Source organism: Homo sapiens, chromosome 18 (genome assembly GCF_000001405.40).
Source record: "Homo sapiens chromosome 18, GRCh38.p14 Primary Assembly".
Taxonomy (NCBI): domain Eukaryota; kingdom Metazoa; phylum Chordata; class Mammalia; order Primates; family Hominidae; genus Homo; species Homo sapiens.
Genome location: NC_000018.10, coordinates 22,588,996 through 23,028,893, shown reverse-complemented (window position 1 = coordinate 23,028,893; position 439,898 = coordinate 22,588,996). Strand labels below are relative to the sequence as shown.

General features: G+C 38.4%; 1 protein-coding gene, 4 long non-coding RNA genes, 2 other non-coding genes and 3 pseudogenes across 20 annotated transcripts, besides 15 other annotated features; 4 read left to right on the top strand and 6 right to left on the bottom strand.

The window, feature by feature from the left end:
• Positions 2,408-114,755, bottom strand: RBBP8 (RB binding protein 8, endonuclease). Of its 14 annotated transcripts, XM_047437728.1 has the most exons (22): positions 114,588-114,755; positions 113,409-113,474; positions 112,048-112,152; positions 99,457-99,511; positions 91,934-92,140; positions 82,408-82,450; positions 79,181-79,276; positions 59,976-60,088; positions 53,675-53,741; positions 46,501-46,676; positions 43,904-44,008; positions 39,576-39,673; positions 37,845-37,957; positions 35,255-36,146; positions 35,047-35,173; positions 32,432-32,520; positions 31,160-31,274; positions 27,165-27,308; positions 22,462-22,531; positions 11,970-12,066; positions 6,624-6,765; positions 2,408-2,751 (listed from the first exon to the last, which is right to left on the bottom strand). In XM_047437728.1, the coding sequence occupies exons 5-22, from the start codon at positions 92,040-92,042 to the stop codon at positions 2,654-2,656; spliced, it is 2,694 nt and encodes an 897-aa protein (XP_047293684.1). In that variant the 5' UTR covers positions 92,043-92,140; positions 99,457-99,511; positions 112,048-112,152; positions 113,409-113,474; positions 114,588-114,755; the 3' UTR covers positions 2,408-2,653. The 14 variants fall into 14 exon arrangements, with proteins under 14 accessions (XP_047293684.1, XP_006722582.1, XP_011524434.1 ...); XM_006722519.3 differs by lacking the exon at positions 112,048-112,152; XM_011526132.3 differs by lacking the exons at positions 99,457-99,511; positions 112,048-112,152.
• RN7SL745P (RNA, 7SL, cytoplasmic 745, pseudogene) lies at positions 24,032-24,330 on the bottom strand (annotated as a pseudogene).
• Positions 53,082-53,282: a silencer, noted in NCBI's record as "peak3069 fragment used in MPRA reporter construct". NCBI's record gives its function as "represses an SCP1 promoter by STARR-seq MPRAs in K562 erythroleukemia cells {active_cell/tissue: K562}" and the evidence as "EXISTENCE:reporter gene assay evidence [ECO:0000049][PMID:32103011]".
• Positions 76,345-77,033: an enhancer, noted in NCBI's record as "NANOG hESC enhancer chr18:20531824-20532512 (GRCh37/hg19 assembly coordinates)". NCBI's record gives its function as "activates a minimal SCP1, AML or CMV promoter by ChIP-STARR-seq in naive H9 embryonic stem cells {active_cell/tissue: H9 hESC(naive)}" and the evidence as "EXISTENCE:reporter gene assay evidence [ECO:0000049][PMID:30033119]".
• Positions 94,773-94,822: an enhancer, noted in NCBI's record as "active region_13142". NCBI's record gives its function as "activates an Ori minimal core promoter by ATAC-STARR-seq in GM12878 lymphoblastoid cells {active_cell/tissue: GM12878}" and the evidence as "EXISTENCE:reporter gene assay evidence [ECO:0000049][PMID:35858748]".
• Positions 94,996-95,836: an enhancer, noted in NCBI's record as "H3K27ac hESC enhancer chr18:20513021-20513861 (GRCh37/hg19 assembly coordinates)". NCBI's record gives its function as "activates a minimal SCP1, AML or CMV promoter by ChIP-STARR-seq in naive and primed H9 embryonic stem cells {active_cell/tissue: H9 hESC(naive and primed)}" and the evidence as "EXISTENCE:reporter gene assay evidence [ECO:0000049][PMID:30033119]".
• On the top strand, positions 95,130-305,403 carry RBBP8-AS1 (RBBP8 antisense RNA 1). Its single transcript, NR_198963.1, has 5 exons — positions 95,130-95,306; positions 108,023-108,132; positions 242,036-242,144; positions 298,043-298,200; positions 305,145-305,403. It is a non-coding gene; the product is annotated as an RBBP8 antisense RNA 1 (long non-coding RNA).
• Positions 95,183-95,312: an enhancer, noted in NCBI's record as "active region_13141". NCBI's record gives its function as "activates an Ori minimal core promoter by ATAC-STARR-seq in GM12878 lymphoblastoid cells {active_cell/tissue: GM12878}" and the evidence as "EXISTENCE:reporter gene assay evidence [ECO:0000049][PMID:35858748]".
• Positions 95,443-95,522: a silencer, noted in NCBI's record as "silent region_9346". NCBI's record gives its function as "represses an Ori minimal core promoter by ATAC-STARR-seq in GM12878 lymphoblastoid cells {active_cell/tissue: GM12878}" and the evidence as "EXISTENCE:reporter gene assay evidence [ECO:0000049][PMID:35858748]".
• Positions 95,456-95,545, bottom strand: MIR4741 (microRNA 4741). The gene has a single exon (NR_039895.1). It is a non-coding gene; the product is annotated as a microRNA 4741 (primary transcript).
• Positions 99,171-99,220: an enhancer, noted in NCBI's record as "active region_13140". NCBI's record gives its function as "activates an Ori minimal core promoter by ATAC-STARR-seq in GM12878 lymphoblastoid cells {active_cell/tissue: GM12878}" and the evidence as "EXISTENCE:reporter gene assay evidence [ECO:0000049][PMID:35858748]".
• Positions 113,769-114,376: an enhancer, noted in NCBI's record as "OCT4-NANOG hESC enhancer chr18:20494481-20495088 (GRCh37/hg19 assembly coordinates)". NCBI's record gives its function as "activates a minimal SCP1, AML or CMV promoter by ChIP-STARR-seq in naive and primed H9 embryonic stem cells {active_cell/tissue: H9 hESC(naive and primed)}" and the evidence as "EXISTENCE:reporter gene assay evidence [ECO:0000049][PMID:30033119]".
• Positions 127,268-127,370, top strand: LOC124904378 (small nucleolar RNA U13). Its single transcript, XR_007066491.1, has one exon. It is a non-coding gene; the product is annotated as a small nucleolar RNA U13 (small nucleolar RNA).
• On the top strand, positions 127,899-128,408 carry UBE2CP2 (ubiquitin conjugating enzyme E2 C pseudogene 2; annotated as a pseudogene).
• Positions 142,802-144,001: an enhancer, noted in NCBI's record as "CDK7 strongly-dependent group 2 enhancer chr18:20464856-20466055 (GRCh37/hg19 assembly coordinates)". NCBI's record gives its function as "activates an origin of replication core promoter dependent on BRD2, BRD4, P300/CBP, MED14 and CDK7 cofactors, with strong dependence on CDK7, by STARR-seq in HCT116 cells {active_cell/tissue: HCT116}" and the evidence as "EXISTENCE:reporter gene assay evidence [ECO:0000049][PMID:35650434]".
• Positions 155,750-155,869: an enhancer, noted in NCBI's record as "active region_13139". NCBI's record gives its function as "activates an Ori minimal core promoter by ATAC-STARR-seq in GM12878 lymphoblastoid cells {active_cell/tissue: GM12878}" and the evidence as "EXISTENCE:reporter gene assay evidence [ECO:0000049][PMID:35858748]".
• On the bottom strand, positions 192,724-230,664 carry LOC124904263 (uncharacterized). The gene is made up of 2 exons (XR_007066308.1): positions 230,407-230,664; positions 192,724-193,802 (listed from the first exon to the last, which is right to left on the bottom strand). It is a non-coding gene; the product is annotated as an uncharacterized LOC124904263 (long non-coding RNA).
• Positions 206,253-207,089: an enhancer, noted in NCBI's record as "OCT4-NANOG hESC enhancer chr18:20401768-20402604 (GRCh37/hg19 assembly coordinates)". NCBI's record gives its function as "activates a minimal SCP1, AML or CMV promoter by ChIP-STARR-seq in naive H9 embryonic stem cells {active_cell/tissue: H9 hESC(naive)}" and the evidence as "EXISTENCE:reporter gene assay evidence [ECO:0000049][PMID:30033119]".
• Positions 244,145-244,694: an enhancer, noted in NCBI's record as "H3K27ac-H3K4me1 hESC enhancer chr18:20364163-20364712 (GRCh37/hg19 assembly coordinates)". NCBI's record gives its function as "activates a minimal SCP1, AML or CMV promoter by ChIP-STARR-seq in primed H9 embryonic stem cells {active_cell/tissue: H9 hESC(primed)}" and the evidence as "EXISTENCE:reporter gene assay evidence [ECO:0000049][PMID:30033119]".
• Positions 244,695-245,244: an enhancer, noted in NCBI's record as "H3K27ac-H3K4me1 hESC enhancer chr18:20363613-20364162 (GRCh37/hg19 assembly coordinates)". NCBI's record gives its function as "activates a minimal SCP1, AML or CMV promoter by ChIP-STARR-seq in primed H9 embryonic stem cells {active_cell/tissue: H9 hESC(primed)}" and the evidence as "EXISTENCE:reporter gene assay evidence [ECO:0000049][PMID:30033119]".
• A 22,667-nt stretch (positions 305,404-328,070) lies between the features above and the next one.
• On the bottom strand, positions 328,071-333,763 carry LOC124904264 (uncharacterized). The gene is made up of 2 exons (XR_007066309.1): positions 333,702-333,763; positions 328,071-332,677 (listed from the first exon to the last, which is right to left on the bottom strand). It is a non-coding gene; the product is annotated as an uncharacterized LOC124904264 (long non-coding RNA).
• Positions 360,628-360,772: an enhancer, noted in NCBI's record as "145 bp enhancer 84 fragment used in the MPRA reporter construct; PK_construct_4335". NCBI's record gives its function as "activates an SV40 promoter by MPRA in HepG2 and K562 cells {active_cell/tissue: HepG2 | K562}" and the evidence as "EXISTENCE:reporter gene assay evidence [ECO:0000049][PMID:23512712]".
• Positions 360,691-360,708: a transcriptional cis regulatory region, noted in NCBI's record as "GATA motif; enhancer activity is reduced when this motif is scrambled". NCBI's record gives its function as "necessary for full MPRA enhancer 84 activity {active_cell/tissue: HepG2 | K562}" and the evidence as "EXISTENCE:site-directed mutagenesis evidence [ECO:0005528][PMID:23512712]".
• RNU6-1032P (RNA, U6 small nuclear 1032, pseudogene) lies at positions 381,206-381,312 on the bottom strand (annotated as a pseudogene).
• On the top strand, positions 414,624-419,340 carry LOC124904262 (uncharacterized). Its single transcript, XR_007066307.1, has 2 exons — positions 414,624-416,129; positions 418,701-419,340. It is a non-coding gene; the product is annotated as an uncharacterized LOC124904262 (long non-coding RNA).
• Positions 419,341-439,898: the final 20,558 nt, after the last annotated feature.

The following is a 439,898-nucleotide window of genomic DNA, read 5'->3' as shown; positions in this document are numbered from 1 at the left end:
CAGCCTCCTGAGTAGCTGGGATTACAGGCATGCACCACTACGCCTGACTAATTTTTGCATTTTTAGTAGAGACGGGGTTTTGTCATGTTGGCCAGGCTGGTCTCAAGGTTTTGACCTTAAGTGATCCACCCACCCTGGCCTCTCATCAAAGTGCTAGGATTACAGGCATAAGCCACCGTGTCCTGCCACTGAAATGTTTTTAAAATGTGTCTATTTCCTTACTCCATTTAAAGGCAGAAGTTGGTCCACAGCAGATAAGATGGGAGAGAGACCTCAGCTCACTCAACTTCACAGGGTAACTGAAGAGTAAATGAAAACTGCTATAAATGGGATGGATAGCTGTGAAGCTACCATCAAGTGGACAAACCCTACCTCTCTTTCTGCTTAGGCTGCTTCTTAAAAAGCAAAATCCATTGGAAGTATGTAACTCCAACCACACATCCTGTGGTGCCTTGTTCAAATCCAGGTGTCTCTCAAACCCTGGCCTTTAGGACTATACTATAGTGAAGATGAATTAGTAGATTCTGGAATTAGGCAACCATGGGTCCTAATTTCATCCCTACTAGTTATTAGAGGTAGCCATGAGATGGATAATTCTGACCTCTGAGAAGTCAGGAAAGTTATGAGGTAGGGCTTTCTGGAAACTTTTTTTTCTAGGGGACAAAAACAAATGCACGTACTTTTTTTCTTCCTTTTGTGCAGAACATGGGCGTGATGCTCGAGTGGCATAGACTGCTTTACAGATGCGAGGGTGAACACCAATACGAAGTATGGAAGAGCAGAAAACCAGGAGACATCTGGGTCCCTGAGGCCACTATGGAGCTGCACTAGTGGCATTGGACTGCTCACCTCTAGACTTTTTAAGGTGAGAAAAATAAAGCCAGTAATTTGTTGTTTAATCTGCTGTTTTTTGGATCCTTTTTTTTTTTGCAGCTTAACAATATTTATTAAGTGATAAGCTCACAGGGTTGAGGATCAAAAGAGAACCATCTATGTGAAGAGTATAAAACAGTTCTTGACACACAGGAAGTGGCCAGTCAATGATAACTATTATTTTTGGGAGATTATCTGACTACCAGCAGAGAACAAAAATCAAACAGAATAAACAACTTGGGAAGGGAAGAAAAGGGCTGAACAGAAGTGATGATAGGGTGATAAAAAATTCAGAATCATAGAGCCAAACAAGGTACATAAGTGGTCTGACATATAGTACATAATCAATATGTATAATTCCTTTTCCTATCCTATCTGTGAGAACACAAACTAATGCCATTTAGTCACGAGAACCTTGATCAACAAGGAAGACCAGACTAACCAAGAAGATTTTAGGACTCTGAGAAGTAAAGATTGTATTTATAAGGTTATTTATATTTGAGCGAGACATTCCACTCAATGTCTCTTTTATTCCTGCTTATGTAATACTGTCAAGATATAAATCAAAGAAATACACAAAAGAGATACTGATAAACAAAATGTCACTAAAAAAGATGGCACAGATTGGTCAGCCATCTTAATGACTCATTAATGGCTTAATGACTCATTAAGCCATCTTAATGACCTTAATACTAGGTCCTAGAGGAATAGAAAGTTGCTAAATAGAAAAATCTATTTTGAAACCAAATTGTTCATAACATTTGTCAATCCACAGAAATAATACAATAGAATTTGAACAAATGGGCAGAGAACTCAACATATTTAACTTCAGAAATGCACCAGAAAAAAAAAAAAAAGTATGGCTGGGCACAGTGGCTCATGCCTGCAATCCCAGCACTTTGGGAGGCCGAGGCAGGTGGATCACGAGGTCAAGAGATTAAGACCATCCTGGCCAACACAGTGAAACCCCATCTCTACTAAAAATACAAAAATTAGCTGGGCATGGTGGCGCACGCCTGTAGTGCCAGCTACTTGGGAGGCTGAAGCAGGAGAATTGCTTGAACCCGGGAGGCGGAGGTTGCAGTGAGTGAGATTGTGCCATTGCACTCCAGCCTGGCGACAGAGCGAGACTCCTTCTCGGAAAAAAAAAAAAAAGAAAAAAAAGTATGATGAAAAGAAAACATGTGAAGAGCTGGAAAAGTAGGACCAGATCAGAGAATAATGTTTACAATATGTGGGAAAGGAAAAAAAGTCGATATTTGTGGTCACCTTGAAAGGAATTTATGACAATGTAGTACCTGATTCCAATTCAACAAAAGCTGGAGAGTTTAAAAAAACTATGAAAATACAGTCTTTCTTTTTTGTTTTTTTAAAAAAAGACTTAAATACTAGACACTGATATGACCTAGAGAAGAGCAATTGATGAAGAAAAATCTGTAATGATTAACATGAAGTCACTGCTCAATGTAAATACCAAGGGAAGATGAAGTAAAAAGAAAAGAACTGAAAGGCAACAAATCACAGACTACAACTATTGTATTTTCAAAATTGTATTAGGTATCACTACATAAAGTAAAAACTCTTAAGTTAGAGTGCAAAATGAAAGCGCCTTATTGTTTTAAAGGTGCAAAAGCAAAATATCACAAACATTTTCAATAGAAAACTGATTTATAAATCCATTTACAGAAGATCAAAAAAATCAATGTTTAGTACCAACTTTAACTATAAATAACTAAGAAGGAAAAAACTGTCCTTCATCCTTCTGTTTCTGTTTCAACGTCTATGTCTTCTGCTCCTTGCCTTTTGGAGAAAATATTGCGTTGTAAGGCTGACGTCTTTTTGGACGAGGACAAGGATCAAGATCTTCCTTAATATAACCTTAAAAACAAATCATAAACTTAGAAGACTGTATGTGCAACATGCATTTCTTTCAGCTTATATCTAGTAAACATTTCTCTTATTTGATGCTTTGTAAGTTTACATGATTCTTCTGATTATTAGCTGTGTGATGCTGATGATTGATCTCACTATTTAGCATCAGTTTCCTCATTTATAATAATGACAGCAAATATTTACCAAATGGTTACATATATCATCTCATATAACTCACATTCCTTTGAAGTAGTTTCTACTATACCTGTTTGACAGATGAGGTAATAGAGACCCAAGGAAGTTAAATTACTTGTTCAAGTTCACAAAGCTAAAAAGTAGAGGAGCTGGGACCTGGCCCAAGCTCTTTCTTATTCCAGAACCAGAACTCTTAAACACTTTCCTATTCTGCCTCCCATAGGTAGTTGCAAAGGGGGACAAAGTGCTAAACATGAACTCTACTATTATAAATTTCAGGTACTTATCAAAAATACTTTTTACAGTAGCTATTTCAATAGATGACAATCCCTCTATACCCTTCAGACTATTAGATCTCCTAAGGTGTCTCTAAGCATGTAATCTTCAGGGGAAGTATTTGCTCTGCCATACGCATGGGGTGCAATCACAGGCTCTATCCAGACTGATTCTATCTGGTGACCAGGCAGTGAGATATCACATCAAAGTTGACTCAATCTGGCTTATTAATGGGGAAAGCAGAAATACAGTGAAAGCTGTCAGAGACTTTGCATCTTTTGGAAAAACTATCTTACAGTTAAACATCTGGAGCGTCTCCAAAAGTGAAGAAGGTCTCTCCCTCCTTGTTGTGCAGCTAAATCATCAGAGCTCTTCATTGAGAACAGTTTCTTTTCAAAATTAAATTAAATTAATTGTTTTTTTGAAACAGGGTCTTGCTCTGTTGCCCAGGCTGGAGTGCAGTGGTGCAATAACGGCTCACTGCAGCCTCCACCTCCAGGGCTCAAGCAATCCTCCCATCTCAGCCTCCTGAGTTACTGCTGGGACCACAGGCATGCACCACCATACCTGGCTAATTTTATTATTTATTTCGTCTAGAGCCAGGGTCTCACTCTGTTGCCCAGGCTGGTCTCGAACTCCTGGGCTCAATGGATCCTCCCATCTTGGCCTCCCAAAGTGCTGGGATTATAGGTGTGAGATACTGTGCCCAGCTGAGAATAGTTTCTATAAGATGGCAAGGCTGAACTGAAATTCTAGGTGGTATAATTTTATCATTTGACATTTATTTAATGCTATTTTATCGTCTTGTGGGTAAAAATTTTAAACATTTATCTGTAACTGACAAATACAGGCCTAAAGCCTGAAGGCTACTAATTAATTAAAAAGTCAAATCATAAATATTCTAAACACTACTATACTTTTCAATCACATACCAGAAAACATATCTTGTTTTCATAAAACTCAGTATTTTTTTCTTAAGACGAATCAGGTACAGTAGTGAGAATGAAGGGAAAGAGTAAAAGAAGCAGTTCAATCTGTAATTGAATGATCAACTGAGATAACTAATTGCCTCTGGACCAGCTAAAACTCAGTATTTTAAACCACAAGGTAAGACTTAGTCTGTAACTGGATGGTCTTTGGACCATGGAGAAAATAGCAAAAAATAATAAAGAGGTCAGAAAAGTCCCTGCTTAGCTAATATTCTTCCTCTCTTATGGCTTTTTTTCTGAACAGCTTCATTCAAGTACACTTGGTATGTAATAAACTGTACACATGTAATGTCAGTATTTAGCTCATGTTTTAGGATGATTTTGAATTAAAATTCTTCATAAAACTAAGAGTATGTTGTCTTATTAAAAGAATGTTTGATTGAATGTCTGTACCAACATTCATTTAATAACAAATGAGTTTTGAACTATATGTGCCACATACAAAAAAAGTCTAAGAATACAATAATGTAGAGAATAAAATCTTCAGTTAAAGAGGCCCCTTCAGGCCGGGCGTGGTGGCTCGAGCCTGTAATCCCAGCACTTTGGGAGGCTGAGGCGGGTGGATCACTTGAGATCAGGAGTTTGAGACCAGCCTGGCCAGTATGGTGAAACCCCGTCTCTACTAGAAAAAAAAAAAAAAAAAAAAAATAGGCTGGGTATGGTGGCATGTGCCTGTAGTCCCAGCTATTCAAGAAGCTGGGGCAGGAAAATCGCTTGAACCTGGGAGGTGGAGGTTGCAGTGAGCCGAGATTGTGCCATTTGCACTCCAGCCTGGGCCTCACAGTGAGACTCCATCTCAAAAAAAAAAAAAAAAAAAAAGGCCCCTTCATAAAAACTAGCTATTAAATGCTCTTATGAGCTCCTCTGGAATTATACTTTCACAACAAAGGGTCTGTGAAATGGACCCTGCTTAATTAAATAGCTCTTTTAAGGCTAAGGACTCGAGCATTTCATTTCATTTAAACCAATGATTACAATAAAGTTTAGACCTTAGTGACTATGAATTACTATATGCCTGGAATAGTGGTAATGTCCAGATTGATAGTCCTAGCTTGAGCACAGAAATGGGAGTATGCTACCCCAAAGACAGTTAAATGACATGAAGACTTCAGATCACATACCCAACTAACTTAATTTTGGTAGAAAATATAAAACCAGAAAAATGTGGATCTATACTTTTTAGCATTATGCTGCTGGTAACATAGAAAAATTACTACTCATGACCTTTTATTAACAGCCTAAAAGCTGAATATATTCTCAAATTATATTAAATGTAAGTGTCATATCTAAACAAGCTAGTTGCATGTCAACAACCTAACAAATAAACATCTTTTTTATTTATTCAGATACCACTTATAAACATCCAGCATTCTGGGTAAGTGAGGTTTTAAAATCCAAAATTCATAGCAGTAGATTTTAAGATTCTCTCTTTTTAAATATAACTTTCCTGGTAATTTTTGTTAGGTTATTTATTTTATTTAAAGTCATTTTGGCTGGGTGCAGTGGCTCATGGCTGTAATCCCAGTGTTTTGGGAGGTCAAGGCAGGAGGACCACTTGAGGCCAGGAGTTCACGACCAGCCTGAGCAACATAGTGAGACCCTGTCTCTAGGGGGAAAAAAAAAAAAGTGCTGGGTATGGCGGCACAAGGCTGTAGTCCTAGCTACTTGGAAGGCTGAGGTAGAGTTTGAGCCCATAAGTCGGAGGCATCAGTGAGCCATGATTATGCATGCCACTACACTCCAGCCTGGGTGACAGAGTGAAGCCCTATAAAAAAAAAAATCATTTTGATGATAGAATAAAAGAGAAATTGCTTTTTGAAATTTGGTAAACCAGAATAATATAAGCACAATCACATTAAAGTGATATTACCAATCTCTAATTCCAAATAAATTACTGAAGAGTCCTTTTATCTTTAGGAATGTTTTTATGTCACAAAACTAGCACCCAACCTGCAGCAAAAGGTAAAGAGAATCACAGAAAAAAAGGTGCATGTTCACATTTGGGCATATACAGTTATTTATTTTATTTTATTTTATATTGTATTTTATTTATTTTATTTTATTTTATTTTATTTTATTTTATTTTTGAGACAGAGTCTTGTTCTGTCGCCCAGGCTGGAGTGCAATGGCACAATCTTGGCTCACTGCAACCTCTGTCTCTTGGGTTCAAGTGATTCACTTGCCTCAGCCTCCTGAGTAGCTGGGACTACAGGCATGTGCCACCACGCCTGGCTAATTTTTTGTATTTTTAGTAGAGATGGGGCTTCACCATGTTGGCCAGGCTGGTCTTGAACTCCTGACCTCAGGTGATCCACCCACCTTGGCCTCTCAAAGTGTTGGGATTATAGGCGTGAGCCACTGTGCCCGGCCAAGTATTTAAAAAAAATAATTATAAAATGTTACAATCTATACTCTCACCTCTTTCCATACAAGTCTGAGTGGAAGGAAAACCAACTTCCCAAAAATTCTCTGGTGTGTTGGGTGGAATGTAGCGGAATCGGTGTCTTGAGCAGGAAGCCAATTTCTTTTCTCTTTCTTCTGCTGGCATATCTGCATAATACTAATAATAAAAACTGGTAAGTTTTTTCACTAAAGAATAATAAATGGAGTGTTATGCTTATTGATTACAAACTAGAAGCTAAAAAAGCCATTTACTAAGATATTCAGCAGTCTAAGGAAACTTAATCCTCATTGATGATACTATTAGTAATTAATTCTTACAGACAGTATTAATTACTAACAGTAATCAGTGCTGATGTTGGTCTGTGAAGTGCCTGCTTCACTGATGAGAAAAGGAGCTTGTATCACAATGTAAACCAATAAAGTGCTTCCTTTATCAGTAAAGTGTTGCAATTAAAAAAAAAAAAAGCCAGCTGATCTTGACAGTGTGCTTAGTGATACAGCTGATTTATACACTGGTACAAAGTCTTTATCCTTATTAGGCCAGTAAAAAAAATTCAGAGGTCTACATGTTTCTTAATTATTATTTGAATATAACGTGTGTTTCAAAGTAATTTTCTTATCTCTACGGCTTTAAAAAATAATTTAGATCTGAATGTTGAAGGCTCCATGACTTCTCCCTTTAAGATTTCAGTTAGGATCAAAAGCCTACTATTTTTTGGCAACTGTGAAAACAAAGAACTTGAACTTCATGCACACAAGGATAAAATTATACGTAAAAATTGTACAGGTTTTTAAGGCCTAGACTTAGTGAAAACAAAGCAGTAGTTTAAGGTTTAATAGAACATAGATGACAGAATCACTTTTTTTTTGAGAGACAGAGTCCTGCTCTGTCACCCAGGCTGGGGTGCAGTGGCACGATCTTGGCTCACTGCAACCTCCCACTCCTGTGTTCAAGTGATTCTCTTGCCTCAGCTTCCCAAGTAGCTGGGACTATAGGCATGCACCACCACACTCAGCTAATTTTGTATTTTTAGTAGACACGGACGGGGTTTTACTATATGTTGGCCAGGCTGGTCTCGAATTCCTGACCTCAAGTGATCCACCTGTCTCAGACTCCCAAAGTGCTGGGATTACAGGTGTGAGCCACCCAGAATCACATATTTAATCCAGCCGATTCCTTCACTTTACACTTGAGAAACTGAAAATGAAAGTGGTAATTTGCCAAAGATATCACCTATTGAAAGTGACAGACTTAAAACTAGAATTTAAGTTTGAAGTAAAAGCTTTTAATACATTTCTATTTTACACAGATTAAAGGCTTTAAAGAAGCTGTGAAACAACTTCATTCAGGTATCTTTTTCATCATTCTCACTGCCCTAAGTATAAGCCTTTGTTACCTTAGTCTGGGCTTTGGGATGAGATGAGATGACCTTAGAGAATCAGGGCTTATTGGAAAAAACACTGCCACTGAATTAAAACATATTTGAGAAACAGTAGTCGGTGAGTGCAGTTGTAACACAGCAAGCAAATGGGTGAGTGGTTGAACAGAAATCAGAGAGGAAGTGCAGAGCCAGAGTTTGTTGTCCTTGATAAGGACTTTAGATTCTTTTTCTTAGTGGGATGGGAAGACAATGAAGGATTCTGGGAATGACATGATTTAACTTTTATTCTAAAAAGATTATTTAAAAAAAAAAAGGCCATTCATTGCTGAGCTGAAAGTACATTGTTAAGAGACAAGAATGAAAAGTAAAAGAGAATGGGGACAGAGGTACATGGGAACTGTATGTACTTTCTGTACAACTTTGCTGTGAACCTATAACTGCTCTAAAAAATAAAGTTTTATTTATTTATTTATTTATTTATTGAGATGGAGTTTCGCTCTTGTCACCCAGGCTGGAGTGCAATGGAGCAATCTCGGCTCACTGCAACCTCTGCCTCCTGGGTTCAAGTGATTTTCCTGCCTCAGCCTCCAGAGTAGCTGGGATAACAGGCATGCACCACCACGCTCAGCTAATATTTGTATTATTAGTAGGGACAGGGTTTTACCATGTTGGCCAGGCTGGCCTTGAACTCCTGACCTCAGGTGATCCACCCGCCTCGGCCTCCCAAAGTGCTGGAATTAGAGGCATGAGCTACTGTGCCTGGCCAAAATACAAGTTTTAGAGTAAAAAAAAAAAAAAATGACCAGGAGAGCACTTAGAAGCTATTACAATTATAAAATGTTGGCCGGGTGCAGTGGCTCACACCTGTAATCCCAGCACTTTGGGAGGCTGAAGCGGGCGGATCACGAGGTCAGGAGATCGAGACCATCCTGGCTAACACAGTGAAACCCCGTCTCTACTGAAAATACAAAAAAATTAGCCAGGCGTGGTGGCAGGCGCCTGTAGTCCCAGCTACTCAGGAGGCTGAGGCGGGAGAATGGTGTGAACCCAGGAGGCGGAGCTTGCAGTGAGCCGAAATCGCGCCACTGTGCTTCAGCCTGGGCAACAGAGTGAGACTCCAACTCAAAAAAAAAAAAAAAAAATTATAAAATGTTGCCTTGGTCCAGGGCATTAGTGGTGGTGATAGTAAGTGGATGGATATGGGATATATTTTGAAGGAAGAATCAATGGGGTTTGTTGATATAAAAGTTATTGAGATGTGAAAGAAAAAAGTAGTGAATAACTATAAGATCTCAGGACATATAGGAGACTCAGCAGTGAGGTTTGGGAATTGAGGGCAGATATTGTATGTTTGTTTTTGGATGTGTGAAATTTGAGATCACTATCTCAGATCCACATGAGTATTGCACACTCCACTTGCAGAATAGGCAATGGGATAAATTTAAGAACTGTAAGCATATGGTTAGTATTTAAGTACATGGGACTGGCACTTCCACTTCTGGTCATGATGGAGTAACAGAACAGATTTACCTTCCTAGGTAAATTAACTAGAAAAACTAAAATGTATACAATAATGGTTTTCAGAGATTGGATAACAGAAAGCACGGGAAATGATTATTGAGAATGAATGTAACTTAACAGTGTTTCTAGCAAAATAGCTTTTTTCTAACTAGTAGGATTAATTCTAGATCATAGAATTATGGTTATAACTAAAAAACCAGAGATTTACTCAATGTGGACCATATTCTTTAAGACATCGTGATATATTCAATTTGTGTAATGAAAACTCACGAACTCACATTATAGGCTTTTGCTTGTATTGCCAAACTGCTTTTCAAAATAGTGATCCCAATTTATATTCCCATTGTTAGTACATAAGAGCATATTTTTACCCAATGCTTACCTGTATTACAATCTAGTCATACTTTCACATATAATTTTAATGTGCTTGGTTATTAAATTTTCTAGCCCGTATGTTAAAAATGAAATTTAAAAGGGGAAGTAAATTGCTGAGGGCAGGCATCTGAGAGCTAATGGACAACAAGGGAAGAAATAAAAACAGCATGTTCCAGGTCAAAACAGAACCTGCCTGGGACTATTCAGTAAAAGGACAATCAATACAGTTGGCCCTTCATATCCTTGGGTTCTACATTCATGGATTCAACCAGCCGTGGATCAAAAATATTCAGGAAAAAAACCTTCATCTGTATTAACATGTACAGACTATTTTTCTTGTCATTCCCTATACAATACAGTATAACAACTATTTACAAAGCATTTACATTGTAATAGGGATTATAAGTAATTAGAGGTAATTTAAAGCATATGAAAGAATATGCATAGGTTATAGGCAAGTACTATGCCATTTTATATCAGAGACTTGAGCATCCGTGATTTTGGTATCCACAGTAGGTCCTGAAGCCAGTTTCCCACAGATACAAAGCAATGTCTGTACCATCTACTTCAACATCCAAGACAGCCAATGTATAAAAGGAAAAATATAAGTGTTTAAGTATTTATTCATTATATCTTGTTTAGGAAGAAAAATGTTTGGTGCAGTGGCTCACCCCAGTAATCCCAGTACTTTGGGAGGCCAAGGTGGGCAGATCACCTGAGGTCGGGAGTTCGAGGCCAGCCTGACCAACATGGTGAAACCCTGTCTCTACTAAAAATACAAAATTAGCCGGGCATGGTGGCGCATGCCTGTAATCCCAGCTACTCGGGAGGCAGAGGGAGAGGCAGGAGAATCGTCTGAACCCGGGAAATGGAGGTTGTGGTGAGCTGAGATTGCACTATTGTGCTCCAGCCTAGGCAACAAGAGCAAAACTCTGTGTCAAACAAACAAACAAAAAAGAACTTGGCCAGCATGGTGGTTCATGTCTGTAATCCCAGAACTTTGGGAGGCCAAGGCAGGCGGAATAATTGAGGTCAGGAGTTCGAGACCAGCCTGGCCAAATAGTGAAACCCTGTCTCTACTAAAAATACAAAAATTAGTCATGCATGGTGGTAGGTGCCTGTAATCCCAGCTACCCGGGAAGCTGAGGCAGGAAAATTGCTTGAACCTGGGAGGTGGAGATTGCAGTGAGCCAAGATCACGCCACTACATTCCAGCCTGGGCAACAGGGCAAGACTCCGTCTCAAAAAAAAAAAAAAAAAAAAAAAGAACTTATATTGGTACCAATTATTTTTAAAAAATTATGAGTATACCTAATTTCCTGAGAATGTTGGTAAAAATAATTTTTTTTTTTTTGAGACGGAGTCTCGCTCTCTCGCCCAGGCTGGAGTGCAGTGGTGCAATCTCGGCTCACTACAAGCTCTGCCTCCCGGGTTCACGCCATTCTCCTGCCTCAGCTTCCCGAGTAGCTGGGACTACAGGCGCCCGCCACCATGCCTGGCTTTTTTTAATGTGTTTTTAGTAGAGACGGGGTTTCACCATGTTAGCCAGGATGGTCTAGATCTCCTTACCTCGTGATCCGCCCGCCTTGGCCTCCCAAAGTGCTGGGATTACAGGTGTGAGCCACTGCACCTGGCATTTTTTTTTTTTTTTTGAGACCAAGTTTCACTCTTGTTGCCCAGGCTGGAGCGCAATGGCACAATCTCGGCTCACTGCAACCTCCACCTCCCGGGTTCAAGCGATTCTCCTGCCTCAGCCTTCTGAGTAGCTAGAATTACAGGTGTGCACCACCACACCCAGCTTACTTTTGTATTTTTAGTAGAGATGGGGTTTCGCCATGTTGGCCAGGCCAGTCTCGATCTTCTGGCCTCAAGTGATCCGCCCTCCTTGGCCTCCCAAAATGCTGAGATTAGAGGCATGAGCCACCGCACCCGACCCAGAATACTCCTTATTCCTGCTGTTACGCCTGGCTCAAATAAGAGGTTTCTATAACCAATATGGTTTGTATACGTGATTTTAAAATCATGCATTTATTATCTATAAAGCCGTACTTAAAAAAAAATTAGTATCTACATTAGTACTTACAATTTCACATTCCTTACACGTGTGCCCAAGCAGTTTTCTTCTCTCCTCTTTTTTCCGAACCACCTCAATATGAGGAAAATTTTGCAAGCTAGTCTCTCTGGGGGAAAAATGAATTAAATTAACAAAGCTTAGAGTTCAGAGGAGAAATAATCCCCAAAACATTCATTCATTTTTATTTGAAATGTTTATTCAGTATGTTAGAAAAATATTGCTTCGTCAAATACTTATTAAGTGCTTACTATATATACACCAAGTATTTTTATGGGTATTTTTTTCTAACTAAAAAAATTAAAACTATTTACTATCCAAAGTGACCTGCAAATTCAGTGTAATCCCCATCAAAATACCAATAATGTCCTTCACAGAAATATTTATTTATTTAGAGACAGAGTCTTGCTCTGTTGGCCAGGCTTGAGTGCATGACATGATCTTGGCTCACTGCAACCTCCACCTCCCAGGTTCAAGCGACTCTTGTGCCTCAGCCTTCTGCGTAGCTGGGATTACAGGCCTGTACCACCACGCCTGGCTAATTTTTTATTTTTAGTAGAGATGGGGTTTCACCATGTTGGCCAGGCTAGTCTTGAACTCCTAACCTCAGGTGATCTGCCCGCCTCAGCCTCCCAAAGTGCTAGGATTACAGGCGTGAGCCACTGTGCCCAGGCTTTCACAGAAATATAAAAAAAAAATCCTAAAATTAGTCTGAAACCAGTAAAGTCATACCAATAGCCAAAGCAATCCTGAGCAAAAAAGAACAAAGCTGGATGGGCGCAGTGGCTCACTTGAGGTCAGGAGTTCGAGACCAGCCTGGCCAACGTGACAAAACCATGTCTGTGTTAAAAATACAAAAATTAGTTGGGTGTGGTGGCACAGGCCTGTAATCCCAGCTACTCAGGAGGCTGAGGCACAAGAACCGCTTGAACCCGGGAGGCAAATGTTGCAGCGAGCTGAGACTATGCCACTGCACTCTAGCCTGGGTGAGACTCTGTCTCAAAAAAAGAAAAAAAGCAAAAAAACAAAAACAAAAACAAGCTGGCGGCAACATACTATCAGACTTGAAAATATACGAAGCTACAGTTACCAAAACAGCATGGTACTGGCATAAAAACAGACACATAGAGCAATGGAACAGAGTACCAGAAATTAATGAATGCCTCTATAGTCAACTGATTTTTTTTACATAGGAGCCACGCACCTTCATTGGGGAAAGGATAGTCTATTTAATAAACGGTGCTGGTAAAACTGGATATCCACTGCAGAAGAATGAAAATAGGCCCCTATTTCTCACTCAATATAAAAATCAACTCAAAATGAGTCAAAGAACTAAATGTAAGACCCAAAACTATAAAACTACTAGAAAAAAAAAATACGGGAAATGTTTCAGGACAATGGTCTGGGAAAAGATTTTATGAATAAGACCTCAAAATAACAGACAATAAAAGCAAAAATATACAAGTGGGATTATACTGAAAGGCAATTACTATTACTTCTTATTTCTGCCTTTCACTGGCTGAAAATAACAATTAGGTTAGGAGGTAAAATATAATAACCTATTTAAAAATGAATACTGTATTATGAAACTCATAAATTGGCATTGTATAACATTAAAAAAAAATACTGCCTGTTTTCCAGTACTAAGAACCCAGATTTCAGGACTAACTTCTTCTGCCCAGAGAACAGATTCATCTGTTTGTATGCCATTTGCCATCCTATTTATGAGAAACATTACTGGCCAGGTGTGGTGGCTCATGCCTATAATCCCAGCACTTAGGGAGACTGGGGCAAAAGGGTTGCTTGAGACCAACACCAGGGGTTTGAGACCAGCCTGGGCAACATATCAAACCACCTGTCTCTACAAAAAATAAAAATAAAAAATTAGCTGGCTGTGGTGGCACACACCTATAGTCCCAGGTACTCAGGAGGCTGAGGTGAGAGGACTGCCTGAGCCCAGGAGTTTGAGGCTGCAGTGAATAATGATTGTGCCATTGCACTTCAGCCTAGGTAACAAAGTGAGATCCTGTCTCAAAACAAAACAAAACAAAAAAAAACCAGAAAAAAGAAAAAGAAAAATTACCTTATGCTGCTTCCACCTACCATGAATTCTTCAAAATATTAGGCATAACTATCATTTGTTGTTATTTTTAAATGAATAAGATCCTACTGTGAATCACGGAAACCTAGGAGGGTCAAAGCCACTAGGTATGGATTAATATGCTATGGAGTACGTTGGGAAGAAAAAGCAATCAAGAAGCACAACATTTTATTTTATTCATTATTATTTAGTTAGTTTGTTTTAAGACAGGTTCTTGCTTTGTTGCCCAGGCTGGAGTGAAGTGGCATGAGCATAGCTTACTGCAGCCTGAACTCCTGGGCTCAAGTAATCCCCCTGCCTCAGCCTCCTGAGTTAGCTAGGACTACAGGTGCAAGCCACAAGACCCAGCTAATTTTTGCTTTTTAGTACAGATGAGGTCTTACTATGTTGCCCAGGTTGGTCTTGAAGTCCTGGCCTCATGAATGTTTTCAATGTCATCTGGAATGGTGAATCCTTTCCAGAAGGTTTTCAGTTTACTTTGCCCATCACAGGAATCAATGGCAGGGATAGCCTTACAAACTGTATTTCTTAAATAAGAGAACTTGAAAGTCAAACTACTACTTGATCCAGTCTGCAGAACGATACGTGTTAGCGGGCATGAAAACAACATTCATCCAGCCTGGCCAACATGGTGAAACACTGTCTCTACTAAAAATACAAAAAAAAAAAATTAGCCAGGCGTGGTGGCACATGCCTGTAATCCCAGCTACTTGGGAGGCTGAGGCACGAGAATCACTTGAACTCGGGAGGCGGAGGTTGCAATGAGCCAAGATCGCGCCATTCACTCCAGCCTGGGTGACAGAGTGAGACTCTGTCTCTAAATAAATAAATAAATAAAAAATTCATCTCCTTGTACATCTCCATCAGAGCTCTTGGGTGACAACGTGCTTTGTCAATGAACAGTAGTATTGAGGTCACCTTTGCAAAAATTATGACAGTGGAAAAAATCTGACCTAGCTGACTTTATCTTGCTTTTAACCTTTAAGCTGTCTTTATTTTTGGGCATAGGCCAAATTAACTATGAGAAAAATTTAGTTTAACTTTAAAACAAAGATGACAACAGCTCCTTCTGGAAATCAGCCCTGTCCTTGCTCAGGGACTGAAACCACCTTTGTAAAACTAACAAATTAGCCACGAGGTTATTTTAAAACAAAGATGATTATCAGCTCCTTCCCAAAACTAACTCCTCCTTCTTGCTCAGAGACTTAAACCATCTATGTAAAACCAGCAAATCAGTCAAGAGGTTAAAATTATAGCTCAGTAGTGGAGTCATGCAGACAGAGGTCATGGGATTTCTAACCTCAATTGCTCCTACATACAAATGATATTACTATTATAAAACCTTGGGGTGTGAGGTATTTTTCAGACCCTACATTCTGACGGACCAGGTGGGCTCACCTGCGCTGGTAACTCATACCAAAAAACTGGTTCAATTGATCTTGTGATCCCACCCAAAAACCGACTCTGCAAAAAGACACCTTTGACCCCTATAATTTCATCCCCAACCCAACCAATCTCCATTCCCCGTTCCCAGCTCCCTCTCTGCCAAACTATCCTTAAAAAACCATAGCTTCCACATTTTAGGGGAAGGTGATTTAAATAATAACTCCAGTCCTCCCACTTGACTAACTCTGCAATTATTACACTCTTTCTCTACTATAATATCACTGTCTCAGTGAATCAGCTCTATTTGTATGGTGGGAAAAAAAGAAAAAACAACTGTTGGATGATTACAATATTTTGAAAGGATATCTTTTTTTTTTTTCTGATCAATAGGCTTAAAATATTTAGTAAACCATGCCATAAACAGATGTGCTGTCATCCAGGCTTTGTTGTTCTATTTCTAAAGCACAGGCACAGCAGATTGAGCATAATTCTTCAGGGTCCTAGGATTTTCAGAATGGTAAATGAGCACTGGCTTCAACTTGAAGTCACCAGCGCATTAACCCAAACAAGAGTCAACCTGTCCTTTGAAGCTCTGAAGCCAGGCACTGGTTTCTCCTCTCTAGTTATCAAAGTCATAGATGGCATCTTCTTCCAATAGAAGGCTGTTTCATCTGCACTGAAAATCTATTGTTTAGTTCAGCCACCTTCATCACTGATCTCAGCCAGATATTCTAGATCATTTGCTGCTACAGCTTCTATATCAGTACTTGCCATTTGCTTTGCACTTTTATATTATGGACATGGCTTCTTTCCTTAAACCTCATGAACCAACCTCTGCTAGTTTCAAACTTTTCTTCTGCAGCTTCCTCAAACTAAATAGAGTTAGAGGCTTGCTCTGGATTAGGCACTGGCTTAAAGGAATGCGGTGGCTGGTTTGATCTTCAATCTAGACCACTGAAATTTCCTCCATGTCAGCAGTGAGTCTGTTTCACTTTCTTACCATTGATGTGTTCACTGGAGTAGCACTTGTGATTTTCTTCAAGAACTTTCCTTTGCATTTGCAACTTGGCTGACTGGTGTAAAAGGCCTAGCTTTTTACCCATCTTGGCTTTTGAAATATCTTCCTCATTAAGCTTAATCATTTCTAGCATTTGATTTAAAAGTAAGAGATGTGCAACTCTTCCTTTCACTTGTATACTTAAAGGGCATCATAGTTGGTTTTTTTTTTTTTTTTTTTTTTTGGAGACAGCATCTCACTTTGTCTCCCAGGCTGGAGTGCAGTGGCGCGATCACAGCTCACTAGTCTCGACCTCCTGGGCTCAAGCAATCCTCCCACCTCAGCCTCCCGCAGTATAACAGTTGGAACTACAGGCGTGTGCCACCACGCTCAGCTAATTTTTTTTGTATTTTTTGTAGAGATGGAGTTCTTCCATGTTGCCCAGGCTGGTCTCGATTTGCTCATCACAGCCTCCCAAAGTTCTGGAATTACAGGCATGAGCCACCATGCCTGCTTCCATTGCAGGGTTCTTAACTGGCCTAATTTCAATGTTGTTGTGTCTCAGGGAATAGGGAGGCCCAAGAAGAGGAGGAGAGATGGGAAAATGGTCGGTTGGTGGAGCAGCCAGAACACACACGACATTCATTGATTGAGTTCGCTGTCTTACACGGGCATCGTTCATGATGACCCAAAACACTTATAATAACAGCATCAGGCCGGGCACGGTGGCTCACGCCTGTGATCCCAGCACTTTGGGAGACCTAGGCAGGCGGATCATGAGGTCAGGAGATCGAGACCATCCTGGCTAACATGGTGAAACCCCATCTCTACTAAAAAAACACAAAAAAATTAGCCAGGCGTGGTGGCGGGCACTTGTAGTCCCAGCTACACAGGAGGCTGAGGCAGGAGAATGGCATGAACCCGGGAGGCAGAGCTTGCAGTGAGACAAGATGGCACCACTGCACTCCAGCCTGGCGACAGAGCGAGACTCTGTCTCGAAAAAAAAAAAAAAATAGCATCAAAGATCACTGATCACAGAACACTGTAACAGATATAATAATGAAAAAGTTTGAAATATTGTGAGAATTACTAAAATGTGACACAGAAACATGAAGTAAGCACATGTTGTTGGAAAAATGCCGCTGACAGATTTGTTCAAACAGGGTTGCCACATACCTTCAATTTGTAAAAAACAGTATCTGCAAAGTGCAATAAAGCACCATGAAACAGAAAGTATACCTTAAATAGAAGTGTAATAAAAAGATCACATACATGCCCCTCTAGTTGGCAAGCACTTTCCCTCAAAAAGAAAAGTTTTAGTCACTCTAAGTATAAGTCCTTTTTTGTTTCAACTCAAGAACCCTCAGCTCTGGTGTGATCTGTGAATTAGAAAAGGGAAACCAGAAAAGTACACACAAAAAATATTGCCACAACTATATTTTCTTTCAAAGAGTTTATGGACTCCTAAGATTATGCAGATCACATTTTGGCCATATCCTTTCTTCTGAATATTAACTACTCCACTTCTATAGTGTCTTATCGTGACGTAGGGAATCTCCTAGCAGAACAGCATCTGTAGTAGACCTCAAAGCATCACTTAAACAAGCTTCTTGTCCCTGATACTACACAATCCATCTTCCCAGGTTTGCAGTCTTAGTATTCTCAGTGGAAAAAGCAACAATGTAACTCTGAGAATTCTAGCATCTCCATGCCTCCATCCCCACACTTCCATTCACCTCTTGTTCTCCAGCTATCTAATTGCTTCAGAATAAATAAAACTACTCATACATATTTTCTAAAAAACTAGTGAACCTTTAACATGAAACATTTAAAATGACAGTTCTTTTTTTTTTTGGAGACAGGGTCTCACTCTGTTGGCCCAGGCTGGAGTGCAGTGGTGTGATCATAGCTTACTGCAGCCTTGACTTCCTGGGCTCAAGCGATCTTCTCAAAGCTTCCTGAGTAGTTGGGACTATAGGCACACACCATCACACCTAGCTAATTTTTAATTTTTGTAGAGACGAGGTCTCACTGTGTTGCCCAGGCTGGTCTCAAACTCCTGGGCTCAAGCGATTCTTCCGCCAAAGCCTCTTGAAGTGCTGGGATTACAGGCATGAGCCACCTGGAAAATGACAGTTGTTACTCTGCAGTCCTACTTCTAGGAATCTATCTCAATGATCTACAGGCAAAAATATGAAAAGAGAATGTGCAAGGTTATTCACTGCAGCACTGTGTGCACTAGGCATAACTGTCAACAACCCAAGTGTCCACTGCTAGGGTATAAACTACAGTAGGGTCACATAATGAAGTACTATGGAGCTAAAAAGAAATGAGGAATATCGCTATATACAACTTGAGTGATTTCCAGGATCTATAGTTAAATAAAAAAAGCAGGCCAGGTGCAGTGGCTCATGCCTGTAATCCCAGCACTTTGGGAGGCCAAGGCAGGCAGATCACAAGGTCAAGAGATCGAGACCATCCTGGCCAACATGGTGAAACCCCATCTCCACTAAAAATACAAAAATTAGCTGCGCGTGGTGGCGCATGCCTGTAGTCCTAGCTACTCGGGAGGCTGAGGCAGGAGAATCGCTTGAACCCAGGAGGTGGAGGTTGCAGTGAGCTGAGATGGCGCCCCTGCACCCTAGCCTGGTGACAGAGCAAGACTCCGTCTAAAAAAGCAAAGTAGAGCAAAGTATATATAATATTCTATATGAGTCATGGATAGCATGACTATATACATGTATTTGCTTCTATTTTTTAGGATAGAAGAAAAATCATAAATTTTAAACAAATGATTACCTATAGGGATAGGGAGCTATAAGATATAGAGGCCAAGAATAGACGTGAGATTTATCTGAATATACTTGTAGTCTGGTACAATGTACATACTTTGTGTCCATTATATACATTTTATATATATATATATAAAATACATTATACTTTATGTACTTTTAAAAGAATTAAATATGAAAAGAAAAAAACCCAATTCCTAAAAAATCAAAAGCAAAATAAGGTACTGAGTTGGTGGCATAACTGCAAAAAATAATTATCCCAAATGACTTTAAAAAAAAAACGCAGTGATTTTACTGTACATTTCTAATAGAATATATTTTAAGGACAAAAGAGCATACAAAAAGTTTTCAAACAATTTTCATTAATTATATTATTGGTGGTATTATTCTGAAACTGCTTTATGTGTATTGTGGAATAAAATAAATTAAGGAATTATGTTGGTGGCACTGAGAAGTGGGATTTTCAGTAGGTGGGAAAGTAAATAAAGATGTAAGATAGAGGAGTTTACATAAATATCCTGTGGTCCTGAATTTGAGTTAGAGCGATCAGTATGAAGTATAGTTTACCTTAAAAAATCAAAGTGATATGGCCGGGTGAGGTGGCTCACGCCTGTAATCCCAGCACTTTGGGAGGCCGAAGCGGGTGGATCACGAGGTCAGGAGATCGAGACCATCCTGGCTAACACGGTGAAACCCTGTCTCTACTAAAAATACAAAAAATTAGCCAGGTGTGGTGGTGGGCGCCTGTAGTCCCAGCTACTCAGGAGGCTGAGGCAGGAGAATGGCGTGAACCCAGGAGGCAGAGCTTGCAGTGAGCCGAGATTGTGCCACTGCACTCCAGCCTGGGTGACAGAGTGAGACTCTGTCTCAAAAAAAAAAAAAAAAAAAAAATCAAAGTCATACAAAAAATCTTTTTCCTAACTCTGTCCACCTAAAAGGCTGAGAAACAATGACTAAAGTGCAACCCTAGCAGCCAGACTGTGGCCTAAACACCATTTCTCACTAAAAGGAACTAGGGCTCCAAGAAAAATGGCAGATTCCAGATAACAGAAGCAAGAAACCTATGAAAGAAGCTTCCTTTTCCTTTAGGCAAAGATGGGACAATCTGGGTATCTCTAAGGATAATGACTGCAATGGATTACAACACATCAAATATACTTAAATTGATGAGTATATAATGACACCTAAACAAAAAACAACCTAGTCACATTTGGAATGCTAGAGTACCATTTGTTTGGAAAACTGGTAACTAAAAAAGAAGAATTAAGCATTAAACAAAATGACAGCTCTTTAAGAGTTTCAGAGGAATAAAAAAAATCTTGGCCTGTTAGATTTCTAAAATTCTCAACAGAAATAAAAATAAAAGGAGTAACTTTACTGAGTAACTCAATTTACCAACATCTTAAAGAAAAAAATAACAATTTTTTTTGAATGAATTACTATGTCTTCAATTTGCTTTAAGAACAAATAGTAGGTGACTATAAGTAACAGAATTTGCAGTCCTTGTGAAAGGCAGAAGGTCGCATTATGGTTAAATCAAGATGCTTAGCGCCAGGCGTGGTGGTTCACGCCTGTAATCCCAGCACTTTGGGAGGCCGAGGCGGGTGGATCACGAGGTCAGGAGATCGAGACCATATTGGCTAACATGGTGAAACCCTGTCTCTACTAAAAATACAAAAAATTAGCCAGGTGTTGTGGTGGGCACCTGTAATCCCAGCTACTCGCGAGGCTGATGAAGGAGAATTGCTTGAACCCAGGAGGCAGAGGTTGCAGTGAGCCAAGATCATGCCATTGCACTCCAGCCTGGGCAACCAGAGCGAAACTCCATTTCAAAAAAAAAAACCAAAAAAACAAAACATGCTTAAAGGTTTTGTTTTTAAAGATTCAAAAATCCTTATAAAATAATTCTGAAGCATAATAAACCTAAGTCTTACTACCTAAAGTCTTTTTTTTTTTTTTTTCTGAGACGGAGTCTCGCTCTGTTGCCCAGGCTGGAGTGCAGTGGCGCGATCTCGGCACACTGCAAGCTCCACCTCCCGAGTTCACGCCATTCTCCTGCCTCCTGAGTAGCGGTGACTACAGGTGCCTGCCACCACACCTGGCTAATTTTTTGTATTTTTAGTAGAGACGGGGTTTCACCATGTTATCCAGGATGGTCTCAATTTCCTGACCTTTTGATCCCCCCGCCTGGGCCTCCCAAAGTGCTGGGATTACAAGCGTGAGCCACCATGCCTGGCCTACCTAAAGTCTTATACTACATAAAACTTATACAATTTAATAAATGCCCCAAGTTGAAAAGATAGAATAAAAAGACATTTAAAAAAAATAATAAAACAGACAGGCTGGGTGTGGTGGCTCATGCCTGTAATCCCAGCAGTTTGGGAGGCTGAGGCGGGTGGATCACCTGAGGTCAGGAGTTCGAGACCAGCCTGGCCAACATGGTGAAATCCCATCTCTAATAAAAATACACAAATTATCCAGGCCTGGTGGTGGGCACCTGTAATCCCAGCTACTCGGGAGGCGGGGGCAGGAGAATAACTTGAACCCAGGAGACAGAGGTTGCAGTGAGCCGAGATTGCGCCACTGTACTCCAGCCGGGGCAACAGAGTGAAACTCTGTCTCCAAAAAAAAAAAAAAAAGAAATACACACACACACATGCACACGCACACACACAAAAGCAGAGAAAATAACTATTACCACTGCCAAAAAAAGGTGATGGTGCCAAAAATTTCCTTATTTGTAAAATTTGTCGTTTTTATGCTTGAGTCTCTTTTTTATGACCATAAAGTAAATAATTTTAATTTAACCAAAGTAGCAATTTAACAGTTTAGAGATACTCTGACAAAGACAGCTCGACTGGCCAGGTGTGGTGGCTCAAGCCTGTAATCCCAGCACTTTGAGAGGCCGAGGCAGATGGATGGCTTGAGCCCAGGAGTTCAAGATTAGCCTTGGCAACGTGGTGAAACCCTGTCTCTACAAAAAATAAAAAAGTTAGCCAGGTGTGGTAGTATGTGCCTGTAGTCCCAGATACTCAGGAGGCTGAGGTGGGAGTATTGCTTGAGCCTAGGAGGCAGAGGTTGCAGTGAGCTGAGTTTACGCCATTGCACTCTAGCCTGGGTGACAGAGCAAGACTCTGTCTTTAAAAAAAAAGAAAAAAGAGAGAGAAATAAAAGACAGCTCTATTGTACTTCCAGTCACATTGCTGGTATAAATAAAAACCAACTTACCTTTCATCACCTTTAAAATACGGCTCCACAAACGCTTTCTGCTTGACTTTGTCTTGTTTATCACCATGAGCTATAAATAAAACATGCACATTACAAACTAAATGTAGAACTTAATGAGAAATAATTAACTAGCTTGGAAGAAAATGACACGCACTCAAACTTCCATTTTTATTGGGTTTCATGCTCCAGGCCTCTGAGCAACTCATTTAAATTTTCTGCAACTTTGTAACTATTTTTTTTTTTTTCTGAGCCGGTGTCTTGCTCTGTTGCTTAGGCTGGAGTGCAGTGGCACAATCTCTGCTCACTGCAAGCTCCACCTCCCGGGTTCACGCCATCCTCTTGCCTCAGCCTCCTGAGTAGTTGGGACTACAGGCGCCCACCACCATGCCGGGCTAATCTTTTGTATTTTTAGTAGAGACAGGGTTTCACCATGTTAGCCAGGATGGTCTCAATCTCCTGACCTCATGATCCGCCCGCCTCGGCCTCCCAAAGTGCTGGGATTACAGGCGTGAGCCACTGCACCCTGCCTCTGCAACTACTTTTTTCTTTCTTTTGCATCTGCATAATGAGGAGGGTGCTGTTTCATTCAACTCAAAATTACTAGACAGCTAAAAGTCATTATCTCAGGAAGTATTTTAGAGTATAAAAGAAATACTCAGATGCCCACTATTATCATTTGACAAGAAAGAACAACAAAAGACAGCTTTCAATATTAATTTTGGCCGGGTGTGGTGGCTCACACCTGTAATCTCAGCACTTTGGGAGGCCGAGGTGGGTGGATCACCTGAGGTCAGGAGTTTGAGATCAGCCTGGCCAACATGGTGAAACCCTGTCTCTACTCAAAATACAAAAATTAGCTGGGCATGGTGGCACATGCCTGTAATCCCAGCTACTCGGGAGGCTGAGGCAGGAGAATCTCTTGAACCAGGGAGTTGGAGGTTGCAGTGAGCTGAGATTGTGCCACTGCACTCCAGCCTGGCAACAGAGCAAGACTCCGTCTCAAAAAAATAAAAAAAATTTACACATAAGTATACATCTTTATACAGTGTGATACTCTGATATATGTACACAATGTGTAAAGACCAAATTAGGGTAATTAGCATATCTGTCACCTCAAACATTTGTCATTTCTTTGTGTTGGGAACATTCAAAATCTGTGCTTTTAGCTATCTGAGAACATATATTGTTGTTAATTATAGTCACCATATAGTGCTATTGAACACTACAATTTATTCCTTCTATTTAGCTTTTTATTTTTCTTTGTTTTCTTGAGATGGAGTCTTGCTCTGTTGCCTAGGTTGGAGTGCAGTGGCATGATCTAGGCTCACTGCAACTTCTGCCTCCCAGGTTCAAGAGATTCTCTTGCCTCAGCCTCCCAAGTAGCTGGGACTACTAGGCGCACGCCACCACACCCGGCTAATGTTTTGTATCTTTAGTAGAGACGGGGTTTCACTGTGTTAGCCAGGATGGTCTCGATCTCCTGACTTTGTGATCCGCCTGCCTCGGCCTCCCAAAGTGTTGGGATTACAGGCGTAAGCCACTGTGCCCGGCTCCCTTATTTATTTTTCTTAGAGATCAGGTGTTGCTATGTTGCCCAGGCTGGAGGGCAGGGGCAATTCATAGGCACCGCACCACTACTGATCAGCATGCAAGTTTTGACCTGCTCCATTTTTGAAGTGGGCCAGTTCACTGCTCCTTGAGCAACTTAGTGGTCTCCTGCTTCTAAGAGGTCACCATATTGATGCCAAACTTAATATGGATCATACCTCAGAACTCCAATACAGCACTACTCCAAGAACTCCAAGGCTCAAGCTATCCTCCTGCCTCAGCCTCTTGGGTAGCTGGGACTATGGGTGCCTGCCACCTTGCTTGGCTAGCTATATTTTTATACCAATTAACCCACCTTTGGCTATCCCAGCCTTCCCCACCTCTAGTAACTGCTATTCTACTCTCTACTTCTATGAGATCAACTTTTTTAGATTCCACATATGAATAAGAACATGTGGTATTTATCTTTCTGTGCCTGGCTTATTTCACTTAATATGATGTTCTCCAAGCTCATCGATGTTTGCACAAATGACAGAATTTTGTTCTTTTTAGTGGTTAAATAGTATTTTTGTGTGTCTATGTATATGTGTGTGTGTGTGTATATATATATATACACCTATCTAGCTATATATCATTTTCTTTATCTGTAAGTAGACACTTAGGCTGATTCCGTATCTTGGCTATTCTGAACAGTGCTGCAATAAACGTGAGTGCAGATACCTCTTTAACATACTGATTTCCTTTCCTTTGGATATACACCCAGTAGTGGGACTGCTGGATCTATGACAGTTCCATTTTTAGTTTTTTTTTTTTTTTTTTTTTTTTTTTGAGACGGGGTCTTGCGCTGTTGCCCAGGCTGGAGCACAGTGGCGTGATCTTGGCTCACTGCAAGTTCCACCTCCCGGGTTCACGCTATTCTCCTGCCTGAGCCTCCCGAGTAGCTGGGACTACAGGCACCTGCCACCATGCCCGGTTAATTTTTTTGTATTTTCAGGAGACGGGGTTTCAGCGTGTTAGCCAGGATGGTCTCGATCTCCTGACCTCGTGATCCGCCCGCCTTGGCCATTTTTAGTTTTCTGAGGAATCTTCATATCATTTTCTAAAATGGCTATACTAATTTACATTGTCACCAATCCTGTTGATTTTTACAATGCATCTTTAAGGTAAGTTATAACTAGGGAATAAACAGATTAAAGATTTTATCAGAAAATTGGTGACAAAGATTAAAACCTAGAGCTCAGAACTTGGGACTTGACTCCTAAGATGTCTAGACTCAAATAGCTAAACGCTAGCATCTATTCAAAGAATCAAAATTTACTGAGCATTGTGCTAAGTTCCAGACATACAATGTGTAACGAGAGAGCAGGTCTCCTGTCTTCATGGAGTTTACATTACAGTGAAGAAAATAGACATTAAGCAAGCAGAGAGTTAAACATTAAGCAGGTAGACAGCTAAGGGTTATGTGAGAAAGCACATACAAGGTAGTAACTGGGTTGAGAAAATAAAATAAATATGTAACAAATCCTAAATTATATGCCTGGGTGACTGGGAAAAATAAAAACGTTTGAAGATTATTTGGTTGGAAGTAAATGGAAATTGGCTTAGACATTACGTTTAAGCTGAAGAGACGCAAAAGTATCTCACAGTACTCAGAAATGCAAGACTGGGATTCATCAGAGAAATCAAACCTAGAGATGCAGATTTGGAATCATTTTCAGAGGTAAGGCTGATAAAAGTTGTGAGAGAAAAGTTGTGAGGAAGAAAGAGTCTTGGGGATATTCTAGGAAACAAGCTGTGACAAATGAAAAGAACGAGGCAGCATCGTCAGAAAAGCTAAGTGAGAAGAAATTCTGGGATAGTCAGTGTCAAATGTAACTTAAAAGAAGGAACAGAATAAGTACACCTTTGCGAAAAATAGTCTTTTTCTTTGAAATGAAACCTATTTGCAAAAGGTCCTTCTTGGGGGGAAAAAGGATACCGAACAGCTGTGAATTTTTATTTCAAAATTTACTTGATGGAGTTTTTGCCATGGACTAAGCAAGCAAAAGCCTACTGTCCTCTATCTTTGGTTTGGGTCTCACTCACTTTTGAGTTAAGGGCTGTTGTTTCAAAAACCTGATGGAAACATGAGCATAATCAAGATTGTGCCACAGTAGAAGGTATGTTCATTTAAACCAGCATAAAACAATCTTTGCACTAGATTAAAAATTCGGACCAATTTAATAAAACAAGGAGAAAAATGAGAGATTTAACAAAAATTACAATTTTCAATCCAGATTATCTACTTAGATTTTCAATTAGAGTATTCTTTTTCTGATTGCTATCCTACATTATAAAGTTACTGCTTCTAATGAAAGAGATATTAAGACTAATACACATAGTTACATTAGGTATTTTGTCTGGTAAGATAAAGCATTCACAGCAGAAAACAGATCTGAATTTTCCTTTTTTGAATTTAATTAATTAATTATTATTTTTTTGAGACAGGGTCTCACTCTGTCGCCCAGGCTGAAGTACAGTCAGCGGTTCACTGATGCAGCCACGACCTCCTGGGTGTTCAAGCGATCTTCTCGCTCCAGCCCCCAAGTAGCTGGGACTACAGGTATGTGCCATCATGCCGAGCTAATTTTTGTAGAAATGAGGTTTTATCACATTGCCCAGGCTGGTCTTGAACTCTCCTGAGCTCAAGCAATCTGTCTGCCTTGGCCTTCCAAAGTGCTGGGATTACAGGTGTGAACCACTGTGCCTGGCTGGATCTGAATGTTGTACAAAACTTTCTCCTTCTACTCTATTACAATTAATTTAATAATTAATAGACATTTCTCAAAAATTTTATCAATTTTATGCGTATTTAGAAAGAAATTTGTAATACCAAACTAATCTTAGTTTCTTAGTTCTAATAAATATTTTATAGCTATATAACACATTAACATAAGGAGAGGTTGGGTCAAAGGTACAGGAGAATGCTGAAAAATTTTCTGGAACTCTTATCAGTGTAAAATTATCTCAAAATTTTAAAAACCTGAAAAAATTTATACAAGAAATATGAAACTTCAATTGTTGATATGTCATCAAGCCTTTGTTAATTAGCTTGATAACTTAACTTACTGAATTCTGCAACTGAGAAGCCATAATTAAACAGAAAAAAATCTTACTGTGTAGTTTCTTTGTGGCAGTAGACAATTCCTCCTCTTCATCTGCTGCTTGGGAGAAACTGTCTGCCAAACAGGATTCATACTCTTCATGTGTTGTCCGATCAAACATATCTTCCAAGCTATCATTCATTTTTCTTTCTTCATCTATGTAAAAGAGCACTGGCTTAGGGCAATAAGCAAGCTTTTGCTTAATATGTAGACCATCATGAAACTGTAGTAACTACCACACAATAACAGAATGCAGTCCTTAAAGACACTTCTTAAAATACGGTTGTTAAAATATGGATTATATATTGGGTACTGAGCTTAGTAACTGTGTAATGTAATAATATGTGCAACAAATTCCCATGACACGTGTTTATCTATGTTACAAACCTTCTTATGTACCCACAAACCTAAAATAAAAATTTGATAGTTTAAAAAATGTTTTAAAAAAATGTGGATTACAGGCCTTACTTTGCAGAGTATTCTTTCAGTGAATAGATGTAATATAGGTAGTGAAAGGCTTGTAGACACGTATGTAAAAGATAGTTCTAAGAATGTTACTTGCAAGCTGTCTTGTTAAGAGTGTTAAATTCAGTGAATATAAGTGAGTAACAAACTATAATGTATGTAATAAAGTGTTTAAAGGCATGATTATTATGATGAGGGCTGCAGGCCTAGCTGTGAAGAGTGTTCTTTTGGTGAACAGATGTAATGCATGTAGTGAAGTGTTTGTGGACACATGCTAACATGATTCTAAGAATATTAGTTGCAAGCTGTAAGGCTGAGTGTTAATTCAGTTACTCTCAGTGAGTAGCAAACTGTAACGTATGTAATGAAGTGTTTAAAGACACTTCTTAAATCATGATTCTTATAATGAGGTTTAATTCTTGTAATCTGTGTATGAGGTAAGAATAAACTCCCAACTCTGGGTAGTTACTGTACATTTACAAAGGCTTTATGTTATGGCTTTAAATGTTCTTTACTCATGCTTTTTTTTTTTTTTTGAGACGGAGTCTTGCTCTGTCACCCGGGCTGGAGTGCAGTGAGGCGATATTGGCTCACTGCAACCTCGCCTCCTGGGTTCAAGCAATCCTTCTGCTTCAGCCTCCCAAGTAGCTGGAATTAGAGGTGTGCGCCACCATACCCGGCTAATGTTTGTATTTTTAGTAGAGATGGGGTTTCACCGTGTTGGCCAGGCTGGTCTCAAACTCCTGACCTCAAGTGATCCGCCCACCTAGGCCTCCCAAAATACTGGGATTACAGGTGCGAGTCACTGTGCTCGACCTTTCATGCTTACTTTTTGTAATGAAGTAGCAAAAAAGTATTTTCTTTCATCTTCATTAGCATCTGGTAGTTTAGTATTACTAGAAATTAGGAATTCAATGCCATATTTGACACGGAAAATGAAAAATTCATCTTCACAGATCTAACCACATTTCCCATTATATAATCACATTTAAAAAACACTAGAGTTTAAATCCAGTTGGCTAACAAATATGACAGAAAAGAGGCCTAAGATTATTCTATATAAGTACCACCTCTCCCAACGCACAGCACTCTCTCACTCTTACCTTGCTTTACCTTTCTCCTGGACTTACCATCATCTATTATATATACAATTGCTTATTTCTCTCATTAGAATGTACGTTCCATAAGGTAAGTACTTTTGTTCTGTTTATTCATTATCTCTAGTTCCTAAAATACTTCCTACTACAAAATTTTTGCTTGATATTTATTGATAATTAAACATTTATTCTGCATGCTGAAGGTCAAATATGTAAATAAAATACAACTTCTATGCACCAGGCATTGTGCTAGGCATCCTCGGAACATTCTGTGTATGCTGTTTGTAAAGCAAAATGTTAAATTGATGATTTATTTTTGTTTGATTTGTGATTGCGAAATACCTGAAGACAGAGAGTATATCCTTGTTGATCTTTCTGTCACAGCACCTAGAAAATCTAACAGAGTAGGTGCATGAAAATTTTCTGAATTGAAATACTGGCAGTAATATGGAATTTTTATTGGTATATTTCATTTTAAACCAATTCTAAGTGCTGGAAAAGTTTTACCTTATGGGGTAATTTTTTTTTTTTTTAATATAACCTCACTAATGTCTCCTATTCCATGTGCGGTTCTTACAACATGATGTCAACACTCCTCCCACTGAGTGTCACTGAGGGCCTGTTCATTTCGCTTTATGCCTGTGCAGATCTTTGTGACACTATGTTACCTCTGAGGTCATAAAAATGTCACCTGCTTCTGCTTTGTTCTGTTGGGGTGCCAACTCTGGGAACTTATCCTCCATGTGAAGAGGAAGCTCAAATGAGCCTAAGTGAATAAGCCCTGAGAGTAAATGAGGAGATGCCAATTCACTCTCCAGCTGCCCAGCCCTCTGCTGTTTCAGTTCCAGCCACCATCTGCCTACAACTGCATGAGACCCTGAAACAGAACTGACCAGCCAAGCCTTTCCTGAATTCCTGAGCCACAGGAACTATGAAGATAAGAAAATGGTATTGTTTGAATCCTCTGAGTTATTCAAGTGATTCATTCATTATGTAGCAATACTATCCATAGCACTTTATTAGCCAAAATTATCTCTATAATTTCCCCTCATTAGTCCAAGTGCTAATTTCTCTTTCACATGATACTTGCATCAAATAAATTTGAGAAACTATTGTCTTCTGAATAGATTTAAAGTGGTCATACTTTAGATTTTCTCTTTTCTACAAAAATGAGAAAAACATGATCAGAGGCTAGTATCAGGAACAAAATAATCTTAAAAGCAAAGTATCCTCTTAAGAAGAGTTATTTAGTGTCATACAAGCCATAAAATGGCAATAAACTACTGTGAAGGTTTTTTCTTTTAATAGGTATTGGCTTCTCTACCCAGGTAACCATCTGCTTCATCATATGGTTTGCTATTTGTCATTGAAGAACAAATAAGGCAAAGACTACTAAAGTTTTCTTTGATTTACTGCATTTAAGGCAGCAGTAGATAAGTAGATTCAAAAGAAGCCAGGGCAAGACTATTTTATTTTTTGCTCTGAGCAGGTAGACTATAGAAAATTCAGCAGAAGATAAGGAATGCACACCCAGCCTCAATGTATTCGGCTTCTAACAAATGATCACTGGGGAATGTCTCTGCTTTTAGCACTGCTTCCCCATGTGGCAGGCCCTCGCTCTTCAATACATAAGGATGATAAATGACAACTGTTCATAGTCTAGCTGTTCTCATGTCATGTGCCTCTACAGTTAGGAATGTTGCTAAGGTACTGCTAACCAAAATCCTCCTATTGTTCTCATCTCTTCCGGAAAATCAAGACTTTGGGTAAAGAATTAATAGTTTCTCACTACAAAGGGCTGTAGACCACTAATTTGGCCAAATTGCCTTATCAGTAGAGGTGGAATACAGCAGATTAACTCAGCATATACACTATCATTCTGAATGTTAACCTGTAAAACTATACTAAGACTTCTCGGTAGATTTCTCCTTTCTTTCCTTATCAAATTTCTTTAGAAAACGTTAATTCTAACACAGGACTCAAGACTTACTGTTATACCACTTATAAAAAATTGTCTACACCAGGGATCAGCAAACTTTTTCTTAAAGGGTCAGAAAATAACTATTTTAGGCTTGTGGGGCTATAAGGTCTCTGCATCAACTACTCAACTCTGCAGCTGTATGGAACAAACAGCGATGGGCAATACATAAAGAAATGAATAAGGCTGTGCTCTGGTAGAACTTTATTTACAAAACTGGTAGCTGGCTGTCATTTGCAAATCCCTGGAAGCCATATGAATCTTTTCTGAAATGAAATTAGTTTGGTTAAAGACTTTTTTTCTGACGCACTGAAACTGAGCTTTCCTAAGAGGAACATAAAGTTAACAGAGCAGGAAAAAACCTGCTTTATGGTGAAGAGGTCACTTGAGCTAATCAGTGCAATGGTACAACTACAAACTTCACACAACGTTATTAAAAAAAATAACAAAACAAAAACAGATCTTACTTGAACTTTTTTCTCCCTTCTGCTCTTGCTTCTTCATTTTTAAGAGAACGGTTTCACTAACCAATGTACAGTCCATGTCCACTGTCTCTCCTCCTAATTTTGACTGACTGCCATCCTAAATAAATATTTTAAAAATCAAAAATTTTAACAATTATTCCTTTATGGTCTTATATTTAATTTTTACAAAACATTTTGGTAAAATATACATAACATACATTTTACAACTTTTAAGCATTAAGCTATATTTGCTTTTATACTTTACGAACAGGTAAGGATTTAGGTTTTACTGCTTATAAAACATTTTAGCTTCAATATAATCAAGCCTAGGAAAAGAAGGACTGCTGCCAAGGAAAGGGAGAATTATTTACCACTAAACACCCCTGAACTTTTCCTGCCTTTATTTTCCAATTTGCCTTATAGTAATGAACATCAATGTACACTAAGAACACTTTCAAAAATTAAATTAAATTTCTTGATAGGCATATATTACTCAGCGTATGTTAAATACTTTGTTATTAATATGCTACCAAGTGAAAGAGAACTTCTGAAACTACACAGAAGCTAAATACAAGACAAAAAACTATTTCCACTATGAATTTTAACTTTTAAAAATAGTCAACTTGGAAAATGAATTTTATGGTACATTATTTTAAAGGTAATGAAGACATGATGAATTATTTTAATGAATGATAAAATTATATAAGATATGCAGCATTTTGCATTATTTTAATTTATGAGACAGGGTCTTGCTCTGGTTGCCTAGGCTGGATGTGCAGTGGTGTGATCATACCTCACTGCAGCCTCGAATTCCTGGGTTCAAGGTATCCTCCCAACCTCAGCCTCCCAAGTAGCTAGGACTACAGGTATGCACTGCCATGCCCAGCTAACTTTAAAATTTCCTATAGAGACAGGGCCTTGCTATATTGCCCAGGCTGGTCTCGAATTCCTGGCTTCAAGTGATTCTCTCTCTTCGACCTCCCAGAGTGTTGGGATTACAGGCATGAGCCACTGCGCCTGCCCACTGCATTCTTTTAAAAACTATATTAATATTTTTCAGTAAAGGCCTTTAAAGTCAGAAAGTATTACCCTTTAAAAAATACCATAAAGTTAGAAGAATAAGCATTTTTATTTCTTAATTTTCTGCATAAATACATGTAGGTTTTAAGACGTATCTGATTATCTTAAGGTGATACAGTGAGTCACGAGAGGAGGTTGACTAACAACTCATTGGAATAAAAGTCAAATGAGTTTTGGTTTTACTTTTTAACTTACCTTTGTATCTATTACAGTAACATCCATTTTATACTGAGAAAGGTCTGCTCCCGGATCTATACTCCACTGGATATTTTCAAAGGATACATCTTAGGTAAAGGGAAAGAGCATGCAATTAAAAAACTGATTTCAAAAATTCTCATCACTTTAAAATATTATGGGACCTAAAGAATAGAAAATTTTTGCAAATCATATGTCTGGTAAAGGACTTATATCTAAGATATATAAAGAACTCTCACAGCTCCATAATAAAAAGACAAATATCCCAATTAAAGATGGGCAAAGGATCTAAATAGACAGTTCTCCAAAGAAGATATACAAATTGCCAATAAACATGAAAGGATGCTCAACATCATCAGCAGTCAAGGAAATGCAAACCAAAACCACGAGATGGCAAAAATCAAAAAGCTATAACAAGTGCTAGTGAGGAGGTGGAGATACTGGGACCCTCACATACTGCTGGTGGGAATGTGAAATGGTGTAGCTGCTTTGGAAAACAGGCAGTCTTTCAAAAGGTAAAATGTAGAATTGGCATATGGCCCAACAATTCCACTCCTAGGTATAATCCAAGAAAAATGAAAACATACATCCACACAAAAACCTGTATACAAATGTTCATAGCAGCATTGTTCATAATAGCAAAAAAGTGACAACTTGAATGTCAGCTAATAAATACCTAAAATATGGTATACTTATGCAATAAAAAATTATCCAATAAAAAGAAATAAAATATTGATATATGCTGTAACACAGATAACTGAAAACATTATGCCAAGTGAAAGAAGTAACAAAAGATCATATATTAAACGATTCCATTTATATGAAAACTCCCAGAATAGGCAAATCTACAAAGAGAGAAAGTAGATTTAAGGTGCCTAGGACTGCAGAGGGTATATGGGGAAGGAAAGTGATGAAAATGTTGTAAACCTAGACTACAGTGATGGTTGTACAACTCTGTGGGTATACCAAACCACTGAATTGAACATTTTAATGGGTGATTTTTATGGTATGTGATTTATATTTCAATTAAAATTTTTTAAAATTAAAAACTATAACATTGATGGGGTTTTCAATATATGTAGATAAAATACACAGGAACTACATAAAGTGTAGTTACAGAACATGAAATAGTACATTAACTCCAAGTAGATTGTAAAAGGCTAAGTAGGTAGATACTGTAATCCCTAGAGCAACCATGAAAAAAATAAAAACAAAAAGCTCAAAAAAAATCATGAATGATAGTGAAAAAAATGTTTTCATATAGAGACTAAAACACTCACTGGAAAAACAACTAATGACTGTGCTTCAGGAAAAAGGGAAAATAAACCCAGAATAAAGGAATAACTTGCCAATGAAGAATACAAGAAAAAATACTGCACTTGAACTACAGAAATGTTTGGTGGCTGAAAAAAAAAATTACTTTTTTAAAGATAGCAGGCTGGGCGTGGGTGGTTCACACCTGTAATCCCAGCACTTTGGGAGGCCAAGGCAGGCAGATGGCTTGAGTCCAGTAGTTCGAGACCAACCTGGGCAACAAGGCGAAACCCAGTCACTTCAAAAAATAAAAAAATCAGCTGGGTGTGGTGGTGCATGCTTGTAGTCCCAGCTATCCAGGGGGCTGAGATGGGAGGATCCACCTGAGCCTGGGAGGTCAAGGCTGCAAGTGAGCCGTGATCATGCCACTGCACTCCAGTCTGGGTGACAGAGTAGGACCCTGTCTCAAATAATAATAATAATAATAATAAAATATAGCAAAATTATGAAAAGATGCCTATATATCTTAAGGCAAACAATTTTTTTTTTCTTTTTTTTTTTTGAGACGGAGTCTTGCTCTGTCACCCAGGCTGGAGTGCAGTGCAGTGGCACGATCTCGGCTCACTGCAAGCTCCACCTCCCGGGTTCACACCATTCTCCTGCCTCAGCCTCCCGAATAGCTGGGACTACAGGCGCCTGCCACCATGCCTGGCTTATTTTTTGTGTTTTTAGTAGAGATGGGGTTTCACCACGTTAGCCAGGATGGTCTCGATCTCCTGACATCGTGATCCACCAGCGTCGGCCTCCCAAAGTGCTGGGATTACAGGTGTGAGCCACCGTACCGGGCCAACAATGTTTTTAAAGGAGTTTAAAAACGTATATAAGTGGCCGGGCGCAGTGACTCACGCCTGTAATCCCAGCACTTTGGGAGGCCGACGCTGGTGGATCACGATGTCAGGAGATCTAGACCATCCTGGCTAATGTGGTGAAACCCCGTCTCTACTAAAAATACAAAAAAAAAAAATTAGCCGGGCATGGTGGGCGCCTATAGTCCCAGCTACTCGGGAGGCTGAGGCAGGAGAATGGTGTGAACCCGGGAGGCGGAGCTTGCAGTGAGCCGAGATCGCGCCACTGCACTCCAGCCTGGGCGACAGAGCGAGACTCCGTCTCAAAAAAAAAAAAAAAAAAAAAAAAGAACAGAAAAATCACCGGTAAAATGTGAGAATCGTCCTATAAATACAGACACCTGAAGGAAGAAATAAGTTTTTTTCCAAAACAATTCAATCTATTTAAAAAAGTAAATAATGACATTCAATCTGAAGTCATTAAAAAAGTGGAGATCCTGTTTATGGTGTACACACCTTGGTTGTTTTGTAGAGACTTTATTTTACCAGTTCTACATGGATTTAACTGAAGAACTGATGCAAGTTCACATCCTCCATGGTCTGACCTGGTTTGTATTTTTATTGGCTCATGAGAACCAGCACTCTAAAACAGAAATAATTGTTAGCTCTAAATGAAATCACAAGCAATCATTTTAATCAAAATCCTTGAACATTTAACACAAACCTTTATGTCATCTAAAACATTCTCAGTCTCCAAACTTTCACGTGGACGTAGAGGAATTTTAAAGACAGCATTTTCTTCTTTTATTTGTAATGATGGTTTATTGTCTGGAGAGCATTTATTCAAGGGCTGAAGGATGATGCATTCCTGTGAACAGGGCTCCCCTGGGGAATCTTTGGGCAACGTGCAGTTGCCATCTGAGGCCTTACGGCTTGAGGAAAAGCCCTTTGGAATGGTCTTCAAAGCCTCATAAAGAGTCACTTGCCTAAATTTGTTTTTAGAAGTCTCACTTCCTTGGCTTTTCTCTTGACGCTGAATAGCTGAAAATCGATCAGACAGATCCAGAGGTTTATCCATCACACAGTCTCCATTCATGGAAAACTGATTATCCATTGGAAAAGGGAAAGCATTTTCTTTATCAAAAGAAGCTTGGGGGCAGCTTACTTCATGTTCACTTTCTTCCTCAGTTTTCTTCCTTTTGGATGTTCGGCCTCCCAATGATTTCAGGGGCTCCAAATGTTTATCAGTGTTAGAATCTTTACCGTACTCAGTCCTATTCTGTTCACCTAGGGATTCACTTATATTTTTATTTATAAGTATCTGTTTATTAGATGACTGGATAATGATCTTGTTCACTTCAGACCCAAGACTGTGATGTGTGAAAAGGGCACTATCTTCAGATTTTGATCTAGTTTTTTCTAATCTAGATATACAAGTGTTGCTAAAAGGGAGTGTTTTCAGATGTTTTTTTTTCCCAGGCTGTAAAAGAGAAGGGGACAAACTTGTATTCAAATCTAAACCACTTTTGATACTAGAGGTAGCTCCAAATACAGGAGATGACACTCGAGTAGGTAATTCTTCTTGAGGAGGAGTCTTTGAAGTAGAATCTGAAAATCTAAATAAAGAGTGATAACAATTCTTTAATACAGAATTAATAGTAAGGTCTTATCTACCTCTTAGAAGCAAATGATTAACCAAAATTTAAGACAAGGTACAGCTTTTGGCTTCTCTTCATTTAGATGACAAAAGAGAAGGGGAAAAGCAGAGGAAAATGACATAGGAAGTATTTCTCAACACCATAATATTCATATTTTAAAAATTTTTCCTAAGTACTTTAAATAACTTTATTATACAAAAAATCATCTTTTGCCAGGCGCAGTGGCTCATGCCTGTAATCCCAGCACTTTGGGAGGCCAAGGTGGGCAGATCACTTGAGGCCAGAAGTTCGAGGCCAGCCTGGCTAACATGGTGAAACCCCATCTCTACTAAAAATACAAAAATTAGCCGGGTGTGGTGGCACACGCCAGTAATCCCAGCTACTCTGGTGGCTAAGGCACGAGAATCACTTGAACCTGGGAGGTGGAGGTTGCAGTGAGCTAAGCCTGGGTGACAGAGTGAGACTCTGTCTCAAGAAACAAACAAACAAAAATCATATTTTAATAAATTCCACTGAGAACCTAAGTTCTTTTGTTACGACATTTGATCATGAGTAACTCCAAGAAACAAAATTCTTACACTACAGAATTGAACATAAATTAAGATTCAGCCTGTCTCTAGCAGAGGAAATATGCGTAGAAAGAGCAGTAAGTTTGAAGATGTGGGCTGGGTAAGATCTCTGGCTCTACCACTTAATAGCTATGTGGCCTGAAACAAGACATTTAACCTTTCTGGAGCTGTATTTTTGTAATCTGTAAAATAAACCCAAAAATTAGGGTAACAAAATCTACTTTAATCAGTTACTAAGATGACAGACTGTGATATACATATATAGATAGATAGATATCTATATATCTAAAAACTGAAAGCTCTTTTAAAAAGCAAAATGCTATATAAATACAGGTACAGTGGCCCTCCTTATCTGTGGGTTCTGCATCTGTAGATTCAGCCATGTGGCTAGAAAATAATTTGGGTAAAAAATCCAAATTTCACAACATTCCAAAAGGCAAAACTTGAATTTTCCATGTGCCAAGTACTATGTTGAATCTTTGCAAATGGATTGATATGTAGGCATTGTATTAGGTATTATAAATAATCTGGAAATTACATAAAATATACAGGAGGATATGCACAGGTTATATGCAATAATGATGGCCATTTTATGTAACGGACTTGAGCATCTTTGGATTTTGGTACCCATGGGGGAGGGGGTCCTATAACTAATCCCCCACTGATATCACGGAATGGCTGTATTATTAGTTAATAGGTATTCTGAAATTAGTAAAAATGAGATGCAACACAATCTTGGAAGCTCATCCAAGCTTCTAGATGCATTTTGTAGAACATCCAGTTTTGGGAAATATAAACCCCGAAGGGATGACTGGCTCTTTAAAGGAGCAGAGTGACAAGTACTGGGAACAAGTACTGCTTGACAGAAACACAGAAAGTAGCTAAAAATGATATCCACCTTTCTACTGTAATGCAAAAAAGCTCTCAATTGGTCAGAAACTAGGGAGACAATTTTTAAAGTAAACATTTATATAACCACAATAACAAACTATATGTTGAAGGAGAGAAATGGCTTAATTATATGAAATTCATTGTAATGGGATCTCACCAATAGCTTATCAGTTTTCACCAACGTGCCCTTAATTACCTTAAACTATCTTCAGTATTTCTTGTAGATTCCTCAAAAGGCTGTTTCTTGTGATTTCCTTCCAGACAGTGGTAGAGCTCATCACCAAGGGGGCTCATGGGACCTTGAGTTTCCTTCAAGAGTAAAATATGAAGCACATCCATGTAATGGGATTTGTTCATTCTTAAAAAGGGATGAAGTACTGATATATGTTATGATGTAGATGAACCTCAAAAATATACTAAGAAGCCAGACAAAGGCCACATAATGTATGATTCCATTTATATGAAATATTCAGAATAGGTAAATCTCTAGGGACAGAAAGCAGATTGGAAGTTGCCAGAGGATGCAAGTGGGAGGTGGAAGAATGAGGGGAGGAGAATGGGGATACATGATTAATGGGTATGAGGTTTTCTTTGAAGGTGATAAAAATGCTTTGGAACTGGATAGAAGTGATAGCTGCATAATATTATGAATGTACTAAATATCACTGAGTTGTACACTTCAAAATAATTAATTTATGTTATGTTAATTTCACCACAATGAAAAATATGAAGCACTTTTTAAGTTTAAAGAGAAAAGCCTCAATGTTTTACACAAGTATATTCTACTCCTTGTATATAAAACTCCAATTCCAAAAAACAACATTAAGATGAGGGGAAGGGAATAGAGATAACTATTCATACTGATAGGAGATGAATTTAAAATAATCCTTTAGAGAACAGTGCTTCTCAATCTTTAACATGCATACAAGTCAACTGGAGATTTTGTTACAATGCAAGTTCAGTAGGTCTGAGATTCTGCATCTCTACCAAACTTCAAAACTGATGCAGATGCTATTGGCCCATGGATCACACGTCAAGCAGCAAGTCATTAGATTTCAGCTCCCTTAATCTATTTGGTGTCTAAGCTGTGACTTGCCAGGTTTATGGGTAGGGGGGAATTAGAAACTATTAAAACACATTCAAAGTTCAAAGGTTAAAAACTACCCATTATCATTTAAGAATGAATTTAAAACTAGAAAGGACAAAAAAATCTATATGTAATGAAAAACTAATTCAATTTTTAGAAATTCAACAGCAAGACAACTTAATAAGAGTACAGCTGGATGTGGTGACTCACACCTGTAATCTCAACACTTTGAGAGGCTGAAGCAGGAGGATCTCTTGAGGCCAAGTGTTTGAGATCAGCCTGGGCAACACAGTTGAGACCCCCATCTCTACAAAAAAAATTAGCTAGGCATAATGGTATATGTCTGTAGTCCCAGCTATTTGGGAGGCTGAGATGGGAGGATCACTTGAGGCCAGGAGTTTGAAGCTATAGGGCTCCATGACTGTGTCTGTGAATAGCCACTGCACTCCACCCTGGGCAACACAATGAGATCCTATCTCTAAAAAACAAAACAAAACAAAACAACAATTCTGAAATCAACCTGAAGGTTTAGGTCTTCTCTTAGATGAGGGCAGGGAGGGGGCATGAGAGAGGGGGAAGGGAAGAAAGTTGACAAAATCTCTATGCCATAATTACTCCCCTAAATTTTGACTCAACCCATATCCCAAGAATTCTAGATTCTACATTTCTGAGACTGCTGGGCTGGACAACAGAAATAGGACTTTCTAACAATGTAAGTTTTGTTTCAGGCCTTTACCCAAGATCTTTAGATAGAACAATTCTCTTGCTTAATTCTCTAAGAACTGACCTAAAAAGACATAAAATTAATTCATGTTATTGCCAAACTAAACAATTACTTACAGATTCTTCTTGAACACCAAGTCCAAGTGTTTCAGCAACAACTGTAGCTAAATTAAAAGATGACTTATCAGGGGTATAGCTGCTTGTTCCATGTGCTTCTAAGAATAAATAATAAACCATTTTAATAAATAATAAAACCAATTTTACAAAACTGTAGAAGCTAGACACATTAAAATGACAAAAGATGAAGGAAAAGGCTCACACTTCATAAGATGGCACTAGACACATTTTAAAATTCTGTGCAAAAAGTCCAAAATACCTACCATAAATGGCAATAAGTTGCAGGTCTATGCGTGCTAAAATTTTTCAAGTAAATTTTATGTTTTTCCTAAATGAACTGAATGCAATAGGTAGATAATTTTTCTTATTGCCACTGGGGAAAAAAATCTTAAAATGGATTTACAGTGGAATTATTGTGACTTATGTTACAGCATGAATATCAAACTATATTTACGCTCTCTTTCATGAAAACATACTTTGTAGGAGAGGTTGTCAGCACTGCATGTTTCAGGTTAAGCTAACACATATTCATAAATCACCTATGTTCTAGTATTTTATAAAGGTTAACTCAAATATTTATGGAGCACTTATTATGTTCCAGGTATTGTGCTAAGCAGTAGATGAAAAGAAAAAGTTCTTGTTCTCAAGGAGCTTATATAGTTGAAAGGTAAAAAGAGAACTGCAATAGAATGTGATAAACATTATAATAAAGGTACATAAAAGGGGTGATTTAAACACAGAATAAGGACTCCTAAATCTCTTCTGGGAAATCAAGGAAAGTTACAAGTGATGCCTAAGCTGACTCGAGAGAAGGAAGAATATGGCAAGTTAACTGGACTGGGGACAGAAAGTAGAATTCTAGGTATAATTAAGGGTCTAGAAAGTGAAACAAAATTGCTTGTTCAGGGAACTACGCGTGGTTTGACTGCTAGAAGTCAAACTACAGAAGATGGGAGTAGGACATGAACCCAGTTAGGTTGGTTAGGGGTCAGGTTATGCTAAGGAGTTTCAAATTTATCCTGTAGACAATGAAGAGATATCTAAGAGTTTTAAATAAAACAAATGCAATGTGTGGGCTGAAAAGGTATTAGTGGCTGTGACACACTCATTAGGCAAGAAGCAATCACTAATAGGCAAGAGGACTAATTAGATTACTAGAACATGTTGTCTTGATGAGAGATGCTAGTAGCCTAAACTAGTATAATAGGGGCACAGAAGAATATGTAAAACAGATATGCAGGAGGTGGAATCAGTAAGACTTAGAGGCTGTTTAGCAAAAACAGATGAAGCAGAAATCTAGGATGACTCAAAGAGGCATGTATAGTGTCATTCACTGAGATTGCAAATGCAAGGATGAAGAGTTGGTTTGACAGGTTAACTGTCAACTGTAGACATGCTGAAGTTGAAGGATATCCCTGTAGAGGTATCCAACAGCAGGTAGATACATTGGTTGGGAAACCAGGAAAAAAGTCGGACAGAGATACAGGTTTGGGATTTATTAGTGTATGAGTCAGAGAAGACTACTGACTGCAGGTGACATTCCTCCAGGAAGAGAGAGAAAGTGAAGCCGGGTACAGTGGTTCACGCCTGTAATCCCAACACTTTGGCAGGCTGAAGCAGGTGGAGCCTGCTTGAGACTAGGAGAGCAAGACCAGCCTTGGCAACATGGTGAAACACTGTTCTACAAAAATACAAATATCAGCCAGACATGGTGGTGTGTGCCTGTAGTCTCAGCTTCTTGAGGGGCTGAGGTGGGAGGATCACTTGAGCCTGGGAGGTTGAGGCTGCAGTGAGCTGTGTTTGTGCCACTGCACTCCAGCCTGGGTGACAGGGACAGACCCCGTCTCAAAAAATAAATAAATAAATAGAGAGACAGAAATAGAACAGGCACAGTACCATATATTTTGGAGAAGAGCAACACTGACGACGTTTACAGTCAGAATCAGTTCCAGTGTAAGGAGTAAGAAAGGGTTTGTGAATGCATTCTCCTCTCTTCAATCCCTGTAAGTCTCCCTCCCTACCTTCCCCTGTACCCCACTCCTCTAGCACTTTTCTCTCTCCTCCCTTCCTCCTTCCCTCCCCCTTCCCTCTCTCTTGCTCTCTCCTCCTCTCTTGCAGGTGGGGGTTGGGGAATAGAATCCATATTACAGTGAGTTGGAGTGAATGGGAATTAGTAAAGTAGAGATATTGAGTATAGACTATTAATACTTTTTCACCTCTGAAGAGAAGCTGTAGCTAAAGGTGGAGATTATTAAAAGGGGGATTATTTTTTAAAGATGGAAGATAACATATATGTGTATATACTTAAGAATAAGCCAGCAGAGAAGCTGCAGATACTGTATAAGGAAGATAGGACAAATAATGGAGCAAAGACCTGGCAGCAGCAGAACAGAATTGGTTCTAGAGAGCTGAGAAGCAAGGATCTGCCACCCTCTGTGTTGTATCCCTAGCACCCTTTGCTGGACCCTGAGCCTCCATGCACATGCACACATACTCATGGACAGACAAACAGACACACATGTTAATATAAAATGATTTGTAGCTTTCAGTATGTAACTTTTACACTATTATAAAATGAATAAGTGATTAACCTTGACCAACCCTCCCAACTGGGCTCTGGATCTCATCTCCTCTGACCTTTTTAAGGATGTAGCAATTGTTCCCTCTTTCTCCAGAATTATTAATTTTCTCCTATTTACTTGATCATCCTATCAACATAAATAAATGCCGATCATGCTATAATATTCCATCTTGAAAAAAAATCCTCCCTTGACCCATGTTCTTCTTTAGCCACTGTCCTGTTCTCTCCTCCTCTTTACTGCAAAATGTCTTGGGAGTACTTGTTTGTGTGTGCTCTTTCCACTTTCTCTGTCCTTAGTTTCCTTTGAACATGAGACCGATCTCAGATGGTCACCATTACACCTTAACAATTTTTATCATGTTACTAGTTTAACACTCAATGATCTACATGCAACCAAATCTCATGGTCAATTCTAAGAAGTCTTCATCTTACTTGACTTATTAGCATTGTTAAACACAGTTGATCACCTCTTCGTCCTCTCTCCACTTGGCTTAAAGGACATCATTTTTAGTTTTCCTATCTCATTGGCAGCTCCTTCTCTGTTTTGTTGGTTCCTACTCATTTTCGCAACCTCAACAGCTACAGTATTTTCTCTAAGGGGGTGAAAAATGGTTCGGGGCAGGGGGGAGCAAAAAAAACCTTACTATGTATAAAGCACAGACATACATGCATACACGTATCACCTAAACAGATATACAGTAGATCTGCAGTAATAAAATTCCAGCAGGGAAGGGACTGGGGGGAGGGGGGAAATGTCTAAAAATGCTGGGGTGGGGGTTGTTCAACAAAAGAAAAGTTGAAAATCATGACTTTACATAATGAAGTTCCCCAAGGCTCAATACTTGGACTTCTTCTTATCCCCATCTATTATCACTTGCTTGGTAATCTCATCTAGTTTCATGGCTTAGATGCCATCTACCTGCTGATGACCTCCATATGTGTCTCCATCCTCAACTTCTCTAAATTCTAACTCACATCTACTCATGAATCCAAACTCTACCTGAATGTTGAGTTTGCATTTCAAACAGAATATTACCGAAACCAAACTTCTAATTTTAACCACCCCCGCCCCAACCTATACACCTGCGGCTCCCAGTCTTCCATCTCAGTAAATGGTAACTCTATTTTTCCTGTTGTCCAAACCAATCTCCCCTTTACTCACTCTGCTCCAGCCACACAGGGTTCCTTAATGTTCCTCAAACAAACCAAATGGCATCTTCACTGCAAAGCCTCCGGGCTTGCTAATTTCTCTGCCTGGGTGCCCTTCTCCCAGATAGCCACGTGACTCACTTCCCTCCCTCAGTCCCTATGCAAACATCACTTTACAAGTGAGGCTTTCTAATATCCCTTCTTACCCTGCTTTACTTTTCTTCAGAGCACTTGCTTCTATCTGACATAAATTTTATTTCTCCCTCAACTAGATCATAAGCTCCATGAGGACAAGGGCTTTGTTTTATTCAGTGCCTGGTATACAACAGATGCTTCAATATTTGTTGAACAAATAAGTAAATCACAGTAAAGCCTTCTTTACTTAAAATTATTAGTAATTTATATTAATATGATTAGGGATATTTATATGAATAGGATAACATTACTTTCCAATATGAAAAAGATAGTAAACTAGTAATATAAACAAAATTATATGGAAAATACCTTTAAAATATTGTCTAAGTTAGACTGTGGGTCACTGTTACCCACCAATAACCACAATTTTAAACTTGTAAAGTAATCTCAGTATCTTGCTTACTGGCCATTGGAGATTGACTTTGGTCATAAGTGTCAGCTACTAGAATTTCATTTTCATTAGGATTATGTTGTGGATGAGTTGAAGACTTGGAAACTTTTCTCATTTCTAAGGGGAGAAAAAAATAAGAGATTACACAATAAACAATGATGATGAAAAGCATTATCAAATTATTTTTATTTATTCATATTTAAAATTTTTATGTATTATCTGTATTTAAATCCAATATAAGTACTGTTTTATTGACATAATTATCATATTCTAAGAAGTAAGCTCCTTTAATTTCACTAAGAAACAAAGCTGTTTAAGTTAAGACATTGGGAGAGAGGGGACTAGAACAGACAGCTTCTTCTAACCCAAATTGCCTAGAGTAGTAACATTTTAGTGTTACTTCTCTTTTTATATTTGTTACAAATCAGCAGGTTAATTTAAAAAGGTATACTGGGCTGGGCACAGTGGCTCATGACTGTAATCTGAGCACCTTGGGAGGCTGAGGCAGGAGGATCTCTTGAGCCTAAAAGTTCCAGGCTGTAGTAAGCTACAGATCACACCACAGTACTCCACCCTGGATGACAGAGTGAGACCCTATCTCAAATAATCAATCAATAAACAAATGATCAATCAATCTAATGTATACTATATCATTTATCTCCATGATCTTTGTTTTAGAGTTTCTATTTTCGGGAAGGAAACTCTGAAGCATGCTTTATCAGAAATCACTCCAATATTTAAAGATTTAGTTCAAAGAAAACCAAAATAAGGACAAGGTAAAGTGAAATGGTTTTACTATTTATAACTTGAGAGTAATATTAAAAAGCATTATAAACCTTAAAATAAGCAAGCAAGGGAAGTTAGAGAACAGGACTAATTAGTCATTAAAGCATTTAAAATTATTATTATTATTATTATTTTTGAGATGGAGTCTTGCTCTGTTGCCCAGGCTGGAGTGCAGTGGCATGATCTCAGCTCACTGCAACCTCCACCTCCAGGGTTCAAGCAAGTCTCCTGCTTCAGCCTCTCGAGTAGCTGGGACTGCACGCGTGTGCCACCACGCCCAGCTAATTTTTTATATTTTTAGTACATACAGGGTTTCACCATGTTAGCCAGGATGGTCTCGATCTCCTGACCTCGTGATCCACCCACCTTGGCCTCCCAAAGTGCTGGGATTACAGGTGTGAGCCACCGTGCCCGGCCTTAAAATTATTTTAAAATCATTTGTATGGCTCAAGGTTATCGTACATCTTAAAACCAAATTTCAGATTCCAAGTAAAAAATGATCAGAACAAGGTTAAAGCAAGTGAATTAAATTTCTAAATAGTTACATGCTGCTTTCATACAAAGAAGAAATAAACCAGAAGCATTTATATTGGTTACAAAAGACTTTCCTAATATGGAATTGTTTTCTAGATATTCTTATTTGTGAATTTAAACCTGATGTAAATTATGCAGTGATTATCTTTAATGATTCATGTCCTGTCTGATAGCAAACTAAAAGGTCAACGGATATTCATTTTAGATCTATGATTTTACATTTTAACTTAGCTCCTATTTAAGTGTAGGATTTTTAACAGTTCTTTTGTTTTCCACTAGATGGTGATACAAACGCTTATAAAGTGGGGGAAAACTGTCAATGTTCCAACATCTAAGAATAAGATCTGCTTATTTGTTTAAAGGCATATTTACTGTCAACAATTTATTTGTATTATACAAATATAGTAGTACATATATATCCCCCGTCCCCCATGCTTTCCTTGTTGCAAATAGTTTAGGTTAAAAATTAAAGTCTTTACTGTTTGCTTTAGATTAATACTAAAAGTAATACTTGTATCATGGCACATAACAAATTTTGGGACTATGTGAAAAGACAGTTTTAAAGCATTTAGCAGAAATGATAAACTAGGCTGGAATTAGAAACATGTCACTGAAAAGCCACAAAGTGTACATATTATAACACCATTTCTTGATTACCACTAACTCCTACAAATTACAACAAATAAAAATAGCCAGTTACAGACAGCTCCAATGGCAGGAGTACCCATGTGGCAAGACCTGGAGAGTAGGAAAGTTCAGAGCTAAGAAGATCTGTATTTGAATTTTGACTCATCTACATAATAGCTGACCTTGAGTGAGTTAACCTTTCTAAACATATCTTTCCTCATCTATAAAACAAAAGAGCTGATAGTTATCTCACAAGCCTGTTACGAGAATTAAAACATAGCAATAATACATGCAAATCACTCAGCATAATACCTGGTACACAGGAGGTAGAAATTAACATTAAGTTCCTTTCCTTTTTCCTTCTATCCCACTTGGATATATACACATAGGAATATTTTTAAAATAAAAAGAAAAAAGAAACTATTTACTACATTTATAAAATATGGTATATTTACATGTCATATAGATGACACGTATCTATACATAACACGGGCAGAAAACGCCTTCTCAGTCACTTTACAAATAGAAGTTAAACTCATAGTTGTACCATGGGATACCAGAATAGTGACTATCTTCTTATCACTAGATTGAATAACATAAAAACTAGTAGATGAACACTGGTTTACAAAACCAGAGAACTAAAATACAACTCCAACTCTTACCATTTGCACACACAGAGTGCTCCAATTTAGTATGTGTTTGTTCTATGTATCGGACATGGGGGTTCTCCTTTCTTCGTAGCCGGTTAACGCCAGAAAATGAGAAGGCTGTTATCGGTGAATCTGGAATAACGTCTTCCTCACATTCAAGCTCAGCTGCTTGATGCTGTTGATCATTCCTAGAGAAGAATGACAATGGAAAGAAAATCAATTCAATGAGTATTAAAACATTTACTACATGGCATGGAGTTACAGTAGAACACAAACATGAAGCTCTAAGGGATGTAATCCCTTGCATCTAATGTTCCAAACCTAAGTAGATAAGTACACGAATGATTACAGTACCCAGTGGGAAATACTATGTGAGAAGTGAAGTAGAAAGTATAGTCAATAGCACTTCAGGTGAAATTAAAAGTATTTCAAATTGCAGACAAGATCAGGAGAGAACCCACAGTCTGAGGAAAGGCATGCAGTACTGTGTACTTATGTTGGAGAAGGGAAAGCTGGAATTACATGAACGAGAGCCATGAGCTCAATGTGCACATAATGTAGAAAGCAAGAGGAAAGAAATTAAGGTTTTAGAGCTTGGATATAATGTGACAATCTAACAGTATTGTGCAAGATTGGGACAGAAGGACAGGAGGCAAGGAAATCAATTAGTGGCTATAATAGTCCAGGCAAGCCGCTCTGTCTGCGGTCTGAACTAGAATATTTTAAGTACATATGGAAAGGAAAGAACGTTAAACATCATGGTAGTAGAATTAGCATGCTTGACAAATACAGGATGAGAACACTAACAATGATAACAACCAATTTTTGTTATGTGTTTACACTGCCCGGCACTATTTAAATTATGAGTTTAATTATCACAACTCTGTGAGGTATTACTACTTTCATTTTACAAATGAGGAAATGAAGATACAGAAGTCATTTACTAAAATAGTAACAGAGTCAGGATTTAAATCTCAGCAGTCAGACCCTAACAATAACACATTGTTAACCAAATGTGTTATCCATAGTCTACAAGAAGGCTTCAAAATTTGAGTTTCTGTTACTGCTTTTATCTAGGCCCCCTTATAGTCTACTCTCAACAACAGTCACAAGAGTCCTATTAAGAGATAAATTGGGGCCGGGCGCGGTGGCTCACACGTGTAATCCCAGCACTTTGGGAGGCTGAGACGGGCAGATCACAAGGTCAGGAGATCGAGACCATCCTGGCTAACACGGTGAAACCCTGTCTCTACTAAAAATACAAAAAATTAGCTGGGTGTGGTGGCAGGTGCCTGTAGTCCCAGCTCCCGGGAGACTGAGGCAGGAGAATGGCGTGAACCCAGAGTCGGAGCTTGCAGTGAGCTGAGATCGTGCCACTGCACTCCAGCCTGGGCAACAGAGCGAGACTCCGTCTCAAAAAAAAAAAAAAAAAAAAAAAAAGACATAAGTGGCTCACACCTACAATTCCAGCACTTTGGGAGGCCCAGGCAAAACCCTATTGCTACGTACAAATATATTAAAAAATTTGCCAGGCGTGGTGGCACACACCTGTAGTCTCAGCTACTTGGGAGGGTGAGGTGGGAGGGTTGCCTGAGCCCAGGAAGTCGAGGCTGCAGTGAGCTATGATCATGCCACTCCACTCCAGCCTCGGCAACACAGTGAGACCCTGTCTCCAAAAAAAAAAAAAAAAACCCCAAAAAGACTTAAGTCATATGGATGAAATCTCATGAAAACCCTGTCACATCTGCTCATTTCACTGAGAACACAAGCCAAAGTCCTTTGATCCATGAAGATCCTACATGACCTGATGGTGCCCCTCCCATTTTTCCTCTCTGACCTTTTTTCCTATTATACTCTACTCCTGCCACACTCTCTTCCTTGAGGTTCCCCAAACACACCAAGCATACTCCCACCTTAGGTTCTTTGCACCAATTGTTCCACCTGCTTGGAATGCTCATCCCCAGATACCTACATACCTAATTATCTCTCTAATCTCCTTCAAGTCTGCTGGAATTTTACCGTTTAAAATTGCAACCTCCCTTCACACACCCTAGTACTCCTGTTCCCTGTTATTCTGCTCTATAAACTTTATCCACAGCATTTACTGCTTTTTAACATAGTATGCAATTTACTCATTTTTATTTATTTAGATTTTTTTTTGAGTCTGAGTCTTGCTCTTTTGCCCAGGCTGGAGTGCAGTGGTCCAATCTCGGCTCACTACAACCTCTGCCTCCTGGGTTGTAGTGATTCTAGTGCCTCAGCCTCCTGAGTAGGTGGGATTACAAGCGTGCAACACCATGCCTGGCTAATTTTTGTATTTTTAGTAGAGACAGGGTTTCACCACGTTGGCCAGGCTGGTCCCAAACTCCTGACCTCAAGTGATCCACCCGTCTCGGCCTCCCAAAGTGCTGAGATTATAGGCGTGAACCACGGCGCCCAGCTGCAATTTATTTATTGTATCTATTGCTCACCTGTTAGAATATAAGTTCTAAGAGGATGGGATCTTTGGTTAACCGATGAATCACAAGAGCCTACCACAGTAGACATACAGTAGGTATGGCGTAAACATTTGTTGAGTGAATAGGAGACATTCCCAGATTCCACTAGAGAATAAATTTGTGTGGATCTAGGCATATGTTCTTGCCCAACTCAATTCAGGATCAACTGTAACTGAAAGATTGGGTTTGAATTGAATTGTGAATGTTGAGTAAAAATAAAGTTAATTGACTTTCCCATGTCAAACCATTACTGACCTTATTTGCCAACCAATTGTTACCAGTCTGTCAGACATTTAGGCTTTACATGACCAAATCAGTCTGTCCTATTAGACTCGTATCAACTTGCAATACTATTTCCAAATAAAAGCTTATATAGTGAGAACTGTATGAACTATGACCAACAGAGATTTTTAAGAAACATTAATTGGAAGACAAAGACTAATTTTTCCCAAAAAAGATTTACACTTTAATTTCCTGAATGATACCAATATTATTTGTAGGCTTTAATCCTACATTTTATACCAAGGAACAATCTTTAGAGCTAATGTCTAATTATTTAAAATTTTTTAAATTTTAAATAAAATAAACATAAACATAAAATAAAATAAACATAAAATTATTTAAAATTTTATTTTATGTTTTTGAGACGGAGTCTCCTTCTGTTGCCCAGGCTGGAGTGCAGTGGTGCGATCTCAGCGCACTGCAACCTCTGCCAGGTTCAAGTGATTCTTGTGTCTCAGCCTCCCGAGTAGCTGGGACTACAGCTGCGCGTGCAACCATACCTGGCTAGTTTTTGTATTTTTAATGGAGACAGGGTTTTACCATGTTGCCCAGGCTGTCTCAAACTCCTCACCTCAAGTGATCTGCCCACCTTGGCCTCCCAAAGTGCTGAGACTACAGGCATGAGCCACTGTGCCCAGCCAAATTTTATTTTTAATTGACAAATAATAATTGTATCTACTTACTGGGTTCAACAAAATGTTTTGATACATGTTTACAGTGTAGAATGATTAAATCAAGCTAATTAACATCTATCACTTCACACACTTATCTTTTTTTTGTAGTAAAAACATTTAAAATCTACTTGGCAGTTCTGAAATATACAATCATTATTAAGTCACCATTCTGTGCAATAGATCTGATATCTAATTTTTTAATCTCTTCCTGTAATTTTCTTATTCTGGAAAAACAGTAAGTTAAAGTCATATGAGAAAGGCTTATAAATTAATGGAGTGTGAAATCTATCTGACCTAGCTTTAACTAATCACGTCACAGCCTGCTTGCCTATTAGTCATAAAAATTCCACCTGAAACATGAATGAGTCACGAGAAGCAATTGATTTCCTGGCAGAGTCAATGTGGAAGAAGCTGGGATCACAAAAGGAAAAAACAAAAAAACAAACAAAACTAGCTCTAACTAGAGGTGCCCAAACTAAGTAAATGAGTGCTGGCTTTGTCTTCCTTTGTCATAAAAGGAAAAAACAAAACTCCATATGTTAACCAAGTTCATCCTTTAAAACACTAGTCTCACTGATTTTCTGAGAGAAAGAGTTCACGTCACAGCTTTTGGTTAAATTAATTATGCACACTTGTCCTCCTTTCACTTTTCCTTCTGATGGCTTGAGCTGTTTGATTTATGGACCTCTGCTCCCTCTTAAACTCCTGTCAAAACTGTTTTAGTTGGTTTCTTCCCTAAAGACCTATAATTATGGATCTGGGGTTTCCCTTCATGAGTCTGTAAAAAAGTTTTAAATATTCAGCTTTTTTCCTTTTCTACTCTGAAGAACTTACATTTCCAGTTAAAACATAATTTAAACTTAACGAAGTAACATTATAGCCATTGTAGGGGAGGTGGCAGTACTGCTCCACTGATCAGGCTATACCTAGAATATTGATTTCTTAATTCAGATATTGACGAACTAAAACATTTTTAAAAATTCACAGTTTGAAGAGTTGAAGTAATGCCACATGAATGAACAGAGGATATTTAATGCCACAGTTAATGAACAGAGGATATTTACTCTAGAGAAAACAAGACTCAGGAGGGCCATGATAGCTGTCTTCATGTATCAAAAGAGTCGTCAAGTAGCACAGGAGAAGAGACTTGCTTAAGATGGTCCTGGAAGGCAGTCATAATCAAGAAATATAACTTATAAGCAGTGTAATTTCTATAAACTTAGAATTTTCTAATAATTTTGTCTCACTAAATTTAAATAGGCTTGGGAAACAGTAAACTTCTACTAGACGTGTTCAAACAATAGCTATTTGTTAAAGAAGCTGTATAAGGAATTCAATTTAGAAGAGGGTTGAATGCAATGAGTTCTACAGTCCTTTGAACTCTTACGTGTATAGACTCCCTTGACTTTCACTGACCCATCACATCTATTTTCTAAAACGAAAAGAATGATGACCTCAATACCTAGCTTTATACACATTTTTAACTTTATAGTGGCAAAATTTTACTGAATAATTTTGGTGTCACTAATAACTGCCCTATCATATAAGCCATCTTGTAACATCAAAACTAGCTCAGAAGAGTTAGAGTTACTGCATTTAACAAGCAGAAGTCAAATAATATTTTCTTCTAAAGTTCAGGGAAATTTCAGGCACAAATAGCATAATATGACAGTGGTTTAGGTGATCAGAGAAAATTAGGTTGCCTTTACAAGATGATACTTGCTTTTTTAAAAACAAAACAAAACAAAACAAAACTGCTGAGCAAAATGCAATTTCTTTGCGACCAAGCTACAGAAGAAGTTGGTTCATGAGAATCACAACTATCTTATATTTCAGAAGAGAATAAAAGACACAATCAGATCATCTCCTATACTCTTTTGACTAAGCATGTCCTAAATAAACATACATGCCTTAAGCTCATCTATATGATTACTCTTTCCTGTAATTTCAAACTTTAGCCTTCACTTCTTTTCTAAAATTTGAATTTCAACAGGAAAAATGCATGTGCTTGAGAACACTAAAAATAAATTCTAAACTAATTAGAATTCATATTTCTACCAAGCAAATGACACGATATAGTTTCAACCTAACTTATACACATTGGTTTTTGAGGCAATCGTCTATCTAATTCTGTGTTAACTTCTACACACTTGGTATCTCATCCCTTTGGTACTCATAAAGATCAAGGCTGATGTGTTCAAAATACCATAAGCTACGTACATACATAATCACTTCACATAAATTAATGTAGGTCAACAATCACTTATCTAAAATCCTTGGAACCAGACGGGATTCCAAATTCATATTTTTTAAAAAAAATGAAAGTAATACAGTAATACAGAACATATATACATAATTACATAACAGCTCCAGTGGAGTCTGAAGCATCATCCTGTAATCAAACACATTGATATTTTCACAGCAAAACATATGAATACTCACATGAAGTGGGATAAAGACTATAAACAGCATTCTGCCATTGCAGTGAGGTTAGGTTGTGAACAACATTTCAAAAATAACCTTTTGGGTTTTGGAATTCTATGTAACAGATTGTGGATCTGTGTCCTGTGTTCTCTCTTCATTATACAGCATTATTAAAATTAGAAAGTGTTGACATTTTCTTACAAACATTTTATAACATCAGTCTGATCTCATAGGTTCCTTTCCTCATCTGACTATTATTTCTCCTCAAAATTCCCTTTGGCTATCAGTATTCAGTAGACCAATCACATGGGAGGAATATCAGAATTCTATTGGATATCCATTATCCTAAAAGTATACCAGTAAGAATGATAATTCTACTTGTGAGATGTGTTCATACAAAAATAACTATTCTAAGCCAAAATAATGTTACATCTACATAGTTTTACTGAAGTTTTTGTAGATGTCTACTTAAACGCAACAGGATCTTTAGGAACGCTATAACGCCATTAGGATTATCCTGAATCCTAAGTTTTCAAAAATAGTATATAAGCTTTATATAAATGGGAACTAAAAGTTAGTCATATCTCTGCTCTGCTCTGCATTAGTCAGATCATATCTAGAAAAATATTCTTCTTTTGAGACAGTGTTGGATAATGGAAAGAAAAGAGGCTTTTCAGAAAAAATATGGGTCTGAGTGACAGTCCTATTACCTACCAGCTGTAAGACGACAGGCAAGTTATTTGACTGTGACCTTTGGTTTCCCCATTTGTAAAGTGGGGATAATAAAACTACTTTGCAAAGTCACAGTGAGAATTAGAAATAATAAACATAAAACACAAGAGGAAGTGGCACACAAGATAAAAGTTACTGGTTTTATTCTTTAAGAGAAATGGGGAGAAAAGGGAGAAAAACAGAGGAAGGAAGAAGTTCTACAGGCCTGAGTACTATATAAGAGGAAACACTTATTCAGTTTGCCCTTATGAAGCTTCTGGGACAGGGCTGGAAGGGAGCTAACAAAACTCAAACATCTGTTTGAAATATAAGTATTTTAATAATGTATTATTTATAATAAATCATTATAAAAATTAAAATGTTTTAATTACAATGTTGACACTTTCTTCAAGCACTAATCTAAGAGATGCATTCACACTATACTCTCAAAACACAAAAATGTAGTGATTTTCTTTGTATTTTTTAACTACAGAACACTTCATAATTTTTAAAATGAAATCTGCAACTCTTACAGTTATCTTCATGGTTTGTATAGCTAAATAAAATAAAATAACAAGGTTGGAGGAAAATACTTACTCAATTTTCTGCTGGAGTTGTTCAGAAAGCTTTTTATTTTCTTCCTGTAGAGTATTCCTTTCATTCACTTAAAAACAATGTGAAAAAGAAGGCAAATAATATATTTATATTAACATCTATGTTAGGCTTTCAAATAAAATATGTCAGCATGTATGAAGAAATTAGTACTTCTAATCCTAAATCATAATGTTTATTCAGGGTTAACACTAGTGTGCGCAAAACTAATTCGTTACTAGGTAGGGAGTACTACATCTCACACCGTGCCAGTTCCATGTAACTGATTAACTGATAATTTTATGTAATGCTTGCAGGCAAAAGAGGGTACTTCATGTACTAGGGAGTATAATTATACATACTGAGGACAAGAAAGCATTCCATCTGGTTACTCAGTCCTACTAATTTCAAATACCATTTTAGCAAGAGTCTCTATCTTGAAATTAATTTGATCATAAAAATAAAATAGGCCAGGCGCAGTGGCTCACAGCTGTAATCCCAGCACTCAGAGGCGGAGGTGGGTGGATCATTTGAGGTGAGGAGTTCGAGACCAGCCTGGCCACCATGGTGAAACCCCGTCTCCACTAAAAACACAAAAATCAGCCGGACATGGTGGCGCATGCCTGTAATCCCAGCTATTCGAGGTGGAGGCAGGAGAATCATTTGAACCTAGGACGCTGAGGTTGTAGTGAGCCAAAATAGTGCCACTGCACTCTAGCCTGGGTGGCGGAGAGTCTCAAAAACAAAACAAAACAAAACAAAAAAACACCAAAAACGCTGAATATCAGTGTAATTTTTATAACAAGCACATTTATCAAATCAAATTTTCTTCTTAGTCATACTCTAGGTTTCATGAATAATTATGGTTATCAGTAACTTAAATATATCCATTGAAGAGTATCTGTTTGTTTGAATCTCCACCAAATTTTCCTATCTGTATTTATTTAATTTGTAAAGCAGAAATCCAGTTTTGGGCTGTAACTTCTACTGGAACCAGCATAAAACTCTCATCAATGCTTAGTATGATGTCACTGGTTAAGCATGTGTTTTAGCAAAAGAAGTGGATCCCAGAAATCAGGTCACAGTAAATACAATCAACTTTCACCAAAGAAGGTTAATTGTACTCTAAAATTTGTTAATAATTTAGTGGTTTATAAATCTAAACATATTTTCTTACACTGAGTAAATTTTCTGGACTATCTACAACATGTGAGGTTATTAAACTACTTTCGTGGAGGATCCAAAAAAATTAAGATATAGACAGTGACCTAAAGCAATGTGCAGTCTAACAAAGGAGACAAGATACTACATAAACATGTTTTATAGGTTTAAAAGTGACAAGGGCAATCGAGAAGTACAAATAAAGTACTAAGGAAATTTCCAAGGAGAAAGAGGTTACTTTGGGCCCTTGAGAAGATCAGGAAGGCATTCATCAAAAAAAGGGCAACTGAGCTGGACAGGAGATTATTCTACAGAGAGAATCAGTGGAACAAAGACTGGGTATAATAAACGGTAGAAAGTTTTCAATAGCAGGTTAAGAAATTAAAACTTTATCTTATAGATTACCAGGAATCATTTTTTATAGATGAATGATGGGAAGACTGATTTGTTAGTACATATAGCATATACCAATGTGAGAAGAAAGTATTGACAAGACAAAAAGTCAGGTGGTCATTAAAAGAAATGAATATCTGGACCTATGTAGAGGTGGATAAACAGGAAGTAAAGACCAGTAGAAGAACTGTAACAGAGGCAGAATCATAGTATTTGGCAACTCATCCTTTGTAGGGTTCACAGAAGTCAAAGATGACCTTAGATTTCTGATTAAGATGGTTTACTTGATTTTCCCTCTCCAAATCCAAATAAAATGACAACACTCTAAAATAAGTCTACTGCAGTATTAAAAAGCCAGAAAGGGTGTCACTAACAGATCAGAACTATAAAAAATTTCTGAATTATTTAAAAATAGGCTCAGATTGATGGTAAAATCCAATGAAAAAGGGCCTTTAAAAAAGGGAGTATTCTTAGAAGAATCTCATACCAATTCTAGTATCAGAGGCAACATGGCCCACAAATTGCTAAACGGGTAAATAAAAGGTGCCTAATAGTTGCCCTTAGGCTAAAGTCATGAGGATAGATCTCTAAAAGTTTTGACGTAGGAGTCATTAATAAATACCGAGACAAGAAAATCAGAGCAGTGCTCCCAAGTAATTTATAGTAGACACAAGAAAAGGCGCTTTCACGCTCAGAAGACCAACTATCCATACGGAAAAGCTCTCTAGCAAGGTGTCTTTCCCTCCCATTTTCAGTCATTAGAGTAGGGTCCCTGTAAGATTTATTATCAGCAAAGCAAGGATTCTCCCTTGGGCTAATTGAAAGGTAATTTTACTTAAAGGTAATTTTTTAAAAAAATATCTAGCTTGTAGGGCTAAAAAACCCCAAAACTATACAGAAATGAAATACTGGGCAAGAGCAGAATGTAAGTGGAGAAGATCATCAAAGTTAAGTGCTTTAAAATTCTTATATTATTCGGAAGAGAATTAAGATATTAACTTTAAAAATGCAAAGCGGATCAACCGAGGTTAGGAGTTCGAGGCCAGCCTGGCCAACATGGCAAAACCCCATCTCTACTAAAAATACAAAAATTAGTCGGGCGTGGTCGCACGTGCCTATAATCCCAGCTACTGGGGAGGCTGAGGCAGGAGAATTGCTTGAACCCAGGAGACAGAGGTTGCAGTGAGCCGAGATAGCATCACTGCACTCCAGCCTAGGAGACAGAGCAAGAATCCATCTCTAAAAAAAAAAAAAAAGAAATAAACAAGATTCAAAGCATCCCAGCTAATTCTTTGATTTTTTTTTTTTTTTTTTTTTTGAGAGGGAGTCTCGCTCTGTCGCCGAGGCTGGAATGCAGTGGCGCAATCTTGGCTCACTGCAATCTCTGCCTCCTGGGTTCAAGCAATTCTGTTTCAGCCTTCCGAGTAGCTGGGATTACAGATGCCTGCCACCATGCCCGGCTAATTTTTGTATTTTTTTTAGTAGAGACGGGTTTTCACCATCTTGGCCAGGCTGGTCTTGAACTCCTGACCTTGTGATCCACCCACCTCAGCTTCCCAAAGTGCTGGGATTACAGGCGTGAGCCAACGCGCCTGCCCTAATTCTTTGGATCGTAACAGAACCTTGCTGGCAGAAAAACTGAATGAACAAAATGATGATTTAAATGTATGTTCCCCAATTAAAACATTAACATATCAAGCCTGTCTGTTTTAGAAATTAAACACTGGGGCCAGGCACGGTGGCTCACAACGGTAATCCCAGCACTTTGGGAGGCCGAGGTGAGCGGATCACGAGGTCAGGAGTTCAAGACCAGCCTGGCCAACATAGTGAAACCGCTTCTCTACTAAAAATACAAAAAATTAGCTGGGCGTGGTGGTGGGCGCCTGTAATCCCAGCTACTTGGGAGGTTGAGGCAGGAGAACTGCTTGAACCTGGAAGGCAGAGGTTGCAGTGAGCAGAGATGACGCCACTGCACTCCATCCTAGGTGAAAGTGTGAGACTCCGTCTCAAAAAAAAAAAAAAAAAAAAAAGAAATTAAACATTGGTTCACCCTAGAAAAGCTATCAGTAAAACTTACTACATGAACAGATGCTAAGAGTTTTATAAATTCACAATTAAGCAAAACTTGGCAAAAGAGGTACAGAAAGAAATATCCATAACTTAATTTCACGTATCTACTAGAAGGCCACAGCACACTTAAATGTAATATAGTCTAGTCTTCCCTTATGTATCAACTGCTATTCTGGGCAGTATTCTAAAGCCCCTTAGGCCAATAAAGTATGTAAAGAAAAACAATCACCAAAAGAAACTGTAAAAATAATTGAAAGAAAAGACGAAATTGTCACTATTTGCAAATATTTTTACCTAGACAATCTACAGCAAAATAAAGCTAATGAAAGACCTCAGAAATCCTTAGTCATCTTCCAATGATGGAGTGAGTGGGAGGGTCGGGGTGGTTCCTGGCTAGTGAGACTGAAGCAAAAGTTATTGGGTGGGTGTTCAAAGAAGCTTTTTTTTTTTTTTAAAGACTCTCCTGGCATGCTCATTTCAGCCTTTTGCTGCTGCTTCTTCCTTCTTGTATGAATGCAGTTACGAGGCCTGAAAAAGTACCTGCCATCTTTTGACTGTGAGACAGTAAGCTTGAGGATGAATGCCTGCAAATTCTAAAGATGGTAAATTTCTACTTCACATTCCATGTTAAAAATTCCAGATGGATTAAATATGCAAATTTACGTGTGTGTATTTTTATATTCTTGGGGATAGAGAAAGCCTTCCTAAACAAGGTAAGAAAATATACAAAACTTCCACTTGTCAAGTAGTTATAAAATGAAGTCAACAGGTAATGGCAAAGTAGAAAATATATGCACAGCATATCTACCAAAGTGTAATAATCCTTCCATAATATATAAATAACTCTTAGTTATTCACTAAATTAAAAGATACAAACAGCAAATAGGGCAATTTAAGACTGGGCAAAGAATAAATAAGCCATTCACCCAAGAAGACGATCATATAAAATAATACTTGACTGGAACAGTAACAGGGAATGCCAATTTTAAAAAGGTATCATTCTTCACCCACCAGATTGAATATTATTAATACATTTTTGCCCAAATCTGAAGAGGATGTAAGAAAATAAAAATTCTCAAACATTCAAACAAAAAGTTGAGCAGTCCATTAAAGTGACAATAGCTAAAAAATTGACACCTATACTATGGCATACAATGCAGCCATTTAAAAAAACGTTGTCTTATACTTTAACACCTAGATAAGCTTTTTTGCTTGCTTGGAGTTTTTGGCTCTATTTTAGATAAAGTTGCTGGAAATCTATTAGATATGTAGACATTATTGGAGATTATTTCCAGTAGTACTAACAATAATATTACTGTGGATCTCAACTACAGTTGGCCTTCTATATCTGTGAGTTCTAAATCTGTGGATGGGAAACATTTGGGAAAAAAAAATTCTACAAAGTTCCAAAAAGCAAAACTTGAATTTGCCAGACACCGAATACTACATTTAATTCACACAAATGAAGTGATGCGTAGAGACTGCATTTGGTATTATAAGGAATCTAGAGATGATTTAAAGTATGCAAGAGAATGTGGGTAGGTTATATGCGAATACTATGTGACTTTATATAAGGTACTTGAGCATCCAAGGATTTTGGTATGCGTCAGGGTCCTGGAACCAATACCCTACAGATGACAAGGAACAACTACATATTTATTGAGATGTAACAATTTTCTACTCATTGATAATATTCTTACATTCCTAAATAAATGTATGCACACGTTCACCCATATACACCACAGAATCTATAGACATATTAACATGTAAAGACTTCCAAGACATAGTCTAAAGTGAAGTAACACATTAGAACACAAAGTATGGTATGATAACATTAAAATTCAAAAGAGAAGGGAGGGAAGCGGGGTCTAACAAGGCACAGAGACAGAAAAACCTGGACCTGGACAGATATGTATCAGACTATTAACAGTAGTTACCTCTGGGAGCAGAATAAAGCTATATTCTTTCTTACCTCTTTTAAAAACAATGAGCATATATTCAATATTCTTGCTTGAATAACCACAGGGTAGCAATATAATTAACAGAAAAAAATAAAAGACAGAATTAGTTTGGAAAAGAAGATAATTAATTAGATTTTGAATATATTGATTGTGAGTTGCTTATGGGAAATCCAGGTAATGGTCACCAAAAGAAATAAATAGTTATAAGAGAATAAGGTTAACAGAAGTATTAAAAGAATAAAAGAAGGCGGCTAAGAATGTAGAAAAACTCTACACTCAATAGGTAAGGAGAATAAACTGAAAATAGTATACTTATGAAAACAGTATGTCATAAATACCAAGAGAGAAAACAAGTGTAGAACAATAAATTGTCTGCTTTGTATTTAACTTTACTAAGTATTAAGGTTACATGAAATAAAGATTAAAACCAAAGAAGCAAATATGGACATGTCCAAAAAAAAAAAACACCACCTGCTTCTTGTCTTACAACTGATGACTTAAGACCAATGTGGACAGTATTTGCACAACCTTTTTGTACCCTATTTCTTACTAAATTAAGCATGAGATTAAATCTACAAAAAGTACAAAAAAGGACATTTGAACTTTTACTAAATAAGGAAAAATATATGTAAACCATCCATTTAATTACAACCAATTTACTAATAGGTCTTAAAAATAATACATTACATACTTTAAATAATAAATGAAGAAAGGAAACTCACTAAGTTCTGTAATAAGTTTAAGATTCTGCTGCCGGATATTTTCAAACTCTTGCTGTTTTTTCCGCATATGTTCTTCAGTTACTGCACAGCGATCACATAAGCCTGCTCTTAACCTATGAAACAAAACAAGGTATTTTTCATCCACTAAAAGAGATTTCCTTCTTTGGAATTCCAAGACTTTTATAAAGATTTAAGGAACTGACTTGGCAAATACTGTGAAAATCAACTAGATTAATGATGTTATTATACCTTTAACATATTCTTATATAGGCTGAAATCATGTTATACCACCATTTTCTTCAGATTGCAATTCTATAAAAATCTGCCAATTTTAAACTCATGCTAAGGGAACTTATTTATTGAAGAAGCTGACCTTGTTTTAATTTGTTATGGTCAAAATATGAACCCTAGTCTAATACCAAGGGGTAGAATTATACCTGAAGCAACTTTGCAGCTGCTTTGCTCAGCACAGTATGTCACCCATAGTGAGTGTTCAATAATATTTTTGATGAAAAATTAAATTCATCAAAATTTATTTGCCAATCATTGGCAGGGCACAGTGGCTCATGCCTGTAATCTTAGCCCTCTGGGAGGCTGCGGCGACAGGATCATGAGGTCAGGAGTTCAAGACCAGCCTGGCCAATACAGTAAACACCGTCTCTACTAAAAAATACAAAAATTAGCCAGCTGTGGTGGTGCTCGCTTGTAGTCCCAGCTACTCGGGAGGCTGAGGCAGAAGAATCGCTTGAACCCGGGAGGTGGAGGTTGCAGTGAGCTGAGATCATGCCACTGCACTCCAGCCTGGGGGACAGAGCAAGACTCTGACTCAAAAAAAAAAAAAATTTTTTTTTGTCAATATTGTTGAATAAAGGTCAAGAAATACAAGGGAGAAAAAGTCACCTCATATTTTCCTTTTGGCATTAAAAAAATTATTAGTAAAAATTCACAATGTATTACATAAAAAAAATTACAGGCTGGGCACAGTGGCTCACGCCTGTAATCCCAACACTTTGGGAGGCCGAGGCGGGCGGAACACAAGGTCAGGAGATCGAGACAACCCTGGCTATCACAGTGAAACCCCTGTCTCTACTAAAAATACAAAAAATTAGCTGTGCGTGGTGGCGGGCACCTGTAGTCCCAGCTACTCGGGAGGCTGAGGCAGGAGAATGGCGTGAGCCTGGGAGGCGGAGCTTGCAGTGAGCTGAGATTGCACCACTGCACTCCAGCCTGGGTGACAAAGCGAGACTCCGTCTCAAAAAAAAAAAAAAAAAAATACGAAATAGCTTTTACTAATTATTTGTGACTGTTGAAGAGAAAAACACATATCACACAAGCAGGTGAGGAAGAGTTATATTCCAAAATGTTAATAATAGTTATCTTGTAGGTGACAGTATTATGGGAGATTTTCTCTTCTTCATTTTCCATATTTTTGAAACATTTTCCAATTTCATTATTTACCTAATCAGAAAAAAATACAGTTAAAAAGGAGACACATACCCCACGTTAAGAATTCAGGAAATAAATTCGAAGATAATTGTTTTTTTTTTTTTTTTGAGACGGAGTCCTGCTCTGTCACCCAGGCTGGAGTGCAGTGGCGCAATCTCAGCTCACTGCAAGCTCCGCCTCCTGGGTTCACACCATTCTCCTGCCTCAGTCTCCCGAGTAGCTGGGACTACCGGTGCCCGCCACCTCTCCTGGCTAATTTTTTGTATTTTTCATAGAGATGGGGTTTCACTGAGTTAGCCAGGATGGTCTCGATCTCCCAACCTCGTGATCCGCTTGCTTCCGCCTCCCAAAGTGCTGGGATTACAGGCGTGAGCCGCTGCACCTGGCCCAAAGATAATAATTTCAAGTCAATAACTAAGCCAATAATATAATAAGTATTTAAGTGTTGGCAGAGCATGGTGGCTTACGCCTGTAATCCCAGTACTTTGGGAGGCCGAGGTGGTCAGATCACCTGAGGTCAGGTGTTAAGAGACCAGCCTGGCCAATGTGGCAAAACCTCATCTCTACTAAAAACAAAAATTAGCTGGATGTGGTGGCTCATGCTTGTAATCCCAGCTACTCGGGAGGCTGAGGCAGGATAAATGCTTGAACCCAGGAGGCAGGGATTACAGTAAGCTGAGATAGTGCCATTGCACTCCAGCCTGGGTGACAGAGTAAGACTCTCTCTCTCCAAAAAAAAAAAAAAAAAAAAAAGATAGTAAGTATTTAAGTGTCTGTGGAAGTCACAGCATGGTAGCATATGCCACGAATTTTAAAATAAGTTAGAGATAAAACATGAAAAGTATACAACTAAAGCAAAGCAAAATAAAAGAACATAGACTTTTTTTTTTTTTTTTTAATGAGATGGGGTCTCACTATGTTGCCCAGGCTGGTCTCAAACTCCTGAGCTCAAGTGATCCTCCCACCCTGGCCTCCCAAAGTACTGGGATTACAGGCATGAGTTACCGTGCCTGGCCAGAACCCAGACATTTTATACAAAAGTAAAACTCATATGAAACAATGTTGATATAGATGTAAAATCAAAAGATAGGAAGTCATATGTAGCATTAATAGAATCGGAATTTCTAGAATGAATGAACAAACAGCTAGGCATCATGATTTAAGTGGAATGCAGTCTGAAGACAGGAATTAGATCAGAAGCCTTAAAATCACACTGTATAAAGAACACCACTTAACTAAAGATGGTAAAGTCAACACTTGCAACTATTTCTGCTCCTTTCTAGAATCTCATAAAATTACAGTAAAGATATATCTATATTTTAAAGATACAAACACATGAGGACAAGAAGAATGGAAGAGAAAACAAAACAAAAAAACGAAAGCAAGGCAGCTGGTGGGCAAATAGAAAGTGACCTGAGAATGCTAAATCATAAGCCAATGATAGGAAAAGCTGAGAATTGCATTGTCCAGGATGGTAGACACAGACACATGTGGCTATTTCAATTTAAATAAATAAAATAAAAATAAAAACTGAGCTTCTCAGTTGCAGACAAGTGCTCAGCAGCCACATGTCTACTTGCTACCATATTGAACAGTGCAGATTTAGAACAATTTCCACGATCACAGAAAATGCTATTAGACAGTACTGACCTAGAACCAACCTGATTCACACTGTAAAATTCCCAAAAGGCTCAACAATTGGTTCTGGGAGTGACTGATTAAAAGCACGTTTTAAGAAATTATTATACGAACATTCTCTCCTATATTCTGAGCAGTCAAGTGATTACCCCTTTGACATCCCAGCAGCAGACTGGAGGTTTAATGCTTAGACAATCTAAAACAGAGAGTGTCTGGTCTGGGAGCCATGAGGCTCAGTTAGGAGTAGGAGTACAATAATGAAATGAATATATATACACACCAAATTCTCAGATTCCAGCCTAGGCCCTCGTCATCTACTTGGCTCCAAGAACACTGGGAGTCAGCCCTATTACACATTCTAGAAAATAGAATTAAGGAGTCTTCTTTAGGAAATCTGACCAACCTGACAGGAAAGACCTAAAGGTACTGACATTAGGGCATCTTCGAGGAAACAGACCAGCCAGATCATTCTAACAGAGAAGCTCACAGTCTACAGCTCTACCCATGCACTCAGAGCTTCCAATTACTTTATTCTCATCTCTTAAATATAACAAATAACCAAGTATCAAAAGGCATCTGAGAAATGCTTATAAATTATAAGAAACCATAGCAAACAAAACATTAAAAAAAGAAATAAAAAATCTGGAAGAAATAATAAGCTATACAGAAAGAAAAAGAAAAAATGCCAATGCTATCACAGTCACAATCATCAAATTATGAAGAATACAGTAAGCCTTCACTTAACATCATTGATAGGTTCTTGGAAACTGTGACTTTAAGTCAAATGATGTATAAGCAAGCTAATTTTTCCCCCTCACTGTTAAAAAGAAATGATGTCAAAGGAAAGGATGTTATTTGAAGGCTGCTGTAGGTCATTTCTTTTAAAGTCATAGTTTCCAAGAACCTATCTACAATGTTAAGTGAGGACATACTATATTCTAGAGGTAAGAAATGATGTGAAAACTATAAAATGAGAATGGGATTGCCATAAAAGGAAATATTCTGAGAACAAAAAAGAGACTTTAGAAATTAAAAATAGTATCCAGGTGTGGCAGCCCATGCCTGTAATCCCAGCATTTTTGGGGGCTGAAGCAAAAAAGAATTAATTGCTTGAGGCCAGATGAAGACCAGCACAGGCAACATAGTCAGATCCTGTCACTATTTAAACAAAAACCAAAATAAAATAAAATAAAATAAAATAAAAATTAAAAATTAAAAATATTAAGAAAGAACTACAAATAGAAGGTAAGAAAGTAAAGCTAAGAAAATCTACTCAAAAAGTAAAGAGAAAATTTAGATAAAACTGGGCAATTATTCTAGAAGGTCTATCATATAAAGAATAGGAGTTCCAGGAAAAGCAAGGAAACGCAGGAGGGGATTTGAGGCAGTGTGGGGAATAGTGAAGAAAATCAAGAACATGGCCCACTACTTAAAGGACTGAAAAGAAAAAAAAAAAAAAAACCTAAGTCTCCAGCACAATGGATGTTAACAGATCTATACAAAAGAACTCATCATTATGGAATTTCTGGATGCTGCAAAGATAAGAGCCCATAAGCGTTCAGAAGAAATTTTTTTCTTTTTAAAGAGTACACAGAAAAGATAAAAAATCAGAATAGAGATGGGAGGATCGCTTGAGGCCAGGAGTTCTAGACAAGCCTGGTCAACATGAGATCCCATCTCAAAAACAAACAAAGACTAACAGCACTGTTTTGGTGGGGATTGTGGGGGAAAAAAGAAAACTCAGAATAGTGTGGGATTTCAACAGCAACATTAGAAGCTAAAAGAAGTGACTTGGAATTCTGAAAGAGAATTATTTCCAACCTAAACCTATATTCTCCAACTATTATTTCAACAAAAATTTTCAGACATGTAAAAATCTCAAAAATTTTGCTTCCTATCATTAATTTTTTTTAAGCATGACAATGGTACTCTTTTTTTGAGACAAGGTCTCAAAATGGTAGTGAGAGGGACTAATCGAAATAAAGTGAAACAAGAATGGCCACAATTAACTGCTGAAACCAAGTGATGGGTACAACGGAATTGGTTATACTACTATGTCTACTTTTATATATGTGTGATTTTCTAAAATAAACTTTTTTTAGGTCTCATACACTCCGTCTCAGAAATCTACTGGAGGAGGCATTCTACCAAAATAAGAAAAAATAGAAAAGAAGTCCTAGATATATGAAAAAGGAAAGCAGTAAAAGGAACCTCTGATGACCACTACGTAGCAGGTAAAGAGGACAGAGTCCAAATTGAAGCAGATCAGAGCCTCTGAGACAGATCTGTTTGAAAAGGTGAAATGACAGAAGATACAACCCATCTAAACACCTTGATACATTTAGATAAATGATAGAACGTTGTGGTTGAACTAGTGGTTGGTAAGAACACTAAGCATATGAAAAAAAGGTCCATCATAAACACTATGGACAACAGAAATTTGCATAGGAAGAAAAATTACAGTTTACAATATGTTTCAGCTTTGAACTGCATTTACATAATCATAAAATAAAAACTCAATAGTGATCTAACCAAAATTATTATACACTACATAGGAGGAAGAGGGAAATGGGAATGGCGTCTATGTAGAAAGCAGAAAAAAGAAAAAAAAACACCTAAGTCAAGAAAAATTTATAGATAGCTCATAAACATTTTTAAAAAGAGATTTTTGAAGTAAACAGCAAAACAATATGAAGAATTGAAAATGACTGCTTCTGAAGAAGGGGAAATTGGAAAGAAGGAGAACTTAATTATGTTTGTTGATCTCCTACTCTGAATAAATGTCTGTTCTTTTGGCTGAAATTATAAAGATGAGAAAGATCAGTACAATTGTTTGACTTGGAATCTGGTAGAAGAGACACAATAAAAAATAGACAAAAAAAAGGGAAAGTAAAGTAAGTTGTATAGCGTATTAGAAGGTGGTATGTACTTTGGGGCTGGGTGCGGTGGCTCATGCCTGTAACTCCAGTACTTTGGGAGGCTGAGGCACGTGGATCACTTGAGGCCAGGAGTTCGAGACCAGCCTGGCCAACATGGTGAAACCCTGTCCGTACGAAAAATATCAGAAAAATTAGCTGGACATGGTGGCACACACCTGTAGTCCCAGCTACTAGGGAGGTTGAGGTAGGGGGGGTGGAGAGGAGGGGGTGTGTATGTGTGTGAGCTCGGGGGGATCACTTGAACCCGAGAGGTGGAGGTTGCAGTGAGCCAAGATTATGCCACTGCACTCCAGCTTGGGCGACAGAGTGAGTGAGACTCTGTCTCAAAAAAAGAAAAAGGAAAAAAAAACAAGGTGATACGTGCTTTGGGAGGAAACAAATCACAGAGGGAGATAGAAGATCCAGTTAGGTTGGGGAACTTGGTGCAATTTTAAATAGGCTATTGAAGAAAAACTTCACTGTGAAGTTAACATTTGCGAGGAGATGTAAATGATGAGAGGGAGTGAGTTTTAAGAATACCTGCAAGAGACTGTTACAGGTGAATGAGGATAGAGTACAAAATTCCTACAGTTGAAAAGTGCCTGGACTATTAAAGAAATGTCAAGGAGGCCAGTATAACTTCAGTAGAGTAAAGCAAAGAGGAAAATCAGCAGGAGAAAAAAAAAAGTCAGAAGGGTACTGAGGGCTGACAGCTGTCTAAATATCTGAAAAGTTAATCATGTGAAAGAGATTTATGATCTAAAGGACTAAAACTAGGACCAATGGGCAGCAATTCTACAGATATAAACCTAGTATAAAGAAAACTTTCCAATTACAGTATTTAAGGATGGAATGTGTTACCTAAGAAGGGAGTGATTTCATTTGTCACTGGACATGTTTAAGCACAGAAAAGACGATCACTCAGAAATTAGGAAGGTAATTTTAAACACATGTTGAATAGATAGTTAGATCAGTGGTCCCTAAACCTGGCTATTTCTCAAAACCACCTAAGCAGATTTAAAAGGGAGGGAGGGAGAAAGAGAGGAAAAAGATTTGTAAGTCTACCCATGATCAACTGAATTAGAATCTGCAGGGACGGGGCCCGGGAATCTGCTCAGAAGCTTCTCTTCACAGATTGATCCTTAAAGCTTTAGAACGGGGTGTCCAATCTTTTGGCTTCCCTGGAAGAACTGTCTTGGGCCCACATACACTAACACTAATGATAGCTGATGAGCTTAAAAAATAAAAGTCAAACAAATTTCATAATGTTTTAAGAAAGTTTACAAATTTGTGTTGGGCTGCATTCAAAGCTGTCCTGGGCCACATGCAGCCCGCAGGTCGTGGGTTAGACAAGCTTGCTTTAGAATAAGGCACTCTCATCTTCTCCTACCTATGTTCTTTTCATGTCTTATCCTTATATTGAGCCATTTTGTTAACAGTGAAAATCTAATGCCTGAGTACTTAAAATATACACACTTGCCCTACCACTCACTCTGGGGTGTAAGAAGTATGGTATGCCTTGAACCTATGGAGCCATCCATGGCTTGCAATAAGTTTCATCATCAGCACTCATTACATGCTTAGCTTTCCTACCTGTATAGCTGGGCCCCCAGCTCTTCCACTCATGCTTGGCTTTTAAGTCTGGCTTAAACTCACAGCTAAGAGAAGGGTTAAACAAGGCTAACAGGCATCTGATATTGATGCTGATCTCCCAGCTACACATGCAAGTTTTTCTTTTTTGTCATTCGCTTTTCCTTATTTCTTGCTGATTACTGGTCACATACATATAATGCTTTTTACAAGTTAAACTAGGAGCTAGTACAACTTTAATTAAACAAACAAAAATGATTAGGTCTGTTGGAACTGTTCCTATTTACCAATAATCTTTACAATTTTGAAAAATCATGTCACTGACGAAAAATGCAGTTAGTGTTACTTGAATCATCAATAAACATACTTGTATCAGTCACATTAATGATCATTTTATACAAAGGAACGAGTATCTCAACAACTCATCTTTTAGAACAGACATACCCGTAATATTTACTTTCTGATATACTACAAATCAATTTTCTCTATATAGTTGTGATATTTAAAAAATAATTATGTATGTAGGTAGGTTATATTATTTAAATTTCATTTCAGGATACTAAAAATTACATTATAAAAAATTTTTATAGGCCAGGCACAGTGGCTCACTCCTATAATCTTAGCACTTTGGGAGGCTGAGGCAGGAGAATCTGCAGTGAGCTATTATTGCACTACTGCGCCCCAGCTTGGATGACTGAACGAGACTGTCAGAAGAAAAAAACTTTTTTTTTATAAAGGGAGACTGTAATATAAGCATTGATAATCATTTGTCTTTTTTGTTGAGACAGGGTCTTGCTCTTTCGCCCAGGCTGGAGTGCAGTGGCATGATCACTGCTCACTGCTGCCTTGACTTCCTGGGCTCAAGTGATCCTCCCACCTCAGCAGCCTGAGTAGCTGGGACTACAGGCACTCACCACCATGCTGGGTAATTTTGTACTTTTAGAGACAGGGTTTTGCCACGTTGCCCCGGCTGGTCTCAAACTTTTGGGCTAAAGCGATCTGCCTACTTGGCCTCCCATGCTGGGAATACAGGTGTGAGCCAATGCACCAGCCTCTGTACACTTTAAGTTGGTAAACTGTATGTTATGAGAATTTTATCTCAATAAAGTTGTTTTTTAAAAAATAGTAAAGTTCGGCCAGGTGTGGTGGCTCATGCCTGTAATCCCAGCACTTTGGGAGGCCGAGGTGGGCGGATCACAAGGTCAGGAGGTTGAGACCATCCTGGCTAACACGGTAAAACCCCGTCTCTACGAAAAAATATAAAAAAGTTAGTTGGGCGTGGTGGCGGGTGCCTGTAGTCCCAGCTACTCGGGAGGCTGAGGCAGGAGAATGGTGTGAACCTGGGAGGCGGAGCTTGCAGTGAGCTGAGATTGCACCACTGTACTCCAGCGTGTGTGACAGAGCGAGACTCTGTCTCAAAACAACAACCACCACCAAAAAAAAAAAAAAAAAAAAAGAAAGTTCATCTTATATAGATTTTTACCACACAAAAAGACCTTGAGGGGGAAAAGCAAAAGCTATCTAGCATTCCTGGAAAAATCTGGGAAATGATACAGCCATAAAACAAGAGTATACACACACACACACACAAACACACACACACATATAAATATACAGCAACAATCAACAAATAATAAAAAGTTCTTGGATATTACGTACGTGATTGTCAAAATAACTTCAATAGTAGGGTTGGAGAATAAAAGAAATCTCACAGAACATGGAAGAAAAACAAGTAATAGAAAATAAGAGAAAAGATGATAAAAAATCAGTCTCTGACTAAGAAGTGCTCCAGAAAGAGAGACCATTAAAAAATAGAGAAAGTGGCAGAAAAAAATTACCAGACTTTGAGTGCTAGTTTTTAGGTTAACAGGTTGAGTGTCCAGTGCAATGAAGGAAACACACACACACAGAGCATCACGAAGGTTGATCAGAACAAGGAAAAATTTCAGAAAGGAAAAGAAAATCTGTTACCTACAAAAGAATTAACACGAGAATGGCAGACTGTATCAGTACTGGAATGCTAACAATGAGAAATGCCTTCAAAGTTTTCAGGGAAAACTATTTTAAACCTAGAAATTTATATCCAGTCAAAATATCAACTATATAATAAACAGTAGAATAAAAATATTTTCGAGAATGCAAGGACCCTTTGAAAATTTAGTTCCTGTGCCTTCTTTTTCAGCAGTTACTTGAGGGTAAGCTGTAACAAAATGAGCTTAAAAAACCAATAGAAAGGCCCACATTTATCGATCACATTCACTGGTGTATCCCCAAGGTCTAAAACAGTGCCTGGAACAAAACAGGTGGTTCATTAAGTATTTGTTGACTGTTTAACATGAGAGAAATGAAATAACTGAATTAATGCAGGGATCTAATGAAGAGAAATCCAGAATGACAGCTTTCTAGAATAGTCTAGAAAGTGAATGACCTAAATTAGTACAAGAAGTTTTTTAGCCCAAGAAATATTTCTTCAAGAAAAAGAACTGGCTGAGCACAGTGGCTCATGCCTATAATCTCAGTACTCTGGGAGGCTGAGGTGGGAGGATGGTCTGAGCCTAGGAGTTCAAGACAAGCCTGGGCAACATAGGAGGACCTTGTCTCTATAAAAAAATCAGAAAATTAGTCAGGTGTAGTGTTATGTGTAGTCCCAGCTACTCTAAGGCTGAGGTGTGAGGATCACTTGGGCCTGGGAGGTAGATGCTGAAGTGAGCCAAGGTCGCGCCACTGCACTCCAGCAGAGCGAGACCCTGCCTCAAAACAAACAAACAAAACCTACAACAAAAAAAAATTAATGAATGAGTAGAATAACTAAGGCATTAAATAATATTAATGATGTAAGGAAACATGGTTCTTGTCTCAACATGAAAAAGGGTAGTGAGAAATTCTAGAAAAAAACATTTAAATAAGTCATTATCATAACATAATTATGAGCTGATTTGAACAACTGATTGGGGACAAAGTAAAAAACAATGTATTTCATCTGGACATTAGAAACAATTTCCCTCAGTGGCAGAAAGGCCATGACATCAGATACGTAAAGAAATGCAATCCTAGCTCTGCAGTGAATATTTATACAGTCAATAAATAAACTCAGTTTACTATTTTCCAACTTCTAGAATCAGCTTATAAACAAAATACAAAAAAGACTGAAATCTGGTAATAGAAAAGAAGATAACTATTGTCAACCTTGACCATATTTATATCGTAAAGGTTCAGCTCATCAAAGGCAGATGGTAGAAAGAGCGGAAAAGTGATAGAGGAAAGGGTAAGAAACACCAGTATCTTCCTGTAACATAATGGTAAGAACAGGGAAACTGTTCACAGGTGAAGCAATATAAAACAAAGACCTAAATATATATATTAAGGTTGAAAGGTAAAATAGAAGAGCTAAAACAATAACTTTTCAAATACAGGAGAGGGATTTTTAAAATATCACTGGCTAGATGGTTACAAAATGAAACAAAATGAAGCAATATTCCCTAGCTTATTACTTTCAGTTTTTCTTATCACCTACCATTCTTGATAATAGTATCTGTGAAAAAGGGTCAATTTTTGATTGCTGATCCTAGTTTAAATTTAAATAGAAGCAAGAAAATGTGCTAGCTCCTGTTTCCATCAGCATGGTTCCATTGCTTTCCTCTTGCCTATCTTCCACTGCTGCTGCTAAAGAAAAAACACTCCCAATTTCACAAGAGAATGCAGTTTCAGTAGCTATGTAACAGGTAAAGGGAAAAAAGGGCAATTCCACAAAAGGCAGAAAGCAACATGCATTCTGAGTTTATTCCAGTTCACAAAGATGAAGAAATAAAAGCTTCCATTTGCTACTAAAACTTATCAGAGTAACAATTATGCTCAATTGTTTGCTATAGCCCAAAAAGATTTATTGACATTTATTCATTTTCATTCAATATGGTTTCACTGTTTACTTACAATGTGCTCAGTGCTGTAAATACAACAGAGATGAAGGTAATGCCATTTCTTTAAAAAGCTTATAGTCTACCAGAGAAAGACAGGCAAAAAAAAAAAAAAAAAAAAGAAAAAGTAATTACAACAAAGTATAATTCATACTGTGACAGCAGAAATACAGAGTACTATGAAAGCACACAGCAACTTAACCTAGTCTAGCAAGTTAGAGAAAGTCTCCTGAATAATATGATGTTTAAATTCAAATCTATGAATAACAGCAACACAAAAGCGGACACTTGCTTCAGTGTTTGAAAAATAGTTGCAGAACCATACATCTCCTGATTATAAGTATCAATTTTCCTTTTAACAGCATCTGAAAATGAGCTCACTGACTGCCAAAATGCTTTAAAAAATATTAAACTCTATTAGACAACTGTGTTTTAACTTCTTTGTTCAGATTTTCAAAAAAAATGCGTTCTATCTACTTCTCCAGCACAGTGACTGTTTCTTAGATTTAGTGAAATACTTTAGTTCCTGGAAGGAAAGTCTGTAAATATACTCATTAAACATAATAATAATTATTAAACATAATATAAAACATAATAATCATTAAACATAAATGAGCCACATAAAATTAGAACTTAGAACTTTTTATTATCTAATTTACTTTTACTAGGTAATTCCCTTCATTGAAATATCTCAGTGTTTTCCCATTAACATACTAAGAATTGCTTTGTTTTATGAAGAGTAGGCTGAATTACTGTTCAGAAATTTTAACAAAATAGGCTGAACACAGTGGCTGATGCCTGTAATCCCAATACCGTGGAAGGCCAAGGCAGGAGGATCACTTGAGGCCAGGAGTTCAAGACCAGCCTATGATCAACGCAGCAAGACAGTCTCTATAAAAACAAAAAAATTAGCCAGGCATGGCGTGGTGCTTGCCTGTAGTCCTAGCTACCTGGGGGGGCTGATGTGAGAAGATCTCTTGAGCCAAGGAATTTGAGGCTGTAATGAGCTATGATGGTGCCATTACACTCCAGCCTGGGCAACAGAGTAAGACCCTGTCTCTAAACAAAACAAAACAAAACAAAAAGACCAAACAAAAGAAAAAAAAATTAACAAAATACATGTTGCTTTTAAAGGTCTCAGCAAAATGTTAGTTTGTACAGATTTTTAAAGCTTACTCTAGATAATCATTCTTACATATGACATAGAACTAAAAGAAAATTTTAAATAAAGCAGAAATTCACCAAAAGTTACCTACTTAGTCCTTTAAAGGTAGTATTTAGTTAGCAACAATTAAAAAAACAAAAACGAAAAAAAAACCTTCCAAGGAAACAGACTATACAATAGGCAATGTTGAAGACCTGATATTTCAGAGTGTCTGTTTTGGTAAACTTTAGATCAAGCACAAATACTTTGAGATGATCATTTAAGATGTAATTAATTTATATAACATTAATAAAGTTAAGACAATATAAAGGGGAGGCATCATGAAATAGTAAAAATGGAAGCGGGGATCAGATTTAAGATATAAACCTGGCCAGGCGCGGTGGCTCACACCTGTAATCCCAGCACTTTGGGAGGCCCAGGTGGGCAGATCACGAGGTCAGGAGATCGAGGCCATCCTGGCGAACACAGTGAAAACCCGTCTCTACTAAAAATACAAAAAAAAATTAGCCGGGCGAGGCAGTGGGCGCCTGTAGTCCCAGCCACTCGGGAGGCTGAGGCAGGAGAATGGCGTGAACCTGGCAGGCGGAGCTTGCAGTGAGCAGAGATCGCGCCACTGCACTCCAGCCTGGGTGACAGAGCAAGACTCTGTCTCAAAAAAAAAAAAAAAAGATATAAACCTAATTATGTATTAACTATGTGATCCTGGGAAAGCTTCTTTGCTCTTTGCCAGCTAGTTTCCTCACATGCAAAATGGATCTATCATCTATCCTGTAGCGTTAATAGAAAGATTTAGCGCTGGATGCCTAAGTACAAAGTGAATCCTCAATACATACTAACTACTGTATTTAAAAAAACAGATCTTCAGCTTAATTAAATGGAGCTTCATGAAACAAGAGATAAATCTTTAAGTGTGCCCACAGGAAATTTTGGATTTGCATTTGAAGAAAGGTGAGCAAAAGCAAGTCTACAAAACAACGAGCTACATATCCCTCATCCCACCCCGACTCCCTGCCACCAAATTAATACCACCTAATGAATTACAGGCCCATGTACCTGAGGATGTAAAGGTGAATGGAATGAAAGGCAAGGGAATATTTAGAATGAGAAATACCAAAGCAGCATGGCATCCACCAGAGGTAGAATAGATCTTAAAGAGAAAAGAACCTAGTTTTAAGAAATGCAGAATAAAACACATAATTTTAACAATTAAATGTATCAACTGGCTGCGCACAGTGGCTTATGCCTACAATACCAGCGCTTTGGGAGGATGAGGTGGGAGAACTGCTTGAAATCAGGAGGGAGGGATCTGGTAGGAGGTAACTGAATCATGGGGGCAGTTAACGCTATGCTGCTGTTCTCTTGATAGTGAGTTCTAACGAGATCTGATGGTTTCATAAGGGGCTTTTCCCCCTTTTGCTTGGCACTTCCTCCTGCCATCATGTGAAGAAGGACGTGTTTACTCCCCCTTCGCCATGATTGTAAGTTTTCTGAGGCCTCCCCAACCATGTGGAACTGTGTGGGAGGGAAATGTTGGGTTGGAGCCTCCACACAGTCCCCACTGGGACACTGTCTAGTGGAGCTGTAATAAGACGGCCATCATCCTCCAGACCCCAGAAACACCCAGATCCACCAACAGCTTGCACTGTGCACCTGGAAAAGCCGCAAACACTCAATGCCAGCCTGTGAAGGAAGCTGGGAATGGGGCTGTACCCTGCAAAATCACAGGGGCAGAGCTGCCCAAGACTGTGGGAACCCACCTCTTGTATCAGCATGACCTGGATGTGAGACATGGAGTCAAAGGGGATCATTTTGGAGTTTTAAAATTTGACTGCCCTGCTGGATTTTGGATTTGCATGGGGCCTGCAGCCCCTTTGTTTTGGCCAATTTCTCCCATTTGGAATGGGTGTATTTACCCAATGCCTGTATCCCCACTGTATCTACGAGGTAACTAACTTGCTTTTGATTTTACAGGCTCACAGGCGGAAGGAACTTGCCTTGTCTCAGATGAGACTTTGGACTTGGACTTTTGGGTTAATGCTGTAATGAGTTAAGATTCTAGGCGACTGTGGGGAAGGCAATGATTGTCTTGAAATGCGAGGACATGAGATTTGGAAGGGGCAAGGAGTGGAATGATATGATTTGGCTGTGTCCCCACCCAAATCTCAACTTGAATTGTAGTTCCCACAGTCCCAACTGTGGGAAGTAATTGAATCATGGGGGTGGTTACCCCCATGCTTCTGTTCTTGTGGATAGTGAGTGAGTTCTCATGAGATCTGATGGTTTTATAAGGGGCTTATCCCCCTTTTGCTTGGCACTTCTTCCTGCCATCATGTGAAAAAGGATGTGTTTGCTTCCCTTTCTGCCATGATTGTAAGTTTCCTGAGGCCTCCCCAGCTCTGCAGAACTGTGAGTCAACTAAACCACCTTTCTTTATAAACTACCCAATCTCAGGCAGTCCTTTAAATCAGCGTGAAAATGGACTAATACAGGGAAAAATAAAAATAAAAAAAAAATATATAGACTACATAAAAGAAAGTAATTTAATGGGAAGGAGATGAGGCACTCATCCACTGATTTCTTCTCTGAAACGGCCTGGAGAAGAAAAACTACTTAAAAAGGAAGTACAAGACTGCAAAGGTTACCAGAACAGGAAGCTCAAACTTTAAGCCATAAAATGAAGAGTGTTTTGAAGACACTGGAAAGCAATGTCTTCAAGGGGCAGGATGAAGAATACTATCTTGGGGATGAAATGGAGAGCCAATTGTATTAAGCCAATGTTTCAAGAAAAACATAATGAAAATGTTATCCAGTAAATTTGAGTGTAATAATTTTGGGCTCTAACAACTTGCTAAGGAACAACTAAACAGGAAGAGTACTGGAAGTCAATATAAGTTGGCCAGTCATCTTACTGTCTCCTACCACAGTAGGAGAATAAAATCCCTGGCTCCACCTTCTGTGCTGTGAAATCCTTCACCTGTTTCCACATAGGTGAATACACCAGGCATCCCATAGTCAGATCCTGCTATAAATGAGGAAAGCAGGGCAACTATGGCTCCAGGACTCCCTGTTAGCTTTGTCAAAGCTCTCTTACAAGTACAGTATCCTCTTCCCTCTCTTCTTCACAGAGTTAGAGGCATGAGGGTCTGACAGCTCTCCCAGACGCCTCATTTCTTACAGGTATTTTTCCCAATAAATCTCTTCAGTGTCCAAAGTCTTATTGATGTTTGCTTCTCAGAGAACTCAGGCTAACATATTTCGTTATTAATACCAATCTTGAAATTTTCTTTACATAGGAATGATGGAACAAAAAGCATTCCTAATCTCTTGGCGTTAATGCCATTACTCACTCCAACCTCACTGCTTGTAGAAAGTGGTGTAATGGTAGAAATGAGAGAAAAAACGTGGTGAAATAAGAGAAGGAAGCTCTTCAATGGCTGGAGTTAAAGGCTGAGAGAGATATGTTCCCTGAAATCCTCTACTACATATCCAGAGAAAACAGAAGGAAGCGCCTCACCACACTACAGATGAGTAACTAATGATTTCCTTTCCATTGCTGACCTGGGAAAGGGTGAGTGGGAGAGATGGCTTTCTAGTTTCCTGGCTTCTCAGCTAGACAGCCTAGACATGGCTGTGTTATATAACACAGATTAGAGTGCTAAAAGTTGGAATCATCTTCCAATTAGGAGATAGTATATGTCTTATTAAATATCTGTTATGTACTGCTGCTTCCATTATCTCATTTAAACTTCAAAATAGCCCTGCAAAGAAGGTATTGTTAGTGGTCAAGACCTATGTTCCTGGCTTTTCTTCTATTTTAATAGTTTCTCTTTCTCAATCTTTTGCTGGCTGGGTCCTTATTCTTCATGAAACCTTAATCAGGAATGCCAAAGGATTCAGCCCTAAGACCTCTTCTTTCTTCCTATACTATTCAAAGATGTCCTTAAGAGATCCACTGAATCCTAGATTCACATATACATCTATCTACTTGACATTTCCATTTGGATAGACAGGCTGTTGCTACCTACTTATATCCCTTTGTTATTCTCCTGCTTAAGTGGTTTCCATCACAATTAAAATCCAAACTTTTTGCCTATGTCCCTACGAAATCTAGTTGTTGCCCCACTAGATTTCCAATCTCACTCCTATCACTCATCCCCTTTACTCATTAAACTAGAACCACAGTAGACTTTCTGTTCCTCAAATATTTCAAACTTATTTCTACCCTAGACTTTCACATTTGTCTGTTCTATTTCCTTTTGTCTCTAGTTCTTCAAGTGGATGGTTCCTTTCTGTCAATCAAGTCTCAGTTAAGACAGCACCCCAACTCCATGGTGACAGAAGCTCCTGTGTTTAGGATCCTTCTAGACCTCACCCCATGTATCTCTTCATTTGGCTGTTGACTTGTAACCTTTAACAAATTTTTTGTAATAAACTGATAAATATAAATGTTTTCCTGAGTTTCGTGAGTCACTCTAGTAAATATAACCCGAGGAGGGGGTTGTGGGAACCCCAATTTAGAGTCTGTCCAAAGCATGGGTAAACAACCTGGGGCTTGAAATTGGCATCAGAATTGAGGGAAGGACACAGTCATGGGGACAAAGCCCTCAACCTGTGGGACCTGATGCCATATCCAGTGTAGGAATTGAATTAAGAGGATACCCAGCTAGTGTCTGCTGTAGAATTAATTGTTTGCTTGTTGGTAGGGGAAACTCCTCCTCACATCTGGTGTCTGAAGCATGTTGTACGAGTACAGTGGGAAAAGCTGCGTTTGGTTTTTTTTTCTACACAGATCCTGTGGTTACTCAATTACATAATTCGATTTTATTTTCTTCATAGCATTTATAATCTGAAATTGTCTCATTTGTTTGTCGTATGGCTCACTCCCAACCTTTGAAAATTAAATATATGCACAGACAGGAGTGCTAAATTATATTCACCAACTAAGATATGTAAGTCTTATTCAACTTCTGTTATGTATTGTTACTTGCACTGTCTCATTTAATCCATGACATACTAGGAAAAGTATCATCCCTAGCCCCCTAGAGCAACACCTAAGACAGCAAGGACTCAAATATTTGTTGTGGAATCTGAATTAAGAACACAGGGTGAAGCTGGAATTCAAAAACATATGTGATTCTAAAGCGCACAGGTCTTTATTCCACAATACACTGCCTATTCCAACAAATGTGCATCCATTGAGTTGGTAGTTGTAGAAAGTACTCAATTTCAGTTTGCACATATGAAGAATATTAAATTATTTCACCACTAAAAGGATAGAGACAAACTCAAATCACCCAGCCCTTCCGTAACATATACAAAAATATCAAGAAAAAAATTTTTTTAAGAGACAGGGTCTTGTTCTGTTACACAGGCTGGAGTGCAATGGCACAATCATAGCTTGCTCAAACTCCTGGACTCAAGCAATCCTCCCGTCTCAGTGTCCTGAGTAGCTAGGACTCCAGTCACATGCCTGGCTAATTTTTAATTTTTTGTAGAGATGAGTTCTTGCTATACTGCGACGCTGGTTTTGAACTACTGGACTCAAGCAATCATCTTCTTGCCTTGGCTTCCCAAAGAACTGAGGTTACAGGCATGAGCCACTATGCCTACCCTGGAAAAATAAAAACTATAAAGAAAGTATGGGATATCGTGGGTTTGTATTTTTTTTTTTTTTTTGGAGACACGGTCTTGCTCTGTCACCCAGGCTGGAGCGCAGCAGTGCGATCATAGCTCACTGCAGCCTCAATCACTTTGGACTCAAGCGATCCTCTAGAGTAGCTGAAACTACAGGTTCAGGCCATCATGCTCAGCTTTTAAAATTTTTTGTAGAGACAGGGTCTCGCTTTGTTTGTCCAGGCTGGTCTTGAATGTCTGGCCTCAGGCGATCCTCCCACCTTAGCCTCCCAAAGTATTGAGATTACAGGTGTGAGCCACCACGCTTGGCTGGAATATTGTTTACTATAGCAGGTAGGTAGTTTATAGGTCCTAAATAGCACTTACAATTCAGAAAAGGGAAAACAGCAAATGCTGGAAGCCTTTTCTAATCCTCAGTGTTAACCTCATAGGAGTGGGAAAGAAAGAAGTCTGTGTATGGAAGTAAGTGATAATATTATTTCAGGAATACTCAGAAAGAAGATCCCTAGACTCCCTCAAAGTGAGGAAATCTGCAAAGAAGAAAAGAGAACAGCAAGAACAAGAAAAGACGACAGAAACAGAATTGTGAAGCAGTTTCCACCTACTTAGAAGTAAAACTGGAATTAAAGCATTAAATGAATTAGAACATTGCTACCCTTGAGCTTCCACTACATCAAACACCAGATAAAGATATCATTTAAAGGGTAAACTGATGTGATCTCAGAATTAATGAAAATCTTAAAGAATAGATCCTTGTTTTCATAAAGTATTCATTCAAAGGTGAGAGAAGGCTGTGGGAAAGATCACTTTCAATCCCAAAACTAATTACAAATGAAAGTCAATGTACTTCTTATTATGGAGGAAATCACTTCTTACTCAAGACCTAAGTGCCAGACTCACCGATCTTCTAAAACTTTAATGGTTTCATGAAGGACTTTCTGCTGTTCCCTCAGCTGTTGATTTTTGGTGAAGAATTCTTCTAGTCTTTGTGCATCTCTAAAGGTCAAAAAATAAATAAGTTTTTCAGATAAAAATACTCTTAACAGGATAATTCTAAGAGCTCCACCGTGTTTATATAACAAATTTCTTGTACCAAAACAAAACAACTGAAAAGGTCAGGTTGGAATATCTTGTAAATCACAGTTCAAATTATACCAGAATTTTCTCTGCAGAGCTCTTATATACCATAAAGTCATCATGCCACTATTGACTCAACTTTGTCAAAATAGCTATCAAAATGTACATTATTTTATTATTTTGCATATATTTATTAATGTAAATAGTATTTCTCTACTCACATCATCTCTTCAATTATGGGGAACTCATACTTTCTATTTTACTAATTTCTGTGTTGTTTAAAATTTTTACCTGGTCTTGCTTTTAAGTCAGAGCTTACAGTGAAGTGGACGAACGGGAACCCTACGCCCAGATGCAAAATGGGTTTGAGTCCAGCTCTTCATTTACCAGCTGTGTGACCTGATACAATTAACCTAAACTCTCTGTGCCTCACCAAGTGTAGATACATTAATATCTACTCCAAAAGGTCTGAGAAATAAGTATTAATGTATGTATTGGATACGGAACAGTGTGGCACACAGTAGGCTTTATGTTAAGTGTTTACCATTATGACTTTATAGTGAGAAAAAAAACTAACAAAGACAACCAGAATCTTCTTCTACTTAAACCTGATTACCTTCCAAAGTTGTCATATTTTACCCCTCTATCATTATTTTTAAAAATCACCTTATTATATAAAGTATTCACATATTTTAATTCTAAGAAAACCCATTAGAAATTTGATTAGGATTTTCTGTATAGTCTTGAAGCTGAAAATGTAATACTATGATTCAAACACCTTCTCCCAGTCCCTTGAAGGGTCTAAAATATCAAATCAATTAAGAGTGGCAAATCAGTCTGTCATAAAAAGTAGATGTCAAAATGATTGTGTCAAAGTGGCTAGAATATAGTGTCACTGGCACCAAAATAGATGAGTAAAACAACTAAGCCAAAATGTCAGGTATCAAATATAGAGGGAATTTCTTAAATATTTGTTGAAAAGTTTATATTAATTGAAAAACCAATACACGTAAGAGCAACACCTTCTGGCTATACAACAAATATAGTTATGGTAGCATGTAGGGACATCTGAGAACTTGAAAATAACAGAAAGTAATATATCATTGAAGCTTGTTAACCTGGCCATTTCTCATTTAACAAAAATAAATAAATAAATAAATAAATAAAATATTTCCTACTACTTCTAGAAAATATATTTAATTCAGAAGGAACACCAGGTTTTCACTGATCCTATTCAGCAAATACAACCAGATAACTTGTCTAAGCCTGGAGGTGTGATTAATCATGTCCTAAAACAGACTGCCAACATGTATTCAAATTTAATATTTAACTTAATCTGTATCATAAAATACAGTAAATATTACATTGAAAATTTACACACATTTGCCTTAAATAATCTGTATCATAAAATACAGTAAATATTAAATTGAAGATTTACACACACATTGAAGATTTACACACATATACATTTTCACTCTTAAGGAGTGAAAAGTTAATAGCAAAGGGTTTTTTCTTAAATGATGAACAGAACTCTGTAATAGTAGTGAGTTATCTGATTTTCCCATATTCATATATTCCATTACTGTTCTATTTAGAATAACGCAGAGCATGACAGTATTTGTCTTAAAGCTAAACTATTATGTAGATGAATAACCTAAGTTGAAGTTAAAACTAACTTCAATTACTTAATAAAATATTCAGGTCAAGAAAGTGGTAACATAAAGAGCATTTACTAATTGCAGAAATAATTTAACAAGGTCTTTAAAAAAGCAAATTGATGAATTCCAGACAGTGCAAAAAGAGTCATGCAATTTCAAAAACAGGGAAGTGTCTAATATATTAAAGACAGGTCTACCCTGGACCTCATCCAAAGGAAGAGTTATTACTACACCAATCACTAACTTCATTTCTAAAGCAAGCTCAATGCCATTAGCAGCATTTTACTAAAAACTCAGTATCATTTTCCTAATTGGTGGCCTTCTGTCTTTCTAAGGTAACTGAACATTTTAAATACAACTGGCATAAGAAGCTGGGTAAATCTTGTATTTGAAAATGTAACTGTAATAAAATAGATAACAAACCTTCCTGTCTCTTTTACATACCTATGCAGCACATTCAACAATTTTTTCATTACTTTTAAATCAAATGTCATATATGGGGGCTGGGGTGGGGGGATCTATAGGGAGGGATAGGAACTACTATGAATAAAATGGACAAAACATTATGTTCGAGTTATACCCTCTACAAAGAAACTTTGTGATAAGGAATCAAAAGCATGAAAACAGTGCTGCACAACTGGAAAATTTTTTTTGTCTTTACAATTCTTTAAATTTCTTAATTAAAATAATTTTAAAAGAAAACAAGAGTTTATCTGAAGGTGAATAGTCTATATTCCAGAATTTCTAAATTTCTCAGCAGCTAAAGAGAATTTTCTTAGTAAGTGTTACAAAGCTACTCTGCCATCTGTTTCAGATTCCTGAATGTGGAAGCTCTAGAGAATCATGAGTAAAATATGTTCCCGAACTTAAAAAATCAGATCTGATTTAGAACTTTATAAGCAAAACAATTCAGAGAATCTTCAAGTAATTTCAAACTACCTAAAAGGAGTCTTAAAATACCCATTTAGTTTCCATTCATATGAGTTTAGAAATCCCAGAATTATTCTGCTCCTCGTCTTGTAGCATGTTGAATTCCATGTGTTAATTATGGCTCAACAAAGAACTCCGCTGACAAATCAAAATGAGACTACAGATCAATTGTCATTTTAATACTTTATGGGAAAAGATTACATATGTAAGTTGTATTACAATATAAACATACATAATTAAGGCTACACTTAAAATTGCAAAATTATTCTTTTTACTTTAGAATTTGAAAAAAAAAACTGCTGCTGACTACCAAGGCCCATACTAAGTAGGGCTAATTTTTTTTATAAATAAGACATTAAGGTCAAATTGGACATCAGTATCAACTACTCTATGAATGTCAAATTGGACATCAGTATCAACTACTCTATAAATAACACATGAGTATTACATACTGATACTTACAAGATTCGTTCCTGTTTTAGCTTGGTTACTTTTACTTGTAAACCTGAAAAGTAAAAAGAAAAGGTATTACTTCTACAACAGTTCCTTTATGAGTCAAATGCTCCACTATTAAGTCACATCAGTCTGGCCTCTAAATAATAAACCAGGTCTCATTAGTTTACAGTATATGCCCCTTACGTGTACTCTGCAGTCACAAAAGCATATCTGCAATGTATTGCTTTTAGTCTATCATATGACAGTCAAATGGAATAACATTTTCCCCATCTAAAGTAAGTTATTACTTTTCTAATAGCAGGGCAAGCATATAATTAGAAGTTCACTGTAAATGAAGGTCTATGTTCTGACATAGCCTGTGTATTTGCTAACAGCAATGGTGTTTATGTAGGCACAAATCTTCTGGGATTAAACTAGACTGTGGTAGGAAGTCCTGGACTAGTAGCAAAATTCCTTATGGAAAAGTACCTAACAAAAGGCATGAATGTTTTATCTCAAGATATCTATTACATGAATTTTTAATTTTAATTAAGTCTGATACAAAACATAAGAGAAGACCACTGCCTATGGACTCAGGTAATTACTGAGAAGAAAGCAGACTGACAGGCATTGAAACTGCAAGGAAGGATATGGACAAAACAGGGTGACATTTCTAATTTTCATGAACAGTAATTAACAAAAGAAAAAAGTCACTGAACAAATATGAAAATACATACATCATCAGCAACTAAATATAAGTCAAACCAAAACAACTAGCAAAATTGTAAAAATTATAAAACCCAATATTGATTTAAAAATGTTATTTAATCGGCTGGGCACGGTGATTCATGCCTGTAATACCAGCACCTTGGGAGGCCAAGGTGGGCAGATCACCCGAGGTCAAGAGTTCCGAGACCAGCCCGATCAACGTGGAGAAACCCCGTCTCTAATAAAAAGACAAAATTAGCCGGGTGTGGTGGCACATGCTTGTAACCCTAGCTACTCGGGAGGCTGGGGAGAATCGCTTGAACCCGGGAGGCAGAGGCTGCGGTGAGCTGAGATCCCGCCATTGCACTCCAGCGTGGGCAACAAGAGCGAAACTCCGTCTGAAAAAATAAAATAAAATAAAATAAAACAAAACAAAATAAAATAAAATGAAGTTATTTAATCAAATATTAAAATAGTAAAAAACTAGAAAATTTTTTCTGTTGAATATTGCTGTGCCCTCTATTTTCTCTATGCTCCCCATTTTCTGCAATGTGATTAACATAAAGGGGAAAAAAGCCCTCAATATTTACTCTTTAATTTCTCAATCAGTGCTTTTACTATTCTACAATTTACCCAATTATAGATCTACTCAAGAATTTTTATTTGGTGGCAGTTAGTTACCAATAAATAATTACTAGTTGACTGATTTCCGAAGAACCCAAGAATATTTACTATATGCCTTTGGTAGTTCACAGATTCTATCAAGTTATAAATCAGAAAAGTTTTTCATATATGTGTATAGAAACATTAATATATTTATCATTCCTAAGAACATAATTTTTCTTTATTTGTTAAACTTGATACAATCTTTTGGACAACATAATTTAGACAAATACAAATTTTAAAAACAAACCTATACATTTCCCAACCATGGTCACATAGACACTAAAGAAGAAGTCATCTCTTCTTATTGCCCTCCATAGTAATGATTTATTGCCAGGAAATCCATATACTGTGGAAAAATAAAGGCCCTGGAGAATTTTTTGGATGTTACATTTTTTCCTTATGTCTCAAATTTCACCTTTAGAAAATGTCCAACTGATATGACACATTTTATCTTCGATTCTATGCTCTATAATTTGAATAAATAAAATGTTATAAATAAGATGGTGAAAAAAATGTTACAGATAAACCTGTATTGAATGTTCACAGCAGTCTTAGCCAAACATTAGAAACAACCCAAACATCCTTCAATAAGTGAGTTGTTTAAAAAACCAAAACCTGTGGTGCATCCATGCACATGTTTTCCCTTCTCAAAAATGTGCGAAATTTTACTTGACAGATTTTTTTTTTGTTTTTAATTTTGGCTGACTTCTAACAATCAGTTCTGCCTTTAAAAGTGAAAAGTGCAGCCAAAGATGAAATGGATTCTTGCCACAAACCATTTTAAGAAAAGAAACAATGAGACAGAAAATCCATATAAACTTCAAAAGAAAATCCTTGGGAAACAGGGGAAGAACTACTCTTTTATCTGGTAAGCATTCAACACCTGTGAGGCATTTGTTCTGTCACGTAGATCACCCTGAAACAGGTTTATATGTGTATATGTGTGTGTGTTTAAATTTTAGCATTTGCTATTCACCAAGTCAATTAGGAATCTACAATTAGAACCCCTATAAAGTGTGCTTTAATCCTGCTCCACACCCATCGGAAGGAATGAGGCTATACAACAATGTAGCTCCTGTATGAACAGGTAATCTGTTGAACAAAGTATCTGGGATTGTAACACTGGCAACCTAAGATACCTATTGAGGAAACAGTGTTCACAAGACCAAGCACTGTGCTACAATTAACCTTACACACACTCATACATAAATTTTGGAGGAAATGAAACAATCAAGGGCCTGTATATTGTAATACACAAAGCAAATTTAAGAGTTCAGAAATGAGGCAAGAATTCCTTATGCATTAACAAAAATCACTGCTATGTTCTTATTTTAGTTCTTTACCCAGACCAAACCATATATATATATAAAATGTATGTACTGTCATTTTAAACAAGTTATTTATGGTTCTGAATTATAAATAATACCCCTAACATCACTTTCTTGACAAACAGTGGGGGCTTTATATACAAATGAAGTAATTAAACTTCAACCAAAACTACTACTGCTAGCATTTCTATAATTGCCTAACAAATTATTTAAATTCCAAAGCCATACTTAAGCTGTGCTCACTTTGCTTAAGATTGAATTATCTCAAAATGGGTAAATTAATTTTTGTGGATTTTATTATTTACAGATGTGAATGCAAATAAAAAATAAAAGGTGTGAGAGTTACTGATAATAATAATAATATTATTATTATTTTTGAGACAGGATTTCTGTCACCCAGGCTGGGGTGCAGTGGTGCAATCACGGCTCACTGTAGCCTTGACTTACCAGGCCCAAGCGATCCTCCTGCCTCAACCTCTCAAGTAGCTGGGACCACAGGCACACACCACCATGCCTAGCTAATTAAAAAAATGTTTTTTGTAGAGACAGGGTCTCGCTTTGTTGTCCAGGCTGGTCTCAGACTCCCGGACTCAAGTAATCCTCCTGCCTTGGCCTCCCAAGTGTGTGCCACTGTGCCCAGCCTGACAGCATTCTTAATAATGAGTGGGACAATTCCTTTCACTGTTAATTTGTGCAGTCTTAAGATAATGTTCTCTTTTTAGAATTTTTGATTCTATGTATAGAAAATAAATGGAGCAATTAAAAAATGAATCAAGAAATATTTATCCTGTCCTATTAGAGCCCCCAAACTTTCCCATTTCTTCAAGGTGTTTCAACTTTGCCTCACAAAACCTACCTAGTTTTCTTTGAAACTGATTACCATATTTACTAGACACAGAAAATATATTAGCTAGATGTTAATAGCAGACGCTGGCATAGGCAAAAGATCATTTATTAAAATAGTGGTATTCTGAAAATAAATATTTTAAATTCTATTTTATTATTTGTGCTTTTGATAATAAACTTGATACTGAAAAAGATTTTTAAAGGCAATAAAATTTTGTACCCAAATAAATATGCTTTAAAACTTTTGAAATTTAAAGAATTCTGAAGTTTCCATTAAATTCTGTGAGTTCGGAATTTAAAGCATAAACACTGTATATCATCAGTAACAATCTGTGACACTGATACTAGCAGCATTTGTCACAAAAGGAACATATCATGAAATGATACAATCATGAAAGGATAAAATTATCTTAAAGGATATAAAAACTCGGTCATAAATGTCTCCAGAATTTTTCAACAAAAATGGTCTGGTTTGCATATTGCTAGTCTCCAACAGAAATTAGAGCATTTTGTCTATTCTTGCCTAGTTTTAAAAGACATGGATGCAGTTTATTATATTGTTGTGATCAGTGCACATACTGTCATATTTTGCTATCATTTTATTATGTTTTGGCAAAAGAGGCAAAAATAATTCTAAACACGTGTAGCAGAGCATTCAGATTCAAGCAAGTTCCTATGGGTACATTTCTGTAGCTAAGTAAAAACTATATATCTCAAATATTACCATTCCCAACATTTCTCTTTTATTTTTTACTGACATGAAGCTTTAAAAGTCATGAGTCAATTTTGATTCCTATATATACCTTAAAACCTGCAAAGTCCAGACAAGTCCATGTTTGATGTCTTTCAAACAGCTTCTTACACTGGTTTCTACAAATGGATTCCCCACCTCCTTAAAAAAATTAAGTTCCCTTCAGGCATGTCTTTGATGTTATCATATAGAGACTCTAATTTTATATGGAACTATGTGGAACATATTGACGAAGGCATGGCCCAAACCAAAATGTTTTAAAATGACATATCTACTTAAAAAATAGTACTTATTCATTTAATACCTTTAAGAATCCATAAGTTATTTGAAATTGGGAAAGTGGCATGATCAATATAACGTACCAAAGATTATCTTCTCTTATGAGCTCATATATCCAATACCTAATATTCATAAAACACATGGACCTTATCATATACACCAACAATTACTGTATTCCTCCCTTAAAGTTATTCAGAGTATAGAAACTTTTGTGGGAATGTGATTAGAACATAACCATGAGGAGTACACTTTAAAGGAATTATCTACTACATAATATTTGCAAGCTTTATATATTCTATAATTTGATAAATATGGCATATTGTTCCTATTAAAGAGTATACCATTTGTTTCTTGATGCTTCCTCACTGTAAAATAGGGATTTCATGAAGATCCTGTAACACCAAAGAATAGGAAGAAGAAATCTGTCAAATATTTTATTTCTATTAAATTAATAGCTTATAAATAGCCAGGCACAGTGGCTCCTGCCTGTAATCCTAGCACTTTGGGAGGCCGAGATGGGCGGCTTGCTTGAGGTCAGCAATTCAAGACCAGCCTGGCCAACATGGTGAAACCTCATCTCTACTAAAAATACAAAAATTAGCCAGGAGTGGTGGTGCGTGCCTGTAGTCCCAGCTACTTGCGGGGCTGAGCCAGGAGAACTGCTTCAACCTGGGAGGCAGAGGTTGCAGTGAGCTGCGATCATGCCACTGCACTCCAGCCTGGGTGACAGAGTGAGACTCTGTTTCAAAACATAAAAAACAAAAATAGAAATCAAGAGTTTCAAGAAAGTTGCAGAATATAAAATCAACTCACTAAAACCAGTTGTATTTCTATACACTAACAATGAACAATCTGAAAAGCAAATTAAAAAAACAATTCTATTTACAGTAGCATCAAAAGAATAAAATACTTAAGAATACATTTCACCAAGGAGACAAAAAACTTGTACAATGACAATCAGAAAATGTTGCTGAAAGAAATTATAGAATGACCAGGTGTGGTGGCTCACACCTGTAATCCTAGCACTTTTGGAGGCCAATGAGGTCAGAGGACTGCTTGAGCCCAGGAGTTGAGACTAGCCTGGGCAACAAAATGAGATCCCTGTCTCTATAAAAAAATAAATTAGCCAGGTTCGGTGGTGCATGCCTGTAGTCCTAGCTACTCTGAAGGTGGAAGCGGAAGGATTGCCTGCACCCTGGAATTTGAGGCTACGGCGAACCATGATTGTGCCACTGCACTCAAGCCTGGGCAATGAGGCAAGACCTCATCTCTAAAAATTAGTAATTAAAAATTAAAAAATCTTAAAAAGAAATATAGACCGGGCGCAGTGGCTCACGCCTGTAATCCCAGCACTTTGGGAGGCTGAGGCGGGCGGATCACGAGGTCGGGAGATCGACACCATCCTGGCTAACACAGTGAAACCCCGTCTCTACTAAAAATACAAAAAATTAGCCGGGCGTGGTGGCGGGTGCTTGTAGTCCCAGCTAGTCAGGAGGCTGAGGCAGGAGAATGGCATGAATCCAGGAGGTGGAGCTTGCAGTGAGCCGAGATCGCGCCACTGCACTCCAGCCTGGGCTACAGAGCAAGACTCTGTCTCAAAAAAAAAAAAAAAAAAGAAATATAGAAGACACTAATAGAAAGGTATCCCGTGTTCATGGACTACAAAACAATATTGTTAAGATGTCAATACTATATAAAGCAATCTACAGATTCAATGCATTACCTATCAAAATCCCAAATCCCAAAATCCCAACATTTTTTGCAGAAATAGAGAAATCTGTCCTAAAGTCAAGGCAAGATGACAATCTCTTCAGCATAGCACATACCATTTTACATAATTTGGATCTATGTACATTTCTAGCATCATATCCTATCCACCTCCCCCAAAACTCCAATCTCCCATTCCATTTCCTCTTAGAACTAAACCTAACTATCCAGAGTTCCTTGAATAAAATCAAGCTCTTATCTGCAAACTTTTGCATGTGCTATTCTCTCTACTCAGAAAATTCCCTCCCCTTCCACCATCTTCCTTGCCTGGCTAATTAGACTTAATTATCAAGCCTGGTCTGACATAAACCATGCACAAACCCACTTCCCCATGCAACCACACACACCCTCAGTTCTTCCTTCATGTTTTCAGATAATAACATAGTATACTGCATTAAAATTCTAGACTAGAAATTCCCTTAAAGCTAGCACTATATAGGATTTATTCTTATTCACAAGGTCTGGCACATAGTAAGTGCCCAAAAAACATTTCTTGAACATTTCTTTGTGTCTCCATGAACACTGGGGCTTGAAAGAATACTTTTGGGGTTGTTCATATTTCAAAACTCATTAATTAATAAGGGTGTCACCAGAAGTTTTGCAAGAAACTAAACTTACCATGGGAAAGTTCTTTTTTTTTTTGAGACGGAGTTTCGCTCTTGTTGCCCAGGGTGGAGTGCAATAGCGTGATCTCAGCTCACTGCAACCTCCGCCTCCTGGGTTCAAACGATTCTCCTGGGTTCAAGCGATTCTCCTGCCTCAGCCTTCCTGAGTAGCGGGGATTACAGGTGCGCACCACCACACCCGGCTAATTTTGTATTTTTAGTAGAGACAGGGTTTCTCTATGTTGGTCAGGCTGGTCTCGAACTCCTGACCTCAGGTGATCCGCCCACCTTGGCCTCCCAAAGCACTGGGATTACAGGCGTGAGCCACCGTGCCCAGCCTACCATAAGAAAGTTCTAATACAGACTCACATACTACACTTTAGATTCAGGTTGATTATGTTTTAATAGTACTCCAGTGTAATGATACAGCTATAAAGCACTGCAATATTAAACTTATAATAGGTAATCAAGAAACAAATGTAATATGAAGCATTTCTCATACATAGGGACATAGGGAAAGTTACAGAATTAAAGTATATTAAAATTTAATATTAAAACCTTGAGCTTAGCTTCATATGGTGTATCTTTTAACACAAATAATATTTACTCATCTCAACCACAATTGCTTAATCCTCTAAAACTCCTTGCACGTCATAAAAACCTTTTAACTGTTATTTCACTGTACTGTAATTATCTGTTTACACGACTCTACTAAGACTGCAGGCTGTCTGAAGGTAAGTGGCCATTCACTTTTGTATTTCAGTGCTACGGGTTTGTCAAATGACTTTATGTAGTATTTTTATGTCTATATCCTGCAAAGAATTTTATAGAAGAAAATTAAATTTAGAGGTTAGGTAATTAGGCTAAGATCACAGAGCAAGTGGGTAAATGAAATCAGAATTCAAATGCAGGTCTTCAGTCAACAAATTGTATACGTTTTCCACTATCTCATACATATTACCACAAGTAAATAACAGCAAGTTGTATACAAACTATGTTCTGTGGTTAAAAAGCACCAATTTGACCATAAAAATGAATCACAAAAACTACAATTGTAAATGTCCTCTAAAAATGAGATCTGGCTGGGCGCAGCTCACGCCTGTAATCCTAGCTGTTTGGGAGGCCAAGGCGGGAGATCACCTGAACTCAGGAGTTTGAGACCAGCCTGGGCAACATAGCGAAACCCTGACTCCACAAAAAATACAAAAACTAGCTAGGTGTTCTAAGGTGAAGGATAAGTTTAAAAAAAACAAAAACAAAAACAAACTAGCTGGGCATGGTGCGTGCGCCTGTAGTCCCAACTACTTGGGAGGATGAGGTGGGACAATCACTTGGGCCCGAGAGTTTGACACTATAGTGAGCCATGTTTGCACCACTGCACTCCAGCATGGGTGACAAAGCAAGACCCTGTCTCAAAAAGAAAAAGAAAAAAAGATCAGCTGGGCACAGCAGCGGACACCTGTAATCCTAGCACTTTGGGAGGCTGAGGCCAGTGGACTGCTTGAGCCCAGAAGTTCAAGACCAGCCTGGGCAAAAAGGCAAAACTCTGTCTCTACAAAAAATACATAAAATTAGCTGGGCGTGGTGGTGCACACCTGTAGTCCCAGGTACCCAGGAGGCTAAGGTGGGAGGAACACCTGAGCCTGGGAGGTTAAAGCTGCAGTGAGCTGTGACCATACCACTGCACTCCAGCCTGGGCAACGGAGTGAGAACCTCTCTGAAAATTAATTAGTAAATAAATAAATACATGAATATATAAATAAATAAATAAATAATGAGATCTTTGGGCCAGGCGCAGTGGCTCACGTCTGTAATCCCACCACTTTGGGAGGCAGAGACAGAAGGATCACTTGAGGCCAGGAGTTCAAGACCAGCCTGGGCAACATAGTGAGACCCTGACTCTACAAAAAATAAAAAATTAGCCAGGCATGGCAGCGTGTGCCTATGGTCCCAACTACAGGAGGGAGGCTCACTTGAGAATGGGAGGTTGAAGCTGCAGTGAGCTGTGATCACACCACTACACCCCAGCCTGGTGACACAGTGAGACCCTGTCTCAAAAAAAATAAAAAAAAAAAAAAGATATCTTTGAATTTAAAGATGGCCATTAAATGTACAAAATTCAACAGTGGACTGAATTAAAAAAAAGTATATATACATCATGGAATACAATGAAGCCATAAAAAAGAACAAAATTATTTTCTTTGCAGCAACATGGATGCAGATGAAGCCATTACCCTGAGCAGACAACAGAAATACTGCATGTTCTCATTTATAAGTGGGAGCTACACATTTAGTACACATGGACACAAAGAGGGGAACAACAGGTACTGGGACCTACATGAGGGTGGAGGGTCAGGGGGGTGGGAAGAGGGTGGGGATTGAAAAACTACCTATGGGGTACCATGCTCACTACCTGGGTGATGAAATCATTTGCACACCAAACCCCAGCAACATGCAATCTATCCATGTACCAAATCTGCACATGTACCCCCGGAACCTAAAAGCTGAAATAGAAATAATAAACAGGACTGTCATACAAAGGTATACAAAGCCACTACAGTCTCAACAAAATACTGCTGTAAGTATTTAAGAAAAGATTTTACCTTGTACTTCTCTATCATGACATTCTTTTAGTTTTGTCCAAAGGTCCTTAAAGTCACTAGATGTATCTGCAGAGTTAGGGCTTCCACAGCTGCTTCCCGAGATGTTCATCTTGCTTAATATGCTCCACACTTCTACTTGCTTAATATTTTCTGACCTTTTCTGTTACATTATAGAGGTATCAAGTCGTCTTTGGACAGGTCAAATACCTGAAATGACAGATTGCAACATAAATGAACTTTGCATTTATCTTTATGTACTTTGAAATCAGGATGAAACACAAGCCCAGATATCCTCATTTACCATTTCCTTATTTACCTATAATCAATCATTTTTAGAATTTGGGAGGGGAAGGAAAGAATAAGGAAAGATGATAATGGTGAGAAAAGTTCTGATTTCAGTTATTTGGCTATATGAGGTAAATTTTCAGGCAAATTTTCTTATTTCTCTTAGAGGAAGAAATTATCTCAATTATATTAAACAGAAAGGATTCAGATATTGAGGGGTTTTTATCATTCATGGTCAGTATTAATTTACCACTATAGACTAATGTATTGTTTTGGCTGGGGGAGATGGCTCTTGCCTGTAATCCTAGCTCTTTGGGAGGCTGAGGTGGGCAGATCACTTGAGGCCAGGAGTTTGAGATCAGCCTGGCCACCATGGTGAAACCCCATCTTTACTAAAAATACAAAAATTTGCCAGGTGTGGTAGTGCGTGCCTGTGGCCCCAGCTACTCAGGAGGTTGAGGCAGGAGAATTGCCTGAAACTGGGAGGCGGAATTTGCAGTGAGCGGAGATCGTGCCACTGCATTCCAGCCTGAGCGACAGAGACCCTGTCTCAATTAAAAAAAAAAATTGGTTTTTTTAACTTTTGAATTGGTGAAACATACTGAGCCCAAAACTGAAAAATATTCTTAGTCTTGACTTAACAAGCATCCACATATATACACATATCTATATATATTTTATAAAAGAGACAGTTGACTGATGTATTAACACAGATGAGGATCTGTATAACTTTCCAAAAACAAGAGAAGTCAGTAAGATTTAAACACAGCAAAGATCTATGAATACAGAAACATCTTAGAGTCATAAGACAATTAGGGTAATGTTACTTCATGCCTCTCTTAGAATAAAGGTGAATCATTAAGTTTATTACATAGTCCTTGAAGAAACCAACAGGTTAAGAAGTTTGAATGGATTAGTAAATATTTTAATATGTGTTCTTAAAATGAAACCATTAATTAGCTACAACTTAAAAAGTAATAGTGATCAGCAAGTCTACTAAACCTCACATCTGGCTCCTTAGCCAAAGCAAACTGATTGTTTCCTGCTAACCATTTCCTGAGGTCTCTGACAAAGGGGCTGAAAGAGTAATTCTGAAGGGAGCAGGAGTATATGTGAAGCCACTTGGTGAACCGTCAAGAGCTACAAAAATAAACTATCAAGCTTTGCAAAAATTGTGATTAGACTTTTAAAAAATAATCCAGAAACTAAATATGAGCTGGATTTTAGATATTAGGAAATTATTAATTTTCTTGGGTATGATAATGATGCGGTTTTGTTTGTTTTTTTTTTAGAAAGGCCTTATCTGTTAAAGGGATATTTACCGAGATATTTACAGGTAAAGGGATATACTCTGCGATTTGCTTGAAAAAAAAAAAATCCAGCAAAAACAAACAAAAATGGATGTTGGGTGAAGAGATGAAACAAGGGCTGAACTTCAACAATTTCTGAAGCTGGGTGGGTGCGTATACAATGGGGTTCATAATTCCAGTATTTCTCTTGTGTACATTTATTTCTGTAAAAAAGTTTTTAAAAGTAGAATTAGGTGCACTGCATTAGTTTTGTTACCAAAGAGGTTTTTATTCTATCTTTAACTCTAACAGATAAACAAATGGGCCTATATATAATTGTGAATAAAAGTCACCATTTGTTTCCCACATACCAGAAACTATAGAATATTAATATTAATATTTGTATTTATATATTATTTAATATATAATTATATATTATAGAATATTTATATTCTACCTAACCTTCAGAAAAACTCTGTAAGACAGCTACTATAATTTCATTTTAGAGTTGGGGGAAGAGGCGTAAGGCAGTAAATGTCCAAGGTCACACAGCTGGGACATGGCTATGTCAGGGATGGAAATCAAGTCATGAGACCAATAACTGTAAAATACCTCTCTGTAGCCCGCATGTTCTCAATCATAGGTGGGAACTGAACAATGAGAACACCTGGACACAGGAAGGGGAACGTCACACACCGGGGCCTGCCGTGGGGTGGGGGGAGGGATAGGATTAGGAGATATACCTAAAGTAAATGACGAGTTAATGGGTGCAGCACACCAACATGGCACATGTATGCATATGTAACAAACCTGCACGTCGTGCATATGTACCCTAGAACTTAAAGTATAAAAAATAATAATAAAATAAAGAAAAAATACCTCTCTGCAGCAAAAAGAAAAAAAAAGAAGACATAAACGATTTCTATTAAGTCAACAGTTTAAAATGAAGGTTTAATTACTTCAATGACCGAAAAAGTATTAACATATTCGTTTAAAGAGTGTAAAATAAGCATCCTTTACGTATCTATCTTCAAGTAAGTGATGTACAGTGCCTTAAAAACAAAACATAAAAACAAAACATTCAACTTGCAAATTCTGGCTCGCAAAACCCTTTCCACCTACCCGCATGCCCGGCACTTTTTGTTAGCATCTCTCTCTGCAATGAACCGTTATTCGAGGCACGACGACAATGTACATTTTTCAATCTCTCAGAACGTCACGTCTTACCTCCCAAGTTGCATTCTGGGCTCAAAGGCCTGTAATTTGTGTGTATTCCTTAGTATAAACCACTACACTGCAGGTGCTCACCAAAATACTCGCTGCCACACCACAGGTATTCTCACACGGGTAAGGCGAGAGGCACATTTCATCACACAGGGGACTTGAACAAACTGCACGGGACATTTCAGGGGTCCTCTTATGGGCGGAGCAGAGCAGCGGGGCAAAGGCTTTCCAGCCAGGTCCCTTCTCCATCCATTTCTCCCCAGGTGCCCGCGCCGGTTCCGCGTGCGGGTCTGGCCAAAAAACCTCCGAAGCGCGCGCGCGAGCCGCAGTCGGCGCATGCGCGGGGCGGGCTTGGCGGCGAAAGGCGCTTCCTCAGCCCGCGCGGGAGACCCAGAAGTAGTACTGAGGTAGCGCTCGTCCTCCCGCCGGTCCACCACCACCGAGTGTAGCCCGGGCCCGGCCTATTTCATCAGACACAACCCCAGAGCCGGGAGCCACCCCTACCCCGGGAGCCCTTCGCCAAGCACGCAGCTCCAGACCAGAAGCAGTCGCTCCGACCCAGAGCTCCGGGTGGGGTAAAGAGATTGCTTTTACTCACCGCCTCCGAGATTGCCTCGGGATTCGCGAAAGCCCCCGAAGGGAAGCGAGCACTTTCTGAGGCTGTGAAAGGACGGCTGCTCGCTTTTCTCTTTCGCCCTTTTCCCTCACCAGAGTGCCAAATCCTCGGTGGGAAAGCCGACCCCTCCGGACAGCCCGCGCTTTAAGGCCGGGGGCTGCCGGCCGGGCTCGGAGGCGGCCGGACCCGCCCCGCCCGGGAGCCCGCGCGACGTCACGCGGGAGTTCCACTTGCGTCACGCCCCTTCCTCCAGCTGCCCATCGCGGCGGCGCACTTCGTGCCCTAGCTGAGGAGCGGGCTCTTCGGTGCGGCCCATCCCGGAGGGCGATGGTTGGGGAGGGGAGCGCTACCTCGGAGCTGCCGGGAGCTACCCGAAGAGTCTGGCGACCGCCACAGCATTTCTGAATTGCGCTGGGGAAAGCTCAAGCCGTTCTGTTGGGGGAGCATCAAGCCCTTGCGGTTCTGTGAAAGTTATCTGTACACTGTGTCTAGCTTAAGCATTTTGCAGGGAAGCATGTGTAGAGTGACCTGTACCGAATGAAGAGTTAAAATTAACTGATGGGGGGTATGGACGCGGATCCGTCTAACATAGTTTTCGGCCTTGTCGCTGTTATCTGCAGTTTAGTGATGTGACCTGACAGGGTTGTGCGGTAACGCCATAGATCAAAACGATCTGTATTTTGCTGAGGTTAAACGGGAAGTTTCTGGCAAATTTGAAACGAGAAGGAATCTCCTTCAGCATTATTTATTGGGACAACATGCTGTTAGATAATTTTTTTTAAAAAGTCCATTTTTCTTGTGGCTGTTCGTTTGAGATTCAAACCGATAGTAGGTATTCCTATTTCTCCTGATTTGTAAAAGAATCGTTTTTAGACCACTAGAAATTCTACAAATGAACAAAATAGACTAGAATCAAATATCTTTTAAACCAGTCCAGTACTTTTGTGTAATTATTCTAAGACCTGGGAAGGGATAATATTAACAGGCTTTAAAAGTTTAGTACTTAGAAATCATAAATACAAAGTGGAAAGGTAATTTTTCCACCTGTCCCACATCTTAAGGGATGAATAAATATAACTTAAAAAGTTAGTATACAGAAGAGGGGTGCTAAACCTTCTATTAGCCTGTTACAGCAACTATCATTCACTTCCCCATTTTATAAGACTTAACTCCACATTTTTAAAAGAAAATGGATGAAATTTTGACTATGTAATTTTTAACGCAAGATAGGAAACATAATTGACAGAGTGAAGCTTTTATGTTTATGACAGAAATAACCTGTAATAAGTTTGTCATTTAACAGAGTATTGAAAGAGCAGTGTGCTGTGGTCTCTACTGTGGTCCAAAGAAAAACTGAGCAGAATGACCCAACCTGTTCCTATGGCCTCTGCCTGTGTCTCACTCTCTAATCCATTTATGCAAGTCAGAAACCAAAGAGTCATCCTTGACACTTTATTCATCCCTAACTTCCATATCCAAGCCATCACGCAGTCCAATTTTACTTACTAAACATGTAAATCCATCCCCTTCTCTCCATCACTACCTCCATAATCCAAGATACTGTTATTTCTTACCTAGTCTACTGCTAGGCTCCTTTCCACATCCACGCTACCAACCACCCCTCCTAAATCTTTGTTTTCACTGGTGTTCAGAAAAAAATTTGAACTTCTATTCTCCATATATATATTTAATTTTAAATTACATACATGTACTGTTGAAAAATGGTACATGATCTAATGAAGTTACAGGCTCTGAAGTCAGACATCTGGGTTTAAATCCTGCTCTAATACTTCCTTACTGAGTGACTTTGGACTGACTGCTTAAGCTCGCTGTCCCATTTTACCTACCTGTAAATTGAGGATAATAATAGTACCAACCTCACAGGGTATTAAGATTAAATGAATATATGTAAACTGCTTAGTATTCAGATATATACTATGTGCCCAAAAGCTAGCCATAATTAGTATTTCTTAGCTAATATGATTATAATCCATTTTAAAAGCATTTTTAAAGGATAAAAAATAGAATAAAAATACATCTTCCCTCCTCCACCTTAAATTGTGTCTACTTTGAGACCACTTCTCTATACTGCAGCTACTGTGATCTTGAAAAGTAAATCTGTTAATGTCACTATGCTGCTTAAACCCTTTCAGTGGCTTCCAGTTACTCTGTGAAGGAAGCCCCTTTGAATTGCCTCTGCTACCCCTTTGGCTTTATTTCCAGACATTTTCTGTCCTCTGGTCTCACTAGACTTTTGATGTCTCCTAGGCCATTGCGTGCTATTGTCTCTGCCTGGAGTTCTCCACCAAACCTACCCCCACTCTTTGCCCCAGCTATCTACTAATCATGTTTTTATCTTATTTCAATAGTCTCTTCTACTAGATCCTCCTACAGTACCATGTAACCTCCCCATCTTACAGTTTTTATTGTTTTAGTTATTTAATTAATTCTGTCTCCCCACTGGACTGTAAATTTCTTGAGATAAAAAACCACGTCTTGGGCCAGACTTTGGGTGGCTGAGGCAAGAGGATCACTTGAGGCCAGGAGTTCAAGATGAGCTTGGGCAACATAGTGAAATCTTGTCTCCTATTCTAAAAATCAAACCAAAATAGCTGGACACAGTGGTTCGTGCCTCTAGTTCTAGTTACTGTGGAGGCTGAGGTGGGAGGATTGCTTGAGCCCAGGAGTTCAAGGCTGCAGTGAACTATGATTGTGCCACTGTACTCCAGCCTAGGTGACAGAGCGAGAGACCCTGTCTTAAAATTAAAAAAATAAAAAATAAAAAAGGTTTGTTCACCCTTTTATCTCCAGGAACTAGCCCAGTGTCTGCCACCAAATCAATATTCTATGAATGAATGAAATGGGCATTCCCTGGTGGATCCCATTTCTATGTAAATGGAAACCTTTGGGTACATTCAAAATTCTTAGATTTTTAAATGAGATTTTATATGGCCACTTTAACAATGGAAATGGCGGGCATCCTCATAGATAGGTTCTAAAGCTTTAAGAACCACATGGAATAAATTTTGAGGTTCCAAAGATCTGCTGAAAAAACATCTTTAACAGAGAAGCAGTTATTTTGAACTCTTCATAATACTGGGTTTCTCATATGTTGTGGCTTAGGACAGTACTTCCCAAACTTTTTCAATTTCAGCATGCTTAGAAAATGAACACTTGTGTTATATATTGTAATGAAAAGATGAGGCTGCTTCCATCCAGTGGCAACAGAAGTTGAGACTAGTCACCTCAGGCCCAGTGCTGCCACCTTCAGGGCTAGGTTTTTAATGTCCCAGCACACCTATTGGAGGCCCCTGGCTAGAATGCTGAATTTAAATAAACTAGTGAAATAGTTAAAATGGTAAGTTTACATTATGTATATCTAGGCACCAATTTAAAATAAATTGTGTGATAGCAGTACAGACTCTAGGATTCTTAAAAGTAAAGTTTTGGAACTCACGTAGATTTAAAAGTCATCTAACTCAAGCCATTTACAAATGAAATCCTGTAGATTCTAGAATCTATGCTTAACTCCTGCAGCTGGGTAGTTGAGTGTTGTGAAGGGAAAATGACGTATCACGTTAGACTGATATCACTAAAGTCATATGGTTTCAAACTTCATGCAGGGCATCAGTTAATCCTTAAAATAGCCTTTGTTCAGCTCTTTTTATTTTCTCTGCTGTCTTCCAGACCTTTACTATTTTCAGTCCTCAAGCCTCTGAAGCTATTTTCACTCTAGGTGGACAACCTGGCCTCCTGATTAAACAAGACAATTGAGCTCCACAAGTGTGATCTTCCTAAACTTGCTTTTTTCTTTCTCAACCCTACGAATTAGGCAAAACCATTTGCAGTTAAAAATACAACCTGAGGCCAGATAGGGTGGCTCATATCTGTAACCTCAACGCTGTGGGAGGCCCGCGGGAGGCTCACTTGAGATTTGAGAAACTGCAGTATAGGCTGAATGACAGCCAGAACCTGTCTCTTAAACACACACACATACACACACACACACACACACACACACACCCGCCTGTCTCTTCACACACACACACACACACACACACACACACACACACACACACACCTGCCCAAACAATCCAGTTGCTTCTCACCTTTGTGTCCACCCTGGTTCAAGCTACCATCAACCTCTTCTACGGCAATATCCTCCTTTAAAAAAAAAAAAAAATCTGTTATCCACTCTGTTCTCCATTACAGTATATTCTCCAACAGCAGTCTGAGAGGTTCTTTAAAATCTATCAGAAAATCACACTCCCTGCTTAAAGCATTTCAGGGTCTTCCCATCACCCTAGAATAAAATCCAAACTCCTTTCCATGGTGTCAGGACGAGTCAGGCACTATATTCTGCTGATGATACCTCTTAAATATAATTTTGAATTAGTGCTTTCCTTTCCAACCTCACTTATTGCCCTAGTTGAGGCCCTGATGTTTCTTACCTAGGCAACAGCCTCCCTGCTTCCAGTCTTGTTCACCTTAATTCAGTCTCACAGCTGCCCAACATCTAAACCATTATTTCTGATCCTGGCATTCCTTTGCTTAAAACTCTTCAAAAGACTGTTGCCAGACTGGTGCGGTAGCTTACGCCTATAATCCCTGCACTTTGGGAGGCCGAGGTGGTTGGATCACTTGAGGTCAGGAGTTTGAGACCAGCTTGGCCAACATGGTGAAACCCTGTTTCTACTAAAAATACAAAAATTAGATGGGCATGGTGGCAGGCACCTGTAATCCCAGCTACTCGGGAGGCTGAGGGAGGTGAATCACTTGAACCCAGGAGGCGGAGGTTGTGGTGAGCCAAGATCACACCCCTGCACTCCAGCATGGGCGACAAAGCGAGACTGTGTCTCAAAAAAAAAAAAGAAAAAAAGGCTATTGCCTAAAGGTTAAAAATCAGTTTCTTTAAAATGTCACACAAGCTCTTATCCTTGCACAGTCTCTGCTGTACCCCTTGCTCTTTCCCTCTTTCAACAGGAAACTGCTTTTATTCCTCTCTCCTTCCCTTGGCTGTGTCTTACTCTTGGCTCATACAATGTTTTTCTCTTGGAATTACTTTCACCCCCATTTGTTACACTTCATCTTTCTTATTCTTTTAAGTCTCAGCTCAGGCACTACCTCTTTCAGGCGACTAACCTAACATCTCTCTTCATCCTTCCTTTCTATACCCTTTCACAAATGGCCTTCCTCATTCTCCCATGCCCTCAATATATATCTTTATCATTGCACTTAACACCATTATATTGTAATTATTTTTGTGTTTTTAATCTTCAGCTGGGCTCCTTGATGTCAGACTGTGCTTTCTTTATTCTTCTGTTTTCCTACTTTTTTTTTTTTTTGGAGACAAAGTCTTACTCTGTCCCCCAGGCTGGAGTGCAGTGGCGCGATCTCAGCTTATGATAGCCTTCACCCTCCAGATTCAAGCAATCCTCATGCCTCAGTCTCCCGAGTAGCTGGGATTACAGGCACCTGCCTAGCTAATTATTGTGTCTTTAGTAGAGACGGAGTTTTGCCATGTTGGCCAGGCTAGTCTCAAACTCCTGACCTCAGGTGATCCACCCTCCTCGGCCTCCCAAAGTGCTGGGATTACAGGCATGAGCCACCACGCCCAGCCCTGTTTTCCTGCTTTTTTTTTTTTAATTTTTTGAGACAGAGTCTCACTCTGTTGCCCAGGCTGGAGTGCAGTGGCACAATCTCGACTCACTGCAACCTCTGCCTCCTGGGTTCTTTCCTACTTTTTACTAGAGTCTTAGCACAGAACTATCCCACAGAGCCACATATATAATATTAAATTTTCTAAAAATTACATTTTAAGTAAAAATCAGGTGAAATTAACTTAATATATTTTATTTAACCCAGTTTATCTAAAATATTATTTAAACATGTAATCAATATAAAAATTAATGAGACTTTTTACATTCTTTTTCTTCATACTAAGTCTCTGAAATCTGTTATATATTTTACCTTTACAGCACATCTCAGTTTAGACTAGCCACATTATAAGTTCTCAAGTCTGCATGTGACTAGTGGCTACTGTATCGTACAGCGCAGGCCCAGCATATATAATATAATCAATGAGTGAACAAATGAGGTTGTGTGATTTACTTAAAGAAGCAGGATGGAACTGGGACGTGGGTATCCAATTCTTCGTTTATTTCTGCTATTTGTGCTGGGCATTTCCCATCTCTGTCCTGCTCCCTGCATCATCCCATCCCCCACCCAGCATTAAGTGCCTGTGTCTCCAGGCATAAAATTAAAAAGTAAGTGATTAAATCCTTTATGATTATTTATCTAAAACTCTCTAGTATCTCTGACATGAACACACAATACTGGTAAACTGGGGTGAATTGTTATACCTGCAGTCATAACTATTTTAAGAACACAACAAAGGCTGTTTGAGAGGTGAGGGAAAGAAACTTTAAGACAAAAGAAAAGTATCTTAACTGGCAACATTTGTGTTAACTTGAATGAACACTTGATTCAATTTTTTAAAAGTTGTTTACAGTAATTAGTAAGTGTTGTTTGTGAGTGGGAGTATACATCAATCAGTGATCTTGCCTCAAGTGCCAAAATGTTTTGTTTATGATTTGAGTTGATGGTGCCAAGATTCCAGATTGAGAAGTTTTATAATTGTATAAAAATATATATTTAACATTGGTGGAAGATGTCAGCATCACAGTTTTTATTTTGACAATATTCTAGGTGTTCATTTAAATGCTCATAATGGACATTAAAGAGTATACCTTGCTTTTTAATTAGAAAGATTAGTCTCGTGTAGCCTGGCCAATTTCCAGTTTAGATAAGGAAGCTTTATTTTGATCTTCACTCTAGCTACATTGGACTTCATACCTTCTTCGTTTCCCTTTTTAATCTGTTGAAATAGTTTTCTGTTTGTTTTTAAACATCATTCACCAAGCTGCTTCATTTCCCATCAGTAATGGCCAAAGTTTTACTGGCACATAATTTGCCCGATTTAGGAACTATCTCTTTATACTTGATAAAGAAGGTTAAACAGTATATTCATAGTTGCCCAGGTTTAAATTATAATGGGGTGATGAAGAACGTTGTTGATCTGTTATTTGCAAAATGGTTTCTTTTTTATTTATTTATTTATTTTGATACAGAGTCTTGCTCTTATCCCCCATGCTGGAGTGCAGTGGCACGATCTTGGCTCACTGCAACCTCCGCCTCCCAGGTTCAAGTGATTCTCCTGCCTCAGCATCTTGAGTAGTTAGGATTACAGACATGTGGCACCACGCCTGGCTAATTTTTGTATTTTTAGTAGAGACAGGGTTTCACCATTTTGGCTAGGCTGGTCTGGAACTCCTGACCTCAAGGGATCCACCTGCCTTGGCCTCCCAAAGTGCTGGGGTTACAGGTGTGAGCCACCGCAGCCAGCAAAATGATTTCTTATGAATGGAAAGGGACACCTGTTTCTTCCATGTCATCTATTTATAATGCAGTGGCTGTTTGGACAATATTTCGTATCTATTCATATAAGCTTATGAAGCCCAGGAATTTTGTTAGTTGGTTAGCCCATAAGCCTTTTTTCTAACCCTGGCACTTAAAAGGATCTCAGAACTTAACTGCTGAAAAAATAAGATAATTTAAGAGTGATCACTAAGACTGTAGAGTAAAAAAGTTTATTTTATTTTCAGAATCTCGAAAAACAAATCTTTACCATTTTGTCTATTAAAGTATTATACTGCATTGTACCTATGTATAATGCTACCATGATACAAGCTGTGGGAGTAATATTTATTTACAGCAATGGAAAATATTATGAAGGGCTAACCGTCGGAACAAGTCAGTGACATTTGGATTCTATTAATTAAAGAATTCTTTGATAGGTTCACACAAGCAAACATGTTTAATATTCATTGCTTTGTCCATGTGAAAAAATCATCGCATCTTAAACACTAATTTTTTTCACCTGTGAATTGATGGATTTATTCACTGCCAGCAAATAGTTGTGATCTTTAATGTAATTATGTGCTTCACAGATTACAGATATATCTTTAAACGCACTGTCTTTTTTTGGTCTTTATTCTAATTATGCTTGAGAAAAAAGACTTTGTTTAAAATATTGGCTTTTTGTTTTTTCTAATCCATGTTAATCTAAGTTTAAGGAAGCTTTGATAGTTACTTTTCCAAAGGTAAAATAAAAAATTTAAAAATGTTTTATGTTCAACGTTCAGTACTTAAAGGAGATCCTGAGTTTTAGCTAGAAATGTTTTCAGTTTTATGTAAGTTATAATCAGAAAGATTAAAAATGTACAGTGAAATTGTGTTTTAATTCAGTTCATACTCTTGGTGACAGTTTGTTTTTGTGGACTATTTAGGATACTAAAATTGAAATAGATAGGCTTCCGGCCAAGTGCAGCAGCTCATGCCCACAATCTCAGCACTTTGGGAAGTCTAGGTGGGAGGATTGCTTGAGACCAACCTGGGCAACATAACAAGACCCTGTCTCTACAAGAAAATAAAAATAAATCTAGCTGGGTTCAGTGTTGTGTGTAGCCTCAGCTACTTGGGAGGCTAAGATGGGAGGATTGCTTGAGCCCAGGAGGTCGAAGCTGCAGTGAGCCTTGCTCACACTCTGGGTGACAAAGCGAGACCCTGGCTCAAAAAAAAGAAAAAAAAAAAAGCTTCCTTCCTTTTCTCAGTTATGGTAGACCTCTTATGTGAGGTGATCATATGCCCTAGCTTACCAGTGACAGTCCTGGTTGATTCCTATTGCTCTAGCTTAATTATTAATACAGCTCACTTTTACTTTAAAAAACATCCTGGTTTGGATGACTGTAAACCATATGGTCAGAGCCTGATGCAGTGGCTCATGCCTGTACTCCCAGCATTTTGGGAGGCTAAGGCAGGAGGATCACTTGAGCCCAGAAGTTTGAGACCAGCCTGGGCAACATAGTGAGGCTTTGTTTCTATAAAAAATAAAAACAAATTAGCCAGGTACGGTGTGTATGCCTGTGGTCCCAGCTACTCAGGAGGCTGAAGCGGGAAGATCTCTTGAGCCTAGGAAGACGAGGCTGCAGTGAGCCATGCACTGTACTCCAACCTGGGTGACAGAGCAAGTACATTTTTCTTTTTACTTCAAAAAGCTTTGGCTGGGGGCAGTGGCCCATGCCTGTAATCCCAGCACTTTGGGAGGCCGAGGCAGGCAGATCATGAGGTCAAGAGATCAAGACCATCCTCGTCAACGTGGTGAAACCCCATCTCTACTAAAAACACAAAAATTAGCCAGGTGTGGTGGTGTGCACCTGTAGTCCCAGCTACTCAGGAGGCTGAGGCAGGAGAATTGCTTGAACCAGGGAGGCAGAGGTTGCAGTGACCTGAGATTGCACCACTGCACTCCAGCCTGATGACAGAGTGAGACTCCGTCTCAAAAAAAAAAAAAAAAAAAACCAAAAACAAACTAACTAAAAAATGCTTTACACTGTAGGAGGTAACTAAAAGTACTTTAAAATTTGATTGTAATTTAATTAGCCTCAGAGCTGAAAATAAACTGGACTTTCTCAGTCAGGATTGGAGTGAAACACCTATTATAATCATCTCACTTCATTTTTTAGGCTAATTTATTTCTTAGCATTTTTGGCACATATGCTTTTTTACTTGCCTTGTAATAGATATGTACATTTGAGAAATGAATATAAATTTACTTCTAATAGAATTAGAACAATGGTTATACTAGCTTTCCCAGCCCTGGTTGTGAGTTGTTTCATGTACAAAATTTAAAATCAAGTAGATTGAAGGGTCTTAAATTATGTTGTAATCTCAGAAGGGACAGAGTAGGAAGTGCTCCAAAAAATTGTGATCATGTTCTACAGTCAGTGCTGGCATATAACCATATTCCCAGCCTTCTTGTACTATGGAAAGAGTCGTGAGCTGGGAGATAGGATGAGAGATTAAATTCTGACCCTATCTCTGATTATCTGCATGTTTCCTAGACAAGTCTTATTTCCCTCACTGAAAGAGGATATTAATACTCACTGTGCTCAAAGGGGTTGTTGTAAGAATGAAATAATATATTTGAAATTTCTTAAAGAAGAATTAAGAGACATTTGAAGCAGCTTGCCTATTGGGAGAAGAATGGCAGAAGGCTTTCCAGGCAGAAGGCATGTGCAAAGGCTATACTGTGGGGAATCATTGTTGAGTTCTATAACTGCAAGTGTATAGTAATGTATTTGTATAAGTTGATACTGGGAAGGCATCAGCTGCACCATCTAATTTGCTGAATGAATTCTAATTTTTAATTCTAATCTTGTTGAGCAAATAATTTAATTTCTCTGTACTTTGGTTGTTGATCAATGAAATGAAGGTAATAATATGTACTTTAAGTGTTTTGCAGGATTGTTGATAGGATTAAATGAGAGAGAGAAGATATATATATATATGTAAGAAACTGTAACAATGTAAGAAACTGTTGTTAACGGTAGATAGATTTAAGAGCTACAGCTAATCAGATCTCTTCAATGGCTAAAGTTGTATAGTTATAGTGAAACTATTGAATTGCTAGGCAAATTGTGAAAGATTTATAATTATAGAAAGAATTACACTATATTGTTAAATGCTTTTACATGTATTATCTTGATTTACATAATTGAGTTCAGGTAAGTTAGATAGTATTATTATATGGTTGTTGTTATTAGTTTTATTATATTCCAAGGGATTTAAAAAATCATCTAACCCAATGGCAAAATTATATAGAAAGGAGAAACTAATCTCTTTATTTATTTCAGAATTAGTGGTTATAAGAAATTATTTATTGGCCAAGTGCGGCGGCTCATGCCTGTAATCCTAGCACTGTGGGAGGTCAAGGCAGGCGGATTGCTTGAGCCCAGGAGTTTGAGACCAGACTGGACAACATGAGGAAACCCCGTTGCTACAGAAAATACATAAAAATTAGCTGGGCATGGTTATGCGTGCCTATAGTCCGAGCTACTCCATAGGCTGAGGTGGGAGGATTGTTTCAGCCTGGGAGGTGGAGGTTGCAGTGAGCTGAGATCTTGCCACCTCACTCCAGCCTGGGTGACAGAGTGAGACCCTGTCTCAAAAAAATTAATAATAATAAAATAATATCTGTTATTATTGGGCTTTTTTCAGCAGTGTGTGTCTCCACTTTTTTGTATTTGCTGTGCACTCTTCAGTTTTCCTATTTCATCTTTATTCAGTTCATTAGCTACTTTACCTAACTTCTAAGGAGATAGTGTTATTTTTTTTTAAACTCACATTTAGTTATTCTAACAGAAATTCAAGTTAAACAAAAAGATGATGTGCTTTTGGTCAGATTTCTTTTTTCTTTGCACCTATTTCTCCTTCGCTTTCTCTGAACTAAGTTTACATATTATACAAACAAGTATGGTATTTACTTAATTAAAGTACTGTTTATCTGTTCGGTTTTAAAATTTTTAATCTGCTTGACTAGAGCCTTCATATAATGTGTTTTTCAGAGCCAAGCCTCAGGATCACATTATAGGTTATAATGAATTACTTCTTGTAACTAGACCCTCTTGGACACAGTCCAAGACAAACTTGTACTATTCAAAATTGTGTGTTTCACTGTAATGAAAAGTGTTACTCGAGGGTCCAATGTAGTCAATCTGTTTTTACTATAACTTTACTAGTGTGAAAACTTAAACAATAAAGTCTTTGGATCAATGCTGGACATAAAAGTATTTACAGCGTACATACTAATTGTCCATTTTGCTGCTGTTTGGCCCTTTAAAAATTGGCAAGCAAATTCAGGAAATAAATTGAAGTTTATTAGAAAATACCTTTCTCACAGAAGATCAAGTTTCAGTGCATCTCAGGTTTTGTGGGAATGGATCAAATACATCAGACAAAAATAGGCTAAAGTTCCTTCCTCTCCATTTGAAATTGCTGTACTCATTTCTCAGAACATCTGTTTTAATTGTATTTTGTATTAGAATTATAAAACTAAAGGAAAAGCAGTTTGACCACATTTGTCCTATAACATGATGTATCGGACACGTCTTGGGCCCTGCTTGCTCCAGGTATTTCAGTGGCAACCAGATTCATGCAGGTGAAACTTTACAGTCCCTCACCTGACTTTCTGTCCTAGGAGCTTCTCTGAAGCCAATAGAAACAAGTATGCAACTTGAAAGTGTAAGAAATTAGCAACCCATGCGGCAACTCTTAACTGATGGAAGTCAGAAGTTGTGGATAAGTGCTCTTCTCTTGTGTCTTCTGACAGGCTATTCTGGGGTAGTTTGATGGCTCCTAAGAAGATACTGGGCTTGAGCTCTGTTTGCTCATAGTGGTGGATGAACTCAAGGATGAACTTTTGTATTGGCCTTCCTTCCTTCCTTTCACTAATCCCTTACTCCTGTTTCTGGGTGCTTTCCCAAATAAAGAACTCGCACATAAGCCAGAGGTCTCAGGCTCTTACTCTCATGGAGAACCTAGAGTAAAAGGGGAAACTTGAGATTTCTGTTTCACTATTTTTGAATTATTAATGGAAGTTTCAACTTTTAAAAATTTGCATGCATGGATGGGACAGGCAGATTAATTGTATTAGTCATTTGTAAGAATGTTAATGACCCAAGATTGGTTGAACATGTGCATTTGAGGTTATTTTTCTGATAATGTTAATGGGTTAGATTTGAAAAGATTCACTCACTTGCTCATTCTCTGTTATAGGCAGAAGAATCTTTTCTTGCTGCTCTCCTAGGATCTACCAACCAGAGATTCTAATGTGATACGTTTGGAATGGAGTTATCGATCTGCATTTTTAATAGGCATTCCTCCAGGTGAGTCAGATGGTCATGGACTACACTTTGAGAAACATTGCTAGGTTATTATAGTAGTAATACTCCTGGGTATTATTAGCTACATAAAGTTATAATCAATCTTATATTTCTTAATGTTTCGAGAGTCATTGAGAAATTCATTAGATTTAAAATATTTTCATGTTGGAAGGAAGTGTTTCTCACTCCTAATCTGAATCATTGTAGATATGATAGGCAAAGAACTTTCAAGGGAATAGATTTAAGGTATAACTTTGAAACTAAAAATTTGTTATTCAAGTTACATTTTCACTTTGTCAGTGATACATAATTTCTAAGATAATAGTTTCTGGTTGTTCTTAAGGCTGTATGTCTTTAACACAATGAACTGTTATGTACTCTATTTCCCAGTTTTGGATTTATAGGCAGTTTAGTTGTTAGTCTTGAGTTATGCAAATTAGCTATTTGTATAAAACCATTTATTTATCTATTGAGACAGCATTTCACTCAGTTGCCCAGGCTGGAGTATAGTAGTGTGAAGACAGCTCACTGCAGCCTTGATCTCTTGGGATCAAGTGATCCTTCTAACCACTGTGCCCAAGTAATTTTTTATTTTTTATTTTTTGTAGAGACAGAGGTCTCACTTTGTTTCCCAGGCTGGTCTTGAACTCCTGGGCTCAAGCAATCCGCTTACCGTGGCCTCTCAAAGTGCTGGGATTATAGGTGTGATCCACCATTCCCCACCAGAACATTTTAAAAACATATTTAAAATTTTTGTTTTTTTCCTGCCTTCTTTGCAATTGTTTGTAGTAATATCTACTGTAAACATTTAAAAGTAAATGCAAATTAAATACTAATTTTAATGACTAGTCACATAGGCTAAATTGCTTACGTAGCTAATAAAATAGTTTTAATAAGAATATATAATTAATTAGGCTAGACATGGTGGCTCACACCTGTAATCCCAGCACTTTGGGAGGCCACGGAGGGTGGATCATCTAAGGTCAGGAGTTCGAGATCAGCCTGGCCAACATAATGAAATCCCATCTGTACTAAAAATGCAAAAATTCACCAGGTGTGGTGGCATGTCCCTGTAATCCCAGCTACTCCAGAGTCTGAGGCAGGAGAATCGCTTGAACCTGGTAGGCAGAGGTTGCAGTAAGCCAAGATCATGCCACTTCAGCCTGAGTGACAGAGCGAGACTCTCTCTCTCAAAAAAAGAAAAAAAGAATATGTGATTAATTAGTGGGCTAAATTGGTGAAATGATGCTTTTGTCTTTCTGCACACCATCTACATACAGTGTCTACAATTTAAGTGAAAAGATTCTTTTATCGTGGACTTAAATTGAAATTATAGCATCAGCAGAAAGCTTTTTGTAAAGCGATTAAACATCTTTCAGGAAATTAAAGTTGATTACAAGAGCTCAATAAGATCAGTTTGTGTTATAAATGGATTATTAGTTGGTTCTAATGTTAACTCTAAACCAATTTTTTGCTCTTTATTCATTCATTGGAAGATGTGTCAATTGACCTCTTTTTAGTTAAGCAAGCTCTCAGAATGTTTGTCGTGGTATTCTGAACTCCCTCTGACCAATACATTTCACAAAAAGCTCCTCCTTTGTGATCTTTGCTCATCGGCTTCATTCCCTAATCAATTAATCAGTCTAAGACTAATTTAATATTATCTTTAGAAAATGTTAAATCCTCTTCTATCTTCTTGTGCTCTATACATTTTGGACTCACTCTGCTCATCATTACTTGCTATCAAAATAATGCAATATAATTTAATATTAGCCTATAATAAATTTAATTCAGAAGGGAATTTTTTTGTAGGAGAAAACACATTCCAGAGTCCTGAAAGAATAATTTACTTGGTAGTAGAAAAAGCACAATCCTTAGAGCATATAGAAATTCTTAGGCTGAGGTGGGAAGATTGCTTGAGGCTAGGAGTTCAAGATCAGCCTGGGAAACATAGGGAGAACACATCTCTACAAAAAATTTTTAAAAAAATTATCCAGGTGTAGCGGCATGTGCCTGTGGTCCCAGCTACATGGGAGGCTAAACCTGGGTGACAGAGTGAGACCCTATCTAAAAAAAGAAGAAAGAAAATAAATTCTTGGCCAATTAATTTGACGTCATGTTAGATAATAGACAAAAAAAAGCTGTTGGAAAACTCAGAAGGCACAAGTAAGGTACAGCCATGCACTGAATAGCAGTGTTTTGATCAGCAGTGGAACACAAATGCTACAGTGGTCCTATAAGATTATAATACCACATATTTTTACGGTACCTTTTCTATGTCAGTATATGTTTAGATACACAAATACTTATCACACACACTATGTTACAGTTGCTTACAGTATTCAGTACAGTAGCATACTGTACAGGTTTATAACCTGGAAGCAATAAGACATACCATATAGTCTAGGTGTGTAGTAGGCTCTGCCATTGAGGTTTTGTAAGTAGACTTTATAATGTTCACACAACAATGAAATCACCTAATTTCTCATTTCTCAGAATGTATCCCTGTTGTTACTTGATGCATGAATGCATTATAATTTGAATTATCCATGTCACGCTTTCTTCCATTAGTACAGATGATTGAAATTGAATTTTTAAAAAGTATTTAAGGCTTTTAATCATCTTGGTGTACCACTCTCAAAATACTTTTAACAAAGACTTCTTTGAAGTGAATCTTTAATTGGATTGGATTATATGGGTTTCTGATTTTTTAAATTTAAGAAGGTTAAAATATTTTCCAACATTATATGTTTTTTTTTTTTTTTTTGAGACGGAGTCTTGCTCAGTTGACCAGGCTGGAGTGCAGTGGCGCGATCTTGGCTCACTGCAACCTCTGCCTCCCAGGTTCAAGCAATTCTTCTGCCTCAGTCTCCCGAGTAGCTGGGACTACAGGCACGCACCACCACACTGGCTAATTTTTGTATTTTTAGTAGAGACGGGATTTCATCATATTGGCCAGGCTTGTCTCGAACACCTGACCTTGTGATCTGGCTGCCTCAGCCTCCCAAAGTGCTGGGATTACAGGAGTGAGCCACTGCGCCCGGCCCCAACATTATATCTTAATGCCTTCCAAGATTGCTGATTTTATTTTTATCTTTCTGACAAAAACGTGCATATTCTAAGTTAAAGTTGACTTCTCTTACTGAAAGAAAATACTGAAATACTTCAGGAAATACCGAAGCTATTTGTTGAAATGTATTATATAGTCTGTAAAAGGGGTAAGAAGGATACTGACATTTGCTGAGCACCTGCTATGTTCTAGGAACTATGTGAAGTGTTTTACATGATATCTCATTTAATTCTTCCAATAACTCTGAAAGAATGGTATTAACTTAACTTCCTTAACTAGATGGAGAAAAGCTAACTCAGAGAGTTAAATAATTTCCAAGGGGAACGTAATTTGTAGCAGAGTTATTCAGACCCATGTCAATTTGGCTCAAAAGCTCACATGCTTTTCAGTATACTGCCTTTTCTCTTGTAAAGTTAAGAAACAAATGAAAGCGATTTTTTTCAGAGTCCACTTGGACTGAACTAAAATGACCAAATTTAGAAGCATTTTCCAGGTAGGATTTTACCTGTGATAAGATAAGGTAATTAGTAGAATTAACATTTAGTACCAGGAATCAGAATTGAAATTTTTGGCCTTTGGTTCTCCAACTTTCTGTAATCACATTTCCTAGGAATTCCTCAAATTAAAAATGTTTAAAACTTTTTTGAGCACTTGTGTGCAAAGCTTACCCCTTCAATAACAGCTTCTATCACCTCTAAGATGGGTTTTTAAGTCCTGCAATTTCTGTCTTCATAACAAAATTTTCCTGTCAGTTCTAACCAAATTTAAAGAATACTATATTAACTTAGGCAAATCCTAAATTATGAGCATTTAAGAATGACTAAAATAATACAAAAATATATACATACTAAGAAAATAGACAGTTGAGACAGCTTAAAGCAATATTGAGTCAGAAAATGAGAGCGGGATCCACAAGTTGGGCAAATATGAAAGAATGTGAGGCTTTCATCAGTCTGAAACAAAATAATATGATGGCATTAAGAGATTGGGGTTTGAAGTGGTAGTCACCTTTGTTATCAATGGCAATCCCATATATATTCAGCCATTGTCCCAAAAATGTTTGGGGCAATAATGGTATAGATTAAAATATAAAAACAAATGATTTTTTAGTTCACCAAAGATTCATTAACACACTATACAACATAATTTTACCTTTTTAGATTAGATTTCATGTAGTATTCAGAAGAGTCAATGTAGGGTAGTGAAAAAATTACTGGTCTTGGTGGAAGTCAGGAAACCTGGATGTTCTGGCCCCAGATCTACCCTTAGATTATATAATAGTGACTTAGCTATATTTTGGGGCTTTTCATTTCTTAACTCAAAAATGAGATATTGGATTCATTGGTTATTCTTTAAATGTCCCTCTTAGGTAAAAAATGACATAATTCTAAGTGCTTTTAGTGGAAAACACATGAAGATATTCAGGAGGGAAAGAAGTTGCAGTTGTTAAGAAAGCTAGCATTGTTGACAGAAAGAGTTATGCGAAATTGTGCAGCTAGGAATAAAAAGAAATGCATCCTCGACTAAAAGAGTAAAAAAATTTTAAATGAGTGGAATACTTTTTGACTAGGCGCTGAAGTATGTTGGTCTGTATAAAATACATACACACTCCTAATTTGATTGACAAATTTATATATCCTCAGTTTTAACAAAAATATCGCAATGTATCAATATTTTAAAGGACTAAATTTATGGAAAATACATGAAAGTAATATCTAATAGGACTTACATATATTTGAAAATGAAAATTCCATTAAATGAAAATTGTAAAATCCTCTCCCAAAATACAGAGTTAAGCTTGAAATTTTACCCATGGATTTTATATAAATGTATATCTAGTTCTTAAATAGCTTTCTTCAAAACCATAAACATAAAAAATGCTCAATAAATAAATTAGAATCCCAAATTAAATTTATCTTTAAACAGTAAGCCCTATGTTTTAAACACGGTGTGGTTTAAATTTTTTAAATTATCATATGCAATATATTCACCAGAAATACTAACAATGTGCTCTATTGGTATATATATATTACCTGAAAACTAGGTTTCATGTAGTAAATTCAGAAAAATTCAGCCAATTAAAAGTTTTGATCCATATTACCAAAAACTTGTCAAAATACAATTTGTGCTGAATAAAATTAATATTGGCTTGCTGAATCAGCACATTGCTTTTGCAGATACAACATTACATAGCTTTTCAGCAGTTTACCTGGATTACCAGAAATTCATGCAGAACTGCCTAGAAGTAGGACTATGAAGCATCCAAGGGTTTTCCCTGCAAAAAATGAAATCTCATCTGAACATTTATTCACACTTTTAAATTTATTCTTTGTCAACATCCTAAGGAAACTAATATTATAGCCTTTGAGTTAGAAAATAATTTTATAGCCTTTGAGTTTGAACATAGTGACAAAGTGGGAACCCTAGGGACAATGAAAAGGATGCATCAGTCTTGCTCAGCTCAAAGCAAAGTCCTACTAAGATGACAGGAAAGCATTCAGTATAATATGTTAAAAAAATTTTAAATTCCCAGATAAAATCATATGTCAGCTGTTATGTTAAATTAAATGCCCTAGAAGACATGTGCTTCAATTCAATCTAATATCAGTAAATAAAGGGGTAGGATGGTATGCCAACATAAATCTAAAGGGATTGGTAACTTTCATTTTACATGATACAAACTACTAAAATAAATTAATTGGATTACGTAAAGAGAGAGATAAAAGGAAGATTTTTAATATAAATGAAAGGAAGATCCAGGTATTCTTTAACCTAAAAAGTTTTTCAGACCTAATAGGCATGACAAAACCTGTCTTCATTCCTTTCTATTCAGCTCAGCAAGTGCTTTTGAGCTCCAATAGTTAATCAGTTACCAGATTCCACGGTCTTTGTTTTTCACACTCCTCAATTTTTACTGTGAATTGTTCCTCTAATGAATGTACTTAGGATCACCAGCCGGCCAATGCTTTTTTTGGCCTTAAAAGGGCAATTATTATTTATCCACAATTAGATTTACCATATAAAATTGTTACCATATAGCAACAGCCTATAAAACATAATAGTTACATTATGAAGGAAGTAGATGGCTTAATGTAAATCATTAATATGTGAAATTTATTTGGCAAAATTATTCAGTCCAGCTTTTAAAATGACTATAGCCATGCACAACTTACAGAAAAGCATAGTAAGAGAATATTATATACCAAATAACCTTTATGCAAACAATCAATGAACATAACGCAAGTGTTATAAAACAATATCTAGCTTTACAGAAAAGGTATAATGCAGGTATTACTATGTTAAAAATTGATTATCTTTTTAAACATCATTTCTTAATTTAACTTTCCAAAATGCATAGGAAACTGAGAAATTTTAAAAATATACTTACCCTTCGACTTATTTAGAAAACCTCTGCTCTTGGTGAAAAGCAGAAATTGTTTCACTGCTCACTTTCCCTGAATCTATCAACTTAAACATTAAATCAGTGAACACCACCTCTCTGGACCACACTGGTTTGCTAGACACTACTGCTATGTGGAAGAGTTCTGCTGCATCTAAGCTATATACTGAGTGCAATGGATAACCTAATATGCCTTTCATTTAACTGGCTGGGCAGGTTTCTACCGTCTGTGGAACATGGAATCAAACCAGAATATGTTGGCACAACAGGCCAGTAAAACCGGTTCTTCTGTAGATCCAGAACCTGTCCAACCAGTCTGTATCAAAGGCTAGCCCAACTTGCTGCAGCGGCTCAGCTCTGCTAAGCTTGTACTGGGTGGGTTATCCCCACCTCCTGTCAACTCCCAACAAACTACTCAGAATGTTGTAGCCTCCAGCAAAATAATTCAGAGTTCTAGTGGGAGGGGTAGATCTGTGTCAGGTATAGCAAGAGTCCATTGTTATAAGACTCTCGTGGTAGACATATATAAGCAAGTGGTCTATTATCTTCAGAGGTAGGTAATCCTTTTAAACATGTATTCTAGGGCATTCTCTTGACTACAGCCTCTAGAAATAGATTACCTATGATGAAGATGGATCCTATAATGCCTGACCTTTTCCACTAGTCTGCTTGGCTTTGCTTGATCTAGCTTAGCCTTGAGGAGCGAGATTGATATTCCCCACAGGGTAGTGGGCTTGAGAGCTAGAAGGAAGCATTTCTAGAAGGAGAGAAACAAGGTGTAGGTTGACCAAACATTTGCCTGGGTGTGTTATCTTCCTTGTTCTCAAATGATCCTCATACCATTCCAGTCTAAAATTGGAAAAACTCCTACTTCTACATACTAGGGACAACTTAAAAAGGTTTTGCTCTGAATATTCAACAGTTCAACACAAAGTATTGGTATCAACTATGTTTCAAGAACTGTGCCAGGTACAGGGTTCACAATGTAAGTAAAATTAGTAAAGATGAGAGCAACGTCAAAGTTCTCGATTAAGCGTGTCTAGTAAGTTTTGGAAAGAAGAAATGAGCAGCAAAACATTACATTTTGACAGAAATTGGTTTGTATTAAGAGAGATCATGTGGGATTTGTTCTTACTCTCTCATAATACTTGCACATTTAGAAGCAGTATTTCCTGTCTACTGACATAGTGTTTCTGAAACCTTTGTGCTTAAGAATCATCTGAAGTGTTGATTAAGAGCACAGATTCCTGGGCCTAACCACCGCAGATTCTGCTTCAACATTCAATAGGAATGTTGCCCAAGCACTTCTAGTGATTCTGATGCAATTATTGCAGGGACCATAGGCACAATTCCATGCTCAGTTTCTTTTCTATTTTTATACCTAATTAAAAAGAATACATATGAACCAAAAGATGCCATTTTTATTTTTGTATTTCTAGTGTCTAGAACACTGACTGACACTTAGAAGGTACTTAATAAATGCTTATCAGAGTTAAGCAGTTGCTAGATCTCAGGGGAATCACAACTAGTAATGACTATATGAATCAAACTCCACTAAATACTGTAATTATAATAATTGAGATGGGAGCTCAGAAATGGGAGTGAGTATGACTATAAGTATGGGGAAGACTTCACATGGGAGATGGGTTTAGAGGCTTTTCTTTTTAAACCATGGCCAAAGATTTCTATCTGCAGGGTAACAAAAGGCTAAAGGAACAATAAAAATAGTGCCTTTGATTTGATAACAGTAACAAAAGTGTTAAGTATATGAGGACACCATGAATTCAAAACTTGGTAATAAGGTTATTTTCTACAGCAGGGTCAGCAGATTTTTCCTTAAAGGAGCAGAGACTAATAGAGTTTGTCAGCTAGATTGTCTCTGTCTCAACTATTCAGTTGTAACAGTGTAGCACAAAAACAGGCATAGACAATAGTCATTTAAATGGGTGTGATATTGTGAAATACGTGTTTGGTCTTTGACCCTTTTTCCTGGTGTATGACTCCTAAAATCCTTACTCTCCAAAGTGATGTCTTTGGATGCTAATGAGTTGACTGGTAGCTGGCAACCCCTAGGTAGCTTCAGGATGGGGGCTGGTCACCAGAAAGACCAAGGCAGGATTAGGGGCTTAGGATTTTCAGCCCTTCCCTACAACCTGTGGGTTAAATTGATCACTAATGGCCAATGGTTTAATCATACCTATGTAATGAAGTCCCGTGAAAACCCAAAGGACACAATAGCTTTCCGATAGCTGAACACATGGAGCTTCCTGGAGGGTGGTGCACTGGAGAGGGCAGGGAAGTGCAACACCTCTTCTAACGTGCCTACCCCATGACTCTCTTCACCTGTACCTGTGGCAATATCCTTTACTGTAAACTGGTAAACGTAAATGGTTCCCTTCAGTTCTGTGAGTTGCTCTAGCAAATTAATCAAATCCAAGGAGGGGGTCTTGGGATCCCCAATTTATAACCAATCAGTTAAAAGCACAGGTAAAAATAACCCAGGACTTGTTGGCATCAGAAGTAGGGGGCAGTCTTTCGGTACTGAGCCCCAACTTGTGGAATTTGATTTCTAGGTAGATAGTGTCAGAACTAAATTGGAGGATACCTACCTGGTATCTGCTGCAGAATTCATTACTTGCTTGTTGGTAGGGGAAAATCTCCACACATTTGGCTGCAGAAGTCTTCTGTGTTAATTCTTGGTGTTGAGTGAGAGAATAGAAAAAGTACTTTGAGTTTGAGTGTGCTTTTTTCCACACGATTGGTATGGATATGTTCTAATAAAACTTTACAAAACAAGGGGCAGACCAGATTTGGCTAGTAAACCATAGTTTGCTGACCTCTAATCTAGAGTAAAACCTGTGAATTGTTAATTGAAAAATTAACAAGATTGCATAATTGTCTAGGCAAATTGGCTTTTGAGTCATAAAGACTTGGGTTCCATCGCAGTTCTGTTCCACCCTAGCCTTGTCACCTGAATCAAACATCAGTTTTATTTATAAAATGGGAAGCAAAATAATAGTACCTATCTCCTAGAGTTATTACAAGATTCAGATGATAATTTATATAAAGGTTTATCTGCAAATCTAATACACAGTAAGCGCTTGATAAAATGTCAGCTGAAAATAAAACTAGTTAAACATTGCAGGTGAACTTGTTTATTTCTGTTGTTCTTGAAATCCCAGTAAAATGACAGTAGAGAAACCAAAACTGCATGAACCCTTAAAGACCAAAAAGATTGAGAGACGTAGCGGATAAGAGACGTCTATGTGTTTTTGCAAGGAGGAATGAGAATGAGTGGTGACTTAGCAGAATAGAGAGGAAGTCTGACTACTTGCCATGATAAAAGCATGTCTGTCTCTACTGTAGAATGCTGGAAAAACTCAGGATTTGGAGGTACAAGTTCCCCTTAAATAGCCTTGGGGAGTAGAGTGGGCTTGGAATGGAAGGATTGGTTGAAAATCTGTTTAAGCAACAGTTTGCTCCGTTGGTCCCATCTCAATGAAGAAGCCTGGATTCTTCAACCTTGACAGAGATAGATAGGACTTGTTGATTCATGGTAGAAGAGATTATCTCAGGTTTGTTCTAGATTTGGGAATACTAAGCAGAACTGAGAGTGGATGCTAAAGCACCATACTGAAATCAAATGATTATATGATTTTTCCTATTGGTTCTATAACACATTAACCCTCAAATATAGTGGTTTAAAAAAAACACAAATTTATCATCTTATAATTCCAGGGGTCAGAAGTCCAAAATGAATCTCAGCGGGTTAAAATTAACGTGTCAGCAGAGTTGTCTTTCTTCATGGAGGCTCTAGAAAGAAATTTTGTTTTCTTGCCTTTCCCAGCTTCTTTCAGCCACCTGCATTACTTGGCTCATGGCTTCCTTACTTCTTCAAAGCCAGCAATGGATTTTTCATGTCATATCATTTTGTCCCTGACTCTCCTGCCCTCCTCTTCTGTATTTAAATCCAACTGAATAATCCAAGATAATCTCCCTTTGTTAAGGTCAATTTTTTAGCAAGCTTAATTCTACCTGCTATCTAAATTCTCTTTTGCCATGTAACATAACATGTTCATAGGTTCCTGGGATTAGGATGTGTGGACATCTGTGAGAGGCCATTATTCTGCCTACCAGAGAGATTAAGTCAGAGTCTGTGTATTGGTTGGTGAGATACCTATGTCTGTTCATCTGCTTGGTTTCCAAATGCTAGTGACTAGGTTCATATTCTTCACTCACAAAGTAGGAAACTGGAGAACTTCTCTGAGAAACTCTCAAGACCCTGATCACCGTAATGCATTGGCTAAAAACTAGGACTGGTTTCCCCCCACAGGGGACATTTGGCAATGTTTGGAGAGATACTTGATTGTAATAACTAAAGATATGCGCAGAGGTGTGCTACTGGCATCTCGTGGATAGAGGCCAAGGATGCTGCTAACCATTTTGCAGTACACAGGGAAGCTCATCTTCCTGTTCCCCAAAATAATTATTCAGTTCAAAATGTCAATAGGGCCAAAGTTGAGAAATCCTACCCTAATATTAAGTCTATCAGTTAACATCACCCTAACATAAATCAATGACTGATTAGAGAGCATGTAACATGAAAAAGAGAGAGGAAGAGAAACCAACAGGTAAAATGAACATAGAAAAAACAGTCAATGCGGAGAATAGAATAGTGTTTTAAATTGACTATATTAATATGTTCAAAGAAATAAGACAAGTTACTGATTGTGTAAAACAAGAATAGAAAGGCTATCCAAAAGTAGAACTTTTTGAGAACAAAAAAGAGATATTGGAAAGTAAAGATATGATAGTAGAAAGGAAGTCAGTAACCCAGGTAGAGTTTAGTGATTTCACAAAGATTGCCAGATTGGTTAAAAATGTAAGACCCAACTATATGCTGCCTGCAATAAACATATTTTAGACATAAAAAACCAAATAGGTTAAAGGTAAAAGGACCAAAAAAGACATACCATGGCAACACTAATCAAAAGATACTCATATTACTATCAGACAAAATAGGTTTTAGATCAGAGTATATTACTAAGGATAAAAAGGGTCATTTCAAAATGATAAAAGGGTGAATTCATCAGGGGTACCTAATATAATTGTACACATTCATGTGTCTAATGATACAAATGGAAAACACACGAATCAAAATCTGATAGAACTGAAAGGAGTACAGGAAAAATTTATAACTAGATCCCATAATTATATCTGAAGATTGCAATACTCCTCTTTCAATAATTGATAGGGTAAGTAGACAGAAAATCAGTAAAAGTGTAGAAGGCTTAATTAACACTATCAACCTAGTAGATGTAATTGACATTTGTAGATCACTTTAAAACAACAAAACACACATTCTTTTCAAGTGCACATGGAACATTGACCAAGTTAGGCTATATTCTAGGTCATAAAACAAGTCTCAAATTTAAACAGACTCAAGTAATACAAAGTATGTTTTCTGATGACAATGGCATTAAGTTAGAAATCAATAACAGAATGATGTGTGGGGAATTCCCCAAATATTTGTAAACGAAACAACACACTCCTAAATAACTCATATGTCAGTGATGAAATCAAACAGGAAAGTATTTTGAGCTAGATGGTAATGAAAATTCAACATATTAAAATTGTGGGATGTTGCTACAGCAGTACTTAGAAGGAAATTTATAACACTAAATGTGTTTTAAATAAAATATAGACATTAAATGTCTATGTTGGAAAAAGAAAGATCTCGAATCAATGACCTCAGCTTCCACCTTAAGAAACCAGAAAAAGAAGAGAAAGAAAATAATAAAAATTAGAGTAGAAATCAATGAACTGGAAGACAGATAGAAAAAATCAGTACAACCAAAAGCTGCTTCTTTGACTGAATCAATACAACTGATTTAAACTTCTAGCCACACTGATCCGGGGGGAAAAAAGGATTAGCGGTAGGGGGAGAAAACACAAATTTTGAATATTTGGAATGAAAGAAGTGGTATCAATACAGATGCAACAGATGAAAAGTGTGAGAAGGAAATATTATGAATTTTATGTCAGTATGGTCAACTTAGATGAAATAGACACAATTACTTGAGAGACACAAACTATCAAAGCTAATCCAAGAAGAAATAACCTTTTATTTATTAAATAAATTTAATTTGTAGTTAAAGACCTAACCATAAAGAATTCCAAGCCAAGAGTTTCACTGGTAAGTGGTTTCACTGGAATTCTTACAAACATTCCAGGAAGAAATAACACCAATTTAATGCAAACTTTTCCAGAAAATCAAAGAGGAGGAAATAACTGCCAATTCATTTTATAAGGCCAGCATTACTCTGATACCAAAATTAAATACATTGCAAGAAAAGAATTTTATAGATTCGTATTTCTTATGAAATAGTTATAAAATTCTAAAAATTTTAGCAAATTGAAGCCAATGATTATTTCAATAGGTGCAAAAAAAATTTTGGACAATATTTAACAGACTTTCCTGATAAAAGGTATTTGTAAGCTAGGAATGGAATTCACTCATTATGACAAGTGGCATCTATGAAAAACCTACCGCTGACATCATAGTTAATGGGGATAGTGAAAGACTGAGGCAAAAAAGGCAAGAAAAAATAAAAGGCCATGTAGACTGAAAAGGAAGAAGTAAAACTGTCTTTGCAGGTAACATGAGTATCTGTGTAGAAAATTCTGTAGCATCTACAAAAAATATTCTAAAACTAATAATTGAATTTAGCAAGCTTGTAGTAAACAAGATCGATATACAAAAACAATAATAAATAATAGCAATGAATAACCTAAAATTAAAATCTGAAAAACAATACTATTTATAATAGTATATTGAGTAGTACCAAAAATTATGAAATATTTTGGTATAAATTTTACAAAAGATGTGTGAGAACTGTAACTAAACACTATAAAATATTGCTGATGGACATTAAAGACTACTCAAATAGAGAGAGATACAGGGTTCATGGATTGGAGGACTCTTTATTCTTAAGATATAATTTCTTGGCTGGGAATTGTAGCTCATGCTTATAATTCCAGCACTTTGGGAGGCTGAGATGGGGGTATCGCTTGAGCCCAGGGGGTCAAGGCTGCAGTGAGCTGTGTTCATGCCACCGCACTCCAGCCTGGGCAACAGAGGGAGAAAAAAAGATGTAATTTCCTCCTAAATTGATCTATAAATTTTATGCAATCCTAGTAAACATCCTAGCATTTTTGTATAAATTGACAGGTTGATTCTAAAATTTATGTTGAAATGCCAAGTCAGAACAACTTTGAATAAATAGATAATTTATACCTAGTGATGTGCTGATGTTTAACAACTAGCTCTCTGGAAATACTTTTGTGGTATAAATACACCATGGCTGATTTCAAGCTACTAATGTGACATCACTGAACACAGGGTACGGAAGAGATATACAAGATCAGTTCTTGTGAATGGGTGCAAGCCAGTTTCAGCACACCACTTATTACACTACATGATTTTAAGATTTATCATAAAGCCACAGTAATCAAAATGGTATGGTACTGGCATAGGCAATAAAAATTCAGTAAGAATGTATAGAGAGTTCAGAAATAGAGCCACACATATATGACCAATTCATTTTTGACAAAGGTGAAAAGATAATTCAGGAGAAAGGAAACAGTTTTTTCAACAATAGTGCTGGAAGAATTGGATATTTACATAAAAAAGAACTATCCATACATTATACAACTGTTAACTTAGATCATGGTTCTAAATATAAAATATAAAACTTCAGAATTTTTAGGATAAAAACTTTGTAACCTTGAGTTATACAAAATACTTACTATGTATGACACCAAACGAATGATTCAAGAGAACAAAATTCATAGATTTTACTTTGACAAAGTTAAGAACTTTTGATCTTCAAAAGTCATAATTAAGAAATGAAAGGATAAGCCATAGACTGGGAGAAAATATTTGCAAATGACATATCAGATAAAGGGCTTATATCAAGAATACATAAAGAAGCTGGGAGCGGTGGTCTGTGCCTGTGGTGCCAGCTACTTGGGAGGCTGAAGAGGAGGATTGCTTGAGCCCAGAAGGTCAAGGCTGCAGGGAGCTGTATTGCACCACTGTACTCCAGCCTGGGCAACAGAGTGAGATACTGTCTTAAAAAAAAAAAAAAAAAAAGCATGTTTGTATTCTGATTTATATAAGCAATTTTTCTAATGAAAAAAAAATTAGCCTGGCTTTGTGGATCAGACCTGTAATTCCAGCACTTTGGGAGGCCGTGGCGGGCAGATTACCTGAGATCAGGAGTTCAAGACCAGCCTGATCAACGTGGTGAAACCCTGCCTCTACTAACAATACAAAATGAGCCAGGCGTGGTGATGCATGCCTGTAATCCCAGCTACTAGGGAGGCTGAGGCAGGAGAATTGCTTGAACCCCAGAGGTAGAGGTTGCAGTGAGCCAAGATCACGCCATTGCACTCCAGCCTGGGCAGCAAGAGCGAAACTCCGTCTTAAAAAAAAAAAAAAATCAAACCTAGATAAAACCATTAATGAAATGCAGAAGAAATATCTAAAGAACTTTGGAGCTGGAGGTCTGTATTATGGTTCTATTCTGTCACTTTGGGTATCGTTATTGTGATTTTCAGTTTGCTTAAAATGAGGGAGTTGAAATGTTTGGCTTATAAGGTCATGTATAGCTGAAAAATTCTGTGTAAAATATGGAGAGTTCTCAAGAAACTATTATGTGGAAGATAGTGTTCTGCATTCACATTTGTAAGTGTTTTAAATAATTTTTATAGGATCAGAATAACTGATGGACCCTTACATATCTCAGTATTGTAATTAAATAATTTTGGGGGTGAGGTAACAGAATCCTATTCTCAAGGAAAATTGTAAGCAAATGTAACATAACAACTATAACTTTTATGGTTTTAGGTAAACTCAATTTTTACAAAATAATTATATTTTTAAGTAGAATTTCTGATCACAATAATTTTATTCCATATTTTTGAAATATCTAAAATATTCTACCAATTATTTTGAGTTTTACTTTTGCTATTTAGAATGATAAAGAAAAGCCCAGTTGGCTATCTTTCTGTATATAATTACATCATTTTTGAGATTTGAGAGGATTTATTTTTGTTAATACTAGTTTACAATACCTCCAAGAGTAAAAATCTATTTGAGATAATTCTGATAAGCATTATTAGTTTAAGAAATTACATGATACAATATATCAGTCTAGCAAAGTCATACTTGTATTCCATGAATATATACAAATAAAAATAAATTAAAATTTAAATTTAAAAATAGATTAATAAAACAAAATTTAAAAAAGAAATTGCATAATAGTGGTCAAAAAATGTCTGAAACCAAAGTAGAAGTCATTATCTCAGTTAAGAAAAGGATCATCTACACACGATTAAAGTAAGTTAATATTAGCTTATAATCCCCACACTTCGGAAAGCTGAGGCTGGAGGATTGCTTGAGGCCAGGAGTTTGAGAGCAGACTGGACAACATAGAGAAATGTGTCTCTACTAAAAATAAACAAAAAATTTTTTTAAAAAGTGAGTTAACATTAAATTAGAAAAATTATTTAGGCCCTGTTAACATGACCTTGGAGATATGACAGCCATGCAAATATAAGTGGTTGTCCCCAGGTACAGTATATATCCTTAATGCCATCTAAATGGGATACGAATCAGAACATAATAAAAATAATTATACATAAAAAATTGAAATACTATAAAGCTATAGCTAAATTGTGGCTCTACGTTAACTACCAACCCCTTCAACAGCAACAGCATATTTTAAAACCCTTTGTCCTGGTTCTAATCAGAGTTCTTGACTTTTTGGCCTTCTGTGGTGTCACTGGCCAGTCTTCTTCTGTGTCTCAAGTTGGTTCATTCTGAATGGGTCACTTTCCTTTTTTTTTTGAGACAGAGTCTCACTCTGTTGCCCAGGCTGGAGTGCAGTGGCACGATCTTGGCTCACTGCAACCTCCGCCCTCCAAGTTCAAGCAATTCTCCTGCCTCAGCCTCCCGAGTAGCTGGGATTACAGGTGCCTGCCACTGTGCCTGGCTAACTTTTTGTATTTTTAGTAGAGATGGGGTTTCACAATCTTGGTCAGGCTGGTCTTGAACTCCTGACCTCATGATCCACCTGCCTTGGCCTCCCAAAGTGCTGGGATTATAGGTGTGAGCCACCTATAATCAGCGCCCTGCCCTGAATGGGTCACTTTCTTTAAGCTGATATATAAAATCTAGAAAGTTCTAAGCCTGTCTTGGAAGTTGATAAATTACAGATTTTTAGGGAGGCTTCTTCATAATAATAACTAGCATTTTCAGAAGTTTGCCACTTTGACGTACTTTTTTTTGAGACAGAGTCTCACTCTGTCACCCAGGCTGGAGTGCAGTGGCACAATCTTGGCTCACTGCAACCTCCACCTCCCAGGTTCAAGCGATTCTCATGTCTTGGCCTCCTGAGCAGCTGGGACTACAGGCGTGTACCACCACACCTGGCTAACTTTTACATTTTTAGTAAAGATGGGGTTTGACTATATTGGCCAGGCTGTTCTTGAACTCCACAAGTGATCTGCCTGCCTCAGCCTCCCAAAGTGCTAGGATTACAGGTGTGAGCCACTACGCTCAGCTGAAGTACTTTTTATATAGTGATGTGGTTTGGCTCTGTCCCCACCCAAATCTCATCTTGAATAGTAACTCCCATAATTCCCATGTGTCATGGGAGGAACCCAGTGGGAGGTGATTGAATTATGGGTGTGGGTCTTTTGTGCACTGTTCTCATGATAGTGAATGAGTCTCGAGATCTGATGATTTTAAAAAAAGAGTTTCCCTGCACAAGCTCTCTCTTTGCCTGTTGCCATCCATGTAAGATGTGACTTGCTCCTCCTTGCTTTTCACCTTCTGCCATGATTGTGAGGCCTCCCCAACCTCGTGGAACTGTAAGTCCAATAAACCTCCTTCTTGGGTATGTCTTTATCAGCAGCATGAAAATGGACTAATTCATATAGTAACTCATTTAATTCTCACAAAGCATTGAGGTAAGTATTATTTAGAGATGAAGAAATAGTTACAGAGGTTGGCAGCCTAGTTCTAGAAGTCATGTGTTTTAACCATTACATTATACTGCCTTAGAGATGAACTAGATTTTGTCCTTACATTGATATTATATTATTTTAGCTACTTTTGTAACAAGTATAAACTTGTTATTGTTGAAGTAATTACCTTTTAAGTTCCCTCCAATAATGTACCTTCTCTTCTCTGCCACTCAGTGGGAAGAAAGGGTCTTATAGTCAACTCCCCTTAAAAAAAAGTCTCCCCCAACTGCTCAGAAGTCATTTATTCTGTATTAGTATTTTCCAAATGTATTTGACCTCAAAACATTCTTTTTTATAGCATACTTATTAACCCCTACCTAATAGTGAGTGAAGTATTCTATGTGACACTAGTTTGGAAAAATGAGGCAGTACTTTTATTCACTGTATTGTTGTGGTATAAATGTCCCCCCTGGAATAGCAGCCCAGATTAAAACTTCTAATAACTGTCTGGTTTTGCTATTTATTTATGATGTCCTTTGATATGTATATTATATAAATCCTAGTTAAAATTATTTTAATCACAAATGAAACTAACATGAGCTACTTTAACCAACAACAAGAAAGGGAGATTTATTTTGAGGCTATAAAGTTATCCCAAGAGGAATATAGGGATGTGGGTATTTCAAAAGCAGGGAGTCAGTCTGGCCAAATGAGGAATTAGAACCAGAAAATAGCCTTATAACTCTCATTCTCTCTCTCTAGGGTCACTTGGTCTTTCATTTCTGCATCTATCTGCAAGTCTACTTCATCTTTCTTTGCAGTTCCAAGTGTCAGCTAAAATATCCTAGTGCTTTGAGATTTAGATAATATTGGCATGAACCATATTTCATACCTTGTGGGGCTCATGTGGCTTCTGTGAGATTTCTACAAATTTCTGAATGAGAGGGCAGTGAGATAAGGGGGTGGAGGAATGCCAGGTTGATATTCTCATGGTCACCTCTGGCTGTGGGTTTCTGTTTCCATATGTAATAGATTTTGTTGAAGGTTTGGGGGTTTATATCATAGGAATATAATCAGAATTTCCTGTTGGGGGTACTTTCAGACCCTCCTGAGAAAATTCTTTTGGCCCTTTGTCCAAAAAGTCCCTACACTTCAAATTTTCTTACTGACTTCTTTCTCTTTCTTTCCTCTTCTTTCCTGGAGACAGAAAAAACAGTTTTCTTCTGGTGCCATCCAGAGTAGTTTTACCATCTGCTTTGTTTCTGTGGCTTCTGACACCTATTCCCTCAGGGTCTTACCTTCTATCCCAAGCATCTCAAACAAGGATGTGTCCCTTTATGGTTGTGTTAGTTTGCTAGGGCTAACTAGCAAATTTATTTTCTCACAGTTCTGGAGGTTAAAAGTCTGAGATTAGGTTATCAGCAGGGTTGTCTTCTTCTGAGGGCCGTGAAGGAAGGATCTGTTCCAGGCTTCTTCTTGGTTTGTAGATGGAAATGATCTCCCTGCCCCTTCACATTTCCTTCCCCCTGTATGTGTGTGTGTCCACATTTCCACATCTTAGTAAGGACACTGGTCATGTTGGATTAGGGCCCATCCTAATGACTTCACTTTAATTACCTCTGTAAAGAACCTAGGTTCTTTTGTGTTTCATAAAGTAATGATTGTGTTTTCACATTATTGTGTGAGGTGTGCCTCCCTCAGACCTTGATACCAGTCTGCACATTACCTGATGTGAAGAAGTTTAAAAAATGACCCTATCTCTAAATTCAGTTACATTCTGAGGTACTAAGGGCTAGGACTTCTACATAAGAATTTTTGGGGCAGGGACGTAATTCAGCCTATAGTGCTGGTAGTTTTTGTTAAGATAATACATATTTGCCCATGTTACTTTTGCTTCACAGTGTTTATGGTTCGGAGCGGGGGCGGGGGGTGGGGGGACGTTCTCCCTGAAGCAAATTAGTTTAAGCAAGCAGCCTTAGCTGATTAGAATTGGGTCTCAATTCCACATCTCCAGGAGGAAGAATCAGATTAACAGTGGTTAGATTATGTATCCACTTCAGAACACTCACTTTTGGCCAGGGATCAGGTTTTCTCATACAGTAAGGCTGATGGGATCCATCCTTGTTGACTAGAAACAGTTTTCAGTGAAATGAGACAATTAGGAGCTGGCTAGTCCACTTAAGCATTTCATCTACCATTAAAAAAAAAAGTAGGCAGTTGCAGTCATGCTCTCTGAGTTCCTGTCTCCCTGCCAGTGCTGCCTGGATGGCCTGCCAAAACTGCAACACAGCTGCCACCAGCATTGCTGCCCATAAAGGAGCAGAGTGCAGCAGTGGGTACGGCAGGATACAGCAAGAGCTGAAGACCCTTGTGATCTCTGGCAACAAAGGAATTTCTGCCTTACCTGCATCAGACAACCTTTTGAAATCAGTAGGACCATCCCTGAAGCAGCTGGCACAGAAGACCTGAGATGTAAGGTTTCCCTGGAGTTCCCCAGTGGCTACCCATACAACATGCCCTTGGTTAAGTTCCTCACGCCCTGCTACTATCTCAACGTGGACGCCCAGTGTTAACACCTGTCTGGACATCCTGAAGGACGAGTGGTCTGCCCTGTATGATGTCAAGAACACCCTGCACTCCATCCACAGCCTGCTAGTAGAACTCAACATCAATAGCCTTTTGAACACACATGCTGCTGAGCTCTAGAAAAACTCCACAGCTTTTAAGAAATATCTGCAAGAAATCTACTCAAAGCACGTCTCCAGGAAGGAGCCCTAACTCGGGCTGCCCAACCTCTCCTTGTGTTGTCTCTTCATTTTTCCCTTAGATGGTCTGTCTTTGCTTGATTTCTGTATAGGACTCTGTATCTTGAGCTGTGGTGTTATTTTTGTTTTGTTTCTGTTTTTTATTTTTTATTTTATTTTTGAGACAGGGTCTTGCTCTAACAGGCTGGAGTGCAATGGCATGATCACGGCTCACTGTAGCCTCGATCTCCTAGGCTCAATCAATCCTGCCACCTCAGCCTCCTGAGCAGCTGGAACCACAGGTGTAAGCCACAGTGCCAGGCTAATTTTTAATTTTTTTTTGTAGATATGGGGTCTCCCTGTATTATCCAGGCTGTCCTGGAACTCCAGGGATCAAGAGATTCTCTTACCTTGTCCTCCCAAAGTGCTGGGATTACAGGCATGAGCCATGACATTTTGCCCATTTCTGTTTTTAAAATTAAGTCTCTGATTGAGCTCTTGTGATGTATATTAAATAAATACATTTTGTTTATTTTTGTAAAAAGAAATTGTAAATTAAAATTTATTTAGAATAGAAAAGGAAAGAGCATTATGGTATATTTTCTAATTTTAGTGGCTAAAACCAATTTCAATAGTAGAATATACTCTTAAGAATGTATACTTAGAAAAGAATGTATTACTTAGAAAATGCTATGATTGATCAAAACTTAAAAGAAAAATAACTTGAAATGGTTATTTTATATCTGTATTTAATGATGAAGTAATTGGTATACTTAAACTTCTAATATGAAGCCATAGAACTACAAAGCAAGATGAACTTATGGTTAAATATGCAACTTGCTTTGTCTGAAATTACCCAAGTACTATACAGGTGCTAATGAATTCTCCAACTTGAGAAGACATGTAGTGAAAATTGCATCACTCTTTGGTCCTGTGTGCTGCTGTAAGCAGTGATTTTTTTTTTTTTTTTTGCCTACCTATAGTTTTTTTCTTTAAGTTACTGCCTTGTGCCAAATTAAGAGATATGAATTTGCAAATAGCTTCATTTTATGTGCCAGCAGTAATTAGACTCACAAGGAAAAGTAACCTCAGCTACATTTACAAAAGTTAGTATTTTATATTTCATTCACTGGATACATGTGTCACTATAACTTATTGAAAATTTTCTGTGACATATTTTAGAGATTTCCTTCGTCTGAGAGTGTCGTGATCAGTGTCTTTAATGCCAGAGAAGTCATAATTGGCTGGAAACATGGCTGGAGGTCACATTTTCTAAGTAGGAACATGCTATTACTTCTGGCCTGGAAAGTAGTGGCAAACTTTTATATATCTCCCTACCCCACTTTCCCCGCTCAGTATTAGAGTAGTCGTATTAAGAGTTTGAATTTCAAAATGAGAAAGACCTGAGTTAAAATCCCAGTTCAACCATGTACTAATTGTAAGATCTTAGGTAAGTTATTGGGCTTCTGAGTGTAGTTTCTTCATCTGTAAAAAGGAATGATAAGATTATTACAAGGATTAAACGGGATAATATTTGCGATATGCTTAGCAAGAGCTTGACACATAGTAAGTGTTTTAAAAGTAGTAACAATAACTAAAATAATATTAATCGTAATTTTCAAGGCCAGGTCTGGGGAAACAAAGTTGCATGGGCCATGGTCATTATTTTCAAGAAACTCAATAGACTAACGGAGTATGTGACTCAAAAAGCATCACTGTAGAAGGGTAGGAGTATTATGGAGATGTTGCTTAAAGGGCACAAAATTTCAGTTAGACAAGAGGAATATGTTCTATTTTACCTCATGGTGATTATCATGTGATCTGTTTTACCTCATGGTGATTATCATTAATAACGATAGACTGGATATTTGAAAATTGCTGAGAGTAGACTTTAAGTGTTCTTATCACCAAAAAATGGTATGTGAAGTAAATGGCTTGATTTAATCATTACACAATATGTACATACATCAAAACATCATGTTGTACACCAAAAATACATACAATGTTTATCAATTTAAAATGGTATCACTGTAAATGTATCATTATATTGGAAATGTACTTGGTACTGGATAGTTGGTTCTTGGTATTTCCATGAAATGCTGTGTTACTGTTTTTAAAAATTACCTATAAAAATTTTTTTTCTTAACTTTGGATTTTAAGAACTTTATACTTAGAACAAAGTATTGTAAATGACTCGTTAGAACTGTAGGTATTGGCATTCTCTGTCCTGGTCTTAGTTCTGTTTCAGCCCCACAGCTGTTGGGCTCTTTCTTAGGTACCAAGAAGACAGCCAAGTGGGCATGATATCCAAATAATGGGCCATATTCACCCTAGAAGATGAGTTTTGGTCAAGATGGGAGGTTGAGAGGAAGGACCAGAATATGAGATGCAAACTCAGGAAATCTATCCAAAATTGAGGCAAAGAAAAACAGGATCAAGTCATTCAGTTGATACCCAAGGCCAGGATTCCTCCAGGCACCTGTACCTTGGAAAAGAGGGACCAGAGAAACTTCAGGAACTCAAGAGATCTGGGTAGGAGCTCAAGCTGGGAGCCTGACATTTGCAAGAGCAGTATCTAACCAGGGGGTAGGGTAGAGTGAGAGAGGTGGAGAGAACAGCACTTTCAGTGTTCTAAGCGGGCTCTAAACCTTTTTTGATTGTTGATCTTTATTTATTTATTTATTTATTCATTCATATATTATACACATGTACACAATTACATCTTAGTTCAATGAATAATAAAGTTCATTGTTACTGATAATTGCAATTTTTTCAAATAGTTTAAAAAATAATTTTAAATTATTTTGATTAGCTTCTTTCCAGACTTGATTATATTGTTACTGTTTTTAAATAAAAATGGGGCTGATGGAGATTGTGCTATTTTCTTGTTTGGTATTGTGTGTGCATTGTTCCATTACCTTCAATTTGCCTTTTCTTTGCCTTTTAAAGCCATTGTGTGAGAGTGAATTTAGTAATCCATAAGTGCACTTAATTGGGCACATATAGGTAGAAATATATTGCCATACACTGAAACTCAGTGAAAATTTAAGATATCTTATTTACTCTTTCTATTTGAAAACACCTGCTCTTCCCTCTGGTTTCTTCGCATATCATGTGGAACATGTATCTTTTCCTAACATTCGTAGAATAAACAGTCACAATATAATCCTTCTATTTTTCTGAACTGATAACAGAAGAAGTTGGGAGAAGTTAAGAATGTACTACTTTGTTTCTTATAAGAAAGAAAAGAGAGACAGATTGATGTATAGAGCTGCAGAGAAGAGGAGAAAAGTGGAGGTTAAAGAGATGTGGGCAATTACTAGAGGTGGCAAGTTTTGGGATAAAGATACAAATATCAGATCTTTTGAGGAAGTTTTACTATTTGAAATTGAAGTAGCCTATCCTCCATACCTTTTATTCTGGTTACGTATTTTGACTAAATAAAAATGCTGCATTCTTTTAAACTCTAAATGACAGAGTGCAGCAGTATACACTAAAAATATCTTTTCTTGCTTCTTCCTTATCTAAATCCTGTCATGCTCAAGATCCGCCTTTTCCAGGTAACCTATGCCAGACTCCAGGCTGTATTTTCTAGAAATGCCAGCAACAATATCTCCCATCCTGAATGCTTTTTTATACAGTAACCTTGGCACTCTTTCCATCCCTGAAAAGGCTATACAGATGCAGATAAGTACATAAAAGGATCACTAGCCATTAGCAAAGTGGAAATTAAAAATACAATAAGATATTTTTAAGATAATTATTATAACAGCTAAAATTTAAAAATTACGATACCACCAAATACTGGTGAGAATGCGCAGAAATTGGATCTTTCATACATTGCTGATGGGAATATAAAATAGTGCAGCTACTGTGGAAAATGGTTTGGCAGTTTCTTAAAAAACTAAACACACTTTGGAGTTTGAGACCAGCCTGGCCAACATGGTGAAACCACATCTCTTACTAAAAATACAAAAATTAGCTGGGCATGGTGGTACACACCTCTAATCCCAGCTACTCAGGAGGCTGAGGCAGGAGAATTCCTTGAACCCGGGAGGTGGAGGTTGCACTGAGCTGAGATCATGCCACTGCACTCCAGCCTGGGTGACAAAGACTCCCTCTTGGAAAACAAACAAACAAAACAAAACAAAAAGCTAAACATAACATATGATCCAGCATTGTATCCCTTGGTATTTACCCAAAGGGGTTGAAAACTTGTGTTCGTACAAAAATCCTTACACAGATGTTTATGGCAGCCTAATTTATAATAGCTCCAAACCAGAAACATTAAAATGTTCTGCAATAAGTGAATAATGATGGGAGCAGTGAATACTACAGGGAATACTACTTAATAAAAAGGAATGAACTGTTGATACACAAAATCATTTAGATGGCTCTCATTATGCTAAGTGAAAAACACCAATCTCAAAAGGTCACATGTTGTATAATTTTGTTTATATAATGTTCTCAAAATTACAAAATTATAGAGGTGGAGAACAAATTAGTGTTTGCCAGGGGTTTAGCATGGGGAGGTGGTGTGATTGTAAAGGGGTAGCATGAGGGAGATCTTTGTGGTGATAGTTCTGTATCTTAATTTTAGAGGTGGTGAGTGATAAATGGCACAGAAAAATGACAATGTCAATTTCCTGGTTTTAAGTAACTATAAGTACTAGGATGTATCTATTGGGGAAGCTAGCAGGTACATGAAAACTTCATGTACTATCTTTGCAATTTCATTTGAATCTTTAATTATTTCCACATACACAGTTAAAAAACTACAAGAGATTGAAAACTTCTTGTACTATCTTTGCAATTTCGTTTGAATCTTTAATTATTTCCACATACAAAGTTAAAAAAAACAAGAGATTAAATTTAGATTAGACCCTCATCAGCCTTTGTCTCCACTCCTTCCCTGCTCCTGGAAAAAGCAGCAGAAGGGCATGGGCAGGGCACACCAAAAATATGTTATAATTTCTCTTGTGAGTTTTTTTTGACCCCAGTATTAAGTAGAATTGTGTTATTTAATTTCCAGATATTTGTAGATTTTCTAGATATCTTATGATTAATTTCTAATTTAATTCCATTGTATAACATCTTACGCTTTTTAACTTTTTTTTTTTTTTAATAATACTTTAAGTTCTGGGGTACATGTGTAGAACATGCAGTTTTGAAACATAGGTATACACATGCCATGGTGATTTGCTGCATCAACCCGTCACCTACATTAGGTAATTCTCCTAATGCTATTCCTCCCCTAGCCCCCCACCCCCCGACAGGCCCCGGTGTATGATGTTCCCCTCTTTGTGTCCATGTGTTCTCATTGTTCAACTCCCACTTATGAGTGAGAACATGAGGTGTTTGGTTTTCTGTTCTTGTGATAGTTTGCTGAGAATGGTGGTTTCCAGCTTCATCCATGTCCCTGCAAAGGACACGAACTCATCCTTTTTATGGCTGCATAGTATTCCATGGTGTGTATGTGCCACATTTTCTTTATCCAGTCTATCATTGATGGACATTTGGGTTGGTTCCAAGTCTTTGCTATTGTGAATAGTGCCACAGTAAACATATGTGTGCATGTGTCTTTATAGTAGAATGATTTATAATCCTTTGGGTATATACCCAGTAATGGGATTGCTGAGTCAAATGGTGTTTCTAGTTCTAGATCCTTGAGGAATTGCCACACTGTCTTCCATAATGGTTGAACTAATTTACACTCCCACCAATGGTGTAAAAGCGATCCTGTTTCTTCACATCCTCTCCAGCATCTGTTGTTTCCTGACTTTTTAATGATTGCTATTCTAACTGGTGTGAGATGGTATCTCATTGTGGTTTTGATTTGCATTTCTGTAATGACAAGTGATGATGGGCATTTTTTCATATCTTTGTTGGCTGCATAAATGTCTTCTTTTGAGAAGTGTCTGTTCATATCCTTTGCCCACTTTTTGATGGGGTTATTTTTTTCTTGTAAATGTGTTTAAGTTCTTTGTAGATTCTGGATTAAAATTAGCCTTTTGTCAGATGGATAGATTGCAAAAATTTTCTCCCATTCTGTAGGTTACGTGTTCCCTCTGATGATAGTTTCTTTTGCTGTGCAGAAGCTCTTTAGTTTAATTAGATCCCATTTGTCAGTTTTGGCTTTTGTTTCCAGTGCTTTTGGTGTTTTAGACATGAAGTCCTTGCCCATGCCTATGTCCTGAATGGTATTGCCCAGGTTTTCTTCTAGGATTTTTATGGTTTTAGGTCTTATGTTTAAGTCTTTAATCCATCTTGAGTTAATTTTTCTATAAGATTTAAGGAAGGGGTCCAGTTTCAGTTTTCTGCATATGGCTAGCCAGTTTTCCCAACACCATTTATTAAATAGGGGATCTTTCCCCCATTGCTTGTTTGTGTCAGGTTTGTCAAAGATCTGATGGTTGTAGATGTGTGGTGTTAATTTCTGAGGTTTCTGTTCTGTTCCATTGGTCTATATATCTGTTTTGATAGTAGTACCATGCTGTTTTGACACTAGTACCATGCTGTTTTGGTTACTGTAGCCTCGTAGTATAGTTTGAAGTCAGGTAGCATGATGCCTCCAGCTTTGTTCTTTTGGCTTAGGATTGTCTTGGCTATGCAGGCTCTTTTTCGGTTCCATATGAAGTTTAAAGTAGAAACTTTTTATTGAGAATGTATAGCTTAGTATATATGAGTATTTTACCTTAGTGAATTTACTATGTACGTTTGAGTAGAATGCACATTCTGCAGTTGTTGGCTGAGTGTTTTATAAATATTAATTAGGTAAATATTATTGATCATTTATTTCCTTGCCGACTTTTTTGCCTAATTGTTATCAGTTAATGAGATAGAGCTATTATAATCTCTAATATTATTTGTAGATTTGCCTATTAATATTCCTTCCTGTATTTCTATTAATATTTGCCCAATGAATTTTGATGTTCTTCTTAAGTACATACGTATTTATTTTATTTTTTGAGACAAGGCATCACTCTGTTGCCCAAGCTGGAGTGCAGTGGCATGATCATAGCTCGCTGTAACCTCAAATTCCTGTGCATTAAGTGATCCTCCTGAGTAGCTATGACTACAGGTATGTGCCACCATGCCTGTCTAATTTTTAAATTTTTGTAGAGATATGGTCTCACTGTGTTGCCCAGGCTGCTCTTGAACTCCTTGAATCAAATAATCCTCTTGTCTTAGCTTCCCAAAGTGCTGGTATTACAGGCATGAGCTACCATGTCCAGTCTACATAGATATTTAGATTGTTAGGTCTTCCTGATGAATTGTTCTTTTTATCATTGTGAAATTTCCTGCTGTATCCTTTGTAATATTCTTTATCTTGAATCCTACTTTGTCTAATATTAATATTGTCATATCAGTTCCCATTTTCATCATGTTTATTTTTCCATTCTTTTACTTTCAGTGACTTTGTGTCATATACTTTTTATCTCTGCTCTTCACAGTGTATAATTTCTATTGACCTACGTTCACATTCACTGACTCTTTCAGTTGCCATATCCAAAATGCTATTATGCTCATTTACTGAATTTTTCATTTCAGTTATTATATAGTTTTCGGTTTAGGACCTCCATTTAATTCATTTAAAAAAAATAATAGCCTTACAGGAAATATTTAATATAATGTAATTCACTCGTTTAACATGTACAATTCAACGACTTTTAGTATATTTACAGATATATACAAGCACAACCACGTTCATTTTTAGAACATTTTCATCACATCAGAAAGAAACCCTATAGTTATCACTCCTAATTTTTTCCCCAATCCCTAGGCAACACTAATCTACTTTCCATCTCCATAGATTTACCTATTCTGGACATTTAATACAAATTAAATCATATAATATGTGATCTTTTGTGTCTGGCTTTTTTTCACTTAGCAAAATGTTTTCAAGGTTCATTGATATAGTATGCATCTGAACTTCATTCTTTTATATTGCCAAATAATATTTAATTAGATATGCCACATTTTGTTTATCCATTTGTCTGTTGATGGACATTGGGTTGTTTCCATCCTTAACTATAATAAATAATACTGCTATAAACATTTGCATTCAAGTTTTTGTGTGGACATATATTTTTATTTCTCCAAGATAGATACCTAGGAGTGAAATTACTAAATTATATGATAACTCTATGTTTAACTGAGTAACTGCTGGACTGTTTTCCAAAGTGGCTATACCATTTTACATTTCCACCAGCAGTGTATATGGATTCCGATTTCTCCAGTTGTTATCTGACATTTTTACTTTAGCCATCCTACTGAGTGTGAAGAAGTATCTCATCGTGGTTTTGATTTGCATTTCCCTGATGGCTAATGATGTGGAGTATCTTCATGTATATATTGACCATTTGGTTTAGATGTACTATTTTGAATATTTTGCTTTTCTTGACTATAGGCCACATTTTCTTATTTGTTCCTTGACTCAGGGTCTTATAAAGATAAAAATTCAGTTATTGGCTGGTCTGTGTTGTCAGCTAGAGCTCTGGGTCCTCTTCCAAGTTCATGTGGTTGTGGCAGAATTCAGTTCCCTGTGGTTGTATGACTGAAATCCCCATTTCCTTGCTGCCTGTAATTAGGGACCACTCTCAGCTCCTAGAGTTTCTTGCCACATAGCCCTCTCCATTTTAAAGCTAGTAATGGGGAACATTTTATGCATTAAATCTCCCTCATGCTTTGACTCTCTGGCTTCTTCTGGCCCACATGGATAACTTCCTTATCTACAGTCAACTGATTTAGGATATCTACAAAATTCCTTTTCAGGAGTACCTAAATTTGTGTTTGACTGCATAACTGGACAAAGGTGTGTGTACACTAGGGACTGGAAATGTTAGGGCCATCTTCAAATTCTGCTTATGACAATTAGTGTAGCTCCACCAGCGTTTAATTTTGGTAGTGACAGCCTAGTGTATTTTTTTCTATAATAGTAACTTTTCTGTGCTCTCAGGTTTAAATGTCTTCTTAACAGCAGATTAACAGCTGGATTTTTAAAATTATACTTTAAGTTCTAGGGTACATGTGCACAATGTGCAGGTTTGTTACATATGTATACATGCGCCATGTTGGTGTGCTGCACCCATTAACTCGTCATTTACATTAGGTATATCTCCCAATGCTATCCCTCTCTGCTCCCCCGACCCCACGACAGGCCCCGGTGTGTGATGTTCCCCTTCCTGTGTCCAAGTGTTCTCATTGTTCAATTCCACCTATGAGTGAGAACATGCGGTGTTTGGTTTTTTGTCCTTGCGATAGTTTGCTGAGAATGATGGTTTCCAGCTTCATCCATGTCCCTACAAAGGACATGAACTCATCCTTTTTTATGGCTGCATAGTATTCCATGGTGTGTATGTGCCACATGTTCTTAATCCAGTCTATCATTGATGGACATTTGGGTTGGTTCCAAGTCTTTGCTATTGTGAATAGTGCTGCAATAAACGTACGTGTGCACGTGTCTTTATAGCAGCATGATTTATAATCCTTTGGGTATATACCCAGTAATGGGATTGCTGGGTCAAATGGTATTTCTAATTCTAGATCCTTGAGGAAATGCCACACTGTCTTCCACAATGGTTGAACTAGTTTACAGTCCCACCAACAGTGTCAAAGTGTTCCTATTTCTCCACATCCTCTCCAGCACCTGTTGTTTCCTGACTTTTTAATGATCGCCATTCTAACTGGTGTGAGATGGTATCTCATTGTGGTTTTGATTTGCATTTCTCTGATGGCCAGTGATGGTGAGCATTTTTTCATGTGTCTGTTGGCTGCATAAATGTCTTCTTTTGAGAAGCGTCTGTTCATATCCTTCGCCCACTTTTTGATGGGGTTGTTTGTTTTTTTCTTGTAAATTTGTTGGAGTTCTTTGTAGATTCTGGATATTAGCCCTTTGTCAGATGAGTAGATTGCAAAAATTTCCTCCCATTCTGTAGGTTGCCTGTTCACTCTGATGGTAGTTTCTTTTGCTGTGCAGAGGCTCTTTAGTTTAATTAGATCCCATTTGTCAATTTTGGCTTTTGTTTCCATTGCTTTTGGTGTTTTAGACATGAAGTCCTTGCCCATGCCTATGTCCTGAATGGTATTGCCTAGGTTTTCTTCTAGGGTTTTTATGGTTTTAGGTCTAACATTTAAGTCTTTAATCAATCTTGAATTAATTTTTGTATAAGGTGTAAGGAAGGGATCCAGTTTTAGCTTTCTACATATGGCTGGCCAGTTTTCCCAGCACCATTTATTAAATAGGGAATCCTTTCCCCATTTCTTGTTTTTGTCAGGTTTGTCAAAGATCAGATGGTTGTAGATGTGTGGTATTATTTCTGAGGGCTCTGTTCTGTTCCATTGGTCTATATCTCTGTTTTGGTACCAGTACCATGCTGTTTTGGTTACTGTAGCCTTGTAGTATAGTTTGAAGTCAGGTAGCATGATGCCTCCAGCTTTGTTCTTTTGGCTTAGGATTGTCTTGGCAATGTGGGCCGTTTTTTGGTTCCATATGAACTTTAAAGTAGTTTTTTCCAATTCTGTGAAGAAAGTCATTGGTAGCTTGATGGGGATGGCATTGAATCTATAAATTACCTTGGGCAGTATGGCCATTTTCACGATATTGATTCTTCCTATCCATGAGCATGGAATGTTCTTCCATTTGTTTGTGTCCTCTTTTATTTCGTTGAGCAGTGTTTTGTAGTTCTCCTTGAAGAGGTCGTTCACATCTCTTGTAAGTTGGATTCCTAGGTATTTTATTCTCTTTGAAGCAATTGTGAATGGGAGTTCACTCATGATTTGGCTCTCTGTTTGTCTGTTATTGGTGTATAAGAATGCTTGTGATTTTTGCACATTGATTTTGTATCCTGAGACTTTGCTGAAGTTGCTTATCAGCTTAAGGAAATTTTGGGCTGAGACAATGGGGTTTTGTAAATATACAATCATGTCATCTGTAAACTGGGACAATTTGACTTCCTCTTTTCCTAATTGAATACCCTTTATTTCTTTCTCCTGCGCCTGATTGCCCTGGCCAGAACTTCCAACACTATGTTGAATAGGAGTGGTGAGAGAGGGCATCCCTTTCTTGTGCCAGTTTTCAAAGGGAATGCTTCCAGTTTTTGCCCATTCAGTATGATATTGGCTGTGGGTTTGTCATAAATAGCCCTTATTATTTTGAGATACGTCCCATCAATACCTAATTTTTTGAAAGTTTTTAGCCTGAAAGGCTGTTGAATTTTGTCAAAGGCCTTTTCTGCATCTATCGAGATAATCACGTGGTTTTTGTTGTTGGTTCTGTTTATATGCTGGATTACGTTTATTGATTTGCGTATGTTGAACCAGCCTTGCATCCCAGGGATGAAGCCCACTTGATCATGGTGGATAAGCTTTTTGATGTGCTGCTGGATTCGGTTTGCCAGTATTTTATTGAGGATTTTTGCATCGATGTTCATCAGGGATATTGGTCTAAAATTCTCATTTTTTGTTATGTCTCTGTCAGGCTTTGGTATCAGGATAATGCTGGCCTCATAAAATGAGTTAGGGAGGATTCCCTCTTTTTCTATTGATTGGAATAGTTTCAGAAGGAATGGTACCAGCTCCTCCTTGTACCTCTGGTAGAATTCGGCTGTGAATCTGTCTGGTCCTGGCCTTTTTTTGGTTGGTAGGGTATTAATTGTTGCCTCAATTTCAGAGCCTGTTATTGGTCTATTCAGAGATTCAACTTCTTCCTGGTTTAGTCTTAGGAGGTTGTATGTGTTCAGGAATTTATCGATTTCTTCTAGATTTTCTAGTTTATTTGTGCAGAGGTGTTTATAGTATTCTCTGATGGTAGTTTGTATTTCTGTGGGATGGGTGGTGATATCCCCTTTATCATTTTTTATTGTGTCTATTTGATTCTTCTCTCTTTTCTTCTTTATTAGTCTTGCTAGTGGTCTATCAATTTTGTTGATCTTTTCAAAAAACCAGCTCCTGGATTCATTGAGTTTTTGAAGGGCTTTTTGTGTCTCTATCTCCTTCAGTTCTGCTCTGATCTTAGTTATTTCTTGCCTTCTGCTAGCTTTTGAATGTGTTTGCTCTTGCTTCTCTAGTTCTTTTAATTGTGATGTTAGGGTGTCAATTTTAGATCTTTTCTGCTTTCTCTTGTGGGCATTTAGTGCTGTAAATTTCCCTCTACACACTGCTTTAAATGTGTCCCAGAGATTCTGGTATGTTGTGTCTTTGTTCTCATTGGTTTCAAAGAACATCTTTATTTCTGCCTCCATTTCGTTATGTACCCAGTAGTCATTCAGGAGCAGGTTGTTCAGTTTCCAGGTAGTTGATCAGTTTTGAGTGGGTTTCTTAATCCTGAGTTCTAATTTGATTGCACTGTGGTCTGAGAGGCAGTTTGTTATAATTTCTGTTCTTTTACATTTGCTGAGGAGTGCTTTACTTCCAACTATGTGGTCAATTTTGGAATAAGTGCGGTGTGGTGCTGAGAAGAATGTATATTCTGTTGACTTGGGGTGGAGAGTTCTGTAGATGTCTATTAGGTCCGCTTGGTACAGAGCTGAGTTCAATTCCTTGATATCCTTGTTAACTTTCTGTCTCATTGATCTGTCTAATGTTGACAGTGGGGTGTTAAAGTCTCCCATTATTATTGTGTGGGAGTCTAAGTGTAGTTCTCTAAGGACTTGCGTTATGAATCTGGGTGCTCCTGTATTGGGTGCATATACATTTAGGATAGTTAGCTCTTCTTGTTGAATTGATCCCTTTACCGTTATGTAATGGCCTTCTTTGTCTCTTTTGATCTTTGTTGGTTTAAAGTCTGTTTTATCAGAGACTAGGATTGCAACCCCTGCCATTTTGAGTCTTCCATTTGCTTGGTAGATCTTCCTCCTTCCCTTTATTTTGAGCCTATGTGTGTCTCTGCATGTGAGATGGGTCTCCTGAATACAGCACACTGATGGGTCTTGACTCTTTATCCAATTTGCCAGTCTGTGTCTTTTAATTGGAGCATTTAGCCCATTTACATTTACGGTTAATATTGTTATGTGTGAATTTGATCCTGTCATTATGATGTTAGCTGGTTATTTTGCTCGTTAGTTGATGCAGTTTCTTCCTAGCCTCGATGGTCTTTACAATTTGGCATGTTTTTGCAATGGCTGGTACTGGTTGTTCCTTTCCATGTTTAGCGCTTCCTTCAGGAGCTCTTTTAGGGCAGGCCTGGTGGTGACAAAATCTCTCAGCATTTGCTTGTCTGTAAAAGATTTTATTTCTCCTTCGCTTATGAAGCTTAGTTTGGCTGGATATGAAATTCTGGGTTCAAAATTCTTTTCTTTAGGAATGTTGAATATTGGCCTCCACTCTCTTCTGGCTTGTAGAGTTTCTCCCAAGAGATCCGCTGTTAGTCTGATGGGCTTCCCTTTGTGGGTAACCCGACCTTTGCCTCTGGCTGCCCTTAACATTTTTTCCTTCATTTCAACTTTGGTGAATCTGAGAATTATGTGTCTTGGAGTTGCTCTTCTCAAGGAGTATCTCTGTGGCGTTCTCTGTATTTCCTGAATTTGAATGTTGGCATGCCTTGCTAGATTGGGGAAGTTCTCCTGGATAGTATCCTGCAAAGTGTTTTCCAACTTGGTTCCATTCTCCCTGTCACTTTCAGGTACACCAATCAGACGTAGATTTGGTCTTTTCACATAGTCCCATGTTTCTTGGAGGCTTTGTTCCTTTCTTTTTACTCTTTTTTCTCTAAACTTCTTACTTCATTTCAGTCATTGGATCTTCAATCACTGATACCCTTTCTTCCAGTTGATCAAATCGGCTACTGAAGCTTGTGCATTCATCACGTAGTTCTCATGCCGTGTTTTTCAGCTCCATCAGGTCATTTAAGGACTTCTGTACATTGGTTATTCTAGTTAGCCATTCGTCTAATCTTTTTTCAAGGTTTTTAGCTTCTTTGAGATGGGTTTGGACTTCCTCCTTTAGCTTGGAGAAGTTTGATCTTCTGAAGCCTTCTTCTCTCAACCCATCAAAATCATTCTCCATCCTGCTTTGTTCCGTTGCTGGTGAGGAGCTGCGTTCCTTTGGAGGAGGAGAGGCGCTCTGATTTTTAGAATTTTCAGCTTTTCTGCTCTGTTTTTTCCCCATCTTTGTGGTTTTATCTACCTTTGGTCTTTGATGATGGGGATGTACAGATGGGGTTTTGGTGTGGATGTCCTTTCTGTTTGTTAGTTTTCCTTCTAACAGTCAGGACCCTCAGCTGCACGTCTGTTGGAGTTTGCTGGAGGTCCACTCCAGACCGTTTGCCTGGGTATTAGCAGTGGAGGCTGCAGAACAGTGAATATTGCTGAACAGCAAATGTTGCTGCCTGATCATTCCTCTGGAAGCTTCATCTCAGAGAGGTACCCGGCCATGTGAGGTGTCAGTCTGCCCCTACTGGAGGGTGCCTCCCAGTTAGGCTACTCAGGGGTTAGGGACCCACTTGAGGGGGCAGTCTGTCCGTTCTCAGATCTCAAACTCCGTGCTGGGAGAACCACTACTCACTTCAAAGCTGTCAGACAGGGACATTTAAGTCTGCAGAGGGTTCTGCTGCCTTTTGTTTGGCTGTGCCCTGCCCCCAGAGGTGGAGTCTACAGAGATAGGCAGGACTCCTTGAGCTGCGGTGGGCTCCACCCAGTTCGAGCTTCCTGGCGGCTTCCTTACCTACTCAAGCCTCAGCAATGGCCGGCACCCCTCCCCCAGCCTCGCTGCTGCCTTGCAGATCGATCTCAGACTGCTGTGCTAGCAATGAGTGAGGCTCCGTGGGTGTGGGACCCTCTGAGCCAGGCGCAGGATATAATCTCCTGGTGTGCCGTTTGCTAAGACCAATGGAAAAGCACAGTATTAGGGTGGGAGTGACCCGATTTTCCAGGTGCCGTCCGTCACCACTTCCCTTGGCTAGGAAAGGGAATTCCCTGACCCCTTGCACTTCCCGAGTGAGGTGATGCCTCACCCTGCTTTGACTCACACTCCGTGGGCTGCACCTGCTGTCCTGCCCCCACTGTCCGACACTCCCCAGTGAGATGAACCCGGTACCTCAGTTGGAAATGCAGAAATCACGCGTCTTCTGCGTCGCTCATGCTGGGAGCTGTAGACTGGAGCTGTTCCTATTTGGCTATCTTGGAACCCAACAGATGGATTTAAGAAAGTAACAATTTTGTAGTCTCCAGTGTGTATCTGGTGAGTTTACGCCACTTAGTGATTACTGACATATTTAGAATTATTTTTATCATCTTTTGTGCTTCCATTTACTCTGTTTTTTTTTTTCTCTGTATCTACCACTTCTCTCCCCCTCTACTGGTTTGATAGTTATATATTCTGTAATTTCAGTGGCTTTCTTAAAATTATTTTATTAACAAGTCTAAAGTTAATATATCTGTCCTCCAGACAAATAAGACAGGAACCTTAAAATTATGTTAATTCCAATTGTCTCACTTTAATCTTAGAGAAAAAATGGATTGCTTATACATGAATGATAGTCTGCTGACAGATTTCTCATCGGCATCAGCAGAATACAGCAAATAAACATCTTCTAACAGTTGAGGTAAATGAACTGTCTGCTTAAGAGTTAATAACCAATGAAAATATCATTCAAAGGCAAAACTCACAGATTCTTCCCAAGAGAACACTAAATGATATACCTCAGTCACAAGAAAACAATGGAGAAGAGTGGGATGTAAGTAACAATGTTTATCAAAGAGACTGGTAAATATACTGATACATTTTTATAAACACGAACTACAAAAAGTAATACTAAGAATAATTCTGTGGGATAGCTTTGCATTTTTTTTTACAGATGGAGAAAAGAAGAGTGGAGAAGTGAAGTATCAAACTTGTATGAGGTCACACAGCTAAAGACTACAGCTAGGAGAATGTCCTCTAGCTCAGAAATGACGTGAAACTCAAAAAGCAATTCTAACAGTCTGCATTTATTCTTTTAGCTCATTTGTGACCCAGAGAGTTTTAATGTCTGTGAGTTCTAGAATGTATAAGAAAAATTTACTCAGGCACTATCCTTTGAATTAGAACATGGAACAACAAGGTCCTATAAATTGTGATAATTTATCTTATTTGAAATCCCAGTTATGCAGAGTGATTTTTCAGTCACTTGCATAATTACAGAAACTTTGAGAAATATTAAGTAATCGGTGGTGATATGACCATGTTCAGAAACCAAAGGCCAAAAGAGAAGCCAAATTGAATAAACAAAATTGTCTTAGTAAATAGCAAAATGTAGAGTTCCTCTGTATTTGGAGGTAAATTCTAAACAATAAAACACATGTGATGTTTTGTTTTTTAAAAAGATCACCTTATTTATTCTTAAACCAGGCTTACAAGCTACAATATAATCTTTTAAAATTATAGGTAATTACAAAAAGGCACATTAAACTTCAGTTAATCACAGTTGTTTCAAAAATATGTCCCTTCTCTTGACAAAGCAGTAACTCAGCCAAAACTTGGATAAACTGGCATTTCCTTAGATCACATGTTTCATTCCTAAACACAATGCCCCTTGTGTTTCTTTCAGGTGTCCATACTTTCTCTGAAAAATAGATCTCCCCTTCCAAAGCTTGAGCATTATCTACTCTTTGTTTGAAAATAAATGCATTGTTCATGTGGGGACTAGTAACGCAGGTGTTTTACCTCTCTTTTCCCAGTCAGGCTGATTCTTAAGCCTTTTATGAAATCAGTTCAGTTTAGTCAAATCTCTGACATCCACTTTTTATTGCCATTTCCCTTTATGGCTATAATATCAGCCCTAAATACAACAAGATCATCTTTTATTCCATTATGTTTACCTCTTTCTTCTACAACAGTTATCTTAGAAGATGTTTACATTTTTAGTTAATATCTCAAGTCTTGCCAACATTCTGCTTTCTTCTCACTTCTTGAAGACTAACTCTGGGGCAAGGCCAAAGTTCAGATCAAGCATTAATAGTTCAAGTTGTTTTCATTTTTCCTAAACTCCTTAAGGTACCCAGATTTGCTCCTGTCACTGGAAAGCACTGTCTAAAAGCTTTGCATGAAATTAAACTCCCTGAGGTGTGACCAAACTGAATAAAGCTGTGGAGGGATGTATTGAAGCAACTCTTCCTGAGTGAGGCATGAGAAACACTGACATTCTTAACACAGCAAGGATTGGTGTTGGGTGTCAGGTAACTGATTGTGTCTTCTGAAATACAGAGTTTCAACCCCTCATTTTATTTCCAAACAATCACTTTTATGTTACTCTCTAGAGAATGAGGAGGGTCGGATCTTAGATCATGGGGCATGCTATAGCTGAGAACGGAAAAAGGGGAGCAGAATTACTTAAAGACTTCATCTCTTCAATGCAGAGGATAGTAATTGATATTACTTATCAAAGTATCTCTTTTCTAGCTATGCAACATGAAGTTTCAAGCAATTTATTATTGTCATTGATGTCTCAATTGTGTACATAATCCCCTTTTCCTGTCATTTACGATACTAAAATATACTTTAGTAAAATATAGTACATATTTTAGGTTTTTATCGTATTGTTTTCATGGCTAAGAGATTTAACAATTTCATCTTTTATTATAAATGTTAGAAGGTTTATGTGAAAATAGTGAATAATCAGTAAATAATCTAGCTTCTTTTTCTAATTGCAATGTTTTTCTTAATATGACAATGTACTGAAAGCTTTGTTGATTAAAAGTGGAATGTAACACGTTCATAGTGTATATTATTGCTTCTTTGTCCAGTTTGCCAAATGTAACTAATGTGAACTTATTCATAAAACACACTATGCTGTTATGAGTGGCTGCAGAGTTCCTTTACAATATTGCAGCTTCATTTTAAAAACAAGTACACATTTCTTCAGTTGTCCAAAAAACATTCTGTAGGAATTAGAAATCCATTTCAAAATGGATTTTACTTTATATGTTAAGATTGATAATTCTACAGAAAAACTTAAACCAGAGTTTGGTATTCATATTTTACACTGGCAATACTCTGTAACACTGGGTGCTATAGTTCATATGGACAATAAGATGGAGCTCAGCATTATGTGAATATATTAAGGAGATTTAATTACAAGGAGGTACATGACCCTGGCCTCAAGGAAAGTGTTAATCAAGACATTTGAGTGTTTAGAGATTTTGATATCAATGGCTGAAATGAATTTGTAAAGCATAATTATAATATGGAACCTCCACTCAAGCATAATCTCACCTTTCTTCAGTTATTCTTAAGCATAGGTCACTTATTTATGCTTGAGTCAGCTGATTTCAAAACTCCTACTTCATAGCCCCTTGGGCCAGCTAAAGAAAGCTTTCTTCACTGCATATATGGGAAATAGCACTCTGAAACCCCTTGCTTGAAATGGAGAAAGGGAAAAAAAACCCCTCTATATTTCCAGCATTTTGAAGTTCAAATTTGCAAACACAATGTATCCAAAATTTCTAAAGTTTTAGTTAAGCTGCAAATACACTAGGTAAATTGATTTAACAAATATTTTTTCTTTTTCAACTTTGTTGAGGAATAATTTATGCATAATAAACTGCATGTATTTAAAGTGTACAATTTGATGAGTTCTGACAAATTGTATGCACCTGTCCACAATCAGAATACAGAACATGTCCATCACCCCACAAAGATTCCTTGTGCTCCTTTGCAGTTCCTCCCTTTTTCTATACTCTATCCTCACTTCCACTGATCTGCTTTTTAAATTTTTATTTTGTTTTAATTTTAGAGACAGAGTCTTGCTCTGTCATCCAGGCTGGAGTGCAGTGGCATGATCATAGCTCACTGTAATCTCAAACTCCTGGGCTTACATGATCCTCCTGCCTCAGCCTCTGGAGTAGCTAGGACCACAGGTACATGCCACCATGCCTGGCTAATTAAAAATTTTTTTTTGAAGAGACAGGGTCTTGCTATGTTGTCCAGGCTAGTCTCAAACTTCTGGCTTGAAGGGATCCTCCCATCTCAGCCTCATCTCTATTTTATTTGTGCTTTATACAAATGGAATTATATAATATTTACTATTTTGTGCCTGGTTCCTTAATTCCACATAATGATTTTAAGACTCATCCATATATTGTTGCACATATCAATAGTTCTTTCCTTTATATTGCTGAGTAGTATCCCATTGTATAGAAGTACCCACATTTTGCTTATCCATTCACATGTTAATGGACATTTGGGTCATTTCCAGTTTGAGGTTCAATCAACACATACTTACTGACCACTATTAACTGTCCAGGCAAATGTTCTAAAGAAAAATGGGAGACCATGGGAAGCAAAATAGTCAAAATCATGGCCAAAATGGAGATTACTGGAGGGGATGGATATTATGTAAACAAATATAAAGCATGCCTGATGAGGAGAATAAAGCAGGATAAGAGAGAAAGGAAATCCAGAATTGAGGCAGATTCTGTTTTCTATAGGATGATCAAGAAAGGCCTCGCTGATGAGATAACCTTTGTACAAAGACCTAAAAGAAGAAAATGAGTGATCCATGTAGACATCTGGGTGAAGAGTACTGAGACTTAAGTGCCTAAAAGTTAAGCTTAAAGAAAAGTCTTTTTGCCTCACTTTATCATTCATGGTTCTAATAGTTATTTTTGGTTCAATGGTAGGTATTTTTACAACTGCTTTTGACATCAGTTTTAGCCTGTTGGGAAAGACAGTGGCCTGCTGCCTGCTGCTGCTGCCGCCGCCACACCTGGGGTCTCCAGGAAGAGCCTTGAACCTTGTAAAGTTCCTTTGAGGAGAATGAATCATTCAAATGCTTGTATAGAGTTTATCTTAAAGATTTTAGGAATCTTTCAGCTCCTCAGAGGAGACTATGAGACTCTGACTTTGTCATGTGGGGCAGCTGACACTTTGCCTTAATAACCTCATTTGTTATAGGATAGTGTCTATTGCTGGACTCATACTGAAAAGGTAAGGATAACTATCCCCAGGGGTGTTAGAGGGTTCCGTGGGGACAGAAGTGTATGAAATGCCCTTGGAAAACTATCTAAGTTACCTTCCTTTTTCTAAACTGGTGGCTGAGCCAGTATGTGGATAATGGAAATACCAGATTATAGAGAGATTCTTAAGAGCTACGTTTAGTAAATAATTTTTTTAAAGCATTATCTATCTTAGCTCTGCCCAATATTGCAGGTATTGAAAGACTTTCAGGATGTCCAATCTCTTCATCTTTGAAAGCAAAATGTAACACCATATAACCTAAACCTAGAATAGACCCAGTGTATCTATGAGTTTCTTTGGGCTGTAACCTGTCCCATTACACTTAACCATCTTTTACCTTGACTTCCTGAATGTTATCAGCCTCACCAAGAGTAGATCCCAGCATTAACCCAATGCTAGTACTTCTTCTTACTTATTATTTGATCTTCTATATATATCATTATGGATTCATGTATATTTATTTTATAATTTGGGATTATAATCCAATGCTATGTTATTTATTTTGTTGCTCAGATTTTTCCAGTTTTGGCCATTAGTTCTTTCAGGTTGGCTGTTGTGACTCTTTGGCATGCTTCTATCATTTTATTTTTTGAGCAGTTCCTTACTTTCTGGTATTGTAAGATGTTTCAGGCTTATTTTTATTTTCCCGGCCCCAGTCCTAGAATCAGCCAGTTTCCCAAGAATCTCTGGTTCCTTTTATTGGAAAATGGTATTTAGAAGCCAAGATATGAGTACTGGGTTTGTGCTTTGCTGCTGGGGTGTGATTGCTTCCAGGATGTCTGAGTCAACAGGGCTAGGTAATGTATGTATGTATGTATATTAACTGGTGTATACACACATATCTATAAGTAGTGTCTACCTGTCTATTTATCTATTAAACTAACCGTGAGTTCATACTGATGTCTTCAATTCTAATCCAGCACCACAGGGTTTATTTTATCCTCCCCTTCTAGTTTATTTGCAACTTTAGTCTCTCACAGGGAGAAATCTGGCTCCCACAACCTTCCGTTTGTTTACTTAGTTGTTCAACCTTATTATTCATGCAAAGCAATTACTACAAACATTTTAAATGCAATTCTGTATCTGACAATTTATCCTACCATACATCCACACTGGTATGTAACAATATTTGCATAAGAACTGTTCATTGAAGCATTGGACTCTCTCCTTTCCTTCCCTTTTAAACCTTATTAGATTATCTTTGATTTTTAAAAAACCTTTTGTTGTGGACGTTTTCAAGTACACGCAGCAGTAGAGAGAAAAGTATTCTGAACCCTATGAAACCATAGTTCAGCTTTAACAATTTTTTATTTTGCATATCTTGTTTAATCTGTTCCCCATATTCTTTTTTTTTTTTAGTATTTTAAAGCAAATCCCAGAGATCATATCATTTCACCTCTAAATACTTCAGTAAGCATTTCATCAGATAAGGTTTTTTTTAAAAAAGCATAACCACAATGTCATTCTCATACCTAAAAATTAATAGTAATTCCTTTATATAATACGATACCCAATCTATGGTAAAATTTCCCCAACAATGTGAAAAAAATCTTTTCACAGTTAGTTTGTTTGAATCAGAATCCATGGTAGACAGAATATTGCCCCATAACCCCATCCCTACGAAGATGTCCACATTTTATGCCCTGGAATCTATGTTACCATGTTACTTTATGTGGCAACGGGGACTTTGCAGATGTGATTATGTTAAGGATCTTGAGATGGGAAGGTTATCCTGGATTATCTGGATGTGCTCAGTGTATTTACAGTGTTTCCATGTGAGAGAAGTAGGAGGGTCAGAATCACAGAAGGAGATGAGAGCAGAAACAGATGGCAGAGAGATGCCCTTGCTGCAAGGGGGGCACAAGGCAAGGAATGTGGACAGCCTCCACAAGCTGGAAAAGGCAAAAAAATGGATTAACTCCTAGAGCCTCCAGAAGGAAGGTGGTCTGACTGCATTTTAGCCTGTGAGGCCCCTTTTTGGATTTCTGACCCCTAGAAGAGAATAAAGTGTCGTTTTAAGCCACTAAATTTGCGATAATTTGTTACAGCAGCACTAGAAAAATAAAGGATCCAAAATCTACATATCTCATAGGGTTGTCATATATCTTAAATTTCTTTTAACTGATTATAGTTTTATCTCTTTTTATTTTCTGATGTATTGGAAGAAACTGGATCATTCATCCATATGATGTTCTGCATTCTGGATTGGCTCATTTTACCTCCTGGTGTCATTTAACTTGTTGTTCTATATCCTGTATTTCCTAAAAATTAATACTAAATTATAAAGGCTTATTTATACTCAGGTTCAATTTTGGGGGGAGGCAGTATACTTCATACATGGTGCCTTGTGCTTCCTATTACATCACACCAGGAGACAATGAACAGTTGTCCTATTGTTTGTGCTGCTAACCTAATCTGGCCACCCAAAAACTTCCATCAATCTTTTACTTAGGGTTTTAGCAGCTATTGATGATTAATACTTATATCCATTATTTCACTAATTGTTCCAAAATGGTGATGAATTAGTTCTTCTGTAAGGAAGAACTTTCTCTGATAAGAGTGACTGTTTACTCTGAAATATAGTTTGCATATGAAAACAGAATATATCCTTGATTCCCTTCATTCATGGAATTTTTTGGAATAGTAAGTTTGTGTGTCCTAAGAACCTCTAATGGTAACAAATGAAGTTTTTTTTTTATTAGTTTAATTATGAATTCATGGATTTACATATTTGTTGTGTTTTAATCAGTTGGAATCAGTATTATTTTTCATGCTCAAATTGTCCTTTGCCAAGTGACAACCCTTCGAGGTGACTATCTAGTTTTCTGATGCGAAATTTTGTTTGCGTGCCTGTGCTTTCACTATTTTCTTTCCCACTCTACAGTATCATTTGCATGGTTTTAGTTTAGCTTCTCATTAATTCACTTTGAAAATAAAAAGAAAATGTGTATATTTTAGTTTCTTTTCTTTTTTCTTTCTTTTTTTTGACAAAAGTTAACATATACTCTGATTTGCACCTTGTTTTCTTCATTTAATGATACATTCTGGAGATCCCTTCATATAAGTATAAAGAGAGATGCCTCATTTCTTTTTACAGCTATACAGTATTCTGTGTTGGGATGTACCGTGGTTTAGTCAGTCAGTTCCATATTGACGAATATCTTTTTTTCTAGTCTTTGGGAAATAATAGCTATATTCCTGTATATACTTGCTATGATGTTGTAAGGTACTTCCTCCTTGGGACCCTGGCTTTTGATTTAGTCGGTGAGTTCTGGGACTGAGAATTGGCTCAGGTCTTGAAACCAAACAAGGGATTTCATTTTTTTTGTTGGCAGTAGTTACCATCAACCTCTTGTTTCATCCATCTTTGATTTCTTTTGATCAGTTAGATTGAGCAATACCCTTATTGGCTTCCCATCTGTCTGGCACCATGGGTACCATGCTCTATTAAAAAATCTGTATCTTTCTGTGGTTCAGGGAACTTTCACAGTGATCTGCTGTTGCTTGTGATAATTGTGCCTACCTTGCTTCTAATGGCTTATGAGTTTGGCAAGCGGATGGTATTTTCACTTCACTTAGTGTAGGCCATTTTGTTTTTGTTTTGTTTTTTTGGTTCTAAGAGTTACCCTGTCAGCATGGTAGCAGTGTCTCTTGGAGTTCTTGCCAGGTGACTAAATCCTATATTCTAGGAGAGTGCCATAAACTCAGAGCCTGGAGGAGAACCTGCTTTCTAAAGTGATAAGGAATGAGATGGTGAAAGGAGTACCATAATCATTGAGAAACTCAGTGTTGGCTATCCTCTATAGGCCACAGCTGACAGTAAGAGAGAGACTCTCACAGAACTAGTCTTACTGATAGCAATGGGGATAACAGGCTTCCAAAATTATAGAAGCCAGGTGACAAAGCTCAACTGTTTTAACAGGAAAAATCTAGAAACAAACTGAATGTTCATCAATATGGGACTGGTTAATTAAATTATAGTAACCATAATTTATGTGGTAATACATTCTGTGAGGTACATCTATATGTACATTAAGTCCTCACTTAACATTGTCACTAGGTTCTTGGAAACTGACTTTAAGGGAAATGATGTATAACAACATAAATTTTACCACAGGCTAATTGATATAAACAAGAATTAAGTTTCTTTTTTTTTTTTTTTTTTTGAGACGGAGTCTCGCTCTGTCGCCCAGGCTGGAGTGCAGTGGTGCAGTCTCGGCTCACTGCAAGCTCCGCCTCCAGGGTTCATGCCATTCTCCTGTCTCAGCCTCCCAAGTAGCTGGGACTACAGGCACCTGCCACCATGCCCGGCTAATTTTTTGTATTTTTAGTAGAGACGGGGTTTCACTGTGTTAGCCAGGATGGTCTCGATCTCCTGACCTCGTGATCCGCCCGCCTCAGTCTCCCAAAGTGCTGGGATTACAGGCATGAGCCACCGCGCCTGGCCAAGAATTAAGTTTCTATAACATAGTTCTGGTCATGAGAACATCACCAAATTTCTCAATAAAGACCAAAACACTTCTAATATTAAACATTGAAATAAATGTGAATTATACGTATGCTTAAGAAAGATTAATAAAAATAAGTAAGATAATTATTTACCCAGTTATTTCAGTTCAGGGTCACAGGAGGCCAGAACTAATCTCTGCAGCCGAGGGTATAAGGTGGGAACCAACCCTGGACAGAGAGTTCCATCCCATTGCGGGGCATACTCACACATGTCCCTAAACTCATCCTGGAACCATTTAGACACACCAGTTCACCTAATGTGCACATTTTTGGGATTGGGAGAAAACTCACCAAAGATGGGAGAACATGCAAACTTCACATGGCCCTGGCTGGGAATCAATTTTTTTTCTCATCAATGTTAAAATGAAATGATGTTGAATGAAATGACGTTATTTGAGGACCTGCTGTGCCACTATAGAAAAATCTTCAAGATACAGTATATGAAAAAAAAAATTGCAGATTAGGTTGGGCACGGTGGTTCATTGCCTGTAATCCCAGCACTTTGGGAGGCCAAGGCAGGCGGATTGCTTGAGTCTAGGAATTCAAGACCAGCCTGGGCAACATGGCGAAATCCCATCTCTACTAAAAATACAAAAAATTAGCCAGGTATGGTGGTCAGCATGTCTGTAGTCCCAGCTACTCGGGAGGCTGAGCCTGGGAGGTCGAGGCTGCAGTGAACTGAGATCATGCCACTGCATTCCAGCCCGGGCAACCAGAGTGAGATTCTGTCTCAAAAAAAACAAAAACAGAAACAAACATTACAGATTTAATATATAGAGTATGATCTCAGTTGTATATAAACAAAGGATATTTTATGTTTACTTATTTGAATTTGCATAGAAAATGCCTGGAAGACTACAAAAAAAAAAAAAAACCTTCTGGGCAATACAATTAGAAGCTGAAGAGGGATAAAGGTATTTTTTTACTTTTAATTTTATGCCCTCTCTACTGTTTGAAATTTTTATGGCAAGTACTGTTGATTTTATATTATTTTAAAAATGATACTGCTATTGAACCAACTGGTGAGTATTGTTGCTTGGAGTTTTGCTTTCATTTCATACCTCATCCACTTGATCAGCCGTCTGGGAAAAAGATAACAGCCCAGAGTTAGGCCCTGAAACCCAGACACTGTGATTTTTGTTGATTACCAGTCTCACAATATCCATTTAGCTTCAGTTCTCTCTGGGCTTCTGTCACATTGTGGAGACCCCAATATCCCTAGGAGTCATGAAACAATGACTAGGGTCTTAATGTTTCTGTGCAATTAGACCAAAGTTTTTGGAGGAATACACAAATGAAAATGTGGGGAGAACAGCTTGTAATTGTGCATCTTTGGACTGACTTAATTTCCGTTATTTGGCCAAATAATCCAATTTAGTGTGTTTTTAAGTGGATATTAGTACATTCATTCTTTTTCCATTTTATACAGCATTATTTTGATCATAATTCAACTTTTTTTTTTGAGACAGAATCTTGCCCTTTTCCCCAGGCTGGAGTGCAGTGGCATAATCTCAGCTCACTGCAACCTCCGCCTCCTGGATTCAAGCGATTCTCCCACCTCAGCCTCCAGAGTAGCTGGGACTACAGGTGCATGCTACCACATCTGGCTAATTTTTATATCTTTTGGTAGAGACAAGTTTTCAGCATGTTGGCCAAGCTGTTTTTGTACTCCTGACCTCAAGTGATCCACCCACCTTGGCCTCCTAAAGTGCTGGGATTACAGGCATGAGCCACCACACTGGGCCAGATCATAATTCAACTTTTAAAGAACACAGTGTTAAATCCAATTTCATAGATGAAACTATGAACACTAAAAAGACTAATAGAACTTAATGACATTCTGGGTGGAATAATTATTTGGTTTAATTCTTAGATTGGTATTTGGAATTAAAATGCTAAGGTGATTATTGCTTTAGAAATTTGCTTATAAATAGTAAACAGTAAGTAAATGGAGAATATACAAGTTAACATCTATCACCTTCCTTCTCCCTAGTAATGTAGCAAGTAGGATTCTAATTTAAAATACTAATTTAGCTCCCACCTATAATCCCAGCATTTTGGGAGGCCAAGGTGGGAGGCTCACTTGAGGTCAGGAGTTCAAGACCAGCCTGGCCAACACAGTGAAACCCCATCTCTACTAAAAATACAAAAATTAGCCAGGCATGGTGGTGGGCACCTGTAATCCCAGCTACTTGGTAGGCTGAGGCAGGAGACTTGCTTGAACCGGGGAGGCAGAGGCTGCAGTAAGCTGAGATTGCGCTACTGCACTCCAGCCTGGGGTACAGAGGGAGACTTCATCTCAAAAATAAAAATAAAAATAAAAATAAATAAAACTAATTTAAACCTGATCTATTTCTGACATCTCGTCAGGTTTTTTCCCAGATAAGGCAGGAAATAAAAAATGTGCACACCTTTCAAAGCTTAAGTTAACACAATCCTACAAAATAAATAAACAAAAATACTATGTATATTGAGCAGACAACTAAAAGCTAGTGTTAAACCCCTGGGGGAATAAATAGGCTAATCATGCCTTGGTATATTTCTTGAGAACTTTTCATTTTTGTCACATAAATTAGATATTCTGAGATCTCTGCCAGGAAGTGGATATAACCTTTCCACTATCAAACACAGATAAAATCCTTGTCTACACGTTTTCGCAAGTAGGTCATTCATTAATCTGACATGCTCTACTCTGTTTACACAGAGCAGGGTAACATTTTAGCTTTTAGTTATACTTTCGGTTTCTGCCTTGCTAAGAGAAGGATTCAGTTGTTTTCAGTATAATCTCATTGTCTTTAATGAAAATGCAACAAGGACCATGATATGGTTTGGCTCTGTGTCTCCACCCAAATCTCATGTTGAATTGTAATCCTTGGTGTTGGGGTAGGGACCTGGTGGGAGGTGGTTGGATCATGGTGGGGGGGTTCCCCACTTGCTGTTCTCGTGATAGTGGATTATCATGAGATCTGGTTGTTTAAAAGTGTGTAGCACTTCCCTTTGCTCTATCACTCTCTCCTGCTGCCACGTGAAGAAGATATTTGCTTCCCCTTTGCCTTCCACCATGATTGTAAGTTTCCTGAGGCCTCCCATTCATGCTTCCTGTTAAGCCTGCAGAACCGTGAGTCGATTAAATTTCTTTTCTTCATAAATTACCCAGTCGCAGGTAGTTCTTTATAGCAGTGTGAGAATGGATTAATACAGACTAGTAATAGCAAACTGCATTGTAACTGAGACCATCCAGTTCAACCTTATATTTCAGCTACTACAAGTCCTGATTGATGATCCAACCAACCTAATTTTTATAGTCAAGACACTCATAAGCACCTGCCATAGATTTAGCATCAAAACTGTCAGTTTTCTAGATTTTCCTTTCCGAAGCATCCTAGGCTCTTGAACATAGTAGTAAAAGGAAAAGTCACGGCTCTTTCCTGCTGTGTGTGTCAAACCTTCCTTGCTGGCATCCGTTCTGGTTGGTGAGAGGCAGTTTAGACTAGACATTGTCTGAAGTTTGGAGTTGTTAAAAGGGGCTATTTGGGAGGTATCTTGAAAATACTTAATGCTTCTCTTTGCTTGCACCAAGGCAAAGAAATAAACCTTTTAGAATTCACAAAGGGAGGAAAGAAGAACAAAAGGGCAATCATCAGAGGCAGTGGTTTGGATGATAAGCAAGTCTGTTGTTTTCATGTCACTTCTGTTGTTCCTGTGCTGGATGTCTTCCAATTGCACACTCCTCCCTTATCTACCCTGCTTTCTGTCTAGAGAGGCTGACCTGTTTTAAATTAAATCAATGGTTTTCCAAATGTGGCCCCTGGATAATCAGTATCACCTGGGGACTTGCTGGAAGTGCACATTTTCAGGCCCCATCCCAGACCTCTTGAATCATAAACTCTGGGGGTGGGACCCAGGAATCTGTGCTTCGACAAACTGGCCAAGTGATTCTGAAGCATTCTAACCTTTGAGAATCACTAGATTACAAAATTAAGCTCCTTTGTGGCCTCTAGTTGGTTTTGATCAGTGGGGAGCATCAATAGGAAATCTGAGGGAGGGAGGAGAATGTGGTCTGGGCATTTATTTTCCCAGCTCTCTCCCTATGAGGTCACTGGCATTTGGCCACATTCCTCTAATGGAGGCCACATCTGTAGGAGGCTTTTGCAGGTCACAGTAACCTCTCCTCCTCTTGGGGCTCTTGCTGTGGCTAGCCTCACAGGTGCTACATTCTTCCTTAATAGCTTCTCTCAAATCTGCCCACACTTGTAAATAGTCCCTTTAATGACCTCTTCTTGATGACCCTATTTGAGTATAGTTGGTATAGTTCCCAGTGCAATTTTTGTAATGTCTATTTAAGTGACTCTTTACTTTCGTGAATACTCTTTTTTCCCTTATTTACTTCATAGGATTGTTAGGAGGACTAAATGAATTAATATGCTTATCACGGTGTCTGGTTCATAGGCAGACAATATATAGTAGTTATTTGTAGAGGTGTTACAGTGTTTTTGCTGTATGCAGCCATTAGATATCAATATGTAAATGTCTTTAGCATCTTTCCATTATTGCACCTCTGCCCCTTGGCCATCCGGTATTACAGTTGATTTTCATATTGATTAACTGATTTCAGGTGGAGGAATAATCAGAACCATGAAAAAGTTCAACAGTTTGGTGGTTAAACATTAAAACCAGTTTTAAATCATCAGAACCAAAGTGCCATTAAACTCAATAATTAAGTGATTATTATCTAATTTATAAAACATGTAGAAAGGTTTGCAGTTCCTTATTAACAGCTATTGTTGCTCCTCAATGGATTCTAAGTTTACTGGCACTGCTGTGAACATCTCACTAGTAATAAGACATCATGAAATTATGTGTGTGATCACCCAAATAGGTAAAAAATTAAGTGGAGAGTATGAGGGGGTCTTAACAGTGACTTCTATCTCAGTATGTCTGCTTTGTCCAGGGCGAGCTTCCAGGATCCTGCACCCAAAAGGACTATGGTTTGATTTAATGATTCGTTTGGAATTTTTAACAATTTTTGAACAGTGGGCCCCACATTTTTACTTTGCATTGCCCCGTAGGATTATGTGGTTGGTTCTTGCTCTGCCATATTCATATTTGTTCAAGATGACCCAGTTAAGTATGATTACTATCAAAAATAAAGTCTGACTGTATTATCATACCTATTAATAATTACTTTATTCATTTTGGTCTCCAGATGAAAGTTTCTAAAACTCCAGCTCTCACTGTATTAAACAAATGTGTTCATCTCAAAAACTGAAAAATAGTTTTACCTGTATCACTATTTCTAATTAAATATAACAGATAAGGAAACAGATAAGATCCAGTATACAAAATCAACAGGATTATGTTGAAAATACTGAGAAGTTAAGGTGCTAACAGGAACTGCTATTCTATTTCATCAGGCAACCAAGCCATAAAGGTTCTGACTCAAAGCTACAGACACACACGAAAAATGCTTTTCTTTGGATAGATTTCCTTTGAGAGTAAAATAAGGAATAGTAGATATCCTTGGTAGCTCAGCAACAGGTAAGTTTCATCTAAACAATAACTTTGTTAGTCAGAGGCTATCTTCCCTGAATAACCTAAAATTATTATTAATTAAATTTTTTTTTGAGATGGAGTCTTGCACTGTCGCCCAGGCTGGAGTGCAGTGGCACGATCTCCGCTCACTGCAACCTCCGCTTCCTGGGATCAAGCGATTCTCCTGCCTCAGCCTCCTGAGTATCTGGGATTACAGGTGCCTGCCACCACGCCTGGCTAATTTTTTGTATTTTTAGTAGAGACAGGGTTTCACTATGTTGGCCAGGCTGGTCTTGAACTCCTGACCTCATAATCCGCCCACCTTGGCCTCCCAAAGTGCTGGGATTACAGGCATGAGCCACCACACCTGGCCCCTAAAATTATTTTTTTTTCTTTTAAGTTCTGGGATATATGTGCAGGACATGCAGGTTTGTTACGTAGGCAAACGTGCCTTGGTGGTTTGCTGCACCTACCAACCCATCACCTAGGTATTATCTTGATGCTCTCCCTCCCCCACTCCGCCTCTGACAGGCCCCAATGTGTGTTGTTATCCTCCCTGTGTCCATGTGTTCTCATTGTTCAGCTCTCACTTATAAGTGAGAACATGTGGTGTTTGTTTTCTGTTCCTGCATTAGTTTGCTGAGGATAATGGCTTCAAGCACCATCCATGTCCCTGCAAAGGACATGATCTGGTTCTTTTTTATGGCTGCAAAGTATTCCATGGTGTACATGTACCACATTTTCTTTATTCAGTCTATCATTGATGGGCATTTAGGTTGATTCCATGTCTTTGCTATTGTGAATAGTGCTGCAGTGAACATATGCATGCATGTATCTTTATAATAGAATGATTTCTATTCCTTTGGGTATATACTCAGTAATGGGGTTGCTGGGTCAAATGGTATTTCTGGTTCTAGGTTTTGAGGAATCGCCACCCCGTCTTCCACAATGGTTGAACTATTTTACACCAACACTGTAAAAGCATTCCTATTTCTCCACAGCCTCACCAGCATCTGTTTCTTGACTTTTTGATAATCACCATTCTGACTGGCATGAGATGGTATCTCACTGTGGTTTTGATTTGCATTTCTCTAATGCTCGGTGCTATTGAGCTTTTTTTTCATATATATTTTGGCCGCATAAATGTCTTCTTTTGAGAAGTGGCTGTTCACGTCCTTTGCCCTAACCTAAAATTATTGATGAAAATAGAAAAACTTTGGGTTTGAGAATAAATTTTTTCTACAGGGTTGGGACTTGGTTATGAAAATGGAAGTAATTTCTGGTTAAAAATTTATTTCCTCAAGGAATAAATATCTAATACCTGACATAAGGGTGACTCAGAATGTCACTGTTTTCCTTTTTGGCATCCAATGAACAAATCTTAGAAAAGGTTACATGAGCCAATTAACAGCCTTTTCCCAACATGGTGAAGAAACACTCTATTCAATTATGGTTTGCACGGCAGGCTCTCTTACTGTCTTTACTCTGACCAGTCCTTGTGAGACATGGCATTAGTATACAATTGGATCCATTGAAATAATTCATTCCATTATATATCATAATACAAGGAACCTTGCCATGGCAAGTCAAGAAATCTCACTACCCAAAGCAGCTGTGGGCTAAAAGAATGTCAAGGCTTGCAGGGACAGATATATTGGATGCTTGCAATGTGTGGGTAGAATTGTGAGGCCTTATCCTGGTGCTTGGATACATCATCTAGAATTAAATGCTAAAGTCTTTCAGTGCTTTCTTAGCATTTACAGCTTTTCTCCTATACTGTTTGACTGGACTTCACTAAAGGAAATTTATAACACTCAAACTTAATATCAGTTTTCTCACTAAGCAAACCACCCAACCAGTGTTTTAAAGGAAAAAAAAAGTGTTATATCATTCCTTCCTCCTAAATCACTAAAGTGGACCCATTGAGCACCCACAGACTGATGAAAATGTGCTCCAAGGCAGGAGGATGGCTTGAAGCCAGGAGTTCAAGACTAGCCTGGACAATATAGTGAAAACTGTCTCTACCATTTTTTTTAATACAAAAATTAGCCAGGTGTGGTGGTTTGTACCTGTAGTTTTAGCAACTCAGGATGCTGAGGCGAGAGGATTGCTTGAGCCCAGGATTTTGAGGCTGCAGTGAGCTACGTTTGCATCACTACACTCCAGCCTGGGTGATAAAGTGAAATCCTGTCTCAAAAAAGAAGAATGAACAAAAGAAAGAAAGGAAGAAAGAAAAGAAGGAAGAAAGAAAAAAGATGCCATACTAACACTAATCTAAAGTAAGGTGTAGTGGTTATAATTATAGCAAACAAAATAGATCGCAAAGAATATTACTGGGGATAAAGAGTCATTTCTATAAATGGGTCAATTTGTCAAGGGGACATACCATTTCTAAATCTTTTTTGCCTAATAGACTTCAGAAATTCATAAAACAAAAACTGATAGAACTGAAAGAAAAAAATAGCCAAATCCACAATTTCAACCTGTCTCCATATTGATAGAACAAGTAGAAAAACATCAGTAAGGATATAGAAGACTTGAACAACACTATCAAATAATGACAATGTTTATATAATATTAGACTCAACAACAGCAGGATACAGATTCTCTTTAAGCATACACAACATTTGCCTACATTGATCAGATTATGGGCTGTTAAATAAGTCTCAATAAATTTAAAAAGACTCAAATCATAAAATGTATGTTTTCAGTCAACAGTGGAATTAGAATTCAGTAAAAGAGCTATCAGGAAAATTCTAAGTATTTGGAAATTAAATTACTTCTAAATGACCTATGGGCCAAAAAAAAAAAAAAAAAAAAAAAGAGAAACAAAAAAGGAAATAACGTACTTGAACTGAATAAAAATGAATGCACAACATATTGAAATTTGTGGGATGCTGTCAAAGCAGTGCTTAGAGGGAAATTATAGCACTAAATGCTATAAAGAAGATCTTAAATGAGTGACCTCAGCTTCTCTTTTATAAAAATGGAAAAAAAAGCAAATTAAAACTAATCAGAAAAAGGAAAAAATGGTAAGAGCAAAGTCTATTAAATGGAAAATAAACAAAAAGAGAAAAATAAATGAAACCACACCAGATTCTTAGAGAAAATCAATAAAATTGATAAATCTCTAGTCAAACTGATGAGGAAAAAAGAAAACACGAATTGCCAATACCCATAATGATAGAGATGACAAGTACAGATTCCACAGATATTAAGAATAGGTACATAGATAGATATAATAAGGGAATATTATGACAAACTTTATGGTAATAAATTTGAAAACATAGATGAGATGGATAAACTCTTTGAAAGACAAACTACCAAAGCTCACTCAAGAAGAAATAGATAACCTGAATACTCCTGTAGGCTTTGATGAATTTTATGAAACATTTGAGGAAGAAATAATACTAGTTGTACATGGAGTTTTTCAGAAAATTGAAGCAGAGGATATATGTTTCAATTAATTCTGTGAGAACAACATTGTCCTGATACCAAAACCACACAAAGACATTACAAGAAAGCCATAGAGCAATATCTATCATAGACATAGATGAAAAAATTCTTAAAACTTTAGCAAATCAATTCCAACGATACATAAAAAGGATAATATCTAGTGACCAAGTATCCCAGGATGCAAACTTGCTTTGAAATTTGAAGATTAATGGAGATAACTGTTCATTTTCCTATCTACTCTGATATGGCACATGCCAATTTTCCTGGATTATTTCCTCTGGAATTAATGTGTCCTCTTAAAAATCTGACTAAATCTGAAAAATTATTCTTCCCAGGGTGGCATAGAAGTCTTTTTAAAAGACATGTTGACTTTAGCCAGGCAAAGTTTTGCTTTTTAAACAAACAAACAAAGATCTAGTACTATTGTAGGATTCAATAGAACTCTTACATATTACGACTTAAACATTTCTTTTTTATTACTTTTCTATTGCTCTATAACAAATTACCAAAAATGCATTGACTTAAAATAACACACATTTGTTATCTCACAGTTTCTGTGTATCAGGAATCTGGGAATGGCTTAGCTGGATCCTCTGCTTAGGGTTTCACAAGGTTATAATCAAAATGTTGGCTGGGTTGCAGTTTTGTCTGTAGGTTTGACTGGGGAATAATCTGTTTCCAAGCTCACTCAAGTTGTTAACTGCATGAATTTCTTTGTGACTGTAGGGCTGAGGGCCCTGGCTTCTTGTGTGATGTCAATTGGAAGTCAGCCTCAGCTCTTAGCAGCTGCCTGTAGGTCCTCAGGCTGTCCATAGTCCTACAGGTGCGTGCCACCACACCTGGCTAATTTTTTATTTTTAGTAGAGACAGGGTTTAACCTTGTTGGCCAGGCTGGTCTCGAACTCCTGACCTCAGGTGATCCGCCCACCTCGGCCTCCCAAAGTGCTGGGATTACAGGCGTGAGCCACCGCGCCCGACCGCTACTCATTTTTGTATGTTGATTTTGTATCCTGCAACTTGAATGAACGCATTGATCAATCTTACTGTGCAGGCTTTCCCAGCATGGCTGTTTAATTCATAAAGTCAATAAGAAGAGTCTGTGGAGTAAGTCTGCTAGCACGATAGTGTGGAATGTAACATTAACATAATCACAGGAGTGACAGGAAATTTCATTATCATTGTCTTATTTTATTGGCTAGAAGTCCACATTCAAGCAGAGGGGATTATACAAGCATAAACAGTAGGAGGCAGGGATAACCTGGGGTCAATTCACAATCTCCCTGCAACATATGCTTAAAGGACTTTAGGCAGCAATAGATTCTAAAACAAAATTAATTGGATCCAATAATGTATAAAAAGAATTATACAACATGACCAAGTGAGATTTATCTCAGGTGTAAAAGGCAGGTACAACATTCAAAAATCAATCACAGTAGTCTCTCCCGGCACCCTCCTACAATTCAGTTTCACTTTCTTCAGTTTCACTTACCTGTGCTCAACCCTGGTTAGAAAATATTACGTGGAAAATTCCAGAAATAACTCATAAATCTTAAATTGAGTGCTATTCTGAGTAGCAGGAAGAAATCTCACACTGTTCTGCTGTATCCCACCTGGAACATGAATCATCCCTTTGTTCAATATATTCATGCTGTATATGCTACCCGCCCATTATCCACTTAGTAGCCATCTCAGTTATCAGATTGTGATATCAGATATAAGATATCACAGTGTTTTTGTTCAATTAATCCTTATTTTACTTAATAATGACCCCAAAGTACAAGAGTAGTGATGCTGGTAATTTGGATACACCAAAGAGTTGCTGTAGAGTGCTTTGTTGAAGTGAAGAAGTAAACGTTCTTGACTTAATAAGGAAAGAAAAAAAAAGTATGCTGAGGTTGCTAAGAACTATGGTAAGAATGAATCTTCTAACCAGGAGATTGTGAAGAAGGAAAAATAAACGTGCTAGTTTTGCTCTCATATCTCAACAGCAAAAGTTATTGCCACAGTGTATGATAAACACTAGATAAGATGGAAAAGACATTAAGTGTGTGAGCAGAAGACATGTACAGAAATGTGTTCCAATTGACAGCAAGAAGGTTGGGTACTATTCAAAATTTCAAGCATCTACTGGAGGGTCTTGGAATGTGTGCCCCTTGAATAAGGCAGGGGGACTATTGCTGTAATGTCATTCGTCACATCAATAGCTAAAGAAGAAAAATCACATGATCATCTTGATAGATGCAGAAAAAGTATATGATAAAATGCAAGAATCAATCATGATAAAAATTCTCAGTCAACTAGGAATAGAGGTGAACTACTTCAACTTGATACAAGAATATCTGCAAAAAACCTACAGTTAACATACTTAATAGTGAGAAACTAGGTTTTCCACTAGGACTATGAACAAGATAAGGATGTTCCCTCTTAACCACTGCTTTTCAGTGTCATTCTGGAAGTCATAGGTAGTACAATAAGACAAGAAAAAGAAGGAAAATGTGTAATGATTGAAAAGGAAGAAATAAAACTGTCTTTTTGGCATACGATATAAATTTCTATGTAGATAATTCAAAAGAATTGACAAAAAATCCTGGAACTAATAAGAGATTACAGAAAGGTTGCAGGACACAAGGCTAATATACAAAAGTTAATCACTTTCCAGCAATGAACAAATGGAATTTGAAATTAAAAACATAATACCATTTATATTAGCACCTCCAAAAAATACTTAGGTATAAATCTAACAAAATAGGTATAAGATATGAGGAGAACTATAAAACTCTGAAAAAAATCAAAGAACTAAATAAATGGAAAGATATTCCATGCTCATGTATAGAAGATTCAATGTTGTGAAGACATCAGTTTTTCTCAATTTGATATACAGATTGAATTCAATCCCAATCAAAATCCCAGAAAGTTATTTTGTGGATGTTATCAAACTGATTCTAACTTTATTTGGAGAGACAAGACTCATAATAGCCAACATAACATTGAAGGAGAAGATCAAAGTTGGAGGGCTGACACTACCTGACCAAAACTTGCTATGAAGTTACAGTAATCAAGACAGAATGGACAAATTAGCAAAAGAATAGACAAATACAGCAATGGAACAGAATAGAGAAACCAGAAATTGACCCACATAAATATAGTTGACTGATCTTTGACAAAGGAGTAAAGGTGGTTTGACCATGAAAAGATAGTCTTTTCAGCAAATGGTGTTGGAGCAACTGGACATCTACATGCAAAAAAAAAAAAAAAAAAAAAAAAAGGAGAATCCAGACACAATCCTATACCCCTCACAAAAATTAACTCAAAATGGATCATAGACAAAGTGAAATGGGAAACTATAAAGCTCCTAGAAGATAATCTGTATGACCTGGGTTTGGTGATGACTTTTTAGATATGACATTAATGGCACCAACAGGATGGTCCATGAAATAAATAATTGACTAGACTTTATTAAAATGAAAAATTTCTGCTAGGAGAGAGATACCTTCAACAGAATAAAACGACAGGCACAGACTGGGGAAAAATTTTTGCAAAAGACATATCTGATAAAGGACTCTTATCCAAAACTTGCACAGGACTTTTAAAACTGAACAATAAGAAAAACCAAACTGATTTTAAAAAATGACCCAAAGACCTTAACAGTCACCTCACCAAATATGCATATGATGTAAATAAGCATGAAAATATGATCCACCTTTTATCCTCAGGGAAATGCAAATTAAAACAACAGTAAAATACCATTACACGAATCTTAGAATAGCCCAGATCCAGAACACTAACAACATCAAATACTGGTAAGGATGTGACGGAATAAGATTTCTTATTCATTGCTCCTGGGAATGCAAAAGGGTTACAGCCACTTTGGAAGACAGTTTGGCAGTTTCTTACACAAGTAAACGTAGTCTTACCATACAATCCAACAGTCATGCTCCTTTGTATTTACCCAAGTGAGGTGAAAACATGCCACACAAAAACTGGCATGCAGATGTTTATTATAACAGCTTTATTCATAATTGCCAAAACTTGGAAGCAACTAAGATGTCCTTCAATAGGTAAATGGATGAATTAACTATGGTATATCCAGACAATGGAATATTACTCAGTGCTAAAAAGAAATGAGTTATCAAGCCATGAATGGCATGGAGGAACCTAAAATGTGTATAACTAAGTGAAAGAAGCCTATCTGAAAAGGCTACATACTGTATGATTTTCACTATAAGACATTCTGGAAAAGACTAAAACTATGGAGACAGTAAAAAGATCAATGGTTGCCAGGGATTGGGGGAAGAGGCGGATGAATAGGTAGAACACAGAAGACTTATATAGGACAGTGAAACTACTCTATATTATACTGTAATGGTGGATACATGTCATTGTACATTTTTCAAACCCATAGAATGCACAACACCAAGAGTGAACCCAGACGTAAATTACGGACTTTGGGTGACAAGGATATGTCATTGTAGGTTCATCAATTGTAACAAATGTACCACTCTGGTGGAAGAAGTGGTATATAACAAATCTGTGTTCCTTCTGCTCAATTTTGTTGTGAAGAAAAACTGCTCTAAAAAATAAAGTCTAACAAATTAAAAAGCAGTAATACAAAATAATTATAAACTAAGCAAATAGATGTAGGAATTTGGATTGAATGATAAATTAGTTGGGTTTAGTTTTGTTTTGATTTTTTAAAACGAACTGTGGTTTGAATAACTGTGTATATTAATTTATAGATGTTAAAACTTTCCTAATGTTGTATATCCTACCTAAATCTAGTTTTCAAATTTGGCTGTAAGTTCTTGAAGGCAGAAACCGTATCGTACCTTTCTGGTATGCACAATATATTTTAGCATGTTAATGGAAGCATGTCGAAATTTTGTAAATACCATTCAAATGTTTACAAAAAGCATGAGTGAATTTATTGCACATTTAAAATTAAAAGTACTAAAAAAACCCCCAAAAAGTGCTTTGGCTTCATGTATTGGTCAATAAAACGTTATTAATTGGGTTCAACTCAACTTGAAGTTTAGAAAAATAATGGGATTTGTTTGATTTAGGAGTTATTTTTGTTTCATTTATGTTTTGTTTGTGCAAGTTTATGGGTACATGTGAATTTTGTTACATGTATTTAATGTGTAGTGATCAAGGCAGGATTTTTAGGGTGTCTATCACTTGAATAGAATACGTTTTTGTTAAGTATAGTCACCCTGCCCTGCTATCAAACATTGAATATATTTCTTCTATCTTACTGTATGGCTGTGTCCTTTAACCCACTTCTCTTCATCTCCCTCATCCCCCTATCTCATCCTTCCCAGTCTCTGTTGTCTATCTTTCCGCTCTCTATCTCCATGTAATTTTAGCTCCCACATATGTGAGAACATGCAATATTTGTCTTTTTGTGCCTCGCTTATTTCATTTAACGTAATGACCTCCAGTTACATCCATGTTGCTGTAAATGACATGATTTCATTACCTTTTATGGCCAAATAGTATTGCACTGTGTATATATACCATATTTTCCTTATCCATTCATCTGTTGATGGACATTTAGGTTGATTCCATATCTTTGCTACTGTGAATAGTGCTGCAGTAAACATGAGAGTGCAAGTATCCCTTTGATATATTGATTTCTTTTCCTTTAGATGGATAGCCAGTAGTGGGATTGCTAGGTCATATGGCAATTCTAGCTTTAGGTTTTTGAGAAATCTCCACACTGTTTTCCATAATGGCTATACTAGTTTACATTTCCACCAGCCACATATAAGAGTTCCCTTGCATCCTCATCAACATCTGTTATTTTTTCTTTTTAATAATGGCCATTCTGACTGGAGTAAGATGATACCTCCTTGTAATTTGATTTGCATTTCTCTGATAATTAGTGATGCTGAGCATTTTTTCAGATGCCCATTAGCCATTTGTATGTCTTCTTTTGAGAAATAGCTATCATGTCCTTCGTCCACTTTTTAATGGGATGATTTTTTTTCTCTCGAGATGTTTGAGTTCCTTGTATATTCTGGATGTGTCAGCTTAGACCAATGTTGTTGAATAACTTGCAAATATTTTCTCCCATTCAACAGGTTACCTCTTTGCTCTGTCGATTGTTTCCTTTGCTGTGCAGAAACTTTTTAGTTTAATTAAGACCCATTTATCTATTTTTGTTTTTGTTTCCTGTGCTTTTGAAGTCTTAGTCATAAATTCTTTGCCTAGCCCAGTATCCAGGAGAGTTTTCTGTAGGTTTTCTTCTTGTATTTTTATAGCTTTGGGTCTTATGTTTAAGTCTTAAATCCATTTCGAGTTGATTTTTATATATAGTATGTATAAATTTTTGAATAGATTTTGTATGGTGAAAGATGGGGTCCAGTTTCATTCTTCTGCATGTGGGTTTGTGGCAGCACTTACTGAAGAGGGTATCCTTTCCCCAGTGTAAATTCTTGTTGGCTTTGTCAAAGATCAGTTGGCTGTAAATATGTAGTTTTACTTCTGGGTTCTCTATTCTGTTCCATTGGCCTATGCATCTACTTTTATAACCAGACCATGCTGTTTTGGTTACTCTAGTCTTATATTTGAAGTCAGGTAGTGTGATGCCTCCAGATTTGTTCTGTTTGCTCAGGATTGATTTGGATAATCAGTTCTTTTGGCTAATCAGTTCTTTTCTAGTTCCACATACATTTAGGATTTTTTTTTTCTAATTCCATGAAGAAGGACATTGGTATTTTGATAGGGACTGCATTGAATCTTTAGATTGCTTTGGGCAATATGGTCTTTTTAACACTGTTAATTCTTTCGATCTATGAGCATGGGAGGTTTTTTCATTTGTTTGTGTCTTCTTCGACTTCCTTCATTTATGTTTTGTAGTTTTCCTTGTAGATATCTTTCACCTCTTGGTTAAATTTATTCCTAGGTATTTTATTCATTTGTAGCTATTGTAAATAGGATTTCCTTCTTGATTTCTTTTTTGGCTAGATCATTATTGGTGTATAGAAATGCTACTGATGTGTGTGTGTGTGTGTGTGTGTGTGTGTGTGTGTTTGAGACGGAGTCTCACTCTGTCACCCAGGCTGGAGTGCAGTGGTGCGATCTTGGCTCACTGCAACTTCTGCCTCTGGGGTTCAAGTGATTCTCTTGCCTCAGCCTCCCAAGTAGCTGGAACTACAGACGCCCGCCACCACACCTAGCTAATTTTTTATTTTTAGTAGAGACAGGGTTTAACCTTGTTGGCCAGGCTGGTCTTGAACTCCTGACCTCAGGTGATCCGCCCACCTTGGCCTCCCAAAGTGCTGGGATTACAGGCATGAGCCACCGCGCCCGACTGCTACTCATTTTTGTATGTTGATTTTGTATCCTGCAAATTGAATGAACACATTGATCAAATATAAGAGTTTTTTGGTGGAGTCTTTAGTTTTTTTCTTGGTATAAGATCATATTATTAGCAAAGAGGGACAATTTGACTTCCTCTTTTCCAGTGTGGATGCCTTTTATTTCTTTCTCTTGTATTATTGCTCTGGCTAGGACTTTCAGTACTATGTTAAATAGGAGTGGTGAAAATGGGTACAGGATATCTTTTTTAAAGTTATTTTAATGGAAAATTTTAAACAAAAACTAAACAATTGTATGAGGGTTAATGTTTTAGAATATTAAGTTTTAGAAAGTTTACTTATTTTATGAAATAGTGGAAATTCAAGATTATTGCTATAAAAAATCACTGTCATTTATTTGCATTCTTAGATGCTTTCATTTGCTAAAAGAGAGAAAATTGTGTTAACAGAAATTGCACTTGAACAATGATCTATTTCACCTATGCCACAACCTATGGAAAATAGTGTAGTGAACTCCCAAGTACCCATCACTGGGCTTCAGTAATTATCAACACATGGACATCTACCCACTAACTTCTTCCTATCTTTTTTCATATTGAAGCTAATACTAGGTATTACAGAATTTCATTTACGAATACTTCAGTGTGTATATCTTCAAAATATAATCGTTGCAATTATACTTAAAATTAATAGAAAATTAAAAATATATCAAGTATTCCATCTGTGTTCAATTTCTTCAATTATAGGTTTCAAACACAGTCCACATGTTGTACTTAGTCACTATATCTCTTAAATCTATAGACCCCTCTCTTTTTTATCTTGTTTTGGTTAGGTCCCTTAATAGAATTCCTAACTTGAAGGTGGTTAGAGACCTTAGAAAGTTACCGAATTCATACTTCATGTCAAGCATGATCACACCTAAATTATCTTGGGCAGAGAGGAGCTGTCTGAGAAAGTTGCCATTCTGATGAAATCGGCTCTCTTGAAGTGTCTTCTACATTGAGATATGTGAGGTTGTGATACTTTGTGGAAGGGAGATATCTAAATCTAAGGTGCACAATAGCTAGTAGTGCTAGAAAGACCTCTTATTTGCTCCAGCTCTGTTTATTAGAATTCACTTTCATTACTAACCTGACAACAAGAGGTTTTCTTTGTGAGAGGCAAGGGGGTTACTATGGAAGTATAAAGAACTTTCTCAATGGAAGAATTTGTCCAGGAATGATGTGTCCCTTCTGTGAGTCTCTGGAATTCTTAACCTTAGTCAGAAATTCAGTTAAACAGTGTTTATATGCTATTTTATATTATCAAAGGGTAATTGGTGTTTTCTTTAGAATCCTGGCCAAATTCCAACTCTGATAAATACGTTCTACTTCCCTAAATTTCCCCTGCAATTTCAAATGGATTTGGTATTCTTAATTACCTGCCCCAACCTGTTGCTTGGTGTTGAAGTTCACCTATTAAGCAGCTGCTACTTGTGGTTTCAGAGGGACCCAAGTAAATTTGGCAAATGAGTGGGTGTATGTGTGTGTATGAATGACTTGGAAGGCTCTAGAACTTAAACTTATTTTCTAATATGAAAAAATTTAAAACAGAGAGAGGGAAAGAGAGAGAAAGAAATATACATAATAAATATATAGTACTCCACAACTATGGGGCCTTTCGTTTTCTTGCTCTGTTACCCAGGCTAGCTCAGTGTAACCTCAAAATCTGGTGTCAATCTCCTGGCCTCAAGTGATCCTCCTGCCTTGGCCTCCCAAAACGCTGGGATTACAGGCATGAGCCAACACACTGGCCTGCTCAGTAAACCTTTATTAAGAAGTTTGTATGTGTAAGGTTTTGCTCTAGATATGGTGGAGGATACAAAGATGAAATAGATAATAGTTCTTGCCTTAGAAGATACCTATAATATTAAGTAGTACTAATTAACCTTTTTAAAAAGTCTCCTTATAGTGAATAAAAACTTGGGCAAGTTACTTACCTCTTTAATCCTAGGTTTTCTTATCTGTAAAATGGAGATAAATATTTATCTGAGAGCGTTTGTGAGCATTTTAACATTTGAAGTGCTTTTTGATATTGCCTGGCACATAGTAAGTAGGTGCTTAGTGACCATTAGTTATTGTGCGTTTTAAAATGTATCACTTAGGTCAGCTGCTAGAAAAATGTGAATACCATGGAAGACTGTACTAGGTTGAGCATTCAGATTCAGATATCTCAACTGTCTAGATTACAGAACCATGGATGGACAGCTCACTCATCCCATAAATGCCAGGATTACAGGAGAATTCCACACCCAAGTTTTCTAGCAGGCTCTAAATCTTTCACTTACTAGATCTCTGGTAAAGATTGTAAAGTCAGGAAAAGGAATTGGTATCCTTCTGCTCCTACCCCATTATCGAATTTAAAATTTGGAATGGTGTTGGGGACTAAGATTTGGAAATTCAGAACTTTAAAGCTGTTATAACAGGAGAAAATAAAAACTTTACTGTTTGGCATTGGCACATATTCCAAAGTTCCTCCCTATTTAATGAGCTTTAAGCTTTCATATGAAACATAAGACACTAAAGGAAAAAGTATTGCCACAAGGCTAATGATGACAACAGCTGCCAGCACACCTTCCATCAAAAGCATGTGAAGACTTGAAACAAACCTGAGCTCTGGTTTGTTTTAGAAGCATCACTGTGACATGCCTGTGCCGGCAGAGGCTCAGAATACATTCCTTAACACTAGGACTCCAAGGTGTGCTGGATGCCAGAAGCCCAGTGGTAATGAGAGAGCAATTGTGAAGCTTCATTCAGATGATGTTCTTTCATTGTGGGTATGCTAGCTCAGAATGTTTGGTGTAGGGAGCCACAATAAAGAATCGGCCAATCCCTTTCCTTCATCAGGGGTTATAGTCTGGCAAATACATGTATTCATACCCTCATCCTCCAGATATTTATTGACTGCCCACTATGTTCAAAGGTTGGTGTTGGTGATTAAAGCAAGTAAAATAGTATATTTGGGACTGTCAGTAGATTATAAACTTCATATCCTATTCTTTGTGTTTTTAGACAAAATCCACTGGGATACTTTAAATTGAATCAAATATATGTATATATATACATACACACATAATATGACTACAAAAAGTAAAAATTTTATTCTTTTATATTGATAATTTACTATATGTAGAACACCATTCTAGGTACTTAGGAAATCCTAAGAAGAATATGGTTGGACTCTAATAACTAGGTTAGAGTGAGAACAGGCTACTTCAGCTTCACAGAGAAATCTGTATTTTTTTTCCATGGGAAACATACTCTGCTTATAAACATATGGTCCATTTACTAACTCTTGGTTTCCTACCTATATATCAGATAGCTAGGTCATTCTAAAAACCCTAAATTGGCAAGTTGTGATCTTAACCTTAACAGTTACTGTGGGCTTTCCATACACATTCTCACTGTGATCACTTCCCCCACTTCAATTTGAGTGAGCGGTGGAAATTCACCTCCCCCTTTCAGCATTTTTAAAGATTATAGTTCCACAAGTATCCATTGGGATAAACAGTGTATATTTGGTGTCTCCATTTCAAACCATATTTGTCTTTCACAAGTAGAGTAAGAGGGAGTTTTGGGAAAAATTTGTACAAATCTAATAAAATCAATGCTATGTAATCAAAGTTTTATTGGATAAGGAACACTTACATAGTAAAAATGTGCTGCATTTCTAACTTCTAAAAGTCTAGGAACAAATGGGTTTTATTAAACTATTATCAACAGATTGATGTGCTAAGACAGAATGATACATTTTGTTCTCTTTGTTATCTGAAAAGCCAGTTATATTCATTTGCACCCACTCTTTTTTTTCCTATCATATTCTTAATAGTTAAATTTCATTCAACTCCTCCTCCCCACTTCTGGCCAGTTCCATCATGCCTTGAAATACACAAAATCTATCAGATCTTTCTTCTTGGTCTGGCTTTTTCTGTTTCCTTTAGTGCCCAGGAATATTACCCAGATTCTTTTTCACTTTGGCAGTTCCATTTTCCAGGCATTCGTAGCCTTATTAGCATATATTAACAAAGATGTGATTCTTGTCTCAACGAGTGTTTAGCACTCTGTTTAGATAGATAAGACATACCTTTTAGGAGAAGTAACTCCTACCTATACTTTTTTCATGGAATTTTAATTTTATGAAAGACCATGAAGGTCTTATAATTTAGTAAGTATAAGTAGCATTGGAAACCCAGGCACATAAAAATAAAAATCTTTTTTCTTTAAATGATTTCAGCATTGTGGAGTGATTCAAAATATTAAACAGCAGCATAGACTTCTTCTAAAAATGGTTCTTTATTTATATCACTGGCTATTTAGTTGGTTAGTCTTTGATATGTTGGGGCTTTTTATGCTATTGTTGCTTTAAATGCATAATCAAATGGTCCAGCCATGTAGAGATTCGAATTATTGTCAAATCAAACAACATAATACTATATTAATTTTTTATCCTAAATACAAATTATATCTTCATGTAATTGTATTTATCATAGTCCTTTAGTAAAATAGAAAAAAGTAGAAGGAAGTAGAGATAACATTGGCCAAATAATTATTTTTTGAAATTATTAATAAGAATGCTTCTGATTTCTTTTTTTTTTTTTTTTTTGAGACGGTGTCTTGCTCTGTCGCCCAGGCTGGAGTGCAGTGGCGCCATCTGGGTTCACTGCAAGCTCCACCTCCCGGGTTCACACCATTCTCCTGCCTCAGCCTTCCAAGTAGCTGGGACTACAGGTGCCCACCACCACGCCCGGCTAATTTTTTGTATTTTTGGTAGAGACGGGGTTTCACCATGTTAGCTAGGATGGTCTTGATCTCCTGACCTCGTGATCCACCCACCTCAGCCTCCCAAAGTGCTGGGATTACAGGCGTGAGCCACTGCGCCCGGCCAAGAATGCTTCTGATTTCTAAAGACACAGCAGTACCTCTGGTGGGTCAATGGATAATAAACTTCACATGTAGTGGAACTAGGTTATTTATAGTTAGGCAAATGAAGAAAACAAATATTTGTTTATTGGAAGCCATACTGCAATTTGAATTATTTGAAAATGCAAACACAATTTATACAACTGTCTATTATGTTTATGGTTCCAGATAAGATACGGTTCTGGTTCAATTAGAATGTGCTTCTTGAAAAGTATTTTCAACTCCTATTTGAAAAGTAATAGTAAGCAGAAAGTGGTACAGAATTCAAAGTACCACCAAATAGGTGATAAGATAACCATTTCTTGTTTCTAGGTAACCCCTAACCTGAACTTAAGGCAACCCAAACCAAAAAGGGAACATAGACACAGAGAGCTCCAGGAGGAGACCTCTAATTCTTCCAGGAAAAGATTAGCTAATATTTAGAGAAAGAGTTGGAAATCCCCTTTCTTCCTCCTTCTCTCCCCCAGCTCCTCCTCTTCTTTTTTTCCCTCCTCTTCTTTTTCTCCTACTCTTTCTCCTTTAAGTCTCTACTCCATTCTCTTCTGCCAGTCTTTAGGCAATTGTGCTGTGATAGGGGCAGTGACAGCAAGAACAGCAGCTACTGGGTTCCTCCTAAAACTGGGGCATGGGAACATTTCTCTCTGATGGGAGAAGCTGTGGTTTCAAAAATGTGGAGTGAAACCCTCTTGCTTTCCCTCCACTTGTTATCTTGCTGTTGGCTCCAGAGAGGGGCCACTAGAAAATGTGGAGGAGAGGGAGGTATGGTGGCTTATGCCTGTAATCCCAGCACTTTGGGAGGCTGAGGTGGGCGGGTCATTTGAGGTTAGGAGTTTGAGACCAGCCTGGCCAACATGGTGAAACCCCGTCTCTACTAAAAATGCAAAAAAATTAGCTGGGCATGATGGTACACACATGTATCCCAGCTACTAGGGAGGCTGAGGCAGGAGAATCGCTTGAACCCAGGAGGTGGAGGTTGCAGTGAGCCACTGCACTCCAGCCTGGGTGACAGAGTGAGACTCCGTCTCAAAAAAAAAAAAAAAAAAAAAAAAGAAAAAGAAAAAGAAAATGTGGAGGGGAGGAGAGAAGTTCAGTGTCCTGATTAGAACATTGAAAAGGGAGCCCCAGGGCACCAGAAGTACTAGGGAGATCATGGAGAGCAGGGAGCCTGGGAAGAAAACTCATAAAGTTGTCTGTGAACTCTTGAGCTCACCCTGGATTTGTGCATGCATGGATCCTAAACAGGATACTAAATACTTTGAGAACTGAACTAAGGGGTAGGTCACAGTCTAGGTCCCACACTGGTCATTCAATGACACACACATGGAACAGAACTGAACAACAGTAAAATCTCAACCTGCATAAGAATCAACAGATGCCACTGCTAATGTATCACAAATGTTGAAATTATCTGATAAAATATGTACAAATAAGTAAGGGCATACACTCTTGAAAATAATGAAGAGATAAAAAGTCCTAACAAAGAAATAGATAATATAAAGAATAACCAAAGAGAAAATTTAGAACTGAAAAATACAATAACTAAAATTAAAAATTACAGAATGGGTGTAATAGCAGAATAGAATTGACAGAGGAGTCAGCGAATGTGAAGATATAGTAATAGAAATTATCCAATCAGAAAAGACATAAAAAATATTTTAAAAATGAAGGAAGATGTGTGGGATAATACTCAAAAGTCTAATGTTCATGTGATTAGAGACTCGGAATGAATGGAGAAAGAACATGGGGGAAGAAACATCATTTCAATAAATAATAGCTAAAAACTTCTCAAATTTGGTAAAAGACATATACCTACAGACTCAAGAAGTCTAGTGAATCCTAAATGTGACAAAACCAAATAAATCCATGTCTAGACCTATCACAATTAAATCATTATGAGCTAAAGACAAAATACTATGAAAGCAGCAAGAGAAAAATGATGTATTATTGAACTGGCTACGGTTTTCTTATCAGAAACTGTTCATGAAAAAGATAGTGGAACAACATTTTTAAGTGCTGAAAGAAAAGAATTGTTAATCTTGAATTTTATACCTGGTGAAAATATCCTTTAGGAATGAAGGTTAAATAAAGACATTCTCAGATGAAAGAAAACTAATACAGTTCACTACAAACAGTCCTGATCTAAAAGAATTACGAAATGAAAATTTTCAGATAGGAAATGACACCAGAAGGAAATATGGAGCATGAGGAATGAAGGAAGAGCAATATAAATAGCAAATATTTGGGCAAATATAATAGACTGTTCTTCTCCTTTTAAGGTGTTTGAAGTATATTTGATCATTGAAAACCAAAACTATAACATTATCTGATGGGTTTTCAATGCATATAGAAGTAATATATAAGGCAAATACAACATGAAGGATGGAAGGTAAAGGGATCTTGGAAGAATTTCTACATCACATTTAAAGTGGCAAATATTGATTCAAAGCATGCTGAGAAAGTTTAAGTTTGTTTACTGTAACAGTCATCACCACACACATACACACACACACACACACACACACACACACAGCCCAAAGTGAAATAATAAGAAACTAAAATAGAATACTAACAAATGCTCAAGTAACCCAAAAGAAGAAGAAAAAAAGGGTAACAGAGGAAGGAAAAACATAAGGAGTGATGAGTAAACAGATAATTAAATAGTAGCCCTAAACCCAAACATATCAATATTAACATTAAATGTAAATGGTGTAAGCACACTAGTTAAAATAGAGATAATCAGAATGAGTAAAAAGGTATCACTCGACTATATGCTGTCTACCAGAAACATACTTCAAGTATAAAGATATAGGAAGGTTAAATGAAAAAGAATGGGAAAAGACACATTTTAAACATGAATAAAAATAAAGTTGGTATAAATATATTAATAATCAAAGTAGACTTCAGAGCAAGGAAAATCACCAGGGATAAACTGAGACATCATGTAATAATATAAAAGTAAATTCACCAAGAAGACATACAAATCTAAATGTGTGTGCACCTAACAGACTTTAAAAATACGTGAAGCAAAAATAGACAAAACTGAAAGAAGAAATAGACATATTCTCAATATATATATAATAATTCTAAAATGTATATGGGAAGACAAAACAAACAAACAAAAAACCAGAATAGCCAAAACAATTTTGAAAAAAGGAGAAAGTTGGATGACTTACACTGATGTTAAGATTTACTACAAAGCTATAGTAATCAATATAGTGTGGCATTGGTGAAGGGATAGACATGTAGATCAGTGGTACTGAATTGAGTCCAGAAATTGGCTTCATTCAAATATGGCCAATTGATTTTTTATGAAATTGCAAAGGCAATTCAATGGAAAAAGGATCATCTTTTCAACAAATGGTGTTGGAACAATTGGATATAGACATGTAAAAAAAATTAACCTCCACCTAAACTCATGCCTTTTTAAAAAAGTAAATAGAAATGGATCATAGTTCTAAGTGTAAAATGTAAAACCAGGCTGGGCACGGCTCACGCCTGTAATCCCAACACTTTGGGAGGCTGAGGCAGGTGGATCACGAAGTCAGGAAATCGAGACCATCCTGGCTAACACGGTGAAACCCCGTCTCTATTTAAAATACAAAAAAATTAGCCAGGCGTGGTGGCATGTGCCTGTAGTCCCAGCTACTTGGGAGGCTGAGGCAGGAAAATCGCTTGAACCTGGGAGGTGGAGGTTGCAGTGAGCCGAGATTGCACCATTGCACTCCAGCCTGGGCGACAGAGCGAGACACCGTCTCAAAAAAAAAGAAAAAAAAAAAAAAAAAAGGAAAACCATAAAGCATTTAGAAGAAAACATGAGAAGGAATATTCATGACCTGGGGTAGGCAAATAATTCTTAGATATAATACTGAAAGCATGATCTAGAAAATAAATACTTGATAAATTGGACTTCAAAAATCAAAATTTTTGCTCTGCAAAAGATTTCACTGTTAAAATAGAAAAGTTAAGATTTTATCACTCTCCCAAACCTACTGATTCTCTTATGTAGGTACTCCTTTCTTTTTTCTGTTTTATTCCACTGTGCTGGAATTTAGTCCTGTGACTTCAGGACCTCTCTTTGCTCATCTCCAGGGCATCCATCTCTGGCACTTTCTTGGCACTATCTAAGTAGATCCCCAGATTTCCTTCTCATTCAAGCCTGCCTTGGGCCATGAGAAACATGTTTCTTTGCTCCACAGTTGGTAAGAATGCAACTAATTCACTTTTTTCATTTGACCACCTCAGTTCTTCCAATCCTAAATAGTTTTCTAATAACTAGAATGGAACTACCACCATCTAGTTATCTAATATCTAGAAATTGAGAATAAAATTTTATTTTTGTCTTGTGTATAATGCACATGTGTATTATCTGTCACAAATGCTAACTCTCAGATTTGCTATATCCTAGCTTGCATGCTCCTTGCTTCCTACAGATGTGTTCCAAATAAGAAAAATAAATCTTAAAATTAATCTAAGCAAAATGTAGGAAGATGGCACTGTTGCTGCAAAGAGTTGCCCAAAAGATTTCAAATAAACTCACAGATTTCACTTCTCTACTGTTGGATTATCCCTGCAAACAGTTTTCTCTCTACATAGAAAATTATTATATTGAGTTAATGTGATACTCAAATAGGAGAACTTAATTTCAATTTTAGATTCTTTTCTCGTGTGGAACAAATACCATTTGGACATCCATTTTATCATAAAAATCCTTCTATAAGCTAGAAAGTTGCTTTTTGTTTCCCCAGCTGAAAATTATTTTATGGCAGTTCATGAACAGATAAGTATCTCTATGCTGTGACACAAAAACTGGCCAATTTGTTGCAAAAAAAATCAGTTAAACTAGTTGTTTTGTCATTGCATAGTTTGAGATTGATCAATTCGTGAATAGATGGAACTCGAGATTTAATGATATACGTGAATGCTTTTAAGTTTCTGGGTGTTAGTCAGTGGTAATTTAGTGTTTTACTCTATTAAATTTCGTCCTTCCTCATCTCTTTTCCGTACTATTAAGAATGGGCCGGCCGGGCGCGGTGGCTCATGCCTGTAATCCCAGCACTTTGGGAGGCCGAGGCAGGTGGATCACGAGGTCAGGAGATCGAGACCATCCTGGCTAACATGGTGAAACCCCGTCTTTACTAAAAAATGCAAAAAAATCAGCCGGGTGTGGTGGCGGGCACCTGTAGTCCCAGCTACTCGGGAGGCTGAGGCAGAATGGTGTGAACCCACGAGACGGAGCTTGCAGTGAGCCGAGATCGTGCCACTGCACTCCAGCCTGGGTGACAGAGCGAGACTCTGTCTCAAAAAAGAAAAAAAAAAAAGAATGGCCATTTAGCTGATCTTGACTAGAGCTTACCCACTTTCAAACTATCCTCCACACTGTCATTCAATGACCTTTCAAATTGGATCATGTTGCTCTCCTGCCGTTTTAAAGGCACCCCAGTGGTTCTCTCTTACATACAAAATAGAGTTGGTGTTCTTCAGCAGGCCTTCGGGTCTTCAAAAGCTAGCCCCAATCTGCTTTATCCATTTTGTTTTCTTTAATATCTTTTCCTCACACTCTATAGGTGTTCTCACCTTTCTCTGAATATAGAATATTATTTCAGGTCTTCATATTTTGCATAACCTGTTCAATTAACCTGTAGTATTCATCCTGTGCCCCATTGCCCCTCTGCCACCTATGGTGATTCCTTCCCATGTCTTTACATTCCAATTCAGATGTCACTTTTTTTGTGAAATAGGCCCTCTGATGCTTACTTCGTGCCATTATAATACTTTTTACATACTTGTGACAAGGTAGTACAAGTATTTGTTTACTTTTCTATTTTGTTCAATAGATTGCGAGCTCCTTGAAGACAGAGTCTGTTTATTCCCATATCTTGAATCCTAGCCTAGTGTTTGAGATAATACACACCCAGGCAATATTTGTGGAATGAATGATTTATTGACTAAAAGAGTTAATGCACTTTTAGTGGCTTATCACTTACTTATAAAGGGAACACCTACTCTGGGAGAATCTGGCACATGTATGTTTCATAAATTTCCCTATATAATGGAGTGAGTGCCTGAAAGAAGTTGTGAAACTCTTATGGGGCAGCTTGTTCCCTTCTTATTCATGGACTCAGGCCAGGGCATTAGAAGAAAGGTATGACTGTACTTATTAAGCAATCCTCTTAGAATTCCTAAGCATAACCAAGTATTTGACAAATGTAAAATTAAATTTGGCTTAAAGCTGAAGGAATTCAAGCCCCCCAAATATTTTAGAGTTTTTTCTCCATAAAAAGCCCTATCATTTTCATATCAAAAAATTATTTCTTTAATAGGGCCTTGTCCTAAGTAGATGCTCAATAACCACTTGTGAAATGAATTGATTTTTTTCCCTATTTAGTGAAATTATAATAGCAAATGTCACCTATGCATATGTTCCCCAGTATATCCTTATATGAACATGATCCTGTAACTTGTAGAATCATAGAATAGCAAACCTAGGACTTTTGAGTTCGTCTTATTGAACATCCCCAAGTTTAAGATGAAGAAACAGGTCTAGAGAGATGAGTCCTTTCCTGAGCTGAATCATGTGAAACTGTGGTTTCTATATGTCAAAAATGGTACAAAATTTACAATTTTTTTGGTTGCATCCAAAAACCACCAAAGTGTACATTGCATATCAGGCTATAGGACTCTTCCTGAGAATGATAAGAACAAAAGAAATATCATGTAAAGTAAAAATTAAACACCAAATCAGTTAGCTTCTGAGTTGTAGGAGAGGGATCATGTCTCTGTGGCTTTACCCATTACATGTGGTCAAGGATACATTTGAATCATAAGGTAAAAATAATGATTTGCATGGTATGTTGGGTTGGGAAACTTATAAAGAAACAATTGGTTTTTAAAAAATATACTGAGTTATAAAAGCTTCTTCATATAGTTTTTTTAAGAATACAATTTTAAAACCTTTTGCCAAGTTTGACTGTGTGGCTATATTTCAAAGAGCTAGAATTTCCCGAAGAATTCCTGTTCCCTGAACATTCTAGATCCTACCTAAAGTAAAGAAATGGAACTGAAAGTGAGGATTATTTTGTTTACTCTGTCCTGCCTTTATGGAAAGCTAGGCTTACCATAGGGACTGCATTTCATTTTCAGAATGAGCTTTCAGCAGGAAGCAGTCTGCTCATGCATGCATGACAGGAGAGGAATGTGCCCTGAAATGATGATATTTTTACTTAAGAAAGGGTTTTGGCTCAAGGATTTCTTTGGGAAATTCTTTATGATATTTTTCCCCTTGACACATGTGGTCTAGTTGACACTTTCCTTCATAAACACACATAATTCAACCCAAGCCATCCTGTGGACCTTTTTTTTTTTTTGTTTTCTCTTGTTTCTGTAGCCTGTCAGAAGAAATGTGACATTAGGTTTGGGGCCAGGAAAGTCATTATGACCTTAGAATATTCAGAGATTTCTATCTTAGAATTTGGTCCTTGGAAGACCTATCCATAGGTGAAATAGAATGCAGGTGCAATTTCCTGGTCAATCATGGTAAACATGTTTTTCTTTGTTTTACTTTTGGATGAGATAATTGCTTTGGCTCTTACTTTGCCTCAAATTCTCAGGTAATTATTTTTGCTCTCTGTTTTGCTTTATGTTAACTGAAAAAATCAGCAGTGAGAAATAGTTTAAAAACATGTCTCATGTTTCTGATTTTCTAAATGAACATATTCTGATTTACTGGGCAGCCTATCCAGTTAATTCTATAGGCAGTTAAAATAAATGCTTTATGGCTGTCTTCAAATGTAGCTTACATTGATAAGCACAATCTGTAAATGCCACAGGGCAGGAATTGTTGGTTTTGCTCACTGTCAGATCCCCAGAATTTAGTATTCTGCCTGGTATATAGTAGGGACTCAGAAAATACCTGATGAATTAGTTAATGGAAATAGAAATATTGACCTTGAGCTCTGTGAGGGATACTTACCTAGACTTATGAAAATTAACTTAATGAAATATTCAATTATAGAGGACAGAGAAGACATAAAAAATGTTACTCTGATAGAAAACAGTCTAGGGAAGCAAGTGCCTGTGGGAGGATTTAACCCTAATTCTTGCCCTTCAAATCTGGGTGTTTGTGAGCCTTTGAATCTGAAGGAAACTTTAAAGGTCATCAGGTCCAACTACTTATTGACAAAAGGTCATCCAGCTTTCAGTTGTTCACCATTTATAATACAGTGACAGGGCTTTTCTAATTGATAGGCAACATAGTCCTTTATGGGAAAATTCTGATTACTAGAAAGTTTTGTCCTTTTGAGCCAGAATTTACTCGTCTGTTATTTCCAAATGCTGGGACTATTCTGCTCTCTGGGACTGCATGTGATAAGTCTGACGGGAGACCGAGGAAGACCTGACTTAAGATCTGAAATCCTTTATATCAGCACTAGTCTAGTTTTATTTGGGGATAAGGCCCAAACTAGATAATAAGCCTCACCAGTTCCGGCGACATAATAAATATAAATTAGCATGCTTAGCACCACCTAGTGTTCTCCTCTCGTACATTATTTGTGGGAATGTACATTGATAACACTTCTTTCTAGAGCAGTTTGCCCCTACATAGGAAATTACACTGTTTCATCAAGAAATTCCATTATAGGAATTTACCTTAAAGAAAGTACTTCCAAATTTGTACAAAAATAGATAGGCAAAGATGCCTTCAGGTGATCCAGCATACCCATTACAAAAATTTTAAAACCATTTAAATATTCATTAGCAGGTAAATAAACTTGATATGCCCACTGAATGGAACAGAGTCATGAAAAAGAATGAGATAGAGCTACATATATCTAGTTGGCAGAGGTTCATGATATATTATTAAATTAAAAAAATCATAAAAGTATATATATCTTCTTTTATAAAATAATAGTGTAATAATACATCTATGTTAGTATGTCAGACAATTTTGAAAGATTATATAATAAGCTGTTAACACAATCTCTAAGGGATAGCATTATGGTGGACTCTAATTTTTACTTAATATATTTCTGTATATATATATATATATATATATTTTTTTTTTTTTTTTTTTTTTTTTTTTTGAGACGGAGTCTCATGCTGTTGCCTGGGCTGGAGTGCAGTGGCGCAATTTTGACTCACTGCAGCCTCTGCCTCCTGGGTTCAAGCGGTTCTCCTGCCTCAGCCTCCCAAGTAGCTGGGATTACAGGCACCCACCACCACGCCCAGCTAATTTTTTGTATTTTTAGTAGAGACGGGGTTTCAGTATGTTGGCCAGGCTGGTCTCAAACTCCTGACCTTGTGATCTGCCTGCCTCGGCCTCCCAAAGTGCTGGGATTACAGGCGTGAGCCACTGTGCCTGGCATATTTTTGTATTCTTTGAATATTTTTAAGTGAGCAGGTATTACCTTTGTAATTAGAAAAATAACCCAGACACTTAAAAATGTTATCTGGATGAGTTATAGGATATTAGGGCTGGAATAGACCTTGGATTGAGTAGGAAGAGTCTTGAGAATTAATCCAACACCCTAATTTTACAGATAAGAAAACTGAGTCTTTAGTTTTTAGAAAATTAAAAATGTGAAATGAACTACCTAAAGCCCCAAAAGTAGTTAGTAGCAAATCCATTTTTAGAAGCCATGTTTAGTACTCTTTGAGTTATACCACAGTGCCTTTAAAATGCAGCACAGATTTTGAGAAAAATAAAATAGGAAAGTATTTACTTATAAATGTCTTTATATTTCTTCTTTAAAAAAAGTGTCTCATCATTAGAGCAATATAAAAGAGTAACAACTTCACAAATTATGACAGATTTTTTAAAGGCCTGAATGTTACTTTAGAGATGCTTAACACCAATGTTCTCAATCTCGGAAGAGAGAATTAAAGCCAAGTGATTTGTGGAAGATTGTATAATGCACTAGCAGCAGAGTTGGAACTAGAACCCTGGTATCTGGATTCTCAGTCGATGACTCTGTTAAATTGTCCACATTTCTTCTTGCAAGTTGATGTGCATTTATTAAATATCTGTCACTGTGCTAGGCTACACCCTTGAAAAATAAAATGTGCCAATGAAATGTGCATTCAGCAGACTTCAGTATAGATAAATAATTAAGTTGAGAAAGCCTAATAAATTAAGCCTCAAGATTTGATTGAATTCTTTTGCCTTAGATTAAAAATGGTGTGTATGATAACTTTTTTTCCTTTTCTCATTAAAGATTTCAAGGCATTTCATACAATTATATGAAACATTACAACCTTCTTAAAGGGAGGGATTATTATATTCATTAGGAAATGAATGTACAGAGACATTAAATCGTTTGTACATTAGTCACCAAGAATAAGAATAACCCTAGGATCCCTTAGTTCTGGGTGATTTCCAAAAAACCACACCTTTCATGGATTCAGATTAACTTTGGACCACTCCTAGAATCCTGGACATGTCTGGAAAGTGAATAGGTCATTGCATTTCATTTTAGGTCAAGTCAACCACAAATCTGGCTGAACCTGACTAATCTGAGCAGAGTCCACCAAACTATGGCTTCTAACCTAGGTTAACTCCAACAGAACTGGGGAACCATTTATTATTCTGTGGGTGAGGCCGCATGCATCACAAGTCAACAGCATATGAATGAAAACCACAGAATTAAAGGTGTTACTGGCACCAAGACCCAAACTAAAAGTGCTGATCCAGGAATGACAATTTCTAAACATTTTCAGGCAAGTTAGGAACACAAGTAAGACTAGCTCTGGGCAGATCCCATTTGTGTGACTGGCACCAACACAGAAAATACTGTACAGTGTGTGCCTCATTTACCTTGGCACTGAGGCTGCATCAGCCCCTTTGTGCCCTGACTATGCCTTATGCAAATTTTAAGATACAAAGCAATTTTTTGTTCCAGGTTTATTTTAATCATCTTTAGATTCTCCTTCCCTTAGCAGGTTACCTTCATTGTGGTAAAAATAAAGAAATAAGTAAGTCTGTGATCCCCTTGTATAGTTTAAAAACATTCTGGTTGCCAGGGGAAATGCAAATGCAGATCCTTTCTTCCATAGTCTTCCAGGTTTTCGGGGTATATTAGGTCAAGTCCATTAAGAAGTAGGAGATTTACTGGGGGAAGGAGGAGAAGGTGGAGAGATCCTTCAGATTGTGTAGAAGAGAAGGAAGAAAGGAAGACTGGGTATGAGGAGTCTCAGACTGCAGTGCAGTACCAAGGAAGATTTGGCCAGGTTGATGGGGAGTCCTTGAATCAAAGTTACTGAGGAGTCCTGTATATTGCCAAAATGGACCTACCTTAGTATCTCTGAGGTGGTCCAGAATTGGCTGGGAACCACCCCCCACAACAAAAGTATGTCCTTGGGGCAAATGCAGTGCTGGATCCAGAGGGACAAGATCTCAGGCTGTTGGTCAGTTATGCTCCTCACAACAGGAGGTCTGACAGGAGCATTTTCATGCCTGCTCCTGTCTAACCCTTGTTCCACACAGGTCTACTTCACATAGCTTTGGGATGCAACTCCTCCGTGGTTCCTTAGGGGTCTCTTTCTAAGGGGGAATTTAGAAGAGGGATAGTAGAACCATGTCTGGCACAATAGCTATCATCAGGGATACTCCTTTGTTGAGCTTGTGATAGTCTACAGATGGCTTTTGCAGGGGCCAGATTAGTGAATTAAATGAAGATATGATGAGAGCCACCATCTCTGCCTCCTTTAGCTCTTTAATGACAGCAACAATCTCCTTCATCATCTGTAGGATATATTGTTTTTGAATTACTATGTTGGCTGAGGAGGAACAATTTTAAAGATTTCCACTTGGTTTTTCCTGCTGTGATAGCTCTTACTCCATAGGCCAAGGGTCTTAATCTGGGGGTTACTCCAACTGCCAAGTTGTTGCAGTGGGTGTCGTAGGAATGATTATAGAATATACTTTCTGTGGTATTTAGTCAATGGATTTTGGTTCTAAAAATCTGCTCAAGTCTGGGAATATTAGCAGAGGATTGTGACTTTTTTATAGGTATGACTATCCTCTGCCTCTTGCTCTCCCATTCTTGCCTTTTTTTAAATTTAAAGATGTTAAGTAGCACCCTTGCTGACTGCCCTTCTATTTTGCTCCTAGGAAAACCATGCTTTATCAACCATCTCCACAACTCCCTGTGGATCAAACCCATTGGCTGCTCTGATCTTGCAGGCCATTATGGTAATTGCAGCCTCCTGACTTTTGATAGTTAAGTGCTATCACTTGGCCTCTATTCCTGTGGGGCCTCTATCATGAATATGAATACTAATGAGCCCAGCTCTATGATGGCCTCTCCTACAATCAGCCCTGGCCTGCAGAGGAACCGCTACCAAACTTCTTAGTGATACTGCTTTCCCTCTCAGCACATTTCTGGTGGCCTTGGTAGGCTTTCTTGTGAACACAATCCTCTAGGGGAATCTTACTGCCTTACATAATAGATACACTCTAGCATACCCATTTCCAGGTCCAGTACTAGGATGAGGCAAAGACCCTAATATTTCAAGACCATGAGAGTGAGCGGCTCCTTGAATTATGCCCCTTAGACACTGCTCTTGCCTCACCCTAATTTTGGCCTTGCCCGCTTCCCTTAGCCTCTTTATTCTTTCCTCTAGCATTTGTGAGGGCAACTCAGGTATTTACACTTTGCCGTGTTGGTCATCACTTTTTTCAGTGTTCTCAGAGCCATTCTAAGCAGTGAATTTTCCTCATACTCTGGGATCCTTGCCAGGCTTTAAATCCTGTGTCCCAAGTAAGTGCCTTCAAGCTAAATTAAATTCAAGTTAATGAATTTCTGCTTACCCAATCCAGTCTTACATTCTGGCCCTTTTTATCAAGCACACTTAAAATCTAATCCTAGGCTCCTGGCTCCTGCTGGTGCATGCTAGCTCACTCTTGTAAGCTCTTCTTTGGTATAGAGTCTCTTTCTTATCAGGCCCATCAGGTGCTCAGCTGGGTAACCAAGGGGAGGAAAGGGCAGCTTCTGAGGGGGCATTTACTTCCTTCTAGAGGGGACAGGACTCTACCATTTTCTAGCACAAAGGGAGGTGCTTCCACTTACGAGGGATGGGTAGGCCACCTTTGCAAGCTCTGAAGGTTCGGGGGGATCTTCATAACCAGTATCTTGAGGAGGCATCCATCTAGATGTTCTCATCTCATTTTTCTGGATCCTAGTTTTTCCCAAGTAGGGCCCTGACCTTACCATAGTAGACCTACCTTGGTGGATCATTCAGACGTCTTTGGAGCTCTGCATGCACCACCCCACCCAGCAATTTTGTATTTTTAGTACAGACAGGGTTTCACCGTGTTGATCAGGCTGGTCTAGAACTCCTGACCTCAGATGATCCACCCGCCTCGGCCTCCCAAAGTGCTGGGATTACAGGTGTGAGCCAGCACACCTGTTGTTTTTTCAAATGCCTGAATGATTGGAACTGAATGATTGTTCCCTTCCACCGGGACATTTTCTCAGGTCATTGTGGGTGAAATCTTGAGCAGTTGGGCCCCTACCTTGGGCCAGGGACTATCTGTACCCTACCTACCACACAAGATGGCCCCCACTTAATCTAATGTTGGGTGAGTGAGCCAATCCCAAATCCCCATCTTCCTGCCTGTTTTCTCACACCACTCTGTGTACCACCTGTTTTGATTTGGACCCATTCCAAATAAATCTCAAGCTAGGATTAGATATGAAAGAGATTACTGAAGGAGGGAGCAGGAGGAGGTGGAGAGAAACTTCAGAACCACAGTGTAGCAAAGAAGAAGGAAAGTAGCAGGATTGGGTAGGATGGGTCTCAGACTGCCATGTAGTGCTAAGAAAGTTTGGCCAGGTCGATGGTGAGTCCTAAAATAGAAGTTACTCAGGAGTCCTGTATATTGCCAGAATGGGCCTGCCTTAGTATCTGCTGTGCTCTATCATTGGCTAGGAAGTATGGCCTTCGGGTAGATGCAGTGCTGCATCCAGAGGGACAGGATCAATTAAGCTGTCTCCAACAGGAGGTCTGAGAGGAGCATTTTCATGACTACAACACACAGCAACCCAGCTGCTAATGATTATAGGCTTCGTGGGTTAGACATATTTGTGTTTTACAGTTGAAAACAGCTGAGAGGAAATAGGCTTAGTAGGTACTTCTGGAACTTCATTTAGATAAACACTTTGCATTTTTAATTTTAAAGAATGTTAGACATATTTGTGTTTTACAGTTGAAAACAGCTGAGAGGAAATAGGCTCAGTAGGTACTTCTGGATCTTCATTTCGATAAACACTTTCCATTTTTAATTTTAAAGAATAAGGCAAACTAAATACATCTGAACAGTTTACATCATAGTTAAGTGGAATAACAAGTCTGGCACAGGTTAGATAATTCAGACCACAAATTCCCATTCTCTCTGGTTCCACAGTGGCTTTTTGGATCTGTGAAATATAGAGGTGTCATTTTGTGGACAGGTGTGCCTTGGCATAACAATGCTTTAGCTCATACAGATGATCACACACTACCAATATCATTGAGTAATTTTGGATTGAGTGGTCGGTCTGAGGTAGATTCACGCTCCCTGGTCTGTAGTGCAGTGTGATTGCTTCATGACACCTGCATTATACAAGTGTTTTTATCTTCTGAGTAGCTATTTGCCTTGCGTTTCCTCATGCCTATATTTATTTCTCTCTTTTTACATCTCAGGGGTGTTAGAATGTAAATTCCCAGACAATACATAAAAACCCGATAATTTATCAATGAGACTGATAATAATGATGCTATTTGACATTTGGCAACATAGGGGGTTTTCTTGGCTCACGTTGGGTATCTTGAACCTATGCCCTATTAGGTAACTTTCTTAAACTGCCTGGAGTATATGCTTTTTTCTCTGTTATCTCAATGAATCATTCTTCTAATGTCTCTTCAAGTTTATTTCCTCTGTTGGTATCTCTCTTTTGTCCCTCATTTGGCATTTTGGGGGTAATGATAAATGTTGGGTGGAAAAAATAAGAAAGGTGGAGCAAAGCTTTGCATATGCTCATTGCATTTTTGGAGCCCGTTTACTCTTATTGTATCATCAGGAAAAATTCCTAGGATGCTTGTATGGCTAAGGTAAGTCAGATAACTTGATACCTATTCATCTCCAAAGGTATCTTGGATTTATAATGGAGATAAGGCAGAGAAAGGAGAGATTACGTTAGTGACCCCTGTTCAGGGCTGTGGGAGTTCCCTGAGTCTAATGAACAGCTATATCATCTTAAGATCAAAACAGAAACTATAGGCTTAAAGGTCAGCAGTCAGGATATGCAGGAGTCTGTAAGCTGGTAAGCACTACTAAGCTTGAGTTTTCAAGCTGTACTCAACAGGGATATAGAATATTTATAGTTTTTTGAAGCTTATTTATCTTTTGTGACATACTTAAGACCTTCCTGTGATCTGACAGTGTATCATAAAGCATTTTAATGCATTTTCTTCTCAATTTATTTTTATTGGTAATTCAAATTGTGTAAGCAAGGAGGTATATTGAAAAAAAACAGTTCTAAAGAGATTGAGAAGACTGCCTTAAAGATTTAATCACCTTAGTTTTCTAGGAGGGTTCTGGCTGTCAGACGGTTTCATCTCATGAGCCTCTCTGCCTACAATTACGTTTCCTTTCTGTAACTGAAATGCAGGTTCAGTCAATCTCTGCTTTCAGAGTCTGATTAACAAGAGCGAGATCTAGTATAAAGAAAGTGATTTTTTATTCTGAAACTAGCTTAGGGGAAGAAGTACAGGCTTCCTGCCTTAAGGGTGTGGCTTCGCTTTTGGAGCAGAAAGTGAGTGCTTTTAAAGGGGAGCTTATGAAGGGGCAGAAATGAGCAGGGTGGTGGGGGAGTGGTCCACATACTCACTTCAGTGCCTTATCTGCCAGGCAGCTGGTGTTTTCATGGGCAGAAATAGGTTGTAAGAGTGGTTGAAAACTCTCCAGGTGGGAGAGAGTTTCGTAGCAGGGGTACTTTGGGCTGTAAATTGATTGTTATCTCTCAAGGCAGTCTCCTGGTGGGAGCGAATTTTGTGGTGGACACATTGTGGGTGTAAATCGACTGTTATTTTGTGAGGCAGTCTCCAGGTGGGGGAGAGTTCCTTTCTGGAGCTTCTAAGTACATAGTTAGATGAACTTGTTCTGTAGGGAGCATCTGGTGAAAAGGAGGTAGAAAGTTATAATTGCACTTCCAGAGGGCTAAGTAGGAAGTGGGGAAGAAGGGGAAATGGAGAAAAAAGAAGAGAAAATAATTTTTAAAAAGTAACTTACTCTCTTTCACTTAGAAAAATGGGGGTACTCGGTTATACTTCCACCCCCTCTCCATTAGAAATACAACTTAATCCAAACAAAAAAATCACCACATATACAGCAAGTAAATTCCATGTGAAGGTCCTCATGCTTTATTCATGCTTTTGGAATGGGAAGAGCAATTGTAACATTTTTCATGTTATAGGGAAGAAATGCTAGTAGGGATAAAAGATATGGAAAGAGGTTGGATGAACAGGAGTTAAGAAAAGGAGATAAAAGCTGTGATACTGTTGGCAAGGGGACTTTGATTTAGAATCTACATTCTTTTTACATTCAAAGAGTTACTTTGATCTTCATTGCTCCAAGTGGACCCATTTATATTTTTCTTTTTCTCATCTCTTCCCCTCCCTTCCCACCTATTTTGTGTCAAAGCAACCTTGTTTAAAAAATATTTACTTTTCCAAAAGGAGTTCTCATAGAACAAGTCTAATAATTACCTTCTAAATATTAGCATTTAGAATAATTGTAAAAAATAAAACCATTATAATCCAGAGGAAGGAAGGCCGCTCAGCAGCTGATATTCAATTCAGCAGCTGAGGGAACATAAAGTCATGGGTATCTTCTCATATGTCAGGAAGGGACTAGTAATTAATCTTTCTTCAGATCTTATAGTATCATTACATATAGAAAGTCATTTAATTCTGACAGTAGACTATGAGATAGGTGCAATATTATTCGTCTTATTGTACACACAAGGAACTGAGAGGAGGTAAGAAATTTTCCCAAGGGGCTGAGAGAACTGGAGCTGAGAGAAGTTAAGTAGTTAAGAAATTTTCCCAAGTTCATATAGCTGTATGGAAATGGTAGAGCTGGAAATGGTAGAGCTAGGACTGGTTCCATAGTCTATGATTTTCCCATTCTATCTCTATCGGGCTATAATTACACACACACACACACACACACACACACACACACACACACACACACACAATTAGAACCATGAGTAACCCATTATGACTGTTTCTTATATACAAGCCCCTAGGTTGAATAACAAACAACCATCTGAGGAGAAAACATCAATTATGAGGCGAGAGAATGTCCCACACCAGACCTGAGAGAAAATGACAGAGCAGCCTTTAGTAGAATTGATATGTTTTCCTTAAAACACTTTCATCATTTGGCTTTCCTAATTTTCCTACCTCATGAGCCACTATTTGTGTTTCCTGAACTGATTTCTACCCTTGTTCCCAAACTGTTAATATTGAAATGACCCAGAAATCAGGTTTTGGACCTTTTCTTTTACCTATACACACTCTCTCTTTAGATTTCATTTATTCCCAGAGCTTAAAATAGCAAATATATGATGGTGACTCTAAGTCTTTATCTCCAGGTTGGACTTTTCCCCTGAACTTCAGACTCATATATCCAACCTCTTCAGTATCTTCACTGGAATGTCTGATAGATATCTCAAATCTAATCCTTCTCAGGCCTCACATACCCACATACAGTATTCCCCATCTTAATGAATAACAACTATTTGCTTCTAGTTTAGGACAAAAACTGTCTTGAATCTAAAGTGAGATTCCTGTAGCAGCATATAGTTGAATTATTGTTTTTAATCTGTTCTGCCAGTCTCTGTCTTTCAATGGTGAGTTTAATCCATTGATATTTAAAGTGATTACTTGATAAGAAAGGACTACTTCTGACATTTTTCTATTTGTTTTCTATATGCCATTTTTTAATATTCCTAATTTCCTTCAATACTACTTTGTCTTGTGTTGATTTTTTTTTCTAGTGTATCATTTTGACTCTCTCCTTATTTCCTTTTTTGTATATATTTTTAGTTATTTTCATTGTGGTTACCATGAGGATTATAATTAAAAATCTTATGTTCATAACCTCGTTTGAATTGATACCAACCTAGCTTCAATTTGATATGAAAACTTTGCCTCTTTACAGCTCCACCTTTTTTATATTGTTATTGTCACAAAATTATTGTGTACCCATTAACACAGAATTATAATGATTGTTCATGTACTTGGCTTTTAAATTATAAAGAAAATTAAAAAGAAGTTATAAACCAAAAATAAAATAATATTGCCTTTTATATTTATATAGTTACTTTCACTGGAGTTCTTTATTTCTTTATTTTTTCATATGACTTTGGGTTACTATCTAGCATGACTTCTGTTTTGGCTTGAAAGAATCCCTTTAGTATTTCTTGTAGGGAATGTCTAAGTGATGAACTCTCTAAACTTTTGTTTATCAGGGAATGTCTTAATTTCGCCTTCATTTATGAAAAGTAGTTTTGTCATATTTAGAATTCTTGGTTGACATTTTTTTTCATCACTATAAATAAGTCCTCTCAATGCCTTCTGGTCTCCATCGTTTCTAATGAGAAACTAGCTGTTGACCTTTATTGAGGATCCTTTGTTTATGACAGATTACTTCTCTCTTGCTGCTTTCAAGATTCTTGCTGTGTCTTTGGCTTTCAACGATTTGATTGCAATGTGTCTCTGTGAATCTTATAGTTTATCCTACTTGGAGTTTATTGAGCTGCTTGGATGTGGATTCACACTCAAGAATCCCATTGAGCCTCTTGGATATGTGTCTTTCATCAAAATTGGGAAGTTTTCAGCCATTATTTTTTCAGATATTCTTTCTGCCCTTTTCCTCTTTTCTCATTACGCATATGTTAGTATTCTTGCTGGTGTCCCACCGGTCTCTGAAGCTCTGTGTCCCTCCATACTGCTATTTGTTTTCTATTTGTTCTGTGTGTTCCAGGTTCTGTGTACCATTTTTCTTCTTTTTCTGCCTTATTTTAAACTAAGTGCATATTTTTAAGAATTCTGCTTTATCCCTATTTTGCTGCATTCTGTTTTATTTTTTAGTGGTTACTTTAGTGTTTCCTATGCATTTCTACATTGTGGCAGTCTAACTTCACATTATATTACCTCACATATAATGTAAGATCTTTATAAAAGTATAATTATATTTCTTTCCTATTGTCCTTTGTGCAGTTGTCATACATTTTACTTTTACATATATCACATGCCCCAAATATGGAGTTATTTTTTTTTTGCTTTAGTTCAATTATCTTTTGAAGAAGTTAATAAAGTACAGGGTACAGTGGCATACGCCTGTAATCCCAGCACTTTGGGAGACTGAGGCAGGAAGATTGCTTGAGCCCAGGAGTTTGAGACCAGCCTGGGCAATATAAGTGAGACCACATCTCTATTAAAAAAAGAAACTAAAAAAAGAGAAAGTATCCTTTATATTTAATCATTTATTTACCCTTTTTGACAATCTTTATTCCTTTGTGTAGATTCAAGTTTCCATCAGATATTATTTTCCTTCAGTGTGAGAAACTTTCTTTAGTGTTTCTTGTAGTATAAGTCTTCTGGGTATTGTCTCAGCTTTTGTCTGTCTTATGAACTCTTTACTTTGTCTTCATTTTTGAAGGACATTTTTTGCTGTAAATAGAAGACATGGTTAACAGTTTTCTTTCACCGTTTTAAAGTTTAAAAATGCCATTTGTTATATTCTAGTTTGCATAGTTTCTATCAAGACATCTGCTTCCATTATTATCTTTATTCATCTGTATGTACTATGTCTTTTTTCCCCTGGTAGCTTTTAAGATTTTCTATTAGTCACTTACTTTGTAGCTATTTGATTCTGATATACCTTGGAATAGTTTTCTATGTTTATTCTCTTTGGTGTTCGTTGAGCTTCCTGAGTCTGTATGCTTAGAGTTTTCATAAAATTTTACAAAGTTTTGGTCATGATTTCATCACATTTTCCTACATCCTTAAACCCTTATCCTAATAATTCAGTTACACTTAGGTTAGCCCATTCAATATTGTCACAGATGACTGAGGCTTTTTTTTTTTTGTCTGTCTTTTTTTTTTGTACTTCAGTTTGGATAGTCTCTGTTACTGTACTTAAAGTTTATTGATGTTTTCTTCCACAGGGTCTTTTCTGCTCTTCATCCCACTTAGAGAATTTTTCATTTGGAGTCTATCTTTTTCTTCTTTAGGAGTTTTCATTTATTTTAATTTATTGATTTTATCTTCTTGTTAGGTTCCTGCTTTTCTTTAAATACTTTCATATATATATAATAGCTATTTGAAATTCCTTGTCTTAATTCTATCATTTCTGTCATTTACAGGTCTGTTTCAGTTGATCAATTTTTCTTCTGAAGTGGGTCACATTTTCTTCCTTCTTGGCATGTCTAGTAATTTTTGACTAATGTTGGACGTTTTGATCTTTACATTGTAGCATACTGATTTTTTTTTCTTTTGAGATGGGGTCTTGCTCTTTCCCCCAGGCTGGAGTGAATTGGTGCAATCTCGGCCCACTGCAACCTTTACCTCCTAGGCTCAAGCGATCCTCCCACCTCAGCTTCTCAAGTAGCTAGGACTACAAGTGCACACCACCACACCTGGCTAATTTTTGTACTTTTTGTAGAGACAGGGTTTTGCCATGTTGCCCAGGCTGGTTTGGAACTCCAGGACTCAAGCAATCTGCCTGCCTTGGCCACCCAAAGTGCTGGGATTACAGGTGTGAGCCACCATGTCCAGTTCCTTACCATATTTTTTTATATTCCTTAAAGAGTGTTGGGCTTTGTTCAGCAGCCATTTAAATTATTTGCATATATATGGATCATTTTTGAGAATTCTTTATAAGCTTTGTTAGAGTGATTTTAGAATAGCCTTAGTTTAAGCCTAGTTTAGTTTTGTCATTAATGTGTCACCTTTCTGGATGTCTACTGAATGCCTAGGTATTTAATAAGAACTCCCCATTCTGATGGTTAGAACACAAACATTTCCCAGCCCTTTTGTGATCAGACATTTTCAGCTTACTGTTCTCTGGTCACTTTTTCCATACCTCATGAAATTTAACTTTAGGCAAGTGTGACTTGGTATTCAGAAATAAGAGAATTCCTGTGCATATTTTCGGAAGTCTTTCTGTACACAGACCTTGTACACAAGACTTCTTTTTCGTACTTTGTTCTTCAGTTTTCCTGAATTCTGATTCTGTCTTAATTCAGAAAGACTGCTATGCTCAGCTTGATATCCTACTCTCCAAATCACAGTAAAAAGAATTGTCTTCAGACAGAAATCCAGGATGATTATAGGGCTCTCCTCATTTGTTTCCCTTTTCTTGCTGATCACAGTATTGTGCTGTCTGCCCAATAACTGAAAACAGTCATTTCATGTTTTCTTTAGGTTGTGCTTGGGTTAACCTGGTGTTGGTTACTTCATCATTTCCTGAAGCAAAAGTCAACTATGGGGCTCTTGGATATTCTTTTTGTACAAAATAGATCAAATAATATTTTTAAGGAGAAAATATAGCATGATGGTTAAGAATATACACTTGAAAATCTGACAAACTCTTCACTCTAATAGTTACTAATGAGTGGCTGGGCAAGTGAGAAAATTCTCATTTTCCTCAACCATAACAGAGGAATAATGTTATTATCTGGCCTTAGAATTATTCCAAGGATTTAATGAGGTAATGGACACTATGGGTGTAGCATAATGCCTGTCACATATAAAATGCGACATAACCATTATTATTGTGGTTTTATATTAGATTTACTTCTAAAACCATATTTCCTACTACTGCTGTGACAAATTACCACAAACTTATTGGCTTAAAACAATACAAATTTATTATCTTACAGTTCTGGAGTCAGAAGTCCAAAGGGAGTTCACTGGGTTAAAATAAATATTGTCAGGATTACATTCCTTCTAGAAAGGCATGGAGAATACATTTCCTTGCCTTTTCAGTTTATAGTGGCTGCCCCACAATTTTTGGCTTGTGTTCACCTTTCATCTTTAAAGCCAACGATGGAAGATTTGAGTCCTCACATCCCATCACTCTAATATTGTTTCTACTGTCACATCTTCTTCTCTGATTCTGACTCTCTTGCCTGTCTCTTTCACTTGAAAGGACCTTTGTTATTACATGGGCCCCTTCATATAGTCCAGGATAATCTCCCACCTCAAGGATTCTTAATTAGATCTGCAAAATTTCTTTTGCTCTGTAGGGGAATATATTAACAGGTTCTATATGTGCTTGGTGTGTTAGAAGCAAAGAAAAAGAAAAAAGAAAAAAACAGGTTCTATGGAATAGGATATGGATGTCTTTGTCTACCACATTATTGTATAAAGCCTTCTTGGATATTTCCATTCTTCTTTCCCTGTCATTAAATCACCCATTAAGTAACTATATGCAAAGACAGTCTCTTACAGAAAGGTTACACATGGTCGAAAAAGGAAAAACTCTAGAAGAAAATTCAGATTAGTAAAGAAGAAAGTATCCTGAATTTGGGTTCTAGTCCCAGATTTGTTTGTCAATAGCTGTTTATCTCTGAGAAAATAACTTCCCTTTCTGAATTTCTGTTTTCTTACAGGGGAAAATAACTAAGAAACCTCCTAGATACCTCTGTCTCTATGGTTCGATAAATCTAATATATCTTGCAGTTTGACTAAAGTAAGATATGAAATGTGCTCATTGTAGAGTATCCCGAGCCTCCTGTAGGTCTCTAAGGAGACACAGGTTTTTGGATAAAGGAGACCTCCCCTTGCTCTTGCTACTACCGGAAAAGAACTATGCAAATATAATTATACATGAAGTAATATAACCCAAACATAACAAAAGAGACTATTGGAGGAAGTCCCAGGACTCAGAGAGCAAAGATCAGAAAAGAGACAAAAGGCTGGCACAGGTTCAGTGCTCAGGAGGGATATCTTCTAGCAATGTTCCAAAGGGATACAACCAAGGTGAGGGTAAAAGCCCCAGCATCAAACACTTGCAAAGCCCTCCTCTGAGCTTATGCAATGGAAAAACAGACAGACAGTGACTCAGAGCCTTAGCTGTGTGTGGGAGCCACTGAAATAAACTGTCAAAGGGGAAAGGGGGATTGCAACAGCATCCATCAGTGGTACTATGCAATAATCAAATGAGGTATAGGGTAGAGGCAGTGGTTATAACCAAAAGTATTGTGAGTGATCAAGGAAGTGCTTGCAGGTTACTAATCAGCACGTGGGTCACTGTGCATAAAAGGATATGTGAGAAAATGGTTCCTCTCCTGGGACTTTGTTGGCTGTCCAGGTGCCACACTGAGAAACAGATTTTGTTGTGGCAAAAGGGCCCAAAAAGTCTTCATTCTTGATCTGACCCATCACCTGAGAATTTTCACCATGTTTCTGGCTTAAAGCTGATAGTGGGTAACGGGTTGCATGTTGGAGGAAACAGGGAGCATGCCTGTCACATGCCATAGTAGGGAGCTTAATGAGGAGGTCAAACTCACTTTTTTTCAGAATTCTGTTAAGACTGTGAGGAAATATAGACAAATAGCAATGCAAGGCAATGGATCATCAGAAATGGGACGTTATTTGGCTGGAATAATTTGAATAGCATTGCTGAGGACAAATGTCCCTGTGAAAGGAGAGGAAAATCTTTTACCCTTATGCTAAAGACACAACAGGTTATAGAAAAAGGGTTTGATGTTTAATTCTACTGTAAGATTCCAAAAAATTTTCCTTACCAGCTTTTCGGTTAATTTGAATAGCATTGCTGAGGACAAATGTCCCTGTGAGAGGAGAGGAAAATCTTTTACCCTCATGCTAAAGACACAACAGGTTATAGAAAAAGGGTTTCATGTTTAATTCTACTATAAGATTCCAAAAAATTTTCCTTACCAACTTTTCGGTAAGTATGCCATATATTATGTCAAATTCCCAGTACATGTGAGGATAATAATTTTCTTTCAGGTTGTTCTAACCTTTAGCACATGGGAATTGAATCACTAGATTATATAGGTTATATTGGATAACTAGGTTATATAGCAGGGTAGCAGTGGCAGTAATGCTAGAGGAAGTGGTGGTTGCCCCAAGATTAAGCTCCTAGGGGCAGTTGTACAAGCCATAATGTTTGGTGCTTTTTGGTAGCACCCATGACTACTTCACAAGATGAGTTTGGCAGCATGACTTTTGGGCTTTGTTCTTGACTGTGTAGCTCCAAGCCTTCCTTTCCATACCTCCTTAATACCTCCTTGATTTTGTAAGCTGCCTAATGTCCTTTTTTTTTTTTTATCTTTTCTAATGTCTTTTAAATTATTTTTACTTTGGCTCTGCTAGACTTTTATTTCTGCTGCTTGCAACCGAGAACATAATAGATACTGTTGGGGATCTTGTTAAAAAACAGATTTCAAGGCCTAGACATAATCATTCAGAATATCTGACATTGGGACCCAGGAATCTAATTTTTAAAGATCTAGAATCAGTCAAATATTTTTTTTCTGTAGCAGGTGACGAAATCCTCAGTTCAAACCAGTTTAAGCAAAAAACAATGTTATTGACTTACATAATTAAAAAGTCTAGGGAGTAGACTAAATTAAGGCAGTACTAAATTCAGAGCTCAAGCAGTACCTTCAGAATTTGGTTTCTCTATTTCCTGGTTCTATCTTCTGTAGTGTTTTCTTTAGTCTCAGATTTTACGTGGTAGTCAGATGGTGGCAGGGACTCCAGACATCCTCTCAGCTTGTGTTCCAGGAGACAAGAACACACTTGTCTTTGTCCTAAAAGGTGTGACTCTGTTGGAGGTCCATACCTGAAACCATTGCTCTAGCTAAGGGAATCCCAAGATTAGTTGGTCTGAGTCTCCTGCCGTCTCTGGAGCCCAGATTATTTCAATAGACTTTTTATTTTTTCATTACAATGACAGTCTCAACTTTTTGTTAGCCATCTTTCCTGAGGGCTACTGAACATCCTCATGCTTGCTGTTAAGTTGTATACTCATTTATACACTTATTCATAAATAGATTGAACACTTACTAGGCATTGTGCTAGGCAAAGGGGATTTAAATGGAATAAAACGTGGTCCTTATTTTAAAAGAACATAGCTTCTAGTGGGAGAGACATATAAGCAAACCAGTATTTAAATCCATTTGATTTATTATAGAACATCTATTGAATGCTTGCTACTACTATTCTAGTGCTGGGGATACACCAGTGAATAAAATAATGTACTTGTCCTGATATTGCTTACATTATAAGGGAACAAGAGAAAATAAATCAATAAAGATATAAATAATATAGGAAAACATGATAAGTATAATGGGACATATTGTAGCATAAAGAAAGTATGATGAGTAAAGAGAAGACTGATGATGCAAAAAGAGAAAGTGGATGATTTCAGGAGCAAAGTCCTTAAGTAGAAGAAAGGGGACAAGATCTGGTGCACAACTGGAGTTGGATAGGGACTGAAACAATTGTTCTTATCTTTTAGGAGGTAAGAATTAAAAAAAAAAACTATGAAAGCCTCTTCATAGCATCCATTTATTAAATATTTTTAAGAGCCTGTTATGTGCCAGGTACTGTTCTAGTTTCTGAGGATATGCCAGAGAACAAAACAAACAAGATTCCTGTTCTCATGGGGAAGACAATAAATAAGTTTAAATATATACATATATAATTTCTTTTTTTTTATTATACTTTAAGTTTTAGGGTACATGTGCACAACGTGCAGGTTGGTTACATATATATACATGTGCCATGTTGGTGTGCTGCACCCATTAACTCGTCATTTAACATTAGGTATATCTCCTAATGCTATCCCTCCCGCCTCCCCCCACCCCACAACAGGCCTCGGTGTGTGATGTTCCCCTTCCTGTGTTCATGTGTTCTCATTGTTCAATTCCACCTATGAGTGAGAACATGCGGTGTTTGGTTTTTTGTCCTTGCGATAGTTTGCTGAGAATGATGGTTTCCAGCTTCATCCATGTCCCTACAAAGACATGAACTCATCATTTTTTATGGCTGCATAGTATTCCATGGTGTATATGTGCCACATTTTCTTAATCCAGTCTATCACTGTTGGACATTTGGGTTGGTTCCAAGTCTTTGCTATTGTGAATAGTGCTGCAATAAACATACGTGTGCATGTGTCTTTATAGCAGCATGATTTATAATCCTTTGGGTATATACCCAGTAATGGGATGGCTGGGTCAAACGGTATTTCTAGTTCTAGATCCCTGATAATTGCCATGAAGAAAAACAAAACAGGGTAAGAAACTGATGAGGAAGAAAGACTTCTGTGAGATGTGATTTTGACTAGATGTTATTTAAAGCCATGACTCTAGATGAGATCACCTAGGGAGGAAAGCAAATAAAGAAGAGAAATCTGAGGACTCAGCTCTTGGGTATTTCACCTTTTCCATTTCAGTAAGAATAGAAAGACCCAGTGAATAAGACTGAGAAGGAGGTAGCTGGTGAGATAAGAAATAAAACAGGGAAATATATGTTGTGGAAGCCAACAATAACCCAAAAATAAGTGATTCAATAAAATGAAGTAATCAACTATGTCTCATGCTGCTGAGAGGATGAGTAAGATGAAAATTAAAAATTGTTTCTTGAATTTGGCAAGAAGGAGATCTTTACCAATGAAAAGATTGGTTTCAGTGGAATCAGGGTACAAGAGTTAGACTAGAGTGTGTTCCACAAATAATGGGAGATGAAAGGATAAAGAGAGTGATTATGGAAAACTAAGAGAATTACTGTCAGTTGGGGAACAAGGAAATTGGGAGAGGAAGTGGTCAGATGGAGTCAAGGAGAGAATGCCCCTGCAACAAATACTTAAACATGAGGAAGCAGCTTTGGAATTGGGCAACAGGTAGAGACTGGAAGAGTTTTGAGGTGCACATAAGGGCGATTCTGGTAAGGGCTCAGAAAGAAAATAGGAAAGCTGGAGATAAAGTTTTTGTTTTCTTAGAGAATACATAAATAATCATAAACTGTTGATAGAAATGTGGACATTAAAGGCCATTCTGGTGAGGTCTCAGGAGAAGTGAGGAACATGATATTGGAAACTAGAGGAAAGGTAATCCTTGTTATAGTGTGGCAAAAATTTCAATTAATTGTGTTTATGTGCTAGTGTTTTGTGGAAGGTAGAACATGTAAGCAATGAAATTGGATACTTAGCTGAGGAGATTTCTAAGCAAAGTGTGGAAAAAGTGGCTTGGTTCCTCCTGACTACTGATAGTAAACTATGAGAAGACAGAGATGAATTAAAGAAGGAATTGTTAAGCAATTCCAGAAGCAGAACTTGCAGACTGGAAAATTCTCAACTTATCCATATTGCAAAAAAAGAGAAACAAGTATGTGTTGCGTAAGCCATCCAGTCTGTGGTATTTTGTTATAGCAGCCTGAGCAGACTAAGACATATTGGTAGCTAGCAGCACTTGGAGAAGTGCAACTTGCAGCATGACATGCTGGCTTTTCTCGCTGTGGATTCGGTTCAGGGTTTTGCTCCAAATCAAAATGATCTGGGAACTGGTTCTTCAAAAGATTGAGTCTCTCACTTGGCCTTCTCCAGGTAATTAATTGTCAAGGTAGTTTATCCTCATTTCCAGAGGGGAGGAAGTTCTGTGAAAAAGGGGATATAGCCTGAGTGAAAGTCGACTTGGCCTGGAAATGACCACCATCTCCATCTGACTCAGAAAGGAGAATGTGGTGTATCTTGCATTCCTACCTTGAAGGGAAGTTTTTTTAAAGCATGGAGATGTGGAAATAGGCAAGTAATTCAAGGCCTTGGGGTAAGGCAGAGGTGCCAAGGCTACCCAGAGGTGGGAGTTTATAGGAGGCGGAAAGACATCCCGAGGACAAGTTTATACAAGAACTGTTCAGGGAAGGACATAAAAGGAAGTGAGGCAAGAAGCCTCAAGATTAACTTGGCATCTTGCAAGTCTTTTTGAAAAAATCCCCAACGGGGTTGTCAAAAAGCCTTCCTGTGTTTTCCTCAGATGCTTGTACTTGCCTCAAGCCTGCTTCCTTGCTGGATGTGCAACTTGAACCAGTCCTTAGATACTCAACCTTGGCAGTATTTAAAGCAAATCATTTCTTGCTTAGCACTTTTCCCTGGGTAGGAGGGAGGACTCTTATGAGCGGGTGTTGGCATGGTTAATGTAAAGCTATGTTCTTCCAGGTAATATTTTGAGGAGAAAAGCAGAATGATGTCATTCCTGCAGGCATGTCCCCCATCGCCAACACACACACACACACACACCCCTACATTGAGGTCCTGTTGAATAACTGACAGACTAAATGTTCAATTCTCTATTTCACTTTTCTATTGAGATATATAAGGCTTCAAAATAAAGTGATACTTTTCAGAGAAAGGTGTGGGTTAGTAAATCTACTGATTGATTGTTCTTTAATTACTTTTTAAGTTTCCCACTAGAGCAGCTATAGATCCTACCTCTCTTTAATACTTCTTTTATTAAAAAAGCATTAATAGATTCATGCTTCCAAAATCTGCAAGAGGTTGTGCTTTTGCTAAAAGATGAGTATTTTTTAGCCTTTATGAGTATCTGTAAAATCTTTAACAAAGATAGGTGTGTCTCAATGGCTAGACTCCAAAGATGAAGCTAGAAACAGTATGACTATAAATGTAGTTTTTGCCAGTGTGCCAACATTTTGTCAAATATAGGTTGTTATTATCATTTGGAGGTATTTACTATTAATATGCCTGGCCTGGCATACATACCTCAGTTTGATGAAGAGCAACAAAGTTTGTTAATGCTTTCTCTAACAAATGTTATCTAGATAGTCTTATAGTAGGAAAGGCATCTAAACTTAGTATAAGAAATAATGCCTATTAAAGCAAATTTAAACTAGGAATTTTTGGGTAATATTGTAGTGTCAAGAAGAATGATGTGCTTGCAGAGTTGCTTCTTTCCATCAAATTGACAGGTTCTACTTGAACTAATAAGATACTGTTGGATGTCATTGAGGTTAATACAAAGTAAACTCCAGAGAACTGATAAGGTTGTGTTACTTGTACAAGAATGCCTGTAATCCCAGTACTTTGGGAGGCCAAGGTGGGCAGATCACCTGAGGTCAGGAGTTCGAGACCAGCCTGGCTAACATGGTGAAACCCCGTTTCTACTAAAAATACAAAAAATTAGCCGGGCGTGGTGGCGCGTGCCTGTAATCCCAGCTACTCAGGAGGCTGAGGCAGGAGAATTGCTTGAACTCGGGAGGTGGAGGTTGCAGTGAGCCAAGATGGCACCATTGCACTCTGGCTTGGGCAACAAGAGTAAAACTCTGTCTCAAAAAAAAAAAAAAAAAAAAAAAAGAAATCTACTACTTGTAGACATGATTTTTGTGGAAAATATATCATCAGCAAAATAAAGACTATTCTTAGTAAGTGCTCTGATTTTCTTAATTCACGGTTCTCAAAATGTGGTCTCTGGACCAGAAGCATCAGCTTCACTTAGGAACTTGTTAGAAATGAGGATTATCAGGTCCCTGTTGAACAGAAACTCTAGGCCTGGGGCTCAACAATCTGTATTTTAACTAGTTCTTAACTAGCGTGATGCATGCTAAGTTTGGAAGCCACTGACTGGAACCCAAATCAGTACTGGGGCTAACAGTGCTTTTCAGTTTTGTAATTACCTAGAAGTCTTTATGTTGGGAGATCCTGACACATAGAATGTTATTTATTGGTCATATTTTCTATAGACAAAATGTTTTGTCTGGATAGGATAGGCAACTGATGATAATAATTTTCATTAATTAACTCATTCAACAAATATTATTTGAATGCTTACAATGTAGGCACTAGGCAAACAAAAGTGAACAAGAGAGAAAAGAGTTCATCTTTGTAAGCTACCATTCTGGTCTGAATGTATATTTTGATGTTAATTTAACACAGTGGCTCAAATTGTCTAGTATTAGATCATAGGGGAAAAAGTTTCTATAATAATACTCTGTGCTTATGGGTGAATTGCCCACTTTTTAGAGCAAATGAATTCTTTCTAGGTTTGACCTGATCATATGACAGTGTTGTATCACATTGAATTAACACAGCCAGTGAAAAGTAACAGTTCAATTAGTTGTTTCATTAATCCCAAATTACTGGATTTTACTCTACTAAATTGACAAAACCAACTAGTAACATTGGAATTATGTCAGTTTAGCATAAGGCTGTACTTATGTGGAAGATTATGTCTGGAGAAAAAACACTGGCGGATGAAAAGAACATTTGGAGCATAAATGATCCAGTTTGGCTATTGCTTGATTTCACTAGTTTTTTTTCATTGCTCCAATTTTTTTTGGTAATATACATAGCCTCCCTATTTGAGAAGAGATTAACCATGTTAACAATAAAAGATGATATAAAGAAAATTTAGGACCAATGTCTAGCTTTATAAAATTTATTTGGTTGCTAGAGAATAAGTGACAATTCTAGTTTTCATCCAATTTAGTGGTTTTATTGGAGGTGAATATGAAATAGAACATACCTTAAGTTCTCTCTACCTTTCTTGAATGTATTAGTATACATGGTAGGGGAATAACAATCCTAAAAAAGAAGCCACTTTATTAAAGCAAACTTTAATAAAGAATCTGAACATTTTTATTCATATGAAGGCACTAAATCTTTCCATTTCTGTCACCATGAATATTTTTTAAAGTAGTTATTAAGCACCAGTTGGCATATGAGGTTTTAATGAATACATTGTATGTTAACCAGTCGCTGTACCTTCTTCTAAAGAGGCTTCCTTTCCCATGAACTAGTCGAAGATGAATGATAGTCTTTTAAAGAAAAATATCGGCTTAATCTCTGGCTACGCCCAGGGAAATCAGAAACATTTGTCTCAGAATTTAGGCCACCCAGTTCAGTGCATGTCTTGTCTAAAAGTGGTTCAACTTCAAATGTTTCAGTCCTGTCTTATGCATCAATATTTATACTTCATTCATTTCTCAAAATTTGCTGATTAAAAGAGAATGGGGTTAAAGATTAGTGGTCTGGCTCTAGCCTTTCATCTTTGGTATCAGGATACTGGGTTTCTCCAGGTTTGATAGTTTGTGAATGTAGGTCAAACCATCAAAATGTATTAAGTTGAGCTGTATTAAATTGTCATTTTTGTAGGTAAAAAATGGCCAAGTATTGAGGCTATGCCATTTGATTAAGCCTAACATTTTCTGTCAAGAACTAACAAAAGCAAGGCATATACTCTTTCATCCTTTCCTTCATTCTCTAAGGAAGAGGCATTTTTAGTTTATATGTTAGTTTGCTTCTCTTTCTCTGTAAAGCTACATTCTCCTATTGATTCAATCATTCAAAAATCATTCTTTTTTAGAGGTTGGGGATGCAATCGTGAACAAGATACACACCATACCCACCTCTTGATACTTACAGTCTAGTTTCTAGAGAAGTAAAAAGGCAACTTTGTTATGGCAGAATGTGTTAAAGAAGTTCAAGGTCCTGTGAGAGTACTTAGGAGGGGGATACTTAACTTGAAACTGGGAATCCAAGAAAGTTTCCTAGAAGAAGGAACTTCTAAATTAAGAGTGGAAAGATGGTTAGGACTTAGCCAGGCCAATGGGAGGAGTGAGAGTGATTAAAGTAGATGGAATAACATGCAAAGCTGAAAGAGAACCTGATTATTTTTAGTGAACTGTAAGTAGTTTATCTTGACCGGAACATATATGTGAAACAGAAAATGAAATTGGAGAAGTATCAAGAGACTGTAACCGAGAAGGGTCATTTATGCCAGGTTAAGGTGTTTGGAGGCTATCTCATAGGCAATGGCCAGTTATTGAAAGATTTTAAGGGGTACTGGGTATGGCATGATCAGATTTGAATTTCAGTAGAACCACTTTAGAAAATTAGTTTGAGACTATTGCAGTAAAACTGGAAATAGAAGATAGTTACTTGAGATAGGCAATGGCAGTGGTGATAGAGAGTAGCTAAGATAATTTTATTAGGAGTTAAAATCATTAGGCCTGATGGTTAACTATGAGAAGAAAAACAAGGAGTTAAAGATAACCCCCAAGTATCTGACTTGAACAACCGGGTAGTTTCTTTTTAGAGAAGCAGAAAACTGAAGAGGAGGAGCAGGTTGGGAATAGAAGATTATGAGTTCAGTTTAGGACTTGACCAAAGTGTCCAATAAATAGATACACTGGGGAGACACTAGGTAATGGAGCTATAAATTAGAAGCTGTGTATAGATGTAATTTAAGCCAGAAGAGTAGATAGATTCAAACACTGAGAGTTTATAGAATGAGTCAAGATTCTAGCATAATCCTTATAGAACAGAAAATTTAAGGGAAAAGCAGAGGAAGAAAACTCCACAAAAGATGCTGAGAAGTAATTAGAGAGGTAGAAGGAAAACCAGAGGGTGTGTTGTAATGGAAGCCAAGGGAAGAGTGTTTAGCGGAAGGAGTGATTAGCCACAACAAATGCTGCCAAGGGTACAAGTGAGACTGAAGTTCATTGTATTTAACAATAAGGAAGTCATTGGTGACCCGCTGAGAGCAGTTTTTGCTGGAATAGGGGGGTCAGAAACAAATTGAAATGGTTTAGGAGTGAGTCAGAATTGAGCAAGTGGAGATCTTTAAGAAGTCGGGCTTTGAAGGAGAAAAAGGAATATGACAGTGAAAGACTAGAAAGAAACTTCTCTAGAAAAAAATATAATCAAAATGAAAAAACATTCTTGAGTGTTTTGTATATAGAAGGATTTAGTAAGAACATGACAGGTATAACAAGCTCTCAAATAGCAGAGTGAAATGAAAGAGAATTCACAGAGCTGAAAAAAAAACAGAAGACCAACACCATTATAGAACTAATTTATATGGTAATGAACAGATTAGACACGGCTTAAAACAGAATTACTGATGTGGAAGAAAGACTTAAGAGAATCAGTGCAAAAAATACATTAAAATAATTAGACAAGGGATAATATAGAAGTGAAAAGGCTGGTATGTCAGAAAGATATTTGGTATCACTAAAGTAGAAAACAGCACAGAAAATGTAATAAAACACATGATATAGAAATGTATTACATGCATATATATGCATATATATTACTTATATATATTCTGTATAGCCAAATTCAATTAAGGGAAGAAAATATAACCAAACGGTATAATAACCAGCCAAATTGTAATTCGTACATAACGGTAACAGAAAGTTATTCCTAAACATTCAATAACTCAGTGAATATGGCACATATGAAAGCTTATTGGAGAAAAAAGACGATTTGATAAAATACCGATAACCAAAGAATAAATTGGCTGGGCATGGTGGCTCATGCCTGTAATCCCAGCACTTTGGGAGGCCAAGGCAGGCGGGTTACCTGAGGTCAGGAGTTCAAGACCAGCCTGGCCAACATGGTGAAACCCCGTCTCTACAAAAATACAAAAATTAGCCTGGCATGATGGTGGGCGCCTGTAATCCCAGCTACTTGGGAGGCCAAAGTGGGAGAATCACTTGAACCCAGGAGGCGGAGGTTGCAGTGAGCCGAGATCACGCCATTGCACTCCAGCCTGGGTGACAGAGTGAGACTCCGTCTCAAAAAAAAAAAAAAAAAAAAAAAAAGAATAAATTAAAAATATAGAGCTATGGAATGGAAAAGACATTACAAAAGAATAGGTGGAGATTATTGGCTTCATTTAGATATTATCTAAGACTTAACAGTTGTAGGAATTATGGCTATAGAAGCAAATGTAAATGTTATAAAGCCTGAAATATAAAAATAAAAACTAACCAAAATGAGTATGTGGGAAGAAGTGAAAGCTTGCTAATTTTCTTAACTTGTTTAGGAAAGAGTCAATTGATAATGTCTATATTAAACATATCATTATTTAATAATTGAAACTTTTTGTTCTATAATTTTTTCTGAATCTTAGAGAGATATTTTAGAAAACAAAATATTCTATGGTGATAAAAATGTTTAGCTGAACCCAAACAATTATTTTAATGCATTTCAGTTTTTTTTCTTTTAAAGTCAATAATACTTATATTTAGTGCTTTTTATGACAATGTAGCATTCATGTGATTCTAGTTTATTAAACTTTAATTTATTTGCCTATATAGCTATCATTTATCTAGCTAATTCACATATCTAGGTATATTTATGTATATAGAGATACTTGAGATGATTGCCATCTTTTCAGAATAATGTTCACCTAATAAAAAAATGATTATTTTTTGGTGCTGGGAAAACTGGCTAGCCATATGTAGAAAGCTGAAACTGGATCCCTTCCTTACACCTTATACAAAAATCAATTCAAGATGGATTAAAGACTTAAACGTTAGACCTAAAACCATAAAAACCCTAGAAGAAAACCTAGGCATTACCATTCAGGACATAGGCATGGGCAAGGACTTCATGTCCAAAACACCAAAAGCAATGGCAACAAAAGACAAAATTGACAAATGGGATCTAATTAAACTAAAGAGCTTCTGCACAGCAAAAGAAACTGCCATCAGAGTGAACAGGCAACCTACAACATGGGAGAAAATTTTCGCAACCTACGCATCTGACAAAGGGCTAATATCCAGAATCTACAATGAACTCAAACAAATTTACAAGAAAAAAACAAACAACCCCATTAAAAAGTGGGCGAAGGACATGAACAGACACTTCTCAAAAGAAGACATTTATGCAGCCAAAAAACACATGAAAAAATGCTCATCATCACTGGCCATCAGAGAAATGCAAATCAAAACCACAACGAAATACCATCTCACACCAGTTAGAATGGCAATCATTAAAAAGTCAGGAAACAACAGGTGCTGGAGAGGATGTGGAGAAATAGGAACGCTTTTACACTGTTGGTGGGACTGTAAACTAGTTCAACCATTGTGGAAGTCAGTGTGGCGATTCCTCAGGGATCTAGAACTAGAAATACCATTTGACCCAGCCATCCCATTACTGGGTATATACCCAAAGGACTATAAATCATGCTGCTATAAAGACACATGCACACGTATGTTTATTGCGGCATTATTCACAATAGCAAAGACTTGGAACCAACCCAAATGTCCAACAATGATAGACTGGATTAAGAAAATGTGGCACATATACACCATGGAATACTATGCAGCCATAAAAAATGATGAGTTCATGTCCTTTGTAGGGACATGGATGAAATTGGAAATCATCATTCTCAGTAAACTATCACAAGAACAAAAAACCAAACACCGCATATTCTCACTCATAGGTGGGAATTGAACAATGAGATCACATGGACACAGGAAGGGGAATATCACACTGTGGGGACTGTTGTGGGGTGGGGGGAGGGGGGAGGGATAGCATTGGGAGATATACCTAATGCTAGATGACGAGTTAGTGGGTGCAGTGCACCAGCATGGCACATGTATACATATGTAACTAACCTGCACAATGTGCACATGTACCCTAAAACTTAAAGTATAATAAAAAAAAAGAAAACAAAAAAAAGAAAAAAAAAAAGAACTAAAACCAGAAAAAAAAAGTGTATTTTGTGGTTACCATTAAAAAAATAAATAAATAAATAAAATGAATCAGTTATTTTTAGCTATTAAAAAATGATTATTTTTAGAAGGCAAGATTTGGGAATAATTTTTTTTCTTTCTTTATACTTTTTGTATTATATAAATTTCTTTAATAGCTTCATTTTTAAAATTACCTTATGTTCATGTAAGAAATTATGTTTATAGAAAAGTACAAAAAAGAAAAAATCACCTGTAGGTCTAGCCCTCAGAAAGAGTTATTGTTTTGTTACATAGCCTTACAGACTTTTTTCTGAATATGTGTATACATGGTTACACATACACATATCTTTTAAACATTATTTTAAAACAAATTGAGATCTTATTTATTTTTAAATTTGCTCATTTAGCATATTGTGGACATCTTTTAATGTTAATAAATGTAGATCTGCACCATTATTTTAAATAGAATTTCATTAGATGGCATTCCCATAATTTGTTTTACCATTCTCTAAATGAGCGACATTTACAATGTTCAACATTTTTTACTATAAAAGTAATTATAGGTGAACAGCTGCTATCGTTTGTGTTTGCATTCTTATTTATTATGGTAAGTTCCTAAAAGTAGAATTTGTAGGTTTAAATATATGCTTTTTGGGTGGAGGGGGAGGCAAATTCTGTGTGTGTGTGTGTGTGTGTGTGTGTGTGACCAGGCATCAAGCAGTCTGCTGCAGATTTTTCCACTAAAGAGAAAAAGTGACAATCATCACCTGGGGCCTGAAGGTATGTCTTCAGATACCCAGCCATAAGTGTGGATTGTCTTTGTTTCATATTTTAAAAATTCATTTAGATTCTTGCATTGTACTTTAAAAAAAAAATGTCTTATGTCTCCAAATCTTTGAGTGAATTTGATGTTCTAGGAAAGTGTGTCAAGAATATCCTGTTGTTCATATAACTCCCATTATCCCTTATTCTATGCTTGAAAAATAAAAGGGATAAATCAACAAAAGCTAATTGTTAATTGAGGAATAACTGTCAACCAAGCATTATACTAGTTTACTGTGGGGAATTACAAAGAAGTTGAGAACACAGCCCCTGACTTTGAATAGCCTCCAATTTACTTATTTTCCTTTAACAAGCTCATCAAAGAATTATGCTTAACCTGATAACTGACTGGGCTATGATGAATTTGCTTGACAGGATGGAAAGTCCCTAGTAGCTTTCATTGCACACTTCCAGGACCTTGCTAATGTGTTTGTTTTGGACTTCAAGGCATTATTATTAGCATCTGTAGCATTCTAGAGTCTTGGGAAGGGGGGTCGGGTGCCCTGCTGGCAAGAAGTCAGTGTAATGAAGGTAGGAGTTTTTAGGCTTTTACATTTGGGACAAGTACAGTACAGGAAATGTAATAGATCCTAAATTAACCAGGACTGCCAAATCAGTAGACATTTGTTGTTGTTGCTTTTGTTGTTAGAGTCAGGATCTCACTTGTTGTCCAGGCTGGTCTCAAACTCCTGGTCTCAAGCAGTCCTCCTGCCTTGGCCTCCCCAAGTGCTGGGATCACAAGCTAGAGCCACATGTTACCACATGTCTGGCCAGACACTTTAATGTACATTATCTTAAACACTTAAAATTGTTACTAGGAAAATGTCCCTAGGAAAGGCTCTTATCAGAGATATTAAAGTCACATTCAGAGCCCATTTGGAGGATAACAACAAATAAGGTCCAATGTTGTTTAACTTCTGTGGCTCCATTCTATTTTCCTTACACTGACACTGATGCATAACACAGTCCCAAGAACAGAATAGGTAAATGTTGGCTGAATAAATAGATGAATGCTCCCAATAATGAATCAAAGGTATTAGATTGTATTATCACACTGTACTTACTGAAAGAACTAAAGTATGCTCTTTTGTTTTAAGAAGGCCTTTAACATCAAGGATTGATACAGAAAATGTTTGCTTGTGAACCTTGAGCAAAGCTAGAGAATGCTTTTTCTCATCTTCTGAGCCATGTCTCTCTATAGCTTACCTTTAGTCCCAAGTTTTTGCCATTATACTCCTAGGGTCTGGCTGTAGAGGGTCTCTTGCAGGGAGGATGCCTTATATCTGTTCTTTACTCTCCTGACCTCATACTGGGATCACTGACCTTTGTATAACTCTCTTGCTTAAGGTGCTGCTGTAGAAGCTCCAGACTTTGAACTTGGCATTCTTCCAGTGATGGCAGTGGCTGCTGCCATCACGTCGGCTGCAGCAGGGAGGAGCAGCTGGGGCTGCACACTCCATGGAGCGGGTGGGAGCCACGCCCTTTCTGAGTTGGGGTGGGAGCTCCCTCGGTGCCGCTGCCCCTGCCCGAATTGTGGCTGCAGACCCAGGCCTCCTGCTCTATGGAGCAGGCAGAAGACCTGCCCTCCTGGGTGGGGCTATAGCCACCCAAACTGCAGCTATGGATCGGAGCCTCCCAGTGATCTTGGGTGGGGGCCGGAAACAGGCAGGATCTGCCCTCCTGGGTGCAGCTGCAGCAGCCAGACCCGAGGCTGCAGACCTGGGCCTCCTGTTTCATGGAGCAGGAGCCGGGACAAGCAGGAGCCCAGCCCATTTCCGAGTTGATGGGGCTGGAGCTCCCGCTCTCCTAGGCGCAGGAGGACCCTGGCATCCCTGCAGCCTGTACCTTGGGGGCCCCAGGAAAAACCCTCCCTTCTCCTTTCCCAGTGTCTGCTGGGATATCTGAGTGGGGTTGGGGCCGAGCCCTGGGCCTTGAATGGCAGCGAGAGGCAGAGTCCTGGGTGGAAGGGGGCAGCCCGCATTAAGGCCCCACCTTCAGGCTGGGAAGGGCCTGAAGGCTTGGATCTGGGCTGCCAGTCCTGTGGATGGGAGTGGGGACTCGTGGTGCCTCTTCTGGACCACCCATGGCTGCCCATGGACCAATAGGCACACACTTCCTCCCCTCTGAGGTCCATAAAAGCCCTGGGCTCAGCCAGAGCAGGGCAGAGGATGGCCAGAGGAACAAAGAGGGGAGAGAAAGAGAGGATGGGACGACCAGCTGTAGAGAGGAGCTATTCTCTCTGCTGATAGCTGCAGATGATGGGATGACCAGTTGCAGAGAGGAGTTATCCTCTCTGCTGAGAGCTGCAGAGACGACTTGCTGGCAGAGAGGAGCCGTCATCTCCAGGGCCTCCTCTCTGGGGGAGAGCTGCAGAGCTGCAGACATCAGGATGACCAGTTGCAGAGAGGAGCTATCCTCTCCAGGGCCACCTCTCTGCTGAGAACTGAAAACTCCATAGATGACCTGCCTACAGAGAGGAGCTACCCACTGCAGGTCTCCTCTGAGCTGTTGTAACACTCAGTAAAGCTCATTTTTGTCTTGTTCACCCTTCACTTGTCTGCATACTTCATTCTTCCTGGATTCAGGACAAGAGCTTGGGCAAAGGTGCTGTGGCCACAGAGGTTTCTGGCCAGAAAATTGACACCCCAAAGATCCCATAACACCAGGACATGACTTCTGATGTTTCTTCTGATCCTTGCACATTTTCATTCCTCAGGAAGGAGGCACCTGTCCCCTTACTCTGACCTGAAGCCTTGTAAGATTATCAGCATGCAGCCGGGCGCAGTGGCTCATGCCTGTAATCCTAGCACTTTGGGAGGCCAAGGCGGGCAGATCACGAGGTCAAGAGATCGAGACCATCCTGGCCAACATGGTGAAATCCCGTCTCTACTAAAAATACAGATGGGCGTGGTGGCACGTGCCTGTAGTCCCAGCTACTCAGGAGGTTGAGGCAGGAAGATCACTTGAACCTGGGAAGCAGAGGTTGCAGTGAGCCGAGATTGCACCACTGCACTCCAGCCTGGCAACAGAGCGAGACTCTGTATCAAAAAAAAAAAAAAAAAAAAAAGATTATCAGCGTGACTGTTCCTCACTCAAGTTCCCACCAATGTGGGAGAACCAGACATCCTGATTCTGAATTATTTTTGCCCACGTTATTTCCCAGGACTGAGTTGAGTAGTTACAGGCAGATGTTTAGGCATTGGGTCACATGGATGTGGAATGTTATGCTACCTTTGACTTATTCTGTTTATTTATTTAAGTACATAGAATTGGATTAATTATAGTCCTTGCTTCATAAAATATTATTGTCATTGTTTCATGAATGGCCTTCTTATTTTATTTGCTTATTTATGCTTTTAGAATATAATGGATGCTACTCATTCGAGAACTAAAATATTACCAATAATTTATATCTACCTATATATATATTTTTTTCTATTTTTTTTTAACTTCTCCTTTCACTGATGACAGTCCTTTGCAGCTATGGGGTGGATATCTTTACTTAAATATAATCCAGTTTACATAAAAAAACCTTCAGGCATCAAACTTCCAGGTGCAGCCATTCATAAAGACAGTTTCATGACTTATATAATGGAGAACTAAAGACCTGGTGTGGGATTTCCACTAGACAGAGGTGTCATTGAGAATCGGAACAGTTGCTGGGTGTGATGGCTCATGCCTATAATCCCAGCACTTTGGGAGGCTGAGGTGAGAGGATTACTTGAGCCCAGGAGCTGGAGACCAGCCTGGGCAACATGGTGAGACCTCCATCTCTATAAAAAAAACAACAAAAAGAATTGGAACAGTTATTATTTTGACCTTACTTGGTAGGGGCACATTGGTGTGGCATTGCAAGAATGCTGCCTAATGCATCGGCACTCATAAAAGACAAAGACAGTAAAAGCTGGCTTGTGTGTTTACTTTTATAAATCGGAGTTATTTAAGGGTCAGAAATGCTTTGAACGTTTACAAATTAGAACTATATTTCTCCTGTAATACAATGCAGAGGAAGTATGATTCATATAAATCTTCCTTTATGTTTCATATTGGCCCTGGATTACCTGCTGGTTAATTCGCTTTTAGTCTGAACAATAAATTCAAATAAAGACTTTCTTTTTCTTGAAATTATGTTTCTGACCATGTAAGACAAATTAGTAAAGGAGCCCTTTAGTTTAGTGATTTAGTGGTTTGTTGATCTAGACCAGCTGAGGAATTTTTTTCCCCTACACCTGGCTGTAGTCTTAGGTTCTTGCCTGAGCTTGCCTGGGTCTGGAAAGAAAATTCTGCCTTGCTCTACAAAGCATTTCTCCATATTGTTGCTCCTCCAGGAAAGGCAACTTTCTAGTTTAGGAGATTTCACTCAGGCTAGAGCTTTTCTTGAACGTAACAATTACCTGACAATGTCTGCAGAATTAGAGCTGAATTCTGTCCTTGGCAAAGCAGGTAATTATAAATAATTTGGGAAGGAAAAGACCATGATCGTTATTAATAGCATTTTCTCTTTATATCTTCAAGAAGTGCAGTTATTAATAATTGAGATTTCCTCCTTTGATTGACGTCTGTAAAAACATCTATTCAGTGAGGTTTAGTCTTTAACGTCGCTGCAAAGAGTGTCCCTGCTCAGCTCAGTCAATTAGCACCACCTAGTGTATCACATGTGCAGAAACTCAAGACCAACTCCAGTACAAAACATCCAAAAAAGTTCTTTGGACCTTTGGGGAAGTTATAAATATGGTCATCTAGGACATATTCCTTTGCGAATCATAATTGCAACATCAATATTTTTTATAAAGATGAAAACAATGAAAATAAGAGCATATGTCAAAGAAAAGAATAAATGAGCACCAAAATTATGTGAGAGGATATGTGTGGGGAGCCTGAGAATGGGTATCAGCACTTGTTGGATGCCTACTGTGTACCAGGCTGCATGCTTTGCTTAAATTTTTTTGAAAGGGAGGGAGTAGAGAGTTGGGTTTTTAAATTTTAATTTCACCAACATTTTCTTTTGGTGCAGATGAATGATAAAATGGGCTGATATTTCGTGACTCCAGGTTTTTTTTTCAGAACCTGCTAAGTCACTGTTGAAGGTAATTCTACTTCTACATACATCTCTTGCACAGCTAGTGAACAGAGGCACTGACAGCCCTTTGTTCCAGACAACCTTTCCAAGGATGTTTTATAGTGAAAAGTCTTGGAAAAAAGAGATAGTGTCTTCCTCCAGAGTAGAGCTTTGCTTTTGTTCAGTATGTCTCTCTCTGGAGCAAAGGTTAAGCAGGTTTGCTTGCAGCCCATTATAAGATTTGGGTTTCCTAAGCTTGAGATTACTCAACTGTGATAGAAACCCATAGTGTATACAGCACCAACCTGGGAATCTCTACTTTGCCCCTGTGTGACCTGATGGGCAAGGGAAACTGATGCAAGCATGAAGTTCATGCTGCTTCCTGTGGCTTAGGTAATAAAATCCTTTTCCCTGATCCAGGAATCTTGCATCTTCTAACAGCATCCATAAAACAAGTTAGCTTGCCAGTAGGGTAAAGCCTCAGACACTTGCATTTCTTGACAGTTACCATCCCAATTGCCAGACACCTGGTTCCCACAGTCATGTAGCACCCGCCCTTCCCTATCTTGCAGAAGGAGGGCATCCCGGTTGACCATGCCATTGTTCTGACCACAGTCCTGTTCCGTTAAACAAAACCAGATACTAAATAATCCAAATATTAAAAAACTGAACCAGCAGATGATTAGGCACATAATACATAACATTTACATTATGCATCAACTAACAAGCAAAATAACCAGCTAACATCATAATGACAGGATCAAATTCACACATAACAATATTAACCTTAAATGTAAATGGGCTAAATCCTCCAATTAAAAGACATAGACTGGCAAATTGGATAAAGAGTCAAGAACCATCAGTGTGCTGTATTCAGGAAACCCATCTCACGTGCAGAGACACACATAGGCTCAAAATAAAGGGATGCAGGAATATATACCAAGCAAACAAAAAGGCAGGGGTTGCTATCCTAGTCTCTGATAAAACAGACTTTAAACCAACAAAGATCAAAAGAGACAAAGAAGACCATTACATAATGGTAAAGATATCAATTCAACAAGAAGCGCTAACTATCCTAAATATATATGCATCCAATACAGGAACACCCAGATTCATAAAGCAAGTTCTTAGAGACTTACAAATAGACATAGACTCCCATGCAATAATAATGGGAGACTTTAACACCCCACTGTCAACATTAGACAGATCAATGAGACAAAAAGTTAACAAGGATATCCAGGAATTGAATTCAGCTCTGCACCAAGAAGATCTAATAGACATCTACACAATTCTCCACCCCAAATCAACAGAATATACATTCTTCTCAGCACCACACCGCACCTATTCCAAAATTGACCACATAGTTGGAAGTAAAGCACTCCTCAGCAAAAGTAAAAGAGCAGAAATTATAACAAACTGTATCTCAGACCACAGTGCAATCAAACTAGAACTCAGGATTAAGAAACTCACTCAAAACCACTCAACTACATGGAAACTGAACAACCTGCTCCTGAATGACTACTGGGTACATAACAAAATGAAGGCAGAAATAAAGATGTTCTTTGAAACCAATGAGAACAAAGACACAACATACCAGAATCTCTGGGACACATTTAAAGCAGTGTGTAGAGGGAAATTTATAGCACTAAATGCCCACAAGAGAAAGCAGAAAAGATCTAAAATTGACACCCTAACATCACAATTAAAAGAACTAGAGAAGCAAGAGCAAACACATTCAAAAGCTAGCAGAAGGCAAGAAATAACTAAGATCAGAGCAGAACTGAAGGAGATAGAGACACAAAAAGCCCTTCAAAAAATCAATGAATCCAGGAGCTGGTTTTTTGAAAAGATCAACAAAATTGATAGACTGCTAGCAAGACTAATAAGAAAAGACAGAAGAATCAAATAGACACAATAAAAAATGATAAAGGGGATATCACCACCGATCCCACAGAAATACAAACTACCATCAAAGAATACTATAAACACCTCTACGCAAATAAACTAGAAAATCTAGAAGAAATCGATAAATTCCTCGACACATACACCCTCCCAAGACTAAATCAGGAAGAAGTTGAATCTCTGAATAGACCAATAACAGGCTCTGAAATTGAGGCAATAATTAATAGCTTACCAACCAAAAAAGTCCAGGACCAGACAGATTCATAGATGAATTCTACCAGAGGTACAAGGAGGAGCTGGTACCATTCCTTCTGAAACTATTCCAATCAATAGAAAAAGAGGGAATCCTCCCTAACTCATTTTATGAGGCCAGCATCATCCTGATACCAAAGCCTGGCAGAGACACAACAAAAAAAGAGAATTTTAGACCAATATCCCTGATGAACATCGATGCAAAAATCCTCAATAAAATACTGGCAAACTGAACCCAGCAGCACATCAAAAAGCTTATCCACCATGATCAAGTGGGCTTCAACCCTGGGATGCAAGGCTGGTTTAACATACGCAAATCAATAAATGTAATCCAGCATATAAACAGAACCAACAACAAAAACCACTTGATTATCTCAATAGATGCAGAAGAGGCCTTTGACAAAATTCAACAGCCCTTCATGCTAAAAACTCTCAAAAAATTAGGTATTGATGGGACATATCTCAAAATAAGAGCTATTTATGACAAACCTACTGCCAATATCATACTGAATGGGCAAAAACTGGAAGCATTCCCTTTGAAAACTGGCACAAGACAGGGATGCCCTCTCTCACCACTCCTATTCAACATAGTGTTGGAAGTTCTGGCCAGGGCAATCAGGCGCAGGAGAAAGAAATAAAGGGTATTCAATTAGGAAAAGAGGAAGTCAGATTGTCTCTGTTTGCAGATGACATGATTGTATATTTAGAAAACCCCATTGTCTCAGCCCAAAATCTCCTTAAGCTGATAACTTCAGCAAAGTCTCAGGATACAAAATCAATGTGCAAAAATCACAAGCATTCTTACACACCAATAATAGATAAACAGAGAGCCAAATCATGAGTGAAGTCCCATTCACAATTGCTTCAAAGAGAATAAAATACCTAGGAATCCAACTTACAAGGGATGTGAAGGACCTCTTCAAGGAGAACTACAAACCACTGCTCAACAAAATAAAAGAGGATACAAACAAATGGAAGAACATTCCATGCTCATGGATAGGAAGAATCAATATCGTGAAAATGGCCATACTGCCCAAGGTAATTTATAGATTCAATGCCATCCCCATCAAGCTACCAATGACTTTCTTCACAGAATTGGAAAAAACTACTTTAAAGTTCATATGGAACCAAAAAGGAGCCCACATTGCCAAGTCAATCTTAAGCCAAAAGAACAAAGCTGGAGGCATCACGCCACCTGACTTCAAACTATACTACAAGGCTACAGTAACCAAAACAGCATGGTACTGGTACCAAAACAGAGATATAGACCAATGGAACAGAACAGAGCCCTCAGAAATAATACCACACATCTACAACTATCTGATCTTTGACAAACCTGACAAAAACAAGAAATAGGGAAAGGATTCCCTATTTAATAAATCGTGTTGGGAAAACTGGCTAGCCATATGTAGAAAGCTGAAACTGGATCCCTTCCTTACACCTTATACAAAAATTAATTCAAGATTGATTAAAGACTTAAATGTTAGACCTAAAACCATAAAAACCCTAGAAGAAAACCTAGGCAATACCATTCAGGACATAGGCATGGGCAAGGACTTCATGTCTAAAACACCAAAAACAATGGAAACAAAAGCCAAAATTGACAAATGGGATCTAATTAAACTCAAGAGCTTCTGCACAGCAAAAGAAACTACCATCAGAGTGAACAGACAACCTACAGAATGGGAGAAAATTTTTGCAATCTACTCATCTGACAAAGGGCTAATATCCAGAATCTACAAAGAACTCAAACAAATTTACAAGAAAAAAACAAACAACCCCATCAAAAAGTGGGTGAAGGCTATGAACAGACACTTCTCAAAAGAAGACATTTATGCAGCCAACAGACACATGAAAAAATGCTCATCATCACTGGCCATCAGAGAAATGCAAATCAAAACCACAGTGAAATACCATCTCACACCAGTTAGAATGGCAATCATTAAAAAGTCAGGAAACAACAGGTGCTGGAGAGGATGTGGAGAAATAGGAACACTTTTACACTGTTGGTGGGAGTGTAAACTAGTTCAACGATTGTGGAAGACAGTGTGGCGATTCCTCAGGGATCTAGAACTAGAAATACCGTTTGACCCAGCCATCCCATTACTGGGTATATACCCAAAGGAATATAAATCATGCTGCTATAAAGACACATGCACACGTATGTTTATTGCAGCACTACTAACAGTAGCAAACCTAACTACAGTAGATGAACCTAAATGTCCATCAATGATAGACTGGATTAAGAAAATGTGGCACATATATACCATGGAATACTATGCAGCCATAAAAAATGATGAGTTCATGTCCTTTGTAGGGACATGGATGAAGCTGGAAACCATCATTCTCAGCAAACTATCGCAAGGACAAAAAACCAAACACTGCATGTTCTCACTCATAGGTGGGAATTGAACAATGAGAACACTTGGACACAGGAAGGGGAACATTACACACCGGGGCCTGTTGTGAGGTGGGGGCCTGGGGGAGGGATAGCATTAGGAGATATACCTAATGTAAATGACGAGTTAATGGGTGTAGCACACCAACATGGCACATGTATACATATGTAAGAAACCTGCACGTTGTGCACATGTACCTTAGAACTTAAAGTATAATAAAAAAATAAAAAAAGAAAGAAAAATATAGATCCATAAGTAGCAACATGGAAAGTTATCCAAGATATATTGTTAGATGAAAAAGCTATTCACAAAAAAAATTATATTATGCTTCACAGTGTACATGTGTAAATTACATAATAAATGTACAGTGTACATGTGTAAATTTCAGGGACTGATTCTTTTTATAGGTTTAAGTTAGTTTTAATTAACTTTTTATGGCATGATTAATTTCCAGGACTTACTAGAAGTGTTTATTACATTTAGCAAAGACAAAAAAAAAAAAAAAAAGGCCGAGGAGATTAAAGGAACTTTTACTGAGCCAGGTTCTTCCAAAGATGTCATAGTTTTTCTTATTCTTGGAAACCTGAAAATTGCTGTCAAACTTTGGAATTACAGTGTAGGAGTGGGTTAGTGTGTATCTGTGTGTGTGTGTGTGTGTGTGTGTGTGTGTGTGTGTGAAAATGCAAATTATCCAGACACATCCCCAGAGATTCTAATTTGTCAAATGTGGGCTTGATCTAGAATTCTACATTTGCTACATGAATCTAGGTAATTCTGACTCTGGTGTCTTGAGAATCACATTCTGAGAAACATATCTTGTGACAGAAAAGACTTCTCAAATGAATCACTTAAGGCATGCAAGTGATTTGTGCAACTGTGGCACTCTAAGAATGAGTTATTTTTTATTAGGTTGCTGGTGATCTTTATTGTAAGAATAAGTGAGTGCCACCCAAGTGTAAGGCTGTTTGAGATTTCCCAAGGCACAGAATAGTAAATGGTGGCAGAATCAGCTATACCTTCTTTTTATTCATTCAAGAAATATAATGTATGGAGTCTGGCTATGTGTGGCAATACGCTTGTTGCTTAAAATGGCTTCATTTTCATACCCTTTGCTTTCCCCCCTGTGTTGTTTCCAATTCTTGTAAGTGGATTTTTATGAAGAGGGTTTGAAATCCTAGAGGATATGGATTTAGCCTTTCTTTATCCTTCTCTAAAACATTTCACTGGGTCCTCACAAAATCCATAAAGTAGGTTAAAAAAAAAAACCAACCTCATGGCATCTTCATTTTACAGATGTGAAAACTGTTGGGCAGAGGCTAAAAGACTTACCAAAAGTCACACAGGTAGGAAGAGATTGAACTGGGGCTTCAGTTTGATTTTCTGGCTCCCACCCTCCATTCTTTCCTATATGCAGTATTGCCTCTTGTATGATTTTCCACAGGGACCCCAGAAATAGTGAACGCCTCAATTGTATTTTGGATGTAATTTGATTTTGATGAAATATGATTTACATGTACATTTTCAGGCCAAAAATTTCCTATCGTCTAAGCACAGTATACCTGTGCAGCAAAGAGAAACACTGACATCCTTATGATGTTATAAAAAATGCTCCAAAGGAAAAGACAGATTTCTGTTTTCAAAATGAAGTGATGTCTGCAATAAACAGAGTCAAGCCTAATTACATAACATCATACTCTGTCCCCCAAGACCTGCATACTGAATTATCTTACCAGTCTCCAAAAATGCCCCATGAGAGTGGGGAGTGGAAATAGGCAGTGCAGAACAGGCTCAGTAATGTGGACACAGTGCTATGTTAATTCTGAAGGGGACTTGGGAACCACACATTTGGTTTCTTGTTCCCAAGTACCATGCCAAGCATTGCTCTGGGTTTCCTGCCTTTCCCAGACACTTCTCTAGATTTTGTATTTTCCAGGGCACCCAGACCCTGTCTGGCTTTCAATAAATGTTCAGTAACAACAATAACACAGAAGTGACTGTTTATTCAGATGGAAATTAACATGGATGAGATAACATTCTTGATTTCTGTTTCCCACCCCTAAGATTGTAGGTTTTAGCAACAAGAGAGAGAATAGATTCAATACACATTTCTATTGCTGATAGAGATTAGCATTACTTACCTTGGGGCAGGTTCTTTACTGTTTTCAAAATGCTCTCACATGTATTAACATCCTTAATTAACCAAACACCTATAGAGTGAGCAGGAGCGATATTATTTCATTTTATAAGTGGGCCTCAAAAAGAGTAATTGATTTGCTTAATGTTGCAGTAATTGAGCTTGTCCAAATTTGAACCCGGGTCTTGACTATTTTTTTTGTTGTAGTTGTTCACTCAACCACATAGTCTGGAGATTCTCCTCTAGCCAGAAAGTGGGCATCACTTTAGAACCCTGTACTTGGCAATACCATGCAGTGGCCAGAATGCCCTGGGTTTGATTTGAAGGTCTGCCTATTACTTGTCTGAGTATTATCTTGGTCAAGTCATTTAAACTATTCAAGTCTCAATTTCTGCATCTTTTATTACTTGGGACAAAGACTCAAGTTGAACTAGCTTGGCCCCTGGGATGGATTCACGGTTGATGTAACTAGAAGGGCAGGGGCATAGTAGAACACATGGGAACCAAGGTTTTACTGCAACTGGGCTTCCTCTCTGCTTCTCATGGACCTCAGTTTGATTCCCTCCCACTGCACTTCTGCCTGTCTGTGTTGTATATTAGTAGTTTGGTGCAGACATGTGAACAGTTTTGCTATGAGAGGAAGGAGACCTTCACACCAGTTATAGTTTACAAAAATCTACTCAAGATTCTCATTCTTTTGATCAGGTCACCTTGAGACTGTGGCCAGAAGTGTAAGGTACTATAATGGTCAGCTTGGGTCACTGGCCTTGGGAGGCATAGGACATGACACTGGCTCCACCCAAACCACTTACCTACGGTCTGGGAGAAGTGGTTTTTTAATGGTTTTCATTTTTTAAAGATGGAGGCTGTTACTAAATCAAGAAGGAAAGGGTTCTGGGCATATGGCATCAATAGATATGCAGTATGGGCTTTTAATCTGTAAAATAGGAATAATTCTAGATGTTTTTGGTGAAGACTGTTGATACACTGAAAACTACCAGATCTCTGTATTCAGTCTTGATACCTTACTGACGTTCTAGATCTCTATATCCAATTGCCTGTTGGACAGTTAGTATAATGGTTAGTTTTATGTGTCAACTTGATGGGATACCCAGATAGTTGTGAAAACACTATTTCTGGGTGTATCTCTGTGTGTGTTTCCAGAAGAGATTAATATCTGAATCAGTAGACTGAATAAAGATCCACCCTCACCAGTGTGGGTGGGCATCATCCAATCCACTGAGGATAGATCAAGAAGGTGGAAGAAGGGCAAATTCACTTTCTTTTGAGCAGGGACATCTATCTTCTCCTGCCCTCGGACATTAGAATTCCTGGTTATCAGGCCTTTGGGACTTAGGCCAGTAGTTCTCCCCTCAACGCTTCCAGGTTTTTAGGTCTTCAGACTCATACTGAATTACACAACCAGCTTTCCTGGTTCTCTCACTTGCAGATGGCATATCACGGGACTTTTCAGCCTTCATAATTGCATGAACCAATTCCCAAAATAAATCTCCTCTTATATATGTCTATATATCCTATAGGTTCTGTTTCTCTGGAAAACTCTAATATAGTTAAGATATTTCACCAGCATCTTAAATTCAAAGGACAAAAATCAAACCATTGTCTTCTTCCTTACACATGCTCCTTCTCCTTCTTATCTCAGTTAATGGCACCTCCTTTACCTGGCCGCCCAAACCAAAAACATGGCAGTCACTTTCACCTTCTCCCTCCCCATTCTCAGCTCAGTCTCTTCAGATAGTTACTAGAGCCATTGATTCTACCTTTGCTGTCTTTTGGACATTTCTAATTCCCTCTTTTCCTACTGTCACCACCTTTGTTCTGGCCTTTTTCTCTCCTAGATTACTGCTGCAATTCTGCACTGCTATTAGAGGAATTTTCCTACAGTGCAAATTTTTTTCCTAATTAAAACTGTTCAGTGACTTCCTTCTTTCCATCTATCAATGCAAAGAAAGAAACTGAGGAACAATTCATATAGAGAGTTTGTTTGGGCCAAGGTTGAAGACAGCTGCCTGTGAGGCTAAGATTGAGGACAGCTGCCTGTGACACACTTCCAAGTTGCCTTGGGGAGTGCTCCACTTGGTCTTTGTTACAAGCAGGTTTTTTAGGCAAAAAGAGACAAGGAGTGGGCTGATACAAAGTTGTTCGGCAGGAATTCTCATTGGTTTACAGAAATAACATTGGTTAGTGATTGGCTATACATTGTTGAACTATAGGGTGTGAGTTATGGTGTCCAGGTATGGCATTTTATGGTGACTTAGTGTCAGTGTCTAGAACCCACATAGCAAGGGGCTTTAAGAGGCAATTATTTAGCTCAAGTGGGGAGTGGGTGACTGTTTCACATGCTGCCACATTTCAATGCCTCTAGGCCTGATAATTAGAGGGGGTTCACATTCCTCAGATAAAAAGTTTATTTTTCTCCTTCCCTCTCTCCTTTCCTTTCTTTATTTATAAAACATAAATGTCAAAAATCCTTCGTGTGACACTAGGTCTTCTTGATTTTTTGCCTTCTTGGCTTTACCTCTTGAGCCTTATCTTTTTCCACTCTTCTCTGGAACTCTATGTTCTGATTGTATTGAATAATAAAGTTAGAATTCCCCCCAAATAGCATACTCTCTCTTATCTCTAGACTTTAAAATGTGCCTAGCAGGTAGTAGGTTACCCTTGAATATATGTTAAATTAATTAACAAATTAATTAATAATATTGTGGTAGCTCACGCCTGTAATCCTAGCACTTTGGGAGGCCAAGGTGAGCAGATCACCTGAGGTCACGAGTTTGAGACCAGCCTGACCAACATGGTGAAACCCTGTCTCTACTAAAATACAAAAATTAGCCAGGTGTGGTGGTGTGCCCCTGTAATCCCAGCTACTTGGGAGGCTGAGGCAGGAGAATCACTTGAACCCCAGAGGAGGCAGAGGTTGCAGTGAGCGGAGATGGTGCCACTGCACTCCAGCCTAGGTGACAGAGCGAGACTCTGTTTCAAAATAAATAAATAAATAAAAATAAATAGTGTCTCCAGTGTCTGGCCTGTGGCAGGTGTTCTCTATAAACAAGTTATTATTACTTCCCATTTTGTTTGTAAGCTGCTAAGCCTGTTGTTGCATTGATCTTGTTCCAATCAAAGGCCAGAATCTTCTTGTGCTAAAATACTTATTCTCAAAGATAGAGGTCATTCTGGGTAGGCAGTGGGTTGTTGAGATTGATGTGATTATTCCTGGAAAAAAGACATCTGAGTTGTACCCCATGGAGGCCCTTTAAGTCTATGCTCAGGGCCAGTATGACCACTAACCATAGGTAACTAAAACTGACCGTCACACTAATTCCAACAGGCAATTGGATATAGAGATCTGGAACTTCAGTAAGGTATCAAGACTGAAGACAGAGATCTGGTAGTTTTCAATGTATCAATAATCTGATAAAGGGCCTCCATGGGGTACTTCAATGCTGGTCTGAAGAGCGCTACTGTTGTAATATCTTTTCTTCCTCCAGAAGCCATGCATATGTCACCTAGGAGGGGAAAGAGCTTCTCTAGCCCTCTTTCCTTAGTGTGGGGACCAGGGGTGTCTAATCTTTTGGCTTCCCTGGTCCACATGGGAAGAAGAAGAATTGTCTTGGGCCACACATAAAATACACTAATGATAGTGATAGCTAAAAAAAAAAAAAAAAAAAAAAAATTGCAAAAAAACTCTTAGTGTGTTGAGAAAGTTCACAAATTTGTGTTGGGCCACATTCAAAGCCATCCTGGGCCTCATGTGGTTCACTGGCCATGGGTTGGACAAGCGTGGCATAGACAGATGAATTTATTAGGCAAGATAACTGTAACCTTGGTAGGCAGAGAATATCTAGTTCTACGGTTAAGGGAAGGGGATGTAGATTTTTGATGGAGAAAACAAGTCAGATATATGTTAGCGTGGCCTTATTAGCAGAGGGCAAGGAAGAATGATCAAGGAAGGATGGGCTAAGGGAGGCCAGGTGGGATGTGAGGGGTTATGTCAGAGAACCCAGACTAGGGAGGTCCAGAGGCTCAACACTTAGAGGAGGGCTTCAGGAACATGGTGAGATGGCAAGAGCTAATCTAGCAGAGAGTAGGAACATCATGATGGCCAAAAAAGAGCACTGGATTAGGACACTTGCATTCTGGGCTGGGATCTACCACATACCTACCTTTGGCTAAGCCACATGTTTCTCTGAGCTTTGTCTGGGGGCACACTGAGGAAATTACTTTATTAGATTAGTTTTACTAGAGTGTAACATGATTTGTAAAGCTATAATATACAAGTGTGTAGTTTACATAAATTATAATTATAGAGCCGTTCTAGAATTCATTCCTGTGGGACTTTATCTTACAACTTTTCCATTAGGAAACACAAATATATTAAGCTATAAGATAAATATATTTTGTCACTTATTTTATTTTAATTTTTTTTGATACAAGGTCTCGTTCTGTCACCCAGGCTGGAGTGCAAGATCATGACTCACTGTAGCCTTGACCTCCTGGGCTCAAGTGATCCTCCCACCTCAGCCTCCCAAGTAGCTGGGACTACAGGCATGCACCACCAAACCTGGCTAATTTCTGTATTTTTTGTAGAGATGGGGTCTTCCTCTGTTGCCCAGGCTGCTCTCAAACTCCTATCCTCAAGCAATTCTCCTGCCTCAGCTTCCCAAAGTGTTGGGATTAAGGCATGAGCCGTTGCACCCAGCCTATTTTGTCATTTAAGAAGTCATTCAAAAGTTGATTGTGAAGAAATTCGATTTTTTTTTTTTAAGAGATAGGGCCATACTGTTGCCCAGGCATGAGTGCAGTGGCACTATCATAGCTCACTGTAACCTTGAACTCCTAGGCTCAAGCAGTCCTCCTGCCTCAGCCTCCTGAGTAGCTGGGATTACAGGCATGCACCAGCATGCCAGGCTAATTTTTAAATATTTTGTAGAGACAGGGTCTTGCTGTGTTGCCCAGGCTGTCTTGAACTCCTGGGCTCAAGTGATCCTCCCACATTAGCCTCCCAAAGCACTGGGATTACAGGCAAACACCATTGTGCCTGGCCAAAATTAGATTATTTTATCATGTTTAATTTCCATTCTTCATAAAGAAATGGAGAGTAAGGTTTACATGGTTATTATGTTTTAAAAGATTTTCTAAAAGAATTTTGCATATTAGAAATTCTGTTTTTATGACCTAAGTATAATTATTTTTGGGCCTAAGCCTGAACTACTTTCAAAAGGCAATTTTAAGAAACTCTTAAAAAGATAATACTAAAATTTAAGGCTCATTGCTTGTTATTTCCTACCAGATCAGATTTCTTTAAACAGGAGAGGAGGGTGAGAATAATGAAATGAGCTCATTTTTTTTCTTAGAAAGAAAAAGTCACAAGGACCTATTCCTGTAAGATGGAGAACTCCATTTTTACATCTAAATCTATTTTGTGTTTCTGATTGGCAAAGGACTACGATAAATCCTCACAAGATTTGATAAATCCCCACAAGATCCTATTACAGCAAGTTCTTGGACAAATGCTTATCTCTAATTAATAGTATTTTCATCCATACTGACTATGTGATTGTATGACATAGCTTTGCAAATGGTGTGATACCCTGGTAAAATTAAACTGATTCAATATAATGATTTCCCTAATGAATTTGAGGATAGTCCCAAAGATAGAATCCAGAGAGTCAGCTGATGTTATTTAGGAAAATGGTTTTTATGGTCCATCCAGGAACATGTCATCAGATTTCTGGTACGGATTTGTTTCTTGGAGATGGAAACCAATCCCTTTCTATGATTAACCTTTGGCCGTAAAAGTTCTTGCAATTCTGTGTCTGTTTATGGACAAGAGGAAATGGCGAGGTGTCATAGTCTCTGCAGTCAATCCAATCACCTTTGCTCCTCTAGGACCAAAACAGACACAGCTAAGTTTACATTTTATACTGGTTCATTTTTCCTTCTTAAGTTTCTCTTTTATTGCGCAACTGGAAGAAATGGGTCATTTTATGTTCTCTGGAACCAAAGATAAATTCCCACTTGTTCCCATGACTCCCAGCAGATATCACAAGACCTCTGTCTACTAGACCCTGCCGAGACCGTGGCAACCCTGTGGCTGCCCGTCCAAGCATGCCCAGTGTTTGCTGCCACCACCGCCACAGCATCTATGGTCTTGGGTGCTGGCGGGAGAACATTTTGCATCAGAAACCATGGCTGAAGGTGATCTCGCTAAAAAAATCCTGTCCTGTATGTTACCTTTCACTGTTTCCCACAACTGATTTAGAGCCCAAGGAAAAGGATGCTAAGAGCTTGGGTTCTTTCTCACTGCAAATCTGTGAGCTGGTACTCTTAACCAGCTTTAACTCTTAACCAGTGAGTTAACTCTGTGAGCTTTAACTCTTTACCAGTCACTGCTTCCCCGTACAACCAGCCTGCTTAACCTAGAAGTAAGGGAAAAATCACTCCTTTGCTATTACCCTGCTTTTACCTGACCCCAGACCCCCAAGTCCTAGATATTAAAGTGGGATTTAAAGTCTTTTTTTATTGTTAAATTTGTAGCCAAGGCATGTAGAGGTGTTTGTTCCCTAGTGGGTGGCAGGTTGCAGTCTAATTTTATTTTCATTTTCAAGATTTGGTTTCAGGGCTTAATGTGGGAAATTAGGTGATCATGAATAGAAAGTAATTGTGCAACCATCTATGTCTGATTTATTAAAAAACAAAACTCTGAAAAGGAAAATCACAGCAGTGCCTCATAGTTGTACTTCTATGTTAATATCTGTTTGTCAAAAAGCTTTTCCCCTTTGCACATAATAGGTGATATAAAAGTGTTTCCTAAAATCTCAAATGTAAACTATACCAACAACATGTTCTATTCAGAAATCTGTTTTAGAACAGCTTTTGCATGTTAATGATAAATTCATTTCATTATTAGATTTTTCCTATAATTAGAGATATCTTTTAAAAAGTGAAACAATACCTGCCTCTTAATAAAGTCTTCCTCTTTGTTGAATGAACTAACAAATGAAGACTTCAGGGAAGACTAAAACCATCCTCTACCAAATTCCATGGTATGGCTTGGGACTAGATTGCCTTTGGCTCTGGCAGAACATTATAATCCCTGGAGGGATCTCCTGAATTTAGTAAATGCCTCCTGTGAGTTGAATGACACATTTCTTTGCTAGTGGGTGGGAGTATTCCTACGGTTTTTTTCAGCGTGGATAGTGCCAGGAATCCTAAGGGCTTTGCTTTCAAAAGCAGACAAATAACTCAGTTTTGCAAACCTCAGAGGATCAGTAAGAGAAAGTGACCCAAGCCCCAGAGAAAAAGCAGGGATGTTTAAGGATAGAACCATCCCTTTATTTATCCTTTTATCTCATTCCAGAACCATAAATCTCTTCGCCGTCTTGGATTGCCTCCCTATAACAACATGTGGTAGAGATTTTGGCCCAAGTACTAATTAAACCTGAAGGAACCCCAAGGGGAAAACTCAGTCTTGAGTCTCCCTCTGGTGGACATTTGTAGTAATCCACATACAGCTCTGTCAAATGAAGGGACGAATTTCAGAAATAAATATTCAAAGAATAGTAAACATATTCTAAGACACCAGCACTATGCACTATTATTTTCTATGCATTAATTAAAATTCTTAAATTATTCACCTCTATAATCTTCTGTTTTATTTCCTAGAATTTACCCTCACTTTGAAAATCTGAGCTGGATGCAGTGGTTCACGCTTGTAATCTCACCACTTTGGGAGCCCAAGGCAGTAGGCTCATTTGAGGCCAGGAGTTCCAGACCAGCCTGGCCAAAATGGCGAAACCCTACCTCTACTAAAAATACAAAAATTAGCTGGGCATGGTGTTGAGCGCCTGTAATCCCAGCTACTCGGGAGGCTGAGGCAGGAGAATCACTTGAACCCGGGAGGCAGGAGAATCGCTTGAACCCAGAAGGCGGAGGTTGCAGTGAGCCGAGCTAGCGCCACTGCACTCCAGCCTGTGTGACAGACCGAGACTCCGTCTTGATTAAAATAAAATTTAATAAAAAGTTTAAACAATTCCTTGAAACAAAACAGCCTAGAGTCCCCTCACCCCAGCGCTACAAAGTAAATGAAAGAAGTAAACAGTTTGTCCATCTCCATTTCCATTCTAACACAGAACACCAAAGCAGAGATGATTTAAAATTTGCCATTTGTAATTAACTGCTGGGCAGGATTCCACTGGAAAATTTCCCTCTCACCTTTAACTTGAATCCAGAGGAGGTTTAAGGTGTTATCAGCTCTTCCTCAGGGAAGCTTCCACGCAGGAGGCTTTCTTTGGAGCTCTGTTCCCTAGGTAGCTCCAGGATCTTTGGACTTTTCTTGTGCTTATATAGTTAATGGCCCTCTGAATTGCTCTCTTCAAAAGGGGAACCGTTTGAACTTGGGGGGCGGAGGTTGCAGTGAGCCGAGATCTCGCCATTGCACTTCAACCTGCGCGACTGAGCAAGACTCTGTCTCAAAAAAAAAAAAAAAAAAAAAAAAAGGCCAGGGGCGGTGGCTCACACCTGTAATCCCAGCACTTTGGGCAGGCGGATCAGGAGGTCAGGAGATCGACACCATCCTGGCTAACACGGTGAAACCCTGTCTCTACTAAAAATACGAAAATTAGCCGGGCATGGTGGGCGGGCTCCTGTAGTCCTAGCTACTCCGGAGGCTGAGGCAGGAGAATGGCGTGAACCCGGGAGGCGGAGCTTGCAGTGAGCCGAGATCGCGCTACTGCACTCCAGCCTGGGCGACAGAGCGAGACTCCGTCTCAAAAAAAAAAAAAAAAAAAAAAAAAAAAAAAAAGGAGTAGGGGAGACAGTGAAGAAATGCCTCTCCATTCTTCAGATCTGACTCTTGCTCACGTTCTTCTGTCGTTACACTCATCTTCAGGCTCAGGCTCCATTTGATGTGCTCTGGAGTCTGATATTTGAGCAGGACTCCTTATTCCTCCGCCAGTGAATCTTCTTCCCACTACCAGATTCACAGGCTAGTGTTAATTTCTCTTTACGTATTTTACTATTTTGAAGTTTGTAAGGTTAACCGTAGTTCCATTACTTAAAAAAAAATTCTTTCCCTTAAATAGACAATCGCTATATCCTAGTTATAACTGGTAATGATCTCGGCTTGTAGTACACTTAGGTTTACATAAATGTCCTTTTCTGATACTCTTGCTCCCTAACTAGAATCTAACACCATCTTTTAATTTTTTAAATTAATATACAACAAAATTGACTTTTTTGGGGAGAGTTTTAGCTCTAGAGGTTTTAACATATATAAATTCATGCAATAACCATCACAATCAGGATACAGAATAGTTCTATCACCCAAAATACTAACTCATGCTATCCTTTTATGGTCCTATCCTCCTCCACCTTAACCCTTGACAACTACGGATGTGTTCTCAGTACCTATAGTTTTGCCTTTTCCACAATATCATATAAATGGAAACGTATAGCATATAACCTTTTGAGACTGGCTTAGGATACTATCTTTGATAATTATTCATGTTGTTGTGTGTATCTGCTATGGACTGAATGTTTATGCCCAACCCCAACTTCCTATGTTGAAATCCTAACCCTCAATGTAATATTAGGAGGTGGGGCCTTTGGGAGATAATTAGGTTTGGATTGTGAGGGTGGAGTCCTTCAACGGGATTAGTGCCTTTATAAAAAGAGGAAGAGGCCGGGTGCCGTGGCTCACGCCTGTAATCCCAACACTTTGGGAAGCTGAGGTGGGCGGATCACGAGGTCAGGAGATCAGACCAGAGACCATCCTGGCTAACACGGTGAAACCCCGCCTCTACTAAAAATACGAAAAATTAGCCGGGCGTGGTGACGGGAGCCTGTAGCCCCAGCTACTCGGGAGGCTGAGGCAGGAGAATCGCTTGAACCTGGGAGGCGGAGGTTGCGGTGAGCTGAGATCGCGCCACTGCACTCCAGCCTGGGAGACAGAGAAAGACTCTGTCTCAAGAGAAAAAAAAAAAAAAAAAAAGCTGGGGAGGAGACACCAAATAGAACTCATTTTCTCCTCCTTGTCAGGAAACCATGAGAAGGCTGCTCTTGGCAAGCCAGGAAGAAGGCCTTAGCCAAGAACCGAATTGAATCTAAGGGCACCTTGATCTTGGACTTCTCAGCCTCTAGAACTGTGAGAAATATGTCAGTCATTTAAGCCATCCTGTCTATGGTATATAGCAGTCTTGACGAAGACAATGTTAATAGTTGGTTCCTTTTTGCTGCTGAGTAGTGTTCCATTGGATGGATGCTCCACAGTATGTTTATTACTATTTACTCATTGAAGTATATTTGGGTTGTTTCCGGATTTGACGATTATAAATAGTTTCTATAAACATTTTAGTTTTCATTTCTCTAGGGTAGATAACTAGGAGTGCCACTGATGAGTCATTGGATAAGTACATGTTTAATTTGATAGGAAACTGCCAAACTGTTTTCCAGAGTGGCTGTAACATTTTGAATTATCACCTCTAACATATGAGAGTTAAGTTGTTCCATCCAGTATGTGGTCTTGTCGTGATTTTTTAGTTTAGTAACTCTAATAGGTGTGTAATAGTATCTCATCCTGTAGTAGTATCCTGATTTGCATTTCCCTAAGGGCTAATGATATTGAACATTTTTTCATGTGCTTATTTGCTATTCTTACATCCTCTGAGGTGAAGTATCTGGATACAAATCCTTTAATGGATATGTAATTTGCAAATATTTCTCCTGCTCTGTAGCTTGTCCTTTAATTCTCTTAACAGTGTTTTTCACAGGGGAAAGATATTTTTAGACCTTATTCTTTTTTAAAAAGTTGTGACATATATATATATGCCACTATATATGTATATTTATATTTACATATATAAATATATGAAATTTATATAAATTTATATATATAATATACTTGTATATTATAGTTATAATAAAATTTGCTATTTTAACTATTAAGTATACAATTTAGGGGCATTAATTATATTCACAGTGGTGTGCAACCATCACTATTTCCAAAAGTCTTTCATCACCCCAAACAGAAACTCTGTACCCATTAAACAATAACTCTTCATTCCCTCCTTTTCCCAAACCCCAATAACCTTTATTTTACTTTCTATCTTTGTGAATTTGCCTTTTCTAGGTACCTCATATAAGGGGAGTCATACAATATTTGAGTCTGGCTTATTTCAGTGTTTTCAAGGTTCATTCGTGTTATAACATGTGTCAGAATTAATTCCTTTTTAAGGCTGAATAACATTCCATTGTATGTATATACCACTTTTATTTATTCAAATGTTGGCCACTTGGGCTGTTTCTACCTTTTAACTATTGTGAAGAATGCTGCAATGATCATTGGTGTACAAGTATCTGTTTGAGTTCCTGCTTTCAGTCCTTTTGGCTATATACTTAAGAGTGGAATCACTGAGTCATATGGTAATTCTATGTTTAGCTTTTTAAGGAGCTTCAGAGGAAAGAGTCTTAATTTTAATGAAGTTCAATTTATTAATTTTCTTAAATGAATTGTCCTTTCAATGCCATGTTTAAGAACTCTTTGCCTAATCTTGTTATGAAATTTCCTCCTATGCTTTTTTCTGAAAGTTTATAGCTTCTGTTTTACATTTAGCTCTATGATCCATTTTGATTTTATATCCATATCTATATCTATATCTATAAATTTTTTTTTTTGAGACAGAGTCTTGCTCTGTCGCCCAGGCTAGAGTGCAGTGGCACGATCTGGGCTCACTGCAAGCTCTGCCTCCCGTGTTCACGCCATTCTCCTGCCTCAGCCTCCCGAGTAGCTGGTACTACAGGCACCCGCCACCACGCCTGGCCAATTTTTTGTATTTCTAGTAGAGATGGCGTTTCACTGTGTTAGTCAGGATGGTCTCGATCTCCTGACCTCGTGATCCACCTGCCTCAGCCTCCCAAAGTGCTGGGATTACAGGTGTGAGCCACCACACCCGGCCTTGATTTAATTTTTATATAAAGTGTAAGGTTTAGGCATGGGTTAATTTTTTGCATATGGATGTCCATTATTCCACTACCATTTGCTGAAACTACTGTCCTTTGCATGTTAAAACATGCAAAGGACAGTAGTTTGAATCCCTTTGCATGTTAAAACAAATTAATTGATTATATTTGCGTGCATTTTTATTTTGCCCCATTGATTTTTGGCTGGATCCCTTCTCTGATAATATGTTGTCTTAATTACCATATGTTTATAGTAATTTTAAAATCAAGCAGTGTGAATTCTCCAACTTTGCTCTTTTTTTTTTTCAAAATTATTTTGGCTATTGTAGTTCCTTTGCCCCTCCATATAAATTATATAATCAGTTTGTCTCCACCTACAAAAAATTCTGCTGAGTTTTGATTGGAATTGTGTTTAATCTGTAGATCAGCTTGGAGATAATTGACATTTTGCATGTATTGAGTCTTCTAACTTTTAAACACAGTATGTGTTCCATTTATAGCTTTTTAGCAAACACAACCTGGACACTTCTGTTAGATTGTTACCTGAGTATTTAATTTTTTTGGCCATATTCTTAATGATACTGTTTTTAAAATTTTGGGTTTTAATTGTTCATTTCTAGTGTTTATAAATCAGATTGATTTTTGGTATGTTGATCTGGTATCCTGAAAACTGGAATAATGGACTCCATGAGACATAGCTAAATTGAGATATCCTGACAAAACTTTAGTTAAGAGGAATGGCAGGCAAGGGGTTGCTGGTTCCTGGAAGCTGTAGAATGGACCAGTGGGTGAATGTGGAAGAGGGGAAGTGTCCGGGAATGGAGTAGTGGAAAGGAACTCACACGTTTCCTGTAAGAGAGCCTACATTTAAGGACTTGCAGAGTGAAGACATCAAGGAAAGTCCGTGTTAACCAGAGGCAGTGAAAAACTTTCACTGTGTCCAGTTAAATAGATACCTGCCCCTTTCCTCCTTCCTCCTCCCAGTCCTGACACACTGAAGATGCCAGAGACTTGAAGAAGGAGAGTCTTTAAATCAGAGGATGAGATTGGATTCTTGCATTGGCCTGTTCTAAATTTTGAAAACCAAAAGTAAGTAGAAAGTTATCAGTTAACAGAGATTTAACATAGCATCGGAGAAAAGATAAAACCACTTCATGCTATGCAAAAACTGGCAACACTGACTTAGAGCCACTTATGTTTCAACCTTGGCAAAGATGTCGCTTCTCCAGAATTTTATCCTCTATACTGGATTAAGTATCCCTCTGATAACCTCCTATGGTCCTGTATTTACCCCTGTTTTATCACATTTAACAAAGTATTTAAAACTCCTGATTTATTCTGTATATTATTGGGCTGGCAAGTACTTTGAGAGCAGGGCCTGTGTTTTGTTTGCTGGTGTGTATACAGTGTCAGCATGTTGCCTACCACCCATTAGACATTAACTAATATTTACAGTAAATTAAATGTATGCAGATAAATTGCATCCTGCTATAAACTGTCCTATCATCTCTAAAATTCTGCAAGTTTTTCCATAAATAAGAAAGCTTTCTAATTAAAACAATGCAGGGAGATAGTTTTTCAATGCATGATTTTTTTTTTTTTTTGTCATAGCTGACCGAAGATGAAATGGACTATATAGGGAGGTAATGAGTTCTCTTTCATGTTTGGGGGTGGGGATGATCTTCATATCTAAACTGAATGGCCACTTGATTTGGACATTTGTAGTGATTCAGATTAAAGGCAGGACTAAGTCATCCTTAAAGTTCTTTCCAACCCTGAGCTTATAATTCATGTTTACTATGTTTAAAAATAAATAATAGAACTGAGTGCAACATTCAACTCTTGAGTTAATGCCGAGGCTCTCTAAGGCTCATCTTACATATTAGCAAAAGGAGAATCTAACAAGCCAGAAATATCCACTTATGAAAATGTTTTAAAGTAATTGGCCCATTTATGATAATCCAACTAATGTATTTTATTCGTTTTAATATGAATATTTCTTATGAGTAATTATTATTGCAGCACGGGCGTGAGTCTAAATTAGATAGGGAAAGAGAAAGCTTTGGAAGTCAGTGTTAGGCAAACCAATTGGAGAAATTTTAATGTCATATGAATCTCCTGAAATCGTGTTAAAATGCAGACTCTGGCCGGGCGGGGTGGCTCATGCCTGTAATCCCAGCACTTTGGGAGGCTGAGGCAAGTGGATCACCTGAGGTCAGGAGTTTGAGACCAGCCTGGCGAACATGGTGAAACCCCGTCTTCACTAAAAATATAAAAATTAGCTGGGTGTGGTGGCAGGTGGCTGTAATCCCAGCTACTCGGGAGGCTGAGGCAGGAGAATTACTTGAACCCAGGAGGCGGAGGTTACAGTGAGCAGAGATCGCGCCACCGTACTCCAGCCTGGGCAACAGGGTGAGACTCCATCTCAAAAAACAAAAAAACCCAAAAAAACAGATCCTGTTTCAGTGGACCTGGGGTGGGGCTAGAGATTCTATATATCTAACAAGCTCCCATGTAATGCCCATACTGCTGGTCCATGGACCTCACTTTGAGCAGAAGAGTCCTAAAATGGTGTTTACCAAACTTTGCTATTTGCATAAACCTCATGTGGGCAAATGTAGACTTCAGGTTCTTGTCCCAGAACTACTAAATCAGAATCTCCAAGGGAAGATCCTGGGATGTATATGTCTGATAAGTGCCCCGAGTGATTCTTACATCAGGCAACTTGGGAATCAGTGACCTAAGAACGACCAGGTCTGCGTTTGTCATCTCAGCCTCTTTGGGGGAGAAGCGAACCCCAAGGTGCTGGTCTTGAAGGGTTGATGGAGAGCTGAGGGGAAGAAGAGCGGTGATCTCAACTTTGGCTGCATTTTAGAACTACCTGGGGGAACTTTAAAAAATGCTCAGAATCCTTGAGGGTGAGACCTATGCCTCAGTATTTTTGAAGTTCTCTGGGTGACTCCAGTGTATAGACAGTGTTGAGAGCCATGGCAGGAAAGGGAGGTGGCTGAGCCAGGGAGAAACAGCCAGCTGTTCAGGAAAGAATTATTGAATAGAATGAAGGACAGATGATTTATTTAGTTTATAGGTATGTTCTTTATGCATCAGCTGACCTCTTTTTAATACTGGCTTTCTATAAATGTGGTTTGAAAATACTTTGTACTTTAAGGTAAATCTTCTTTTATTTTCTTTTACTTTTGTGATTGAAGAAATAGGAATTCCATGTCTCCTTTCCATCCCTCCCACTGCATGCTTCTTTCCCCCAACACATCATTATTAACAGACCCTGATGGGAGAATGCAATGTTAACCGAATTAAATACAGAAAAGGCTGGAAACCATCAAGAAAGGCTTGCTGGCAATGAGCGTTCTCAGCTAGCAGAGTCCTTTTTATTCACTAACCAGCTGGCTTTCTGTGGCCATCAAGCTGGGCACTTAGGACATCTGATCAACTTGGAGCTTCTAGAAAGGTGTGGACATCAACACAGGAAAGTGTCTAATGAATTTTTATTTTCACTTCCCCAAACCAACCTACCACGAAGCAGAGAGGACCTGTTTTCTCATATCATCACATCTGATGGATATGCCAAACTTCATCCAAATTCAAACAGGCACACCCTGGTGAGATTTACACTTTCTTCTTTAGTAATTTACTGCTTCCTTCTCCTGTAAATCTAGTAAACCAAATAACAATGGAGTGAGGGGAGAGAAGGAATTGTTCTCATCTTTAAAATAAGAAACACCATGTTTTGGCATAAAGCAGGGTGAACTTGCTACTGTAAACATCAGCAATCCTGTCACAGACAGCTGTGCACTGGTGGGCCCCCCCTAACCCCGGGAAATGTGTACACAGTTGAGACGTACATACTGGACTCAGGCAGCAACAATGGAGAATAGGACCTGGAGGTCTTTTCCCAGGTTTTATCTGTAGCAGGCATCAATGTCTAATATAGTAAGTCAGCTACTAAGTTCTCCCAGAAAGAGTCTGGCTTCCTCTGTTTGTATGGAATTTCCTCCATTGTGTGGCTGAAGAGAGATCCAAGTCCACAAAGAACAACAGTATGGGACTGGATTAATGTCACCTGTCGTTCCATGTCTGCTCTGCTTCTGGGGAATAACACACTTCAAGCAATACAAAACAATTCCAAACAACTTGAGAGCAATAGCTTTTAATTCCCAAAGATTTTTTTCATTAAAAGATAGACTTATGTATTATTTAAAAATGATAAGAAAATGTCATGAGCTTTACTGATGCCTTCAAAACTAAGTTGAATACCTTACCATGCAAAAGTTGTTTCAGAAACGATTATGAACACGATTTTAAGAAGTATAAATGTCATTATTGTTTCTGGAGGTTGAAAACAGACATTTGGATTTTTTGCACTGAAAAATATTAGAAAACAGCTTGGATTTTATAAACTTACTTGAAAATAATACAGCAGTATTATAAAAACATAATAGAAATGGGAAGTAATAGATTATTGAAGCATAAAGTCACAGGTGTTAGAGCCAGAGATTCGTTAAAGATAATCTAGTCCAGTGGTTCTGAAAACTGAGGGTGCATCAGGATCCCATGGAGAGCTTGTTAAAGCACCTATTGCTGGGCCTCACCTCCAGAGTTTCTAATACAGTAGGTTTTGGAAGGGGGCTGAGAATTTGCATTTTTAATGAATTCTCAAGTGGTGCCGATGATGCTGATCTGAGGACTACATTTTGAGAATCTCTGGTTTAGTGCTGTCTCATTGTACAGTTGAGGCAGCTGAGTCCTGAAGAAGTCAAATGTCTGAGCCTCCTTCTTAAGCCTGTTCCTGTCTAGGGTAAACACTTCCACTTGAGTACGAGGTACTATCCACTCTCAAGGACACCGTTTTAATAATTATCCCTTCTCCTGGCATCAATATCTCGTGGTATAAATTCTTTAGTTAACTATGTTAGTCAGCCTATAAACATGCTGTGATAGCGTCCATCTTAAGAAGACAGAATGGACTCACATTCCACTCTGCCATGCCCTATAGAAAAATCTCCTCAGAAGGCTGTCTATTTATTGTTCCACTCCTCTCCTTCCAGTCTCTTTTGAACTCACTTGAATTGGGCTCTCATTCCAATTATTTTCTTGAAACAGTTCTTGCCGAGGTCACTAGTAACCTTCATATTGCCAAACACAATGGTCAATTCTCAGGTTTGTCTTGCTTCTCTCACCAGCCGCAGTTGATGACTTTCTTGAAACTCCCTGCTTTGTGGTCTTTGGGATACTGCTCTTTTGATTCTCCTAGCTCACCAGCCACTGCTTTTCAGTCATCTTTGTTGATTCTTTCTCCTTTCCTTTACCTCTGAACATTGGAGTTCCCCAGGGCTCTATCCTTAGATCTCTTCTTTATCTGTACGTCAGGTGATATCATGCAGGAATACTGTTTCTGTAGTGATAATTTGCAAATTTATGTCTCCAGCTGAATTTCTTCTCCTAAACTCCAAATTTGCATACAGGCAGTTCTTGCTTCATGCAGTAGTGTGGGCCATAAAAATGACTGTGCAAACTGAGACAGCACCAAGTGTTCTTAATAATCAGTGATAAAAATTATGATTGTTGCAGGACTTAAAATTTTTTCAAAATATTAGGCTCTTACTGTTGATTATAAACATATGAGGTAACGAAGAAATAAAAAGTAATATTTTAAAACTAATATTTACTTAGTTTAGTACACTAATTTAAAACATTAGAAACATTGAGAAAGTGTTTCATTTATTTGTAAAACACTTATCAGACTACTTAGAACAGTGCTTGCCTTCTTGTCATATAACTTTCAATATGGAGTAAGCATCAATCCTACACCTTGGCAAATTATCATATTTCTTTCTAAATTTGGATCAGCTTCCAACATTTTAGCCTTTGTGCTTTAGATGTTGTGACCTATCTCTAAGAGTTCTTTTAATGTGAAATATTTTGCCTGAATCACTTGCTCTGACGTATTCCTCTGGAACATCTTCGTCTTTTTCCTTACAAGCACTTTCCTCCTTTATGTCTATAAAGTTACCTGCACGAAGTGCTTGTGGCTGCATTCTAGTGTCTTAAACAGTGGCAGTGTCAGTATTCCTGGGGCAGCTATTTCTTCTTTAACTCCATTTATATTTGATTTGAATTTCACTTTTAGTGTTGTCATGTTTTTCCTTGCTGCCCTTTCATCTTTGTGGACCAGTTTCTTCTTTTGATAATCCATTTTTGTGGAATGTCATGTGGGCTTATTACTGAGAGACAGGAGACAACACAGTGACACATTTTGCTGTGTGTGAACTGAATAATAGATGCACAAGTGACCAGTCGGTGACCAATCAGTCAGGCAGACTCTGAAAGAAGTGACATGATTGGTCACTAATCATAATATACATCTGTTATATACAGAGTGATTTGTGGATGGGAGAAACAGTGAAATTGTACTTTATGCGATTATTCAGTTACTATAATGTGGCAAATGCAATTTCAATCATATTTTTGGAGGACTGGTGTTATTTAACTAAACCTGGGTGACTGAAGTTTGTGCGTGTTGGAATCTTGCAAGGAGAGGACTGCGTACAGCCAACTGCCCATTTGACATCATCACTTGGGTGTTTAATAAATAGCTCACACTTAACATGCCCTAAGCTGAACTTTTAATTTTTTCAACCTCAAACCTACAGTTCTCTTTGTGTTAAATGGCAATTCACGTCAAAAATCTTAGAGTCATTTTTGATTTCTCATTTTCTGTTGTAGAACACATCCAATTCATCAACTAATCTTGCCCGCTCTGTGTTCAAAATATAATTAGAACCCTACCATTTCTTGCTGCTATCATTCTCATCTGGGCCATCATTATCTTCCACCTACCTTCCTAAGTGGCCTGCTCACTTCTACCCTAGGACACCTATATCTATTCTCCATGGCAATAAGAATGATCCTTTAAAAATGTGAGTTGATTACATGACTCCTCTTCTGAAAATCCTTCTATAGCTTCCTGTTTCAATTAGAGTAAAGCCCTAAGTTTTATAATGGTCTCCAAGGCCCTATATCATCTCACCCAAGGCTACCTCTCTGACATCCCCTCCTTTAACATCCCCCCGCTCACTCTGCTTTCACTGCAGTGGCCTCCTCACTCTTCCCTGAATGGGGTGAGCATTACTTTGCCTCAAGTTCTTGCCAGCTGTTTTTACCACATCTGGTATGTTTCTTCCCCATCTATCTACGTGGCTCATTCTCTCACTTCCTTCATGTCTCTGTACAAATTTATTTTATAACCATGCTATATAAAATTGTGATACCCATCTTTCCACTTCTCATCTGGGAATCCTTTATTCTCTTATACTGTTTTGTTTTTTTTCCACAGCTTCTGTCACCATTCAACATATTACATATTTACTTGTATACTTCCCCTGCGAGATTGTAAGTTTCATGAGGGCAGAGACTTACTCTGTTTTGTTCAGACCTTAATCTCCAGAGCTTAAAATCATACCTGGATCACAGAGGGTCCTCAACGAATATTTGTTAAATGAATGGAAGATGAGTATTGCTGGTTTGTGGCAATTATGAAGAACCAGATTTCCAAATATGGCTTCTGCCAAAGCAGACCCGGTAACTGGAATAAGCAGAGGAATGACTTTAGTGCTTTGCTTGGTTCTGACTGGGGATACAGGGCTGTCATAGAAGTGTAAAATTTATTGAAAACTTTCTTGTAGAAGTTTATTTTTACCTACAGAGCATATACATCTTGTCTGAGAACTTGTTCTAGTGGTCATTTTGCCATCAAATTTACCTTATTAAACAAATCTAAAATGGTTTTTCTTTGTATAAATAAATTAAAGCAACATTTAAAAAATGGTATGTCTATTTTTTGTTTGTTTTCATTTATTTGTTTTAGAATGACATGGGGAAATGGAAGGAGAAAAAAAAAAACAATGCTAAAAAGCCTAGAGATGACCACATATGAAACGACCATGTGTGTAAAGGATTGCTGGAAAATAAATCAGGTAGGAACCAGGAAGTATGGTGTTGAGTTGGATTGACCTTCCTTTGGAGAGTCTACCAGACACCTCTTATATAGACTTTTCTGGGAGGAGTCCCCTTTTTACTCCAGCCATTGCTGGGGTCACCAGTTGCATGCAGGTATAACTTGACAATGCCTCACTTTAGATTCACTGTTTATTTCTCACTTTCTGCCCCAGGGTTTCTCCACCTTCACTAAGTAGGATACCTGTAGAAATGCATGTGGGCATTCTGGAGCATATACAAACCTGCAGATGTGAGGGCAATCCTTTGTTAATGGGGTCTGGGAACTGGAAGATAAATGTTTCTCTTTTTCAACTCCTGAGTGAATAATTCTGAGAGGTATCCTTTCTGGTCCTTTTAGAGGATCCCAGAGGAATCAAGCCTCAGTTGCCCACAGTGGTGAGGAGCTAGATTGGGTTGCATTTCCCTCTTCCTTTTTTTATTCTTCCCAGGCTCTCCCTGCAGCTCCTTGGGATCATACCCCAGAATAAAGCATCTGTACATTGGACTTTGTCATATGTTCTGCTTTTGTGGGGAGCCTAGGCTAAGACAGGAGTCAAACAGAAAACATTTTTTTGAAAACTTTTGTGTTAATTGCAACTTTCTATAAATACACTTACCCTGAGATGCTCTCTCCTTGCTGAAAGACCTCCATTAGTTCTTTATGGGCTGAGTAATAAAGATCCAGATCCTTAAAGCAAGATACTTTACACTGTCACCCTACCTACCTTTTGAACAGCTATAAACCAGTGCTTTAATTTCTCCCAAATATATGATTCACATTTTTGCCGTGTGTGTGTGTGTGTGTTTGTGTGTGTGTGTTTTCTCCCAAGGATTAACTCATATATCCTCCTAGACACCTTCCTCAACCATTTAGCATCTAACATTCCTGCCTCCTATGCACCCTTGCTACACTTTTTGTTTGGATGGCTTATATGGTACGTATGCCATGTTGCCTCAAATTATTTATCTCTTTATTTATATGTTCTGACTAAACTTCATTATAATCATCTGTGGGAATAGATTATATCTTATAATTCAATATCTGCAGTAGTACCTCACACAATGCCCTGAACAATAAATGCCACCCGTGCTGAGACTGACATTGTGGTGACATGATCTAAACCAGTGTTTATCAAAGTGTATTCATGGGGTATTAATAGGCATCATAAGAACAAAAGTGTTTTATGTTCAATTAACTTGGGAAACCCTGGAAGACTTCTCTGAGTCTTTAAATTAACCTTTGTTGCAAATCTCTAAGAGAAAAACACAATATATAGTTTTCCCAAACTTACTAAGCCATAGACATTTTTTTCACGAAGCATTTACTTAGGCTAGTCTCCTGAAAGGCATGTTTAAACTACTTCTAAATATATTGATTGATACACTACATAGAAATTCCTGGGATCTATGGCAGAATGAGGGTATAGCAGGTAGATGTAGCTCACAGACAGAAATAATATATGGTATGAGAAAGGCTTATAATTTGCATGAAGAGATAAAATATTCACATCTTAAAAATCACTACTGAAAATTGATCAGGAATATCTGTTCCAATACCTTAAATATATTTTTGGCATGTACTTACTTAATTACATATTTTTCTTTAAAAAATTTTTAATGTAATACATTATACTAATAGATTTCTTAAAATTGGGAAATGTTGCTTTCTGGAATAAACTTTGCTTAGTTATAGAATATAACTATTTTAACACATTGCTAGATTTAATTTGTTAATATCTGGTTTCAGATTTTAATTGTAAGTATTCTAGTTTTCTTGTTGGAATATGTTTGTCAGGTATTGGCATTAATATTATGATAGAACTGTAAATTGAATTGGGAAGCCTTCTATTGTTGTTCCTTGAATTTAGGGACAACTTATCCACAAACATCCTGAATCTGGTACCATTTTTAATTGTAGAGCTTTAATATATGTATATTATATATAAAAAATATATATATATTTTCAAATTCTGTAGTTGTTGGGTTGTTTAGGTGTTCTACTTGTCATTTAGTTAATTTGGGGAATTTATATTTTGATAGAACATCATTTGTTTCCTTTAGATTTTCAAGTTTGTTGTCATAAGAAAAGTGGTAGCGGGGAGGGGCCAAGATGGCTGACTAGAAGCAGTTGCCATCAGAGGCTCCCACCAAGATAATGAAAATGGCCAACGAATCCTGCACTGGCAACTGTGGTATCCAGGTTCTCTCATTGAATTAGGCAGTTGGCGCAACCCATGGAGAGTGAGGAAAAGCAGGGTGGAGCAATGGCCCTCCTGGGAGTGCAGGGGAAGGGGAGCTCCCACCCCCAGCCAAGGGAGGTGTGAGTGATTGTGCTACCTGCCCCAGGAAACCACACTTTTTCCACAGATCTGTGCAACCCACAGGTCAGGATATCCCCCTTGTGAGTCCGTGCCACCAGGGCCTTGGGTCCCAAGCATAGAGCTGTGAAGATTCTTGGTGGCCACTTGGCTGGAGACTGCCTAAGACTACTGAGTTTCCAGGGGGAGGGTTGACCACCATCACTGCATTCTCCTGCTGCCTAAGATGACTGAGCACCTGCGGGGAGGGGCAGGAGCCATCACTGCAGCTCCAGTCTGCTGTTTTCCCCCTGCCAGTGCTGGGGATACTGGGTGATTTGGACTCAGGAGGAATTCCCCATGGCACAGCACAGCAGCTATGGCAGATTGTGGCCAGACTGCCTCTCTAGGCTGGACCCTGACCCATCGCTCCTCACTGTGCAGGGCCTTCCTGTGGGAATTTCAGCAATTCCAACCAGGGGTTTACAGACAGAACTCTGATCTCCCTGGGACAGAGCCCCAGGGAGGAGGGGCAGTCTCTGCAGATCAGCAAACTTAGTCTTTCCCAGTGCTGACTGTGGAATCCGGGCAGTCCTGATGAATGGGATTCCCCACAGTGCAGTGCATCCCCTCTGCCAAGGGACAGCCAGAGTGCTTTGTTAAGGGGGTTCCTGATCCTGTCCGTCTTGACTGGATGAGACCTCCCCTCCCCCTGCCCACCCACAGGGGTTGCGAGGCACCTTATACAGGAGCTTTTCTGCTGGCATCAGGTCAGTCCCCTTCCGGGACACAGATCCCAGAGGAAGGTGCAGGCAGCCATCTTTGCTGTTTTGCAGCCTCCAGTGGTGATACCTCCAGGTAGGGAGGGACCCAGGCAAATAGGGTCTGGAGTGGACCCCCAGCAAACTGCAGAAGCCTTACGGAAGAAGGGCCTGACTGTTAAAAGAAAAACAAACAAACAGAAAACACAGTAACAACCGCATCAACAAAAAAGTCCCTCCAAAAACCCCATCCAAAGGTCAGCAGCCTCAAAGATTGAAGCTAGATGAACTCATGAAGATGAGAAAGAATCAACAAAAAAAATGCTGAAAACTCAAGAAACCAGAGTGCCTCTTCTCCTCCAAATGATCGCAAGACCTCTCCAACAGGGGCATAGAACTGAGTGGAGGCTGAGATGAATTAATTGACAGAAGTAGGCTTCTGAAGGTGAGTAATAACAAACTTTGCTGAGCTAAAGGCAGATGTTCTAACCCAATGCAAAGAAGCTAAGAGCCATGATAAAACATTACAGGAAATGTTAACCAGAATAACTAGTTTAGAGAGGAACATAAATGACCTGATGGAGCTGAAAAGCACAACACAAAAGAACTTCACAATGCAACCACAAGTATCAATAGCCGAATGCATCAAGTGGAGGAAAGCATTTCAGAGATTGAAGACTATCTTGCTGAAATAAGGAAGGCAGACAAGATTAGAGAAAAAAGGATGAAAAGGAGTGAACAAAACCTCTGAAAACTATGGGATAATGTAAAAAGACTGAACTTATGACTGATTGGGGTACCTGAAAGAGATGGGGAGAATGGAACCAGGTTGGAAAACATACTTCAGGATATCATACAGGAGAACTTTCCCAACCTAGCAAGACAGAACAACATTCAAATTCAGGAAATCCAGAGAACCCCAGTAAGAGACTCCATGAGAAGATAAATCCCAAGACACATAATTATCAGATTTTCCAAGGTTAAAATGAAGGAAAAAACATTAAGGGCAGCCAGAGAGAAAGGCCATGTCACCTACAAAGGGAAGCCCATCAGACTAACAGTTGACCTCTCAGCAGAAACTCTACAAGCCAGAAGAGATTGGGGGCCAATATTCAACATTCTTAAAAGAATTTTCAACCTAGAATTTCATATCCAACCAAACTAAGCTTCATAAGCGAAGGAGAAATAAAATCCTTTTCAGACAAGCAAATGCTGAGGGAATTCTTCACCACTAGGCCTGCCTTGCAAGAGCTTCTGAAGGAAGCACTAAAGATGAAAAGGAAAAATCATTATCAGCCTACACCACAAAAGTCATTACCAGTCTAACACTACAAAAACACATGGAAGTACAAAGACCAATGATACTATGAAGCGACTACATCAACAAGTGTGCAAAATAACTAGTTAGCGTCATGATGACAGGATCAAATTTACACATAACAATATTAACCTTAAATGTAAATGGGCTAAATGCCCCAATTAAAAGACACAGAACAGCAAGCTGTATAAAGAGTCAAGACCTATTGGTGTGCTATATTCAAGAGACCCATCTCATGTGCAAAGACACACATAAGCTTAAAATAAGGGATGCAAGAAAATTTACCAAGAAAATGGAAACACCAAGAAAATGGAAAGCAGAAAAAAGCAGGGGTTGTAATCCTAGTTTCTGACAAGACAGACTTTAAACCAACAAAGATCAAAAAAGACAAGGGCAATACATAATGGTAAAGGGCTCAATTCAACAAGAAGAGCTAACTATCCTAAATATATATGTACCCAATACAGGAGCATCCAGATTTATAAAACAAGTTCTTAGAGACCTACAAAGAGGCTTAGACACCCCCACAATAATGGTGGGAGATTTTAACACCCCATTGTCAATTAGATCATCGAGACAGAAAATTAACAAGGATATTCAGGACTTGACCTCCAGCTCTGGATCAAGTGGACTTCATAGATACCTACAGAGCTCTCCACCCAAAAACAACAAAATATACATTATTCTCAGTGCCACATAGCACTTACTCTAAAATCAATCACATAATTGGAAGTAAAACACTCCTCAGCAAATGCAAAAAACTGAAATTGTAAGAGTCTCTCAGACCACAGCACAATCAAATTAGAACTCAAGATTAAGAAACTCACTAAAAACCATATAACTACATGGAAATTAAACAACCTGCTCCTGAATGACTGCTGGGTAAGTAATGAAATTAGGCATTGTATTTTTAGTAGAGATGAGGTTTCTCCATGTTGGTCAGGCTGTTCTCAAACTCCTGACCTCAGGTGATCTACCTGCCTCGGCCTCCCAAAGTGCTGGGATTACAGGTGTGAGCCACTGTGCCTGGCTCTTTAATTTTTAAATTATATTTTGTAGTTAAAGCATACATATTTTGTACATGGTGTGTTTACTTTTTTACATTTATACCTAAGTATTTCTTTGGAGCAATTTTAAATGGCATTGTGTTTTTAATTTTAGTTTTCATATGTCCATTGTTGTATAAAGAAATGCAGTTGATTTGTGTGTTGATTAAGCTGTAACCTGGCTGTACTTTTGTATTTTTTTTTTAGGGTTATAAAAACTTTTGATCCCAGTTTATTTTGTATATTAAGAAAAGTTTTGTAAATAGGGAGATTTATAGACTTCTTAAATAAATTTTACGTTTTTTCCTTCTCAATTACAACTTTATGAATGTCATTGAAATTAAACAAGCATTTGCTTTGTGTCAGGTAGATTCTGCTCAAATAGTAGAATAATAAGGCAACTTTTGTTTTCCATTTTTTTCTGAGTTTTCTTTGATTTTGATAGAGATGTAGAGAAGCTGGTGCCACCCCCTGTAACAATGTCTGAACTTCATCAGAGAACTTATCAGAATGAATCTTTTTGTAAAAACCCTGGTGGGAAATAAGTAGTCCTCTTTGATTACTGGGCAGCCCATTGCAGTAATACCTAATCGGCTGGCTGAACTTAATTAGCTTTAGGAGGTATTTTGTTTCATTTTGCTTTTATAGATACTTTGGGATTTTCTACACTGTCCTCACATCTGCAAATAGAAACATTTCACCTGTATTTTTATAATTTTTAAACATGCTGAAAATTTGAAAGAATATTACAATGAATACTTGCATATCCACTTATAATACCCACACTTGTTAACACATGTTGAATGTGTGTGGATATGTGCATACACATTGGTTGGACATCATGATGCTTTACTTACAAACACTTCATCACATATATGTTAATTATAAGTATATTCTACTATAGTTACATTCTACTATGACACCTCAGGAAAGTAACAGTTGCCTAATATCAACTCATATCTAATTCACACTGAAATTTCCTCAGTTTTTCTCCATGATGTGTCTTACAGTTATTTCCTTCAAACCATGACTCTATGAAGTTTCATGCATTATATTTGGTTATTATATCTCCTTAGTGTCTTATTTTTGAGCAGTGTCACCTATTTTTTTTCCCTGTGAAATTGACTTTTTGAAGAAACTTGGCCAGTTGTCTTATAGGACATTCTATGTTCTGAATTAGCCTTCTTGTTTCCTTATGGTTATTTTTTTGTTTGTTGGTTTTTTTTTTTTAGACTTGTTCCTTTATCATTTCTATTTCCCATAAACTGGAAATTAGGTTTAAAGGGTTGATAAGATTCAAGTTAAACATATTTGGCAAGATATGTAATAAATGATGCTTTGTGTTTTGTATCACTTCACATCAGTAAGAACATAACATTAGAGTATCCTACTATCAGTGATGCTTAGCTTGATTATGTGGTTAAGGTACTAGATATTGCCCCTGTGTAAAGGTACATCTTTGTCTTTGCAATTACCAAGTAGCCTGTAGGAATGATGCATAAATGTTGTGAAATGCTTTGATGGAAGCCAGTTGGTTCTTTCCAGAGGAAGATGTTCTTTGCGATAGAATCACATCCCTTTTAGGAACCTTTGAAGATGAATCTCCACCTTGGGGTGGAAAGATATGAAGTTTGCAAAAAGATTTCTGACCTTTAAAGCATAGAAAATGTGACTCTGGTGTGCTGAAAGAGAATATTTAATGAATAGTCTACGTGAGACTAGCTCTATAATTTAATGTAACTATATCAATTAAGGAATACTCTAAGGAATACTTTGAGAGAACAGAGAGTGGGAAAATTCTGCACCTCAAGATGTGGTCTCTAGGGCAGAAATCTCTCTAGTTTTGCTCTATGTTGGTAGCAGATAGTCACCTAATGAAGGAGTGTCAAAGACCTAGTGAGACAGGCTTCACTTTGGAGGCTGTCTATTGAGTGAGCATGGTTTTATATAAGGTTTCCTAAAAGAGGATTTGAAGAGTATAATGTTGGCTCGAAGGTGAAAAAAGTTATCCTCTTGTCTATGTCAAGTGTCAGAGTGCCCCATGCTCTAGAGATTAGTTTGGCACTTTTCCCAGCATTGTGACAGCTCTTGAGTTCAGCCTGGTGTGATGCTCTGGAGTGAAGGGGGAGGATGCCCAGGGACTTCCTGCTGCTGATCTACAGCTTTAGGGTGCTGCTGGAGAGTTGAACCAGAGGTGCCAGGACAATCAATTTGTTGCCAAAACCATGCCCATAGCCAGTCTTATGAGTGAGCAGAGTGGATGAATTGAGTAGTTCTGGGTAGTTCCTTGGTTCAAAATACCTCCCTCCTGGAAATGTAGTGTGACAGGAAATGTACCTCCCTGGCTTTGAAGGAGGACAGATCTAGTTTTACTACTTACTACTAATAATATGAGCTTGGGAAAGTTACTGTTATCTTAGTGTTTATTTTGGGCCAGTTGTTGTTTTGTTTAATCTTCACAACAACCATAGGAGAGAGTTGCTATTAATATTCTCTTATTTATTTATTATAGAGATGAGGTCTCACTGTGTTGCCCAGGCTGGAGTGCAGTGGCTATTTACAGTCCCGATAATAGTGCACAACAGCCTCAAACTCATGGGTTCAAGTGGTACTCCCACCTCAGCCTCTGGAATAGCAGGGACTATAGGTGTGTGCCACTGCACTTGGCTTAATATCTCCATCTTACAGAAGAGGACCCTGAAGCACTGAGAAGTATATGTGTGTATATGTGTTCTATGGATCAGGTGTGGGACATGTCAGACAGAGCTGCTGAGGGACCACACCTTAGGGGGTTTCCTGACACAGGTAAGGAAATCTTACAGGAAAGGGATAGAAGTGTCTAGTCAGAGGAGTAGGGGGTGAGAAGGCTGTAAGCAACCAGCCAGAAGAGAGAGATTGATGTCTCAAAGGAACCTCAATCTAATAGCTGTCCTAATGGAGAAGGGGAGTCACCATAGAAATAGCAGAAGTGCCCCCATGAGGAAAAGAGACAGTTTAAAACTCATTTCCGACCCAGAGAGCATTAACACTAGGCAATTCTGGTTCCTTTCAGGTACAACCTTTTCTGCTCCTTACCAAACAGTACCACCTTCCCCTTTGCCCTACTTCAACTCTGGAGAGAGCAGAAACCACAGCAAGAAAGCTGACAGGGAGGAAGAGAAGCAAGGAAAGGCACCCAGAGAAGAAGGTGACCATGTCCCTCTTTCCCATTGCAGGCTTCCAGCCTGTAGCAGCCCATGCTGGGGAGGGGAAGAAGCATTCCCTCTAAATGAAGCTTGGGGTTTTAATTTTTTGACTGTTACATGGGAAAGGATATTTAAATAATTGAAGTAAGTTAGATTTTGGATAAAAGTGAGAGTAAAGTGTTTTGTGTGGAATTTTGTATTTTCGTATCTGATGGGGCTAGACAATAGACATACTCTAGGTTCATCTCAAGGAGAGAAGAGAATTAGCTTCATGGAACAGGTTTGAACAGGCGGTAGGAGAAAATGATAATGTTGTGTCCTTTTTGCATTTCTAGAAGTCTCCCTCTTGTAGGATAATGCAGATTCTTCTGGGAGGAATAATAATTACCTAGTGGGCTTCAAAATACCAGAATATCTGAGGAATCTTTTTTTCAGAATAAAATTTACGTAGAATAGTAAAGATTCAAAGCAAATAAAAACAGGTTCCCTTCTCTCCACCTATCTTCACCATTACCACCCAATTCAACTAAAGCAGCACTGCCTGTATATGTTTCATATTTTTAGCACTGAAGATCAAAATTATTGATGTGATGATGACACCTTAGCAAACCCATTTGGCTTGGACATGTAACTTCTGGGGCTTCTTAAACATGTCTCTAAGGAATTAGGTACAAAAGTACCCACTAGGTTTCTTTGTGCTCGACTTGAGCAACCTTGTTTTAGTGATGGATAGGTTAATCCATGCTTGAGCTCCCCAAGGCAGCCCATTGTTTTCTTGGTCATAGCTGACTATAAGAAAGTTCTTACTTAATTGAGCTAAATAAGTAATGGCCGTTCTTTCTTACCTTCTGGTGGAAGAGACCATGGGCTTTTAAAGTGGAGAGGCCTTTTGCTTTTCCTTTTCTTCTAGTATTCCCCTTGTAGTTTGAGGGGGATAACTTTTCATTCTTCTGGTCGATAGTTCTGCAGTTTTGAGAATGGTCACGGTGTCAGGTATCAGGAACAGCAATGTCATAAGTTCTCAGGGAGAGATAAAAAAGTACTTTCAGGCCGGGCGTGGTGGCTCATGCCTGTAATCCCAGCACTTTGGGAGGCCGAGGTGGGCGGATCACGAGGTCAGGAGATCGAGACCATCCTAGCTAACACGGTGAAACCCCATCTCTACTAAAAAATACAACAAATTAGCCAGGCGTGGTGGCGGGTGCCTGTAGTCCCAGCTACTCGGGAGGCTGAGGCAGAAGAATGGCGTGAACCCGGGAGGTGAAGCTTGCAGTGAGCCAAGATTGCGCCACTGTACTCTAGCCTGGGTGACAGAGTGAGATTCCATCTCAAAAAAAAAAGTACTTACATAGATTCAGAAAAATATTCTCAAACACAATATAAGAAAATGAGGACTCTAGATTTACTGTACTTCCCCTACCCCACCCCGTATCAGATTATATGATATAAAGTGAGGCATGGCATCCTGGAAAGTTTGCTTCTTTTACCGAATGTGTCAAGATGGAAAGCATTAATGATACTTGGTCTGAACACATTTTAGGTAAATAAATTCCTGATTCAGCTTAATCTCTGAAGCTTCTGGCTTCACAGATCTTTGTATTCTTCGCTCTGACTAAAAGGTCCTCCAATTTCTGTTTGGGAATCCTGAGTTGGGTTTGTTCTTGGCACATCATTTTTTTTGAAAGGCCCAAGTATAACATTACTGCACCCTACAGTCCACACAGGGTCTGGGCAATGTTTTTGGAAACACAAGGATGATCTCACCCAGTTGGAAGAAGGGTCACATAATAAAATAATGGTCCTTCTCTCTCTTAGGCCGCTGCACACTGCTGAAATATATTGCTTCTTGACCTTTTGGCTAAGATTCCACGTAGAACAACTAAAATATTAGCTTCCCATCAGCTTTACCACACTTGGGGCTATAATTTCTGACAGCTGTAAGAGATTGTATGCTTCGTGGGGGCCTAGATGAGCTGTCTTTGAAGAGGTCTTTTTGTGATAGCTGAGTTTGTCTAAAAAGCATAGATCATAGACTATCCAGTCCAATAATACACATAATTCTTGAATCATCATTGTAATGTTTGTTTGATTTTCCCCTGGCAGAAGTTTTCCAGCCTGGGCTTGAGTACCACCAGTGAGGGGTAGGGAACTATGAGGTTGCCCATTCCATTTTTGGCTTAATATTTGTCTGAAGAAGAAAGAGTTTATTCTTGCTGAGCTGAAATCTGCCTGCCTGAAATTCACATTCATTAATCCTAGTTCTCCCCTTCTGGATCTATGGACAGTACATTGAATCCCTTTTTTAACTATTTGAGTATAGCTACTCTTTGTTCTCTAAATCTTAGCTTTAGGTTGAATAATCTAGTCCCTTGAACAGGTTCTTTTGCAATTTGGATTCAGTTTCTTTAACCAAGCATATCCCAAGGATACTGTAATATATGCACCCAAAGCTGAATTCAGGACTAAGTTATCCACCTTCTCATTCTCAATGTTACACTTTCTTAGAGCACTATCAAGTGCCATTAGTTTTTTTTTGGAATCATATCACACTGTTAACACACACTGAGCTCATTATTAATTAAGATTCCTAAGTCTTTTACATACTTGCTGTTACTAAACTTGCAAGATTGATTTTTGAACCCATGTTGAGGATCTTGTACTTATTCATTCTAAATTTTATATATTACATTTAGCCCGTTGCCCTAGCCTCTCATAAATCTTTCTGAATCTTGATCCTTGTATCAACAACATTTGCTGTCACTCCTGGCTTTTTATCATCTATAAATTTGATGAGCATATTTTCCATGTTTCTATCTTACTCATTGATGTTAGAAGGACAGAGCTAAAGACAGGGCAAGTGAAAATGGAAATTTCAGTCCAATAATGAAGTAACCTCACTTTTTAATATTAATGAGCTCTAGGTCTAACCAGTAGAACAAGCCTCTGTGCAGTGAACCTGGTGTGTTGGGAGAAATTGATAATGTCTCAGTAACTTGCACTCTGAACAATACAGCTTCTTAATTTAAAAAAGAAGAAAGAAATTAAAGGCCGCATTTAAAGCAAAAGTAACAAAACACCCATTGGTGTATAAAATTTTTAAAAAGATAGCCAATATTTCATTTGAGGCTCTGGTTACTTCCCCAAACTTGAATTGTTCTTTTTTATTTTAAAAACAAAACCAAAACCAAACAAAACAAAAACCTTAGTGCAGAATAATCTTTTCAAAGTTGAGTTTTTAGAAACAATCATCTGGTTCATTTGATTGATAGCTAAAGGTGTGGTTTTGTTTAAACTACCCCATATGTAGGTTTTTAGCCCCCTCCCCTTAAAATTAATCGCCACAATTCTTGACAGTGACAGACACATATATGTGAGAGATGGAAAGGAACTTAATCTCAGTTGGTACACTCTGACGGAATAAAGAGAAGTGGGCTTCAGAAGATAAATGTGAGGGATGAGTTGAATTTTCCAACTAGGAAAGGATCTAGCATGACTCTCCATGTTAAAGATTTCCAGATAAGTTCAAGAGGAAAAAACTGAAGCTAAATTTCATAAGGAAGTAATAATTCACTTCTGATTAATGACTGTCCATAGGCAATGCTGCTAGGACAGACAAATTGCAGCACTGCATTCCAGCTTAAAAAACAAAAACAAAAACAAAACAAACTCCTTTCATCAATTGTATACTTAAACCTAGTTTAAAGTACTCTAATGAATGAGATGCATGCCAGTATGCATGATCAGTAATGGGATCATCGTACTTTATTTTCCTTTTGTTTATGCAGTGTCATAGTTACATTTCTGGCTATGTTTTATGTTGTTATGACCTGGACTGCAAACACATACCTACTCAAACTGTTACAGGTTGTTTGTAAAATATTTTGGAGTGTAGTTTGTTATAACTTTCAACCCTCCTCTGCTACATGTACATAACACACTCACACACCCCCCCCACACACACACGCACACGCACACACCCACACACCCACACACCCACACACACTATCCTCCTCAGTCACCATATATTTATTAGTTATTAGTCTTGTCTAGCATACGTATTGTAATTATAATTCACTTGTAGCTGAATATTGTTTTTGTGAAGCATCATCTATCCTTAAAGTTCTTTTTTTTTTTGACTTTTAAGGCTTGGATGGTCAGTGTGACATATAGATGGGTCAATAATATCCCTATCCCCCTATACCCTCTCTGCTTTAACCACAGTGAACTCCTTACTCTCCAAATGTATTATGATACAACCTTCTCCAAAGCTTTGCCTACGCTCTTCCCTTTAACTGGAATGTCCCCTTTCTCTGGCTCAATAATTCTTAGTCACTCTTGAAAAGGAGGCTGATATACTGTCTTAGTCCATTTGTGTTGCTATAAAATAATATCTGAGGCTGGGTAATTTATGAAGAAAATAGGTTTATTTGGCTCATGGTTCTACAGGCTGTACAAGGAGCATGTTACCAGCATCTGGTTCTGGTGAGGGCTTCATGGCAGAAGACAAAGGGGAGTGGGTGTGTGCAGATCACATGGGGAGAGAGGAAGCAGGAGAGAGAGGAGGGAGTTGCCGGACTTTTTTTTACAACCAGTTCTTGCAGGAACGAATAGAGTGAGAACTTATTCATTACCTCAAGGAAAGCGCCAACCTGATCGTGAGGGATCTGCCCCCATGACACAAGCACCTCCCACTAGGCCCCACCTCCAACACTAGGGATCGAATTTCTTAAAAAAAATTTTTTTTAATTTTTAATTGTTGTGGATACATAGGTATATATATTTATGGGATACATGAGATGTTTTGGTAAGGTATGCAATGTGAAATAATCACATATAGGGTATCCATTCCCTCAAGCACTTATCCTTTGTGTAACAAACAATCTAATTATATTCTTTTAGTTATTTAAAAATGTACGATTAAGTTATTATTGACTATAGTCACCCTGTTATGCTATCAAATAGTAGGTCTTATTCATTCATTCTTTCTTTTTTTTTTTTTGAGACGGGGTTTCGCTCTTGTTGCCCAGGCTGGAGTGCAATGGCACGATTTCGGCTCACTGCAACCTCCGCCTCTCATGTTCAAGCAATTCTCCTGCCTCAGCCTTCCAAGTAGTTGGGATTACAGGCATGTGACACCATGCCCAGATAATTTTTGTTTTTTTAGTAGAGATGGGGTTTCACCATGTTGGCCAGGCTGGTCTCGAACAAAGCTCCAGTGAATATCTTTATACATTTATCTTTGAGCAATTGTGTGTTTCCATAAGACGTCTTCCTTCAATGAGAATTGTCTTCAAAGCTATTTTTATTTTTTTGAGACGGAGTCTTGCTCTGTTGCCCAGGCTGGAGTGCAGTGGCGCGATCTCGGCTCACTGCAATCTCTGCCTCCCAGGTTCACGCCATTCTCCTGCCTCAGCCTCCTGAGTAGCTGGGACTACAGATGCGTGCCACCACACCCAGCTAATTTTTATATTTTTAGTAGAGATGGGGTTTCACCATGTTGGCCAGGCTGGTCTCGAACTCCTGACCTCAGGTGATCCACCTGCCTCAGCCTCCCAAAGTGTTGGGATTACAGGCTTGAGCCACTGCGCCTGGCCTATTCATTCTTTCTATTTTTTTTAAATACCTATTAACCATCCCCACCTCCTCCTCAATCTTCCACCACCCTTCCCAGCCTCTAGTAACCATCTTTCTATTCTCTAGCTTCATGAATTCAATTATTTTGATTTTTAGATCCCACAATTAAGTGAGAGCATGTGATATTTGTCTTTCTGTGCCTAGTTTATTTTCCTTAACATAATGATTTCCAATTCCATCCATTGCTGTTGCAAATGACAGGATCTCATTCTTTTTAGTGGCTGAATAGTGCTCCGTTGTATATATGTACCACATTTTCTTTATCCATTCATCTGTTGATGGACACTTAGGTTGCTTCCAAATCTTAGGAGTGCAGATATCTCTTCTATATTCTGATTTCCTTTCTTTTGGGTATATACACAGCAGTGGGATTGCTGGATCATATGGTAGTTCTATTTTTAGTTTTTTGAGGAAACTCCAAGATGTTATCCATAGTGGTTGTACTAATTTACGTTTCCACCAGCAGTGTAAGAGGGCTCCCTTTTCTTTATATCCTTGCCAGCATTTGTTATTACCTGTCTTTTGTATATAAGCCATCTTAACTGGGGTGAGATGATATCATTGTAGTTTTGATTTGCATTTCTATGATGGTTAATGATGTTGAGCACCTTTTTCATATGCCTGTTTGCCATATGTATGTCTTCTTTTGAGAAATAGGCATTTCTATTCCAGTCTTTTGCCCATTTTGATCAGATTATTATATTTTTTCCTATAGAGTTGTTTCAGCTCCTTATATATTCTAGTTATTAATCCCTTGTCAGATGAGTAGTTTGCAAATATTTTCTCCCATTCTGTGGGTTGTTTCTTCACTTTGTTGATTGTATCATTGCTATACAGAAGCTTTTTAATTTGATATTATTCAATTTGTTCATTTTTGCTTTGGTTTTCTGTGCTTTTGTGGTATTGCTCAAGAATTTTTTGCCCAGACCAATGTCCTAGAGATGTTCTTCAATGTTTTCTTTTAATAATTTCACAGTTCAAAGTCTTAGATTTAAATCTTTAATCCATTTTGATTTGATTTTTGTATATGGTGAGAGATAAGGATCTAGTTTCATTTTTCTGCATATGGATATCTAGTTTCCCCAGAACCATTAATTGACAAGACTGTTTTTTCCCTAGTGTATGTTCTTGGCACCTTTGTCAAAAAATGAATTCACTGTAGATGTGTAGATTTATTTCTGGGTTCTCTATTCTGTTCCATTGGTTCATGTGTCTGTTTTATGCCAGTACCATGCTGTTTTGGTTACTATAGCTCTGTAGTATAATTTGAAGTAATGTGATTCCTCCAGTTTTGTTCTTTTTGTTTAGGATAGCTTTGGCCATTCTGGGACTTTTGTGGTTCCATATAAATTTTAGGATTGTGTTTTCCATTTCTATGAAGAATGTTATTGGTATTTTGATAGGGATTGCCTTGAAACTGTAGATTGTTTTGGGTAGTATGAATATTTTAACAATATTGAGTCTTCCAATCCATGAACATGGAATATCTTTCCATTTTTTGGTGTCCTTTTCAATTTCTTTTTTTTTTATTTTAAAACAAATTTTTTAAATTTAAAGTTGCTTAAATTTAAAAATAGATAACAAAATAGTCACAGAAGAAACTGACAGTTATAAAGAAATTATTTCTGAAAGCACTGTGAACTCAAAAGTTCTACAAGTACAGACTTTCAACCTTTCATGAACAAATCATTCCCATGTTATAATTGCTTAATGCACAGAAAAAGATATACAGTTATCCTATTTACTTTAGAGAGCTAGCAAAATCCCAGTGTCAAAATACAATAACCAGGCTGGGCATGGTGGCTCACACCTGTAATCCCAGCACTTTGGGAGGCCAAGGTAGGTGGATCACCCGAGGTCAGGAATTCAAGACCAGCCTGGCCAACATAGCAAAACCCCATCTCTACCAAAAATACAAAAATTAGCCTGGTGTGGTGTCACATGCCTGTAGTCCCAGCTACTCAGAAGGCTGAGGCAGAGAATCACTTGAACCCCAGGGGTGAAGGTTACAGTGGGCCGAGATTGCACCACTGCATTCCAGCCTGGGTGATAGAGCAAGACTCCATCTCAAAAAAAAAAAAAAAAAAGTATAATAGCCCAAAAGACCAATCTCAGTAATGTAAAAATGTAAATTTCCTAAATAAAAGATTAGTAAATAAAATTCAAATGCATTTCTAGGGAGGATGCATGGTTGGCCAACATTAAGTCTGCAATCACTGTAGTGTAGTTTTTCTTTGATGTCGTTTTTTATTAGACAGCATTATGTCTCTAATATTTCAAAAAGGACTCTCCCTTGTGGTGGTTTCTTTCACTTTTTATCACATTTTATTTCTATCCCAAAGTTACTGAGACTTTAACATGCTTAACACAAGTTTTAACAATACCTTAAGAAATGCCTTAAAGAACAATATCTTAGTGAACAATACCAATGTGAATGTTATTTTTATTGTTATTATTATTATTATTTTTTGAGTCAGAGTCTCGCTCTGTTGCTCAGGCTGGAGTGCAGTGGCGCGATCTCGGCTCACTGCAAGCTCCGCCTCCCGGGTTCACGCCATTCTCCTGCCTCAGTATTATTATTTTTTAATAGAGACAGGGTCTCACTATGTTACCCAGGCTAATCTTGAACTCCTGAGCTCAAATGATCCTCCCACCTCGGCCTGCCAGAGTGCTAGGATCACAGGCATGACCCACCACCCCTGACCTCAATGTGAATGTTAAAATAGTCACCAAAATCGCTGTGTGGTGCTGGTAAAGAATCCTGGGCTTTACAGGATACTGACAAAGAATAACAGTGTATCTGTTCACCATTTCAAGTGGCACTGCTACCTGGCAAACGCATATGCAGTTTACAATGCGCCAGTTTTGAAATTTTGTAATTCTTGCCGATTTTTTTAGGCTATAAGTATGTGCATTACTTCAAATTTTGAGAACAAAGTGAGCCTTTATTAATATTAGATCGACTTTTAAATCCATATAATTTATGACTTATGGGACCAAATTGAACAGGCTCACTTGGAGTTACACACTTTTGAAGAACTCAATTTCTTTCATCGGTGTTTTGTAGTTTCTATTATAGAGATATGTTACTTCTTTGGTTAATTCCTAAGTATTTAATTTTATTGTTGCTATTGTAAATGGGATTGCTTTTAAAATTTCTTATTCACATTGTTCACTGTTGGCATATAGAAATGCTACTGATTTTTGTATGTTGATTTGCATCCTGTAACATTACTGAATTTATCAGTTCTAATAGTTTTTTATGGAGTCTTTAGGTTTTTCTAAATATAAGATTATATCACCTGCAAACAAGGATAATTTGACTTCTTTCATTCCAGTTTGGATGCCCTTTATATCTTTATCTTATCAGATTGCTCTAGCTAGGACTTCTAGTACTATGTTGAATAACAGTGGTGAAAGCGGGCATCCTTGTCATTTTCCAGATCTTAGAGAAAAGGCTTTTTCCCCCATTTAGTATGATATTAGCTGTGGATCTGTCATATGTGGCTTTTATTATGTTAAGGTATATTCCTTCTATGTCCAGTCTTTTGAGGTCTTTTTTATCATGAAGGGATGTTGAATTTTATCAAATGCGTTTTCAGCATCAATTGAAATGATCATATGGTTTTTGTCCTTCATTATGTTGATATGATGTATCGCATTGATTAATCTGTATATGTTGAACCATTCTTGCATCCCAGGGATAAATCCCACTTGGTCATGATAAATGATCTTTCTAATGTATTGTTGAATTCAGTTTGATAGTATTTTGTTGGTGATTTTTGCATCAATATTTATCAGAGATATTGGCCTATAGTTTTCTTTTGTTGATGTGTCTTTGTCTGGTTTTGGTATCAGGGTAATACTGGCCTCATAGAATTAGTTTGTAAATATTTCCTCCTCCTTTATTTTTTGGAATAATTTGAGTAGGACTGGTATTCTTCTTTAATTGTTTATAGAATTTCATCAGTGAAGCCATAGGGTCCAGGCTTTTCTTTATTGGAAGACTTTTTATTGGAGCTTTGATCTCATTGTTTTCAGTCTGTTCAGGTTTTGCATTTCTTTATGGTTCAATCTTGGTAGGTTGTATGTGTCTAGGAATTTGTTCATGTCTTCTAGATTTTCCAATTTATTGGCATATAATTGCTCATTAGTGTCCACTAATGATCCTTTGAATTTCTCGGGATCAAACTTCAAAATGAGGTTTAGCAGGATACACATCTGAACTATTGCATGTGCTTTCAGGAAGTTTTTCCTGATTCTCAGCTCTTATTCATATGCTCTGTGCTTATCATTTACATATCAGATATCACACCACAGTATAAATATTAATGTACTTCTATATCTTTTATTTAACATTGTATACCTATATATCCTCCCATTTATAGTAGGTGCTAGTACTATCTGAGACATAATAGGTACTCAAAAAATGTAATAAATATTTTTTTAAAGCAGGGGTCTTTCTTATTTTCCAGACTAGAATAGGTGCTTATATTGTATAGTCTCATAGAGCACTGAATTTCTCCTTTGTAGCACTTACCATATTTGTAATTATGTACTTGTGTAATTATTTGATATCTACCCCTTCCCTAGTTACAAGCTCTGTGAGGGCAGGAACCATATCTTTTTTTTCCATTGTTCTATTTCTGTTCCTGGGACAGTACCTAGCACATGCTATATACTGAGTAACTATTTGTTAAATCAATGACCAATTGAATGAATGTGTCTCTGTGAGAGAAATAGGTGAAGGAAGTGGTGCCCCAATGTTTTAGTTTAATGGAAGAAGTTGCAAAGGGGAAGTGTTATTAAAAAAAAGGGTAAGACTGTAAGAGAATTTCTTGAAACCCAAACTGGGATATTAAAGATATAGTGGGTAGAAGGCAGCAGGACTGAGGATGGGAGGGAAGGACAAGGGCCTGATAAGAGGAAAGTAGTGTGGAGAGAAGGGTTTATACCCTAACCTACGAAGGTGGGTCACTGTGATGAAGGACACAGGGAAGTGGGAGGCAGAAAGGAGAGAGTGATAAGGTTTACCTACCCTTGGGGTTCCAAATAGGACTTTGGCTTAAAGACTTTTTTCATAGTCTCAGCAGCTCCCCTTCCAAAGGCAGCATGGCACTGTAGAATTTTGACTTTGATATCAGACAAACCTGGTTCCAAAATGCAGCTATAAGCCTTACTAGTTGTCTGAATTTGAGTAAGACATGTGACATTTCTGAGTCTCAGTTTTATCATTTGTTTTATTTCATTAGTTCCATATTTTTATTTATTTATTTTTAAACTTTTAACTTTAGAGGTATATGTGCAGGTTTGTTATGCAGTTAAACTCATGTCATGAGGATATGTTGTACAGATTCTTTTGTTACCCAGGTATTAAGCCTAGTACTCATTAGCTATTTTTCCTGAACCTCTGCTCCTTCCTACCCTCACCCTCCAGTGGGTCCTAGTGTGTGTTGTTCCTCTCTACGTGTCCATGTCTTCTCATCATTTAGCTCTCACTTATAAGTGAGAACATGTGGTATTTTGTTCCTGCATTACTTTGCTAAGGAAAGTGGCCTCCAGCTCCACCCATGTTCCTACAAAGGACATGATCTCATTTGTTTTTATGGCTGTATAGTACTCCATGGTGTATATGTACCACATTTTCTTTATCCAGTCTATAATTGATGGGCATTTGGGTTGATTCCATGTCTTTGTTATTGTGAATAGTGCTGCAGTGAACACATATGTGCATGTGTCTTTAGTATGGAATGATTTATATTGCTTTGGATATATACCCAGTAATGGGATTGCTGGGTCGAATGGTATTTCTGTCTTTAGCTCTTTGAGGAATCACCACACTGTTTTCCACAGTGGTTGAACTAATTTGCACTCTCACCAACAGTGTATAAGTGTAGTTTTATCATTTGTAAGAAGAGGACAATCATATTTATCTTGAAGAGTTCTGCAATCAAATGAGATAATGTTCCCAATGCATCTAACTCAGTATCTGGCTCAGAGCAATTACTGAACAAATGGTAATAGTTATTAATATTAACCAGACTTAACCTTTATGAAACTTTTAAATGGTTCGGTTCTTGGCCCTAAATTGTTCAGTATTTTAAATCAACAGTTTGAAGCATTCTTATCAAATTTAAAGATGAAACAAAACTGAGAAAAACAGCTAACATGTTGGCTGACAGGCTAAGGAGCCATAAAAATCTCAACAACCTTGAAGGATAGGCTGCAACCAGCATGATACAATTAATAGGGATAAATTTAGACTCTAACTTTTGTGTTTAAAGGATCAGCTGAAACCAGACCAAGGGAGACTTTGTTTAATAGTTTATAAGAGCAAGAGAAAGGCTCAGGAGTGTTAGCTGACTGTCAGCTTAACATAAGCCAACTGGGTTAAGGCTGCCAAAATGCTAATGTGACCTGAGGTCATGTGATGGAAATAGAGAGTCCAGAAGGAACGAGATAATCATCCAAATGTCCTTGTGCTGGTCAGATAACATCAAGGAAGTTGTGCTCAGTTCTTGGCCTGCACTTTACAAATGACAGATCTACAAAAAGGTTAATAAGAGGGACAAAATTCTGGAAATCATGTCATCTGAACGATGGTCAAAGTACTAGAGATATTTAGTCTGGAAAAGAGGAGACCAGTCTGGTATAGATTTGGAGTGGAAAGTGGGTGGTATGGAGCATGCCACAGCCCTCAGCTATTTGAAGAGTGTTCATTTGGAAGAGGAATCAGATATGTTCTGCAGTATTTCAAAGGATGGGAGAAACTTTATGACTGGAAATTGTAAGGAAGGGAAATTGTGGTCACTATATGTTAAAGTATACTCATTATAGATGTATCTGCTAGCATTTAAAAGTCTCCACTGTGTACAAGGCTCTCTGCTGAAATCTTCTTATATATTACTTATTTAATCCTTACATCAACTCTGTAAGATGGGTATTATTATCCTCATATAGATGAATAAACTGAGGCTTAGATTGACTAATTGATTTGCCTAAAGCTACACAACAGATTAAATGGTAGAGCTGGGACTGTAACTCAGGTCCTGTGACTAGAAACCCTGTGATTTCTAGCCCTGTGACCTATTTATTATAGGGCTTCCTGAGACACAGGACTTTCATGCTAAAACCAGAACAGTCCATGACAAACCAGAATGGGTGGTCATCCTAATTTTATCATATGTTCCTCTGCACCCCCAAGATGGAAACCTCTGACGCCTGGAAAGCTAGGATTATAGCTCAGCACCTGGCTTTGGCTCAAGTTTCAAAAGGCTTTCCAGAACATTTAACTATTCAAATATGGAAATGGTCTGCACTAAGTGGCAAGGAGCTCCCAATTCCCAGATGTAGTAAAAATGAAGCTGGATTCTACCTGTCAGAATTGTTGAAGATAAGAATTCTCTATTGGGCTTGTCAGTGAAGACCATTTCTGTAGTTTTTTCTATCACTGTCATTCTGCATTTCAGACAGAGAGGTGTCCTTTCTTGGATCCTGAGGAGATCCCCCAGGCTCTTTTTTATTTATTTAACTTTAAGTTCTGGGATACATGTGCAGAACATAAAGGTTTGCTACATAGGTGTATACATGTGCCATGGTGGTTTGCTGCACCTGTCAACCTGTCATCTAGGTTTTAAGCCCCACATGCATTAGGTATTTGTCCTAATGCTCTCCCTCCCCTTGCCCCCAACCCCCTGACAGGCCCTGGTGTGTGATGTTCCAATCCTGTGTCCATGTGTTCACATTGTTCAATTCCCACTTATGAGTGAGAACATGTGGTGTTTGGTTTTCAGTTCCTGTGTTAGTTTGCTGAGAATGATGGTTTCCAGCTTCATCCATGTCCCTGCAAAGGACATGAACTCATCTTTTTTTGTGGCTATGTAGTATTCCATGGTGTATATGTGCCACGTTTTCCTTGTCCAGTCTATCATTGATGGGTATTTGGGCATTTTTTTCTTTTTTATTATACTTTAGGTTTTGGGATACGTATGCAGAACATTCAGGTTTGTTACATAGGTATACATGTGCCATGGTGGTTTGCTGCACCCATCAACCAATGTCATCTACATTAGGTATTTCTCCTAATACTATCCCTCCCATATGCCCCCACCCCTTGACAGGCCCCGGTGTGTGATGTTCCCCTCCCTGTGTCCATGTGTTCTCATTGTTCAACTCCCACTTATGAGTGAGAACATGTTGTGTTTGGTTTTCTGTTCCTGTGTTTGCTGAGAATGATGGTTTCCAGCTTCATCCATGTTGTCTGCAAGGACATGAACTCATCCTTTTTTATGGCTGCATAGTATTCCATGGTGTTTATGTGCCACATTTTCTTTATCCAGTCTATCATTGATGGGCATTTGGGTTGGTTCCAAGTCTTTGCTATTGTGAATAGTGTTGCGATAAACATAAGTGTGCATGTGTCTTTATAGTATAATGATTCATAATCCTTTGGGTATATACCCAGTAATGGGATTGCTGGGTGAAATGGTATTTCTGGTTCTAGATCCTTGAGGAAACGCCACACTGTCTTCCACAATGGTTGAACTAATTTACATTCCCACCAACAGTGTAAAAGCGTTTCTATTTCTCCACAGTCTTTCCAGCATCTATTGTTTCCTGACTTTTTAATGATTGCCATTCTAACTGGTGTGAGATCGTATCTTATTGTGGTTTTGATTTGCATTTCTCTAATGACCAGTGATGATAATTTTTTTTTCATGTTTCTTGGCTGCATAAATGTGTTCTTTTGAGAAGCGTCTGTTCATATCCTTTGCCCACTTTTTGATGGGGTTGTTTTTTTCTTGTAAATTTGTTTAAGTTCATTATAGATTCTGGATATTAGCCCTTTGTCAGATGGATAGATTGAAAAAATTTTCTCCCATTTTGTAGGTTGCCTGTTCACTCTGATGATAGTTTCTTTTGCTGTGCAGAAGCTCTTTAGTTTAATTAGATCCCATTTGTCAATTTTGTCTTTTGTTGCCATTGCTTTTGGTGTCTTAGTCATGAAGTCTTTGACCATGCCTATGTCCTGAATGGTATTGCCTAGGTGTTCTTCTAGGGTTTTTATGGTTTTAGGTCTTATGTTAAGTCTTTAATCCATTTGAGTTAAATTTTGTATAGGATGTAAGGAAGGGGTCCAGTTTCAGTTTTCTGCACATGGCTAGCCAGTTTTCCCAACACCATTTATTAAATAGGGAATCCTTTCCCCATTGCTTGTTTGTGTCAGTTTTGTCAAAGATCCAATGGTTGTAGATGTGTGGCATTATTTCTGAGGCCTCTGTTCTGTTCCATTGGCCTATATATCTATTTTGGTACCAGTACCATGCTGTTTTGGTTACTGTAGCCTTGTAGTATAGTTTGAAGTCAGGTAGCATGATGCCTCCAGCTTTGTTCTTTTTGCTTAGGATTGTCTTGGCTATACGGGCTCTTGTTTGGTTCCATATGAAATTCAAAGAAGTTTTTCTAAATCTGTGAAGAAAGTCAATGGTAGCTTGCTAGAGATAGCATTGAATCCATAAATTATTTTGGGCAGTATGGCCATTTTCCTGATATTGATTCTTCTTAACCATGAGCATGGAATGTTTTTCCATTTGTTTGTGTCCTCTCTTATTCCTTGAGCAGTGGCTTGTTGTTCTCCTTGAAGAGGTCCTTCACGTCCCTTGTAAGTCGTATTCCACGGTATTTTATTCTCTTTGTAGCAATTGTGAATGGGAGTTCACTCGTGATTTGGCTCTCTGTCTATTTTTGGTGTACAGGAATGATTGTGATTTTTTTCACATGTATCCTGAGACTTTGCTGAAGTTGCTTATCAGCTTAAGGAGATTTTGGGCTGAGACGATGGGATTTTCTAAATATACAATCATGTCATCTGCAAACAGAGACAATTTGACTTCCTCTCTTCCTATTTGAATACGCTTTATTTCTTTCTCTTGCCTGATTGCCCTGGCCAGAACTTCCAATACTATGTTGAATAGGAGTGATGAGAGAGGGCATCCTTGCTTTGTGCTGGTTTTCAAAAGGCATGTTTCCAGCTTTTGCTCATTCAGTCTGATATTGGCTGTGGGTTTGTCATAAATAGCTCTTACCATTTTGAGATATGTTCCATCGATAGCTAGTTTATTGAGTGTTTTTAGAATGAAGGGGTGTTGAATTTTATTGAAGGCCTTTACTACATCTATTGAGATAATCAAGTGGTTTTTGTCATTGGTTCTGTTTATGTGATGGATTACATTTATTGATTTGCATATGTTGAACCAGCCTTTCATCCCAGATATGAAGCAGACTGGATCATGGTGGATAAGCTTTTTGATTTGCTGCTGCATTTGGTTTGCCAGTATTTTTTATTGAGGATTTTCTCATCGATGTTCATCAGAGATATTGACCTGAATTTTTTTTTTTTTTGCATGTGTGTGTGTCTCTGGCAGGTTTTGGTATCAGGATGATGCTGGCCTCATAAAATGAGTTAGGGAGATTTCCCTCTTTTTCTATTGTTTGGAATAGTAACAGAGGGAATGGTACCAGCTCCTCTTTGTACTTCTGGTAGAATTTGGCTGTGAATCTTTCTGGTCCTGGGCTTTTTTTGGTTGGTAGGCTATTAATTACTGCCTCAGTTTCAGAACTTGTTATTGGTCTATTCAGGGATTTGACTTCTTCCTGGTTTAGTCTTGGGAGGGTGTATGTGTTCAGGAATTTATCCATTTCTTCTAGATTTTCTAGTTTATTTGTGTAGAGGTGTTTATAGTATTTTCAGATGGTAGTTTGTATTTCTGTGGGATCAGTGGTGATATCCCCTTTATTATTTTTTATTGTGTCTATTTGAGTCTTCTCTCTTTTCTTCTTTATTAGTCTGGCTAGTGGTCTATCTATTTTGTTAATATTTTCAAAAAACCACCTCCTGGATTCATTGATTTTTTGAAGGATTTTTCATGTCTCTATCTCCTTCAGTTCTGCTCTGATCTTAGTTATTTCTTGTCTTCTGCTAGCTTTTGAATTTGTTTGCTCTTGCTTCTGTAGTTCTTTTAATTGTGATGTAAGGGTGTTGATTTTAGATCTTTCCTGCTTTTCCCTGTGGGCATTTAGTGCTATAAATTTCCCTCTAAACACTGCTTTAAATGTGTCCCAAATATTCTTGTACATTGTATCTTTGTTCTCATTGGTTTCAAATAACTTATTTATTTCTGTCTTAATTTTGTTATTTACCCAGTAGTCATTCAGGAGCAGGTTGTTCGGTTTCCATGTAGTTGTGTGGTTTTGTGTGAGTTTCTTAATACTGAGTTCTAATTTGATTGCACTGTGGTCTAAGAGACTGTTATTTCCGTTCTTTTGCATTTGCTGAGGAGTGTTTTGCTTCCAATTATGTGGTTGATTTTAGAATAAGTGCAGTGTGGTACTGAGAAGAATGCATATTCTGTTGATTTGGGGTGGAGAGTTCTGTAGCTGTCTATTAAGCCCACTTGGTCCAGAGCCGAGTTCAAGTCCTGAATATCCTTGTTAATTTTCTGTCTTGTTGATCTGTCTAATATTGACATTGGGGTGTTAAAGTCTCCCACTATTATTGTGTGGGAGTCTAAGTTTCTTGTAGGTCTCTAAGAACTTGCTTTATGAATCTGGGTGCTCCTGTATTGGGTGCATATATATTTAGGATAGTTAGCTCTTCTTGTTGCATTGATCCCTTTACCATTATGTAATGCCCTTCTTTGTCTCTTTTGATCTTTGTTGGTTTAAAGTCTGTTTTATCAGAGACTAGGATTGCAACGCCTGATTTTCTCTGCTTTCCATTTGCCTGGTAAGTATTCCTCCATCCCTTTCTTTTGCCCCAGGCTCTTTGCATAGTATTAAGAGCAAGCCTGGAACATGGACCCTTTTCTCCCTTCTTGCAGTCATTGCCCCCTGTTAAATGTAGCCAAAATGTTCTGAGATTTTTGCCCTTAGAGCACACATGCCTTTGGATACTCAACCCAAGTCTCTTACAAAAAAGATCCAGACACCAATTAATTATATATAGGTCATTGATATGTTTATTCACTTCAAAGTCATTTCAAAAAGAGAAGAAACAAAACAGGTCTCAGTCTGTTTTTTGGAATGTACTCATCAGTGAAATTTCATTTCAGTGATGGTCTTTAAAGGCCTCATGCCTGACTGTCTTGGAGCCCATTAGTGTTCTGAAAAGGATCTTTATGTTTTTTAGATCCTTCAGATTTTTTCTGTGAGTATTTGTGTAATGTTGTCTTGGAAAAGTCTTTTTTTTTAATAGCCTATGCTGGAGTAAAACTGATTTAGAATAAGCAAAGTAGCCTTGATAATACATTTGCCCACATAAGTTAGGAAATTCTTAGTGATTCCCTGTTATCTTACTTGGAGAATCCCATGGGACTGTTCCTCCATGGGAAAGCTTCTGTCACTTGGTGAGTCTCTCTTGTCAGCTGAAGGAGATACCTTCTTGTCCTTTGCAGTGGTAAGAGACAGGTGGCCAATGCAGGGAATTCTCAATGGGGAAAACTGAAAACAGCAAAAATTTAAAGTCCACATTTTATTCCATCTATGTTCTTATTCTGTGTATATCTTCTGGATGAGTATTCCAAGCAACAAACAGCAGAGTTATTTTTCATGTGAGTTTAACATATTCATGTCTATCCTCTTGTATAGTTCTTATGCTCTTTCTGTTTTCTTCACTAACAGCTATCATTATTAAAGAGCCCATGTGGAGTCAAGCTCTGAGATCATGCAGTATTTGTCTTTCAGAAAGTGATATCATTCTGTGTCTGGCTTATTTCACTTAACATAATGTCCTCCAGATTAATCCATGTTGTTGCAAGTAACAGGATTTCCTTCTTTTTCATGGCTTAATAGTATTTCATTGTGTATATATACCACATTTTCTTTATCCATTCATTTGTTGATGAACACTTAGGTTGATTCCAGATCTTGGCTATTGTGAATAATTCTACAGTAATCATGAGAGTGCATATATCTCTTCCACATATTGATTTCATTTCCTTTGGCTATATATCCAGTAATAGGACTTTTGGATTATATGGTAATTCTATTTTTAATTTTTTGAGGGGTCACATATTGTTTTTCATTTTACATTCCCACTAATGTTGTGGAAGGGTTCTCCTTTTTCCATATCCTCATTAAGAGTTTTTATCTTTTGTCTTTTTGGTAATAGCCGTTCTAACAGGTGTGAAGTGGTATCTCATTGTAGTTTTAATTTGCATTTCCCTGAGGATTAGTGATGTTGAGTGTTTTTTCATATACTTGGTTATTTGAATGTCTTCTTTTAATAAATGTCTATTCAAGTCCTTTGCCCTTTTAAAAACCAGGTAATTTGTTTTCTGGCTAATGAGTTGTTTGAGTTCCTTATATATTTTGGATACTAACCCCTTATTAGATGTACAGTTTGCGAATATTTTCTTCAATTTTATAGGTTGTCTCCTTTCTCTGTTGATTATTTCTTTGTTGTGCAGAAGCTATGTAGTTTGGAGTAACCCCATTTGTCTATTTTTGATTTCATTGCCTGTGCTTTTGGGTTTATAGAAAAAAAAATCATTGCCAAGACTAATGTCATGGAATTTTTCCCTTACATTTTCTCCTAGTAGTTTTACAGCTTCACATTTAAGTCTTTAATCCATTTCAAGTTTTTTGTATCTAGTGTGAGACAAGGGTTCAATTTCATTCTTCTGCATGTGAATATCAGTTCTCTCAACACCATTTATTGAAGAGACCCTCCTTTCCCTATTGTGTATTCTTTGCATCATCACTAAAAATCAATTGACCATAAATGTGTGGCTTTATTTCTGAGCTCTCTAATCTGTTCCATTGGTCTATGTGTGTGTTTTTATTCTAGTATCATGCTTTTTTGATTGTGATAACTTTGCAGTATATTTCAAAGTCAGGTAGTGTGATGCTTCTAGCTTTGTTCTTTTTGCTCAAGATTGCCTTGACTATTCAGATCTTTTGTGGTTCCATATAAATTTTAGAATTTTTTCTAATTCTGTGAAAAATGCCCATGGAATTTTGAATAGGAATTGCATTGAATCTGTAGATTGCTTTGGGTAGTATGGACATTTTACAATATTGAATCTTCTAATTCATGAGCATGGGATATCTTTCCATTTGTTTGTGTCTTCTCCAGTTTCTTTCATCTATATTTTGTAGTTTTTACTGTACAGCTGTTTTACTTCATAAGTTAAATTTGTTCCCAAACATTTTATTTGTTTTTTCTAGCTATTGTAAATGGGGCTGTTTTTGTGGTGTCTTTTTGCACAGCTTGTAATTAGTGTATAAAAGTGCTATTGATTTTTGTATGTTGATTTTATATTCCAAAACTTTTCTGTATTTATTAGTTCTAAGAGATTTTTGGTAGAATTTTTTTTTATTTTTAATGAAGTCTCACTCCATTGCCCAGGTTGGAGTGCAGTGATGTGATCTTGGCTCACTGCAGCCTCTACCTCCCAGGTTCAAGCAATTCTCCTGCCTCAGCCTCCTGAGTAGCTGGGATTACAGGCGTGAGCCACCATGCCTGGCTACTTTTTTTCTATTTTTAGTGGAGATGGGGTTTCACCATGTTGGCCAGGCTGGTCTTGAACTCCTGACCTCAGGTGATCCACCCACCTCAGCCTCTCGCAGTGCTGGGATTACAGGCGTGAACCACTGTGCCTGGCCTTTTTGGTGGAATCTTTAGGGTTTTCTGTATATAAGATCATTTCATTTGCAAAGAGGGACAATTTAACTTCTTCCTTCCCAATCTTGATGCCTTTTATTTGTTTCTCTTGCCTAATTCCTCTAGCTAGAACTTCCAGTACTATAAAATAGGAGTGGTGAGAGCTGGCATCATTGTCTTGTTCCTGATCTTGGAGGAAAATCTTTCAATGTTTACCATCGAGTATGATTTTAGCTGTGGATTTGTCACATATGACATTTATTGTGTTGAGGTATATTCCTTCTATACCTAAATTATTAAGAATTTATCATGAAAGGATGTTGAATTTTATCAAATGCTGTTTCTGCATATATTGAGATGATCATGTGGTTTTTGTCTTTCATTCTGTTAATGTGGTATATTTTATTTATAGATTTGCATATGTTGAGCCATCCTTTCATCCCTGGAATAAATTCTGCTTGATCATGATGAATGATTATTTTAATATGCTATTGAATTCAGTTTTCTAGTATTTTGTTGATAATTTTTGCTTTTATGTTCATGAGGGATGTTAGCCTATAATTTTCTTTTCTTGTCGATCCTCGTCTAGCTTTGGTATCTGGTTGATGTTAGCCTTATAAAATGACTTTGGAAGTATTCTTTCTTCTTAAATTTTTTGGAAGGACGTGAGATGGATTGGTATTAGTTCTTCTTAACTTTTTATTTTCATTTTATTTTATTATTATTAATTTTTAAATATAGGATCTTGCTTTGTTTCCCAGGCTGGAGTGCAGTGGCATGATTATAGCTTACTGCAGCCTCAAACTCGTGGGCTCAAATGATCCTTCTGCCTCAGCCTTCTGAATAGCTAGAACTATAGGTGTATGCCAGCATGCTCAGTGAATTTTAATAAAATGTTTTTTTTTTTTAGACACGCAAAAAAAAAAAAAAAACAGGCTTTGCTAAAAATTGCTATGTTGCCAGGCTGGTCTCAAACGTCTGGCCTCAAGTGATGCTCCCATCTCTGCCTCCCAAAGTGCTGGGATTAAAGGCATGAGTCACAAGCCATTGTATACGGCCAGTTTTTCTTTAAATGCTTGGTAGAATTAAGCAGTGGTCATCAGATTCTGGGCTTCTCTTTGATATGAGAATTTTTATTATTGATTCAATATGTTTGCTCATTATTGGGCTGTTCAGATTTTCTATTTTTTCATGATTTAGTCTTAAGAAATGTATATGTCTAGGAATGTATTCATTCTTTTCTAGGTTATCCAATTTCTTGGTGTATAATTGTTCGCAGTAGTCTGTTTTGATCCTTTGTATTTCTGTTACACAATTTGTAATATCTCCTATTTCATTTTTTATTTTATTTGAATCTTTTTTCTTAGTCTAATTAAAGGGGTGTCAATTTTGTCTCTTCAAAATCAACTCTTACTAATCTTTTGTATTGTTTTCCTAGTCTTTCATTTATTTCTACTCTAACATTTATTTCTTAACTTTGCGCTTAGTGTGTTCTTCTTTGCCTAGTTCCTTGAGGTGTAATGGTAGGTTGTTCATTTGAGATTTTTCTTCTTTTATGGTCTAGGTGTTTTTCCTCCTAGAACACGTTAGGTGCATCCCTTGTTTTAGTATGTTGTGTTTCATTTTTATTTGTCTCAAGATATTTTTTAAATTTCCCTTTTAATTTCTTCTTTAATCCATTGAATGCTCAGGAACATGTTTAATTTCCATGTATTTGTGAATTTTCTGAAATTTCTTCTGTTATTGATTTCTAGTTTTATACCATTATGGTTAGAAAAGACACTCAATATGATTTCAATCTTCTTAAAGTTGTTAAGACTTGATTTGTGGCCTAAAATATGATTTGTTATGGAGAATGTTCTGTGTGCACTTGAGAAGAGTGTGTATGCTGCTGCTTTTGGATGGAATATTTTATATGTCTGTTAGGTCCATTTGGTCTAATATGTAGTTTAAATTCAGTGTTTCCTTATTGATTTTCTATCTTGATCTGTTCGTTGCTGAAAGTGGGGTTTTGCAGTCTTCTGCTATTATTTTCTCGTAATTTATTCCTCCCTTTAGATCTATTAATATTTGCCTTATATACTTAGGTATACTGATGTTGAATACATATATGTATATATATATATATTTATAATTGTTATAGCTCTTGACGAATTGACCCCTTTATCATTATATAATGACATTCTTTATCTCATTTTACCATTTGACTTAAAGTCTGTTTTATCTGATATAAGTTTAGCTACTCCTGCTCTTTTGGTTTGCACTTGCTTGGACTATCTTTTTCCATCTCTTTGCTTTCAGTCTATGTGTGTCCTTACAAGTGAGATGAGTCTCTTGTAGGCCACATATAGTTGGTTTTTAAAAAATCTATCCAGCCACTCTATGTATTTTAATTAGATTATGAGATCTGGGATTGAATTCATTTTTAGCAAAGCCTATTTTCTTTTTATTATGGTACTCTTAGTTGTTTTAGGACTTCTATCTTCTAATATTTATGGACCATTATTCTGTTCTTTGAGACATCTTTTACATAAGTTGCTTTTCCTAAAGATACTCTAATCCTTAAGCCTTAGAGAAGCCTTACTTTAGATCAGTGACTGGATCCTTAATGCCTAAAGATTTTCACTGGTCATTTTGAACTGTTCCTTATCTATTGCTTCCCAACCAGAATCGTCGCCTGGCTTCTCCTAAAGAAGTATCTTCATTGACCATAAGTACAGTTTTCATGCACTTGTCACTGAACGTTCTCACCCCTTGACATGAATGTAATGTTTAATATGAAGAATATATTTTAACATCATAGCTCTCTGTTGATATACTCTTGTTCTGACCTCCTTTCTAAGCTCTTAGAAAATAAAATCTCTTTAATAGTACTCTGTAAGGGCAATGGGAGGTGGGCAAGGGATGTAAACTATCTGCCCTCCTTATGTTTCTATAAAAGGGGACCTCTTTTATAGAAAGAGTCTGCCTCTCTTCCTATAAGACATCTTTCTAAGACATCTGCCTCTCAGTATTTCTGGGATGAAAGAGTGCACCCTTTTCCCACAGTCTTCCCTCCTTCTTTTGGCAGGAGAGTGCCACCTTTTTGGCCTCTTCCATGTGCAAACCAGTAGGGTTAGTTTGCCACAAAGAGCCAAACAGACAAGTGCATGTTCTGATTTTCCTTATCTCTTCCTCAGGTTGAGTGGTGGTGATGGTAGTGTGCTTCTGATGAGTTGAAGTCACATGGAGTGTGCCCCACTAATCATCTTAAATCTTGGGAGGAGACCACTATGCAGGTCAGCTTCCTGCTATATCTGGTGAAGAAGTCCCCAGGGATGGCTCTGAAAGACTGAAAATAATTATCCTCCTCCTTCCATAACTCCTGGGATCTAAAGTATTCCCTCCAGGGGTTTTACTCTCCTCTCACCATGACATAATCCGTGCATCCCATTCTAGTAGTGCTAACTTCACCTTTTCCACAATCATCTCCTACTTACAAGTAGGTCATGTGTCTGGAGTGGCCAGGTACAAGAGGGACATGGTATTTTTGTAAAATTTATAAAGGACTTATTTTATCCTCTTCCCTTGGTCCTCATGGACCACTGGAGAGGGACTTGGTGAGTAGTGTACTAATTCAAGAAGTCATCTCACATCCAACCTAAATCTTTTTGATCTAGAACTATATCAGCCCAGTAAGGGAATCTAGGAGGCTTAACCTGAATTAAGTTTGAATTCTTTAGGATCCCTTTCAGCCAGGCTGCCATGCACAGTGTATATTACACAGGCTGGCCTAGGTTATTGTTAGGGGAAAGAAGGAAACATTATGCGCCAGAATGGTCAAGAGAAATTCCAAATTTCAAAATATGCTTATATAACACACCCATTCCTTTTATTCTTGATCATTAATAAGGAGGTAGGTGAAAGGAGATAAGCCCCTTTGAGGGATGACTGCTTTCAGTGACCAAAGGAGGAAGCGAAAGAAAGAGAGTAAAAAATCATTTTGAGTTGATTTTTTAAATAAGTGCATTCCACCTCTAAATGATGAAAAGGGGTGTGAAATGTGCATTGAATACCTTGACTATCGGCCCATTGTTGAATGTCTTTGTGACAAAGGTGAACTATATTTAGACTATAAACAGTCCAGAAAGCCAGAAACCTGACACAGCTGAGTTACAAGAGCCACAGTGTGCGGCTAGGTTCAGCTTATTGAACTAAAATAGTAACACTGTACGCTGAGTAAGTGTCAACATCACTGAGACTCCACCAGTAGCCCAAGAGGAGCTCAAACATCTGAAATGGTCAATGTGCCAGGTGCGAATGGGGGCAATACCTCTTACATTGCGGGCTTCTTCATCATGAGACAAATGGGCTAGTTTTTGGCATGAGTCAAAAGCTTGATATGCAATCATGGCTTCTGTATCAGAAGCTTTATTTTGTGCCCAGTTTATAATAGTAGATGCCTTGTCATGTCCCGTGCAATGATGGATCCAAGTGGCAGTGGTGTCCATCTGAGTGGTACAGGTTTGGTTCCAGTCAGTCTCATCGGAGGATAGGTCCTTATCATGGGGAAACACATAATTGACCCAGACTATCAGACTGACAGTTACAACTTGTTCCCACAGTTCGCAGCCCAAAGAGTATTTTCTTTAACTAATCTGTGATCTTTCTTCCAAGTGCCAAATCTGGTTGCAAGGCCATTGGCAAAAATCCAAGTCAGTAAAAATATAAAATACCTGGTCTGAAGGAGTGTTGTCTAAGGTAAGGGTTATGGCTTTCAATGCAGACCATGGTACTGATTGGCTCTTGCTATAGACATTCTTTCAGCGTTGTTCCTAGGATCAGAAAGCTGCTTCTGCCCAGTGGCAACATTAGCAATCAGCTTAGCTGAATAATCAGTAAATTAGTCGTGGGCATAAAGGGGAACCTCTGACAGGTGAGGGTCCTCACTGAGCCAGCAACTTTGCTTCAGGTGGCAGAGTGGGGAACAGAGTCTCCCCAAAGGGGTGGCAGCCACATTTTTGCATAAAGCTGAGATATTGCCAGGGTCAGGCAGGCTGTGCTCTTGAGTGTACCATTCCACTTGGCTGGTGATGCCTTTTGGGCCCTTCCCAACATATTAGTTCTCAAGTCCTCATCGACCCATCCCAAAATAGGGACATCAGGCCGGAGAGTTACAAGGCCGTATGGGTCAGCCATTCAGTTTTTTTTCCACATTGGTACAAATATTTATACATATTTATGGGTACATGTGATAGTTTGTTACATGTACAAATTGTGTAATGGTCAATTCAGGGTATTTAAGGTGTCCATCATCTTGAATATTTATCATTGCTATTGTTGGGGGCATTTCAAGTCTTATCTTCTAGCAATTTTGAAATATATAATACATTGTTGTTCACTATAGTCACCCTACTCTGCTCTCAGACATGAGAACTTCTTTCTTCTAATTGCAAGTGGAACATGTGAGCGGGTGTCTGCTGTGGGGGTAGTGGCATTTGGATGTGCTTCATCTCAGGACCCTGGGTAGAGTGTTCAGGTACCAATAGTGGTGGACTGGGCTGGGTGGTTTCCAGGCCCCTGGATGGAAAACTTGAGGACTGGTGGGGTAGATCTGGGTCAGGTGTATCTGTCCTCAGGGACCCTGGTGGTGCTTGCAGGCATTGGCTGTGTTAGGCAGTGGCAGGGTAACCCCAGGCCCAAGGCAGAATGCTTGGGTGAAGGCAGCAGTTGCTGCACTGCAGCCCTGCTATTGGAGAGGGCGGGGTTGCTTTTAATGGTAGCAGATATGTGCAGGGTGCTGGGGAGCATGTACTTCACTTGGTCTTCAGCCCCAGGCTGTGGCAGCCCACAGTGGCAGCAGCTGTTTATGGGGAGTTTCTCCTGGGGGTGTGTGAAAATACACTATGGCTTCACTGTTGGGGCCAGTGAGGTGTTTGCCAGTGGCTTGTGTTTCAGCCCTTGAAGCAGAAGCCAGACATGGTGGTGGCTACAGCAGGGGCATCTCATTGGGGCGTGGCTACAGGAGGGGCATCTCACTGGGGCTCCAGAGATGTGGAGATGCAAGGACTGTTGGTTCCCTGGGCAGGATGCAGTCTCAGGGAGCCTGGGTTTTCATTGGGACACCTTGCTGTACCTGTCTAGAGCTCAGGAGCTGTGTAGGACCCAGCATGAGCCCCCTCTCTGGAGCTATGCCTTCATGTGGTCTCCAGGACATTCTGTTATTTGTGGTGCTTGCAAGAGTCTAGGGTTTTTCTTGGCTAGGATGAAAGAATTAGCGGTGAGTATGTGCACTGCTTGGGGTCATTCATTTACTCTTTCTTCACACTGGGGCCTCTCCTGGCTCCCAACCTACTGAGCAGGCTGCCTCACTTCCCTTTTCTTCCTCGCTTTAGATGTTTCCTGTCACTTCTCTGTTGAATTCCAGTGTTCTCTCTTAGGTGATCCATTCAAAGTGTGATTATCTACCCCCTATTTTGGCTCTTTTTTTGTATAGGAGATGAGTACCAGATGCCTCCAGTCAACTATCTTGAAGCCCCTCAATCAGCTGTTTAGTTTTGACAAGAGCCCAGTGGTATGCTAATCGCTGCTTCTGAAAAGAATGTCCGTATTGGAGAGATGATGAGTCTGAAACCCAAAGGGGTGCCTCTGAGTAGAACCTGCCTAGTTTCCTCCAAAGCTGAGGCAGAACAAATAGTTCAGGTACCACACACAGCTGAGGTTTAGGAGTGTACATATGAGGTGTCTGATATAGTTCTATGAAAATATAAGGCAATATTTTTCTTTTTGTTATCTTTATTACATCTTCTCCAGGATGGCTGGTGGCTGATTTTCTACATAGTTGGATCCCAAGTGCTTTTAGGCAGGGTCCCTGAATTCCAATTTTCTGTTCACTAGGTAATCTTGCTTACCTTATTGTTATTCTTTCCAAAGGGAACATCATCTATGTAGTCATTAACAAGCAGTGAAACATTTTAAGATCAAAGAACACCATGCTCATATATGAACTGTAATTTGAACTGGAGGAAAAGCTGCGTGTTAGAAATAACAGCAGTTGACTGACATATAAGAATATATGGTTTCACAATAAATGTCTCAAAATGCTCTCTGTAGGACTCTTGTTAGTAGAATGAGAACTAAGGGATATCTTCCAGGCTAGAAATTTTGAGTGTCCAAAGCCCAGTCACTCAAACCATAGCATGGTAGTTCCCATGTATAGCAGTAGATCTTGACTGGGCTGATGTAATAAATACGTGAGGTAGGTGGTCAACTGCCAGTGCTATTTAGATGCTAAGCAGGTTTCCCTCTGCCAAATAACTCCCAACAGCTGATTTTGGTACCTAAAAGTTCAACATTAGTGATTTAGTCTTTTGAATATTGCCCTATTAAAAGATAAACATCCACAGAGTGATAACAGGTGAAGATTTTTGTTAGCCAACCTGCTCCTTCCTGAAGAAGACATCTGTAGGGCTGTGTGATATAATGGAGGAAAATAAAACCAGTGATAATGGAGGAAAATAGGTCCATGCAGATTTTTGTAAGGACATTAAGTTTTAAACTGCTTTGGGTAAATAACAAGGAGCATGACTGCTGGATCATATAGTAAGAGTATATTTAGTTTTGTAAGAAACTTCCCAACTATTTTCCAAAGTGGCTGTATCATTTTTCATTCCCAATAGCAGCGAATAGAGTTCCTGTTGCTCCACATCTTAGCCAGCATGTGGAGAAGTCAGTGTTCTGGATTTTGGTCATTCTAATAGGTTTATAGTAGTACCTCATTGTTTTAACTTGAATTTCCTTGGTAACGTATGATGTGGAGGATTTTTTCATATGCTTATTTGCAATCTGAATATCTTGTCTTGTAAGGTGTCTGTTAAGGTATTCAGCTCACTTTTTAATTGGGCTGTTTGTGTTCTTATTGTTGAGTTTTGAGAGTCCTTGTGTATTTTGAATAACAGTCCTTTATCAGGATTAAAGAAGAAAAATCATACGATCATATCAGTAGATGTAGGCTCCTTTAGCTCAGAGGAGTTTGTTATTACCCACCGTCTGAAGCCTACTTCTGTCAATTCGTCAAACTCATCATCCGTCCAGTTTTGTTCTCTTGCTGGCGAGGAGTTGTGATCCTTTGGAGGAGAAGAGGTGTTCTGGTTTTTGGAATTTTCAGCCTTTTTGTGCTGGTTTCTCCCCATCTTTGTGAATTTATCTACCTTTGGCCTTTGATGTTGGTGACCTTCGGATGGGGTCTCTGAGTGGACGTCCTTTTTATTGATGTTGATGTTATTCCTTTCTGTTTGTTAGTTTTCCGTCTAACAGTTAGGCCCCTCTGCTGCAGGTATGCTGGAGTTTGCTGGAGGTCCACTTCACACCCTGTTTGCCTGGGTAACACCAGCGGAGGCTGCAGAACGGCAAAGATTGCTGCCTGTTTCTTCCTCTGGAAGCTTCGTCCCAGAGGGGCACCCGCCAGATGCCAGTGAGAGCTCTCCTGTATGAGGTGTCTCTCGGCCCGTACTGGGAGGTGTCTCCCAGTCAGGATACACAGGGGTCAGGGACCCACTGAGGAGGCAGCTTGACCCTTAGCAGAGTTTGAACGCTGTGCTGGTAGATCTGCTGCTCTCTTCTGAGCCATCAGGCAGGGATGTTTAAGTCAGCTGAAGCTGCGCCCACAGCTGCCCCTTCTCCCAGGGAGATGGGGGTTTTATCTATAAGCCCCTAACTGAGCTGCTGCCTTTTTTTCAGAGATGCCCTGCCAAGAGAGGAGGAATCTAGAGAGGGAGTCTGGCCACAGCGGCATTGCTGAGCTGTGGTGGGCTCTGCCCAGTTTGAACTTCCTGGCGGCTTTTACACTGTGAGGGTAAAACCGCCTACTCAAGCCTCAGCAATGGTGGATGCCCCTCCCCCCACCACGCTTGAGCATCCCAGGTCAACCTCAGACTGCTGTGCTGGCAGCGAGAATTTCAAGCCTGTAGATCTTAGCTTGATGGGCTCCATGGAGAAGGGACTCGCTGAGCCAGACCACTTGGCTCCCTGGCTTCAGCCCCCTTTTCAGGGGAAAGAACGGTTCTGTCTCGCTGACATTCCAGGCACCACTGGGGCATGAAGGAAAAAAAAAAAAAAAAAAAAAACTCCTGCAGCTAGCTCGATGTCTGCCCAAATGGCTGCCCAGTTTTGTGCTTGAAACCCAGGGCCCTCCCTGGTGGCGTTAAGTATTGGAGGGGATCTCCTGGTCTGCGCGTTGTGAAGATCATGGGAAAAGTGCAGTATCTGGGCTGGAGTGCACTGTTCCTCACGTCATAGTCCCTCATGACTTCCCTTGGCTAGGGGCAGGAACTCCCTGACCCCTTGTGCTTCCCAGGTGAGACAATGCCCCACCCTGCTTCGGCTTGCCCTCCGTGGGCTGCACCCACTGTCCAACCAGTCCCAGTGAGATGAACCAGGTACCTCAGTTGGAAATGCAGAAATCACCCACCTTCTGCGTCGATCTCGCTGGGAGCTGCAGACCGGAGCTGTTCCTATTTGGCCATCTTGCCAGCCAAGACTGATTGTTTCTGTCATTGGTCTTTTTATAGGGATTGCATTGAATCTGTAAATTGCTTCGGGTAGTATTGTCATTTTAACAATATTCTTCCAATTCAGGAGAATAGAATACCTTTCCATTTTTTTGTGTCCTCTTCTATTTTTTCATCAGGGTTTTATAGTTTTTCTTGTATAGATCTTTCATTTCTTTGATTAAATGGATTCTTAAGTAATTGTATTCTTTGTAGCTATTATAAATGGGATTGTGTTCTTGATTAGCTAGTTCATTATTAATGTATAGAAATGCTACTAATTTTTGTATGTTGATTTTGTATCCTGCAACTTCACTGAATGTATCAGTTCTAACTGTTTTTTGGTGAAATCTTAGGAGTTTTCTAAGTATAAGATTATATTGTCTGCAAACGAGCTACTTTGACTTCTTCCTTTCCAATTTGGATGCCTTTTATTTCTTTCTCTTGACTAATTGCTCTGGCCAGGACTTCCAGTATTATGTTGAATAAATGGTGAAAGTGATCATCCTTGTCTTGTTCCAGATCTTAAACCAAAGACTTTCAATTTTCTCCCATTCATATGATATTAGCTTTGGGTTTGTCATATATGGCATTTATTATGTTGAGGTATGTTTCTTCTATATCCAATTTGTTGAGGGTTTTTATCATAAAAGAATTTTGAATTTCACCAAATGTCTTTCCAGCATCTATTGAAATGACCATATAACCTTTCTTATTGGTTTTATGTGATGTATCACATTTGTTGCATATGTTGAATCATTTTTTGCATCCTTGGGATTAAATCCCACTTGATCATGGTGAATGATCTTTTTAATGTGCTGTGGAATTCAGTTTGCTAGTATATTGTTGAGGAGCTTTGCATCTATGTTAATCAGTGACATTAGCCTGTGGTTTTGTTGTTGTTGTTGTTGTTGTGTCCATTTCTGGTTTTGGTATCAAGGTGATGCTGGCTTGTCCAATGAGTTTGGAAGTATTCTCTCCTTTTCATATTTTTTAAAAGAGTTTGAGTAGACTTTGCATTAATTCTTTAAGTAAAGCCGTCAGGTGCTGGGCTTTTATTTTAGTTTTTTAGACAAGATGTCACTCTGTTGCCCAGGCTAGAGTGCAGTGATATGATCATAGCTCACTACAACCTCAAACTCCTGGACTCAAGCTGTCCTCCTGCCTCAGCTTCTGGAGTAGCTTGGAGTACAGGGGTGTGCCACTACACCTTTAAAACAATTTTAAAACTTTTGTGGAGATGAGGTCTTGCTGTGTTTCCCAGGCTGGTCTCAAATACCTGGCTTCAAGCAGTCCATCTGCCTTAGCTTCCCAAAGTACTAGGAGTATACACGTGAGCCACCGTGCCTAGGGCTTGGGCTGTTCTTTGATGGGAGACCTTTTAGTGTGACTTGAATCTTGTTACTTGTTACAAGTTTATTAAAGTTTTCTATTTCTTCATATTTCAATCTTGGTAGGTTGCATGTTTCCAGAAATTTATCAATTTCCTCTAGGTTTTCTAATTCATTGGTGTATAGTTGTTCATAATAGTCTCTAACGATTCTTTGTATTTGTGTGGTCTCAGTTGTTATGCATCCTTCTCTGTTTCTAATTCTATTTGAGTCTTCTCTCTCTTTTTCTTGGTTAGTCTAGTTAAAGGTTTGTTGATTTTGTTCATCTTTTCAGAAAACCAACTTTTCATTTTGTTGGTCTTCTATTTTTTTGTTTCATTTATTTATGTTTTGATCTTTATTATTTAGTTCCTTTACTAATTTTGGGTTTGGTTTGTTCTTGCTTTTTTAGTTCCTTGAGGTGCATCATTAGGTCATTTATTTGAAGTCTTTCTACCTTTTGGATATGGAGCATTTTTGCTATAAACTTTCCTTGTAGTACTGCTTTTGCTGTATTCCATAGATTTTGGTATGTTGTATATCTATTTCCATTTGTTTCAAGAAATGTTTTAATTTTCGTCTTAATTTCTTCATTGACCTATTGTTCATTCAGGAAAATGTTTAATTTCCATGTGTTTATGTATTTTCTGAGGTTTCTTTTGTCATTGATCTCTAGTTTTATTCCACTGTAGTCAGAAGAGATACTTGATTGTTTTGTGGCCTAAGATATAATCTGTTGGGGGGAATATTCCATGTGTTGGGGGGAATATTCCATGTGTTGGGGGAATATTCCATGTGTTGATGAAAAGAATATGTTCTACAACTGTTGGTTGAAATGTTCTGTAAATGTCATTTAGGCCTATTTGGTTTAGTGTGTAGTTTCTTTGTTGATTTTCTGTCTGGATGATCTGTCCATTACTGAGAGTAGGGTGTTGAAGTCCCCTACTAATATTGTATTACAGTCTAATACAATATTAGTAGGTTTAGATCTATTAAGGTTTGCTTCTTATACTTGGGACCTCTGGTGTTGAGTGCATAGACACTTATAATTATTATAGCTTCTTGCTGAATTAATCCCTATATCATTATATAGTGACCTTCTTTGCCACTTCTTATAGTCTTTGATTTTTAATCTATTTTATCTGATATAAGTATAGTGATTCCTGCTCTCTTTTGGTTTCCAGTTGCATGAAATATCATTTTCCACCACTTAACTTTCAGTCTGTGTCTGTATAATGAAAGTGGATTTTTATGTAGTTAAAATAAGCAGTATGTAATTGGGTCTTTTTCTTTATCCATTCAGCCACCGTGTGCCTTTTAACTGAACAATTGAGTCCATTTACATTCAGTGTTATTACTGATATGTAAGGACTTACTACTGCCATTTTTCAAAACTTGTTTTCTGGTTGTCTTGTAACTCTTCTCTTTCTTTGTTCCTGTCCTCCTTTGTGGTTAAGTGATTCTCTTTGGTAGTGTGTTTGAATTCATTGCTTTTTTATTTTTAGTAAATCTATTATAGGTTTTTTAAAATCATAGTGGTTATCGTGAGGCTTACAAAAAACTTCTTATAGATATAACAAGTTATTTTAAAGACTACTTATCTTAGATTACAAAGAAAAACGAAGAAAAAAACCTCTACCCTTTAATTCTACTTTCCCCACATTTTAACTTTATGTTGTCTCAATTTACATATTGTTATATGACTTATCTCCTAATAGGCCAGTATAGCTATTATTGTTTTTGATAAATTTGTCTGTTGGGCTTCATACTAGAGTTATGAATGGATTGCGCATCACAGTTACAGTATTAGATTTTTTTTGTTTGTTCATGTACTTAATTTTACTAGTGAGTTTTATATTTTCAAATGTTTCTTTTTGCACATTAGTGGTTCTTTTCTTTCAGTTTGAAGAGCTCCCCTTAGCATCTTGTAAGCTGGATCTGGTGGTGGTAAATTATCTTAGTTTTTTGTTTGTCTGGGACTTTAATCTCTCTCTCTTTATATATTTGAAGGACAGCTTTGCTGGACAAAGTGTTCTTGGATGGTAGTTTTTTTCCTCTCAATACTTTGGAAATGTCACACCATTACCTCCTAGACTGTATGGTTTCCATTGAAAAGTCTGTTGCTGGGTCAAATGGTATTTCTAGTTCTAGATCCCTGAGGAATCGCCACACTGACTTCCACAATAGTTGAACTAGTTTACAGTCCCACCAACAGTGTAAAAGTGTTCCTATTTCTCCACATCCTCTCCAGCACCTGTTGTTTCCTGACTTTTTAATGATTGCCATTCTAACTGGTGTGAGATGATATCTCATTGTGGTTTTGATTTGCATTTCTCTGATGGCCAGTGATGGTGAGCATTTTTTCATGTGTTTTTTGGCTGCATAAATGTCTTCTTTTGAGAAGTGTCTGTTCATGTCCTTCACCCACTTTTTGATGGGGTTGTTTGTTTTTTTCTTGTAAATTTGTTTGAGTTCATTGTAGATTCTGGATATTAGCCCTTTGTCAGATGAGTAGGTTGCAAAAATTTTCTCCCATTTTGTAGGTTTCCTGTTCGCTCTGATGGTAGTTTCTTTTGCTGTGCAGAAGCTCTTGAGTTTAATTAGATCCCATTTGTCAATTTTGGCTTTTGTTTCCATTGCTTTTGGTGTTTTAGACATGAAGTCCTTGCCCATTACTGGGTATATACCTAAAGGACTATAAATCATGCTGCTATAAAGACACATGCACATGTATGTTTATTGCGGCATTATTCACAATAGCAAAGACTTGGAACCAACCCAAATGTCCAACAATGATAGACTGGGTTAAGAAAATGTGGCACATATACACCATGGAATACTATGCAGCCATAAAAAGTGATGAGTTCATGTCCTTTGTAGGGACATGGATGAAATTGGAAATCATCATTCTCAGTAAACTGTTGCAAGAACAAAAAACCAAACACCGCATATTCTCACTCATAGGTGGGAATTGAACAATGAGAACACATGGACACAGGAAGGGGAGCATCACACTCTGGGGACTGTTGTGGGGTGCAGGGAGGGGGGAGGGATAGCATTGGGAGATATACCTAATGCTAGATGACGAGTTAGTGGGTGCAGCGCACCAGCATGGCACATGTATACATATGTAACTAACCTGCACATTGTGCACATGTACCCTAAAACTTAAAGTATAATAATAAAAAAAAAAAATTCAGACCAAGTCATTAAACTTTTTTGCTTATGGAAAGTAAAAAAAAAAAAAAAAAAAAAAAAAAAAAAGTCTGTTGCTAGACGAGTTAGAGCTCCTTTATATGAATTTACTTTCTCTTGCAGCTTTTAGGATTCTCTCTTTGTCATTGGCTTTTGAGCGTTTGATTATTATATGCCTTGGGGTAGTCTTAGTTAGGTCTAATCTTTTTGGTGTTCTCTGACCTTCCTGTACTTGGACATTTATCTTTTTCTTAAGTTTGAAAAGTTTTCTGTTATGATTTCTTTGAATCATCTTTCTACCCCTTGTTCTTTCTCAGATCCCTCTTGAACACCAGTGATTCTTAGATTTGGTATTTTGAGGTAATTTTCTATATCTTATAGGCATTCTTCATTTCTTTTCATTCTTTTTTCTTTTTCCTTCTATGACTGTGTATTTTCAAATATCCTGTCTTTGAGCTTGCTAGTTCTTGCTCTAGTGAGCTTAGGTTTATCCATTCTACTGTTGATAGCCTCTAATGAATGTTTTAGTTCAGCTAACATATAGCTCAGTTCCAAGATTTCTGCTTGATTTTAAAACATTATTTCAGTCTCTTTGATACATTTCTGAATTGCTTTTCTGTGTTATCTTGGAGGTCATTAAGTTTTTGAAAAAAACTGCTATTTTGAATTATAGTTCAGAAAGTTTACATATTGCTGTCTTGTTTGGGTCAGTCAGTGGTGCCTTGTGTTGTTGGTTTGAGGCAGTCATGGTTCTCTGCTGTTGTTTGTAGATGTATGTTTATGTCTTTGCGTTGAAGAATTAATTATTTAATTCACGCTTCTCTGTCTGGCTTGTTTGATTTTTACTGGATGTGTTTGCTTAGAGATTCTTCATAATTTATCTGTTGATTTTGTTTCTCCCTGCCCCCACCACTATGTTGCTGCCTCGTTTTTGGGACTAGATGACATGTTAAGCTCAGTTTTGCTTTGGTTCTAGTAAATGATCAGAGTGCCATCTGTCCCAAATGGGAGTGTTCCAAAACGGGATTTCCTAGTAGTGTGGGAAGGCTGGCTAGGTGTTTGTGCCCAGGGGACTTGTGGAATGAACCTCCTACAGTGTGGTGCTGCTGAACAGCCACTCTGATTTGTCATCTCCTTTGCATGAGTTACAGAGCAGCATTTCCAGGGCTGGGAAGGTAGTTTCACTTCTCCCTTTTGTCTCTGGCTATCTTCAGGAATATTTTTCCCTTCAGGCACTGCTGGTGTTTATTGTGGGTTGAGGCAGGGTATCCTGCCAGGGAACCCAAGATGGTGGGAAAGTTGGTTGTTAACCTCGATCTCACATTTTCTAGTGTAGAAACTATGATTTGGAGTAAAAAATTTCTGTATGCTTGGTGCTGGGTACACTGAGGGAGGGGTATCATGGATATTGAAGTCTCATTCTTTTACTGTCTGCTTGGAGTATTTTCACATCTGAATGGCCCCAGTAATTGTCTCATTCTTGTATTTGAGTTCTGGGATAATATTGGTGATAATCTCATCACTGTGTATTCATTTTTGTTTCTTTGTTGGGGAGAGTGAAGCCAACTTGCTTCTATACCACCATTTTGTTTTAAAATTTTAAAAAAGTGTTTAATGCATGTATTTTATTAGAATGATATTTTGAACACTGAGATTTGTGATTTTAGTCTCTTACAGTTACTCTAATACATACATTTAAAACAATGGCCAAAGCAGCAATTACATCAGCTTGCTCCAGGAGTCATTATTTACCCAAATACTATTTTGGTAAATTATAAAATGAATGTACACAGGAGCACGTTAAGTAGAAATTAAATCAATTTGGGACACACAAGGCTGCTAACTTTTGTACTGGAATCCAATGGCAGATGAGTCATTCTTGGGGTGGAAGGACTCCCTGATTTCACAGAACACTAAGTACGACCACCAATGGACCATTTCAACTATCTCACAACCAATGGAAGAGTCAGTTGGTCTCATCCCAGATGCCAAAAGCAACAGACAGGCCATCACAATTTGGCTTGTTCACCTTGTAAATACATGACTTTATTTCTGCTTAAGTCATTCATATAAGCAAGTCTAATAAATACAATAAAATATAGCCCAACCAAAGTCTCATGTCACGTTTTATAGACATGGGTATATGAAACCACGAACGTGCTAATGGAAAATAGAAGCATTTTCTTATTATCATATTACCATGAAACTGAATCTGCATCCATTCTTAGAAAGGAAACTACATTTCCTGTTTGAAGAATTAGCATAGGCCTACTCATTCTGTGCAAAGATCCTTAAAAAAATCAAATTTTACTTAAAAAAATAGTGTCTGTCTTTAGATTATGTGCCAATAATTCTTTGAAGTAATTATTTTTAAAATGTTGGTACACAGGAAAAGTTCACATTACAGAATACAAAGAACAAAAACTGGTCCCTCCAAAATGGATTTTTCCCCCAGAAAAATGAACAAGACTTTGAATCTCTTAAGAAATACGAAGATAAGTAACAAATGAACAGTTGATGTACAGCAGGATAGCGTTTACTTCTGGATATATAAGGAACTTAAGAACTATACTTATGGAAAATCAGAATGATTTTCAGCATATTTCACCAAATAGATGTTGGCGAATAGTTTGGCAACACATATATAGGAAGATGGTTTATGCTACACATAAATGAAAGGCAAACATAAACACAATTGGCGAATAGTTTGGCAACACATATATAGGAAGATGGTTTATGCTACACATAAATGAAAGGCAAACATAAACACAATTGATGTGTTTTATTATATTACTACAATTTACACTATACCTATACCCACATGGAAAAATTCACAATTATAAATAGTGAATTTTTATAATTTTATAATTATATAATTATAAATATAATTATATGATTATAATTATATAATTATAAACATAATTATAAATATATTCATAAATATAATATATATTTATATATATTTATAAAAATAATATATATTTATATATATAATTATAAATATAATATATATATTTATAAATATATACAATATATATTTTATATATTATATGTATTATATATATTATATATTATATATTATATTTTATTTTATATTATATATTATATTATATAATATATATAATATATTATATATTATAATAATATATAATATATATTATATATTATTATAATAATATATAAAAATAAATATATATATACATGGTAATATATATTATATATAATTATATATAATTATATATATAAATTTTATATTTATAATTATATATAATTATATAACTATTTATAAATATATTATATTATAAATATAATTATAATTCACTATATAGTGAATTATAAATTGTTCTATTTATAAATATATTATAAATATAATTATAATTCACTATATAGTGAATTATATATATAATTATAATTCACTATATAGTGAATTATAAATAGTTCTATTAATTATAATGTTCTATTATAATAGAATATTATAATATTCTATAAAAACTGAAAACTAGAACAGTAAAAAACTATTTAAAACAGTCTTTTTACAACCACTATTTGCATAATTTCCAGTAAAGACTTAAAAGCTGTATTAGTCTGTTCTCACACCGCTATAAAGAACTACCTGAGACTGGTGACTTATAAAGAAAAGAGGTTTAATTGACTCACAGTTCTGCAGGCTGTACAGGAGGCATGGCTGGAGAAGCCTCAGCAATCTCATAATCATAGCAAAAGGCGAAGGGGAAGCCAGCACACCTTACATTGTGGGAGCAGGAGGAAGAGAGAGAAGGGGGAAGTGCTACACACTTTAAAACAACCAGATCTTGTGAGAACTCACTCACTATCGTGAGAACAGCAAGGGGATATCTGTCCCCATGATCGAATCACCTTCTACCAGGTCCTTCCCCCAACATTAGGGATTACAATTCAACATGAGATTTGGGTGGGGACACAGAGCCAAATCATATCGGAAGCCTAATACATGTATGCAAATCTTTTATGGATTATAATAATGTACATTTAAAATTATATTTTAATATTGTGGCATGAAAAATATAAACACCAGTGCAGTGTGTTTTATGCTTAGTCAAAGTTAACTAGTTTAGAGTTTTAGAAACTTTTCCAGGTAAAATAGAGTCAAGTCTGCTCTAGATCACCATCCTACAGATTCCTATTTATCAAACCTGGCAATCTCAGTGAACTGTGATTGCACTACTTCACTCTAGCCTGGGCAACAGGCTAAAAATAAACCCAAAACCAAACCAAACAAAAAAACCCACACCTGGCTATCTACCTCAATCCATCAATGACCTTCAGGCCTTTCTTTGAACTTGACAACATCACTCCCAACCTTAGTTTTTACACTAAAAGAGAGAGAGGAATAGTAATGTGAAGCATTTAAAACAGAAATGAAACCTGCATCTTTAGAATGTCATTTTTGTGCTTTAGAGTTTTCCTTTGCCTGTTGGTTCCTAAATATAGACTCCACATTTCGGTTCCAAGAACTGACTTAGAAAGATGTAGAGTGTTTTAATGTTTGTTTTAGATATATTCTTAGAAAATGAGCAAAAATAGATATAAACCTCAAGCTGTGTCTATAGCAATATCATTCAATGTGACTTTTTTTTTTTTTGAGAGGGAATCTTCCTCTGTCACCCAGGCTGGAGTTCAGGGGCGCCATCTCAGCTCACTGCAACATCTGCCTCCTGGGTTCAAGTGATTCTCTGGCCTCAGCCTCCTGAGTAGCTGGGATTACAGGTGTGTGCCACCACTATTTTTAGTAGAGATGGGTTTTTACCATGTTTCCCAGGCTGGTCTTGAGGGCTGACCTCAAGTGAACTGCCTGCCTTGGCCTCTCAAAGTGCTGGGATTACAGGTGTGAGCCACCACGCCCAGCCAATATGGTATTATTTTTACCAACAAATTATCCAACTTGATTACTCTATACAAAAAGTGTATGCATATGAAATACATACTACATACAAAACAAAAAGCATAGAGTTAGAGAAAACAAATGAAAACTTTATACAAAATACTTGATTCCATCAGTATTTAATGTATTGTTTTGGCTGGAAGACTCTTACTCTGTGTATTCTTTTCTGATGTTAAAGAGTAGTCACATCTATGTAGCATTCGTAACTATAGAAAAATAGGAACGAAGGCCGGGCGCGGTGGCTCATGCCTGTAATCCCAGCACTTCGGGAAGCCAAGGAGGGTGGATCACCTGAGGTCAGGGTTCAAGACCAGCCTGGCAAACATGGTGAAACCCCTGTCTCTAGTAAAAATACAAAAATTAGCCGGGCATGGTGGCAGGCGTGCCTGTAATCCCAGCTACTCGGGAGGTTGAGGCAGAAGAATCGCTAGAACCCAGGATGTGGAGGTTGCAGTGAGCCGAGGTGGTACCATTGCACTCCAGCCTTGGTGACAGAGCGAGACTCCATCTCAAAAAAAAAAAAAAAAGAAAAATGGGAATGAACGTGGGGAGGGGGTGGCTACTGACACAGCTAAAATACACAAATGTGCTGTTTATAAATATGTATACAATTTAGCAGGGTCATATTATCTGAGTTAATTTCTTTTGCTTGTTTACATTTACCAGTAAGTGGTCCGGAATACAAAATATGGTAAAAGAACTCAATTTTATAATTACTCCTTGGTATAGTTACCAGAATGAAAAACTTGCATCCTAGGAATAGGGAGGTATGGAAAACAACTTTTCTTAACTTGGAGATAACACATTGAATAGCTGTCAAAATTCAAATTGACTAGTTTTGAAAAACTTGAAAAGTGTTCAAATGAATAAAAAACGAAAACAAAAGAAACCCATAGTTGCCTAAGAGTCTTAAAAATTAGAAATTTAACACTCTCATCAATACACCACCATTTTGGAACCAGAACTGGGTTTTCTTTGTTTATTTGTTTTTTTGGCCTATACTTCTGGACTGTGAACTTCACACATGTTTCTCAGTTCTTCCCACCACTTAGGTGGGATACAATGGCTGGAGTGGACTAGAGTTGGGTATTTCCCTTCTTCCACATGGAAGGCAGAGCTGGCTGGAGTTGGATTATTTCTCTTCCCTCAGGTCTGTTAAGCTCTGTTAAACGGTTTCTCCTGAGGGGTGGACCTTATTAAGAACTGAGTGCTCTGGCATCTTTAAAAATGTTTCCTTTTCCCTTCTTCCTGCAGGAAGTATGAGGAGATTTTCCTCCAGTATTCACTGTGAGAAACTGGTCCTGCTCCTGGAGGCAAATTCACAAAAGCACGGAGGCCCTGATGACTGAGTGCCCCCCAGTTTTTAATCTCTGGGGCTCGTTGGCTCTGGGCCTCCAGCCACTCATCAGTGATGTTCAGGTTTCCCTACCTTGGCACTGCTTCCCACGGAGGTTTGTTTTTAGGGGTTTCAGTCTTCTGCATATGGCTAGCCAGTTATCCCAGCACCATTTATTGAATAGGCTGTGGGTGGGTGGTTGCTCCGCAGTGGGGGCTGGTGTGCTAGATCTCTCCTAAGGTCAGGTGTGGTCTGCTAGTAAAGGAGCTATGATGATGGCCCCTGGTAGTTACCCTGGTTGGGCATCAGAGGCTGTGCTGCAAATGGGTGCAGCAAGCTGGGGCCCCAGAAGAGACCAGCAGATAGGGGTTGCTCAGATTGGACTGGCCCTCATCTCATGGGCAAGACCACCTTGCTCTATTCAGGTCTGGCACTCATTAAAGGCCAAGGCCACCTAAAGGAGCATGGAGAGTTTTGGGAGATGGGCATCCCCAGCCATGCTCCACTGTAGCTGTTTCTATGCCAAACCCTCTGGGTGCCACATAGACTGGAGTCCTGCCCCTACCCCCTTTCTAAGCAGCTCTCCCTACCAGCTCAAGTGTCCATGGGAGTCTTTGGGTCTCCTGCAGCTGGGATTCTGGAGGTCCATCATGAGAGCAGGCCCCTCCTTGCCTGTTCAACTCACCCCTTTCTCAGGAAACACTATATTTTAAAACTCGTTCTGTTTTTTTGTTTCCTCTAAATTATATAAGCTTTTAAGGCTTTCTTTCTTTTTTGATTTTAAATTTTATTTATTTGAATTGACAAGTTAAGATTGTGCATATTTATGGTGTATAACAATGTTTTGATGTATGTATACATTGTGGAATGGCTAAATCAAGCTATTTAACATATGCATAACTTCACTTTTTTTTGTGATGAGAAGACAAAATGTATTCTCTTAGCGCTTTTCATGTGTGCAATTGTTATTAACTATGGTCACTATGTTGTATAATAGATCTCTCAAACTTATTTCTCCAATCTAATTGAAATTCTGTATCCTTTGGCCAACATCTCCATCCACCCCCAACCTAGTCTCTCATAACCACCATTCTGCTCTCTATTTCTATGAGGTCAGCTTTTTTAGAGTCCACATACAAATGACATCATGTGGCTTTTGTCTTTCTCTGCCTGGCTTGTTACACTTAACATAATGTCTTTCAAGTTCATCCATGTTGTTACAAATGACAGAATTTTGTTCTTTTTAAAGGCTAAATAGTATCCCATTGTATATATACTACATTTTAAAAATTCATTCATCAGCTAATAGACACATAAGTTGATTCCATATCTTGGCTGTTGTCAATAATGCTGCAATAAATGTGGGAATGTGGATATCTTTTCCACATACTGATTTCATTCCCTTTGGATATATATCTGGTAGTGAGATTGCTGGATCCTATGGTAGTTCAAGTTTTAATTTTCTGAGGAACCCTCCATACTGTTTTCCACAGTGGCTGTGCTAATTCACATTCCCACCAACAGTGTTCAAGGGTTCCCTTTTCGCCACATCCTTGCCCACACTTTTATCTTTTTTAAGGCTTTCAGTCCAGCAAATTTTTAAATGATACACCTACTACGAATACTAATAAAAAATGACAAAATTTCCAGAATACTTTACAGAAGAAGGTAAAAAACTAAATAACATGTTTTCATTGAAGCATTTTTTCCTAATATCCAAAGACTAGAAACCACACAAGTAGAAGTGTCCACCAATAGGGGATTGACCATATAAACCTAGGTATTTAATATATCCACAAAATGAAATATGTGATAGCTGTAGCTGACTGTGAGGAACAGTACTGGATGCGGCCGAGAGAAGGAGTGTGTTTTCTTGTTGCATTTTGTGTGGTAGATGCAGCTTAATGCCACTAGCAGCTTTGCCTGGTTCTGGTGGGGTGGCTGGGCCAGCTGAAAGGCCTCTTTTATAGGCAGAAGCCTCTTCTTTCCCATGGCATGGGACTGGCCCTGCTCATGTTCCACTGCAGCTGGCCCAACCACCCCAAGGCCAAGGTCTTCACAGAGCCGCCTCGGATGGCTGCAGAGCACCCAGGTGTCCACCTTGTTTTGATGGATGTTACACTGATAAGAGGCATTCAGAAGTTTTCCTAAATGGTTGGAATATTAGCACAACAATTCATTTTTGTTAACTCCCTAGAGTGTGTTCCAACTGACCTTTTATAATAAGTTTTTTTCCAAGTTTACAACTCCTGAGAAGGTAGAAGGATGATGAAATTTCAGAAGAAATTTTGAAATTTGTGAAATCTTAGCCTTTGGGAGCTAGTCTTGGGATACAACATTGTTACCTAAATGATATGCTGTAATCCTAAACCTCCTTTTCAGGAAGCAGGCTGGAAAAACATTCAGTGATGCAGTAGGCTGTGGAATTGCTGAAATGTAGCCTGAGTTTTGGGAAATATGTGATGTGTTAAAATAGCTGGGACCCCAGGGATAGTGATGCACCAGACCAGCTGTGGACCAACGTTAATTCAAACCTCTCGACTCTGAGACACGTGGTTTCTCAATATGAACAATGTGGAAGACAGTAATTTTCTGCAAGCTCATTTTTGAAACCTGCTGTGTTTGTACATATTATTTGAGACTTATTTTTTTCATTTGTCTCAAGTGTATTCATAATTGCTCTTCGAAGCCTTTTTATGATGGCTGCTTTAAGATTCTCATCAGATGATTTCAACGTCTGTGTCATCTCTGTTGATTGTCTTTTCTCATTCAAATTGAGATTTTCCTTGTTCTTGGTATGATGAGTGATTTTCATTTACATCTTGGACATTTTGGATATTATGAGACTCTGGATCTTATTTAAATCTCCTGATTTAGGGCTCCTCTGGTTTCACATCGCCAAGGGGAAGGGGCCTTGCCTGTAACTGCCAAGTGAGGGTGAAAGTCCAGCTCCCCCACAGCCTTTAGTGACACTTGTGGGGGTGCTTTGTTACTCCTGGGGTGGATGGGGGGCAGGCTCCACATCAGGCTTCTGCTGGCACCGCCTGGCTGGCAGGGGGTAGGGGCCCCTCATTACTGGTGTCTGCATGCCCTCCACTGACACTGAGGGAGAGGAGGGGCTCACTATCCCTGGGAGGTGGTAAAAGTCCTGGCTTCTCACTCAGCCTCTTCTGGCTCCACCCTACCAGGAAGAGGTGGGGCACCTGGGCCATTATGGGAATAGTGTACTGCCGTAATATGACCGGCTCTTATCATTTTCAAGAAACTTTTTACATATACACAAAAGTAGAGAGACAAATATAATGAATTCCATATACTCATCATCCAACTTCAACAATGATATTTTGCCAATCTAGTTTCATCTGTCTCCCCCAAACTTGTCTTGCTTATATATGTTATAGCAAACCCCAGATATTATCTTATTTAGTAATACATACTTCACATGGAATTTTAAAAACTGTAACTCCAATTCCATTATCATTTTTAGCAAATTAATAATTATTTCTTAATATCTTTTTTATCAGTCTTCATTCAAATTTTCATGATTGTATAAAAAAGCTCTTTTTTACAGTTGGTTTTTTATATTGCAACTCTCACCTTAAAAACAAACAAACAATCTAACATTCTCCTCTTGGTAATTGTTGCTCATTTTTCTACTCCCTTTTATGATCAAATTCCATGAAGGAGACATCTAAACTCACTGTCTCAATTCCTCAACTCCCATTTTCTTTTTAACCCACTTTGATTTTGTCCCCATAAGTCCACTGGAACCACTCAATATCACCAATGGCCTCCATGTTTTTGAACCCAATGGTTCGTTTTAATATATACTCAAGTCCCAAGCAGTTGAGGAAGCTGATGTTTTCCTCCTGGAATATTTTCCTCACATGGTTTCTGGGACGTCATGTTCACCTTCTTTTCTTAACTCACTTGCTACCTCTCCCCTTCCTGATCTCTAATTTTTGGAACACTCTAGGAAGTACTTGGTTCTCTTTAGTATATGCATGTCTTTCTTAGGTGATAAACAAACTTTTTATGTTCATACTAACTTTTCATCTGTCCTCCAAGCTATATGTCAAACTAGCATATACATCATCTTCTCTTGGATGTCTAATAGGCATCTTAAACTTAACATCTTCAAATACTGACTCCAAATCAGACTGTGCTCCTCCCCAAGTCTTCCTCATTTCAGCAAATGGCACAACAGTAGTAAAAGAAGAGAGTAATGAGTTAACTTGGCATTGTAAACTTGTGTTATCTGGGGATGCCTCTCTGAAGAGGTAATATCTGAACCAAAGTTAGAATGACGAGAAGGATCTAGTTTAAAAAAAAGAGAGAGATGGAGGAATCTGGGAATCATTTATTTATTTTCTTATCCCCACATCTAATCTATCAACAAATTCTTTTTGCTCCACCTTCAGAACAAATATGGAACCTGGCTAGTCTTCATTACTTTCATTACTACTACCTTTTACTAAGTCACCATCATTTTTTACTTGGACCACTGCAATTGTTTTTCAAGTGGTCTTCCACAAGGATGTAATCTCTATCAGGATAGGGACATCTTTTATTTACTGATATACTCCTTGCACTTGCAACAAAACCTGGTAAATATTGATGCTCAGTAAATTATTATTGAATGCTTTCTCTACTTTTATCAGCCATATAAGGTTCATGGTACCTTTCTGCTCAATACATACCCATTCAATGGTTTTATATCACAATTAAACCTAAAATCTGATTATCACCTTACATGATTTGTCCCCTGCTATCACCCCAACTCATCTCCATCTGTCTTTCTCCTCACTCCCTCAACTCCAGCCACATTGGTTTCCTGGATGTACCTCAGACATGCCAAGCATGCTCCTATTTCATGGCCACACATGGCTGTTCCTTCCACCTGGGACATTGCTTCCCCAAATCTTCCCTGGCTGGCTTCTTCTCCTAGTTTCTGCTCAAATACTGCTTCTTTGGAGCAGCTTTCCTGGCAACATTATTTAGAGTGTCAACACATTACTCTCTTTCGTTTACTATGATTTTTTTTCTTCATAACCCTTATAACTAAAGGACATTTATGAATTTACTTTTTATTGTCTATCAAATTCACTAGAATGTGAGATACATGAGATAACTCTTATGTAACTCTAGCTCAGTAATGTTGTTGAATAAAGATATGTATCAATCCAGCAATATAACCTTCTTGCCTTACAAGTTTGGACATTGAGAACCTGAGAGGTAAGGTTGCTTGTTAGGTTGGTGGCTGAGCTGCAGCTCCTCTGCTATCCTCTGGAGTCTCAGTCCAGATTAAATTTCACTACATGACATTGCAATAAGGCCCTGAAAATTCTACTAGTTCCACTCCCTGCCCACTATACATGCAGAGCTTGCTGCGTGTTTTTATTTAACATCTTTAACAATAATGCAAGCTGGTTGGCACTTTCCAGGATTTCCCTAAGGGGAGAGGAGGAGCAGAACACCTCTGCTGGTTTCTCCTTTGAAACGGAGACTTTGCAACGTCAGCTGCCATGCCATTGTTGGACAACAATATGTGTCTCAGAGGCAAGGAAAATTTCCCACACTCGGTGCTTACCAGACGCCTGGCTGGTGAGCCCTGGTCTCCCCATTACTCCTGGGTTCCTTGTTTCTTTTTCCTCTCTCTTTGTTATGTCATCTATTCATGACTGGGGCAAGATGCCATGCTATTCTTTCTCAATTCTGGATCAGTCTGTTATTAGCTATTCTCCTTGGGTGCCCTATTCATGAAAACCCAGCCACCCCCAGTTGCAATAGGTGAATTACGTGGAAAAGTTCAAGGCACATTTTTCCTGCTTGGTTTGTGTGTTTCCTGTGATTCAGCAATCTTCAGAGAGAGCTCTTCATCATGTTACACCATCATGGCCTGTGTCTCTTGGTCCAAGTAGGCTAAATCCAGTCCAGAGTTTGTGGACGTTCTTAGGGAATATAAAGCTAAGGGGCAGCAAAGTGAGTCTGTATTGTGAGTTTGTTTCATCAATCTATGGTTTTAAGAGACCTAAAAATGGAAATGTACTCATGGTAAGAGCAAGTGGATAGAGAAGGTTAAACACGTGATGCTCCAGTCACTTTAGGTTAAACTTTAATTCCTCTCCAGGTGTGCCTCCCCCAGCTCTAACACTTTCCTAAGTTACCCTGCTTTCTGGACATCAGATTCCCCACTCAGTAAGTGGGGCTCAGAGCAATAACCTGATACAAAAATCTGGTGTTTTGTATTGTGCTTTTAGCTATTTTTAGACAGGAATTGAAGCCAGACTGAGCATCCTTTCATCTGCAGAGCTTAAGTGCAGGATGTTGGGAATCAGGACTCCAATTCATTGAACATGTGCCTGATCCTTTCACCTGTGAAGTTGTATACTTTTCCCCAGTTCAGGAGTTATACATATGTATGTGCCTGCATGCGTGTGCATGTGTGTGTGTGTGTGCAAATGAAAGAACTGAACTGAGTCCTGAAATGCCTTTTGAAATGTTAAACCATCAGATAAAATAGAAATGGTGCAGTATTGTATCTTAAACTTACAGATTAAGTACCTTAATTTCTAAGTATTGTATCTTTACCATATTTTATAGTATTGTATTTTAAACTTACAGATTAGTAGCACCAAATCTGTGGAGCCAGAAGATGTGGATTCAAACTCCTGCTGCACATCTTGTATGCTTTTTGATTTTGAAAGAGTTTTTTTTTTCCTTTTTGAGCCTTGGCTTCCATATATACAAAATGAAGTTACTAATAATATCAACCTTATAGGGTAAGCGTGAAGATTAGATAATGTATATGTATATAAAATGCTTAGGATAGTCTGATATTTGATAAATGTTCAATAACTATTAGTGTTCAATAAAAATTATAATTAGTAATATAATACACAGCGCCATAGAATCAGTGATAAAATAGAATTGCATGTTTTCTATCATATTCCCTTCTCTTTAGAATTTCATTGAAGCTTCTCTCTGCCTAACTGTACACCTTTTCAAAGACAAACCTCCCCAAATATGATACGGTCATGGTGGCCCCTTGAAGGAAATCTCTTCATTGCTTGCTAGTCTTTTGGGAGACCTCCAGGCACTTTTTTTCTAGAGAACTACAGATTATATTTTTATATTTTTCCCCTCATTTTAAGCTGTTTCTGAGGATTTAGGAGGGGGACAAATTATTGTGTGGGATTTACTCTTTCCATTCACTCTTATAAATGAATAAAATCACCTAAAATTCTCACCATGGGTTATTGGGGAGAGAAAAAAGAAACACGGAAGAGAGTGGAGAGGAAAAGCAATGTGGAAATGATAGTTTACCACTCAGGACTGAGTTTGACATGCAACAAATTCCAAATAATCATGCCTCAAACAAGGTAAAGCTTTATTTATCTCATGTAGAAAAAGTTCCAAGGAACATGGCCTGGGGTTAGCGTGTCCCTCTCTGGTCTTCTGTGACTGGATGCCCATATTTTCTTTCTGTCATCCTTGGTGTGTGGCTTTCAGCTGTAAGTTCTCTTTATGTCCCATGGTGGCTGCTGGAGCTTCAGTCTCCATGTCCACATTCTTGGGGACATGATAAAATAGATAAAATACAGGATACCCAGTTACACTTGAATTTTAGGTAAACAACAAATGATTTTTTAGTGTTAGTATGTTCCAAACTGCATAGAATGTACTTATACTAAAACCAATTATTTGTTGTTTGTCTGAAATTTAAATTTAAGTAGGCACCCTGTGTTTTTATTTTTTAAATGTAACAACCTGACATATTCTAGGCAGAAAGAAGGAGGAAGGAAGGAGGGCAGAAGGTCCCAGGATTGTCCCTCCTGGGTGAGTAAGGCCCTTTCAAACACTTCTACTTACACCTCATTGGTTACCCTTAGCTGCAAGGGAGAATAAATGAATGCCTAGAAGAAAATTGACATTCTGTTAGTAAGGAAGAAGGAAAAAAAATAAATACTGGGTAGACAAATAGAAGTTTCTGTGACAGGCAGAAGTTTGTTCCAGTGCTTCTGTCAGGTGGATGAATGGAGGGATCAGACTTTCACAGCACTTTTTAACAGTTTCTTAAGTGGGACATCTTATAGTCTTCCTTTCAACCTCTTCACTCCTCTACACCAGTTTAGCAGTGTTAGATGCTACAAAGTAACCCAAGGACATTGTCCTTTTTTCTGGAAGACTTTCCTATCCTTTTTGTATGTGGAAAAATATAAATTAATTAGAAAAACTCAGCATATTAAGGTCTGTTTTAGGAATGTCCATAACTTAGGTATTTTGGGCACATGGTTTTGGGCTATGTACTAATTGTTGATTCATTCTATATAGTTTCATCAGTATCTCCTGAGATATAAGTATGAAACACAAACAACCACCTTAGAATAGTTTAAAATAAATCAACAAGCTTTAATCCAACAGACGATAAATATGGAGCTTTCCAATCTAACATACTTCATACTCTCTTGGCTATAGAAAGAAGTCCATTTATGCTGAAATATTTGTCAATGATAAGAATGAATTCCTTGTTAATGAGTAATTTATTGTTAACAAGTAACAAGTAAAGGCATTTTAACATAGCACAGGAGGAGGATATTCAATATAGTCAAAGGCAACACTAAGCAGACAAGAAAACAAATAGGTTTATGAAAATGGGATATTTGAGCCCTTGAAAAGCTTATGTCTACAAATGACCAGTTTTTAAAAGAATTCTGGCAATAGATACAGAACTGATATAGTAGTATGGCATTTAGAAATCCACAAAATAGCTTTGATCTTGGATCATGCTATGCAGTGGCTACAGGACTAGGCAGCAGCAGGGGCATAAGGTATCCCAATAATACCTCTGCTCAATGACCCAAGGCCTGGCAGGAGAAATGTTGGGCTGGGAGACTTGAAGATCATGTTTGGTGGTGAAGCCAAGCAGATGGTTCACCTGAAGCATTGCTTCAAGAGGGCTAATTAGAGAAACAAACCTAGGTACTTGCCAAGGTACCCGAGTATGCAGGTTGGAATGAGAGTAGAAGGCAAAGCCTCCTTTGGGTTTGCACAAGATCCAGAGTGCAGGGGACAAAGACTTTTTGTAGTGTGTACTCAGGCTTTTGTGTAGGTGGGAAGGTGCAGTTAAGAGCACTGTGCTGGTCTGGACAAGGGTCAAGGAGACACACAGCATAGTGGTAAGAAGTATGGTGATTCCTTGTTTGCCTGGGACTCAGTTCCAGATCATAGGACTTACAGCATAAACTGGGAAAGTCCTGGTCATACTATGAAAAAAGAAGGTGTTGAAATCCCAAGTGGACTTTGGGCCCAGTTGGCCTATACAGTAAGGAATCACCAGTTATCAAAGCTGAAAGATACCTCAGAGGCTGTCCATCTATGCAAAACTTTTTTTTTCTTTTATTATTATACTTTAAGTTTTAGGGTACATGTGCACATTGTGCAGGTTAGTTACATATGTATACATGTGCCACGCTGGTGCGCTGCACCCACTAACTCGTCATCTAGCATTAGGTATATCTCCCAATGCTATCCCTCCCCCCTCCCCCCACCCCACAACAGTCCCCAGAGTGTGATGTTCCCCTTCCTGTGTCCCTGTGATCTCTTTTTTAACTCAATTAAGATCTCTCTCAATCAGCAGTCCCCAAATTTTTTGTCACCAGGGACCGGTTTCACAGAAGACAATTTTTCCACAGACTGGGGTGGAGTAGGGAGGATGACTTTGGGATGATTCAACCACATTACATTTATCATGCACTTTATTTTTATTGTAATATATAATGACATAATTATGCAACTCACCATAATGTAGAATCAGTGGGAGCTCTGAGCTTGTATTCCTGCAACTGGATGGTCCCATCTGGGGGTGATGGAGGACAGTGACATGGAAGTGTGTTGCTTATGTCCAGTCTGCTCCGTAATCTCGTTTTGGTTGCTGTCACTGCAGAAAATTCTGCTTCACTAAGATAGGATGCTGGGAACGGAAGTAGGCTTTTCAGTGCTTTTGTGGCAATCACAGGATATTTCACCTTGACTTTAATCCAGAACTATGGAGATTTGAAGTTTTCTCAAACATACTTTTAAGGCTACCATCATATGCAATCTCAAGCAGTTGATCCTCTTCTAGCATGGACAAAATCTATTCACCTGGCATATTCACAAATGAGTCACAGATCCATTCCTTCCCAGTTTGGGAGTCTTTTGTGTTGGGAAGTAATGCTCAAACTCTTGAAAGCTGAGATAGGTGATCATCCACCAGCTGGGAGAAAGACAGCCCTGGCTCTGTCTCTTTCAATATCTTTGCTAATGTTTGAAACATGTCAGAGACCCCAGTTCCCAATGTTCACTTGTTGCCCCTATAATTCCAGTTTGGCTTTGAATGAAGCGAATTTATCTGCCAACTTGAATACAGTTGTCATTCTCCCCTGAAGTGACATGTTGATTTTATTGAACAGGTTGAATATGTCCCAAAAGTAAGCAAGTTTTGGGACTCATTCTATGTCACTGAAATGTGTTGCCAGTGGTGATTCTTTTTCTAAAAGAAATCTCTGCAGTGGCTCTCATAACTCAAAAACTCTGGCCAGTGATCTACTTTTAGAAAGCCATCTCACTTCTGTGTATAAGAGAAGACGTGTGTGCTCTGTGTCCATCTCCTCACAGAGCTGAGTGAACAAATGTGAATTAAGGGCATGTACATTATTATGGTTGATAATTTTAATCATACCCTGCAAAACATTGTTAAGTTCAGGTGACGTTTTTTGGCTAGTCAGCATTTCTCTAGGGATTACACAGTGCATAGACTCACACTCTGAAGCAACCTCTTTGACCCAAGTAGTGAAACCAGAAAGCCATCCAGTCATGGCAGCTGCTTCATCCATGCATAAACCTACCCAAAATGACCAATTCAGTTTTCCTGACATGCAGTCATTCAAAGGCTTGAATAGTTCTGCAGCTGTGGTGTTGGTTGGCAATAAGAGTGAACATAACATATCCTCATGCACATCCTCCTGAAAAATAAATCACGCACAAACAAGTATTGTTGTCTTGTGGTCAACACTGGTAGACTTGTCAACCTGGATTGTGTACCACAGTGGCTCATTAATTTTCTCTGACAATTGTGCCTCAATAGCCTCTGCTATTTCATCAATTCATCTAGTTTTGGTACTAGCTGAAAGAGGAACAAGTGCCACTTTTGAACCACAGCCTCTCCTAAAAGTTCATGACAGGCCAGGCGTGGTGGCTCACTCTTGTAGTCCCAGCACTTTGGGAGGCTGAGGCGGGCGGAATCACTTGAGGTCAGGAGTTCAAGACCAGCCTGGCCAACATGGCAAAACCCCATCTCCACTAAAAATACAAAAATTAGCTGGGTGTTTTGGCAGGTGCCTGTAGTCCCAGCTATTCGGGAGGCTGAGGCAGGGGAATCACTTGAATCTGGGAGGTGGAGGTTGCAGTGAGCCGAGATTACACCACCGCACTCCCGCCTGGGCAACAGAGTGAGACTCCATCTCAAAAAAAAAAAAAAAAAATTCATGACAGATGTCCTTAGCAGCAGGCAGGATCAACTCTTCACCAATAGTGAAGGGCATCTTACCTTTAGCAATGCAGTTAGCCACTAAGAATGATGCTCTCTGTGCAGACACATTTGATGAAGTGGTGGCCTTCACTAATTGCTTCTGTTCTTTGTGTTCATGTTTTTTTCTTTTGAAAAACTCCAAAGGCTTGTCTTTTAATGCAGGGTGCCTCATCTCCATGTAGCAAAGCAGTTTGGAAGGTTTCATGGCTTCGGTGGATAGCCAGTCACCACATATTATACAAAGCAGGCTTGGAGAAGGTGAATCACTTGGTGCAATGAAACCATAATTTAAGTAGGACTCTTAGTATTTTCTTTTAAATGAAGATTTCTTTTTGTTGGCAGTCTTAGAGTCTTCTGCTGTCTCATCATTGGGTCTTTCCCTCTTTTCAAAGAAGCTCTCTAGTGACGTTTATTTTTCACTCATTTTGGCTTGGGTTAGCTTGTGGGCTTACCAAAACTGTGACAGAGACAAGTGCGCAGTGCAGGAAGGAGGCATGGATGGAAGTGGTAAATAAAATAATGGGCAGGCCACACACGGACTGAAATAAGTGTCAGATTCTGACTTAAAGCCTGCCACCAGATGCAGCTGTACAATCAAAGTACATCAACTCACTTACCACTATAAAGCCTGACACCAGATGCAGCTTAATTGTCATTTGCCACTGACTGATATAATTTTGTTATGAGTCCGCAAGCAATTGATTTACTAAGGTCTCTGTTCAGTCAAACCTCTCTGCTAATGTTAATCTGTATTTGCAGCTGCTCCCCAGTGCTAGCATCACTGCCTCAGCCCCACCTCAGATCATCAGGCATTAGATTCTCATAAGGAGCATGCAACCTAGATCCCTCACTTGCACAGTTCCCAATAGGGTTCGTGCTCCTATGAGACTCTAATGCTGCCACTGATCTGACAGGAGGTGGAGCTCAGGTGGTAACGCGAGCGATGGGGAGTAGCTGTAAATACAGATGAAGCTTTGCTCACTCGCCCACCACTCACTTCCTGCTGTATGGTCCAGTTCCTAACAGGCCACACACAGACTCGTATTAGTCGATGGCCCTGGGGGTTGAGAACCCCTGCTCTAGACTACCCACAACTGGCAGTTTGTTTTCCTGAAACTTCTGTTTTATTTCTTATTTATTTTTTCCACCTTTTAGGTTCACTGGGTTTGTTATATGGGTAAATTGCATGTCACTGAGGTTTGGGGTATGAAGGATCCCATCACCCAGGTAGTGAGCATAGTACCCAATAGGTAGTTTTTCAACTCTTGTCCCCCTCCCACCCTGAACACTTTTAAATGGTTTGAATTTTTAGCTATTATCATGCTACTAAAGAATTTTTAAAATGGAAAGTTACAATAAAGCAGTTCTCTTTTATTTTGATCTATTCAGAAATGAAAGTCCCTTGTACACATTTCAGTTCCTGAATAACTGGGCATTTACTCTTATTGATAACTACTTAAATATCAATTTTATAAACAGAGAAGTACTGGGAAAATAATAGAATTTATAGCCGGAAGGTCTGCGTTTGAGTCCCAATTCTATCCTGAATGAATTCTTTGACCTTGCTAGATTAAGAGGCTCAGAGAGATTATGTGACCTGCTTAGTACAGCAGAGCATTGTAACGACCTAGAATCTGTGCTCCAGAAAACCAAGCCCATATTCCGAGTTCCTCAGACTTCTTTGCTTTATCAACTATAATTCCCTTGAGTTGTTGGCTAACATCTTGCTAATGTTAAAACAGAAATCCGGGGGTCCTACTGATCCTCTTCAGGCTATGGTGACGCAAAAGAATGTAACTCATATCTTGATGACATATCTTTTTAGCTAAAAAATGTGCATATTATTACTATGCATCTGCAGCACAGCCTGTAACTTCTCAGTTCACTTTAACTGCAGTCTCATGACTGACACAGATGTTATTGCTCCCCAGTTACAGTATTTTCTGCTTGGAGGCATCTTGTCCTCTGTAATAGATCATGGGCCAGAGCCCCAGTGCTAAACATTAGCTAGTAATTTATGATCATACCTTCTGAGCAGAGAGGGCAGCCATAGCTCACTTTGGACTTGGAAAAGCACTCCAGGTTTTGCCTCAGCTCTTTTTATTCCTCTTTTCTTTTTCTGCATTTACTCATTACTATATCTTTTCAATTTAGAGATGGCCTGGATTCTGCCATGTAAATCAAAGAAGAGAGGGCCTAACTCAGCTGCCTAGCCTGGATCACCTGGAACCCATTAGGATACAGGATCATAAACACCTCTATTTTCCCTTCAGAGAGAGACCAGAACCACTGGAGTTAAGCTACCTGCATAAGAGTTGAGTGCGATCAGCTGTACTTAATCTTTAAATGTCCAACCCACTGATAACCTTTGGTTTGCTTTGATAACTATGAAATAAATTCTCACTGCATTGGATACTGGCATTCTGGTTTTTATTCAAGGCTGTATTGCAGATGTCATGGAATTTTGGACTGGACAGCAGTCCTTGGAGATCTCTGAGCCCGGTTACTGGCTTTCAGGCACTTAATTTCTAAGCCTTCCTCTGCCAACTCTAAATTTCTTCAGGGAATGACATGGCATTTGTGCATTACCAAGCTTTAGGTACTTTATGGGGTGAAAACCATTTGGAGGTGGGAGAAAGGTAAAAAAAAAAAAGAAAGATCCATCAAATCCAAAGCTTTACAACATAGTATAACAGAAAGAGTGCAGTTGAAATTTTGAGCATCTTGGGTTTGAATTCAACTCTTCTATTCTTGCCCCTTCTCCCATCCCCTGTCTCCCATCCCCCAGCAGTGAGATCTTGGGAAAATATTAACTCTTTTGGCCTTGTTTGTTTTTTCCTCTGTATAATGAGGACAGTGTTCAATGCCTCTCAAACTTGCATGTATATATCAACCACTTGGGGATCTTGTTTAAATGCAGTTTCTGATTCAAGCAGGGCTGGAGTGGAACTCTAGATCCTACATTTCTCAAAAGCTCCCAGTAGATGCCAACTCTGTGGGTCCGAGGACCATGCTATGAGTAGTAAAGGACTAAATCAGTGGTTCTGGCTAAATCACATAAAGAGCAGTTAAAAACACTGATGGACTCATTTAAAACCAGTTAACTCAGCATCTCTATTGGTGCACTCCAGACACTGAGAGTCTTAAAAACTCTCAGGTGATTTTTTTTTTTGACCTGAAATGATTACCCCTATAGTTTATTTAGAACATTTCTTTTTTTTAATTTAATTTAATTTTTATTTATTTATTTATTTTTATTATTATACTTTAAGTTTTAGGGTACATGTGCACAATGTGCAGGTTAGTTACATATGTATACATGTGCCATGCTGGTGTGCTGCACCCATTAACTCCTCATTTAGCAATAGGTACATCTCCTAATGCTATCCCTCCCCCCTCCGCCCACCCCACAACAGTCCCCAGAGTGTGATGTTCCCCTTCCTGTGTCCATGTGTTCTCATTGTTCAATTCCCACCTATGAGTGAGAATATGCGGTGTTTGGTTTTTTGTTCTTGGGATAGTTTACTGAGAATGATGATTTCCAATTTCATCCATGTCCCTACAAAGGACATGAACTCATCATTTTTTATGGCTGCATAGTATTCCATGGTGTATATGTGCCACATTTTCTTAATCCAGTCTATCATTGTTGGACATTTGGGTTGGTTCCAAGTCTTTGCTATTGTGAATAGAGCCGCAATAAACATACATGTGCATGTGTCTTTATAGCAGCATGATTTATAGTCCTTTGGGTATATACCCAGTAATGGGATGGCTGGGTCAAATGGTATTTCTAGTTCTAGATCCCTGAGGAATCGCCACACTGACTTCCACAATGGTTGAACTAGTTTACAGTCCCACCAACAGTGTAAAAGTGTTCCTGTTTCTCCACATCCTCTCCAGCACCTGTTGTTTCCTGAGTTTTTAATGATTGCCATTCTAACTGGTGTGAGATGGTATCTCATTGTGGTTTTGATTTGCATTTCTCTGATGGCCAGTGATGATGAGCATTTTTTCATGTGTTTTTTGGCTGCATAAATGTCTTCTTTTGAGAAGTGTCTGTTCATGTCCTTCGCCCACTTTTTGATGGGGTTGTTTGTTTTTTTTCTTGTAAATTTGTTGGAGTTCATTGTAGATTCTGGATATTAGCCCTTTGTCAGATGAGTAGGTTGTGAAAATTTTCTCCCATTTTCTGGTTTGCCTGTTCACTCTGATGGTAGTTTCTTTTGCTGTGCAGAAGCTCTTGAGTTTAATTAGATCCCATTTGTCAATTTTGGCTTTTGTTTCCATTGCTTTTGGTGTTTTAGACATGAAGTCCTTGCCCATGCCTATGTCCTGAATGGTAATGCCTAGGCTTTCTTCTAGGGTTTTTATGGTTTTAGGTCTAACGTTTAAGTCTTTAATCCATCTTGAATTAATTTTTGTATAAGGTGTAAGGAAGGGATCCAGTTTCAGCTTTCTACATATGGCTAGCCAGTTTTCCCAGCACCATTTATTAAATGGGGAATCCTTTCCCCATTGCTTGTTTTCCTCAGGTTTGTCAAAGATCAGATATTTGTAGATATGCCGCGTTATTTCTGAGGGCTCTGTTCTGTTCCATTGATCTATATCTCTGTTTTGGTACCAGTACCATGCTGTTTTGGTTACTGTAGCCTTGTAGTATAGTTTGAAGTCAGGTAGCATGATGCCTCCAGCTTTGTTCTTTTGGCCTAAGATTGACTTGGCGATGCGGGCTCTTTTTTGGTTCCATATGAACTTTAAAGTAGTTTTTTCCAATTCTGTGAAGAAAGTCATTGGCAGCTTGATGGGGATGGCATTGAAACTATAAATTACCTTGGGCAGTATGGCTGTTTTCATGATATTGATTCTTCCTACCCATGAGCATGGAATGTTCTTCCATTTGTTTGTATCCTCTTTTATTTCATTGAGCAGTGGTTTGTAGTTCTCCTTGAAGAGGTCCTTCACGTCCCTTGTAAGTTGGATTCCTAGGTATTTTATTCTCTTTGAAGCAATTGTGAATAGGAGTTCACTCATCATTTGGCTCTCTGTTTGTCTGTTATTGGTGTATAAGAATGCTTGTGATTTTTGTACATTGATTTTGTATCCTGAGACTTTGCTGAAGTTGTTTATCAGCTTAAGGAGATTTTGGGCTGAGACAATGCGGTTTTCTAAATATACAATCATGTCATCTGCAAACAGGGACAATTTGACTTCCTCTTTTCCTAATTGAATACCCTTTATTTCCTTCTCCTGCCTAATTGCCCTGGCCAGAACTTCCAACACTATGTTGAATAGGAGTGGTGAGAGAGGGCATCCCTGTCTTGTTGCCAGTTTTCAAAGGGAATGCTTCCAGTTTTTGCCCATTCAGTATGATATTGGCTGTGGGTTTGTCATAGATAGCTCTTATTATTTTGAGATATGTCCCATCAATACCTAATTTATTGAGAGTTTTTAGCATGAAGCGTTGTTGAATTTTGTCAAAGGCCTTTTCTGCATCTATTGAGATAATCATGTGGTTTTTGTTGTTGGTTCTGTTTATATGCTGGATTACATTTATTGATTTGCATATATTGAACCAGCCTTGCATCCCAGGGATGAAGCCCACTTGATCATGGTGGATAAGCTTTTTGATGTGCTGCTGGATTTGGTTTGCCAGTATTTTACTGAGGATTTTTGCATCAATATTCTTCAAGGATATTGGTCTAAAATTCTCTTTTTTGGTTGTGTCTCTGCCCAGCTTTGGTATCAGGATGATGCTGGCCTCGTAAAATGAGTTAGGGAGGATTCCCTCTTTTTCTATTGATTGGAATAGTTTCAGAAGGAATGGTACCAGTTCCTCCTTGTACCTCTGGTAGAATTCGGCTGTGAATCCACCTGGTCCTGGACTCTTTGGTTGGTAAGCTATTGATTATTTCCTCAATTTCAGAGCCTGTTATTGGTCTATTCAGAGATTCAACTTCTTCCTGGTTTAGTCTTGGGAGGGTATATGTGTCGATGAATGTATCCATTTCTTCTAGATTTTCTAGTTTATTTGCGTAGAGGTGTTTGTAGTATTCTCTGATGGTAGTTTGTATTTCTGTGGGATCGGTGATACTGATTCTGATATGCAGCCGTGGCTGAGAACCATAAGCCTAGGTCAGCGATTCTGAAACTTGAGTGTGCATCAGAATCACCTGCAGGACTTGCATGAAAACACAGGTTTCTGGGCGCTACTCCCAGAACTTTTGATTCAGTAAATCTGGGCAGGGCCCCTAAATTTGCATTTCCCAAATGACGTTGACACCTCTGGTCTGGGGACCACACTTTGAGAAAACTGGTCTAAATAATCTCTAAGGTCCCTTTCAGCTCTGAACATAGCTTAAGCCGTTAAGAAACTCTTCTTTTTCCATAGCACGTATTCAAATATAGATTATTCGTGACTATAGTGTATAAATTTTGAAGTCAGTTACTCAGTTGAACCAAGGCATCTGTTCAAAACATGAACTTCTTTTTTTCATTTACTTTTCAAATATAACTTCTTGTTCTGTCCTGATTATAAACATAAAACATGACTACTATAAAAGTTGTGGAAAAGAAAGATAAATATAATGAAGAAATTTTAAAAATTCCCATATAACAAATTATATTCCCATCCAATATTTTCTTTTTATGCAAGCAAATATATATTTAAATAGTTATAATAGTCTATACAATTTTATCTTCTGTATAAACTGTTAAGTGTGGCTTCTCAAGTGCTGTATCTGGATTTATATCTTGACTCTAACACCTAATAAGCTTAAGGATCTTGGTTCAAGTTCCTATCTCTCTGTGTTGAACTTTTTTCATTTGTAAAATGCAGATAGTAATGGTGCTTACCTTGTAAAATTTGTTTTGAGGATTAAATTAGTTAATACGTTTAAAGCTGTTACAAGAATAGCTGGCTCATAATACTCTATTAATTTTATTATTTAACATAACAATATTTTTTCATAATCAAAAGTTACAAAGACTCTATAAACATAATCTTTTGTAGACTTCGAATTATTCTCTAGTACTATCCCTACACTAATTTTTCCATTTTCTTGTTTTTATTGATTATTATGCTGTTCTGAAAATCTTTGTATATGACTTTTTGCTCATAGACGTGAATTTCCTGTAGGTAGTAAGAAGTAAATCTAATAGGTGTCTATATCGAAATGCAGATTTAGGGTTCTTCATATATATGTACAGCCCTTTGATGATATATTTCTGGAATTTAGGAACAGTTAAGGCTGTGACTTGTTATTGATAATTATTAGCCTGTGCTGGAAATGGAAGTGGGTAGAAGAGCTTGTTTCTGCTTTCTCCTCATCCCAAACTATTTATTAATTCAACAAGAATCAAAGGGTGCTGTGGGGCACAACAAAGGGAAGAAGGCTTAATCCTATTCTTGTTTATCTTTGAGTTGTAGAGGTCAGAGTTAAACAAAGCTGTCTGGGCTTAAGTGCGGGTTACTGTTGGTGAAAATGGGACATACATTTATGTTAAAGGTAATAGCTCTACCATTTATATTTAGCAAAAGGTCAAAGAATATTTGGCAGATCCTCATGGTAGACATTTCTATCATTTGTGAGCAAATTAATATTAAATGTATTCATGAGCTATCATAAGACAATATTGGGCTAAATTTATGTTCATTTTTATCATAATTCTTTACACAAGTATTTTCACTCTGAATATATATCATATTATGGAGGCATTATAAAATAGTAAAAGTGCATGAATTTTGAAGTCACATAGACCTCGGTTCAAATCCCAGCTCCATTACTTATGAATTATATAGTCTTGAGGTAAAAAGAGATTCTGCTATGTCAGTTTTCTAATATATAAAATGAGTGTTTGTGTGTGTATGCACATATATATCTATCTACCTAGATATAATTCTAAATTAGCAAGTAAACCATGTATAAATTAATAAAGTGTATTTTAGAGCAATTAGGCTGCAGTCTGGTAGCTAGGAGACTATACAAGGTTGAAATTAGAAGTTTTTGAAATTCATAAGTTAAAAAAATGGGCCAGGCACTGTGGCTCACGCCTGTAGTCCCAGCACTTTAGGAGGCCAAAGTGGGCGGATCACGAGATCAGGAGTTTGAGACCAGCCTGGCCAACATGGTGAAACCTGTCTCTACTAAAGATACAAAAAATTAGCCAGGCATGTTGGCGCGTGCCTGAAATCCCAGATACTCAGGAGGCTGAGGCAGGAGAATCATTTGAACCTGGGAGGCGGAGTTTGCAGTGAGCTGAGATTGCGTCTTTGCCCTGCAGCCTGGGTGACAGGGCAAGACTCTGTCTCAAAAAAGAAAAAGAAAAGAATTTATTAAATTTTAGTGATTAATAATCAAGCCAAACTATATTTTAACCAGCACTGGAACTGATTTATATAGAAGTATGAGACCAAATATGCCTACCTTATGATACTCCCTTTTCCCCTTTGGTATCAAAAAATAGAATGAGCTTCTTTTCTCTAGACTGATGCCTCTGTAATCACAGCTCTGTCCCCAACCTATTCAGATGGCTTCCCTGTATTATCAGCATGACCCTTCCATAGTCAGGCCAGTACTGTCTGTATTTTAGGACCTTCCCTTGCTCTTTCCCACCTTCATGTAGATTTCTGTTTTCAGGAAGCTTATAGCCTAGAAAAGAAGAAGAACATCAAACTAAGTAGTTATTGAAAAGAGGGATGAGTGATGTATGGAAATTTACAGAGTGTGATAGCAACAGAGAGCTGGGAGACCTAATCTGGCATTTCTGAGAAACACCATTTATTCATTCAACAAATACCTGATGGACACTTAGTATGGACCAGACATGTGTTAGGTCTAGTTGGGTATTTAAAAGGAAACATTACAGACACAGTCTGTAAAAATGATGTGTAGCTGGAATTAAAAGATGAATAAGAAATAACTGTGACAGGAGGTGGGAGAGGAAGATGATTTTTGGAGATGGCAGGAGGGCTGAGTGATGGTTTAATGTGGGGCAAAAGCAAATGAGTTGAGTCAAAACTGTATTGAGCAGCTGGATCGACGGGGGCACCATTTACTGAAATGATGGATAGCAGGTTTGGAGATTCATTTATTTGTTTATTCCATAGTTACTTATTGATTCTGTTTTATATGCCAGACCCTGTTCTAGGCATTAGGAATAAAACAATGAATAACAAGACCAACATTCCTGCAAGGTAGTCTACAATCTATGGAGGAAGGTAGACAATAAAATATATAGTATGTCCAATATTGATAAATGTTATAAAGACAAGTCAGGAAAAGAGGTTAAAGAATGCTAGATCAGTGGGCGTGTTGAAATTTTATGTACGATTGTCAGGGAAAGCCGTACCAACAGGTGATAGTTGACTGAAGTCTTCAGGGATGGGAGAGAACAAATGCTTATATCAGGTGGAAAAATAGGAAAAGCAAGTGCAAAGGCCCCTGAGTTGGGAGCATGGCTAGAGTAGTGAGTTGGGGGATGGTAGTAGGAGATAATGTCAGGGAAGCAAATGAGTGGAGAGGGATTATTCAGGGTGTTGTAGGCTTTATAATGCCTTAGGATTTTACTTAGAGCAGATGGGTGACATTGAAGGGTTCTGATCAGAAGGGTACATTTTAAAATGTAACTATGATTAAGTTCATTTAAACATGTTCATTAAAAAAAATCACTCTAAGTTCAGCTTTGGGCATGCTAATTTTTGAGACTCAAGAGATATCCAAATGGGTTATTCAAAGATAATTAGATACATGAGTCGAGCTCAGAAGGTGGTCTGCAGAGAGACATGCATGTGTGAGTCATCAGAAGTTCAGTGACAACCAAAACATCAAGCCATGGGGATTGATGAGACCATCTAGGAAAGAGTACAGAATGCAAGGCACAGCTGTCCTGGGATGGTACCTTGAGGTGGTTGGGAGAAGAGCAGGACTCCGTAAATGAAATGGCAGAAAGTAGGAGAGAACTTGAAAGACAGTGGTGTCAGGAAACCCAGGAAAGGGCTCTGAGAAGGATAGAGGGTAAACAATGCCCAAAACATGTTGGGAGGTCACAACAGGACAGAAGAGTGTCCATTAGACTAAATAATGTGGGGAACATCAATAACCTTGGCAAAAGCAGCTTCAATGGAATATTGAGGAGGATGATGGAAGAGGAAGGTAAAGAAGTTGATGAAGCAAGCCCAGGTAAACCTTCTAACTTTGGCTGCCTAGGGGAGCAGAAGAGAGGATAGCAGCTGAAGAAGGAGTTTTGTAAGGTGAAAAAGACTCAGGTATGAGTTTCATGTTGATGAAAAGAAGGTACCACTGGAAAGAAGGAAGTTTAAATCCCAGAGAGCGGCAGTGATAGATGGAGTGAGATTCCCAAGAGGGTAGGCAGGAGAAAATGAGACCTAGAGCAGAGTAGAGGGATTAAACTGAGATGGAGGGAGGGAAACTTGAGAGACCAACATAGAGATGGGAGAATGGCTGCTAGTTGGTGGGAGTGGGAAGCCTCGGTAGTATTTGACACGCATATGTAATTGTGATGTGTTCTTACGGTGGGTCAAACATGGGGGGAATGGGTGGGGCTACTGGCTGCCACATGATACAGCTGTCAATTACTCCACTGTCCCAGGAGCCCGAGAAGATGGACCTATTATTATTTTAAAAATATGTAATATCCTTTATTAAACATTGCATATAGCCACTTGTGTTTGGGTTTACACCTACAACTGCAGTGTGACTTGCTATTTTTTTTTTTTTTGGCAAATTCCACCATTAGTTTTATAATTTTATAGCCACCAAGAATGTCACAAAATGAGTGATAAATGCTTAATAACTATTGGATTCAGCAAAGAAGTTGCTATGCCATTCAAGAAGAGTTATAATTCTGACATGAATATTAGCTCATTTATGTTAACAAGAAAAATGGAAGTGAAACAACAAAGATATATCTTAAAAATTTTTTTCATGGTTTGAATTTTTTTTTTGATGGACCTATTCGTAAGCGCGACTTCTTTTTGCTTACAAAATTTCAATGGACCATCTGACAGGATCTCGCCTAATATCATGGGAAGAAAAGTCATTTTCTTTCCATCATTTTGTACTGATTATCATTTAAGTTCAACATATATTTTGCAACAGTGTTCTTACAAGTATTTGTATTACATGTTTTTGGCCGGGCGCGGTGGCTCACGCCTGTAATCCCAGCACTTTGGGAGGCCGAGGCGGGTGGATCATGAGGTCAGGAGATCGAGACCATCCTGGCTAACAAGGTGAAACCCCGTCTCTACTAAAAAAAAATACAAAAAATTACCCGGGCGCGGTGGCGGGCGCCTGTAGTCCCAGCTACTCGGGAGGCTGAGGCAGGAGAATGGCGTGAACCCGGGAAGCGGAGCTTGCAGTGAGCCGAGATTGCGCCACTGCAGTCCGCAGTCCGGCCTGGGCGACAGAGCGAGACTCCGTCTCAAAAAAAAAAAAAAAAAAAAAAAAAAAAAGGATTTTCCCCCACATATAAATAGGAAAAAGCATGAAACAAACCATACAATATCTAACAATTCTTTAAGATGCAACTCTAAGCTTAATTTCAACAAAAACTACTTTCAGAGTTTAAGGGAGCTGTTTACACTGATGAATTGATCTTGCCAAACCATTTCTAGCCTTGAGTCAAGTTAGACAAGTTCTTCAACTTGAAGCAAGGGGTAAAGATGAAAATTTGTATTTAAAAGTATGGCTTGCCCCCTGCCTCGCACGCCCCCTTCACTCTTTCCCTGAGGAGATGGCTGTTATTTCTTTTTCATGTCACTTGGTACAAAAAAGTCACTTGGTACAATTAAATCACTTCAAGATAGATTGAAAAAGTTTTTAATGTGCCTGGTTCTAAGGCCTAACATAAGAAACGAACATGGAAAACGGTCAGTTTCAAAGACCATCAAGTCTTTCTCTTAAAAGCGTTTGTACCCCAACTTTTAGCTTACTATTGGTTTCTTTGTGAGAAACTGGACATATACAGCTCTTTTATCTAATGATGTGTGATAATTTGGGAGAAGTTCTAAGGGACTAGGGGTACCATCTTTAGAGAATATGTTAGGATCTGCCTTCTCAGAAAGAAACACAGGGAAGTTCACCACTGAAATGCTTGTCTTAGCAGGGAGGTGGGAGACTCACATCACTCTCAGAGAGTTGTGTTTGGTTCAACAAAGTGTTATTCACAGGGAGAGACTGGAGGATCCAAAAATAGTTGACCTTTGGAGTTAAGCCATTGCCTTTTTAAGTCTGAAGTCACAGATACACAATTGTGTTAATTAGTGTCTGGGGAAGCCTTTACTTTACCATGTTAAAAAAAAAAAGTGGTTTCCCTTATATTCTGTTTATGAGATTTCAAGACTCCTTCATACTGGAAATCGGAAAAAAATTGCATTATAAATCATTTGGAATTTTCTCTTTGTAGAACTAAGCAACATGTCAAACATTTCATTTATCTTGTGACTCGGGCACCTACTTAAAGCTTTCTCCTCTTCTGTTTGATTATAAAAGGAGTTCTTGAATAAGAAAATTAAGACATTTTCTGGTTTTCCCTGGAGGTTTAATCAGTTGGCATCAAACAGGTATTTTTATTTTCCTGGCCTTGAAATCTTTCTGGAAGGGGCATGAGAGAAATATTTGGAAATGTCTTCTTGGTTAGCAAATACATCTTTGCTCTTTTTGTTTTCTGTTTCTTTTCTGTTTTCTTAGCCTGCCATCCTCCCTTTCCCCTCAAATGTATACTCACATGTACAGCCCCAAAGTTATTACTCTTTTTCTTCCATGAGCGGTGGAAAAAAGCTCTCAGACTGGGTTGACTGATTTGTAGTCACTGTCTATGACTTGAGTGAGGACACAGTCTGAGTGTCCTCAGGTTTCATAGCCTATAAAAGTACAGATGAGGTCTCATAGCATTCAAACCTGGACTCAACTGCTCATATTTTTTTTTTTTTGAGATGGAGTCTTACTGTGTCACCCGGACTTGAGTGCAATGGTGCGATCTCAGCTCACTGCAACCTCTGCCTCCCAGATTCAAGTGATTCTCATGCCTCAGCCTCCTGAGTAGCTGGGATTATAGGTGCGTGCCACCATGCCTGGCTAATTTTTTTTTTTTTTTTTTTTTTAGTGGAGACAGGGTTTCACCATGTTGGTCAGGCTGGTCTCGAACTCCTGACCTCAGTTGATCCATCCACCTCGGCCTCCCAAACTGCTGGGGTTACAGGTGTGAGCCACCACATCCAACCCCACTGCCCATAATTTTTTACACTTCATCATGCTGGGCAGTAATGCACAGTTCCCCTATGCATTTCTGGCAGTTACCAGGGATGCTTGCATTTTACCAGACTGCATCAGTGGCACCTGGGAAGGCCCTGTGGGCCTTGGTGGTGGTCTTCTTTGGGCACCTGCTATGCTCAGCCTGGCTCCCTCCAGGGCTCTGCTGTTTTGTTCACCATTCCTCCCTACCAGGGGGAGCCCTGCCCTCATCCAGAGGCTGTTTCTCAATTTTCTTTTGACTTTTCCCTCTAATTCTACCTCTTCAGAGCAGATCAAAAAGCTCAGTTAACAAGACTGCATGGAACCAGATGTCTCCAATTCCCTGCTTCTGTGCAGATCACAAGAACCTTTTCTTTAGTTTAAAGCACAAGACCTCAGGCAGAACAAACTCATACAAAAAGATCAGAATCCCAGATTAGATTTATACTTTGATACAGTAATTTTTAGTCCTCTAACATACAATGTGAATTTGGAATATAACATATCATTCTTAAGCATCTACTTTGTATTCTGTACTGTGTTAGGTACTTACCTTTGCCATTTCATTTAATTCTTATAATCCTTTGTATTATGTTGTTTATTATTGTTATTCCTATTTTAGAGATGGGAAAGCCGAGACTCAGAGGTAATAAGGAATTCACGTACCAAACACCGCAGAGCTGATAAGGGTGGGCTTAGGATCTGGTTGCAGGGTCCATGCTCACCCTCTCGAACAATTCTTCCCATTTTGGAAAACAAGTTATATGTATTTTCATCTCAGCAAAACATAGCGTAGCTTTTAAGAAGAAAAATGGCTCTAAAAAAGACACAAATAACTCAATGTTTAAAATAAATCTAAAATTGCTAAAAATGGCCTATCAATTAAAAAAAGACACCTTTAGCTAAAGCAGGTGAAGTGGTGTGTTTATATACCATCATCAACACTCTAGTTTTAGATATTTGCAAGAAATTCTAAGTGACAGAATTCGTGTGAAAATGCTTAGAAGGCACTTCACTCGTGAAGATTACACATGAGAATGAGCAAGGAGCTACCTTTTTACATGGAATTTACATTATCCTAGTCATCTGTCTGAAATGGACTTGTAGGCTGGTGAGATATTTGTATGGCTTTGTGAATCATTACCTGCTAGATAAATAAACAGAAACTCAGACTTTGTGGCTGCCAATCTGACACTTTTCACCAAATCGCCTTAAAAGATTCTATTCAAGGAACTTAGTATTTTGTAGATCTTTTCATTCTTGTTCCAGAAGCCAAAACCCTTGAGTGGCTCTTCTGCTGCTGAATGAAATATAATATGAGAGAACTAGTCTTGCAATAATTCCTGTAACTGTGACTTGGGAAAGGGAAGGGAGTGGAGCTTTGCAGACAGCTCACCCCGCAGGGAATGGCAGCGGGGGTGGGGAGGTGGGAGCGGGGAGCCTGTGCAGAAACCGAGGTGGGCCTGAGGACACAGGGAGGCAATCTCCGGCCAGACAGGACTCCTTTCCTGGTGAGGGACGAGGAGCCTGTGGCCTGGTATTGATCATTTGGTTCCATTACCAACTGAGAGCTGTTAGAGAGAATGTCGTTTCACCTTTCTATGTAAGATATAAGATATTCTAGTTTTACTTTCTATTTGACTTCCTTTGGAATGAGAAGGAATGAGGGATATCTTTTACACTTTAGAGCTTCCAAAGGGCTTTCTGAGGCTACATCCCTTCTAATTCTTAGAGTAACTTATTGTTATTTATTTATTAATTTATTTTAGCTGACGGAACATGTGATTTAAAGAATTAGTGACTCAGAGGTGCTTGCAGGAATCTAGGAATTCCCAGGCTGAATCCCTCCCTCCAAAGACCCAGAACTCTCTCACAAACTTGGGAGCGCTTGCACTTCTCCCTATACCCATGGCTTTAATGGGTGCCAAAACACTGCATTGAATGCAACTGAAATATAGGATTAATATTTTCAAAAGGCACTTAAGATAAATGGCTTTATAAAAAAGAAAAAAAACCAAGAAACACTGAAAATGGCACGTCTTTCTAATGTCTCAATCTGCTATCAGTAGTTACCCCACTATTCTCCTAATCTCCCATTTCAAAAGAAAATCATCTTTGATGACCTTTCCTCCTTGTTTACTGGTCTTAACTGCCCTATATTACTGGTCCTACTGGTCCCACGTATAGTGAGAATATGCAGTGTTTGGTTTTCTGCTCCTTTGGAAAATCAGTTTTGATCAAGAGCCCTGACACATCTGAAAAGACAGTGGAAATAAAATTACTTCTGACATCGTGGTTTTCCCTCACTAGTTTAGAACCAACATAAGAGAAATGTTTGAATGCCCAACTTAGCAGCAATTCAAATGAATCCCACAAGAACAGGAAACCAAGTGGAAGTTCAAATATAAGGTATGCCCTAAAGTTGCCATCAATAATCCCTGAAATGAAAACAATGAAATTGGAATATTGTTTGGGTAGCCCTCCCACCTGGTAACTAAACCAGGAATCAGCCTATTTTCATCATTTCCAGTTGAAGAACTAGCAAAGTGGAGAAAGTCCAACAGAAAGTGGGCAGTGATGTTTGCTCCTTTGTCAATGACAAAATCATGTAGCAATTTCCTGGCCTGCAAAAACATCCCAATAAATCTCTTCTGTATATCATTAGGAAGAAGTTTTGTGGAGCTGGGTGGACTTCAGAAGGCTGCTAACCTTGAGCAGCTCTGCTGTTATCCTGCCCTTATTGCTCAATGGAAAATTCAGCAGAATCACCAAGTAACAGGAGACTAGGTTCAGGGCCATAAATCTCCAAGAGATGCTCACTGACATCCACGGTGCTCTGCAGAATGAGTCTAACAAGGTCATTCTTGCTGAGCTTCCTTTCAGTTGGAGGCTACAGCTCACTGTCAGGCCCAGAGCCAGGCTCTCTATCATCGAGAAAACCCAAGGGTCAGGGGTGGGAGGCTGTGAAAGGTAACTTTTAGGCTGGGCCCCAGTGTCAAATGGAACCTGGGTGGAAGCCCTATACAGAACGTCAGCTCCTTGGAGTCCTCTGATCCTTTTTTTGCACCTGCTACTTTAGCCTTACCATGCAGTCTTCCAGGGACTTCCCACATTCATTGCATCAAATGTAAACTTCTGGCCACTGTCTTCAAAGTCTTCTCATTTTACTTCAAACATCAGAGCATACCTTTGACTCACTCTTGGGTCTAGCCACAGTGTTCTTTTGATATCTGCACGTGGCTTTCTCTATTCTAAACCTTTCTTACCCATCAATGCAATGACTGAATTCCTTTTCTTTGAATTTGCTGGAGGTGACGAAAATACCAAAGAACAAGGAGAGTAGCAGGGGCCAGAAGCATATTTGGGAGCCCTTTTGTAGCAATAGTGGGAGAGGGTGGTGAGAATCCAACCAATATGAGAAATCCAGGCCAGGCATAATGGCACACGCCTGTAATCCCAGCACTTTGGGAAGCTGAGGTGGGTGGATCACCTGAGGACAGGAGTTTGAGACCAGTTGAAACCCCATCTCTACTAATAATACAAAATTTAGCTGGGTGTGGTGGCACCCGCCTGTAATCCCAGCTACTCGGGAGGCTGAGGCAGGAGAATCGCTTGAACCCGGGAGGTGGAGGTTGCAGTGAGCTGAGATGGCGCCACTGCACTCCAGCCTGGGCAACAAGAGTGAGACTCCACCTCCAAAAAAAGGAAAAAGAAAAAGAAATCCAGTCAGCAGGAAGATGGGGCTCACTCTACCTGGGAATGTAGGACGGTGTCTTAGAGCTGCCGCAGAGCTGCAGTGGGAGGATTAGGGACTCTGGAGCACTTGTGTTCTGCATTCGTCTTGTATAGACACTGACGTGTTATTTCATTTGCTCCTCACTGCAGTGTCATGAGGTAGACAAAGCAGGCATTATTGTTCCCATTTCGGAAGTGAGACAACTGAGACTTAGAGAGATTACATCACCTTGCCCAGTAAGTTTGAACCCAAGTGTTGTCATCATTAACTACATACTGTATATTTTATGTCAGATTCAATAGTTTCTGATGTAAAGGCCCAGATTTTAAGTGTTTTAGGCTTTGTGGGCTACACGGTCCTTATCACCACCAGTCTGCTCTGCTATTGTAGCATGCAGTTATTCATACAATACATTAAAATGGGGGCATGGCTGTGTTCCAATAAAGCTCTATTTACAAACATAGGTGGTAGGTTGGATTTGGACCCTATCCTATGCTAGAAAGCTATAACCGATTTTATGTGAAGAGTAAAGATTCACAGGGTATTAAATACACTTGTGCATTTTAATTCTCAAAAAGTAAATATTGGCCGGGCGTGGTGGCTCACACCTGTAATCCCAGCACTTTGGGAGGCCGAGGTGGGCGGATCACGAGGTCAGGAGATCAACACCACCCTGGTTAACACGGTGAAACCCCGTCTCTACTAAAAAAAGTACAAAAAAATCAGCCGGGCATGGTGGTGGGCACCTGTAGTCCCAGCTACTTGGAAGGCTGAGGCAGGAGAATGGCGTGAACCCGGGAGGCGGAGCTTGCAGTGAGCCGAGATCGTGCCACTGCACTCCAGCCTGGGCGACAGAACGAGACTCCGTCTCAAAAAAAAAAAAAAAAAAAAAGTAAATATTAAGTAACAGAGTGTAAAGGAACACAGCCTAACCTAATGTGATTCATGTAATAAGGAAAGAGCATAGGGAAGTTAGTTGAGTGGAGGTTACCTAGCAGTGAGGTGATGGGAGCTCAGGAGATACTCATGGAGGATGAGGGAGGTGGGTGATGCTGGGCAGTTATTTTCCAGGTGCCTCTGCCATGTGACTGCCCTGGGCCCCCCACAGCTCTCTTTTTTCCACTCTCTACCTTACTGTTCAGGCCTCTGCTGAGCTGTAAACCTGCATTTTCTATTCTGAACACCTCTCACAGAACCTCTCATCTCCTTTCTGATATGACAAATATTCCAGACCCTGCTTCCTGAAGGGAAGATGCAGGCTCTGCCCTAAGGTCAGGACAGGAAATCCTGGCAGGGAAGAGGAGCTAGGAGACTTGATGGGAATAGGTCTTTATTTCTTCCACCCACATCTGGTTCAGCCCAGTGACCCTATTATTTGGTGACACATTTCTGTCCACCCGGCTGGTTAGCTCTGCCAATAAGGCTAGAAGGGAAAATAGGAGAAACTCTAAGAGCAGAGCTCACTCTTTGAACATGGTACATTTCTTTCTTTCTTTTTTTCTTAATTCTTTTTTTGGAGACAGAGTCTCACTCTGTTGCCCAGGCTGGAGTGCAGTGGTGTGATCTTGGCTCACTGCAGCCTCCGCTACCTGGGTTCAAGCGATTTTTGTGCTTCAACTTCCTGAGTAGCTGGAACTACAGGCACGTGCCACCACACCCAGCTAATTTTTGTATTTTTAGTAGAGACAGGGTTTCACCATGTTGGCCAGGCTGGTCTTTAACTCCTGGCCTCAAGTGATCCACCTGCCTCGGCCTCCCAAAGTGCTAGAATTACAGGCATGAGCCACCGTGCCTGGCCTGAACATAGTAAATTTCTATTTATACTCAGAAAAATAGACTTCTTAGTAGGCCCAAGGAATCTCAAACTCCTTCTCATGCTCCTCAATGTACATTTCCAAGTGCATCTCATTCCTATTTTCTCTGCTATTTCTGTCACCTAGGATGTTTTCCCATCACCCCTCTTCTGTCTCTTCACCTACCCAGTTCCTGCTCATCTTTAAGGTTCAGCTCCACAGCTTTAAGGAATTGCTGTCTCCTTCATGGAGCTTTCTCTGCTCAGTTCTGTACTGCCTGTACCATTCATTCATTTAGCATTGTATTTTATACTGCTTTATGATCTTCCAGGTTAATTAACTTTTCACGTGTGTCTTGTGCTGTAATGACAGTTCAGCTACTCTAAAGCGTTGGCTGGGTTTTAAGTTATCAGTATCTTCCAGCACAGTGCTAGACTCATACTAAGCACACCTATGGAGTGGGCTACATCCACAACTATGATCTTTCAGTGGGCTTTAACATGGAGATTCCTTTCTCTCCATTTCTTTTTTTTTTTTTTTTTAACTTTTATTTTAGGTTCAAGGGTACATGTGCAGGTTTGTTATATAGGTAAACTTGTGTAATGAGGGTTTTTTGTACAGATTATTTCATCATCTAGGTACTAAACTTAGTACTCAATAGTTATTTTTCCTGATCCTCTACTGTTTCCCACCCTCCACCCTCAAGTAGGCCCCAGTGTGTGTTGTTCCTCTCTGTGTCCATGTGTTCTCATCATTAACTCCCACTTATAGGTGAGAACATGTGGTATTTGGTTTTCTGTTCCTGCACCAGTTTGCTAAGGATGATGGCCTCCAGCTCCACCCATGTTCCTGTAAAGGACATGATCTCGTTCTTTTTTATGGCTGCATAGTACTCCATGGTGTATATGTACCATATCTTCTTTATCAAGTCTACCATCGATGGGCATTTAGGTTGATTCCGTGTCTTTGCTCTTGTGAATAGTGCTGCAATGAACATATGTGTGCATGTGTCTTTATGATAGAGTGATTTATATTCCTTTGGGTATATACTCAGTAAAGGGATGGCTGGGCCCAATGGTAGTTCTGTTTTTAGCTCTTTTGAGACAAGTTCTTTCAGGGGCAGGTTGGAATGTGTAAGTGACCACACATGTAAAATGATCACTTTCTGTTGGTCTTCAGCCATTGTCCTCGGTCAAGTCTAATCAGTACTCTGTAAAATCCATGAGAGCAGAGACTGTGTTTGATTTTGCTCACTATTATATTTCCACCATTTAGCAGGTGCCTGACACATGGTAGATGTAATAATTATTGTCTGATGAAAGAAAGAGTGAATGAATATTATTTTTACCTGGTCCTGGTTGAATCCCTTACCCTGTGGGAAAGGGGCTGACTGTCAAGAAGTGAGGGGATGTCCTTAGTTGTCCCTTCTTGCCAGAGCATCTCAACCCCTCGGGATTGACCCCTCAACAGGTGATGAACAGAGATCCCAGAAGTAGTCACTTTCTGAGAAAACATCTCCTAATCTAACCCACCAAAGCTTGCTTCATAGTGTATTGAGATGTGCTTCCTGTCTTGGTCTGTCAAAAGACTTGAAATCCCTTCACAGTGTGAGTCACACATGAAGTGAGTGCTTAGTGGTGACTGTGTTTGCTGATTTGCTTATGAAGGCAAAATCTGATTTAAGAGCCAAAATTATATATGTATATATTCTTTGAACATCCCTAATCTGAAAATCTGAAATGCTCCAAAATTTGAAACTTTTTAAACACCAGCAGGATGCCACATGTGGAAAATTCCACATCTGACCTCATGTGGTGGGTCACACTCAAAACACAGGCTCATGGCAGTTTCCTCAGCACCCCCAGCTGTTCTGGCGATGCTACTGTGCTTCCTTACCCTTAACGTAATATTTTTTCACTGTATGACTGGTATGTCATTTTTTTTTACTGTGAAATACTTCTGTTTGTACACATGTCAACAATGATTCTTGGTAGCGTATCAGTTCAGTCAGGAATGACAGTGATGCCAAACCACCACAGACCGTCCACATGCGTGGCTGAGACAGGGCACCTTTGCTTTCTGATGGTTCAGTGAACATGAACTTTGTTTTGTGCATAAAATTATTAATAATATTGTATAATCTTACCTTCAGGCTATGTTTATAAGGTGTATATAAGACTTAAATTAATTTTGTGTTTTAGGCTTGGGTCCCAGCTCCAAAATGTCTCATTATCTGTATTTGAATATCCCCAAATTTGAAAAATTCAAAATCTGAAACACTTCTGATCCCAAGCATTTCAGGTAAGAGATTTTTTTTCTCTCTCTCTCCATATATGTATGTATTTATCGATAAACTTTCATAAAATATAAAAATTGTTAATACATGTGATTCACACATGATTAAATACTAGGGAGAATATACAGAATATTCATTCTGTCACATAGGACATGTTGTAATATATATTTAATTATCCACATGCTAAAATAGTTCATTTTCCTGAATAATGTTTTAATAAAAGTATTTTCCTCTTTTGGGCATTATGTAATAACACACTAAGGAGAAGGTTGGTTGTGTTTATTTACTGGCTTTGTGCATATTTACCACAAGGTGGCAGTATAGCAGCCCCTCCTTGCTTATTAGGGACAGAGATACACACCTCTTAATGTCGAGATAGCAGAGATTGTTTCTTCCCCCTCAAGTTTCCAAAGTCTAAAATCACGTCCGTATGTCCTGATTCGTAGCTAAGTAGATTTTTAAATTAAACGCATACATGCATAAGTCCAAATTCTCTCACACTCACAAAAACTCTCATCTACAACCTGGCCTGTATGACAGGATGAATAGTCTGTGTATTCTTAGTTAATCACGAGTGAATTGTATTAATAATTAAGCAATCTCTTGTGTAATAGGCAAAATCAGTTTTAAAACTTATTAGTGAAACTTTTAAAGCAGTTTAGAAGGCATAACCTATTTCAGTGGTGATATTGTTATAGGAGAAAAGAGGCCTCCATAGTTCTCGGTTGGCACAAGGAGAGAGAATCTACAGGAGGAAGGTGTGTGGGAGGCTGCGGGGAGAGGTGCATAGGAAGCTGTCAACCATTGCTTTTTGGCTACAAGCATTTACTGATCACTAATCGTTCATGAGTTTATTGTGTAAAAGCTGGTCTTTGACTTTTAAGAGCTTATGACCCAAAGCTATAGACAGCAGAGAAAGAAACCAGTTAATAGGTGAGAAGACAATCACCATTACCATGATCTAAGAAGGAGGTAAATAAAGAAGGAAGAAACACTGCTTTTATATGTCTTTCCAGGGGATGAGAAAGAGAGTAGAAACAGGCAGAATGGAATGGGTAAAAGATCAAGAAAATAATAATGAGATCCAGGTTCTTGCCTCAGTTCTGCCCCTCACCATTCTAGGTCACTGCAGCTTCCTCATGTGCTGAAGGAAACGTGGATTTAGGTTTTGGCTTTGGAAGCATTAACAGAAGTATGTTCTGCCAACAGTTTTTATTAATGGGTACTCTTCAGAAAAGATTTGTGTTGAAATAAGTGGGGAAAGCAAATGATCATATTGCATCTCATCCTCTCCCCCTCACCGTCAGAGAGTCACAATGTGTGTTAACATAGAAAGGCTCTGAGTAGCCTGGCATGAAGAAACTAATGTAACTTTGTTTAACCTAACACTTTGAACTTAATTTGACCATGGAACACAATTCCTCACGTCATCCTACTCCAAGAAATACCAATTAATATTGCATAGAATATTAATGACCTTTGGTAGATAATTTGGAAACCACAAATTGAGAGGTCTTCAAAGCCTGTTTCAGCTCTAGGAATCTGGATCAGAAGCTCCAGGAGGGTAGGGAACTAGATCCCACTGCTTTACTTTATCCCCAGTGCTTGACATAAAGTAAATGATCAATAATATTTGCAAAATCAATGAATGAACTGTGATCGTTTAGGTCTATTTCTCACTCCTTGCAGGAGGCATGGGCTCTGTCTACCCCCTTCTGAAGTTATGTGCATATCAAATTTAAGCAACTCCAGCTACAGAAAGGAGATAGGGACCTTTTGTAGTGTAAAAACACAAGGGAATTATGCTGAGTCTTTCTTGGCAATGTACGAGTGTGTCGTCTTGAAGATATTTGACCCTAATAGGATTGCTTTTCCATTTCCTCCTGTTTTCATAAGTCAAAGTCTTATTCAGATTCATCTGGGAAAAAAGAAGAAAACAAAATTAGTTGGAAGGAAATGACTGACATCCCCATTCTGAAGATCAAAGAGAAGGAAAGAATCTCAGGGGGGAGGGAGAATTAGAGGTTTCTAAGGACCAAGAGGCTCATGGTAGTGGACGATGGAGAGAGAGAGAGACTCTATAGAAGTGGGAGGCTCCTTGAAGGATAGGGAGACGGTGACTGAGTAATTGGCCCACACAATTAAGAAAGAAGTTTAAGAAGCTGCTAGAATAAGCTGAATAAGGTAGAGAAACCACTCCAGGTGCTCTGTTTGGGTTATAAGTGTATCTTGAGCAGAAGTAAGGAACTCAGGTGTATTCTATCAGATCCTGTGTACATGGGTATTCAGTTAAAAGCAAAACTTTTCTCAGGGTCCAGATAGCACCATTCTGCAATTAAAGACATAATATGGAAGGGGCAAACCCAACTCTACTGAAAGGATTAATAGCATAGAGTGCAATTTCAGGCTACACCCACCCAAAGATATCAGCTGCCTACTGTAAACTCCTTTGGTTAAGGCAAACTCTGGGAGGTGCCTGCTGAAATGCAATATGTGACCCAAAGAGAAACAGCACATTTACCCAAGAGTAATCATATTCACAGCACAGAGAACAGGGTCCTAGGACACAAAACACTGGAGAAGTAAATTTTCCTGGGGAAAGAGAAGCTGAGGAGCATGGGACAATGCCGCAGGACAGCACTGCACAGGCCCTGGGAGCTGGGAGCCAGGCCCGCGGGTGCCAAGGGCTTGCAGGGAACCCCAAATATAAGACGTGGGAGACATCGAAGGTATATTTTATCTGCTTCACCATTTTGTTCACAGCAGATGTAAAAAGAGACAATGTCAAGTTGAAAACAAAAGATCTTGGAAGACAGCCCAGACCTCCCCATTTCTGCTTTATATCAACTGTCCTGTTCTTATTATTTGTATCTAAAAATAAAGTATTGATGTGTATAATTATTAAATATTTGTACACATATCTGTACAATATATGTATAAATATAGTTGCAATTATTTTTAAAGTAAATTAAATCAAATTCAACATTTGAGGTTATTCTTGTAGTTCTTCATTCTTGCTCACTTGCATGCCAATATGATTTCTTAACAAGGAGAAAAAGGAACAGGGTTGCAATTGGCACTCTGAAATTGCATATAATATGGAGCCTGTAATATTTCCATCAAAAACAAGTGACTCTGGAGTTAATAACTGTAGTGATTATAAATCACTCCACTGCTTTACTCCTCCCCCTCCCACATTATCTCGAGTTTCACTACGATGTAGGTATCCTATGAAGGTGAGTCAGGTGTGCGAATGTCACCTGGCATGTGTGTAATGTGCGAAGAAGATTGCTAACTGTGAACTGGGCTCATGTCTCCAGCATTCAGATGGAGCAACACTGCTGGCTTAAAATGAGACAAATCCTCCGGACATGTGGAGGCCATTTTAAAAGCCATACCAGCTTGTAAGAATACTCTTTAACAAAAATTCCCGTCTGTTCAGATACAAGTCAGTTTTACATCCTTGATATTGCATGGTTTGTGCTAATTTTTCTAAGTCATTCTAACTTAGGGAAACAAATATTTCAAAGAAATAAACTCACTCCTAAATACCCATACAATACTTTGTATGTGATGATTTCCATTATAGGATGATTTCAAATAATAAGGAAATAAGGAAATAAATAATAATAAGGATATAAATAATAATGAAATAAATAATAAGGAAATAATAATAAGGGTATAAATAATAATAAGGAAATAAATAATAAGGAAAAATAATAATGAAGAATAAATAATAAGGAATAATATTATAACGGAAGGTTTCAAATAATAAACAGAATATTAACAAGTGTATATACTTAATGTCAAGGTAAAGTATTCATTTTTTACCCAACAGGAAATGACTCTGCTCAAAATATTTATTTCATCTGCTTATTACAGTTTGCTTTTAGGCAAAAAACTATTAGTTTGAGTGAAAGGACATGATTTATACTACTGTCCTTGGTTACCCTGAAGATTTAAATGTTATGTCAACTTTTCAACATTCAAAGCAGAAAAAAATTCAAGGATCAAATTAATTTTTATTAAGGAGGATTAATGGTTGTTTTCAGCTCCAATGTCACCATCCACCTTAGCCAAACAATTAAAAATAGAGTCTGGGAAGGGCAGGGGAAGGGAGAGATCAGGATACACAATTATGGGTAGAGGAGAAGAGTAAGTTCTAGTGTTCTGTACCACTGTAGGATGACTATCGTTAACTACAGCACTATAGTTACCACTATACCACTATAGGGTGACTATAGTCAAATGGCTAGAAGGAGAATATTGCTGCTTCCAACATGAAGAAATGATAAATCTTTGGGATGTTGGATATGCTAATTACCCTGATCTGATCACTGTACATTACATGTATGAAAACATCCCTATGTATCCCATGAGTATGTGCAATAATTATTTGGCTGTTAATAAAATAAGTTTAAAAAAAACCCCAAAGTAAGAAGTACCCATATGTTAGCTTGTTGAAATATTACAACCGTGTTTTTGGCATTTCAAGTGACAGCTATGTACAAGTTTGTGCAAAGAAATGTTGCCCAGCTTCATGTTCTGGTAGAAGCCCTCAAATCTGTGATTTGGATGGACAGATGAGAATCTTATACAAGCCATGCAATAGGGCAAAGGAGGGGAGACATGGGACCCACTATATATGTGTGGTAGGCAGAATAACATTCTGATGTGCGTGTCCTAATCCCCAGACCTGCGAATATGTTACCCTCCGTGGAAAAGGGGACTTTGCAAACGTGATTAAGTTAAGGATCTTGAGATCAGGGAGACTATCCTGGTGGGCTCAGTGTAATCACCAAAATCCTTATCAGTGGGAGGCAACAAAGTCAAAATCGGAAGAGGGAAGTGTGATAACAGAAACAGTGGTTGCCGTGTTGTACTTTAAAGATGGAGGGAGGGGCCACGTGGAAGGAACGTGGGAGGAGGTACCTGGAAACTCATAAAGCCGGAAACAGATTATCCCCTGGAGCCTCCAGAAGGAATGCAGCCCTGCCCACACCTTGCTTTTAGCTCAGCAAGACCCATTTTAGACTTCGACCTCCAGAACACTAAGATGATAAACGTGTTGTTTTCAGCTATTAACTTGGGGGTGATTTGTTACAGCAGCAATAGGAAACGAATACCTATGTGACCCAAATTTCCTTTCTTCTTCTTCAAAGACTCCTAAGAGTTAATACGAAGTAGAAAGAGAAGTTGGAGTTAAGCAGCTCGTTCCAGTTCTGATTTTGCCATTTCCTGTCTGAGTGACCTGAGTAAGTTATTTAAACTTCTTTGGCCCTAACTGTCTTCATCAGGAAAAGAGGCTGTGGTAAGAGTTAAAGATGGTAAAATGACAAAATGCCCAACATAAGGCCTGGATGATTATCTTCAAGATAGACCTTCAAGAAAGGTTACTCCCATTCTCCACCAGCCTGCTGAAGGTTTATTGCATAAAAGTGGTCTACTTGGCAGTTTCTACCTTGTGTTAGAAGCCCCCGGAGCCTTCTGGGCAGATGCCCATCCTGGTCTCTCAGCCTTAGTCAAGGGTAGCTGAGACATGGTGTCCAAACCTGTAAGCTAAGAAGAGCTGAGCGATGCTCCCCGAGGTAGGATTTGTAGTCTTACCGTCATCTTGTATGTTCATAGCATACCTTGTGAACTTCTGGCCTTTCCTGTCGCACTTTGTCTGTGACCCAGGGATGGTACTATCTCACACCTGGTGGCACTGTGAAGAAGGTGAGAAGCCCAGGTGTTCACAGATGGGGCACGATTACACTTGGTAGCAGCTGCCTGGATTTTGCAGATTAAATCCTGAACTTGTGGGCTCCATGGCTCAGGTAGTGCAAGCCATTGCCTGTTTGTTGGTCCAGGTCCTGAGTAAGCCCTTATTTGTTAGCAAATAAGAGGACCACATTTCCAGGCATGGGCTCAGGTGGCCTGGAGAGGATGAATCACTTTATGAAGCTGTTTTCACTAGAGAATATGGAGCAATCCCAGATAGGCAGGATTTGGTTTTCAAAACACATTTGAAAAGATAACCCTTAAGAAATGAAGGTAGTTTCTTTGCTTATACTTGAAATCTCATAACCCAGGGTGAGGCACAAGAAGGACAAATCTTTGCTGGTAAGTTTATTCAGGTGGAACTGTTAAAGTTTGTCCCTTGCCGTTATGTGGATTTTGAAGAAAATTGGTCTTTGCCACATTGTTTCCTCCAGTTTTTATTTTTGCTTTGTTTTGTATAAATGTATGAGGTAGAAATGCAGTTTTGTTTCATGCATAGATTGTGTAGTGGTGAAGGCTTTTAGGGTGTTCATCACCCAAATAATGTACATCGTACCCATTAAGTAATTTCTCATCATCCACGCCACCCACTCTCTAATCTTAAAAAATTTGTCTTAGTCATTTTTAGAAGATTGGAAGAACAGAATTCAGTGCCGTAATCAATATGGATTACTACATCTGAGTGTCCTGAATCCACATCTTAAATCGAGTACACTCTACCCTCAACAATGTTAATTTGACCTGTATTTAATAATCTGTATAATTGCTGTTGCTCTGTATGGTAATTAGGCATAAATGGTAAGCAGTTTCTATAAATTCCTGTAATTGTTATTACTTGTGTTACTACCAAGCCTTATTTTTATGACTTTTTTGCTTCGAATTTCTTAGCTCAGGATGATGTATAAAGTGTCGTTATCACAGTTTAGATTAATTTAAGTTTCATCAAATACAGTGTAAATTCTGGTCCTCCAAGAAGCAGATGCCAGGATGTGCATCGATGTGCACAAGAAACACCTGTGAAGGATAAAGGGGAGGGGGCAGCGAGAGTCGTCAGACCCAGATGCAGCCTCACACCTGCAGAGGAGACGGGAACAAAGGAAGATTGGATAGGAAGGGTCCCAGACTCTAGAGCAGTTTCAAGAAAGCTTTGGCCAGGCCTCTGGGATGTCCTCGAGCCCAGGCACCTATTAGAGGAGCCCTGATTCTCACAGGAGTGGGCCTGCACTCACTCCCTGCTGTGCTTGGGGTTGATTGGGAGCAAATTGCTGGCAGCATGGCTTAGGTTTTGACATAGCCACAGCGGTGGACCCAGCAGGGCAGTGGCTGAGGTCGTCAGTCAACTCTGCCCCCCACAGCAGAAGAGCTGCATGGTGCATTTTCATGGCCACCCCACTCTTTCTCCACCCATACACACTGGCACATATTAAAAAGCAAGGATTTTTTGCTGTGCAGAAGCTCTTTAGTTTAATTCAGTCTCACCTATTTATCTTTGTTTTTGTTGCATTTGCTTTTGGGTCCTTGGTCATGAAGTCTTTGCCTAAGCCAATGTCTAGAAGGGTTTTTCTGATGTTATCTTCTAGAATTTTTATAGTTTCAGGTCTTAGATTTTAAGTGCTTGATCCATCTTGAGTTGATTTTTGTATAAGGTGAGAGATGAGGATAAGACTACAAATTGGGTGCAGTGTACACTGCTTGGGTGAAGGGTGCACCAAAATCTCAGAAATCACCACTAAGGAACTTACTCATGGAACCAAACACCACCTGTTTTCCAAAAACCTATGGAAATAAAAAAATTAACATAAAAATAATACACTTAAAAAAAAACAAAGCAAAGATCTGTGCAGCCAGCACCTGGGGCCATGTTTCCAGACTCCCTGTCCATTTTCCAAGACCTAAGGTGTTCTGGGTCACCCTTCAGGGGTTTCCTGCCAGAGTTCTTCCTGGGCTGTGTATTCTGCCTTTTTCTGTTGCCAGAGAAAAAGATGGGGCCCAGATTGCTGGTTCTGGAAGGATTTCTAGCACAAGGATCCAGTCTGCCTATGGATGAAAGGGGAGAGAGGCTGAGAGAGCACACTGGACTCTTGGGCCCTGGGAGCTGGGGATTGCAGAAGGGATTTGGTAGGCCCAGAGTCTGTGATGGGGATAAAAGCTGTGGTTGGAAGAGGCAGATGGACCACTTACCAGGACCAGACCACCAGCAGTCACAGAGGGTGGGCTTGTCATGCCTGGGGAATACAGGAAACTGGGAGAGAGACACCAGGTCCATCTCTTCTGATCTCTGCCCAGGCAACCTTATGTGACCAACGCATGCTCCTCTCAGGCAGCCCAAGTGTCCACTGTCATATCACCAGACCACTCCCCAGCTGCCAGCTGATGTCTAAACTCCTTTAACTGGTATAAAGCCTTTCATTCTACCATTTGGAAGTTTTAGAATAGTTCTCTAGTTTACTACATGAGGGTCTGTTGTCCAGTAGGTAGGTGTGTCTGTCCCCTCTATAGACTGGGAGCTCTTTTAGTGCAGAGACTATGTCTTTTTCCTCTTTCAGTTTCCTCACCTAAAAGATCCCTGGTACAAAGTCAATTCTCCATAAGTTTTTGTTGACTAGAATGGAAGCGAATAAATGCAGATGCTTCTGTGAGAGGTAGCATAGCAACCAAGATGAAATCCCGTAAAAGCAGATCAATAGGAGAGTGCAAAACTGTGGACATTCACGTGTCCTGAATTCACATCTCAACTGCAGCATACTCCGTCTATGGAAACATAGATGAATCTCTTAGTCTTTCTGCATTTAAATTTCCTTCATATAAAATGAGGCCAAGTACCCGCTCAGATAACTTCAGCATTCCTGCAAATATCAAATGATAAAGAAAGGACTTTGAAAATGTAAGAGTGTTGAATAAAGGTATATTATTTTTTATTGTTCTGTGAGGGCTTAGGGGTTAAAGGGAGCCAGTGCTTGGAGCCGATACAGGGAGAGGTTTTAAGGGATCCCCAACGTTACCTGGGCATGGAGGCATTTCAGGCCATACAGCAATGAAATTGCCAGTTGCAGGGAATTCTAGATTGTTTTTTAAAACTGTGACTGTACTATACAAAACATGAAGTAATCCATGGCTCACATCTCAATAAGCAATTCCCCTCGAGGCTGTTAGGCTTTCTATAAACAGAAATAAATTATATTCACTCAAGACATTGCCTTAATAGTAAAATCGTATAAACAACATAGCCACCCCTTTATTGTGGGTGAGTAGTGATTGACTGATGTAACCTACTCTTGTTTAGCCCTTTATGGCTTTCCAAATATCGTAATGTACATTACCATTTTGATTTCTCAAAATGCTTGTGGAAAAGGAAAAGAATAAAGAGTTTTCATGCCATCTCACCACTTATTAATTTAGAGCTCTTAAAGGAATTCTGCAACAAAAAATTGGATCGTGATTAAAAGTTTGAAGTCAGATAGACCTGGTTTAATCCCAGGCTTTGCATGTGCTAGCTGTGTGGCCATAGGTAAGTAAGTAACCTATCTTAGCCAAGTTTCTTATTCTTCAAAATAAAAGGTTTAACTATTGCTTAAGTGTTTTCTAGATAAATGCAATAGCCCCATATTGAGATTTCAAAGAGGGAAAAGGACTTTGAATGTGGGATGAGCCCCGAGAACTTCCCTATGTAGCGCTGACACTCAGATGAGCTGAAGTGAGGCATGTGGAATTCTCAGCGCAGAGATTGTCACGTACTAAGCATTCAATATTGGGCTTAGGAATCAGTCATTTACAAAGTGTTTTTGCATATTTCATTCAATCCTCCCAAAGACTCCATAAAGCTTCCCTTTACAAATGAAGAAACTAAAGCCCAGGGAATTCATGACTCACCAGTTACAAGGCCAGTCAAATGTCGGAGGCCCTGTCCGCGATGAGCACTGCCTGTCTGAGTCAGGGAAACTTGCCACCGCCAGTGGTTATTAAGAAAAGTGGGAGGGACCCAGCAATGTGGATTACCACTAAAGAGCGAGAAGATGCAGTCTGCTGCCGTAGCATGAGTAGAGTCAAATGGCAAAGACCTTAGTTTCTGTTTTCTCTTTTCTTCAGCTTCAGTGAAAAGATCTATGAACTGAGAGTATTTCTAAGATCTCTGTAAATTTCCCAAAACCCTGATAGTTGGTAATTTGAGGCAGGCATGAGTATCAGGATTAGAAATTAGAGAAAACAAATCCTGTTGCTTAGATGATATTTTGAGTACCATTTAAGCATATTTATTTCCCATTATAGAAGTTATATTATTATATTACCAAAAATTTGAAAAATGATATAGGACCTATAATATTGGTGACAATACAGGTGATTCCATTTTCCTGGCACAATTTCTATTATCCTCTCAAAACATTTGAGATTCCTTCACCCTACCCTCCTTGTCTTTTAGTGGGTGTGATCCTACCATTGTTTTAAACCCAGCGTTATACTCTGGAAGGTGTTTTTGTATAGCAGTGACAGAGGATTCTCTTTGTTGGTTTGGAGGAGCTTGAAGTTTATGTTAACATATGTGCAAATGTGCAAATATACAGGGCAAGGTAATTCAGATGTGGGAGGCTTCATGGTACCACCAGAAAATGGGCATCAGGGGCGGCTGGGAGGTGAGGAGTCATGAAAAGGAGGTGCCTCTGGAGTTCGGTTCGGGATCACTTTCAAAGGCAGGCACAAACCCCATCCACATGGGCGATAACGTGGTGACATGAGAAGCCATGAGCCCTGAATACAAGATAAGATCGGTATGAGAGGTTAAGAGAAAGAATATGGAAGAAAAGAAATTATAGAATTTACTCTGCTTCTTGAAAGCAAAGAAAATACAAAATAATATTTTAAGTCAATGAAAGCCATGGAAGATAGGGAATACATGGTTAGGAAGGAATGAATGCAGGCATGGTCATTTGTTCACTCACTCACTCATTCATTCATCTATCCAGAAAGAATTTTTGAATACCTGCTATATATTTAGCATGTCCCCAGAGTCTTCTTTTTTGGGAGTAAATGATGGCGCAGTCTCCAATGGTAGGAGAGGTATCTAGGTGAGGAGGCAATACAAACCCACTCAGTGATTGGGGGAAGCTTAAACAGCAACCTGTGCACAAATTCAAGAAAGCCTGGAGTCATCTTTGCTGGGAGCCATGAAGAGAAATGATGGATGACAGGCAGGAAGGTGTGAATTTCAAATGTGCTGACAGTTGGCCGAAGGTGTCTGTGTGTGGAGTTCATGTCAACTGCATGCTCAGCAAAACATCTTATTGTCAATGGCCCTGGGAAAATGGTCTCTTGTTAGCATCTTTCAATGACAACTACATGAAGGAGTCACTTGAATTTTTCCCTTGTCTAGATGTAGTGACTTGTGACCTAAGGAGTGCTAGTGAGTAGACAGTTATGGCAAACCTAGTTTCACCAAAGGAAGAATCCTCATTCTTTGCCCTAAAAGCTTGCTAGTTATGATGGAATGAATGAATGTAACACTAGCAGAATGCCGGAAGTCTTTAAGATGCCTGGACTGCAGGACCAGAAGCTCAGAATTCTGGGGGTCATAAACGTTTGACTTCTTCAGCGGAGATGGTTACATATGTTTTATTCATAAGACCCGTTGTCCACATTAGGTTATGGTGTTGAGAAGGGTCAACAAGCCTAGAAATATGTATTGTTCAATTCAGTAAATACCTATTGAATTGAATCAAGGCAGAATAGAAGTGTTTCCAGGTGCCTTGTCTTCTCCAAATGACTTTTTTTGTGTGCCTAGTAAGAGAATACTTGAGTTGACATCATGCCAAGTTTCAACCGTTGGTCATATATTTTCTAGATAAATGACTCTCGCTCCCCCTTTGGATTTCAGAGAGGAAAGACTCTCAAATTTGGGATGGGGCCCCAAGGACCTTCTTAAGTAGCGTTGACAAGTCTCCAGATGGGTTAAGGATATTCCTGATGTTAGGCACTGAGAAGTCTAGCCCCACAGTGTGCGCACACACTACCAAATCTTAGAAGACCATTTGTTAACAATATATTTTCATTATATTTTTAAGATTCTTCTTGGGTGGCCAGAATTTTAGCCATCAGCTGTAGGCTGGGATTGGGTGATAAAAACTCCATGCCTTCAATATTAAAACAGAGATTGGAGTCAAAAGAGGATCCATTCATCCTAGTCCCATTCCCTCCCCCTACTCCCTACTCACATGTTTTTATTGCACTCATGATCGCTAGTACTATTTACATTTTAAAGGCCAGTGGGATTTGAAGGCCTGTGCCTATCCATATTCTATATATTGGTACTGGGAGCTTATGTTAGATTTGAATTTTCTTACAAATAAGGCCAGCTGTCTCTGGGTCTGTAATGCTCTTTTAGGATCTTGGGGAAAAAAGGAGCCAGGCTGATATGAAGATTACTCAGCTCCCTTCCCCACCCACAGACATCTCTACCCATTCACTGAATGATTTGCAAGTGAGCTATGAAGAGAACTTCCCCGCCAGAGGTCTTAAACTATACATAAGGATATTTTGCAAGAGCAGCAGAACAGAAACAAGTTCAAAAGGACAGAGGAAAAATGCTCCAAATCTGTGGCAAACAGGATTTCACTGAAATTTACAGGATTCTTTGGATATGCCTTTGATTCATGCACTTATTTCCCAACACTTTGAAACTATTTCAAGTAGTATTAAAATAAATAAAAACTTTTCTCTGTAATGAAAAATTTAAAATGTCTACTTTTATAGACAAATTGAAAAATGACTATTGCTTAAGTTTGTTTTCTTAAGCTGAGTGTTTTTTTAATTGGGGGGATGGTTATAAGAAACTACATTCTCTCTTTCGCTCAACAATAAATGAAAAACACACTTTGTGATTTAGCCAAAGGAAGTTAAAGATGAATCTTTAGGGAGAGGAAGTCATGCAACTGTTATCATGTTAATCTTCCACTGTAAGAGTGGGGCTAAGAGCCAGATTTGCTGTTTATAGCAAATGAACAGAACTTGAATGGTTAAAGAAATCCTCCAGTTCTCAGATCTGGTGCCTGTAAGCCAGCTTGACATGTTTTCTAGTGTCCTTCTCCTTCACACATACTAAATACTTGAAGTGACTAGAGATGAAAGTTGGGTTATTAGATATGAAATGCCTCCTCATTTATTCCTCTTCAGTAAATGTCTCTGTGTAATCATGACCATAAGCCACCACGAAATTGCATTTCTATGTTAGTTTTACTGGACAATTCTCTCTTCTTAGTCTCTGCCTCAATTTTCTAATCTATTAATGGGAACAATGAAAGGCAAATGGAAGGGGGCATGTGATGACTTTAGTTTGGCATGGAAGCAGGGATGTGGATTAAGTGGTAGGAAAGACCTTTCCCATTTTCTATTTAATTCTAAGCTTCGTTATTTGTTTGAGTGTCTTTGAAATTCCTCTTTCATTGGGTCTCAGTTTCTTTCTTTGAGTTGAGTTCAATACCTTAGCTTAGTGATGATAATGTAAGAATACTTTTTTAATGGTTGAATTATCCTAAGATGAAAGGCATGATTAATAAAGAAGAGAGTAATTTGGGGGAACACTAAGAGAGATGATGGCATATTGGAAGAAAGTAGTCTGGGAGGCTAGCATTCTAGTTTCTACTAGTAACTTGCAGTGAGTTTTCAGTAGATCTCTCAATGGCTCCAAATTGGTTTTCTCAAAGTGACATGATAAAGTTATAGCAAATGACCTCTAAGAGCCTTGAAAGATTCAATTGAATTGGCATTATTCTGCCTTCCAGCTCTTGGTTCACCATAATTTTGTTTTTTGATTCATTCAGCAGATGTCCACTAAATGTGTACCATGTGTCAGGCCTGTTCTAGTAGGTAGAGATTCTGCAGTGAACAAAACTGACAAAGGTCATCTCCTATGGAGCTTACAGTCTAGTGTGCATAGATAATCAGTATAGAAACAAATGTATATGTCAGTGGCAAGAGATGTTATGGAGAAAACAAAGCACTGTATTTGAATAGGGGCTGGCAGTGATGGGGAAGGCAGAACTCTCCTATTTAGGGTGGTCAGGGAAGGTCTCTTTCATAAGGTACCATTTGGACAGGGTCTTTAAGGAAGTGAGGAGTCAGGGCCTGCAGATACCTGGGAGAAGAAAAATCTAGGTGAAAGGAATAGCAGGTACAAAAGTCCTAAGATGGGAATATGCTATATTTGTTCAAGGATTAGCAAAGATGACGGTGGCAGGATCTGAGTGAGTAATAAGAGTGACAGAAGATGAGCTTAGAGAAATGTGGTGGGCCAGGGCAGATTGGGGCAGTCATAGAAAGACTTCCAGCTGTTTCTGTGAGTGAGAAGGGAAGCCACTGGAGGGCTTGGAGCAGAGGGGTGACATGACTTGATGTGCTTTTAAAAGCATCACTCAGCAGCTGTGTTGAGGACAGACTAGTGAAGGAAAGGCAAAAACAGTGAGACCAGTTGGGAGGCTCTACCAGCAATGACAACTGGGGTCAGGGTGGGAGTGATACAGTTGATGGAGGTGATGAGAAGTGACTGAACCTTGGATATATTTTGAAAGTAGAGTCAACAGGATTTACTGATAGATTGAAATGCAGTGAGAGAGAGAGAAAGAAATGTCAGGGATGATGCCAGTGTTTTGTGTTGGGCAACTGGAAGATTGGGCTAGCTATTTTTTTGAGAGGCAGAAGACTGCAGAAGGAGCAGGTTTTGGATGGAAGGAAAATCAAGAGTTCATTTTCAGGCATGTTAAGTTTGAGATGTCTGTTAGGCATCCAGGTGGAGATGTCAAGATGTTAGTTTGTCAAATCTGGAGTTCAGGAGAACACTTCAGGCTGGATGTATACAATTTCAGAATTGTCATTGTATTGATTTAATTTAAAGCCACGGACTAGATGAGAACACCTAGATCCTAGGCCAGTCGTTCTTAACCTTGGCTATGTATTGGAATCATCATGAGAGCTTAAAAAATGCATGGATGACTGGCCCTCATCCTAGACCAATTAGATTGTAACTCTGGGGGAGGGAGGGTCAGTTCCAGGCACTGGAAATTTTAAAAGCTCTCCAAGTCAGTCTAAGATAAACCAGGGTTGAAAATCACTGACCTACAGAGTGAGTGTGAATGGAGAAAGGAAGAGTCCTGCTTCCTGCTTCCTGCTCCCTGCAGTGTTTAGAGATCAGGAAGTTGGGAGGAACCAGCAAAGGAGACTGAGTAGGAGCCAGCAGTGAGGTAGCAGGAGAGTGCTGCATTGCAGCAGTGAGGTAGCAGGACAGTGTTGTGTCCCAGAAGTCCAATGAAGAAACTGTTTTGAGAAGGTGTGAGTGATTGTTAGTGTAAAATATTGCTCAGAGATTAAGCTATGGCATGGGAAGAGATCACTAGGTTAGGTAATGTGGAGGTCACTGGTGACCTTGACAGGAGCAGTTTTGATGGCATGGGAGTGAAGCCTGCTCCTATTGTTTTAGAGAGAATGGGAGGAGTGGAATTGGAAACAGGGAATAGGGGTACAGACAAATGAGGTAGGAGTGGGTTTGGGAGGCTGAAGAGACAAGGGAAAGTGATATAGTTTCGGTGTTTGTCCCCTCCAAATCTCATGTCTAAATGTAATCTTCAATGTTGGAGGTAGGGCCTGGTGGGGTGTTTGGGTCATAGGGATGGATCCTTCATGAATAGCTTGGTGCCCTCCTCCTGTTAATGAGTGAGTTCTTGCTCTGAGTTCATGTGAGATTTGGTTGTGTAACAGAGTGTGGCACCTACCCACTGCTTGCTCTCTCTTTTTCCATGTGATATGCCAGCTTCCCTCTCTGCCTCCAGCCATGACTGTAAGTTTCCTGAGGCCCTCACCAGAAGCCGAGCAGATGTTGGTGCCATGCTTATACAGCCTGAAGAACTGTGAGCTGATTAAATTTATTTTCTTTATAAATTACCCAGCCTCAGGTGTTTCTTTTGTTTTGAAACAGAGTCTCGTTCTGTCACCCAGGCTGGAGTACAGTGGCGCAATCTTGGCTCACTGCAACCTCCACCTCCCACATTCAAGCGATTCTCCTGTCTCATACCCCCAAGTAGCTGGGATTACAGTGTGCACCACCACACCTGGCTAAATTTTGTAATTTTAGTAGAGACAGGGTTTTGCTATGTTGGCCAGGCTGGTCTTAAACTTCTGACCTGAAGTGATCTGCCTGCCTCAGCCTCCCAAAGTGCTGGGAGTACACGAATGATCCACTGTGCCCAGCTAGGTATTTCTTTACAGCAACGCAAATGGCCTAACACGAAAAATTGGTACTGAGGTATGGGGTGTTGCTATAACAATACCTGAAAATGTGGAAGTGGGTTCATAACTGGGTAACAGGCAGAGCCTGGAAGATTTTGAAGGGGTCATCAGAAGACAGGAAGATGAGGGAAGGTTTGGAACTTCTTAGAGACTGATTAAATGGTTGTGACTAAAATGCTGATAGAAATATGGATGGTGAAGGCCGGGCTGACATGGTCTCAGATGGAAAGGAGGAATTTATAGGAACTGGAGCAAAGGTTACTCATATTATGCCCTAGCAAAGAACCTGGCTGCATAGTGTCCATGCTAGGGCTTTGTGGAAGTTTGAACTTGAGAGCAATGACCTAGGGTATCTGGTGGAGAAAATTTCTAAGCAGCAAAGTGTTCAAGAGGTGGTTTGGCTGCTGCTAACAACCTACAATCAAACATTGGAGCAAAGGAATGACTTAGAGTTGGAATTTATAATTACAAGGGAAGCACAGCATAGTTTGGAAAATTTGCAGCCTGGCCCTTTGGTAGAGAAGAAATTCGAGGGGCTATGGAACAACCACTTGCTAGAGACATTAACGTGACTGAAAGGGGGCCAGGTGTAAATAACCAAGAAAATGGGAAAAAGGCCTTGAAGGTTGTTCAGAGATCTTCAAGGCAGCCCCCTTACATCACAGGCTCAGAGGCCTAGGAGGAAAGAATGTTTTTGGGGGCCAGGCCTGGGGCCCAGCTGCCCTGTGCAGCTTTGAGGCATTGCTTCCTGCATCCCCACTGCTCTGGCTCCAACTGTGGCTCAGAGGGTCCCAAATCAGTTCCAGCCACTGCTTTGGAGAGCACAAGCTGCCATAAGCCCTTGGCATCTTCCATGTGGTATTAAGTCTGCAGGCACATGGAATGCAAGAGTGAAGGAGGCTTGGCAGCTTCCACCTAGATTTCAGAGGATGAATGGGAAAGCTTGGGTGCCTAAGCAGAAGTTTGCTGCAGGGGCAGAATTTACACAAAGAGATTACTAGGGCAGTGCTGAGAGGAAATGTGGAGTTGGAACCTCCACACAGAGTTCCCCCCAGGGCACTGCCTACTGGAGCTGTGGAAAGGGGGCTGCAGCCCTCCAGGCCCCAGGATGGTAAAGCCACTGGCAACTTGTACCCTGAGCCTGGAAAAGCTCCAGGCATCAGACTGTAACCAATGAGAGTAACCATGGGGGCTGTACCCTGCAAAATCACAGGGGCTGAGCTGCCCAAGGCCTTGGGAGCCCACCACTTGTACTTCAATATCCACCCAGGGATATGGAAGGGAGACATGGAGTCAAAGGAGATTATTTTGGAACTTTAAGATTTAATGACTGTGCTGCTGGGTTTCAGACTTGCGTGGGGCCTGTTGCCCCTTTCTTTTGGCCAATGTCTCCCTTTTGGAATGGGAATGTTTACCCAATGCCTGTATCACCATTATATCTTGGAAGTAAATAACTTGTTCTTGATTTTACAGGTTCATAGGTGGAAAGAAGTTGTCTTTAGTCTCAAAGGAGACTTTGGACTTTTGAGTGGATGCTGGGATGAGTTAAGATATTGAGAGACTATTGGGAAGTGATGACTGTATTTTGCAGTGTGAGAAGAACATGAGATTTGGGGGACCAGGGTTGGAATGATGAAGTTTGGATGTTTGTCCCCTCCAAATCGCATGTTGCAGTATAATCCCCAATGTTGGAGGTGGGGCCTGGTTGCAGTTGTTCGGGTCATGGGTGGCAGATCCCTCATGAATGGATTGGTCCCTCAAGGTAATGAGTGAGTTCTTGCTCTGAGTTGATGCAAGATCTGATTGTTTAAAACATGGGTCCCCAACCCGTGGGCCAGGGACTAGTACCAATCCATGGCCTGTTAGGAACCAGGTTGCACAGCAGGAGGTGAGCGGTGGGCAAGCAAGTGAAGCTTCATCTGTATTTACAGCCACTCCCCATCACCTGTGTTATAGCCTGAGCTCCACCTCCTGTCAGATCAGCAGGGGCATTAGATGCTCTCTATCGTGAACTGTGCAGTGAAGGATCTAGGTTGCATGCTCCTTATGAGAATCTAATGCCTGATGATCTGTCACTGTCTCCCATCACCCCCAGATGGGACTGTCTAGTTGCAGGAAAACAAGCTCTGGGCACCCACTGAGTCTACATTATGATGAATTGTATAATTATGTCATTATATATTACAATGTAATAATAGAAATAAGGTGCACAATACATGTAATATACCTGAGTAATTCCAAAACCATCCCCCGACCCTGGTCTTTGGAAAAATTGTCTTCCATGAAACTGGTCTCTGGTGCCAATAAGGTTGGGAACCACTGGTTTAAAAGAATGTGGCACCTCTCCTGCCTTGCTCCCTCTTTTGCCATGTGATACACTATCTTCCCCCTTTGCCTTCTGCCACGATCATAAGCTTGCCGAAGCCCTCACCAGAAGCCAAGCAAAGGTTGGTGTCATGCTTACGTAGCCTGCAGAAATGAGAGCTGATTAAAGCCTTTATCTTTATAAATTACCCAGCCTCAGGTATTTCTTCATAGCACCACAAATAGCCTAACATAGCTTTTTAAGATGAGAGATGTTATTTTTGAATGGTGACCATCAGAGAAAGAAAAACCGATGATGCAGGAGAGAGGTGACAATGGCAAGAGTAGATTCCCTGAGAAGTCCTGAGGAAGTGAGATCCAGGGCACAAGTGAGATCCAGTGCACGGTGAGGGGGTTGGTGTTAGATTGGTTCATCCTCTTTGGCAGCAAAGAACATAGACTATGTGGGCACAAATGTGGATAAACTGGTGGATTTGGCAATAGGAGTGTGTGGAAGTTCTTTTTATTCCATGTGTTTGGACTTCTGTACTTGGAGATTTGGAACATGCTAGATTAGTAGGCCACATAGAGCCTTGAGAATATGATGCTTGTAGCCTCTGGAGGTATACAAATAGCCATGTTAGAGAAACAGAAAGTGAAAAGGTGCTACAGTAATATAACCTACCATCACAGAATTATTTGAAAACAGGTTTTAACTCCGGGTGTGGTGGCTCACACCTGTAATTGCAGCACTTTGGGAGGCCGAGGCAGGTGGATCACTTGAGGCCAGGAGTTTGAGACCAGCCTGGCCAACATGGCAAAACCCCGTCTCTACTAAAAGTACAAAATTAAGCTGGGTGTGATGACACATGCCTGTAATTCCAGCTATTCAGGAGGCTGAGGCAGGATAATTGCTTGAACCCAGGAGGCAGAGGTTGCAGTGAGTTGAGATCATGCCACTGCACTCCAGCCTGGGTGACAAGAGCGAAACTCTGTCTCAAAAAAAACCCCAAAAAACACAACAAAACAGGTTTTAGAAGAACCACCATTAAAGGGGAAATGTTTTTAAGCATGTTGTTAAATGAAAAAAGTATGTTTCCCAATGTTATGTATACCAATGGTATACTATTGTATGTTCCAAATTTAAAAATGCATATGTGTATTTACATGTAGAAAAGATAGCAAAATGTTTTCTGTTCCATCTGGATAGTGTGACTCTTGGTAACTTTTCTTCTTTGTGTTTTTCAATATATTAACTTTATAAAATACGTGTGTATTTAGAAAAAATAAATTATATAAAATAGGTTATTTTCAAAGCAAAAATACAAAAATAGAATTATTTTTTCCACTGCAGAGTTGTTCACAATGGAAGTATAAAATTAAAGAATATGACCTTATGGATTTACAATGACTTTATGCCTGGAAGAAAATCTACCCATAGATTCTGGCTTGGCTTATTCATGGAAAATATTTGATGACTAAAGTAGGACCGAGCTCAGTTACCTGTCATCTCAGAGAGGAATTACAACCAAATCTGCCATAAATCAAACTCTGAATCGTAACTGGGGATTGAATTTTTTGTTTGTTTGTTGATATAAAATGTTTGGTGTAGTTGTTACCTTAGCCAGCCAAGGGCATGTTTCCACTTCCTCTTATTACTATGGATTTCAGATTTTATTTTTATTTTTTGAGACACGGTCTTGCTCTGTCGCCCAGGCTAGAGTGCAGTGGCACTACCTCAGCTCACTGCAACCTTCAGCTCCCTGCAACCTCTGCCTCCACGGCTCAAAGGATCCTCCTCCCTCAGCCTTTCAAGTAGCTGGGACTACAGGCATGTGCCACCATCCCCGGCTAATGAGATTTTTTCTGATGTTCTCTCTCCTATGTTCACTTTAGCACTGATTATGACATTGCTTCTGGACTAATTAGGCCACCACAAATAAGAGACTGAGTCTCTCAATTTCATCATCTTTGTTAGTAAAATGGGGCTCACACTCTGAACTGACCTCTCAAGGTTATGTTATGAAGCAAGAGTAGATGTATCAGTCATTGTGGCTCACTGGTTTTTAGGTGTCATTGGTCTTTGGTGACCTAATGCTTGTAAACAATGAACAGTTCTGCCCAGGATAGGATCTAATTGATTCTATAATAGAACGCAAATAAAGTACAAGAGTGTGAAATAGACATGAGAAAGTTTGGAGGACAATATGGAAAGAGAAACCTTTGGAGAACTGACTGGGGAAAAAGTACTTACAGTGGATAAAGTATGACTATTTGGCCGGCACAGGGTAAAGACAGAGAAGGAAGAATAATGGTGACCTCCAATAAAATGAATTATGTTCTCCCTTGTCCCTTCTGTGGGATCAGAAAAGGTTATAGACCTAGTATCACACACTTAAACATTTTAAGTAAGCAGTCAAGTGATGGCATGGGGCCATGGATCCTTCAAAGATGGCACCTGTAATAAATCATAGGCCAATGGTGTGGAGACTGACTGCAGCCAGTAGTGAGGCAGCACTTTATGGATGACATCAAACGGGACAGCAGGGCAATGCTAAGGCCTGACTCAAGAGCCAGCATGCTCCTCCAAGGAAGGGTGCAAGTTCAACTTTGGTTTCTCTCATAGAGTTAACTTAGAAAATTCGGTGCAAATGTAATATTGGACACATAGGTACTATGTAATATATCCCATCAGCTATATGCACATACTTTATAATAGATTCTGTAAGGTTAGAGGGCTGAGCAAAAGGGAAGATTTGGAGATATTGCTATCTTGAGATAAATATTAGTGAATAAAAGGGCTCGGGAGTAGTGAGCTCTGCAGTGCATGCAGTCATCAAAGTTGATTGTGGTGTGTGGCTGCCAGCAGACCTCTCACACTAGCAGGTGCCAGGCACGGAGTGCACCGCTCCCTCAGACATTGACCCCGTGTTAGGGAATATGCTGACGTGTTCTGTTTACTCTAGGAACGAACAGGGAGGCTAATGCTCCACTACTCGAGGAGCAGCCCACGTACCATAAAGGTTTTATAGCTGTTCAAGATAGACTTCAGGTTCATTCTTTCCAGATTCATTCACAGGGAGGGAGGAGGAAAGGGAGGGGATGGTAACAGTAGAGCAATGTTTAACTCAACAGATTCCAATGTCTCAGTGGTGAAGATGATCAAACCCCCTACCTCCCCACCCTGTTGGCTCCACAAACAGAAAACGTCAAGAGTGGGCAACCTGCCAGATGTTCCAGCCAGCGGCTGAATTGAAACAGACCTGCCCTGGGAAGGGAGGGAAAGAAGCACAGCCAAGGAAATTTAAGAAGGAAAAAATGGCAAACTACCCCAAACCTTTGCTGCTGACCCATCTAAGTGTTGGTTAATGTGCAAATTCGAATAGAACTGAAATGTTATTGTTATTTGTATTATTGTAATTCTGTTAGCAAAAATTTTATTATGTGTCAGACACCAGGCTAAGCATTTAAATGCACTTTATCATCTGTTCCCCTCTACTCTGTGAGCTAGGTTCTATTATTGTGCCCATTTTATAGAAGAGGAAACTGAGGTTGAATAATGTGCTATTTAGTGGAGGAGGTGGGATTTGAAGGAAGGTCTGTTATGTGTGAATAAAACTTTATGAGTGTGGTATCAGGGAACAATGTCACACTGAAGTTGTTTTAAGCTGCAGATCTTCAGGATGGAAAGAAGCCAATCCTTTGCTACTGTGTACTTTGCAAAAATTATTTTATGTTTTCCTACAGAGTAGATAATAAGTTTCCTGTTTTAAAGTGGAATCACGAATGAAATTTAGGTTTGCCTGATCCCATAGTTTCCCTGTTTCATGTGACCTGACTGGGAAGAAGTGGAGGTGGAAGGAAATCTCCATTTTTGGTAAAAATGCTGGCGTGATGCATGCCAGAGAGCGGTCCCATTCCCAGATAGTTCAAATTTACATGGTAAGCAGGACTTTCAAATCCCTCCCCATCATTACTGATGAGAAATACTGCTTGATTTGAGGTTCACTTTTCAATTTGAATTTGAAGTTCAGTTTTCTTGATGCTGCTATTAAGCAATAAAAATCATACCTAGAAAAGAAAGAATACAAAGCCTCTTTTTAATTTGTTATTTGTTTTACAGTTTACAAAGCACTTCCTTAATGTAGCAATGGCTCTGCCTGTCCCCTTTGATAATTCTGACTCCATTTTTGTTCAATGAGGAAAGCCAAAGCCAATTCATAAATGTTTATCTCATTGTAATTATAGCAGCCACTACCATTATCAGGGGCTTTAACGCCCTGCACAGCACCCCATGGAGTGGACAGCTTCTTCTGACCAGCAAGGAAATTGAGCTTCAGAGTGTTTCAGTGGCTTGCCAAGGGCATAAAGCTAATAAGTGAAAAAGCCAGGACTCATCAAGCTTGACCGGTGTTCTTTCTCCTACATTACACCAGTTTTCCCCTGGAGGGCCAAAGCAAGAAGGCTGGATAAGGAGCCTCTTGATAAATGAGAGTTGGCTGGAGAAGGGAGGCCCTTAAGGATCACACTGCTCTCCTTCCCAGCTTTTACATATATTGAGAGAGCAAGTGACATGTTTACATTAGTTCTTTCAACAAATTCTTATTTGAATATTGAAAACATTTCCCCCCAGTTTCTAATTCTTGGGTCCTACTGACTGGTTTCCCTGCAGACATGTTTCAGTAACAAAAAGTGAAGGAAATGTGGCAAATTAGAGAAGAGAGAAGAAATAAAAAGACAGCAAGCAAATTCATATAAGCAAGTGAATTACAGTGAAGAGTCTAGAGAAAGGAATTACATTTATACTTTACACAGGGCAAAAACCTGGGCTCAGAGAGATGAGAGAACTTACCAAGTGAATGAAATACAGGTAAGTGTTCTTTTGGGCACTTGACATCCTTAGTTACCCTCAATATAGCTTCTAAACAAGAATCCAAGGTTCCAGCCATTTAAATGTGTACTTGGGAATAAAGTTTACAAATTCCAATGAACTTTCATTGTCCTTGTCCCTCTCTAACGACATACATCTTAATGACTTATATACCTCCCTGACCCTGAAGTCACTGCTCCTCCATTCCCTATAGCTGGAAATACTTCACCTTTTCATGTAAGATCAGTGCCATTCCAGATGCTTAGACCAGTTAGGATTTTGATAAAAGCAAATAAATAAGATAACTCCTTGATTCATGGGTCCACATTGCCTTGTGGGTGGTTCCTCTAGTGTTTGCTTGACTTCTGGATATTAAAACCAAGTTCTCTCCCTGTTCCTCATTTCACCAGGTCCTCTAACTGACCCATTTATTGCCTTTTGTTAAATGCTGACTTTTCAAAATAACACCAAAAACAAAAAACTGAGTTTATTCTTGTTGCAGTAAAAGAGCATGACTTGGACAGAGTCTTAGTAGTGTCTTAAAGTGGAGAGGGCAAAGTCAGGATCTGACTGCAGTCAAGGATTACACAAAGGTGTAAAGACCTAGAAAATGTGGATCATGGGTGGCCAAATTGGAGTTCCTCAGTATACCAAGGAAAATGAATGGTCTTGTTACTAGAGCAATAGGTTGGGATTCCCTAAGTCGGTAACACAATATCAAGTAAGTTTTTAAATTTGCAATTATTAGAGCCATCTTTCTCCTGCAAGGAAAGGGCTCCACCCCTCCCAAGAATAAGCAAGCAATAAGTAGGACACATAACAAATCCACTGCCAGAACAGATGTATGAAATCCATTTGGAGCTATTCAAAGGGGCTCTAAGCATTGGCCCTAAGATTAACTGTTGTTAATCTCTTACTGTGCCTAATTTGTAATTTAAATTTCATCATATGTATGTATGTATAGGAAAAAACATAGTATATATATAGGGTTTGGTGGTATCCAAGGTGTCAGGCATCCACTGGGATCTTGGAACATATCCCCTACAGATAAAGGAGGACTACTCTACTGGGGAATAGTAAAGTTATGTTAATATAGCCAGTGATCCGTGGGGATTTAGATGATTTTGCTTCTAGAGTCCCACTGGTAGTCAATGTTCAGCCTGAGCTGGGCATTTGATTAGTCTGGAGGTGGATGTTTCAACCACCACAATTATCAGGTTTTCTGTTCTTTTTGAGGGATGATTTGATGGAAATCACAAGTAAGATCCCTGGCCTGGTGATCTGATAGTGGTTATACAACAGCATTTAAGACCCTGGACATCACGCCTCTAAACGCTGTAATGCAGATTAGAATTCATCATCCTTTTCTCAGCTAGGAGCCTAGTGTGGCCAAGTTAAACCAAGAGAATGGATTCTATCCCCAGTCCGAAGAGCACACAGAACCAGGAATGGGGAATTAGCCAGATGGTCTAAATTTATGCTTCTTTATTTGCTCTCTAGTCATTTTAGATAATATTAAAAATTATGAGAGGTCTGGAAGGATGTAAGCACAACATTCTTCCCCTAAATAGTACTGTGTCCTTTCAGAAAGTCAATATTGTGTCTAAAGTGGCTCTATTCTGATTTACCATCTGTCCAATTTTATGATCCTTCTAGGCAAGGAGTCCCATGGCCATGGTGGCATTGTATAACTCTTTTGCATTCTCTGAACCATGGCATCCAGGATTCTCCCTGTTTTTTGAGCCTTTCAGAAAAATATAAAGTGAAGGAGCATGAGGAAAGAAGAAAATTCAAAATTCCCCCTTAAGAGTTAGGGCTTTGGTTCTGAAATCATGGCTGAGTTTTCTTCCTAAAATCTGTGACCTAACGACCATTCCTAGAGGGTAAATTGATGGGCAAAAATGGATCCTAGGTAATCTCACTATCTTCAAAACATGCATCTATTTACCAAGGTACCAAAACCCTGTCCAATTCGTAGGTAGCAGTCTGAGGCTTTTATGCTGAAAATTCTATACCAGTCATTGGGAATCACTTATGAACTATCTTTGGCCTAAACAGCACCATAGGATTGAAAAATTGCATTGTAGCATTTTAGCACTACTCATCAAGAATGATACAGTGCCAGGCAATGAAATTTGGAATACTGAGAGAGTTGGTAGCTCTAAAGCAAAAGTGAAGTAGCGTGTCTTACCTGCGTCATCAGTGAAAGTGGTTCAGCCTCCAAGAATATTGCATCTCTTTCCTAGTTCTCTTCCAAGTTCTATTTATTTGAAAGTTCATTTACAAAAGCTCCAGGCTTCAGGTCATAGAAGTGCTATTTAGGATGATGTTGAGGAAAGGCTGCTCATACCTATTAATCATAATACTGGGGGTACTGCATGAGTTCCCTGGGATATTTGGCTTGTCGGTTTGTGATAGCATGGAATCTAGAATCAGAGATGATAATCCTAGATGCATGGGCTGACCAGTTACTGATTCATAAGGGGAGAGTTGATAACCCCCAGGAGGAATTGATCTCACTGTCATTAAAGCCAATGGCAATATCTTAGGTGATGAAAGATTGAGAATCTATGAAAAATTTGCTAATTTGTGTTTTAAAATTCGATCTGCCCTTTCTTCCTTTCTTGATGATTGGGGCTGATATTGATAGTAGAGTTTCTGAGTAAGTGAGAATACTCTGCAAAGCTTTTAAATAATAGTCACAGTGTATAAGTTTTCTTGCTGCACAAGTCACCAGAAACCTAGTGACTTAAAAGCACCTGCATTTATTCTTGCTGTTTCCATGGGTCAGTAGCCTAAGCATGGCTTGCGTTGTCCTATGCTCAGGGTTTCTTAAGGCTGAAATGAAGGTGTTGTCCCAGTTGCATTCTCATGTAAGGGCTCTATTAAGGGAGAACCTGTTTCTTAGCTCACACCATTTATTGGAAGAATTCATTTCCTTGTGGTTGTAAGACTGAAGGCTCCAGCTTCTTGCTAGCTGTTGGCTGGAGGCCACCCTTGGCTGCTATTAGTTGCCTGCAGATCCTAGATGCAGCCTCAGTTCCTTACCTCAGGGGCTTTCCTGAAATGAGTGCTTCATGAAGCCAGGAAAGAGTCTTCAGAGTGTCTTCTAGCAAGACAAGTAATTTATAAAACTAACATAAGCACGGGAGCAATAGCCCATCACCTTTGGCATACTGTGTTAGTTAGAAGCAAGTCACAGGTCCTGACTGCAGTCAAGGATCACACAGAGGCATAAAGACCAACAAATGTGGATCCTGGGTGGCCAAATTGGAGTCTGTCCAATATACCAAGGAAGATGAATGGTCTTGTTACTAGAGCAATAGTTTGGAATTCCCTAAGTTGGTAATACAATATCAAGTAAGTTTTTAAATTTGCAATTATTAGAGCCATGTTTCTCCAGCAAGGAAAGGGCTCAACTCATCCCAAGAATAAGCAAATAATAAGTAGGACACATTACAAATCCACTGCAAGAGCAGATATATGAAACCCTTTTGGAGCTATTCAAAGGGATTCTAAGCACTGGGCTCTTGTCCATGTCTGACCTGAACAGTTTTGTCAGAATCAGTCTAGTGGCAGGTAATATATGCACCAGAAATACCCTCAGAAGTTTTAGTGAAGTTTTCTCACCAAGAAGTTTAGTGGCCAGTTTGTCCTTGCTAATTTGTCTTTGCAGTGGTGGGTATTTTCATGTAAAATTTTTGCAAGATTCCATTTGAAGTTCTTCGGGACTAAACAGCCATCCTTAAAGCCTCGGAGATTATCCTCGTGCAGTTTACATCTGGATTTCTCCTAGTACGACTTTTCTGAACCTGGAGCCGATCACTGACATTCTATAAAAGCCTCTTTGAATTTCTCTAGCAATAGAATCTATTGGATTATCATTAGGGCTAGGATCTAAGTGAGTGCTGACTGTCTGGAACAAAGAGCTGTAGTATACCCATTTGTTTGAGCTCCTGTCTTTATATCTCCTTAAGAAACATTAGAACATGCAAAAATTCTTTAATTCTGCTGACCAATCTGAACTGGAGTTCCTGTTGGGGTCAAGAACCCTTGTTTACAAAACATCACCAAATATGACTACCTTCCAAAATGTATATCTCTATTATCAGTGGAAATTATCCTTTCATTTCTAGTTAACTGATAGGCTCTGGCACATGCAGTAAGTTCTTCAATCTGGACAGATTTTGCTTTTGGTAAGGGGTGATATTCTTACCTTCTATTTTGCAGTATCACTATTAAGATGTGATCCATCAGCAACTAGGATTAAGTCTGGATTTCCTAAAGCATTTTCTAATAAATCCACTCAGGGCATAGAGAGTTTGTGAACAGAGATTAAACAATCATGAGTTTCTTCTGTTTTGGGTAATTAATGAAAAGTAACAGGATTTTAAAGTACTATGATGATAAATGGAAATATATTAAGGAGAAAATAAGGATTCACACAACACAAGTCTTCCTGCTGAGAAGTGTTGTGTATTTCCAGTGAACAGCAAAGACTGTAGGGGATGAGGGCCCATTAAATTTAAAGGAGATCCTAAGACCAAGCTGGAAGATGCCTTCACTTGTGTAGCTGCTGTGGCTGTTGACAAGGCGGGTAGGCTCTTGTTAGACTACCAAGGGCTTGTTCAGATCTCTCAGGTACAAATGAGTAGAAAGAGTGGGAGGTTGTTGGAGTGCTGATAATTCACAAAAGATCTATTCATGTTCAGTGTCCCAGGGAAGAGGTTTGGTATTTGAGAACTTTGTCATATAGTGGAGTGGCAAATAGAAAAGCTGAGAACCCATTGCATTTGGGGCAAGGACTGGAGAATCTTCTTAATTGTCTCTGGCCCAGTAAAGTTTTGAGTGGCCTGTAGTTGGTTAAGAGTAAGGGATTTTCTTCCTTGCAATAACAACTTTTAGTTGTTATGTAAAGGAGCAGATGGTAAATACCTTAGACTTTCAGGGGCATAAAGTCTCTTTCGCAACTATTCAATTCAGTTGCACTTTATGGTAACCATAAACAATAAATAATGAATCAGTATGGCTGTGTCCAACAAAATTTTATTTACAAAAGTAGGCAGCAGGTTGGATTTGCTTAGTGGCTATAGTTTGCCAACTCCCGTCCTAAGTAATGAAGTTACTTTGGCAACATTTTGTATTTGGAAACTTTATGCCTTTACTGAGCTAAAACAGTTATTAGATAGATGAAGTTAGTCTTAGCATTCACCCTCTTTGGGAACACACCAAAAGTTCATCTACATATTGTATAAGAAAACCACAGGGAAAAGTAAGGTCCTTGTGATCCTGATTGAGGATTTATGAAAGGTAGTATGTGCCTCAGTGCATTCCTGGGGCATAACAACAGTCCAGGTATATTGTTAATTTTTCTTAGAGAAGGCAAACAAGCATTGACTATTTTAATCTAAAAGGACACCAAAAAATGGAAAACACAGATCTACAGTTGTATAACTTACAGTCTCAGGAGGCTAACATAAAATGGTATTGCATGTGCTCCTGCAGGGTCGCCTTGAATGTCTGTTTTATTTGTGGCCCTGAGGTCCTGATGAATTCATCTCCTTGCCTATTGGTATTTTTGATTGGGAGAATAGGAATGTTCCAAGGACCAGGATAAAGTATAATGATTCCTTTATCTATGAGGGCTTTCTAGGATACATTTTAGCTTTTCTTCAGCTTCTCATTCAAGCAGTGTGTTTAGTACAAATTTTTGGAGAAATAGGTTAAGATGGATCTTGGGCTGTGGTGGTAAGAATGTCTAGATTGGATTTTGATGGGTCTCCAATATTGTCAAGTGCTAGATCCCTAAAAATATCCCCAAGACAACTTAAAAATAAGATAAAGCTGAATATGTCCCGCTAGTCCGGTAAGGGAGAGTACTACCATAACAAAGTTTTAGTAGTGTCTCAGATGGTGGGAAGGCAAAGTTGGATTTTTTTTTTTAATATTCTCTGAGTATATGGAATCTGGTTTAAGGTGGTTCTGACAATGTGAAGATTTGATTAGAATTTGGTAAGAATCATGACGATCGTTTAGGACTGGTGGACACAAAAAGATGAGGGTTTTAATGTGAGAGGATTCAAAGTGTCTTAAGAAGTAATTATCATTTGATACTATCTACTGTAGAGGTGAACAATTTGATGTTCACTTAATACAGTAATTGTGAAGCAAGTTCACCAACTACTAACTTGTTTGAGTCTGATGAGATAGAACATCCCCACACAGCAAATTCCATGAAATGGACTTTTTATTCACAGATAGGCAGCAAGGGACAACAGAAGCCTAGAATTCATCCTGAGCTGGTCCCCAAGGCTCAGAAAAGCTGCCTGGGGATGGATGGAGCCTTGACTGCATGTATTCCACTTGCACTGCAGCTGTGGGACCTAGAAAAGCAGCTATTTTGGGTTTTATGTCCTGGGAGAATCTGACTCCCTGGGCTAAAGCATTGAAGGGCATCCTGTTTCTAGGGGGAACTGGAACAGAGCATGAACAGTTCCAGCCAGTCCCTTCCTATCTCAGGATATTACATCCCTAGCACATTCTATAGCTATTCCTAAGAACTACAAGAGAGAAATGAGGGAGAACTGGGTTGGTCCAAGGCCACCCAGAGAACTATCCTGTACTCATTTGAATGTTTACCTTCCCAGGCAAGAGTTTCTTTGAATAGTAAGGTCATTTTTGATGAAAACAGTGGATTAGGAAGGTCATGTTAATGTAATCAGTAAGCTGTGTCGGTCTAGATGATTTCTTTTCTCACTTTTTATGCCTGAATTCCTGGTTTGATTTCCTGTTTGCTATTCTTGTCTTTAAAGAACTTGGGTACTGTCAGGCTGCTGGGACTATATCCTGTCTTTTACTCCATTCCTTGTAGTTGGCCCTCAATGGTTTTCCATAGGACTACACTCCCCTCCTTCTACTTGACCCCATCCATATTCAGTTTATTTGCTGTAACTTTGTCTGTTCTTCTTGGCTGCATTCCCTTGTCTTTGACCACTTGACTACAAAACTTCTGCCAAAACCCCTGCTTGTAACCTTCTTCCAGATTCCCTGGCATGGTATAATGGCTTTGAGTCTGGGCTCTGGAATTACCAGCTGCACTGCCCTTACTTTCTGCCTCATTCTTCCTTGTTTTGCCCATGGTGGGACCTTCCGTGATTTTCTGACTCACCCCAATAGATCTGTCTGGTCTCTGACTCATGGCATTTCCACACTGGGTCAGCTTTGCCCCTGACAGAGCTTTTCAGAGGAAAGAATTTCACAGAGAGCTCTGAAGGCTTAAAACTGATGTTTTGCGCAAAATCTAAGCCCTAGCAAAATCAATGTTGATTCGTAAGCTTGCTACATCCCTGGTTTTCTAAATCTGCTTACTTCTGCTTCTTTGACATTTCCCTGGGAAACTCATTCTTCCCTTTCTATGTGAGCTATAAGTCCGTTGTGATATTCTTTAGTTGGAGATAAAAACATGGCATGTCTTCACTAGGATGCATCTTTATAAGAACCTCAGAAATATGAGGTTCTTATATGGAAAATCTTAAATAGAAAATCCAGAAATCCTGCAGTCTAATTAAGAATTTAACACACCCATATTTCTTGTGAGGAATGATTATTTGGACTTGTTCCTTACACCTCACTTTATAGTTTCATCTTCCATTCCATCTTCCTCATTTTTCATCTTCCTCTCCCTTTCTTTTTCTCTTCTCTTTCTTCCTCTTTCTATTTCTTCTCTCTTTCTTGCTTTTTAATTATTTATTTATTTATTTAAATTATATTTCCTTTCCTTTAGTGGTTTGGGAGCTGAATATCCTATACTTATTCTTCTAGCAATTTCACTTAAATTTTAAAGAAATTTAAATTTATCTTATTATCTAGCTACCAGGAATTATTTTGTATTAATATCAGCCTGTTCTCCTGCCTTCTTCTCTGAATCAAAATCAGAAATTTAGCATGCTTTCAGTTCCCTCTTTTTCTTCTCATCTGTCTATTTCCTTTCATGTTGATATTGTGATTAATTTTATGTGTCTGCTTGACTGGGCTAAGGGATACCCAGATTACTGGTGATATATTATTTCTGGGCATTTCCGTGAGGGTATTTCTGGAAGAGATTAGCATTTGGATTAGTAGACTGTCATCGTCCAATTCATTGAGGACCTGAATAGGACAAAAGGCTGGAGGAAGGGAAAATTTGCTTCCTGTTTGATTTGGGACATCTGTTTTCTTTTGCCCTCAGACATCAACAATCCTGGGTCTCAGGTCTTTGAACTCAGACTGGACTTACATCATCATGGGCTCCCCTGGTTTTTGGTTATTCAGACGGGCTGAATTATACCACTGTCTTTCCTGGTTCTCTAGCTTGTAGAAGGCTGATCATGGAACTTTTGTCCTCCATAACTGTATAAGAACAACTCCTATAATGAAATATTTATATATGCATTATAGTTGAATAACCAGCTGACCCTTGAACAATGGGGGGCTAGGGATACTGACTCCCTGGCAGTCAAAAATTCATGTATAACTCTTGAATCCCTAAAAACTTAACTACTAATAGCCTATGATTGACCAGAAGCCTTACTGTTAATATGAACACATACATGTCAATTAATGCATATTTTGTATATTATATGTACTATATACTGTATTCTTACAATAAAGTAAGCTAAAGAAAAGAAAAGGTTATTAAGAAGATCATAAGGAAAAGAAAATACATGTTCTATTCATTAAGTGGAAGTGTATCATCATAAAGGTCTTCATCCTTCTCATCTTTACATTGAGTAGACTGAGGAGGAGGGGAAAGAGTAGGGGCTGGTTTTGTGGTCTCTAGAGTGGCAGAGGTGGAAGAAAATCCATGTATAACTGGATGAACCCACACAGTTCAAATCTGTGTTGTTCAAGGGTCAGCTGTATATCCTCTTAGTTTTGTTCCTCTGGAGAATCCTGACTAATACAGATATTTTCCAAGATAGTTAGTAATAGATTATTACTAATTTTATGTACCAATAGTTATTTTGATAATTATAAAATTATCATTTGCTCACAACCTTTTAATTTCTATTTTTGCATATTTTGAAATTTTTTTTACTGAGTATATAATTAAGTAATTCTTTCAGAGAATGTGCTTAATATGTTTTTTGACTATTAGTGTGCCTATAAATCTTTTTTAAATTTGCACTCCCACTTCAATATGAATTTGGCTGGGTATAAGATGCTATATTCAAATTTCCTTTAAAACTTCTGAAAATAATATTATTTTTACAAAATCCAGCCTCTGATAATAATAATATAATATACAATACATTAATAGCAAAAACATGATAAAAATTTAACTGCCTAAAATTTAAGAGATACCCTTTTCATAGACCCTTGGATCAAATAAGTAATCAAAATTGAGATTCTAAATTAACTAATACATAATATAAAAGAGAATACTTCCTACCAAAATCTATGTTATACAGATAATGCTAAATTCAGAGGAAATATTACAGCCTTAGGTATCCTAATTATTAACAAAATAAGACTGAAAACAGAGGATGCAGTTGGCAGTTGAATTGGAGTTGGAAAAGGAGAGGAGCAGAAATGCAGTGAAGTCACCAGTTTCATTGCTGGTGGCACTTTTACTGTTAATTTTAATATTTACAATTTTGAACTATTTGGAATTTATTTTGATTCAAGGTATCAGGGTGGATCTAACTTTATTTTTCCTCCAAAATATCTAACCAGTTGTCTCAATATAATCCATATTTTCCTCTCTGATATGAAATTCTGCTTTAATCATAGAATGAATTCTCAGATGAACTTTGGTCTATTTTTGCACCAGCCATTCTGTTCTAATCATTTGAGTATACACTTTGGCATAGTTCCTGGATATTTTAATTATTATAGCTTTGTAATACATTTTGATACCTGGTAGAACAGGCTCCTTATCACTTTTATTTTTATATTTTATTGGCTTTTTGTCACATCTTCTAATTTTTAAATGAATTTAAAATAACTTTTTCAATTTCCTGAAAAGAACTAATTGAGAATTTGAATGGAATTGATTGTACAGATTAAATCAAGGGGGAATTAACATCCATTATATTGTTCTGTCCCAAGAACAAGGCGTTCATTCCCATTTAAAAATTTAAATTTCCAGTTTCCACTCCAATGTGTAACCAGCTTAGAAGTCATCACTCCCATCCTTACAACAAGACAAAAGTGGAACAAACTGAAAATCAACAACACTTCTTAGATTCATCAGAGAATTAAGGTCACAGAGCAAACTAGTGCCTTAAAAACTGGAGAGAAAGGAGAATACAGAGAATCACAGCTTAGTGGGAGCAGAAGCTGCTGGAGCCAGAAACTTAAACTGTAATGATGAACTGCTGGAAGCTGAGTGTGGACTAGTTTGAGAGTTAAAAACTTAGTGGTGGGGCGATTCCTCTCACTTTTGGAGTTTTACTTCCCTAAGCCCCACAAGGTGTTCTCTCATAGTGGAGACTGGAGAAAAATCCCCCTGGGCTTCCAGCAAGACAGGGAAAGTACCCATTTTGAAATAAGCTTGGAGTGTTCTGTCCTCTGCCTGCTCTCAAAGGAATTTACATTTCTAGAATCTAAATAATGTAGGGGAAGGAAAATACCCAACTCTCACCCTAACTAACTTTCCTATCTCACCTGAGAGGGAAAAAAATTAAGAAGCATTTATGAAGTTCACAGCCCAAGAGCACAGGCTCATTAAAAAATTGAGACCTAATTATGGAATTATAGAATGTCCCCCGCCAGTTACATATCTCATTGATGTGTCAACTAAACTCCTAAATCATAACAGATGATAATAGTTGAAAAGTCTGCAAGGCTCAGACTCTATTTAAAAAGACATTTCTAGGGAAACCCAAAGATAACTGGAGAGACAAAAACAAGGACAGTAGAAGAAATTGAAGCCTCAGACGCTTATAGCTACAACAAAAAGTAAAGTGTAGCTCCTAACCAGGTAATCATAAACCCTCACACCAAAGACTGACTTACCTCAGGTTCTATTACCTAATATATCATGTGTAACTTTCAACAAAATTTAGGTGCGCTAATGGGCAAGAAAAAACAAACATAGCCTGAAAAGACAAAGCAGGCAACAGAACCTGACTTAGATTTGGCAGAGATTTTAAGATTATCAGACCAACCAAAAATTTAAAATAACTATAATTAATGTGCTGAGAGCTCTGATGGAAAAAAAGGTAGACAACATGCAAGAACATGCAAGATGGGTAATATAAACAGAGATGGGAACTCAAGAAATCATAAAAGGGAAATGCTAGAAATAAAAAACATAGTAACAGAAATAAATGACCTTGTGTCTGAAACACCTCTTTTGAGTCCTTCATATCTCCCAATTTCACCTGTCTCAGCTGCCGTTGGCCATTTGCTTTTTAACTACGGCCTCCACAGCAAACTGTGGGTGGGTTCAGAGTGACTTCAGGAGTGTAACCCAGCAGGGAGCAGTGGCCCATAGTACAGATCTACAAGGCCCCTGAGCAGTGGTGTGAATGGCTTGGTTTATTGGTCAGAGGCCTGGAAGGAATAAGAATAGAAAATAAGGAGCAAATAGGGAAAGGAGTTGTGGGATGGACCCTTGGGAGTGATCATAGAGCATATGGATCTTTATGTCTCATATTAAAACCCCAAAGAGCATCCACTACCAAAGAGGTTCTTGACCTTGAAGCTGTCCACAATTCTCTTTTTCTCACATCTCACCTCCGATCCACCTGGAAATTTTAAAGGGTCTACCTTCAAATTATATTTAGAATCCAACCACCTCTGGCATCTTCCTGCTACTATTCTGGTCCATGCAAGCATAATTTATCCCAACAGCTTCCTAAATTGTTTTAGTGACTCAGATTTGCCACTTCCCTTCATTTTATTCTTCCATTAATAAACAGATTGAGCTTTATTATAAAATGTAAGTCAGATCTGGCTATTCCTTTTTTTTTTTTTTTTTTTTTTTTTTTGAGACAGAGTCTCGCTCTTTCGCCCAGGCCGGACTGCAGTGGCACTATCTTGGCTCACTGCAACATCCGCTTCCCGGGTTCATGCCATTCTCCTGCCTCAGCCTCCCGAGTAGCTGGGACTACAGGTGCCCGCCACCGCGCCTGGCTAAGTTTTTGTATTTTTAGTAGAGATGGGGTTTCACCGTGTTAGCCAGGATGGTCTTGATCTCCTGACCTCATGATCCACCCGCCTTGGCCTCCCAAAGTGCTGGGATTACAGGCGTGAGCCATCGCGCCCGGCCTGATCTGGCTATTCCTTTGTTCAAAATCCTGCAATGGCTTCTCATTTCTTTCAAAGTGAAAGTCAAGCCTTGTAAAGCCTCTATGAGGCTTTACACGCTTTGACCCCTTGTACCCCCTGCCTCATCCCCTACACTGCGCTGAATTCACTCTGCTCCAGCCACATTGGCCACTTTGATGCTCCTCCAGCATGCCAGCCATATGTCTCCCCAGAGTCTCTGCAGCGGTTCTTTCTTCTACCTGGGCCAGTCCTCCTAAGATATCCTTATGGTTCACTCTCTCACCTGCAAGTCTTAGTCAAACACCACCTTTACAGTGAAGCCAGGCCTTAACCCTCTTTCTCTGCCAATACACCAGCATCCTTATCCCTCAAACTGCTCTATTTTTCCATAGTTGTTAACACCTTCTGCATAATTTACCTATTTATGTTGTTTATTTTCCACTTCCCACACTACAAGGTAAGCTGCATGAGAAGAAGGACATTGTCTGCTTTGACATTGCTGGATCCTTGGCATTCAGTGCTTGGCATATAGGACATGTTCAATAAGTGTCTGTTGAATGGTTAAATGTACTTGAGTGAAGCTGGAAGCTTCCAGCATTCCATTTCTTGCTGGTGCCAGCAGATTGTATGAACTTCCTACAAACCAAGTTCAGTCAGCTGCTCATGGAGAAGTCATCAGTGAGCACAGCCTTGGTAGAGGAGGGTGTGTCCTGAGAAGGCCCTTTGAATGAGAGATGGGGGTGCTGCTACCTTCTAGACATAGTTTGCAACCTAATGAAGTGTTACGGTAGAATCAGGAAAGTAGACAGTGAATGAGGAAACTGAGGCCCTGGGAAGTTAAGAGACGTGCCCAAGGCCACATAGCTGTTCAGTAGCAGAGTACAGTATATTTTTCCTAAACAGAGCGTTGATGTACTTCCTTTTGTCAAAGCATGATAAAAATGAAAATGATTTTTCAAATACACACTTAGTGGGCCTGACATGTGGGTGTACATTTAAACATTTCCCAAATGCATGATATTCTTGTTTATCTAGTTTCCAAAAAAGTAAGACATTTCTATCATTCTGAGTGGTATGACACCATCAGGATGGTTGTGGCGGCTAAAAAAACACACGAAACACATAGCACGGAAAAAGACTCAGTCATAACAAAGCCTGGCTTTCCTTATCAGCACGAACCCAGGAACCCTGAGAGCACCCCCAAATATACATTGATGATGATGCTATGAGTCACTGCATGACTCATAGCTCACTGACCACTAGAAAATAGAAATATGAGGAGTAATTCACTGCCTAGGCCAAATGGAACTGAAGAACTTTCCTACCTACCCTACGAGTGATACATCAAATTAGGGATAAGGTGCCATCTCTTTCTTCTTCTTGGAGTGGATTAGTTCCCCCTCTTTGTGCTTCTCCCCAGAGACACAAGGACAGATAAGCCTCTGGTGTTGCTAATAATCTCCCAGTGAGCCATTCTATTACTGTACCTGCCTACTTGGGCTCATTCTGTAAAGAAATTCAACCCATAAGAGTGCCTCAGCACACAAAAATGTACTTCATCACTCCTCAGAGCAAGATGGCTTCTTGGATCAACATTTTATTCCTTCCCTCCCTTGACCGAGACACTAAACAGACCCATAATAAACCGTCCTCAACTGCACAAGTAAGAAAATTATTCTTAGGGCCAAGACACGTTGTTCTCCAAAACTGTTTCTCTCTTTTATTTGTAAGAATCAAGGAACCAGAAACCACAATTTGGGGGCAGAGAAGATTAATGGAAATGTTCATGTTTCTAAAAAAAAATAAAGAGTTCTATTCTCCAATACCTTTCCAGTGGGGCTGCTGTTTCACTCACATGATCTGGGTGGATGGGTCAGTGTTTAATCTTTGCTTTACCAAGGAGGGTCCTGAGGAGGCTGGAAGACACTGGCTAAGGTCACAAGGCCAGTCCTTCCCAGGAGGTGGGATTGCCTGCTCTGAAGTTCCTCCCTCCCCTGCCTGGGCTGTGTCTGACACCCCCGCACACCATCTTTCAGGGCTTAACTGCACCAGTCCACATAGTGAGGCTGATACAGGCCGTCTGGTGACAGGAGGCTGTCTGGCGTGTGGATTTCCTCTCATTCAGAAGATAGCACTGTAAAAATATGATCTTACCTTCACAAAGTGACCCCTGCTTTTGGAGCGATGGGTGCTCTGTAAAGAAACACCCCAGGGATGGGTGTTCTTCCCTGCCCCTTTTATTCCCTCCACACTAATAGAAAGATCTTAATAGCATCAAAAAGGCATCTTCTGTCTGGGGTCTCCAGTGCTGCTCAGGGATCATCTCATAAGACATGAAGTATGATGGGCAACTGCAGGGGGCCCTGGTTCTGCCTGACACAAGGGCCACCGTGGCTTGTTTGCACATCTAAGATTACTTGAATAATCTTGCCGATGAGAAGCAATTGGATCAGTGTTTTCCTGGAGAGAAAAGTAGACACTGAACACTGAAAGGAAAACTGCCGCTTTGGTGAGGTGAGCCCTGGAGCAGGTGTCCAGTATCTCTCCCTTCATTGAGATTTCTTTGCCATTCTCACGGCAACTCATTCCTTAAATAAGCATCAGCTGAATTCCTACTTTGTGTTAGGTATTGAGCTAGGCTTGGAGATACAGAGATAAACATTTCCTGAAATAGAACAAGAAGAACCAGAGTGCTGAGGCAAGTGCAGAGGCAACCTACATCTGTCGAGAGTAGGTTGAACCAGGGAAAGCAAAACAAAGTCCAAGTCCAAAGGGCAGGAGGAAGGCCAAGAGCAGAGTTCAGATACTTGTTGGGGTTGGAGCTGAGGTGTCTGAGGTTTACCTGTCTTGACTCAGATCAGTAAATACACATTTTCATTGAAACATCAACTAGTATCTTCATTATGGTCAGCTTGATAGTACTCACTTCTATCTTTTTAAAACTTTTTACATTTTTGTTTTTCATTTTTTTTAAAATTATGGATTCAGGGGGTACATGTGTTGGTTTGTTGCATGGATATATTGCATAATGGCAAGGTTTGGGCTCCTAGTATACCCATCACCCAAATAGTGAACATTGTACCCAATAGGTAATTTTTCAACCCTCACCTCCTTCTACCCTCTCCTATTTTGGAGTCCCCACTGTCTATTATTTCTATCTTTTTGTCCATATGTACTCATTGTTTAGTTCCCACTTATAAGTAAGAACATGTGCTATTTTATTTTCTGCTTCTGAATTGTTTCACTTAGAATAATTACTTCCAGCTCCTTTCATGTTGCTGCAAAAGACATGATTTCATTCTTTTTTTATGCTGCATAGTATTCCATGGTATGTATATAATATATATTATAGATATTATAGATATAATATATTTATAATATAATATATAATATATTGTATATTTATTATATATTATATAATATATATTATATATCATATTATATATTATATAATATATATTATATATCATATTATATATTATATAATATATATTATATATCATATATATGTTATATATTATATATAATATATATTATATATCATATATATATTATATGTAATATATATTATATATCATATTATATATTATATATTATATTATATATATTATTTGTCAGCTGGAGGCATCACACTACATGACTCTAAACTATACTACAGGGCTACAGAAATCAAAACAGCATGGTACTGGTACAAAAACAAACACATAGACCAATGGAACAGAATACAGAACCCAGAAATAAGTCCTCACATCTACAACTATCTGATCTTTGACAAACCTGACAAAAACAAGCAATGGGGAAAGGATTGCCTATTCAATAAATGGTGCTTGGATAACTGGCTAGTCATATGCAGAAGACTGAAACTGGACCTCTTCCTTATACCATGTACAAAAATCAACTCAAGATGGATTAAACACATAAATATAAAACCCAAAGCTATAAAAACCCTGGAAGAAAACCTAGGCAGTACCATTCAGGACATAGGCCCTGGCAAAGATTTCATGACGAAGACACCAAAAGCAATTGCAACAAAAGCAAAATTGACAAATGGGATCTAATTAAACTAAAGAGATCCTGTACAGCGGAAGAAACTATCAATAGAGTAAACAAACAACCTACAGAATGGGAGAAAATTTTTGCCAACTATACATCTGACAAAGGTCTAATATTCAGCATCTACAAGTGTATTAGCCTATTCTCACATTGCTATAAAGACCTACCTGAGACTGGGTAATTTATGAAGAAAAGGGGTTTAATTGACTCACACTTTCACAAGCTGTACAGGAGGCACAGCTGGGGAGGCCTCAGGAAACTTGCAATCATGGTGGAAGGGTGAAGGGTAAGCAAGCACATCTTCACATGGTGGCAGGAGAAAGGGTGAAAGGGGAAGTACTGCATACGTTTAAACAATCAGATCTCCTGAGAACTCACTCACTATCATGAGAACAGCAAGGAGGAAATCTGCCCCCATGATCCAATCACCTCCTACCAGGTCCCTCCCCCAGTACTGGGGATTACAATTCAACATGAGATTTGCGTGAGGACACAGAGCCAAAAACCATATCAAGAAGGAACTTAATTTAAAAGAAAAAACAAAAAAAAAAACCATTAAAAAGTGGGCAAAGGACTTGAACAGATACTTTTCAAAAGACGACATACATTTGACCAACAATTATATGAAAAAGAGCTCAACATCACTGATCATTAGAAAAATGCAAATCAAAACCGCAATGAGATACCATCTCATACCAGTCAGAATGGCCATTAATAAAAAGTCAAAAAAAAAAAAAAAAAACAGATGCTGGTGAGGCTGTAGAAATTAGTTCAACCATTGTGAAAGATAATGTGGTGATTCTTCAAAGACCGAAAGACAGAAATACCATTTGACCCGGCAATCCCATTACTGGGTATATACCCAAAGGAATTTAAGTCATACTATTATAAAGACACATGGTGTGTATGTTCATTGCAGCACTATTCACAATAGCAAAGACATAGAATCAGCCTAAATGTTCACCAATAACAGATTGGATAAAGAAAATGTGGTACATATACACCATGGAATACTACACAGCCATAAAAAAGAACAAGATCTTGTCCTTTGCAGCAACATGAATGGAGCTAGAGGTCATTATCCTAAGCTAACTAATGCAGGAACATAAAACCAAATACTATATGTTCTTACTAACAAGTGGGACCTAAATGATGAGAAGACGTGGACACATAAAGGGGAACAACATGCACTGGGGCCTGTTAGAGGGTGGAGGGTGGGAGGAAGGAGGGGATCAAAAAAAATAATTAATGAGTACTAGGCTTAATACCGGGGTGATAAAATAATCTGTACAACAAACCCACATGACACTAGTTTACCTAGGTAACAAACCTGCACATGTACCCCTGAACTTAAAACAAGAGTTAAAAAAAAAATCTCATTTGTCTACTTTTGTTTTTGTTGTATTTGCTTTCGAGGTCTTGGTCATTAATTCTTTGCCTAGGCCAATGTCCAGAACAGTTTTCTCTAGGTTTTCTTTTAGGATTTTTATAGTTTCAGGTTTTTAAAAAAAAAATAGTTTTAAGTCTTTAATTAATCTTGAATTAATTATGGTGGGAAACAGGGATCTAGTTTCATTCTTCTGCGTATGGCTACCCAATTTTCCCAACATGATTTATTGAACAGGGTGTCCTTTCCCCATTTTTTGAGGGTCCACTTTGTTGAAGATCAGTTGGATGTACACATGTGGCTTTATTTCTGGATTCTCCATTCTGTCCCATTGGTCTATGTGTCTGTTATTTTACCATTACCATGCTGTTTTGGGTACTGTTGCTTTGTAGTATAGTTTGAAGCCAGGTAATGTGATGCCCCCAACTTTGTTCTTTCTGCTTAGGATCACTTTGGTTGTTCAGGCTCTTTTTTGGTTTCATATAAATTTTAGGATTTTTTTCTAATTCTGCAAAAAAATGATGTTGGTAATTTGATAGAAATTGCACTGAATCTGTACATTGCTTTGGGCAGTATGGTCATTTTAATGATACTGATTCTTCCAATCCATGAGCTTGGGATATTTTTCTATTTGTTTGTGTTATCCATCATTTCTCTCATCAGTGTTTTGTAGTTCTTGTAGAGATCTTTCACCTCCTTGGTTAGATGTACTCCTAGGTATTTGTGTGTGTGTGTGTGTGTGGCTATTGTAAATGGGATTGAGTTCTTAATTTGTCTTTCAGCTTGAACATTATTCATGTATAGAAATGTTACAGATGTTTGCATATTCATTTTGAACCCTGAAACCTTACCAAACTCATTTCTCAAGCCTAGGAATCTTTTTGAGAGTCTTTAGGGTTTTCTGGGTGTAAGATAATGTCATGAGTGAACAGAGATAATTTAACTTCCTCTTTTCCAATTTAGATGCATTTTATTTATTTCTCTTGCCTGATAGCTCTGGCTAGGATTTCCAGTACTATGTTAACTAGGAGTGGTGAGAGTGGGCATCCTTGTCTATTTCTGGTTCTTAGAAGGAATGCTTTCAACTTTCCCCATTCAGTATGATCTTAGCTGTAGGTTTGCCTTATATGGCTCTTATTATTTTGAATTATATTCTTTTGATGCCAGTTTGATGAAGGTGTTAGTCATGAAAAGATGTTGGATTATCAAATGCTTTTCTATATCTATTGAAATAATCATTTGGTTTTTGTTTTTAATTCTGTTTTTGTGGTGAATCACATTTATTGATTTCCTTATGTTGAACCATCCTTGCATCCCTGGAATAAAACCCACTTGATCATGTGGGAATAAAATCCACAGCACATCATATTATCTTTTTGATATGCTGTTGGATTCAGTTTGCTAGTATTTATTTATTTATTTATTTTTATTTTTATTTTATTATTATTATACTTTAAGTTTTAGGGTACATATGCACAATGTGCAGGTCAGATACATATGTATACATGTGCCATGCTGGTGTGCTGCACCCATTAACTCGTCATTTAGCATTAGGTATATCTCCTAATGCGATCCCTCCCTCCTCCCTCTACCCTACAACAGTCCCCAGAGTGTGATGTTCCCCTTCCTGTGTCCATGTTTTCTCATTGTTCAATTCCCACCTATGAGTGAGAATATGCGGTGTTTGGTTTTTTGTTCTTGTGATAGTTTACTGAGAATGATGATTTCCAATTTCATCTATGTCCCTACAAAGGACATGAACTCATCATTTTTTATGGCTGCATAGTATTCCATGGTGTATATGTGCCACATTTTCTTAATCCAGTCTATCATTGTTGGACATTTGGGTTGGTTCCAAGTCTTTGCTATTGTGAATAGAGCCGCAATAAACATACGTGTGCATGTGTCTTTATAGCAGCATGATTTATAGTCCTTTGGGTATATACCCAGTAATGGGATGGCTGGGTCAAATGGTATTTCTAGTTCTAGATCCCTGAGGAGTAGCCACACTGACTTCCACAAGGGTTGAACTAGTTTACAGTCCCACCAACAGTGTAAAAGCGTTCCTATTTCTCCACATCCTCTCCAGCACCTATTGTTTCCTAACTTTTTAATGATTGCCATTCTAACTGGTGTGAGATGGTATCTCATTGTGGTTTTGATTTGCATTTGTCTGATGGCCGGTGATGGTGAGCATTTTTTCATGTGTTTTTTGGCTGCATAAATGTCTTCTTTTGAGAAGTGTCTGTTCATGTCCTTCGCCCACTTTTTGGTGGGGTTGTTTGTTTTTTTCTTGTAAATTTGTTTGAGTTCACTGTAGATTCTGGATATTAGCCCTTTGTCAGATGAGTAGGTTGTGAAAATTTTCTCCCATGTTGTAGGTTGCCTGTTCTCTCTGATGGTAGTTTCTTTTGCTGTGCAGAAGCTCTTGAGTTTAATTAGATCCCATTTGTCAATTTTGGCTTTTGTTGCCATTGCTTTTGGTGTTTTAGACATGAAGTCCTTGCCCATACCTATGTCCTGAATGGTAATGCCTAGGTTTTCTTCTAGGGTTTTTATGGTTTTAGGTCTAACGTTTAAGTCTTTAATCCATCTTGAATTAATTTTTGTATAAGGTGTAAGGAAGGGATCCAGTTTCAGCTTTCTACACATGGCTAGCCAGTTTTCCCAGCACCATTTATTAAATAGGAAATCCTTTCCCCATTGCTTGTTTTCCTCAGGTTTGTCAAAGATCAGATAGTTGTAGATATGCGGCGTTATTTCTGAGGGCTCTGTTCTGTTCCATTGATCTATATCTCTGTTTTGGTACCAGTACCATGCTGTTTTGGTTACTGTAGCCTTGTAGTATAGTTTGAAGTCAGGTAGCATGATGCCTCCAGCTTTGTTCTTTTGGCTTAAGATTGACTTGGCGATGCGGGCTCTTTTTTAGTTCCATATGAATTTTAAAGTAGTTTTCTCCAATTCTGTGAAGAAAATCATCGGTAGCTTGATGGGGATGGCATTGAATCTATAAATTACCTTGGGCAGTATGGCCGTTTTCACGATATTGATTCTTCCTACCCATGAGCATGGAATGTTCTTCCATTTGTTTGTATCCTCTTTTATTTCATTGAGCAGTGGTTTGTAGTTCTCCTTGAAGAGGTCCTTCACGTCCCTTGTAAGTTGGATTCCTAGGTATTTTATTCTCTTTGAAGCAATTGTGAATGGGAGTTCACTCATGATTTGGCTCTCTGTCTGTTATTGGTGTATAGGAATGCTTGTGATTTTTGCACATTGATTTTGTATCCTGAGACTTTGCTGAAGTTGTTTATCAGCTTAAGGAGATTTTGGGCTGAGACAATGCGGTTTTCTAAATATACAATCATGTCATCTGCAAACAGGGACAATTTGACTTCCTCTTTTCCTAATTGAATACCCTTTATTTCCTTCTCCTGCCTAATTGCCCTGGCCAGAACTTCCAACGCTATGTTGAATAGGAGTGGTGAGAGAGAGCATCCCTGTCTTGTTGCCAGTTTTCAAAGGGAATGCTTCCAGTTTTTTCCCATTCAGTATGATGTTGGCTGTGGGTTTGTCATAGATAGCTCTTATTATTTTGAGATACGTCCCATTAATACCTAATTTATTGAGAGTTTTTAGCATGAAGGGTTGTAGTTTGCTAGTATTTTGTTGAGGACTTTTGTGTGTGTTCATCAGGAATATTGGCCTGTAATTTTCTTTTTTGTGTGTCCTTGCTTGATTTTGGTGTCAGGGTGATACCAGTTTTATAGAACGAGATGGGAAAGAATCCCTCCTCCTTCATTTTTTGAAATAGTTTCTGTAAGATTGATATTAGTTTGTACACCTGGTAAAATTCAGCTGTGAATTTGTCTGGTCTTGGACTTTTTTGGGAGTGTATTTTAAATTACTGATTTAATTTTATGACTTATTATTGGTTTGTTCACAATTTCTATTTATTCCTGGATCAATTTTGGGAGTTGCATGTTTCCAGGAATTTATCCATTTCCTCTAGGTTTTCTAGTTTGTGCACAGAGGTGCTCATAGTACTCTCTGATGATCTTTATTATTTCTGTGATTATATTCTAGTATCACCTTTATCATTTCTGATTGTGTTTTTTGGATCATTTCTCTTTTTTTCTTGGTGACTCCTAGGTAGCAATCTATCAATTTAGCTTATCCTTTTGAAGAAAAATATTTTTGTTTCATTGATCTTTTATATCTATTTGGTCTCAATCTCATTTAGTTCTGCTCTGATCTTTGTTATTTATTTTTTTCTGCTAGCTTTGAGTTTGGTTTGTTCTTGTTTTTCTAGCTCTATGAAGTGGGATATTAGGTTGTTAATTTGTGATCTTTCTATCTTTTTGTAGGCATTTAACACTATAAGCTTTCCTCTGAGCACTACTTTTGTTGTATCCCAAATGTTTTGATATGTTGTGTCCCTATTTTTATCCAGTTCAAAAAATTTATTGATTTCTCTCTTAATTTTATTATTTACTCAAAGATTGTTCAGGAGCAAGTTATTTAGTTTCCATGTATTTACATAATTTTGAGATTTCCCCTTGGTGTTGATTTTTAATTTTATTTCACTGTGGTCTGAGAAGATATTTGATATAATTTTAATTTTTTTGAATGTATTGAGACTTGCTTTATGGCCAAGCACATGGTTTATTTGGAGAATGTTTCATGTGTGAATAAGAAAAATGCATATTCTACATTTGTTGGGTAGAGTGTTCAGTAAATGTCTATGAGGCCTATTTGCTCCAGAGTCCAGTTTATACCCTGTTTCTTTTTTCTAAATTTTTACTTTTTAAGCTATCTCCTACTGGAAGAAACTCCCAGAGTTTCTTTGTTGAATTTCTGCCTTTATGATCTGTCTCATACTGTTGATGGGGTGTTGAAGTCCCTTACTATTATTGTGTTGCTATCTATCTATTTTCTTAGGTCTAATAGTATTTGTTTTATGAATCTGGCTGCTCCGATATTGGGTGCATATACATTTAGGGTAGTTAAATGGTTTTGCTGAATTGAACCCTTTATCATCATATAATGACCTTCTTTGTTTTTTTCCACCGTTGTTGATTTAAAGTCTATTTTATCTGATATAAGTATCTGATACTTATGTCAAAACTCCTGCTTGTTTTTGTTTTCAGTTTGTGTGATCACAAACTGAAACCACCTTTACTTTGAGTCTGTGGGCATCTTTACCTATTAGATGATACTCTTGTAGGCGACTAATTGTTGGGTCTTGTTTTTTAAATCCATTTTGCCAGTCTATATCTTTTAAGTGGAGCATTTAGGCCATTTACTTTCAAGTTAATATTGATAAGTTTTCCTCCAGTCATAATGTTGATAGCTAGTTGCTTTGTAATCTCAATTGTGTAATTGCTTAATAGGATCTGTGAGCTTTGTACTTAAGTTTGCTTTTATGTTGGTGCATATTGCCCTTTTTTTTCCATGTTTAGAATGCCTTTGAGCATTTCTTGTAGGACCAGTCTAGTTGTGATGAATTCCCTTAATGTTTGCTTGCCTGGAAAGACGTTATTTTTCTTCCACTTATGAAGCTTATTTAGGCAGGATAGAACATTCTTGGCTGGCATTTTTTTTTCTTAAAGAAGGCTGAAAATAGGCTCCCAATTTCTTCTGTTTATAAGGTTTCTTATGAGAAGTCCACTGTTAGTCTGATGGGGTTTTCTTTATAGGTAGTTTGACACTTCTCTCTAGGTGCTTTTAAAATTTTTTCTTTCAACTTGACCTTAGATAGTCTGATGACTATGTACCTTGGTGATGTTCTTCTTGTAAAGTATCTCCCAGGTGTTCTCTGCACTTCTTGTATCTGGATGTCTACATCTCAAGCAAGATCATGAAAAAACTGACTGCTGTGAAACCACCACCAAAGGATCACACTAGGTCTTTAGCAATGGATCCTAACCAAAATAAAAATTCTGAAGTGACAGATAAAGAATTCAAAATATGGATTGTAAGGAAGCTCAATTCAATCCAAGAGAAAGTTAAAAAAACAACACAAAGAAATCAGATAAATAATTCAGGATATGAAAGAAGAGAGAGAGATCTTTTTTAAAAAAACAACTTCTGGAAATGAAAAATTCACTGAAGGAATTTCAAAATACAGTTGAAAGCTTTAATAATAGACTAGATCAAGCAAAAGAAAGAATTTCAGAGCTTGAAGACCAGTCCTTCAAATTAACCCAGCCAGAAAACAAATAAAGAAAAAATAATTTAAAAAACTGAATAAAGCCTTTAAGAAATATGGCATTGTGTAAAGCAACGAAACCTATGAGTTACAGGCATTCCTGAGGAGAAAGAAAAAGTTAAAAATTTGAAAAAATATTTGAATTTTCACTTCTAATTAGGAACATATTTTTCCTAGTTAAAATGTGTTATATGTACTTGATACTACTTAATCTAAACTATTGATTGATTTTTCACCTTGAAAGTTTATCACTTTTGAAGTGATTTTATGTCAGAGATTTGCTTCAAAGTAACAAAATAGAAGAAACAAATGGCGCATGGATGAGGCAAGACAGGCCAAGAATTGAAAATTGCTTAATTTGGGTGATGGGTACATGAGAATTCATTATTTTATTTTCCCTGCTCAGCCAGATACATGCTTAGTAGTGCTATTCCCTTAAAAATGGTCCCAAGCGTATCTAAGTCAATATGAAAGTTCAAAAATAAACAAACCTAGTTCTAAAATGGTCTGATTGCATGACATTTGACCAGTTCTTAACTGTTCTAGGACTCTGTGTTTTTTGTAGATGGTTATTAGTTAGTTACAACCGACTGTCTTGAGGACTTCAGGGGAAAAATATATTATTCTAGAGAAATGTCTTAATCACCATTGAATTTTGAATTTTATTTCACCTTTCTTTATCTGAAGACAAAATAAATTATGTCCTAAGTATGTAAATGCCATCACTGTTTGTTCTTAGAAAGCAGTGATACTGGAAAACATGATCCACAGAGAGACAGGAATAGGAATAAAAATGTGAAATGAAACTTTTTTTTTTTTTTTTTCTGAGACTGAATCTCACTCTGTTGCCCAGGCTGGAGTGCAGTGGCACGATCTCGGGTCACTGCAAGCTCCGCCTCCCAGGTTCACGCCATTCTCCTGCCTCAGCCTCCCGAGTAGCTGCTACTACAGGCGAGCACCACCACACCCGGCTAATTTTTTGTATTTTCAGTAGAGATGGGGTTTCAACATGTTAGCCAGGATGGTGTCGATCTCCTGACCTCGTGATCTGCCCACCTTGGCCTCCCAAAGTGCTGGGATTACAGGCATGAGCCACCGTGCCCAGCCTGAAATGAAACTTTAAAGAGAATCCCCAAACCATTAATAGCTAGAGAGACATTGAAAAGTGATTTGGTGCAGATTTTAATGCACATAATCTACTTAGAAGTAGCTTTTTAACAAACTAGACCAAATAGTCCAGGAAAGGCATGAAAATAGCAGTCACTCAGGAACTTTCACAGATATCAAGGAGATTTTAGGAGATTTGCTACATGAATGCTGGAGCACTAATTAAGGTGTTGAAAAGAAGATAGTTGAACCTGGAAAATCTTTGTATTGAGTAACCTAAAAGTAGAGCTTAAAGGAGTGAGCTTGGCTTCCGACAAAATATAGTGAATTAAGCATATGTTTTTATTTGCTCCTTCCCCAAATACCATCAAATGGCAATAAAGGAATTTTTTTAAAAGATTCACAAGAAAGAGAAGATTGGAGAAGAAGACCAGAAAATAAAATGTTGGAAGTGGGAACGCAAATGGGAAAAGCGAATCCTAAGCCAGCAGTGAGGAAAGCAGAAGTTCATCTGATTTATACAGAAGAATTTGTGTAAGGTGAAGGAATGGGCAGTGCTAGATTCTTCTGGAAGTGGGACTGAAAATAGAGATTAAGTAAGGAGGATTGTTTGAAAGTCTAAGAACTATCCAGATCCCATATTGCTCCCCACAGTCTGATAAACCACCCAGGGACCAGCCATTTTTTGACCCTAGGAAAAGAATATTGTTTAAAAAAGGGAAACAAAGGGAACTTCAGGTTCAGTTGAGGTTGGAGGTACTGAACAGAAAATGAAGATGTGGATAATATTTGCATCCTGGATTCTGAGCCAGCCCTCTTCCTACATTCAGGTCCCAGAATATTGGTCTTCATCCTCCAAAGAAGAGGTTGGGGATTTTTCCCAAGGGAATATGACTGGTTCAACAGGAAATATCTAAAGAGATGCTGAAAATTTGCCATTTAAATATCTCAACCAGATCACAATAAAGCTCAGAATAGACAAACCTCCCCCACTCTTAGAGGGTATTAGTGCCCCTATTTTAAATAAATATGAACCTTCAACCCAGAAACATCAGATAACAGGAAAGTATCTATAGAAATCAAAATAAGCAGAAACAGGCAACGTGGAGAACAAATGTGAGGTTTTAAAAAATGTGTCCACAAATTATTCGGCATTTCTCACATCAAAGGGGAGAGTCTAATTCCTCTATCTTTGAATATGGGCTAGTCTTAGAAACTTGCTTCTAAAGAATATATTGTGATGATGCTGGGCTGTGTGATCTTTTTAGGCAAGGTTAGAAAAAGTGATGTAGCTCTTACGTGATGTTTTCTCTCTCTCTGTCTCTCTCTCATTTTTCTCCATTTACCCTTGGAAACCCAGCCATTATGCTATTAAGAAGTCAAGTGTCCACATGAAAAGATGGCATAAGGTATTCTAATCACAGTTCCAGCTGAGATTTTAGCATTAGCCAGTACCAATGACCAGATATGTGAATGAATGAGAATTCCATCCCCAGTTTTTGAGCCACCTAGCTAATGCCAGGTGGAGCAAAGACAAGCTGTCCTCACAGGGTCTTACCAAAGCTACAGTTCATGAGCAAAATAAATACTATTGTTATATTAAACCAATAATTTTTGAAATGGTTTGTTATGCAGTAATAGAAAACTTGAACACAGATAATTTCCAGGGAGAAGAAATTTTAAAATTTACAGTCAATTCTTCTTCTGGCTGAGATGAAGTAACAGGTACCTGATTTATCATCTTGCCTGAAACAGTTGAAATCTGGACAAAATGTATAAAACAATGGTTATTAAGATATTTAAAGTCAGGCAACAAAATACCTTGATCCCTGAGAAAAGGGAGATAAGTGAAGTTAGCTCTACAGTTGTTCCAGATTACTACTTAGAGAAAGTTTCCAGGCTGTGTTGTAAAGAGAAGGAATTCAGGCAGAGCCTAGTGGTCTCCTTACATTGGGGGAGCAGAGCTGGAAATCTAAGGAGGCCAAAGAGAGTACAGTTTACAGGGCAAAGTACTAGAGAGAAGAGAGCTAGAGGGGTTGGGGGCAGAGGAGAGAGAGAGAGAGAAGATACACAAGCTCTAGAGATCTGAGAAGGTATGTTCCCTCAGCTCAGTATTCAGCTGAGTACTGATCAATGCATGCCTATGAGGAAATCACTCAAGGCCAGGGGAAAAATCACACAAAAGGATTATAGTATTATAGTGACTAACTCTCAGAGCTCACAAAAGGCACTGGAATAGCGACTGTCCCACCAGTCAGAGTGAAATGTCTCATAATTCACAGGACACAAGATAGAGTATAAAGATGGGTGTTGCTTTGGTAGAAGTGCAAAAGTAGCCCTAGATTAAATGCTTCTCTGGTCTCATCTAGGAAAGCTTAAAAGCACAACTTGAAAGGAGTAAACTGTTTCCAAGTAATTTAACTGCATCGAAGATTGGAGCCCAAAATATTTATAGAAATGCAACAATAGGGCAGGGCGCTGTGGCTCACACCTGTAATCCCAGCACTTTGGGAGGTTGAGGCAGGCAGATCACCTGAGGATGGGAGTTTGAGACTAGCCTGACCAACATGGAGAAATCCCATCCCTACTAAAAATACAAAATTAGCTGGGCGTGGTGGCACATGCCTATAATCCTAGCTACTTGGGAAGCTGCGGCAGGAGAATCGCTTGAACCTGGGAGGCGGAGGTTACGGTAAGCTGAGATCGTGCCATTGCACTCCAGCCTGGGCAACAAGAGCGAAACTCTTATCTCAAAAAAAAAAAAAAAAAAGTAATAATATATATCATCCTAGAAGCTAAAATTCACCATGTGTAGCATGCAATAAAAAATTAGCGGGTATGTAAAAAAGCAGGAAAATATGATATATAATAAGGAGAAAACTCAATCAACCAAGATTGACAAAGATAATAAAATTAGTAGACTAGGGCATTAAAATAGTTATTACAACTATATTCTGTATGTTCAAGAATCTGAATGAAAGATTAAACAAGTTAAATAGATACTTGAAAGACATTAAAAAAAAGACCAAAATTGAATCTCTAGGGATGAAACCTACAATTTCTTGGATAAAGAATACATGGTATGGGATTAATGCATATTAGAAATTGCTGAAGAAAAGATTAATGAAATTGAAGATATCATAATAGAAACTATCCAAAATGAAACATACAAAGAAAAAAGATGAAAGACTGAACAGAGTATCAGTGAGTAGTGGGGCAACTTCAAGCAGCCTAGCATACATTTAATTAAAGACTCTGAAGGGAAGGGAAGGGCAGAAAAAAAATTTAAGAAATAATGGTTAATTTTTTTTCCCAAATTTGGTGAAAATTGTAAACTGCACGTCTAGGAAGCTAAATAAACCCCAAGCAGGAAAATCTTAAGAAAACTACTCCAATGAACATTATAATCAAATTGCCTTAAACTAGTGATATAGAGAAAAAAATCTTAAAAGTAATCAGAAAAACAAGACGCATTATGTAATGAAGAAAAAAGAGAAGGGTAAGAGCAGATTTCTTGCCACAAACAACGAAAACTAGTGGCAGTAGAGCACTAGTTTATGTACTAAAAGAAAAAAAAAGGCAACTTATAATTCTTTACCCAGCAAAACTATCTTTCAAAAATACCTGTAAAAACTGAAAGAATTTATCACTATCAGACCGGCACAATAAGGAATATTAAAGGAAGTCCTTCAAGCAAAAGAAAAGTAGTATTAGATGGAAATCCTGATCTAAACAAAACAAAGAAGTGCACCAGAAAGGGAAAATACATAAGAAGAGAAAAAAAAATATGTCTTATTATTAAATATTTAAATCTCTTTAATAGATAATTGGATTGTTTAAAGCAAAAATAATAACAATGTATTATAGACTCATAATATTTGTAGAATTAAAATGTATGACAAGAGCATAAAGACAGGGAAATAAGTAATGAAAGTATAGGCTTGTGAGATTCTTACACTGTATGTGAAGTGGTGTAATATCACTTGAAGGCAGACAGAAATAATAAAAATATGTATTTTTAACTTTGAAACCAATCATTAAATTAAATAATACATAACCCTTATTTTGGCTAATTAGGAAAAAAGATACAAAATGGAAAAAAAAATTCCTTCCAAAGAAAGCAGAAAAAGAGAAAAAGGGGAGCAAAGATTAGAAATAAAAAAGAAAACTCACAGCTGTCCCATGTTTAAACACAACCATATGAAAATATATGTGTGTGTATATACATATAAATGTATGTTTATAGAAAATGTTTATATATGTGTCTAAACCCAACCACATAAAAATTTCATTAAATGTGAATTTTTTAAATACCTCAATTAGAAGGCAGACATTGTCAGATTGGATAAAACAGCAAGAACCCTAAAATCAATGGCAACACAAAAATGTCCACCTTTACCACTTCTATTCAATGTTGTAATGGAGATTCTAGTCAGGACAATTAGGCAAGAAAAAGAAATAAAATGTATCTAGATTGGAAAGGAGAAAGTAAAAGCTATTTCTATTTCAGATGACATAATCTAGTACATAAATAATTGTAAAGAACCTCCCCGAACCCATTTGATCTCATACCTGAGTCCAGCAGAATTGCAAGATACCACATTAATCTATAAAGCTCAATTATATTTCTATATCCTAGCAATAAAGAATCAAAAAATGAAATTATAAAAACAGTATAATATATATGTACATCTTATGGAAATACACAGTTGCTCAAAATTAATTGAATATTTAGGAATAAATTTAACAAAAAGTGAAAAACTTTTATTCTGAAAACTATAAAACATGGTTGGAAAAAATTAAGGAACACCTTATTAAATGGAAAAGTATCCCATGTTCATGGAGTGGAAGACAATATTGTCAAAATAGCAATACTTGCCAAAGTTATCTACAGATTCAATACAATTTTATAGAAATTTTAGCTGACTTTCTTTTGCCAAAATTGACAAGCTGATCCCAAAATTCATATGGAAATGAGGGAATCCAAATAGCCAAAACAATCTAGGACACATACTTTCTGATTTCAAAACTTACTATAAAGCTACAATAATCAAGACAGTGTAGTATTGGTGTGAGGCTGGAAATATAGATCAATGGGATAAAATTGAGAATCCAGAAGTAAACTTTTAGATTTGTGATTAACTGATTTTTCAGCAAGGGTTTCAAGACCATTTAAAGGGGAAAGAATAGTCTTTCCAATAAATGGTGTTAGAATAACTAGATATCCACACATAAAAGGAAGAAGTTGGACCCACTTCATGCCACAAACAACTCAAAATGGATCAAGGACCTAAATGTATGAGTAAAACTATAAAACTTTTAGAAGAAAACATTGGTATAAATATTCATGACTTTGGATTAAGCAATGATTTCTTAGCTGTGACACCAAATGCAGTGAAAGAAAATGAAAGCTAAGTTGCATTTAATCAAAATAAAAAAGTGTTGCACTGCAAAGGACATCATCAAGAAAGTAAAAAGAACCCACAGAATAAGAGAAAATATCTGCAAATTATGTATCTAATAGGGAATATGTCTCCAGACCATATAAAGAGCTCATATAAAAAGACAACCTAATTAAAAATGGGCAAAGAATTTGAATAACTATTTCTCCAAAGATATACAAATGGCCAGTAAACACATGAAAAGATTATAAATATCATTAGCCATCAGAGAAATAAAAATCAATAGTGGAATGAGATACCAATTCATATCCACAAGGGTAGCTATAATAAAAAAGATAAACAACAACAAGCATTGCCAAGAATATGGAAGATTTGGAACCCTCATACATTGCTGGTGGCAATGCAAAATGGTGCAGCTGCTATGGAAAACAGTTTAATAATTTCTCAAAAAGTTAAACATAGAGTTAGCGTATAACCCAGCAATTCCACTCCTAGGCATCTACGCAAGAGAAATGAAACATACATCCACACAAAAACACACCCCAGTGTTTATAGCAATATTATTTTTAATAGCCAAAAAGTGGAAACAACCCAAATGTCCATCAACTAACAAATGGATAAACAAAATATATATCCATACAATGGAACATTACTCAGCTATAAAAAGGAATAAAATGCTGACACATGCTACAACATGGATGAAACTTTAAAACATTATGTGAAGCAAAAAAGTCAGACACAAAAATTCACATATTGTGCAATACCATTTATATGAAATATCCAGAATAGACAAATCCATAGAGACAGAAAGTATGTTAGTGGCTGCCCAGATAGTTGCTAGAGAGGGAGTGGAGAGTGACTACTAATGCCTATGTGGTTTCTTTTTCTTTTAGGGGTAGCAAAAATGTTCTAAAATTAGAGTGTAGACATGCTTGCTCAACTTTGTAATATATACTGAAAATCATTGAATTTGTATACTTTAAATGGATGAATTTCATGGTGTGGAAATTATATCTCATAAAGATGTCAAAATAATGAATAAGCAAAAAGTGAAGTGAAATACGCTATAATCATGTCTCCCAAAAGATGATCAAATATTTTGCAAATATTTATTCGAACTTCTTTGCCTTTATCATAATGTATACATGTTTTATGATTGTTATTTTTAAAGGGGCTTATTCTACAGATACTGTCCAAACATTTTGAAAATCTTATTTTTATGCAGGGAGTACTTTTCATATCAATGTATACATATTTCAGTATTTATAAAGGCTGCAAATTAACCTATTGCATTGGTATCTCATAGTTTATTTAAACATTTGTTTTTTGATGAACATTTAGGGAATTTCTGATTTCCTTTTCAAACAAAGCTCCAGTGAATGTCTTTACACATTTATCTTTGAGCAATCGTGTATTTCCATAAGATGTCTTCCTTCAAGGAGAATTGTCTTCAAAGTTATTTTTTTTTATTTTTTATTTTTTTGAGATGGAGTCTCACTCTGTCGCCCAGGCTGGAGTGCAGTGGCATGATCTCAGCTCACTGCAATCTCCGCCTCCTGGGTTCAAGCGATTCTCCTGCCTCAGCCTCCTGAGTAGCTGGGACTATAGGCGCACACCACCACGCCTGGCTAATTTTTGTATTTTTAGTAGAGATGGGGTTTCACCATGTTGGCCAGGCTGGTCTCAAACTCCTGACCTCAGGTGATCCACCTGCCTCAGCCTCCCAAGGTGCTGGGATTACAGGCGTCAGCCACCGCACCTGGTGTCAAAGTTATTTTTATAAGAAACTAGGAAAAAACTACTTTAAAGATCATATGGCACCAAAAAAGAGCCCGCATTGCCAAGTCAATCTTAAGCCAAAAGAACAAAGCTGGAGGCATCACGCTACCTGACTTCAAACTATACTACAAGGCTACAGTAACCAAAACAGCATGGTACTGGCACCAAAACAGAGATATAGATCAATGGAACAGAACAGAGCCCTCAGAAATAATGCCGCATATCTACAACTATCTGATCTTTGACAAACCTGAGAAAAACAAGCAATGGGGAAAGGATTTCCTATTTAATAAATGGTGCTGGGAAAACTGGCTAGCCATATGTAGAAAGCTGAAACTGGATCCCTTCCTTACACCTTATACAAAAATTAATTCAAGATGGATTAAAGACTTAAACGTTAAGACCTAAAACCATAAAAACCCTAGAAGAAAACCTAGGCATTACCATTCAGGACATAGGCATGGGCAAGGACTTCATGTCTAAAACACCAAAAACAATGGCAACAAAAGCCAAAATTGACAAATGGGATCTAATTAAACTCAAGAGCTTCTGCACAGCAAAAGAAACTACCATCAGAGTGAACAGGCAACCCACAAAATGGGAGAAAATTTTCACAACCTACTCATCTGACAAAGGGCTAATATCCAGAATCTACAGTGAACTCAAACAAATTTACAAGAAAAAAACAAACAACCCCATCAAAAAGTGGGCGAAGGACATGAAAAGACACTTCTCAAAAGAAGACATTTATGCAGCCAAAAAACACATGAAAAAATGCTCACCATCACCGGCCATCAGACAAATGCAAATCAAAACCACAATGAGATACCATCTCACACCAGTTAGAATGGCAATCATTAAAAACTCAGGAAACAACAGGTGCCGGAGAGGATGTGGAGAAATAGGAATGCTTTTACACTGTTGGTGGGACTGTAAACTAGTTCAACCCTTGTGGAAGTCAGTGTGGCGATTCCTCAGGGACCTAGAACTAGAAATACCATTTGACCCAGCCATCCCATTACTGGGTATATACCCAAAGGACTATAAATCATGCTGTTATAAAGACACATGCACGCGCATGTTTATTGCGGCTCTATTCACAATAGCAAAGACTTGGAACCAACCCAAATGTCCAACAATGATAGACTGGATTAAGAAAATGTGGCACATATACACCATGGAATACTATGCAGCCATAAAAAATGATGAGTTCATGTCCTTTGTAGGGACATAGATGAAATTGGAAATCATCATTCTCAGTAAACTATCACAAGAACAAAAAACCAAACACTGCATATTCTCACTCATAGGTGGGAATTGAACAATGAGAACACATGAACACAGGAAGGGGAACATCACACTCTGGGGACTGTTGTGGGGTGGGGGGAGGGGGGAGGGATAGCTTTAGGAGATATACCTAATGCTAAATGACGAGTTAATGGGTGCAGCACAGCAGCATGGCACATGTATACATATGTAACTAACCTGCACATTGTGCACATGTACCCTAAAACTTAAAGTATAATAAAAATTAAAAAAAAAAAGAAACTAGGAGACGCTTATTAGGTGCTGCTAGCTGCCTAACAAACTGGAAGCTTTCCACATTTCCATTTTATCTCTTAAAGCCCATCTGTTGTCTAAAGTTTTTTTTTTTTCATCTTTTAAGTTCCGAGGTACATGTACAGGATGTGCAGGTTTGTTACATAGGTAAACGTGTGCCATGGTGGTTTGCTGCGTAGATAAAAAAATATAGAACGCTTCGCAAATCTGCATGTCATCCTTGCACAGGGACCATGTACATCTTCTCTATATCATTCCAATTTTAGTATATTTGCTGCCAAAGTGAGCACTGAAGTTTTTTTCTTAATACATAAATTACCTTTTTGAAAAGGGGAGGTATTTTTTCATATCCATGAATACTTTCATTCTTGTTGAGTGTATCAATTATTAAATATATTCATCATATATTATCTGACTAACTGATTTACATTTTGGGAATAGCTACTAAAAACAAATCAAAACAAAACAAAACTTGCTAGTCCAAATAGTTAAAGCCCAAAGCTAAGATACTCAGTAATTTTTGGGGGGGGTTAGAGAGTGTACATTATTCAATTGAGGTTATGATAAACTAGTGTACACATACTGCAAATTTAAGCTGTCCCTACCAGCTTGTTAGCCAGTTTGTGTAACCAAACTTTACATAGATGATTTTTGTTAGGAACTCTAGCATTGCCACAGTTTGCAGTCAATATTGAATGAGGCTTCTCAATTCTTGCTCTTTTCTTTCTTAGCTGAGTCAGCTATGATATTAGTCAAATAGCTGCCTAAAATTAATTTCCAAACGGTAATCATACTTGATCTTTAAAGGAAAAGATTAACACTGAAACCAACATGTATGTTGGTCCTTACAACTTTAGATATATGTGACTTCGTGAAAAGAATTCCCATTTTAATTAATTTGCTAAGGGTTATTAATTAATCTGTACTTATGTCTTAAGTTAAAGTGGAGATGATAGAAAATAGATAATAGATAACACACAGTATATGTTATTTCTATTATATAATTAATGCACAAATATATGCATATATAATATATATGCAGACAGAAGTTTTGATGGCATTCTTAGCACATCATAATACTATTGCCCATATAATTAGTAGTCCCCCCATTTTCGACTTAAACTAAAATTGCATTTTGAATTGTGATTCAGACTTCTTTCTGCTTACCAAGAAAGAAAAAATAGACATCCATATTCACCGGAATAGAGAAATTTGTATCAAAGTGTGAGGAAGTAAACTCACTGTATTTGTTTAAAGAGAGAGCAAAGGGTGGTAGATCATTTTAGTCAGGCTGATATAAAAGATGCCTTCCAAGGACACAATTAACAAATACCAAGATGCTTAATTTTAAACTACAGCACCTACCTGTAGCTTGTATATTTTTATACTACTTTATTGACTAAATCCAGTACATATTTTCCTTTAAATTACTTGTATTCATTTTTAGAGTTATTCCAATTCTGAGTATTTTAATTCTATTATAAAGTGTAAAATCTCTTTTTTTTTTTTTTTTGAGACAGCGTCTCACTCTGTTGCCCCGGCTAGAGTACAGTGGCGCGATCTCGGCTTACTGCAACCTCCGCCTCCTGGGTTCAAGCAATTCTCCTGCCTCAGCCTCCTGAGTAGCTGGGACTACAGGCACGCGCCACCATGCCCGGCTAATTTTTATATTTATAGTAGAGATGGGGTTTCACCATATTGGCCAGGCTGGTCTGGAACTCCTGACCTTGTGATCTGCCCACCTCAGCCTCCGAAAGTGCTGGGATTACAGGCGTGAGCCACCGCGCCCGGCTAAGTGTAAAATCTCTAAGCAGAAAATTTATGACTTTTTCTGATAAATGTGTAATAATGATCCAGGCAACTTTGATTTAGTAAATAAATAATAAGCTTTTATTCTATTGTATATAATTCTTTCATAGAATTCTTGCAGAAAGGGAATGATTCTCAGGAAAGAGATTTGAGTTCTTCCCTGGGAAGGTAATGCATTTCACCTACTCTTCAGTTAAGTTATGGATTTACATTCAGCAAGAGTAAATAGTGACACATTTTCTATCTTCTTATTCTGTCACTGTGCTAGGTTGTCTCAAGTAGAAAAATTATCCTCACTTTAAAAATAATTATGTAGAAGCTTGACTTTGGCATAAGTTAAAATTTTCCCAGATCTCAGCTATGACAGTTAGCATTCCTCCAGTTTGAAAGTTAACAAAAGTCTTGGCATTTCTCTGTAAGGAAAAATGTAGGCTCTTTCTTCCTATTCAGTTTTCAAAGTACAGTTAGTTGACCCCTGAACAACTTAAGATTTTGGTGCTGACCCCCCACGCAGTTGAAAATCCACGTATAACTTTTGACTCCTTCAGAAATTAACTACTGATAGCCTACTGTTGACCAGAAGCCTTGCTAATAACATAAACAGTCGATTAACATATATTTTGTATAGGTATTATATACTGTATTCTTACAATAAAGTAAGCTACAGAATAGAAAATGTTATTAAGAAAATCATAAGGGCCGGGCACGGTGGCTCACGCCTGTAATCCCAGCACTTTGGGAGGCCGAGGCGGGCGAATCACGAGGTCAAGAGATCTAGACCATTCTGGCCAACATGGTGAAACCCCGTCTCTACTAAAAGCACAAAAATTAACTGGGCGTGGTGGTGCTTGCCTGTAGTCCCAGCTACTTGGGAGGCTGATGCCGGAGTATTGCTTGAACCCGGGAAGCGGAGGTTGCAGTGAGCCGAGATCGCGCCACTGCACTGCAGCCTGGCAACAGAGCAAGACTCCGTCTCAAAAAAAAAGAAAGAAAGAAAATCATAAGGAAGATAAAATACAGTTACGGTACTGTACTGTAGTAATCACAGTAGTAAGTTTACATCATCTGTTTACAAGACGAATTGTCTGTCTGAGATGGTGGGCAAGTGCAGCGGCAGACCTCATTCTACAGTAATATATCAAGCAGTTCAACGTTTTCTTGTAATGTTATGACTTTTCTTGTAATGTTATGACTTTTCTCTGTTCTTGGGAGCATTTCCAGCATGGCTAGTGGCACTACATATGGATCCCATGGTATTATTCAAGGTTTACAATATTGCACTAAACACAATGAAAGATACCTAGAACTTTGAGAGATCACTTTTTACTGTGGTAACGCAGTATACTGGAGAGATGAACTGTTCACGCAAAGATGATTAGTGTCACACAGGGTTTTAAGTGGATACTTGCAACACTTGAGCTCATCTCAACAGCAACAGGAGGTGGCTATGAAATTATTACAGTAGTACAGTGTGTAGCATGGTTAGCTTTATGCAGTTATGATTTAATACTACATCTTTATATTTATGTGAATGGTGCCATGTAGAGTGTTTGTGTACCTAAGTTTTGGTAAGTTTTAACATTTTATAATAAATTCGTATATATTTTATGGTAGTAAGTGATAAACTAATATCTACATATATTTTGTGCATTTGTGACGTACCTTTTTTCTTAATCTTTTTGATATTTCTAAGCTCTGCTTTTTGTCTGTGAGTTTTTTGAAATTGTCACAAATCTGCAAAAATTTTTCCAGTATATTTATTTAAAAAAATCTGCTTATAAGTGGATGCACACAGTTCAAACCCATGTTATTCAAGGGCCACTTGTAGTCTGGTTTCATATAATCATGGATTTTCAAGTTGGATGGAACTTTAGACATGATCTGGTTTAAAGCTATCATCATACATATGAAGACAGTGAATTTGAGGGAGATGATGTAATGCGTTCTGGGTCAAATGAATTAGTGGCTGAAATAGGACAGGAATCCAGAGTGGTTTTTTAAATTTTTTTTTAATTTCAAGTCCTTTTGATCTTTTCTTTTCTGAAGGATATGTGTGAACTAGATGACTTCAAGGTTCTTTCCAGCATTGGGATTTTGTGGAGGAGATTACAGTTGAGGAATTTTTATAAACTTGGCCTTGTTTCAGTTGTGGTAAATTTCTGAAAAAATGCAGTTGTTTCCTTTGAATTCTATAAAATTCCAGAAAAATTTTTCTACAGTTAGCAATTTGTTATTGTCAATGAGCTGGACCATGCCATTGTGAGGAAAATGGTAGTTTCAGGCTGTAAACGCCACTGGATGGATCTACTGGGTCCTGGACTTTGTGAAAAGATCTCAGGGAACTAATTGTTGTGGGTGAGTTTCTCTTTGGAGCAACTAGTTTACTCACAAAAAACAAAGGTTATTACTATTATGTGAGAAACAGAAAACAATATCAGCCTTCTGGGTCCTGCCTATTTTACAGGGCATAAAAATATAATTAAATATCTCCGAGTTCACGTTCAGATAAATGGCATGGTTCATTAGAGGAGATCAGACTTGTTGAGAGTGGTATGGCCATAAACTGTGACTTGGGTCATTAGGGCAACAACACCTTCAGTTACGTTGCATCATGACTTGCATTAATGGTGGTCACCTAATTAGCTAATACCATTTTTAGCAGCACTGACATGATGGCTCTGGATTATATTGGTAGGACACTGACTTGCATGTTCTAATTCCTCTACCTGCTGATTGGATCCATTCTTGATTTGAACATAGATGTTGATATTTAGAAGATAAATTTAGCCTATTGGCTAAATGCTGATTGGAATTGTGGATTAGAGGATTGGTGATTGGGAAATGCTTTGAGCCCCTGGGAAATAAAAGTTTCTGCTTGGACAGGGTATACACTTTATTATTGATTTTTATCAGAGAGGGGGTTCTGAGAAGTAAGAGAATTGCCTTGCTCAGAAAGTAGTGAGTGAGCAAGGCTGAGCCTCTCAGTGGCTGCCCATTTGTTCCACTCTTGTAACTCCTGAAAGAAACAACTCAAGAAAACCCAGAACACCAAAAATGTTCAGCATGGTACTTGGGAGTTATTTGACATTCTGGCATCTTCTTTTCTGACTCTCACATGCTATTTTAAAGCCCTTGCTCACGAAGAAACCACAGAGGAAGAAGAGGTGGACACAGGCACAAATCCTAGACAGCTATTACCTTTTGAATAATAAATCAATCCACCTGGGTCACCATGAACCTCCAGTGTTTTCCACTGGGTATAAAGTGATGTACTTTCTTTCCAGTTGCTTTGGTCCTTTATAAGACCAGTTTCTTAGTATCTCTTTCCTTGATGCGAGGCTGTCCCTAACTAGTATTTCCCCTTGCCTAAGGAGCTGCAGCTGTTTTGATGTTCCCCAGAACCATCTTCTCCCCATCTCCTCCACTTCTTGCTTGGGAAAGGAAAAGCAACTTCCTTCCTTGGGGAACCCTAATATTTATTTATATTTCAATTTTGAAGCTGAATTCAGTAGGTTTTGTCATGTTGTCACTAACTGTAATAAAGACAGAAGGACCCCTCTCCATATAGTCTTGAAGAGGAGGGGAGCGTGGCCAGAGGAAATTAATTGATTGACATAGACTAGAAGCACAAAAGCCATCTCAGCGCAACTCTTTGTTTTTAATACCTTTCTTCACTCCTTTTGTTGGTCAGGTGTTTTTTTCATGCACTACAGCCTAAGGTTTCTGAACTTAGTGATTGTCTCCCTAACCAAAGGGCCTAAGGAATGACCGTTTGGTATTCCTTGGGACCCTTGGTGAGGGCATCTGGCCTAATCATGACAAACTGATGAGTTGGCATCTTCCATAGAGTGGAACAAGGACTGTTGGCTGAGAAAAGAGTGAATCTGAAGCGAGGACAGAGTTGGCTCATGGAACATGTTATCTGTTCTCTGAGTTTCTTGTCCCAGTACGTCAACAAATTTGTTTTTGCTTAAAGACTTTCCCACACGAATGTCTGCCAAGTTCAGATGACTGCTTTTTTAGATTGATCTTGGTTTTCTTGGAACAAGAGCTGAAATTATATAATAAGCTCAGTTGGTCTCAGTGAGAAAAAGTTGGGAGATTCTATTTTCGCATACATTAGACAGGTCTGGGCATAGAAGAAAGAAAGGCCTGAGAACGAGGTGGGTGAGGGTGGGAGGTGAGAGCAAAGAACTAGTTAAAGGAGATTTCACTTGTGTCTACTTTTACCACTTGTTCTGGGCTCTCTGGGTCACTCAGAAGTGAGGCGCTGGGGCTGCAATGCTCCATGTTGAGATAGACTCTGACCACACTCAGTTGACTTACCCTAGGCCAGTGTGTTAGAAAAGGGTCTTTAGGTTCCTGATTTCTAGATTGGTAGCAACATTGCCAATATCCAGAGCAGCTCCAGAGTGTACATTCATAGACTAGAAGATGCTTTCCTCTGAAACATAAAAAACATGCCATTGTGATGATCTCCCTGCTGGAAACTACAGTCATCCCTTGGTATCCATGGAGGATTGGTTCCAGGGCCCCATAGATACAAAAATCCCTGAATGCTCAAGCCCCCTATATAAAATGGCATAGTATTTGCATATAACCTATGCACATCCTCCCATATGTTTTTTTTTTTTTTTTTTTTGAGACAGAATCTCACTCTGTTGCCCAGGCTGGAGCACAGTGGCTCAATCTTGGTTCACTTCAACCTCCGCCTCTTCGGCTCAAGTGATTCTCATGCCTCAGCCACCCAAGTAGCTGAGACTACAGGCATGCACAACCACGCCCAGCTAATTTTTGTATTTTTAGTAGAGACAGGATTTCTCCATGTTGCCCAGGCTGGTCTTGAACTCCTGGCCTCAAGTGATTTGCCCACCTCAGCCTCCCAAAGTGCTGGGATTACAGGCATGAGCCACCATGCCCAACCCTTCCAGTATACTTTAAATCATCTCTCGATTACTTATAATGTCTAACACCATGTAAATGCTATGTAAATAGTTGTTATACTATATCGCTTTTCTATTTGTATTTTTTTTCCAAATATTTTTGACCTGCAGATATGGAACCTGGGGAAACAGAGGGCCAGCTGTACCTACAGCAAAGCGGATACAGCAACACAAACCTCTACCCCTAAGAAGGAAGGTGTCACTTGATCACTGAGATGCTATGTGTTCCTTGAGATTGGTTTGTAGCCTCAGGCCACAGGGCAATAGGATGAGAGGAACCTGGAGGTTTATTAGAGACAGGAGCATAGGGGACCACAGTGACCATTGTGAATATTAACTGCAGCACGGCTTTCAGGGAGGAAATGGATGTCCTCCTGCCCACATTCAGAGAGCAGCATTGCCTTAGGAGCTTACTAACTCCTGCCAATGCCAGCCAAATGTCTGGTAGCACTGTTGCCGCTGGAGAGGGACTCAGTAAACACTCTCCTTTTCTGAGTAATTTTATGACAAAGACAAACAATAGGTCAGATAGAAACCAAGATGCCAGCTGTTAGAAGCTTGGGTGTGCAGTGAAAATGGGCATCTTTACTTATACAAAATACTTGGACTGAGACTGACCCACCTGGCCTTGGGCAGTGCTGCACTTCTGCAGGCTGCTGTCTGTGGGGCCTGCCCTGGAAAACTTCTAGCACGGAGGAGCACGTTCACCCTGCAGATGGCTGGCTCCCAAGAGGAAGAGGATGATAAGAAGATGCTGAAGTGTGAGTGTCCAGTTCCTCTCCCAGATTCATCAAATCAGGTAATTCACTCTATTTCTGTGGTGAAAAGTAAGGGGTAGGCTGAGAAGCCAGAAGTGCTTAGGGGAAAATTCTTCCTCGTAGAAACCAGAGGAGTGGGAAAATACGTTTGTTTGTTTGTTTGTTTGTTTCTTTTTTTTTTTTTTTTTGAGGCGGAGTCTTGCTCTGTCGCCCAGGCTGGAGTGCAGTGGCGCAATCTCAGCTCACTGCAAGCTCCGCCTCCCAGGTTCACGCCATTCTCCTGCCTCAGCCTCCCGAATAGCTGGGAATACAGGCGCCCACCACCATGCCCGGCTGATTTTTTTTTTTTTTTTTTTTTTTTGTATTTTTAGTAGAGACAGGGTTTCACCGTGTTAGCCAGGATGGTCTAGATCTCCTGACCTGTGATCCGCCCGCCTCGGCCTTCCAAAGTGTTGGGATTACAGGCATGAGCCACCGCGCCCAGCCGTTTCTTTCTTATAATAAGTTTTCTTGGCATAGACACCAGAATTTTCATGAGTGACACCATCTGCCGTAAGAATATTGTGGCTTTTGCAGGCAGCTTCAGGGGACTATAGCATAACAACGGAAAAGATAAATGTTTAAAGGATACTTGCTTTCCTCATCATTGTCAGTGTTTTCTAGCCTAAATGCCAGGAGTGGTTCTGATTACATTAGCCCATGAAAATGATGCATGGGTGGGTTTGGGAGAAAGAGAATAAAGTTATGAAGAAAAAAGATAAATTCATATATAATCACGTATCATCAAAGAATGGTAGCGGGTTAGTCTGAGACATTTTTGGCAGTACTCACAGTTCATAGTCTATAATCTAATGGAAAAGACAAAAGCCAACCAATGCAAGAGAAATAGACATTTGTAAATATATAATTTTGTTGTAGTGAGAGTTAAGTCAGTGATTTTGTTAGTGAGTGGGGTTAAAGGGAAAGTTTACAAAGAAAGTGAACCTTGATCTGTGATGATGAGGAGATGGGGAATGTGAGAACAGGAGCCTTGAGGTTCTGGTTGTATGGTGAAAACCCATAGACACGAGCTAAAGAGTTTCTCTGATGTCATCCAAGGTTGAACATGAAATATTATGATGTTGCTGCTGCTGCTGTTGATGGAAGGAAGATAAATGTTGTGACAGACACCCACAACGTTTTTGGCAAGAAATAAGATTCCATTTGGTATGATGCATTTCAAGGGAATGACCTTTAGCATCATGCAGATGTGGCATGTTTTTGGCTCATTCCTGAACTATGGGGTTTGTGATCTATACAAATGTGGAAGGCATCAGGTTGAAATGCAGTACAATATCTCTTGGCCAATGTAATCGACAAAGTGAAAATTGCAACAATTCCCCACATACATGTTGAAAAGCAGAAACACCACCCCAAAATACAAGAAAGTGGTTTCTCCAAAAAAAAAAAAAAAAAGTAAGGAAAGCATCTAAACATAGGATAAAGGCTCTCTATACTGCTACTGCTCTTTTTAGCCTGATAGCAAATGCATCATTTCTTTGATGTGGTAAGAGAAGTACTTGTGTCCTTATTCACTAAAGTCAATCTTCTTTGGGATTGATCCCAAAGGGTCAATGAGATGCCCCCCAACCAACCCTCTCCACAGGTTATCCTGTTGTCTTTTTAATTCCTCCTATTCTTACGCCAGTAAAGACCTTAGAACATGTGCTTGGTTTCTTGCTTTTAGCTTCTGTTCTTTTCAATTTATCCAACTTGAGCCTCCTGATCAGTATTCCTACAATACTTTCCTTCCTTCCTTCCTTCCTTCCTTCCTTCCTTCCTTCCTTCCTTCCTTCCTTCCCTCCTTCCCTCCTTCCCCTCTCTCTCTTTTTCTTTCATCTCTCTCTTTCTCTTTCTTTCTTTCTTTTTTTTTTTTTTTGGAGATAGGGTCTGGCTCTGTTGCCCAGGCTGGAATGCACTGGCACCATCATGGCTCACTGCAACCTCTGCCTCCTGGGCTCAAGTGATCCTCCCATCTCAGCCTCTTGAGTATCTGGGACCACTAGTACCTGCCACCACACCCATCTAATTTTTGTGTATTTTGCAGAAATGAGGTCTTACTATGTTGCCCAGGCTGGTCTTGAGCTTCCAGGCTCAAGCAATCCTCCTGCCTTGGTCTCCCAAAGTGCTGGGATTGCAGGTGTGAGTGAGCCATGTACCCAGTCATTTGTTTGTATCAATTGCCAATCTAAATTTTAAAATGGCTCTCTATTCTCTACAAGATGAAATCAAATTCATTTACCCAATATTACTATGATATATAAGACAGAACTATTTTTTAACTGCAGTTCTCCCATTTCATCACACAAATTCTTCAGTGAGCCACACTGACTCATTGTTTCCCCAAACAGCTCTTTGAACTTTCCACCCACTAGGTCTCTGCTCATCCTAGTTTCCCTTATCCCTTTCCTCCCACCACCTAAGTCCTTTCCGTAAGTACAAGTTCAGTTAAAATCCACATTCTGCATGAAATTTTGCCCAAACACTGTAGTCAGGATTTTAAAAAATTGTACTACTCATGTCATTCACCATATTTCAAGTGTATTGATTTTTTGGATCTTGTTCATACATCTTACCTCTTCAAAAACATTCTTGAGGGCAGAGACCTTTTCGTGTCCTTCCTATGTCTAGCAAAATTCTTTTACATTATAAATTCCAAAGATGAAGGAAGCATTTCAGAAGTGGAAAGAGGAGAAGGAATGTGCTGCAGAGGTGAGCATGTGGGTTCCTGAGGCAGTAAGCACTTTTATTTATTTATTTACATGTTTTGTATTTTTGAGACCGAGTCTCACTCTGTCACCCAGGCTGGAGTACAATGGCGCGATCTCAGCTCACTGAAACTTTTGCCTCCTGGGTTCCAGCGATTCACCTGCCTCAGCCTTCTGAGTAGCTGGGATTACAGGCACACACCACCATGCCCGGGTAATTTTTGTATTTTTAGTAGAGACGGGGTTTCGCCATATTGGCCAGGCTGGTCTTGAACTCCTGACCTCAAGTGATCTTCCCGCCTTGGCCTCCTAAAGTGCTGGGATTACAGGCTTGAGCTACCTTGCCTGGCCCAGGAAGCATTTTTAAACTAAATAATAATGAAAACGTGCCATCAACTATTGAGGGATGCAGCTAAAGTTCACTTAGAGGGAACTTACTGCCTAAAATAAATACATTAGAAAACAAAAAAGGCTGAAAACCAGTGGCCTTCTATTTCTTGAAGTTAATAAAATAATCATAAATTAAAACCAAAAAAATAGGAAAAATAAAATTATAAATAAAAGAAAATAAATCAGTAAAAGAAAAAACAAAATAAGGAGCTTCTAAAAAGTTAAAATTTCTTTATTTGAAAAGACTAATAAAATTGATAAAGCCATGGCAGGAATGAATGGGAAAAAGAAGGCAAAATAGTTGGTATCAGACATGAAAAAAGATGACATCACTACAGATCCTATAGCCAATACAAAAAAATAAGGTATTACAGAAATCTTTATGCCAGCAAATTTGAAAATTAAATAAAATGGATAGATGAATAGGTTCCTAGGCAAAGTAAACATAGTCATGAGAAAAATTAGAAAAATCTTATCCTTTATAATTATTAGTTAAATAGAACTCATAATTTAAAATTATCCCACAAAAAACTCTAATCCAGATAGTTTTGCTGATGAATTCTACCAAACATCAAGGCAGAAATCCTGTTGATCTTGTGTAAACTTCTCTAGAGAATATAAAAAGAGCAAAGAAGATTCCAATTATTTCATGAGCCAGTATGACTTTATTTTCCCTTTCTTTTAAAATCTTGAAATAATTTCAAACTCACAGAAAAGTCGCAAAACTGACGTAGAAATTTACACATACTCTTTATTTATCTTTTCCTAAAGTTGACAACTTGCATAACCATAATACAGTTTTTTAAAACAAGTAGATTAACATTGGACAATACTGTTAACTAAGCCACAACCATTATTAGAATTTTGCCAGTTTGATCTCTAATGTTCTTTTCATCTCTGGGATCCAATCCAGGATTCCCATATTGCATTTAGTTTTTGCATCTCCTTAGTCTCATCCAATCTGTGGCAGTTCTTCAGTTTTTGCTTGTCATTTATAAACTTGACACTTTTGATGATTAGTGGTCAGGTATTTTGTAGGATGTCTTTCAATTTGATTTGTCTGATGTTTTCTCATGATTCCATGGGGTTATGCATTTTTGGCGAGAATGTATTACAGATGTGATACTGCATCATATCAGGAGGTGCCTGATGTTGATACAACTTATTACTGATGATGGTAAGCTTGATCACTTAGTTACAGTGGTGTCTGCCAGGTTTCCCTGCTGTAAAAATTTCCTATTTTTCCCTTTGTCATTGGTAGATATCTTAGGGGAGATATTTTGAGACTATGAAAATACCTTGATTCTCCTCAAACTTTGTTCATTGGTGAAATGATGTTTAAGATGTCTACACAGAAAATTATAAACCATAATTGAGAACATTTAAAGAATGCATCAAAAGACTCACCATTTTTAAGATGTCAGTTATTTCTCCCAATTGGTCTATAGAGTCAATCTCAGTTACAATTCCTTACAGGTTTTTTTGGTATAAATTGATAAGCTGATTTTCATATTTAGATGGAAAAACCATCTAAAACTTAGCCAAGAATAGCTAAGTTGCTCTTGAAGAAGATGAATAAGGTAGTAGAACTTGTTTTACTGGTTATAAAGACACATTCTAAAGCTAGAATAATTTACACAGTGTGGTAATGATGCCATGAGAGAGAAATAAATGGAGCAGAGTAGAAGGCACAGACTGATTTATTCATAGAGACAGATTTATTCATTTATGACTTAATTTTTGACAAAGATCAACTTTTCAGTGAGTGGTGGTAGATCAATTTTATGACCATTTGGAATAAATGAAACTGAACCCCTGCCTCATATTGGACATGAAAATTAATTCCAGGTAACTTACAAATCTGTGTGTGAAAGGCAAAACAATAAAGCTTCCAAAAGATAATATAGGACAATTTCTTCATGTCTTAGGGGGTAGAGAAAGATTTATTAAACAGAATTGAAAAAGCACTAACTGTAGAGGAAAAGATTGATAAATTGGATCACTTTAATATGACGAACTTCTATTCATTTACAGACTCCCCTAAAAAGAGTGTAAAAGCAAACTACAGTGTAGGATAAAATATTTGCAATGCATGTACTACTGGTGGGAGTGGAAAATGGCATACAGACTTTAGGAAATGGCTTATTATTTTCTATTAAAGTTAAACATATGGATACCCTATGGCCCAGCAATGCCATTCTTAGTTACATACTCAACAGAAATGTTTGCTATATGCACTAATAAATAGGTATAAAAATATTCTGAGTAGTAGTATTCACAATAAACCTACCCTAGAGACACCCCAATTAACAATCAGCACTAAAACTGGTAAATTAATTGTACTCCATTCATACAATATATGAAATGGCAGAGAAAAAAAAAACAAACTACAGTTACTTGCAACAATATGAATCTCACAGACTTATACTATTGCATGGCCTCAAGACCGGGAGCCCATGAGGGCAACCTGTTACTTGTATTTTTCTCTCACTGTTTCTGACCTTGATGGTGCTGGTGACCTGCAGAAGTTGCTACACCCTTTGCCATGGAGCTGCACAGACACCTGGGCTAGCGCTGGGAGCAGCTGAAGGAGGAGGTTTGGTGGGAACTGAAGGAGATGAGGCCAGGCTGCTGTCCCAGGCCAATGTGGGGAGCCAGCAGTATCAATGTGCATGAGCTGGAGCTGTACCTGGTGTCTTGCAGTGACTTTCATAGCTGAACGGCTACTGTTTTATTCCTGCCTTCCAAATCCTGAGCCAATTTCTCTTGCAACCAACCTTAACTGGAATCATAATGGAATTCTGGGAAATGTAGTTCTTTATTAGCTAATTTGACTCAGTTCAAGTCATCGTAAGAGTGATTTTTTCAGGGAAGAGGGCAAGAGAGAGAGACTGAGAGGAGACTTTGAGGGGCATCTGGCCTGAGTGGTGGTTATGTGGAGGGCACTTTGTGAAAATTCATTTGGTGGAACATTTAGATTTTGTACATTTTTTATTACTCATATATTACACCCACCCCAGCAACACTCAGAAAAGGTTAGGAAAAAAAAAAAAAAAAAGAGAACATAGGTTTTGAAGTCAAAGGCATAGCTCCAATGACTGATCCTGCTAATTTCTAGCTGTAAGACTGAAAAAATTATGTATGTGATTTTATTCTTAGTAATGTGGGGATAATAATGCTTTCTACCTCATAGGTTTTGTGAGCATTAAATGAAATGATTATATCAGCACTGTCTGGCATATAAAAAGCATACAAAAAAGTTTCATTATTGCTCTAAACATATTACTAGATTATGTGGCAATATATTTTGGCAATATATTTTACAATATATTTATAATATATTTTACATATATATAGGTATAATGATATATGATAACAAGAATAGCTAACTTTTTGACCACTTACTGTGTTTCAGGCACTATTATAAGCAAATTTTCATTTATTCACTCATTGAAACTCCGTAATAATCCTTTGAGATGGATTCTATCATTACCTCCATCAAAGAGATGAGTAAATTGAGGCTAAAGAGGTTTACCTAACTGTCCCAAGGTCACACAGCTCTTAAATAGTGGGGCCAAGGATTCAAACCCAGGGCACATATGTGTAGGGAGGGATGTCTGAGCAGGTGGATATTGTCATGTAAGCAAGGTGTGTTAGTCAGAACTGTTTTGGTTGGAACTCAGAGAAACCCAACTCCACCTACTAGCTTAGGCCAAGTGGATCATTTAGAGAATAATTATTGGAATATTTCACATAATTATGGCAAAGACAAGGACGTAGTGAGACCCAGGGTCCACTGGAACCAAGATGTCAAAGCCCTTAGGCCTCCCTTTCATGTGTCTTTTTTTCTGCTTGTCTCTATGTTGTTGCCTTAAATACTGCCTACTGCAAATAAGCTTTCTCTGTGTAGCAGAAACCATAGCAGGCAGGCAGCTGCTCCTGGGTCTTGCATCCTGTGTTTCCAACTCCCACAGAGAGGCTGCCTCTCTTCCTTTACTTCTAGACAAAAATATGGGGAAAGGGCTGATTAGTCCAGTTGGGTTGTCCATCAATGTATCTCTATGGCAAGAGGAGCAGACTCTTATAAATAGATTCTTTAATCTTATAAAGAATCTTATAGAATCTGTTCCTCTTGCCATAGAGGAGCAGAATCTATTAAGTCTTATAAACACATTATCTGTGTATGGGATTATTCCCAGAGAAGGAGGAAGCCATCATGAGTTATAGGGCCACAAAGATTGGTGTCCACTGTGCCTTGTATGGAAAAGAAAGCCAAGTAACAAAATGTGTGGGTTGCCCTGGTATAAAGCCTGTATCTCCGGGAAAAGTGTCATTCTTTATCCATGTTCCAGGACGTTCATTTTAATGATTATATTTCCTGGTAGACAAAGATATGAGGATCAGCCAGATCAAGAATGAAAGACAGTCTGTAGCTGTATTACTTTGCTGAATCATTATTCTGATGCAGGATATCTAATAAGCAAAGGAAAAGAACAGATACTAAGGAGTCAACAATCATTCTGGAAAATAGGTTTTGAAAACAGATGTACCCATAAACTGCAGAAACTCTTCCTTTCCAGTTATTCATAATGTATAGCATCTTTGAAAATTAAGGCAGGTAGGATAACAACCTATAACCATTCTCAGACACTTTGCCAAGTGATTTTGCAAAACTATTTAGAGAACATGTAAAAACTAATCTTTAGATTGAAGGCTTTTTTGTGTGTGTGGCTAAAATATCAGTTTCCTGAAACTTTAAGGTCCAACGGGAAAAGAATGCAGTTTGGGTTGCGGGTCAAGTTTGGGGTGTCTGATGAATGAAGAGAGAATGAGGTCACAGTGAAGCATACTTAATTCAGGAAAAAATGTGCCTCGTTTCCCAGAATATTTGCTAGGGAAAGGTGGAAGGAAAGGGGGGAACTCCCCATGCAAAATCCTGCTGGCTTACGCTTGATATCCTATTACCATGCCTAAAAGATGATTTATAACATTGACATTTAATATCAGAAATTTACTTGTAATCAACCTTTGATGATTCAAGGCAAAAAGAGGAAAACATATAATTTAAAAATTATTCCTACTTGGCCTTGGCATCTGGTCTGTAATTTGACACAAATGTTAGCTTGCCCTGTCTGCTATTCTGCATTTTGGTAAAGTTAAAATTTATCTAGGTGATCCATTTATATCAGTATGAAGAAGCTACTTTATTCTTTGGAGAGCTGAAGAGTATTCCAGAGTATCTGAATATGTGGATTATTATAATTAACCAAGAACCTATTGGGCATTTTGTTTATGTTCAATCTTTTGCTATAACAATACTGACACATTCTATTTGCCATGTACACATTCTATTTTGCCCATTATATATTTAGCACATAAATTCATAGAAATAGAGTTGCTTTATCAAAGTGTATGTGCATTTTTAGTTTGAGTAAATTGCTCCTCTCAGAGAATTTATCAATTGACATCTACTCCAGTATTGTGTATGCATACCATGATTAACATAATGTGTTATCAGAGTTATCATTGTCCATCTGCTAGGTTACAAAAAAAGGTATCTCAGGGTGGATTTTCATCTCTTTGCTTATGAGTGAGGTTGAACATATTTTCTTGTGTTTAAGAGCAATTTGAATTTCTGTTCTTTGAACTGTTTATATGCAACTTCTGTCCAGTTTTCTGTTGGGTTCTTTTTTATTGATTCATAGGAGTTCTTTATATATTAAGGATATTAACCTTATGCAATGAAATGAGTTGAAGTTAAAAAATATACAGTTCTTGGTTTATGTTTTGATTTAGTTTATGGTATTCTATTACCATGCATATTTTAAAATTTTTATGTAGTTGAATTTATCAATATCTTCTTTTATGGTTTCCTCACTCAAAGGTTATAAAATATTCCTCCACAGTTTATACTAATTTTGTTATGGTTTCATTTCTTTACATTTAAATCTTTGATCCATCTGGAATTAATTTTGTTGTAGTGCCATACGGTGGTATCCAATTTACTTCATTTCCAATTCTAATACAGTTATTTCAATAAGTGTTGAATAAGCAATTTTGCCACTGATATAAAATGGCATTTATAATAGATTAACACCGTATGTTTGCTGTAGTCTATTCTAGACTTTCTTTAATATTTCTATGATATTTTCTATTATATTTCATTGTTCTGTCTATACATGAATCAGAATCATGATGAAGTAGGCAGAATAAAGTCCTTCCCCTCATCCCTCCACCCCCAAGATGTCCACATCCTAATCCCTGGTACCTATAAATGTGTTTCTTTACATAGCAAAAGGGATTTTGCAGATGTGATTAAACTTGAAACCTTGAGATGGAGGGATTTTCTTAGATTATCTGGATGGGCAAAATCTAATCATGTGGACATAAAATCAGAGACACATTTCCATCTGTGTTTAGAGTAAGAGGGAAGCATGACTACAGAAAAATTTTAGAGAAATGAAACATTGCTGGCTTCAAAGACGATGGGATGAGGCCGTGAGCCAAGGAAAACAATGGCCTTTAGGAGATGGAAGAGGTGAAGCATCAGATTCTCCTTCAGATCCTCCACAAAGGAACACACCCCTGCCTGCACCTTGACATTAGCCCAACGAGGCCCATTTCGGACTCCTGACCTCCAGAACTATAAGCTAATAAATTGGTATGGTTCGAGTTTGTGGTAATTTGTTACAGAAGCCATAGGAAACTAATATATGTGCTATTTGAATAATGTGTATAGCTAGTCCACTCTTGCCCTATAACTTTTGAAATTTTCCTCTGACTTGTCCTGATGATTCTTGTTTATTTTCCATTTGAATTCTAGATTGGCTTATCTAGTCTTCTTCTCCCTCCTTTCAACTGTTGGCGTTTGAATTTAAATTTTATAGAATATATGTATTAATTTGAGGAAATGCTTTATGATTTTGCACCCTCTAGTCCAAAAACTTGGTAGGCCTTTTTGTTTTGTTTTGTTCGGGTTTTCTTTTTCCTTTCTTCCTCAATAGTTTTATAAACATCTTATTATGCAGATATTACTACTTTTCTTTTAAATATTATTTGTCGATATTTTCTCCTTTTCATTTGTTTTTTAATTGTTGCCTTCTCTTCAAATATATCTTCCAGTGATTTTTGTTTGTATGTAGGAAGGTTAATAATTTTTGTGTTAATTTGGTACACGCATCCATCTTGTGAATTATTGTTTGAAATGAGTTTTCAGTTGATTCCTTTATTTTCTTCAGGTGAATAATCACAACTCCTGAAAAATAAGGTAATTTTGTCTCTTCTTCTTGAAAATTTATATTTCTAATATATGTTTACTTTGGTTCCTCCAAGACTATGTGGGAAAAAAGTGATGAAAGCACTCCTCCTTTTCTTGTTCCTAAATCTAATGAGGATTGCTTCTTTCTTTGTTTCCCATATTTGATGCTAACCTTCGGATGAACAAAGATATAGTTTATATGTTATAGAAATTGATTTATTTGAAGGGGATGACCAAGTGTGCATGAAATACATTTTCTCTTTTCTCCTGGGAACGGAGGTAGCTATCCCAGTTTCATCTGCAATTAGGTTTGGCCATGTTGCTAAGCTGTTTCCGAGAAATCATAAGCGTGTGTGTGTGTGTGTGTGTGTGCGCGCGCGTGTGTGTGACTTTCATGCTTATCCAATAAAAATCTCCCTCAACAATTTCTCCAAACTCTGTCCCTTCTGTCTGTCTGGCTGGATGCAGGCAATGATGACGTCCTAGGGGAATGCAAAGTCACAAGAGGGAAAGACTCTTGAGTCTTTTAGTGATGGTGCGGAGAGCTGTGCCGATCAAGGACATCCACCCTACGCTAGTGCATAAATCTTAAGCTTTCACAATAATGCAGCCATTGTCATTTGTTATTGTGGGACTCCCATTCCTCCCATTCGTTCGATCTGAGGGAAAGAACGTGCCTGTGGTCTGTTGCTAGGCTGGAAGTCAGGAAATGCCGGGCCTGGGCTGCCTTCTGTTGGGTGGAGGGAGCGCCGGTTGTAAGATGCTCTGCCGCTCTGCTATTCTTTCATTCTTAGGTTCAATGACCGGTCTGTCTTCCTCTTTCTACCTTTTCTTAATTCTTCAGACACCTGGTAGGATTGCATTTCCCAGCCCCCTTTTGGTAGGGTAAGGCCATGTGGCTAGTTCTAGCCAGTGAGCTATGAATGGACTTGGCAAGGGGAACTCTCCAGGCCTCTCTTCCTTCTGGGAAAGCTCAAGATAGACACTTCAGCTGCCTAAACTGCTGAGTGACAGCAGTCAGCAGATGACTCCAACTCCCTCTAAAGGTGCTAATAGTTGTCAAAGAATAACCTGTGTTGTTTTAAGCCACTGAGGTTTGGGGTTTGTTGGTAATTGTAGCTTTTCTTAGCCTATCGTATCTGATATTAAGTAACGTTTTCAAGAGTATATAGTAGATGTATTTTTAAAAGGCTTGCACATTTCAGAATGTCTTTCCCATGTGAAAAAACAAGTTAGCTGGGGAAGAAAATGTCTGACGGTCATTCTTTCCCCTTTAAAAATTTGTATATGTTCGTCTACTCTCTTCTGATATTTATTTTTCATAGAAGAAATATGAGGCTACCCTTTGTAAACTTTTTTCTTTTCTCCAAATTCTTGCAGCAATTCTTCTTTAATAGAGTACTTTTTAAAAAGTTTTAGCCTTCATTAGTTGTTTTTTTCCCCCTGGAATATGATGAATCTTTTTAAACGCATAGGTCTTTCTGTAGGCCATGCAATCATTTTAGTGCAAACTCCTCGATATTACTCCACTCCCTTATTCATTCACGTATTGAGTCAACATTTGCTAAGTACCTACTATGTGGCCAGAACTGTGCTGGATGCTGAGATGCAGCAGTGAACATGTCATCTGATTTTTTTAATCTTAAAAATATTTTAACAGCTTTATTGGGATATAATTTACAAACCACAAAATTCACCCATTTAAAATATACAGCTCAATGATTTTCGGTAAATTTAAAGAGTTTTACAACCATTACCACAATCCAGTGATAAAACATTTGTGTCACCACAGAAATAGCTCTTGCACCCATTTGCAGTCATTCCCCTACCCCCACTCATTTCTAGCTCTGGGGAGCCATGATCCTAATTTCCATATCCATAAACTTGTGTCTTCTGAACATTTTATACAAATGGAATCATATATCCTGTGGTCTTTTGCATCTGGTTTCTTTCACTTAGCATAGTGTTTCTAAGGTTCATCCATTTCATTCATGTTGTAGCATGTATCGGTACTTCATTCCTTTTTATGGCAGAATAATCTTCCTTTCTATGGATAGACCACATTTTATTTACCCATACGTTGGTTGAAGTGTATTTGAGTGGTTACCACTTTTTGACTATTAAGAATTATGTTGCCATAAATATTTGCATATGCCTGGGAGTGGAATTTCTGGGTCATGTGATAAGTTTATGTGTAACTTTGTGAGAAATTGCCAAACTGTTCTCCATGGTAGCTGTGTCATATTACATTCTCACTGGCAATGGGTGAGGATTCCAGTTTCTCCACATTCTTGCCATCACTTGTTATTGTCTGTCTCTTTTTTATTGCAGCCATTCTAGTAAGTGGGAAGTAGTATCTTTTGTTATGTTTTTGTCTGGTTTTGGTGTCAGGGTAACACTGGACTCCTAGAATAGGTTAGGAAGTATTTCCTTCTCTATTTTCTGCAAGAGTTTGTGAAGAATTAGTATAGTTTTTCTTTAGATATTTGATGGAATTAGTCAGTGATGCCATCTGGGCCTGTGCCTTTCTTTGTGTCAATACTTTAATTAATAATCCAGTTTCTTTAACTTTCTATAAATCTAATCAGATTTTCTATTTTTTCTTGAGTTAGTTTTAGTAAATTTTGTCTTTCCAAGAATTTGTCTATTATATGTAAGTTGTCCAATTTGTTAGCATAAAGTTTTTGTTCATAGTATTTCCTTATATCCTTTTATTTTAAAGTTAGTAGTAATGTCCTCTTTCTCATTACTGATTTTGATAGTTTGTGTCTACTGGTCTTTTTTTTTTTTTGGTCATTTTAGTTATAGGTTTGTCATGTTTGTTGATATTTTGACAAAATTGACATTCTACATCACCAGGAATATGCGAAAGCTTATCAAAGCCCACTATAGCTTTCCTATTTCCAGTTCTCTCTGTTGAATTTCTGGTTGGTCTCCTGGTCTGTTGCTTACCTCTACCAGAATCGTGACCTCAGGCTAGCTGCAATGTTGACCTTTCCTGAATGTTTGCCACAGAGTTCCTGTTGTTTTCATCAATGCCCTGGGCATGGAGGTGGGTAGGAGAATGGGAGGAGCACAAGTTTCCTACCTTGGTCCAGTAGTTTGTCGTGAATAAACTTCTCAATTTGTTGTATACTCTTGGACAAATTCAAGAGTCCTAAAGTGGTTGTTTTTGACAAATTTTCCCAGCTTTATCATTGCCTTTTGGGGAGAGGATTTGCCAACCTTTTCACTTAGCCATTCTGGAAATCCAGATTTGATCTTTATGGGCTTCATGATCTAGTGGGAAAGACCCACACTGAGCTTCTATTTCATTTGTTCTCATTCCTTCTTTGGAAATCCCAACTGAGTATATTTTGGATCTCTACTCCCTGCTGTCTATTATTTTATCTCATGTCATTTTCTTCTCTTTGTCATTTGCTTTTCATTCTGAGAGAACATCTGAAAAATCACGTTACAGATTTGGTTTCTAGTTTTCTGTTGCTCCAAGTATGATTTTAATTCTGTTGATTCAGATCATGAGGTCAAGAAATCGAGACCATACTGATCAACATAGTGAAAGCCCGTCTCTAATAAAAATACAAAAATTAGCCGGGCGTGGTGGTGCATGCCTGTAGTCCCAGCTACTCTGGAGGCTGAGGCAGGAGAATCGCTTGAACCTGGGAGGCAGAGGTTGCAGTGAGCTGAGATGGCGCCACTGCACTCCAGCATGTCAGCAGACGAGATTCCATCTCAAAAAAAAAAATTTCCTTGAAATTATTCTTTTTATCCCCCCTTCATCTTTCTTCCTCTGTTGTTGCCTGTTCAACCTGTGCTGCCTTTTCTATTCAGCTTCTCTCTCCTCTTATGACTTTCTGGTCTTGGTTTTTGGTGGTAAGGTCATTCCTTCTTGTCCTCTATTGAGGAAACCAAACAATTTTCAACAGTTGTTTTTCTGATTCTGCAGCATATAATTTTGAATGGAATCTTTGGCCTTAGAATCTTCATGGTGCTACTTTCAGACCACTGCTATAATGCTTTCCATACACCTTCTGATGGTTTTGCTTTGTACTCATCTCTTAATCAGGGGAGATCTGTCAACACTTTTGACAAATAAAATTTGTGGATTTTTCTGCCTTCAACCTCTGTATTATGTGATGGTCACAATTCTTGATTTGATCTACAGCTTAGAGCACAGCTTTACAGAGGGTTACTGGTCAAATTTCCAGTTTCAAGCTGGCATTCCCCTATGGCAATTTTGCTTATTCAGGTGACATCTTTTCCTACTCCAGTGATTTGTTTCCTTGAAACTCAGAACTGATGAAGTGGACTAAAGCTCATAGTTTCCACAGTAAAAAGTTACAGAAACACTTCCTACCTTTGTCCTCGGTTGGAAGCATAGAAATGCTAACACTGATCTTCCACCCGACTATTGCACAATTTTTTCCCTGAAAGTTGTGTTCTCTAAATAGATAGAAGAAGATTAGTAGGAGAAAGAGACATAAAATATTTCTCTGCCTACCTCAGAAATCTAGGTCTATTTTGAAAACAAATAGTTATAGAATTTTTCAAGTTAATGCTAAATTTTGGCCCTGAATCAACGGGGCAGAAAACTGAAGTGTAGCATGGATTTTTATCTTTTGCGTTGGACTTTATGTCATAGGCAATCATGGTATACTTTCGTTTATTAAGTAATGGAGCAAGGGCTGGTACCCTAAATCCCAGGTCAATGTTTTTCCTTTCATGTACTGTTTTCATGGTTGAGGTACCCAACCTTTTTTCACTAGGGTACTTATATATATTTTTCTTTATTGGACACCATATTTTGAAATATTTTTCTCCTATCAAACTACAGTTTTAAGGAATAATTAATTTACCCTCGTAATTTATTCATCAAAATAATGTATGATGTCAACCAAAGCTTCTGATAAGTATGAGATAATCACAGTTATTCAAAGAGTTGATAACATTCAAAACCAAAGAAGGCAGCCTGATAGCCTATCACAGTCTTTGTAGCAATGTAAAATTTCCGTAGGCTTTTTGAAACACTGATACTCTTTCCAAATACCCCATTTTTAACTCTGTGAAGGCTTAGGAGTCTGGGGACCTCATGGTTAGGAATTGCCGCATTCTCAAGGATCTGAAGTGGCAGAAGTTTGGCAGAGGCTTGTTGGTCAGCATGGAGAGACAGCAAGCTCCCAGTGTGGTGCTATCTCTTCAACTTTAAAAGCTAGATTAATATAGCATGGGGCATAGCAGTCTGACAGATGATTGTAGATTCTCAGCTGCAGAGAGAAGCATTGTGACTTTGTTTTCAATTTAGCATTTATCTTTATATGTATTCTCAAATATATGTATATATGTGTGTACACACGTGCACACACTCATACACACACACATACACACAATTTTTGAATTAGTTTCAGTAAAACCTGCATTAGTGCAGAGGGAATCATGGAGTGCCTTCAATAAAAAAGTCACTGTGTATTACGCGATAACATTGAACAGACTCCAGACAGCCTCTTATCTTAGATATACAATAATGTAGCATAATTCAAGCCTAAAGGAGAAGTTAAAGCATTAGGTAACAGTAGCAACAGTAGCATGTTAGTGGAGTAATAACTCTCCTGGAGGATAACCCAGGATGGGTTTTATTGAATTCAGTTTATTTAGCTGGGTTAAACCCAGATAGGCATCACATTTACAAGAAGGTGCTAGCAAAAGGGCAGGTTATTACAAGCACATTTAGAAGATAAGCAAATAGAAGATTGAATCAAATCAGAGATCAGGAAGGGAGCAGAAATGGTTCCTGGTTCAACTGCTTGTCTTGGGTAGGTCTATACCTAATCTGACTAAGACGAAGAATAATTACCTTCTTAGACATCTGCAGGGATGCACGGTGCATAAGCTCTCTTGCTGTTACCCTTATTGACAAGCTTTCTTTATGTCCAATTGAAGTTCCTCGCTTTGCAATTTAATTACGTTTTCTTTGTTTCTATGCTGTGTGCAGAATTAAAATAATTATTCAACATTTTGAAATAATGATTCTTTTAAAAAATGTGACAATAGTTGTCATCTATTAATTTCTTCAGCTCCCCACACCAATTAACCAACTGTAACTCCTTCAGTTGATGGTATTTTTCTTCCTCTTTAATTATTTTTCTGCTTTGTTGTCTTCCTTTCCAATTCTGACAGATGTTTACTTGGTTATTTCTACATGGGCGTGCCTTGGAGATATGGCAATTTTGGTTCCAGACCACTGCAATAAAGTGAGCATTGCAATAAAGTGAATCACACAAATTTTTTGGTTTCCCAGTGTATATAAAAGTTATGTTTACCCCGTACGGCAGTCTATTAAGTGTGCAATAGCATTATGTCTAAAAATGTACATACTTTAATTTAAAAATATCTTATTGCGTCAAAGACATAGAATCAACCCAAATGCCCATCAATGATAGACCGGATAAAGAAAATGTAGTACATATACACCATGGAAAACTATGCAGCAATAAGGAGGAATGAGATCACGTCCTTTGCAGGGACATGGATGGAGCTGGAAGCCGTTATCCTTAGCAAATTAACGCAGGAACGGAAAACCAAGCACTGCATGTTCTCGCTAATAAGCGGAAGCTAAATGATGAGAACACATGGACAACTGGAGGGGAAACAACACACACTGGAGCCTACTGGGGGCACCGGGGGAAGGAGAGCATCAGGAAGAATAACTAATGGATGCTGGGCTTAATACTTAGGTGATGGGTTGATCTGTGCAGCAAAGCACCATGGCACATGTTTACCTGTGTAACAAACCTACACATTCTGCACATGTACCCCAGAGCTTAAAATAAAAGTTGAAGAAAAAAAAATCTTATTGCTAAAAAAAAAATGCTAATGATCATCTGCGCCTTCAGCGAGTTGTAATCTTTTTACTGATGAAGGGTTAAGCCTTGATGTTGATGGCTGCTGACTGGTCAGGGTGGTGGTTGCTGAAGGCTGGGGTGACTGTGGCAATTTCTTAAAATAGGAAAACAATGAAGTTTGCCACATCAATTGATTCTACCTTTCATGAAAGATTTTTCTGTAACATACAATGCTCTTTGATAGCCACTTACTCGTAAGAGAGCTCCTTTCAAAACTGAAGTCAGTCCTCTCAAATCCTGCCACTGCTTTACCAACTAAATTTATGTAATATTCTAAATCCTTTGCTGTCATTTCAACATTGTTTATAGCATCTTCACCGGGAGTAGATTCCATCTCAAGAAACCACTTTATTTGCCCACCCATAAAAAGCAACTCCTCATCCCTTAGTTTGATCATGAGAAAGCAGCAATTCAGTCACATCATCAGGATCCACTTCTAATTCTAGTTATCCTGCTATCTCCATCAAATCTGTCCCTACTTCCTCCACTGAAGTCTTGAACCCCTCACCGTCATATGTCAGGGTTGGAATCAACTTTTTCCAAACTCCTTTTAATGTTGATATTTTGATCTCCTTCCATGAATCACCAATATTTTTAATGGCATCTAGAATGGTGAATCCTTTCCAGAAAGTTTTCCATTTGCTTTGCTCAGATCCAGCGGAAGAATCATTATCTATGGCAGCTATGACCTTATAAGATGTATTTCTTTTTTTTTTTTTTTTATACTTTAAGTTCTGGGGTACATGTGCACAACATGCAAGTTTGATACATAGGTGTACATGTGTCATGTTGGTTTGCTGCACCCATCAACTCGTCATTTACATTAGGTATTTCTCCTAATGCTATCCCTCCCCCAGCCCCCCACCCCACAACAGGCCCCAGTGTGTGATGTTCCCCGCACTGTGTCCCAGTGTTCTCATTGTTCAATTCCCACCTATGAGTGAGAACATGTGGTGTTTGGTTTTCTGTCCTTGCGATAGTTTGCTCAGAATGATGGTTTCCAGCTTCATCCGTGTCCTTGCAAAGGACATGAGCTCAACCTTTTTTATGGCTGCATAGTATTCCATGGTGTATATATACCACAGTTTCTTAATTCAGTCTATCATTGATGGACATTTGAGTTGGTTCCAAGTCTTTGCTATTGGGAATAGTGCTGCAGTAAACATACATGTGCTTTATAGTAGCATGATTTATAATCCTTTGGGTATATACCCAGTAATGGGATTTCTAGGTCAAATGGTTCTAGATCCTTGAGGAATCGCCACACTGACTTCCACAATGGTTGAACTAATTTACACTCCCACCTACAGTGTAAAAGCATTCCTATTTCTCCACATCCTCTCCAGCATCTGTTGTTTCCTGACTTTTTAATGATTGCCATTCTAACTGGCATGAGACGGTATCTCATTGTGGTTTTGATTTACTTTTCTCTGATGATCAGTAATGATGAGTATTTTTTCATGTGTCTGTTGGCTGCATAAATGTCTTCTTTTGAGAAGCGTCTGTTCATATCCTTTGCCCACTTTTTGATGGGGTTTTTTTTTCTTGTAAATTTGTTTGAGTCCTTTGTAGATTCTGGATATTAGCCCTTTGTCAGATGGGTAGATTGCAAAACTTTTCTCCCATTCTGTAGGTTGCCTGTTCACTCTGATGGTAGTTTCTTTTGCTGTGCAGAAGCTCTTTAGTTTAATTAGACCCCATTTGTCAATTTTGGCTTTTGTTGCCATTGCTTTTAGTGTTTTAGTCCTGAAGTGCTTGCCCGTGCCTATGTCCTGAATGGTATTGCCTAGGTTTTCCTCTAGGGATTTTATGGTTTTAGGTCTAACATTTAAGTCTTTAATCCATCCTGAATTAATTCTTTTGTATAAGGTATAAGGAAGGGATCCAGTTTCAGCTTTCTACATATGGCTAGCCAGTTTTCCCAGCACCATTTATTAAATAGGGAATCCTTTCCCCATTTCTTGTTTTTGTCAGGTTTGTCAAAGATCTGACAGTTGTAGATGTGTGGTATTATTTCTGAGGCCTCTGTTCTGTTCCATTGGTCTATATATCTGTTTTGGTACCAGTACCATGCTGATTTGGTTACTGCAGCCTTGTAATATAGTTTGAAGTGAAGTAGCATGATGCCTCCAGCTTTGTTCTTTTTGCTTAGGATTGTCTTGGCAATGTAGGCTCTTTTTTGGTTCCATATGAACTTTAAAGTAGTTTTTTCCAATTCTGGGAAGAAAGTCATTGGTAGCTTGATGGGGATAGCACTGAATCTATAAATTACCTTAGGCAATATGGCCATTTTTCACAATATTGATTCTTCCTATCCATGAGCATAGAATGTTCTTCCATTTGTTTGTGTTCTCTTTTATTTCGTTGAGCAGTGGTTTGTATGTAGTTCTCCTTGAAGAGGTCCTTCACATCCCTTGTAAGTTGGATTCCTAGGTATTTTATTCTCTTTGTATCAACTGTGAATGGGAATTCACTCATGATTTGGCTCTCTCTCTGTTACTGGTGTATAAGAATGCTTGTGATTTTTGCACATTGATTTTGTATCCTGAGACTTTGCAGAAATTGCTTATCAGCTTAAGGAGATTTTGGGCTGAGACGATGGGGTTTTCTAAATATACAATCATGTCATCTGAAAACAGGGACAATTTGACTTTCTCTTTTCCTAATTGAATACCTTTATTTCTTTCTCTTGCCTGATTGCCCTGGCCAGAACTTCCAACACTATGTTGAATAGGAGTGGTGAGAGAGGGCATCCTTGTCTTGTGCCGGTTTTCAAAGGGAATGCTTCCAGTTTTTGCCCATTCAGTATGATATTAGCTGTGAGTTTGTCATAAATAGCCTTTATTATTTTGAGATACGTTCCATCAATACCCAGTTTATTGAGAGTTTTTAGCATGAAGGGCTGTTGAATTTTGTTGAAGGCCTTTTCTGCATCTATTGAGATAATCATGTGGTTTTTGTTGTTGGTTCTGTTTATGTGATGGATTATGTTTATTGATTTGCATATGTTGAACCAGCCTTGCATCCCAGGGATGAAACCGACTTGATCATGGTGGATAAGCTTTTTGATGTGCTGCTGGATTCGGTTTGCCAGTATTTTATTGAGAATTTTCACATTGATGTTCATCAGGGATATTGGTCTAAAATTCTCTTTTTTTGTTGTGTCTCTGCCAGGCTTTGGTATCAGCATGATGCTGGCCTCATAAAATGAGTTAGGGAGGATTCCCTCTTTTTCTATTGTTTGGAATAGTTTCTGAAGGAATGGTACCAGCTCCTCTTTGTACCTCTGGTGGAATTTGGCTGTTAATCCGTCTGGTCCTGGATTTTTTTTTGGTTGTTAGGCTATTAATTATTGCCTCAATTTCAGAGCCTGTTATTGGTCTATTTAGAGATTCAACTTCTTCCTGGTTTAGTCTTGGGAGGGTGTATGTGTCCAGGAATTTATTGATTTCTTCTGGATTTTCTAGTTTATTTGCATAGAGGTGTTTATAGTATTCTCTGATGGTAGTTTGTATTTCTGTGGGATCAGTGGTGATATCCCCTTTATCATTTTTTATTGCATCTATTTGATTCTTCTCTCTTTTCTTCTTTATTAATCTTGCTAGTGGTCTATCAATTTTGTTGATCTTTTCAAAAAACCAGCTCCTGGATTCATTGATTTTTTGAAGGGTTTTTTGTGTCTCTATCTCCTTCAGTTCTGCTCTGATCTTAGTTATTTCTTGCCTTCTGCTAGCTTTTGAATTTGTTTGCTCTTGCTTCTCTAGTTCTTTTAATTGTGATGTTAGGGTGTCAATTTTAGATCTTTGCTGCTTTCTCTTGTGAACATTTAGTGCTATAAATTTCCCTCTACACACTGCTTTGAATGTCTCCCAGAGATTCTGGTACATTGTGTCTTTGTTCTCATTGGTTTCAAAGAACATTTTTATTTCTGCCTTCATTTCGTTATTTACCCAGTAGTCATTCAGGAGCAGGTTGTTCAGTTTCCATGTAGTTGTGCGGTTTTGAGTGAGTTTCTTAATCCTGAGTTCTAATTTGATTGCACTGTGGTCTGAGAGACAGTTTGTTGTGATTTCTGTTCTTTTACATTTGCTGAGGAGTGCTTTACTTCCAATTATGTGGTCAATTTTAGAATAAGTGCAATGTAGTGCTGAGAAGAATGTTTATTCTGTTGATTTGAGGGGAAGAGTTCTGTAGATGTCTATTAGGCCTGCTTGGTGTAGAGCTGAGTTCAAGTCCTGGATATCCTTATTAACCTTCTGTCTCATTGATCTCTCTAATATTGACAGTGGGGTGTTAAAGTCTCCCATTATTATTGTGTGGGAGTCTAAGTCTCTTTTTATGTCTCTAAGGACTTGTTTTATGAATCTGGGTGCTCCTGTATTGGGTGCATATATATTTAGGACAATTGGCTCTTCTTGTTGAATTGATCCCTTAACTATTATATAATGGTCTTCTTTGTCTCTTTTGATCTTTGTTGGTTTAAAGTCTGTTTTATCAGAGACTAGGATTGCAACCCCTGCCTTCTTTTTTTTTTTTTTTTTTTGCTTTCCATTTGCTTGGTAGATCTTCCTCCATCCTTTTATTTTGAGCCTATGTGTGTCTCTGCACATGAGATGGGTCTCCTGAATATAGCACACTGATGGGTCTTGACTCTTTATCCAATTTGCCAGTCTGTGTCTTTTAATTGGGGCATTTAGCCCATTTACATTTAAGGTTAATATTGTTATGTGTGAATTTGATCCTGTCATTATGATGTTCGCTGGTTATTTTGCCCATTAATTGATGCAGTTTATTTATAGCATTGATAGTCTTTACAATTTAGCATGTTTTTGCAGTGGCTGGTACTGGTTGTTTCTTTCCATGTTTAGTGCTTCCTTTAGGAGCTCTTGTAAGGCAGGCCTGGTGGTGACAAAATCTCTCAGCATTTGCTTGTCTGTAAAGGATTTTATTTCTCCTTCACTTATGAAGCTTAGTTTGGCTGGATATGAAATTCTGGGTTGAAAATTCTTTTCTTTAAGAATGTTGAATATTGGCCCCCACTCTCTTCTGGCTTGTAGAGTTTCTGCTGAGAGATCTGCTATTAGTCTGATGGGCTTCCCTTTGTGAGTAACCCGACCTTTCTCTCTGGCTTCACTTAACATTTTTTCCTTCATTTCAACTTTGGTGAATCTGACAATTATGTGTCTTGGAGTTGCTCTTCTCAAGGAGTATCTCTGTGGCGTTCTCTGTATTTCCTGAATTTGAATATTGGCCTGCGTTGCTAGATTGGGGAAGTTCTCCTGGATAATATCCTGCAGAGTGTTTTCCAACTTGGTTCCATTCTCCCTGTCACTTTCAGGTACACCAATCAGACGTAGATTTGGTCTTTTCACATAGTCCCATGTTTCTTGGAGGCTTTGTTCATTTCTTTTTACTCTTTTTTCTCTAAACTTGCCTTCTCTCTTTATTTCATTCATTTGATCGTCAATCACTGATACCCTTTCTTCCACTTGATCGAATCAGCTACTGAAGCTTGTGCATGCATCACAAAGTTCTTGTGCCATCGTTTTCAGCTCCATCAGGTCATTTAAGATCTTCTCTACACTGTTTATTCTAGTTAGCCATTTGTCTAACCTTTTTTCAAGGTTTTTAGCTTCCTTGTGATGGGTTCAAACATGCTCCTTTAACTTGGAGAAGTTTGTTATTACCAACCTTCTGAAGCCTACTTCTGTCAACTCGTCAGTGTCATTCTCCTTCCAGCTTTGTTCCATTGCTGGCGAGGGGCTGTGATCCTTTGGAGGAGAAGGGGAGTTCTGGTTTTTAGAATTTTCAGCTTTTCTACTCTGGTTTCTCCCCATCTTTATGGTATTATCTACCTTTGGTCTTTGATGTTGGTGACCTACAGATGGGGTTTTGGTTTAGATGTCCTTTTGGTTGATGTTGATGCTATTCTTTCCTGTTTGTTAGTTTTTCTTCTAACAGTCAGGTCCCTCACTGCAGGTCTCTTGGAGTTTGCTGGAGGTCCACTCCAGACCCTATTTGCCTGGGTATCACCAGCGGCGGCTCAGTTGGAAATACAGAAATCACCCATCTTCTGCGTTGATCATGCCAGGAGCTGCAGACCAGAGCTGTTTCTATTCGGCCATCTTGGAATGGACATAAGATGTACTTCTTAAATAATGAAAATTGAAAGACAAAATTACTCCTTGATCCATGGGCTGCAGAATGGATGTTGTGTTAGCAGGCCTGAAAACAACATTCATCTCCTTGTACATTGCCATCAAAGCTCTTGGGTGGCAACATGCATTGTTAATGAGCAGTAATATTTTGAAAAGAATTTTTTTTCTGAGAAGTAGGCCCAACAGTGGGCTTAAAATATTCAGAAAACTATGCGGTAAACAGAAATGCTATCATTCAGGCTTTGTTCTTCCATTTCTAGAGCACAGGCAAAGTAGATTTAGCATCATTCTTAAGGACCTTAGGATTTTTGGAATGGTAAAAGAGCACTGACTTCAACTTAATGTCACCAGCTGCAGTAGCTCCTAACCACAAAATCAGCCTGCCCTTTGTAGCTTCGAAGCCAGGCATTGACTTCTGCTCTATGAAACGATATCTTCTTGCAATATAAGGCTGCTTTGTCTATATTAAAAATCTGTGGTTTAGAATAGTCACCATCATCCATGATCTTAGCTAGATCTCCTGGACTTCTTGCTGCAGCTTGTCCATCAGCACTTGCTGCTTCATCTTGCACTTTTATGGTGTGGAGATGGCTTCTTTCCTTAAACCTCATGAACCAGCCTGTGCTAGCTTCACACTTTTCTTCTGTGGCTTCCTCACAATTGAAGAGAGTTGGGGTCTTGCTCAAACCTGGCTTTGGCTAACAGGGTGTTGTGGCTGTTTTGACCTCCTACCCAGACCACTCAGACTTTCTCCATATCAGCAAGGAGGCTGCTTCACTTCCTTTTCATTTGTGTATTCACTTTTAGTTTCCTTCAAGAACTTTTCCTTTGCAGTCACAACTGCGCTGACTATTGAGTACAAGAAGCCTAGTTTTTGGCCTGTCTCAGCTTCTGACATGCCTTCCTCATTCAGCTTAATCATTTCTAGCTTTTGATTTAAAATGGCACACATGTAACCTTTCCTTTCACTTGAACATTTAGAGGCCATTTTAAGGTTATTATTTGATCTCATGTCAATAGTGTTCTGTCTGAGGGAATAGGGAGGTCCAAAGAGAGGAATGGGGGGAGATGAAGCAGCTGCTGGTTGGTGGAGCCATCAGAACACACACAACATTTATGGATTAAGTTTTCCATCATACATGGGTGCGGTTTGTGGTGCCCCAAAACAATTACAATAGTAACATCAAAGATCACTGATCACCGAATACCATTAAAAGATGTAATAATAATGAAAAATTTTAAAGTATTGTGAGAATTACTAAAATATGACACAGAGACACGAAATGAGCACATGTTGTTGAAAAAAAAAAAAAAGATGGTGCTAATAGACTTGCTCAAAGCAGGGTTGCCATGGACCTTCAATTTGTAAAAAAAGACAGTATCAGTCAAGTGCAATAAAGTGAGATATGCCGGTATATGAGGCTTCGTTCTTGGCCCTGGTGGTGAGGTGGATAAAATGCAGAGGCTCTTTTCCCTGGAGAAACTCCTGAATCCTGTGATCTTAAGCAAGCTTTGTCCAAGAGATCAGATCAACACCTGAATAGTGGAAATTCTGGCTTGACCATTCTGGTTGGTGGTTTTGGTCCTAGAGGTATCCCTTATGACAGAGAAGACTTGTATTTCAGCTGAGTTATCTTTAAGGTAAAATGCTATGCACTGAGTACTATATTTTATTCATTGATACATACTGATCTGTTGAAGATATGTCCCTCTACTCAGGCATCTGCTGACAATATCCTGTTCTCATGGTTTGCTGGTGTGGCCTTCACCACTAGTGTGTTCTGAGACCATCACTGTCACCCCCATGCCTCACAGCTGCCTCCTTTACCAGGCCCTGTGGACTTGAAGTTCTTCTCAATGCTTACCCGCTGCCTTCTGCTCATAGGCATGGTTCTGATGCATCCTAAATAAGTCTGTATGTGTGTCGAGGAGGGTACTGGTAGGAAGGAAAATTATTTGTGCATAAATGAAGGGATATATTATGATATATCAACAGATAATATTTTGTTTCTGCTGTTTCATTTTCACCCAGATTTCTTCTCTTTCTTTTCTCGAAAAATGCTCTTTCTTAAACAGGCCTTGATTTGGAAGCTGGTTTTCTGGAACGGTATTTATCAAGTCTGTTTGCACAGTATCTAACTCTTTGGATGCTTTATCTTTTCTTGTGTCCCATTTAAACCCTTTTTCTTTTTCTGAAAATCATGTTTTTAAATCAGGAAATATTCATTCAATGTCTACTGTGTGAAAGGTAACTTGCTTGGCACTGTGAAAGAAAATTAAAACAAAAGGTGTGCTGTCTTCTAAGATCCTGTAGTTTAGGGGGAGAGACAGGCACATAAATAACTCCAATATGGGCCAATCATGTGAAGTATTTTAGTGAAGAAAAAAAGTGTGTTTGTTTATTTATTTATTTATTGAGACAGAGTCTTGCTCTGTCACCTAGGCTGGAGTGCAGTGGCGTAATCTTGGCTCACTGCAACCTCTGCCTGCTTTGTTCAAGCAATTCTCCTGCCTCAGCTTCCCAAGTAGCTGGTACTACAGGTAAGCACCACCACGCCCGGCTAATTTTTTGTATTTTTGGTAGAGATGGGGTTTCACCATGTTGGCCAGGCTGTTCTTGAACTCCTGACCTTAGGTGATCCGCCCATCTTGGCATCCCAAAGTGCTGGGATTACAGGCATGAGCCACCGCGCCCAGCCAAAAGTATATTTAGCTGGATTAGGTATAGATCTACCCAAGGAGATTGAAGGGGGCAGTCATACATTTTCATCTAAAATCTTCTTTCTTTCCTTAAAATCTTACAAAATCAAATGGGTGGCTGCTTCTACCAAACTGCCCACTCACTTCTTACTTCTCAATTAGTTTTCTCTCTCTTTCTCCCTCAATAAAGATAGGGCACTATGGAAGATTACACCATTTCAAACACATTCCAAAATGCTGTCTCAGCCCATGCCTGGCTGTTACTGCTTTAGGAGAATCTGATGAACATGTTTAAACACTCTTAGCACCCGAGGTTGTCTGTGTATAGTTGGGGAGCAGGTGGCCCGCCTGGGTAGAAAGTTATTACCTATTTTCATTTTTGCTTTGAAGGTTAAAAAGAGTCTGATTCTAATAATCGATTTACCTCTTAAATAGGGAAATAAGTCTGACTCCTGGGAAAAGGACATAAATTAACCTCTGGAAGTCATCAGAACTTATTAGCACATAAATGCTTCTGCTAAATCTGTCACCTTTCATTGAGCGCTCTGCCCGTCATGGGCTGTATTTGAGTTTTGTGGTATGCACTTAAGATTTTTAAGTGTGAGAGACATTTCCTTCTTTCAGGGTGAGGCAGGGTGACCCAAGGTCTCTGAAAGGTAAATACCAACTCCCCTGTCTCCCGAGCGAGCGAGCGAGCGACGGGCCTGTTTACAGTGTACCACCCTTGTCTGCAGGGAACATGCTTCACATTTTCTTCCAGGTGACGGGCTGCCTGCCAGTGACACCGCACACCTCGAGAGCTGCACAGTTTCTGCAGCAATATCATTCCTCTTCGGCTCCACCCTTTCCCTTTGAGCTTTACATTTCGTCCTTGCTCTGTGCAGTGCACCAATCAACACAAATTCAGGCAACCCCTCATTTCTCCCTCCTTTGATGACCCTGAAGCTCATCATCTGGCCAGCCCATCGCAGCCCAGAGCCATGTGTTGGGCGTGCTTCTGCCGTGGCGCTGGGAAGTCTGTCTGGGTGCTGTATTGTTTTATATTTTTCTCCCTCCTTCCCATGGCACCCTTTCTGCTGTTCCTTTCCCACCTTAAAAATAAATCCAAGGATATGAATAGCTTGAAATGAACTAAATCGGTCATTGTTATTACAGGAAAACTTTATACAGAATGCAAGCAATAATCCGCTTATATACACTGCGCTCTTACACAATAACTGATCCTTCATCGCTCTTCTCTGCTTGGCAAACGGAGTAGCTACCTTCTCATTCCCACAGTATTGTGTAAACATGAAAAGAAGCCAGAAGAGGTTCCTTTTATTTTGTTTTTGTTTTTTTGTTGTTTGCTGGCTTCAGGCTGGGCCCCAGCAGAGGGCGAGTGGCAGGAGGACACTTGAGTGGATTCTGCAAAAAGCCACACAGCTTTCCTCTGATGGATCAAAATGGTAATATTGATTCTATAAAAGTTTAAAGAGGTATTATGGCTGATTGGCAGGCATCCCTTTATTGAAGACATATCAAACCACAGGAAAAACTACTGGAACAGCTACTAGAACCCTATGGTTAATATAAAGTTTCCCAAATTCTGAAATTAAGCCTCCTGGCTGCCACCCTGGAGATATTAAACAAACTGTATATCTTCTATGTGCATCACTTATTTGTAAGGATAATTATATTCTTTTTCTGTTTTCCTACACCTTCTACTTCAGAATACACTAAAAACCCCCAAGTCACTTGAGCCCAGGAGTTCAAGGCTGCAGTGAGCTATGATTGCAGCACTGCATTCCAGCCTGGGTGACAGAGAAGGATCCTCTCTCAAAAAAAAAGGAAAAACAAAAATAAAAATTCCCAAGTCAAACCTTTAGTAAGAATTAGACTAAATTATTAAAAGCAATTTTGGAAAAAGAATTTACAAATGCAAAAAGAATGAGCAATTTACCTAGATACTTTGAATTTGCCAAATGAAGCTGATGCTTTGCAATGAAGCCTTTCTCATGCAAATCTGAAATTGCAGATGAACTCCAAATGGGATCCCTGATCTGTGATAGGAACAGATGAAGAAATGAAGCTTTTTATAGTATTTTGATGAACACTTTAATATTTCTCATCTGTCCTTGAGAAAGACATAATACATGCTAGCCTAGGGCTTGCTACATTTGGTATTGCTGTTTTTAGTCGTTAGCAAATTTTCTCAATGCTTTGGCTCTTTTTTTCTTTCTTTTTTTTTTTTTTTTTGAGACAGAGTCTCTCTCTGTCGCCCAGGCTGGAGGCTGGAGTGCAGTGGCGCAATCTCGGCTCACTGCAAGCTCTGCCTCCTGGGTTCACGCCATTCTCCTGCCTCAGCCTCCTGAGTAGCTGGGACCACAGGCACCCGCCACCATGCTTGGCTAATTTTTTGTATTTTTTTTAGTAGAGATGAGGTTTCGCCGTGTTGGCCAGGATCGTCTCGATCTCCTGACCTCATGATCCACCTGCCTCGGCCTCCCAAAGTGCTGGGATTGCAGGCGTGAGCCACCGTACCCAGCTAATGCTTTGGCTCTTAATTAGGACTAAGAAACATTTAGCAAAAGCTAAAGAGTCAGCTGGGTAATTAGGAAGTCAGGTCAATCAGTTCAACCTTTTCTATGTCCCTGCTGCAGGCAGGGCACTGAGTTGAGCGTCATGTAGGATATAAAGGTGAGTAAGAAATAGATGCTTTCCTCCAGGAGCTAGGAGACTAGCTAAGAATCTAGGATAAGGACACAGCACTTCAATCGAAGACATTAAGATGGTACAAATAAAGTGTGTAGGTTCTATTTATGGTAACCTAGGAAACATAAAAGCAAAGGAGGAGTTTTAAAAAATACTCGCTTGGAAATTAACATTTCTCTAAGATCAATGGTCAGTTCTCTTTATTAGTCTAGAGGCAGCAAACTTTTCTTTCCTGGGGCCTTATCCACAGCAGGTGCTTAGGTTACTTTATTAGAAATAGCAATAGTTTATGAGAACTGGACAGAAAGACTGCCACCTTCTTCACTCTCTCTAGCATCAGTGCAAAATCATGTGGAGGTTTGATTGTTAAAAAGCTACTAGACATGGTTTTGTGGTTTGCATTTGACCTAATCTACAAGATTGTTTTAGAGCTAAATGTTTTGAGGAAGGATCCATAGATCTTAAGAAATAAAAGAACTATAAGCAAATTGATCCAACTCCTTGTTTTTAAATAGATAAGGTGTCTTTAGTCCCCATTTGATGGACACTATTCAGAGATTGAATGCATTGCTGGAAGTTGCATGTGGTATAAGCATAGGAAGACTGGACTCCTGGTCCTTTGCCTCCCAGGACAGCGCTGTTGCACCACCTCTTGTAGATGAGAAAATTAAAACACAAAATTCCTGCGCATTGGTAGAAAACTCTTGTTTTTGTTTTCTTGCCTGTTAATCCAAACCTCTAGCTATAAAATAATATTATTCTTGGAGATCTTAATTGTCATTATTTATGTAAGATTTATACCACATCTATTTCCAAAAAAATTTTTAAATACATTGCAACCTTATATACACTACAGAATAAAACATCTAGAAACAGAACAACACCCTTTTTTTCTGAAAATTAGACAGAGTTAGCAAATAGCTGACGGGCAAGCATATGTTATTCCACTCCAGGATGGAATTTAGTTTTGAAGTTTCTTTGCAGATGAGATAAAATTATAAGTGTGTGAAACTATATTATTCCCTTACCTATTGGCTTTAAATTGGATTTCCAAATTTAGTAGAACCCAAAAATGAGAAGAAAGTGTTTTTTAATAGACCTTGTAGATGATCTTTCAAGTTTTGACCTTGTATAAAGCATTAGATTAAGAAACAAAGTATAAAAAACAATTACTCTTCAGTACTTGTGTGCATGTGTTTTAGAAGGATAATGGCAGTGGGCACATTTCTGGACCTGCAGCATGGGTGGGGAAAGTTTCTCTTTTGTGGGAGGGATGTCTAAAGTTTTCTCTAATTGTTTTTAGAATACCTATTTTTTTTTTCTAGAAAGAACGTCGGTCCTGGCAGTCTTTCAGCCACAAAGCTTTGAGAAATGGGGCTAAATATTAATAATAACTGCTTGGATTATAATGAGGAATCAATCAAAACACATACTGTTGATGAAGATGCCTTGAACACCGTGGATGCTGTAGAATAAGGGATTATGACTACAGCAATTCTTGGCTCCCTTCTCTGTTTGTTTAAGGGTTACACAGGCTTTGTTTAATATCTCCGTGTCTCAGTCCTTTCGGTTGAAGCACAAGGCATGCTTCAGCCACCTGAGATTAACTGCTAAACCCTGCAGCAAGCCAGCATCTCCTCCCTGCTGCCTCTCATCCGTCAGGATCTGCTCTGGAAATGGGCCAGTGGTGACGTGTGGGAATGCAGCCCTTTGTGTTTGTTTTTGGTGTTGGATTTGGTGGCCTTGGTCACGGATTGGCTTCCTTCTTTGAAACTGAACATCTTCCATGCCTTTGTGATTGAGTGACAAAAGTTCAACCTGCACATGCCAAAATGAACAGCCTAGAAAACTGATTATGGTTTCAGGACCAGCTTTAAAAAAAAGCAACAAAACCCTTCCAGTCACCCAGAGTTCTAAACATAATCGGTTGGTTCCCAGAAGTACAATAAAAGGAAGCCAGAAGTATTTTAGTCCCTAGTTGTTTATGAATCAACCTGATTTTCTTTTTCAGACTTTGAAGGTCACAGAATCAAATCATGTGGAGCCATTTCCATCAGTCCTCCTACCCACCCTTTCTCCCCTGTTCTCTGTTGCAAGTAGGGTTTTGCTAGGTTTAAGTAGAACATTGCTCAGAATTTCCAGGGGTTCTTAATTAAAGCAGGTTTCTTTTCCAAGAAAGCTGCCTTGGAAATTACTGGAAGGGAAGCAACAGTGACAAGTAAAGCAGGCGTCAGAATACCTTCAGTGTACCCCAGCCCTGCTCCTCCCCTAGAGCACAGGCTCAGGAGTTCTGCTGGCCTTAGGTAGAAGCCAAGGAAGAGGGGCCTGCACTCATCTTTCTGAGTAAGCCAGGGCACTTCATGTCTGGGATAAAGCCAGCAGGGCATGGGACATGGCATGGAACTGAATTTATATAGGAAGTAGACAATTAAGCCTGAGTCTTAGACACACACAGGAAGGTGACAGAAGAAGAAAGAATGACGTTTATTATTTTCTAGAGATCTAATCTAGAGAGCTTCAGTGTCCTTGCCATAATGTGACCTTTAAGGAACACAGCAAAAATCTTGGCATATTGCTTGCCAAATATTCAGGCACCTATTATGTGCCAATATGAATAGCACATAATAGGTACCTGAATAATGTAAGTTCTCTTCCCCACCTTTCCCCCACTTTTCTGCACATTGAATAGGATGATTTTAATTTTGCTTTACAAATTATTCAGTTATATCTGTTGTTATTTCATAATGTAAACAATTTCATATTGCTTATATTTCTTTTTTAGGACTTAATGAATAGCAAGGAAATATTTTTGTAATTGATAAGCTTGTTATGCAATTCCAGAAACCTCCTTTCAATGCCTCTAACATCCACATGGTACACTCTGGCACAAGTCAAAAAATATATTAAAAATAAGAACTAAGAATTATCAGATGCCAACTATGTGCAAGGCATTGTATTAGGTTCTTTATCTTAGGTTTTCCATTTAACCCTCAAAACAACCCCAAGGGCGAGGACGAGTCTTTCCCATCTCCCTGTGAGAAAGTAGCTTCAGAGAGCTCTTGCCCAGGTCTCACTGTGAGCAGGTGGCAAAGTTGTTGCTGGAGTATTGTTTACTCAAACTCCAGGGTCCAAGTTCCTTCCACCTCACATAATGCCAAGGCTCTACTGTAGGTACAGGAAGCGAGAGCAAGAGATCTTCTCACTGCCTTCCACAATGTGGCTTCCTTAAAAGCATTTGAAGAAGGAGATGGATTCTACCAACTGTAGACAGCATCTCTGCTGGGGCCAGGCTGAGGCAGGACGGGTCTTGGGGGTGGAGTCAGGATACTCCTTTCTCATCCAGCCTCCAGCCAGCTGTTTGTGTTTGGATTTTTCTGGGGGCTAAGAAGTTTCCCGGTAAGAGACGGTGAACTGGGTCTTCAAAGGGGGTCCTGATGTACACCAGCTCATCTGGAGAACAAAATGGGGAGAGCAGGGCAGGGTGACAGAGGTCAAATTGCTGGGGAGATTCTCCGGATGCCTGAGAGAGGGATCGACCTAAGGAAGGGGGATTCAGGCAGTGAGTCCAACTTACCAACAAGGTTGTGGGGCTGAGAGAAGGTGTAGACCTTAGATTTTCTTGAATCTGCCCTGACCCCACCACTTTGCAGGGCTCTGTGCAGCCTGGAGTGGGAACGGCTGTCTGTGCATTAGGAGGTGCCACTCAGTAAGCCAGGCTTCAGCATCTTCCAGCCCATGCTGCCCTGCTGTGGTGCCTACTAGCAGCCGGGACCTCAGAGAGCAGGGAGCTACTCTTCTCACTTTGTAACCAACTGCCTGGAGTACCCAAGTGCCAGGAGGATTGAAACCGGCACCCAAGACTTCGCTAACATATCAGGGGAGGCAGAGATCAGCAGGAATGTGCCATGGCTGTGGCCACAGTGGTGGCGAACAAAGGCAGCAAGAAAGGGCCTGGATCCTTGTGTCAAGGCTGGGTGGTGGTGGCCACGACTTGGTCTAGACAGATTCACAAGAATGTCTGAGACATCACCGGGGACTGCAAGAAATAATTAGGGCTGAGTACATAAAAAGCTCCTGCAGGGAGCAAGTTCCTTTTATGCAGGTAGGGAGCCTTACGCCATAGAAATTGACAATCAGTGTTACTATGTCTGCATAGACAGGGGAGGCCTAGAGTTAAGTTCCATGAGCAATGGAGTTACGCGACCCAGAATAACAAGGCTAGTATGTAGGAAATAGTATTCAATTTTTGTAGGATTAGATCACCTCAGCCCGATAGGCTGGGCAAAAAGCCCTAATGGCTGTGCACATATCCTACCTCCAATAACTTAGATTCCTCCCTGTCCCTGGCTTGGCTACTCCCCCACACTGAGGGCCACAGAGAGGCGATGGAGTTGGTTGCTATGCTGTGCAGAGTTGCCACTGAAATGTGCTGGGAAACCAGGCTTGATAACTGTACATGGAACAGCTTGTCCTGACCACGCTTTCTCTGAAGAGAGCCAGAGGCAATGCTTCAGAGTGCTAGTGGTATGGCTGGGCCTGCCGGGAAGCAGCTCTGAAGCCCTGGCTGTGAGGCTTAGTGAGAAGGAACACTCCAGTGCAGTCATCAGAAGGTGCAGTCCCTGGGATGAGTGTGAGGATGTGAACTGGCTGGGGCAGCAGCACCAGGAGATGACGGTGAGCACAGCTGCCAGGGTCACCCCAGCTCCTCACCGGACATGGCCTGGGCCTGTGTCTCTCTCCCTGCCCAGAGTGGAGTACTAGCAGGCTGTGGGAAGGCTCAGATCGGGTTACCAAGCCCTTTGTACCCCACCCCAGCACTCTGAACTACAGCAAAATCTGGGGCTCTTAACTTTTTGGTTCATGATCCATGGATCCTTTGGGCAGTATGATGAAGCCTGCATTCTCCTTCTCAGACTAATACTTTAAATGCATAAGATAATATATTTAGGATTAGAAAGGAAGCCAGTTATGTGGAAATATGGTCTGAAACATCCCCAGAAACGTCAAGAAATAATTAGGACAGGGTGGAATAAAGGATCTTGAAAAAGGTTAGGGTTCCTTCCGTGCAGCTGGGGGCATGCGTTATCGAAATGTTCAGAAACTAGGTTTGTGATATGAAAATATCTGTGCGTCTGTACAATGCAATGCATAACAAGATTAAGCAGCAGGTCTAATACCATAATTCTCCAATTCTGACACTATAATTCCAAGTAGTGATGAGCATAACTGTTATTTCAAGATACCTGCTACAACTGAAATGTGATTTGAAAAATCTATAGTTTCTAGTGGTAACGAAGTCACAGATATACTGACATACTGATGTGGTGTGCTGTCTACATTCATAAGAAAATGCTAAATTTAAATTAAAGTGTAATGAAAAGAAAGATGTATTTTTTCCCACACTGTTTCAAGGCACCCCCCTAAATTCTATCTATAGACCCCAGATTGAGAACTCCTGTCTTCTGTGCTTGTGCAGAATGACTTCAGGAAAACACACACCTGGTTCCGAGTATGTTTTCTTAGCTCAATACCAGTACCATGTAACTATAGTTGCCTCAGGGTGTGTAATAATGACTAGGCAATGCACAATGCCATTGCAACAATGTGACGAAGGCTAGCCTGTATACCTATGAAATTCATTCCCTGCAAGGCTGTGGAGGGTTGAGCAGGTACAGGCACCACGGCCAGGCACAAACTCTGTGTTATTTTTGTGGGAGCAAAGAAGAATTCTTCTAGTTCCACAAGGTGCGGCAATATGAAAAAATGATAGTTGGACAAGGATGAACTCAGAGGTAATTTCTAACAAGAGTAGGGATAAGGAGAGGAAGCCAGGACTGTGATGTGAGCACAGAGTGGAGTGCTGGGAAAACATGGGATCTGGACTTGAGCCCCAAGTCTACCCTGGACAGCTGAGTGATTTTGGGTAAGTAAAAACGTTCCCTTCTTCATGCTTTTCCCTACCTCCATCATTGGGATTTGTGAGGGACACAGAGGACAGTATGTATATACAAAGGTGCTGTGTGAACAGTAAAGCCCCATCCTCACATCTGCTATTATTATCCTGTTACAAGCCACCTCATGTTTAACTTTACTCCAAATGTATCCCTGGGCAGCCATCACATGCCACACTCTTGCTGCAGTTTGCAAGTTGAGGCAAGTCACTTGTGGTTTTTGTCACTTTTTCCTCTCCAGGGGCAGTACCATGACTGGCAGCTCTGCCAGACAGACTGACTTTATCACTCAAAGGCCAGTAAAAGTGACCTTTGGTTGTCCTGGGAGTCCTGCACCCCTATTTTTCTGATGAAACTCCCTTTGACCTTCGATTCCCCTGGCTTTCCTTTCTCTTAGCTTCCCTCCCTCCTTTGGTCTGGCCTCTGTCCAAACCCTGGGATGGAGGTGAGGGATGGGAGCAGTAGGCACGGGGGTGGGGTGGGGAGCATGGAATGGGGGAGGAGGAGAGGAGAGTCTCCAACCCTATGGCTGCCTCCCTGAGTTCTGCCGGGCACAGTTTCCATAGACAGCCAGCAGCAAGAGCGCATGGAATAAAGTATATTGAAGTCATTCAGCTTTGAAGACTTCCTGTATACTTTTAAGCTGCCCATGACATCATTGCACTGGGTGGCTCAGAACAATAGGCAGGGGTGGGATGAAATGAACCAAATCTACAAAGCATCAAGAACAGAGAGTGAGAGGCTGAAACAGAAACAGCCACAGACTATGTGAACTTTCCTGAACCAACTGGGGAAGAACTGACCCCCCAGTTGTCCAAGATGGCCCAAAACTGTACCCCTCGGCCACCCGCCCCCGTGGACTCGGCTGCTCCTTGTTTTTCAGCTGCACGGTGACCTCGCTCTGTTGCGTGGGACAACGACGGCAGACACACAGGGAAAGTCATGTGACTTGCAAACAGTTCCTCCATCCAAGTTCAATAAATTAGCAGCCAAAAATTTTAATCAGATATTTAATCTTTCCTCCCTGTAAGGGAGATTGAGTGTTTATGGTGGCTGGAGGCCAGGTTAATCTCAGAGAAAGATTACTTGCTGTATCTTTGGTGCTGGGAAGCCCTGAAGAAATCACTGGTGCCTGTTGAGCTCTGCTCAGCCAGTAGATAGCCTATGTCCCTTGTAATTTTCTGTGGGCTGTGTCAGGACTGAACAGTGATGTGACAAGGGATTTCCACATTTTATAAATACAGTGGAATAGGAAACAACCAAAAGAAGTTCTGCAAAAATCAATACATGGTCTTATCTGATGGGTCTACCATGCTGACCTCTTCTTCTCCTTACCTACTCTACACCTTTTCACCTCCTGAAGCCCAAGGATGTCTCAGGGAGAAGGGCTTGAGGCAATCCTACCAGGGCACTCTGAACTCTGGTAGCAGGACTCACCTCTTTGTGAATAATTCACTAATTGCTGACTATGGCTGAAATTTATTAATTTATTTGACAAAGGATGATTGAGTGCCAGGCACTCTTCTAGGATCTTGGAACAAATCAAAAAACACAAAAAGAAAAATGTCTTCCCTAATGTAGCTTATGCTGTAATGATGGGAGACAGATATCTAACAATAAACATAACTAACAAACATATAATGTGAAATTAGAAGGTGACCAGTGCTAGGAAGAAAAGAAATGCACCGGAGAAGGTGACTTGGCATGTCGGGGGAGGGATATTATTTTGTAACAAAATTTATTGCAACATTCCCATGGTGGGCCCCTGAGAACACCACTCCATTAGGATGTTGATAGATGCTATGGAGAAGAAACCCATTCAATAATCGAGGGGTGGAAACGGAACCAGGGGAGAAGGGTGGTAGGCAGAGACATTTTGGAGGATATTGCAGTAGCCATGAAAGACGATGAAGGAGAGAGAAAAGAACAGCCTGGCCCTGGCTGGACAGAGCAGCAACAGCAGAAAGAGGAATCAAGCTTTAAGTGTCTAGACTTTTCCACATGTCTAGTTTTGAGCCAGGGCAACTATGAAAATGAATGGACTTTTAACCCAAATATGTAAGTCAAGAGAGGCAGATATGGGGAACTTGAGTTAGATGTCAAGTGTTCAGATGCAAATGAGCTATGTTTGTAGATGCTATGGATAAAACCATCAGAGTATTAGAAAAATAGCAGTGACAGATACAAAGAAGTGACCGAGAGGTAGGAGAAAACACAGAACAGCAGTCTGTCTCAGGAATACAACAAGCAATGATTTTAAAGCAGCACTTCTCCACACACCTACAACCATCTGATCTTTGATAAAGGTGACAAAAAACAATCAATGGGGAGAGGACTCCCTGTTCAATAAATAGTGCTGGGAGAGCTGGCTAGCCTTATGCAGAAGATTGAAGCTGACCCCCTTCCTTACACTATATACAAAATTCCACTCAAGATGGATTAAAGACTTAAATATAAAACCTAAAACTATAAAAGCCCTGGGAGATAACCTAGGATAGGAAATACCATTCTGGACATAGGCCCTGGCAAAGATTTCATGACAAAGATGCCAAAAGCAATTGCAATGAAAGCAAAAATGGACAAATTGGACCTAATTATACTAAAGAGCTACTGCATCACAAAAGAAACTATTGATAGAGTAAACAACCTATAGAATGGGAGAAAATATTTGCAAAGGCTTAATATCCAGAGTCTATAAGGAACTGAAACAAATTAACAAGCAAAAATAAACAATCCCATTAAAGAGTGGGCAAAGGACATGAACAAACACTTTTCAAAAGAAGACATACACGTGGCCAACAAGTATGTAAAAAAAAAAACTCAACATCACTAATCACTAGAGAAATGCAAACCAAAACCACAATGAGATACCATCTCACAGCAGTCAGAATGGCTATTGCTAAAAAGTCAAAAGATAACAGATGCTGGTGAGGTTGCAGAGAAAAGGGAATGCTTATACACTGTTGATGGGAATGTAAATTAGTTCAGCTGTTGTGGAAAGCCGTGTGGTGATTCCTCAAAGAACTTAAAATAGAAGTACCGCTTGACCCAGCAATTCCATTATTGAGTATATACCCAAAGGAATATAAATTGTTCTACCATAAAGATACAGGCATGAATATGTTCATTGCAGCACTATTCATAATTGTAAAGACATGAAATCATTCTAAATGCCTATCAATGGTAGACTGGGTAAATGAAATGTGGCACATATACACCCTGGAATACTATGCAGCCAAAGAAAAAGAATGAGATCATGTCCTTTGCAGCAACATGGATGGAGCTGGAGGCCATCATTATCTTAAGTGAACTAATGTAGGAACAGAAAACCAAACACTGCATGTTCTCATTGATGAGTGGGAACATGAGTACACACAGACACAAAGACGAGAACAATAGACACTGGGGCTGACTTGAGGGTGGAGGGCGGGAGAAAGAAGGGGATAGAAAAACTACCTATTGGGTACTATGCTTATCACCTGGGTGGCAAAACTGTATGCCAAACCCCAGTGACACACAATTTACCTATGTAACAAAACTGCACATGTACCCCTGCACCTACAAACAAACAAACAAACAAACAAGATTAGCATAACTCTCAAAAAAAAAAAAAAAAAAACAAAACACAGCGCTTCTCAAACTTTTCTCCCACTAGAATCATCTGAGGGATCCAGACATTCCTATTCCCAGGCTACACTCCATACCAATTATATCAGAATCTCTGAGGAAGGGGCCCAAGAATCAGCAGATTTTAAAGTTCTCTAAGTGATGACAATTTGTGGTCAAGGCAGAGAACTAGTGTTTTAAAGCAGGAAGAATGGGTAACAGCTGCAGAGAGATGACGATGGATGAGGACTGAAAAAAGATGGTCGAATGTGGGGACTTGGCGAGCGCTGATGGCCCTTTCTGGAATGTATTACCAGTCTACTGTTGCTGTTTTACAGGGAAAGACATTTAGGCCAAAATGGGTTTAGTCACTTCCTCAAGGCCACATTTTTGGTAAATAGTGGAGCTGAGACTTGGTCTTTCTGGAACCAAAGCCTATATATATTTTTCATTCCGTCATGTTGGGGTAGAGACAGAAAATCAAGGGAGTTTCTACCGGCTGATTTATTTGTTGTTCGTTAAATAGGTGTTGAAATGATAACCCACAACTTGAAGGGTGAGGGCACAGGTGAACTAGGGTGGAATAAGGAGTTGTAGTTTCCCTTTTCTGGGTTATAGTCAGACCTTTATCATTAACTGTGTGACCTAATATCTTGGGCTTTCTTCCATTTCTTTATTTATAAGAAAAAAGATTTGGATTTGTTGGTCTCCAGGATTCCAGGTATTTACAAGATTTAATGATTTAAAGATTCTGTGAGGGTGGAGTTCAATTCTGTGAGGGTGAACATCAGTATGAGATGAATTAAAGAACCAACCAGCAGCCTGGGGAGGTTAGAGAGCTTGGCTCTGAAGTGGATCAATTCTCCAGGTTAGTGATTTGCTCTTGTGAATCCATTGATGGAATTAGAGTGCAGATGTTAGCTGAAGAGGAGACGCTTGCCAGAGAAATGTCCAAGAGGACTTTGAGGACATGAGGCTGGTTCAGTGCCTCATGGAATGTCAGACAGGGCAGGTCAGCAGGGTAAGCTCTTGATGGTTAGCTAGAGCAGTGCCCCCACCACCTGCTGTGGAGGCAAGGCTGGAAATGGGGGAAGTGAGACGCAAAGGGGCTGATGGAAAGAGAAAAGAAGAGAAGCATTAATGGACCAGAGGTCAAATGAGGTCAAACATCAGAGGGAGAAATGATACTCAAGGAAACAGTGGATCCTGTTGAAAAACCACTTTGTGATTCTAAAACAGGAGATTGGACCAAATACTGTACAGACACTTTTAGTTCTATCTAATATTTTATGATGTCACTGAATAGTGAATAAATGACTTCCTTGCCACCAAAAAGTTTCATAAGGGAATCAGCTTTAGTTTGGAAATGCCTCCTTTTGTTGGGTCTTCTAAACATGACACTAAAGCATACCCCTTTAAGGGAAAAAGTTTGATTTCATTTTATTTTTTGAAAAAGTGATAAATGATAAAGACTGAATGACTACAAACATTCCGGCCACTTCTACATTTTAGACAATAGAGCCACAACTTTTGAATTAAAATGTTACAACCTCTGCATGTTTCGCTTGTATAAAACATACAATCTTTCGATATTGTTTCCCAGATCTTTGATTGCTACAATCTAACTTTGTTTGTTCTGATGACTTGATTAGGATGATGAATGTCATAATAGGACTGTGGACATTTGTTTACCATGACACTAAATCAACAGTGGTGACAAAGAACAGGTTAAGGCATAATGGACCTGCTTCTTCTGTGGAATTATCCAAGACAGAGTAATAGAACCATTGGGGACTACATTCAATTATTGTGAGACTTTGTTCATCATGATTACTTCTAAAAACTCCATTATAGAAAAGCATTTACTCCGAGTCTTCCTGGTTTGCAGAGAGAAAGGTATCAAATGCACCATTCTTACCTTAGTGCCTCTGTCGACAGGCAAACTGGTGAGGAGCTAAGTGACATCTGGGAAATTTGACTCATAGAGTCAGCAAAATGGAAACTTGCTGTCCTTAAGATCCCTTCTGTTTTGTTTTTGCTTTTTTTTTAACATATTAGGTTTTGTTGGCGGTTTTGGTTTTTTGCCTTTTCTCTCCCTACTCCCCCTACCCCCACTATCAGTTCTTTAGTTAATTACCTTATGTTTTATTAATTTATTCACAAATATTTATTGAGAGCTATTCTGCAAGCTGCTATGTGAGGCACTTGGGGATTTGGCAGATTTAGTGAGAGAGATGCTGAACTTTCACTTGTATTTAACAGTCCAATACAGAATACAGATATTAAACAATAAGTATAATAAAATGATGAGGGTTATCACACAGGGCAAATACAAGGCATTATGAGAGTGTTGGGCAGGTGTAAAACCAACTCTTGGTTTTGTGGGAGACCTCTCTGAGGAAGAAACATAAATTAGTTATGAAGAACAAGTAGATTTTAGGCAGAAATAGTGGCTACGTGGGGCGCAGGGCATCTCTTCTAAGTAGAGAGAAGAATATGTGCAATTGTTCAGATATGAGAGAGAGCACGGCATATTTGAAGAACGTTGAAAGTAGTTTAGTGTGCTGCCGCATGAAGTAGAAATTGGGAAATGGTGCAAACTGATGCTGGGGGAGTAGGTGGGATAAGACCAGGTGGGGTCTGCAGCCCTCATTGCAGCATGGTACTGAGATGATCAGATTTGTGTTGAAAGAATCACTCTGGCTACAGCGGGGAGAATGGATGGCAGATGTCAAAAATGAACAGAAAGGGAAGAGACTTACGCTTCTAGCCATAGGAAATAAATAGGATCTGGAATTATCCTTCCACTGCAAATAATGAAAAAACTGGAAAATTATAAGAAACAACTATTTTCAGCTATTACACAACATGTAGTAAAAGAGCGTAATCTCTGAAAAAAGGGAAACAGATGATGTAAGCCCTACCATCATTAAAGCTTTATGTCCAGAGGTAATTTCCAGTTTTAGGTGTAGGAAACAGGAACTCAAATACAATGCAACAATCTTTCTTAGTTGAGGAGAAGGACATCAAAGTTCTGGGACATTGAGGCATTTAGAATTTTGGGGCAGGGTACCCAGGAGGAGTTATTTGCAGAAAAAGTTCCAGAAATCTGCATAAACGTTCCCTTGAGTCTTTGGCTGAATACCAATACACACATGCACAGGGTGAAAATTCATGAAGCCAACCAAAAATAATTCTTAAGGAAAGCACTATTAGTGGAGAGTTGTGATACAAGTAATTCCCATAGCTCAAACAGAGCTGGGAATTGTCCTAATTCCCTCAGCCAGAGAAGAGACCTCACTAAATACTCCTGGCAATTAACAGAGACCCCAGAAGAGTGTGTCTCAGAAATGGGGCTAAATTATCTCTAGACTACAGGCTACTTTACACCTACCCTAAAAGAACTTAAAAATATGCCCCAAAAGAGTAAACCAATCTATAAATAACTTTCTGCCATAAAAAGTCCAACACTCCTAAAAACTATACATAATCTAGTAAACAACATACAAATCAAAATGACCAGCAATCAATAAACAATTACTAGACCTAAAAGACGCAGGACAATGTGACCCATAACAAAGAAAAAGTGAGTAAATAGAAACAAGAAACAGAAAAAGATACAGCAGCAAATAATGGAATTAACACATAATGATATTAAAATAATTATTATATATTTTCCAGAGTGTAAAGGAAAACATAAGACATAATGAGGAAATAAATGGAAGTTATTAAAAAGAAGATCATATCAAAGCATATGCTTTTATCTTAAGAAACTAGAAAAACAAGAAGCAATTGAAACCTGAAGTAAGTAGAAAAAAATAGGAAGCAATAAAATTGAAAGTAGAAAAACAATTGAGAAAAAGAATAAAACCAAAATCTGATATTTGGAAAAATCAATAACATTATTAACATGCTAGCTAGATTGACAATGATGAAGGAGGTACTTCACTACAGATCTTATAGATATTTTTTAAAATAATAAAATATTTTGAGTAACATTATGTTAATAAATTTTAAAACCTAGATGAGGTGAAAAAATTCTTTGAAAGACATTGTTTATCAAAATTGACTCAAGAAGAGATAGAAAATCTGAAGAGCCCTGTATGTATTAAGAAAATTGAGTTAATAAGTGAAAACTTTCAAACACATGCACACACACACACACACACACACACACACACACACACACAGACATATGAACATACAACCTCAACCCAGGTGGCTTTACTGGTGGTAGTCTATTCAAATTTAAGAAAGACATAATACCAATTTTCCACAAACTCATTCAAAAAAGAGAGGAGAAGAAAACATTTTACAAACAATCTTTGGGATCAGGTTTGCTCTTCTACCAAAATCAGACAATGGTTATTACAAAAAAGAGAAATCTAAAGACCAATATAACACATAGACATGAATGTAAAAATCTTTACAATACTTTAGCAAATAGAATTCTTTACATAAAATTATATTATGCCCATTTGATTTAAAACTTCTCAGCAAACCAGAATAAAAACCTGATACATTATCTACAAAAAACCTACAGTTAACATCATGATTCATTCTGAAAAAACTGAATGATTTCTAACTAAGACTGTGAACAAGGCAAGGATGCCCACTCGCACCATTTATACTCAACATTATACTCAAAATTTTAGTCACTGAAAAAAGTCCAGAAAAAGAAATAAAAGGAATACAGATTGGAAAGAAAGAAAATAGTATGTTTTTATTTGCAATAAAGTGATTATGTCTGAAGAAAATATTAAGAAATCTACAAAAAGCTATTGGAATTAATACATGAGTTTAACAAGGTTGCAGAATACAAGGTCGGTATACAGAAATTAATTTTTATATATGGACAATTCTTTTATATTTGCATTGTATAGAATGAACAATTGTAAATTGAAAATTTAAAATACTATTTACAATAGCACCCAAAATATGAAATACTTAGGGATAAATTTAACAAAGTAAGTACAGACCCTTTACACTGAAAACCATACAACATTTCTGGGAGAAATTAAAGAAGATATAAATAAGTTAAGAGATTTACCATGTTCATGAATGGGAAAACAATATTTTTACAATGTTCATTTTCTGAATGTGATCTATTTAGCATATTTCTAATTTAAATTCTACCAGGATTTTTTTTTTTTGGTAAAAATTGCCAACCTGATTCTAAAAATTTCTATGGAAAAGTCAAACCTGTAGAACTTCTAGAAAAAATATAGAAAATAAAAATTTCACAACCTAGGGTAGGCAAAAAAAGGACATAAAAGGCATTAATCATAAAAGAAAAATGTGATAAACTTATTTAAAATTAAGAACTTCTGATTTTTTGAAAAACATTGTTGAGACAGTTTGTCAGTTTCTTATGAAGTTAAATATACATGTAGCATATAATTCAGCAATCCCACTCCTAGGTATTTACCCAAGGAAAATGAAAACACATGTTTGCATAGACTCATACATGAATGCAGGTAGAATATTTATTCACAGTAGCCAAAAACTTGAAACAACTCTAGTGTCCATCAGGAAGGGAATAGATAAAACAAGTTGTGGTCTTTCCATACAATGGATTTACTGGGATAGGGCATGGGGGAGATTTTGGAAATGTCCTACATCTCTTTGATGGTGCTTGCACTGAGGTATAAATGTGTCAAAACTCACTGAAATGTGCAACTAGGGGGGTGCATTTTATTTTATATAAACTATCTCCTAATGTTCTTTTAAATGAATGGAAGGACCATGTTGGAAATGACAGTAGCCTGGATTGGAGTGGTGGCAGAGGGGATGTGGCAAGAAGCAGCAAGAAGTGGGTGGATTTGAAACAGAAAGAATTTTGCACTTTATTTCCTTTTCATCTGTATAAACACATTTGATTTATTTTATTTTATTATTATTAATTTTTTTTTGAGACTGTGTGTCAGTCACTCTGTCATCCAGGCTGTAGTGCAGTGGTGCAATCAGGGCTTTGACTTGCAGCCTTGACTTCCCCAGCTCAGGTGATTCTCCCACCTCAGCCTCTCAAGTAGCTGGGACTATAGGGGCATCATACCAGGCTCTTTTTTTTTTTTTTTTTTTTTTTTTTTTTGAGACTGAGTCTTGCTTTGTCACCCAGGCTGGAGTGCAGTGGCATGATCTCCAGTTGCTTCAACATCCGCCTCCCGGCCTCAAGCGATTCTCCTGCCTGAGCATGAACCACTGCACCCAGCCCATACCAGGCTAATTTTTAATTTTTTTTGTAGAGACGGGGTCTTGCCATGTTGCCCAGGCTGGTCTGGAACTCCTGGGCTCAAGCAATCCGCCTGCGTTGGCCTCTCAAAGTGCTGGGATTACAGGCATGAGTCACCACGCCTGGCCCATGTCTGATATTTTTTTAAAATGAAGGAAAGTCAGAGTGGAAAAAAGGTTTCAATGAGGAATATTCGATGAGGATAAACAGGTAATTTATTCAGAAAATAGGGAGTTATCTTTACTGATGATTACATTGAGGACACAGTGGTAAAGTTTTAGAAGCCCATCTGGCGATGAAATTGCTTGAAAATGTCAGGTAATACCACCTTACATGGAAAATGCATAATTATCCACATCTACAATAAACAATGGCATGTAGATATTTATGTAATCTAGTTAATTTTCTCCACATTCTGGAACCAGGAATTAGTGACTGTCTTCTTCCATCCAAGAATTCCATTTAGAATCTCCTTATGCACTCCTCAACTCCTGTATGCCAGAAAGAGAAATTGACTACATATGCTGGAAAATATAGAGGAAAACATTTTATAATAAATATTGTGAGATCAAATTTTAATTTTAATTTTGAAAGGAGGAGATTATAGGGGAAGTAAATATTTTTCTCAAAAATTTAAAATATATATTTGAAGTTATACTTATTAAAGAAAATTTGAAAATACAGAAAAGCAAAGAGAAAAAAATCAGATTACTCATAATCCCATCACCCAAATGAAACATTTTGTTTTATTTCCTTCTAAGCCTCTCTTTCTTTAGTGCTTGGTCTTACAAAATAGTTGTAATCATAATGTCCACACAGTTTTATAGCCTATTTTTTTCCATCAACATTTTAACCTGGCACATTAATTCATTTATTTGTTCATTTATACAATAATCTAGTCCACAAAGATTTATTGAAGGTTTGCTGTGTACCCAGTATTGATGAAAACAAGAAAAGACACAATTTCTGCCCTTAAGTATCCAGACTAGTAGGAAGAGAGAGATTAAAAAATAAACAACAACAACAACAAAATAAATATGTATTTACAAATTGCTTCCAAAAAGGAAACAAGTAGGGTACTATGAGGGATTCACTAGGGAAAATGAAATAGACTGGGGAGTCTGGAGAGGCTGGTTCAGGGAAGGTAACTGAAGTGTAAAGATGCAGGATGTGAAGCATTGGCCAGTTGACAGGTGAGGAGAGGAGTGTTCTGGGCAGTCAGCAGGGCATGAGGGAAGAGGAAGAGCAACAGGAGGTCCCTGAGGCCTGGAGCACAAAGTGGGAGGAGACTGGAGTTGAAGGTAAGAATCTGATGAGGTGGGGATTTCGTGGCCAGGCAAAGAAGTTTGCAATGTATTCTAAGAGCAATAGGGAACCACGATGGGCTTTAAAATGCAGCGTCATACTCGATTTATGTTCAGGAAACATTGCTCTGGCTAGAATGGAGGTAAGAGTGGAAAGGAGGCTGGTGATCAGGAGGCCACTGCAGTTGTCTAGGGGAAGAATGGAGTGGCTTCAACTAGGGTGCTGGTGGAAGAGAAATGAATGGGTTTGAGAAATATTTTGCAGGTTGAATTTTATGATACTGTCATTTTTGTAGGTTAAAGAGGTCACATATTGACAATTTCACATGATTCTGCCTAATAATAGGGCTTAGTTTTGCACTGGATATGAGGACTATGGAAAAGGGGACTGAGGGATGATTCCACCTTTTTGTCTTAAGTAATGTCTTAGTCTGTTTTGTGTTGCTATAAGGGATGCCTAAGGCTAGACAATTTATAAAGAACATAGGTTTATTTAGCTCACAGTTTTGCAGGCTATGCAAAAAAGTATGGTATTGACATCTGCATCTGGTGAGGGCCTCAGTCTGTCCATTCATGGCGGAAGGTGAAGGGGATCACGTGGTGAGAGAGAAGCAAGAGAGAGGGGGGAGGTGCCAGACTCTTTTTAACAACCAGCTCTCTCCAGAACTAATAGAGTCAGAACTCACTCACCTTGAAGGGAGGGCAGTAGTCTATTTCTGAGCAATCTACCCCCATGAACCAAACACCTCCCACTAGGCCCTACCTCTCAACACTGGAGATTAAATTTGCACATGATATTTGGTGGAGCCAAACATCCAAATCATATCATGTAACCTGACAGATGCAGGTTATTCCCCACATTGAGGTGAGGAAAATTAGAGAACCAGGTGGGGTGGCTATAGAGATCAGTTCCTCTTATGCATCCAGTTCCTCTCCCCTTGTGTAGCAGGGATGTAGTTTCAGAAATTGACTCTAGCTCTGGAGGTCATTAGGGATTAGTCTAAGCCAGTTTTGGTGTTCCCATTTTCTTTCCAATGGCTGACTTAGAATTTCAGGCTTACCTTGTCTACCTATGCACTGGGCATTTCCTCTGGCCCAGTGATAAGTACATGACGTAAATTGGTTCATTTGGATTAAAGGGAAGGATTTTTATTGTTAATGGATCTTTGGTCATAAAATTTCTAGAAGCTTTTTATGTTTTAGATAAGATGGATTCCCAGGATTAGCAATAGTGAGTGAAATGTCTTAGAAACTTTAAAGGCTCGTGATATATATTATTACATTTCATTAGAAAACAATGATCCAATGAACCCTTACTCCAGGAATGTATGGAAGTACCAATTAAACCATACACTTTCACGGCATGGGCTATCCTCATCAAAAACAATCTTTGCTAATTTGTTCAGCAACAAATATTATTTCATTTATAATTACCCTTCTTTATTAATAGTATAATTGAATATTTTCTATAAGATTATTTCATCTATTTATTTTATTGCATCGGATTACTTTAAAAATAACTAACCAAAAGAACATGGACTCCAAAACTTAAAACTCAAAAATGTAAAACTCTAAAATTTAAAACATTCTTTTCTGGCAACATTTCAAATAGTACTTCAGAATAAATATTTTCTGAGGAGACAACTTGTTATATTTACCCACTTGCCTAACCCCCCAACACTGACGTTGAATTGCAACTGAGAAACTGATAATTTCTACAGCTTTGATACCCCAGCATAGGGGATAGTTGCTAAGACTGTATAAACCAAATCGATATATAAATCCAGGTTCCAAAACTGTCCAACTTAATTCGCGTCTTTTAGGAATTGAAATTACAGTTTTTTCCTCATGGAAAATTCATTGCCAAATTTACAAGATAATGCAAGCAAGACTTCACATTTTTGCTCACTTCTTCACAGGCACAGTCCAGGAGTGTTTGCTTTGCCTTCTAGTTTATCCACTAAGTGAAAGTGCTAAATGTGATCTGAATTATTACACTTTTAGGACGGAGGAAGGAGGTGCTCTGGCCATCATTCTGTCTTTAATCTTCAAAGTTTTAGTTTGTTTTATTTTTGCGCTTTATGCAAATTTAATAATATAAAAAGAAACAATTACTGATTTGTTAGTTTTAATGTTCGTATTCTTCACAATGAAGGGCTTATTTGCTTAATTTACAGTATTCCGAGATATCTATCTTCCATTATTAAAAGAATTTTTCTGGAAGAGCTATAGAAATATATCTGCTATAATATATCTTGGTCCCAACATCAAAGGCAAGCAACAAGAACTAATCCTGTCTCCCCAGCTTCCACTGGTACGAGATAGACTGTTGAATGGAATCAGATAATGGTGACTGTTCTCTTTACTTTTTGCTTCAAATGATGCACAAGTGTACATACTGTGGTAATCTACTTCTGTTTAGACCATTCATGCTTTCTTATTTTATACCATCTTGTCATGCTGCTTGATCATATATCTTTTGCTAGATTATATGTTCTTTGTGATTGGGGTCTTGCGTTATTCCTTTTTATAACCTCCTTAACAGTGCCAAAAGCAGAGTAGGCTCTTAAAAAACACCTACATCTAAATGTACAGACATAGTTGAAAACATCAACAGATTTTTCCATAAAATCTGTTTTGTCAAGGACTGTTTGCACTTCAGTGCTGCAGGATCTAATCCTAGATATTGAGGATGCAGAGTCATAAAAAATATTAAGGAAAAGTATTATAATCAAAGAGTTTCAGACATCCAGTTCTCCTCAACTTGGACTTTCTCTAACATCCTAATGTTGTTGACTATTGCCCCAGTCAATGAGTCAATGAATTCTCTCCCTCTGTATCTTCTAAAAGTTGTAGCAGACAAAGCAAAGTTTTCTGAGAAAAAGCTAGAACTGAGATGCAACTTATCAGGCTTTGAGGTTTACATCACCATTTGGTGTGTTGCCCAAAAAAATATGGTTTGCTTCAAAGAACTGACACAGCTTCCAGAACAGCAAAGGGGCACACGCTGAGAGACTTCTGGTGATTTCTGACAGCTTGACCAGACATGTCCCTTCCTTGCAGAGACTATGTTGTAACATAAGCTTATGGTCTTTGTTTTGCATGAATGCCTTCTAGATTAGAAATTCATGAACATGTAAATCATGCCCCTGCCATCCAAAAGGGAAAGAAACAACAGGTAGTTATAACTACCCATCTACCCTTACTACCTTGGGCTCTCCTCTTGGCATATACTTCATTTCCTTCTTACTTTTACCACAGGATCCTTGGAAAGAATAAGAGAAACCACTTCTCCTCTTTGAGTTACTTAATGCCATGTTTTCTGGTTCTTTCCTGCCCCCTTTTCTCTCAAAAAGAGATTCAAAATTTGAACCACTATGATATCATACTACTAAATTTCTCACTAAATATACAGTCAGTTAAAAAACAACATATTCTTGAATCTAGGAAAAAAGCCACCATTTGAAATTGTCCTTCCTTCCTAGATTTATTAATGCCTGTATATATTTAAGTCTGTCCTGGTTATAGACATGGAGCTACAGGTATTCTGTTCATTATTCAAACCCACCGGTATTTTGTTCAATACATGCATCTTTCTCCCTGTTTTGTAGGTCTCAGTGAAGGAGATAAAAAAGTGGTAAAGTAAAAATAATAGAGAGAGTGAAGCCAAAAAGACTAGAGGTAGTGGTCAGAGAGTGGCCATCCTTAAAACTGTGGTGCTGGAGGAGGTGCTGTTAAGGTGTTTAGAAAGTCTAGGGTGTTACCATGAGGGTGAGTGTCTGAGGACAGAGGGAGAAGATCACTGGATGAGGGGAGGTGGAGGAACAGAATGGCCAAGATGTTGAAAGGATCATCTTTGTGGCTCTTGAAACATCAATAATTATGATGGGCATATTAAAGAAGTGACAGCAAGGGAAAAGGAAAAACATCAGGATATTTGTGACCAGGAGTGGTAGGCAAATGCAACAATGAGAAGGGTGTTAAAGCCTGAAAACAAGACATTCTAGGCTGGGAGTTTCAGGGAAGACAGAAGACAGAAGAAGAAATGACAACACAGGCCAGGCGCGGTGGCTCACGCCTGTAATCCCAGCACTTTGGGAGGCTGAGGCGGGTGGATCACGAGGTCAGGGGTTCGAGACCAGCCTGACCAACATGGTGAAACCCCGTCTCTACTAAAAATACAAAAATTAGCTGGTCATGGTGGCGGGCACCAGTAATCCCAGCTACTCAGGAGGCTGAGGCAGGAGAATTGCTTGAACCCGGGAGGCGGAGGTTGCAGTGAGCCGAGATCGCGCCACTGCACTCCAGCCTGGGCGACAGAGCAAAACTCCATCTCAAAGAAAAAAAAAAAAAGAAAAAAAAAGAAATGACAACACAGAGCTAGGAGAACCCCTAGCTCACCATATGCCTCATGGTAGAAGGATGTGGGGAGAAAGTGTCCCACCAGGAGAGGGCTGCAGGGTCCTCAGGTCCTTTTAGAGCAAAAACTGAAGGGGACTTTCAGAGAAGAAGCTGAGGGTTTGAGGATTTTGCTGGAGACTGTCCAAGAGCCATAGAGGGAACAGTGTAAAGGTTTCAGCAGTTGGAGAGGGATGAGACACAGGGTCAGAAAGAAAGTTAGAGTACAGGGGATGAGAGATAGCTTGTGGGTCCTGGGCTTCTTGTGGCGATGGATGTGAACACATAAAGGTGTAATGAAATTGTTTCTGATGGTCTTTCGGCCTATACTGGCGGTGAGGCTCTGAGAGTTGTAGGGAGGGTGGGGATGGAGTGGGAAGCATGGCCACAAACAGGCAAAGCCTTGGGCCTTCTTTTGATTCCTGTCTATGGTGAGCAGGAACAAGGAGAAGAAGGAAAGGGTGGTCTTATCTGGAGCACGAGGGGTTCAAAAGTATCTTTGTTTTTTTTTTTAAAGTATACTTTATCTTAAAGTGTAGAAATGCATGTAGAAAAGTGCACAAGTCATTGGTATTGTGATTCATAAGGTGGAGAACCTGTGTAACCCAACAACCAGGTGAGAAAAGAGAGCATCATCAGTATCCCAGAAGCTCCTACACAGCCCCACACAGCCCCTCCCAGGTAATAGCCTCCCCAAAAGTAAGCATTATCCTGACTCCTAAAACTATATATTAGTTTTGTCTTGTTTTGCATTCTGTATAGATGGAATTATGCAGTATATATTCTTTTGCTCAACATCATGTCAATGAGATGGATCCATGCTGTATGTAGCCAAAGTTTGCTCACTTTAATAGTGTTTGTAGGGTATTGTAGAAATATACCATAACTTTTTTCTCCCTTCCACTGTTGATGGATGTTTGGTTGTTTTCAGCTTTCAGTTGTTATGATCATTCTGGTACAAGTCTTTTACTGAACATATGTATGTATTTATTGTGGCTTAACCCTAAGAGATAATAGGGTATGTATATGTTC

What these genes read in the sequence shown, in the direction of transcription:
- RBBP8 (XM_047437728.1), bottom strand. Translation starts at nt 92,042, where the DNA reads ATGAACATCTCGGGAAGCAGCTGTGGAAGCCCTAACTCTGCAGATACA. An exon ending in CTAAAACAGGAACGAATCTT is followed by an intron (nt 79,277 to 82,407) that starts GTAAGTATCAGT and finishes TTTGACCTTTAG; the next exon opens with AGATGCACAAAGACTAGAAG. An exon ending in TTGGTGTTCAAGAAGAATCT is followed by an intron (nt 37,958 to 39,575) that starts GTAAGTAATTGT and finishes TTACTCTTGAAG; the next exon opens with GAAACTCAAGGTCCCATGAG.